Below are 486128 nucleotides of genomic sequence, written 5' to 3'. Positions count from 1 at the left end.
TCTCTCTCTCCCTCTCTCTTTCTCTTCTCTCTGCCCATTGCTCACTCATTCGTGTTTTCTCTCTCTCTCTCTCTCTCTCTCTCTCTCAAAAATAAATAAATAAATGTCCTTTAAAAAAAAAAAATATATATATACAGAGAGTTCCCATATATCCCAGACCCAGTTTCCTTTATTATGAACATCTTACATTCATGTGGTATATCTGCCACAGTTAATGAATCAATATTAATACACTGTTATTATATTCCTGAACAGAGTTCAGGAAAAAAAAAAACTGAGTTTTTTTTTTTTTTTCTAATGTCATTTCTGTTGCCGGATCCCATCCAGGATGTCACATTATAAGTCTCCTGGGACACCTTGCAGCTGAGGCTGTGCAATGGAACAGTAGGTTTGGGTTGGTACAGCTTGAACCTTGGCAGGTCACATTGAGGCCCCGGGGTTCCCCGTTGGAGGACCGTGTGGCTGCCCTGGGGCCTCAGGCCTCCAAGAAGGCGATGGATTTGTTGCCTGAGCATGCTCAGTTTGCATCCTCAGACCAGCCTTGGGAACTTGGGCACCACCTGAGCTAGAGTGGGTTCCTCTGCACCTGGCCAGGCCTGAGGGGTGAGGCGCCCTGTGGGTGGCGACAGATGAGCCTTTGGCAAGGACTGAGGTTTGCTTGCTAGGTGGCCTAGGCCAAAGTCCTTGTGGAAGAGTGTGAGGCCGGGGACCTCCAACACTCAAGGCACCCAGATGCATGTCATCCCCGGTCTCGCCTGCAGCCCTGTAGGACCTCAAGGTCCTGGGAGATCAGGCTTCCTCCTGGAAGAGTGGCTGCAGCTGCGGCACCTTGGGCCTGATCCTCCGGTCCTCTGAGCTATCCATTCACTCCCTGCCCTTCCAAATTTACTCCCCACCCCACACACACCGGAAGCCTCAGAGCGCAACCTGGCAACCTGCCGGCTCCAGCTGTGCGGGGTTTGCCTTCCTGGGAAACCCTGCGCTCCACCCACCCAGACCAGGCTGGCCTCTTCCAGAAGGCAGTCATCTTCCCGGGGGGGAAAGAGAGAGAAATGCTTGCCGGGTTTCCAGCAGAAAGCCGCTGTACCTCCTGTCAGTGCTTCTCTGCAGGTAAGGGGTGCTGATCCCGACCCCCACCAGCTTGTGGGCCCTTGCAAAGTTGTCTCTTTGACTTTGGTTTTCTGCAGTCTGAATATGATATATCTAAGTGTGCTTTTTGGGGTGTGTGTGTGTGTGTGTGTGTGATTACTCTGAGCGTCCTGAATCTGTGGTTTACTGCTTGTCGTAAATTTTGAGTGGTTCTCAACTCTTATTTCTTTAAATATGTTTTTGTTCTCTTTTTGTCAGTTGAAGCACGGTTGACCGTACAATATTATATTAGCTTCAGGGGTACCACATACTGATTGAGTTATATATATATATTATGAAATGCTTACCATGGTAAGTGTATCCTCTGTCACCATACAAAATTATTACAGTATTATGAACTATATTCCTGATGCTCTACTTTTCATCTGCGACTTATTTATTTTATAATTGGAATTTTGTGCCTTTTAACTCTCTTCACCTATTTCACTCATGACCCTGTCCCCTCCCCTTTGGCAACCACCAGTATATTCTGTGTTTTTTTTCTGTTTTGATCATTTGTTTTATAGCCCATATATAACTGAAATCCCGTGGTATTTGTCTTTTTCTGCCTGACTTCCTTGATTTACCGTAACACCCTTTAAGTCCATCCATGTTGGTGTAATGGCATGATCTCATTCTTTTTTATGGCTAAGTAATATTCCTGTGTGTGTGTGTGTGTACCACTTCTTCTTTATCCATTCATCCATTGACAGACACTTGGGTTGCTTCTGTATCTTGGCTGTTGGAAATAATGCTGCAATAAACATAGGGATAATGCACGTATCTTCTCCAATTAATGTTGTTGTTTTCTTTCGGTAAATACCCGGAAGTGGATCTACTGGGTTATAGGATATTTCTATTTTTAACTTTTTGAGGAACCTCCATACTGTCGTCCATAGTGGCTGCACCAATTGACATTTCTACCAACAGTGCATGAGGGTTCCCTTCTTTCCACATGCTTGCTAACACCATATTCCTTGTGTGTGTGTGTGTGTGCGCACATGTGTGCATGCGTGTGTGTGTTTTATACAAGCTATTCTGACAGATGTGAGGTGATAACTCATTGTGGCTGTGATTTGCATTTCCCTGCGGATTAATGATGTTAAGCATCATTTCATATGTTTGTTGGTCATCTCTGTGTCTTCTTTGAAAAATTGTCTATTTAGGTCCCCTGAACATTTTTAAAAATCAGATTTTTTTTTTTTTTGGTATGGAGTTGTATTAGTTCTCCATTTGTTTTGGATATTAAATCTTTATTGAATATGTCATTTGAAAATATCTTTCCCATTCAATAGATTGCCTATTTTTTGTTGATAGTTTCCTTCACTGCAAACTCTTTTTTACCTTGGTGTACTCCCAATAGTTCCTTTTTTGCTTTAATTTTTCTTGCCTAAGGAGATGATCCAGAAAAATATTGCTAAGGCTGATGTCCAAGAGTTTACTACCATATTTTCTTTGAGAAGTTTCATGGTTTCAGGTCTTATCTTTAGGTTTTTAGTCCATTTCGAGTTTATTTTTGTATATGGCGTAAGAAAGTGGTCCCATTTCATTCTTTTGCATGTAATTATCCAGTTTTCCTAACACCATTTATTGAAAAGACTGTCTTTTCCCTATTCATTTTTTAAGATGTTTATTTAGAGAGAGAAAAAGAGAGTGCAAGCGTGTGAACGGAGGAGGAGCGGAAAGAGAGGTAGAGAGAGAATTCCAAGTAGTCTCCCCACTGTCAGTGCAGAACCCAACTCAGGGTTTGATCCCACCAACCCGTGAGATCATGACCTGAGCTCATATCAAGAGTCGGGCGCTCAGCTGACTGAGCCACCCAGGTGCCCCTCCCCGTTGTATATTCTTGCCTCCTTCATTGTAGATTAATTGACCACATAAGTGTGAATTTATTTCTGGGCTCTCCATTTAGTTCCATTGATCTGTGTGTCTGTTTTTGTGCCAGTACCATACTGTTACAGCTGTGTAGTATATCTTGCAATCTAGGACGGTGACAACCTCCAGCTTTGTTCTTCTTTTTCAAGATTTCTTTGGCTATTAGACGTCTACCATGGTGCCATACAAATTTTAGGATTATTTGTTTTAGTTCTGTGAAAAAATGGTCTTGGTATTCTGATAGGGATTGTTCCCTTTCTTCCTTGGTCTCCATCTGGGATTCCCATCATATACACTTTTTGTTATTGTTCTTCTTACTATTAGTTTCTTTTAGATTTTCATTTTAGGAAATTTATATTGACCCCTATACAAACTCATTGATTCTTTCCTCAGGTGTGTGCAGTTTACTATGGAGCTCATCCAAGGCAATCTTCCTTTCCATTAGTGTTTTTGATTGCTAGGACTTATTCTCACTTCTTTCTTACAGTTTCTTTCTGCTTACATCATCCATCTCCTTTTGTATATTATCTAATTTTGCCATCCCAGACCTTAACGTATTAGTTAGACTTACTTGAAATGATTTTATAATTCTAACATCTGTGACATTTCTGAGTTTGGTTCTGATACTTGCTTTGTCTCTTCAAAATGTTTTTTCACACCTTTTGGCCTGGCTTGTAATTTTTTGTTGCAATCTACATATTATGTATCAGGTACATATAGGAAATGAGGTAAATAGCCTTTAGCGTGAGGTTTATGTTAAACTGGCTAGGAGCTGGGCTGTGTTTAATGTTTGCTGTAGTTGTGGGTACCAGAAGTTTCAAGTTCTTTTAATGTCCTTATTTTTCTGTCTCCATTCTTGACTTTGGGATTCTGTAAATACTTCCCTGAAAGAGTGTGTGTTCTGCAACTTTTTCACTCTAATTCACTCTTATTATACTAGAGCCCTGTTCATGTGGTGGAACAGGGATGTGAGGGAAGGAACATTCTAGAATCTTCCAGTTAAATCTCAGTATTTTTATTGGGCCTGTGTCTATAGCCTATGACCACAAGAGTTTCTTATAGTTTCCTTCCCCAGGCCCCGCAGGTAAGACAAAGAGTCTAGAAGAGGATAAGATTCAGAGGACCATCTCCCACACATGTAGGACAAGTCTCTGGTAAAGTCTTTCCCCCTGGAGAGAAGGCCTTTGTTAGGCAGAAGGTTTGGCCTCTTTCATAAGCATTATTCCTCATCTTTCATGCCAGAGCTGGGAAGGAATCTTTAAAATTTTTTTAAACCTTATTTATTTATTTTGAGATAGAACATGATCAGGGGAGGGAGGGAGGGAGGGAGGGGGAGAGAGAGAGAGAGAGAGAGAGAGAGAGAGAGAGAGAGAGAGAGAAAATCCCAAATGGCTCCACACTGTCAGCACAGAGCCTGACAGGGAGCTCGAACCCACAAACCCTGAGATCATGCTCTGAGCTGAGATCAAGTCAGATGCTCAACTAACGGAGCCACCCAGGTGTCCCTGAGAGGGACTCTTTTATCAGCTCTTTAACTCATGGACAACTTGGTAGGACCGATGGAGATAAAGCCCAAAGTGTGCTCCCTCCCAAGACCACAGTGTCAGGGAAATTCTCATGTTACTGCACCCTCAGTCTCCAGCAATTCATCAAAATGTCCACTTAAGTGTTCCCACTAGTATGACTCTAGTAGCTTCTGCTCCACATAAGCAGTTCTTGGCTTTGACTGCTGGATTCAACTGACTTTCTAGATTTTAGAGTGGCAGATTGCCCTGTGGCCTCAGTTCCCTGGTAGATCTAAGAAAAGACACTGGTTTTTCCTTGTCCGGCCTTTTCTTGTTGTAAGGACAGGAGTGATAACTTGCAAACTTTTTACATGTCAGAGCTGAATACAACTGGACATTTTAAGACCTATGATTTTTGGTGAGTGTTAAAATGGAACAAATTCATTTTCAGAGTTTAAGAATATGGAGAGATGTGGTTTTAGCGAGAAGTAGAAGCACTTTCTGGGCTATGACTCAGAGCCTATGGTCATTGCATCCAAGAATCTTGACTGGAACAGAGAGAATATGGTACCTATATTAAGATCTAGGACAAGTAGATGGGAACAAAGGGAGATGAAGTGAGATGGAGGGATAAGATGCTCCCAAATACTTGGATGCTTGATATTATAAAGACTGATCATTCAGATAGGCTAAATACTATTCCACCATTATATTTAGTTGTCATGAGAACCTGGTATATACCAGGCATATGCTGAGCACTGGGGATTAGCAGTGCTTATTTTCATGGAGCCTGTATCTTCTTCCTAAATTTGTTTTTATGTTTATTCATTTTTGAGAGAGAGAGAGAGAGAGAGAGTGAGAGAGGCAGGCAGAGAGAAAGGGAGACACAGAATGTGAAGCAGGCTCCAGACTCTGAGCTCTCAGCACACAGCCTGATGCAGGGCTTGAACTCACAGACCTCGAGATCATGCCTTGGGCTGGAGTCGGTCACTTAACTGGCTGAGCCACCCAGGCATCCCTCATGGAGCCCATATCTTAATGGAGGTTCCCAGAAATTGTTTGTTGCCATTCAACAACCATTGAATATGCTCTCACATAGCACCATAATTAGTTCGGGTAGTAGGAGGAAGTCTTTTGATCTCAAGGAAGGGCAGATCCTTGGTCAGATTCAGGGGCTATGTTATAATTAGCCTAACACAATCATTGTAATCCCACTTCTCTTTGCTAGAAGCTCAGTATCCCAGTGTACTCTGTAGCTAAGCAATACAAGGAAATGTTTTCCAGAAGTATTCTGGGAGGATTTTCTTCCTAAATGAAAAAAAGAGGGCCTTAGGACATAGAAACCTTTTCTGTGTCCAGCCCTTCTTTCCTTTGTGGGGTTTTGGTGTGAGGATGTGATACTTGGAGCTACAGAGGTCATTTTGTGACTCTCGGGATAAGCAGGACACAGTCAAAATCAGTGGATAGCAGAGGAGAAGGCTGGAAAGAGCTCTGAGCCACAAAATGAACCTTGAATCACATTCCTCCAATTAACGTCCTGTGGTCAGGACAATGACCAGTTTTTTGGCCAATTGTTTCCTAATCCTTTGAGGTTGAATAATTTTGGTCTTCCCCCCATTCGGTGAGACAAGTCCATCGATCTTGTGCTTTAACGTTACCATACTGTCCGCATGCCATCAAAGCATCTACACGCTCTCGACTCATGTGATTATTTTATCGTGGACTTGTAACAGCAGGCGCTTGTCCACAAATCAGATTCGGAGTAGCACTTGTTAGCTAGCACTCATTTAAGGATGGCTCGTTATAGAAACCATGTGCCAGACATTTGGGCAATTAGGTTTTCTTGCTACCGAATGCTTTTCTAACTGATCCACGGGAGACAAGTAATTAAACACACGAATAAGTGAGACAAATACATACACACGTATTTTGGTAGATCTCTAGAAATAATCTCACATAAGCTGGCAGTCCAAGTATAGCGGCCTGTCTGATAACATGCCGCAAGATGCCTGCTAGTTCTTTTCTTTTGTGCCACTCGGCTAGATTTCTACCAGGCACTGCAACGTTGTTGTCGTATGCTGTTGCTACCTCTTCTGGGTGTCACTGCTGCTTTGGGGTCTGCTGGATCCCACTGCGTCTTCCCGACCCCTCTGGAGCCCACCAGGCCCAGTAGTTTCTCGCAGGTGCTGAGGTGTCTGAGCCTGAGAAGTGGAGACAAAGGCCTCTTTTCCTTTACTGCTTTCTGCTTTACTAAGGTGCCTCCAAACCAGTGCGGTGTGTACGATCTCGTACCTTACAAGGTGCTATGGACTGAATCTTTGTGTCCTCCCGTTCATTGGTTGAAGCCTCATCCCGATATGATGGCATCTGAAAGTGAGGTGATTAGGTCGTGAGGGTAAAGCCCTCATGCATGGGATTAGTGCCCTTATAAGACCCCAGAGAGCTCTCGAGCCCTCTTCCTCTCAGCCCCGGTGAGGATGTGGAATGTATAGAGAATAGCAGTCTGCAACGCAGAGGAGGGAGTGCTCGCTAGAACCTGACCATCCTGGCACTCTGGTCTAGGACTTCTGGTCCCTGGAACTGTGGGGAAAAAAATTGTGTTCTATATAACACCAGTCTCTGGTATACTGTTATAGTAACTCAAACTGATTAAGATAAAGGGGCTTTAGGGAAACTTTTTTTTAAAAATATTTTTATACATAACCTTCTCACTACTCTCTGCCTCCATCACATGATTCAGAGAAGAGCCCAGATCAGTGGCGGGGCAGATCTTACCCTCTGAATCCCCTTTTGTCCCCAACACTGAAGGCTCATCTGACTGGGCTTGGCCTCTTTTCTCAGGAGAATCCTCAGTCATTCTGACAGAAGCATTTTCAGAAGCCACCTTCCACTGTCCTGTGACAGAAGCTCAGACATGCCTGAATCTTGGGAGTGAACATGACCTGGCCTCAAGCACATGTGCATGCACACACGCGTACACGTGTGCACACACACACACACACACACACACACACACACACACCACACTTTCTAATCGCCAATGAAACAAAGCAATATGCCCCTCTTCAGACAACTTTGTCTTTTTCTTCCTCTGACTACGCCTGTGCACTCATTTAAACCAGCTATCATACGAATAGTAACTTTGGGAAAGAAGCGATAGAGGGGTATTTATCTTGCAAGTTGAATTCTTTTAGCAAAAGTCCCGGGGAGGGGCTCCCCAGGAATTGTATTCATTACCAATCCTTGACAACTGAGAAGTCTTACTGGATTTCTGGAATGCTAGTTTATCTGACAAAATGCACTGCTTCCAAGAGGATAAAGAAATACGAAGGTTGGGGTAGGGAAAATTGTTAAAACTGTAAGTGTGCATCTAGTTAACTAGACTGTGGAAATACTTGATCAGGAAAAGTGGTAATCAGGAAGGAGGAACACAAAAGAATTGTGTGCGAAAAGTCGCTTACTTTCTCTGGAGTGAACCATACCAGTTTGTAACTCAAACGCTGAGGGAGGGATCATCCTACAAAGAAATTTTCTGCATGTGCTTCTCAGCACAGTCCACAGCATGAGATCTGACCATTTTATGCCTTCTCTGGACAAGTATTACTTAACTTCTGTACTAGGCTTCCCAAGTTCATGTCCACCCAGGATCTCCAATTGTCATCTTATGTAGATACAGAGATTTTTGCAGATGCAATCAAGTTTTATATGACTTAGGCCATGTCTCTAGAAGACCAACAAATACAGATGAAATGGAGGAAAAATCATCCAGTTTCTTTTTTGGAGTTTTACAAATCAGCAAAGATAGAAGCCATTGCTATAAAAGGGAAAGATCTTCCCACTAGTTGACTGACATTTTCACTTTGCATCAGGACCCAGATTATATGGCTCAAAATATGCACTGGGTCTCTCATGACATCCAACCCTATTCTCATTAGACTCATTAGACCAAACCTTCATGTTTTCCTGGTAGTTGGTTGGCTAAAGATAGTGTTTCTGAAACTTCTCTGAGTGATAAAAATTACCTGGGCTGTCAGTGAATTTGAATTTTCAGGAAATCTGGATGTTTAGCATTTCGTCAGCATCAATAGCAAAATGTGAATCAGTGGATTTCAGTTCCCCAGACTCAAATAACCAGAGGCTATATAGAGAACACAAAATAATTTGATGCATTTTGATTCTACTTATCAAGTTCCTCTTGCATCCAACAACATCTACTGAGCAGGTGCATATGTCAAGCCTGTGTAGACTAGGAAGCACAGAGATGTGGAATCTTGAATCTTGATTCTGCCATATGTACTTGAATCTGGACTCTGCCATATGCTGTTTGTAAGGTTTAGGGCAAGTTGTTTAATCTCATTGAATGCCTGCTTCTTTATATGTGCTGTTGCGATGATGTGGAACATTATATAAATGCAAGATACTATAATGAAGAAATAGGATATACATACAGAGAGTTGTAAGAGCAAGCCTTATGGCACTGAAGGAAAACCTGGAAATATCAGAGATGTGAAACTAGGAAATTGATGTATTTTTTTCTCTGAATGAGGAATATACTTTGAGTAAGTCATTCCCTAAATGTCCTTTGTTCTGAATTAGAAATGTCTGAGGAAGATTTTTTCATGAGGAGCATTGTCAGTGAGACAAATGGAAGGCAGGTCCTCTGACCCAGATGCAATGGTAATTGTACACTCCTTAGGAGAAAATTGACTTTTATCAATCTTAAAACAGAAATAGTATGACGTTTTTAAAAAAATGTGGAAACAATGAATTTTAAAAATAGGCCTTACTTGCAGAAATAACATAGAGGAAACGAGCAAAAAGACATGGGAAGAGAAATACCAGATCAATCAGTTGAAATCAAATGTGTAGCCCTCTTCCAGACTGAAAAATTAAAAAAAAAAGCAAAAGGATCAGAATTTTCCATTTTTGTCATCAAATGAGGAACAATGTGGGAAAACTCTGAATAATGTCATTTAGATCATAACCATGATACAGTAAAAATACTGTTTTAAAAATAATAATTGTACATCGATTTCTTTCTTTTCCTGAGGGTGACATTAGCTGGTGTATAGAGCCTCATGTTACTGGATATTGATGGGACTTGGTTCTCGGTCTGATTCACGTGGTCCTTGGTTTCCCCAACACAAGAAATCAAGTGACTGCACCCCTGCCCTCCCCCCATAATAGATGTTTACCATCATTTTTCATCTATCTGGCGTTTGAACTCTTATGTTTGAAAATTTCCTACCTTGTAAGTCTATATGGAAAACAAATATACTCTAACCCTGTGGAAGTTGAAAATTCCAGCTATGGGTTTTCTTTTCTCTTGGAGCATGAGCATGTGAAGAGTACTGATTCACCAATCAGAAACATCAGCTATAGAGCTTAAATCAAGAGGTAGGCAGATGAAGAGGTGGGGGGCTACAGAGAGTCCTACTGGGGAATAGGTAACAGCAGCAATCACAACAAAATTGGGTTTCAACAATCGCTGGAGGCAATGATAACTATGGCATCTTATGTCCGTTGCTGATAGTGACAGTAGTGGCAGGAACAGTGTCCTCACTGAGCAATGTTTTCTTGGGAGAAGATGGGAGGAATAGGGAGTGTGATGTTGTTTGCTCTTAATCTTTCCCATTTCTGCTCATTTTCCAAGCCTGCTTTTCTGGCTGGTTCAAAACTATTCAGTATCTTCTTTGCAATTTCTCTTCTCTCTTCTCTTTTTTTATTTTCATTTTTTATTGTTTTTCTCTTCTCTCTTCTCATTTTCTTTTCTTCTAGAATCAGCTGGAGACAGAAACTTGACAAGCACAGCAATGGTTGCAGGCAAATAGACTTTAAAGATAATCAGGCAATCTAACATCATCTGACCTGGTTGGGGCTGAAGGCAGTGAAAATCCAGTCAATATTTGGAGATGGGAATTTGATGATTACACACTCAATGACCAAGAAACTAACTAAAATATCAACAGTATTGGAATTAAAATAGTAAAACTTAATAAAGAAAAGTCCAGAAATGCCCCCCCACCCAAACAAAAACATCACCAGTATTTATATGGAATAAAGTACCAATTGAGGGTGATGGGCAAGTATTAGGGAAGGTATCAGTTATTAATCAAGTCCAGGCTGCTTTGGGCTGATCACTACAGAAGTTGTGGTTTGATTTCTTGGATTGGTTTCTGCAAACTGTGGGTCAGGGTTCTATTTCACCTCCCAAGAGGTTAGGAAAGAGAATGGTAGACGTTTTCTCAATGCTCATCTACCTTTAATTTAAAACCAGAGCCTTCCTATCACTGTGCTAAAAACAAAACAAAAACAGCAACAACCAAAAACCCTCTCAAGTCTTACAGCCATTGGGCTGAAATCAATAAATAAAATCTATAGACTTGGATCCAGATACAGTATTACAAAGCTGTTAAGTTTTCAGCCTTACCAGGTCACTTACGTAAGAGTCAAAGCGTTGATTCAGAGTGAGGACAAGCCCTGGAACAAAAAGTAATGGAGGGGTCATGAGACTTGCATTGACTCAACATCTGCTGATCCTTCTTTATCAGCCAAGAATCCATCCTTTCCCCCATCTATTAAAGCTGTATCTACCTTTTTGAAGAGTAATGATACCCTGAAATGCAAAGTCACTGTGTATCATGCTCTTACCTCCATACCAATAAACTAGAGGTATATGTCAGCATAGCATAGAGAGTCTATTACAAAATCTAACCCAGGAGAAGACATTTTTTCCAGGGTTTTGTTTAAATTCCAGTTAGTTAAGGGGCGCCTGGGTGGCGCAGTCGGTTAAGCATTCGACTTCAGCCAGGTCACGATCTCGCGGTCTGTGAGTTCGAGACCCGCGTCGGGCTCTGGGCTGATGGCTCAGAGCCTGGAGCCTGTTTCCGATTCTGTGTCTCCCTCTCTCTCTGCCCCTCGCCCGTTCATGCTCTGTCTCTCTCTGTCCCAAAAATAAATAAACGTTGAAAAAAAAATTAAAAAAAAAATAAATTCCAGTTAGTTAACATATAGCGAAATATTAGTTTCAGGTTTAGAATGTAGTGATTCATCACTTATGTACAACACCCAGTGCTCATCACAAAGTGCCCTCCAGGAGGAGAAGACTTATATAACTATACACAGGCTAAAGTGTGAGGGATATGTTGTAAATGTATTTAGAGATAGACTTAAGAGAACAGAATGTTATTTTAGATTTGATTTAATGTGGTAGCTCAAACATGTTAGTTTGTTATAGTGGCCCTTCAGGGATCTGGAGCTCTGGAACCAATGAGATGAGGTGGTTTATAAACTGAAAGAAAGGATTTGTACACTTCAAACACCACCTGATCTGGTGCCCAGAGACCTGGCTTAAACCACTGTGATAGTCCCAGCATTTCACTGGATTCCCACACATACCTATGTCATTTCAAAAGCCCTGAGTATCTTGAGCAAAGAGAAGACCAAATATTATTGAGAACCCCATAATGACATTACAAACAGGTACAATGACTCTCCTCACAGAATCCCAAAAAGGAACCTGTACTTCTGCTTCAATTCACTCTTTTAGCCTCATTGAGAATTCTCTTTAACCAGTTAACTGAAGAGAAAAGAAATTTAGTCTTAATTGTAGAAGAACCTGCATGATATATGAACTCCAGAAACTGGCTTCCGTAGAATTACAGACTCAGTTGGGGTGACACCTAAGCAAAATAAAAAGTGAAAATTCTCCCAGTGTATAATCATTAAAGTATTTTGCCTGGAAGGAAAGAGTAGTTAACAATCTATAATCAATCATTGATTATTCCTAATGGTCCTCTTAGGAGTTAGGAACATGGAAGACGATTGAACTCCTAATTCTTGGAGAAGAATTATGGAGTTTTTGAAAAGGGTCAAAGTGTAAGAATTTGGAGGATGCTCATAATCAAGTAGGCAAAATGTCTGGCTTTGTGAATGTCAATTAACTATATTCTCTACTCTTTCCAGTACTTTCTCAATGGGTTCCTGAACAAAGAGGACATTATTACAGAGATGAGGGCTTTCCTTGGGTTCAACAGCCTTATTCTCTTTGGTTTTAAGGATATTTCCAGGAGGGAACACAATAGTTCCATTGAAATGGAAATTGAGGCTGTCATCTGATCATTTCAGGTTTTTCTTGCTGATTAACAAATGGACAACAAAAAAGAGATGAGGATTTTGGTGTTGGTTGAGGTGACTGATTATGATTTCCAAGAGGAAATAGGTTGATACTCTTAATGATATAGAGAGGAGTTTGAATGGAACCTCAGGTGATCTACTATGTTACCTCCTACTTGACCAAGTCAAGTAGGAAAAATTAATGAATTTTTGATAACCCAATCGAGGTTACCCATGGCTCTGATTCCTTCCATAATGAGGTCATCATACATAATAAAGAATCCCAAGTAGTTGACATGTTGGTTAAGCACAATGGAAGAAATAGAATTGGTAAAATAGAGGAGTCATTAAAAAAAATATGACCTGTGAGTAGTGCAGAAATGAGGATTATAGCACCTACATAATTTTTTTTCTTGTTGAAACACATATGTTTTCATGTATTTGAATCACATACCTTATTTCTATTCCTGTTCTATTTTATAAAAGGATGTGCTGATGATTTTAACTCTGTGGTTTAACCCATAGGTTGTAAGATATTGAGATAGTAGCATGACAGAGTTAGTAGGAAAATGGACATCATCCAGAGTTCTAGGTTTTGGAGCTAAATTTATTAACTATACTTTAGGTTGTCCTACTTTGGAGATGGGGATAAGCTCATTTTTAGTGGTAGGGAATATAGTTACATGATTGAAACAGAAGCATTTCTTGCTTCCTTATTTTCCTTCAAAATAAATCTCTCTATTACGTTGAGCATCCAAAGAGACTACTACATGGACATGTAGCATCCACCTTTTTTGATATCCAGCATCTATACTCCCTTCCCACATTTGGGAAATGTTCAGAATTCTCCAGTGCCCAGAAGAAAAGCCTGCTTCCCACTATAGAAGCTAAAGTGTCGGGTCCTTGATGTCCCCGACTCTTGCTGCTAGGGAGAGGACATATGATCCAGACACTACTAATCAGAAGCAACTTTCTAGACTGAAAATTGGGAGCTTGGGTTCCAATAAAGAGGAGCTATATGGAGTCCTTTCTGGGGCATGTGTGGGCAGCAGGGCAGTGCGAGAAGTATAGTGGCCCCATCCAGGGTATAAGACGAAATGTAGCAGGGAGGGGACAAACTTTGGCAGCCAGTGTTTGGTGACTGTGACAGGAGAGTCTTCACCAGGTGCACTTTGTAGGAGGCTTTTAGCCATTGTCTGGGTGTAGTTTAACATTCCTTTCTTATACCCATTTTACATGTTGTGTTTTTCACAACTTTTTTCCCAGTGACTCTAATTCCTGTTCTGCCAAAATGTAGTTTTTACCCTGCCTGACACAGCTATCTTGTTAGCACACCGTGTTTCTCCCTTCTCCATTCCCATCTTTTTTCACCTCATCATAAACTAACCCCCAACCATCATGACCCAAACTCATATTTACCACACTGCCCTAATGACTAACGCAGACATCAGTGCTGGCACAGTGCTGGGTGGATTCAGGATACATGCTCAGCTGGCACATGCAGTGGTGATGACAGTAATGAGAAAGCCTCCTTGCTGATTGCTTAGGTGGAAACCTTCTAATTAATAGATATACAATCTGATGCAACACATCCATATTTCTTTGAAGCAAGTTAACATTTTGGTAAGGTTGTATATGTCTTCATAAGAATGAATCATCATCATGACTTGGGAACATCAAAGACGTTTCAGGGTGCACGAAATTAATTTCATTTCGTGAAAGAAGTAGTTGGTGGGAACGCGGATGAGTTGTGTGCTCTGGGGCAGCTACAGAATCGTGATCAACTAAATGATGATGGAGGAGTTGTGTTTACTGATGAAGGTTTGGCTTCGTTTTATCTGCAATATCTGTATTCCTGTTCTAGCTGATCTTTTCAAAGAAAAATAGATTTTATCATGGTGCCTGACTCAACTCTGTGAGAGGGGGGTAGAGGACAAGGTGTCCGCTATTCCGTGAGGTGCTACCATGGAATGAGAGAGTTAAGGCTCCAATGGCCTGCGTTCTGTTTCCATCTAGCTTAGGACAAATCACTCAATCTCTCTAGGGCTTGTTTTCCTATATGTACTAGATTCTTTTTAAAAGAAGCAATTTAACCTCCATATCTCAGATCCCTTCAAGTTCTAGCCTCTTGGATTGCTGATTCTATAAAATAGGGGAAATTGCCTTCACAGGGGTGTCATGAGGATGAAATTAGTTGACTTATGTCAAACACATCAGTTCAGACCCAGCACATGGATGGCTCTCAACAAGAAGTAGGTCTTGATATTATCATTACTGTATGGTTTCCAAAATTAATTTAACTCAAGGCATTTTTGTGCCTTCAATGCATTGTTTCATTGACATGATATTCTTTTTTTTTAATTTTTTAAATGTTTTTATTTATTTTTGAGACAGAGAGAGACAGAGCATGAGCAGGGACAGGGGAGGGGCAGACACAAAATCTGAAGTAGGCTCCAGGCTCTGAGGTGTCAGCACAGAGCCCGGCACGGGGCTCGAACTCACAGACTGTGAGATCATGACCTGGGCTGAAGTTGGACGCTCAACTGACTGCGCCACCCGGGTGCCCCATCATTTACACGATATTCTTAAGTAAAAAGGCCAAGAGCTATTGCTGCCATAGCAATTTGGAGCCAGGTGATACTGACTTGAATTCAAGGTCTGCTTCTGGGTTTGGGCTAGCACCAGACTCATACTGAGGACACAGCTGCTTCTAAGTGTATGTTCCACTTCATGCAACAAGGCTAAAATAACATGGAGGAAAATCCACAAAGCCACTAGATTTTTATGTTATATATTACTTTCCCTTTCTTCTCCTTTGATACTTCTATACCTTTACTTACAATGAAGAGTGCATTTAATTTGATCTCGTTCTGTTGCTCATGAACACATTTAATAACCTTTAAGAGATTCACTTCCGTGTGTGTGTGTGTGTGTGTGTGTGTGTGTGTGTGTATCACTCACCTAGAGTTAACATAGTGGTTATTGGAACACTCATCTGGCATCTAGATCTACTATGTCTTTTTTCCTTCAATAATTCCTTGCATTTTAAAAAGGTAACACTTGGGTAAAAAAAAAAAAAAAACAGAAACAAAAACAGACTGTTCTGAACAAGTACATACAGTAAATATATTAACATATTCATATTATTTTAAAAAATCATATAAGGGTCACCTGGGTGGCTCAGTCAGTTAAACATCTGATTCTTGATTTCAGCCCAGGCCATGATCTCATGGTTCATGAGTTCAAGCCTCACATCAAGCTCTGTGCTGATGGGGCAGAGCCTGCTTGGGATTCTCTGTCTCTCTCTCTCTCGAAACTAAATAAATAAACATCTTTTAAAAAGTCTAATAAATAGATAATCAGAAGTTAAAGAGTGAAATTATCTCCCCCCCACCCCCACCCCATCATTCCCACTACCTTCTTTATAAATAATTAGTCGTAACAGTCTGGTGTGCATCACTTTAGATCACTTTCAATGTTGACATACTAGATGTACACACACACAGATATATAGGCTCCATTTTTGTGTTGGCTTGTGTATAGGGGATCGTATGGTGTGTGTGTGTGTGTGTATACATATTATAATAACTCACATTTTGTTTATGTATTTTGGAAATCTTTCTGAATAGCTATACAGATCCACCTCATTCTTTTAAGCTAATAAATAATATTCCATAACTTGGCCACTTAATAATTCATGTAACAGTTTTATTGGCAGATATTTGTATTGTTTCCAGTGTTTAAATTCTTCTGAAAATGTTTCCAGAAGTTATATTTGTACCTCCTTGGGAACATAAATATTTCTCTTAGATACCAGGAAATGAACGTTCTCTGAAGAGTGTGCATTTTACAAAAGACGATGACTTTTGGGACTGTGTGTTAACTTTAGGAATAAATATTAAAAACATCTCTGAGAGTGAAAGTGGAATGTGGTGGAATGAACGGGCCAGAATCCCTCATGGCATCATCAGAGAACAACTCTAATGGCCGAATCATCCCTCAAATCTCTTCCAGCTGTAGGGTCTGAAGGCTGACTCCCTCTCTGGCTCCCTCAGGGAACTCTTTGTGTCACCAGTTCCCCACCATAAATAGTTGTAGAATGATTGGCTAGACCATATACTCTTGAAATTCAGGGAGGCTGGATTGATAGCTATGTGTCTGTGGTTCTTAGCAAATTCTGCTTCTGGAGTGCCCTATTTATTTAACCAGGGAGAAAGTTAGAGGACACTTAGGGTGCATTTGGCCACAATTTTCATTCCATCGTCTGAAGGTGAGATGGGTCGGTCACATGTGATTGCAAACCCAAGATTCCTAGACAACTTGGACATCGGTCTCTGGACACGAAGGAGTTAATTGCAACTTGCTGGTTAGAAAGAACATGGGGTTCAGGGAGTAGAGCTGGGTCAGACTATTAGCTTCCCCACTAATAGCTAAGAAAGCAGATAACTTTGCTCAAGATCATTTATGAAATAGGAATACCAGTAGCTACTTAACAGGTTTGGACTAGGCAAGAACATAAAACCTATAAAATGCTTGTCATTCATACAGTAGGTTCTCTTGGGGAATATGCAAGAAGGCAAATGTGAAAATGCATCAGCTTTCTAGATTATTATGTAGGATGAGATTATGCACCTATGAGATATAGCTGATATCAGGCAGTCACTTCATCTTTCTAAATCTGTTTTCTTATAAAAAGATTCACCAATCTTAAAATTTCCATTGCAGATCAGCGAATGCCCTTTGGCTTTCTTGGGAACCCCTTCTCTATTCATTTTATCCCAACCTGGCTATTTTCAATAGTATTTAGCATTATTTTTATGATACTTGCCTAATGTGCTTGGAATCATATTATTTCCCTTTTAGGTGCATTTTGCACATTAAAAAACATGAACTTTTTTTTTTAATTTTTTTTTCAACGTTTATTTATTTTTGGGACAGAGAGAGACAGAGCATGAACGGGGGAGGTGCAGAGAGAGAGGGAGACACAGAATCGGAAACAGGCTCCAGGCTCTGAGCCATCAGCCCAGAGCCTGACGCGGGGCTCGAACTCACAGACCGCGAGATCGTGACCTGGCTGAAGTCGGACGCTCAACCGACTGCGCCACCCAGGCGCCCCAAACATGAACTTTTAATGGTGTTTAATTTCATTCTTTCTGATCGAAATATCTCTTACTGCAGTGTGGTTATATAGTCTCTGTCACTGCTCAGAAATCATTTTACTTGATGTATTGATAAAAATAACTGGTTAATGGACTCCTGGAAACTTGTAGTGAAGCAAGGACCTTTGGAGAATGGAAAGAAGTGTTCATCTTCCCTGGGGCTGGGAAAAAGGTTTCTCTGGGGGAGATGCTCCCATTCTCCAGATCAGAGTCTGAAGCAAGACTCAGTTCAGAGCCTCCAGGGAGGTAAAGGCTTTTCACTGGAGTTGTATTTCCGTATCAAATTTAAACGTAACAGTGATGCTTTACAGGTTGGTGAGTTCAGTACAAATCTGAGATACTCACAGTTATTGTCAATTCAGAGACCTTCGACCCAGTCTGCCCTCTTAGCTCTCATCTAGTCATGCAGCTTAGTGAAGCTCAGGTTTGCGGACAGCAAGGAATTGGTGCAAAGGGGAAGGTCTCCCATTCAGACGGAGAGAGCTTGGAGGCTAAGCAGGTCTCTAAAACCCTAAGCAACTTCCCTCTTTGCTCTGAGCCACTTCATCACCACATCTGCAGATCATTTCATTTGTATGCTAATTCTCTCATCAAGGCTCTCTGTCCTGTCTGTGTCGAAGAGGGGGGCACAGAAGCCCTCTTTCTGGAGCATGTGCTTTGAGAGTGGGGATGATGAGAAGACACATTCCCTTTCTATTCTGATCTGAAATAAGCAGGTGAAAGTTGGGGTGGGATATGTCCACTTCTTTTAGGTGTCAAGGAAAGCTGATGCCCAAGAGAAGAGATATAAAAGAACAATGTATCCAGGCTTATGATATATTTAGAAAATAATGGGAGTAGTTTTTACTGTTAGTTTTAATCATTTCAGCTCCTCACCATGTGCTGGCTGGAAGACGCGTGCCCTATCAGACATTTGGTGTATGGGACCATCAAAGATGATGACTCATTGGCTTTGTTCTTCTGAACATGTGTGCACATCCACAATGGTCAGCCCACCTGTTGGTCCATAATCCTCAGTACCATGTGTTCCAGAGACTCATTCTTCTCATCAGTTACTCTGCTCTGCACTTGGAGGGATTGTAGACCAGGTTTATAGTGAGACACATGGTGAGATATGAGGAATGATTTTTCCAGGACTGATGTCAATGTATGTATTTTAGAGCCTCTGTTTAATGCCCTGTCTGGCATCAGAGCATGAGGAGTTCAGTCGAAGGTCTTGTCTGATCAGTGTGGGGAAGCCAAGTGCTGCAGCCTATTTTGACGCTCCGCACAACCCAGATTGAGGAGACATGATAATGTCTAAGGGCCATGATCTGTTAACAGAGTTTATTAGTTCTTACGTGAGGGCATTTTCCTTGTGCGTTAATTAGCATAAGAACGTAGGCCAGGAGTTCTCACTTTACTTCCAGACTTCACTTCTGGTTAGCCAAATACCAATTATTCTTTCTGTTACCTGTTTGGTGATTAGGTGTGTCACAGAGACAGTAAAATGAACCAGGAATGGTAACAAACGGAGCTGAGTCTCAGTTTGCTGTTTGCTGGGCTCTGGACACCCATTGCATCAATGCACTTCGGGGTGCAGCCCCGGTGCTGAGTAGACACTTAATGGAAGCAAGAAGAAAAGGGAAAGGAGCTTCCCCTGCAGCCTGAGAACTCTGCTCTGCAGGACTCTCACTTTAAGTCCTTTTCATTTAAAGTATTCTGAGATACGTTGTTGGCCATGATAAATAAAGTGCTTACCCGAATATCCTTCAGATAATCTACAAGAAAGTCTTTCTCTCAAATTAGGAAAACCAACAATATGTTCAGTTATTAATCAGGGTGTTTGCTAGGACAATGGTTCTACAGCGGATCAGACCGCCCACTTTTTAAAATTGAGGTGACATTTACATAACACAAAATTAACCACTTAAAAGTGAATAATTCAGTGACATGTACATTTGCAACATTGTGCAACTACCACATCTATCAAGTTTCAAAATATTTTTATCACCCTATACTAAAACCTCATACCTGCAAAGCAATCATTACCCATTTCCCCTCCTCTCCTCCCTAGAAACCACCTATGTGCTTCCTGTCTCCATAGACTTACGTATTTTAAGTATTTCATAAAAGTGGAATTCGACAACATGTGACCTTTTCTTTCTGTCTTCTTTAACCTGGTGTATTTTTTTTTCAGTGTTAATTCACATTGTAGCATCCATCATTAGTTTACTTCTTTTCATGGCTGAATAAGATCCCATCATATGTATATACTACAGTTTGCTTATCATCCATCCATTAGTAGATATTTGGGTTGTTTCCACCTTTGACTATTGTGAATAGTGCTACTGTTAACATTTGTGTATTTGCCCAAGTACCTGTTTTCAATTCTCTTAAGTACTTACCTAGGGGAGGAATTGCCATGACATATGATGATGCTATATTCAGCATTTTGAGGAACCCTCAGTTTTCCATAGTGGTTGCACGATTTTATATTCTCACCAGCAATGTGTGAGGGTTCCAGTTTTTCAACATCTTCCCAACACTTATTATTTTCTGTTTTTTTTTTTTTTTTAAAGTATAGTTACCCTGAATAAGGATTCTGGGAAGAGGGTAGAGTAGAAAGCACTAGGAATACATCTCCCCACCTAGACAACAATTGTACCGGTATCATCTGATTTATGTAACTATTTTGCAATTCTAGAGTCTATTGAAGGCTTAAAACTTCTAGCGGATGGCTTAGACACTAAATTCATGTCTAAAAACCCATTGCCACATTCAAGGTCATGAAGACTTACCATATGATTCCTTCTAAGATTTTTATGGTTTTCGTTGTTTTATTTAGGTGTTGACCTATTTTGAGTTAATTTATGTATATAGTATGAGGTAGAGGCCCCAATTCTTCTTTTTTTAAACTTTTAAATGTTTATTTTTGAGAGAGAGAGGGAGACAGAGTATGAGTGGGAGAAGGGCAGTCTGAAGCAGGCTCAAGGCTCTGAGCTGTCAGCACAGAGTCCAACACTGGACTCAAACCCATGAGATATGAGATCATGACCCAAGCCAAAGTCAGATGCTTAACCAACTGAGCTACCCAGGCACCCTGAAGCCCAAATTCTTTATTTTGCATGTAGATACCCAATTGTCCGAGGACCATTTGTTGATTAAATTACTTGAAAAAAACACTTTTTAAGCCTTATTTATTTTTAAGGGAGAGAGAGAGAGCGCGCGCGCTATAGTGTGAGTGGGGGAGGGGCAGAGACAGAAGGAGACACAGAATCTGAAGCAGGCTCCTGGCTCCTAGCTGTTAGCACAGAGCCTGATGTGGGGCTCGAACTCACAAAACATGAGATCATGACCCGGGCCAAAGTTGGACGCTTAACCAACTGAGCCACCCAGGTGCCCCTGATTAAATTATATTTTAAAAATATTTTACATCATTTTCATAAACCTGAACTTAAATTCATAGGTATTATTATCTACCAACACATCTAAGTCAATATAATAACTTAATTCTGATATAATAGAAAGGGAAGACAGGTAATTTTTTTTAAGGTTTGAGGGTTTTTATTTTATTTTTTATTATTTTTTAAAATGTGTCTTTATTTTTGAGAAAGAGAGATAGAGCATGAGCAGGGGAGGGGCAGAGAGAGAGGGAAACACAGGACTGAAGCAGACTCCAGGCTCTGAGCTGTCAGCACAGAGCCAGACATGGGGCTCAAACTCATGAACTGCGAGATCATGACCTGAGCCGAAGTCAGAAGCTTAACTAACTAAGCCACCCAAGCTCCCCAAGACAGGTAATTTCTTTTTTATTATTATTATGGAATCTGCATTTATGTATGTATGTATGTATGTATGTATTTATTTTTATTTATGTATTTTTTAAATTTATATCCAAGTTAGCATATAGTGGAAAAAGGATTTCAGGAATAGAATCCACTGATTCATCCCTTACATTAAACACCCAGTTCTCAACCCAACAAGTGTTTTTCTTAATGCCTTTTGCCCGTGTAGCCCATCCCCGTACCCACAACCCCTCTAGGAACCCTTAGTTTGTCCTCTGTGTTTAAGAGTCTGTTATGTTTTGTCCCCCTCCCTGTTTTTATGTTACTTTTGCTTCCCTTCCTTTATGTTCATCTCTTTTGTATCTTAAATTCCTCATATGAGTAAAGTCGTATGGTATTTGTCTTTCTCTGACTTATTTCGTTTATCATAATACTCTCTAATTTCATCCACATTGTTCCACATGGCAAGATTTCATTCTTTTTGATCGCTGAGTAATCCTCATCATTATATATCCTCACTATATATATGCACCACATCTTTATCCATTCATCTGTTGATGGACATTTGGGCTCTTTCCATAATTTGGCTATTGTTGATAGTGCTGCTATAAACGTTTGGGTGCATGTGCCCCTTTGAATCAGCACTCCTGTATCCTTTGGATAAATACCTAATAGTGCAAATGCTGGGTCATAGGGTAGTTCTATTTGCATTCCCACCAATAGTGCAAAAGGGTTCCTCTTTCTCTACATGCTCTCCAACATGTGTTGTTTCTTGAGTTGTTAATTTTAGCCATTCTGACAGGTGTGAGGTGGTATCTCATTGTGGTTTTGATTTGTATTTCCCTGATGATGAGTGATGTTGAGCATCTTTTCATGTGTCTGTTAGCCATCTGGATATTTTCTTTGAAAAAGCATTCATATCTTTTGCCCATTTCTTCACTGGATTATTTGCTTTTTGAGTGTTGAGTTTGCAAATATCTTCTCCCATTCAATCAGTTACCTTTTAGTTTTGTTGATTGTTTCCTTAGCTGTGCAGAATCTTTTCATCTTGATGAGCTCCCAATAATTCATTTTTGCTTTTGTTTCCCTTTCCTCTGGAGAAGTGTTGAGTAAGAAGTTGCTGCAGCCATGGCCAAAGAGGTTTTTGCCTGCTATCTCTCTAGGATTTTGATGGCTTCCTATCTTATGTTTAGGTCTTTCATCAATTTTGAGTTTATTTTTGTATATGGTGCAAGAAAGTTGTCCAGGTTCATTCTTCTGCATGTCACTGTCCAGGTTTCCCAACACCATTTGCTGAAGAGACTGTCTTTTTTCCATTGGATATTCTTTCCTGCATTGTCAAAATTGGTTGGTCATACATTTGTGGGTCCATTTCTGGATTCTTTATTAGGTTCCATTGATCTAAGTGTCTGTTTTTGTGCCAGTACCATACTGCCTTGATGATTACAGCTTTGTAATACACCTTAAAATCCAGAATTATGACGCCTCTACCTATGGTTTTCTTTTCCAGGGTTGCTTTGGCTATCCGGGGTCTTTTCTGGCTCCATACAAATTTTAGGATTGTTCTAGTTCTGTGAAGAATGATGGTATAATTTTGATAGGGATCGCATCAACTATGTGGATTGCTTTGGGTAGTATCAACATTTTAACAATATTTGTTCTTCCAGGAGCATGGAATATTTTTCCTTTTTTGTGTGTCTCCTTCAATTTCTTTCATATGCTTTCTATAGTTTTCAGTATATAGATTTTTCACTTCTTTGTTAGGTTTATTCCTAGGTATTTTATGGTTTTTGGTGCAATTGTAAATGGGATCAATTCCTTGATTTCTATTGCTGTGGCTTCATAATTGGTGTATACAAGTGCAACCAATTTCTGTGCATTGATTTTATATCCTGCGACTTTGCTGAATCCATGGATCAGTTCTAGCAGTTTTTTGGTGGAATCTTTTGGGTTTTCCACTTGGAGTATCACATCATCTGCGAAGAGTGAAAGTTTGAGTTTTCCTTGCCAATATGGATGCCTTTTATTTCTTTGTGTTGTTTGATTGCTGAAGCTAGGACTTCCAATACTATGTTGAATAACAGTGGCGAGAGTGAACACCCCTGTCGCGTTCCTGACCTTAGGGGGAAAGCTCTGTTTTTTCCCATTGTGGATATTATCTGTGGGTCTTTCATATTTGGCCTTTATGATCCTGAGGTATGTGCCTTCTATCCCTACTTTTTTGAGGGTTTTTATCAAGAAGGATACTATGTTTTGCCAAATGGCTCTGCATGTCTTGAGAGGACCATGTGGTTCTTCTTCTATTAATGTGGTGTGTCACATTGATTGATTTGCAGATAGTGAACCAGCCCTGCATCCCAGAAAGAAATCCCACTTGACCATGGTGAATAATTTTTTTAATGTATTGCTGGATCTGGTTGGCTAGTATCTTGTTGAGACTTTCGCATCCATGTTCATCAGGGAAATTGTCCTGTAGTTCTCCTTTTTAGTGGGGTCTTTGTCTGGTTTTGGAATCAAGGTCATGCTGGCCTCATAAAATGAGTGTGGAAGTTCTCCTTCCATTTCTATTTTTTGGAACAGCTTTAAAAGAATAGGTGTTAACTCTTCTTTAAATGTTTGGTAGAATTCCTCTGGAAAGCCGTCTGGCCCTGGACTCTTGTTTTTTGGGAGATTTTTGATCGCTAATTCAATTTCTTTACTGGTTATGTGTCTGTTCAAATTTTCTACTTCTTCCTGTTTCAGTTTTGGTAGTCTAGATGTGTCTAGAATTTGTCCGTATCTTCCAGATTGCCCAATTTATTGGCATATAATTGCTCATAATATTCTCTTATTATTTTTTGTATTTTTGTAGTGTTGCTTGTAATCTCTCCTCTTTGATTCTTGATTTTATTTATTTGGGTCCTTTTTCTTTTTGATCAAACTGGCTAGGGGTTTGTTGATTTTGTTAATTCTTTCAAAAAACCGGCTCCTGGTTTCATTTATTTGTTACACTGTTTATTGTTTGTTTGTGTTTTGTTTTTTGATAACATTGATTTCTGCTCTAATCTTTATTATTTCCCAGTTTGCAAGTTTCCTGGTTGCTGGTTTTGGGTTTTATTTCCTGTTCTTTTTCTAGCTCTTTAAGGTGTAAGGTTACACTGTGTATCTGAGACCTTTCTTCCTTCTTTAGGAAGGCCTGGACTGCTATATACTTCTCTCTTATGACCACTTTTGCTGCATTCCAGAGGTTTGGGGCTGTCATTTTATCATTTTCATTGGCTTCCATGTATTTCCATGTACTCAGAGAGGAGATTCTCTGAGACTACACAAATAGCCTGTTTCTCTTTTTTTTTTTTTTTTAACGTTTATTTATTTTTGGGACAGAGAGAGACAGAGCATGAACGGGGGAGGGGCAGAGAGAGAGGGAGACACAGAATCGGAAACAGGCTCCAGGCTCCGAGCCATCAGCCCAGAGCCTGACGCGGGGCTCGAACTCACGGACCGCGAGATCGTGACCTGGCTGAAGTCGGACGCTTAACCGCCTGCGCCACCCAGGCGCCCCTATTTCTATGGTGTTCTAATGATGATTTTCTCATTTCATCATTCCTTCTACATTTAGTAATTGGATAGTCGTCTTTTCTCCCCCCTTTATTTATTCAATTATTTATGTCTGCTTATTTGGATTCATGGATATTTATTTTATTCTTTGGGCTTTAATCCAGTACCATCATTATTTATTTTATTCCTCAAAATTTTCCAGCTTTGGCCATTGAGGAGGCTCTTTCATGTTGGCCTCTATATTCTTTTGACATGCCCCACCATCCTACATAAATCTTCTTCTCTTAGTAATTTCTTACTGTCTGGCACCACAAAATTCTCCAAGCTCCTCATGTATTTTCCCTGCCCCAGCCCTGGAATTAACCACTTACCCAAGGCACCCCAGTTCTTTTTATTGAAGAATTATACTTAGGAATCAAGACCTGGGCCCAAGATGTGCTCAGTGCTCCTGGGTATCACTGCTTCTTGACTGTCTCGGCAGATAAAGCAGTGGAATAAATGCATGAATACTAACCAATGTTAGGATTAGATACAGTCTATCTGTCTACCTTTCCTTCCATCCATCCATCCATCCACCCATCCATCCATCTCCTTATCAATAATCTATTAAACTGTGTGTTGATACTGATACCTCTACAGGCTTTGTAACTTTTTTCTGATAGTGAGAAACAGAATTCTTGTTACCGACAATGCATTTACTTAATTGTGTAACCCAAATACATATGGTTGCACAACTTCTAACCCATACCTAACGGGGAACATTTTAAATATGCTGCTCTTAAGATTTATTCAGTTTTACAAAATAGTTATGGATAATAACACTAAATGGAATATATAATTTTCCCATTGTATAGATAACCAAGAGTTGTATAGATAACTCAAAAAAGTTTAGGTAAATTCTCCAAGGTTAGACATGCAAATCTTAACTCCAAAATTCATGGACTTTCCTATAAACTAAATAGAGGTAGAACTAGAACTAACCTTTCTTTCAAATAAAATCTTATGTAAAGTCTCAATATAGAAAACTAATAAAATTAGAATTGCCCTTATTGAGGGAGGGGTAGATGCCTTCCTGTGATGGTGCTGAGCCTTCTGGGGAATCTTAAGTTTTTATAGAACACTGCAACATATTACCACTTTTGATAAAACTCATTTTCTTAGAATAATTCTAATTCCAGGCATCAATGACCTGTGATTACAAAGTGAAGTAAAATTAGCCAAATGATAACATTTTAATGGTGTTACTCTCTATGCCCTCTCTTATTACTCAGGTTAAAACTTACAGTGTTCCTGCTAATGATGTCATGTCTAGTTGCTCCCAAAGCTACCTACTCTAGACATGGGTTCCAACTCTTTTTCTCTGATCTATTTTCCTATCAGCAGCTACAAGCTCTGTTGGTACCCAGGGTCTCACAAAGCCTTAATGAACTATAGCCCATTAGCTTCTACCCTTCTTTGCTCACCCATTACCTGGAATTTCACCAAGTAGAATGAAAAGTTTCTATCCCTTATCTCTTCCACCAAAAGGGCTCACACCTAGTTGAGGTTGCTGGTTTGGGATAGATACCAGGCCTTCCACTCAAATAACACATCCCAGGCCCCCTCTAGTTACAAAAGCAAAACTGCTAGGCAGATACAAACAAATATGTATAGGTGGTAGGAAGTGATGGGGAGAGAAAAGTGGCTTAGACCACCAGCTTTCAAGTTATTATACAAAACCTCAGGGCTACTTAAAGTTGTTCTGGAAGGGAGAGCTTTAAGGAAATTGACAAGACCTTCAATTTTCTTCATGTTGTTCCCTAAAATTCTGCCTAGAACAATCCTGTGGTGAGGGGAAGCTCTTTTCTATATTCCTTTCACAATTGACCTTCTCTAGATTTACAAAAGAAACACGTAACTTTCATCTGCCCAAATCTTAACATGATACATTGCCCTGATGTGTAAAAAATTGTAAGAATGCCAAATGATATGATAATTGAAAATATTGATTTTTGTCTTGGGAAAATAAATGATCTAATGATTAAGTAATGAATCACTTTGCAAGTCATAGGTTTCTAATCCTTCATTTTCAGCAAAATTTAAGGGAAACCTAATGAAGTTATCAACTGATAGATTATAAAAGTAATTTTTAAAACATAATTTTATGGCGATTTTCAGTCATACACAAAGGTTGTGAGACCTTTATAATGAATTCTCACACACATATCATACAGTTTCAAAATTTATCAACATTCAAAAAAAATTATCAACATTCTGCCACTCTTAAAAAAGTAGTATTTGATGCTTTGTCACTGTATGAATTTTGGCATATTTTTTGAGGGAATTCAAAGAATTGTTATGGCTACTGAAAAACAAAACCACCTTCTACTCCTATGTATGTGTGCAAGTAAGTAAGTAACAGGGTTTCTTGGAGCTTACATCTATAGAACATGAGAAATAGAAATATAATTGATATTAAACTCAGTATCATTCCAGGATTATAATAGTGTATGGATACACAAATTAATTAAAAACAGAGGGCCCAACTATCTAAAGATTAATTTACAATGAAAGTTTACATTTGAGTTAATAATTGTCAAAATAAATAATATATCTGATTTTTTAAAATTTTATAAAAAGTTTTATTGAAGTATAATTGGCACACAATAAATGACACAAACATATAATTTGATAAGTTTTGACATGAATATACACATGAAAACATGACCTGATGAAGATAACGAACATATCCATTACCCCTAAAAGTTTCCTTATAAACTTTTCAAATCCTCCCATCCTTTTTCCCCATCTTCAGGCCACCAATAACCTACTTAATAAACTAAGGTTCCTTTACATCTTTTAGAACTTTATGTAAATGCAATAATAAAGTATGTACTCTTTTTTTTGGTCTGGCTTCTTTGTTTAGATTCATCCATGTTGTAATGTAGATCAAGCGTTAATTTATTCATATGGCAGAGCAGTATTCCACTGTGTGGATATATCACAGTTTGTCTATTCACCTGTTGAAAGACACTTGAACTTTTTCCAGTGCCTATTACATATGAAGCCATAAACATTCAAGTACAAGTTGTTGAATGGACGGATGTTTTTATTACTCTTGAGTAAAAGCCTAGGACTGGAATGCCTATGTCATGTAGTAGATATGCATTTACATTTCAAAGAAATTGGCAACCTGTTTTTTATCTGATGTTGATGAGAGTTCCAGTCTCTTGAACACCTTAGTTGATGTGTCTAATCTTTTTAGCTTTGGCCATTCTAATCGATGTGTAATGTTATCTCATTGCAGCTTTAATTTGCATTTACCTAATGGATGATGGTGTTGAGCATCTTTTCATGTGTTCACTTGCCATTTGTATATCTTGGGTGAAATGGTTGGATCATTTTCCCATTTTTTCTGGGTTTTCTTACTGTTAATTTTTGAGAGTTCTTTGTTCTGGATATCAGTACTTATGTACATTATCAAATCTGTGCTCTTCAACAATTTATCTAGTTATGGTTGCACATCTTTTCATTTGTAATGTATCTTTTGAGGAACACAAGTTTTTAACTTGCAGAATGTCCAATTAAATTTAATGGATTGTGCTTTTATTGTTCTAGGAAATCTTTGCCTAACCTCAAGTTGCAAAGATTTTCTCCTATGCATTTTCCAGAAATTTTCAGTTTTAGATTTCACATTTAGGTCTATGACCCATTTTGTGTCAATTTCTCTATATGGTGCAAGATACAGATCCAAGGTTTTTTTGTTTTTTTTTAATTTGGATATACAATTTTCCCGGTATCATTTTTTTGTCATTTTATTGTATTTATTTATTTTTAAATATAATTTATTGTCAAGTTAGCTAACATACAGTGTATACAGTATGCTCTTGGTTTTGGGGGTAGATTTCCGTGATTCATCCTTTATATACAACACCCAATGCTCATCCTAACAAGTGTCCTCCTCAATGCCCATCACCCATTTTCCCCTCTCCCACCCTCATCAATCCTCAGTTTGTTCTCTGTATTCACGATTCTCCTATGGGTTTGCCTCCCTCTCTGTTTGAAACTGTTTTTTTCCTTCCCTTCCCCCGTTATGTTGTTTTAATGAACCATTTATTTTTAATTGTTACAGTAACCTCATAAACATGTATATATCCTTTTGATCATAAGAAATTGAACTTTTAAAAATATTGTATTTAGGAGCGCCTGGGGTGCCCAGTCACTTAAGCATCCGACTCTTGATTTCAGCTCAGGTCAGGATCTCATGGTTCATGAGACTGAGCCTCATGTTGGGCTCTGTGCTGATAGCGTGGAGCCTGCTTGGGATTCTCTCTCTCCCTCTCTGTCTCAAAAATAAGTAAATAAACTTAAAAATAATGTATTTATACTGTTTTTCATTGCAGAGAAATTTTATTAGGGTAACTAATAAAAAATTTTTCAGTTACAAAATAAATTACATTAAGATAAAAGTATGTGAGGAAAATGGAAGGAAATACTAGTTCAAGAGTAAAAAGAACAATACAACGTTTCTGTAAAGATTGTATATGTATTTTTTAATGGAAAATGATATCAAATGGCTATATAGTGTTTTCTTCCATAGGATACATGTAAGAGAGGACTTTTCAGTGATGTAATAGTTTAATTTTAAAACATAAACATTTAAAAGATGCCAGAAATTATATTCTTTGCAACTTGTGAAAATTCCAGATATCAATTTAAAATTTTGTGAAAGTATACATAGTTTTATAAAATTCTTGTAAACTTTTTGAAGACCACTGGATGATAATCATTGTCAGGCTATTAACTCGGTCATCTAAAATTCTGTTTTCATATAAGGAGAGAAGACAGATTATGTGTTGAGGAAAATAGTGATCTCTTAGTTTGTAAAAAACATGAGTCTTCTGGATAGTATATATGGTATATGGATAGTATCCGTGTTTGACTCCTGAGAGATCTGTTGCTCTCACTAAGGTGCATTTATTAGACCAATTGCAGTAAGAAAGAAGACTAACCTGATATCCCTATCAGAAGGGAGAAGTGAGGGGGAGATGAGATTGGGGGTCTGAGCTCCGTGGTTTAGGGTGAGTCATTCATAGTGGGACAATGACTGGGATTGGGCAGAGCTGAAGACCTAATAAATAGTTAGAGATTGGTGTAAATAGCAATGGGAGGGGCCTTAAATTTTATTTGACAAGTGAAATTTGCCAAGGACAAATTGGTTTTCAGGGGTTTGTTGAATCGAAGAATCATGTTAATTATTATTTTATAGCTTTATCTTCCTGGGAAAGAATTTCCTGGAACAAAGAGCTAAAAGGATGTAACCAGCACAGGTTAACCTAACACAAGTCTTGCAGTTCTCAGTTCTGTTGGTTAAGCTATGTAGGTACAAGAAGTTTCATTTCTCAGCAGAATATCTATCTATCTATCTATCTATCTATCTATCTATCTATCTATCTATCTGTAAGTCAGACATAGGCACCTGGATGATTTTTAGAAAAACACAACAGTATGCTTGTGTAAGAGCAGTAGGTTTTGAATTTACTAAGAATTAAAAAGATGGAGATGTTACGTGCTAAAAGAACATTGTGTTTGGTGTAATATGGATTACAAAAATATACAACAGAGAATACTTTCAAAAAAGCATGCACTTTAAATGCTGACATACTTAGTCTAGATTCTCACTGCTCTTGGCTTTCAATAAAAAAGAAAGGGCAAGGACTGAGTTGAAGCACTGAAAGATGGGTTGGATTTGGAGGCAAAGGGGGGGCAGAGGGCATGGGAGGGGCCCACTTTTAGGAGGTTGAGGTACAGGGTTGGGCCTGGCTGAAGCCTCCCCATCTGGGTTGTCAGAGCAGCTTCTTGACAGAGAATGAATGGTTCCAGCTGTTGTGCTCACTACTTCATGGTTAGGGAGGGAAAACCAGGAGTCATTTTGGCTTGGCAAAGCCAGACAGGTCATGTTTCAGTTCTCAATTTACTACATATGGTGCCTTAAGTTTAAATTGCATCTCTCCATTTACAGGTGATTTTAACTTAAAATTCTGCTCCCCGTAGAATTTTTCCACCCGTGTGAAGTCCCCTACTTTACTTGTGGGGAGATGTCATTTAAAAGCTTGAACAGCTTTCCTGAAATAGTAGAATAGTCATTAATGGGCAGCTTCTCCTTAGGACTCTAAATTGGGAATGGATAGCTAAGAGGAAAGGCAAACTGTTTCAGGGATTCTGTACCTCCCATTCTTCTTCCTCCAGGAGTGTGGTCCTTTGGCCAGCAGCACGGGCATCACCTGGGAACTTGTTAGAAAGGCAAATTCTCAAGCCCTATCCCAGACCCAGTGAACCAAAAGCTGGGAGTGAGACCTAAGAAATCTGTGTTTTAACAAACCTTTAAGGTGATTCTAAAGCGTGAAAAGTTTGAGAACCTCTGCACCAGGCTATTCTTCCAGTGAATCAAGAAATTTCCCTGCCTCTCTGTCCCCTTTCAGTCAATTTGGATTCTAAGGATTGAAAACAAGGACTTCTTTGTAAACTAGAGGGATGAGCCTGGGGAGTTAACCTTTGTTTAATAGTTAAACTTTAACTATTTAACTAACTGGTTAAATTTTTTGCATTTGGCTGAACCTTGAAAAACTCTGGAAGCTCTTTCAAGCGGTTTCCCTCATTCCTGATTGTTTCTTGTATTCACTTAAAATAGCACTTAGTGATTCCTGGATGCAAATTAACTTCAGGTACCCTTATTTACATAGTACTCTTCTAAGGACCCATACATCATATACTTTTTTCTTTTAACTGGAGGTTTCCTGACACTGACAATACTCCTTGCAAGGCTCTTCCATGAATTCTATCTAGGCTGTTTTATGAATTCATCAAGAAGAGAATACTAGGGCCACACGTAATTGTGCTATCTTTTTTCATTGATTCCTTCAGAGAATATTCTTGATTACCTACTACCATATGCATAGTATTGAGGAAGATGCGAAAGACAGATAAGCAAATCTCTGTATTTGCAGGACTTACAACCTTGACTCTAGACTGAAAATAGTAAGTAATAAGCTTTGTGTGGTCCATACTGTGAACAACAATGTTCCAAGTGTTAACTTATCTGTCAATCCTCTTGAGGTGGGTACTATTTTCATCTGTACCTTAGGGATGGAGAATGTGGGAGGTTAAGTAATGAGAAAGTTGAGACATCTGAAGAATTAGGATTTGAGCCCAAATAGTTTGGTTCCCAACACTTGCTTTTAGTATACCATCGTAGCTGTTGGAGGTTTGACAACATAAACACTGGTGAATCCATAGAGAGATAAAGATAAATTGTGGGAGTAAATACTTGTTGTTAGGTAGGATTGCTAAATTTAACAAATAAAAATATAGGATGTTCAGTTAAATTTGTGTTATTTTTCATTGCCTATGTGTATGTATATTGAGACAAAGAAAAATATTACTCGGGACAACTAATACTGGAAAGTTATTGTTCATTTGAAATAAATTACACATATCTGAATTCTATACTTCTTTCTTTAATTATAGCACCCTGATTTAACTCTCCTTAACAGTTTCTTGTTTTACAGAATTTGATTATAAAACTCCTTGCCGTTAACGTTCCATTTACATTGTAACATTAACTGTTACACTGTGTAAATAAAAATTATTTGGTCTTTTGGCCCATTCAACATTCTTTACTGAGAAAACACACTCAACGTTAGCATTATGATCTGATATTCTTAACATATACTGGCATAAAGTTACCAATTATGACAATTACTCATCAAACTTGATTTGTTGAAGTACATAATACTGTATTTCATGACATACTTGCTTCTCTATTCTTGATTATGTTTCACCTCTCACTGGCTTTTTATTTTTTTCTTTTTATTTATATTCAAGTTAGTTAACATACAATGTAGTCTTGACTTCAGGAGTAGAATCCAGTGATTCATCTCTCACATAAGACACCCATTACTCATCCCAAAAAGTACCCTCCTTAATGCCTGTCACCCATTTAACCCATTTCCCACAATCCCCCACCAGCAACCTCCAGTTTGTTCTATTTAAGAGTCTTTTATGGTTTGCGTCCTTCTCTGTTTTTATCTTTTTTTTCTTTCCCTTCCCCTATGTTCATCTGTTGAGTTTCTCAAATTCCACATATGAGTGAAATCACATGATACCTGTCTTTCTCTGACTTGTTTCTCTTAGCATAATACTTTCCATTTCTATGCACAATGTTGCAAATGGCAAGATTTCATTCTTTTTCATTGCTGAGTGGTATTCCATTGTATATATACCACATCTTCTTTATCCATTTATCAGTCAGTGGACATTTGAATTCTTTCCATTATTTGCCTCTTATTGATAGTTCTGCTATAAATCTTGGGGTGCATGTGCCCCTTTGAATCAGCATTCCTGTATCCTTTGAATAAATGCCTAGTAGTGAAAATTCTGGGTCATATGGTAGTTCTATTTTTAATTTTTTGAGGAACCTCCATACTGTTTTCCAGAGTGGCTACACCAGTTTTCATTCCCACCAAAGAGCAAAAGCGTTCCTCTTTCTCTGCATCCTCACCAACATCCGTTGTTCCCTGAATTGTTAATTTTAGCCATTCTGACAGGTGTGAGGTGGTATCTCATTGTGGTTTTGATTTGTATTTCCCTGATGATGAGTGATGGTGAGCATCTTTCCATGTGTCAGTTGGCCATCTGGATGTCTTCTTTGGAAAAGTGTTTGTTCATGTCTTCTGCCCATTTCTTCACTGAATTATTTGTTTTTGGGTGTTGAGTTTGGTAAGTTCTTTATAGATTTTGCATGCTAACCCTATATCTAATATGTCATATGTAAATATCTTCTCTCATTCCATCAGTTGCCTTTTAGTTTTGTTGATTGTTCCCTTTGCTGTGCAGAAGCTTTTAATCTTGATGAGGTCTCATGAGTTCATTTTTACTTTTATTTCCCTTGCCTCTAGAGACATGTCAAATATGAAGTTTCTGCAACCTATGTCAAGGAGGTTGCTGCCTGTTTTCTCTTCTAGGATTTTGATGGTTTCCTGCATCACATTGAGATCTTTCATCCATTTTGAATTTATTTTAGTGTATAGTGGAAGAAAGTGGTCCAGTTTCATTCTTCTGCATATTGCTGTACTGTTCTCCCAGTGCTATGTGCTAAAGAGACTGTCTTTTTTTCCATTGGATATTCTTTCCTGCTTTGTTGAAGATTAGTTGGTCATATATTTGTGGGTCCATTTCTGGGTTCTGTATTCCATTGATCTACATGTTTGTTTTTATGCCAATATCATACTGTCTTGATGATTATAGCTTTGTAATACAGATTGAAGTCCAGTATTGTGATACCTCCAACTTTGGCTTTCTTTTTCAACAGGACTTTGGCTATTCAGGGTCTTTTGTGATTCCATACAAAGTTTAGGATTGTTTTTACTAGCTCTATGAAGAATGCTGGTGTTATTTTGGTAGGGATTGCACTGAATGTGTAGATTGATTTGGGTAGTATTAACATTTTAACAATATTTATTCTTTCAATCCATGAGCATAGAATGTTTTTCCATTTCTTTGTGTCGTCTTCAGTTTCTTTCATAAGCTTTCTATAGTTTTCAGCATACAGATCTTTTACCTCTTTGCTATGTTTATTCCTAGGTATTTTATGGTTTTGGGTGCACTTGTAAATAGGATTGATTCCTTGATATCTCTTTCTGTTGCTTCATTATTGATGTATAGAAATGCAACCAATTACTGTACATTGATTTTATATCCTCCAACTTTGCTGAATTCATGGTTCAGCTCTAGCAGTTTTTTGGTAGAGTCTTTCAGGCTTTCCATATAGAGTATCATGTTGTCTGTGAAGAATTAAAGTTTGACTTCTTCTTTGCCAATTTAGATATCTTTTATTTCTTTTTGTTGTCTGATTGCAGAAGCTAGGACTTCTAACACTATGTTAAACAATAGTGGTGAGAATGGACATCCCTATCATGTTCCTGACCTTAAGGGGAAAGCTCTCAGCTTTTCCCCATTGAGGATAATATTATCTGTGGGTCTTCCTTATTTGGCTTTTATGTTCTTTCTATCCCTACATTCTTGAGGGTTTTTTATCAATAAAGGATGGTGGATTTTTGTCAAATGCCTTTTCTGCATCTATTGAGAGGATCATGTGGTTCTTATCCTTTCTTTTATTAATGTGATGTATCATGCTGATTGATTTGTCTATATTGAAGTACCCCGGCAGCCCAGGAATAAATCCCACTTGATTGTGGTTAATAATTCATTTAATGTATCATTGAATCTGGTTGGCTAGTTTGTTGAGAATTTTTGCATTCAGTTTCATTGGGGATATTGACCTATAATTCTCTTTTATAGCAGGGTCTTTGTCTGGTTTTCGAATCAAGGTAATGTGGCTTCAGAGAATGAGTTTGCAAGCTTTCCTTCCATTTGTACTGTTTGGAATAGTTTGAGAAGAATAGGTATCAAGTCTTCTTTAAATGCTTGGTAGAATTCCCCTGGGAAGTCATCTGGCCTAAGACTCTTGTTTGTTGGGAGGTTTTTCATAACTGATTCAATTTCTTTGCTGGTTATGGGCCTGTTCAAATTTTCTATTTCTTCCTGTTTCAATTATGTTAGTGTTTGAGTTTCTAGGAATTGGTCCATTTCTTCCAGATTTCCTGGTTTGTTGGCATGTAATTTTTCATAGTATTCTCTTATAATTGTTTGTATTTCTGTGGTGTTGGTTGTGATGTCTCATCTTTCGTTTGTGATTTTATCTATTTGGGTCCTCTGTCTTTTGTTTTTGAGAAGTCTGGCTAGGGGGTTAAAAACTTTGTTTAATCTTTCAAAAAACCAGCTCTCAGTTTCATTGATCTGTTCTACTCTTTTATTTTTATTTTTCTTGTATTCAATATTGTTTGTTTCTGCTCTAATTATTACTTCCTTTCTTCTGCTGAGTTTGTGCTTTATTTGCTGCTCCTTTTATATCTCTTTTAGGTATAAGGTTAGGTTTTATATTTAGGACCTTTCCTGGTGTTTGAGATAGGCCTGAATTGCAATGTATTTTCCTCTTAGGACTGACTTTGCTGCATCTCAAAGGGTTTGGACTGTTGTGTTTTCATTTTTATTTGCTTCCATATATTTTTTAATTGCTTCATTTTCCTGGTTAACCCATGTATTCATTAATAAGATATTCTTTAACCTCCATTATTTGAGGGCTTTCCAAATTTTTTCTTGTGGTTGATTTCAAGTTTCATAATGTGATCTGAAAACATGCATGGTATGATCTCAATATTTTTGTACATGTTGAGGGATGTTTTGTGACCCAGTATGTGATTTATTTTGGAGACTGTCCCACGTGGATTTGAGAAGAGTGTGTATCCACTGCTTTAGGATGAAATGTTCTGAACTTACCTGTTAAGTCCACCTGGTTCAGTGTGTCATTCAGAGCCATTGTTTCCTTGTTGATTTTCTGCCTAGATGATCTGTCCATTCCTGTAAGCAGAGAATTAAAGTCTCCTACAATTACAGTATTATTATCAGTAAGTTTGCTTATGTTTGTGATTGAGTTATATATTTGGGTGTTTCCACTTTGGAGACATAAATGTTTATAATTATTAGTTCTTGATGGATAGACTCCTTAATTATGATATAATTCCCTTTGTCTCTTGTTACAGTCTTTAGTTTAAAATCTAGTTTGTCTGATATAAGTATGGCTACTTAGGCTTTCTTTTGACATCCATTAGCATGATAGACAGTTCTCCATCCCCTTCACTTTCAATCTACGGGTGTCCTCAGGTCTAAAATGAGTCTCTTATAGGCAGCATATAGATGGATCATGTTTTTTTTTAATATATATTTTTAATATATATTTTTATATATATTATATATATATTATATTTTTAATATATATTTTTAATATATATGTTTTTTAATATATATTCTGATACCTTATGTCTTTTGATTGGGGCATTTAGTCCATTTACATTCAAAGTGATTATTGAAAGATATGAATTCAGTATTAATATATATTTTTAATATATATTTTTTATATATATTATATATATATATTATATTTTTAATATATATTTTTAATATATATTTTTTTAATATATATTCTGATACCTTATGTCTTTTGATTGGGGCATTTAGTCCATTTACATTCAAAGTGATTATTGAAAGATATGAATTCAGTGCCATTCTGTAGATTTCATGTTTGTGGTGATGTTCTTTGGTCCTTTGTGGTTTTTGCTATAGCTCTATTTGGCTTTGGGTCTGAGACCAGTGCCATATGCCAAGGAACTAGGGAAGAGTCATACCTAGCTGTGTGTTGAGGAAAAGACATATAGACCTTAGTCTTGACTATGAACCTAGATGTAGCCATAAATCAGCATTAGCCCCTTTTGGACCTAGGCAAGACCAAATTCAGTCAGACTGTAGATTCTAAAAGAGCCTGTAACTTGGCTCCAGCCCAACCAAGCCACACTCCATAGTCTTGCTGGAACAGGGACCCTGAAGGACATACTCCCATCTATATCTCTAGAGATCCTGAGAGGGCCCTATATGCAGCTCCAACTCCCTCACAGCCACAGTCTTCTAGCAGTCCTGAGGATCCAGGGTCTCAGCGGAAACATTCTCATCTGCAACCCCAGAGATTTTTGAAAGGGCCCTGTACTGGACTCCAGTGCCTCTCAACCACAGGGACCCAGCAGGAGGTACTCCTGGATGCACCCATGAATATCCTGAAGGGTCCTGTACTTGGCTTCAACCATACTACAGCTGTAATCTACCAACCGACCTGCCAGCCCTGGGACCTAGTAGGAAACATTCCTGTGTTCTTGGAGATCCTAAAGGTGCCTTGTATTTGGTTCCAGCCCCTCTCAAACACAGTCCACGGTTCCCTGATGGCCCAGGTCATGAGTGGGAGACACCCTATCTGCATAATTGGAGGTCCTGAAAGGGACTATAGTTGGTTCCAGGCTTTCCCAGCTACAGTCCATAAGAAGATTTTCTGGCACAGGAACCACACAGGAGACACTCACACCTGTGCCTCAGGAGATCTTAAAAGGGCTCTTTACTTAGCTCTGGACCCTCCAGTAATGGTCAGGGACCAGTCTATCCCACCTGGGGACAAGGTGCGAGGCAGGCCCAGATGTGTGTCCACAGACAGGTTTGTGGACCTCAATCTTGAAGATTGACTGGGAACCTGAAACTGATTTGGAGCTTGATTCTGGCCTCTCTCAGCCATGGTCCAGGATCAGTCCTGCCCACCCAAGGATCCATCTGGCTGCTAGGCAACTTGGTTACTAGGCAACTGCCCTTCCAGTGATCTGGCAGGAGCCACACCTGCCATGTACCTGATAATAGGCTGCCTGAAGATTCAACTGTGGATCCTGAGATGGACTCTTGTCCCAGTACCACCCCATTAAGCAAGCTGCTGGAGTCAGTCTGTCCACCCAGAGACCAGACAGGGTCCATGACCACCTAAGCCCCTAGTAACAAAGCTGCTAACTACAGACTCTACTGCAGACCCAGTAACAGCCTCATAACCAGATCCAACCCAACATAACTGCAATGCCAGAGGTAATCCCATAACCCTGGGAACAAACAGGAAAAAAGTCTTTATCTACTGAAACTAGTCTGTAAAGATTGGGAGAGGAGTTTTCTCTCAAATGCACAGACACCAGCATAAGGCTATATGAATCATGAAGAATCAGACAAATATGACACCACCAAAGGAAATTAAGAAAGCATGTGTAACCAACTTCAAAGAAATGGAGATTTACTATTTGCCTGACAAAGAATTAAAATAATCATCTTAAAGAAACTAAATGAAATACAAGAGAATAGAGGTAGACAACTAAACAAAATAAGAAAATCAATTCATGATCAAAATGAATTTAATAAAGAAATAGAAACCATAAAAATGAATCAAACAGAAATCCTAGAGCTGGTGAATACAATGATAGAACTGAAAAATTCAGTAGCGAGCTTCAATAACAGACTTGATCATGAAGACAAAGAATCAGTGAACTCAAAACAACATTTGAAATTTTCCAGTTAGAGGACAAAAAGAAAAGAGAATGAACAAAAATGAAGAAAGCTTGTGTGAATTATGAGTTATCAAGTGAATAAACTTTCCCATAATGAGATATCAGAAGGAGAATAGAGAGAGAGAAAGGAAAAGAAAGATTATTTAAAGATATAATAGCTGAAAACTTCCCATATCTTGGTAGAGATAAGGACATCCAGGATATTAATATCTAGGAAACTCAAAGGACTTTAGATCAACCCAAAGAAGATTACTTTGAGGCATTTTATAATAAAAAAAATTAAAAGTCAAAGACAAGGAGAGATTTTTTAAAGCAGCAAGAGAAAAATTAGTCACCATATACAAAGGAAGTCCCCCACCCCCAAGGCTAACAGATCACTTTGCTGAAAACTTGCAGGACAGTAGGGAATGGGATGAGATATTCATCCTGGTAAAGGACAAAAAACTGCCACCAAAATTTCTATGCCCAGCAAAACTGTCCTTCAGAAAAAAAGGGACAAATAAAGATATTCCCAGATAAACAAAAGCTAAAGGAATTCATCACCACAATACCTGCCTTACCAAAAAAAAAAAAATTGCTAAGGGTTGTTCTTCAAGTTGAAATAAAGGAACACTAGGAAGCAACATGAAAATATGCAAAAGTATAAATCTCATTGGTAAATAAAAATATATAGCCAAATTCAGAATACCCTAATACCATAATGGTGGTATGTAAGTCACTTTTATCTCTAGTATAAAAGTTAAACAAATAAAATAAAATAACTATAGCTAAAATAATTTGTAAAGGATGCACAATAAAATGATGTGAAGTATGACATAATAGCATAAAATGTGTAGAGAGAAGTAAAAATGTCAAGTTTCTATGTGTGATTGAAGGTAAGCTGTTATCAGCTTAAAAGAGACTTATATCTACAAGATGTTTTATGGAAACACATGGTAACTACAAAGAAAAAACCTATGATAGTTACACAAAAGATGAGGAGAAAGCAATTAAAGCACATTGCTTTAAAAATAGACCTCAAAGGAAAATAGAGGAGAGAAAGAAGCAAAAGAACTAAAAATAAAATAAAACGAAACAAAAAAGCAGAAAACAATGAACTAAATGGCAGTACCGAGTCCTTACCAATCAATAATTGTTTTAAATGCAAGTGGACTAAATTTTCTAATCAAAGTCACAAAATGATTGAATGGATAGTAAAACAAGATCTGGTGATGTACTGAACACAAGACTCAATTTAGCCTTAAGGACACACATGGATTGAAAGTATAGGGATGAAAAAGATATTCCATGTTCATGGTAACCAAAAGAGAGCAGAAGTAGCCATACTTAACATTAAAGTAGACTTTTAGTCATTATCTGTCATAAGAGACAGACACTATACAGTGATAAAGGGGCCGATTCATTAAGAAGCTATAATGATTGTAAATATATATGCACCCAATATTAAAACACATATTTAAAACAAATATAAATAGAACTGAAAGGAGAAATAGGCAGCAGTATAATAATAGGGTACTTCAGTATTCCACTTGCAACATTGGATAGATCAACCAGAGAGAAAATTAATAAGGAAACAATGGAGCTGAATAACACTATAGACCAAATGAACCTAATAGACGTATACAGAACATTCCATTTAACAGTATCAGAATATGCATTCTTCTCAAGCACACATTGATCATTCTCTAGGATGTGTCATATGTAGGGACACAATGCAAGCCTAAGCAAATTTAAGAAGATTGAAATCATATCTAGTATCTCTTCTGGCCACAATGATATGAAACCAGCTATTACTAGCAGGAGGAAAATGGAAAAAATGACAAATCTGTGGAAATTAAACATACTCCTGGACATACCAATGGGTGAAACACAAAAGAAATAAAAAAATATTTTGAGACAAAAATGAAAATAACAGGCAAAAAATTAATAGGATTCGACAAAAATAGTTCTAAGAGAGAAGTTTTAGTGATAAACACCTACATTAAGAAAAAAAGATCTCAAATAACATAACTTTACATCCCATGGAACTGGAAAAAGACTAAGCCCAAGTTAGCAAGAGAAGGGAAATAATAAAAATTACAGAAGAAATAGAGACTAGAAAGACAATAGAAAAACAAACAGTTGGTTTTTGAAAAGGTAAATTAATAGCTAGACTAACCAAAAACAAAAGAAAAAGAACTCAAAATTGTAAATGAAAGATGAGATATTATAACAGACTTCACAGAAATACATAGTATCATCAGAGATTATTATGGGCCTATATATGCCAATAAGTTGAATAACCTAGAAGAAATGGATAAATTCCTATAAATATACACCTTAGCAAGACTAATTCATGAAGTAGAAATTCCAAACAGACTGCTTATGACTAAACCTCCTACCAAAGAAAAGCCCAGAACCACATGGTTTCACTGGTGAATTCTAATAAACATTTAAGGCCAATCCTTCTCAAACCCTTCCAAGATATTTAAGAGAAGGGACTACTCTCAAGCATATTTTGTGAGGCAGATTACCCTGATACCAAAGTTAGATAAGGACACTCAAAAAAAAAAAAAAAAAAAAAAAGAACTACAGCCAAATGTTTCAGATAAATATAGATATAAAACTTCCCAACAACATACAAACACACTTCAGCAGCAACACATTAAAAGGATCATTCACCAAGATCAAGTGAAATTTATCCCTTGGAAACAAGGATATTTCAACATATTCAAATCAATAAACGTGATACACTACGTTAATTGAGTGTGTGTGCGTGTGTGTGTGTGTGTGTGTGTGTGTGTGTGTGTGTGTATTCATATTCCTCTATGTTCTTTTCCTGTCAACCTCTTTGATGCAGGTAAGCACAGCAATCCTGGAATCTGTGTGTTAAGTATGAGCACAAAAGTAGATAAAAGGATCCCAGGTCCCTAAATCAATGCTTGGAGAAGAATAACATTTCATTTTGGAAATTCTCATAAGTGAATTTCTTCCATACTAGGCCAAAAGATATTTTAAGACTCATTTGTGATAGTAGCTAATGTAAACTAATATGAATTCTAAAAAACAAAAAATAAAGGAAATGTCATTTTTATCTTTCAGAAGAAAACCACACACAAAACATTTACCAAAAAAAAAAAAAAAAAACTCTACCAAGTTAGAAATAAGTCATGAACCTGTGTTAATCTGATAGAAATAAGTCAACATATTCTGTTTCTTAGTTTTCTGTCACTTCTCTTTGCTGTGGTTCTGATTAAGGCATTGTCTGCAATTTGATAGAGATAGAACTTCCTGTTCAGCTTCATGTAAATGTGGAGATATTTCTTATCCTAATCTTGGTAATACCACTTGTAAAGCAAGTATATTTCTTCCTAAAACATTTAAAAAATACTGTGAGGAGATACTTCAACATATTCCTCTGTCACATGGTCACATCACTAGGGGATATTTGTCTTCAATATATCTTAGCCTTTGCCTTTTTTTTAAATGAAGGCAAATGTGGCTTTCAAAGGTTTTCTTTTAAGAACTTTTAATTCTTCAATAAAGCTTTTCTTTTTTTTTGAGAACCAAGAGACTACACCGGTAGAGCCCAAAGAATGGGGGGAAATGAAAATCAAGATATTTACTTTTAAAGCCACGCAAAGCCTAACAGGCACTATATCCTTGAGAAGCTCTGAGTACGAAGAGTATTGATTTATGAAAATATTGTTTTATCTTATTTCAGTGTCTCTGACTAGAGTATTTTAACCTTCTAAGATAGCATTTATCTCAGTCAATATTTCCCTTGACTATGGTGGTTTCCTAGGAGATAAGCAACATCCATAGAATCATATTACTTACATATTTCTTGGACAAATATGAGAGCATTTAGTCTTTCAAATTATATTGTAAATGTAAGGTGATTCTGGGAAACTAATTATCATAATAATCAGCAACACAGATTATAATAAGCTGAAAGGGAAAAAATGCTTTCTGAAATATGACTGGCTTGTCTGTCATGAGATAAAATGATTGTTAGGAACATAGAGATGTGGTTTTGCCAAAAAGTATGATATACGATCCAGATAATTTGCTATTTTTGACACTCACACACTGGCTCACATAATTACATAAAACATAAAAGTTAAACTCATCAGTTTATCTGTCCCATCTTCTATTGTCAGAGCCTAATGCAAACCTGGGTTATTGCAACAACCTCTAATTGATTCCCTTCCACATTTTTCTGATCTAATTCATTCTTTACCAAAGTGAAAATTCTCTTCTCAATGTAAAGTCACTCAATGTACACAGAGTCAATTTCGGCAACCTCAACACGATTTTTAAGACCTAACATCATGAGGTCTTGCTCACCACTTTCACACTTATTTATCAGTTGTTAGGTAGAGAATCTCAATTCTTGGGGTATAAACATAAAAATACTTTGGCTGACTGCTGGCTTGCTTATTTACTTATTTGAAATCTCTTTACATGATAATTGTTCTTTTTTGTAGAAGTAATTTTAATGAATGAATAATACAAATATAGCTACAAAACTTAAAGGCTTGCAATGGTGTGTAAGAAAAATGACCCTATCACCCAATTACCTACCTTGGAGGAAATAATTGTGATTTGTGTATCCTTCAAAAGATATTTCAATCATACAAGATTTTTTTTTTTTTGCCAAGAGATATACTGTTCTTCAACATGTGCTGGTAGTGTGCAGCCTCATTGGGATTCTCTCTCTATCCTTCTCTCTGCACCTCCTTTGCTCCCTCACTCTCTCCCTCCCCCCCTCTCTCTCTCTCTCTCTCTCTCTCTCTCAAAATAAACACTTAAAAAATTAACAATGTGGCAATGGGTATCTTCCTTCACGTATTCTGTCTCTAAACTGCAATTATATCTTTAGGATACTTCTGAGAAGTGAAATTGCTGAATGAAAGAGAAGGTACATTTAAAATTTTTGACAGATAGATACGCATTTATTTGATTTTTTTTTTCTGCTCACAATTCAGTGCTGTTCTTCAATAAGTCACTTTATACCTTTATCACTTTTGTAAAATTCTAAATCATAATGCCTTTGAACATTGCCTCTTTCCCTATTCTCTTTATCCTCTATTTTTGGGAATTTGATTCATGTTACATTTTTCTACCATGTCCCATTTACTTCTTAGGTTCTATTCTCATCTCACCATGCTTGGGTTTGGATATGTTCCAGTGAACTAAGCCTCTCTTCTGCTCTGTCAAATCTGCTTTCAAATTAGTTTGTTGACTGTTTCAAGTCTAGAATTTACCATCGATTTTTATTAAATATTTCCATTCTCTGAAGAAATTTTCCATCTTGTTATCAATTTTCTTGAACATATTCACAGTTACTTTCGAGTCCACATTACAGTGCTTCAGTATCCTGATTACCTTTGGGTCTATTCTGTTGTCCATATTTTTTTTTCCTTTAGATTTTGCTCCTTTATTTCTGCCTTCCAGCATGCATGGTAATTTATTGAATGTAAAGAATGTTGACTGAATCTAAAGCATCATCAAAGTAATTTGAGGCTTTGCATGGTGTTACATTCTTCAGAGTTTACTTTTGTTTCTGACAGGCATTTAGTTAAGGCAGACTACCCTGCTGAGTTGATGTAAAGCTACAGTTAAGTGTGGAGAGGAGTTTTCCTTTTCACGTTTGCCCTTTCTCTGGAAAATAGCCCTTCTGCAGTCTCGGAAGTCTGAGGTGCATTACCAGGGCTCCTCCTTCTTGGTGGGTTCCAATATGTAATTTTTCGATTTCCCAGGGCTGCCAGACTGCCAATGCCCTGTTCAGCTTTCCACTGTCTTTTTCTGTTTTTTCAACCTCAGGACCCCATGAATTTATAGGAAATCTGCTTCAGGAGATCAAACTCACCTTAACATTCTTCATTCTCTTTGGAATCTTGGCCCCCTCAAACTTGGCAGCTGTGGTCGCCCTAAATACAGACTTTAAAATCAGCACCATATGATTGCTGAAAGTTCTGTTCTGCCCCCCAGCTGCCAAACTGTTGCCTTCTGCTGAGCTCGGTCTCTCAGTTTCATGCAAGTTGTGATTTGCAAGAGCGTTGTGAGAAAAATGGTTGAGTATGAGGCTCTTCTGTAGGTGTTTCCGTTTTCTCTGGGGGCTCTGTTCTTTCTGCGATCTTAGCCTCCTGAAAAAAAATAGATTTTAGAATATATATACAATGTAGGCTATATATAGTAGCATAATAGAATATATATACAATGACTAATATATATTAATCATATAACATTATTATATAATAATTTGTATACATATAAAATTGAATTTGTATACGATGCAGAATATATATAGTGTATAAAAGAATATATATACTGATGACTAATACACATTAATCGCAAATATATAACATATCAATATATAGTAATTTACATGTATATATATTTATGTGTTTAAAAATTCAAAAGGCTAAGATCTTTTCTAGCTCTTCTCAGAAGGTGGTCTAATACAAAGTCATCCTTCATGAGTGTAACGTTAGTGAAAATCAAAATTTAACTCCTAACATGTGTCTTCAATTAGGAATTATATTAACCTTTTGTAGATATTTTAGAATTCCAGGAACATATTTTCAGTGTTGCTTACCTCTGATTGCAGTATCGTGTCAAATTTCATGCCCGTATTTTAAGAGGACTGGTAAAAAGAAAAGAGAGAAAAAATTCAAAGACATTGTATAGCTGGGAAATCAGTCCAAATAGGAAATATTTTCAAAGCATGTGAAGACACTTAGAGATCATGTGGATAATTTTAAAGATTATAAAGAATAAAACTGTTAACATTATGCTCCAAGTAAAAGACATATGTAATAGAGTTTTAACAGAATTTTTTTTATATATGTGGGAAAATAGATGTGTGGGATCACTTTGAAAGAAGAAAGCTGTTGGTATCAGCATATTAACAAAAAAAAAGATTTATTTTTCTTTCCGTAAACTGAACTTAAAATAAGGTCTAGAAGTCTCTCTCTCTCTCTCTCTCTCTCTCTCTCTCTCTCTCTCTCTCTATATATATATATATATATATATATATATATATATATATATTCATATTCCTACCTCTGTTTCGGTTAGTATCAGACAACTTATTTCAGTGAATAAAATTTTATTTCTATAAAACTAAAGGGGATTTTTATCTATTTTTCAAGATTTCAGAATTTTCTTGACCAGATGAAAATATCTATTGCAGCATTCATTTGAGAAATATTGGAGTGTTCAGTGTGTGTCAGGCACCGACCGTTAAGGTGCTTGGGATATGATACTAAGCGTAACTAGGAAGTAAAACAGGGTGTTGCAGATTGAAACAGAGATCAGTGCACTGGAGATGTGTGCTCTCAGGATCAAGCCTGTGGGGAAGCGAGGCAACAGGAATGGGCCCACGGATAATTCAGACTGTGAAGTAGATACAGCAAAGTCTCAGCCTACCCTGTGGAGAGCTCTGAAGCTCCAGTGACCCTTCAGAGTGTCCCACGTTGGGCAAGGGGACTCAGACTGTTGTATGGACACTCTGACCGATTACTGAATGCAAGGTGCATCACTCTGGTCCAGGCAGCTCTCATCAGCAAATGCAATTTCTGGAGAGGCTCTCAGCAGGCCACACTCCCAGCAGCTGGGAGAAAAACCGTTTCAGTCCTGGTGGAGGGATCTGGGCTGTGCTGCTCCTTGTCTACTACATACGGTTTGTTAGATGGTGATCCATACTATGAGAAAGGAAAAGGTGAAGTGGGGTAAAAAGGACCAGGAGTGCTGGGGAGGGTGTGGGCTGCCGTTGGTCAGGATGAGACTTCTGTGAAATGGAGGGGGGCGGGATTTGAGCAGATAGTGAAGGTGAGAAGAGTTGGCCAGGAGGATGTCCAGGGCAGAGAGGGCAGCTGGTGCAAGGCTCTTAATTGTACCCATGCTGCTGTAGGCAAAGCACGGTAAGGAGGTAAGTGTGGTGGAGCAGGGTGAGTGAGGAGCAGAAGGTTGGAGGGTGAGGTCAGGGAGGAGATGATGGACTGTTTCTGTGGGTGTTTGTAAGCCTTTGAAGACTCTGGTATTTACTCTGAGCGCAGTGGGAAGCTGCTGCGGGGTTGAGCAGAGAACTAAGATGCTCTGATCTGTGTTTTTAAAAGGTTAACTCTGGCTCCTGTACTGAGAATAGACTATACGGAATCAGAGGTAGAAGCAACCTAGAAATTATATTTGGATATCAATGGTATAAAAAGACTAACTTGTGAAGTGGTACATTGGGGAAGGCTACTCTCTCGACTTGAGGCCTAATAACAATGAACACAGAGAAAGCCCTTAATACAAGCAAAGCGCACTCTTTTACACAATGGTCTTTGATGTGTTCACTCTTATTATAACAGTTTTGCAGATAAGGAAATGACAGCACAGGAGGTAATAAAACTTTTCTAAAATCACACAGCTAGTAGGTTAAGGAGCCAGAAATAGTGTTGAGATGGGACCTCTTTTTTCATAAGGAACAGAGGGTTCCCTTGTGGTTTAACATGGACATTCTTGAATTGTGTTAGGTTCTTGAACTGTGTTAACTCTGTGCAACAACTATCTCACTCATGCTCATTTAGGTCCGCAGCCCATCAGAGTTTATGTTTTGTACTATTTTTATTATATTTATTAAGTATTTTATTCTTTTGATGCTGTTATAAAGGGATTTGCCTTCTTAATTTCATTTTTTGATTATCCTTTGTGAGTGTATGGAAATGAAATGGATTTTTTAATATATATGTTGATGTTTGTATCATTTAATGTTGCTGAACTTGCTTACCTAATTTTTAGCGAATTCTTTATGAATTTCCATCTATAACATGTTGTCATTTATAAATAAATATAGATTTATATCTTCCTTTCAAGTATGGATGCCTTTTATTTCATTTTCTTCACTAACTGCATTGGCTAGAATTTTTGGAACAATACTGAAGACGGTGGCAACATGGGACATCCTTGTCTTGTTCCTGATCTTAAAGGAAAACTGTTTAGTCTCACCATTAAGCATGATGTTAGCAGTGGGGATTCCTTCTATTCCTTCTAGTTGAGTGTTTTTATCATGAAAGAATGTTGAATTTTGACAAATGGATTTCTGCATCTATTGAGTTGATTATGTGGTTTGTGTCCTTTATTCTATTGATGTGAGCTATTACAATAATTGATTTTCGTATGCTAACCAAACCTCGCACTCTTGGGATAAATCCCATTTGATCATGGTGTGCAGTCCTTTTATATATTACTGAATTCAGCTTTCTAGTACTTAAAGGATTTTTCTTCATCTATATTCATAACATATATTGGCCTGTAGTTTTCATATGAATGTCTTGCTCTAGTTATAGTATCAGGATAACACTGGCTCATAGAATAACTTGGGAAGTGATCCCTCCTTTTTTTCCCCCCTACTTTATCGAGATATAATTGACATATAACATTGTGTAAGTGTATGTTATATAAGTAGTGATTTTACATGTGTATATATTGCAAAGTAATTACCATAATGTTAGCTAACGTGCCCATCACCTCACATAGTTACACATTTTGTGTGTGTGTGGTAAGAACTTTTAAAATTTACTTTCTTAGCAACTTTCAAATATACAATACAGTATTGGTAACTAGTCACCTACATTCCCAGAAATTTTTCATCTTAAAACTGGGTATTTGTACCCTTTGAACTATCTTCACTGAATTCCCCCACCCTCCATTCCTTTCCTCACCACAAATCACTCATCCGTTTCTCTAAGTTTGATTTTTGATATTCTATATATAAGTGAGATGACACAATATTTGTCTTTCTCTGTCCAACTTAAGTCACTTAACATAATGTTGTCAAAGTTCATTGGGAGGAAAGCAAATGGAAGGCTTTCCTTCTTTCTCATATGCCACATCTTTTTTTTTTAATTTTTTTTTAACGTTTTATTTATTTTTGAGACAGGGAGAGACAGAGCATGAACAGGGGAGGGGCAGAGAGAGAGAGGGAGACACAGAATGTGAAACGGGCTCCAGGCTCTGAGCTGTCAGCACAGAGCCCAACGCGGGGCTCGAACTCACGGACCGCGAGATCATGACCTGAGCCGAAGTCGGCGGCTGAACCGACTGATCCACCCAGGCGCCCCACCCACATCTTCTTTATCCATCCACCGACACTCAGATTGTTTCCGTTTCTTCATGCTTATGACTAATGCTGCAGTGAACATAGGAGTGCAGATATATCTTCAAGATAGTAATTTCATTTCTTTTGGATTCATACCCAGAAGTGAGATTGTTGGAACAGATGGTATTTCTATTTTTAATTTTTTAAGGAACCTCTGTACTGTTTTCCATAGTAGCTACACCAATCTACATTCCTACCTATGGTGCACTAAAGTTCCTTTTTCTTCACTTCCTCACCAATGCTTGTTAGCTCTTGTCTTTTTGATGATAATCATTCTAATAGGTGTGAGGTGACAGCCCATTGTAGTTTTGATATGCATTTTCCTGATTATTAGTGATGTTGAGCACCTTTCTATGTTGTACTTGTTGGCCATTTGTATGTATTCTTTGGGAAAATGGCTTCTTTGGTCCTTTGGCCACTTTTAAACTGGATTGCTTGGTATTGAATTGTATGAGTTCCTTATGTATTTTGGATATTAACCCTTATATATGCACATGTTCTTTCATGCCATAGGTTGCCTTTTCATTTTGTTGATAGTTTCCTTTTCTCTACAGAAGCTTTTAAGTTTTCTGGTAGTCCCACTTTATCATTATATAATGATCTTCTCTGTCTCTTGTTACCATTGGCTTAGAATCTATTTTGTCTGATGCAAGTATAGATAACCCTTTTCTCTTTTGGTTTGCACTTGTGTAGAATATCATCTTCCATCTCTTTACTTTGAGCCTATGTGTGTCCTTAAACCTGAAGTGAGTCTCTCCTAGGAAGCCTACAGGTAGGTCTCAATTCCTCCTCCTCCTCCTCCTGAGAAAGAGAGAGCACAAGTTGAGGGAAGAGAGAGAGGGCAGAGGGAGAGAGAGAGAGTCTTAAGCAGACTCCATACTCAGTGTGCAGCCCCATGGGGGCTTGATTCCACCACCGTTGGACCATGACCTGAGCTGAAATCAAGAGTTGGACACTCAACTGACTGAGCTATCCAAGTGCCTCTTCTCTTCTCTTCTCTTCTCTTCTCTTCTCTTCTCTTCTCTTCTCTTCTCTTCTCTTCTCATCCATCTAACTCCATTGTATTTATTGGAAAATTCAATCTATTTACATTTAGAGTAAATATTAATAGGTAAGAACTTACTAATACTGCTTTAGTGTTTTCTGGCTATGTTATGGTTCCCTATTCCTTTCTTCTTCTCTTGCTGCCTTACTTTGTGAATTGATGATTTTACATAGTGGTGTGCTTTGATTCCATGCTCTTTATCTTTTATGAGTCTACTGTAGGTTTTTGCTCTGTGGTTAGCATGAGACTTACATAAAACTGTATATATGTATACACACGTGTATACATACTACACACATATATATGTGTGTGTGTATGTGTGTGTGTGTGTGTGTATATATATATATATACACTTATATATGTATATATGTCTCTATATAAGTGTGTTTTACTTGTAACAATTTAACTTCAATCACTTTTATGTTTTAATTTATGTTTTTAAAATTTTTTTAATGTTTATTTTTGAGAGACAGAGTGTGAGCAGGGGAGGGGCAGAGAGAGAGGGAGACACAGAATCTGAAGCAGGCTCCAGGCTCTGAACTGTCAGCACAGAGTCTGACAAGGGGCTCGAACCCACAAACTGTGAGATCATGACCTGAAGTTGGATGCTTAACTTACTGAGCCACCCAGGCACCCCTATGTATTTTTATATTATGTATTTATTAACAAATTATTATAGCTGTAGTAACTTTTAATACTTCTGTCCCTTAACATTTATGTTAGGGTTAAGTGGTAACACATGACCATATTGCAGTATTAGAATATTCTGAATCCTATATATTTGCCTTTACCAGTCCGCTGTATATTTTTGTATGTTTCCATGTTACTAATTATCATTCTTTCATTTCAACTGAAAGTTGAAGTTCTCCTCTTTGCATTTCTCATAAGGCAGGTCTAGTGGTGCTGAACTCCCTTAGCTTTTCTCTGTTAGGGAAGGTTTTTATCTCACCTTATTTCTGAAGGACAACTTTGCTGCATAAAATATTCTTGGTTGGTACTTTCTTTCAGTCCTTGGAATATATCATCCCATTCTCTCCTAAAGTCTCTGCTGAGTAGTCTGATGATAGCCATATAGGGGCTCACTTTTATGAGAGAAATTTTCTTTCTCTTGATTCTTTCTTTCTTTCTTTCTTTCTTTCTTTCTTTCTTTCTTTCTTTCTTTCTTTCTTTCTTTCTTTCTTTCTTTCTCTTTCTTTCTTTCTTTCTTTCTTTCTTTCTTTCTTTCTTTCTTTCTTTCTTTCTTTCTTTCTTTCCTTCCTTCCTTCCTTCCTTCCTTCCTTCCTTCCTTCCTTCCTTCTTGTTTTTATTTTATTTTTGTTTTTGAGAGAGATAGAGAGACAGACTGTGAGCAGGGGAGGCAGAGAGAGAGGGAGACACAGAACCTGAAGCAGGCTCCAGGCTCTGAGCTGCCAGCACAGAGCCACATGCAGGGCTCCAACTCACAAGCTGTGAGATCATGACCTGAGCTGAAGACCAACTGAGCCACCCAGGCACCCCTCTCTTACTGTTTTTAAAATTATTTTACTTTGATGTTGGATTTATTAGTGTTTTGGAGAAGATCATTTGGGGTTGAAATTTTAGCTTATTAGCTTCATGAACTTGGGTGAACATATCTCTCCACAGGTTTGGGAATTTCTCAGCCCCTATTTCTTTAATAACCTTTCTACCCCTTTCTCTCTCTCTTCTCCTTCTGAGACTCCAATGACCTATTCATTATTTATGTCACTGATGTCCCATAAATTCTGTAGCCTTTCTATATTCCTTTTCATTCTTTTGTTTTGCTCCTCTGATTGGATAATTTCAGGTCATCTATCCTCTAGCTGTTTCTTTCTTCCTCTGCTTCACTCAGTCTGCTGTTGAAACTCACTATTGAATTCTTCAGTTCTATCCCTGTATTCTTCATCTCCAAAATGTCTGTTTGGTTCTTTTCTACGTTTCTTAATCTTTGTTGAAGTTCCCATTTTGTTCTTATATTGTTTTCCTTGTATTTTTAAGATGTTCATCTGTGTTCTTTTATAGCTCTCTGAGCATTTTTACAATGATTATTATATCTGTCAGGCAATTCCAGGATCTTCACTTCTCTGGGGCAAGTCACTGGAGGTTTGGTGTATTCCTTTGGTGGGATCATGTTTCCCTGATTCTTCGTGATCCCTGTAGCCTTGCACAGATGTCTGCACATTTGAAGACGTGAGCATCTCTTTCTGACTTTATGGACTGACTTCAGTAAGTGAAGACTTTCACCTGTGGGTGGGGGCAGACTCAGGAGTGTTGTGACCTCAGGTCTGGTGGTCCAGGGCATCGAGTGCTGGGGTTTGTGGTGGCACCAGGTCCGGAGGGGGTGAGTGTGATGTCTATTCAGCTCAGGCTGCTGGGTAGCACAGCATTGACAACTATGTGGTCCTTAGTGGGGACTTTAGAGTGTCCTCCATTGTTGCAAGGATTGTTGGGATCCTCAGCAGTGCCTCCAGGTCGGTGGGTAGGGAACAGGGCAGGCAGCAGTCAGTGGTGTAGGGCACCCACATGGCTACAGGGGCTGGCTGCCCCCGTGTAGTGGCAAGGGTCAAATGCATATATACACATAGTGGTAGGGGCCAGGACAAGCAACAATGGCCAGGTCAACTCGGACTCACTAGCGGCTGCAAGGCCCTAGCTGTCAGCATGATTTCCCTTGGCTGCAGAGTCTCTCTCTAGGTGTGCACACTGCAGTGGAGTCCAGTGACAGCGGTCAGGCCAGGGACATGCAGGTGCATAGCTAGAGGCTATCTGCAGGTACTTGTGGTGATGTGGGTCAGTAACAGAAAACAGGGCCTTGTCTGAGCCCCCGAGGAACTGCAGGTGCCTTGGCTGTTGGCTTGTTCTCTTGAGGCTGCACAGTCTCCCCTTGGGCCTACAGACTGCGGTGGAGGTTGGCGATAGGCATCAGGCCAGCGGCATGCAAGTGCACAGCTTCAGGGTTAGGCCTAACGCACATAGAGGATGGAGGGGGTCAGCCAGGGGTCTAGGCTGTATCTTGCACTCAGAGCCACAGAGGCCTAGGCTGTGTGCTGGTGCAGTCTCCAGGCTTTAGTAGGGTCAAGAGTGGGAGGGAACAGGGAGGGACTCAGGTGCTAACATCAGGGAACATAAATATTTGTGGGACCAAAGCTGGTGACATCTGCAGGGGGGTTTCGGCAGCTATGCTGGTTTTTGGTTTCTTCAGTGGCGAAATCTGCTGGGTTTGTTGCAGAGCAGGTGAACCATGATTACTCCCACTCCTGGCTGCTCTTGGCAGCCCCTGCTTTTCTCCCTTGTTCCTAACCATCTCTAGACATCTCCGCTTTGCCAGTCGGGGTGGGACAAAACTGAAGTAGGACCTTGGTGTGGTGCCCAACGGCTGGGTAAGCTGGTCAGTCGTCCTGTTCTTCCTTTGCTGCTGAGGGGAACTTTTTCTAGCTGGGAAGTTTCCTCTCGATGCTGAACAGTGCTGGCTTAGGGCATGGGATGATGCAGGCAAAATGAAGCTGCCTTTCTTCTCTTCTAGTGCAGTTATTCTTAGATTTTTTTGTCCCACTGTTTTGTTGAAATTTCATAAGTGGACTCCAGTTGTGTTTTTGTTCATGGATAGCTATCTAATTGTTGATCTTTGCAAGGGATGTCAGCCGAGATCATCTATGTCATTATTTTTTTTAATATGCCTATTGTCAGAATCTATTTCAGATATATGCTGACTTTATTCCGGTGTAATATAGGAATGCTACTCTTACACGAACTTCCTCTTCCTCCTTTTGTGTTATTTTTATAGATACTATGTCTGTATGTTACAAGCCCAGCTACACATTGTTGTAATCGTAAATGTAAACTTTATATAGTTGATGTCTCTTAAAGAAGCTGAAAGAAGCAAGGAGAACAAGTGTATATTTATGGAGTCTGTTATATTAACTGTCTTATTAACCGTTTCTGGTTCTCTTCATTTGTTCCTGTGGATTCAAGTTGCCACGTGATGTCGTTTTCTAATTTCGATACATCTTTGTTTCCAGCCAATCCTTTCATGCAATTATTGTCAAAAATATTACATTTATATATGTATAGTCCTAACAATACAAATATGTACATATTACTCTATATGGCATTTTTTTTTAATTTTTTTTTTCAACGTTTATTTATTTTTGGGACAGAGAGAGACAGAGCATGAACGGGGGAGGGGCAGAGAGAGAGGGAGACACAGAATCGCAAACAGGCTCCAGGCTCTGAGCCATCAGCCCAGAGCCCGACGCGGGGCTCGAACTCACGGACCGCGAGATCGTGACCTGGCTGAAGTCGGACGCTTAACCGACTGCGCCACCCAGGCGCCCCTATATGGTATTTTTAAAATCAGTTAAAAGAAGAAAGGGGAAGAAATGTGCATTTAAACTGGCTTACGTACTTACACTTACTGGTGCTCGTCACTTTTTTGTGTCTAGACTCAAATTACTGTCTGGGATGACATTCAGCCTGATAACCTTCCTTTAATATACCTTTCAAAGAGGATATGACAGCCACACATTCTCTGTGTTTGTTTAGGTAGGATTGCCTTTATTTTACTTTAACTTTTGAGAATTCTCTTTCTGGAAATAATATTTTTGGTTGCCAAGGATTTTTTTTTTTTTCCATCCCAGCACTTTGAATAGTATGTCCTTGCACTGCCTTCTGGCCACTATTATATCTGATGAGAAATCAGCTATTAATCTGTTGGGGTTCACTGGCGCATGATATGCTGTTTTTCTCTTCCTGCTTTTGCAATTTTCTCTTCTTTGTCTTTCCTTTGTGAGCTTCTCAGATGTGTAGATTAATATATATACTGTACGCATTATATATATTTCTATGTAACATACAATTATATTATTATATGTATTATATATTATATTATTATAACACACTGATATATAATAAGTTTATTTTAATTAATTGGGGGTTCTTAGCTATTAGATCTTCAAATTTTTTCTAGTTCTTCTCTATTTCTCCTCCTGGTACTCTCATTCCGTATATGTTGGCTTCCATAATTGCGCTGCACATTTCTTCTAAGCTACTCATTTTTCTTCATTCTTTATTCTTTCTGTTCTCTGGCTTGCATAATATATCAGTCTATCTCCAAGCTTGCTGATTCTTTCTTCTGTAAGTTCCAATCTTCTGCTGAGTCTCTTTAGTAAAAGTTTGCAGTATTGTACACTTCAGTTCTTGAATTTCCATTCTGAAATGAATTTCTAACTCTTTTTGATAGTCTGTATTTGATGAAGCATTTTACTTTTACTTTTCTTTCCGTTTTGTAAAATATTTTTCCAGTTTTAGGAAGACATAGAGCACTGTATGAGTTGAAGGCATACAGCAAAATGACTTGACATACATGTGTTGCGAAATGATTACCACAATAAGCTTAGTTAACATCCATCATCTCACATAGATATAAAAAAAAAAAGACAAAGGGAGAAACATGTTTTTCTTCCTCTTGTGATGAGGACTCTGGAATTTACTGTCCTAACTTTCAAATACACTATCCAGCGGCATAAGTTATAGTCATCACGTACACTACATCCCAGTACTTATTTATCTTATGACTGGAACTTGTGCCTTCCTTTAATTTTCTCTCCCTCTATGCCCCCACCTCTGCTAACACAGATGTGATCTCTTCCTATGAATTTCTTTTTGTTTGTTTGTTTCAGATTCTACATATGAGATCATACATGTTTGCCTTTCTCTGTCCAGTTTAATACCCTCAAGGATCATCCATGTTGTTGCAAATGGCAGGATTTCCTTTTTTTGAAAAAAATAGCTGAATAATATTTCATTGTATATATACCACAACTTCTTTAACCGTTCATTCACCTATTCATGTCTTGGCAAATTGTAAATAATACCACAGTGAACATGGGGGTGCATGTATCTCTTCAACATAGTGTTTTTGTTTGCTTCAGATACATTCCAGAAGTAGAATTGCTGAATCATATGGTAGTTCTATTTTTAATATTTTGAGGGAAATCCATCTGTTTTCCACAGTGGCTGCAGCAATTTTCAGTTCCCCTGATGGTGCACACAGGTTTCCTATTTTCCATATCCCCTGCCAGCAGGTGTTATCTGTTGACTTTTTGGCGATGGCCATTCTAACAGGTGTGAAGTTCTAGCTTATTGTGATTTTGATTTACATTCCTCTTATGATGAAACATATTGAGCATCTTGTAATGTACCTGTGACCATTTTTCTTCTTGGAAGAAAATGTCTATTCAGCTCCTTTGACCATTTTATCTTTTTTTTCCTCTTTTTCTCTTTTCTTTTTTCCTATTGAGTTGTATGAGTTCTGTGTATATTTTGGACATTAACCTCTTACCAGATATATGGGTTGCAAATAATTTTCCCATTCCATAGGTTGCCTTTTAATTTTGCCGATTATGTATATTGATGGACAGTAGCTTTTTAGTTTGAGGGAGCCCTGCTTATTTATTTTTTATTTTGTTGCTTGTGCTTTTGATTTCATATCCAAAAACCATTGGCAAGACACATGTCAAGGAGCTTTTCTCCTATGTTTTCTTCTACTAGAGTTATGTTTTCTGGTCTTGCATTGAAAGCTTTCATACATTTTGAGTTAATTTTTGTGAGTGGTGGAAGACAAGAGTGTGGTTTCATTCTTTTACATGTGAATATTTTCTCAGCACCATTTATTGAAGAAACTGTCTTTTTTCCATTGAGTATCCTTGACTCTTGTCAAACATTCGTTGACTGTATGTGTGTGGGTTTATTTCTGGGACCTCAATTCTGTTTCATTGGTTTATTTATCTGGTTTTATGCCAGTACTATGCTATTTTGGTTACTACAGTTTTATAATATAGTTTGAAGTCAGGAGGTTTGATGCCTTTTGCTTTGCTCATCTTTCTCTGGATTTTTTTAGCTATTCAGGGTCTTTTATGGTTTTGTATAAATCTTAGGATTGTTTTTTATAATTCTCTCCATTCATTCTTAAAAAATGCCATTGGAATCTTAACAGGAGTGCATTGAATCTATACATGGTTTGGGGTTGCATGAGCATTTTAACAATATTCTTTCAATCTGTAAACATAGGATATCATTGATTTCTTTGTGTTTTCTATTTCTTTCATGAATGTCTTGTAATTTTTGGTATAGAGATTTTTCACTTCCTTAGTTAGGTTTATTTGTAAGTATTTAAAAAAATTTAATGTTTTTTTTTTTTTGAGAGAGACAGAGACAGAGCACGAATGGGGGAGGGGCAGAGAGAGAGGGAGACACAGAATCCGAAGCAGGCTCCAGCCTCTGAGCTGTCAGCACATAGCCCAGTGTGGGGCTTGAACTCATGAACCACGAGATCATGACCTGAGCTGAAGTCTGACGCCTAACCAACTGAGCCACCCAGGTGCCCTGTACTCTTTAACTATTTTATACTTTAGCTTTGCTGCTATTGTAAGTGGGATGGTTTTTATCTATTCCTTTTTCAGATGATTTGTTGTTAGTTTGTAGAAATGCCACTGATTTTTGCATGTTAATTTTGTGTCCTGCAGCTTTGCTGAATTTATTGAGTGGATATAATAGTTTTTTGGTGGACTGGTAAAAATTTTCCCTACTATACAATCTTGTCAGCTTCAAATAGAGACTATTTTACTTCTTCCTTTGTGATTTGGATGCCTTTTATTTCTTTTTCATATCTGATTGCTCTGGAGAGAGGTTCCAGCACTATGTTGAATAAGAGTGGTGAGAGTGAGCACTCTTGTCTTGTTCCTGATCTTAAAGGTAAAGCTTTCAACCTTTCACCATTGAGTATGATGTTAGTTGTGGGCTTATCTTACATGTCCTTCACTCTGTTGTTGTACATTCTTTCAATACTGAATTTTTAAAGAGTTTTATCATAAATGGTTGTTGAATTTTGGCAAATGCTTTTTATGTGTCTATTGAGATATGATTTTTTGCATCCTATTAAAGTAATATATTGCATTTATTGATTGCCATATGTTGAAATAACCTTGTATTTCAGAGATAAATCTCACTTGATCATAGCAAATGATGTTTTTAATGTACTGCTGTATTTGATTTGCTAATATTTATTTGCATATTTTTGCATTTATAATCTTCATGAATATTGGCCTGTATAGTTTTGTTTTCTTACAATGTCCTTTTCTGACTTTAGTATTTGGGTAAGGCTGTAGAATGAGTTTTAGAGTATTCTATCCTTTCCAACTTTTTTTGGAAGAGCTTGAGAAGGATTGATATTGTCTTCTCTAAATGTTTGGTAACATTTATCAGTGAAGCCATCTAGTCTTAGGCTTTTCTTCATTAGAAGGTTTTAAATTACTGATCTAGTCCCTTTACTAACAATTGGTCTGTTCATATTTTCTATTTCTTCCTGATTAAGTCCTGGTAGGTTATGTGTTTCTAAAAATTTTTCCACATCTTCTGGGTTGTCCAGTTTGTTGGTGAATAGTTGTTCAAAATAGCCTATTATAATCCTTTGTATTTCTGTGTTGTTGTTTGTAATGTCCTTTTTTTCCTTTATAATTTTGTTGGTTTGAATCTTTTCATTTTTCCCCCCTCTTGGTTAGTCTAGCCAAAGGTTTGTCAGTTTTGTTTATTGTTTCAAAGAACCAACTCAGTTTTGTTAACCTTTCCTATTGTTTTTCTGCTCTTCATCTCATTTATTCATTCATTTTCTGTTCTAATATTTATTTCCTTATTTCTGCTAACTTTGGCCTCAGTTTTTTTCTTCTTTTTCTAGTTCCTTGAGGTGTAGTCTTAGGTTGCTTATTTGAGATCTTTCTTGTTTATTAATGGGGGCATTTATTTCTATCAACTTCCCTCTTAGAACTGCTTTTGCTACATTGCCTTAAGTTTTGGTTTGTTGTCTTTTTGTTGTTGTTTGTCCCCCAAATACTTTTTTATTTCCCCTTTGATTTATTCTTTGATCCACTGGTTGATCAGTAGACTGCTTAATTTCCATGTATTCATGAATTTCCCAGCTTTATTTCTTTTATTCATTTCTACTTTCACACCATTGTGATCAGAGAAGAGACTTGAAATCCTTTCAATCTTGAATTTGCTAAGACTTGTTTTGTGTCATAATGTATGGTCTATCCTAGAAAGTATCCCATGTGCACTTGAGAAGAATGTATATTCTGTTGTTGAATAAAATATTCTATATATGTCTATTAGGCCCTTTTGGTCTATAGTGTTGTTTAAATCCACTATTTACCATTGATTCTGGATGATCTATTCATTGTTCAAAATAGGGTACTAAAGTCCTTAATTGTTGTCATATTGTTCTTTATTTCTTCTTTTATCTCTATTAGCTTTTACTTTATATATTTTGGTGTTTTCATGTGGGGTGGATTTTTACAATTGTTGTGTCTTCTTGATGGATTGACCCCTTTATCATTATATGAAGACCTTCTTTGTCCTTTTTTTTTTTTGCCATTTTTAAAGTCCAATCAGTGATACAAGTATAGCTACTTGGGTTTCTTGCCCAAGCAAAGCTATAGGATGGGCTTTGCATTTGCCTGGGTTCTTAATTCAGGCTTACAAGATGGTTGGGACTGAGTATTATACTCATAGTAGGAGGAACTATGAGTTCATTTTCATGCCCTGATGACGCAGCAGAATGGGGCCCAAGGCCTGCACAGCTGATTTTGGGAAACCAAATCAGGCAAGACTATGCACTGAATTCCCTCTGGCCAGACAGGGCCGCCAATTTTCCCCTCCATATGGGGAGAGCCACAAGCTCTGCTCTCTCTGTTAAAGTGCCACTGTCTACAGATTATTGGATGGGCTACACAGCTTCCTGTGTGCTTTGGTTTGGTGTTGTGGCCAGGCACGCTGAAGGCTGTCTGCACTCTGAGCAGGGCTACGGATTAGTTTCCCAGCCTTGGCAAAGCAGAACCCCAAGACCAGCAAGGCTTTTTGTGGTCTTGACTCAAGACAACCAGCTCCCCAGGTTCCCTGGCTGAACAGTGCCACTGGCTTTGCTCCGCAGTAATCAACTGTGCTTGCCAGATTCTCTGCTTGAGTGTAGCTGGACTATACAGCTTCCAGGCTTTGCTAGTCAGGCAGGACCAGGAGTTGCACTCAGTAGTGTGCAAGGCTACTGCTCCCTTGTCTGAGCAGCGTGGGAGAACAGACTCTAAGCCTAGAAAGGTTCTTTGTTTATGGTCTTGACATAAGCCTACTCATATCTCAAGTTTCCTCTTCAAATGGTGCCACTGGCTTTGCTCTGAAGACAATAAGCATTACCTGCCACATTCTCTTTTCAAACATTGCAAGGCTACACAGCTTCTAGGTGTTCCAGCCGGCCTTTCTGGTCAGGCCAGCCTGGGAGCTACATTCAGCAATGTGCTATGCTCTCAGATCTCCTGCCTGGGCAGGGGCAGGCCAGCCTTCAGGGCTGGTAAGGCTTTTCATTTGACAGCTTGTTTCAGATAGACCTGTGCCTTGCTGAGTTGCCTGGTCAGACTGTGCGACTATCTTGGCTCTGCAGGTGAGCAAATCCACCAAGTGGGGCTACTAGCTGAGGGCTGTAGGTAGGAATTTGGTCTGTCAAGATCCAAGTGCTAGTTGTTGCAAACCTCTCATCTTTCTCTGTCACAATCAGATGCTTGGTGGTCAAACCCCACAGATTCCCCTGCAATCCCCATGGGGCAACACTGGAGTGGGAGCTCCCAAAAAGTGAGCCACAACCCTGGGGGAGCTGGCTCCCAGGTTCTCTTTTCTCGCTGGAGGAACTATAGGCTCAGGGGAGACTTCTTGGTTCTATGCCAGCCTGGGGGGGAGAGGCAGTGCTGGCACCGTGTGGCTGATCCCTTATGCTTCCAGTGTGGACTCTCTTGTCTCTAGGGTTCTCTCAGTGATGTCTTGTCTGTGAATAATTGTTAGTTGTGTTTACGAGGAGGGAAAGGTCAGAAATGACCTTCCTCACAGTTTTGGTGACCCCTACCTTTCCTTTCATCTTTAAGCATGGTTTATTTTGGTTCTTTTAACATATTTATAATAGTTACTTTGAAGTCTTTATTAAATTTGACATCCATGCCTTCTGACAGAGAGCTGTTGCCTGTGCTTTTTATCCTGTGCATTGGTTATACTTCTTTCTTTGCATATTTCATCTTTTCTGTTGAAAATTAGTATTTGAAATAATATAATTATCCCTATGTTGTATGCCTGAAACTAATATAACTATAACATTGTGTGCCAACTGTACCCAAATAAGTGGCAGTAGTAATGTAGCAATGCTAGATACTTCTGTCCCTACTAAAGGTTTATAGTTTGCTTGTTAATTTGTTTGATGACTGGGCTGCGCTATTTTCTTGATTTCCTTAATAGTTATGAAGGCTCTGATGTCATTCCTCAGAAGGCACAGCTGTAGGCATGTGCCCTGTCACCCTAGGTTGGCAATGATTTTAGCAGGGCCTTTTTATTGCATTTTTCTTTGAGGCTTTTCCAGAGGCTGCCTGAATCTACTAGTATCATGACAGATGTCAGGCTCCACTGACTGCCAGATGATTGCCCTCTTGTTTCTAATAGTGCCCTACAACATAAGGTGTTCCAACATCTCATCCAATTGAATTTGAGCCTCTTTGCAGAGTTTTTGAGTCTAGCCTTTGAGGTTTATTCTGACCCCAGGAGAGATTTTCTTAACTATCTCTTTCTGTGGTTCTGTCTGGTAAACAAGCAAGCCTCTAGGGTTTAACTCCTCATTCTTGGGGATCTACAAGCTTCCTTTTAAGTGCTTGTCATCAAAATCTCCACTGTTTCTGAAAACACCCTTAGGCTTGCACTTCCTTACACTTCTTCCAAATAAAGAAGTTCCTTATGGAGAGCTTTGGAGTTTCCTATTCTTACGATTTGTCTCTCCCCCAGGCAGAATCTCTGAGCCACTGCTCCAGAGCTGGGCTCAAAGGCAGCATCCTGTTTCCCTTGGAACGACACCCCTGCTTTATGAGAATCACGCTAAACAGGGGCCACAGGCTCTGGTCTCCTGAGCTTTCCTTGCCAGCACAGAGCCTCCACTCTCTGAGGAGGATGGGGCCAGACATCTGGGGTCCCAGTATTTTCAACCTAACACACCTGGGGTGGAGCATCCGTCCTACATGTGCGGGCTGGATGGATGAACGGAGTTCCTGATCACTTGGAGTTTGGCCCCAGCAACATGAAACTGGGGAATGATGAGAAGTGCTAGGGGTCTGCATCTCCTGTAGATACAGCTGCCTCCTAACTGGTGGTTGGTGGGGAGGGAGTCCTTTCTTGGCCACACCTACTCAGAGTTTCCATCACACTGAGCTGTGGGGGAAGAGGGAAGGAGTAGGCACAACTCAAATGCCACAGACTTCTCACCTTCTTGCCAAGATGTGATAGATTTTCTTGAATGAATCTTTCCTTATCTACTGCATGACCTTAGGACAATTTTCAGAGACTATAAATCATTATTTTTACACAGATTTTACCAGTTATGGATGTTTTCCTAGGGAATTGGGTCCTCAGAACTCATCATGTGGCCACTCTAGAAATTGCCTCATTTGGAATATGCAGAGTGGATTAGATCCCAAGACAAACTATTTTAAAGTCACTACTTTAATTAAGTAAACTCTACCCCCAAATCGGGGCCTGAATTGACAACCCTGAGATCAAGAGTTGCATGCTCCGTTGACTAAGCCAGTCAGGTGCCCCAAGTCACTACTTTGTTTGTTTGTTTGTTTTAAGTAGGCTGCACTCCCCTTGCAGATCCCAGCGTCATGACCCTGAGATCAAGACCTGAGCTGAGATCAAAAGCCAGATACTTAATGCACTGAGCCACCTGGGTGCCCACAAGCCACTGCTTTTTAAAGACAACTTTCTCCTGCCCATTTTCCTGTTACTTGTACAAAATGCATTTTCTAAATTCTCTGGATTCTAGGAGGCTCAGCTTCTCCTCATCCTCCTAGCATGAATTGAAATCCTTTTATTTAAGGAGTTTGCATAGAAATAATTAGCTCCTTAGTTGCAATCAACACTTCTTAATCAACACTTACTTCCCTCTAGCTAGGCTTCCTGTGGAGCACAGAGGAAGAGGAAACACAGCCCCGGGGGTGATTTTGGTTTTATCTGAGTCTAAAGTAAAATAAAACACCATACAGTACATGTCAGAGAAGAGAACTAAATAGCTCCTGAGGGTATATTAGGCAAGTTTCATAGGATAAATTCTGTATGCAAAGCAAACGATTTTGCAAAACAATCAGTTCTGGGTTGGGTGAAAGAAATAGTTTTAAAAATCTTATGTAATCTAAGTAATATCCTAATTTCCCCTCTTTTATTCAGTTGATTTAAACTTGAATAAATTCACTAATTTATTGTGAATTAAATAATTCCATAAAACAGTTTTATGAAATCAAGTATGAATGCAGTTTACTATTTGGATAATTATTTGTGCAAGTATTTCTAAAAATACCCCAATTGAATGGTGGCTATATTACCTAATCTTTAATATGGGAATAATGATGATGATGATAATATAATGAGGAGGAGAGGGAAGAGAAAAAGAAGAGGAAGAAGAAGGAGGAAGAGGAGGAGGAGGAGAAAATAGCTTTTCTGTTTAGTACATGGGGCAGTTTTGATGGCAAGATAAAATAGTACATGTGCTCTGCAAAATTTTTAAAGATTTTGTAAATGTAAATTTGAGGTATTGTTTGAGTGTATTTGAGGTACTGTATTATTTTCAAAGGAACTTACAGAAAAAAACTATGAGACAAAGGAAGACAAAGTGGGATTTTTGCTAGACTATTCTTTGATCATCCGTAGTAGATTTCCTTTCCACCAAACTTCTGTTCTGCTCCCCTTTCTGAGAGCAGATACATTCACCTTCAACTCTAATTAGAATATTGAAGATAACTGCCTCCATTTTCAGAGCGGATTTTCTTTTCACCTGCTTTATTATGGGATGTAAGACTTCTTTTGTACAATTCGTTCCAGGGCTAAAATAATTTTGAAAACCACTATTCCAGAGCGCTTAAGACTATGATTTTAATTTCCCCTATTTAAATTGTACACACATTTTCCTGAAATGGTAGCATGTAAGAAAACAGTAAAGCGATATAGAAAAACATGTTTCCAACGGGAAGATAGTATAACACCTTCCATTATTGAATATTTACATTATTCTATTGAACACTTAAAATAGCCCTGCAACAAAAGTATTGTTATCTTCATTTTTGAGTAGAAAGGCTTGGTGGTAGCACTTCTTAGGAAAGAAGGACAAAAGAATGGGAAAAAGATTGGACAACTTTGGGAGCTGATGACAACATCCTGTTATACCATATTCTTAATTATTGTATCATGTATGTTTCTTTTTTTAACAAGTTGAGAAATCTCAACTTCTTAGGGACATAACTGTGAAATGGATTATTTTTTTTTTCCTTTCACTGCCTTTATGCTGTGGCATGTCTCCTTTCCCCACAGCCCCCCTAACACTATGACTATTGGTCCCTTTGAAGGTAATAAACTAACGGTTTCCACAGCTTCTTCACTGTCAGTGCCAGGGAGTGATATGGTGTTTACTGGTCTGTAGCAAGGTGAGCAAAGGAGCAAAACTTTGTATCAATTTACAAGACTTTCTTTTTTTTTAATTTTAATTTTTATTTTTAAAATTTTATTATTTATTTATTTATTTATTTTTGTTTTTTAAACATGAAATTTATTGTCAAATTGGTTTCCATACAACACCCAGTGCTCATCCCAACAGGTGCCCATCATCCACCCTCCCCTCCCTCCCACCCCCTATCAACCCTCAGTTTGTTCTCAGTTTTTAAGGATCTCTTATGTTTTGGCTCCCTCCCTCTCTAACCTGTTTTTTTTTTTCCTTCCCCTCCCTCGTGGCCTTCTGTTAAGTTTCTCAGGATCCACATAAGAGTGAAAACATATGGTATCTGTCTTATTCTGTGTGACTTATTTCACTTAGCATAACATTCTCCAGTTCCATCCACGTTGCTACAAAAAGGCCATATTTCATTCTTTCTCCTTGCCACGTAGTACTCCATTGTGTATATAAACCACAGTTTCTTTACCCATTCATCAGTTGATGGACATTTAGGCTCTTTCCATAATTTGGCTATTGTTGAGAGTGCTGCTATAAACATTGGGGTACAAGTGCCCCTATGCATCAGTACTCCTGTATCCCTTGGGTAAATTCCTAGCAGTGCTACTGCTGGGTCATAGGGTAGATCTATTTTTAATTTTCTGAGGAACCTCTACACTGTTTTCCAGAGCAGCTGCATCAGTTTGCATTCCCACCAACAGTGCAAGAGGGTTCCCATCTCTCCAGCATCTATAGTCTCCTGATTTGTTCATTTTGGCCACTCTGATTGGTGTGAGGTGATATCTGAGTATGGTTTTGATTTGTATTTCCCTGATGAGGAGCAACGTTGAGCATCTTTTCATGTGCCTGTTGGCCATCTGGATGTCTTCTTTAGAGAAGTGTCTATTCATGTTTTCTTCCCATTTCTTCACTGGATTGTTTTACGGGTGTGGAGTTTGGAGAGCTCTTTATAGATTTTGGATACTAGCCCTTTGTCCGATATGTCATTTGCAAATATCTTTTCCCAATTCATCGGTTGCCTTTTAGTTTTGTTGATTGTTTCCTTTGCAGTGCAGAAGCTTTTTATCTTGATGAGGTCCCAATAATTCATTTTTACTTTTAATTCCCTTGCCTTTGGAGATGTGTCAAGGAAGAATTTGCTGCAGCTGAGGTCAAAGAGGTTTTTGCCTGCTTTCTCCTCTAGGGTTTTGATGGTTTCCTGTCTCATATTCAGGTTCTTCATCCATTTTGAGTTTATTTTTGTGAATGGTGTGAGAAAGTGGTCTAGTTTCAACCTTCTGCATGTTGCTGTACAGTTCTCTCAGCATCATTTGTTAAAGAGACTGTCTTTTTTCCATTGGATATTCTTTCCTGCTTTGTCAAAGATGAGTTGGACATACTTTTGTGGGTCTAATTCTGGGATTTCTATTCCATTCCATTGGTCTATGTGTCTGATTTTGTGCCAATACCATGCTGTCTTGATGATTACAGCTTTGTAGTAGAGGCTAAAGTCTGGGATTGTGATGCCTCCCACTTTGGTCTTCTTCAAAATTACTTTGGCTATTCGGGGTCTTTTGTGGTTCCTTATAAATTTTAGGATTGCTTGTTCTAGCCTTGAGAAGAATACTGGTGCAATTTTAATTGGGATTGCATTGAATGTGTAGATAGCTTTGGGTAGTATTGACATTTTAACAATATTTGTTCTTCCAATCCATGAGCACGGAATGTTTTTCCATTTCTTTATATCTCCTTCAATTTCCTTCATAAGTTTTCTATAGTTTTCAGCATACAGATCTTCTACATCTTTGGTTAGGTTTATTCCTAGGTATTTTATGATTCTTGGTGCAATCGTGAATGGGATCAGTTTCTTTATTTGTCTTTCTGTTGCTTCATTCTTAGTGTATAAGAATGCAACTGATTTCTGTACATGGATTTTGTATCCTGCGACTTTGCTGAATTCATGTATCAGTTCTAGAAGACTTTTGGTGGAGTCTATCGGGTTTTCCATGTATCATATCATGTCATCTGCAAAAAGTGAAAGCTTGACTTCATCTTTGCCAACTTGGATTCCTTTGATTTCCTTTTGTTGTCTGATTGCTGATGCTAGCACTTCCAACACTATGGTAAACAACATCAGTGAGAGTGGACATTCCTGTCGTGTTCCTGATCCCAGGGGAAAAGCTCTGTTTCTCCCCATTGAGGATGATATTAGCTGTGGGCTTTTCATAAATGGCTTTGATGATGTTTAAGTATGTTCCTTCTATCCCAACTTTCTTGAGGGTTTTTCTTAAGAAAGGATGTTGAATTTTGTCAAATGCTTTTTCTGCATTGACTGACAGGATCATATGGTTCTTATCTTTTTTTTTTATTAATGTGATGTATCACATTGATTGATTTGCAAATGTTGGAACCAGCCCTGCAGCCCAGGAATTAATTCCACTTGACTATGGTGAATAATTCTTTTTATATGCTGTTGAATTTGATTTGCTAGTATCTTATTGAGAATTTTTGCATCCATATTCATCAGGGATATTGGCCTGTAGTTCTTTCTTTGCTGGGTCTCTGTCTGGTTTAGGAATCAAAGGAATGCTGGCTTCACAGAATGAGTCTGGAAGTTTTCCTTCCCTTTCTATTTTTTGGAACAGCTTGAGAAGGATGGGTATTATCTCTGCTTTAAATGTCTGGTAGAATTCCCCTGGGAAGCCATCTGGTCCTGGACTCTTATCTGTTGGGAGATTTTTGATAACCGATTCAATTTCTTCACTGGTTATGGGTCTGTTCAAGTTTTCTATTTCTTCCTGTTTGAGTTTTGGAAGTGTGTGGGTGTTTAGGAATTTGTCCATTTCTTCCAGGTTGTCCAGTTTGTTGGCATATAATTTTTCATAGTATTCCCTGATAATTGCTTGTATTTCTGAGGGATTGGTTGTAATAATTCAGTTTTCATTCCTGATTTTATCTATTTATAAAATGTATCTATTTTATCTATTTTATCTATCATCTCCCTTTTCTTTTTGAGAAGCCTGGTTAGAGGTTTATCAATTTTGTTTATTTTTTCAAAAAACCAACTCTTGGTTTCATTGATCTGCTCTACATTTTTTTTTTTTTTAGATTCTATATTGTTTATTTCTTCTCTGATCTTTATTATTTCTCCTCTTCTGCTGGGTTTGGGGTGTCTTTGCTGTTCTGCTTCTACTTCCTTTAGGTGTGCTGTTAGATTTTGTATTTGGGATTTTTCTTGTTTCTTGAGATAGGCCTGGATTGCAATGTATTTTCCTCTCAGGACTGCCTTCACTGCATCCCAAAGAGTTTGGATTGTTGTATTTTCATTTTCATTTGTTTCCGTATATTTTTTAATTTCTTCTCTAATTGCCTGGTTGACCCATTCATTCTTTAGGAGTGTGTTCTTTGACCTCCATGCTTTTGGAGGTTTTCCAGACTTTTTCCTGTGGTTGATTTCAAGCTTAATAGCATTGTGGTCTGAAAGTGTGCATATTATGATCTCAATTCTTTTATACTTATGAAGGGCTGTTTTGTGACCCAGTATGTGATTTATCTTGGAGAATGTTCCATGTGCACTCGAGAAGAAAGTATATTCTATTGCTTTGGGATGCAGAGTTCTAAGTATATCAGTCAAGTCCATCTGATCCAATGTATCATTCAGGGCCCTTGTTTCTTTATTGATCCTGTGTCTAGATGATCTATCCATTACTGTAAGTGGAGTATTAAAGTCCCCTGCAATTACCACATTCTTATCAATAAGGTTGCTTATGTTTGTGATTAATCGTTTTATATATTTGGGGGCTCCTGTATTCGGCACATAGACATTTATAATTGTTAGCTCTTCCTGATGGATAGACCCTGTAATTATTATATAATGCCCTTTTTCATCTCTTGTTACAACCTTTAAAGTCTAGTTTGTCTGCTATAAGTATGGCTACTCCAGCTTTCTTTTGACTTCCAGTAGCATGCTAAATAGTTCTCCATCCCCTCACTCTCAATCTAAAGGTGTCCTCAGATCTAAAATGAGTCTCTTGTAGACAGCAAATAGATGGGTCTTGTTTTTTTATCCATTCTGATACCCTGTGTCTTTTGGTTGGCGCATTTAGTCCATTTACATTCAGTGTTATTATAGAAAGTTAAGGGTTTAGAGTCATTGTGATGTCTGTAGGTTTCATGCTTGTAGTGATGTCTCTGGTATTTTGCCTCACAGGATCCCCCTTAGGATCTATTGTAGGGCTGGTTTAGCGGTAATGAATTCCTTCAGTTTTTGTTTGTTTGGGAAGACCTTTATCTCTCCTTCTATTATAAATGACAGACTTGCTGGATAATGGATTCTTGGCTGCCTATTTTTTCTGTTCATCACATTGAAGATTTCCTGCCATTCCTTTCTGTCCTGCCAAGTTTCAGTAGATAGATCTGTCACTAGTCTTATCAGTCTCCCTTTATATGTTAGAGCATGTTTATCCTTAGCTGCTTTCAGAATTTTCTCTTTATCCTTTTATTTTGCCAGTTTCACTATATGTTGTGCAGAAGATCGATTCAAGTTACCTGAAGGGAGTTCTCTGTGCCTCTTGAATTTCAGTGCCTTTTTCCTTCCCTAGATCAGGGAAGTTCTCAGCTATGATTTCTTCAGGTACACCTTCAGCCCCTTTCTCTCTCTCTTCCTCCTCTGGAATCCCTGTTATACGGATATTATTGTGTTTCATCACATCACTTAGTTCTCTAATTCTCCCTTCATACTCCTGAATTTTTTATCTCTCTTTTTCTCAGCTTACTCTTTTTTCATAATTTTATCTTCTAATTCACCTATTCTCTCCTCTGCCTCTTCAATCCGGGCTGTTGTTGCCTCCATTTTATTTTGCGCCTCATTTATAGCATGTTTTAGCTCCTCATGACCATTTCTTAGTCCCTTGATCTCTGTAGCAATAGATTCTCTGCTGTCTTGTATACTTTTTTCAAACCCAGCCATTAATTTTATGACTATTATTCTAAATTCATGTTCTGTTATATTGCTTAAATCGTTTTTGATCAATTGGTTAGCTGTCGCTACTTCCTGGAGTTTCTTTTGAGGAGAATTCTTCTGTTTCGTCATTTTGGATAGTCCCTGGGGTGGCGCCGATTGGGGGGGCACTTCCCCTGTGCTGTCTGAAGTAACTTGTGTTGTTGGGCGGGCCACAGTCAGAGCTGATGTCTGTCCCCAGCCCACCACTGGGGCGACAGTCAGACTGGTGTGTACCTTATCTTCCCCTCTCCCAGGGGCAGGAATCACTGTGGAGTGGTGTGGCCCCTGTCTGGGCTACTTGCACCCTGCCAGGCTTGTGGTGCTGCTTTGATGGGATCTGGCGTATTAGCCTGGGTCGATCCGCAAGGTGCACAGGGGCAGGAGGGGCAGGCTCAGCTCACTTTGCCATAGGTGGTCTCCTGCGGGAGGGGCCCCATGGCACCGGGAGGGAGGCTGACCCGTCGGAGGGATGGATCCACAGAAGGACAGTACTGGGTGTTTGCGCAGTGCCAGCGATTTCGGTGAACTGGTTCCCTTTGGGGTTTCGCTTGGGGGATGGGCAAGGAAGATGGCGCTGGCCAGTGCCTTTGTTCCCCTCTGAGCTGAGGTCTGTCTTCCCGGGCTCAACACCTCTCCTGCCCCAGTGTCTTCTAGCCCTCCCACTCCCCTCCAGAGCAGAGCTGTCGACTTTTAACATTCCAGATGTTAAGTCCTGCTGGCTGTCAGAACTCACAGAGTCTGGCGCCTCTACTTTTGCCAGCCAGAGTCGGGGGCTCTGCCTTGTTGGGTGGGCTGGCTGCCCCTCCACCGCCCCGGCTGCTTCCCGCCAGTCCGTGTAGCACGCACCGCCTCTTCGCCCTTCCTACCTTCTTCCGTGGGCCTCTTGTCTATGCTTGGCTCCAGAGAGACTGTTCTGCTAGTCTTCCGGCAGTTTTCTGGGTTATTTAGGCAGATGTGGGTGGAATCTAAGCGATCAGCAGGACGTGGTGAGCCCAGACTCCTACGCCGCCATTTTCTCCCAGAGCTACTAGACTTTCTTTGAAAATGATAATTGTTCATTGCTTTCTGTTTGTTTCAAGATGCCCTTTGTTTCATGATGTAACAGTTACAGTAGATGGCAGGTTTTGCTTTGATTTGTTTTTTAATGTTTATTATTTTTGAGAGAGAGAGAGAGAGAGCAAGCAGGGAAGGGGCAGAGAGAGAGGGAGACACAGAATCCAAAGCAGGCTCCAGGCTCTGAGCTGTCAGCACAGAGCCCGATGCAGGGCTGGAACTCACAGACCATGAGATCATGACCTGAGCTGTAGTCGGCTGCCCAACCGACTGAGCCACCCAGGTGCACCTGTTTTGTTTTTTTTTAATGTCCTTACTCGGAAAAATATAAACATGGCAGGGCTATTACAATCTCTTCCTTGTTTTTATCATACTGCAAATTAATTTTTATATAGATAATAAAATTCACATGGTTAAACAATAAAAAACTACAGGAAAAAGTGAATGGTCTCCCTGGCACCCCACCTACCTCTGTCACTAGCATATTAGTATTTTTGTAGTTTTTTTATGCATGTATGTATGTGTGTGTATATATATATATATATATATATATATATATATATATATATATGTATTTTTTACCCCTCTCCCAACATCTTTATGCAAAAGATGATATTTTACTGTTCTGCCCTTGTTCTTTTCATTTACACATATTATCCTACAATTATTTTTTGGTATCAGCACAATGAAGCTTTTTTTTTTTTTTTGGCATGTAGAAGTATTTTTCATTTTTTTTTAAATAGATATTTATTTATTCTTGAGAAAGAGAGACAGAGACAGAATGTGAGTGGGGGAGGGGCAGAGAGAAGGGGAGACACAGAATCTGAAGCAGGCTCCAGGCTCTGAGCTGTCAGCACAGAGACAGAAGCGGGGCTCGAACCCATGAACTGCGAGATCATGAGCTGAGCTGAAGTCAGACGCTTAACCAAAAGAGCCACAGATGCCCCCCCTTTTTCTTTTTAATTTTTTAGTATTTGTTTATTTTGAGAAGGACAGAGAGAGAAATACAGACCGTGAGTGGGGGAGGGGCAGAGAGAGAGAGAGAGGGAGACACAGACTTGGAAGCAGCATTCTTTCTTAATAGTAGCATAGAATTCAAAGGAGGAATAAGCTATTATTTATTTAACCAGTCTTCTGTTAATGGATATAAGACCATTTCCAATCTTCTGCTACTATAAACAATGCCACAGTGAATAACTGGACATATTTATCATTTCACACCCATGCAAGTATATCTACAGGGCAGTTTCCCTGAAGCTGAATTTGTAGCTCTGAGGATGAATACAAGGTAGTTTTAATGATGCTGTCACTTTGCCCTCCACAGGGCAATGAATTGGGAGGGTTATACCTATTTCCACTTTCACCAGCAATGTATGAAAGTACCTATTTTCCCACAGCCTCACAAACAGCGCCACAATCCAGAGTCTTATGGATTATAACCAACCTACTAGGAAAAAAAAAGTGGTTTACCTGTACAGTTTTAAGTTGCATTGATATTATTATGAACGAGGGTATACATATTCTCATATGCTGAAGAGTCGTTTGTAGTTTTTTCTGTAACCATGCTTTGTATACTTGCCCATTTTTCTGTTGGGTTGCTGGTCTCACTCTTCTCGATTTTCTGATTATGAATATCATACCTTTATTATTTGATATGTGTGTATTTGTAATTATGTGTCTTCATTAGCATTACAGAGTTCTCTTCTTTGTCATGTTTAATTCTTTCTTTTAAACGTGAATTTTACCTTGTTTGCTCCTGAGGTTGTAAACCTGGTTTTTTGATTGACCTTGCACTTATATTTGTCCGGTTCTCCTTTATTCATCTGTTTTATTTCCAACCTTGCAGACCCGTATCTTGCGTACAATTGTGCTTCTTTTTATTTGTTGCTATTAGAGTATGATTTTATCTTAGTTGCCAGTGTATTTAATATTATATTTTCTTTTTTTAGAGTTTAGAGACTTTTACTCTGTAAGGTCTGTTTGCTTTATTTTGTGTCTCAATGTAGAATGTTGAAAGGCAATTTTTCCAACACACAGTGTACCCTTTATATATATATATATATATATATATATATATATATATATGTATTTATATATATTGAATTATATATATATTATATATATTGAAATATAACCATAATACATATTTCAAGTTTCCTTTTATTTCACGATTTATTTTTCTTGATATATACCTTTAAATATTTGTTTAGTTCTTCCTTAGGCACTCTAATTATGAGTAAATTGGATCACCTTTGTCTGTCTTCTTTCCCTATTATGGTGTCTGTATGTATAATCTTTCTTATTTATTTCCATATTACATTGTTGACTTTTCACATATTCTTTGTGTCACTAGTGCCTTTTTCAATATCACTTCTCTCTTCTAGTAATTCTAATTCCATTTTTATTTCTGTGACACTTTTCATTTTTTTCCTATTTATTTTTTGAGTTCTGGTACTTTAATTTTATGCCCTGTTGTCTTAGTCTCCTTTCTTTTAATTTCTATATTTCTTCATTGTGGTTTTTCTTCACTGACACACTACTTCTGTACGTTCTTTTAAATAGCGAAATATTTGAGTGAGATTTTTATTTGCTGAGTGTCCACATTTTTTAATGAATATATTTTTTTAAGTTTATTTATTTTGAGAGAGAGAGTGTGAGGGTGGGGAGGAACAGAGAGAGAGGGAGAGAGAGAATCCCAAGCTGTCAGTGCAGAGCCTCAATGTAGGGCTTGATCCCATGAACCACAAGATCATGACCTGAGCCAAAACCGAGAATCAGACGCTTAACTGACTGAGCCACTTAGGAGCCCCTTTTAGTGTGTATTTTTGTTTGTCTTATATTCTCTTTTTCCCCATATTTTTTATTTTATATACACTTTGATTCAATGCTTTTCCAGTGACTTTTTCTTGTAACTCACCCAAATATATTTTTCTCAGACACAAGGCTTCGAGGCTTCACATCCTAAATGCTTTCTCCTTCTCTACCACACAAATTGCTTTATGCTAAAACGGTTCCTCCATGTTATTTTTTGGTCTTTCATTCTTCCCTTCTCTGAGCCAAACTGTGTCCAGAGAGACTTGTTCAAGCATTCCTGCTAACCCCAGTTCTTACTCCCACTGATAAAAACAATCTATACTGGTTTGCACATTACAGTGAGACTTCTTATCTTAAGGAAGTATATTTTTCTTGGAACTGAGACATCTAGCCATCTTTATGGTTTTCTCTGAACTTCTAGTGGTTTTGCCTAGTCTGAGCTCATTTTGGCATCCCTCCATATATTTTGAGGTATGGATAATAACTGTATCCTAGTTTTCCTCAAAACAAAGTTTGTGCTTCCCTCCCTTTCTCCTTGTGGGTCTTCATGTGACTTCCAGGAGGAGAAAAGATACTGATCCAGCCATGTTTATCCTAGAAGTCTCTCCCCCTATATTTGTTTTAATTATGTAGCTCTGAAGCCCAAACCAGGGAACCATTGATCTGAACAGCAGTCTCTGAACTTAGTTCACCCTGATTTTCAAAACTGAATCAATTCTTAAGATTCTCAGGTCCCAATGATGCAACTCAACATCATTGAGATCCTTGGCAACTGCTCCTTTATTTAATCAACCGATTTAGATAAACACAAATACTGTATACAAAGTACCACAACAATAATGTGCCCTTTACTTGTTAGAGGATGACACAAGTACATGAACCATAGTTAAATGAAGAATCTGAACCTGATGAGTTCTAGCTAAGTAGGAAAGTGAATAGAAGAACTTTGTCAAATATTAAGTGTTCAATGAAAAAAGAAAAAACAGACCACATGTATGTAATTTGATCTACAAGAAAAACTCCCAGATATATTTAAATTAAATGCATAGTTTCTATTCACTTAGCTGTATCTTTCCCACATGACTTACGTTAATAGAACATGTTTTCAACTATTCTTCTAAACTAGAGCAGAGGATTAAAGGTTAGGGTGGCCAGTGACACAGGCAGCAAAGAATTGGAGAGTAGAGCAACAAGCAGGACAGAGTTTATTCACTGTCCAAAGGAGAGGGGCCAGACATTAAGAGAGATTTTGGGGGGCGTGGAGGTGGCTCATTTGATTAGGTGTCGTATTTCAGCTCAGGTTGTGATCTCACGGTTTGTGAGTTCGAGCCCCACGTCTGGCTCTGTGCTGACAGCTCAGAGCCTGGAGCCTGCTTTGGATTCTGTGTCCCCCTTTCTCTGTGCCCCTCTTCTACTCATGCTCTCTCTCTTTCTATCTCTCTCTCAAAACTAAACAAACATTATAAAAAAATTAAAAAAAAAAAAAGATTTTGGCCCTGAGCTTCTGTTGGGCTGGCCCTTTTAAGGCTTGTTTTGTTCTGGGTTTTTTTTTTGTTGTTGTTGTTTTTGTTTTTTTGTTTTTAGTGAGGATGTGAGAGGGCTGTAGCTGTACTTCTCATTGGAGGTGTGGGGAGGGGCTGACTCTTGGCCAAATAGAACAGAAGGTGGCAGGTTTCTTGAGGGGCTCTGTCCAGGGCTCATTTGGGATGTGGGTTGTGGTCAGGCTAGAGAAGAGTATGTTTTGAGTTGTGGACTATTTTCTGAGAATGAGGGACACCATGACTTAGAAAATCAAAGAGTTAGGGCCAAGCACAGACACCTGTGAGTTTTGTCTGTAAGCTTGGCTGGTGAGGGGGCTTTGAATACAACCCTTTCATTCCCTCCTCTTTCTCTCTTTTTTAAAATTTAGATTTCAGTAGTTAGCCTACAGCACAATATTGGTTTCTCTCTCCTCTCTTTATTTGAAATTATCGTTGATTGGGGAATATGGGAGAAGGTCATTCTTATGTAACTGCTTCCTGCTGAGGTGGGGCGAAGAGCCCTCCTTACCCAGCTGACTGAGAGACAAGAGTGAGGGAGATACTAGTGGTGGATTGTTCTGAAAGCAAGGGCTTAAGTGTGAGCTTGTTGAGACCTTAGAGAGCTACCAAGGGTTGATATTCAGTCCTGGATGAAGGAGATTAGATATTTTAAAATACATGGCCCCAAAATAGGGACTATTCCAATAACTAAGAAAGTTCCCAGGAAAGGAGTGAGCCAAACCAGATATCTAGTTTCTAGGAGAACCAGTCAGCCCCCAAGTTTTTATATTGTTCTTGATTGTCTTTAGCTGAGTTGATAATTTTATCAAGGCTAAAACCTGACCTGACTCATTTACATAGAAGCAACATTCTTCCTGTGGTAAGGCCCCTCCCCGTCCTCCCCACCAGCCCCTGATTAGCAGTCAATAGGTCTAAAGCCTGAGGATTTTTGAAGAACCACTCCTGCCAGGGAATGAATCAGTCTGTCTCTGCACAGCTTGGAGTGTGGAAGCCAAGTGGCTTACTTGCTGAGTCAAGGAAAGAGAGAGTTCCCATGTATGGATAGAATGAGCTATTCCTCCTGTGCCCATCTCAGCTCCCGTAAAGATCGCAAGGAGGAAGAGGATAGACACCAGCTCAGCTCTTCAAGGACAGGATAGAAGGAACTGGGTTTTCACTTGAGTGTCTGTTACAGTCTGTGCCAGGGTCTGAGGACTGGTGAGTTGGGAAAGTGTAGGCCAGGAATTAGCTATATGGGGGTGCAGTATCCCTTCCAGAGAAAGGCCCAGGTGCTGCAGAGAAAACAGGTGCGAGGTTCAGGCTCCATGCAGGGCTATATGGTGAGTTGTCCAACTCTTTTATTTTGGGGGGCATATATGGGATAAATCTCCCCTACCATGGTCACTGTCAGTGGAGTGATGTAGACCAGCTTTATGGATGTTGAATATGATTTGGTAGGAAAATTAATATGCCCCTAGGTGTGGTCCCATCTCTAGTCATTGCCATCAGGGATTTTATAGGATTGACAGTTTTGTGTATTTTTGGGTTGGAAGAAGAAGTTGGAGTTGTTGTAGGGGCAAGAATTATTCAGGCCTGGGCAGTCTGTTGTATCACTAGTGGAAGAGAGTGTCCAGGTAGCTTTGGTGTTGGGTCTTGTGGGTATGGTTATGTTGTTGGGTTTGTGAAGGTAAAAATCAGTGCCCCACCTATCTGTTTGAGGGAGTCCTTGCTTGTCGTGTGGAGGGGTTAGTGGAAAGATTAGGGAATCATTAAAGACATTTTGGAAGACCATCTGTAGGTCAGACTGTGAAGCATTAACACAGATAGGTGATGTTTGTGTTGGCTTTATCCCTGATAGAATTGGTCTGGATATAAGAAGGAATTTATCGAATTGAGTGATAATTTGGGCATTAATATGGAAGTCAAGGTGTTCATCCTTTGAAATGTGTTGGACGTGGAAGGTAGTATTGAGCAGGTACCAGTCAGTTAAGTTGCTGGTGATGGGAATCAGTCCCTTGGTTGAGGAGGTGGGGGCACATATCAAACGGTTTTTGTCTGTTGTATTTTTGTTGTTAAGAGTTTAGATGGCTGCCTTGGTGGACTGGAAATAAGGATGGTGAAGTGCTTGAGAAGAGTGGAGAGTGGAGTTGAGGGTGAGTGCCCCCGGAGTGTTTGGGACCCTCATAGTAGCCATAGAGAGTATGGGGGGAGCCCCAGAAAAAGTGATCTGCAGAGAAAGTGATTCCATCCTGGTGGGAGTAGACAATTTCTCATTCATGGATCAAGGATCATAATCAATATCCCAAGAATGAGGACTTCCCAGAGCAGAAGGTGAATCGGGGTTATTAGGACTTATCGAAGGTATTGACAGATTTCATTAAAGGAATATTCCATGAAATCTCCCTGTAGGAGCTTGTTCCAGGCCAGAGTATGAATAAAGGATTATACCTTTCCAGAGGTGAAGTCCTTACAGGGATCAGGTGGATAATGTTGGAGGTCAACTAGGATGGAGTCAAAGAGGTTTCTTGTCTGTGTGGGCATGGAGGGGCTTTTACCTTTTTGAAGAGCAGTTTGAGGTCACTGGTAGGCTGAGAGGTGTATTGTAGGGGCTCAGCAGGTGGGCAGTCTTCTTTTGGTGGTGGGGTTGTTAGCTTGAGTCTTGAGAGGTAAATCCAGGAAGGAATCTGAGGAGTTTGACTGCAATGGGGATAACCCATTATTTGAAAGATTATTTGAAAGGGTTATCTTCCATTGTGGTTGAAGTGGTTTTATTTGACCTGGGAGTTCCTTTAAAAGGACCAGTTGCTTGGTTCTAATGTTTGCTTGGTTTGAAGGTTGGTGAGGGATTTGGGAGGTGTTGATCTGCATATTCCCTGAGTATTTTTCAAGTGATTTCTACTGTGGGGAGATAGTCTTCCAAGGGAGGGGGCTCTGTTTTTAAGTCGGGGTGTAGCAGGGTGTAGCTCATGCCATACATGAGCTTGAAAGGGCTCAGAAAGAGGGGCACTTTAGGAGTAGCTCATATCTTTAGAAGTGCATAAGGAAGGAGGAGTGGCCAGCCCATTTTAAGCTCTATGGATAACTTAGTGAGTTGTTGTTTAAGAGTTGAATGAACTTTGTCTAGTTTTTCCAGAGTGTTGAGAGTGATAAGCTGAGTGGAGTTTGTAAACAATTCCTAGGGACTAAGATACCTATCACTTTGTAAGGAGGTGGGGAACCCAAAATGGGAATGATCTCCTAAAGAAGGACCCAAGTTACTTCTGAGGATTTTTCTGTAATGGTGGGGAAGGCTTCAAGCCAGCTTGAGAAAGAGTGAGTTTTAGTAGGTATTTGTATTCCTTGTGCTTGGGCATGTAAGTGAAGCCTAGCTGCCAATCTTGTCTGAGTAAGTGTCAACGAAATTGGTGGATCAGGATGGAGGGCAGTGGTCTAAGGCGTCCTTTTAGGTCTACTGACTGTCATATGGGGCAATTCCTGGTGATATTGGTAAGCCTGGTTTGTAAGTCTTTGCACCAGAGGAGACATCTTAAGAGTGTGTAAAGGGGCCTTGGTCCTATATGTAAAGAGTTATGAATGTTATTGAGGATTACCTCCTTTTGTTCTATAGGAAGCATGAGTCTTCCCTGAAATATTATCCAGGGTCCTTTCATGCTGGCCCCCTTTTTATGGATGTTGTGCTTTCGTTGTCTGAGTATCTGGGGGTAATTGCAGGATGGGGAAAGTGTACTTTGAGTCAGTGTAAATTTTGAGGCTTTTATCTTTGCCTAAGGTACGAGCTCTGGTGAGAGTGATGAGCTCTCCTTTTTGTGCCAATGTCCCTAGTAGTAGGGGGTGAACTGTCTATGACTTGTGTGGTTGTGGTAATTGCATATCTTGCCTTTATTTTTCTATTTGATATTAAACTTCCATCTATAAACCATAAATATTCTGGGTCTGAAGGGGGAAGGTCTGCCAGATCTGTTTGGATTGCTTGGGAGTATTCTAATATCTCTGGGCATGAATGTTCTCCTGGCTGTGTTGTGGGGAGGAAAGTGGCAGGATTTAAGGTAGTAGATTTTTGAATGGTGACGTCAGAGTCCCCCAGAAGTGTTTGGTATTGTGTGATTCAGCAACTTGTGAGAAAGTGATAGGCATTGTTGTTTAGGATGTCTACAACCTGGTGAGGGGAAAAGATGTCTGTGTGTTGTCCATATGTGAGTTTGTTAACCTCCTGAGTTAATAGGGCCATGGCTTCTAAGTCTCAGAGGCATGGAGACCATCCATTGGCTGTGTTGTCTAATTGTTTTGAGAAAAAAGCTACTGCTTTCAAGTCTTGTCCATATAATTTTTAAGTTTATTCATTTATTTTGAGAGAGATACAGTGCAAGTGGGGGAGGGGTAAAGGGGGAGAGAGAGAGAGAGAGAGAGAGAGAGAGAGAGAGAGAGAGAGAGAGAATCCCAAGCAAGCTCCATACTGTCAGCACAGAGCCTGATGTGGGGCTTGAACCCATGAAGCCACAAGATCATGACCTGAGCCTAAACCAAAAGTAGGATGCTTAACTGACTGAGCCACCCAGGCCACCCTGGCCCATATATATATTTTTAATGTTTATTTACTTTTGAGAGAGAGTGAGAGTGTGAGTGGGGGAGAGGCAGAGAGAGAGGGAGGCAGAGGATCCAAAGCAGGCCCTGCACTGACAGCAGAGAGTCGAACATGGGGCTCAAACTCACGAACTTTGAGATGGTGACCTGAGCTGAAGTTGAATGTTAAACCAACTGAGCCACCCAGGTGTCCCAAGTCTGGTTCATATTTCTGTCCCAATAGTCCTAGAGCTATTCCTCCCCTCTCTGTTGTGTACAGGAGAAAATTCTTTTGAAGATTAATAAAGGCCAGGGCTGGGGCTTAAAGGAAGACCTGTTTTGAAGTGTGAAAGGCTGTGAGGAAAAGGAATGTGATTCTGGAAGTTCATGTTCAGGACCAAACTATAGAGAGAGGTTTGGCTATAAGACCATAGCTGGGAATCCAAATCCTAAAGCATACTGTGAGACCTAAGAAGGCACGAAGTTGGGTTTTGTTTTTTTTTTTTGTTTTTGTTTTTGTTTTTGTTTGAATGATGGGGGCTATGAATTAGAAGTGAGTTGTTTTCATTGGGAGATAATGGCCTTGTGTCCTGTTATAAGCAAAAATCCTAGGTATGTGTCAGATAGTTGATTAAGTTGGGCTTTGGAGAAGGAAACTTTAACCTTTGTTCAGGAAAGTAAGGGGAGTGATGTTGTCAGAAATAGAAGTGGTCAAAGAAGAGTTGCAGAGAAGAAGGTCATCCACATATTGGATAAGAGTACTCTTTGGGAGGGAGAGGTTAGAGAAATCTGATGCCAGAGTTTGTCCAAAGAAGTGGGGGCTATCCCTAAAACCCTGGGGGAGAATTGTCCACCATGGTAACTATTTGGAGTGTCAGGTGTCAGGGTCAGTCCAGGTTAAGGCAGAAAGTTCCAGGGATTCTGGGGAGATGGGAATACTGAAAACTGCATCTCTAAGATCTAAGACAGTGAAGTACATAATGGAAGATGTAATGGTGGAGAGAAGGGTATATGGATTGGGGATGACGGGGTGGATGCAATCAACTGCCTCATTGATAATTCTGAGATCCTGAACCATTTATTCTGTAAGAATCATCTGGCTTTTTGACTGTAAGGATTGAAGTACTGTAAGGAGAGTTAGTAGGTTTTAATATATTTGAGGAAATAAATTTGGAAATGAGGGTTGTAAGCCTTACAAGTCCTCAGATTTGAGAGGATATTGGGGTTTTGAGAGGAAAAAAAGTAGGATCCTTGAGGTTATGGTGATGGAGGTAAGGTGAGTAGCCTTAACTGGTTTAGAGGTTCCCTATAGAGATGAGGGAACCAAAGTCATAACTGGAGAGAGTAAAGTGAGAGCAGGGTATTTAGTAAGGAGTCCCAAGAATTGGGATTGTGGGTGTATGGGGTGCCATTGAAGGTGAGTCGCTATTTTCATCATGATGTCTTGTCCTAGAAGGGGGACAGGACAGCATGGCAGAACAAAAAAGGAATGGCTAAAGAATTTATCTCCCAGAGCACAAGACAAGAATGAGGTAGCTGAAGGATGAGAAAGAAAGCCATTGACCCAATGACAGAGATGGGGGAGGAAGAAGAGTGTCGCTAAAAATCTGGGGAGAGCAGTGGGGAGTTGCTCCCATGTCTGTAAGAAATGATATGTTCTTACCTTCAACGAAGAGAGTCACTCTGGGCTCAGCTGTGAGGAAGACATGTTCAGGAGCCTTTGCTGATCCTGAGATGTGTCAGCCCATGTCCTAAAGAAGTCCCAAGAGATCTACCACCAGAGTTATGGCTTATATCCCCTATTTGGGCCCCCAAAGACAGGTTTTTGGAGGCGGGGTCTCCCCCACCTACTTTGAGGATGGGGTAGTTACTTTTTCAGTGGACAACCTTGCTTATAGGTGGGGCAAGGGGTTTTGGGTGGCAGTTTTTTATTGGGACATTGTTTAGACCAGTGGCCAGGCTTACCACAGGTGTAACAAGCTCCAGGAAGGGGCTTGTGGAATGTTTGGGTCATGCCAGCAGGTTAAGACTTCTCCACAATAGCTCCCATTAGCCAGGAGCTGATAAGCCTGAGATTGTTTTTTTTTATTTCTTTGTCTCCTTTCCTCTTTGATTGCCTCCTCTCTGTTACTAAAGGCCTTGAAGGCCAGGTCAGTAGTTCGGATTGAGGGGTTTGAGGGCCTTTATCTACTTTTTGAAGTTTCTTTCTAATATCTGGGGCTTACTGGGAGATGAAATGTATAGCCAGGATCAATTTTATTTTGTGAGAGTTAGGATCAAGGTGGTGAATTTTTGAAGAAGCCTGAGTAAGGAAAAGGGCAGGGTTTTGATCTGATCTCTGAGTGATTTCCCTTAACCTTTCATAATTGATCTGTTTAGAAGCTGCCTGTTTCATGCCTTCTATAAGGCAGGTGACCATGTGGTCATGTTTGACCTTGTCTCCAGAGGAGGGTTGGTAATTTCAGTTGGGCTCAACTAAGGGAACCACTGCAATGCCAGGAGCATATTGTGCAGGCTTTCTGTGGCTCAAATCATCAGCATGTTCAGTAGCCTTGGACCAAATTCGGTTTTTGCCCTTTGGGGTGGTATAGGTGGAGAGAATAACATACAGGTCCTTCCATGATAAATCACAGGAAAGGGTGAGATATTCAAATTCTTTAGTGAATCTGGAGAGATCTGTTGAGAAAGAGCCAAGCTTAGATTCTATAGGAGAAATATCTGGCATGGAGAAGGGAACATGGACCTGATTAATGCTGTCTGTTCCAGACACCTCCTGAAGAGGTGGTGGGACCATCAGCAAGTTGATAAGAGTGGCCAGAATGAGTGTGGGCTGGAGAAGCATTGGGACACGGAGGCAAGTGTTGAAGGGGGAAAGGTGTGCCAGTGAGTCTGCAGAGGAGCATAGAGGTGCCAAGAGAGGATTGACTATGGGTGAGTGGAAAGGCAGACATGGAGATTGGTTGGGAGTGTTGAAGTCTGAGTTGTGAGAATTGGAGAGAGGGAGAGGGGTCTTTTGGTGAGATAGAAGGAGAATATGGCAAACAGCACAAAGGTCAGGATGATGAGTAAGTTCAAAAAAAGCTTTCACATAAGGAACCCTGGACCATTTACCCAGGTGATGACAATACAAACTCACTGTTTTGAGTTTCTGGCCAGACCTCCTGACCATCTAATTTATATTGGGGCCAGGCTGTATTCCAGTAGAAAATAAGATCTTTGGGCTGAATATCTTGTTCCAGTTGGAAGTTTTTGAGATTTTTAAAGAGGCATCCCAGAGGGCAGTCCTTGGGAGGAGTGGACAAGGTATTGTCCATCTGGAAATCTAGGAAAAGGAGAAGGGAGATTTTGAGGACTGGGAACAAAGGGAAAAACCATGAAGGGAGACATCTTGACCCAGAGTCCTGAAAAGAATATGAAACCTTGACCATTGCCGAGCCTGAGAGAAAGGGGCATCCCCCAGTCTTAAGGGTCAGTATGAGGGAAGGAATTGAGCATCCCAAACTTTGGAAAGACCTAGAAGAGGCATCCCTCTATGGTGAATATGTTGATTATTGACTGAGCCCCCTACTATGGCTTGAACCTTGGGGTGGGGAATCAGCCAACCTGGTGATTGTATCCAGTGCTCAAGATCTCAAAAAGCCCTCCCAAAAATGAAAATTTGACTTGAGATTAGTTGACAAGGAGATCTGGTTGAGATGGAGTCAAGTCAATGGGCAATGGCCAGTCCCCATACAGGCCACCAAAAATGCTTGGGTGGCCAGTGATACAGAGGGCATAGAATTGCACAAAGAGTAGAGCAACAAGCAAGACAGAGTTTATTCAGTGTCCGAGGGAGAAGAGGGGTCAGACATCAAGAGAGATGTTGGCCCTGAGCTTCTTTTGGGCTGTGCCTTTTACGTTTTTGGGTTTTTTTGTTTGTTTGTTTGATTGGTTTGGATTGGTCTGGTTTGGTAAGGATATGAAAGTGTTGTAGCTGTGCCAATGGTGGGCATGGGGAGGGGGCTGACTCTTGGCCAGGTAGAGCAGGAGGTGACAGGTTTCTAAGGGGCTCTGTCCAGGACTTGTCCAGGATGAGGGTTGTGGTCAGGCTAGAGAAGAATATGTTTTGTAGTTGTGGACTATTGTCTGAGAATGAGGGACACCATGACCTAGAAAAACAAAGAATTAGGGCCAAGCACAGGTACCTGTGAGTTTTTATCTGTAAGCTTGGCTGAGGAGGGGGCTTTGAATAGAACCTTTCACTTTCACTACTCATCTTTTCCTTATATGTTCTTATTCAAGTGTCTGAGAGAGAGGCTTGCTTTATTATCTTCTGGCAATGATGAGAGATGATGGCTAATTCAGATGGATACAAAGAATTAAATTGTTGCTGGTTATTAGCCACTGGATACTTTATTTCAGTTTTAATCCTAGATTTCTGCTTATTTTGTATGAAATTATACATGATTTGAGTTGGATAGATTTAATATGGGAAAGGGCAAAAAGAGCTTCCATAACAATGGAAATGACTTTACCCCTTGCCCTTTGCGTTTGCACATCTACAGAAGGAGAACAGACAGAATGATCCTAGGGTCCTCCTCTCCTCAGGCGCTGTGCTCTGCAATAATGCTCCAAAAGCAATGTAAGGGACTTGAGCTACACAGATAAGTCAAGCCAAAGACTTAGCCTCCCTGCCATCCTGTAAAGACCCCACATGAGCAACCTCTGGGCATAACCATCTGATTGTACTCTGGGAGTGTCTGTCCTTACCTTGAGCAGAGACAAACCTCTGTCTGTTATGGTCTCCCAAGTGATCTGCTGGATGTTTTGATCTAGTTTCCCTTAAATGGTATATTTATATGCCTAGTCAAAACAACAACAATTACAGCTGAACCACGCCAAGAAGTCTGGGAAGTTGTGCTGTTTATATTGGAAAAAAAGTCTTCAGTGAAACCCCCTCAGCCCTACTTTGAAATCTAAAGCACAATTAACTAAACTCTAAAGGGAAACCTTTATAATGGGAAGTCCCATGTTGTAGAGGCCTATCAGCATAAAACATGCCCCTCAGCCTCACACAACAACCCCAAAACCACAAGGAAGTTATGCCTGCCATGCCTTTAAGGGCTCTTGAAGCTGTTGGCTCTGAAATGTAAAGTCCTGCTATACATATGTCAATATAAATCAGAGAGTATTTTGACACAAGACAAATTACATTTGAAAGGTTTCAGTTGAGTAGCCAGGGTCCAAGTTTCACTAATTAAAAAGTCTGTTTCTCATTCCATATTTCATGTAAGTCACTCGTAAGAGAACCTTCCAATCAGCAGTCATTCTTGGTGGCCTCTAAATCAGTCTGCACATTGCCAGTCCTGTGGGTATTTTATTTCTTTTAATTTAAATTTTAGTTAATATACAGTGAAATATTGGTTTCAGGAGTAGAATTCAGTGATTCATCCCTTATATATAACACCCAGGGCTCATCATGACAAATGCCCTCCTTAATGCCCATCACCCATCAAGCTTGTCTCCCACCCATCTCCCTCAATCAACCCTCAGTTTGTTGTCTATCATCAAGACCCTCATGGTTTGCTTCCCCCTCTTCTCTCCCCCCACTTTCCATATGTTCATCTGTGGTCATTTTAAAACACTTGTGTATCTAATGGTTAGGGACGTTGTCTTTGGAGTCAGGTGGTCTAAGACCACATTCCCCTCAGATACTTAATAGCTGGGGGATGGTGGCCAGTTGCTTAACTTCTTTGGGTCTCTATTTCTTCATGCTGTGAGGATCAGATGAGATAGATTGCCTAAAGCAGAGAATACACGGTCTGACACAAAGTCATCTGCCTTTACAAGGAAGTTATACCACATATTCAAGGACGAGATCCTTCCAGTTGCACACAATTCTTCCTAATACATTTTATAAAGCTAGTAAAAAGTTTTTATAAATTCCACACTAGGAATATGGAAGACAAATCTCACTCATAAATGGTGATTAAAAAAAAAAACTTGAAATGTATTGGTAAATCAAATCAAATCTAGCCATATATACGTATATGTGTGTGTGTGTGTGTGTGTATACACACATATATAAAAATACATTATTTTAGGTTTATTTTAGGAATTGCAATGTTGATTTGTAAGTAGAAAATCTCATGTAATTCAGTTTATTAATATATTCATACACAAGAACCATATAGTCATCCCCATAGAGGCATAAAAACGTTCAGTAAAATTCAGCCCAAGTCTTAGCAAACTAGCAATAGAAAAGAACTTGTTACATCTGTAGAATATCCTCCAAAATAATACTAGCATTATTGTTACTGCTGACATTTTAGAAACAATTTCATTTATAATTATGAAAATTCAAGGATATTTATTATTTTCTTTTCAATATTGAATTATGGTCCCAACCAATGAATTCAAGATGAGAAGAAATTGAGGTAATAAGAGTTGGAAAGAAGAAATGGAAATGTCATTATTTGTAGAAGTTATGATTGTCTACATAGAAAATCCATAATGATTTTCAAATAAATTATTAGATTTAAAAGGAGGTTTTAGCAAGGTTTCTAGATATATGTCAATATGCCAAAAATTACATTTCTATACAGTAGAGACAGAAAATAGCATTTTAAAAGTATATAATTTATTACAGTCCATAATAGTCATTCTAAAATAAACCTTATAAAAATGTGTAAGACCACTTATAGAACTTTATTAACAGATAATAAAAAGATCTAAATAAATTAATAAATATATTATGTTCATGTATAGGAATATTTCATACCACAATGATAACACTTTTTATTCAAATAGGCCGATAGATTCAAAAAAGGTTCCAATAAAAATCCCACCATTTTTTTTTTTTTGAGAATTTGGATAAGTTGATTCTTAATTATGTGTGAAAAAGCAAAGTCTAAGAAGAGCCAAGACTCTCTCAAATAATAAGTTGAAGGAACTTATTATTATATTGAGACTTACAAAATCTCAAAAGCATAAATGATAGTAAAAAATAGAATGATAAATATAAAAATAAAGGTAATAGCTACCCCAGGATATTAGAGAGTGAAATGTGACTCAGAAGAGGCTCATAAAGGCTTCAATGATATTGATGCTATCCTACCTTTGAATATGAGTTGCTGTTGTTTAAATTGTATCAACTATGTTAAAATGTGAAAAGATATGCCTAATAGAATGCTTAAAATATTGCATGTCTTAATAAAAATTTTAAACAGATTAAATGTGCATATGTACATATATACATATTTTCTGACCTTTGTCATATTTGCTTTCTCAGACGTTTCTTACATTTAAAATATTTTTAAGAACTCCTCACCTTCCTCTTTTATTTGTCACTGTTCCTCTTAAATAAACTGTGGTGGCCAGAACTGAATACTCGTTTTCAGAATGGATTCTATTGTAGATGTCCTTACATAAGTGAACAAAGAATTCTACTCTTATTTCCCAGGACTAAAAGTTGTGATTTTTGCCCTAATATTATTAGAGTTTCTGTGGAGCACAGATTTCTAAATGGTTGGTCTGGTAGGTGGGAGAAAGAATGGGAAAGGAGCTCACAAAAGAACACGTGCCACTTGAAGGGTATGTGGAAGGAAGAACATGCAGTTGCCAAGCAACCAGCCTGTATCTTTCACCTTGAAATGCTGGCTGCAAGTGGCACATGGGCCTCAGGTTTTTCTCTTTGTGACAGTGATGTAGCCCTCTCTACCTCCTTTAACCTCTAGCCTCCTTTTTCTTTTGCACTTTTTTCTTTTGGTACAGGATTCTGCATTGAGCTTCTTAATTTTGCCTTCTCTGTTGACCTCTTTGCATCTAGCTGCCCATGATGACATGAGTTTGACTCACAAAAGTCATCCTTGTCTTTATGGAATTACCTGGATTAAAAGTATAAAAACCTTCTGAAAAGATCCTTTAGAATATTTTTAATCTGTGTGTGTGTGTGTGTGTGTGTGTGTGTGTGTGTGTGTGTGTGTGTTCTCCATACTTTTCCTAGAAAGATTTCAGATAGCTACAGTGTCATGTGTTTCTTTCTCAGTTGGTAAAAACAGAAATGAAATTAATTCCCTCTTCCATGCTGTATTCCAGAATAAAAGTGAGATTTTCAGCAAGAAAGGCATATAATGTAAAACCATGCTCCTCCAGCATCATGATAAAGGTGGTTGAGTTTGGGGATGGAGGGGTATAGAATTATGTATAAGTGTATGCCTTCAAAAATGCCAAGGAATTAAAAAAAAAAAAACTATTGTGCCAGAAAATCCTATTATTAAGTTTATGTTTCTCAAGTATAATCTTGAATGGCCTATGTCAACATTGCCTGGGGTATTGGATTAAAGTGCAGATTCCCTATTTACTCCCAAACTCTTTGGATAAGATCCTGGGATTTGCATTTCCAATAAGTTTTCCAGACAATTTTGGGACACACCTCTTTAAGGGATTCTAATAGCCCCTAATCATGAAGTGTCAGTATGGTTACTAGCTTCAAGGTCTCTCTAAACAGGGGCTTTACCATGCCATTAACAGAGATAAGCCTTCAGAGCATTTAATGAAATATTTTACCAAGAGTGAACTATTACAATTTAGAACTACACATTCTCCACTTCCAAATAATTCGCCCTGTTGATTCCAAAATCTTATACTTCTGAGACTATGAGCCCGATTGTGTTCTTCATTCTGTATTTAAGCCAGATCTCTGATGGCAGCTGACCCACACCTGTACTGAAGCCACACTTCACATCCTCGCCAACACTTGTGATTCCTTGTCTTTTTGATACTAGTCATTCTGACAGGTGTAAGGTCATATCTCACTGTAGTTTTGATTTGCATTTCCTGAGGATTAGTGATGTTAAGCATCTTTTCATGTGTCTGTTGGCCATCTGTGTGTCTTCTTTGGAAAAATGTCTGTCCTTGTCTGCTGTCATTTTTTTAATTGGATTATTAATTTTGGGTGTGTTGGTTATATTTTGGTGTTGGTTTGGGTTTTGTTTGGTTATATAAGTTATTTATATATTTTAGATATTAACCCTTTATCAGATATATTACTTGCAAATATCTTCTCTCACTCGGTAGGTTGTCTTATTGTTTTGTTGGTGGTTTCCCGCCACCTGTTTGATTCTGATGTGTTTTCACGTGGTGGCAGCTTCTTAGTTCTTACCTCTTTGGCCTTCCTGATTTGGAGCTCATCCCTAGTCTTCTTGGCAGTCAAGATCTAAAGTCCCTATTATTATTCTAAACTAATCTGGCCCTGTGGTATCAGCCATTATCAGGAGAGAATTCCTTGTTTCACCTCATGCCTATAGAAACCAATTCCAATATGGCCATGGTGAGCTCTGCCCTGTTTCTCTTTCAACAAAAGAGGCTGGAAGCCCAACTTGGCATGTACCATGCCTTCTCACTGCTACAAGGCATTCCTTCCCAGGGCTCAAATATGATTTAGTACAGATGACCCCATCTAGTCTCTTGTGGTACCAGTTGAATTGGGCATAATATAACGCAGGGCAGTTGTATCTGAACTCTGATGTGCATGGTTACTTTGTCTCCTGCTGCCTGCTGTGAGAAGGGCCTCTCAGTCTACAAAAGATCATATATTCTTATGGTAGAGTGGAAACCTGTGTAGCCTTGTATCCTATCCACACTGAACTCCAGTCCCCCTAAAAAGGTACATGTGTCTACTAATGAACATGTACAATTCAAATCCATCCTGGCAATGAGGGAGTCAAAAATATATAGCCACAGACTCAACAGATTAATTAAAAAAATATTTACTGAGTGCCTACTAGGTACTAAGGCACTATTCAAATCATTGGTAATATACCATTGAAAGAAAGAGTCTCGGCACATGTGCAGTTTATATTTTAGAGGAGGGAGACAAATAAATAAATATAAAATGCATCAGGGATGGTAATTCCAAGAAGAAAAATAAAGTAGGTAAGGAGGTTCTTAACTTGGTTGACTCCCAAGACTATGGTTTAAGTGTAAATAGTTTATCTTGGGTAGATCCCAAGGTACCACACTGAGGCAACGGGGAAGAACGAAGCAGTAAAGGAAGAAAAACCCATCTTAGAGTGCATGGCTGCTGCAGTCAACTGAGACTCGGCCCCCTTAGGGATCTTCTGAGGAGATGTATTGAATGTGCCTTGCAGTTGTCCACCCACATCACAGAAGATGGCAGTATTTATCCATAGCTCCTATTCCCCATAGGTTTAGGACTGTCTCATTTGGTTTCAGGTTTGAGCATGTGCCAGTGTGGCTGAGTGGGCTCCTACAGGCAGAGATAGGAGAGAAGTCTTGGGGCAGCAAGCAAGAGGTATGCAGCAGAGCTGGGAAGAGGCTGACTGGCTACACTTGCATGAAGCTAGTGGCCACAGTAATGGCTTGAGAGAAAGGTAGGCTAGAGAACATAAAATGAGGCAAGGGTGAGGATGAGGTGGATAACTTTATATAAGGTGCACAGCGAAGGCATTAGATTACCTGCTATGGGCTGCATGCCCACCATCATTTCCGGTGTTTGCCACCATTAGGAAAAGAAAAAAGGACCAGAAGAGTAGTCATGGCAGCTTGACTCACATCTTAAGAAGGCTTTAGAATGTGGTTCTCAAACTAGGTTTCTGTGAAGCACCTTTATGGGCTGCTGAGGTGGTAGGGGGAGAAATAAGTGAGCTAGAAGGGGAAAGGGGGCCAGGGTGTGGGAGTCTGGGTCTCACCAGCTACTTCAACCAGAAGAGCTCTGCTTTCACCCACTTTACATATGGAGTTTTACTATAAAACCTCTAAAGCTAAAATGGATTTGGAAATCACAAGATCACATCAGGAAATTCCACTGGGAGAACCAGGGGTTCCCAAACCAGGAATGAGTTGCTCATCTCACCCCTGACCCTTGAGTTGGGCTGATCTGCAAGGAACCCTGAAAGGCAGCTACAGATATATCAGCCTATGTTCAGGGTAACTCTGCTTCCTCCCCAACCCCATTTGGTCTCAACCTGCTTTCACTGGGTCTCATTCTCTGGGTCATTCATTCATATAACAAATACTTCTTGAAAATCCATTATGTGCTAGAAACCTGAGAGATGAGTAAGATAGCTCTTTCATTCAAGGAGCCCAAGTCTAAGAAGGAATAAAGGCAGATAGAAAATTACTATACAATGCTAAGCAAACAGAGTACCACAACATGGAGAAAAGCCTCCCCCCCCCCCACAATTTTATTTATTTATTTTTGTTTTTAAATATAATTTATTGTCAAATTGGTGAACATACAGTGTGTAAAGTGTGCTCTTGGTTTTGGGGTAGATTCCTATGGTTCATCGCTTACATGCAACATCTAACCTATGTGATCAAGAGATGGGGTCTCAGAGGAAGTCAAATATGAAATGAGTCCTCTGCAGTAGAGTTTGCAGAAGTTAGTCAAGATGTAAACTTTTGTCTCGAACAAAGTCCCACATTTGGGTCTTGGCTTTCCTCTTTGAAATTTGCCTTGGACTGAACTTCTGGAACCTGTTTGACATAATTCCAGAATATAAGGTTTTACCTTGATTAAATCAGTCTTCTGGAAGAAATATGTTCCCCATCTTTTCCTGATGTGGGAATGAAGATTAGCCTGGGAGAAATAAACAAGTGTCACCTTGGAATGATGGCAGAGTAGAGTAAATAGTATTCATTGAGCAAATATATCCTGAGCACCTAAAATGTAACAACCTCTGTAGCCAGCGCTGGATACAGAAGTGAAATATTGTCGTAGACTGTTTGGGCTGCTATAACAAAACACCAGAGACTGGGTAGCTTATAAACAACAGAAATTTATTTCTAACAGTTTTGGAAGCCAGAAGCCTGAGATCAGGGCATCAGGATGGTCACATTCTGTTGCAGGCCTTCTTCCTTGTTGACAGCCAATGCCTTCTAGCTGAGTCTTCACATGGTGGAAGGGGGGCTGGGGAGCTTTTTGGTGTCTCTTTTGTAAGAACACTAATCTGATTCATGAGGGCAGAGTCCAAAGGCCCCATCTCCTAATAACATCACGTTGGGCATTAATATTTCAGCATAAGAATATTGGGATGACACAAACATTCAGACCATAGCAAATAGTTATTCCATGTCCTCAAATAGTCTATAGTCTAAAAAAGAGAGATGTAAGAAAGGAGACTGTTGCAGTGTAGTAAGTAAGTGCTATGATGGAGGTAAGCAAAGTGCTAAAGAATCCTGGGGAGATCCTGAAGTGCAAAGTGGAGTTAGCATGATCAGGTGGACATGGGGAGGATTGTACCAGGGAGTCTAATTCATGCTATAGGGCCCACAGTTCACTTTGGGTATAACGTGTGAGAGTTGGAGTGGAGTGGTAGACTAAACTAGATATATAAGTAAGGATCATATTATAATTATCTTCATTGTTCCATTGTTCCATGTTATAGACTAGACCATTTTAAAGACCCTGGGGAGCCATTGATGGTTTTGAGAAGGATCCTTCTGGTTAGAGTTTGGAGTACACATTGGAGAGGGCTGGGTATAAGGAGTCTCTTTCCAATGTTATCACAGTAATCCAGAAGGGAATCAATGATGGTTTACACTAGCAAAATCACTGGTGTAAAAAAAAAAAAACTAATGACTTGTTATTTCTTGTGGTTCTGTGGTTGACTGGTTCTTCTGCAGGATGAAGTGTTGACTGTAGCCTGGCAATGGTTAGAAGGTCCAGATGACCTCACTCCTATGGGTGGCAATTGGTTCAGGCCCCAGGCTGGGGGTTTTCAACCATTTGGAGTTTTCGACCAGAGGTCTAAGTTTTCCTCCACATGATTGTCTCCATATGACTTCTTGGGCTTCCTCAGCCTGGTGGTTGAGTTTCAGAAAGGAATGTACCAAGAGTTCAAGCCTTAATGTGCAAGCACTTATCAAATCTCACACTTCCTACTGTCCTGGTGGCCCAAACTAGTTATATAGCTAAGCCCATAGAGGACTACATAGGCTGTGAATACCGGGAGGCATGGTTCACTGGAGGCCACAAACTAATGTTCTACCATGGGATGTAGAGAAGAAGATGGATTGAAATTGCCACTTATATAGTACCTACCCAAGCCATGGCTGGTCTACCACTCCAGTCTTGTCCCCAGAATTTGTTCTGGTGACATTCGCCTATCCCTTTCCTCATATGGGAGCATGTAGTGGATGGGGGGAGGGGTAGTGGGCTTATACTGCCTCAAAGATATTTATACCACTACTAAAATATCATTCAAGTGAAACTTTCTACCTCTTTTTTTTTCTTCAATGTATTTGGCTTAAATTTATCATTGAATAATTTTGTAAGAAGTAAATGTGACTATTGAGAAATTAGTAACATTTTTTTATTCTCTTGATGGAAAACTGATATTATTTCATTTTATGGCCTGAGATTCCCATGGCACAAATAGTATGTAATCAAAAATACAAAAGTGAAGTTAGACTGGGAAAAGGAAAGCAGGAAAGAATATGGCTATGGAATGAGCTGTACTGTTTCCAAACATGTTTGCATGTGGCCCCTTTACCCTAATGAAAATGACTTTTATGGTCATGCTAATTGGTTTCCATGTTTCCTTGCACATTTGATTCTCTTGGAGTGATTGAATGCTTGAGAAGACATTAATTTCTGTATGTTGCAAGAATACTTTAACCGTAAACTCCCTGTGTGCTCAAAGATGATGCCCAACGTTATTCTTTTTTATGCCCAGTTCCTGGTCCAGGCCCCAGTTTCCTCCTTTGCAAAAAGAGGATAGTAATAGTAACCTCATAGTTTTACTGTGAGGATGAAATGGTGCCTGAAACAGTGTAAAAGCACCTAAAACAGTGCCTGGTACTCATCAGTGCTCAATAAATGTGAGCTATGATGCTTATATGCTTTAGGAATATTTTACAGATAGCAGTTGGGAAGGATTTTGGCCACACACACTAATGCTCACACACAGAGCACCCAGAGGCTCAATAGATAATCTATCTCTCCCTCAGGAAAGCTCCTCACCCTTCAAAGCCACCAAAGAGCAAACCAGACCTTGTTCACGTGCATCCGTGCCTGTTCACGGGACCCTGAAGTAGCGAAGCCCATCCATCTAAGGGTGAATTACACTCCACCCCAACAATTTCCGTTGATGCACTTCCCAGGGTCTGACTTTGTAACAAGTACAAGAAGAAATCTGCATTTCTGGATGTACAACAGGGTTCTGAGATGCCACATGGCAGAAATGAACACTCTCTGATGTACAGCTCATGAGCAGCGGTGGACAGGGCCAGCCCTGCCACCAGCGAAGGGTTTAAATCAAACGGGTATCATGTGACGTATATGACACCCAATTTTCCAGTGAGAAGTTCTCATTCTAACTTGCCTAAGATTGTTATTTTCTCCCCTTTGGATTGAAAACTAAAGAATTTTATTTCAATACCTAAATGTATCACTTTTTTCATCATACGACATAAAATTCAAAGGATTCAGCAGCTAATGGCAAAGTATACATTTCTTGGGATGTGTGAAAGAAGGGAAAATCTGTAAGAAACTCAAGATATATCATGTTTCTGATCTTCTCCTCCAAGATATCCTATTGTCTCTCTTTGGTAATATAAAAATGATAATCAGATGGGACACCTGGGTGGTTCAGTCAGCTAAGCCTCTGACTCTTGATTTCAGCTCAGGTCATGATCTCACAGTTCGTGAGATCGAGTCCTGCATTGGGCTCTGAGCTGACAGCATGGAGCCTGCTTGGAATTCTCTCTTTCTCCCTCTCTCGGCCCCTAGCCCACTTCCGCTTGAGCATGCACTCTTTCCCAAAATAAATAAACATTTAAAAATAATAAGAATCGGAGTACCCACCTCGTAAGATTGCAAGGCAGTTACCAGGCCATCCAACATTTAACACACATGATTGTTTTCACTGAACACTCATAACTGATTCTCAGCTTTTAAATATGCATATTACATGAACAGTGGTCAAAAGTCTACTTTCCTCAGCTTCCTTGTTAATCTTTTTCCTTGCTCATGCAGAGTTTACTTCCCCCAGTTGCATCGTGAACGTGCCCTTGACTGATCTACAGAGTTCTCCTGAGCGTGTCCTCCCCCTGAGGGAACTATTACCTTATGTTTCTCTTCACCATCTGTTTGTTTTCTGCAAAGCTTTCTTGAAACTCAGCCTCTTGGAACAAGAGAATAACAAAAATGAAATTTATGGCCATCGATCACTTTTAGATAAAGCTGAATGTCTTCCAGCCACTCTGAATTGATTTTCTCCCCACCCCCCGACCCCCTTGAGAAAGCAACAGAAAGGAGTTAGAAACCATGCAGGGGACTGAATCAATATAAAAGTGAGGAGAATTTCATGGAGGGAATCATATGTAGAAAGGCAAGAAACTGGCAGCATTAGTTGATAGAGGCAAGTTGCTTACTCAGCTTTATTAATACCTCACTCGGCAGGCCGTAAAATCTCAGATTTTTCCACCTTAATCTGTGTCCTGGCTCCTTTGTGTAAGGAATTCACTGTCATTTGTTGCATCCTCTCCATGATTCAGACACAGTTAAGGCCCTTCACAGTGACATTAGCAAGTGCCTGTTGTATGTTATGGCATCATAGTGTTAAGAATAATGAGCTCTGAAGTCAGGTAAGAAGGTAATAATTATAATGATAGTGATGAATTAATGTTATTTTTTGGTTGGGAACAATTTTTTAATCTTGTATTTTTTTAATATGAAATTTATTGTCAAATTGGTTTCCATACAATGCCCAGTGCTCATCCCAACAGGTGCCCTCCTCAATACCCGTCACCCACCCACCCACCCCTCCCTCCCACCCCCCATAAACCCTCAGTTTGTTCTTAGTTTTTTGGAGAGGGAGGGAGCCAAAACATAGGAATTAACGTTATTTGAATATCACTACTTATTTCCGCTGAGAGCTAAAGGCTTGTCCGTGTGAACCCCTTGTCCTCCTTTGGCCCCTCAAAGGCAACTGACTACTGCCTTCCCTAATGAATCTTTTAAATTTTGCTTAAATTTTGGTAAAACACATATAACCCAAACTTGGCTATTGTAACTGTTTTTAAGCATACAATTCAATGGCATTTAATTACATTTACAGTGTGGTGCTATCATCATCATTATCTTTTTACAAAACTTTTTCATTAGCCCAAATAGAAACTCTGTACCCATTAAGCAACAACTACCCCCATCTCCCCACACCCTGGTACCTCAAATCTACTTCTTGTCTTTATAAACGTTCCTATTAGAGATATTCCACATAAATGGAATTATACGCTATTTATCCTTTTGTGCCTGGTTCCTTTCACTTGGCACCATGTTTTCAAGGTTCATCTTTATTATAGAGTGTATCAGAAATGTATTCCTTTTATGGTTTGATAATACTCCACTGTGTGTACAGTTGATCCTCATTATTCGCAAATTTTCTTTCTGCGAATTTGCCTACTCATTCAAACTTATTTGTAACCCCAGAATCAATGCTTGTGGCCATAGGTGGACATGTTCAGGGTGGCAAAAATTTGAATCACCTGATGCTGATGTTCCCAGCTGAGGATGAATAATGCTATAATTAACATTGATACACGAGTATCTATTTAAATTCCTATTTTCCATCCTTTGGGGTATATACTTAGGAGTTGAGTTTCTGGGTCATATGGTAATTCCACGTTTAAGTGTTTGAGAACACACCAAACTGTTTCCTACAGTGGCTGCACCATCATAGATTTCTACTAGCAATGTATAAGGGTCCCAGTTTTTCGATATCCTTGCCAATATTTGTTGTTGTTGGTCTTTAATTGTAGACATTTTAGTACATGTGCAGTGGGTATCACATTGTGGATTTGATTTTCATTTCCTTAGTGATTAATGATATTGAGTGTCTTTTAATGTGCTTGTTGGTCCTTTGTGTATCTTCTCTGGAGAAATGTTCGTTCAGAGTTTTTGCCTACTTTTTAATTGGGTTGTTTATCTTTTGGTGTTTGGGTTATAGAAGTGCCTTATATATCCTGGGCACTCTAACCCTATCAGACATAAAGTTGGCAAATATTTTCTTTCACTCTGTAGGTTGCCTTTTTACTGTCTTGATAATAAGGTTTTATCTTTAATCCGTCCCCTTCCCATGTTGCCTTAGGTCACACCCTCACTATTTTTTTTTATTTTTTTTCAACGTTTATTTATTTTTGGGGGGGGACAGAGAGAGACAGAGCATGAACGAGGGAGGGGCAGAGAGAGAGGGAGACACAGAATCGGAAACAGGCTCCAGGCTCTGAGCCATCAGCCAGAGCCCGACGCGGGGCTCGAACTCACCCACCGCGAGATCGTGACCTGGCTGAAGTCAGACGCTTAACCGACTGCACCACCCAGGCGCCCCAACACCCTCACTATTTTTAGTCAGGATTACTTCAACACATTCTGGACTCCAACTTATGTCTTCACCTTTGCTCTAGTATTTGTACCCTTCTGTAATCCATTCTCCATTCGGTTGTTAAATATTTTAAGAGATAAACCTGATTAAAATTTTCAGTGTTTTCCCGTAGCAATCAAAAGAAAATCCAGACTCCTTAGGATAACATTATTCATCATCTCAGCCACATCTTATAGACCATTCTTCAACTGGTAGCTGATGCTTCAGTCACCAATCAAAACTTATACTGTATTCCAGGCAACACAACACATACTCTCATAGCTCTGTTCATTTGTGCACGTGACACTCTGCCTGGAAGACTTCTATCTCTCCAATCTTCACGTATTACAATTCTACTTACTGGGACTTGAATGCAAGATGCTATGATGAGCATAGATGTGTTGGAAAATAGATCACTGGGGAGGAAATTAAGTTATATGTGAATATAACTTAATAGTAGATAGTGAAAAAGCATGAGGTCAGTTTAATCTACTTAATATGCAAGATCTAAAGGAAGCTCAATAATGTGACTCTTAACGTAATTTGGATCTTAGAAAATTAATTAATACAGCATCAATGTAAACTAACTGGCATTAGACCTATTAAGGAAAGACTGCCCAGCTGCCAGGCAAAGTAACTTGGGACACCAAGCTACTGTCTGAATTATCGTGATGCAGTGATACACGTAGAAGGATGAATCAGCCTCCTGAAGGCTTGGAAGCCAGCCATGCTGCTGAATGGACCAGTGGAGACTGCCCAGAGGGTAGTGATGGACTGGACTCTAGGTGGAGTCAAAATGTAATAATGGTAAGTTAAGTCTGATCTGGGGAATCTCAGGGGTATAGCAGCTCCTTGTTTTCCCAGGGGCCTATTTGCTGGTGAGTGTAAATAGACCCCTGCTGGCAGATTCTTTGCACTTCTTATCACTTCTTATCACTGCAGGGAAGGAATGGTTCTTAGGGTTCTTGCAGGGATAAAGAGTATTATGAGGTGAGAAGTTGGGACAGCTGACTGCTTTAACTCAGGAATAGATCAGCTTTTTCTCTGTGAAGGACCAGATAGTAAATATTTTTGGCCTTTTGAGCCAAGAGGCCAAATCAAAAATATTGTATTGGTACTCCTAGAACAGGAGGGAAAACACATTGCCCCCATTTTTAAAAAAACTGATGACATTCAAAGTAGAATAATAAAAAATTGAGTACGAGTCTAATACAGGCCTACTGTGGGGAGTAAATTCTTCCCATTTTGGAATATTAATTCACCCAGTTGGGGTACAAAGTTAGTGTTCCCTCTCATCAGATTGATTGGAAAAGTTCATCTGTGAAAACTGTTCACAGCTTGTGGGCCATACAAAAACCGCTGTGGTTTTGCCAGACCCTGCAGTTTAACCAAATACTTCCTGTTTGTTAGAGCTGCCAAGGGGGTGTGCAGAAGGCAAGCATGAAGGGTAGAGGAGGGTTGTCAACCAAACATTTTGTTCTTGCACACTTCCAGTTTTCACAGCTTCCGCTTTGCCCACCTTGACCTTGTGTCCTCTTTCGGGGAAACCTTCTCCGACTACCCTATTTAAAATCACAATCCCCTCTCCCACCAATCACTCCTGATTCCTCTTACCTTATTCTGTTTGTTTGTTTGGTTTTTTTTTTTTACATAGCCTGTATCACCTTTTCACATGCTATATGATTTCCTCATTCATCATTTTTAATGTTCACTTTAATGTTAAAAATGTAAGCTTAGCATGAGCACCAATCTTTTCTGTTTTGTTTTCTAACCTATCCCACATACCTGGAGTAGTGCTTGGCATATAGTAGGTACTCAGTAAATGCATGTTGGATGAATCTACATGAAATGTATCATTTCATCTTCACAAAAGCTTCTGATAAATTTTAATATCTATATTTTACATGTGAGAAAACTTTCAGGTGCAGGGAGGCTAAATAATATGCTGAAGATTATACAGCTAATTCTATTACCACTGTCACCTTCCTACTCCAGGTAAATTAATTATTTCATACTAATCATGTACCAGAAACTCCTCAAACGTCTTATTTAATCTCACCTATGAGATGAGTGGCAGAGTTAAAATTCAAACCCAGGTTATCTGATTCCTAAGCTCATGTTTTAATCATGTAGTTATTGCCTGAACTGTAATCAGAAGTAAATTCACAGCCTTGCAAGTTTTTATTATAATCATGATGAAAACAAATTAGTAAGAAGATCATGAAAAAAAAATCAATAATAAAATGAATGTAGAAATAACTGTGAAAACAGTAGACTTGATTAATCCAAGATTTCTTAGGAAAAAAAGATGAATCTCTCATGAATCTAATTATGTAAAAGGAAGATAAATCACATTAACAAAAGCACACAGGAATTATAATTCAAATGCAGAGGTAGAAATTACAAGGTTGTTATGGATTAAATTGTGTATCCCACCCCCCCACACACACCAAATTCATATGTTGAAGTTTTTACCCCCAGTTAACCTCAGAATGTGACATTATTTGGAGATAGAGTCTTTACAGAGGTAATCAAAGTGAAGTCATTAGGATGAACTCTAGTCCAATATGATTAGTGCCCTAAAAAGGGGGATTTGGGGGCACAAAGATATGCAAAGAGGGAAGGTTACATGAAGACTTAAGGAAGAGAAGACCAGCTACAAGCCAAAGAGGGAGCCCTGTAACAGATCCCTCCTTCACAGCCCTCAGAAGGAACCCTGCTGACACCTTGATTTCAGATTTCTGGCCTCCAGATCTGTGAGACAGCAAATTTCTGTTCAAGTTACTAAATTTGTAGTACTTTGTGACAGCAGCCCTAGAAAACTCATGCTCCTCCTAAATTTGAATTTATTTAGATTTTCAATCAGGATATGGAAATAGGCTAATTATTGTGTTAGAGCTGCTCTGTAGGATTCAAATTTAAAACTCATCATAGGTTTTCTTTTTACATTCCCCACTTTGAATTTGGAAAGCATTTGAATGCAACCAATAACAACCTCTTCTTCCATGAAACTTCTGGTATTCATCTATTAGGGAACTTTTTGAGAATCCCTAATTACTTAGGTTAGTATTTAAAATGGATTTTGGCAATGACAGAAAAATGTGATTCTAGGCCAAAGAAAATTTGACAGAAACAGCCAAACCACTATAAGGCAGGCAGGCTGCTTTTAAACTTGTCTTGTTGGTGAGTAGAACCCTTTGGCTTAGCTGAGCCTCTTGGAACTGCTATCTTTTTCATCCTTTGGTTTTGCTGTTTTTATTGCTGGATTCCAACTGCAATAATTAATGCCTGTCTGTCTGGTTATGTCAGAAAGAACTCCTTGTTCTTCAGAACAAGATACAGATATGCCATGAAAAATATGTGAATTAATATAATGCCTCTATTTCAACATTCTACCCACGTTGCACATTGATCCTGATTACCCTTGGTTTTGGCATTCTCTAAGGGAGTGGGGCCACTTACCTGTGACCAGCACATTGGTGACCAAGCCAGAGGCCACACATAACTATGAGTGGTATATGTACCAGAAAAAAATTGATGATATTTACCTTGAAGTGGAGCAAATAGTCTTCCCGTGAGCAGGATCACCCCCCCCCCCACCCCGACCCCGGGTCAGGTCAGGATCAAAGCTCAGAAATTATAGGCCTTGAAGTAGTTGAATTACATGAGTGGATTCAGAAGCAAGCATACATGAGTCGGAAAGAAGTGCTAGGCATGGCCAGATATTTTAGGTTGTCTGTCTCCTTCTCAAGGTTGCTCTGACCCCTCAGATTCCATGAGCAAAACTGAAATGGAAGAATCCTGCTGCTCCGTGCAAGTGGAGCAATATGTATAGTGAAATAAACCACAGTTTGGGGTCAGGGAGACCTGGGTCCAGATCCTAGTTCATGTGCTTCTAGTTGTGTGATCTTAAGAAGATTGATTAACCAATATGACCTTAATATCCTGCATCCGTGTCATGTGAATAATAATATATCGTAGCTATCTCAGAGGGCTTTTGTTAAATATGATTATGTTTCTAATTCTGTGTGCCTGATACATAACGACAGTTTAACAAGAATTAAAAATGCAGACATGACTGGGAAGTACCACCCAAAGAACAGCCATAGCTAGTCTTCCTTGGGAGACCACATGAGACACAAGAGATGAGAAGATCTCCACATGAAATTATAGCAGAGAGTTACATGAAACGAAGCCGCAGACTACTAGTCTGGCCTCCTAGCCTAGCTTTGGCCCTGGATCATAACTGGGACCAGGTTGAATCTCCACAGGGAATCCTGGATTGGAAGATTTCCTCTTCTTCGGAATCACTTTGCCACCTCACCAAAGGGCCCCAGTGTAGGAATACCATCAGAGGATGAGTTTCTGGATGCCTGAGAATCTCAACTGTTTTGCAAGAGCACAGACCAGTATGGGTTCTCCTCACACTCTAAGATTTCAGTCCACCCATGCCTCTCCTTTTGTCGGGATGCCCCTAAGAGTCAATGAAGTAGGTAAGATCACCACCCTGCTATTGGTATCACATTAAAATTGTTTCCTGCTGTACCGATGTGGAAAATGAGAGAGTCTAACAGTTTTAATATTTTAAAGGAAAAGATTTCTTTAGTAGAATAAGTGCCTTTGAAAAGGTATGAAATTGAAATTCCGTATCTTTTACAATATGGTTCAGTGAGGTTCTCTGGCTTGGCAGAAACACAGAGTAGGAACAAGAATCCAAATCCATGTGGCTTATAAATGGAGAGGCAAAAATTCTGGGCACATTCATGTGATCACCAACCCAGTTCCCAAGTAAGGCCTTAAAATAGACTAAGCATTTGTGATTACCTCCTCATATAGGCACATATTCCAGTGGCCTCTTGAAGGATTTAGGCATGCAATTTTATCTCTGATTTAACATGTATGTCATTTCCATAAGGAAAAGTGATCCAGCTTAAGCTTGACACACCGTAGCTTGGACAATAGTAAACTATAGGCACCTTGAGAAAGACACTGGTTGGAAATCCATGGTCATATAACAGCTGCCAGTAGCAACTAAGGCTGCTATTACAAATACTAGAGACTGAGTGTCTTAAACAACAGATATTTATTTCTCACAGTTCTGGAGGCTGGGAAGTCCAAGGTCAAGGAGCCAGGAGATTTGATTCTGGGTGGGAGCCTTCTTTCTGACTTCCAAACAGCTTCCCTTTTGCTATATCCTCACATGGCAAAGAGAGGAAGCTGGGCTCCTCCTCTTTTTATAAGGGCACCAACCCTGTCATAGGGCTCCACCCTCGTGATCTAATCTAAGTCTATTACTTTCTAAGAAGCCCTTCCTTCTCATACTGTCACATTTCGGGTTAGGGCTTCAACCTATGACTTTTGGAGAGACTTAAACAGTCCGTAATGCCCACCAACTCCAGAAAGCCTTGAGTGGCCAAATGAATTATTTTAGGAATCTTTCTTAAGTTTTCCTTTCCTTGGGCTAAGAAATCCTGAATGCAATCATGAGAACAATCACTTGTTGCAAATTATACTTTCCGAACTCTGATGAATAGATTGATGAATGGCATCTTGGAGGAAGGTCCTTGCCCAAGAACAAATGGACTTGTTCAACATTTTGATCAAAGATTTAGATTTATGTTGAGATCAGAGAGTAGGCTTCTCAAAATGGTGTATAACACAAGGCTTAACGATGGGGAATTCAGTGGGTAGCAGAATTGGATTCCTAGAAGTCTCCATGGGCTGAAGCAGTGAATCACATCTTACAAGATGAAATTTAACAGAGCTGGCTATGTAAGGCTGTGCACCTGCATTTGAGAAATATCAACTACACAAGTAGAGATTGGGCAAGATGTGGTTGTAATAGCAACTTGGGTTGCTATTGCCTTTTATAAGGCATGCATTCTAGTTAAAGCAGTTTCATATGAATGGGAAATGTGATGTCTCTGCTGAAAAAGGCAATGTGGTAACAGAAATGTGTCATCTGGAATGAGGTGGGTAATAGCCTGCTCAGACCCACACCTGTGCCCCTTGTTCAGGTTGACTTTGCACTTAAAAAAAAAAGAAAGAAAGAAATGGACAGGGTCACGTGGGTGGCTCAGTAGGTTAAGCACCTGACCTCAGCTCAGGTCATGGTCTCACAGTTTGTGAGTTAGAGCCCCATGTGGGACTCTGTGCTGACAGCTCAGAGCCTGGAGCCTGCTTTGGTTTCTGTGTCTCCCTCTCTTTCTGCTCCTCCTCCGTTCACACTCTGCCTCTCTCTGTCTCTATCTCTCTCTCTCTCAAAAATACATGAACATTAAAAAATTTTAAAAAAGAAAGAAAGAAATAGACATACTGGACCATGTTCAGAGGAAAGTATCCGGGAGGGTACAGAAGGACAAAGCTTTGGCACACAAAGAGAGCTTGACAAACCTGGAGATGTGCAGCCTATGAAGAAGATGGCTTGGGGCCACAACCTCCTCCTTCAAGTGTCATGAGGGGAAAACAATAAATCCATTTTATTTGGTATGTTATGTTAGGGAAACACTAAGACAACTGATGAAAGCTTACAGAAGTGTGGATTTTGGTGTAATATTATTTAAAACTTGTCAATAGTCAGATATGCTTACACTTCTTATAATTTTCATGGCTACAGCCTGGACATCCTGATGGTGATTTACTTGAGAAATCTTTAAGCTTGGTATTCCATTGCATGCATTACATTCAGGTTCAGCTATGAATAACAAGAAATCTCAAAGTAAAAACTTAAACCACATAAGGTTTTATATCTCCCTCACATAAAATACAAAATAAAACATGGCCTCGGGGCCATGATGGCCTCTTGTACTAAAGTAATGATGTCTGCATTCCAAGGGGAAGGAAGGAGGTAAAAGGTAGAAGAGAGAAAGAGTTCACCTCACTGCTTTCCAGGAGACTTTCCAGAAGTTCCACAGAATCTTTCTGCTAGTACCTCAGTGGCTAGAACTTAGCCTAAGTTGGAGTCTGGGAAATGTAGACTTTATATGAGTGACAATGTGCCAGGCCTACAAGAGAGCCCTTACTGAAGGGGGAGATGAGGTGTTACAAGGCAATTTCTGCCACAATCTTTTTATGGCCACAGCCTCCACCTTTCTTCTTGTTTTATTATTTCTTTTGTAACTACTCTTCCACTGTCACAGAGGTTACAATTCCTTGATCCCTCCACATTCCTCTAGTCCATCAGCCCTCATGTCTTCCCTTCTTTATCTTACCAGCTCAGGTTTTCAGGGTACCATCTGTCCTATTTACTTCCTCATGAGCATTCTCAATTCCCTTCATCACTATCCTTTGATGCACTCAGTGGCCAAGATCTAACCCTGGATTTAAAATCTACCTTTCACCATTTCACATTCAAATAACCCAGCATTCCCAGAAGTTATGGCAAAACCGTGAACATTGGTGCTGTGACAGTCCTTGGATTCCCATGTCAGGCAGGCCCCTGGCTTTCATCATCTATCCTTCTGTTGCATCACAGTTATTGCTTTAGCTCATGCCCCTCCATGGCTAATCTAAAACATTATCATCTCTCTCAAGTATCGGCCTCCTCATTCTCAGAAAATTATCTAATTTCTGGTGCTTCCAAACATGAAAAGAAAGTTAGGCCTTGGGAGTTGTCATACCTAATATTTATTGAGAGTTTATTAGGCTCAAATACTAGGTTAAATGCTGTAAGTCTATTATCCCATGTAAACCTTACAATTCAGTCGTTACTATTGTTGCTCTCAAATATGACCCTCTATTCTTAGGGTAAACATTGCTTGGTCATGACATGTTATTCTTATAACACATTGTTGAATTTGTTTTTCCAACATTTTGTTTAGAATTTTTGCACCTGTGCTCATGAGGAATATTACCAAATCAATATGGAATCAATGGAAAAATTATAAAGTAGTCAATCATATTTGTTTTGACAGTTATTTAAAGCTGAAATATAGCCCCTTTTTTTCCCCAGTAAAATTATTTCTAGGTCACTTGAAAATTTTCACTTACCGGGTTTATTGAAAAACTTTATTTACTGAGTTTATTTTATAGCTTTCTGCAAAAAGTATTTTTGCCTCCACCAGCACTATGGCAGAATCCCCAAAGCTAGAAGTGATCTCTTCCTTCCCCTCCTTGCTGGGGGACTCCTACTTTAAGAACTCCACACACCACATCCTTCCAGGAAGTGTTCTCCTTCCAAGAGTCAATGAGCTCAAGGGTAATAGGTCCCTGAGGCCTATCACACAAGCTTTTCATTTCAGTCCTTTTCCTAATCAGGAAATCCTATGCCTCAAGACACAACTATCTAGCAATACAGATATTTCTAGCATCTATTTCAATTCTAACTCTTAAATTTGAACTTCATTGAGAACAAAGCCAGCCATCTATTTTTGAGTGAGGAACATGACTCAGAATCATCCACTAATTCAAACCAATTGAAAGTGTTTTTCCATAGGTTTGATAATATCCTGATATCTAAAAGGTCACTAAAGCATAAATACATGTATTCTTTCTTGGAAATTAAATATGAATTAAAAATAAATAAATAAATACAGTTTGTGATTCAGGGTACTAGAGTTCACTGTTAATTTAATAACTAAAAGAGAATAAACGAATGTAGCTTTTTAAAATGTCCATCGTGTCAGATCTCAGCATATTTAGTTGTTGGGCATATTTGCAGATTTTTGGCTGTGGAATTTAGCCCTAAGAGAATAGCAGATTGGCTGACTTATGGTAAAATTCATAGGTAAATACCCAGATGACAGGTTCGGAATTCATAGGGTCTACATAAGACTAGCCCTTTGGAGGTCACCAGCCAGTGAGTTGAAATTGTACAAACTCAAATGTAAAATTCTTCTAAATATAAATAACAACATAAATGTGCAATGAGGAATGCAAGCCTTAATAACAATTCATGTGAAATAAAAGGGGTTTTTTTTTGTTTTTACTTTTTATTTAAAATAACATGAATATGCCATAGAAGGAAAGATAAAAAACAAAAAAATGGATGCCATGTAAGCAGAGTGTTCTTACCAAGGAAATGATACTCCTGACTTCCATGCTGATCGGACTAAGCAGGTAAAAAGGGACTCAAAGAAGCTAGAATAAATCCAAAGAATCACCAAGAAGAGGCAAGCTTTCAGAGTCTTTTTTTAGGAGCAGCAATGGATAAAGAATGCTGTTCTATTTAGTATTTCACGTTATTGTTCTGGGTAATGCAAATATATTTGTCTGCGATAGCACTCACTGACTGAGAATGCAGTTGAGCAGCTGTACCTTTATTTTTTTTATATATATTTTCTTTTAATAGTATGCTTATTTTTCTGCCTGTGTTCTGGAGCAGAATGAGAAAGAAGGAAAGTGAAAGGTTTTGGACTAGAGAGGCATCAGGGCACCAGAACATACAGGGTTTCCTGGGTGAGAATAGGACTTAGGAATTGCTTCTCATGTGATGGTGTGTTCATAAGTATCGGAGAATGGAAACCTCTCTGGCTAACTGAAGGAGAAAAGGATGTAATACAATGAGTTTGGTGCTTACGACATCTTTGGAAGGGCTAGAGAAATGGGTTCTCAGTGGACCTCTGGGAATGACTTTCAGAAAACTCCCCCCCCCCCCCCACAAGAATATGCCATGGAAGCTACTCTTCTGCCAGGATCAGGAAGGTAGAGACAGGGGCCCACACAGCATCTGCTCTCGAGCACACAGTTGGCACTTTGGTCAGGGATCAGGAAGCTGCTGCTTCTGCAACTGCCTGTTTACATCCAAGGTGGTTTCTGGGCAGTGAGATGCTGCTGCAGAAAACAAAACAAGACAAAAAACACCCTCACCATTCACAATGGTGCTTGACAGTAGCAGCAGTTAAGGCGGTGGTTAGATAGCCCCCGTATCATTTCTGTGTTCATCATAATTGGCAGAATCTAATGTTGTCTAGAACATAATTGCAAGGCAGTTTTAAACTCTGTGTACTGGACAGGTTTAGAATCAATGCCAAGTGTTGATCCCCAATATCAGGCACCGATGGATAGATTTCTAAGGGAGCAGAGGAGAGAAGACGTGATTTGACTTAACCTTTTACAAAGATGGTGGTGGCTTCTCTGAGACAGGACCACAGGAGAGAGCTCAATGGGAAGTGGGGGTGGGAGGGACAAGCCCAGTAGGAGGCTATTGTAAACAATAGGTGAGATGCAGCGGGGATGGGCTTGGACCTGGGAGGCAGTGGTGCAGGTGAGGAGAGTGGGAAGATGATTGGTTTTTTTTGAAGGCAACCTCAAACACCTCTGCTGATGGAGTAGATACAGGGTACAAGAAAGAGAGGAGTCAGGAAATTATTCAAAATTGTTGGCCCACACAATTAGAAACCATTTGTTGAGGTGGGAATACTATGGGAGATTTGGAGTTAGTTGAGGGCAGTAGAAGCTATGTGTAGAGATATCACACAGATTGGTGAGAGCGATGTCATATGTCATCATATACATTTATTTTTTATTTTTTATTTATTTTTTATTTTTTTTAATATGAAATTTATTGTCAAATTGTTTTCCATACAACACCCAGTGCTCATCCCAACAGGTGCCTTCCTCAATGCCCATCACCCACATAGATGATATTTAAAGTCATGAGACCAGGTGATTTTAAACTATGTAGAATGTATTTGAAGGAACGTCTTTGGGCTGATCCCTGGGACCCTCAAGTGTTTAGATGGCGAGAGAGTGAATAGAATATAGCAAAGAGGAGTGAGACAGGTTGGCCAGTAAAATAAAAAAGGAGAATTGAGACAGAGGAGTGCTCTAGAAGTCAAGAAGAAAGTTATCACTTGTATCAGATATTGCTGGTGTGAGAGGAGTGAGAGTTGATCCATGGATTTGACAACATTGAGGCCATGGATTTGTGGAATGGCAAGGGCAAAATCCTGACTGGAATAGGTTGGAGAGACAAGTATAGACATCTTTTTTTTGAGAGAGAAAGGGAGGGAGGGAGGGAGGGAGGGAGAAATGTGAATGGCAGGGGGAGAGGGGCAGAGGAGAGGGAGAATCTTAAGCAGGCTCCATGCTCAGCACAGCGTTTGATGTGGGGCTCAATTCCATGACCCTGGGATCACAACCTGAGCTGAAATCAAGAGTCAGATGCTCAAGCATCAAGAGTAGGACTCTCAACTGACTGAGCCACCCAGGCGCTCCACAAGTATATGTATCTTCCAAGAAAATTTATTGTAAAGGGGAGCAGAGAAATGACTTATGGGCTCAAGATAGCTATTTGGGTTAAGGGATTTTTTTTTCCAAGTTGGTCAGTAGCAGACCAAGTGTGTTTGCTCTTGGGAATGGTTCAGTAGTGAGGGAATATTTGATGACCAAGATGATACTTGATTATAGATTTTGAATCCTTTTTTTTTCTTCTTAACATTATGAACATTTTTTTTCATGTTATTTTTTGTAGGTGGCTTTGATGGTTATATTCCATGGGATGAATACAATGATCTTAGAAGCCTTCTCCTTATGTTATATGTTTAGACTTTTTACTCTTATTTGCTACTGTAAATAATGCTGAACATCTCGCTATATTTGTCTCCCCATCTTTGTCGATTTTTTCCCCATTTCTCATTTCCAGCTGAGAGGTTTAAATATTTTAAAGTCTCCTGCACTGACACATTTGCTTCCAAAAAATCACGTTCCAAGTTTTCAGTTTGGGATTTAAACATTTTTCTCTCAAACGAAATATCAGACAACTACTCTAGACCTCACTTTCTAACTCAGTGTCATGCTGATGTATTGGCAAAATATTGGAGGTTCGGAAAAATGCCCGAAGTGGCCCCACATCACTTCGGCAGTAGCTTAGAAACAGTTGCCAAAGTTTCACTGTGGAGCAGTGTACTTTTTGCTTTATATATATTTTATAAGGTTCCCCAGTGTAAGAGCTGAGTTACACTGAAAGGAAAATATCATTGGGAGATTTATCTAGATCTTTTAGTCGTTAGCGATGAAATTGATTGATGTGTTTAACTTCCTGCATGGGACCTTTCTGACAGTCAAGCTTATTGCTTCAAAGTGGGGGGAAAGGCAGGAGCCTTTTTCTAGTTATTTCAGAATGAAAAGGGGTATGAATGAGGTAGTAAGTATGCAGTTATCTGGAATTGGGGGTGCAAAGGAACTAATTAAATGAAATTACAAATATTAGCAATGAATTGTTAGAATCTTTTAATTTTCTGCCACTGAAAAACAATTTCTTAATTTGTGGGAAAGAATTAGAGAGGGAAGGATTTACTTTACAGCTTTCCCCCTCTTGCCTATCACCAGAACACATCCAATCATACATAGTTTCATACTTTTATGTAGTTAGATCTCCTTTCGTATTGTAAACACTCAAAATCTCAAAAGAACGACATTGATGTTTTACTGATTTTGACATGATGAAAATGGACAGCATCTATAGTTCCCTCTAATTTTCAATACATTATTATTTGTATGGGATGGATGATCTTAAAGATTGAGGGGTTTGGGTTTTTGTTTTGGTAATGAAAGTTAATCACAGCATTTTACAATCATTTTAGATACGGTATAAAGCCCTAAAGAAAATCACTCAACAGCAATGTAAAACTCTTTAAAAACCAAGTTCCTCCTTTCAGTATAGGTTCTCGGTCTCTTGCCTACATTTCCAGAATGTAAAATAGGCTCTGAAAATTGAAAATCTTTTGTGTAATTCATTTGACTGCAAAACCTTATCTGACCTGAACTCACTTGGCCGCAACACTTGACCTTACTTGACATGAGGCTACAGTAAGTCTTCATTCACGATGCTTTATGTAAATATTCATACACTGCTATATGGAAATGTTAGCGTATTTAATTACTGATGCTGCCTTAGAGCCATGCAGCAGAATTCTGAATACTGAAGCGCCTATGACTCCAAGGGCATCAGAAGAGGGATTGCGAATCTACATTACTTTCAGTTTTCAGTTATAATACTGCACTCACATTTCCTTTTTCTGAAAATAATTGTTGAAACATACAGATTTCCTAGATAATAGAGTTATAAAATAGAGTAAACCTTTAAGTTGGAATTAACTAGCGCCACATTCCTATATTTTTGGTTCTGTTGAAATTCACTGCACCCGGTCAAAATAGTAAAATGGTTTCAATGGTTAAGAAATGAGTCTGGTTAGATTATCACATGCATGTCCATTTCTTTTTTATTCTGAGGTTTCTCATAGCACATATATATTTAATATTTTTGTTATATGATAGTATACATGTGAGTATATATTTGATGATATATAATTGATACCTTCATCCTCTATTGATAAGAAGTATACTTTTGTGACCAAATTGTTCCTGATTGGGTCTGTGGACGCAGGTAAAGGTAGAATAGACACAGCCTCCAAGAAGTTCCCAGATAGTAATTTCTCCCTTAGCAGATTTTTGGAAAACTTAGTTTAAGCACATAATAAAGGTAGAAAGATGACCCCAAAACTTTTATTTTTGTGGTATTCAGGGGTTTGTACAAATTTACTTCAAAAAAGAAATTTACCCCCCAAAATTGATTTGTCTCAAAGAGATGTAAACATGTAAATAGTTTATGTGTTAATAATTGACGAAGATGAAGAGATGGCTGGAGGACTTCCAAGAAACCAGATGAATGAGAACCCAAAAACAGACCCAGGTAACCGTAGATAGAGTATCTTCCTTCTGTGACTTAAACTTTTGCCCTCAGTCAGATCTTCTGATTTCATCTGATGTAGGCGGGGTGTAGAGTAATTATTGTCCTGTTCCACTTTGTTATTTTGTGTTTATAGGTTTATAGATTACGGATTTATCTAGTTAGTTAACAGAGATAGAGAAATACCCCAATTTTTGCAAAGAAAATGTGGCATCTCATACAGAAGGGAGACTGCCAAGGATCTAGATGCCTCAGGAATAAGGTTTGGAGCCATCCACTAGGCAAAGGACTCCCAACAGACAGGTTGGGGCCTGGCCACGGTAGAAAGAGCTGGTAAAGTGATAAAACTACTTGTTAGCAACCAGTTGCTGAAATGAGGATGATGACATAGGCCATATTCCCTTCTTGTATCATATAATGATAATGTCTTTATTTTTACCTCTTCCATTTTGCTGATATATATAGGATGTGTTATGGTGGTGAACTTTACAAACTTAGTTCACAGGCTTCAGAGTACCAGTATGGAGTTGTGAGAAAACTGGGTGAGAAATGGATTTGGCCCAGGATTCCTAAATTTGGAGCTGGATGCAGTGAGAGACTCTTGGATCATTTCCTTTTGAAACAGGATGAGCGAATTTTGATTTGTTCACTTTCATGATGTTAAGGAAGACTGACTGTTGACGTTTGAAAGTTTAAGCATGTAAGAAGAATGTATACAGATCTTAGAGGGACAAGTGGATGCTTGTCATTCCTGGTTCCCATCATCTTTGTTTTGTTTTCTAGTGCACACATCCAAACTCAGAAGCCCAGGCTGTCTTGCCACTAGGATGTGAACATTGGAACTGGGTCTAACAATCAGGTGCCTTGTGCAGGGATTCTTTTGGAAGTGAGCCAGGTGAGAAACAGACTCTGTCCAGAACCCCCATTCTTCTGAGGCATGTGGTAGTGGGAGCTGCTGGCTTTGGGCACAACAGCTTGAGGATGCCATGTGGAGTTCCTGCTGTAGGACTATGTCCACCCAATGCCAGCCAGCTTCTAAAGATTCAGTAAATGATTGCCATTAATATTTGTATAAGTAGTAGTATCAGTAGCATATAACAGAGTTCTTTAACTCTGGATATGTTTGAGCATGGACTAGATGACCACCAGGTTGCAGAGTACCTAGGCTAGGTGACTCCGGTGCATATCATGCCTTTCTTTTTGTTATCCTTGCTCTTGTTGCATAGGGAGAGCTGCCGTTTCTTTATTCCAGGTGACTCTAGAGGGCTCTGTAAAGGGGTCCTACCTTCCTATGCCCAGGTCAGCATACACACATGACTCAGACTGGTCAATAGAATACTCTATCTCCATGGACATTGTGATTTCCCCCGTAGGGGTGGCTGGATGTCTGATCCAATAGGGCTAATTCTGGGATTGATTAAGGTGCTTGGATGGGGGATCTCTCTTGTTTTCTGAGATTATTACCTCCAAAGACTATTGAGCTGCCAAGACTTTTTTTTTTTACATAGTCAAGAAGCCTGGCTTCCACTTGGGTGAAGAGAAGCAGAGGCAAATAGAGCTGAGAAATGGAGAGACAGAGAGAGAGAGAGAGAGAGAGAGAGAGAGAGAGAGAGAGAGAGGAAAGTGTGTGTGGTGGGGGGAGGCAGGGAGGCCGTGTCTCAACGGCATCTTTTGAACACGTCCATCAAGCTGTTCCTTAAGTCACAGAATGGATTTCCTAGTGATGTGAGCCAATGGTGCCATTTTGGATTTAAGCCATTTCGGATTGAGTTTCTGACCCTTGTAACTGGGAAAGTTCTACGTGAAAGAGCAAATATTTGAATCTGAGATACTGAAATTTTCTGTAGAGGAAAAGAGGAAAAATATTTCTCTTTTCTTGAGCACCAAATCATATTCAAACCCATATCATACCCTATGTACATGTTTTATTTTTCAAACAAAAATTATGAAAGTAGATTTTTAAATCTATGGACAAGGGAAAGTAAGAAGAGAATACTTGTAGGGTCAAAAATAGAAGGGTGAGGGTTAACATGTTGCACACTCCCAACAGAAATAAGTTTTGTGATGATTGATTCCCCTGAGGGGCCCACTCTTGTCACCAGGCATTTCTATTCTTGACACCAGAAAAACAATTAGGTGGGTCCCCCAGTCCAAATACCCACCTATACAACACTACTTGTGAGGTTCTTTAGCTTTATGAATACAAAAAAACTGAATGAGAAAAACCAAACCCATAGGATGGAAAAAGAAATTCTATATAGAGAGCAATTCCAAAAACTTATTTTAAAGCAAAAAAAAAAGACCTATTTGTTTCAAGGAATAATTTTGGTTTTAACCATATTTGGATTCTTTTTCTACCAGTTCATTCCCGAGTTTCTTATTATTTTTTACGTATTGCTTAAGTACTATTAAAAGATAATCTAATTTTATTTAATCTTCATAGCATCTTCTTAGGGAAAGGGAATCTTTAAGAAACTAAGAAATTAGCTCAAGTTTCACGATTTGTAAATATGGAGCCAGAACAAAACTATATGACCTAAATCTATTTTCTTTCTCTTTTTAATTATTATAGTTGTGTTAAGAATATTTAACATGAGATCTACCACCTTAACAGATTTTTAAGTTTATGATGCCATTAAATGTAGGCACAGTGTTATATGGAAGTTCCCTGGAATTTATTCATCTTACATAACTAACGTTTTATACACATTGATTAGCAATCCCCCTCCCTGCCTTTCCCCAGCCCTTAGCATTCACCATTTTACTCTCTGTTCCTATGAGTTTGACTATATTAGATACATCATATAGGTGGAATCATGCCATGTTCCTTCTGTGAGTATCTTATTTCACTTAGCATAATGACCTCAAATTTCATTCATGTTGTCACATATTGAAGGATTTCCTTCCTTTTAAGGGCTGAATAATATTTCATTCAGCCCTTATGTGTGTGTGTATATGTGTGTGTATGTCACATTTTTTAATCGATTCATCCATTGATGGACATTTAAGTTGTTTCCACATCTTGGCCATTTACTTTTGGCCAAGAATACTTGGCCAGAATACTTTTTTGGCCATTTATAGATCTTTGGACAAGTGTCAGTCAAGTCCTTAGCCCTTTTTTTAATTGGGTCATTGGTTATTTTGCTATTGGGTTATAGGAGTTCATGATATAGTGTAGAGATTAATCCTTCATCAGATACATAGTTGGCAAATGTTTTCTTCCTTTCTATGGAATATAGATTGCCTTTTCATGCTATTGTTTCATTTGCTGTAGTCCCACTTGTCTATTTGTATTTTTGTTACCTGTGCTTTTGGTGTCATATCCATGAAATCATTGCCAAGACTGAAGCTTTTACCCTAGTTTTCTTCTAGGAGTTTTATGGGTTCAGGTCTTATGTTTAAGTATTTACTCCATTTTCAGTTAGTTTTTTTTTTTAATTTTTTTTTCAACGTTTTCATTTATTTTTGGGACAGAGAGAGACAGAGCATGGACAGGGGGAGGGGCAGAGAGAGAGGGAGACACAGAATCGGAAACAGGCTCCAGGCTCCGAGCCATCAGCCCAGAGCCTGACGCGGGGCTCGAACTCACGGACCGCGAGATCGTGACCTGGCTGAAGTCGGACGCTTAACCAACTGCGCCACCCAGGCGCCCCTCAGTTGGTTTTTGTATATGATATAAGATAAGGGTCTGGTTTTATTCTTCTGCATGTGGGTATCCAGTTTTCCCAGTACAATTTGTTGAAGTAACTATCCTTTCCTCATTGTGAAGTCTTGGCACCCTTGTTGAAGATCAGTTGACCGGATACATGTAGATTTATTTCTGGCTTTGTATTCTGTTCCACTGGTCTGTCTGTCTTTATGCCATACTGTTTGTATTGCTGTAGCCTTGTAACATAGTTTGAAATCAGGAGGTGCGATGCTTCCAGCTTTTTTTCTTTTTCTCAAGACTGTTTGGTTGTTCCATATGAAAGCTTTTCCTCTAATATCATGAATGAAGGAATGATGCCACACACTTTTATTTAACACAGAACTAGAAATCCTAGCCAGAGCAATTAGGTGAGAAAACTTGTCCCTGTTTACAGATGACATAATCTCATATGTAAAAAACTCTAAAGACTCCACAAAACAACTTAAAGTAAACAAACTCAGTAAAATTGCAGGATAAAAAATCAACCTACAGAAATTAGTTATGTTTCTGTATGCTAACAACAACCTGCCTGAAAAGGAAATTAGGAAAACACTCTCATTTACAGTGGCATCAAAAAGAATAAAATACTTAGGAATATACTTAACTAAGGAGGTAAAGGTTTATACACTGAAAAGTATAAAACACTGATGAAGGAAATTAAAGAAAATACAAACAAATGGGAAGATATCCCCATGTTCATGGATTGAAAGACAATATTGTTAAAATGTCCATACTACCCAAAACAATCTAGATTTATCATGATCCTCATTAAAATCCCAATGACATTTTGTTTTATAGAAATTGAAACATCAATTCCAAAATTCATATGGAACCACAAAGGACTCCAAATAGCCACATTGATCTCTAAAATTATTTGCTACTGATTTGATAACCACATAATGAAGAAAAATCTCTCTAATAGGAAGATGTAGGAAAAAATTAGATGTGGACTGCAGTGATTTACCTCAGCTGGCACACAATTATCAATTCTACACATCTTTTCCCAACTCTGTGTTTAGTGACGTCAATGTTTATTTGAAATCAAATAGGAGTATTTGCACCAGAGAAACTGGCAGATTCTACAAATCAGGACTTTTATTTGGCAAGCCTGTCATTAAAGCTTTAATAGCACAACACTGCCTGAAGGTTAATGAACATGGTGGCTCATTTTTATTTTTCACAACTTAGTATATACATAAAAATATATAACATATATAATATTGATATTATGATTGTTAATATTTGTTTTAAAAGAATTCACTTCCACTCAGTCTAAAATTTGGAGTTATGAAATTGAAGATTATTAATAGACTCTAAAGCAACTAGGATAATTTAAGAAACTGAAATTAAGGAAGTATTCCTTTTCAAGATAAATTTTGACAAGAAAAACACATTTCAAAAGAGGTATTTTGAGCCATAGGGTTTGGTCTTTCAACTGGTATATGGGTCTCAGGGATTACGATGGTGTGTTTATGAGATATCATGTTATTTTTAATCCTCTTGAGGGACTGGGGGTGTGGGAAAGAAATCCCATGATTTCATGACCTGGGCTGAAATCAAGAGTCAGACACTTAACCTACTGAGCCACACAGGCACCCTGAGAGATTTATATTTTATAAGAGAGGAGGAAAAAGGGAAATCACTCCTATGTGATTTCCTATGGCAGCCCTAAGTATCAACATGCTAGTCTTCTGTTAACCTGGGCTGACTTTTCACTGGGGAGATATGGTCACTTTATCCATAGCCCCCCAGAACAGTACACAAAGCTATACAGTAGAAACAAATTGCTGAGACAATGCTTCACTATAGTTGACATAATAGTGATATCCAGGTGGTTTTTCAAGGAGGAAAGATGTCAGGTAGAAAGATTTTGGGTGGCCAGTGAACGATTGGGATGACAGAGCCATCTCATCATGGACAGCAGCTTAATATGAGAGCCCTCTTGAAACCTATGCTTTTTAAAAGAAGCTGAAACATCCCGGTTGGTTCAGAAAGCAGTGAAAAATCCATTAAGTTAGAGATCAAGTTTTGTTATATAAATGTAAAATCTTTCTCTTCCCTCGCATTGCAACAAAATATGACAGTGGAAGTATAAAAAGGGTTGAACGTTAGAATCCAACAAATACGGAAGCCTACATTGAGTAACAACTTGATGTGAGATTTTGAGATACTAATAATTTATTGGAAGAAAAAGTATGTATACATGTGGGCAAATAGGTATTGTTGGGAAGCAAATGATGAAGTTCAAAAAAGTGAAAGATGTATATATATTTTTTTAAGTTTATCTGTTTTGAGATAAGGAGAGAGAGTGCACATGCTCGAGCACAGGAGGGACAGAGAGAGGGGGAGAGAGAATCCCAAGCAGCCTCTGTGTTCGGTTCCATGAACCACGAGATCATGACCTGGGCTGAAATCAAGAGTCAGACACTTAACCTACTGAGCCACCCAGGCACCCTGAGAGATGTATATTTTATAAAAGATGAGGAAAAAGGGAAATCACTCCTAAATTGTAATGGATGATTTCAATGGCCAAATGAGATATAATCTAGTTCTTGATACTCTGGAATGGATACAAACTAAGGACAGAGGGAGTATTCATCATTAGCAAAGAAGTAAGTACTTTCTACCTGGAAAAAAAAAAAAACCTAGAGATGTGAATAAAATACTGACACATATTATCTCTGTATCAAATTTTTTCTCTGGGAGTGAGTTTGGCAAATTAAATCTAGTCATTCTGGGTTTAAGGAACATGTGACCTCCATAAGCTCCCAAAGTGAGCGCTGAGCTGCTATGAACTGAGGCCAGTGGAAAAGTCACTGGCCTAAGAATAAAGAGACCCAGGTCCTCATCCTGCCTGAACCACTTACTTCGTTTTTCTTATCTGTAAAAACAGCCAGTTACAGCATTAAAGCCTACGGATCCCTTCAAGTCATTAAATTCTGTGATAATTCCTGGAGCCACAGGGCCATCTGAGATGTCGCCCCCCCCCCCCAAGCACACTAGCCACTTTGTCCTTTTGGTCATTGTTCATATTAATATCTGTGTTCTTCAGAAGTCAGTTCATACTATGCACTCTTGAGTGCCAAGTCATTTTTGCTACCAATTCCCAAAATTGAGGGCAGATGTTTTAGTTCCTTAAGATTGACATTCAGGTAGTTCTCAATTTTGACTGCTTATTAAAATTTCCTGAGGACACTTAAAAAATACTGATATCCTACTTGGGGATTCTGATTTAGTGGGTCTTGGGTATATCCTAGGTATTGAGACCTTTAAAACTTTCCCTGGTGATTCCACTGTGCACATTGTGTTGAGAAGTATTACATTATTAAGGGCATTTTCAGATCCTTGTTAGTAGCACTAATTTTATAAATCAGATCCTGCTGTCTGGTTGGCTGGTCGGAGGGCTCTCTGTTTAGCCTGTCCTTACTCCTAAACCTTCTCTCCCCAAACCAGAACTCTTATGTCAAACCCCTAGTAGAAATATGAAAGTAGGAATAAGGCCGTTCCTTCTCTTCCAAGTTTGTCCTGGCCCAGCTGCATCTGAGTCACCAGTAAAACCTATTAAAAAAGATGAGGATTCAGTATAGATGGGAGAAGCCTGGGAATTTACTCACAAATATGTATTTAATGCTTTTAATAATAGGTGGAGCCTAAAAACATAAGGACACAATTCTGAAGGAAAAGCCAGTATACATATTGGTAATAATATATACAGCAAAAGTTTTTTTTTTTATTAAGTTTATTTATTCTGAGAGAAAGAGGTGGGAGAGGGAACAAATGGGGAAGGGGCAAAGAGAGAGGGAGAGAAAGAGAATTCCAAGCAGGCTCTGTGCTTGGTCCCAGGAACCTCAAGATCATGACCTGAGCTGAAATCAAGAGTCAGACACTTAACCGACTGAGCCACCAGGTGTCCCAGGGAAAGACTAAGAAATACCAGGAGGCCAGGGCACCTAGGTGGCTCAATCGGTTAAGTGGTCTGACTTCAGCTCAGGTCATGATCTCACAGTTTGTGAGTTTGAGCCCCACATCAGGTTCTGTGCTGACAGCTCAGAGCCTGGAGCCTGCTTTGGATTCTATGTCTCCCTTTCTCTCTGCTCCTCCTTGCTCACATTCTGTCTCTCCTTCAAAAATAAACATTAAAAAATGTAAAAAAAGAAAGAAAGAAACACCAGGAGGCCAATATTTAAAACAAGTCAAAAACCTTTATAAGTCAGTAAAGATAGTTCCTGCAATTTTTAACATGCTGTCATTCAGAAAAGACTACCTAGAAAATCAGGGAACATAGAAATCTCATAATAGATTATTGCAAAATGAAAAGCATATGGTACACAACTGAACAAATTTGACAAACTTGTCTAAAGTAAGTGCTTTCTAAATATAATCATTCCGTGTCACACCAAGCCACAGTGATTCCACAGGAAGAAAAAAAGTCTTTGGCCACATGGCCAACTTAGAAGAGCATTCTTTGGAGTGAAATAATTCTTTGTTTACAGTGTGTGTTCTTGCCTTTTAAATGAAAAATGCTAGTTTACCATAATGTATTTTCAATCAGGCAGCCAAGTTAAATTCTTTAGCCTTTGGGAAAAACTAGTATGGCCAGGATTGTAGAAGTCGGGAGAGAATATTGAGTAGGGATCCACCTAGGGTCTTCTTAATGCTGTTTGTGTGCAGTAAAATAGAGAGGTTACCATTGAAAGTATTAAATCATCTGAGGAGAGATTTAAGAAGTCCAGAGTAAGCAGAATTTTACCCTCTTGGGGTGTGGGAGGGCCATAAAGTGGAAGCTAGCAAAAATAGAACAAATGTAAATCATTTGGGGTATCTATTGTTACAGCAAAAACTTCTCTCCAAATTTGTGGCTTAAAACAACTATTTTATATCTTACTATTTGATGGATCTCTTGGGCGAAGCTGGGCTGGGACAATCTTCTGCTCCATGTTACATCTACAAGGGTAACTCTATGGTAGTTAACTGGTGGCTGGTCTGGTCTGAAGGATTCACCTGAACTCTTAAAATGCCTGGTGGCCTTGATGGCCACCTGGAGGGCTGAACTCAGCTGGGCTGTTTCCCTCCTCTTGTGGTCTCATGACCTCTCCACATGGGTGATGTACTTCTTACAGGTCAGGTCTAGGGCAGGGCTCTGGGAGGCCAGGCAGAAACAGCTGATCCTCTTTGAGGTCAGGCCCAGAATGGTCATCACTCTGCCGTACTCCCATTGGTAAAAGTAGTCACAGACCAGCCCTAATTCTAAGAGTGGGGAAACCAATCTCACTTTTCTACAGGAAGAGAGTTAAGAATGTGCAGCCATCATTAATGTGCCACACAACCTGCCCCCTGGCCACAAATACAGTAGATTCCAACCATAAGAGCCCTCAGACTCTTGTTGCATTATGGCAGTGGCTTGGAGTCCAGGATCTCATTTTCTGAGTCAGGTCTAGATATAGATGAGAGTTTTCAGGTAAAGTTCCTCCAATATATTCCCTTTTGCTTTGAAGACCTGAAAGCTAAAGAGACAACATACCTGCCTCAGTATAAAATAGACATGCAATAGACACTCCCATTCAAAAGCAGGAAAATGGGAGGTCCTTCTTGATTAGGGTCTAGTGCTGTTCCCTGGGAAGGATTTGCCTTCATTCTTGGGTCTATCAGTTATCCATTTATAAGTAACAAATAATCCCAGACCCTAATGGCTTAAGGCAACAATTTATTATTTTCTGTCATTTTTTAAAAATTAGTTAATTATTTTTTAAAATTTACATCCAAGTTAGCATATAGTGCAATAATGATTTCAGGAGTAGATTCCAGTGATTCATCCCCCGTGTATAACACCCAGCACTCATCCCAACAAGTGTCTTCCTAAGTACCCCTTACCCATTTAGCTCATCCTCCCACCCACAACCTCTCCAGCAACCCTTAGTTTGTTCTCTGTATTTAAGAGTCTCTTATGTTTTGTACCACACTCTATTTTTATCTTATTTTTGCTTCCCTTCCCTTATGTTCATATGTTTTGTGTCTTAAATTCCACATACGAGTGAAGTAGTATATTTGTCTTTCTCTGACTAATTTTGCTTAGCATAATACCCTCTAGTTCATCCACGTTGTGGCAAATGACAAGATTTCATTCTTTTTGATTGCTAAGTAATACTCCATTGTATATACTACATCTTCTTTATCCATTCATCTGTCGGTGGACATTTGGGCTCTTTCTATACTTTGGCTGTTGTTGATAGAGCTGCTATAAATATTGGGGTGCATGTGCTCTTTCGAAACAGCACACCTGTATCCCTTGGATAAATACCTAATAGTGCAATTGTTGGGTTGTAGGGTAGTTCTATTTTTAACTTTTTGAGGAACCTCCATACTGTTTTCCAGAGTGGCTGCACCAGTTTGCATTCCCACCAGCAGTGTAAAAGAGAGCCTCTTTCTCTGCATCCTCACCAACATCTGTTGTTTCCTGAGTTGTTCATTTTAGCCATTCTGACTGGTGTGAGGTGGTATATCATTGTGGTTTTAATTTGTATTTCCCTGATGATGAGTGATGGTGAGCATGTTTTCATGTGTCTTTTAACCATCTGGATGTCTTCTTTGGAGAAGTGTCTATTCATGTCTTTTGCCCATTTATTCACTGGATTATTTGTTTTTTGGGTGTTGAGTTTGGGTATAAGTTCTTTATAAAGTTTAGATACTAACCCTTTATCTGATAGGTCATTTGCAAATATATTCTCCTGTTCTGTCGCTTGCCTTTCAGTTTTGCTGATTGTTTCATTCACTGTGCAAAAGCTTTTTATCTTGATGAGGTTCCAGGAATTCATTTTTGCTTGCCTCAAGAGATGTGTTGAGTAAGAAGTTGCTGTGGCCAAGGTCAAAGAGGGTTTCACCTGATTCTCTCCTTTAGGATTTTGATGGCTTCCTGTCTTATGTTTAGGTCTTACATCCATTTTGAGTTTATTTTTGTGTATGGTGTAAGAAAGAAGTCCAGGTTCATTCTTCTGCATGTCGCTGTCCAGTTTTCCCAACACCATTTGCTCAAGAGACTGTCTTTATTCCATTGGATATTCTTTCCTGCTTTGTCAAAGATTAGTTTGCCGTACATTTGTGGGTCCATTTCTGGGTTCTTTATTGGGTTCCATTGATCTAAGTGTCTGTTTTTGTGCCAGTACCAAACTGTCTTGATGATTATAGCTTTGTAATACATCTTGAAGTCCGGGATTGTGATGACTCCAGCTTTGATGTTCTTTTTCAGGATTGCTTTGGCTATTCGGGTTTTTTTCTGGTGCCATACAAATTTTAGGATTGTTTGTTCCAGCTCTATGAAGAATGACGGTGTTTTTTTTGATAGTGATTGCATTGACTATGTACATTGCTTTGGGTAGTATCAACATTTTAACAATATTTGTTCTTCCAATCCATGAGCATGGAATATTTTTCCTTTTTTGTGTGTCTTCTTCAATTTCTTTCATAAGCTTTCTATAGTTTTCAGTATATAGATGTTTTCCCCCTCTTTATTAGGTTTATTTTTAGGTATTTTATGGGTTTTGATGCAATTGTAAATGGGTTCAATTCCTTGATTTCTCTTTCTATTGCTTCATTATTGGTATATAGAAATGCAACTGATTTCTGTGCATTGATTTTATATCCTGTGACTTTGCCGAATCCATGGATCAGTTCTAGCAGTTTTTTGGTGGAATCTTTAAGGTTTTCCATATAGAGTATCATGTCTTCTGCGAAGAGTGAATGTTTGACTTCCTTCTTGCCATTTTGGATGCCTTGTATTTCTTTGAATGTCTGATTGCTGAGGCTAGGACTTCCAGTACTATGTTGAGTAACAGTGGTGAGAGTGGACATTCCTGTCTTCTTCCTGACCTTAGGGTAAAAGCTCTCAGTTTTTCCCCATTGAGGATGATATCAGCATTGGGTCTTTCATATATGGCTTTTATGATCTTGAGGTATGATCCTTCTATCCCTACTTTCTTGAATGATGATATTAGCATTGGGTCTTTCATATAGGGCTTTTATGATCTTGAGGTATGATCCTTCTATCCCTACTTTCTTGAGGGTTTTATCAAGAAAGGATGCTGTATTTTGTCAAATGCTTTCTCTGCATGTATTGAGAGGATCAAGTGGTTCTTGTCCTTTCTTTTATTGATGTGATGTATCACACTGATTGATTTGTGGATATTGAACCAGCCCTGCATCCCAGGTATAAATCCCACTTTGGCGTGGTGAATAATTCTTTTAATGTATCGTTGAATCTGGTTGGCTAGTATCTGACTGAGGATTTTTGCATCCATTCCTCTCCTATTTCTGTCAGGTAACTGGACTCAACAGCTCTCACTTGCTGAGATGTGGTTACAGTCAGTCTTGATTAGGGCTGCAGTCCTCTGAAGCCTCACTTGGACTGTCTCTACAGCCTTGCCAGAGTTCTACTTACAAGACAGGGCTGTTTATATACCCACTCCCTCTAAGCTCCACACCCTCTCTGTGATTGTTGGGATTGGAACACTGAATTATACTTCCCAAATGGCCTTGTTTGCTAGTTCCTATTAGATTCTGCCATTGAGAGCCACTCCAGGAAGACTCAGAGGCAAAAAGAGAGGAAGTTTCATTTCTACATTTTCTAGTTTCTGTCAGCTTCGTTCCAGTTGAAACAGACACTTGGTTCTTAACCTCACCTTCTTTTTCTGTGTTTAAATTGAGCTATAATTGATATAATTAGTTTCAGGTGTACGTGTAATGATGCAATACTTGTATATATTGCCAAATGATTACAACAGTAAGTCCAGTTTAACATCCTTCACCATATATAATCACAGATTTTTTTTCTTGTGATGAGAATTTTTAAGATCCACTCTCTTAGCTACTTTCAAATATGCAATACAGTATTAGCAACTATAGTCGCCATTCAGTACATTGTGTCCCCATGACTTGTTTATTTTGTAACTGGAAATTTGTATCTTTTTTACCCTTTTCACCCATTTTGCCCACTTTCCACCCCAACCTCAGGCAACCACCAATGTGTTCTCTGTATCTTTGAGAACCCTAGGTTCTTTGGGCATCAGTTACAGAGCATCCTTCCTCAGGCTGGGTACCAGTTGTGTGAACCTTACCACAACAGGTCTGAACACCAGTCCTAAACAGCCCCATCTTGGACTCCTAGGTTCTGGTAACCCCTGTTCTCCATTTAAGTTTCCTCAACTGACATTGGTATGGACTCCTGTAGTTATTAATATCCAAGGGAGCACGGCATAATTTTTTGCTTTTCCAGTCCCATGATATTTATAAAACCAAACCCTTTTATGTGATATCTATTTATCTATTTTTCTGAGTGGACCTTAATGGATACAGAGACTAAACCAATAGTTTTCTCTCTCATGTTTCTTGCTTGGTTTTGGGAAAGCTGTTGCAGCCTATGTTCCTGAGCTCATTTTTTTTTTGCCATGTTTAACATGCCTTCCTCTGCCTCAGGAAGGCTCAGCCCTTTTCAGCAACCAATTGCATAGACATTTAAAGAAATCTCTCTTAATCTGAGGAGCAAAGGCTACAAGTTTACCATTATCTTTCCTACAAAAAGAAAAAAAAAGGCTTCTTAAAACTAAGTTAAGGTCAAGCAAGCTCTGCCCTGAGATCTATGGCCAAGCCCCAGGGGTCTGTGTGTATTCACTCATATCTAACAGCTCCCTAGGTGCGATTCCAGATTCTCCTTTTATGTTTAATGGCTACAACTGGAGTCAAAGATGACAGCCACATTTGTGCAATTGAACAGCCTGCCTCACCTTGCAATGCTCCATGACCTCTGAAGTTGAAGCACATATTTTATAAGCACCTTCTAGTTTTAGAGGAAAATTCTATCTCACCTTGCAAAAGCCTAGTACTTCAGGATTTGACAAAGAGTTATCTAGTGTACTTGTTCTCAGCATCCCAATTCAAAGAGCTGCATTTCATATACTGTTCAGACTCCTGTATTACTAGGTTTGCCTCACTCTCTTGGGCAGATGTTCTGTCAGATCAAATGTTGCCTGTTGGTCATCTTTGGAAACTCCCAAATGGGTATTATTTCTGCCACTCTTCTTCTTTCCCATAAGAGAATATTGGAGAGACTGTTCCCAAGCTGAGTTTAGGTATGGAATCTGATGTTTAGATGCTATCCCTTAGGTCTAATTTAAACTATCTATCCCAGAAGTCTACCTACCTTTCAATGCTATGTCTGCATTGCTAGCCATGGTCCATGGTCTAAGAGTCTCAGATTATTCTTTGTTCTGTCAGCTGATTGTGTATCTATGACCTAAGACCACTGCTATCATAGGGAGGGGGTGTTTCTCTTGGAAGCCTACCTGGGGCTCTGAGATCTGACTTCAGGGATTTATTAGAGGGTATTCTATGGAAAAACACTGAGGAAGGAACAAGAGAATGAGGATTGAGCAGCCGAATTTGCACTGAAATACAACTGTAGTAGCAGCTTTAGCCATTCCAAAATCAAATCAAGGGAGGCTGGACATTGGGCATCCTCAACAACTGGATATTGGCTACCTCTAGGAACAGACAATAACATTGTATGAAGCAGCTACATTCAACCAGGAGGAGTTCCAAGAGAGTAATGTATCTGGATCTGGGTGATGCACCAGAGGAAGGACTATTAGAGTCTAGTCCTTGCACTGCTTGGATCTATTTGCTTCATGTGATAAGTTCAGTGCATTTAGGAATAGCTCCCCCAGGGTTCAGGTAGTCTGTTTTATTGGGAAAATTTTCAAGAGGATGTTTATTGGGATGAAGTATAGCCCCCTTTGCTAAAACTGACCTCAGGACCACAATTGGTGCTAATCATCACCCTTCTCTACTTATTCCAGATTCCTCTTTCCCTTGACTAGGATCTCTGCTGTTGTAGGTAACTTACGCGGTAAGGTGGCCCAGAACCTCATGCAGAGGTGTCTAAGCTCTTGGTCACCTTGTACTTCTAATGGTTATTGTCCTCGTTCATTTACTGTCAAAACTGAACAGAAGAATACAAAGAGCTACTGCAGTGGTCACCTAAGTGTCAAAGATATTTTCTTTGCAACCAGTGTGTAATGAGACCTCTCTCTCCCTCTAATGACCACATTAATTACTCTTGCCTTTATGATTACTCCTCCTCCTTTGCTTGCTGGTCTTTTGGTATAAAAAGCCTAAGTGACTCAGCAGCAGCCCTACTCAATGCTAACTTGGATGTTTTCTTTGTCCCCTTGTGGAAGCATTCCCCTTCTAGGAACCAGAACTTCTAGATCTGTAAAGCCTAAAGTTGTGGGGATAGGGAGAACAAATTCCCAGGTGGGACATTGAATGATGATAATAGGACAGTTTCTACTTCTATATTTTGATTCCCAGGCCCACGTATTTATCTACTGCAGAAACAGTACCATATATTGTCACAGCATGATTTAGCATGTTCATGCCTCCTGAAAGACAGCACACCGCCCACACAAGGTATTCTTTAAGGCTGGCTCTTCAGCTGCACCTTCAGGAAGTTTCTATCACCCTTTCAGGCTGGCATCCTCCAGACAGTATGGTATGTGAAAGGACGTGTGAATTCTCTGGTCACATGCCCACTGCTAGAACTCATTTGCCAGGAACTGTATCCCTTGTGGTGTCCATGTGATGTCATGTGTGATATTTATGTCAGTGTATAAAATACTCTAAGCCCCTAAATAATGATGTTGGCTGAGGCTGGTGAGCCAGGAAGGCAAATCCAGACTTGGAATATGTGTCACTGTCAGTCACTATGAAGTACTACCTGTATTGGTTTCCTAGGGCCTCTGTAAAAAGTATCACAAACTGGAAAGCTTAAAATAATAGAAATGTATTCTCTCACGGTGGCTAGAAGTCCAAAATCACGGTGTCAGCAGGGCCATGCTTCCACTCAGACTCTGGGGAGAATGCCGTGCTTCTTGCTGCCTTCTGGTGGTTTCCATCAGTCCTCGATGTTCCCTGTCTTACAGCTGCATAACTGCAATCTATACCTCAATCTTCATGTGGTGTTTGTCCTGTGTATCTATGTCTTTGTTTTTTCTCTTCTTATGAGGATACCTGGATTACAGCCCACTCTTACAACCTCACCTTAACTTGGTTACATTTCAAAATCCTATTTCCAAAGAAGGCTGCACAGGTACCAGTCATTAGGACATCAACATATCTTTCAAGGGACTCAACTTAACCCATAACACTACTCCTTCAAAGGTAATAGGGATCCAGGGTAGCCAACTTACCACTAAGTGGCTGGTTAGACTTTTTGATGGATAATGTCTTATTTCAGGCTCATTGTTGGTCCCTGTTGTAGGTGGGTTGGATATGCAGTGGTGACAGGAGCTATGTCAGTCTTACGTTGTGGAAGGCTATGTTTTTGGACTTATGCATAGCATCCATCTCCTGGGGTGCCTGGTTGGCTCAGTTGGTAGAGCATGCATGTGACATTTGATCTCAAGGTCATACATTCAAGCCCCACATTGGGCATAGAGATTACTTTTAAAAAATAGCATCCTTCTCCCCCACTGGAGCCACTCCATCCTACAACACTGGAGGAAAAAATGACACAGACGACTCATGTCAAGTAGCTGAGTCATTCTGCTTGCTCTGGTGTCATATGCCCGTTCTGACTAGTTACTGTCTGGAGGGCATTAACCCGAAATGCAAAGATCTTTACACTTGGTGTCCATTCGCATAGGTCCATCCACTTGCTTTTCCCAAGATCTTCTTATCCCAGATCTTCTGATGCTTTTCCTTTTAAGCCCCCGACCAACCAACCGGGCCATTTGCTACTGTTCATGATCCTGTACTTACTCTTTCTTTAGGCTACATTTCTTTCTACACACAGTAAATGACCAGATCCACTGTTTGTATCCCTGAAAGCCTATTGGAAGAATTTCTTCTCATGCTATCATTTAGGCTACTCCTGAGAGGGATGCTAGTACAACAGAAGCCCATTTGTATCTTGTACCCGTGTACTGCACCAACCTACCCATTAACCAAGCTGGGTTTTCTTGCTCCTTTGTTAGTGGGTTACAGGGATACCCTGCCCCCAGCCCATGCAGTCAGAGGTATCGGCTGAGTCAGAGGTACCAGTATAACAGTGGTGGATGACACACAAGTTTGGGTCACCTGCTCTTCTAGTCTACTTTTGTCCTCTGGCTCTGCTCATGCCTGATCCTGGACATCTCACTGCTATTTTATAGTGGATTGTTCCTGGACCCACTGGACCTTCTGATTTGGTGGGTCTGACAGAACCCAGCTCATGATGGGCAGCTCTAGCTGTATAGTCAGTTGATGATGGGCACCAAGTACTGTGTCTTTTTCAAGGCCCAGAAGCATGTCAAGATCTATGTTTCAATTGGTGTAAATATTCTGCAACAAATACCTTCAGAAATGTCAGGTCAACAGTGTGATTCTCCCACAGGGCTTGCCCTAAGTCCCATGTGATATCTTTTGCCTCCACAGATTCGTCTGTTATTTTAGTGTTTGCCTGAATGTATGGCCCAAGTGACAAACTACTTCCACAGCATCCTGGATCTGCTGCAGAGTTACTTTCTCTTCTGAGCCACACTCAGAGATGGCAGCCATGTGGCCACTTGTTTAATGGTTCAGAGCAGTATCCCCAGGTATATCTAGTGCAGCAGCTGCAGTTAAACCTACAAACTTCCTTGGGTTGGCAGTAGTCCATGTCACTCTCCAGGATTTGTCAGACTTTTGTTGGGGCCAGTCTTGTGACTTAGAGACATGACGGAAATGAGAAATGAAGGAAACCACCAGGTCTGCATTCTTTAGGTCTTTAAGGGTTGCACTAATTCCGGCCATTTCTCCTGTGACTTACTTTCATGGCTGGAGGAGGGGCATTTCCAGAGGCTTCCACTTAGCCTTCTCAACTACCATAGCTCTTGCCAACACACTAAGGAATAAATGGGTCAACTGCATGTATGTCCATTCCCATTGTACACTGGGATACTAGAGAAATGATCATTGGGCAAGTTGTCCTGCTGTGGAACTAGATCTGGGCTGAGATTCCATGTACCACCTGATCTACATGAGTCTTACTTCTATGAGGAAGCTCTTGATGATATTGGTTCCTGGGTATCAATAGCAACTCAAATCTTGTGTCCAACAGTACTCAAATACCTAGTTCTTCAGTATCTAGTGTCACTGTCCCTTCTATACTACATGATAACCCAAGGAAATGGCTGCAGCCCTTTGGGAAAGGACTGGGGGAGCTATCACTCATAGTGGTGCTGGTTCCTTCCTCTCAGGCCTCACTTCTAGGTCAGTGAGTCCCAGGTCTGAAAAATGGCTTAGGTCTAGAAAGTTGCAAAGTTTTATTTGGGACAACTGCCCTCAGCCTTCCGATTATCCATCCTTGATTTCTTTTGGTGGTATAGATGGAGCAATATGTTGTTGGCTACCCATCTGCTTTGTTCCTAAGGATGCCATGTTATACCAGCTCCCTGGCTGCTGTTCTGAACTTGCTGCTTATTATGATAATTATGCCCACCTTACATACCTCTGATGGGGGAGCATCACATCCTTGCCTTTTATTTCAAGATCCTAGCTGTGGTTCAAGTACCCCTTGGGAACCTGTTAGAAATGCAGAATTTCAGACCCCAAACCATTTCTACTGAATCAGAACCTGCATTTTAGCAATTTCTTCAAGGGATTTGTATGTACTAGACACTTGAGAAGCCCTACTCAGTCTCACATCTTGATCTTCCAGTCCTCTTTTGACACAATGGTCCCGGCCATTGTAGCTCAGCAGACTGGGCCCAGAGCTTTCCCCTGATGTCGTCATTAACAGAACTGGAAAGATCATTAACAAAAAGAAAGAATTATGTTTATCCAACCTCATCAGACAGATTTATGTAAAATCCCTCGCCTTGATTCTAGTCATTAGTGAATGAAAACATTTTTGTACTTCCACAAGTACATTTTATTTTTAAACACTGTACACTTTATACCAAAATTGCAAAGCCACCATTTTTGCCAATGAGATCAAGAATGTAGATGGAAACAATTTAAGCATTTATTAATTGACAGATTCTGCTGTGACAATTGCTTCATGTTATAACTTTAGCAAGCACAGGCATAGTGTTTCCTGGATCAATAGCCCCACAAGACATTGGTCCTGGGGAAGAAAGTTAGACCCACTAATGGTAGGGGCTGGTGAAATTTACTCAGCTGTAAAAGCTGGCCTTTGTGTGTTAAGCCTAGAAGTCCTATGTGTAATGCTAGGGAGCATGGTAACACTTTGGAAGACATTTTGGCCACATCTCTAAAATGGATGTACCATTTGACCTAGAATTTCCATTTGTATCCATCAGGATTTATTTAGCTGCATGCAACCAAATCCGATTAGTGACTTAACTAAATAGAGCTTATTTTTGTCCTAAGGAAGAAGTGTGGAATAAGGCATTAATCTGTTCTTGGCATGTGACTTGCATTCTCATGATTCCAACATACGTGTCTCTATATCAGACACATTCCAGAGTAAGGTTTAAAGGTCAAAGGACAAAAGGAAGATGTCCAGCTGGGCCTGCACCCTACAGTAAGCTTTGACAGAAAGGAAAATCTGCCACATCCACTTATATATCATTGACCTTGTCTCCTTGGTCACTTTTCACTTGCCACCCAAGTGCAAAGGAGTTCAGGAAGCTGAGCGTTGGAAGCAGGGCACAAAATTTGGGTTTGGTTAGCAAAGAAGAAAGGGAGAATGGGCTTTGGGTTGACATTCAGCTATGGCAGTCACACCACCACTAGGAATCAATCCTTGATATTTATTCTCAACAGTACGCCACAATATGTACAAAGGAATCATGGCAGCAAAAATATAGCAATAAGCTTAATGGCCATCAATTGAGGCTAGTAAAGCTAATTATTAATTTATAATTTGAAAAATTATGAAAAAATTAAAAATTAAGGATATCTGTGTGGACAGGCATTCAAAATGCTATTAAGTGAACAAAGCTGAACAATTTAGAACTATAAAGAAATATATATGTATTTTATACATATGTATTTTGTACATATTTATTTACAAATACATGTAATATATATACAGGTGTGTGTGTGTATTTGTCACTGCAGCCCTCACAAACTAATACAGCAATCAAGACTGAAAAACACTGGTGAAACTGAGGTTTTATATATATATATATATATATATATATATATATATATACACACACACACACACACACACACACACATATATATATACACACATACATATATATACACACACATCTATATATATGTGTGTGTGTGTGTGTGTGTGTGTGTGTGTGTATATATATATATATATATATATATATATATATATATATGATTCCATAAGAGAAAAAGGAGAGAAAGAGAATGAATTAGATAAAGGTAGTATAAGTTATATAGATGACAAGCTCTGGAATAATATATAGCAGACTATAAATAGAACATCTTGTACAGAAGTCTTTGACATATCTATCCTCACATCTCATTGGTGTAACTTTGGAGTGGCCCCTGTGGCCTGGAGAATATCATGTGTTGTTTGGCTTAGACCTGGGTGCCTGAATCCTCTGTTCTACCCATGGTTTTCAGTCTTGATTGCTGTATTAATTTGTGAGGGCTGCAGTGACAAAGTATGGCAAATTAGGTGGCACTCACAACAATAACTTATTGTCTCACAGTTCTGTAGGCTAGATGTTCAAGGTCAAGTTATCAACAATGAGGTAGGTTCTTTCTGGAGAAATATGTTCCAGGTATCTCCCCTAGCTTCTGGTGGTTTCTGGTCATCTTTGATGTTCCTTGGCTTCTGCCTAATCCCCCTGATCTCTGATTTCATATTCACGTGGCATTATTTCTATATATGTGTCATAGTCCAAATTTCCCCTTTATGTAAGGAAGCCAGTCATATTGGATAAAGGGCCACCATATTCTGGTATGAATATCATCTTAATTAATTACATCTGCAATGACCCTATTTCCAAATAGGGTAACATTATGAGGTACTAGGAGTTAGGACTCCAACAAATAAACTTTAAGCAGATACAATTCAATTCATAACAGATGCCTACGAAAATCATCTGAGAAACTTTAAAAATGCTAATGCCTCACCTGAGTCCCACTCCAGACCAATTAAGTTAGACATTCTTTTCAAGGATTCCAGGCAATAGGTAGTTTTTAAAAGTCTTTGAAGATGACTCTAATGTGCAGTGAGGATTGAGAAATGTTGCCTTAGTGATCTGAGCCCTAGAACGGGGGCAGCTGAGTCAGCTTCTCCTAAAGCACATGGGCTACATGGGCAAGAGGTGGAAACCCAGATATAAAACAGAAAGGGACACTGTGGAGGCCATACTCAGTGTTACCACATTATGGCAAACCCTGGCTTAGATTAGATGGGCATTTGGCTGTGGGGCAGTTCACAATTTAGGCATTGCCAATAGGCAGACAAGCAACCTATGCACGGTGTGTTTATTCTCAACAGAAACGTCACTAGAAAATGGGGAGAATATCAGGAAAGGAGAGATGACCTGTGGAGAAGAGCCTATATGGAACTAATATGAGTTGTAGAGCAAAGAATCAGAGGCCCAGGTATACGGTCTGGATGAGTGGGGATTAATGACACACTCTGATTGTCAACTTCAAAGACACCCCAGTTTCATCTCTGATACGGCAGAACACCAGATCTGTAGGCAACAAGATTTGTTCTTGGGCATGAGATCGAGGTTTCTGGCACATAGAGTCTCTGACTTAACAATGATTTGACCTACGGTTTTTCAACTTTACAGTGGTGCAGAAGTGATACACATTCAGTAAAAACCATACCTTGCATTTTTAATTCTGGTCTTTTCCCAGGCTACTGATATGTGGTAGGGCACTCATGATGCTAGGCAGGGACAGCCTTAGCAAACAGTCAGCCCATCATCATGAAGGTCCACAACCAAACACCCAGACAGCGACTGTGATTTTCACCTTCAGTACAATATTCAGTAAATGACATGAGCTATTCAATACTTCATTATAAAATAGATTTTGTGTTAGATGATTTTGCCTGCTGTAGACTAATGTAAGTGTTCTGAGCACGTTTAAGGTAGGCTAGGTTAAGCCAGGTTAGGAGGATTAAATGTGTTTTTGACTTAGGCTATTTTCAATTTATAATGGGTTTATTGGGATGTGACCCATCACAAGTCAAGGAAGAGCCATACTGAATCACTTGGGATTGACCTTAGAGTTGGCTACATAGGCGAGTTACTAGGCAAGGCCAGGAGAAGATGGGAAATAGGGAATGGGGTCTTTGGCTTCAGGCCTCCTACAGCCTGGCTGTGACATAACGTGAGGTGTGTTCTCAGTGACTAAGACTTTAACCTTGGCATCAGACCATAAGCGCTGGCCTTATGGATGTAGGTAGAATACAAAGCCAGAATGAAGAGTGATGGTGTAAGCCTTAGAGAACAGGTAATACCTATTCTATGGAGGATTCTGGAAATCTTAGAGTTAAGTCCTAATCGAAAAAAAATGCAGAGCTTGCTTTTGTCAGGTCAGTAAATTCATGTCTGTCCCTAGCACTTAAAAAAAGGAAAAAGTCAACATCACCTCTTGTAAGTCTTTGCCCTGGATCACTTCCCTTTCACTCTCAAGCCACAGTTATTGCTTTTATCATCATGGTGGCGTTTCTGCTCTGAGCTCTTTCAATTTTAGTAGATCATTCTAGCTGCTCTCTTAATTATTAGTCTCAGCCTCTACTTAGCTCTACTTAGCTCTCAGCTCTGCATCTACCTCTGGCTCTGGGATCTACAGATGTAGTGCTTTGGAGTTTCTCCCTGTAACTCCGCCAGATAAGGATAGATTTTTAGATATTAAGTCCAATTGAAAAAGTTTAATTCACTCTGAAGAGATTTGCCACTTTTTTGAAACCACTCTCTTAGGTTGATAAGCTAACCACAAGAAACGGGCAGGGGAAAAAAGTTATTAATATTTACTAAGGGCCAGATACTTTATATAATTTCTAAGCTTACAACAATCCTGTGAAGAAGGTACTATTATCTGCATTTTAGTAATTGAAGAAACCGAGGCCTGAAGAAGACAAGTAATGCCCTAGGTCACCTAAATAAATGATAGAGCTGGAATTCAAATTAGAACATACTCCAAAGCCTGCTTTCTTTTCCCTTTTGTTTTGTTCTGTTTTATTTTTGACTGGTGAAGCTGGCAGCCAAAAGGTAGGAATCAGATAAGGTCTCTGCAACTTGTAATGGTCCTTTAAGGTAAGAATATAAATTTCCAAGAAGATAAAGCAAAAAATAAGATAGACCTTGGGGTAATCTAGCATTCAGCCATGATTTCTCCAAATCTACTTTCTGTCCCTTTCTCTTTTTCCTCTCTTCTAGAACTCCCATTATGCATATGCGCGTATGGTTTATAATGTCCCACAGGTCTCTGAGGCTCTGTTTATTTTTCTTCATTCTTTTCTTCATTCTATTCCCCTGACTGGATAATTTAAGTTGATTTATCTTCAAGCTCTATGATTATTTTCTTCTATTTCAGTTGGCTATTGAGCCCCTCTAGTGAATTTTTTACTTCAAACTCCAAAACTTCTCTTTGGTTCTGTTTTAAAATTTCTATTTTTTTATTAATATTCACTATTTGGCAAACATCACTTACATTCTTTGAACATGGTTTTCTTTAATCCTTTGAACATGCTTAAAATAGCTGATTTAACTTTTTTGTTTTTTCTGGTAATTCTAATACTGGCTTCCCCGGGGGCAGCTTTATTGGCAGCTTTTTGTTGTTGTTGTTCTCTGTACGTGCATTACTTCCCTACATTTCTTTGCATGTCTGATAATTTTTTGTTGAAAACTGGGCATTGTCAGTAATCTAATGTGACAATTTGGGAAATGAGATTTCCTCCCTTACAGGGGCTGCTTTTGCTGTTGTTGCAATTTGTTTATGACCTTTCTGGACTAATTCTTTAAACTAGTCATGTGCGATCACTGAAGTCTCTGTTCAGGTAGCTTGGTGATGAGCTAAGAATTGGATGGAGAATGCCTTAAATGCTTTAATTCAATACTTCTATCAGCCTTTGCTGAGAAGCTCTTTGTGGGTGTCGGGGCAGCTCTTCAACACTCCAGCAGGCAGCTCACAACTCTTCATCCCCTTCCCTTACTGCTTTCACGAAGACTCGGGAAAAGGAAGTGGTTTATCTTCCTGAGGCTGCTTTACTAATAAATCAGAGGAAGACTTCCACAAGTTTTCATCCCTGCATATACCAATACCTGCACCTATATGCCCTACTCTCCCTCTTATTACATTCCTAGCTGTGGCTCTTCCCTCTGCACAAGAGCCAATCTCTTCTCTCCTACCCAACGACATCACTTCAGAAATGCCCCTTCTCTCTCTTGCCTCTCCTTCTTTACTGGACCATTCTCATCAGTGCACAAAATGCAATTGTTAAAAAGTAAAAACTCTCTCTTGGCCCCACCTTTCCTACCCGACCATTTCATTTTTCCGGCTCCCTTTTCCAGCATAGGAAGTTTTTAAAATCACCCCAACTTGCTGTCCAGTTCTTCTTTTCCCATTCCCTCTTGAACCCGCTTCAGTGAGGTTAAATCTCAGACTTCATCACCTTTGACCACGCAGCCGCATTTGAAGAAGCTGATTACTCTTTTCCTGTTTGAACCACTTCCTGTGCTTCCCCTGGCTTTCCTTTTTTTTTTTCAACGTTTATTTATTTTTGGGGCAGAGAGAGACAGAGCATGAACGGGGGAGGGGCAGAGAGAGAGGGAGACACAGAATCGGAAACAGGCTCCAGGCTCTGAGCCATCAGCCCAGAGCCTGACGCGGGGCTCGAACTCCCGGACCGCGAGATCGTGACCTGGCCGAAGTCGGACGCTTAACCGACTGCGCCACCCAGGCACCCCGTCCCCTGGCTTTCCTTTTACCATTATGGCTGCTGCGTCTCAGTCTTCTTTACCTGCTCTTTCCCTCAACTTTTTAATATTGGGGTATGAACAAGTTTAGTCCTTACATCTCCTTTCCCCCTGCCCCCCAACTGCATTCAGTCTCAGGATGACCCATCTAGCCCCGTGGGTTTAAGCATTATTATATGCTGAAGATTTCCAGTTCATATCTCCAGCTCAGACTTCTCCCTGAACTTCAAATTCATGTAGCTGACTAATTACTTGACGTCTCCATTTGGGTGTCTAATAAATATCTCAACTTACCATGTCCAAAATGTATCTTTTTCCTTCTCCCCTACAATATCTGCTCCTCTGGCAGCCTTTGCCTTCTCAAGAAATGTTAACCCCATCCTGCCAGTCGTTTGGGCTCTCAGAGCTGCCTTCAGACCCTCTCTTCCTTTCCCATTTCATGTCTAATCCATCAGCAAATCTTGTTGGCTCAGCCTTCGGACTATATTGGGAATCTGATTGCTTCTGGTGAACTTCCCTGCTGACACACTGGTCAACCCCTCTGTCCTCTCACCTGGATGATCACAATGACCTTGTAACTGATCTGCCTGCACCACCTCTTTTCCCTTCCTATGATTTATTCTTAACACAGAGCCCAGAGTGACCCTGATAGATCCCAAGACAGATCATGTCACTGTCCCACTCAAAACCACCAAGGCCTTCCCATCTTATGCAAATAAAAGGCTGAATTTTTACAGTGGCCTTCCAGGCCCTACGGATTTGATATTCCTTCCTCTTCGACCTCATCGCCCACTGCTCTCCCCCTCGCTCTCTCCTTTTCAGCTGTGTTGATCTCTTTGTAATTCTTCCAACATAGCAGGCATACATCTTAGCATCTGCTGCTGCTCCCACCCAGAATGCTCGTCCCTCAGTGATCCATATGTCTTGCCTCCCGCATCTCATGGACACTTTTGCGCAAATGTCATTTCTCAGTGAGGGCTTCTCCCGCCACCCTATTCAGAATTGCAAAACGTCTTCCCAAGCAGCATAAATGTTTCCAATTCTCTAAAACTGCTTTAATTTTCCCCAAAGCACTTCTTAAAATTTGACCTACCATATTTTTCTTATGTAATATCCCAAGCACCTAGAATTGTGGCAGGCATGTAATGAGGTGCTCATAAAAATTTGTTGAATGAATGTCAGTGGATCGGCTGGAAGAAGAATTACTGTGTCTTCTCCCAATTGGAGAAATGGTACAGTGGGGAGCCAGAGGGCAAGGAACTATTTTCAGAAGAAGAAATAGCCTCTGTATGAATAAAGTTTCTCCACATAGGCATAAAGAACTGTAAGTAAGCATGATCTTATAAAAACAGTAATTGCCACATTGTTGAAAAGACAAACTATGAGTGCAATGACAGAGCCAATTTAGGGTCTTAAATCCGTAGATACTAGAGCAATCAGATACAGAATGCAGAATAGTTATATAAACATTTTAAGGACAAATTATAATAATGACATATCAGGAATTCATAGAGAACCTTAAAAAAATGAAGCAGAATTTCTGGACATGGAAAATATTATTGTTAATGTTAAAAAAACAATGGATGAGGGGCCCCTGGGTGGCTCAGTTGGTTGGGCATCCTACTTCAGCTCAGGTCATGATCTCACAGTTCGTGAGTTTCAGCCCCACATCGGGCTCTGTGCTGACAGCTCAGAGCCTGGAGCCTGCTTCAGATTCTGTGTCTCCCTCTCTCTCTGCCCCAACCCCGCTAATGCTCTGTCTCTCTCTGTCTCTTAAAAATAAATAAATGTTAACAAAAATTTAAAAAAAAAAACAATGGATGGGTCCAATAGATCATATACAGCTAAAGAGAAGTTATATCTAAAGAACTTACCCAATATTTATCTAAGAGAGGTATTAAGAAAGAAAGTATGAAAGAGAGGTTGAGAGACAAGGCGGGTTGAATGAAAAGACCTAACATATGAATGATTGGTGTCTCAGGAAGATAAAAGAGAGAAATTGAGGAGGGGAAATGTTTTAAATGATAATAACCGAAAATTTTTCTACTTCCTGGAGGACCCAGGAAGTACAGTTTATCTCAAACAGGACGCTGAAAAGAAGGTTATGCCTAGAAACATGCAGAGGAACTACATACTAAAGGTAAAGGAAGATCTTACAAATGGCTACAAAGGAAGTCAGACTATGGTAAATGAGGTCAGGCTTCTCCACAGCAGAAATGGAACTTAAAATCCAATGGAATAATAATTACAAAATATGGAGAGGAAATGATTCAACCTGGAGTTGAGCACTCCACAAAACTGTTATTCAGGGATCAAAGTAAAATGAAATATTTATAAATTTAGAAAACGGGAGTGTCTACTCCCAAGAGACTTCTTTCAAAAGAACTTTTAATTATTGGCTTCAAAAAGAATGAAAATGATTCTGGAAGGACAGTTGGGGATGCAAGACGGAATGGTAGACAATAAATTGGTAAATATGTAGGAGAATCCTGACAAATACTGTCTGTATAAAAGGACCAACTCAGCATTCAGACATCTCCCAGCATTGTTTCACCGCAGAACCTCCACCCTCCACTCGGCGTCCATTCTCCACCATGCCTCTCAGAGCCTCACTGAGCCTTTACTCTGCTTAGTATTGCTCTAGCTCTCAAGGTGGGGTTCGGTGCAGTCTTCTGAAGTTCTTTATTAGTGCAGTCCCCACCTTCCCTGGCCTTGCACCCAGCTACCTCCAGAGCACTGAATTCCCATCTCTGCGTTTTCTGCCATCCCCTACATTCTGCTTGGGCACCACTTCTCTATGCTGCAGTTTGAAAAGTGTCCCAGATGGAAAGTCAGGATGAATGTTGAGCGTTGTGTGTTTCTTTTTCTGAAAGTTTATAACTTGGTGCTGCCTGTTGTCCGTAGCCTGAAAATAGTTACTCCATATATTTTGTACAGGTTTATGGTTGTTTACAGCAGAAAGATAAGTTACTTGTTACTCCTTCATGGTTGGGAATAAATCATTAATCATTAAGTTTTTAGGCTATGGACTTCTTTATGGCTAAAAATGACAAATGATAGCATATAAGGCTATCAGTTTTCTTCAAAGCACTGTTTTTATTGCATTCCCTCAAGTTTTATGTAACGCTTTCGATGTAATTCAATTTTAAGTTTTTTTCATCATCATTCTTTGTGGTTTCTTTTTGATACATGACGTATTTAGAATTGTATTTTTTTTTAACTAAAGACATGTACACAAATCTTTATAGTCATTTTAAAACCAAAAACAGGAAACAACCCAAACAGTCATCAACAGAATGGACAAATTATTTATTAGTCCAATGGAATTTAACTTAGCAATAAAAACCACTATGTTCTAAACATATAACAACATAATTGAGACTTGAAAACATTATGCTGAAGAAGATGCCAGACATTAAAGAGAACAAGTGTGTGATGCCATTTAGTATGAAAGTCTGGAAGAGCAACCAAAATAGTGGTTACCTTACAGTGGGGGTCAGGGATTGCAGAGATTGACTGGGAAGGAATAGTCCGGTGGGTACAAAACTCAGTGAAAAACTTAGAAATGAGAGAAATATAACTTCAAAATTTTTCTTTCATGCAACTCAACTGTAATCCCTTAATTAAAGGCATTTCCAATGTTTCCTTCTCTCCTCTGAGGTCCTGCCATTGCAGAAGGTTCTAATGCAGCTCCAAAGCCCTGGGGGCAAGGGACACCCCGGTCATTGGTCATTGGCTCTCAGATTCTCTTGCTTCTGATGGCAGTGTCCTTCCACTACTTCTGCACTTCCTTGGCTATCTGGTCCATTTTCCTAGGCATGGCATGCAGCATTCCCTCCAGAGTGGAGCATCTTTCTAGAGAAGTTACTGAGAAGCAGAGTCCAGAGCACCTCTGTTCTGTGGACACTCAGACGTCTATCTCTCTTTTCCTCAGTTTGTGGAGAATCTGTCAGGTTTGGGGTTGGGATCCCCACAGTCACTTCTACTTCTCTAAAATGTTTCTTCCCCTATACACATGAATCCTCTCCTCCCTTTGGGCATAGGCTTTTGGAAGTACAACCAAGAGAGGACCTGTGTGTCAGGCAATCCTAATTCTCCAACTGACCCCACCACCTGAATGAAACCATAAGCTCAGAGTCAACTCTTTAGAAATTGAGAGGACAAAGGAAAAATAAAGGAAATAACCCCACATGGTAATGTCTTAATATAAATCTCATTCACATTGTTTTTCTATTTTCTAACTCTTGACTTTATGGAAAACTCAGACTCCACTTAAAATTCCAGTTCACAGGCCACTCAGATATTCTTTTTCTTGAATAGGTACTACAGTGTGCTCATAATCACCTCCTTTTAAAAATGATTCCATGAGTCTTATTCAGTATTCCTTGCTCATCTTAAGTGCTTTCTTGACTCTGAGGGGATCAGTGATATAACAGGATTCACATTGATGAACGTTAGTGCCATTGACCACTAGAATCTGTTTGAAGTGGAATTCTCGGCCTATATCACCTGCTTGGCACCATCCGTTGGTCTTAATTCTGTTTCTATAGCCAGCCTGGTCTGAAGTACATACAAGTTACTTCCTGGCCAGAAAAGGCCCATCCCATGGTCAGGGACTTCTGTTTCATTCTGAGAGTTTCAGCTTAGCTAATGGCTAAGATGGATAAGGGACAGATAAAGTTGTTAGAAGGGTCAAAAGAAAAATATCCTTTGGCAGTAACTGATGCAATGTTCTGGAAAATGTACTGAAATAAAAAGTATGCAATCGTGAGCAGCTTTGGTTCAGAATTACTTCTTTCCTTGACTTACCTGAGGGCTGTCTCTGACCTTTCTCCTATCCCATGATTCAAATCCCTGCTCCATTAAAAAATAAAAGAGGAGAACAAAGAGCACAGTAGCCTTTTAACCCTATCCATTGTAATAAGTGCCCAGTGTGTTAGAGCCTTGTTCAAATACAAGGACAATGTGGACAGACTGAATTGTCTTACTTAAGAGCAACCAGGTAGAAACAACAAATTTGGAGAGTTTCTTCTGATGTGTTGACTTTTGGAGTTCAGGTTGTGTGTTCAGGTTCCTCTTAGACTGGTGAGCCTCAGGGCATTTGGTTTTATTTATCTGTGGACATGCCTATGTAGGTCTTCTGGGGGAAAGCTCCCAGTTCCCCTGTGTTGTGCTCTGTACACTATTTCTCCAGTCCTTATGCTGTGGGTCACTGAAGGAACCCAACTGCCTCATGTTGCTGGGAGTCCCCTAGCCTGTACTCCACATATCAGAGGTAAAGGAAATTGTTATAGATTGAAACTGTCTTCTCTCCCTCTCCTGAGAACTATATTTTTGAGAAGTGGCTATTAACAAAGAGCAAGCAAGTGAGACACTTTGGATCTTTTGACACATTCATGGGTCTCAGAGTACCAAAAAGATAAATTACTCTTTCCCAAGACACCTATTTCTAAAATACTGATAAACCACTCAAGTTAATATCTTTGCTTGTCCAATCTTTGGTAGCAATTTAGTACCAATATGCTTATTGGATGTCAATAATCAGATAAGTAATTACCTGCTTACTTAATAACTAAAAACACGAACTTGCTAATCTAAGCCATTCCTGGAGGCAGTTTCTTACTTTATAAGCTGATTTCTAAGTTGAACTTTAGAATTTACATAGAAAATAATGCTTCTGATCCAGCAATAATTAATTTTGTAATTTATAATTTATATAATCTTATGCCTGATTAATTGAATTAGAATAAATGGGCTAGGTGATTTTAGGAATTAGAGAAAGTGCTATATACCACCTTCCATTTTCCTATCGCTTGCCCTAACACTTTTAATCTAGATTGCAAAGAGCTATGCACCAAGATTCAGCAGGTGACAATTCAGCCAGATGTTTTGCTGCTGCACGGTGAGGATCACTGCTTTGTAACATCGAATGCTTGGATTCTCACCCACCACTTCTCTATCTCCTCTATTCAGTCATTTGTCATGTTTTATGGCTTGTAGCCAACTTGCAGTAACTTGCTTCCAAGAATCGTATACTATTAGCTCCGGTATGGATATGAATATGTGGATCCAAAAGCAAAAGAATACCTTACATGTATAATAACATGACAGGTCTGCGGGTAAGTGGTGTTGGCTTGTGTTCAGCTGTTGAGTGACAACAGCAGAGCCTCAGGCTCTTTCTACCTGTATATTCATCCCCCTAGGTGTGGGAGCTTCTGACCTCAGGCTTGTTACCTTGGTGATATTTAAATACCTGTTACAGCTCCAGCAAGGCAGAAGAGGGAATATAGGAAAAAAAAAAAACAAAATAACAAAAAAAACAACCAAAAAACAAAAAACAATGCTGCTGACACTTTTCACTGTAAACAATGCAAATGCCATCCCAGAAACACCAGCAGCCTTCTGTATAGACTTCCTTGGATAGAACTCTGTCATAATAACCTTGGGCTACAAAGGAGACTGGAGAAGTGGAAAATAGAATTGTCACACTGGCCTTAGAGCAATCGTTATCCATCATCTAGTGATGGACACATAATCTCCCTGAACAAAGCGGAGTTATCTTGGAAGGGAAGAATAGAGGATGGATATTGAGAAGGCAACTGCTGCCACAGTGTTCAGCTATTCTATCCCCCTTGAGCAAAGAGGAGGAACATTCTCTAACTCAGTGTTCAATGTATTTGCTCCTGATTTGGCAGCACTGGGCAATGGGAAGTATTTTGGAGGAAAGGAGGATTAGATAACTTTGGTATTCTCTATCTCTGTATCTGGATACGAAGCCTGCCAATGGGAGGAGGGGGACATGGTGGAAGTTCAGAGTTAGATTAGAAGGAAGACAGCTCAGGCTGTGTATGGTCTTTGCAGTGTATTGGTGAAGCAAAAAACAAACAAACAAAACTGACAAGGGTATTAATAAATAAATACTCAATAGTCTTATGAACTATGATGAAAATAAAGCAGACTAACAGGTAGAGCCTACCTGGAAGGGAAGTGGGAAACAATGCTGAAACTGAGTATTTCAGATAGGACAGACAGGGAAGCATTCCCTGGGAGGCGATCGACTCAACACAGGAGTTACGAGATGTTACACACCAGTCATGCCAAGTCCGGAGTGGGAGTATTCCAGGCAGAGATGATAAGCGCAAAAGTCTTAAGGTAAGAATGAGTTTGGCTTGTGTGGAGCAGAAGGAACAAAGATGATAGTGGTACTGTGTATGGGAGGGGACGGTGAAGAATAGGAAAGAGCCACATAATATAGGGCCTCATAAGCATGGTAAGGAATTTGAAGTTTAAGTGCAGTGAGAAACAAAATAGTGACATAATCCCATATTTGCAGTATATAAGGGGCATTAAAGCATTCTTGGAGTAATTTAGAAATTTGGTATTGGTGTGGTAATTCAGATCTCCCGACATAACTAGCCAAATGTGAGTTGGTTTCACTGTTGCTCAAAGAAAAACACTACAAAGAAGAAAAAAATTAAATATTCCTCATAGTTGCCACCTGCGAAAAACACAAATGTTGAATTTAAAATGAATGACAGGTTATTTGCGACGTTGATGTGTCTTCATTCAGTGACTTCCTTTAGGTGATCTTTTCAGAAGTAATACTTCAAAAACAAGTGGATGGATGCACTTCTGGTTTCTAGTAGTAAAGAACTCAGAAACTGTCAGTTGAGTCTCATCACATACATGCACGCTCGCGTGCATGCGTGTGCACACAAACACACACACACACACCTAAAGAAACCGAAAATCAAGAAGTTTTCTTAGATCCACTAGAGAATTGAGGTTACAGGGCAAACCATTACTCTCAAAATTGGAGGAACAGAGAGACTGATGTGTAGAATCACAACTTATATACAAGCCCAGGAGCAGAAACCACCACTGGAGCCAATATTAGGGTGGGAAAATTTAACCTTTAACTGATGAATTGCCGGAGGCTCAGAGTGGAAAGGATTGAGAGTTAAAAACTCCAGGGACCTAGACTTAGGAAAGTCCATACATTTGTGAATTTTACCTCTGGGAGGCCTACCATATTCTCACAGTAAAGATTATAGAAAAATCTCCCCATGCTTCTGGTAGGGTAACTACTTTGAAATACACACAGATAATTTTTTTCTTTTTTTTTAAAGAAGTTTATTTATTTATTTATTTAGAGAGATGGGGAGGGGCATAGAAAGAGAGGGAGACAGGGAATCCCAAGCAGGCTCCACGCTGCCAGCACAGAGCCCCATGAGGAGCTCAGATTCATGAACCGTGAGATCATGACCTGAGCCAAGATGAAGAGTCGGATGCTTAACCAACTGAGTTACCCAGGTGCCCTGAGAATCCATTTCTTGAAAGGGCCTGTCCTCAAAGGACACTGTTTTATCAGAGCATAACCAGTCTACGGAAAGGTAAGTATCCAATTGTCTGTAGGAGAAGGGAAATATCCAACTCTTATATCCTCTAGTGCTCTTATCTCACCCAAGGGAGTGTGGTTAGTGAGAAGCACTTGTAAAGGCCTCAGCCCAGGGCACAGCCTTACTAAAAAACTGAAACCTAAGTGTAAGAGTATAGAACCAACTCCCATTCACACACACACATACACGTTAATACTATTACATCAGTAGGGCTCCTGTATAACAGAAGATTACAGTGGAAAGGACTGCATGCCTCATCGTATTCAAGAAGAAATCTCTACGGAAACCAAAAGGCGACAGGAAAGATGAAAACAAGGGCACCGGAGGGAAATTCGGCCGATAGTGCGCCTATGTAATGACAGTAAACACAGCCCAACTCCTACTGTGGTAAAGGCTGGTTTACCTCAGTTCTTTCTACCCAGTATGTCATGTTCAGCTTGTCAGTAAAAAAATTTCAAGGCATCCTAAAAGACAAAAACAAAAAAACCAACAACTTGGAAGAGGGATAGCAAGTACCAGAGCTACACTCAGATATACCAGAGATGTTAGAAGTATCAAATCAAGAATTTGAAACAACTATGATAAATATACTAAGGACTCTAATGGAAAAAGTAGACAAAATGCAAGCACAAATGGGTGATGTGAGCAGGGAGATGTAAATCTCTAAGAACCAAACAAAAGCAACTGCTAGAAATCAAAAACACTGTAATGAAAATGAAGAATGCCTTTGATGGTCCCATCAGTAGAATAGACATGGCCAGGGAAAGAGTCAGTAAGCTTGAAGAAATGTCAGCGGAAACTTCCTAACTGAAATGCAAAGAGGACAAGGGAGAGAAAGGGACAAACCAGAATGTTCAAGAACTGTGGGACCACCACAAAAGGTTTAACACACACACACACACACACACACACACACACACACACACACGCATATAAGAAATACCAGAAGGAAAGAGAAAGGAGCAAAGGAAATGTGTGAAGTAATAGTGGCTGATAATTTTCCAAAATTAATGACAGGCATGAAATCACAGACTTGGGAATCTCAGAGAACATTGTACAGGACCATACATAGGCATGCTATATTCAAGCAACAGAAGACCAGACACAAAGAGAAAATCTTGACAAAAGTTATAGGAAAAAAACACCTTACCTGTAGAGCAATGATAAGAATGACATTAGACTGATCTTCAGAATGCATGCAAGCAAGAAGAGGATGGAGTGAAACATTGAAAGTGTTGAAAGAAAAAAAAAATCCATCAACCTAGAATTTTGAATCCTGTGAAATTATCCTTCAAAAGTGAAGGAGAAATAAAGACATTCTCAGTCAAACAAAACTTCAGATGCCAGTAAACCTGGCTAGAAATGTTAAAAGAAGTTCTTCAGAAAGAAGTAAAATTGTATATGTCAGAAACTTAGATATACATAAAGAAAGGAATAGCATTAGGGAAGGTATATATGAAGGTAAAATAAAACCTTTTAGTTTTATTGTTCTAAATTGATCTAGGAGAAGAGAGAAAATAGAAGCATGTAAAATTTGCAATTAAAATGAGAGAAGGCAGAAACAGAATGGAATACAAAGACAAACAAAAACAAAACAATGACAATGAGGGTGCCTGGGTGGCTTCATTGGTTAAACAGGTAAGCGTCCAACTCTTGATTTCAGCTCAGGTCACAATTTCATGTTTCATGAGATCAAGCTCCATCTTGGGCCCCACGCTGACAGTACAGAGCCTGCTTGGGATTCTCTCTCTCTCTCTCTCTCTCTCTCTCTCTCTCTCTCTCTCTCTCTCTCTGCCCCTCCCCTGCTCGCACTCTCTCTGTCTCTCTGTGTCTCTCTCTTTCAAAAATAAACTAAAAAAAAAGAAAATGACAATGAATAGAAATCTGTAACAAATACAAAGATATAACTCTGACTCTATGAATAATCACTTTTTTTCTGAGTCCCCATGCTTTATTAACTGTTGAATGTACTTCTATAGGGCAGCCCCCACCCTGTCCCTGAGCCCCTTCTAAAAGTTTATAGGACATTGTAAGTGCTCCAGTTAAAGAATGCAGGACAGATGGAGTTTTACAGATCCATTTTTCTACCATCTAAGGAAATGCTCTTGTGTCTTTCATTTGCCTCTTCCTCTGCACTTTATACCCCTTTGTTCTGATAACCCCACTCACTGAGAAGCTTGTCATGGTTGCCTCTCCAGAGTGTACATAAAACTTCCCATTTCTTTTTAATTTTGCATAGGGTTAAGTCTACAGAGGGATGAATAGACACTTTAAGCATCAACAGTTGAACTAGATAAAGGGAGTGACTTTCCACAGAAGACTTACTATTGTTATGATGTCAGTCCTTCCCAATTTGATTTATAGATCCAGTGCAATCCCAATCAAACTTCCAGCAAGTTATTTTGTGGATATCAACAAACTGATTCTAAAGGTTATATGGAGAAGCAGGAGACCTAGAATAGCCAACCTCAAATATTTACAATGTTGTAATCTCATCCATTGCTAGTAAGAATTCACAGTGGTATAGTCACTTTGGAAGAGAGTTGGGCAGTTTCTTATAAAACCAAATACACTGTGTCCTTTTAACATATCACTCAGAAATCATACTCCTTGGAATTTACCCAAAGGAGAGGAAAACTTACGTCCACACAAAACCCCACACACAGATATTTATAGAAGCTCTGTTCATAATTGCCCAAACATGGATGCAATCAAGATCTTCGTAGTGTATAAATGAATAAAGTGTGGTTCCTCCAGGCAATGGAATATTATTTGGCACTGAAAAGAAATGAGTTATCAAGACATGAAAAGATATGGAAGAATCTTAAATGTATATTGCTAAGTAAAAGAAGCTAGTTGTAAAGGCTACATCCTCTATGATTCCAGCTGTATGACATATTGAAAATATAAAACTATAAAAGGTCAGTGGTTGCCATGGGTTTGGGAGGGAGGTGCAGGGAGAAAGGGATGAACAAGTGGAACCCAAAGGGTTTTTAGTACAGTGAAACTATTATGTGTGACTTTCTAATGGTAGATGTACATCACTGTGCATGTGTCCAAACTCCTAGAATGTGCATCACAAAGAGTACATCCCAATGTATGCTGTGAGCCTTAATATGTTAATAGTGGCTCATCAGTTGTGACAGGAATATGGGAACTCTGTACTTTCTACTCAATTCTTTTGTAAACCTAAAACTTCTCTTAAAATAAAGTCTGTTGATTAAAAAAAAACCTACAGGCACTCCTCTATATGCTTTACCAACTTGTTGGCAGAAGGATGAGATTCTAGATTTTCTCCAGGTCTCTCCTTTGCCCCTGGCCTCCTTAGTTTTAAGCCATGAAACTCAATTTAGATTCTTTAAGGTTTTTTTTTTTTAACATAACCTTTATGGCTTCATCTGTTATTTGTACTTTCTTATCTTAGTTGTACTTACCATAATATACATAATATATGCTTCAGATAATTGTATGGTGGCCATGGGTCTCTTTTAGTCATAACTCTCTGTAATTGGCATCTTTGGTAACATAAACGCTATTGGCTTAAAGCTTTGAATCTGTGACATACAGATTAGAGAAGGTGTAACTCTCAAAATAATGTGGAAACAAAAAATGTAAGCCTCTTCCTTAAAAAAAGGAAACTATAAAATGAGGGACATGAGTATCACTTTAAGAAGAGAATCATATTTTAGTAGGAACAAATAAGGAGCAGTCTCTTTAAATTTGAAAGTACTCTATTTTTGGGGTGCTGTGTTATAAATCCTTCTGCGTACTGATTAGACAGCTGAATTTAGGGTCTAGTAAATCAACAAAGAGCTCTCGTGAGATAATGAATCAGCTGAAGAAACAGTCTTCAAAACATTTGTGCTAGTCTGTCCTAAGTGTCTGCTGTCTTTCCATTCAGGGAAAACAGATAAAGACTCATCATGTCACATAGCTGTATGACAAGACGTTGTCTGAAAGTGTAAAACTTTATGTTTGTGTGGACAGCTTTTTTGGGAGAAAAAGGTTAGGTCTTTGCAAAAGGTGAAAAGCATGTAGGAGATAGAGATAGTGCATTAATTGTATTTATTGCTAACCACACCAAACGTATCTGATTTAGAATAAACTTGCTATGTTTTTTAAAGTATTTTCAGTCTTGGGGCGCCTGGGTGGCTCAGTCGGTTAAGCGTCCGACTTCGGCTCAGATCGTGATCTCGCAGTTTGTGAGTTCGAGCCCCACATCAGGCTCTGTGCTGATGGCTCAGAGCCTGGAGCCTGCTTTGGATTCTGTGTCTCCCTCTCTCTCTCTGCCCCTCCCCTGCTCATGCTCTCTCTCTCAAAGAATAAACATTAAAAAGTTTTTAAAAAATAAAGCATTTTCAGTCTATAATTCAGGCCTTCTGTTCCCTATCCACTATAAAAAAGTCAGTCTAAATTCTGAGGTTTGGAATAGCTTATCTGTTTTCTTCCTGCTGCTGTTGATTATGATCAAGTAAACTGAAGGTGCTTCTGATGCTTTGAAAATCTAAAGCACAACTCAGAACATTGTTCATTCTTTGACACTACTCCTGGCCACTTAACAAACACAACAAGAGAATAAGAGGTTTTGGTAGTGGTAATAATGTGGGCAGGTATGAAAGTATGAAAGAGGAAAATGTAGAATGGAAGATGTGCGGCCCTAAATCCCACCTCTTCCTCCCCGCAAACCGGCCCCTATTCTAAGTCCATATTCTGCCACCAACAATCTCATCAGTTAAATATAAGACTTTGATGTCATCCTCAAACTTTTTCCCTCCTATCTTTCTTTCAGCTTCCTCTTCTCTGTAATTTTCTGGAAATTGTAATCAAGACGTTACCAAGGAAAGTATGGAATCAGTGCTCTTTGAACCGAGAGGACTCCAGCTTGAATCTGACCCCAAATACAAAGGGCAATGAATATATAGCATCTAAGCTAGTCTAGGGAGGCCTGACGAAGGCCAGAGAAGAACTGTCCCATGAACACAAACAAAATTGCCTGGAAGAGACTTGAGCTGCCCACAATAAAAAGCTGGACGGAACTAAATAAAAAGTGGAATAAAATATGGTATAAGATCCCACAAGGAAAGTAAGACCTACTAGATTGCATTCCTTATTTACCTCGTAGCACATCTGGTACCTACTCTACCGGCGACTTTTCCATCATTCACTCTGGTTTGCCTCAGTCTGCCATATTGGTCACTTAAGATTTGCTTCTCACCATGACTTCACATTGAGAGACTTAATGAGGCAGCAGCTTATGTGCTGCCTGTGCGAAGCCCATTTCTGCTCGTGCCTCAAAGCCCACTGCCTCCGTCCCGGCTACCTTGCCTATGACTGGGAACCTCCCACTTCTAGTCAGTCAGTAAGTCACTATCTTATACTCCTTGTCAACTTAGGAACACAGAAGCTCAATAAACGTTCATTCTTTTGCCATCAGCCCTTTTCTCCTTGTGTTTAAAATTTCTTTTCCTCTTTGTAGTCTAATTTCTTATCACTTTGTGCATAGAAAAACCTCTCTTAGCCATTCCTCCTGTACTTTAAGCTTTTCACCATGCAATCAGTCTAAAATAATTCACCTGTTTGTCTTTCTCCCTCATCGTCCCATTCACCCTCACCCACTCTGAATCTTCCCATGACTCCCTCTTAATTGCCAGAGACATCCAACTATTCTGCAGGGAATCTGATTCCTACAGCCTGACTCATGACCACTTCTGTTCCAGCCTGATTTCCTTCACATGTGGACATGAAACTTCTGTTCCATTGAAACTGACCTAGTAAATGTTAACTATTCAGTGGAAATGACTTATCCCCACTATTCCCAATCTACTCACATGGCCAGACTAAATGAGAATCAAGAACTGTGAAGGTTAGGAGACTTTTCCCTACCTGTAACCTCACATGTTAGCTTGCTACCATTTCCAAGATGCTGGTAGAAGACACAAGACTCCTAGGTCAGAGACAAAGGACTTGATTAGTCACAGCAGTATAAGTAACAGTTCTAGAACTCCAAGTCCTACAGGCAACACACAGAGGCCAGGTTACATCAGTAGTCAAAGTAGGTTGTGTTACAAGAGAGGATCCCGAAGTTTAAGGAACACAAAACTTTTATAATGGGGAAATAATTATGCCAGCTCTTACTCCTGAGGAAGATACTATCACTGTCTTTCAAGGCACTTATCTCTATGAACATCCTTGAAAAGATAGTTCAGAACAAAGTCAGTCGATGCCCCTGCTCACAAGATCTGCAGAAACACAAGAGACCCATGGATAGATATCTCCCCGTGAAGTACCTAATCCTCGAAAAAGGAGGAATGCTGATTTATTGGTGAAGTAAAAAAAAAAGAAGGTTGTAAGGGGCTCTAAAGTCAGACATCACCAGTCTACTTAAAGCACCTAGCCTAGTGCCTAGCCAACACTAAGTGTTCAATAATTAACTATTATTGATTGTTGTTAAGTAACAGCAATAACTGATCATCTCATAATTTTCTACCCTTAGTCCCAGAACATAAGGTTCTTGAGGGCAGCATTTGTCTCAGAATACACATGGCTGGTGATTATTATGGGCTGAAATATGTATGTGAAAGTTCTCATCATCAATACTTCAGAATGTGACTGTGTTTGGACATAGGCTCTTTGAAGAAATAATTCAGTTAAAATGGGCATCTGGGTGGCTCGTTTGGTTGAGCCTCTGACTTCTGCTCCGGTCATGATCTCACAGTTTGTGAGTTTGAGCCCCACATTAGGCTCACTGGTGTCAGCCTGTCAGTACACAGCCCGCCTCAGATCCCCTGCCCCTCCCCCACTGTGCTCTCCCAAAATAAATATTTTAAAAAATAATGAAAATAAAATGGGCATTTAGGGTGAGTCTTTATCCAGCATGACAGGTGTCCTTATAAATTAGTACACAGACACACAAAGGGAAGATCATTTAAAGACACTGGAAAGAGATGGCCATCCATCTCCAAGCCAAGGAGAGCAGCTTAGACAAAAACAACTCTGCCAGCACCTTGATCTTGGGCTTCCAGCCTCCATAACTATGAAAAAATAAATTCCCATTGTTTAAGCTGCCTCCTCTGTTGTCCTTTGTTATGGCAGCTTTAACAAATTATTACAGTGATGAATAAAATATAAATGAACCTTCTGAGACCTGGTTTTAGCTGATTCTGGGCCTTGACCGAATAGTTGTTCCAGGGAGAACCAGTGTCAAACATTGTTTGAGCAACCAAGGACATGCGCCTTGTAGTCCCACTCTTGGCCAGGACTCCGTGTTTTCAATGTTGCTACCCACCCTCCATGCACCCACCACCCCTGACAGCAAAAGCAGGGTCGTTTCCCTGAGGATATTACAATAGATTTAGGGGCCCACCTGACTATTTCAGCTTCTCAGGGAGACAAAGTCAGGTAGCTCTAAGAAGTAAATTATCCTTGCAAATAGCTTAGTAATAACAAGTACAAGGTTATTACCTGCAGTTCAGAATCAAATTTGACATTCATTTTTCTCTTCTTTCCCAAGGCTAGGTAATTAAAAACTTTAGTTACATGTAAACAAAAGCAAACTACAGCCATCAAGAGGCTTCAAACATATCATTTTTGGCACTTCTAATTCCACATAGTTCAGATTGCCCCCAAATTCCTTTCTTGTCCAAGCTCCCCCCTTCCATCAAGGCAACGCCTCAGTCCTTAGAGTACTTTCCCACCTGAATTTTTATGATTATTGTCTGTGCGTTAATATAGTGCGCACTCTCATGCAAATTATTTTGTGGACAGCATCTCTCCTCAGGTTTTCAATTTTAGAGCAGTAGGGTGCAGACCCCATTTTATACTTTTTGAATTAATGGACTCGGTTTTTTAGAGCAGGTTCAGGCTGATAGGAAAATTTAGCAGAAAGGTCAGAGAACTGCAATGTACCCTTCCCCCATCACCACTTTCTCCTATTGTTAACATCTTGCATTGGTGTCAGCCTCTTGTTACGACTGATGAGCCAACACAGGGACATTATTATTAATGAGGACCAATCATTTATATTAAGGTTTACCCTTTGCGCAGTTCTATAGATCTTGATAAATGTATAAGGGCATGTATCCACCTTTGTATTATTATACAGAATAGTTTCATGGCTTAAAAATTCTCTGTGTTCCACCTTGTCACCCCTTCTTCCCTTCCTAATCCCTGGAAACCACATTTTCGCTGTTGCCACGGTTTTGCCTTTTCCAGAAAGTCACGTAGTTGGAATTGTACAGTACGTAGCCTTTTCAGGCTGACTTCTGTCACTTAGCAAGCACTAGGCACTTAAGTTTCCTCTGTGTCTTCTTGTCACTTGATAGCTGGGCCTCATTATATTTTTTAGCACAGGAGTCTGCTCATGGCAAGTCCTCAATAAATACGGTTTGAGTTGTTCGTGGTGTTTCCCATTGAGCAGAACTTCATGGAGAACTTCATTGAGCAGAACTTCATAGCTGATCTTTGAAAGAGGAACAGGATTTCTATATATGAAGGAGGCTGCAGGCTAAGGCATTCCAACTGAAAACATTAGGAAAGACACAGAAGTAATGTCCCTGATTCTGAGTCTCATGCCCTTTTCCTATACTTTCCTCCACCTCTTCTCACTGCCATCCTGTCATTTGTTCACTGAGCACCTGGCTTGAAGTCATTCTCTCTACCTCATGACTTGTTATTTTCCTGGATATTTTCACCTTCCGTGTATTTATCCAAGCAATGTCCTGTTGGCATTTATAAATTCTCAGTTAACACATGAGTAAAATACATCTCAGAAGAGTTGCGTTAGGTGTGTGAAATCTCAGTACGTGGCAGAATTGGTACCTAAACCTAGATCTTTCTGTGCCTACACACTAAACATGATAGTGATATTTTATGTCCCTAAGGGTTATATCAACCCAGAGCCAGTGAAAACTCACCTGTGGCTCCAGTCTATGCCTTGAGCCAGTAACCAGTGTATGATGCTGTTTCTCCCACAGTCACAATATATAGGTCCTGGATCTAAGCAGTGGAACTGGTCATGGCCACTCTTACTATTATACCTCATAGCACAGTCTGAATTTTCGCTTTCCATTCCTGCAACCAAGTGAGGAATGTTTCTCCAAGGAAAAACAACAGCGCTAGCAGTAAATTGGAATTAGGACTGTTACTTGGCTACTTGGGCTCCTCGTGCTCTTGAACCAGTAGACAGTTGGGAGGTTGCTTTACTGGCTCTGGTAAATCTCATTTTTCAAGGGGAATCAGGTTGCTGCTGCACAACGGCAGAGGGAAGACTTAGTCTGAAATCCAGGTAGTTTTTGTATCAGAGAGAGGCTGGCTTCTACAGGCCTGGGAAGCACTTGGGGGAGTCTGGAGGATTTGAAGAAGGGAGAATCAGGTCTTCATTCTCCTCTCTGGTGTCTCTGTGGTGGTGGCATCTCCCATAGCAGCTCTGTCGCCTTCAGTTCTTGCCCACCATGGTTCCAGCTTCTGCCAGGGACACTGGCAATGAACTCTCTTGGTCTTTCTAAGCCAAAAAGTGGTAGTGGGTTTCTGCTCTTGCTAGTTTCTGGATGGTCTCCTTGTCCTGTGGTTTCGCCTTTGGGCTCTTCAGTTACGTATGCACCAAATTCCTTGGTCTTATCTTTTCACTTATACGCTCTTACTGCTCTAAATGTAATCTCTCTAGCAAAGCTCAGTGTCTCTAGTGAATGTGATTACTCTCTAACTACTGAAGTTGCCTAGATCTGCATCTTCTACCCTGATGTCCTTTCTCAGAGTGGGTGCTCTATACGCAAAGGCCACTGAGACGGTGTAACAATAAGTACAGACTAGGTTATCATAAGGAAACAAATGACCTCAAGGGCTTTCAATTTTTTTTTTTAAACAAAAGCTATTTTTTACCCACACTACGCATTCATCTTGCGTAAGCTGTGGTTCTGTATCGTTTTCTTTCTGGGATCCAGACTTGCTGGGAAGACGTCTGAGTCTTGAACTTTATGCCTGTAAGGTCCATGTGGCCACTCTGCATCATGAAGCAGGGGAGGGCTCTACAGAGAGAGAAAGGGGAGCATTTGGCACATGGTAACAGACATTCACGTGCGGCACGTTCAGACAGGATTCCATCCTCTACTATGTCTGTTCGTCTACCTGTGTTTCTTTTCATAAAATGTCAGCATCGCCCACAGTCACCCGAGACAGACACCTGGGTGTCGTCCCTGGTTTCACTCTTCCTCAGTTTTTCCTCGTACCCTTTCCTGATAAACCACCGTGTTCCACTGACTCCATTCCTAGTGTTTCTCAAATCCATTCCTATTCCCGCTCTTCAAATTGAGATTACCATCATCTCGAAACTGGGGTCCCCGTCCCTCAGTTTTGCCTGCCTTCCGTTGATTCTCTGTACAGTAGCAAACGTGGAATCGAAGAGGGCCTTCCTTACACTTTGACTCACCCTGGTCTTGAAGCAGTAAGTTACAACTGTCTAAGACATGAGGCCTCAAAGGGGGAAGTAATGTTGTGGGCATAAGTATATGAAGAGTTGATAATGCCGTGTTGACATTGCTCTTCTTGGAGCAATGAAGAGAGAAGTTAAGGGATGTTCACGTTCCTGCCACCAGGAGAGCACGAGTCGGAAGTGCTGACGGAGGCCAGCCAAGGGGGGCCAAATTCTAAAGATTACAGATAATGTAGCATCTTCCCCTGGCTATTACCTTTGTGGAACGGGAACCTATATGTTAAAGAGTCTAGCCATTTCTTTTCTAACATTTGTTGTAGAAGATTATATTTTTCCACTCGAGTTATAAAAAAAAAACCTGATTTTTCCTGTGATTAATTTCAGCCTATTAATGCTGAGCAAATTCTTTTTGAATTTGAATTCGTTGTTTGAATACCTAGTCTGTCTCTTTCTATATATGGATGTCAGTGTGTGTATCCGAGATCTGTGCAGCCAGTGTTATGGCTGATTTTGGCAGCTCTAATCCGAGCTTCATTTCTTCCACATCAGAAAGACGTTTCCAGGGGCTCCTGGGTGGCTCAGTCGGTTAGGAAGCCGACTTCAGCTCAGGTCATGATCTCATACTCCGTGAGTTCGAGCCCCGCGTCAGGCTCTGTGCTGACAGCTCAGAGCCTGGAGCCTGCTTTGGATTCTGTGTCTCCCTCTCTCTCTTTCTCTCTCTGCCTGTCTCCCTCTTATGCTGTCTCTCTGTTTCTCAAAAATAAGTAAACATTAAAAAAATTTAAAAAAAAAAAAAAAAAGGAAGATGTTTCTAAGCACCGGGTGCCTCAGTCAGTTAGGTGCCCTACTTCAGCTCAGGTCATGATCTCACTGCGCATGAGTTCAAGCCCTGCATTGGGCTCTGTGCCATCAGCTTGCAGCTTGGAGCCTGGAGCCTGCTTCAGGTTCTGTCTGTGTCTCTCTTCCCTCCCCTCTCGAGTGTGCTCTCTTTCTCTCTCTAAAATATAAATAACCATTAGAGAATTTAAAAAAAGAAAAGGAAGATGTTTCTAAAGCTTATGACCATGATCATGTGATTTTCATGCTTTAAATACTTCAACAATTCTTCCTTGCTCTTAGGACAGAGTGGAAACTTAACCTGGTTTACGAAGCTCTGCCTGTTCTGTTGTTACTTCTCCAGCATTATCCAGACCAATGTGTTTCAGTTCCATAAAAATACTTCACTTTGTTTCCCTCGGGATCTTTGTATACATTGTTCCCTTGCTTCAAATAACTCCTACTGACCCCTGGCTACCCCAGTACTCCTTCCTGCCTGGCTCCCTCTCTGGTTCATCCTCTATATTTCAACTTAGGTTGAAATATAGGTGTCTCTTAGGTGTCTCTTCTCCATGATGTGTTCCCTGAGTCCTTCTCCTGTGTTAAGTCCCTTTCCCTCTGTGCGCCCAGAGCATCCCTTACTTGATTAGCACTTGATCACTCCATGTCTCCATTTACCATCCTGTATCACTCACTGAACAGACAAAACAGTAGGAGCAGAGGATGCGACTATTTTAATGCAATTATAAGTGTAGTGAACATTACTAAACACTCGCATGCTACTCATTATGCTAAATGCCTTTGGTGGCATATCTCATTTCATCTTCATAGACCTCATCAACATGCATTAGCCACAGAATCTGATGCTGGCTGAGTTAAATAGCAAAAGCAAATGGGGGATTGGGGTGGGGGAGGGCGTGGAGTAATTCACAGAATCCAAGAAAAAGTTCAACAACAAAGTTGTGGTTGGGAATCAGGGAAGTCCAGGGAATTTAGGACAGTATGTACCAGGTGCTGCCCTGTAGAAGATTCACATCAAACAATTACTACGTGAAAACATCCTAACACTCATAGAAGAGGGAGGAATATTTCTGTAAAGAAAATTCTCTTCAGCTTTATTGAGGCTTAACTGACCAAAAAAAATTGTAATGTATTTAAAGTGTACCACACAATGATTTGATATACATATACAATGTGAAAGGGCTCCCACCATTGAGTGGATTAACATGTCAATCACCTCATATTTACCTTCTACTCTTATATTTTCTGTTTCTGGTAAAAAAACACTTAGGTGCTACTCTCTTCGCACATTTTTTCCAACGTTTATTTATTTTTGGGACAGAGAGAGACAGAGCATGAACGGGGGAGGGGCAGAGAGAGAGGGAAACACAGAATCGGAAGCAGGCTCCAGGCTCCGAGCCGTCAGCCCAGAGCCCGACGCGGGGCTCGAACTCACGGACCGTGAGATCGTGACCTGGCTGAAGTCGGACGTTTAACCGACTGCGCCACCCAGGCGCCCCTCTTCGCACATTTTAATGATACAACCCAGTATTATTAACCATAGTCATCATGTTACACATTAGATACTCAGACCTTATCCATCTTATAACTGACAGTTTGTAATGTTTACTGACCTCTTTCTATTTCCCCCGCCCCCCCAGACTCTGGCAACCACCTTTCTACGCTCCATTACTAGGAGCTCTGTGTTTGTTCTTAGATTCTACATATAAGTGGTACGATGCAGTATTTGTCTTTCTCTTTCTGCTTATTTCACTTAGCATAATGCCCTCTAGGACCATCCAGGTTCTTGCAAATGGCATTGTTTCCTTCTTTTTAAAGGCTGAATAATATCCAACTCCGTGTGTGTGTATGTGTGGATGGATGGATGGATAGATAGATAGATAGATAACATTTTCTTTTTGCGTTGAGCCATTGACAGGCACTTTAGGGTTTCCATGTCTTGGCTATTGTAAATATCGCTGCAATGAACATGCGAGTGCATATATCTCTTCAAGACAGTGACTTCCTTCTTAAAAGTATATACCCAGAAGTGGGATTGCTGGACCATATGGTAGTTCTATTTTTAATTTCCCGAGTTAGTGACTAAAAAATTTGTCATAGTGGTTGTACCAATTTACATTGTTTACATAAAATAGTGTACGTAGGTTCCCTTTGCTCCATATCCTTTCTGACATTGTTGATAATAGACATTGTGACAGGTGTGAGGTGATATCTCTTGTGGCTTTGATTTGCATTTCTCTGATGACGAGTGATATTGAGTACATTTTCATGTACCTGTTTGCCTTTTGTATGCCTTTGGAAAACTGTTAATTGAATTATTTGGTTTTTTTGCCATTGAGTGTATTTTTTTCCTTCTGTAGTTTGGGTATTAACACCTTATTAAATTTGAAAATATTTTCTCCCACTTCAGAGTCTGCATTTTTTATTTTGTTAGTTGCCTTTGCTTTGCAGAAGTTTTTTTGTTTGATAGAGTCCCACTTGTTTATTTTGGCTTCTGTTGCCTTTGCTAGGTATGAAATCAAAGAATTATTGCCAAGACCAATGTCAAAGAACTTACCCTAATGTTGTCTTCAAGGAGTTGTATGGTTTCATGTCTTGTGTTCAAGTTTTTAATCCACATTGAGGTGGCTTTTGTGTGTGGTGTGAAATAGGGGTCTTTATTCTCCATGTGGATATCCAGTTTTCCATCACCACTTATTAAAGACCCTATCACTTCCTCATTATACATTGTTGTTTCCTTTGTCCAATATGAATTGACCATGGACGTATGTGTTCCATGGTCGTATGTGTTCTGTTCCATGGACGTATGTGTCTGTTTTAATGCCAAGACCGTACTGTTTTTGATTACTAGAGTTTTGTAATGTTTGAAATCAGTGTGATGCTTCCAGGTTTGTTCTTCTTTCATAAGTTTGCTTTGACTATTCAAGGTTATTTGTAGCACCGTACAAATATTAGGATTGTCTTCTCTGTTTCTGTGAAATATTCAGTTGGAATTTTGACAGGGATTGTGTTGAATCTGAAGGTTACATTGAGGAGAATGGACATCTTAGCAATACTAATTCTCCAAATCCACGAACATCAAATACCTCTGTTTACTTCTGTCGTCTTCAGGTTCTTTTAGTTCCATGGTTTTCAGGGTCTAGATCTTTCACTTCTTTGGTGAAATTGATTCCTAAACATTTTGTTCTTGATGCTGTTGTAAATAGAATTGTTTTCTTCATTTTTCTAATAGTTCATTGTTAGTGTATAGAAAATGTCAGTTTTGTATCCTGCAACTTTAGAAATTCACTTATTTTTTCCAACAGGTTTTTTTTTTTTGGTGAAATCTTTAGGGTTTTTGTCCTGTTTCTGATTAAAACGAAAACTTTCAGCTTTTTGCTGTTAGGTACGATATTGGCTCTGGGCTTGTCATAGATACGTTCCATAATGTTGAAGTACATTTCTTCTATAAATAACTTGTTGAGAGTTTTGATCATAGAAAGATGTTAAATTTTGTCCAATGCTTTTACTGTATCTATTGAGGTGACCATATAATTTTTATGCTTTATTTTGGTAATGTAGCTTAACACATTGACATATTTATGGATGCTGAGCCATCCTTATATCCCTGGAATAAATCCCACTTGATCATGGTGTATGATTCTTTCCTTAAATTTATTGTTGAGTTCACTTTGCTAATATTTGTTGAAGATTTTGCATCTATGTTTATCAGAGATACTGGCCTATAATTTTGTTTTCTTGTAGTGTCCTAGTCTGGCTTCGGTGTCAGGGTAATGCTGGCCTCATAAAATGAGTCTGTAAGTATTCTCTCCTCTTCTAATTTTTAGAAGAGTTTGAGAAGAATTGGTATTAAATATTCCTTAAATGTTTGATATACCAGTAAGCCGTCTGGTACTGGGCTTTTTTGTAGTTATTGGAAAATATTTGATTACTGATTCAATCTCCTTACTAGTAATTAATCTGTTTGGATTTCCTGTTTCCTCATGATTGGTAGGTTATATGTTTCTAGGAATTTATCCATTTCTTCTAGGCTATCTAATTTGTTGATATGAGTTGTTCCTAATAGTTTCTTATGATTCTTAGCATTTCTGTGCTATCAGTTATAATGTCTTACTTTTATTTCTGATTTTATATATTTGAGTCTTCTCTTTTTTGTTAGTCTAGCTAAAAATTTGTCAGCTTTTTTTTTTATCTTTAGGAAAACCAGCTTTTAGTTTTGTTTATCTTTTCTATTGCCTTTTTAGTCTCCCGTTCATTTATTTCCACTGTGACCATTTTCATTTCTACTAACTTGGTAACAGTTTGTTCCTCTTTTTCTAATCACTTGAGGTATAATATTAGGTTGTTTACTTGAGATATTTCTTTTTTTTCCCTAACATAAGTGTTTATTGCTATAAACTTTCCTCTTAGAATTGCTTTTGCTGCATTCTATACATTTTATTATTCTCTGTTTCCATTTTCCTTTGCTCAAGATATTTTTTATTTCAAATTTTAATTTCTTTTTGACTCTTCAATTATTCAAAAGCATGTGGTTTCACCTCCACATACTTGTGAATTTTCTAGTTTTCCACCTGTTACTTATTTCCACTTTCATACCATTGTGGGCAGAAAAGGTTATTGAAATGATTGTAGTGTTCTTTAATTTATTAACACTTGTTTTATAATGTAACATATGATCTTTCCCAGAGAATGTTCTATGTACCTTTGAACAGAATGTGTATTCTGTTGCTATTACACAGAATCATCATCATCTTCTTCTTCTTCTTCTTCTTCTTCTTCTTCTTCTTCTTTTGGACACATTTTTAAGTTATCTGTTGTTTCCAAATTTGAGTCTTCATGAAGATGAGAGGAGACTGTTATGATTTCCAAACAACTCAAGTAAGTCACTGGAGAAGCTCCAAAGGCCAAGTGATCAGGATGCAAATGACAGGAGTGTGCTCCTGGATGCCTCCATTTATTCAAGGGGAACTGGAGGCACTGGTCAGCACAGGCCTTACATGGCTAGCCTCTCTCTATCCACCCCAGTCTGGTCAACCATAACAGTCAACACAATCAATATATAGAACAGTCCCATCATCCTCCAAAATGGAATATTTTAAAAGTGTGTCATGCATAGAATCTATTCACTAAGTGTTGGTAGGTGAGGGGGCGGAGAAGGAGGATGACATATGCCACTATCTAATTGTACAACACCTGGAATATAGTAGATGCTCATTAAGTAACCGTTGACTCACTGGAGGCAAGCTTTAAAGCTTCCCCCATGTAGAATATTTCTATATATATCTGTCAGGTCCATATGGTCTAACACGTGGTTTAAGTCCAATGTTTTCTTACTGACTTTCTATCTGGATGATCTATCCAGTGATGAAAGTGGGATATTAAATTTCCCTAATTTTATTGTATTGCTGTCTATTTCTCCCTTCAGGTCAGCCAGTATTTGTTTTATATTTTTAGGTGCCTCACTCTTGGATGTGTAACTATTTACAAATGTCATCTTCTTTTATATATATATATATATATATATACATATATATATATATATATATATCAAGATATATATATATATCAAGATATATGTCAAGATATATATATCAAGAGAAGATGACATTTGTAAATATATACATATACATATATGAACTTTTTCATTATATGATGACTATCTTTGGAGAATTTAATATATTTACATTTAGAGTAATTATTTATAGATACGGAGTTACTATTACTACTTTGTTAAATGTTTTTTGACTGTTATGTAATTCATTTGTCCCTTTCTTCCTCTCTCATTCTCTTCTCAATACAGACATTGGTGGTTTTCTGTATTGGTATGCATAGATTCCTTTCTTTTTATCTCTTGTGTGTCTACGGTAAGTTTTTACTTTTGATTCCTAGTAGGTTTACATAAAACACCTTCTAGTTATAACCATCTATTTTAAGCTAATGACAACCCTGAATACATACAAAGTTCTTCATGTTTACATTACCTTCCACATTGTATGTTTTGTTTTTTGATGTTACAGTTTACACATTTTAAAAATTTATGTTGAGAGAGATGGTGGGGGGAGAGCGTGTGTGAGCAGGGAAGGGGTCAAGAGAGAGAAAAAGCAGGAATCCCAAACACGCTCTGCACTGTTAGAGCAGAGCCTGATGGGGGCTTGATCTCACAAACTGCCAGATCATGACCTGAGCCAAAATCAAGAGTCAGATGCTTAACCAACTGAGCCACCCAGGGGCCCCACAATTTACATATTTTTATATTGTGTATCTATTAGCAGATTATTGTAGTTATACTTATTTATAATACTTTTGTCTCTTAACCTTTATACTAGAGTTATAAGTGATTTTCCTACCACCATAAAAATGTTAGAATATTTTGATTTTAGCTATATATTTATCTTTACCAGTGAGTTAAATACTTTCATATGTTCTCATGTTACTAATTAGCATCTTTTCTTTTAGCTTGAAGAACTCTCTTTCACATTTCTTATAAGACCAATCTGGTGGTGATGAAATCCTTGAGCTTTTGTTTGAGAAATTCTATGTCTCCTTCAATTCTGAAGGGCACGTTTTCCAGATAGAGGATCCTGGTTGGCAGTTTTTTCTTTTAGTACTTTGAATATATCATGATACTCCTTCCAGCCTAAAAAGTTTATTCTGAAAAATCTGCTGATAGTATAAGGTTCTTTTATACATACCATATTGCTTTTCTCTTGCTTCTTTTAAGATTATCTCTTAATCTTTAACTTTTGACAATTTAATTATAATGTGTGTCTGTATGTGTTTTTGGTTCCTCTTGTTTCATACTTTCTGGGTCTGGATTTTTTTTTTTCCATCAGGTTAGAGAATTTTTCACACTTTACTTTTTTAAAAAATATTTTGAATAATAATCTCTCTCTTCTACTTCTGGGACCCCTATAATATGTATTTTGGTCTCCCTGATGGTCCCATAAGTCCCTTAAGCTATCTTCCTGTTTTCATTCTTTTTTTTTTTCTCTAATTGGATGCATTCTTTCTTTCATTTGATCTGATAGTCAGTGTTTGAACCACTTGAGTGGATTTTTCAGTTCAGTCATTATATTCTTCTGCTCTATGGTTTCTATTTTGTACTTTTTTATGTTTTTATCTCTTTCAACATTTATTTATTTTTGGGACAGAGAGAGACAGAGCATGAACGAGGGAGGGGCAGAGAGAGAGGGAGACACAGAATCGGAAACAGGCTCCAGGCTCTGAGCCATCAGCCCAAAGCCTGACGTGGGGCTCGAACTCACAGACCGCGAGATCGTGACCTGGCTGAAGTCGGACGCTTAACCGACTGCGCCACCCAGGCGCCCCTGTTTTTATCTCTTTGTTGAAATTCTTGCTTTGTTCATGCGTTGTCCTTCTGACCTCAATCAGCGTCTTTATGACTGTTCTCTTGAATAGTCTCTATCAAGTAAATCACTTACCTCCCTTTCGTTAAGATCAATTTCTGGAGGCTTCCTTTTTTCTTTTGCTTGGAACGTTCTTTATTTTCCTTTATCTCTGTATTGGTTTTTATACATTAAATACAACAGCCACCTCTCAGTCTTGACAGAGAGGTCTCGCGTAGGAAATGAATCTTGTCAACCAGCCCAGCCTGAGTTTTGTTGCCTCTCAAGTCTTTGTGATTGTCCAAGCTGCTGTTTTACCAGCTCCCAGTTCCTAGGGTGTACCAAGACCCACCAGTACCCCAAAATGGAGGATCACAGTCAGCACCAAGATGCAGGCTGATTAGAAGCCAGACCTTCAGGCAGCAGCTGGGAAGGTATGCCATTAAACTCCTTCCCGCAAGGAATAGGAAGGCAAGTGTTTTTGCCCACTTTTTCTGCTCTGAGTCCTGGGAAAATAGCTATGGCAAGTGCTCGCATGTGCACTCATTAATAACTGTTTCTTTGTTTGCTCTAGTCCTAGGGAAACTCATGAATGCATGCCCCATTTGGCTATCAGAGAACTAGGCATTCCAGGGGCCTGTCCCTCAGTGGCATCTGCAAAAGCTGGCATATCAGATGTGTAGACAAGCTCATTCTAGAGAGTGGCTGGTGATCTGGTTATATTATTGGAATGAGCCAGAGGGAGACGGTGGGGGAAGTACCCACCAGCAATGTTGGGATCCAGGGAAGATGTTAGCCAGCAGACACATGAGTGCTAATTAGAAAATCATCCTTGGGTGGTATCTTGTAATGGGTGAAAACTCCTCTAGGAAAAGACTGGGGAGATGGGCTTTTCTGCCTCTTTCCTCTGTACTAAGCTCTGGGAGGATAGCTACAGTGAGTGCTCATGCACTCATTAAGAACTGCTTCCTTGTTTGCTATAGTCCTGTGGGACTCCTAAACACAAGCCCCATTGGCTTTCGGAGCTAGGTGTCCAGGGGGTCCATCTCTTGGATGAGAGCCTTAAAAGTTGGGGCAATTGATGTGCAGTACAAACCCTTTGTGCCTCAGAGAAGCTGAGGTTTAGACTTCTCTTCCGACTGTGTAGCGCTGTGCCACGGATGCAGTTGACGGCAAGGATGTGTCTCAGCCATACCAGGTTCATATGGTATTTTTTCATTTGCCTGATGTGTAAGGACCCCTCAACTGTTTTCTGGATTTCTCTCAGAGGGAACTGTTCCATCTTAGGTGCACATTTCAGTAGATTTTGGGGAAGAGGGAAATTCAGGAGCTTCTATGTCAACTTCTTGGTCCACAGTCTATAAAGGAAATTGACAAGAAAGAATGAAGGCTAGGCAGAAGCATACTGACTATAACAACCCCATGAGGTATTCTTATTTGGTGACAACACAACAAATTGTTTGAGAGGGTAAATAAGTTGTTCAGGTTATCGTTAGCAGAGCCAGACCTTAACCAAGTCTATTTGACTACAAAACCATGTTTGTAACCAACGTGTTATAATGATCCCCTACTCATCCTTGGACCCTCAAGTGACTGGTACAATATTAGCATAAGGTGTGCATTCCATAAACATTCCTTGGGCAACTCAATGAAAAGATAAATAAATACATGGATACAGTTAATGGCATGTGGTCAAAAGTGGCTGAAGTTTAGGATGTGTGGACATTTGTGCAGTCTGTGAAGATGGAGGTGTAGGATAGCCCTACACTTCTCCACCCGTCTTGCTTCCCCTAAGTAGGCCTTTCTTCCCTGTGTTTTTCTGCCACATGCCATAAATCTTGCCACAGCGTCTCTTACTTGTTCTTTGCCAATAAGGCATCTGCACTTCCCGCTGGCTCATTTAATCTCATTTGTGCTGGAAGCCTTCCTAACTAGTTTGCTTTCCCAGATCTTCCACATCTGAGAACCTGAAAGAAAGTTACACCTGTAAAACATTAATTATGCTGATAACACTGACTTTCACAGCTTGCTTATTGCTTAGTGTCTAATACATACTAAACAGTGCATCTTCCCAATCAGATTAGCACTAGCTATACAAAGACAGATCAAGGTTACTCCCACTTGCTCCCAAACAGTGCAAAATAAAAGTGCTCCCTTAATAACTATTTCATGATTAATTATTGAGGTATTGGTTAGCGCATCGATAGGCTGTCTCTGGAAATCGCAAAGCTCAACTCTCTGGTTGGAAATCAATCAAACCATGATAATTTAACGTTTGTAGACTTAGGATCTGGCCCTGCCACTGACTCACTGACCTGAAGCCAGATATTTATCCATATGGTGCTTGAATTCTTCCCTATATGCTGTGTGTCCTCTCTGGATGGGAGTGCCAGAAGTCATGCCAAGTATTGAGAATCCATTAAAAAACACTTAAAAAGGCAACTAGAAAATCAGAATAAGCCACTGCTTCCTGAATGTCCTGGCTAATTTGTAAAAATCAGAAACACTCCCCACCTGGTCCTTTCTTCCATTTGAATGTAGAACTATAAAATGCCTTTACAATAAATCACTATGCTTCACTTTGTCTTGGGCAGCGTCCAAAATACTGTTTATTTTTCAGTGGTTTCCTAGCTTTCTTTCAAGGGATTATTTTTCTTGTTGTGAATGGGGGTTTGAGATATTTTTTGTGTATGTCAGATGTTTTCTCTGGAGAATTTTTTTTTTATTCTCTCAGCAATACTGTACGGATTTTGACATTCTTCTTCCGAACACGTTACATGATGTTTTTAGTAAGTACTTAGAGCAAGAGGCACCAGAGATTAACAGTAAGACAGTATGTGCAGAACAAAAATCAGGTGTCTCAAGTTTCCTTTCTTGAGAGCAGAGATTCTGAAACTGACAAAATGAAAGTTTTCAGAAGGTGTTAGGAAGTACAGCAAAACACACACACACACACACACACACACACGCACGCACACTTACCCTTATGAACCAGAATAAACATAGCTCTCAAATATCCTTCCACCCTAAAAACATTTTACAGGACACTGAGTGGGTAGATGTTACTGAGCATCTGTATCAAGGCAATAATTAAGGATCATCATCTATTTCCTTTCTCCACCTAGTCAGTGGTTTTAGGTGAGGTGAAGTTTTAGCTGCGGTAGGATTAGAATTCCCCAGAGTAGCAGGATGAGTGTCTTAGTCCATTCGTGTTGCCATAACAAAAATACCATAGACCGGGTGGCTTATAAATGATAGAAATTTCTCTCTCCCAGTTTTGGAGGCTGGGAAAGGCCTGATCAAGGTGCCAGCAGTTTCAGTGTCTACTGAGGAGCTGGTGAAAACCTACTTCCTGGTTCATGGACGCCGTGTTTTCTCAGAAGGGGCAAGGGGGTTCTACGGGGCTTCTTTTTTTAAGGGCACTAATCCCATCCATGAGATCTTCAGCATCATGCCGCAATCATGTCTCAAAGGTCCCCACCTCCACATGCCATCACATGGGATAAATTCGTAAGTGAATTTGGACACAAGCATTCAGTTATAGCAATGAGTTATTTCAAGATCTGGAAGATGTTAAAGTGCAGCACTGGCTGAAATCACCGATGTAAAGGATGATATTGAACAGAGTATTAGGCAAAACACGACTTGAGGAAACCTGCCCATAACTGTGAAACATCAGACCCGTCTGGTGTCAGGAAAATCTTTGTACGTTAATACCCAGAGGTGAAAACCTTCAGGGTGTGGGCTTTCTCTTTTTAAAAGATTCTAGAGATGAAACCTTGAAGTTTTCTAGACCCTGTGGGTTTAGCTGTCAGTTTGTGTGTTTCTGTTCTCTTTTCTTCTGTCTCCTTTAAGTATAAAACCCCTGCTGCTACATGTTATGAAAAGCTGCGATTTCTACTTTTGATCAGTTTTCATATATTGAAGCCACAGGACAAATGCAGGGAGGGTGACGTGCTTTTCTGTGTAGAAGGTAAGGCAGGAGAAAACAGAGGCGTAGTCTCACCAGGCACCTTGAAGGCACCAAAAAGAAATGGAGAGTTGACCCCTCCAAACTGCCCAAATCTCCTTTGTCATGAACTCCACAAGGTAAATAAGATAGGGAGAAAGCACATATCATTGGGTGATTTGAGGGGATCATTTACTGCAGGGGTAGGAGGAACAAAGATGACAGGGTAAACTGAGGGCCTTGAGGTGCAGAACATTAGTGCTTTTTATTTTAAATTTTCATTATAAAGATTAGAGCCAAAGCAAGTTTCAGAATTTTATGACTTTTACATCAGTATACCAACTGAATGTTTGGGGATTAAGATATGTAACACTTCATGATACATAATTATCAAACTGATACATCTTCATGTAAATATATTGAATCTACGAAGCCAGTTTCTAGAATTTTATAGCAGACTGCCAAAATTCGAAATTTCAGATAATAAATTTAAGAAGCTTAGGACTGCAGCACACATCTTTTCAGAGAGCAATGAATGCATTTCTCAGAATCATTTTTGTATCCATTATCATAATTATCTCCAAAGAATTCTGGCGTTGCTTCTGAAACACAAAACCGAAGAAAAGATCAGACAGGGGATTCTTTGAGTGGGTTTATAAGTATAGGTTCTTGGATGGAGAGCAGCCCTAAAGATACCATAGTAGGAGAGGAAAGGGCCTCCAAGTGGCCCATGTTTCCTGGTAGGGTTCCTTCACGATGGAGGAAGGGAAGCTTCATTAGTTACTAACCTTAGATAAGTTAATTATTCCCTGAATCCCAGTGTTCCCAGATACACGATTAAGATAGTAATAGCTATGCTGGATTTTAAGAGGGTCAAATGAGATAATGTAGGTGAAAGTGTCATCTACCCAATACTAGATGTGAAAGAACTCAAGGTTAAATACTCTGCACTGCTGCCCCCAGAAAAGATGTGCATATTAAATAGGGAAGATAATGTATTTGACCCCGTGGGGAATCCTTTCCAGCCCACGTTGAAAGTGAAAATCATTCTCCCCACCGAAAGAAAAGGCCCTCCGTTGAGGTGATGTGGACAGAATGCAAAAGCGAGAAAGCAGCAGAGACAATCAAATGGAAGGAAAAATCATGTGTAGCTTACTTATAGCCACTGGCAGGAGTTTTCCACCTTATATTAATTAAATGAAGCAAACCTCATTAGGGATGATGTTGATGACGAACTTCTTGTCTTTGAGGTCAGTAAAGTGGACTAAGCTGCAGAAGAGAGAAAAACCTCTTTAACCTCTGGCATGTAGAAATGCTGAATATAATTTTTCTGAGTGTTTAATATATACTTCAGCTCAAAACCAAGAAGTGAGCAGAAAAGTCCAGGTCAGGAATGTGAGGGAAAGCTGAGGCCAGATTGCTACCAGGAACTAGTTCTGGGTGTGAGACCAGACGTGGGAACCTAGTTTTGCTGCCAGTGTGTGTGTCTGAAGACGGGATCCATGAAAGGCACCTCCAGTGAGAAAGCCAAAGGAAGTTGGCCTGCCCCTCTGGTGGATGGGAGAGAAAGAGCTGTTCGCAAGAAATCTGAACCCTGCTCCTGCACCATGCATACATGTGAAGTCTAAGTTCACGATCCTCCATGGTGGAGAGACACCAAGTAAGAACTTAACATGAAAGAGACCCGGCACAGGAGGAACCCCTTGGCTCCCAGCACGGGGGAACACCAACCACTCTGTAAGGAGGCGGCAACCAGGAAACAGGAGGCTCCAAGGAAAAACAAGCCAATGAAAAGTGCTCACGGTAAGAAATAATACTAATAAAAATGTTCAAAGTTACATGATAAAACAAAGAATCGGGAGCGTAGACGTTGCTGGGAGATGTGCCTTCCCAAGAACTGAAGAGGATAGAACCATACCAAAGAGAATTTAAAATAAGCATGTCTGAAATGTTTCAAGAAAGCATGAAATATAAGATATTGACAGTGAAAAAATAGCAAACCTTTGGCAGAACGAAAAAGATAATCTGGAAATTAATATAGCCGTTGCAACTCAAAAGCCCAAAGAACAGAAAAATCGATGTATAGAGTGAAAAATAGTAAATTTGTGCAGCATAAATATAGCAACTAAAAGGCAGCATAGAGGATAAAAAGAAAGTGAATTAAGAACACATGGCGCTAAAAATGAAAAGCCCTAGCATATATTTTGGAAGATTTTTGGGAGGGGAGAATGCAGAGAACGGGATAAAGTTATATTTGAAGAATAATGGACGAAATTTTTCCTGAGCTGAAAAAAAAAGAGGCCTTTTGTAAAAGCACATTGGTCAGGTCAATAACTATAAAACATGAAAGACAAAGACAGAATCACCAATGCAATTATAAAGAGAAAAAACAACTTCAAGAAGCATCAATTGATGTTTCAAATAGTAATTTGTTAAAAGTAGCACATGGTTATCAGAAAAGTAAAATAATATTTCACAACGCTGGTGAAAAATGACTGTCCAAAATTCTATAAGCAACTAAATATCATTCAACAATAAAGACAGGGGTATTTTGGAAGGTAAAAAGATTAAGAGAGTTTACTACTCACAGATGCTTACTAAAAATGCTTGACCTAGATGTAGAAGAATATTGAATTAGCAAGGACATGAAGAAAAACTGTATTGCAAAAAAAGATAAATGTATTGATAATTCAAAGTAAATTTTGACTAATAATACTAATAACTTTTTAAAGTTTTGTTTGTTTATTTTGAGAGAGAGAGAGCAAGCCAGGGAGGGGCAGAGAGAGGGAAAGAGAATCCCTAGCAGGCTCTGTGCTAACAGCAAAGAGCCGGACATGGGGCTCAAACTCACGAATCACAATATCATGACCTGAGCCGAAATCAAGAGTCAGATGCTTAACCGACTGAGCCACTCAGGCACCCCAATACTAATAATTACTATGATTTTGAAGGTTAAAACCAGATACATGTGAAAAACAAAACCTGGAAGATAGGGGAGGATTGGAGTTAAAATATTCTACAGTTCAGGATGTGGGTTGAGGTGTTGATCATCGTCAGACGTTTGCAAAATATGTGTGTTAAATGTAAAGGGTAATCACTAATATAGTAGAAATAAAATGTATTATTTCCAAGTCAGTGACGAATAAAAAGAGAATAAAGATGAAATACTCTAACAAAAGACAGAATGAAGGGAGGCAAATCAAAATCATGGCAAATAGAGTTCACAAAATCATAATGTAGTCCTTACTTAATATATGAGTCAACACAGGTAAACCTGGAAAACAAAATGATAAATGAAAACAGGAAATGATAGACTCATATGTAAAGTCTTATAATATTGATACATGTTTTGAAAGGACACAAAGCAATACCATACTTGAACACACACATGTACTAGAAGAATGTGCACCAAATTTACCGTGGTGCTTGGTTCTCTGGAGAAGGGCTCATGAGAAAGAATGGATGCGGAACCAGCCCTGTTCCCTTACTGTACTAATGACCAAGTGCCACATTTTATTTGAGGCTAGAAACTGGCTCCTTACATGAGAACATATAGTATCCTTGAAAGTCTATTTCATGCAAGCATGAATAGAAAATTGCATATATTTAAAAGAAAGAGAGAGAGAGAGAGAGAGACAGACTCAGTGCTTTCAGTGAGTTTTGGCTTAAGTGCTTAGAAAAGGCATGAGCCTTTCTTCAGATAATGGTGAGGATCTCAGTATAAGCCTCAGCCTCCAGAGGACAGAAAGAGCAGGTTGCACCAGGAATGTCAGTAGGGCTGGGAAACCAAGCAGCAGAGGAGTTTAAACCAAACTTCTGGACCAGAACAAGGCTTTTCTTACAGTTACTCTTGCTGTAATGTTTCCCCAGCAATTTAAACAGAGGGGCTTGGTACGAAATACCTGATAAATACTTGGTATAAATACCTATAACCTAATGTACATAATGGTTTCACAGACTCAAGTTTACTTTGTCTAAGTAATGTCAGTACAAGGGTCAGAGTGCTCTAAGATGGTTTGAATTCTGGGTTGCTTTCACTTTTATTTAAAGCTACCAAGGTTAGGGGCACCTGGGTGGCTTAGTCTGTTGGGCATCGACTTTGGCTCAGGTCATGATCTCTGGGCTCGTGAGTTCGAGCCCCGCATTGGGCTCCATGCTGACAGCTCAGAGCCTGGAGCCTGCTTCAGATTCTGTGTCTCCCTCTCTCTCTCTGCTGCCCCCCCCCCATTTCTGCCTCTCTTTGTCTTTCAAAAATCAATAAAACCTAAATCTACCAAGGTTATCAGGCAATTAAACTCATTTGGACCCACAGCACAATTTAGCCCTGAGTGTGGAGTTAAGGCCAGTGAGCGAGGCTGGGCTGGCTGCCCCTGCTGCCTCAGAGGGGATCTGGGTCTGCTCATCCATCAAGCCTGACATCAGGCAGCGGGGAGCAGAGAGCAGGAAAAGAAAGCACGTGAACACTTAGCGACTTGGTCTGTGGTCTCTGCTAGCCCAGTGGTCACTTGTTTGGCAGTAAGCTATGAGCTAGTGCAAGAATTTTAGCTGAGATCCTGATGCACTAGGAAGGAAGGCATTGAACCCTATAGGGTACAATTCAGAGGAGCTAGATACTAGGAATTAGACTGCACACGTCACCCAAAGTGTGAGCATCAGAGTGCTGCATAGGAGAGCCAGGCAAGGGCCAAGGGAGCCAGAAGAGCAGTGGGCCTCAGGAACAGATGGGACTGAGCCAGTCTCCTCAACACTGTCCAGAGGGGCCACCTCTACCCCCCCCCAGCCACATCAAGAAGACAGGGGCAGTTCAAGTTGATTCTCACAAGAGAGGGGACCATAACCTTGATACAGACAATCATATGAGGAGATTGTTGTGCTCCTCACTCTCCTCCGTGGTTCAACACCAGAGGAGTAAGGGCAGAGAAGGGAGAGAGAGAATGGTGAGAGAGGACACACAGAGTCCCCCATCTTAAGACCCCCAGAGGCCCAAGTCTACCCAGCACTAGGGGGAAGAGAAGAGCTTGAATAGAACTTCAATAGAGAAGAGCTTGAATAGAACTTGAATAGAACTCGAATAGCTTGAATAGAGCTTGAATAGAACATGCAGGACCAGTGATATAATTTCTGGGCCCAATGCAAAATGAAAATACTGGGCCCCTTGTTCAAAAGTATGAGGAATTTCAAGATAGCGACAGGAGAAGGGCCCTGTATGAGTGCAGGGGTCACATGCCTGTGAAGCTGACCCTGAGAGCATGTGAGAATAAAATTTGAAAAGAGCTAACTCACAATGGAACCCAGAATGAGACTGTTTGAACAAAGAAGTAATGCTGAAAAGTCATCAAATCTGGAAGAGATGCCCTTGAGGCAGTGTATCAGTGGGAGAGGATTTTCAACAGAGCACAGTTGGTAAAGATCGCTGGGAAAAAAAAATTCACGTGTGATCCCAAGTTGCAACTGCTCATTAATCCTGTTACTATCTAAATATATTATGCATTGGAGCTTAGCCTTCTTACAGAAAACATTACAGTTGGTCAGGAAGAAAGAGCCTGATACATACAATTTTTATAGGGAGGAAGATGGCAGACAAAAGCAAGGTTTGCCATAATTCTCTCTTAAGAAATCCAGACTGTCTTCATTTTAGACAGGAATTGAGGCTATGAGGACTTCAGAGATTTGCTCAAGATCACAGAACTAGTAAGAGGTGAAGGTCAAATCCAAATCTAGGCCATAAACTCCAATCCCTGTTAATTTCACCTCGTCATGCGGCTCCTGGTCTCCACCTTATATCCTGTGTGTTTTGTAGAGTACAACTACGTGCAGGTTAACTAGAGAACAAACTGTACAGTTCTCATGCCATAGTATGGCACATTCAGTATCAATCCTTTGGTTGTCTTCAGGAAATCCCATGAAGGTATTACTCTCCCCATACACCCCCTCAGCCAATCCCCACAACGTGCAAGTATTTGTGGATCGATACCTGGGCTAGGTAGAGTCATCTCAACTATTGCAGTCAAGGTTCCAGGAGCCAGATGAGAGAAAGCAGGTAGGCTCTAACTCCTTAGAGAATGCCAGTTTTGCTAGACTTATTTCTGGCTTCGTGTACTGAAAACTAAAAACTTTTTATAAATTCAAGTCCTTAGGTAAATGTAATGAATGCCTGTGTTGGGCTTAATGGAGCTCTAGAGTGAAGTTTTAATATATATAATTAGGTTAGTTGATTTTCTTACTCCAAGTATGCAATGAAGAGTGTTTTTCATTTAGAAGATGAGGAAATCAAAGAGGGGTAACTCCCAGGATTTTGCTTTTCATTCTGCCGAGACAATCTCCTTCTCTACTCCTGGGTCACAGTGTGGTGCAAAGCAAGTAAAATCCCCATAGAATCCCATGAAATTGTCTTTGTGAAGAGACCAAATTTAGTAGTTATGTAGAAAGGTAATATAGTTTGATGAGGATGAAGGCAGTCTTCTGAGTCTCTCTGATTTGGGTGTAGTTTCACTGTAGCCCTTACTAGCTGTACGACCTTGAGCAAGCTCATACTTCAATTCCAAGCTTCGGTTACTTCATCTGTAAAATAGGGAGAACATATATATTCCACAGGGCTGTTGTTAAGATTAAATAAGACAGAATCCCTTTTCTAGCCATATCATGGACTGTTTAAAGAACTCACTATACAAATTATCTAGAAATTCTGGATAAAGTAGGGAAGCGTCTGTTAAAATGCAAAGTGAGAAAAAGACTAGAATGGTAAATTGAGTGGAGCCTGGCCATCCAAGAGGGTGCTGTACCCCATTACCAAGAAATTCCCATGTGCCACCTCTGTGGAAGACAGAAGACAGAGGTGAGGCATTGAGAAGTGGGATGTGGGGTCAGAAACTCTAGGCTGGTACCGTTGAATGCTTGGGACTGAATCGAATGTAGACTGGATAAAATTTACCTTCAAGCAAGGAAAGGGAACAAAGGAAGTGGCTTGTGTCTGCCTGGACTCTTCACATGAATCTTTCTCTCACATCGTTCAGGTATCTGTTCAAACATCACCTCTTCTGTTGTTCTTCAGCCTTTACCTCACTTCCTTCTTTACAACATTTATCACTTCCTGTCATTCTATCTTCCGTGAACACAGGGACTTTTTCTTTCCTGAGACTAAACCCCTGCACCAGGAACATAGAGAGTTCATAAAACGATTTGTTGGATGAATCAATGAACATTTAGGTTATGAAGTGAAATCTAGTCTTCACATCTAGTTACTAAATAAAGTAGAAATTGCTCTAGGATGAGAATTTGAATACCTAATAATCAAATGTAATGGTAAGAATACAAGCATTTTTACCTAAGACCAGTAAGTTCAATATCTACCCTAAGATAGAAAATACAACAAGTTTTAACAAAATGAGCTGTAAAATCTCACAAATGGGGACACCTGGGTGCCTCAGTCAGCTGAGCATCTGACTCTTGGTTTCAGCTCCGGTCACGATCTCACGTCCATGGGACTGAGCCCCTCACTGGGCTCTGTGCTGACAGCACGGAGCCTGCTTGGGATTTTCTCTCTCCCTCTCTTTCTACCCCCCTCTTACTCACACTCTTTCCCGAAATAAGTTAATAAACTTTAGAAAAAATCAAAAACCAAGTAAAATTAAATCCTCAAACGTGGCAGAGGGATTGACTGAGACAGCTTGAATCTGTCCTTATGTTATTTCTGTGACTAGTCACTGACAATTGGCATTTCAAGTCACTAGTCTTGAAGGGTGCATGTAAGGGAAAAGGTCAGGAACATTCCCATTTGAGCAGTCACAGAGCTCTGGCCCTAAACCCCTCTCCTTTTTAAGAGAATTGATGTTCTGGAGGACAGGCCTCTTGGCTAGTAGAGCCAACTGACTCTGTGCAAGAAACATGTGACAAAAACATCTGCTTTGATCTGGCATGTATTTTATTATTTATTTTCTAATTTTAAAAGGTCTACCTCACTTCTCCAAGATACTTGAAGAAGTGGTGCATGTTCTCAACTCAGCTCCATAGAGATTTCCTGCTTCACTCATTGATTTCCATACAGTGAAGGGGGTGGGTGGTTTCTTGGCAGAGTCTGCTCTTACTGGTTACTTACCCCATCCTCGCAATGCCTGTGCCCATACACGTCTGTTTTCTGTCATCTGGAAGTTACTGTGTTGGGGTGGTTGTATTTTGAGAAAGATGGATGGCTGTGATTCTGATATTCACTCTCTAGTCCAGAGAGCCACTGGACTAGAAGAACCAGCCTTTGAGCAGGAAGAAGGGATTCGTGTTCTTCTGAAGCAGAAACACAGCCACGTGATGTGTTTGAGATGCATCCTCCCTGCTGCACTAGGGCTGGGAACCTCTAATTGACTCCAAACCCAGAGAAAAAGTCAACATGCTTCTAAAGAGGTGGGGCCAAACACTATCGATTGATTAGATTGGGCTAATGGGATGCTATGTATTTGCCACCTAACAAAGACTCACCTTGATCAAACTTTAGACAAGCTCCCCTGAGCCCTTTTTTCAACTAGGCCTCATCCTTGTGCTCTGTTCTTGGCCTACCAAGCCTGGTTTTAGCAAGAATCTTGCAAGGTTGGTTTAGGGAGAGTCCCTCCATTTTGGGTATCTGATCAAATTCCTCATCCCCACTCATGATGTCTAAATCCTTGGCCTGCCTTTAGCAAGAATTCTGTTAGATCCATTTAGCAGGAATCCCTTTATTCTTGATGGCTCTCATAGCAATTTTCTACCTACTGCTCCCTCTCACTCTGCTAGTTGGCTATAAATTCCCAGATGTTTTTGCCGCGTTTGGAGTTGAGCTCAGTTTTATGGTAGCCTCTCTCCCTTACAGTAATAATACTGAATAAAATCTGTCTTGACCAGCTTTAACTAGTATCCAGACCTGTTTCTCTACGATACACCTTAGCCACTGGTAAATAAAAACTCTGTCTTGGAAGACATATATTATCCATTATCTCATATTGTAGGTCAGGCTAGAAAGTGAATTTTAAATGAGATGAGGACAGACACTGAACTTCAGTGAGTCTTATCCCTCACAGCCCTAGCATACGATGAGCCAAGCCCCTTCCGTACCCATTTTTTTAAACTACCACTTGCAATCAGAAGGTAATTAAAATTGGTGTAAAGTTTACTGAAAGCTCAGAAATAAATACTTGTGTTACAATTAGGACTAAGTCATCAATGGCCTGCGAATTTCTAAACCCAATGGCTCATGTTCTGTTTTAGGCGGTATCTGGTTTTTACCACCGTTATCAATGCCTGAATTGTGTTTCCCTGATAATTTCCATAATGATTCTCTCTGAGCACCAAATCCTACTTTGAAATAAATTCATGTGACCTACTTATTTCTCAGAGACTCTGATTACTATTACAGCATAGCCTGAATAAAAGAAAAACAACTAGATTTCCTTAAATGATGAAAATTTAATTTGGACAATACAAGAGGAAGAAAGGGGAAAAAAGTCTTTATAAGGATCCCAAAGGAGGCTCCTCAGCTCAAAGGCAAATGACATTTGACTTTCTGGAAAAGGAACTGTGCTGCACTGGATGGTAATTCATTTTCTGTACTTCGTGTCCTCTCATTTTCCCTCTGTAATCATTATACAAATTTTAAAGAACAAAAGGGAAAGTGACTTCCCCCCTTTCTAAATCAAAGATAAATGCCAGTTTGCTTTGGAATTAATTTCAAAGCATGGAGTACATTTTAGGTACTTTGCATTTACATCAGGTGCTTCATTAGAATTTACTTGTAAACGAGGTGAAATCATAATGCTTTGTTTTCTGAAGGTTAGGGGAGAATGAGTACTGTCCTCTGGTGAGCTGTCTAGAAAGCGTATCTGAGAGATTGGTTTCAAGCTGACGTTCCTGTCAATAATCCAGAACTATGGAAGAAATGCCACATTTCAGATATGCCACAGTAGATATTTCTGGTTAAGGGGGAGTGAGCTAGCCAAGTACAGAGAGGGACCGCTGGGGAGAGTGCTGGTGGTTCAATAGCCAGAAACCATGTGCTGATTGGAAGAGGTGATTGTTCAAGGCCTGCCTGGCCATGTCCCCACAGATACAAACACAGGATACCCTCCCCAATCCACACACTTTTCAGAGTGGCTGGCCAACCCTGTCATCTGCCTCCATCACCCCAAGCTACCGTGGTGGCCCCTGATGGCCCTTCACCTTGTAACACCATCACCCAGCCCAGTGCCTGGCACTCAATGGATGGGCAGCGCTTGCTTAGTAACTCAATAGTTAATCAGCTTTCAGGCCTGACCTCAAGTTGCTCCCAGCTCCAGACAGCTCCAATCTTCTGCCCTGGAAATATTTCTATTCTGGGTCTCATTTCCTCTGCCAGGGAGCAAGGAGTGATAAATCGATTCCAGCTAGCTAATTCTAGCTAACTAATTTGTTACTGTTTTCAGCTACCAGAAGTCCCTCGTTCAGTTCAAGCCCACAGGCATATTTTCAGGTCAGTGGGAGAAACATTTTAGGCTTGGAGGGTCTGTTTAGGGCCCTCAAAAGTCACCCCAGAAGTAGTGCTCCTGGGGAATAAGCTGTAGAAAGTTCTCCTTGGAGGAGAGGAACCAACCACTCGTCATGCAAATGCAGAATGCTGCCCAGAGGGCAAAAATGTTTATAGTAGTCCAAGTTCTAAAAATAACAGCTATTTGAGCATGCAAACAGTGTCTCAGCAGGTCGGCAGTAAGTATGGAAAGAACTTATTGAGAGGTCCTCTGCTTTGCGGTTTCCCTCCTTTACAAACCAGGCATCTTTGAATTCTGCATCTCAATACTTTGTGGGTTCAGAATCTAGAGTAGCTGATAGGGGAGGCAACTTTAAAAATATTAGAAAATGCACTAGCCATAAAATTATCCCAGAGTGTCTCATGTGGTGGGATGTTGGGTAAACTAGGGCAGAATGCTGTCTCATTTCTTTTGTGTTTCTGTGTGTAGCTTAACATCCAGAAGCTGTCTTAGCAAGAGGGATCAAGGGTCTAAGACATGGGGCAAGTTCTGTTTGTGTTGCAACTAAAGGCATGTTGTGATGTCATTAAATGACATGCTAATGGCAAAGCAACACAGCCAGAAATTCAAATTCCTGTTGCCTTGAGGAGCAGAGGTATTTTTTTTAATCCTTTTTAATTGACTATATTTTTCATCCTCATTACTCATTTATTTTATAACTAGAAGTTAGTACCTCTTAATCCCCTTCACCTATTTTGCCTATTCCCCCCATCCTTACCCCCCTTCTTCTCTGGCAACCCCCAGTTTTTTCCTCTGTGTTTGTAAGTCTTTTTTATGGGTTTTTTGTTCATTTGGTTTGTTGTTTTTAGATTTCACATATAAGTGAAATCATAAGTATTTATCTTTGTCTGACTTATCTCACTTAAGCATAATGCCCTCTAGGTACATCTATGTTGTTGTGAATGGCAAGATTTCATTCTTTTAATGACTAAGTAATATTCAATTGTGTATATATATATATATATATATATATATATATATATATATATACTACTTTATCTCTTCAGCTATCGATGAACACTTGGACTGCTTCCATATCTTGGTTCTTGTAAAAAATGCTACAATACACATAAGGGTGCATACATCTTTTTGAATTAATGGAGGGGAAGAGCTTTTTTATGATGGTATAGTTGATAGAAGGAAGCATATTTCACGCCTTTTTAGTTAAGAGGTATTGGTACAAATTCACCCAAGTAAATTAACATTTTCATCTGGGGATAACAAAGTCATTGTAAATTTAACCCAAATTTACTAACAGCAGGCTGCCATCACATTTTCCCTCTAAGAAGCAATGAGAATTACCACCTTTTTCCTTTTTTTAATGGCAATGTGTATTTGAACTTGCTTTGCCATTTTAAGTGGCGTTGATGAGCTAGCAAATGAAATTCAACAGTGAAAAATGAACTTAACACAGAAAGAAGGAAAGTGATGAGAGGTGTGGTTTATCAAGATATTCTATTTTCCCTTTCCCCTAGAAAAACTAAGAAAAGCACGGCACAGGGAATGACCTTGCTGGAGATCATTGTAGATGTAAATTTCTCATAAGACAATAGAGGTGTTACTTGTTGTGTAATGTCTTATGTCTCTATCAGGAAATAACAATTATTAGCAAATATAAATGTCCTATGTATATTGTGAATTTAAGATTATTAGTTTGGGAAAGACTATATGAGTTTCCAGGAAAATGAATTAAACATTCAGCTCAAGGAAAAGACAAAAACAAAAGGAGGTTAGGCAAGATGGCAGAGCAGCACCGAAGTTCTCAGCTGGTCTCGTCCCTGAAATGCAGCTAGATCAGCACCGAACTATTTTTGCACACCCAGCCAGGAAATTGATCTGAGGATTAACACAACAATCTGCATAACTTGAGCCACAGAACTCAGCAGGTACATGGTGCAGAGAGATGAACCGGGAGAGAGAAAAGCCATGGAGGGTAGGGAGCTGTTTTTGCAGAGAGAGGACAGAGAAAGGGAGAAGGGGTACGGTGCACTGGGAGAGTGCAGGAAAAACACTCCCTGAAAGGAGCTGGAGAGAAAGGAAAAGAGTGAAAACACTCACAGGGAACTGAACAAGAAATCTGTTTCCCAAATCCGTTGATGGGAAGAAAGGAGAGGGTTTCAATACCACCAGGATTCTATAAACAGTAGAGCACAGAGTCAGAAATGCTGGAGCTCAGTGCCTGGCGGTGCTCTGGTGAGGAAAAAGGGTGAATCCCCAGGAGCAGGCAGCGGGGTATGAGGGGTCCGTGTGCCACATGGGGAGAAGCAATTCCCTGCTTGGAGAGCATTTGGTAGAGGTCATATGGCCTCCGCGCAGGCAAAGGTGCAAGCAGACCCCCGAGAGCAGCCACATTTGCTGGTATTGGGACAAAGATGCCAGAGTGCAGTGAAACCTGGCACCAGCTGTGTATTGTGATTTGCTGTAATTTCTGAACCTCTGCCACTGCATGATGGCATGAACATTTTCTGGGGCAAGCTGGCACCCAGCCACTTCTCAGTGAGACCCTTCCCCAGGGAGTTGGCATGGGTCCAAGCCACAGGGTTCTCTGAAGTGAGGGGTTTTGAAACACAGCCCCATCTGAGATAAAACTTCAGAGGGAGGTGCCACCTGGCTGGTTGACAGCTTGGACATGGACAGGGTAGAGGCCGGGACTGGACAGAAGCCTGAGACAAAGGAGGGGTGCTTGATTGTGGGTCAGTGAGAGCACAGAGTTCCTGCGCCAGAGATTAGGAAGCTGGGTGAAGCCTTTTCCACCTTTCCTGCAGCATGCATACATGGACACACACACGTGTGCCACACCAATCCACCCCAGTAAGCAGTGCCACCTGGTGCCACCTAGTGGAGAATGGAGGCATTACACCAAGCCCCACCCAACTGCGCCTGCAACCACATCCCCTAGAAGACCAGTACAAGTCTCTCTGCCTACTTAGTGTATGGACTATTGAATGCTTCATAGTTTGAATTCTAGGGGAAACTGGATGTAACTTCATTCAGGTTTCATTCTGTGTGCTGGTTTACTTATTCTTTCTTTTTTTGCTTCTGTCTTTGTTTAAATTGTTTTTTCTTTTTTTTCCCATCCTTTCTTTTCTTTGTATTGCATACAGAAAGAGAAATTTTTATTTTTATTTTTTTTAATTTTTTACTGTTTTTTTAAATTTTTTTGTAAAATTTTATTCTATTTCACTTTATTTTATTCTATTCTATACATATTTCTTAATTTTTTAATTTTTTAGTTCTTTTTTTCTTCTCTCTTTTCTTACCCTTTTTTCTCTATTCTATAAATCTTCTTTCAACAAGCAGACCAAACACACCTAGGATCCAGCTACCTTTGTTTGATTTTTTTGTGTTTTTATTTTTTTAACTTTAATTTTTAGTTTATTAATTTTTTCATCCTCCAAAATGACAAAATGAAGGAATTCACCCCAAAAGAAAGAACAGGAAGAAATGAGAGCCAGGGTCTTAACACAGATATAAGCAAGATGTCTGAACTAGAATTTAGAATCACAATACTAAGAATAGTAACTGGGGTTAAAAAAAAGCATAGAATCCATTTCTGTGGAGATAAAAGAAGTAAAATCTAGTCAGGATGAATTTAAAAATGCTATAACTGAGATGCAATCTCAAATGGATGCTGTGGCAGCAAGGATGGACAAAGCAGCGTAGTAAATCGATGATATAGAAGACAAAATTATGGAGAAAAATGAAGCAGAAAAAGAGAGGAAAACTAAGGCAAAAGAGCATGACAGAAGACTTAGAGAACTCATTGACTTATTAAAAAGGAATAACATCCAAATCATAGGAGTCTTAGAAGATGAAGAGAGAGAAAAAGGTTTATGTGAGAAAATTCTAGTGGAAAACTTTCCTAATCTGGGGAAGGACACAGATACCAAAATCCCCAAATCCAAGAAGCACAGAGAACAACTTTGTTGTTAATAGATGCAATAAAAACCGAACATAACCATGGCATATTATAGTCAAATTCACAAAATACACAGACAGGGAGAGAATTATGAAAGCAGCAAGTGCAGAAAGGTTTTAACTTATGAGAGAATACAGATCGGGTATGCAGCAGACCTATCCACAGACACTTGGCAGGCCAGAAAGGAGTGGTAGGATATATTCAACGTCCTGGATCAGAAAAATGTACAGCCAAGAATTCTTTATCCAGCAATGTTGTCATTCAAAATAGGAAAGATAGTTCCCAGACAAACAAAAACTGAAGGAGTTTTGACCACTAAACCAGCCCTGGAAGAAATTTTAAGGAGGACTCTTTAAGTAGAGAAAAGCTGAAACAAAACAAAAACAAGACCAAAAGCAACAAAGATGAGAAAGGACCAGAGAACATCCCCAGAAATTCCAACTCTACAGGTAACACAATGGCACAAAATTCATATCTTTCAGTACTCACTCTAAATGTCAATGGACTAAATTCTCCAATCAAAAGACATAAGGTATCAGAATGGATAAGAAAACAAGACCCATCTATATGCTGCTTACAAGAGACCCATTTTAGATCTAAAGACACCTGCAGATTGAAAGTAAGGAGATGGAGAACCATCTATCATGCTAATGATTGCCAAAAGAAAGCTGGTGTAGCCCTACTTTATCAGACAAGCTAGATTTTAAAACAAAGACTCTCCCAAGAAATGAAGAAGGGAATTATATCATAATTAAGGTGTCTATCCACCAAGAAGATCTAACAGTTGTAAATATTTATGCCCCCAATGTGAAGCATATATAATAAATTAATTAATAATTAATATATAAATTGATCACAAACATAGAGAAACTGATTGGTAATAATACCATAAAAGTATGGGACTTCAACACCCCATGTACAGCAATGTATAGATCATCTAAGCAGAAAATCAGCAAAGAAACAATGACTTTGAATGACATACTAGACCAGATGGGTTTAACGGATATATTCAGAACGTTTTATCCTAAAGCAGCAGAATACACATTCTTCTCAAGTGCACATGGAACATTCTCCAGTATAGATCACATACTGGGACACAAATCAGACCTTAACAAGTACAAAAAGATCAAGATCAGACCTTTCATATTTTCAGACCACAAGGCTGTGAAACTCGAAATCAGCCACAAGAAAAAATTTGGAAAGACCATGAATACTTCGAGATTAAAGAACATCCCACTAAAGAATGAATGGGTTAACCAGAAATTAAAGAGAAAATTAAAAAGTACATGGAAGCCAATGAAAATGAAAACACAACAGCCCAAAACCTCTGGGATGCAGCAAAGGTGGTCATAAGAGGGAAGTATATAGCAATCTAGGCCTTCCTAAAGAAGGAAGAAAGGTGTCAAATACACAACATAATCTTACACCTTAAAGAGCTGGAAAAAGAACAGCAAAGAAAGCCCCAAAACAGCAGAAGATGGGAAATAATAAAGATTAGAGCAGGTATTAAATGTACCAAATGAGAACAAACAAACAACACCAACAACAAAAACCAGTAGAACAGATCAATGAAACCAGGAGCTGGTTCTTTGAAAGAATTAACAAAATTGACAAACCCTTAACCAGATCAAAAAGAAAAAGGAAAAGACCCAAATAAATAGAATCAAGAATAAAAGAGGAGAGATCACAACCAACACTGCAGAAATACAAGCAATAATAAGAGAATATTATGAGCAATTAAATGCCAATAAATTGGGCAATCTGGAAGAAATGGACAAATTCCTAGAAACATACAAACTACCAAAACTGAAACCGGAAGAAATAGAAAATTTGAAGAGATCCCATTACCATAAAGAAATTGAATCGGGGGGCGCCTGGGTGGCACAGTCGGTTAAGCGTCCGACTTCAGCCAGCTCACGATCTCACGGTCCGTGAGTTCGAGCCCCGCGTCAGACTCTGGGCTGATGGCTCAGAGCCTGGAGCCAGTTTCCGATTCTGTGTCTCCCTCTCTCTCTGCCCCTCCCCCGTTCATGCTCTATCTCTGTCCCAAAAATAAATAAAAAACGTTGAAAAAAATTAAAAAAAAAAAAGAAATTGAATTGGTAATCAAAAATCTCCCAACAAATAAGAGTTTGGGGCCGGATGGTTTTCCAGGGGAATTCTACCAAACATTTAAAGAAGAGTTAACACCTGTTATTTTGAAACTGATATAAAAAATAAAAATGGAAGGAAAACTTCCAAACTCATTCTATGAGGCCAGCATTACCTTGATTCCAAAGCCAAAGACCCCACTAAAAAGGATAACTACAAAGTTCCCTGATGAATATGGATGCAAAAATTCTCAACAAGATACTAGCAAACAAGCTCCAACAATACATTAAAGAATTATTACAAAATCAAGTGGGATTTATTCTTGGGATACAGGGCTGGTTTACTATCCATAAATCAATCAGTGTGATACATCACATTAATAAAAGACAAGATAAGAACCACATGATTAATGGATACAGAGAAAGCATTTGACAAAATATAGGATTCTTTCTTGATAAAAACCCTCAAGAAAGTAGGGATAGAATGATCACACCTCAAGATCATAAAAGTCATATATGAAAGACCCACCACTAATATCATCCTCAATGGGGAAAAACTGAGAGCTTTCCCTAAGGTCAGGAACACAAGAATACCCACTTTCACCACTATTTTCCACATTGTGTTGGAAGTGCTAGCCTCAGAAATTAGACAACACAAAAATAAAAGGCATCCAAATTGACAAGGAGGAAGTCAAACTTTCACTCTGCAGATGACACGATAGTCTATGTGGAAAACCCAAAAGATTACACACACACACACACACACACACACACACACACACACAAACTGCTAGAATTGATCCATGAATTAATTAAAGTTACATAAAATCAATGTAAAGAAATTGGTTGCATTTCTATACCCCAGTAATGAAGCAATAGAAAGAGAAATCAAGGAATTGTTCCCATTTATAATTGCACCAAAAACCACAAAGTACCTAGGAATAAACCTAACCAATGAAGTGAAAAATCTATACACTAAAAACTATAGAAAGCTTATGAAATAAATTGAAGAAGACACAAAAAATGGAAAAACATTCCATGCTCATGGTTTAGAAGAATAAATATTCTTAAAATGTCGATACTACCCAAAGCAATCTACATAGTCAATGCAATTCCTATCAAAATAATACCAGCATTCCTCACAAAGCTAGAACAAACAATTCTAAAATTTGTATGGCACCAGAAAAGACCCGGAATAGCCAAAACAATCCTGAAAAAGAAAACCAAAGCTGGAGGCATCACAATTCCAGACTTCAATCTGTGTTACAAAGCTGTAATCATTAAGACAGGATGGTACTGGCACAAAAACAGACACACAGATCAATGGAACAGAATAGAGAACCTAGAAATGGATCCACAAACGTATGGCCAACTAATTTTTGACAAAGCAGGAAAGAATATCCAATGGAAAAAAAGACAATGTGTTCAGCAGATGCTGTTGGGAAACCTGGACAGTGACATGCAGAAGAGTGAACCTGGACCACTTTCTTATACCATACACAAAAGTAAACTCAAAATGGTTGAAAGACCTAAACATAAGACAAGAGGCCATCAAAATCCTAGAGGAGAAAACAGGCAACAACCTCTTTGACCTTGGCCACAGCAACTCTTAACTGACATGCGTCCAGAGGTAAGGGAAACAAAAGCTATTGGAACCTCATCAAGATAAAAATCTGCACAGCAAATGAAACGATCAGCAAAACTAAAAGGCAATCGACAGAATGGGAGAATATATTTGCAAATGACTTATCAGATAAAAGGTTAGTATCCAAAATCTATAAAGAACTTAGCAAACTCAACACCCAAAAAAACAAATAATCCTGTGAAGAAATGGGCAAAAGACATGAATAGACACTTCTCCAAAAAAGACATCCAGATGGCTAACAGACACATGAAAACATGCTCACCATCACTCATCATCAGGGAAATACAAATTAAAACCACAATGAGATACCACCTCACACCAGTCAGAATGGCTAAAATAAACAACTCAGGCAACAGCAGATGTTGGCGAGGATGTGGAGAAAAAAGAACCCTTTTGCACTGCTGTTGGGAATGCAAACTATTGCAACCTCTCTGGAAAACAGTATGGAGTTTCCTCAAAAAAATTAAAAATAGAACTACCCTACGACCCAGCAATTGCACTACTAGGTATTTATCCAAAGGATACCAGAGTGCTGTTTTGAAGGGGCACATGCACCCCAATGTTTATAGCAAGACTATCAACAATAGCCAAAATATGAAAGGAGCTGAAATGTCCATCAACTGATGAATGGATAAAGATGTTGTTCATATATACAATGAAATACTACTCAGAGATGAAAAAGAATGAAATCTTGCCATGTGCAACAACGTGGCTGGAACTGGAGCGTATTACGCTAAGTGAAATCAGTCAGAGAAAGACAAATATCATATGACTTCACTCCTAGGTGGAATTTGAGATACAAAAGATCAACATAAATGAAGGGAAGTAAAAATAATATAAAAACAGGGAGGGAGACAAACCCTAAGAGACTCTTAAATACAGAAAACAAACTGAGAGTTGCTGGAGGGTGTTTGGGTGGGGGGATAGGCTAAATAGGCAAGGGGCATTAAGGAAGACACTTGTTGGGATGAGCACTGGGTGTTGTATGTAGGTGATAAAACACTAAATTCTATTCCTGAAATCATTATTACACAACATGTTAACTAACTTGGATGTAAATTCAAACCAAACCAAACAAAACAAAACCAGGAAAATAAATTAAAATTTAAAGCTGAAAAGCTAGAAAACTGAAAATAATAAAATATATGGAATCTAAAGCTGATTATTTTTTAATATTTTTAAATTAAATTTCTAGCAACCTTAATAAAAAAAATAGCAGAACACAGTTACAAAGCAAACAGAGTTAGAGATGAGTTTGAGAACATAACGAACGAAGAGATGATGAAGCATTAATAAGCAGACATTCCGTGGCTAAATTATCTATGCCCTGGGCAAGACTACAGGTTCATGCTAAAGAAAAAGTAATAACTAATAACACGAGCTGATCTGTTATACCAGTGGACTGGTAGCCTGACATAAGCCTTCCTAGTCTCTCTCCAAGGAGCAGAATCCCTGAACGTGGCAAAAAACAAACAAACAAAACACGTTATGTTTCCATATTCCTCTGCAAGAACAGAAGCTACATAAAAGTTATTAACAAGCTCTGATGTTTTACATTTTACTTTTTTTTTTTTTTTCCAGCGTTTATTTTTATTTTTGGGACAGAGAGAGACGGAGCATGAACGGGGGAGGGGCAGAGAGAGAGGGAGACACAGAATCGGAAACAGGCTCCAGGCTCTGAGCCATCAGCCCAGAGCCCGACGCGGGGCTCGAACTCACGGACCGCGAGATCGCGACCTGGCTGAAGTCGGACGCTGAACCGACTGCGCCACCCAGGCGCCCCTGTTTTACATTCTATAAAACACTTTTGAGTGAACCATTTTGTATTTTTTTAATGAGGTAGGTATTATCATCATCCCATTTTACAGTCCTGGAAATGCAGGATTCAAGAGAGGATGTAAACTCCCCCAGGACACTTGCCTGGTCAGGAGGTCAAAGTCCATGTTCTTTGTTCTTTCGGATACACCACATTCCTCCTGGACTTGCTTCATTGTTACATGGAGAATACTTTAAAAATCTCAATCACAAGGACGTTTTCATTAAGGAATGATAATAGCCAAAACTCAGGCACATTATTTGTACCTGGAAGAGGAGAAAAGTTATTTCTACAGAGAGACGATTTAATATGGGTTTGCAGCAGCAGGCGGTTTAAAACGGGTAGTTCCTCAAAAAGAATTCCAACCAAGCTGAGTGGTAAGAGATGGTGAGGAAACACACCCAGAATCTTTAAGGAAATTCTTAAAGAGCCATAGCAAAGATCTAGCGTGGAGTGTCAGCATTTCAAGTTCTTAGGGGATGGTGGGAGGCTTAAGAAACTAATAGGCATTTATTGTGGTTATCACAAGACCCCTAAATTTCTAATTTTTGTAACCATCCCTTGGTCTTGAAAGGTAAAACAGTGACTTCTTGATGGTATTGAGCCTTAGGAGCAAAGGAGAGCCTTATTGCCCGTGCCCTTAGGAAAACACTTAGCCAAGGGGAAGAGTAGTGTTACATTTCCACTGCAGCTGTGAGCAAAGCATAGGAGGATGTATCACTGACAAGCTAGTGAAACAAGAAAGCTTTCAAAGACTAGACCAAAAAGAGTCCAAATGCTGTCACGGCTGAGGACTAGAGAAGCTTCGATCACCAGTGGTCACGGCCAGCCAGTCCACTGAAGCCACAGGGGAAGGTGATGTCTTTTTTTTTTTTTTTTTTGGTGGGGAAGGAGTTGTTGCAGAAGCCAATATAAGTGGAACTACAGGATTGGAATATTTCTGGAGTGTGTATTCTGTGTGAAAATTCATTTGACATGACATGAAACAAAGCAAAGGAGCATAAGTCTTTCCCAAGTGCCTGTTAAACAAGCCTGTGTGTGTGTGTGTGTGTGTGTGTGTACACGCACGTGTGTCTGTGTATGTGGCAGGGAACTTATGTTTGAAGTGAGCTTTTCCTTTGATAGAATTGTCAGGATGTTATAAAAGAGAGGACAATTGTGCTAGCTGTCAAAAAACCTTTCTCAACAGAGCTCCAAGTGCTGAGCAAGTGGCAAAGTTCAGTCGATTCAAGCCACTCAGAAAGGGAATAGCTCTAAACTCACAGGCGAGGGTGAAACCTTTATTTCCGTTCAACGAAGATAGGGAGAATAATGAACATGATGTAAGCTGTAGCCAGGACTGAGCAGTGAGCAGAATGCTGACAGGACAGGAATGGGGTAAATATCGCTATTCCTGAAAGGGGATGTAACCGGAATATTTTCCACTTCGAATTTGGTACCTCCTAGCGGTGGGTATGCTAGCTACCTATTCAGGCACTTCTCTCAGTGGCCTAATGTGTCTTGTAAGTTACTTCGCCTGTCAATAGCAAAACCTTGTTCCTTTGGGGAGTGGCATGCGGGACTTACAAGCATGCTTTCTCCTTAATTGAGCTTCCCAGCTTTCCCTGGATTCTGTTGATCCACTTCCGTCTGCACCTTTCACCCGTATGTTGGATACATTTCCACTTGGGTAAAAGAGTTCAATCATTCTCCAGGCTAGTTTCTACTATGGAGGACACACTGTAAGAAGTCTCTACTATAGAGGACATACCCTCCCATTGGGTGTTTAATTCTGCTCGTGGATTCAGTTTCTTTACATTTTTTTTTATTTCAGGCAGATTTTTTTTAAACCATAAGAAATTAATGCCAACAGCAAATATATAGGCTAATAACCAGAGTGGGTTAGTTAGTATTTTCTGTAACACCTGAACTTTAAAGGTCGATTCAAGTAGAAAAGCTTCACAGACCCATAACTAGGAAGGGGTTTGAACAAGTTATCAAAGAAAGCACAACCAAGGTTCCTGGACTGTGAGGTTTTCCTTTCAAAATACAGATGATTCCCTTTAAATTATAACTTGGTATAGAAGAAAAAATACCAAATGATTTCATAAAAAGTAAGATAATCTCTATTTTAGTAGAAAGAAAGGTATAGGCCAATCTCATTTAAGAAAATGCATACAGAAAATTCTAAATAAACCACTGGAAAATAAAATTAGAGGGGCGCCGGGGTGGCTGAGTAGGTTAAGCAACCGACTTCGGCTCAGGCCATGATCTCACTGTTTGTGGGTTCGAGCCCCACGTCAGGCTCTGTGCTCACAGGTCAGAGCCTAGAGCCTGCTTCAGATTCTGTGTCTCCCCCCTCTCTCTGCCCCTCCCCTGCTCAGGCTTTGTCTCTCTCTCAAAAATAAATAAACATTAAAAAAAAGAAAAGAAATTAGAGAGTATACTAACATAATAATCTGCCACAATTAAGAAGATCTTATCTAGAAAGAAAAGAATGGATTAATATTAGGCAAGCTAATGAAATAAAACATCACTTTGCTAGATCAAACAAAAATGAATCATCTCAGTTGATATTGAAAAGGCATTTAATAGAATTATTATCATTACTGGCTTCACTTCTTCTAAATTTAATTTTGGAAGTGTGTTAGCTATCTATTGCTACATAACAAGTTACCCCAAAACTAGCAGTTTAAAACAATAAGCACTTATTATCTCACAAAGTTTTTGCAGGTCAGGAATTCAGGAGTGACTTAGTTGGGGGATTCTGGCTCTGGGTCTTTCATGAGGCTGCATTCCAGGTATCAGCCAGGGCTGCCGTCATCTGAAGGCTAGATTGGGGCCAGAGTATCTGCTTCTATGGTGGCTTACTCACAGGCCTCGCAGGTTAGTGCTGCCTGTTCACAGGAGGCCTCGGCTTCTCACCACTATAGGTATCCTCACAGCACGGCAGCTGGCTTCCCTCAGAGTGAGTCCTCAGGGAAGAAGCCCCAGTAACCAGGCAGAAGTCCCATGCCTTCTACGAACCCCAAAGTCCCAAAACATCATTTCTATCATATCCTTGTTCGTTATGTGTGTCAGTCTTCTTCACAATGGGAGGAGACTACACAGAGGTGTGAATACCAGTAGGCAAGAATCATTTGGGAAATCTTGGAGGCTGACTGTCCAAGGTAGTTTTATGCAAGAAAATATAAATAATATCTACTTTAAAGCCATAGGCAACATCAGAGTTGAAATGCTAGAAGAAGTTCCAGTGAAACTCAGAATAAAACCAAGACGCGTGCTAGAGTCTTATTATCCAACATGTTCCAGAGGTTTTAGGTGATGCAAGAGGCAGAACAGAAATAAGAGATACATTTATTGAAAGAGAAACTTGTCAGTTATTCTCAAACCATATGGTTGGGGACACCTGGATGGCTCAGTGGATTAAGCATCTGACTTCAGCTGAGGTCACAATCTCCCAGTTTCTGGGTTCAAGCCCCACATTGGGCTCTGTGCTGACAGCTCAGAGCCTGAAGCCTGCTTCCGATTCAGTGTCTCCCTCTCTCTCTGCTGCCCTTCCCCTGCTCTCACTCTCTCTTTCTCTCAAAAATAAACATTAAAACAATATATAGTTGCATAAAGAGGAAATTCATTTATGCCAACAATAACTAATTAGAAAAGGCCTTTTACTATGGCACCAAAAATCACCAAGTGGCCAGAAATCTAAACAATAAGAAAACTAAACCTTACTGAGAGGTATAAGCAACTAAAAACTGCAGAAGTGCTCCCTGTTTTCTGATTGGCAGGTGTAATAATGAAAACGTTCATTGTTCTTAAAATAATTTATAAGTCTCTTGTGGGAGTCATCTTAACAAGTTTTTAAACACTGTTGATCATTTGAAGTAATACTAGGTTAGGAAATAGGTAAAATAGCCAAGTATATTCTGAAAAGGAAGAGGGAGGTTAGGAAGTCATCTTGTCCCATACTAAAATACACCTTAGAAATACAATTACCAGGCTTGATACTAATGCAAAAATAAGGATATAAATCAATGTCACAAAATAAGTAGTCCAGAAATAGTCCAACACATACGAATTTAAAATAACAATTAAATTTTCAGTGCAACTTAATAGATATAAGAATTCAAAATCCTATCACAAATTGGAGAGGAAACAAAAGCGTGTTAAAAATATGGTACAGCAGTCCTCCCTTATCTGTGGTTTTGCTTTCTGTAGTTTCAGTTACCCATCTGTGGTCACTTGCAGTCTAGAAGCATCATCCTATTCCTGACATGTCCTCACAAGGTCAATAGCAGCCTAACACTAAGTCACAGTGCCTCTGTCATGCATCTCACTTCCTGTCATCACGTAGGCATTTTATCATCCCAAGAACAAGGGTGAGACAGTGCAGTTCGATACTTTGAGAGAGAGAGACCATATTCACATAACTGTTGTGACAGTATAATTGTTCCATTTTATTATTAGTTATTATTGTTCATCTCTTACTGTGCCTAATATATAAATTAAATTTTATCGTAGGTATATGTATATATATAGGAAAAAACATAATATATGTAGGGTTTGGTCCTATCCATGGTTTCAGGCATCCATGGGCTGGGGTGGGGGGTTCTTGAAATGCATCCCCTGTGGATAAGGGGGGACTGCTGTCTTGGCTTACTTGGTTAGAGACGTGAATAAGTTGAGCTAAAATAGAGAACATAGAGTCTTAGGAAGTAGCTCCATTCTGGGAGTTTGATAAGACCAAATTTCAAAAGATAACAAGATCCCCACTTTCAAGTCTTCCCGTATTCTGACCCGCTCTTTCAAATAAATAGAAAGTGAATATGCCTGGTGTCAGGTTTTCGCCACAATTTTCAAAGCCTGGCCTTTTGACGTAACTGATTTTGATCACGTTTTCAGGAAAACTCACTTTGCCTTTGGGCTGGGGCCTGATCCCAAGAAAGGAGACAAGTTATTTTAATCTCACAGTTTCACTTGTAAAAGTTCAGAAATCTGGTTCAGGCTTTCAAACTTTGTGAAGGTTTGAATTTACTCACTCACCAAGTTAAACATTTTTCTTGTTTTGTCTCTGCCTCATCCTACCAAAGTGGTTGAACAAAAGAGAAGGGTGGGGTCGGGGGATAGACTAAATCTCAGGCTTATTTTGATTTTTGTTCCCCAGTATTTTGAAACATCTATTGCCAAAAGACTCAGAATGTATGCGTGTGTGTGTGTGTGTGTGTGTGTGTGTGTGTGTGTGTATTTCTATATGGCATCTAACCATAAGAAAATGGGATGTGTTAGTAGTCTTGAAAGTAACACTCGTGAGGCAAGAGTTCCTGCCTAGGGCTTTCCTTTATAGAAACCCCTCACCCTATGGCAAAAGATTATAGTAGATTTGAAAATAAACACCTTTTAAATGTGAACTCCAAACAGAAACATACAGTACAAGTTGATGGATTCATCTGAGTTGAATGGATTAGTCTAGTTTGTGGCTTGGTAATGCTGAGTGAAATTCACAGATTCCAAATGCCTGAGCAGTTTATCTGACTCCCATTTTCACCCCACACCCAGATCTTGGCTCCCCTTTCATTCTGTGTCTTTCTGTCTTCATTGTACATCAGACTCAAGCAGGGATTTTCTCAAAAATGCAGAAGCCTGGGCCCCCGTTATGCAGCTAACAGGCTCCCCCAAGGGATTCTCACATGAACCAAGGTTGAAAATCACTGTTCTAAGGCATTGTCGACAGCGACTCTACCTGGAATTTTTTTTCTCCAGTTCAATATACCACCAATCCCCCTAAATTTTAGAATAGTTCAATAATTATAGATTTGTAAAAAAATTTTTTTCTTTTACAAGTGTTATTGGAATTTACCTCTCCTGGATAACTTGGTAAGTGAATTATTCTCCCCGGCATCCATCGTACTGTAAAGCCCAATAGAGTCTTCAGGGTGGCTCAGTTGATTGAGCATCTGACTCTTGATTTCAGCTCAGGTCATGATCTCATGGTTCATGAGATGGAGCCCTGCATCGGGCCTTATGCTGACATCACGTAGCTTGCTTGGGATTCTCTCTCCTTCTCTCTCTGCCTCTCTCCTGCTCTCTCTCTCAGAAATAAACAAACATTTACAAAAGCTTGATACCAAATGGCTGATAATTATATACAATTTATTATGTACCCTCCACTGTCTAGGTATAGTACATACCTCCTTCAATCCTCACAGTATCCTCTGCTTTAAGTAATATTATCATCCCCATTTTCAAATGAGAAACTCAGGCCATGTGGAAGTCAAGTAATTTACCCAGCGTCATGCAGCAGAGCCATATCTAATCAAGATAGAATTGAAGTATTATCAGTCTTCCGGGCTTCTGGGCTTGTTTTTCTTTTCCCATAAGTAGGCAAATAAGTCAAGATTAAAATCACACGGAGAGAGCAAGAATCTAATTGTGAATCACTTGGGCCTTTGGCAAAGATTAAAAGTCCCTCAAAATCCCTGACGATTCTGCCCTATAACCAAAGATGACCTTGGTGTTGAAGGCTTACCCAGTAGGTAATTTTATGTGTCATTGTGTATCAAATTATTCTAATCACTTATTGCAATCCCTTGCTCCTATGTGTAGAGAAAATCAAAAAACAAAACTAAACAAAAACAAACAAAAAAACCCCCAAAGACCAGAAGCCACATACACATAAAAGCCTGCATTGACCACTCTGCCCCCTAAGCATTTGTTCAGGACCAACTACAGGTGTTGTGATAGGTATTTCTAGGAACACGAACGTGTGGGAACCATCTCTGATAGCGACCCTGTGAAATCCTAATTGATCTGAACAATGATTTAAAGTCTGCAGAAGCCATGTCTCAGGGTCTTGCACAAAACCATGGGGAAGGCACTCATCTCTGATTCCGGGCAACTCTCTGAGCTGCTTGGGTTTATAGACCATAAGACAGGATAGAACACCCTCCCAGGGAGGACTCAGTGAGGCTCATGAGAAAGATAGTGCCGGAACTGAAGTTGGACAAAATGAAAAGTCATCAAAGTTTTTCTAGGCAGAACCGAAAACTATTTCCGTTAACTTTTAATTAAACGTATTCCTAGAGATAAACAATCCTCCCTCTGTACTCTTCATTAGAAATGAGACAGAAATTCTACTGGTAGTTAGTGATGAATGCTTGTACTTAACAATTTTCATGCAGTTGTACTTATTAAATTATCTTTACTCCAGCAACTGTGTCTGCTGGAGACCCGGCTGCTTTAGGTAATTCATCAGCGATACCCAAGTTACAGATTTGACAGCCAAAGAGAAGAAGCTAGCATCCTGAGACTTAGCTTTGTTAAACCTAAAACAGAAGTCTGTAGCTAATATCTCCATGAAAGTTTTCTTCATTTATTTGTGAGATATTCTGTGAGACTTGGGTGCACTTGATACATTTTCAAATTTTCCTTGGCCTTGTACTATTTGCATTTTTAAAACAATTTCATGTAAATATAAGTAAAGCCTATTTTTCCTATAAATGAGAAGCTGCTGTGTTTCCTAATCCCTCTTTAATTAAGGACTAAAACTATAGCTTGAATGATAAGATCAGAAAATGAGAAATAACCTTTTAGCAACTCCGTGTCTACAGAATAATGAGCGAATGGTTTATGCTTTTTTGTAAGTGACCCCAGAAACCCACTTAAATCAACATGGAAAAGCCTTCCCTGAATCTCTGATTAATGTTGCACTTATCTGTGGAGACAAAGATACTAGTGATTAATAAAACAGACAGGAAAGTCGTATTTTTTTTAAGTTCTGGCATCTTAGCATTTTCAAATGCTGAAATTAATCTGAGGATTGATGATGAAGAAGGTTTGTAAGGCAGTTTTAGCTTACACATTTTGTGGGATAGAATTAAAGAGAGGAACTAATCTCCGAAATGGGAGAAAGGAGTCAGAGAGAGAGAGAGAGAGAGATCATAAATTCATTGACGCCCGTGTACTTGGTTTGCAGAATGGTCCAACATCTGGGATTTCCTTGCCATTGGCCTGGATTTATTGGTTTATTTGAGTTTCGCAGTTGGAGTATAAATTATGTCACAATCACTTAAACAATACTAGTTATACATTTTGTCTTCATTCATCAAATCTTCGATAACACGCAAACCCACCACAGCTGTCACCAGCCCGGCCACCACCACGAGTCTGTTTTCATCAGGACACCTGACATCATACCTTGTCATCATCTCACACACTCTGTGACTGTAGAAGCCACAAAGATAAAATAATAATGAATCTTCACTTTCCCTATAAAATGTATATAATACATGAGTCCTGTAGGAAATAGGTTGTCTTGTTAAGGCTTATGAGAAAGCCTGAAAGTTATCAAAAATGGGAAGTGGATTTCTTTAAAGGGGTTTCTATTACAACATTGGATGGAGACTTCTGTCAGACTGAAAGCAGCTTAAACTAGCGCTGGGTCTCTTAAATGGTGTGTCTTTATATGGGGAGGGCTTTAAAATAAAGTTAGGTTGAGGGGCGCCTGGGTGGCGCAGTCGGTTAAGCGTCCGACTTCAGCCAGGTCACGATCTCGCGGTCCGTGAGTTCGAGCGCCGCGTCGGGCTCTGGGCTGATGGCTCAGAGCCTGGAGCCTGTTTCCGATTCTGTGTCTCCCTCTCTCTCTGCCCCTCCCCCGTTCATGCTCTGTCTCTCTCTGTCCCAAAAATAAATAAACGTTGAAAAAAAATTAAAAAAAAATAATAAAATAGAGTTAGGTTGAAAATGTGAAAAAAATCTCTAGATCTCAAAACTCTTTGACTACACTGTGATCCCACAATCCGGTCTGGTCACACATTGCTCGTGTCTAACTGGGGCCACTGTTTCCTTCCTGCCTCTGGTTTCTCATTTATATCTCTACCGCCTGCTGTTAGGCAAATGTTTCTAAAATGCCATTTATTGGGGCACCTGGCTGGCTTAGTTTGAAGAGCCTGTGACTCTTGATCTCGGGGTCTTAAGTTCAAGTCCATGTTGGGCATAGAGTTTACTTAAAATCAAATACCACCTATTAAATTTCCTTCACGTGGCTCAATAATATACATTGTCCCCAGCCTGGTCTTTCAAAGTTCTCTGGTATCTTCTCTTTCCCCACAAGCAACAGCATCTCAGAACTGCCCCCGTGGGGAAGAACCATCTACTCAGGTCAACTCATTTGCTTTGTAGTGCATATGGTACTCTTGCCATTCTGAATTCCTGCATCTGTGCTCGTGTGTGTGTGTGTGTGTGTGTGTGTGTGTGTGTACGCTCTTTCCTCAACCCAGAGGGTCACCCTCTCCCCCATACCCCTGTTCGGGCCTAGCCCTCCCTCGGCTACAGCTCATCCTCTCTGGATGTTTGCATCTCAGCTGATCTTTTCTTTCTTTGAATTCCCATGACCTTTACAGCCCATGACTGAGCGCCCAGTCCTCTTAATGCTTCCTGTGACTGAATGATTTTTTTTTTACCTCCTGTGCAGCAGGAACAGTCTCTGGCATGTCTCTTGTGTTTCTCACGGCACAGGTGTGATGCTGAGAAGAGAGAAAATGTACAACACCTTTTGACTAATGCCCATATAAATACATCATATCCGTTACTCAATAATTAATAATTTCTAATTAATTCTATATGTACTGTCTCCATAAAAATCTGCAGATTATAGACAGCTTGAACTTGTAAGAATGGCCTAGGTACCATCATGTGATGTCCCCAAATCCTCCAGCCTTGCAGAATCATCTTCCCTTCAGCATGCATACTTAGATAGCTTGGCACTTGTCCCACAAATGATGGGAAACAGAGCATTGCCACCAGTGTTTCCAGGGATTCTCAAGGAGATTATGTTTCTCTAAGTCAGACCTTATTTCTTGCCTCTGTAGAATTTTCCATTTCATTTGTGGTCCCCCCCCCTCCCCTCTCTCTTGGTTTATTTATTTATTTTGAGAAAGAGAGAATGCACAAGCAGGAGAGGGACAGAGAGAGAGAAAGGGAGAATCCCAAGCAGGCTCCACCCTGCCAGCACAGAGACAGACATGGGGCTCAATCCCACCAACTCTGAGATCGTGACCTGAGCTGAAATCAAGGGCTTAAACGACTGAGCCACCCAGGTGCCCTGTGTTTCTCTCTTATGATTGATATTTGCTTCTCACCTTATATTATAAATATGCATGGTTTCTCACTCTTGATTCCCACAAAGATTACTTATACCAAACAGTTTCCTGTAGAAATATTTTATTCAAAAGTTTCTAGAGGGAAGAACAGGAGAATAATATTGCAAAGCATAGGAGAAAATTTGCAGTTAAATCTTAGTCTCCGATCCCTCTCAGCACTGCTGATATTCTCTCCCTTCCCACCTCAGGGGATTTCTTGCTGGCTGCTACTCATCCTCAGTCCTTGATCTGCCTCCCAGCTTGACTTCCATTTCTTCCTTCCCAGACTGCTTCTGGAACTTCAAAAATCCCACACCCACCTCTCCACTTTTTTCCCTAACCTATTCAGACCACATTCTTCTTCCTCAGTGGAGAAAGTCATCAAGATGTTTAACACTGTTCTCTCATGAACATGAATCCTGCCATTAGCATGAAAATAGTTTAATCTTAATAATCCTTCAAACTTTTAAAGGAGAAAATTAATATATATATGTTAAATCATTTTTCTGATTCTTTCTTCAGTATTTTCTATTATTTCAGGTGCCCAGAGCTAGTGGGAAATTACTTATTTGCGGTGAGATTAGATTGTTGAGCCCAAATTTCTTTTATGTAATGTTCAGCATTTTCCCTTAAGCTTCCGTCTCCCTGCAAATCAACCCAGGGATTTTCTCCAACTTTCAGATGCACCAAGTAATGAAAACTTAACTTTAAAGTATTTGTTGTGATGTGTTATCTGGGAAAGACTCTTGATAACGGGGTTTGTTTTCTCTTGGCCCATCCAGGTCATTAAAGAGATGGATAGCTCTTGATCTTACAATGCTTCATCTTGTAGATGTTTCTTTGACTAATTAGAAAGCCCATAAAAACTTTTTTGGTGATTAGGTGGAGGGGGGAAAAAAGAAACGATATTCTTCAGTATTAATCAAGGTATATGGCAGAACACATAGAACTTGAGGTGCCCGGTGACAATTTCAGCTGCCATATATGTAAGAAAGAGTTAAGAAGCAAAGTCAGCGGTAGAGGGGCTTGAGGACATTACCAAGAATTAATGAATATCAACTAGGCATTAAGTAGAGGATTCCGGAGCTGGGAGCCGGAAGCCAGAATCAAGCTGGAGCAGGAAACTGAGGTATAGAGGTTGAAATACGAAGCAAGACCTCATTAACATTTGTAGGGCCCAGAACCAGGGTACAAATGTAGGCCCTCACATGTGTCTAAGTACTTAAAGGTTGTAATAAATCCTTGAACAAACTATTAAAAGAAAGATGTTTTATTCTCCTACCTTGACAAATGTGCCTTCCTAACAACTTGGAAGGCTAGATTTGACTTCAAAATTCTCAAACTCCTCAGAGTTCTACACTACCATATGGTGGCACAGAGAGAGAGCTGGTCCAGCTCTTGCTTCCCAATAGTTCCCTCTCTCCCCTAACCCCCAGCTCAATTCAGAAGGATGAAGAGACTTGTACACGTGCCTGGGGTCAACCCAGCTCTCGTATCCTCACATCATCCACCGACCTTGTAGTCACCCATTCCTCAGCTGTCTGGACTTATGGTTTTACATCCAGGTAATTGTCTGCCTCAGAGAGACAGGCCCAGTTATGAAGCGCACACATTTTTTTAAAGTGGGCTTTGGGCTGTTTGGACGGGAGATCCTGAGGTGCTATGTACCTGAAGCATGTTGCAGAAGGAGTCTGTGTTTCCTTGACTCTGAGCACTCCTTGCCTTATGGGATGAAGTACAGCCTGAAGAAGTCAAGAACAGGAGGACCAGGCCCAAGACTGGGGTCCCTCTTAACCAAATTTAATGGCAACATTGACAAAAGGAATTGCCCATCAACCAGGAGAACTAGGAAAGCCTAGTTGAGTCAAAGGAAGTAAGCATCATGGTGTAAAGCAGAGGTCCCAGGTAAATTACCTGGAAGATTCTTACACCTCTAGTGTTAACCTAAAATTGGTTCCACTCACCTGTACTCCAGTTACTTTTTAATATGGATGAGTATCACAGCTTTTAGAATCCATCACTCATTTCTTATGCCGTAAACCTCTTTCTTGTAAGATCCTCACCAAGTTCCCCACTGGAATAGTGTCTTTCACTACATTTCCTCAAAAGGGCCTTGAGGATGTATGATGGCAAGAAGTGACCTGCAGGGAGTGAAGGAATGGTCTAAAAGAAGATATATGCTGGTCAAGTTGACAACCATAAGAGATCTATAAGACGTGTAAGCATTCTCTGGAGAGTTTCTGAAATTATTGGGAAGAAACTCCCCAATACAAAATGGAGCCTCAATAAATGTTAGTTTGGCATTAAAGGGAAGGATCCCTTCAAACATCTGGGAACAAAAATACTAAGTGTTGGCAAATCGGTAGAATAACAGGAACCTTTGCTACTGGTGGGAGTATAAATTGGTCTGGCCATTTTGGAAAAGTTGTGTTTTATTTAATAAAGTTGTATGCACAGATTCTCTCTAACCTAGCCAGTCCACTTGTGGTATATATCCTGCAGTAATGCACATATGTATGCACCAAGAACATGTATAAGAATATTGTAGTATGAGTCCTGAACAGGAAACAACCCTAATATCGTTCAATGTTAGGTTGGATAAGTAAAGTATGCATAATCATCAACAAAATTGTATGCGGGACTGAAAATGAATGAATTACTGCAACATACAACATGGATATATCTCACAAACATGCCATTGAGTGAAAGAAATCAGACAGCAAAAAAACGCATATTGTAAGATTCAGTGTATATATAGTTCGAAAACAAAACTGAATTATATCAGCAGAGTCAGGATAGTGATTACCTTTGGGAACAAGGGGAAGGATGGCAAGTGGGAGGGACCTAAGGATGATTGGCTGTTCTCTTTCTTGGTGAGCACACAGATGTTTCATTAAGACACGGGTTCATATTTTGTACCTTTTTCTATGTGTATTATACTACAATAAAGAGTTTTAAAAAATTGGGGAATACAATCTAATACCAGATAGCATTATTTGATGCGTGTTCTCAGTTTTGATCATGAGCATGGGCCTTTTTTTCCTCACTTCTGTCGTAGTAGAAAGGAGTTTGCTCCAAGGAGCAAGAAATGATTCTTATTTTTCCCCCAAATGAGGGTCATATGTTAGAAATGGAAACTTGGAAAATAAACACAGCAATCCATGGGGGCTTTTAAAAGTTGAAATCAAACATAATCAAGAAAAGTTGGTAAAACCCCATCGCAAAGAAAGCTATCTGCTTACCCCTAGCTCTTTTGTTTTCAGGGTGTTGTCTTTCCTGGTAAATTTGATTTTACTGCTAAAGTTTTCAAAACATGAAACTGGATCTCTGGGAAACAGAACAAACAACAAAAATGGGAGGCCTGGGCTGCTTCCTCCTATACCTGCCTCCCACTAACATGGAATTTTGCCAAGGAAAAACGAATAACTTCAACTTGGATTTGAAACTCATTAAAGTCCCTTCTGAACAATCGGGATGGATTTCCTCTCCTCCCCCTATAGAAAGGCAACAGCAGACAGCCTTGTCTGACAGAAACTTCCAAGAGTAGAAAATCAAAGGCCATTGGCCCATGGAGACTGGAAGAAATTTTGAAGGCAGAAAAATTGAAACTGGCAATTCTGTTGTCATGGCCAAATGAAACCTCCAGAGAGAATCAGGGGAAAGGAGGGGGATAGAATTTTAATGGTCCCAGGAGAGCCAAAATGTGTCGAATCGTGTTCCCCATCCACAACTGGGTGGATGTAAAAGTCCTTTCCCTAAACATAGGCATAGAAATAAAAACGGAAAGAGAAGACAGCTTGAACACACTCTGGGCTTTGGAGTCGGTGTGTGGTTAGTGACTGTGCGAATTTGGTGACAAACAGGCCAGCAAATAAATGGGAAGCAATTGAGTATTCTGCAGGAAAATGTATTTAAGTTGTCATGGGGTTTTAAACCTCTCTCTACTGTTTAGTTGTGTGACCTTGGTTACTTCATCTTTCTACACCTTAATTTCTTCATACGCAAAATAGACACGATATTAGTACCCACCTGGTAGGGTAATTATTAGGATTAAGTATGTAGGCTTTGTAAGGCACTCAGCACAGATGGTTGCACATAGCCAATGTTTGGTATATATTACCTGTTTGCTAGACCATGCAATATGTAGCAGACATCATTAGATTTAAAGGCAGAAATTGGCCACGCACAAGTGTAGATGGATAGCCCTGAAGTCACTTTGTAGTCAATCTGCTCCTAATACAAGCCAAGTATTCACCAAACAAAAGGAATATTCTCCTTGAATAAAACACTCGGCAAGCTACAGCTCTGCGATTTCCAGAGGCAGGTCTTGCAACATGCGGAGTTCAGGCCAATAAATCTTCTTGAGATGACTTACCATTTCTCAGGAAAGAGAGGAAAAACTAACGAGAGTCGGTGGAAGGAAGTGTCAAGAGTGAGTGGGGGAGTTAGCAAAAGTGTAGTGACCAGAAAAGCTGCAATAAATTATCACAGAGTAACGCAGCAGCCCCAGTTGTGCTATTTGTGACGCCTCGATGCCACTGAGGACAGAAGCCACAGGCTTTACAGGAAAGGGATAGTTTCGCAAGAGCAGGAAAGCTTTCCTTTCTTTAGGGGTGCGTTGGTAAAGATATTGGGTGGGAGTAGCATTACAAGGATTTAAAGGGGGGCAAAAGAACCGTTTGCAGTAAAAACGAAAATGCTGCACTGCCATATGCAGTTAATGAGTATTAATAAGTCATACTTTAACTATTAATTAGCAATAATATTTGAGAACAGAAAATAAGAGATGTATGGTGGCCAATCCTAAATTGAAGGTGAAATGTGACGTTTTTTTGTTTGATTTTTGGTTGTTGTTGTTGTTGTTGTTGTTGTTGTTGTTGTCTTTGCCAGGTTTGCATCTAGAGTGGGTGTCTGGGATGATTATAATTACACAGATACCAAGTTCTGGAGTCGGAAGGCAAATCACTGATCTGAACTAGAACCCACTTCCATTCTGCCAAAGAAGCATCCCATAGAGTAGCTGTTCGCAAAGTGTGGTCCCTGGACCAGCAGCCTCAGCATTCCCTGGGAACTTGATAGAAAGGCAGATTCTCACACCCCACTTTCATAATGATTGGTTTTACATCTATTTTTAAAATCATATGGAGGGGTGCCTGGGTGGCTCAGTCAATTAAGTGACTGACAGACAATTAAGCAATTGACTCTTGGTTTGTAGCTCAGATCATGATCTCAGGGTCGTGAGATCAAGTCCCACAACAGGCTCCATGCTTGAGTGTGGAGATTGTTTAAGATTCTCTCTCTCTCTCTCTCTCTCTCTCTCTCTCTGCCCCTCTCCCCCGCTGGCTCCCTCTCTCTCAAAATTAAAAAAAAATCATATGGATAACTAAGAAAAGTAGTTACAAAATGAAAATTCAAGATGGCTAGCTTTTGTATTTAATTATGTAGTTACCTTTACTCGATTCCTTTATTTCTTTGTAAGGCTCCAAGTTATATCTGGTTCTTTTCATTTTTACTGAAGGATTTCCTTCAGCATTTCTTGCCGGGCCTGTCCAAGAACAGTGAATTCGCTCCGCTTTCACTTATCCAAGAATGTCTTCGTTTTCTCCTTCTTTTTTAAAAGACGGTTCTGACAGAGGATTCTTAGTTTTGTTGTTTTTTGTTGTTATTGTTGTTTGTTTTTTGGGTTTTTTTCTTCGGCCCTTCAACAATGTCGTGTTATTCTCTTCTGGCCTCCATGGTTTCTGATGACACGTTTGTAGGACTACAGACTCTGCCTATGAGAAGTCTGTCCTATGGTTTGGGAATAGTGTCTTTCTGTCTTTGTCTTTCAACAATTTGATTATAGTGTGTCTAAGTGTGGTGGTCTTTGCATTCATCCTCTGTAATTTGTCCAGGCTCTTGAATACGTAGATTCATATATTTTTATCACATTTGTGAAGATTTTAATCCATGTTTCTTCAAATGTTCTTTCTGCCCCTTTCCCGTCTTTTCTCTCTCCCAAGCTTCTATTTTGTCTATGTTATAATTGATGGTGTCTCAAAGGTCTGTTGGGTTTTGTTCATTTTTCTACATTCTTTTTCTTTTTCTGCTCCTCACACTGGGACTTTCTTTTAAGCTTTCAGCAACATACTCATTTGTGAGTGAAGAAATTCAGGTAAATTTGTCAGTTCCTTGTACTGTTTTATGGAAACCATCCTTTCATGCCACAGAAAACATAATTTGTCTAGTATCTTATTTCTCTACCATATGTTCAGTGTAATTAGATTTTCCAGATGCCTAAAAGTCTTGTTATGAAAACTTAAAATAAGTAAGTTTGGTTTTTGTTTATTAATTTGTTTCGCTTTTTAGACTTCACATGTAGTATTTATTTAAATATAATACTTATTTAATATTATTTAATATTTATTTAATTTATATTAATTTATATTTAATATAATTTAATATATAAATTATGATATATATCATTTAATATAAATTAATTAAAATTTAATTTGTAATTAACATTATTTAATATTTTTAAAAATATAATAGTTGTCTTTGATTGTCTGACTTATTTCACTTAATACCCTCTAGGTCCATCTACACCATTACAAATGGCAAGCTCTCATTGTTTTTTATGGCCAAGTAGTATTCCACTGTGTATACATACTACCTCTTCTTGACCTTCATCTACCTTGATGGACACTTAGGTTGCTTCCATGTCTTAGATATTGTAAATAATGCCACAAGAAACATTGGGGTGCATATATCTCTCCAAATTAGTGTTTTTGTTTTCTCTGGGTAAATTCCAGTAGTGGAATTACTGGATAATACAGTGTTTTTAAGTCTTTTGAGGCAACACCGTGCTATTTCCGCATTGGCTGCATCAATTTACGTTCCCACCAACAGTGCAGAAGGGTTCCTTTTTCTCCATGTGCTTGCCAACACTTGTTATTTCTTGTCTTTTATTTTAACCATTCTGCTAGGTGTAAAGTGATATCTCGTTGTGGTTTTTATTTGCATTTCCCTGATGATTAGTGGATTAGTGTTGAGCATCTTTTCATGTACCTGTTGGCCATCTGTAAGTCTTCTTTGGGAAGATGTTTATTTAGGTACTCTGCTCATTTTTTCATTGGATTGTTTGGGGATTTTTTTGTTTGTTTGTAATGTTGAGCTCTGTAAAGTCTTATATTTTGGGCATTAACCCCTTATCAAATACAACATTTGCAAATATGTTCTTCTATTCTGTAGATTGTTTGTTCATTTTGTTGATATTTTCCATCACTGTGCAAAAGTTTTTATTTTGATACAGTCCCAATATTTTTTTCTGTTTCCCTTGCCTGAGGAGACATCTAGAAAAATATTTCTACAGTCGATAATAAAAAAAAATACTGCCTATGTTTTCTTCTAGAATTCTTACAGTTTCAGGTCTCACATTTAGGTCTTTAATCCATTTTGAGTTTATTTTTGTATATAGTCTGAGAAAGTGGTCCAGTTTCATTTTCTGAATGTAGTTGTCCAGTTTTCCCAACACCGTTTACTGAAGAAACTCTATTTTCCATGTTTTATATCCTTGCCTCTTTTGTCATAGATTAACTGCCCATATATGCATGGGTTTATTTCTGAGCACTCTATTTTTTTCCCCATTGATCTATGTGTTTATTTTGTACCAGTACCACACTGTAGTGTATCTTGGAATCTGGAATTGTAATACTTCCAGTTTTTTTCTTCTTTCTCAAGATTGCTGTGAGTGTTCAGGGTCTTTTGTGGTTTCATACAAATTTTAATATTATTGTTTATATTTCTGTGAAAAATGTTTTTGGTATTTTGATATGGTTTACATTGAATCTATAGATTACTTTGGGTAGTATGGACATTTTAACAGTATTAATTCTTCCAATCCCTGAGCAAGGAATACCTTTCCATTTGTTTGTGTCTTCTTCAATTTCTTGCATCAGTGTTTTATAGTTTTCAGAATGCAGATCTTTGGGGGCACTGGGTGATTCAGTCAGTTAAGCATCCAACTCTTGATTTCAGCTCAGGTCATGATGTCATGGTTCATGGAAGTGAGCCCCTCCCTCATCAGGCTCCATGTTGATAACATGTTATCAACATGGAGTCTGCTTGGGATTCTCCCTCTCTCTCTCTGTCTCTCTGCCCCCCCCCAAATAAAAATAAATCAACTTGGGGCGCCTGGGTGGCGCAGTCGGTTAAGCATCCGACTTCAGCCAGGTCACGATCTCGCGGTCCGTGAGTGAGTTCGAGCCCCGCGTCGGGCTCTGGGCTGATGGCTCGGAGCCTGGAGCCTGTTTCCGATTCTGTGTCTCCCTCTCTCTCTGCCCCTCACCCGTTCATGCTCTGTCTCTGTCTGTCCCAAAAATAAATAAACGTTGAAAAAAAAAATTAAAAAAAAAAATTAATAAATCAACTTAAAAAATAATGCAGATCTTTCACCTCCTTGGTTAAGTTTATTCCTAGGTATGTTATTCTTTTTGGTATAATTGTAATGGTATTTTAATTTCTCCTTCTGTTACTTTGTTGTTGGTATATAGAAACATAACTGATTTCTGTGTATTAATTTTGCATCCTGAAGCTCTGCTGAATTAACTTATTATTTCTGCTGGTCTTTTGATGGAGTCTTTAGGATTTTTTGTGTATAGTATCATGTCATCTGTGAATAGTGACAGTTTAACTTCTTCCTTACCAGTCTGAATGGTTTTTATTTTTTTTTTCTTGTCTGAGTGCTGTGGCTAGGACTTCCAGTACTATATTGAATAAAAGTGGCAAGAATTGACATACTTGTCTTGTTCCTGATCTTAGAGGAGAAGCTCTCTGTTATTTACAAATATGATGTTAGCTGCTAGTTTTTCATATATGGATCTTCATTAGGTTGAAGTGTGTTCCCTCTAAACTCACTTTGTTGAGAGATTTTATTATAAACATTAATTGAATATTGTTGAGTGACTTTTCTGCACCTATTGGGATGATCATATGATTTTTATTATTTGTTTCGTTAATGTGATGTGTCATATTGATTTGCAAATATTGAACCATCCTTGCTTCCCCAGAATAAATCCTGCTTGATCATGATGAATGATCCTTTTAATGTTTTGCTGAATGTGGGTTCCTAATATTTTGTTGAGGATTTGTGCATCTATGTTCATCAGGGATATTTGTCTGTAGTTTTCTTTTCTTGTAATATCTTTGTCTGGTTTTGGTTTCAAGGTAATGCTGGTCTCACAGAATGTATTTACAAGCTTTTCTTCTTCTTCTATTTTTTATAATAGATACTAAATCTTCTCTGAGAAGAATAGGTATTCTTTCTTAAATGTTTGGTAGAATTCACCTGTGAATAGATCTGGTTCTGGACTTTTGTGTGTTGGAAGTTTTTTGATTACCATTTCAATTTTGTTACTAGTGATTGATCTGTTCAGATTTTCTATTTCTTCTGGGTTCAGTTTTGGACGATTATATGTTTGTAGGAATTTATCCATTTCCTCTTGGCTTTCTAATTTGTTGGTATATAATTTTTCATACTATTCTTTTATAGGCTTTTGTATTTCTGTAATTTCAATTATTCTTTTTTGTTTCTGATTTTGTTTATTTGGGTTCTCTTTTTTCTTAATGAATCTGGCTAAGGATTTATTAATTTTCCTTATTTTTTCAAAGAACAAGCTCTTAGTTTCATTGATCTTTTCCATTGTTTTTAGTCTCTATTTCATTCATTTCATTTATTTATTATTCCTTCCTTGCACTCATGTTGGGCTTTGTTTTTTCTTGTTTTTATGGTTCATTTAGGTGTAAGTTTAGATTGTTAATTTCAGTTTTCTTGTTTCTTGAGGTAGGCCAGTATTGCTCTGAATTTCTCTTTTAGACCTGCTTTTGCTGCATCCCAAATATTTTAGAGTTATTTTCATTTTCATTTGTTTCAATGTATTTTTTAAATTTCTTTTTTGAGATCTTTGCTGACTCATTGGTTATTTAGTAACATGTTATTCAAACTTCACATACTTGTGGGTTTTTATCTTATGATTCATTTCTAGTTTCACACTGTTGTCATTGGAAAAGATACTTGATAATTCAGTTTTCTTAAATGTATTGAGATTTGTTTGTGTTCTAACATGTGCTCTACCCATGGGAATGTTTTATGTGCCCTTGAAAATGGTTTGTATTCTGTCCTTTTTGTATGAAATGTTCTGTATATATCTGTTATCTCCATCTGTGAAATGTATCATTCAAAAACACTCCTCATTGATTTTCTGCCTAGATTATCTATTGCTGTAAGTGGGATGTATTATATTATGGTCACTTTCTTCCTTTATATTTGTTAATATTTGTTTTTGTATTTAATTGCTCTGATGTTGGATGCATAGATATTTATAATCCTTTTGTTGGATTGGTCCCATTATAATTTTGTAATACCCTTCTTTGTCTTTTGTTACACTCTTTGTTTTAAAGTCTTTTTTTTTTCTGATATAAGTATTGCTATGCTGGGTTTTTTTTCACTTCCATTTTCATGGAATATCTTTTTCCATCCTTTCACTTTCAGTCTGTATGTGTCTTTAGGTCTGAAGTGAGGCTCTTGTAGGCAGCATACTGATGGGTCTTTTTTTTCTTTTTTTAATCTATTCTGTCATCCTATGTCTTTAGATTCGGGCATTTAGACATTTTATATTTAAAGTAATTTTTGGTAGGTATTATTTATTTATAGGCATCATTTATAGATAGGTATTATTTATCACCATTTGGTTAATTGTTTCTGATTGTTTTTGTAGTTCATCTCTGTTCCTTTATTCTTCTCTTGCTCTTTCACTGTGATTGGTGAGTTTCTATATTATTGTTTGGCTTTTTCTTTATTTTGTTTTATTTTTCATTTTGTGTGTGTGTGTGTGTGTGTGTGTGTGTGTGTGTGTGTGTATCTGTTACAGGTCTTACATTTGGGGTTATCATGAGGATCATATATAACATCCTGACTATAGCAGTCTATATTAAGTTGATGGTCATTTTAGTTTGAAGACATTCTCTGTTTTACCTTCCCTTCCATATTTTATGTATCGTTGTTGTAGTTTACTTCTTTTCATTCATAATTTTGTATGTCTAATTATGACTTTTTCCTTTCCACTTAAAGACGTCCGTTCAACATTTCTTGTAAGACTGGCTTAGTAGTGATGAACTCTTTAACTTTTGTTTGTTTGGTAAACTTTTTATCTCTCCTTTAGTCCTGAATGATAACCTTGCCTGGTAAAGTAATCATGGCTTATAGATTTTTTTTTTTTTTCCCTTCAGCACTTTGAATATATCATGCCACTCCCTTCTGGCCTCCAAATTTCTGCTGAACAATTAGCTGGTAGCTGGTGGGATTTTCCTTGTATGTAAATTCTTGCTTCTGTCTTGCTACTTTTAAAATTCTCTCTTCACCTCTAATCTTTGACATTTTAATTACTGTGTGTTGTGATGTGGACCTCACTGGGGTTATCTTGTTTGGAACTCTCTCTATATTCTGAATCTGGATGTCTACTTCCTTCCCTAGGTGAAGGAAACTTTCTGCTATTATTTCTTCAAATAAATTTCTGCCTCTTTCTCTTTTATCCTTCTAGGACCCCTATAATGCAAATGTTGTTTGCTTGATGTTGTCCAAGTGGTCCTTTAACCTATCCTAATTTTTTAAATTCCTTTTTCTTCTTGCTTTTCAGCTTGAGTGTTTCCATTACCCTGTCTTCCAGATCACTGATCTGTCCTTCTGCATCCATTAATCTGTTGATTCCCTCTAATGTATTTTTTGTTTCAGTTATTGTATTCTTCTACTCTGGCTGGTTCTTGTTTATATTTTCTATCTCTTTGTTGAAGTTCTCAGTATGTTCTTTCACCCTTCTCTTCATTCTGGTGAGCATCTTAGTAATAATTGCTTACACTCTTTATCGGGCCTATTGCTTATCTCCATTCACTTGTGTTTTACTTTCCTTTTCCTGAAGTTTTGTTTTGTTCTTTCATTTGGAGCATATTCCTCTTTTCCCCATTTTTACTTGACTTTCTGTGTTCATTTCGATAAATTAGGCGGAACAATTATTTTTCCTAGACTTGAAAGAGTGGTCTTGTGTCTGGTCATCCCTTGTGTGGGCTGTGTGTGTCTGGTGACTTTCTCTGGCTGGCTGAACCTGTGGCTGGCATGGGTTGTGGGGCACTCTGTGCTGGAGCTATTTTGGTGGGATAGCTGGAGCTGAAGTATGCATTGGCCAGGGCAGTCCTGTGGCTCTCCATTCAGAGGGTGTCTTGACAGGACAGCCAAAGTGGGTGCACATGGGCAGAGCAGGTTTCAGGGCTCTACGTGGAGACAGTACTCTGGTAGGACTGCTGCTTCTGCAGCTGAAGAAGGTGTAAGCTGGGTTATCTGGGACTCTTTGCCCAGAGGGTGTCCTTGAAGGGTAGCTGGAGCCAAGGTAGGGCACAGATTGGGGAGTCCTGGGATGCTCTGAGCCGGGGACACCCTGGCAGGACAGCTGTAGCGGAAGGGGGCATTAGCTTGCGCAATCCCAGGGCTTTCTCCACGGAGGCTGCTCTGGAAGGACAGCTAAAGCTGAAGTGGATGCAAGTTGGAATGTTCTGAGGCTTTCCACACAGGGGAGGACAGGACGGCTGGAGCTGAAGTGGGTGCAAGTTGAATGTCCCACCATGCTCAGCACAGGAGGCCCCCTGGTGGGGGTCTGGAGCCAAGGAAGGCATGGGCCTGAATTTCCCATGGTGCTCTGTACAGGGGACACCATGGTGGGGTGGCTGCAGCAGAAGCAGGCATCAGCTGGGAGGTCCTGGAGCACTCTTCACCAGGGGTGCCGTAGCAAGCCATCCGGAGCCAAAGTAGTGCAGGCCTGGAGTGTCCCAGGGTGCTTTGGGATTGTGTCAATTTGGTATGGCAGGTGGAGTTGTAGTGAGTGCTGACCATGGGTTTCTCAGTGTGCACCACCCTGGGACCGCCTCGGTAGGATGGCTGGGGCTGGTGTAGTCTAGAGACCTGGGACTCACTGAGGCAGTAAGCCAGTTAGCGTGATAAGATTCTGTTCAAGTCCAAGCCATCAAGGTGGAGGAGGAACAAAAATCATGGCGTTCACCAGCCCTTCTGACCAGGAGAGAGTTCTAGCAGCTCCTCCACTGTTTAGATCTAGTCCCTCTATATTCTAGTTGCTCTTTTTAACTGAGGCTTTTTATCTTTCCCCACTGGGGTCCAGGGCAGACAAATCTGCTTGTGGCTCTTCAGTACTGTCCCTTCCACTATAGTTCACGGCATCTGGGGTGAGGGTTTCCTTTATTTCTCTGTCCATTTTTCTTGCCTTCCTCTTTGTGTTTTTTGTTTGTTTGTTTGTTTGTTTTGTTGTTGTTTGGTTTTTTGTTTTGTTTTTTTGTTTTTTGTTTTTTGGGTTTTTTTTGGCTGTGCAGAAGCTGTTCAGTCAGCCCTCAGTTCTTCAGGAGGAATTTCTCTGTAAATTGCTGTATCTGTGGAGGAGGTGAGTTCAGGATCTCTCTGAGTTGCCATCTTGGGCCAGAACTCTCCTAGGCTGGGAGATCTAAAAAGGACTTATCTTCAAGTTTGGTGATGCATTTTTTCTGCCTGCTCAAAGCTGCTATTGAAACCCGCTAGTGAGTTTTTTGTATCAGTAATTGTAATTTTCAGTTCAAGAATTTTTGTTTGGTTCCTATTTATAATCTCTCTCTCTTTATTGATATGTTCTATTTATTTGTACATTGCTCCCCTGGATTCCATTAGCTCTTTGTGGCTTCCTTTAGCTCTCTGAGTACATTTTAAACAGTTGCCTTAAAGTCTATGTCTATCAAGTGTACTGTCTCTGCTACCATAAGGACCTACCTCCTATTGAGCTAATCCTATCTGTGACTCTAGATTGGCCTGTCTCTCCAGATTTTAAGGTGTCAGTTTTCCCTGTGACCTCAGTTCTTTGATATTTGGTTTGCTGACTGGTTTTGGTTGTTTGTAAGCCTAGAAATGATGACTTCCAAGCAATCTGCATATGGAAGCTGAAAATGGAAGTTTCTTCCCATTTGTATTGTTTTCCTTTTTGTTCTCTCCATTTTTTATTTCTGTTTTGTTTTTTTTTCCCTGTCTTCCATTTGGTAACTTGAAAATACTTTAAAATTACATTTTTATATCTTATAGTGATTTTGAGAAAATCTTTCTGTACCAGTCTTTTTTATAGTTCTTGCTCTAATTATTCAATTATATATGATGAGGGGGTTTTTTTGGGGGGGGGGGAGGGGAGGGTGATAGTGAGGTTCATGGAGTCCAGAGCCGACAACCAAGAATTCTTGAAGACGTCATTGGTGCAAAAAGGTGATTTTATTGAAACTTGGGGACAGGACCTATGGTCAGGAAGAGCTGCCCTGGGGCCATGAGGAGAAACTGGTTATATACTACTGAGTTGGGGGAGGTAAAGTCCAGGGGAAGTTTCCAGTGAGATTTTCATATGCTAAAGAAGACTCGGGATACTGTAGGCCTAGCTATTGTCAAGCTAAGGTTGTTTTTCCCTCTAGCAAAACATTAACATTAAGACAGTAGAGTTCCTATAGAAACATTTTACTCTGCCAGCCTCAAGTATTTGTCAATGGACTGCAGGTTATAAGGAAATTTAGTTCTATCTGCCACTTCCTTCAGCCTTTGTTTCCCACCACTATGGAGGGGTGATGGAGACTTAGGTCCTGCAGGACTATGATCTCTATCAGTTACCCATTTCTTTACCCCTTTCCTTTGTTCTTGGGCAGCCAAGAGTGCCCGAGAAATATCAATATCACATATATCCCACCTGGTTGGAAGAGGGATGTTTGTGGCCTGTCAGCTTGCCTTATGCTCCCTCATCAATATATACATAACAAGTGTAATGCACAATATATATGTTATACATTCATACACACACACACATGTTCAACCAAGGTTGTAGTACCTATATTTTTTAGTTTTCTAGTTTGTGTGTTTGATCCTTTGGCATCTTAGGGTCTTGCAGATCCTGGAGAACTGCTCCCTCCAGGGCTGCTAATTCCTAGAGAAAGTAAACGATTTACCTGTAAATGTGCCTTTCATATGCAAGCCAATTAATCCAATGCCAACCACCCCGCCCCTCACCTCCTGTATCTAGCTCTTATACCTCTATCCTCCTAACCAACCTAAGATACCAGAGAGCTCAAGACAGCCCCTGTACCCTAGAGCTCCCTGAAATTATTCAAAGTAGCCAATACCATGCCTTGTTATACTGCTTTCCTTTGTTTTCCCCACAGAAACTACAGTAAAGACTCTTGCCCACGTTTTCCCTGCCTCCTGACCAACCATGGTGCTTCCCCATGTGGCCCTGCATGATGTGCCAAGCACCCTGTTTCTCGGAGTCTGTAAGTATAAAAACTTACTCTTTCATGACAGTCATGTTTGTGTCTACGTGTCTTGCCATGTCCGATTAAAACAAATGCTGGGTAGTATTAAAACAACGGTCTGCTAGTATTGACATTTACCAGTTAGAATCCCTCTCTCTTTTTACATGTCTTAACCACTCCCATTTATATAATGTGTCTGAACTATTTCCTCTACATACATTTAAAACTACCCAGACATTACTGTAATTTTGAATTTAACCATCAGATATCATTTTGAAAACTCAGTAGGAAAATTACCCATATATTTAGTCTTTCTACTATTTTTTTCATCCTTCCTGATATGGCAAGAGTGCTTCTGATGAGGGATCAAGGGGAAGGCTGAGGGTAAAACACAAGCTAACAACCCCCCCCCCCCACCCACCCAGTGTGAGATATGTGTGATATTCCTCAGGGACTCCTGGATGCCCAAGGACAAAGAAAGGAAAGACAACAAATGATTAACTGATAGAGATCACAGTCATGCAGAGCATGAGTCTCCATCAGTTTACAAATGTTTTGGTAAATTATAAGAAAAAGGCAATCTTATTAATAGCCTAATCTACAGAAACCTGTAGACTCAGTTTCCTGGAGCCCCACCATCACCCCTCCATAGGGGTATGGGGAACAAAGGCAAGTAGGAAATGGCAGGTAAAATTAAATTTCTTTATAACCCACAGCTCATTGGCAACTACTTGAGGCAAATAAAGAGTATAATAACATTTCTCCAGGAATCTCCTGATGTTAATGTTAATGCCTTACTAGAGGAAAAACAACCTTAGCTTGATAATAGCAAGGCCTTGGGTATTTTAGGAGTCCTCTTTAGCATATCAAATTCCCTCTGGAGGCTTCCCTTTTGTCTTTACCTCCTTCCATTCCATTGTATGTAACCAGTCACTATTTACAACCCCACTACAGCTCTTCCTGCCCTTGGATCCTGTCCTGTGCTTTAATAAAATCATCATTTTTGCCCCAAAGACATCTTTAAGAATTCTTTCTTGGCCAATGGCCCTGGACCCTAAGAACACCCATCACCCCAAAACTTAATCTCTTCTATTATCATTTCCTATCTGGAAGAAGAGAACTTCTTCTTACAGCACCTGGGAAGTGTGTCACTGCCTTCTGTTCCCCATGATGTTTAGTGAGAACTTGGAGCCATTCAAATAGTTTTTCCATAGAGATAGAAGTCATTTTTTTTCCCAAGATTGACTGTGATGTGTTTTGGTCTGGTCTGATTCTTTGGGTATATCCTATTGGGGATTTGCTTAGCTTAGTGCATCTGTAGTTTTATATCTTGCCAATTTGGGAGGTTTTCATCCAGTGTTTCTTTGAGTACTTTTTGAATTTCACCGTCTTCCTCGCTCCTTCTGAGACTCCTATGGCAAAAAATATTTGATCTTGCACTATAATCCCACAGGTCTGAAGCTCTGTTCATCTTTTTTTTTTTTTTTAAGTGTATTTTATGTGTGTCATTAACATTGGGTAGTTTCTGATCTTTCTAATATTGTTGTACTTTTATATTCACTGATTCTTTCATTCTGTTTATTCGGCCTTGGAGCCCATCCACTATGTGTTTTACTTTTCTTATATTTTCTTAGTTTTGAATTTTTATTTGGTTATATTTAGTATCTTCTATTTCTTTGGTAAGACTTTCTATATTTTTCCATTTTTTTTCAAGAATGCTCATAATTGCTCATTGAAGCATTATTGTAATAACAGCTTTAGAAATCTTTGGAAGATAATTCTGACATTCCTGTCATCTTGTTTGCATGTATTGGTTGAGTGTTTTTGGTTTTGGTTTTCTTAATTCAAGTTTAAATTTCCTGATTCTTTGCATGACAAGCTCGTGATGTTTTCATTGAAATCAGGATATTTTAATATTGTATTATGATATTTTGGATATTTTAGGATTAAATATCTATGAATAGAAGGATTAAAACCTTCTATTTTAGCCAGCTCCCTCTATACTACATTAGCAAGAGAAGAGGGGAAAGGTGATCCTGCTGCATTACTGCCTGCTGGAGTAGAAGTGTAGGTTTCCCACTGGGCTTCTATTGACAAACAATGGGATGAGAGTCTTCTAGTTACTGGAGTCAAGGGGTGGGAGCTTCTACTCTCTGAACAGTATCCTCAGATAACACTCTGGCTGAGAAGGTTAAGAGTGTCTCATTTCTGCTCCCCCCATGGCCTCTAATTATATCACAGGGGAATATGAGTTTTGGGGATCACTCTCATTCTCTACTAGGCCTCCTCCAACATTATCCCTGTGTGTGGGAGAAGAGGAACTTCATTACTTCTCTGAGAAAATAGAATTCCAGTCTCCCCAGTGACACCATGGGGCTGAGTGGGCCTTCATAATATCCTGGGGATGAAAATCCCATCTTTATACTTAGCTTTCTTTCATAACACACCATGGTGAGTGTCTTGGGGTACCTTATTACAGCATGGCAAGGATGGAGGTCTGAGTTTCTCACTCTGCCTTTGTGGGCAAGGATGAGTGGGTCTCTGCCATATTTTCTGTGGTAATTGGCTAGAGTAGAGAAATAAATATCTAATAGTTTTTAGTCTTACTAAGCTTTCCCTTGTCCTGTTTTTTGTTTTTGTTTTTGTTTTTTGTGTTGTTGTTTGGTTTGGTTAGAGAGGGCTTTTCTTTTCTGCACTTACTGGTGTATCTGGGTTGCCAGCTACATTGGCATTTGTTTTTAAAATAAATGTTTATTTTTCCCATTAAGTTATGAAGGTTTTTTTTTTATAGGAAAGCCCAACTTTGCTTTTTAAAATTTACTTTGGAATCTTAGGTATTTGTCATTTAAATAGCTATTAATCAACTGAGAAGGAACTTTTGAAGGCAGGGGCTGTGTCTTATTGACTTTTCTCTCTGGAGTCTGGCAAAGCACCTAGAAATCCCACAAATATTTAAGAAGTTGAATTGAATACTAATAATTCATTAAAATATATGATGAATTCATGCAAACAGTAAATATCAACAGAGATAAAGGAGAGAAAAATGACTTCCAGCAGGGGTTTTTAGTGAAATGTACCAACAAGGTAGAATTTGAGCTCCACTTTAAAGAATGTGTTAAAATTTTAGAGGCAAAGATGGAGAGGAAGATCATTTCATTTAGATGTAGGGTGAAGGTAGGTTTAGACACAGAAAAGCACCAGGCATTTTGGAGCCATTTTGTAGTTAAAAGGCTTATGAAGACAAATAGTTAAAGCTGAAAATGCATGTTGCAGCTGACTAGGGAATTGTATTTTATTCTATGTGCAATAGCAATCCATTGTAGGCTTTCAGGAAATGCTTCCTTAATGTGTAAACACCACAGGAGCATTATTCCATATGTGATTGATGGTACTTCATTCTATGACATCAGGCACTTACAATTGAGACCAGCTTTTGCTTCATCATCTTGCTAGTATTTTTAAGTAACAAATGCACTTTTTTTAGTCTTGGATCTTATTATGAATAATGTCCTACCACAACAAAATAAACAAAAACCCTTCATATTACAAAATTTGAATAACCTATCCTTTATAATAAAAGCATACAAAACCTTAAAGGTGGAACAAAATCTATTCAGTATCACATCCTACTGGTGATGTGTTATTGAATGTAATGACCTTTTAAACTTTGAAAATTAATTAGTCTCTTTTTCCTACTGAAAGCAGATTTTGAAAGACATACAGCATATATTGGTGGTTAAAATCTTGGACTCTTCCTCCGACTGCCTGGGTCTAAATGCCATCTCTGTTACAGCCATATAAACCTGAACAAGTTATTTAAACTCTGTAAGCAAGAATTCATTCATCTCATAAAATGAAGTTAGCCATTTTATTTGTTTTCTGTTACTGTGTAAAAATTATTGCAAATATGGCAGCTTAAAGTCGTACCTTTCTTCAAGTTTTTTATTGTGGTAAAATGCATAAACTGACCATCTTAACCATTTATAAGTGTACAGTAAAGTGTTATTAAATGCATTCATGGTGTAATACAACCATCAGTGGCATCCATCTCCATAAATCATTTAATCTTGTAAAAACAAATGTTGTATTATTAAACAATAACTTCCCATTCCCCCATCTCCAAACACTGTTCTACTTTCTGCCTCTATAATATTGACTACTTTAAGTACTTCCTATAAGTGGCATCATATAGTATTTGTCTTTTTGTGACTGGCTTCTTTCACTTAGCGTGATGGCCTCAAGATTCACCCATATCACATCATATTGCAGAATTGTCTTCCTTTTTAAGGCTGAATAATATTCCACTGTATGTATATACTGCAGTTGTCTTATCCATTTATCAATTGATAGACTTTTGGGTTGCTTCTACATTTTAGCTATTGTAAATAATGCTGCTGTGAACATGGGTGTACAAATATCTACTTGAGACCCTGCCTTTAATTCTTTGACAATCCAGAAGTGGAACTGTTGGATCATTTACTTAGTAATTCTGTTTTTAATTTTGGGGGCAACTACCATACTGTTTTCCATAGCAACAATACCATCTTACATTCTTATCAGTAGAATAAAAGGGTTCCAATTTCTCTATATCCTAGTCAACACTTATTGTTTTGTTCTTTTGATAGTAGCCATTTTAATGGATCTGAGAAGTATCTAACTGTGGTTTCGATTTGGATTTCCCAAATGATTAGTGATAATGAGCATCTTTTCATGTGTTTATTGGCTATCTGTATATCTTTTTTAGAAAAGTATTTAGTCCAGTACATTACCCAATTTTTAATTGGATTGTCTGGTTTTTGTTGTTGAGTTTTAGGAGTTCTCTACATATTCTAGATATTAATCCTTGTTACCAGATATAAGGTTTGTAAATATTTTTCCTGTTCTGTGAATTATACTCTGTTACAGTGTCTTTGATGCACAATTTTTAAAAAATTTTATAAAGTCCAATTTTTATGTTTTGTTACCTGTGACTATGGTGTCATATCCAAGAAATATTTGCCACATCCAATGTGGTAAAGTCTTTGTCCAAGAGTTCCTCTTCTTCTAGGAGTTTATTGTTTTGGGTCTTACATTTAGGTCTTTTATCCACTTTGAGTTAAGTTTTCTACACAGTATCAGGTAAGGGTCCAACTTCATTCTTTTGTATAAGGATATCTAGTTTTCCCAGAACCATTTGTTGAAAGGACTGTTCTTTCCCCATTGAACAGTCTTGGCACCCTCATCAAAAATCATTGGACTATAGGATGAGGGTTTACTTCTGGGCTGTCTATTCTATTCCATTGGTCTATGGTTGTCTCTATGCCACTACCATTTTGGTTTGATTGCTATCATTTGTACTCAGCTTTGAAATCAATAAGTATGCGTCTTCCAGTTTTGTTCATTTTTAAGATTATTTTACTCAAAATCTCCTAAGATTCCATATGGTTTATAGGCTGCATTTTTCCATTTCTGAAAAAAAATACAAAAAAGTCATTGGGATTTTGATAGGGATTACATTGAATATGTAGATCACTTGAGTAGTATTAACATTTTAACAACTTTAAGTTTTCTAATCCATTAACATGGAGTGTTTCCATGTATTTATGTCTTCTTTAATTTCTTCCAGGAATGTTTGCAAGTTTTCATTGTACAAGCCTTTCACCTCCTTAGTTAATTCCAAAGTATTTTATTTCTTGTGGTATTATGGTGACTGGGACTGTTTTTGTAATTTCCATCTCAAATTGTTCATTGATAGTGTATAGAAATGCAACTATTTTTGTCTTTTGGCTTTATATCCTGCTACTTCATTAAATTCATTTACTAATGCTAACAGTTTTTTTGTGGAATCTTTAGAGTTTTCTACATATAAGGTCATATCTGTGGACAGATATAAATTTAATTCTTCCTTTCCAATTTGGAAATTAGAAAATTATTCTTGCCTCCTTTCTCTGGGTAGAGATTCCAGTACTATGTGGAATAATATGGTTAAAGAAGGCATACTTGTCTTGTTCCTGATCTTAGAGGAAAAGCTTTCAGTCATTCACCATTGATTATATTGCTCACTGTGAGTTTTTCATATATATCTTTTATTATGTTAAGATAGTTTTTTTCTATGCCTCATTTTTTGTGTTTTTATTATGAAAAAGTGTTGAATTTTGTCAAATGCTTTTCCAGCATCAATTAAGATGATCATATTGGGGTTTTTTTTCCTTTATTCTGTTAATGTGGCGTATTACATCGATTGACTTTTATTGAACCATACTTGCATTCCAGGAATAAACCCAACTTGGTCATGGTGTATAATCATCTTAATATGCTGCTGAATTCAGCTTGTTAGTCAGTTGTATAGCTATTTTTCTGTAAATATCCATAAGGGATATTGGTGTGTAGTTTTGTTTGTTTTTTGTAGTGTCTTCATCTGGCTTTGGTATCAGTGTAATAATACAAGTCTCATTGATTGAATTAAGAAGTGTGCCCTCTTCAATTTGGGGGGAAAAGTTTGAGTAGAATTGATATTAATTCTTCTTTAAATGTTTGGTAGAATTCATCAGTGAAGTCATCAGATGTACAGCTTTCCTTGGGAGATTTTTAATTATTGATTCAATTTGCTTCCTGGTTGTAGATCTATTCACATTTTCTATTTCCTTGTGCAGTCTTAGTAGGTTTTGTGTTTCTAGGAATTTCTCCATTTCTTCTTGGTGATCTGACTTATTGGCATGTAATTATTCCTAGTGATCTTTTATAATCCAATTTATTTCTACAGTATTGATAGTAATGTCTAAACTTTCATTTCTAATTTCAGTAACTTGAAATTTTTGTCCATTTTTATTAGTGTAAGTAAAGGCTATTCAATTTTGTTGATGCACTTAAACCAATTTTAATTTTTTTTTCTACTCTTTTTATTTATTATTTATTTCCATCTGTTCTGATCTTTATTATTTCCTTCCTTCTGCTAGCTTTGGGTTGTTTTTCCCCCCTAGTCCCTTAAGTTGTAAAATTAGGTTATTTGAAACGTTCTTGTTTTTTAATGTAGGTGTTTATAAATACGTTTTCCCACTAGTCCCACTTTCACTTGTCCCTTAAGTTTTTGTATGTGTGTTTTCATTTTAACTTATCTAATTGGTTTATTTCTTGTTTTACTTATTTACAATTTTTATTGAGGTATAATTGGCATATAGTATTAGGTTAGGGTGTATGGCATAATGATTTGGTATTAGTATACACTGTGAAATGATCACAGTAAGTCTATTACCATCCGTCACCTTGCAAAGTTATAAATTTTTTTCTGATGAGAAGACTATTTAAGATTTAATCTCTTGGCAACTTTCAAATATGCACTATAGTATTATTGACTATAGTCAATACATTGCATCCCAGGATTTTTTTTTTAAGTTTTTATTTTAATCAGCCAGTGTTCCTCACAAACAAGGTACTCCTTAACCCTCATCACCTATTTCACCAATCCCCCCACCTACTTCCCCTCTGGTAACCATCAGTTTGTTCTCTGTATTAAGAATCCGTTTCTTAGTTTGTTTCTCTTTCTTTTCCTTTACTCATTTGTTTTGTTTCTTAAATTACATATACGAGTGAAATCATATGATATTTGTCTTTCTCTGACTGACTTATCTCACTTAGCATTATAGTCTCTGACACCATCCATGTCATTGTAAATGGCAAGATTCCATTATTTTTATGGCTAAATAAAACTCCATTGTGTATACACACCGTATCTTCTTTATCCATTCATCAGTCAGTGGACACTTAAGGTGCTTCCTTATCTTGGCTATTATAAATAGCTGCTGTAAATTTAGGAGCACACGCGTCCCTTTGAATTAGTGTTTCTGTACTTTTTGGGTAAATACCCAATAGTGCAGTTGCTGAATCATAAGGTAGTTCTATTTTTGTTTTCAGATTTTTTTTATTTATATGAGAGAAAGACAGCATGCCGATGAGCACATGCACACAAGCAGGGCAGAGGGAGAGGGAGAATTCGAAGCAGGCTCCACACTCAGCAGAGTCTGATGTGGGGCTTGATGCCATAACCCTGGGCTCATGACCTGAGTTGAAATCAAGAGTTGGTTGCTCAACTGACTGAGCCACCCAGGCACCCCAAGGTGGTTCTATTTTAAACTTTTTGAAGAACCTCCATAATGTTTTCAAGAGTGGCCGCAGTAGTTTGCCTTCCCACCAATAGTGCAGGAGGGTCCCTTTTTCTCCACAGCCTCACCAACACCCGTTGTTTCTTATGTTGTTGATTTTAGCCATTCTGACAGGTGTGAGGTGATATCTCATTGTAATTTAATTTGCATTTCCCTAATGATAAGTGATAATGAGCATCTTTTCATGTATCTGTTGGTCATCTGTGTGTCCTCTTTGGAGACATGTCTGTTCATGTCTTCTGCCCATTTTTTAACTGGATTATTTGATTTTTGGCTGTTGAGTTGGATCAGTTCTTTTTTTTAAATTTTATTTAAATCAAAGTTAGTTAACATATAATATAATAATAGTTTTGGGAGTAGAATTTAGTGATCCATCACTTACACAGAACACCCAGTGCTCATCCAAACAAGTGACCTCCTTAGTACCCATCACTCATTTAGCCCATCCCCCTACCCACCTTAGTCTGTTATCTGTATCTAAGAGTTTCTTATGGTTTGCCTGCTTCGCTGTTTTTATTTTATTTTTCCTTCCCTTCCCCTATGTTCATCTGTTTTGTTTCTTCTTTTATTTTTTTAAGCTTATTCATTTTTGAGAGAGAAAGACAGAGTGTGAGCAGGGGAGGGGCAGAGAGAGAGGCAGACACAGAATCAGAAGCAGGCTCCAGGCTCTGAACTCTGAGCTGTCGGCAGAGCCAAACATAGGTTTCAAACCCAGGAGCTTTGAGATCATGACCTGAGCTGAAGTGGGATGCTTGATCGACTGAGCCACCCAGCACTCCCATCTGTTTTGTTTCCTAAATTCCACATATGAGTGAAATCATCTGACTTTCTCTGATTGGCCATCTGGATGCCTTTGGAAAACTGTTCATGTCCTCTGCCCATTTATTTACTGGATAATTTGTTTTTTGGGTGTTGAGTTTGATGATTTCTTTACAGATTTTGGATACTAACCTTTTATCTGACATGTCATTTGCAAATATCTTCTTCCATTTGGTAGGCTGCCTTTTAGCTTTGATTATTGTTTCCTTCACTGTGCTTTTTATCTTTTTTTCTTAATTTTAAAAAATGTTTATTTTTGAGGGAGAGAGGCAGAGTGTGAGCTGGGGAGGGGCAGAGAGAGAGGGAAACACAAATCCAAACCAGGCTCCAGGCTCTGAGCTATCGGCACAGAGCCTGAACAGTGCTGAAACTCATAAGCTGTGAGATCATGACCTGAGCTGAAGTCGGATGCTTAACCAACTGAGCCACCCAGGTGCCCCAGAAGCTTTTTATCTTGGTGAGGTTCCAATAGTTCATTTTTGCTTTTGCTTCCCTTGCCTCCAGAGACATGTCTGGTAAGAAGTTCCTGCAGCTGAGGTCAAAGAGGTTGCTGCCTGTTTTCTCCTCTAGGATTTTGATGGTTTCCTGTCTTACATTTAAGTCTTTCATCCATCTTGAGTTTATTTTTGTGTATGGTGTAAGAGAATGGTCCAGCTTCTTCTGCATATCTCTGTCCAGTTTTTGTAACACCATTTGCTGAACAGACTGTCTTTTTTTCCATTGGATAATCTTCTCTGATTTGTCAAGGATTAGTTGGCCATACATTTGTGGGACCATTTCTGGGTTCTCTATTCTGTTTCATTGATCTATGTGTCTGTTTTAGTGCCAGTACTATACTGTCTTGATGATTACAGCTTTGTAATACAGCTTAAATCTGGAATTGTGATGCCTCCAGTTTTGGTATTCTTTTTCAGGATTGCTTTGGCTATTGGGGGTCTTTCCATACAAATTTTAGAATTGTTTGTTCTCGTTCTGTAAAGAATGCTGGTATTATTTTGAAGGGGATTGCATTGGATGTATAGATTGCTTTGAGTAGGATGGAAATTTTAACAATATTCTTCCAATCCATGAGCATGGAATGTTTTTCCATTTCTTTCTGTCTTCTTCAGTTTCTTTATAAGCTTTCTATTGTTTTCAGCACACGGATCTTTTACATCTTTGGTAAGGTTTGTTCTTAGGTATTTTATGGTTTTTGGTGCAAGGATAAATGGGATCAATTCCTTGATTTCTCTTTCTGTTGCTTTATTATTTGTGTATAGAAATGTCACTGTAAATTGATTTTAAATCCTGTGACTTTGCTGAATTCATGTATCAGTTCTAACAGTTTTTTGATGGAGTCTTTCAGGTTTTTCACATAGAGTATGTGTCATCTGCAAAGAGTAAAAGTTTGACTTCCTCCTTGCTGATTTGGATTTCTTTTCGTTGTCTGATTGCTGAGGCTAGGACTTTCCCAGCACCATTTTTGAAGAGACTGTCTTTTGCCATTGGATCTCCTTTCCTGCTTTGTTGAAGATTAATAAACCATTTAATTGTGGGTTTATTTCTGAGTTTTCTATTCTGTTCCATTGGTTTATGTGTCTCTTTTTTTTCAATACCATACTGTTTTGATTACTACAGCTTTGTAATATAACTTGAAGTCTAGGATGGTGATGTTTTCAGCTTTGCTTTTCTTTTTCAAGATTGCTTTGGCTATTCAGACTTTTGTGTTTCCAAACAAATTTTTAAGACAGTTTGCTCTAGTTCTGTGAAAAATGCTATTGGTATTTTGATAAGGATTGCATTAAATATGTAGATTTCTTTGGGTAGTATAGAAATTTTAATAATATTTGTTCTTCCAACCCATGACAATGGAATCTTTCTATTTGTGTCATCTTCAATTTCTTTCATCAGTATTTTATAGTTTCCAGAGTACAGGTCATTAATCTCTTTGGTTAGGTTTATTTCCAGGTATCTTATTATTTACAATTGTATTGGGGTTTTCTTCATTTCTCTTTCTGCTGTTTCATTATTGATGCATAGAAATGTAACATATTTTTGTAGATTGACTTTGTATCCTGCAACTTTACTGAATTCGTCTAACAGATCTAACAGTTTTTTGGGTGGAATCTTTCAGATTTTCTATATATATTATCATGTCATCTGCAAGTAGCAAAACTTTTACTTCTTCCTTACTGATTTGGATGTCTTTTATTTCTTTTTATTTGAGTGTCATGGTTAGGGCTTCCAGTATTATGTTGAATAAAAGTGGTGAGAGTGGGTATCTTTGTGTTGTTCCTGCCCTTAGGGGAAAGGCTCTCAGTTTTTCCTTATTAAGGATGATGGTAGCTGTGGGTTGTTCATATATGGTCTTTATTGTATTGAGGCATATCCCCTGTAAATCTACTTTTTGAAGGCTTTTGTCATGAATGGATGTTTTAACTTGTCAAATGCTTTTCTGTGTCTCTTGAAATGATCATATGGTTCTTCTCCTTTCTCTTATTTATGTGATGTATCATGTTGATTGATTTGTGGATATTGAGCCACAGCCATACTTGCAGCTCAGGAATAAATCCCACTTGGTCATGGTGAATGATTTTTTAAATATATTGTTAGCTTCGTTTTGCTAGTATTTTGTTAAGGATTTTTGCATCTGAGTTCATCAGAGATATTGGTCTGTAGTTCTCTTTTTTTTTTGGTCTGGTATCTTTATCTGGTTTTGGTATCAGGGTAGTGCTGGCCTCATAGAATGAATTATAAGTTTTCCTTCCTTTTCTATTTTTTTGGATAGTTTGAGAAGAAGAGGTTTTAACTCTTCTTTAAATGTTTGGTATAATTCATCTATGTGGTCATCTGTTCCTAAACTTGTGTTTGTTAGGAGTTTTTTGATTACTGATTCTGTTTCTTTGCTGGTAATTTTTCTGTTCAAACTTTCTATTTCTTCCTGTTTCAGTTTTGGTAGGTTGTATGTTGTATGTTTACAGGAATTTATCCATTTCTTCCAAACTGCCCAATTTGTTGGCATGCAGTTTTTCATAATATTCTTTTATAATTGTTTGTATTCATGTGGTATTTGTTGTTATTTCTCCTTTCTCATTTGTGATTTTATTTATTTGGGTCCATTTTCCTTTTTTCTTGAGAAGTCTGGCTAGATGCTGTCAATTTTATTGATTTTTTTCAAAGAAGCAGTTCCTGGCTTCATTGATCTATTATTTTTTTTAGTTTCTGTATCATTTACTTCTCTAAACTTTATTATTTCCTTCCTTCTGTTGGTTTTAAGTTTTTTTGTTGCTCTTTTTCTAGCTTCTTTAGGCATAAGTTAGGTTGTTAGAGATTTTTCTTGCTTCTTGAAGTAGACCTGTATTGCTATGAACTTCCCTCTTAGAACCACTTTTGCTTCATCCCATATGTTTTGGATTGTTGTGATTTCATTTTCATTTGTTTCCATGTAGTTTTTTATTTATTCTTTTGACCCATTCATTGTTTAGTAGCATGGCATTTAACTCCCATTTATTTGTAGTCTTTCCAGATTTTTTCTTGTGTATGACTTCTAGTTTCACTGCACCGTGGTCAGAAAAGGTGTGTAATATTTCAGTCTTCTAATTTGTTAAGGATTGTTTTGAGGGATAACACGTGATCTCTTCTGTAGAATGTTCCATGTATACTTGAAAAGAATGTGTACTCTGATGTTTTAGGATGGAATGTTCTGGATATATCTATTAAACCCACCTAGTCAAGTGTGTCATTCAAAGACACTGTTTCCTTATTGATATTCTGTTTAGATGATCTATCTTTTGATATAAGTGGGGTGTTAAAATCCCCTAATTTTATTGTATTGTTATCAGTTACTTCCCTTATGTTTGTTATTAATTGTTTTATGTGTCTTGGTGCTTTCATGTTGGGTGCATAAATACTTATAATTGTTTTATCTTCTTTTTGGATTGTCCCCTTTATTATTATTTAATGTCCTTCTTTGTCTCTTGTTACAGTCTTTGTCTTAAAGTCTGTTTTGTCTGATACAAGTATCGCTACTTTGATTTTCCTTTGACAACCATTTGCGTGATAAATGTTTCTCTGTACCCTCACTTTCAATCTGCATGTTGTCTAGGTCTAAAAAGTGTCTCTTGTAAGCAGCAAATAGATGAGTCTTGTTTTTGATCCATTCTGTCACCCTATGTCTTTTGGTTGGTGTTTCAGTCCATTTACAATGAAAGTAATTATTGACAGGCATGCATTTATTCACATTTTATTATTAGTTTTGTGACTGTTTCTAAAGATTGGCTCTGATCCTTTCTTGTTTTGCTCTCTTTCATGGTTTCCTGGCTTTCTTTAGTGATATAGTTGGATTTCTTTCTCTTCATTCTTTGCATATATATTAGTTTTTTTTTATTTGTGGTTAACATTAGGTTTGTATAGAACATCTTCTGCATATAGCAGTCTCTATTAAGTTGATGTTCACTTAAATTGCAACCCATTCTTTACCTTTCTCCTCCCCACATTTTAGGTATATGGTGTCATATTTTACAGCCTTGTATGTTGGGAGTTCCTTGACTGATTTTTTTACTGAAATATTAATTTTTACTGCTTTTATGTTTCCTACCTTCATACTGTCATTTTTGGTCTTTTCTTGGTATTCAAATTCCCCTATAATATTTCTTGCAGGACTTGTTTAGTGGTCATGAAGTGCTTTAGTTTTTGTTTGTCTGGGAAACTCTTATCTTCTATTCTGAAGGATAACCTCACTGGATAGAATATTTTTGGCTGCAGATTTTTCCCATTTAGCACTTTAATATATCCTGCCACTGCTTCTGGGTTGGAAAGTTTCTGCTGAAAATTCACTGATAGCTTTATGGAATTTCTTTTGTATATAACTGTCTTCTTTTTCTCTTGCTGCTTTTAATATTTTTTTCTCTGCCACTATATTTTGCCATTTTAGTTACAATATGTCTTGGTGTGGAACTGCTTCTGTTGATTTTCTTGGGGATTCTCTGTGCCTCCTGGATCTGGATATGTTTCCTATCGCATATTAAGAAAATTTTCGGCTATTATTTCTTGAAATAAATTATCTTCCCCCTTTTCTCTCTTCTTTTTCTTCTGGGACTGCTATAATATGAATGTTATTACATTTGGAGCCACTGAGTTTCCTAAGTCTATTCTTGTTTTGCATAATTATTTTTTCCATCTTTTGTTCACCTTGACTACTTTCCATTGCTCTGTCTTCTAGGTCATTAATTCATTCCTCTGCTTCTTCCAGCCTACTGTTCATTCCATCAAAGGCATTTCTCATTTTGTTTATTGAGCCCTTTATCTCTGCTATGTTATTCCTTATCTCTGTGTTAATGATCTTACTGATGTCCCCTATTCTTTTCTCAAGTCCAATGAGTATCCTTATGATCACTTCTTTAAATTCTCCTTCAGGTATGTTACTTATACCTGTTTTTCTTAGACCACTGGCCATGGCCTTGTCCTGTTCTGTCATTTGGACAAATTCCTCTGTCTTCTCATTTTGTCTAAGTCTCTGTGCATGTTCCTGTATGCTAGGAAAGCCAGCTACATCTTCTGTTCTTGATGGCTATGACTTTATGAAGAAGATGTCCTGTAGTGCCCTTGGTGTAGTGTCCCCTGCTCCCCAGGGCCTGGCGCTTCCAGGAGCGTCCAGTGTGTGCTGCTTGCACTCTGCTATTGTGTCCTGGCCATTTTATCCTTCAGGCCAGCCATCTGCAGAGGCTCTCTTTGCCAGTTGTGGGAATCGTGGGGCCCCTGTCTTGAATGTGGCAAGTTTTAGCTAGTTGTGCTATGGTCTGCTTATGAAATGAGACCTGTCACTGCTGCCCCCAGAACCAAGGCTTCCCAAAACTCCCTGGTCAAGAGATTCAGTATTGGCAGGGATTTGGGCTGATTTTCTGGGAGAGAAGGCCTGACTCACTGGAACTGAGGCAGGCGTGACTGAGAAGGTGGTGCTTCCAGTGTGCAAGGTTGGGACTTGATGTAAGAAAGTTAAGTAGTGAGTGTTGGCGCTGTGCAACTTCTTGCAGGAGGCCCTGTGCTTATGCTGAGGGGCAGGGGAGGGAAATGACATCTGCCAGTTCTTTATTCCTGGAGAGGTCTCTCTGTGAACACTGCCTCTCTGGGATGTACTCTGAAATGAGCAACTAACCTCCCCAGTCTGTGCCCCAGGTACCCTTCAGATTGCTGTTTCTATGCTGTATGTCTATAGGCTGTTTGCCCTCCCTTTTCTCCAAGAGCAGTCCCAGTGTCCTCCGAGCCGTCTTAGAGCTAAGCATGCTGACCTTTAAAACGCCAGGCTTTAAGTCCCACCGGTTGCAAGAACTAATGGAATATGGGCCCTCTTGCTTTCCAAGCCAGTTTCTGTGGGGATTCCTCTTCCCTGTGTGCTCCCCTATATGGTAGTCTGTTTCTTGCCCTTTTCCTCACCCATGGTTACCTCCCCACCTCAATGGCCACAATCTGTTTCTCTCCCAAACCTTGCCTCCACATTTCCTACCTTCTTCAATGTGGCCTCTTCTCAACCTTTAGTTGTAGAGTTTGTGTTGCCAGTCTTCAGGTTGATTTCTGGGGGTTTTAGGATGATATGATAATTATCTATTTGTATTTGTGGGACAAGGTAAGCCTAGGGTCTTCCTACTCCACTGCCGCCATCTCCTCTCCTCATGAATTATTATTTTATAATGGAAAGTTTATACCTCTTGACTCCACCCATTTTACCCACTTTCCCAACCCTTCTCCACTCTGGAAAATACTATTCTGTACAATATATCTGAGTATTGCTTTTTTTCATTTTGTTTGTTCTTTGTTTTGCTTTTTAGATTCCACATATAAGTGTAATCATATGACATTTGTCTTCGACTTATTTAACTTAGCATACTTTCAAAATCCATGTTATCAAAAATGGCAGCATTTTGGTTTTTTTTAAACTGAGTACTATTCCATTGTGTGTGTGTGTGTGTGTGTGTGTACATCCCACACCTTCTTTAATCATTTGTCCATCAATGGGCACTTGTTTCCAGCTCCCATATCTTGAATATTGTAAATAATCCTGCAGTGAATATAGAAATGCATCTATTTTGTCCAGTTAGTGTTTTTGCTTTTTTTCAGATAAATACCCAGAAGTGGAATTACTATATTATATGGTATTTCTATTTTTAATTTTTTGAGGACCCTCCATACTGTTTTCCATAGTGGCTGCCTGAATTTACATCCCACCTACCATGCACAAGCATTCCCTATACTCCACAAGACTTGTTATTTCTTTTTTTGTCTTTCTGATAATAGCCATTCTAACAGGTGTGAGGTATTATCTCACTTTAATCTTGGTTTTTATTTCCCTGATGATTAGTGATTATGAGCATCATTTCATGTACTTATTGACCATCTTGTGTGTCTTTGTTGGAAAAATGTCTATTCAGATATCCTACCCATTTTTAAATCAGATTGTTTGTTTTTCTTCTTTTGAGTTGTATTTATTCTTCATGTATTTTATATATTAATCCACTATCGGATATGTAATTTGCAGGTATTTTCTTCCATTGCGTAGGTTGCCTTTGGTTTCGTTGATTGTTTCTTTCACTACGACAAAGTTTTCTACTTTAATCCCATTTGTTTATTTTAGCTTTTGTTGTCATTGCCTGAAGAGACTGTTCACCTTAAATAATGCTAGTATCAATTCAGAGAACTTACTGCCTGTGCTTTCTTCTAGATTTAGTAGTTTTAAGTTTTACATTGAAGTCTTTAATTCATTTGAAATTTATTTTTGTATCTGGTATAAGATAGTAGGCCAGTTTCATTATTTTGATTGTAGCTGCCCAGTATTTCCAAGGAAATTAAAGACACCGTCTTTTCCCCATTGTATAATCTTGCCTCTTTTGTTGTAGATTAGTCGACCACATACATATGGATCTATGACTGGGATCTCTGTTCTGTTGATCTATATGTCCACGATTGTGCTTGTACCATACACTTTTTATTACTATGGCTTTGTAGTATATCTGAAATGTGGGATTGTGATACTTCCAGCTTTTTTCTACTTTCTTAAGGCCACTTGGGCTATTTGGCGTCTTTTGTGGTTCCATACCAATTATAGGATTATTTGTTCTAATTGTGTTAAAAATACTATTGTTGATTTTTATAGGCATTGCATTGAATCTGTAGATTGCTTTGAGTTGTATTGACATTGTAACAATATTAGTCCAAAAGCATGATAGATATTTCCATTTGTTTGTGTCATCTCCAGTTTCTTTCATCAATGTCTTATAGTTTTCAGAGTATAGGTCTCTCATCTCCTAGATTAAATATATTTCTAGGTGTTTTATTCTTTTTGATGTAATAGTAAGCGGTATTGTTTTCTTAATGTTTCTGCTACTTCATTATTACTATATAGAAATATAACACATTTCTATGTATTACTTTACTTAATTGACTGAAATCATTTAGTAGGTCTATTAGTTTTTTGGTGGAGTCTTCAAGGTTTTCTATATATAATATTATGTCATCTGCTAATAGTGACAGTTTTATTTTTTCTTTTGATTTGGATGACTGCTACTTCTTTTTCTTGTCTGATTGATACAGCTAGACTTCTACTATTATGTTTCTTATCTTATTCTTGATATTAGAGAAAAAGTTTTCAGTTTTTCACCATGGAGCATGATATTAGTTGTGGGTTTTGCCATATATGACCTTTATTATGTTGAGCTTTTCTCCCTTTAAACCCACTTTGTTGAGAGTTTTTATCATCAACAGATGAACTTCTTAAATGTTTTCTCTGCATTTATTGAGATGATCATATGGTTTTTAACCTTCATTTTGTCAATGTGATGTATGGCATTCATTGATTTATGGATATTGGACCACCCTTGCATCCCTGGGATAAAACCCATTTGATTATAGTGAATCATCTTTTTATTTTCATTGTTGAATTCAGTTTGCTAATATTTTGTTGAGGATTTTTACATTTATGTTCATCAGGAATGTTGGCCTGTAGTTTTATTTTTTCTTTTCCTTTAAAAATTTTTTTTTCTGTAGTGTCTTTGCCTGGTTTTGTATCAGGATAATGCTGGACACATAGAATTAATTTGCAAGTTTTCATTTCTCTTCTATTTTTTGGAAGAGTTTGAGAAGAATAGATATTAAGTCTTTGATTCAATTTCATTACTAGTAATTGACTTGTTCAGATTGTCTACTTCTTCTTGACTCAATTTCAGAAGATTTTATGTTTCTAAGAATTTATTTCTCCTAGGTTGTCCAGTTTGTTGGCATATAGTTTTTTGCAGTATCATAATTCTTTGTATTTCTGTGGTGTTGATTGCTACTACTCCTCTTTCATTTCTGATGTTATTTATTTGACTCCTCTCTTTTTTCCATGTAAGTGTGGCTAAAAGTTTACCAATTTTGTTTATCTGTTCAAAAAACCAGCTCCTGGTTTTATTGATCTTTTCTGTTGTTTTATTAATCATTTTCATTTATTTCTGCTTGATCTTTACTATTTTCTCTCTTCTACTGACTTGACTTAGTTTGTTCTTCTTTTCCTAGTTCCTATAGATGTGACATTAGATTGTTTATTTGAGATTTTTCTTATTTTTTATGGTAGGCCTGTATCACTATGAATTTACATCTTATAACTGCTCTTGCTACATCTTCTAGATTTTGGAAAGTTGTGTTTCTATTTTCATTTGTCTCAAAATATTATTTTTATTTCCTTTTTTATTTCTTTGTTGACCTATTGACTATTTAGTGGCATATTGTTTAGTCTATGTATGTTTGTGTTTTTTCCAATATTCTTCTTATAATTAATTTCCAGTTTCATATCATTGTGGTCACAAAAGATGCTTGATACAATTTCATTCTACTTGAGTTTATTGTGACTTGTTTTTGACCTAACATGATCTATCCTAAGTCCATCTGGTCTAATGTGCCCTTTAAGGCCAATGTTTCCTTATTGATTTTCTGACTAGATTATCTATTGATGTAAGTGTGTCATTAGAGTCCCCTACTGTTATTGTATTACTATAAATTTCTTCTTTTCGTTCTATTAATATTTGCTTTCTATAGTTAGGTGCTTCTATGTTGGGTGCATATTTACAAATGTTTTATCCTCTTGTTGGATTGACCCTTTTATCAGTATGTAACACCCATATTTGTCTCTTACTATAGTCTTTGTTTTAAAGTCTATTTCCTCTGACGTAAGTAGAGCTGTCCCAGCTTTCTTTTGGTTTCCATTTGCATGAAACAGCTTTTTCCATCCCTTCGTCTTCAGTTCATATGTATCTTTACATCTGAAGTGAGTCTCTTGTAGGCAGCATATTGATAGGTCTTGTTAAAATCCATTCAGCCGCTTTATGTCTTTTGATTAAAGAATTATTTCATTTACATTTAAAGTAATTCTACATAGGTTAGTACTTCTGCTATTTTGTCTATTGTGTTCTGGCTGTTTTGTAGTTCCTTTCTGTTCCTTCTTCTCTTGCTGTCTTCTCTTATGGTTTGATGACACTCGTTCGTATTATGCTTAGATTTCTTTCTCATTATCTTTTTTTTGTCTACTATTGGTTGTTACACTGTAGTTACTATGAGGATCACATATAAGAGCCTGTATATATATATATATATATATATATATATATATATATATATATATATATAATAGTGTATTTTAAGTTGATAGCAACTTAATTTGAGCACATTCTAAAATACTACATTTTTACTCTTCCCACCATGTTTTATATTTTGTGTCCTATTTTACATCTTTTTATTTTATATGTCCCTTAACTAATTATTGTATAGTTATTTTAATACTTTTGTCTTTTAACTGTCATCCTAGTTTTATAAATGGTGAGTCCACTGCCTTTACTACATATTTACCTTTACCAGTGAGAATTATACTTTCATATGTTTTCTTATTACTAATTAGTGCCCATTTTTTAGAGCATAAAGAAGTCTCTTTACCATTTCCTATAAGGCTGGGTTTAGTGGTGATAAATTCCTTTAGCTTTTGCTTCTTCAGAAAACTCTTCAATTATGAATGATAACCTTGCTGAGTAGACTATTCTTGGTTGGGAGCTTTTCCTTTAAATACTGTGTATCATGCTACTCCTACATGGCCTGATAAGTTTTTTTTTTTTTTAATTTTTTTTTCAATGTTTATTTATTTTTGGGACAGAGAGAGACAGAGCATGAATGGGGGAGGGGCAGAGAGAGAGGGAGACACAGAATCGGAAACAGGCTCCAGGCTCTGAGCCATCAGCCCAGAGCCTGACGCGGGGCTCGAACTCACGGACCGTGAGATTGTGACCTGGCTGAAGTCAGAAGCTTAACTGACTGCGCCACCCAGGCGCCCCTGGCCTGATAAGTTTCTACTGAAAAATCACCTGATAGTCTTATGGAGGTTTCCTTGTATGTAACAAGTTGTTTTTCTCTTACTGCTTTTAAGCTTTTCATATTTAACTTTTAACTTAAATTTTTTTAAGTTTACTTATTTATTTTGAAAGAGACACAGAAAGACAGAGAGAGAGACCACAAGCAGGGGAGAGGCAGAGAAAGAGGGAGAGAGAAAATCCCAAGCTGACTCCACTCCATCAGTGCAGAACCCAATGAGGGTTCAAACTCATGAACTGTGATGTCATGACCTGAGCTGAGATCAAGAGTTGGACACTTAACCAACTGTACCACCCAGGTACCCCTTAACTTTTGAAAAAAAATTTTAACGTTTATTTATTTTTGAGAGACAGAGCATGAGCAGGGGAGGGGCAGAGACAGAGAGACAGAATCCAAAGCAGGCACCAGGCTCTGAGCTGTCAGCACAGAGACTGATGTGGGGCTTGAACCCACGAACCATGAGATCATGACCTGAGCCGAAGTCAGACACTCAACCGACTGAGCTACCCAGGCACCCCATAACTTTTTAATTATGTCTCTTTGTGTAGATCACTTGGAGTTTATCTTACTTTGAATTCTCTGGGCTTCTTGGATCTGGATGTCTGTTTCCTTCCCCAACTTAGGGAATGTTTTAGCTATTATTTCTTTAAATAAGTTTTCTGTCCCGTTTTTTCTCTATTCTCTTTCTGGGACCCTAATGACAGATCTTGCAAATGTTAATTCATTGATGTTTTCCCATAGGTGCTTTAAGCTATCTTCATTTTTTAAAAATTCTTTTTTCTTTTTGCTGCTCCACTCGACGAGTAAGTTCTATTGCCCTGTGTCTAGCTTGGTGATCATTTGTTTTGCTTCATCTAGTCTGCTGATGAACCCTTCTAGTATATTTTTCAGTTAAGTTATTATATTCTTCATCTCTGTGATTTCTGTTTGGTACTTTCTAATATTTTCTTTGTTGAATTCTCACTGTGTTCATCCATTCTTCTCCAAAATTCAGGGAGCATCTTTATGACCATTAGTTTTATCTCTGTCAGGTAAATTATTTACTCTATTTCATTAAGATTTTTTTCTGATGTTTTATCTTCATATTTTTGAAACATATTCCTCTGTTTCCTTATTTTTCTTGACTCTCTGTGTTTTCTTCTATGTAGTAGGTAAAATAGTTACCCCTCCTGTTCTTGAAGGAATGGCCATGTACAGGAGATAAAATTTATCATTTAAGCTTGTCCTTACTCTTTGTTGTCTCCAAAATCTTTGTAGTTATCTATGAAGCCTGATTTCTTCTTTATAGATTCTAGCTGTTGAGGGTGTGCCAAGACCTGCCAGTGTTCCAAATGGAGGCATCTTATCCAGCCCCTTGTTTCACATTTATTGGAAGCCAGTCCCTCAGGCAGCAGGCCTTAAAGTTTGCAAATAACTATATTTGTATGGGACTGTAATTGTAAATGCTGCACATCTCCAAATAGGTGGTCTGGAGATGTACCTTGGGCAACACTTGTAAAAACTGGGACTTCAGTCAAGTTTATAAGCTCCTTTCTGGGAGGTACTGCTGCGCTGTAGTAAGTCTGAGGTTGAGCACAAACATGTCACCCCCTGGCCTGTGTTTTTTGAGGATACCTCCATAGCCTCTAGATGTGTGGTACCCCTAAAGCCTGTTGAAGCTTCAGGACAAGTAAATAGGCCTTTTTTGTGGAAAGACTGGGAGTCTGCTGTCTGTGCAGTGCCCCAGGGATGGTAGCCTGGCGAGAGCTTTCTCTCTGGTTCTTACAGTCCCAGGAGACGCAGGAATGCATGCCCCTTGATCACCAGAGCCAAACAATCAAGGAGCATCCCTGTGTGGACTTCATGTACCTGCTGGCATTAGCAAGACACCCAGAGATCACAGTGCTAGGGCACACCCCCTGGCTTCAGCAAGACACGAGAGAGTGCAGGGCTAAGACATACCTGCCAGCTTTAGTAGGGCAGAGAGAGAGAACAGGGCCAAGACATGCCTGCTGGGTTTAGTGGAGCAGTGGGGGAGTGTCAGACCGGGGTGTACCTGCCAGTGTTAGCAAGGGAGAGAGAAAGAGCACTGGGCCAGGGCATACCCACTGGCTCTTGTGAGGTGGTAGGAGAGCGGACTGTACAGACCTCTCAGTATCAGCAGTGACACAAAAGTGACACCCACCCGTACCTTCATCCCCAAAGAGCGTCCCAACAGTCCCCTATCTCTCCAGCAGATGCTTTCAGATTAAAACATGAATCCACGTCACGTAGAGTCTAGGCATTTGTCACTGATGCTTTTGTGCTGGCCCCCAGGGTGAGCAAATCTGTACATGAGCCATTTAAGAGCAGTATCTGTGTTCCCCACAACCTCGTGTATCTCTTGGACATAAGTCCCATTGGTTTTTAAAGCCAGACATTTCAGTGTATCTCTCCAGGGTAGGTCACAGGGTTATGGTGCCTGATGTGAAGCACAAACCCCTTGCTGTTTATGGAGGAGTTCCAGATTTGTGTCAGCTCTCCTAATTGTAGTTGTCGTGCCAGCGGTTTTGGGGCAAGAACTTGTCTTTGCCTCTCCTATCCATCTTGATCTGGCCCTGTTAGCATTAGCGTTTAAGCTAGTTTTCAGGTCTGCTCTAGAGGGAATCGTTCCATATGTAGCAGTAGATTCAGTTTGTCTGTGGACGTAGATGAGCTCAGGATCTTCCCATGCCACTATCTTGGGCTGCCATCTCGTCTTTAAGTGTGGCACTTTAAAAAATAAAAAGGGGGAAATGTATGGTAGCGGAGGCAGGTCTATATTTCAGATGTGATGCCACAGATTATATAGTTTTCACTATATCTTGCTCTTTCCAGCTATCTTTTTTAGACCCTTTGTAGTTTTCTTCTGAGTTTGAGATATAAAGTAACTTACAAGTGCGTACATTACCTAAGGGTCAGAAAATACAAAACAATGCATTAAAAGCCATGAACGTTGTGTGGTGGGCAAATTTATTCTTTGGTATCTTCCCAGTTCCTTCTTAGTGTCTTCATGGGAATGGTATTATTGATATCTCTTATTTTTATGAGCTATCTTACTCCCTTTTCTTCTCTCTTTGTCTCAATCCAGTTGTAAATTAATTCTGAATAAGTGTCAGCTGAAAAATTTTAAGATATTACCCATACCAATTGACTTATATTTTACTAGAGGACTCTATAAATGTCTTGAAGGAAAAAGATTAAACATTTTAACATAAATAAAAATCTTTCTTGGTCAAAAGAATAAATAAAGTCTTTAGTGATTGAAATATAGACCCTTTGAAAAGCCGTGTTTGGGTTTGAGAAGCCTTCCCTAGGCCATTAAACAAGATAATTTCATGTGACACAGCTAATGTCCTATTCCTTTCATCAGCAAATGCATAATATCCAGTTCATTCAAGGTTATTTACTGGACTATGTTCTCTGGAATAGTCATAACACATTTGTATCCATTTTCTGAAGGACATTGAAAAGCAGAAGTGTGTCCAGAGGAAGTTCATCAGCATAGTAATGGGACAGGAAACCATTTCAATCAAGGATTACTGAAACATTTGATAATATTTAGCCTAGAAAAGCCTCAGTACAAGCATAATAATGCCTAAATATTTAACATATAATCACATAGAAGTGGGAAGAGATTTATGCTCCGCTGTTTCAGAGAAGGCCGTTGAGAATAAGAAAGATATTTTAAAAGACAGTTTAGAGCGGCCCATCAATGGAATGATGAAATGGAACTGGAAATGCCTCACCAGAAGCATTCAAATAGAAATAAATGAAGGATAATTAGTCAGGAATGATAAAGAAGTACCATATGCCTTAGGGAAATGTTTAACTGGATGCCCTCTAAGATTTCCTCTGACCGTTATGATTCTGTAAGTCCAAGATGTACACATGAATTTTTATCCTGGAAGCAGCTGTATTTTAATGAGAAAAATCAGGTTTTGACATTTATGCAAAATAAATTATTTTACTTCCAAATGTTACATAATACACAGACTGCATTTCTTCTACCCATGCTCTAACATACTGATCACTCTTCATACAGCAGTCAACCGGACCCCTGCATAGTAGTAAGAGATCTTGTAATAAGACTCAAAGCGGGTGTTTTTGTTACATTTTATGCAAATGTTGTATCAACATTTTCAAGGAGAAGTAAATGTGGTAATCCTATTGTTTAAATCATCCCTTACCAAGAAAAAATAAGTTCTTTATTCTTCCATGAACTAGCCTATGCAGACAATTGTAATACCAGCTTCACTGCTGGGCAGTAATATAGTGAAAAACAGAGTGATGCCAAAATGATAGATAGAAATGACCCCACAGAAAATTTTGACAACTTGAATCTTACAATACAGTCAGTATCATGGCCAGTAGTGAACTACTGTGCTCCTAGTTATAAGACAAAGTAGGCAAGCTGAGGTTGAGTTACTGATTACTGATTTGACCTTAATGAAGGAAATACTGGCTATCATGATAGATGGTGGCTTCCCAGTAATTCTGTGGATCATTGTACATTTGACTAAGTAACATCTGTCCCTGGTTTTTTATACAGCATTGTTCCATCTAAAAAAAAATTTTTTTTTTAATCTGTGTAGACCTTGGGTTAAAAGCCTCCAAAAAAAATGTAAGGGTTGAAATGAATTAAGTTTATATTGTTTAGATAAAGGTTTTCTAAGTGTTAAGCAAGTTGCTATATTTTATTTTATTTTTTTTATATTTTATTTAATTTTATTTATTTTATTTTTTTATTTTATTTATTTTATTTTATTTTTTTCAACGTTTATTTATTTTTGGGACAGAGAGAGACAGAGCATGAATGGGGGAGGGGCAGAGAGAGAGGGAGACACAGAATTGGAAACAGGCTCCAGGCTCTGAGCCATCAGCCCAGAGCCTGATGCAGAGCTCGAACTCACGGACCGTGAGATCGTGACCTGGCTGAAGTCGGACGCCCAACTGACTGCGCCACCCAGGCGCCCCAAGTTGCTATATTTTAATTGTTGGCCTTGTTCTTACACCGAGGAGCATAAATAAGCTTTTCCCTATCTGGCAAGAAAAAGGGTGTTCTGAAATAAAATGCAACTATGGATACTGATTTCATCAGAACATTTTGACATCATTATGTCTGCGAGAATGCATGTTTACTAATCTGTCAATTTCATCTCTGGAAGCTGGGACTAAAACCTGCTATCTGGACTATGAACTGAGTTGTTTTTAACTTTTTAGCTGAGAGATAATGCATATTGTTTATGGCACGCTGCTAACGGTTCCCCAGAATTTTTTCCCATAGCAATTCAATTAATTCAAACTGGGCCTGTGATCATCTGTGTATAGACTCCATTTCCCAGCTTCCCTTGCTGCTAGATGTAGCAAGTGAATAAGTTCTCTAGGGCTGGTTTCTCAATGATAAATTGGTTAAGCAGGTAGTTTTTTCAACCTTGGCAATTAGGATATAAAGAGTAGACAGAGCTTGGGGCGCCTGGGTGGCTCAGTTGGTTAAGCGGCTCAGGTCACGATCTCACAGTCCGTGAGTTCGAGCCCCGCGTAGGGCTCTGTGCTGACCACTCAGAGCCTGGAGCCTGTTTCCGATTCTGTGTCTCCCTCTCTCTCTGACCCTCCCCCGTTCATGCTCTGTCTCTCTCTGTCTCAAAAATAAATAAACGTTAAAAACATTAAAAAAAAATTGTTTAAAAAAAAAAATAAAAAAAAAGAGTAGACAGGGCTTAATGGAAATGACATTTGTGTCTTTTACTTGCTAGATCCCAGAATAGGTGTGTAAGCTCTTTTAAACTAGTGTTGTGATACTATACTATGGTCAGTTCCCCTAGAGAATGTTTTAAGTTGTGGAATATGAAGGAACGTGGTATATGCTTCATCCATGTTACTTGCTTTCAAAACACACATCACTTGCCTTCCACATCCCGGGGGCTAAGACAGAAACAAGGCGGTGCCCTAATTCTCCCAGACTGATAAATTCAATATCCTTGGAGGTTGTGAAGCAATAAAATGGAAGCCCTGAATAATAACCTGGGTCTCTGAATGACCATGTGGTACAGTCACCCCAATAACAAGGATTTTGAAGGGCATTAGTGGATAATTACAACTGATTAATTATAATTAACTGGCGTTTGCGTATCCATTTCTCTCCGACAATAGAGTAGGTAGGGGCTTCACCCGGCACAAGAGCTGGTTATTATCTCAGAAGGTGTAGAAACTGTTCTCTTGTTCGTTCAGCTCTGACTCTCTGCTCATGCTGAAAGATCACGGGCATGTAACCATAGTAGTTTTCTTCAGTATGGCTACATTTGATACCGGGGCTACCTGAGTAAGTGATTTAATATATTTAGGTACAGCCATTCATTCATTCATTTGCAGAATCCAAAGCAGTGGGGAAAAGTGACTTTTAAAACAATTTGTCCTCTAAATATATTTTCCTAGAACGTATAACAGTTTATTCCAGCAGCACAAACAGGGAATGGGGTGGGGGAGAGAAAGTGGCTGGCCCATGAAGGAAGAATATTTTACCACGGACGTTGTTTAGAATTGCCAGTGCGTTGTGATAATAAAAGCAGACAGACTTTTAATCAGTTTTATTGTTGGTTTTTAGTTATCTAGGATCAATTATCTCTTTACTGCCTATGCCAGAGAGCTACTATCCCAGTAGCCCACCCTTTGTATACCACTGACTTATCTTAATATCACTGGAGTCTGCACAACGGTTTTTCAGAATATCTCAAACCCCTCAAAAGATGAAGTTGACTTTTTGTGGCATCGGATAAAACAAACTAATCTAAACTAAAAAATTATTCTCTGCAAATACCTTCAGTCGACATTGCCAATATCATGTCAATGTCCCCTTACTCATTGTCTTAGAATTCCGATTGCCATAGCAGAGTAGCATAGATTGGGTTGCTTAAAACACAGAAATTTATTCTCACAGCTCCGGAGGCTGGAAGCCCAAGATCAGGGTGCCAGCATTTCTGGTTCTGGACAGAGCTCTCTTCCTGGCTTGCAGACAGCCACCTTCTTGCCATATCCCCACAAGGCAGAGAAAAAGAGAGTTTTCTGTGGGTGGCGGGATGAATGAAATATATAAAAGGAATTAGGAGTACACTTACTATAATGAGCACTGAGTAATGTATAGAATCGTTGAAACTATTGTACATCTGAAACTAACAGGACACTGTACGTCAGTTATACTTCAAGAAAAAAAGAGAGAGAGCTATCTGGTGCCTTTATTGTAAGGATGCTAATCTCATCATAAGGACTCCACCCTCATCACCATCCAACTCTAATTATTTCCAAAGGCCTCCAAACCATCGCATTGGGGATTAGGCCTTCAACATATGAATTAGGAGGGGTTGGGAGGGGCGACACAATTCAGTCGTCAGTAGCCATTTACCATTTCCATGCATGCCCCCCCAACTTCCAACTTCCCTTTATTCCCCTAGCCCCAGGATAGTAGTTGCTTCCCACAGTTATTTCTATATTACTTTTTGCTCTCAACTCCCCTATATTAAATTATCTTTGTTAAAATAACATATACAGTTTCTGTTTTCCTCAGTGGACTTCAATAGGTAAAGCATTAAAATTGTGAATCAAAAAGTTTAAGTCAGGGGCGCCTGGGTGGCGCAGTCGGTTAAGCGTCCGACTTCAGCCAGGTCACGATCTCGCGGTCCGGGAGTTCGAGCCCCGCGTCAGGCCCTGGGCTGATGGCTCAGAGCCTGGAGCCTGTTTCCGATTCTGTGTCTCCCTCTCTCTCTGCCCCTCCCCCGTTCATGCTCTGTCTCTCTCTGTCCCAAAAATAAATAAACGTTGAAAAAAAAAATTAAAAAAAATAAAAAAAGTTTAAGTCATTCAACAGACAGACTTTTTCTTAATGTTTAAAAGAAGTTAGGAAAGGCGCTTGGGTGACTCAGACAGTTAAGTGTCCAACTTTGGCTCAGGTCATGATCTCACAGTTTGTGAGGCCAACGTCCCTCTCTGTGCTGACAGCTCAGAGCCTGGAGCCTGCTTTGGATTTTGCGTCTCCCTCTCTCCCTGCCCCTGCCCCTCTCACACTCTGTCTCTGTCTGTCTGTCTCTCTCAAAAATAAACAAATATTAAAAAAAAACTTAAGAAGTTAGGAAAGATATATCATCTCCCACAAATATATATTTAAAAAAATTGCCATGCAGTAAGTTTTAATGAAAAGAATATTGAATTTAGAAATCAGAAACTCTAAATAGGAGATCCCGTTTTTTGGTCAACTTTAGACATATCAACTAGTTCTGAAACCCTCATGAGGGTATGATAATCCTCCAAAGACTTGAGATGCAGTTTGCGCCAGAAAATAGATACTAAATTTGCCTTGTAAACTGCAATTCATTTTGAAAGAAAAGTTTTTCAGTTATACCTCTAAGAATTAAGAATTCTCAGCTTAAGTTTTAAAGGTTTTTTTTTTAAAGCTTTAACTTAATTTTATGTAAATAATTTATTTTTGCACGCTCCTTAGCCACAACCAAACCATATTTATCTATATTCATATTTGCTTTCTTACCTGTGGAGATGACACCTGTTAACTCACCATCAATAAAATTTGTGCCTCTGTGTATTTGCTAATAGTAGGTAGATAGTTGCTTTGAGCCACTGAAGCACATCAAATCAATTCTGATTAAACCCTTGACTCGAGAAATAAAGGATGTTTAAGTGGAGTTATTGACTCTGATTTATTTTTCTTCCTTTCAATGATATTTTTGGTTATTCTTCTGTCATTTCTGAGCATATAATGTTAGATTGTTAAATCCTATAAATGACCACTTAAACTTTCTCCCTTTCTAAAAATAAGGACTTCGTGAGTCATACTTATGAGTGCAGAAGAAAACCAATGGTCTTGGAATTGAAAATAGAAAAACAACCAGTGGGCATTAGCACTTGGATGTCTCACCAGCTCAGACCCAGCATATTGTGAAAATAACCTGTTATTCCTCCAACCAGAAACAGCCAAGATAAAGCTATTTTTGTCTCCCAATCGTTCACGTGGTAAATTCAGAATCAGCCCTTCTCTGGAAACTCTAGCTGCAGGCAGTTGCCAAACTCAGTTATTTTTCACTTTTTCTTGTCTGCCATATGTACTTCTCCTTCCTTTCTTTCACCTCATTGCCCGGCTCCCACCCTAGCTTGATGCCTGCCTGCTACAGTGAATTCCTTCAACTCCTAACCACCTCTGTCCTTTCCACATTCCAACGCAATTCATCCTCTACTGCCAAAGTGGTTTTCCTGTATTCCTGAGGTCCTTAAGAAAAAGCTCTGTCGAATTTTCTTTAACAATTTCCATCCTAAGTAGTTCTCTTCAGAGAGAGAGGGGAGAGAAAGCACTGCCTTTAGATTCAACACAGTTAGGGTGGCCTCATATCGGGTATGCCATCATCTCTCCTGTATCTTTCCAATACAATGTGGAAACCAAAGACTGTATGAAATATACCACCTCGCTGTACCCACCAATTATCAGGCAGAGTAAACAGAAACTTACATGTGTGGGAGCTTCACAGTTCCAACAATTGGAAGAGTTACCATTTCTAAGAAATCCGTCCTTTGTACCTGAGACTTTGGGGTTGAGAGATTAGGGTAGACTCCAAAGATCTGGAGTTAAGATAAATGTGTTCCAACCCGTGAGTTCTGATTCTTAGTTTACAGGTTTCGCATACTGTGGGAGTGGGTTTTGTAAAGATCACTATCTGAGGAAGTTCTAGAAGATAACTTTGTTATTAACTTTGTGACTATAATTTATACAAAAAAAACCCCCTCATTTTCTTCAGAAGCCAAATAAAATAGCTATATGAAGTTTGGAGGGCATGAATGGCAATCACTACCTAATCTGTGGGTCTTACATATTGATAATCAAACAATAAATAATCCACACAAGAATGTTTATTTTTAGTCATTGCAATTGTACTTTCTACTTTGAAAGGGAAGGAAATGCTCATTCCAAATATTTATCAAAGTATAGCTTGTTCGTATCTAATCATACTGCATTTTTTTCAAGTTTTTATTTAAATTCTAGTTTGTTATACAGAATAATATTAGTTTCAGGTGTAGAATTTAGTGATTCAACTCTTTCTGCATTTTACTTTATTTTATAATTTTATTTTAAATTTCTTTAATGTCTTAAATTTCTTTAATTTCTTTAATGTTTAAATTTCTTTAATTTTTGAGAAAGAGAAACAGTGTGTGATCAGGGAAGGGGCAGAAAGAGGGAAACCCAGAATCTGAAGTAGGTTCCAGGCTCTGAGCTGTCAGCACGGAGTCCAACGCGGGGCTCAAACTCAAAAACCGTGAGATCATGACCTGAGCCGAAGTGGACACTTACCTGACTGAGCCACCCTGGCACCCCTACATACTGCATTTTAAAGTAAACAATCAAGGGGCGCCTGGGTGGCTCAGTCAGTTAAGCGTCCGACTTCGGCTCAGGTCACGATCTCGCGGTCCGGGAGTTCGAGCCCCGCGTCGGGCTCTGGGCTGATGGCTCAGAGCCTGGAGCCTGTTTCCGATTCTGTGTCTCCCTCTCTCTCTGCCCCTCCCCCGTTCATGCTCTGTCTTTCTCTGTCCCAAAAATAAATAAACGTTGGTCCCAAAAATAAATAAACGTTGGAAAAGAAAAAATTAAAATAAATAAATAAATAAATAAATAAATAAATAAATAAATAAAGTAAACAATCAAGGGGAACCTGGGTGGCTCAGTCGGTTAAGCGTCCGACTTCGGCTCAGGTCATGATCTCGCGGTCCGGGAGTCCAAGCCCCGCGTTGGGCACTGTGCTGACAGCTCAGAGCCTGGAGCCTGTTTCCGACTCTGTGTCTCCCTCTCTCTCTGACCCTCCCCCGTTCATGCTCTGTCTCTCTCTGTCTCAAAAATAAATAAACGTTAAAAAAAATTTTTTTTTAAATAATCAAAACAAAGGGCACAATGGATAAATATATGGCCAAGGTGAAAACCTATTTCATGTTTGAGTTTTGATTTCTTAGAACCGTTTTGGGAGGAAAACCCAGAATCTTATGCTTGTTATACATGTACAATGCAACTTTATGATTCTGTAGAGTACAATAAGTGATCCTCAATAGTTTTAAAAAGAAAGAAGGGAAGGAAGGAAAGAAGAAAAGAAAAAGAAATCTAGGAAGGGAGGGAGAGAGGCAGGCAAAGATGTTGTAAAGGAAAACACACAGTAGATCTTTCCCCAAAACTGAGATTCTATTATCCCATGATTCTAAGGACACATCTTTTTACATTTCCATATATCTCCCTTTAATTTCCTTGTTCCTGACTTTTTCCAAGTTCCTTAAGATCTGTTGCTCGGTACTTTGGTCTAAGAAGTAGATCATCCCGAGTTAGAAGGGCTTCCAAACTGAATTTAAAATTGCTTTAATCCCTTTTCCAAATGTTTACAGCATGAGTCTTTATAAAATCTTCTTATTAAGAAGAAAATATTTAAGTTGGTCTTTTCTCAATTGTGTCATAAAACTGAGTTCAGGAGCATTTCTCAATTAAGAATATGCCTTCTCTTAGTCTTGTTTATATTTAAGCAGGTTCATATGTTGGAGCCTTTCTGATTGGGTATATTTATACTATTATATTTAATTTTTACTCAAAACTTTGGAATCAATTAAAATAATTAAATAAAATGTGACTAATAGTAGAAACTTTGGAATTCCTGAAGGCTTTGGGCAATTGCTTACTTAGTTCTAAAGTTTTTGAAAAATCTCTTAAGAAAGAAAGAAAAGGAATGCTTTTGAATCACCACTTTTTTAATACAAAACTTTTTGGTGCAAGGTTTTATAAATAAAACCTTGGTGATTCTGGTTTTGTCCCGTTTGTATCTAGCTGAAAGAAGTTGAAGCAGCACATCTTTGTGAAACTACACAATTTTTAAATTTTACAACTATTTTGGCAATCTTACCACCCTTTTGTACTCCACCCATGGGCCCACTAAGTAAGCAGATTGGACCCACTCTCCATGACCATAGCTGATTGACTTTTGGAAGAGCTAGAAATCTGACCCAAGGGTATGTCCATGGGCTGGCCAGCATCTACAACAGGTGCAGCCTGGCTCAAAGAAAAAAAAAATAAAAATAGTGGGATCAGCCACATTCTCCTCTGAGAGAACTGAACTAAGACACAAGGAGGTACATTTCTTTAAAAAAAATTTTTTTTGTTAACACTTTTATTTATTTTTGAAAGAGAGAGACAGAGTGTGAGCCAGGGAGTGGCAGAGAGAGAGAGAGAGAGGGAGACACAGAATCCTAAGCAGGCTCCAGGCTCCAAGCTGCCAGCACCGAGCCTGACACACGGCTCTACCCCACGAACCATGAGATCATGACCTGAGCTGAAGTCCAACACTTAACCGACTGAGCTACCCAGGCACCCCAAAGAGGTAAATTTCTAATTAGAAAGCTTAAGCATCGAGCTGAGGCACATTGATGACAACTCTGGGATGGATAAGCCTACTAACTTCTGATAATGGATTAACATGAAATACTCTTAATCACTCTTACGTTAAACTCCATTAAGAGCCAATGAGAGAAGCCTTTGGTAACCATAAGTAAAGACAGATAATAGGCAAATCAATGCATGTCATAATTCATAATTGAATTTTAGAGCGCATTATCGATATGCTTTAAACTTTAAATGCTTAGATCTTCCAAATAATTACATTAGATGTGAGATGGCAATGTCTACCACAAGGTAGATTCTCAATCGATATTTTTGATTGACCCAACCAATGACTAAATAAGCTATTATCCAACAATATTTGCCACGAATAAATAATAGTTCCATGTTGTAGAATAATTTCTACATTGTCCAAAACTTTTACAGGCCGTTCACACTTGTTCTCATATCATTTTTTTTTACATTTCCATAGAATGTTCTATATCCTTGCAAAACGTCTGTGTACCAGCATCATCAGCATCACCGGGAATATTGTCAGACATGCAGAGTCTCAGGCCTGACCCCAGCTTGACTGAGTCAGAATCTGCATTTTGACATCTCCAGTGATTTCTACATAGACTGAAAGGTGATGAGGATAGCTGTAAGATAGGGAGGTTACTCTTTTTTTTTTTTTTTTTAATTTTTTTTTTCAACGTTTATTTATTTTTGGGACAGAGAGAGACAGAGCATGAACGGGGGAGGGGCAGAGAGAGAGGGAGACACAGAATGGGAAACAGGCTCCAGGCTCCGAGCCATCAGCCCAGAGCCTGACGCGGGGCTCGAACTCACGGACCGCGAGATCGTGACCTGGCTGAAGTCGGACGCTTAACCGACTGCGCCACCCAGGCGCCCCGGGAGGTTACTCTTATAGAGATTAATCAGTTCAGTGGTTCTCATCTCTAGATACAACAGAATCACCTAAAATCCTTCACTGATGCCCAGGTTCCATTCCATACCAATCAAATTAAACTCAGACCCACCAAGTTAGGTAATGAGAATTGAGTCCCCACATTGTGATACATGGTGACATTGTATGCATATACATAACTTATCATGTATCTATCACTATCTCTATCTCTATCATCCCCATTGGTGTAAATGAAGAAGGGAGAAGTAAATTAAAGAAGGGATGTTACTAACGAGGGAAACACTGATGAAAAAAACTGGTAGCTTGGGGTTATGATTTAAAGAAGATAAAAGGTAGTTTGACTAAAGTAGAAATGATCAATGGCAACATAAAGAGATTACAGTGAAGGAATATTTATAGAAATGGCAAAGAGGTAAAGCAATTGATTTGAGTTGGGAAGTTACTGTTTATAAAGCAACAAACAGAAACCAGAGATAAAGACTCATTGTTGAAAAATAAATAAAAGCAAAGTACTAACTGCATTAAAGGTCAGTTGGGAGTTTTCCTGTACTTAGACTAAGTTAAATGGTTTGAGGATGACTTTAATTACTTTAAAAATATTTTTCTTTACCCTGTTTTTTTTTTTTTCAACGTTTATTTATTTTTGGGACAGAGAGAGACAGAGCATGAACGGGGGAGGGGCAGAGAGAGAGGGAGACACAGAATCGGAAACAGGCTCCAGGCTCTGAGCTGTCAGCACAGTGCCCAACGCGGGGCTCGAACTCCCGGACCGCGAGATCGTGACCTGGCTGAAGTCGGACGCTTAACCGACTGCGCCACCCAGGCGCCCCACCCTGGTTTTATAAGAAGAAAAATTTACATTATGAAACATTGGGAAGGAGAGGAAAGTGGAAAAAAGGAAGCATAAGGTAGACATTATTCCATAATTCAGAGAATTATATTTAACATGTTATTGTATGTCCTCCTAAGAACCCATCTCTGAATGCGTGTATCCTATCTCCTTGGTCTTGGACACCTTTAAGACAAGTTACTGGTTTAATAAGATTTTTCCTGGGAGAACAATAATGTACACATTTAAAAGTGCACCAGATTTGAACTAGGTTGTTTTTTTAAGTAACACATGATGCGTTCTTCTAAGCCTTTTAGTCTAAGTATGGTTATAAGTTGCTTTGAGCCATCAATAACTATCACTGGCAGTATAGTGACACACTGCTTCTCATACATAATCCATGCCTGTGACCGTTTCTTCTTTATCCCTTATAGAACTGAAAATATAACTTTGAGATATGTTGAAAAATGTCAGGACCTTTCTATATTTCCTGTTTGGTTTTGTAAAGGTAGTCCTGGTTTTCCTTTCTTTAGCTGGAATACATAGTTCCTCTTGGTTGTCAGCCAGAGCTTTTGACGTGTAGATATTCAGGCCTGAGTAAAAGCTCTTCACCACGCTTGAATTAGTGATGCCACCACTCTTAGCTTTGAAAATTTTAAGACCAAGATCAATGTCTGTAGTCTTTAATGCCACTGCCTGGTGTGTGACCAGCCAAGCGCATGACAGGCAATCTTCTGCATACAAAAAAACTTTTGGTTTTGAAGAATATACCTAGAATAATTTTAAGGCATTAAAAGCAGTAATTTGCAATTCAAATTTATGTTCAAGATACCACTTCTACTACTCCAATAAAGATCACCCAACTGAGGTGGCAATCAGATGAACATATCTGTTCGTAATTTTTTATTCTGATTTCTGATTATTTTAGGTGCATTTTTTTGATCATTTAAACCCAGAGTACTTTATTATTTTGTTTTATCTCGAATGTCTTCGATGATTAGTGAAACTGAACAAGCTTTAGGCTTATTGGTCATTTGCATTTCTACTTCTGTGAATTGTCCTGGAATGCCCTCTGTTCATTTTTTCTTACTGTGTAAACATTTTGTATTTTTTATATGTGTAAACCTTATATATTAAGGAAAGTAGCATTTACTTATCACATTCAAGGCATATGTTTTCTTAATATCTTGTTTGACTTTTAAACTTACATATGTGTGTGCATACAAAATGTACAATAAATCCATTTTTTTGCTAGGATTCTTTCACCAATTTTATATTTGGGAAGTTCTTTCTCTAAGATCAGATAAAAAATATTTAATATATTTTGTTTTTAAAATGTGTTTTAAAAATGTATTTTTGTAATAGTTTTATAGTTTATGTGGATTTCTTTGATCTAGCTGTAACATGATGTATATTATACAAAGATTTATTTTTACTGAAAGGAAATTATTCTTGTAATTCATCCCCCTCTGAGCGATTTGATATTTCACTTATTATTATATTAGGTTATAAAACCTAATTATATATAAAAAGGTATGTTTCTAGATTTTAATTCTGCCCAACAGATCTCTATGTCTTTTCTTATGTCAGTAGTAGATGATTTTAATTATTGTAGCATATCAGTTTTGACAGTATTCAATGGTAATGAAAATCACTGCTTAAGAATTCTTTTTCTCATTCAATAAGAACTCAAAGGATTGGTAGCCCATGAATGATTTGGCTGCTTATGATACCATTAGGAACTCTGAATTGTTCTCTCTTCTTGTTTCAACAAGCTTAACAATGGCTACCTACTACAACTCTAGCCCCTACTCAGTTGCATGAAGAAGGAAAAAAAAGAATGAGGAAATAATTATGCTTTGGGGTCATCTTTAGAGGCAAGAAAGTCTAGAAAGTTTTATGATTTGTTTTAGTTTTTGTTCACTTGGTTTGCTTTTATAGCCTCTATAAGTAAAAGTAGACATGACAAAAACAATTGAATTAGCAATGAGTAAGCCAACATATAGCATATGTTGCATGTAGCTTTATACTAGGTTTGATATCTTTTAGGATAAATGTCCTTTTACTCTTTCAAAATTTCATAACTTTTCTTTGTTTATCCTTCCTCTTGGACTGTGGAATTAAGATGTCAGATTTTATTAGGTTTGTGATTAGAATTCCTCACTCAAGAATATGGTATGTCTTCTTAAGTATCTTTCAGTAACATTAAGGCCCATTGAGTTCTTGTTAAGTTAGTATTAGAAATTTAGTGTTCGGGGTTGTTTTGTGAAAATGACCTTTTTCTTTTTCTTTTTTTTTTTTATCAGTATATGAAATTTATTGTCAAATTGGTTTCCATACAACACCTAGTGCTCATCCCAAAAGGTGCCCTCCTCAATACCCATCACCCACCCTCCCCTCCCTCCCACCCCCCATCAACCCTCAGTTTGTTCTCAGTTTTTAAGAGTCTCTTATGCTTTGGCTCTTTCCCACTCTAACCTCTTTTTTTTTTTCCTTCCCTTCCTCCATGGGTTTCTGTTAAGTTTCTCAGCATCCATATGAGTGAAAACATGGTATCTGTCTTTCTCTGTATGGCTTATTTCACTTAGCATCACACTCTCCAGTTCCATCCACGTTGCTACAAAGGGCCATATTTCATTCTTTCTCATTGCCATATAGTACTCCATTGTGTATATAAACCACAATTTCTTTATCCATTCATCAGTTGATGGACATTTAGGCTCTTTCCATAATTTGGCTATTGTTGAGAGTGCTGCTATAAACATTGGGGTACAAGTGCCCCTATGCATCAGTACTCCTGTATCCCTTGGGTAAATTCCTAGCAGTGCTATTACTGGGTCATAGGGTAGGTCTATTTTTAATTTTCTGAGGAACCTCCACACTGCTTTCCAGAGTGGCTGCACCAATTTGCATTCCCACCAACAGTGCAAGAGGGTTCCCGTTTCTCCACATCCTCTCCAGCATCTATAGTCTCCTGATTTGTTCATTAGGGCCACTCTGACTGGCGTGAGGTGATATCTGAGTGTGGTTTTGATTTGTATTTCCCTGATAAGGAGCGACGTTGAGCATCTTTTCATGTGCCTGTTGGCCATCCGGATGTCTTCTTTAGAGAAGTGTCTATTCATGTTTTCTGCCCATTTCCTCACTGGGTTATTTGTTTTTCGGGTGTGGAGTTTGGTGAGCTCTTTATAGATTTTGGATACTAGCCCTTTGTCCGATATGTCATTTGCAAATATCTTTTCCCATTCTGTTGGTTGCCTTTTAGTTTTGTTGGTTGTTTCCTTTGCTGTGCAGAAGCTTTTTATCTTCATAAGGTCCCAGTAATTCATTTTTGCCTTTGGGGATGTGTCGAGTAAGAGATTGCTACGGCTGAAAATGATCTCTTTTTCAATGTAGCTCTTAATTAGTTGCTAGTTGAATAGCTATTGATTTGAGGTTACTTATGTTATATGTAGATATACAACTATACCCTTATTAGCTATGATTCTTTTTCCTTGATTTGATACTTCTTTTCTTTTCCAGATTTGCTATGTAGAATGTTTTGCTTAAGATTATTTTTGACATGCATTTGGAACATGGGCATCTTGCTTTTAAGTTTCTTATCATTAAGCGTAAATGTTATCAAGACAGTTATTCATATACTGAACTAGATTTCAAGCTTAAAGAGAAAAATCATGTGATGGTTCATTTTTCATGTCAATTTTATTGGGCTAAGAGGCACCCAGTTTTTGGTTTACTGTTATTCTGGATGTATCTGTATCGGTGTTTCTGGATGAGATTAACACTGAATTGATAGAGCAAAGCAGATTGCTTTACCCAGTGTAGGTGGGCCTCATCCAATCTCTTAAAGGGTTGGATAGAACCAACAGACCAACGGGCACCTGGGTGGCTCAGTTGGTTAAGCATCTGGCTCTTGGTCTCAGCTCAGGTCATAATCTCTTGGTTTGTGTGATCGAGCTCCAGGTCAGGCTCTGCACTGACAGCATGGAGCCTGCTTGGGATTCTTTCTCTGTCCCTCCCTCCCTCCCTCCCCCTGCCTCTCAAAATAAATAAATAAACTTAAAAAAAAAAAAGAATCAACAGGCTGAGTAAGAGAGAAGTTGCTCATTCTGCCTTACTGCCTTCATACTGGCACACAGGTCCCCTTGCCTTCAGACTCTGGCTGGAACTTACCCTGTTGGCTCCCTTGGTTCTCAGGCCTGGGCTGGAATTATATCATCAACTGTCCTGAGTCTCTAGTTTGCTAATTGCAGGTCTTGACCCTGCTCAGCTTCCATAATCGTGTGAATCAATTGCTAATGTCTTTCTATACACTAACAATGAACTATTTGAAAGAGAAATTAGGAAAGTAATCCCATTTCTGGTTGTTTCCAAACAATAAAACATTTAGAAATAGATTGAAACAAGGTAGTGAAAGACTTATATACTGAAAACTGAGACCTTCATGAAAGACACAAGTAAATAGAAAGATATCTTGTGGTCTCGGATTGGAAGAATTAATATTGTAAAAATGTTTATACTACCCAAAGGGACCTACAGATTCAGTGCCATCACTATCAAAGTTCCAATGACGTTTCTCACATAAATAGAAAAAAAAGTATCCTAAAATCTGTATAGAACTGCAAAAGACCCTGAATAGCCAAAGCAGTCTTGAGAAAGAGAAACAAAGCTGAAGGTATCACACTCCTTATTCAAACTATATTATAAAGCTATGGTAATAAAACAGTATAATACTGACACAAAACAGGCACGTAGACCAATGGAACAGAATAGAAAGCCCACACATAAACCCCAACATATAGAGTCAACTCATTTTTGACAAACGTGCTACGGAATCAAGAAAGGATAGGCTTTTCAGTAAATGGTGTTGGTAACCTGGATATCCGTATGTAAAAGAAGGAAACTGGACCCCTGTCTTACACCACTCACAAAAATTAACTCAAAATGGTTTAAAGACTTAAATGCAGACCTGACACTATAAAACTAGAAGAAAACAGAAAAAATAACAAGATCCTTCACGTTAGTCTCGACAATGATTTCCTGGATAAAACACCAAAAGCTCAGTTAACAAAAAATAAACAAGCGGTTCTATGTCAAGCTAAAGAGCTTTTTCACAGAAAAGGAAACAATAACCTGAAAGAGCAGCCTATAAAATGGGAGAAAATATTCACAAACCACATATCTGATAAATACCCGAAATATACAAATAACACCTACAACTCAATAGCCAAAAAAAAAAAAAAAAAAAAGGCAAATAATCCAGTTAAAAATGGGAAGAGGAACTGAATAGACATTTTCATACAGATGGCCAACAGGTACATGAAAAGGTGTTCAACACGACTAATCATCAGATAAATGCAAATCAAAATCACAGTGAAATATCCCTTCACACCTGTTAGAATGGCTATTATCAAATAGCAAACGTTGGTGACAACGTGGAGAAAAGGGAACCCTTAATCACTGTCAGTAGAAATGTAAATTGGTACAGCTGCTCTGGAAAACGATACGGAGTTTCCTCAATAAATTAAAAATCGAACTACTGTATGATCCAGCAATTGCACTTCTAGATATTTATCTTCACCCCTATGTTTGTGACAGCATATTTATATTAACCAAGATGTGAAAAACACCTAAGACTGACAGTTGAATGGATGAAGACAATGTGAAATATATATTATATACTGCATAACGTTCATGACTGAATATCCAGTCATGAAGAACAAGAAAATCCTGCCATTTACTACAACACGAATGAACTTTGAGAGCACTATGCTAAGTGAAATAAGCCAGACAGGGAGAGACAAATACTTCACGATTTCACTTCAATGTGGTCCTAAAGAGACTGAATTCATAGAAATAGTAAATTGGTGGGGAGGTGGGTAGAGACAGGAGAAATGGGCAAAAGTAGTCAAGGGTGATAAATGTCCAGTTGTAAGATGATTGAGTTCTGGGGATGTAATGTACAGCGTGGTAAATAAAGTTAACTGTACAGTATTACCTACTTGAAAGTTGCTGAGAATAAGTCTTAAAAGTTCTCACCATGCACAAAAAGAAAAGGTAACTGTATGAGGTGACAGATGTTTCCACTAACCTATTGTGGTAATCATTTTGTGATATGTGTGTCTATTGAATTATTACTTTGTATGTCAGAAACTTACAAAATGATATATGTCAATTCTATCTAAACAAAACTGGAAGGGTGTACAAAAAATAAAACCAGTGCTACACCTACTTATACATCTTCAACCGAGTTCAAATTTTCCCGCTAATCCTTTCCAGCCACTTTGGTTTTTCATTTTCATGCTCTTTAAATGGTTCTTTAAACTTGTAATTTCTGCCATAGAACATTCAAAGACAGTGTTCTGTGGTCCTCACTGGTAGGCTTTGGATACAATCTTCTTCTGTTGGAAACTGGGTGTTGCCCTGTTGTTTCCAGAATTTATTGTTTTTGAGGAACACTCTGAGGTCAACTTGACTTGCTTTTTTTTGTAAGTAATCTTAACATGTTTTCCTAATTGCTTTTAGGATCTTTAATCCTTGAAAATTCCACCAAAATGTCTTTTTATCATTGCTTTTCTCATAACAGGAAGCATAATCTCAATTTTTAGATGAAGATTTTATTTATTTAGATCTGTAAAGCTTGCCTCTATTTATTTGATGATTATTTCTGTCTTGCATTTCATCTTCTAGAATGCTTATATCCTGTAGTTTGGATATCTTAAAATAAGCCTTTTTTTATATTTCTTTATTTTGTTTCTGGGAGGATATTTCTCTTTCAAAAGCTTAATCGTTTCAGTATCAAATCTATTATTCATGTTCTAAATCAGTTTTCCATTTGTTAATTGTATTTCCCATATCCTATTAAATTGTGGATTATCCTTTAATTATGGATGATTGTTTCAACTTCATTGATGAAAAATTCTCTCAAATCATGTTGAAAAATATAACTCAAATGTTTTCTAAGATTTTTGCCTTCCTTTTGTTAATTATATCTCAAAATGAGGTATACCTTGCAATTCCTTTGAACCACAGCATCTCTTTAGTGACACCATGATTTTCTCTTCTTTTCCTTAGAGAGGTGAATGCTTTTTTTGGTATTGTGTATCAGCTAGTGATTACTGTATAACAAACATATACAAACATATTGAATTAAAACAGTAATCATATTTAGTTTATCATTCTATGGAACAACAATTTAGGTTGGACCCTACTGGATGGTTTTCTTTCTTTCTTTCTTCCTTTTTTTCTTTCTTTCTTTCTTTCTTTCTTTCTTTCTTTCTTTCTTTCTTTCTTTCTTTCTCTCTCTCTCTCTCTCTCTCTCTCTCTCTCTCTCTTTCTTTCTTTCTTTCTTTCTTTCTTTCCTCTGGTTTGTATTCATCTCCCTTATGCATCTACAGGCAACTTCAGGTCAGCTTGGTGGCTCTGATCCTGGAAGTTGACTATTATCTAGGATACCTCAGCTATCCTCAAATGACCTCTCATTCTCCAACAATTTCACCTGAGTTTGTCTCATGGCAGTATAAGGGGTCCAAGAGGGAAGAAGAAACAAGAAAACACCTTATCAAATCTCAGCTTGCATCAAGTTTTCTACTCGTTAGTGAAAGCGAATCAGATGGCTAAACTCAATATCAGAGTGGAAAAGGACTACAGAGTTACAGGACAAGAGTGTACATATAGGAAGATTATTATTTGAGATTATCAGCATAATCAGTATACTAAATGTTGCCTCATATTTACGTAGATGTTGAGCTAAAGTCAGTAAGGGATTAATTGAGACCCATGCAAGTCTCAAGAAGAGACTTGAGGCCTAACCAGTTTCTGTGGGTAAGGAGGTATAGATAGCTATAGTTGAGATATTTTGTCTTCCATCTACCTTGCCTCCCCATGACTCAGTTTCCTGAATGCCTTCTCAATATGGTATCCATACATGAATTGAACTCTGGTACACTTAGGGCTGCTTAACTTGGCAAAGTAAATGTTAAATTTATGAAGGCTCCATAGTCTGTTCTTACCAATATTTCTAGTGGTAGCCAAGTATCAGTGGAGGCCTACCAGTACCTCTACTCCACCCTGCACTTTCTTTCTAGGACAAGAGGATGGTACGTGAGGTCTTTATAACCTATATATTGTCTCATTCAAATTGTATATTGGGACAAAAGTTCCATATGTCCATGATGTTATTTTTCATTTCTATCTCTGAGGCACGTTTTTCCAAATTTGCATGTTCCACGGTAGTTGTTGCTGTTGTTGAAGTATAGTTTGCATGCAGTGCATAGATCTTTCATGTTCATTTCAGTGAGTGTTAAGAAATATTTATACTCATGGAAGTATCACCCACAATCAATACACAGAACTTTTCCATCCTTCCACATAATCAGTCTTTTCTCCTGCTAAAAAACCATTGACTTCTATCACCAGAAATTATTCTGCTTCTTCTTAAAGTTATAAAAATGGAATCAGGCTCTGTCCCTCAACATAATTCATTTGAGACTCATTCATGTCATTGCACGTATCATTAGTTTGTTCCTTTTCGTGGCTTGGTAATATTCCAGTATTTGAATATACCACGATTTATGTATTCATTCTTCTGTTGATGACATTTGGTGTGTTTCCAGTTTGGGGCAGGCATGAATAAGGCTCCAAGACATATTTTCACATTAGCCTCCTTGCTTCTGTTGAATTTCTAAGGAATAACTGCCTATAATTCAGCTCTGGGGGGATCTTCCAGTCTTAAAAATGGAATAAAAATATTCAAAATCCCTTAGCATTGACCATTGATTTTAAAACACTACTACCGTCAATTTCAAAAATAGTACTTAGTGCCCATTAAAAATGAAAAATATGTTTATAGAAAAAGTATTATTTACTCAGTAAACATTAATAATGACAACCTGAAGAGATCTCTATGGTGTGTGTGTGTGTGTGTGTGTGTGTGCGTGTGTTTTCATTCATTCATTCTCAATCCTGTCAGAGATTGTGTCCCTTCCCAGTTCAACATTTTAGGAACAAAAAACAAAGCACTCATTTATTATCTCTAGAGATAATATGAAGCTGTGGGTAGAGAAGCAGATAGCTAATATAGTGGGTAATAGTATCAAATTGGGGACAATATGTATAATAGTAGGGGCAAATTCTGCCAGAGGGGTTTGTAAAGGTGATTGCAGAGCCATATAGGAACTGAAACTTTTTCAGTAGCTCCCCAATTGGACTGCAGGGGTTGGAATAACCTGGTTGGATAAATAACGTGGGAGAGATAGAAGGATGTAAGGAAAATAATGCTTTAAAAAAATTACAATTTACTATACCCCCTGTAACTTCCCCACTGGAAATTACAATTCAGTAGGTTAAGGACGCAGTTAAGGATCAACATGTTTAAGAAGCACCTCAGGCCATTTTTTAAATTTTTGTAACGTTTGTTTATTTTTAAGAGAGAGAGAGAGAAGGGGGGGGGGGGCGCGCAGAGAGAGGGAGGCACAGAGCTTGAAGCAGGCTCCAGGCTCCATGCTGTCAGCACAGAGCCCGACATGGGGCTCAGACTCATGAACTGTGAGATCATGAACTGAGCTGAAGTCGGATACTTAACCAACTGAGCCACGCTGGTGCCCCAAGAAGCACCTCAGGCAATTTTAAGGCATTTGTTTGGATGATAATCTAGTACTCTCTGAATTGGATGAGTTCTAAGGCCCTGAAAACTGAAGGCACTGTATTTGTATTACTAGTTTAAATGCCTCCTGGTGTCCTTGAATTATACCGGAGCCAAATGTTATCTTAGGTATGCCGAAAAGAATTTTGCAATGTTGTGATAATACTTCTTTCAAAAGACAAGAGGAACAACATAGAGGACACAGGTAAGGATAAGGAAGATTAGAGATGATGCCGGGATAGAGGAATTGGGACCAAGAAAGGATGATGACAAAATAATTCCCAGGAGTTTGGCTTCAGCTTTTATAAATTCTCAAAGTTTCCAGATGCAGAAAATGTGAATGACTTTCCTGTCGTTGTTTGAAAAAATGGATAGGCATTTTTATTAAATGGATGAAAACAGAGTGAAGTGTAGATTCTGTGCCATCAGTTTAAGCTGTAAAAATGTAATTGCGCCCAAATTGAGATACATTATCAATTCCTAGTTTAATAGCGATTCAGAATTAAAGGCCATTAATCAGCCAAGTTTGGCACCAGCAGATGTATACAGCAACAGTAATTGGTTTCAAAAAAATAGAGAATCTAAACATTAGTTATTGTTTTAATTACCCAATATGGGATAGGGCATGTGCTAGGCAGTTTCCTTACCTTGTATCTATTCTTTACAGTAGTCCTGCAAATTAGGTGTAGAGTTTAGAATATCAGTAGAACAATATCCTAGGAGGAAGTCTGGAAACAGGATTTTAGTCCAAGCTGTGCCACTAATCGAGTGATCTCCATCTTATATAACTACTTAATTCTGAATTTAAGGTCTGCAGCATGAAGAGGAACTTCAGGCTTTATAACAGTGTATAAGGAGGATCACTTAGGCTGTGCAGTTGTAACAAACAATCCCCTTATCTCAGTGCCTTTCACAAAACACATTTTTCTCTCCTACAAAATCCACCGTGGATTTGGCTGACTCCCTGGATCAGCTGTTGTACCTCTAGTGATTCAGTCATGCAACCCTCTGGTTCTACCCTTTCAACGTGAGGAAGAGAGACTCAGAAAACCTCTAGGAGCTTTTCACTACCTCTAACCGTAGTGACTTCCCATTTCTACTTACTTGTCATTGGATAGAACAAGTCACATGGACCGCCCCCCCCCCCCCCCGACCGCAAGGTAGCTAGAGATTAAGTCTTCTGTGTGTTCAAGAAATAAAAACAAGGGGCACCCAGGTGGCTCAGTCAGTTAAGCATCCGACTTCAGCTCAGGTCACGATCTCGCGAGTTCGAGCCCCGTGTCGTGCTCTGTGCTGACAGCTCAGAGCCTGGATCCTGTTTCAGATTCTGTGTCTCCCTCTCTCTTTGCCCCTCTCCCATTCATGCTCTGTCTGTCCCTGTCTCAAAAATAAATAAACATTAAAAAAATTAAAAAAAAAAAGAAAAGAAATAAAAACAAGGTTTTCTAGAACTAGCACTAGTGAGGCCCACTATAAATTGCCTCTTTTCTTTAAGTGCATCAGCATATACAGCCTTGAGAATACTTGGTTAAGACACTTTGATTTCAACAGTTTATAAATGAGTAGGGGAAAATAGCCTCGATAATAATTACCCAGGTTCTTTTCATCAGTTACCTTTGATGAGTGATTACCATCATCATCATCATCAACAACAGTCAATCTTTAGACATTATGACAATACACTAAAAGCTTAATTGAAGTAATAATAACAATAACACTTAGGGGCACTTTGTCCAGGCATTAAAGCTAAGTGCTTTAAATGGACTAAAGTATTCCAGTCTTGCAACTCTATGAGGTATGTGTTTTTGGAATTCTCTTTTCACAGCTGGGAACAAAAATGTAACCAAACATTTACAAATGCTTGGGTTAAAGAATACGCAAATATTTTTAATTTTCTGAGGAACCTCCACACCATTTTCCAGAGCGGCTGCACCAGTTTGCATTCCCACCAACAGTGCAAGAGGGTTCCCCTTTCTCCACATCCTTGCCAACATCTGTTGTTTCCTCTACAACCCAGCAGTAGCACTACTAGGAATTTACCCAAAGGATACAGGAGTGCTGATTCATAGGGGCACATGTACCCCGATGTTTATAGCAGAACTATCAACAATAGCCAAATTACGGGAAGAGCCCAAATGTCCATCAACTGATGAATGGATAAAGAGGTGGTGTATGTATATATACAAGACAATACATACAATAGAATACTACTTGTTGATGAAAAAGAATGAAACCCTGCCATTTGCAACAACATGGATGGAACTGGAGAGTATTATGTGAAGTGAAATAAGTCAGTCACAGAAAGACAGATGTCGTATGTTTTCACTCATATGTGGAATTTGAGAAACTTAACAGAAGACCATGGAGGAAGGGAAGGAAAAAGAAGTTACAAACAGAGAGGAAGGCAAATCATAAGAGACTCTTAAATACAGAGAACAAACTGAGGGTTGATGGGGGTGGGGCATTGGGCAGCAGGGAAGATGGGTGATGGGCATTGAGAAGGGCACTTGTTTGGATGAACACTGGGTGTTGTATGTAAGTGATGAATCATGGAAATCTACTCCTGAAGCCAAGAGCACATTGTATATAGACTGTATGCTAGCTAATTTGACAATAAATTATAAATAAATAAATAAATAAATAAATAAATAAATAAATAAATATTTAAAAAATAAAAATGCTTAGGTTAAGTAACATATCCATATTTAAAGCATTAGTGTATGGCAGAACCAGACTGACTATGTCTGATTTCAAAACTCATGTTCATAAAGAAGTCATGCTTTGTTTTTTAAACAAACACAGAAACTGGGGCTCAGAAATGCATGTATCCTGTCCAGTGTTGCTCACCCTAAGAGCTGTGAAGCTAGAACACCTTCACCCTCTGGGGTTGAAATATTTATTCTACATTTTTTCCATGCCTGATTCATTTAAGATAAAACAGGGTGCTGCTGAAAATAGCCTCTAAAGAAGAAGTTCATCTGTTATATTTACTTAATTCACTTTTGGCTGCCAGCAGCTTGGCCATGACTCTTGGATCTACGTCTTCCCCAAATTTGGGGGGTTTTGTGAGGTTTTTTTTCTTTATGCCTACTGTATTGAAGCACACATAAAGTCCATTCAAGGGCACATCTCTTTTGACTATAGCACACACACACAATTCTTAGAGTACAAATCTCCTATTTTTAAAAACTGCAGAACCTAATTTTTTGTTCTAGGTGTTTCTGCCTGCGAGGCAACCATATCACCAGTTAGTAAATGTTTGCTGAGATAAATGGAGTTTGAATTATTCAGTTAGAATTCATTTGAATGCATTAATAAAAACTTCTTTTGTGTTAGATCTGAGAAGATGTTAAAAAGTTATTCTATGTACCTATTTTTCCATTATTCAAGAACAACTGGAGTGAAACAAAAGAGAGGACAAGAGACTTAAATTGCTATTTATGAAATTTATGAAATTTATGAAATTACTAGAGGAGTGGGACTCTAGATATATCCCTTTGCTTTCTGTCCTTCAGAAGAACATCTCCTGTTTCCCTCTCTTCACCTTATGAAAATTTTCCTTGGATATCTTCAAAACAGTACCAGAATAAGATTTATAAAGAAATGTAATTACAGCCTAAAACACTAAAGCTATTTTCCCCTTCCTTCTTCCTTCCATCCTTCCCTTTCTTCCTCCCTCCCGTCTTTCCTTTTCTCCTTCTCCTCTCTCCCCATTTTCACCTTTCTAAAATTGACACTTGGGGCGCCTGGGTGGCGCAGTCGGTTAAGTGTCCGACTTCAGCCAGGTCACGATCTCGCGGTCCGGGAGTTCGAGCCCCGCGTCAGGCTCTGGGCTGATGGCTCAGAGCCTGGAGCCTGTTTCCGATTCTGTGTCTCCCTCTCTCTCTGCCCCTCCCCCGTTCATGCTCTGTCTCTCTCTGTCCCAAAAAATAAATAAACGTTGAAAAAAAAATTTTTTTTAATAAAAAAATAAAATTGACACTTATGTTTTTCAATTAAATTTTTTTTTTATTTTAAAGAGAGAGCATGAGGTGGGGAGAGGGGCAGAGGGAGAGAGAGAGAGTCTTAAGCAGACTGCACGCACAGCATGGAGCTTGATGCAGGGCTCGATCCCATGACCCTGGGATCACGGTGTGAGCTGAAATCAAGAGTTGGATGCTCAGCCAACTGAGCCACCAGGATGCTCTACACTTATTTTTTTATTTTACTTTTTTTTTTCTTTTAGCAACTACCAAATAAAGTATGAGAGTTGTGCATTCATCTCTGGTGACGGAGGAGAAAATCCAACACAGTAATACAATACGGAAATAAAATGTAAAATTTGTTGTTTTATTGTATCTGAAATGTTTCTGAAGTAGAAAAAAGTTTCCAAAAGTGATTTTAAAAATAGTTGCAATGTAAGTTCAAGTATGCCATCAGTTTAAGGACTTTTTTTAAAAAAGGGAAATTTTAAATAGAAATAGGAAACTAAAAAGAAGGAAACATAAGAAGAAAGAAATGAAAACAGAATGATGGTAAATATGGTCGACTTATGGGTAATTTTAAATAAATATTCTAAAAATAATCATAATATTGACAAACAGGCATTACAAACAAGATGGAATTAAATCAGAGCATCAGTAATGTGAGAAAATACCTAAGCTAAAACAGTCAAGAGTCTTGCATTGTTTAGGGGAAGGGCAGAGGTGTTGAGCATTTCATAGAATCCCAGATGCAGAGGAAATAGAAACACCAATCATCTCTGAGAATGGGCGTCCAGAGGGAGCTAAGAGTGGAGATGATGATAAATCTGTATCAGGAGCAGTTAACTCCTCATATTTCCTTCTTTCTCTCCCGCAGCTAGGTAACTACCCTTTTCTAGTCTGACAGAAGACTGGAGAGTACTCTCTGAAGAGACTGAACCAGAGGTAAACTAACCTTGGGGACATTAGACTCATTAAGTGCAGAAGTACTATGTGGCAGTAAGAAGAAAAGCAAAGTTTACATACTAACCAGGAAAGCCCTCAGTTCCCTCACCTCAAGCCCACTCTCGGGCAAGAAATTCAAGATCTATTTTCAGGGCAAACTGGCCAAGAAAATAGACCTACCAATAACTGATACTTCAGATACTTGACCCAATGGTCCCCTAAGGAAAACCTTTAGTTCACCACTCTCAACGTCCCTGCCCATAAACAAGAAACAGGAAGCCACTTGGTAAGCAGTTTAACAGTTACTTAAAATGTTAAACATAAACTTTTCATATGATCCAGGAATTTCACTCCTAAATACCTACCTAAGACAAAAGAAAACCTGTGTCAAAGACTCAAATGCAAGTGTTCATACGGCATTAGTATTCGTAAGAGCCATGAACTGAAGACGATCCAAATGTCTATCAACTGATGAATGAAAAAACAAAATGCAGTATATATCCATTCAATGGGATACCATTAAGGAATAAAAAGGAATCAACTACTAGCTAAAACATGAATTAACCTCAAAAACATGCTGGTGAAAAGAAACTTAAGGCAAAAGACTACATGTTAGATGATTCCGTTATGTGAAATGCCTAGAAAATGCAAATCTTTAAGGACAGAAAGTAGATTAATCGGGAATGAGGATGGGAGCAGAGGTTGACTAAAAATGGGCACAAGAGATCTTTCTGAGGTGATGGTAATGTTCTAAAACTGGATTGCGGTGATTATACAACCCGATAAATTTGCTAAAAATCATTGAGTTGTACACTTAAATTGTACAGATTTTACAGTATGTACATTTTGCCTTGACAAAGATGTTTAGAGAAAGAGCATATGCCATTCATTAAATAAGAACAGGGCACTATGAGGTAGAAACAATAAAAAGGAACTCTCAGAAAGTAAACATGATTTTGAAAATAACTTTTTTAATGTAATAGATGTTTGAAATTGAAGTCTAGGTAATCTAGAATACGGAACTGAAAGCCTGAGATATGAAAGGTGAAGAACCTAATCTAGGAATTACAACTTCTGACCAACAGGTGTTCTGGATACAGAACGAAAAACATAGGGAAAATTGTAAAATAAAGAAGCGTGAAAGTTTTTCCAGGGCTGAAAAGAGGCATGAGTCCTTCACATTTTAAGAGTCTACGGAGACCCAAGAAGAAGGAATGAAAAAACAAACCACTCTCCCTAGACAAATTACCATGACATTTCAAAACATTAAGGAAAGGGTATTAAAATTGCCACAGTGCGAAACACAGAAAATGAGAAACAGATGGGCATTGGTTGTCTCATCAACGCTAACTGCCATCAATGAAATAATGGCATATAAGTTCTGGGAGAAAATTATTTGAAACCTGGACTACTAGATCTCCCCAAGTTTCCAACGAGAGGACAAACAAAAGCCTTTTTAGCTATCAAGCGGCTCAGGACATTATCTCCCATACAACCTTTCTGAAAGGAAGGAAGGTAAAGAGTGAGAAAGTCATGGGATACGAGAAATCATCAACATGATTGAAGAGCTCAATGAACATGTTCCCCAGCATGACAGTTATACAGAATGTCTAATAAGCAAAGGATTCAAAGTAAAGAGGGAAGCCACTGGACTGGAAGAAGAAAATAATTCTTATTAAGAAATGATGAAAATAAACACAGAAATGTTTCTACTCTCAAGAGGTGAGTAAAATAATTAAAACAGCTAAGAAAGCTATAAAATATGTAAGGAAGGGGCGCCTGGGTGGCTCAGTCGGTTAAGCGTCCGACTTCGCTCAGGTCATGATCTCACTGTCCGTGGGTTCGAGCCCCGTGTCGGGCTCTGGGCCGACAGCTCGGAGCCTGGAGCCTGTTTCGGATTCTGTGTCTCCCTCTTTCTCTGACCCTCCCCTGTTCATGCTCTCTCTCTCTCTGTCTCAAAAATAAATAAATGTTAAAAATTTTTTTTTTTAAATATGTAAGGAAGACGTGTCAAAATACATTTCAAAGTAAGCTATGGCATGATTTTGAACAACAGAAGTGAAGGAAAGAAATTCCACTTAGCTTGGCTGCTTTGAATTGTTTCCTTCAAGTGACATCGCAGTCAGGACATTGTACCCACCGATATATATAATATATAATGCTAGCCCTCTATTTTGCATATAGTTATAATTTTGCAAATAGTATTTTTTCAACCTTAAGAGAGAATTCATTGAAAAAAACTGCAAGTGTTTGATGTAGTTATGAAACAGTATAAACTTCATTAACCTTGACTATACAAAAAGAAAAGAGGAAAGGAGAAAGGAAGTAGATACTACTATCCTCATCTAACATTGTGGGAAGCTGAGATATTATATTTAAAGTTGGTGGAACAAGAAATGTAAGTTTAAACATGACATGTAAAGTTACAGAGAAAAGCAACAGGACTGAAACACTAAGTATCAAAAATTGCAACAAGGAGATAGAAACTTGGATGAGTAACGGAGGCAGATCCTCATCTTTCACAATGAGGAGTTACGTGTTGAATGTAAAATCATGCAATAGTGATTTATTATTTGGAATATAGGAAGATAATCCCCTTAAAATGTTAAAAGTGTTTCTCTTGATTATGCAATCCCAATTAAAATCCCAGAAAGTTATTTAGGGGATATTGAAAAACTTTGTTTAAGGTTTATACGGAGAGGCAAGAGACTCAGGATAGGCAACACAATATTGAAGCAGAACAAAGTTGCAGGACTGACCCTAGACAACATCAAGATTTACTATAAAGTGACAATAATCAAGACAGTATGGTATTTGCGAAAGAGACAAACAGATCAATGAAACACAATAGAGAGCCCAGAAATAAACCCACATTAATATATTCAATTGATCTTTGACAAAAGGAGCAAAGACAATACAATGAAGCAAACATCTTTTAAACAAATGGCTGGACCAACTGACCACCCATTTGCGATAAAAAATAAATCTAGACACATACCTTACATCCTTCACAAAAATTAGCTCAAACTGGATCATAAATCTAAATGCAAAACACAAAAGTATAAGACTCATAGAAAATAACATAGGAGAAAACCTAGACGATTTTGAGTACAGCAGTGATGTTTTTGACACAACCCCAAAGGTATAATCCATGAAAGAAATAACTGATGAGCTGGGTCCCATTAAAATTTAAAACCTCTGTTCTGTGAAAGACAATGTCAAGAGAACAAGAATAGAAGCCACCACCTGGCAGAAAATATTGCAAAAGACACCTCGACTAGAGCACTGTTTTCCAAAATATACAACACACTCTTAAAACTCGACAGTAACAGGGGCGCCTGGGTGGCGCAGTCAGTTAAGCGTCCGACTTCAGCCAGGTCACGATCTCGCGGTCCGGGAGTTCGAGTCCTGCGTCGGGCTCTGGGCTGATGGCTCAGGGCCTGGAGCCTGTTTCTGATTCTGTGTCTCCCTCTCTCTCTGCCCCTCCCCCGTTCATGCTCTGTCTCTCTCTGTCCCAAAAATAAATAAACGTTGAAAAAAAATTTTTAAAAAAGAAAAAAAAAAAACTCGACAGTAACAAAATAAACAACCCTATTTTAAAATGAGCCAAAGACCTTAACAGACACCTCACCAAAGTAGACATACAGGTGGCCAGTCGGCATAGGAAAAAGGCTTCACATCATATGTCATCAAAGAAATGCAAATTAAAGCAACAAAGAGATACAAATACACACCTCTTAAATGGCCAAATGCAGAAGACTGACAATGCCAGATCTTGGTGAGGATGTGGAACAACACGAACTCTCACCAGTTGCCAGTGGGAATACAAAATGTGACAGCCACTTTGGAAGACGGTTGGTGGTTTCTCACAGAACTCATGCTCTTGCCATAAAATCCACCAATTGCAGTCCTTGAAATTACCTAAAGGAGTTGAAAACATACCCACATAAAAATCTGCACATTGATGTTTATAGCAACTTTACTAATTATTGTGAAAACTTGGAAGCAACCATCATATTCTTCAGTAAGTGAACAGATAAACTGTGGTACATCCAGACGATGAAATATTAGCACTAAAAAATGAGATTGCAAGCCATGAAAAGACATGAAGGAATCTGAAATGTATGTTACTAAATGAAAGAAACCAATCTGAAGAGGTCACATACTTTCTGATTCCAACTACATGAATCAAGACAGTAAAAATATAAAATAAAATAAAATAAAATAAAATAAAATAAAATAAAATAAAATAAAATAAAATAAAATAAAATAAAAATCAGTGGCCACTAGGGATGTGGAGTGAGGAGTGGAAAGGGGAAGGAGAAAATAGTGGTGCACAGAGGATTTTTAAGGCAGTGAAAATATACTATATAATATCATAACGATGGACATATGTCATTCTACTTTATCCAAACCCATAGAATGTGCAACACAGAAAGTGAACTGTAATATAACTTATGAGCTTTGGGTGTTTATGGTATGTCAGTGTATTTTCATTAATTGTAATAAACGTATCATTCTGGTGGTAAGGCTATGCATGGGGGTATTGTGGGAAATCTCGGTGCCTTCTCAATTTTGCTGTGAACCTAAAACTTCTCCACTGAAATTAAGTCATAAAAAATAGATTTAAAAAAAAAAGTGCATGTCTTTGACAACTAAAATTAGGACTAGGGCTAAGGAAGGGCTTCTAATTCTTTAATACATGGATTCATTCAACAGAACCTTATTGAATACTAACTATGTGCTAAGCCTCATTTATTATTTTAGTTTAACATTGTGAATATATTACCTTAAGAAACATTAAAAATTGGAAAAGCTAAATAAAATAAAAAATGAAAACAAGTGGCCAATGTAATTTAGCATTCATAGTATGAAAACCTCTTCTATAACTGGAAATGTTTTGAAGATCCACCTTTATGTAGTTTCATAACGTATAACTTTGATTCTAGCTAAATTACTACTTAAATTGCTTTGTCTCTGACCGGAAAGATGAAAACTAGAGCATTCATGTTTAACCATACTTTGCACTCTTTGTCACTTTCTTTGTTCATTTAACACTTACACCTAATCAAGTGTTTCCGAAACCCAGAGCCTAGGTCAAGAGCGGGAAGTCTTACGGTCTAAGATTTGGATGGGGTATTTGTGGATTATTTACACAATCATTTACTTCTAAAAATAAGTGAAGGAATTTTGTAACTATAGAATGAGATTGTTGACAGAGAGGAAAGAGGAAGTAGAAATTATCTAAAAGGGGCAGTTTTTAAAATACCCACAGAACAGCCCCCTGCCGTGTTTGGCTTGCTGCAGTGCAGGTTCTGATAGATCACAGGGCAAATCCAGCTTTTTGAACGATGGCTACTTGAAGAAAGGATCGATGCAACGTGCTCTCCGTATACATCCAGGAAATGCACAGCCAGGAAGACGTTTTCGATGGTATGCATTAAGAAAGACATCTGGGGAATTCTTCCACGAGGAACAAGATGGATTGGATCTTACCTCGGGCTTCCTCGTGTCCCACCTTTCCCAATTTCTTCCATGTTTATATCGCGAAATTCCAAGAAGGGCATGAGATACCATGACAATAAACAGTCTGCACAGCAGAATCCCTCCCCCATAGCAGTGAATAAAATGAAATGTATCTCTATGGGGTCTGTTTATGCAGTTTTCCTCAGACGTTTCCTTGGCAGAACTGAAGTGTAGCTTGCCTTTTCATAACTTAGGCTCTCCTGTAAAAATTATCTTCAATACACTCTCCTTTGTATCTCTACTCCTTTGTATGTATGTATTCGATACATCCTCCTTTGTATCTGTAAACCATGATTCACTAAAAAACCAAACCTCTCCCCCAAATCCCCACCATGGACTCTCCTCCCCAGTCACCTGAGCACTTCATGTTCATTTTATTCTTCTCTTTGTCTTGTAGCTGAAGAAAAAAAATAGGAAGTTCTATTTGTAGGAAGTTCAAAATGATGTAAAACATCAAAGTCCAAGTAAGAAAACTTTGTCTAGGTGCGGAGATAGATGCATTGCATAGATAGTAATAAAGCAGGAGGAGCTCACTTTATGCAATAGAGTTGTATGATACCGTTTATTTCAATGGTTTTCGAGAAAATACGCTGCTCCATATCAGGTGCAGGGAATCTGCAATTACCTTATGGAAACAAAAGTCTAAATTAAGATTAGATGACGAAATGAATATTTGAGCCATTAAGCGAATAGATACAGTTACTAGCTGTAGTAGAAAGAGAGTAGAAATAGAAAGAGAAGCAAGTATTTTTTTTTAAATCAATGGGTTGATTTTCTTATGTGTAATTGACACACAATATCCTATGACTTTCAGGTGTATATCCTAGTGATGCAATACTTAGATACATTATGATATGATCCTCATAAGTCTGGTTGCCATCTGTCACCATACAAACCTATTATGATATTATTCATCTATATTTCTTACGCTGTATGTTACATCCCCATGGCTTCTTTGTTTTATAACTGGAAGTTTGTATCTCTTCATCCTTCTCACCTATTTTATCTGCTGTTGTCTAGTAATCAACATTTTGTTTCCTGTAACCATGAGTTTGTTTCTGTTTTGTTTGTTTTGTTTTAGTTTCCACATATAAGTAAAAACATATGGTATTTTTCTTTCTTTGTCTGACCTGTTTCACTTAGCATAATGCCCTTGAGGTCCACCTGTATTTCACAAATGGCTGAGTAATATTCCAGCATGTGTTGGGGGGGGGGTGCAGGGGGTACACATATACCACAACTTCTTTATTCATCCATTCATCCCTCTTTGGATGCCTAGGCTGTTTCCATATCTTAGCTATTGTAAATCATTCTGCAGTGAATGCAGGGGTGCATCTATTTCTTCAAACTGGTATTTTCATTTTCACTGGAGACATTCCCAAAAGTGAATATTCCCACCCACATGCTGGATCATATGGTAGTTCTATTTTTAATTTTTTGAAGAACCTCCGTCCGGTTTTCCACAGATGCTGCACCAGTTCACATTCCCAATCAAAATATATGAAGGTTCCCTTTTCTTCGCATCCTCACCAACACGTTATTTCCTATCTGTTTTACACATGTAGCCACTATGACAGCTGTGAGGTGAAATCTCATTGTGGTTTTGATTTGTACTTTCTGATGATTAGTGATGTTGAGCATCTTTTCATGTGTCTGTTGGCAATCTGTGTGTCTTCTTTGGGGAAAACAAATGTCTATTGAATCTTCTGTCCATTTCTTTTTAAACAGGTTGTTTCTTTTTTTTTCTTTTTTTTTTTTGACATTAAGGGATGGAAGCTGTTTATATATTTAGATATTGACCCCTTATCAGATGTATAATTGGTAAATATTTTCCTTCATTCAGTAGGTGGCTTTTTCATTTTGTTAATGTTTTTCTCTACTGTGCAGAAGTTTTGGGGGTGGATATAATCCCATTTATTTATTTTAGCTTTTCTTTTTTTTTTTATTTTTTTTTTCAACGGTTATTTTATTTTTGGGACAGAGAGAGACAGAGCATGAACGGGCGAGGGGCAGAGAGAGAGGGAGACACAGAATCGGAAACAGGCTCCAGGCTCTGAGCCATCAGCCCAGAGCCCGACGCGGGGCTCGAACTCACGGACCGCGAGATCGTGACCTGGCTGAAGTCGGACGCTTAACCGACTGCGCCACCCAGGCGCCCCTATTTTAGCTTTTCTTATCCTTGCCCAAAGAGATTGGTTCAAAAAAATATTGCTGAGACTGATGTCAGAGAGCTTACTGTCTCTGTTTTCTTTCAGGAGTTTTATGGTTTCAGGTCTTACATTCAAGTCTTTAATCCATTTTGAATTTGCTTTTGTATATGATGTAAGATAGTAGCCCAGTTTCATTCTTTTACATGTCCAGTTTTCCCAAAACCATTTATTGAAGAGACTGTCTTTTCCCCATTGTATAGTCTTACCTTTCTTATCATAGATTAACTAGTCATATATGTGTGGGCTTATTTGGGGGCTCTCTATTCTTATGCATTGATATATGTGTCTGTTTTCATGTCAGTACCACACTGTTTTGATTACTGTAGCTTTACAGCATAGTTTGAAATCAGGGAGTGTGAGAATTCCAGCTTTGTTCTTTATCAAGATTGCTTTGACTACTTGGGGCCTTTTGCAGTTCCATAAAAAATTTAGGATTCTTTGTTCTAGTTCTGTGAAAAAAAAAATGCCTTTGATATTTTGCTAGGGATTGCATTAAATCTATAGATGGCTTTGGCTAGTATGGAAAGTTTAACATTAGTCTTTTCAATCCATGAGCATAACATATCTTTCGATTTATTTGTGTTATCTTGTTTCTTTTATCAGTGTCTTATAGTTTTCAGACTATGAGTCTTTCACCTTGGTTACGTTTCATTCCTGAGTATTTTATTCTCTTTGGTGCAATTGTAAATGGAATGATTTTCTTAGTTCTTGTTTCTGATAACTCATTAGTAATGTACAGAAATGCAACTGATTTCTAGATGTTAATTTTGTATCCTACAACTTTACTGAATTCATTTATTACTTTTGATAGTTTTGGGTGGAGTCTTAAAGGGTTTATAGATATAGTACCATGTCATTTGCAAATAATGATTTTATTTTTTCCTTTCCAATTTGATTGCCTCCTTTTTTTCTTTTTGTTGTCTGATTGCTGTGGCTAGGACTTCCAGTACTATATAGAATAAAAGTGGTGAGAGTGAATATCCTTGTTTTGTTCCTGATATTAGAGAGAAAGCATTTAGCTTTTCAACATTGGGTATGATGTGAGCTGTGGACTTGTCATGTATGGCCTTTGTTATGTTGAGGTCCCTTGTATCCATACCCACTTTCTGAGAGTGTTTATCGTATATGGATGTTGAATTTTTTCAAATAATTTTTCTGCATCTATGGAGATGATAATATTATTTTATCCTTTGATTTATTAATGTGGTATATCACATTGATTGATTTGCGAATGATGAAGCATCCTTGCATCCCTGGAATAAACCCCATCGGATCATGGTGTGTGATCCTATTGAAGTATTTTTGAGATCAGTTTTCTAATATTTTGTTGAGGGTATTTGCATCTATATTCATGAGGGGTCTTGGTCTGTAGTGTGTGTGTGTGTGTGTGTGTGTGTGTGTGTGTGTGTGTGTGTGTGGTGTCTTTGTCCAGTTTTGATATAAAACTCAAAAAATGCATTTGAAAGTATTCCATCCTCTTCAATTTTTTTGGAATAATATGAGAAAAATAGGAACTAACTCTTCTTTAAATATTTGATTATTTGGTAGAACTCACCTATGAAGCTGGCTCATCCTAGATTTTTGTTTGGAGAGTTTTAGTCCTAGATTTTTGTTCTGGAGAATTTTTTAATTAGTAATTCCATTTCATTACTTGTAGCTGGTCTGTTTAGATTTTCTATTTCTTCATGATTCAGTCTTCAAAGGTTGTGTGTTTGTAGGAATTTAACCATTTCTTCCAGGTTGTCCAATTTGTTTGCATGTAATTGTTCATGATAGTTTTTTATGATCCTTTGTGTTTTTCTGGTGTCAGTTGTAACTTCTCTTTCATTTCTGATTTTATTTATTGGTCTCTCTCTCTTGATGAGTCTAACTAGAGGTTCAATGATTTTGTTTATCTTTTCAATGAACCAGCTTTTAGTTTTATTGATCTTTTCTATTGTTTTTGAGTATTTCAGTTATTTTCACTTTGGTCTTTATTATTTCCTTTATTCTACTCACTTGGGTTTTTGTAGTGTTTATTTATTTATTTGTTTGTTTGTTTATTTATTTATTTAGAGAGCAAGCGAGCAGGGGAGGGGCAGAGAGAGAGGAAGAGAGAGAATCCCAAGCAGACTCTGCACTGTCAGTGCAGAGCCTAACACAGGGCTCAATCTCATGAACCGTGAGATCATGACCTGAGCTGAAATCAAGAGTCAGAGTTGGACACTTAACTGACTCAGCCACCCAGGCGCCCCTCCTTTCTTCTACTGATTTTGGGCTTTGTTCTTCTTTTGCTAGCTCATTTAGGTATACAATTATATTGTTTATTTGAGATTTTTTTTTTTTGTTTCTTGAGGTAGGTCTGTATTGCTATCATCTTTCCTCTTAGAACTGCTTTTGCAGTGTCCCATAGATTTTGGAAAATTGTGTTTTCATTTTTACTTGTCTCAAGGTATTTTTTGGTTTCCTCTTTGATTTCTTCATTGACACATTGGTTGTTTATTGGTATTTTTAGTATCCACATGTTTGTGTTTTTTCAGTTTTCTTCTCTTGATTTCTAGTTTCATAGTATTGTCAGAGAAGATGTTTGATATAACTTCAGTCTTCTTGAATTTATTAAGACTTAATCTGTTCTGGAGAATGTTCCATTTGCACTTGGAAAGAATATATATTCTGCAGTTTGGAAATGAAATGTTCTATATATAACTATTAAGTCCTTCTGGTCTAAGTGTCATTTAAGGCCAATGTTTCCATATTGATTTTCTTTCTGGATGATGTATCCATTGATGTTATGTGTTAAGGTGTTAAGTCATTTACTATTATTGTATCATTGTTAATTCCTCCCTTTAGGTCTGTTAATATTTGTTTTATATATTTAGGTACTTCTATGTTGGGTAAATAAATATTTACAAATGTTATGTCTTCTTCTTGGCTTAATCTGTTTGTCATTTTGCAGTGCCCTTTTTTGTCTTTGTTACAGTCTTTGTTTTGAAATGTCTGATATACATATAGCTATCTCAGCTTTCTTTTCATTTCCATTTGCCTGGAATATCTTTTTCCATCCCTTCTCTTTCAGTATGTCTGTCTTAAATCTGAAGTGAGTCTCCTGTAGGCAGCATAGAGATGAGTCTTGTTATATATTTATATACTTATATGTATTTACATATTTATATACTTGTATATATAAATTAATATATAATATATTTTTAATATATGCTTGTATATTTACATGTATATGTGTGTAGATACATGTATATGTATAGATATATAGATATATAGATATATATGTAGGTAGATAGATAGTGGTCTATTTGACTTGATAATCACTTATGTTTTATATGCATTCCAAAAGCAGCATATTTTTTTTTTACCTCCCCTCCAATTTTATATTTTTACCTCCCCTCCAATTTTATATTTTTGACATGATATTTTGCATCTTTTTATTTTGTGTATCCCTTATGTACTTATTGTGTTTACAGCTGATTTGACTACTTTTGCTTTTTAATCTTTATACCAGCTTTTAAAATGGCCATCCACTGCCTTTACTATGTAAATGCTTTTACCGGTAAGATTTTTTTCATATATTTTATTCTTAGTTATGACCTTTTTTCCACTTAAAGAAGACCTTTAACATCTCTTGTAAGTCTGATTTGGTACTAATGTACTCTTTTCGTTTTATTTGTGTAGGAAAATCTTTACCTCTCCTTTAACTCTGAATGATAATCTTGCTGATTAGAGTATTCTTAGTTTTAATTTTTTTTTTCCTTTCATGTCTTCAAATGTATCCTGCCACTCTTTTCTGGCCTGTGAATTTTTTTTTTTTTTTTTTTGAAAAATAAGCTGATAGCTTTCTGGGGTTTTCTTTGCATGTGACTCTTTATTTTTCTCTTGCTGCCTTTTATGGCTTTTGTTTTTTACAGTTTACATACTATAACATTTATGTATTTAAATTATATAGTTCAGTAGTTTTTAGTATAATTACAGAATTCTTTTTTTCTTTTGAGAGAGAGAGGGCATGCTGCACCGGGGCCATCTTGACAGGATGCCTGGAGCTTGGGCGTGGTGTGGACAGGGGGGCCCAGGGCACACTGCACCAGGGCTACAATGGCAGGGGGAGGGGGTGGTCAGCTGGAGCTGGTATGGACCAGGGACCCAGGGTGTGCTGAGGTAGTTCTAGTAGACTGGCTAGAGGGACTCTGCTCCTATCCCACTATCAAGTTAGAAAGGAACTAAAAAATGGCCACCACTAGTGTCTTTGACCCCAGAACAAGTTCCAGTAATTCCCTGACCTTTTGGTGAACACTCTAGGATTTGTAAATGGATTTCTTTCACTTATAGTCTAATTGCTCTTTAAACTGTTCTTTTTTTGCCGTGCTCCAGGGCGGGCAAGTCTATGCACAGGTTACCGTGTTGGGGTGACCTCCTTCTCTCCTACTCTTCTGTATGTGTACTGATGTTTCTTGTTTGTTGTGCAGAAGCTGTTCAACCAGTCCTCAGCTCTTCAGGAGGAATTACTCTCTATATAGGTATAGATTCATCGATACAGAGTGTCCAGAGGAGAACTTGCATTCAGAGTCTTCTTACACTGACATCTTGGCCATCTTGGAACCTCTCCAATGGGCTCATTTTTTTTCTCACTGTGTATCCCCTGCATTCATGGTGGTCCAACCCTAGAATACCACATAGCTATAACAATAGAAGGACTTATGTGAGAGTTAGGAGTAATCTTCACTTTCTCATATTGAAAAGGACTGATTTGGGGGATTGGGTATTGTGTCATCTAATTTAATATGTCAAAGTAGAGGGTTAAAGTCAGCCTAAATCAGGAACCAACTGTCAAATAGTCAAGAATTTCGCAAGCTGGTTGTTAAACTGTCGATAACTTGAAAGCAACCATAGGGGTGGTATTTACACCACAGAGAACAAACAGTAAATGCTATAAAGTGGGTCCTTTTTTTTTTTTTCTTCCCAGAGAGCCAATGTATCAGCACACGACTGAGCGCCAATGTCATGTACAACACATGGAAGGAAATGAGGATGCTTCAAAGGTAGTGGCTTATTCTTCTTGAAGCATTTCCACTCTATCTGAATAATCTATCCACCTATTGTATGACAGTGGCAGAGTGTTATTATTTTTATCATTTCTGTTTTACATATTTGGAAACTGAAATAATGATGCATAGTAATTAATAATGCAAAGTAATCGCTATCAGGATAAAACCAGGCCTAAAGCCCAGGCTTTTGGATTTGCCACAATATTTGTGCTATTCTGGTTTTGAGATACAGCATCACAAGGCTTTATTTTTTGCAATTTAGGACTTCCAATTAATATTAAGAGATGCTATGATATTTTCAAAATTAATAAAAGAAAGAAATCATCAGAATTAAATATGCCATATATCACTTAATGAGGGATGGTTGGAAATGAGAAAGTTTGAAGATACGGTAAATATTTCCTACAGATATATTTATTTGTCAACATTAGGTGAATCTTCTGCTGGTTGCTTTTGGGTATAGAAAAAAGATATCAAAGAAATGGAACACGTACATGTTTCCCTGAGAAAGATTATTTCATTATAATTAGGAATCCTGAACAGACATGAATTGCTTAAGAATGTTTACAAAGCAAAATAACAACAAAGGAAACGCATTTTGTTCAAACTGGAAACCTATGCACTGAGGGGTTGATCAAAGGAGGCCTCCTGGAGGGAAGGAATTTTGAGGTGTGTTTTTCAGGAAATGTCAGCTAAAGCCGAATTGATGAAGGGGACAGGAAAAGATATTGGCAACTGGTGTGCTAGAATAGCTAAGCAAGGACTTCCTTCCCCAAAGTATTTCCAGCCTTCTGGACATTGCCCTAGATAATGATACCTCTTCTAGGAATGAAGAAAGGAAGCTCAAACCAGACAATTTTATTACACCTTTTCCAGTCTGTTAAGACAACAGAGGTTGAAAAATTAATAACAAAATTGATTAAAGCCTAGGATTTTCATTTTCCTTTCCACCACTTTCCTAAGTCATTCCAGTCATTCCTTAGTCACTTCCTTTTGACATTCCAGTAGATAAATCACTGTATCAAGTATAAAAATATCTGAGAAAAATCTCCTATTATTCTCTCTGAAGCTACATGACCATCTTGTTGTACCACAATTAACAAACACCTAGCAGGGGCGCCTGGGTGGCTCGGTCGGTTAAGCGTCCGACTTCGGTTCAGGTCATGATCTCGCGGTTCGTGGGTTTGAGCCCTGCGTCGGGCTCTGTGCTGACAACTAGCTCAGTGTCTGGAGCCTGTCTTCAGATTCTGTGTCTCCCTCTCTCTGTCCCTCCCATGCTTGCTCGCTCCCTCCCTCTCTCTCTCTCTCTCTCTCTCTGTCTCTCTCTCTCTCTCTCAAAAATAAATAAAACAAAAAAAAAAAAACCTAGCAGACAAACATCTAAACTCATAAACCAAATGGATTAGGGGATGGTGATTTGCATTACAAAAAGAGCCTTTTGTTTTATAAAAAGATTCACCATTGTTTTATTAATTTATTTAAGAGCAGTCTATATTTCAGGCACTGTAGACACAAGGTGGTGTAACACAGGATCCACCGCCTCCCGGATCTCAGAGTGTAGGAGAGGAGACCAGCGTGTTCTGACATGATAGTCACATTCAATTGTTATAATAGAAGTTCAAATACCATAGGAATACAGTGATCAGGACAGTTAACTGTTACAGATGTTGGGCACGTTTATAAACAGAAAGTGTTGATTCAAGTGGAAATGAATGGGTTCACCAGACCACAAAAGGATAGCTCTCCTAAAGGATGACACAATAGAAAAGTAAGCAAGTATTTAAAAAAAAAAAAAAATCCATGTGTCGCCATGGTTTCCGCTGTGTTCATGGTGTTCCAATCAAGAAGACCACTTCGATATAATAACCAACGGGCTCACGGGATATTAGGAATAATCCTCACTTTGTGTCACAGGAGGAAAAGGTGGTTGTTGTGGTTATAATCGGAGTGGAGAAACCGAAGTTTCTGGAGACAGATAGCTTAGGTAGAAGCGACGGGAAATCACTGAGCATTTTTAACAAGAATGGTGTGTTCTGCTTTCAAATGTTTTAAATTTTTTTTTAACGTTTTATTTATTTTTGAGACAGAGAGAGACAAAGCATGAACGGGGGAGGGGCAAAGAGAGGGGGAGACACAGAATGGAAGCAGGCTCTAGGCTCTGAGCCATCAGCCCAGAGCCTGACGCGGGGCTCGAACTCACGGACCGCGAGATCGTGACCTGAGCTGAAGTCGGACGCTCAACTGACTGAGCCACCCAGGCACCCCTTTTCAAATGTTTTAAAAAGATCATTTTAGAGATGATAAAGAGGGTGGATTGAAAGATAGCATGCTTCAAATCAAAGCTTCCTTAATCACGTTTAAAATGTAATTTTATTTACAAGAGTCCTGTGCGCATAGAGCAAATGCCCAACCCAGCCCCTGTAGCAAGTGGGCCACACCTCAGGTATGTCAGGTGACATCCAATAAAGCACAAAAGTTTTAGTGCCACGAGCTTCTATTTTTCGGTGGCACAAAGCAGTTCTGATTAGAGCAAGGGTCCCAACTTTAAGCCTGGTAAACTGTGATTGATCTTGTGCCATCCACACCATAAATATTTTCAAAGTATCAACACACTGACTCCGAATCGTTCAGACATATAACTTCCCACTTATTTATCTTCCATTTCCCGACCAAAAATATTAAGGTTCTTGAAACCTTAAGGTAACTTGTCTTTTCCTTTGCTTTGAGATATGGCCCTTGAACTACCGGCAAAGCTGGTGTAGAATTCAGTTCATCCTTGGAGATAAACAAAAGAAAACTTACAAGATTTCTCAAAATGAGGACGGCAACACATAGGGGTAGGCTCTACGTATTTTTCCGAGGAATTTCTAAGTTGAGCTTAGAGTCTGCCTCTGTTGGCTAGCGTCCTGCTGAATGAATGATTTTCAAATCTAGAAAAAAATAAAATAATTAAAGAAAACTGTTTCTGAGGGTACTGTAAAGGACTGAAGGAAGCCGCGATTGTTCAACTTAATGTTCTGGTATAGCCAGAGATTGTGGCCAGGCGGTTGTTTTATCCTTGTGTTTTACATCATCTTAATTTAGAAATCATCTTTTGGCATTTATGACCCCAATTCTCCTGTATCAGTATAGCAAATTACTATCCTCTTTTTCATTTTTTACTTTAAAAAAAAGGTGAAAGACTTCTTAAAACTGTCTCAAACTTCTTCAACCAAAGAATCCAGGAAAATGATGCCCTACCTGCCATTTATAAATAACCAGGTAGATCGTATTGTAAGTCAGAGAGCCTGAAAATCAATTAACTCTATTCCTTTCATATTTTTATCTGTTGTTAACAGATCTTTTGTACTTTCTTAGCCAAGGACGGGAGGAAGAATGTCTGGCTATGGCAATTTATCTAGTATTGACTCAGACTGTAGACTGCTGAAAAATTTTCAGCCATTGGCTTTTAGAAAAATAGATCTATCTGTAAGGCCGCTTGCATTTGTGAGTTCATTTCAGTCACAGTTTGATTTATCACAGCTCAATTGATGTTAGGCCATGACTAATTCCTTCAAGACCTTAAAGCTACTGAGCTTTTATTGCACAAGAATTAAGGAGACTGTCCAGACGCTAGGCGGGTAATTTGCAAATTGTCAATCAGTGGTGTTGAGGGTGATGGGAAAGTAGCCTGGTCTGCATAATTGTTCAAAGAATCATCTAAAACCACTATTTCAATGCTTCTTATTGGATCAAGACTAGATTCCATACCCTAGGATCCAATCCATTCAACTTACAGACCTCACTAGATCTCTCTGAGCTCCTCTCCTGCTCTTTCCTGGTGTCAACTCTCTCACTAGCTTGTACCCTGTGGTTTGCCTATTCCAATATTATTTCATACCTTTGTCTTTGTGGTTCATATCCACCCTAGAATAGTCTTTTATGTTCTCTCCATTAAATTAAATCCTTGAGGCGCCTGGGTGGCTCAGTCGGTTACGTGTCTGACTTCGGCTCAGGTCACGATCTCACGGTTCATGAGTTCAAGCCCCACTTCGGTGCTGACAGCTCAGAGTCTGGAGCCTGCTTCAGATTCTGTGTCTCCCTCTCTCTGTACCTCTCTCCCACTTATGTTCTATCTCCCGCTCTTTCAAAAATAAATAAACGTTAAAAAAAAGTTTTAAATAAACTAAATCCTCAAGTTTATTCAAGATCTGGAGTTTAAAAGTTCACCTTAGCAAACTTACACCATACTTCAAAGATACTTTGGTACCCACAAATGCAGAAAATATAATACCCTAAATCCTTTGTCATGTATTTTTAGCCCTTTCATTCATACATCATAGGACTTTATTGCTGTAAAGGACTCTAGAGGTTGTTTACAGAAGGGGATGGTGAGAACCAGAAAGATTGAAGGATTTTTTCAGTTACATAAAATGGTACAGTGATGACTGATGCTTCTGAAGAGAGTCTGGAGACTCAGTGATATCATGAGATTAACTCATAGCCATCAAAAGATGGTTGACTTGTGTTCATTACAGCCTCACCGTTAAATCTGAGTCTCAGAAAACAAGCATTCCAGGTAATTCTGTGTGTCATCTCCCAGTCCTTCAGAATAGGTATTCTTCAGAGCATCATATTATGTTCTCACTCCACGAGCAAACAGAATCTGGTGTGTTTTGGAAAGTTTCCACAGTTGTTTTGTGTGGATTAAGGTTCCTCTTCCACTTTCCCATAGCAACCATTTCCTTTCTCAGAGCGCATATCCACCATTTTTATCACTGAATTGAACTGTAGTTACCAATTATTATAATAATGATATTATAATTGGATTATAAAATCTTGAGGGCAAGGATGGGGATTGTTTTGTATCATTGTATCGCAATGTTTAGAACAACGTCTTGAACGCAGAAAGGACGGTAAAATATGTTGAATGAATGAATGAACGTTTATGCCTTTTTTTCCAAACTTAAATGCATAGTCTACAGACAAGTTTTAGTTCTTGTTAGCTTAAAGCAGTCATTTAAAGCTTAATCAAGGCTTTTAAATAAAAATCTACTAGAGGAGCACCTAGGTGGCTCAGTCAGTTAAGCGTCCAACTTTGGCTCAGGTCATGATCTCACAGTTCATGGGTTTAGGCCCTGTGTTGGGCTCTGTGCTGACAGCTCAGAGCCTGGAGCCTACTTCGGATTCTGTGTCTCCCTCTCTCTCTTTGTCCCTCCCCTGCTCATGCTCTATCTCTGTCTCTGTCTCTCTCTCTCTCAAAAATAAATAAATATGTAAAAACATTAAAAATCTACTAGAACATGAGTCACACATTTAAATGCCTATCGATGCAAACAGGGAACACAAATGAACAAAGCCAGGCTGGGTGTGAGAAATACAATACTACGGTATAAGCACAATGATTAGAAAATGATATTAATAATGATTTAAAATGTGGCAAAGAACCTAAGTCTCAACTAACCTGGCTGATTCTTACCATGTCATAATGGAAACCCAATGATTTTTACAGAGAGACTAAGGTTGAGATTTCAATGTAAAATATCTCCAGGTTAAAATATTGCCAATCCATTCATTTTTCAAAAAAACACTGTGTGGACAAAACAGATCTTTCTACGAGCAGCCCATTAGCCATCAGTCCTTAGACTTCCGGTCTAGAATCAAAGAAATGCATCTAGAAGCTCTGTAGGGGTCATGGAACCCAGTACTCCCCATCTTCCTTGTTGGGAACGCCTGTGGTATGTGGACAGCATCGTGCTCCAAATTTGCCACCGTGAGAATCAGAGGAACAGAGAGCCCTTTACTCCAATCCAGGACCTACAACGGCCAAGAAAAGATAGCGCAGATGTAAACTGCTGGCAGGCTCTGCACCTTGACAAGCCAGTAATTGGCTTGACATTTTTAAAATAGGAAAGCAACGAGACTTACGCACTCTAAATTGACCATGAAATGCTCTCGAAGCAAAATTACCACCAAGCCTATCTGAAACATCTTCCCAGAAAAGTAGGAAGGGGGAGGACTAGGCTGGGAAAAGCCACTTTCTTAAGCTTACAGATGCTGCTTTGGCTACGTATTTACGCAAATTCTTCCAAGAGTGGTGTGTAATTTGATTGAGATCTTTTGTGTATCATACAGAGGAGCACGTGTGCAAGGAGGGGCTTTTTCAGAAGCATGGTATAGTTTCGAACATACGGTACACTACCTGTTATACAGATTACACAGCACGCCGTGCCTTCATAAGCCCAAACGGTTTTCAACTACAGAAAGTCAAATCTCCTACTTGCATGGGAACTCATATATTTTTTTAGATAAAGACAAACAAAAGCACTCAGGCAGCTAACGCACACACGCACACACGACATCCTGAGCTAGGTAAATAGCATTGTTTTGTTAAAAACAGAACTGCACCCAACTGCCTTGTGTGTGGATGGGCCTAAAAGGGCATTCAGTCAACTCCAAGTTTGTTGATCAGCCCAGCGTGAAATGGAGAACGCTGGCTGTCAGAAATAGCATCCCATTAAAGGGAACTTGGAAAGAATCTACCGACCGTGGTCATGTTCGGCCGGCTAGCACCGCGTGCTGCCATCCCTCGCTCGACAGCCTTTTTGAGCTCCTGTGGTGTGCCAAGGCACTGCGTGGACGCCAACGCTCATCTCTCAGCCTGTCCTGCTTCCATGTTGCTCCAGAGACATCCATTTTCAAGATTAGGTACTCCAGGTACACGGCTCCTCAAAGTGCAAAATATAATCATTTCGAAAACGTTGATGTTTTCTCTGAGCCCCCTGGGCGTTATTTGACAAACAAAACAGAGGGTCTCAGCCCAAGCCCAGAGAACAGATTCTTTTCATGAAACAGCCGAGCTGGGACTCGAGTCTCAGTGACTGAGTTTCTGCTGACCACGTGCTTTCTGCTATTCTACCAAGCGTCTCTTCCCTAGCCACCGACAGCAGTCATTTGTTTCCCAACTGGCCCGTTTCCAGTTTTGGGGTTGGCTGGAGATACGAGAGCGTTACACTAAAAACAATTCTCAAAACTTGAGTCAAATATCCTAGTTCGACGTTACCTTATGCAACTCACTTCACCTTTCCTGGACTTGGTTTCCCTTCTGTAAAACAATTAGGTGATATCTGCCCTTCTAAGTGCAGAGGACTGTAATGAGAATCACAGCAATTTACACACACAAAATCAGAATGTAGAATTTATCCACGTAGAAACAGACCTTCTTAAGTCAGAATTCCCTATCAGTATTTACTTGGTTTTGCTCACTCCAAGATCTTAATGATTAATTGTAAGTTAGAAGACTCAAATCTAGCTATATAGAGCAGGGCATTCTTTAAGATGATAGAAATAACAACAACAACAACAACAACAACAAAAAACTCCTGTCATTGAAAATGATCAACTTTGCTCCGGAATTAGAGTATACCATTCACTTTCCATATTTATATACAGAGAACTGGATTCTGGTATCATTCTCTAGTTTACTCCCACTGACGAATGGGTAGTAACCTTATCTAGTAGGGCTAAAAGATCATTCTAGTCTGCTCTAGTCTTCGTCTCTGAAGTTACAAACCTAGGCATCATCGCTTACTCCCATAACCCAGTGCGGTCAATTCTGCCTCTCCTTTCTCTTCAATCAGTAGACTCTGCCTCAACCCACTCTGAATAGCCTTTCCTTATCTGGATTATTTCCCTGACCTCCACACTGGTCTCTCTGCTCTAGGCTGCTTCTGCTCCACTCTTTCTATCACACAACTATTCTAGTTTTCCTCCTAACGCACACATTTGACCAGGCCATAGCCCTGCTCAAAACCCTTCAGGGACCTTCCATTGCCTTTAGATGTTAAGACTAAGCTCCCTACCTGGCTTTCAAACCCCTCTAGCTCCCCTGCCTATTTTCCTCTTTATCAGCTTAAACATGCCACCTTATCCCCTTTTGCTTTTAGGCCTTCCCATGTGCTATTTTTCTCTCAGCCTGTGATGCTGTTTTTTCCCCAATCCTGATGACAACAACATGTGACTGAGCAAATTCTGATTCATCCACTTTATTTTATTTTAACATTTATTTTATTTTATTTTATTTTATTTTATTTTATTTTATTTTTTACTTTACTTTACTTTATTTTATTTTTTAACATTTATTCATTTCTGAGAGACAGAGAGAGACATAGCACAAGCAGAGGAGGGTCAGGGAGAGAGGGAGACACAGAATCCAAAGCAGGCTCCAGGCTCTGAGCTGTCAGTACAGAGCCCAACGCGGGGCTCGAACCCACGAACTGTGAGATCATGACCTGAGCTGAAGTCAGACGCTTCACCAACCAGGCGCCCCACCCCACCCCCGTCAGTTTAAATTTCATCCAGTTTAAATTTCACTTCCTCACAGGACCCTGCTGAACCCCCAGAGTGGGTTAGAGCACCCTTCACTTTCCCTCTAGTAGCAGTGCTTTATACATTATGGTGACATGTCTGTCCTCCCTGCTAGACTCTGAGAACCATCAGATGGGTGGGATCTGCTTCATTGTAGCACTGTATCCACCCTGCCTGGCATGGTGGGGAACACATGCCAGGGTCTCAACATCTACTGACAGAGAAGTAAATGATGGAGTGAGTTAATATCTTTTGCCGTTATCTACCCCCACCCCTTCCCTCCCTTAGTCTACCTCTTGCATGCTTTAGTATTTGCTTCTTTTCTGGGGCTTTTATTTATAATCGCGTATAGTTTTTAATTTTGCTGATGTTTGATGGATAGTCTGTAAGTACTGATTTTGTTCACTGATTTCTCTTCATAACTATACTTCACCAGACCCTCCACTTCTCGAGGAGTGCTGTGAAATATTAGTCCTCACTTCTAAAACGAGAAGGGGGGCGTACATATCTACTCTTGTTCAAAACCTGTAAGCCATTTTGGTGAATGAAGCATGTTTTAAAGCATACTTCACTAAGTAATACAGTGCACTTCCACAGGGCTATATTAAGAAATTTATAGGCCCCAAACAGTCTTAAATCTTGAATGCACTGCTCCACCTAATTTGGGACAGACTTCTCAAATTAAATACAAAACTTTGTTGCAAAAGTTAGCAAGGATTTTTCTAATTTTGCTTTTGGAAAGATTTTCTAACAAGTGATTTATTTAACTCGCAATTAGCTATGATTTTCAGCTAGTGATCATTCATACTTGGGAATATTTGTGAAATGACAAAAACCGAATCTCCCTGTTGTTTTCAAATGCAAGGACTTGTTAATGAATCCTAAACTTGGCAATATTAAATTTGGTAGAGTTTTCATTATTTTTCCAATGTGTAGTTTTCATATTTCAGAGGCAGTAAAAAATTGTAGGACTTAAATATTTTAAAGGCCCCTGAAAAGTGGGTAGGCATTAGTTATGCTTATAGTGCCCAATGGATCAAATGACCATATGGTTATAGATATAAATATAGATGAAAGTACACAGAGGAAATAAAAAGTCTGGGATTATATACAATGAACTGGCAACAGTCAATTCTAGGAAGGGAATCGGGATTGGAAGTGGAGGGTTGAGGAACACTAGCTTAATTCATAATGTCTGCATATTTCACAGAGAATATATTCCTATATTTGTTTAAAATACATTTTGAAAGAAGACTTTGTATTTTTTAAATTAATTATAAAGAGAAGGCTGGAGTAAGAGATGTCATAGGCATGAAAGATTTTTAAGTAGGTATGGGTATTTTTTTTTATATTTATGTGAAATTTATTGACAAATTGGTTTCCATACAACACCCAGTGCTCATCCCAAAAGGTGCCCTCCTCAATACCCATCACCCACCCTCCCCTCCCTCCCACCCTCCATCAACCCTCAGTTTGTTCTCAGTTTTTAACAGTCTCTTATGCTTTGGCTCTCTCACACTCTAACCTCTTTTTTTTTTTTTCCCTTCCCCTCCCCCATGGGTTCCTGTTAAGTTTCTCAGGATCCACATAAGAGTGAAAACATATGGTACCTGTCTTTCTCTGTATGGCTTATTTCACTTAGCATCACACTCTCCAGTTCCATCCACGTTGCTACAAAAGGCCATATTTCATTTTTTCTCATTGCCACGTAATATTCCATTGTGTATATAAACCACAATTTCTTTATCCATTCATCAGTTGATGGACCTTGAGGCTCTTTCCATAATTTGGCTATTGTTGAGAGTGCTGCTATGAACATTGGGGTACAAGTGGCCCTATGCATCAGTACTCCTGTATCCTTTGGATAAATTCCTAGCAGTGCTATTGCTGGGTCATAGGGTAGGTCTATTTTTAATTTTCTGAGGAACCTCCACACTGCTTTCCAGAGCGACTGCACCAATTTGCATTCCCACCAACAGTGCAAGAGGGTTCGGTATGGGTATTTTTTAATGATAGAAATATTTTTTTTAATTTTTTGAGTTTATTTATTCTGAGAGAGACAGAGACAGTGTGAGTAGGGGAGGGGCAGAGAGAGAGAGAGAGAGAGAGAGGGAGAAAGAGAATCGCAAGCAGGCTCCACACTGTCAGTACAGAGACCGATATGGGACTCGAACCCATGAAACTGCAAGATCATGACCTGAGCCAAAACCGAGAGCTGGATGCTTAATCAACGGAGCCACCCAGGTGGCCCTAATGATGGAAATCTTTTTAAGCTGTTTTTACCAGGCTGTAACATATTTAGGTAGATGAAATAGTGACGATTTTATACAAAACAAGTAAAAAGCCTCCAAGATAACTGTCCAAGAACTTCGATATAGTATCTGACCATATCAGGTATTCTTGGAATGAATAATTCAACACATAACTTTTAAAGTAAATCTTCACATGGCTCATACCTGATTTTATAGCTTCTAGACATGCATATTGGAAAAAGAAATTGATTTGAAACTTCTAGTATTAAAATGATGATACTTCAGTGGTAAAAATAAAGGGACCATGTTTCATGAATGTTGTTACTTAGCAGTAGTTTGTTGTTTAGCATTTATTCTAAGACTGGAGTTAGTTGCAAAACGTTTCCTAAGGATACTAAACCAAGCATATGTTACCACGGAGGAAGGTGTGGAAATTTTATGTAACACTATCTCATTCTCTCAACATATATATATTTTTTTTAATTTATTATGTTTGAGAGAGAGAGAGAGAGAGCATGAGCTGGGGAGAGGAGCAGAGGGAGAGACAGAGAGAATCTTAAGCAGACTCCACTGCCAGTGCAGAGCCCACCATGGGGACAGGGGGGCTCCATCCCATGACCCGGGGATCATGACCTGAGCTGAAATCAAGAGTCAGACACTTAACTGACGGAGCCACCCAGGTGCCCCTCTCAACATCTATTTTAATGATTACTTTCGCTGACATTTGCAAGCAAACATGGGACATTTAAATATCAGCAGAAAAAGTGCATTGTGTGTTTTTTTCTTTCAGTATTTTATTTTTGTAATTAAAATTAAGCTGACATATGTTATATTAGTTTCAGGTGTGCAATGTTTGACAACTCTATACATTTCTAGTGCTCACCATGATAAGCGTGGTTACCCTCTGTTATCAGACAATGTTATTACAATATTATTAAGTTCCCTGTGCTGTGTTTTTCATCCTTATGACTCATTTATTTCGTAACTGGGATTTTGTACTTCTTAATTCCCTTCACGTATTTTGCCCCTACCCTCTGGCAGCCATCAATTCTCTGTGTTTATGAATCTGTTGGTTTTTGTTTACTCTGTTGTTTCGATTCCATATGTAAGTGAAATCATGTGGTATTTGTCATTTTCCACTGAGACCTCCATCACTCAGCATGATATTTTCTGGGGCCATCCATGCTGCTGCAAATAGCAAGATTTCATTCTTTTTTGCGGCCGAGTAGTATTCCATTATACATACATACCGCATCTTCTTTACCCATTCATTTCTCGATGAACACTTTAGGTTGCTTCCATATCTTGGCTATTGTAAGTAATGCTGCAGTAAATATAGGGGTTCATTAATGTTTTCATTTTCTTTGGGGAAATACTTAGCCGTGGAATTACTGGATTGTATGGTAGTTTTGTTTTTATTTTTTTTGAGGAACCTCCTCAAAACCTCCGTTTTCCACAGTGGCTGTATAAAATATACGTTCCCACCAACAGCGCACAGTAGCTCCCTTTTCTGTAAATCCTCACCAAGACTTGTTATTTCTTGTCTGTTTGATTCTAGCCATTCTGTTTCGTATGAGGAGATATCTCCTGTCGTTTTGATTTGCGTTTCCCTGATGATTAGTGATGTTGAGCATCTTTTCATGTCTGTTGGCCATTTGGATGTCTTCTTTGTGAAAATGTCTGTTCAGGTCCTCTGCCCATTTTAATTGGATTATTTGGCTTTTATGGTGTTGAGCTGTATGAGTTTTTTATATATCTTGGATATGAATCCCTTCTCAGATATATTATTTGCAAATATCTTCTCTCATTCAGGAGGTTGCCTTTTTGTTTAGTTAATGGTTTCCTTCACTGTGGAAAAGACTTTAGTTTGATATAACCCCAATAGTTAATTTTGCTTTTGTTTTTCTTGCCTGAGGAAACATATTCAGAAATATGTCACTAAGGCCAATGTCTAAGAGATTACTACCTATGTTTTTTTAAGAGTTTTTTTGTTACAAGTCTTACCTTTATGTATTTAATCCATTTTTAATTTACTTTTGTGTATGTATAAGTGGTCCAGTTTCATTCTTTTGCATGTAGCTGTCCAGTTTTCCTAACACTTTTTTATTGAAAAGACTGTCCTTTTTCCATTGTATATTCTTTCCTCTTTTATTGTACATTAATGGACCGTATACGCATGGGTTTACTTCTACGCTGACTGTTCTGTTGGTATATGTGTCTTTTTTTTTTTAATTTTTTTTTATGTTTATTTATTTTTGAGACAGAGAGACAGAGCATGAACGGGGGAGGGGCAGAGAGAGAGGGAGACACAGAATCGGAAGCAGGCTCCAGGCTCTGAGCCATCAGCCCAGAGCCCGACGCGGGGCTCGAACTCACGGACTGCGAGATCGTGACCTGAGCTGCAGTTGGACGCTTAACCGACTGAGCCACCCAGGCGCCCCAGTCTATGTGTCTTTTTAACTGCCAATTCCATGCTGTTTTGTTTACTATAGCTTTATAGAATATCTTGAAATCTGGGATTGTAATACCTCCAGCTGTGTTCTTTCTCAAGATTGCCTTGACTATTTGGGTGGGGTCTTTGTGGTTCCATACAGATTTTAGGATTATTTGTTCTGGTTCTGTGAAAAATGCTTTTGACATTTTGACAGGGATTGCATTGAATCTGTCGGTTGCTTTGGGCAGTGTAGACATTTTGACAATTTTAATTCTTCCAATTCATGAGAATAGCGTATCTTTCGATTTATGTGTGTTGTCTTCCGTTTCTTTCATCAGTGTCTTTATACTTTGCAGAGTTTGGGTCTTTCACCTTCTTGGTTAAATTTATTTCAGGGTATTTTATTCTTTTTGATGTGATTGTAAATGGGATTGTTTCCTTAATTTCTTTTTCTGCTAAAAAGTGCGTGTTTTAATGCATCCAAGAACATTCTGTTTCACCCATTCAGACAAGATAGTATTATTTTAAATGTCATAGTTTTTATATAGTCTAACCCAGTAAAAAATATTTTTCTAATAATCTGGCAACCACGTGATGGTTTTCCTTTATTAGTTAACTAATTAAATTTTTTTTGAGGTTTTTTTTTTTTTAATAGCCTTCTTTGGTCCTCAAATTTCCTTTGCGCTTGGACATTATTTTCAAATCTAAAATCTGAACTGACCATGATGAACATGAGGACAATTTTGTGTTCCATTTTTTAGTGTGAGGAAAATTATTTATTGTCCTTTTATTTCCAAGAAAAAGTCTAGAGAAAATGTTAATTGATTCCTTCTGGCAATATTTGAGAACTGGTAAAAGTATCATCCTAAAAACATGGAGGTAGCAAACAATGTTAAAGAAAAAAAAATGTTGGAAAATATTAAAGCCTAATTTTCCAAGCAGACATATTATGAAAGAAGAGCATGGAGCATTTATTGTAAGGATAAGATACAAGAACAAAGAAATACATAAATCAGTGAGAACAAGATCATCAAAATATAGGAATATTCAAAAAGTGGCAAGCAGTAAGAAATTAAGCAGTAAGAAAGTAAGCATTGTTGGGGGAAAAAAAAAACAGGAGTGACAACAGTAGATGTAAATTGGAGCTGTGAAGAGGAAAATTGAAGAAATTAAGACAATTAACAAGTTGCAGTTTTTAGTAGATTGTAGCACTTAGATAAGGAACAGTCGTTTCAAAAAGAAAGCTGTTTTTAAATTCTGATTCTGTTAAATTTGTGACTTGAACCAGATGCTCCGTAAAACCATTCAGCTCAAACGATCAAGTGGAAAATTACCTGCTTTCCAACAGGAAGCCTTGGTCATCCAACTTAGGAACTTGGTTCTATTTTGGCATTGTATCAGTATTTGAGGTAATGTAGAAAAAAACAGTCAAATTTGAGATAAATCCTGAGCCATCCCAGGTGGGTGTTCTCGGCTGGGTTTAGCCAAAAGCACCTTGACGTTGCTCTGCTTTGGGGTTTGGATTTGGCAGAGCTAGGTATTTTGTGACCTAAGATCTGCCTCTCTGAACCCTAACATTCATGCCGTTCCAATTTCCCTCTTCATTTTAGACTGACTGAAATGGCCCTCTTTTATTTTGAGTAGATCTTAACTCGTTTTTAAATGTCCTGGAGAGAGACGTAAAACTGAACCCAAACATTGAAGTCATATGTACAGGGCCACCCAGACCCCTGATGGGTCTTATAGGCCTGTGCCCAGCTTGGCAACTGATACATGTTCCAGGCGTTTCTCCTTCAAAGCCCCAGAAAGCAGTAAACTCCCTCTAGATTTTCTAATTTTCAGTGTGGAGAAGATGAATTTTGGAGGAAATAAAAATGTTTTCCAGCTCCTGACGTGAATATATTAATGAAATCCCAACTTCAGCATCTGGCATTTGGAGGCCAAGGAAATTACTCCACATCTGGGAAGTCCTGGTACATAGCCCAGTACCTGGGGGGGTTGAGCAGGCTCAGTAAACACTCTCAGAATGAGATTCAGCAAAACTCGAAGCTTATTACCTTTCCTCTACCCTCCACCAGATCTAAGAGAACATTTAAAAACAGATCTCAACACTGCCTGATGCTGCTGAAATAAGGTGGCTATTCAAGTTATTTTAACTTACAGAAGTTTCAGTATGTCAAAAATATTATTACTATGATAGCGAGGTTATGAAAAATTAGAGTGGCTAGTTGACTGTTTTCTTTAAATCCATCCTAAGTCTTGGACTATGTTCAAAGGCTTACTTTTTTTTCCTGTGTTCACCCAAATGAACTTGACCAGGGGGCACTGAGCCATGTGTGGAGTTTTTTTCTTGTTTTACCTCCCCTATGGCCTTCTCATTTTAATCACCCAAACAGGCCAACGTTCAGTTTCCCTTTTCAGCTGTCTTTGTGGCTGTAAAACAGGGAAAAATAAATAAAACATACCTCTCATCGTGATTCCAATTTTATATTGCTGAGTTCACTCAGATGGGCTTTCTGAGCATGGCACCTGTTGGCCCTTTATTAGGAAGGAATAGCCCTCAAGCCTTTCTCCTGCCCAATGATTTGTTTGGCATCTACCCTGCTCTGGTGTCCACTCATCTTAGATTTTCCAGAAGAGTCTCAGTTTTAAATATTGTGTTCTTCTGTTGTTTTAAGACGCTGAATGTGAAGGGCCACCCCAGAACTCTTCCTGGACCCAAATATCTGCACAGGAGTTACGGCAGTGTGCGGTCAGGCACTACTTAACGGCAGTCTTCACGATGATCTTTTCCCATGGTGGTCTAGGTTTGGTATCCCAGGGAACCAAGCTTTTATCTTGGTAAAAGCTGAATTAGCCCAGCCATTTCTGTAGTGGGTCAAAGGATTGTCTGTTAGCAGATAGAATCCTATAGAGGGGTTCCTGGGTGGCTTAGTCAGTTGAGCATCCGACTTCGGCTCAGGTCATGATCTCACCATTCTTGAGTTTGAGCCCTGCGTCGGACTCTGTGCTGACAGCTCAGAGCCTAGAGCCTGCTTCCGATTCTGTGTCTCCCTCTCTCTGCCTTCTCCCCTGCTCATGCTCTGTCCCTCTCTCTCTCTCTCTCTCTCTCAAAAATACATAAGCATTAAAAATTAAAAAAAAAAAAAGAAAGAAAGAAAGAACCCCATTGTATTCACGGCCAATCACAAATATTCTTGGAGTGGATAGAATGGTTTAAAATATCTCTTCACTGTTCCCAGATGAAGCAGAAGCTTTCTCATATGGGCTTCCAGAAGTCCCTTCTTTCTTGATATCCTTTCTTCCTTCCCTTCCTACCATCCGTCTACCCTCAATACCTCCTTTGTCACTGACCCTGTGTATGAGCTCTGGGAAATCCATCCCTACTTTCAAAGGTGGAATGGTGCATTCTCACTATCTTCCTAGCAGAGCCCTTTCAAAACCAACCTATCTCATGCATAACACAGATGTATTATTCTGCTAGAAAAATCCCTCCTTGGCAGAGGTGCGGATGCGCAGGAACAGAGGTGGTGAAAAGTTCCTTTTACCACAGAGGAATAACAAGAATTTAGGGAGGAGAAAACATTTTGCCTAGGAGACCCCACTGATATATATTTTTAAATCATGGTGATTGAAGGTGGCACATTGCCTATCAAGATAATGGTAGCTAATATCGCTGAGTGCTTTCCTTAAGATAGACACTGAGCCAAGTGCTTTACTTGGGTTATATTATTTAATCCCCAAAATGACTCTAAGTAGTAGGTGCTGTTTTTGTTACAATTTTGTTGATGGGGAAACAGGTCAGGAAGATTAAATTGCTTCCTTAGAATTAGACAGCCCTGACTTTTGGTTCAGAAGATGCTGTGCACCGTCCACATGATAGTTACTTGAGTGTAAGAGTTAACCCTAGACTGAATTAAAAGGACCTGGAAATTAAAGAGTTTTATAACCACCCACCACTTGTCTACACACACTCGCATAGAGATTAGAAGAGTGATCCGCACACATTAAGTACTAACAAATGTTTGTGAAGTGTGTAAAGGCATAGCAGGACTTGCCTAGGTGAGTGAAGGCATGTAACCACAATTTTAGAGCGATAGCCAAGTGTTCACTCTGTAAGGTTACACATATAGAAATAAGTGAAGTATAGCAATGACGGGGAACATATTTATTTTTTTTTATTTTTTATTTTATTTTTTTTTTAATTTTTTTTTTCAACGTTTATTTATTTTTGGGACAGAGAGAGACAGAGCATGAACAGGGGAGGGGCAGAGAGAGAGGGAGACACAGAATCAGAAACAGGCTCCAGGCTCTGAGCCATCAGCCCAGAGCCCGACGCGGGGCTCGAACTCACGGACCACGAGATCGTGACCTGGCTGAAGTCGGACGCTTAACCGACTGCGCCACCCAGGCGCTCCTGACGGGGAACATATTTAAAAAGAGACATGAAAGACCTTAGCCATAAATAAAAACAAGATAAATATCACCGTGGACCAGAAATGGAAGAGAAATGAAAAATTGTGAGCTGGCTGAACCCAGAAGCCCACCAGGCTCTGGGTCTGGACACGGGCGGTGGCTACCAGGAGGCAAAGATCTGCGGGGTAAAGGGAACTGGAAGTTCTCCATCACATACAGGGCAGGGGCCAGGCTCGCAGCATGAAGGCAGGGCCTGAGGTGGGGCTCTCCTTAATCAGAAAAAAGAGACTAAACAACAAAAGCAAGCTAATGTGGCAAATGTCCTTCCTCCTGGAGCTCTGGTCTTCAGAGAGCTGAGGATCTGAGAAAGCAGCATGTTGGTTCATGGAAATTTGAGACAGCAAGCCAAGTTGCCTGCTGCCTGTGCAAGGGGATATCCCCAATATCACAGCAGAACAGGCATCCAAACTACTCTTACTCCTCTTAATTTAGAGGCTCAGAGGGCCAGGATAAGGCACTTGAAAATCCGTTGGCCTGAGAGAGAGAGACCAAAATACTCTGGAATCTAATATTTAAAAAGCCGACAAAATCAACCATATACACATTCTTACAGAATATTTTATGGACTCAATTTTATAGACTATTTAAAAAAATTTTTTTAACATTTATTTATTTTTGAGAGAGACAGAGACAGAGTGTGAGCGGGGGAGGGCCAGAGAGAGAGGGAGGCACAGGATCTGAAGCAGGCTCCAGGCTCCGAGCTGTCAGCACAGAGCCCGATGCGGGGCTCGAAGTCACCAACCACGAGATCACGACCTGAGCTGAAGTCGGACGCCCAACCTATGGAGCCACCCAGGTGCCCCAAATTTTATAGACTATTTTAGACAAAACGTTTAAATAAGTATGCTAAATGTGTTCAGGAAGAAATTGAGGCATTCCTTCTTTTAACAAGAAAAGGAAAAAACTCCATAAAACAAAAACAAGGAAAAATGAAACAGGTACAATAGCAAAGAAAAACAACCAACTCGGACATGAAAAATGTAATATCAAAATGAAAATTAAATAGGGTAAAGGCCAGAAAGGACAGAGTTGAAGAAAGACTAGTTTATTTGGACAACAGTCGATAGAACACAATCCGTTTTCCAGTTCACATCACAAAGAAAATACCTATTAGGTCTCGACCTTTACTTCCTAGAGGCAGCCTAACATCTATGATACGTGGCTTTTAGTCTACTTCAGCCCTTCCAGTCTTAGTTTAGCAACCATCCCTGATGAGAGCTTTCCAAGAGTAAATGCATCCCCTTTTTGTATATTAAGGATATTCAGTCACTGTGAGTGTGTGTAGCCCCCTTTGCTGCAATCCTAAAGCAATGAGAAGTGACTTGCCCCTTTCACTCTTCTCAAGTACATTTTGGTGACCAAAGATAGGAGTAGAAGATCCCTGAATGATTCAGTGACCACACCTCCCTGTTCTAACAGATCCCAGAGTGTGAGGGACCCAGTCTGGAAGCCCCATCAGCCCAACATGCAAAGGGACACGTTCTTCAGTGAAAGAACATCTATCTCTGTTGCCGGGAGTTGCAGAAGAAAGAGTTTGGGGCTTCAAGGAGGTGTCGGTTACCTTGTCTGAAGAGAGAACTGGGGCTGATGTGTTCTGTGCAGTCCAGGGCAAACTTAAACTCCACAAGAAGGGTTGTATATGTGACTCTGAGGAAGTCCCATCCCTGGTTGAGTTTCTAGGTGCGTGGGGGATAAGATGCACCCCCCAAAAAGGTCCCTCACCAGGCACTGTCTTCTAGAGCTGTAGTCCCTGCTCGAGAAGCTACTACTTTCTGACTGGGAAGGCTTGCAGCTGAGGGTGGCACACCTCACGTGGGACAGTAACTACCCTCAAAAGGAACCTTCTGCTGGAAGCATGGAAACTAGAAGTACACTGGGGGCCTGAGGCCACAGAACACAACATGCGTGTTGAGTTTTCTTTCGGTTTATTCAGGCTTTTAAAAATACCGTGGACGGTCTACTTGCTGTCTGGAAGGTTGATGGTCGCCATTATTGAGGATTTGAGTAGAACTAATATTCCCTGGGGCCCTTAATGCGTGGCCGTATTTTACACAATGCTACAAAAGTAGCAGTGGCACCTTGAAAGCAGATGAAAGATTGGAGCGTACTCTTAGTGGTGGTTACATCGAGGAGTGTTGCCTGCTCCTTGACTTTGTAGAGTCTCAGACTGAGCATCACCTCTTTCTGGCTCCCCTACAAGGCCACGATAGATCCAAGGTGTGCACGCTGGTCTCTGGAGGCATGTCTCCTGTCCCTGCCCACATCTGGTCTGCCCAGTCATCTCCTCTGGTCAAGCTTTCCTTCTGCCCTTCAGCAATTCTACCTCCAGAAAACTCTGCCGCCCCACCTTCCTATCTGGTGTAACAATCCCTTTTCATTTTTTCCCGTCTCCATCATTCATTTTCTTTTGTTTCCCTGGAAACACAGAACCGGAAGACACTGTAGGGATCATCTAGTTCAACATCCGCATCTTACAGATGAGAAAACTGAGGCCCAGAGAGAACGAGTTATTATTTTGTTTTAGTGAGCCCTGGGAAGAAAAGATCCTTGAAGAGGAGTCTGGCTCTTCTCAGACAGCTGGCAATATTTCTAGGACTTTACGTCAATAGGGTTTCTCAGAGTGGCAGACTCTTCCTGCAGCCCTTGAGAACGCCCCAGAAGCCCAGCACTACAGGTCATTCTGAAAGTATCTGCTCTCTCTCAGGAATAGGCTGAGTCTGTCTCTGATCTTTTTGGACTCTTTGCGTAGTCTGACCCCGTGTGCTTCTTCCTCAGCTTCCTGATAATCCTAACGTCATCCAGAATGTTCTGCCTCCAGCCTGACCCGGTTCTTCATCTCATTGCTTCTGTCAAATATCGATCTCTTTGCCATGGAATTTGCCTACTGATGCAGCAGCTGATTGCATCATTCTGCTCCTCATGAGTGTCTTTTGATGCCCCCTCGTGACCGTGAGCAGGGAGCAGGGGCTAGGTTACACTGGGATCAACCCAGCCCCCAGCTCCACAGTGGTTGACACATCCATTGCACCTGCGTCCCGTGCCTGCCAAGACATAATATGCTGAGGAAGATGTTTGCAGATTTTAGGGCTGATGAGGATGAGACTCTCAGAGAGTTCTTGCTGGACATCTGTGACCCAAGGCTTCTCCTTAGGGGGAATAAAGTGAGACAAACTCAAATGGCCTTAGAACCATAGAATGTTAGTTCTGAACTTGTAAGTAAGAGTTAATCGAGACGGTGGGGCGCCTGGGTGGCTCAGCTGGTTAAGTGTCCGAATCTGGCTCAGGTCATGATCTCGCGGTCTGTGAGTTCGAGCCCCGCGTCGGGCTCTGTGCTGACAGCTCAGAGCCTGGATCCTGCTTTGGATTCAGCGTCTCCCTCTCTCTGCCCCTCCCCACTCATGCTCTGTCTCTTTCGAAAACAAACATTAACATTTTTAACGAGTCAATCTGGATGAGAGCCCAGTGGGTATCAGATTTAAGAAGGATTCACATCATTTTAGGAGATGATTAAAAACTCAGACTTGGGGGCCCTACCCACAGAGAATATTTACTTGGTCCACGGTAGAGTCCAGGAAAGTGGCTTTTTAATAAACGCAAATGATTTTAATTTGGAGCCCCTCAATATGCACACCTCCTGATGTTGCAAATAAGAAACGGAGGGCCAGGACCTGTTGGTCTCCTACCCAGGTGCAGCAGGCTGAGACTCCCCAGCCGTGCAGAGAGGAGCTCTCTATCTTTGATCTCATGCCTCTACATGGCCAAGACTCTTCCCCCGGTGGGCTGTTCTCCCAGAAAAAGTACCCGGAGGAAGGAGGAAACCTAAGGGAGTGAAGGAGAGTGGCACAGAAAAAGAATTGGAAAGCAGTGGGGACGGCTACAAGGGCTTCGCCCTTTCACCCAAAGAAATTGCCAAGCCAAAGCACCCAGTCAACTCTGGGGAAGCAGCCATCAACCACCTGCCAACCCATTAAATGTATGGTCAGTCACTCGCCCAATGAAACACGACACAAGTGTCTACTGAAGCCTTTCTGCCTCCCAGCCTCGCCTTCCTCCTTCTCCATCGCCCTGCTCCCGCTCTTCTTCCTTATTTCACTTCCCTAAATGTAGCGTGAAATACGACATTGGAGAGAGAAATTAATACAAAAGTTGCATTGTGTACACGATGTCCACCTTATCTGACTGTTTTTCCCCAAGAGTTTTAAAAGGTGACATCGTGCAAATGCAAATATGTCAGGGTGTCCTCTAGTCCCCGGAGGCCACCAGGAGTGATCCAGCAGCACAGTCCCGCCTTCTGGGCATGCCTCACACTTCCTTTTCTCAAAGTGATGCCAGGGGTGGGTTGTTGCACCTGCAGAGAGTGTCGAGGAGGAGGCGGTAACGGTTTTCTGGCAGAAATGCTTTTGTGAAAACGATTTCATCTTTCAATCTGAGTTCCTCTTTAAAATTAAAACAGCCATTCAACTCGTTTGCACCTAGTGTGCAATTTCAAATTACACCCTCTTGCAGCTTTCCCAGTGCTTGCCAAGACCTCACAGATGAGAGGATGTTTTATACCTTCAGTATCAGTTTCGTTCCACGCACACACATTAATCACCAAATGCCAAGAAGCGGCAAATATACGGGCCAAAACAGGCAGCATAAATTACATTTTAAGGTGCCCAGATAAGAGCAAAGTCAACATCTCCATGTACCACCTCAAATCTCTTCTGGCATTAGACGGTGGTATAAATTTGAAGCTATAAATAAAAGACATTTCTGCACTCGTGTCATACTAACATCATAAACACAAACCACCTTTTCCCCCCTTTGGAATGTGCCTGAATTTGAACCAGAAGTCAAAATGGTTTTGGAGAAACACAGAAATGTGCAAAATAAAAGCACATTTAAGCCAGGATTTTTTTTTTTTTTTAATCGCTAAAGGAAAGCCATCATCACACATTGCAGCTGTTTAAGAGTTCCAGTCGCACTGTGACAAAAATTCCTGGGTAAATGATCGTCTCCACTGTGTTGGATAATGTTCCACATGTGGGTTTACTTAACATGTTACAGTTACAGCGGTGATCATTCCTGTAATGAGATATCTGGCTACGAGAAAACAGTGGTGGGAGCTCTAATGATAAAATACGAAGAGTGGCCCTGCGTGGGTTGGGAAAACCCCACATGTATGTGTATTACAAGTGTCAGTTCTCAACATGTGCCGGATGAGATCTGGACCTCGCTGCTTTTGAAAGGGAGGTGTCTCTCCTGGGTGATCCCCACCAGATACTAAGTGAATGTTCAACAGATGATGGTAAAGGAAGAAGCATTCATCTCTGTACAAACTGAGCAGACACTTAGGAGACATGGCTAATCACTAGATACCTCTGGATTTTATGGAAACTTTCAGTGGAAATTAAGTACTACTTAGCGTGCCTTACTTAGGTATTGGAAGTGATTTTATTTTGGTTTTGTAGGAGAAACGTTATTTTATTCATAAAAATATCACGCATCATTTCGGGGCACCTGGGTGGCTCAGTTGGTTAAGCGTCCGACTTCGGCTCAGGTCGTGATCTCACAGCCTGTGAGTTCGAGCCCCACGTCGGGCTCTGTGCTGATGGCTCAGAGCCTGGATCCTGCTTCAGATTCTGTGCCTCCCTCTCTCTCTCTGCCCCATCCCCGCTCGCACTCTGTCTCTCTGGCTCTTAAAAATAAGTAAACATTAAAAAAATTTTAAAAAGATATCATACATCACTTATTAGAACCAACCCCCAAATCCTAAGCTGTGCATGCAGCAATATTCCAACAATTCTGGGCAAACGGTATACAACCATATGACTAAAAATAAGTATATTGACATCACTAAATATAAAATGCAATAAATTTGCTGATGAATAAAGTTCTACACCTTTCCTGTCATACTGTAAGTGCAAATAGCAATTTTGCCTTCCAAAGAATGCTGGCTCCTGAAAAGCCAGCCATAATATAAAATATATGTGAATGAATTTTCATATAGGACTCTGGACAAAGTGAATACATCACACAGAATTCAAAAAAGTGGCAAGACACAATAAATTAATCGAAAATAATTCATAGACACAGAGCCAAAGCACACATAAATAATAATAATAACTGATTGAAAGCTTTAAATTCCATAATGAATTTGAAAGAATTCCCAATGTCACATATATGCATGCAACAAAACCAAATAGTTCCCTGACTCTGAGTAAATAATAGGAAACAAGGGAAAACATGAATCCTACTAGAGATTACCTTGAACTTTTTATTATAATGATTCGATTGGCTTTAAGATCTAGTTTATTTTGAGGCAAATAGATGTCTCGAATGTTAGCAAAATAACACCAAATCTACTTCTTATCAGTTATGTGGCTTCAGGTTTGCTATTTTTTGTTTAACAAACACCTCCCCTGCATGCCAGGTCCCACCCTGAGGAGTAGTATGTCACTACTGTCCTGATGTCCACCCGCGAATCTCGGGCGTCTGGCCTGACAGTTGGCCAGGAGCTCATTGGATATGGGAAAAACTTGCTGTGTTGGGGGGAGGTTGAGGGATGTGTGTCACCGCAAAAAATCCAATATATTTGGATAACTGTAGTAATGGCTGATAGATTGCCATGTTTTTATTTTAATTTTCTCTTGGGCAAAAAGGCAACAGCTGTCAACATTTTCCTTTTTGGGGTGAAATACCTGTAAGTGTTACTAATCCAGGACCATCAGTTGATTGACTTGGCCAGAGGACTAGGGGGCGTGACTGTTAGTGCTGTTTTGCGCCCCAAAGCAAAACACCCCGGCAGAACTAACAATAAAGAGGCAAGATAAGTAACGTTAAGACAGAAGGGGAGGCCGGTGCTGACGAGGCGCCTGTGGTCCAGGACATAACGGTGGCAGGGAACAAATTGAAACAAATTGAGTAATGAAGGCTACATATATGCCCGAGGATTAATTATATTGAAATTGTATATCCACTTAATCTCTGTCTCATAAAACAAGGAATTGCACATTTTAGAAAATTTTCCATTAAAAATGAATTATAAGGCTTAAAAGGTTTAAAGGTATCTGAACACACTCAGCCATCCAGAAATTCTTAATACCCTAAGCACTCTGGATTGTGGAACACTTTAAATAAAATACTGTGTAGATTGAGTTGGATTATATGTCAATAATGTCTCCTTTTTAAAAGTCACTTCTCCTTTTTCACCTCCTCACCTCCTGTCTATACGCTGTGAGCGGTTGTTTGACAAACATAGTTTTTCAACTTAGCATAAATTTCCCTTTTTTTTTTTTTTTTTTTTAATCACAAACTCTTTTGTTTCAGTCTCCCTTCTGTCTTTCTCTCTCTCTTTCCTTTGGGAAGCCATGTTCACAGTGCAGACAAAATGTCTGCCTATTGAACGTTCTTTATTACAAATTACAAAGTATGTGTGGGACACATTGTCTCTCTGAGAAGGAAAAGAAGAGATTCCTACACTCCAGCTTTCTGCTGCCCTCTCAACACTAATCCTCAGATTTGAGCTTGAAGACACCCTACACCAGATGAGGTGGCCTTCTCTGGCCTTCTGGCCTTCTCTTCTTTGCTGGCTGGAGGCAATAACGGTGTTGTGTTATTTTCTCCTAGTTCCAGCCCAGGGCTTGTCCCACTACAAAAAGAAATTCCCCACCCTGCCCCAACTTCCTTTTCTTATTGATCGTAATGTGTCCAGAAAGTTCTGCTTCCTCCTTTGGGGACAGGGAAGTGAAGTGGGTGCTGGGGGGGAGCTGGATGGATCTTGCTTGTTCACAACATAATGAGGATGCATGAATATTTCAAATACAATAATTGTACTTCCTCAAGGGGAAAGCCCCTAAAATAAACATAAAGCATTAATAAGAATCAGATCCCTTTTGCTTAACCACAATATGGTTAACAATCCAGATGTGAAATATGGAATTTAGAAACACATGTATTCAGAACTAATCTCTTTTCCTTCCTGAACATTCAGATTGGCAAGCTACAGAATTTAAACACCTTCTTCAGTCTCCCCGTGGCTATGATTATGAAATTTCCAACAGTGCTATAAATATGTAAACAGAATGCTGTGAAAAAATGACTTCTTTTGCATACGAGTGCATTCAAGATGTCTACCATAGAATTTTCTTCAAACCCAAAACAATGCAAAGCGGTGCGCAGGCTATTCTTTTTCCTATTTTAGGAGCCGTGACGCCAGCACGCTGACCTGGTCAGCCAGAACTCAAGGACTCCACCTCACCTTTCCGAAATTTCCTTCAGTGTTCCCTGGTGGCCCCTGGGAGCTGGTCACCTCCTGGGAAGAATACACTGGCAGTCTGTGCAAAACTTTGTACCAAAGACCTTCTGAACTTTGCACAGAGCACCCTCACTGAAACACACCTACTTGGGTAGCAACCTCCCTGTAATTGACATGTAATTCCAGTCAGAGCCAGCTGTAGCCAAAATTGTGACCAGGCACAAGTTGCTTCTAAAACATTCTGTACGCTTTGCCCTTTGGTGACCTTCAGTACTCCCATTATGACAAAGGAAGTTTCGAAGAGTCAGTGAAGTTGATTTATTTATTACAAATAAAAAAATCAGTGGTCCAGCTCAAAGCATGCTTATGGAGAAGTGCTAAAGAGCAGTTTGGATGTAGAAATAAATTAAAGAACGATTTACATCCAAGCCAAAATCCATATACAGACCTCTGCCTAAATGTAGAGAAACTTTAGGGCTTACGAAAAAACTGAGGTGGGGGAAAACAACACTTGTCGTGAGAAAGCTAGCTTCAGTTGTTTTTTAAAAGGCCATGTGGTTGAGTTAAAAACCCATCAAGTCAATGAACTATCACTTTCTGAGTTCAAAAAATGACACTTTTATTTGCTTAGTTTTCCTTACATTTTAGTGCTTTTAAACTGGAAATCTGTCCTTCATTTTTTTCACACTTAAAAAATCCACCTCATTTTCCAAATCTTTGCCTCTCCTCTTCATCCCATCTACCTGCACTTAATTCTTCCCCCTTTCACAACAGCCTTAGGAAAGGGAAGAAGAAGAAAAAGGATTTAGAGCCGTAAGTAAAATTTTGATAATGGTTTCATCAAGCTTCTGCAGCCAGAAATGACAACAAATTGAGGGTTTTCAGATACTCTAAACAGCATCTGAGAAAGAGGAGTGCTGACTAATCTACTACTCATTGACCTGGATTGGGCACTTAATGGGAACTAGAGGAAGAGGTGACCCAGTTTTCAAATGTTCCAGAAGCATTCTGATGTTAAGGTTCTGGTGTTGGGACTCCTGCACTTGTCCTGCCTCTGACCTTCCCATCAGCCCTCTCTAAGCTCCTCACTCTGAGCAAGCCCTTCCCCACTTTTTCACAAATATTTATTGAGCAACTGTTATATGCCGGGTGCTGTTCTAGGTCCCTGCCTTCATGGAATGTATATTCTAACAGGGAGAGAAAGAGGGAGAGAATAGCATCTTATTATCCCAACAGTTAAGTGATATCAAAAAAAAAAAAAAAAGATGTTATGAAAGACTGAGTGACTTCAAGTATCAGAAGGGCACTCAGAGAAGGCCCGGAAGGCCATTTAATATTACATGTCAGCTACCTTCCCTCTGAGGTGCTACAGCTCAGAAGCTGTGTCTTCATTTCTGTCTGAAGAGATGAAAAACTTTTTAAAAGAATAGTCAAATATGCAATAATATGCAAGTATTTGCACTTGGAATATAAACGCTAAGAGAACATAAGGAAGCTGAGAAATAAGAATATTCTAGACAGAACTATTTGGTGAAGTTTTGTAAATGGCCTCCATTCTAAAAATATAACATCCTTGACCCTGCCCCCTTTTGCCCCATGGACTGAGAAGTTTGCTGCAAACTTACCAGGGGAGACGTGGTGTCTTTGCAGAATCCCCAGGAAATGCTGCCACACCAACTTCTGCCCCTAAGAGACATGGTGCCCTATGAAGGGATGAGATGGGCTGTAGTCCAAGGGCGATGAGTGACAGAAAGGCTGTCAGAGACTTGGTGAGATCTAGTCATAACCTTGCATGGAGACCAAATGGCCTGAGTGTTCCCCTTACTTGAGAGTAATATCGTTCCCCAAGAGGAGAAAGGTTGCTTCCTTCGGTTATTGAACTCTGATGATGGAAATGTGGTTCCAATTTGTTTCAACTATGCTGTGTTTCCAGTCTTATATTATACTTGACATTAATTTTTTCTAACCTTTTTTTCTTCTTTTTGATCCTGAGCAGCTCAGAAAGTGAAACATGGCTGCAATCATACAAGCTTAATGTGCTGATCCCACTCTCTATGGCATCTCCTTTCTAAAAGTCTAAAATCTGGGCAGAGTGGGGGAAGGGCAGTATAGGGGGCATTTAGTGAGCAGCATTACAAGCCCACCATGCCCTTTCCCTCAGTACAGTGCATTTCACAGACCCTCCCAGACCTTGTCACACATCACAACCCTGATTTAGGACAGAGTTGCTAAAAAGAAAGGGTTTCTGTTTTCGTTTCATCATTTGTGTTGATACATCCTTTTGGCTTTTAACAGAAAAAAAAAAGAATAAGCAAGATTAAACTTCTATCTGGACCTTTATTTTTAAATGGCTTTTGGATTTTCAAGGTAACTGTTTTGATGCCTAATTTTCATTTTTTTTTCCTTGAGAACCTTAAACATTTTTTTCCTTAACTGGAAAATCTTAAAATAAATGCAAAGTACTTTATTTAACATGTTGCAGAGGGAAAGTCTACATAAAATATTATAATTGTTTATCAGTTTGTAGGAAGACCCTACATCAGCAGTTTTCACTTTTTAATGGTGGTGGAAACCATTTTTAACGCTGAATCTTACATGAACTACCAACATATACATTTGATCTTAGCCAAAAGGCCAAGAAGCGATTGGAGTACCAACATATAAAGTCAATAAAACTTGATTGTTCTCATTAAAATGGGGGTGGAAAGACCTAAATGCTCTCTTCTTTCACACATGCACATCGCACAAACGAGACACACACACATACCACGCGCTGAGGAAGTTCCTGATGTGTGTCCCCAGAGTGAAAACCACAGTTTTTGGTGGGCCTCACTCCTTCTAGCCTCACAGTACCACACTTTATAGGTGGCCATATTGGTTACCCTGAATATGATTATTTTTTTGATGTGTCCAGCATTTGATTTGTGCTTGTTCATCGCCAAACACTACCCAGAAAATTTAAAAGGCACCATATTCAACTCATTTTCCATTTCTCTTTTTATGCCCTTTTATGAAAATAGAAACAAATTACTGTAATAAAGTTGTTTCGAAAAGACCCTAGAAATTTTACCTGGATCTGCTCTTAGACTTCAGTTGTTTTTTTTCTTTGTCTCCTAACGTGTTAAACATTTACTCCTTCTACATTCGAGGCAGTTAATTGTCTAAACCAACCGGATTAAGACAGCATGGCTAAATGAAAAGGACATGGGCTTTGGGGTTCTCCCAATTCAACCAATTATTGTGTTAGCCCACTGTGCCTCAGTTCCTTCATCTGTCAGTTGGGGATAATGCCTAACTTGCAGTGTGGTTGTGCAGTGTGAGGCTCAATGGGATGACTCATATGAAAATGCCTATCCTAGCCCTTGGCCCCAGACACCTTGAAGTGGGAAGTAGAGGGGGGAGGGGTGTGGCTAATAAGTTTTCTGTGGCTTAACCATAGAGTGCAGGGTAAAAGCCTGACATCTAGTGGTGAGAGTGATAGTTGCACCTCATCTTTTAAGATTGAGTCTCGGAAGTTCCCAACTGGGACCTGCATCAGAATCGCCTGGAGAACCAGACCCTCCTCGCGAAGATCCTGACACTGCAGGTCAAAGCCAAGATCTAGTTTTAAGAGCTCCCCAAAATGATTCTCATACCACCTGCTAGCCATTAGTTTGAGGTCACTAACCTGAAGGTTCAGAGAAGAGAGGCTGGTAGGTGAGAAAGGTCTTCATTTTAAGCTTTTCATAAAAAGAGATCTTATGCCTGCAGGGGTGCAAAGTACTTTACTAACGAGTGGATTTCCAGGTGTGCAAAGTCAAGCAAACCTAAATCAAACTGAGAATGATCTCGTAGAGAAAGAGCACTAACCATCGCTCCTTCCATATACATACATACATTTAAATTATGTATTTAAATTATATATTACACATATAATTATATATTACACATATATTATATAATTGTATATTATATATGATATAATATACATATTATATGTTATATATATTATATATTATACACATAATATATAATTTATATATAATCTATACCATATATATATACGTATAATATATAATTTACGCACACACACACACAATTGAGGCAAACCTACCAAAAAGCTTTACTCTTAACATCTTGTTACAATTTATTGAGAAACACAGAAAATTAATTGTGGAACTTCTACACATTTGACAAGCATTTATCCAACAAATAGTAATTTACCATCAGCTCTGTTCCAAGAACCATGTTGGCTCTTAAGGATATACGTTGAATAATAGTGATCCAGTATATTTTCCTAGAGATCTCATGGGCTACTGGGGAGATGAACAAGTAATCAGGCTATTAAAATGGCGTCTTAAGAGTGTTAAGACATAGAAAGGAAAGAAAGGTATGGAAGTACGTAAAGAGCCATCTGTATTAGTTTTCTATTGCTGCTGTAACAAATTACCACGACCTTAGTGGTTGAAAACAACACAAATTTATTACCTTACATTCTGGAGTTCAGACAGTCAAAATGAGTCTTATGGGGCTAAACCATGGTGTCTACAGAGCTGTGTTCCTTGGCAAAGAACCTGCCTCTTGCCTTTTCCAGTTTCTAGGAGCTCCCTGTGTTTCCTGGCTCGTGACTACATCACTCTGACTTTGGCTTCCACTGTCACATCTTCTTTTCTGATTCTCACTCTCCTGATTCTCTCTTACAAAGACCCTTATGATTACATTGGGCTCGTCTGAGTAATCCAAGATCATCTCCTCACCCCAGCGTCCTTAAGTTAATCACATCTTGCAAAGTCCCTTTTGCTATGCAGGTGATATAGTCACAGGTTTCGGCATTAAGACATGGGCATCTTCGGGGAGTCATTATCCTGCCTACCATATCATTTCACCCAGACTTGGGGAATTAGGGTGAAGGGGCCTTCCTAGAAGAGTTGCTATCTGAACTAAAACTTACATTACAAAATACTGTATTTCTAGGAAGAAAAAAAAATGGTGAGATGTGTGAAGAAGGGGATCAGTCATAGAGAGAATGAGATTTCCCAAACAGGGGACATGTGAGAAGATCCAGAGGTGAAAAGAAGTACCCTGTGAAACCAAAGACGGTACTTTAGAGCTGTGTGGTGGGTGGAGACAGAGGGGATTAGAAGGCCCTAAAAATAACCAGAGGCCAGAGTGTGGAGAATAGTGGTTTGACTGGAAAGCTGGACTTTTCAGAATTTATCCTATGGGTAAGACAGAGCTAAACTAAAGAATTTTAAATGGAAATATTTCACTCTGGTGCGAAGTGAAGCTTGGAAAAGGGTATGGTTGGAGGCTGACATACCTAGAAATCCAGAGGAGAGATGATATAGCTGCCTCAATTTAGGGTTCAGTGGTTAATGACATGGTTCATGCTACAAGGCTCCTTCACCTACCATCTATGTGACCTTCCGTGAAATGCTTAACCTCTTTATACCTCATTTTCCTTATCTCTAGAAATGAGAATAACACTAGAGCTCCCTGGAGCTAACCCGGTTGTATCATTCTGAGGAATAAATGCAGTAATATAGTTAAAGTACTTACTGCGGAACCTGGTACCTAACAAAGGTCCAATAAACGTTAACAGTTGTTATTTAATGACAATTTCAGTAGCAATGGAGACAACTGAGCAGAATCAAGAGATATTTAAAAGAAATAATGCATAGAACTAATGGTAGGTTGCTAAAGTGGGTGAGGTAGACCAGGAAGCCAAGGCTAATGCTCTGGTGTCTACGTGGGCAGTTGATTCAATGGTCCTGCAGATGTCCTGTGCTCCAGGACACAGAGAAAGAAATGAGTTGTGGGTATATATGCATGTAGGGGATGAGAGAGGTGATTAGTTCAGTTTTAGACATGTGGAGTTTGAAGATGATTGTGAGACTCTTAAGAGGAGAGATCCAATAGACTTTTGTTGGATATGTTTAGAAAGATTTGAGCTGGACATCTACATTCGTGAGTCATTAATTGAATCCAAGAGAGTAAATGAGATCATCTGGGAGCACATATAAAGTAAAGAAAGGAAGACCTAGGATAGAAGACGTGTTTATGAAGAGGCCTCTGTACCTTCCTTCTCATGGTATTTGTAACTCTGTGTTGTAATTGCTTGTGTATAATGTCTCTGCCACATAACCCCTTTAGACTGTCAACTCCCTGAGGACCCTGGTCACGTCTAACTTGCTCACCATTGTATCTCCAAAGGGTAATCGCTGGCTGGCATGCAACCATACTTAATAATATCTCCAGTTGAATTATTAAATTGTAGGATACTTCAAAAAATATAAGTGTAATATAGAGCAGGAAGAGGCCACAAAAGGTCTTTGGAAGTCTCAGCATGAAGACAGTTAATATTGTAGCAATTAGCATATGGTAGTTTTAATAGTGAGGTATATGAGAAGTTGGTAAGTAAAGGTAGAACACTCACTCTAAAATGAACTGTGAAGGAAGAATTGACAGAATGGTTATTGGATGATGGTGATGGTGATGGTGATATGCAAAAGTGAGCCTTATGGAATGAGAATGCTATTAAAAATGGGATAAGTGGCCATTTATGTCCCTGGGTGATTCAAGTATAATCTTGCCTAGTGACAGATCTTTTTCTGGTCCAGAAGTTCTGGGGTGATATCCTAGGTCAAAGCCTGAAATATTCCTTTTCATATATTTACATACTCCACAAACATTCATTGAGTACCTACTGTATATCAGGACACAAAAATAAGTGAGACCACCTAAGAAGGAGTGATATGCTTGCTATATCACTGGTATAGAAGGAAATATAAGTAAATTAATAAGCTGCAATATTGATTTTATAATCTAGATATAGGACACTCTACCAAAATTGCTTTGTCAACGTCAATAATGACCTCTATGTTGCCAAGCTAAACAGTCAATTCTATGTCCTCATATTATTTGACCTGTCAATAACATCTGAGACAGTTGATCACTCCCTATTCACTTTATTCCCTTGACTCCCTCGTTTGATTTTACTGCCTAGTCCTAGTCCTCTTTAATCTCCTTTGATGATTCTTCCTCTCTTCCATGATCTCTAAGCATTGGAGTGCCTCAGAGCTTAGTATTTGGATCTCTTCACTATCTATACTCATCTCCTTGGTGATCTCATCTAATGTCTTGGCTTTAAATATGCTGAAGAATTTTATATGTTTACTTCAAGCCTGAATTTTTTCCTTAATTTCTAGGTCATGTTATCAAATATCAAACTGACGTCTCCTCTTGGATATCTAGTTGGCATCTCAAACTTACAGTGTCCAAAATCCACTTCCTAACTGTCCTTTCAAAACCCGCTCTTCACATAGTCTTCCCCGTTAGTCATGGCAACTTGATCCTTCTAGTTGTTCGGGCCAAAATGCGTAGACTCATCTATGAGTGAGTGAGTCCATGTTGGATTATCCTCCACTCAAACCCTGCTTTTCATCTCAAAGAAAAAGCCAGAATCATGATTACCTCTCAGACCACAGATCCTCCCCTTGCTCACTATTCTTGAGTCCTACCAGCTTCCTTGATATTTCTCAGACATGCCAGATATTTGTTTTTCTGCGTGGAACAGTTTCTTCTCAGATAGCTGAATGGCTCATCCCTTTACCTCCTTTCAGATCTTCGCCCAAATTCAAAGCTGGGAAAAGAGGCACAATTGGCTCTTGTGAACTGGTATTGGCAGACTACAGTGCACCACTGGAAATCTAACTTGCGTTTGGTCGTTCAGTTTGTTACCTCTGTGAGACTTAGGGATCTATCCCTTCAAACGCTTGAAAGATTGTGATAGCACTAAAAAATCCACCTTGAGAATACCAAATTATGTCTCGTTGCTCATATAGACCTCTTCTCAACAAAGCACAGAGAAGGTGGCTTGATTGTCCTTTGGTTTAGGATGTGAAAGTTGGACCAGAGGGAAAGGGGAGAGAATGGTTACCCAGTGAACTTCACCTGTGCTCTGCTTTTGAAGATCTGCTCATTCTGGGAACATACCTAGATAACAAGACAGTCCTTTATGCCAGAGCCTCATAAAGTGTTTCATTCAAAAGCCCTGGTGGGCAAGAATCAGTCCCCAGTCAAAGCAGCAAATAGACCCACAAAGCTGAAACCAAAAATGAGAACAAGTTTAGATGGGCAGATTTATCTAACCCTCTATAAAATTTAAAACTCTAGGGCAACTCTTTTCCCTTATTAAGGGTTAGAAAGAGAGCACTTGCTTCTTGGAGAAGGCTCTAAGATGATTTGAGTAGGGATTAAATATATATCCCCAGACCCAAGTAACCTGCCAATCTGAACCCAGAAATAGGAATAAAGTTTGAAGGCACTTTTTTAAAGTGCTTAAATTGTGCTAGATATGGTGCACGCTGTTTTACATAAATTAGTTCACTTAACCTCCGCATAAACTCTCAAATTAGGTATATTCTCCCTATCATGTAAATGGGGAGACTGACACCCAGGGAGTTCAAGTATATACTGGCCCAGGTCGGTGATAAATGATGGGATCAGGTCTCTTCACTCCCAAAGCCCTGCGCCTTCCACTGTACCAGTACTGAAGACAGGTAAAAGGGATGGGAACAATATTTCCTATGGAGGAGGAGGTTGAGGGCAAGGCTGATTTCCCTGTTGAACAGTTCTTTATCCACCCCAACCAGCCTCCTTGTTTCTCTCTGGTCACACCTTCCATAAAAACGACTGTGGATCATGGCCACTAGAGGGCAGACATGCCCGAAAAGTTAATCAGAGCTACAAGGAACATTATCCCATCCGTTTCTCTCTTGGTCTCATTGGGACCAGGACCAGAAGAGGCACTCCTGGGTCTGGATTAGAATTACCATTTCCATTTCCAGTGTACAAATCCCTTCCAGAGGGTATTCCATTTTATCCTTGGCACAGCCTCATCAACTAGTGCTTTTCATCATTTTCATTTTACAGAAACACTTAAAAAGGAATGACACAGACACCTATGATTTCACTATAACATTTTTCTAGATTCTAAAGTCTTGCTAGAACTGTGAAAAACACTTATCTCTCAAGACAAATTTGTCTCATGGGAGAAGCAGCCCGAAGCAGAGAGTGTAGGCACTTAGAGGAAATTACCCCTGTCTTCTTCAGTCCTAGGTTTCTCACAAACAAGAAATGTTAACTGATTGAAGGGGAAAAAACTGAAAAACTTATTGTGTAGCGTTCACTACCTTCAAGATTTTGCAAATTGGGCTCATTGACATTATTATCCCATTGTATAAGCAAGGTGTCTGAAATTCAGAGAGACTCACATTCTACCATAAAGTTTTTCAGTGAAAAAAACGTGTGACTTGGCCTGAATGTTTATTTTCAAAACTCTTTTTGCCACACCTCATGATAATCACTAGAACCAGAGGCCCCAGAAAAATCAAGGTCACAAGAGACATAACCTGATAATCAGATTCTAGGAGGTGGGGTAAGTTCAGACTGTCACTGACAGGAAAATTCATCTATGTTATGTTCACCTTACTCAGTCTGACCCTAGTTAGAGAAAGCTGCTGACCTCCCCCTGTTTTCAGGGTTTTCGAATGTTCTAGATAATAATAGCGCATTGGGAGAACACTTTTGAAGGCTTACGTTAAAGGAAGGAAATTAAAGGAAAATTTAAGAAAAACAGATTCTAACTAGATGATTAAGATGACCCACCACGGAATAGCTGGTGACAACTTGTATCAAGCCACATTGATGACATCTGAACTAAGACAAGGGCAAACACTGGTTTGAAATCTCACTGGATGGTGGTGTTTGAGTGGCTCAGTTGGTGGGACTCACTCAGTTGAGCGGCTCAGTCTGACTCGTGATTTCGGATCAGATCATGATCTCATAGTTCATGACATGGATCCCTCTCACAGGCTCTGCACTGACAATGCAGAGCCTGCCTAGGATTCTCTGTCTCCCTCTCTCTCTCTGCCTCTCCCCGACTCATGTTCATATTCTCTCTATTAAAATAAATAAATTTTTAAGAAATACATTTGAAATCTCACTGGATGAAACAATAAAGGGGTAAAGTGTCACAAAGAGTTTATTCCACTTAATTCTTTAACCAGATTCCAATATTCTTACTCCAGTGGCCTCGAGAAGATTCTTTTAATTGTACTTGCTAGTCATTTCTCTGCCCAACCGGTGTAGTCCATGCTGGTGGACTCTTGGTCGCTGCCTCTTTGGTTGATACTCCTTTTGAACCATTTCATTCTCAAATCTGGCTTCACCCTACGACACTATCTTGTGAACCCCCTTAGCACCATATTCTGCAATCCAAGAACCAAGTCCATACTAACCCCACTTCAAATCCAGCCCCAAGAATCCCAGGCTGTATGAAACTCTGGTCCTACTTCTCAGTACAGGAGTTCTCCAGAAAAGGAACCATTTTTTATAGCATCAACTCAATGTCGTTCAGAAAGTATTGCTTTTGTTTCATTCAACAAATATTTGGTAAACACATTCTGTGTGTAAGAGCTGTGCTAGGTAGGTATAGGCAAGGGTCCAAAGAAAAAACAAAAATCTATATACTCATAAATTTTGATAATATATTGCAACTGAGGATTGTTTAGGGAAGATAACCCTAATATAGGATGAAATGGGTTGAATTCATCATAGGTAGAAAATGCTATAGGTGTCTGCATAGGTGTCCTGTCCAGAGCAGGAAGCGATTCAAATCAAAGTGGAATGATCAGAGGATATTTTTAAAGTAGTTGGCATTTAATGAGCATTCAAAAGGATCAAAGAGAAAGGTGTTTTGTTTCAAGAGGTAAAATGGCACCCTCTAGAGCATGGGCAGAGAAAACACTGGAAGTACATCTAGATTTATGGACTGGCCCAGTGTAGCTGAGGAATGGAAAACTAGGGTCCTGCAAAGGGGGAAGTGTCAACCATGAGGCTTCCTGAAATTCAGGAAAGGGGACACACATGAACTGGCCTTCTCAAACAAAGGGTACAATATGTTCTAACACATCTAGTATTGAGCAAGATTTAAAGATAATATTTCTACTGGGTGAGCTTGTGCTGGATGGAGCTCCTTAGTCCTGAGAGATTCACTTCATTAATGTTTGCCTGGAAAATGTCTTCATGCCTCCCGCCACAGTTTATTAAACTTTTTCCCGTCGCTCCAACAAGTTATACAACTTCCACCTCTTCTTCCAGACCTTGACTCATTTCCTAGAAGAGGAGTAATAATTTCACCTTTTAACTAAATATATCATCCAAGGCTGTGTCTCAGAGCTCACCTCCTACTCTCCCCAAAGCCTCCAGGCCTCCCATCCTCCACCCCATCAGACATTTTGTTCATTACTTACATTGAACTATGATCGTTAAAAGTAGCTTATGCCCATTTCCATGCCCATGGTGCTGCCTGTCTCAGGTGGTGTGGTATGTGTACTGTGGTTTTCCATATAGCAGGGATCACTGTCATTGTGTGGCTGGAAACAGAGCTCAGGAACATCTCCAAGGCCCAGCCCGGTACTCTATTAAGTGCATGAGATATGCTTTTATTTTTGAGGGAAAGCATGAGTGTGAGCGGGGGAGGGGCAGAGGGAGAGAGAGAATCTTAAGCAGGTTCCACACTCAGCACAGAGCCTAATGCAGGGCTCGATCTCACAACCGTGAGATCATGACCTGAGCCGAAATCAAGAGCCGGACACTTCACTGACTGAGCCACCCAGGCGCTCTGAGAGATGCTTTTTATGGTTCAAATCTAACATACTGATAGAAATCTAAACCTCAGTTCATAAACTCTTTTGAGAAGTAGCTCAGGAGTGATCTGAGATGCGGTGCCCAGAGATGTATTCATTCATTGGTCATTTGCTGTTAATTCCCTGGCTGTTTCAAGTGACAATATTTTGGGTACTGTAAGAATTTGTTACTTCTTTCAGTGAGACACTTAGAAATGGCTTTTCCCATGTTGGGAATATATCCAGTGTCCCCAGAGCAAAGATGAGACATGGCCCTTCTAATTGTGTGTTCATTTCCATAGAATGTCTTGTCCATAATAGCCAGGAAATCTTAATGTTTAAAGTTCAAATAATTTTCAAAAAATCTTCATTGACTTAACAATCAGACATTTTTGGACAGCCACAGAACTGACATGTACTTTTATGTCATGTGTGGTGGAGAAAAGGCTTTACTAAATAAACAACTTCAGTCAGTGTCCCCCCCCCCACCACCTCAGCTTTCCCATCTCAATGAACTATCTTTTTCCAATTTTACATGTATTTTGTTCTCTCATTTAATTGATCTGATTATTAGCTGAAGACTTCAGGATTAATTAAAAGATATGCTGACTTTGGTGCTTCAAGTAATAGAAAAACAGAGAGATTGCAAACATTCTGATAGTATGTAGAAGTGGGGTGGGATTCTAAGACTTTTGTTCCAGATGCATAATTGTCACTGTTGTTTAGAAGTCAGAATACCAGGAAGGACATGACCACAACAGGAATATGGAGAGATGGTGACAACATAATGACTGTACGGAATTTAAGAAACATATATAAGAACTCTCTGTTTATTCTTTTTCCTATAATTAACTTTATGGATTAAACTGTCCACACCTCAAATGGGAATTTTATTTTATTTTCACCAAACATTCCTTTGCTCCTCGAATGGTTTAACTTTATTCGTGTGGTCCAACGTAAGGCCAAGCATTAGCCGGTTATCGAGTGTGTGTTTCAACACACAAATGCGCGCGACAGTTCCTTATCTCTACGGCCACGTGCTCATAAATGCACCCGGACACACAAGAAGGAAGGAGTTCATCATTCTCAGTTTGGGTTAACATATTGGTGTGGTCTCATGATGAGCTTGAGGCCAGACACAGTAGGCTTGCCTGTCCTCAAGCCACACGGACTCACAAAGACCAGATCTGTTGAAACATACCCAGTCCACCCACGCGTGTTGAAATCATTCGGCCGTCGGCACATTCCCTGTTCTGTTTCTTCTTGTGGATCCCTAAACTCCACGCTTTGCACACTGCATTTTTTTCCTTCTCAGTCTATTCCGAAACCAGTTGGTTAACATTTGAAAACAAACACATCTAGGTTAGGCATGCCTCTGAATGTGCTTTTTTTCTTCCTGTATCCCCACCCACGAAAGACAGCAGTTGCCAAGAACTACCACACTCTGGCCTTGAAAAGCATAGTGCCTGGTCCCAAATCAAAGATTTTTTTTTTTTTTTTTGGTTGTTGGTGGGCATCCTGGAGCTAATCACATGCAATTGTTTTACAGAACAATATTCTAAGGAGAAAGCTTACAGAGAGCAGAGTGAAGACTCATACCCTCCTGGCTTCTCGCTGCCCACAGGATATATCCTGCCTCTTTAGCTCTTCATCCCGGCATTCAAGGCCGTCCTCACTCAGGCCTCGCTGCCTCTCTAGTTCCTTTACCACAACTGCTCCAACACGAGCCTTCTGCTACCTGCTCTCTTAATTTTGCTGATGACTCGCTCAGTGCTTGAAGTGCAGTTTTCCTCGACGTGCCCAAATGCTGTTTCACTTCCTGTGCCAACTGTTCTCGTCCCCTCTCAAACCTTCAAATACCACTTGGCTCTACTTCCTTTCTCTGATTTCAGATACCTATGTATCCACAGACTTTATTTCCCAAATGCCATATACTTAATTATGACTTTGTTTTGTCTTATCGACATTTCATATTATTTGACTTGTCATGACCTTTCTTCGCAACTAGACTCTCAGTCTCTCGAGCGCACGGGCCCTGTTGTTCACGTCTTTGTCTCCCAGTGGCACTGAACAGCACAAGTAAGAACGCGAGACATATTTGTAGATACCAAATAGCTCAAGAACCTCCAGAAGCCTTATTCCTCATGAAAACCTGAAAATAAATATGTATATTCAGTGATGCCAACTCTCTGAAGAAATAGGGGGAAAAAAATGCCTCTACTCATGGCCTGAGTGTCGTTGGCAGGCTCCAGCCCTTCCTCTCCATTCTGCCTCCAACCACCCCTGAAAGAGGACCAAGTAGAGACCCTCTAAGCTGCCCCTGCTCTGCCCTCTGCCCTCTTTCCACTCCCCACACCTGGACTTCTTCTCTGGGCCGTGATTCATCTTTCACTGTCCTTTGTTTTTCCTCTAGAGAGAGCCCATCAACCCCTAGCAATGATCAAGTCTAAATGCCCTGTACCCCAAGTCTGCTTCCCCCCCCCCCCGTTATTACATAAGGCATGGGACACGTCCCACTGGTTATTCATCCTTTCCCCACTCCCACTCAGCCCCCTTCCTCTGAAGTCCTTATATTCTGCCCTCTTGCACTCCCCTTTACCTACAAATTCCCCTGTGTCCTCAGACAGCTCTGGGAACCCCCTCCTCCTTTCCACACCTTAACTGTGACAAGCTCTCTCCTGGTGGCACCAATTCTGCAGTGCCAGGAAGGTGCTCGTTTTCTCACACCCTTGTTCAGTGAGATAGGATAGATCACAGCTTGGTACCGCGTGAGGGCTCCAGAAATGGTAGTTCTTAGTATTCCGTCATTACAATTATCATGTTGTTATTCCTCAGATCAAGAAATGAGGTCATGCTTCTCCCTACTCCTTACTCCCTACTCCTCCACCTTCCAGTAAAGACCCTGCCCTGTGAAGTGCATGCTACCTGGGCGTATCACCCTTGACCCACTCTTGGAACTATCAGTGCGGCCTCTGGCTCATAAATGTGGTCTTCCCCACTGCCTCCAGCAGCCCCACCTCTTTTCACTTCCCTCCCTCCGCATTGTAAATTTGATGGTATAGCGTCTCCATCCCACTCTAAACTCTAACTCTAAACTCTCTTCTCCATCTTTCTTTTTTTCTGACCTTCCCAAACAAATCTCATCCCTGGATGGTATCAGATCTGCTTTCTCTGTGCCAGCACCTGGGCAAGTAAGCCCTGGACTCAACTTATTAATGTTCACATAGGAGGTTTTTTCATGTATTTTATAGGATAGAGTATTTTGTACTTTTCTTTCTACAATATATTGTTTAAAGCAACAGTTAATTCCAGAGACCCTGACACCAGTGAAGACAGGGACCTGGTCACAGCCTTCTTAATGCCTAATAACGTGGCTGCACAGTATTAAATTGGGATGAGTTTTATCTTTTTTTGTTCTGTTAAAGAGTTTTAACAGGACAGGAATTCACCTGCCCCTTAAAAGTTTGATAATGATGATTGTTGATTGATTGTCATGTGGAGTTTTCACCTTTGAAAATAAGAATCATTAAGAAATGGAAGTTATTTAAATGAACACAGATTCAGTAATAGAACCAGGAAGGAATAAGTGACTCTAAGCACTTCTTTGAGTTCTAGATTGTTCTTCAACTACTTACTGTTCATCGAGAGCATCTTCTGGGCCTTTGTTATGGGCTTGCCTGGTTCCTGACGATAAATGGAGACAATTATTTAAGAGATGGCTAAGTGGCTTACTTGGGCACAAAATTCCATTCCTCTTACCTCAAGACTATCTCAAGATAGTCTTGTAACTTACAAACCCTGCCTGAGTTTTCAGCCTGCTGGTGGCCTGCCCTACAGATTTCAGACTTGCCAGCCTTACCCCCAATCACACGAGCCAATTTCTTGAAATAAACCATGCATATATCACACACACACACACACACACACACACACACACCCACACACACTTAGGAGTACAAGTACCTAAACCCTCAGGTGCTTTCAGACAATAAGCTCATGCAGTTTGGCGGGGGGGGGGGGGGGGGGGGGGGGGGATCTTTTTTTAAAAAGTAGTAAGACTTGGGAAAGGGCTCAAAAAATCTTATAAAATGTTTTAAATCTATAGAAATGTATCCATTATAAATCTATAATGTAGAAAATCTATAAATACTTGGTGCATTATGCTTAGTGCCCTAGTTCCTTTTTGGTTCTGATTTTTCTTAAACTTCATTCCAATTAGGTATGATCTCAATTTGGATTTTTTTAAGTTATAAACAAAACTGGGGGGAAATATGGGCACTGTTAATCTCATTGGGGTGAAATTATATATGGAATGTTTGACTCTTTTTGTAATGAACGTATGTTGCCCTTATAATAGAAAAAAAGATTCTGAAATACAGAAATACTTGCTTTTATAGCATACGACTAAAGCAAAGTTGGAAAATTTGAATACTGCGGATGAAATTAAAGAAATACTGAAAAAAAAAATTAAGAAATTAAGAATGGAAGGGCGTAGGAATATAAGCTGATTTCTTTAACACCAACAACAAATGTACGCGCAGGGTGGACGGAGGGACAGAAGTACAGATAATAGGATTAACCGTCACACAATGGAAGGAGACAGATTTAACTTTCTGGGAGAGCCAAGCCTCAAAGGTCTGAACAGCAGTTAATAGAATATGAGACTCTTATTAAAAAGTCAGGCTGTTAATTGGTGCCCAAGGTCCTGGAGTATTAGCACTATGTCAGCTCGTAAACCCTAGTGGGAATACCCCAAATGAAATGGAAGGATGAAGGTAGAAATGGCTGCACAAGAAGGAAAGATTTAGGAACAAAATGCTATCCAGAGACATTGAACGATAAAGGGACTGAGAAAAATGACTGCTCTTAATGCTGCTTTTTTCCTTTAAAAAAAGGAATAGGCATCCATAATAAGTTAAATTGAAATGTGTTGAATATTGAAATGTGTTGAATCTGACAACACCACCACAGAAGATGAGAAGGAGATTCAGAAATATATGTAAACTTTGAGAAACTTTTCCAATCAAATGCCACCCAAGGAAAGAAACCCTTCTGGGATAAAAATCCTTCTACCGAATTGTGTAAAGGCTTTATGAGTTTTTGAGAAGAAAGGCACCCTGGAAATTTTAGGTTATTTTTATCACTTTTATTGAAAAGGCCACTTCTCTGCTCTAAGGCTGAATTTTTTGATGCAAGTTCAGTGGCTTTGGGGTGAATCTGAATGAAGTTTTCAGAGCAGCGAGAAAAATCATGCAGTGTTAAGATGCCAAGCTTCCTCCGATAAATCTTTTGAAAATAACTGATAAAGATGCTTAGGGTTTCTCTGAATTCCCATGAGGTATAGCATTCAGAGAAGCTGGTAGTTTGGAACAGTGCTTTCCTTTGATTACAAACAGTTGAATTCTAAAATGCCACATAGCAATATGAGAGCAAAATACATTCGTTTTTAACTCATAGTGGACAAAATACACCCAGTCTTCAATTTGAAACTCAGGAAGTAGATGTGGATGTATCGGTCAGGTTATCTTATTGGCTGTTCTTAGTGATCAATACCAATGCCATGGTCATCGGTTATTAGGGAGAGAAATGATTGCATAAGCCATTTCAGACGTTTGGCAAGGGTGTATCAAATACCAGGAGGAAGAAATGGGATAGAGAAGAAATAGATATGACAAAAGTCTTCCTAAATCGAGAGACAAGAGATCCAGTCTGGCCTATGACCTACATAATAGCACACAGTAATTAATAGCATACCATTCTAATACAGGAAGAAAAAACTGGAGTTTCTGGAGTTTGGGCAGTTTGTGAATTGTTGGCTTTTTAGGAATTTAATGCTGCTTTGTGACACAGTTTGAATTTTAATTTTTTTTTAAATATTTAAGCAGTCTCTGTACCCAACATGGGCCTCAGACTCATGACCCGGAGATCAAGGGTTGCATGTTCCACTGACTGAGCCAGCCAGGCACCCCACTCTGGACCTTTTTTTCACAATTTGAACTTTAAAACTTCTCCTATGTACTAAAAGTCATTCACTTAATAATAGCATATACCATGCTTTTTATAGAATAGACATTATAGCTTACAAATACCCCGCCACAACCTTTTAAGATAGAGGATTGTTTCCATCACCATTTTTCAGAAGAAAAAACTGAATCACAGGGAGGTTAACTTGCCAACAGCTATACAACTATTTAGTGACAGACCTAGGATTCAAACCCAGTTAATCCAGCTCTAAAGTCAAGGCCTTCATACTACTCTATGACACACTTCAGTTCATATTTTTATTGATCATTCATTAAGTACGTGGCGCTTTGCTTATTTATGTAGATGATGTGAAGTATGAGACAGGATTTTTTTCATCTTTTCATTAAGTAACATTCAGCATCTTTCTCCTTTCCAAAACCCCGTGTGTGTATACATAGCATTACTTAGCATTTTGCCCCCATCTTTGGTGCTGTCTGTACTGAAAACCCCCAATATAGTGAAAATAGCTTACTGGCGGAGAGGAGCTCATAATGTGACACCTAATACTCATCTATCCCCACTGTAATATCTGGGTCAGCTAGAGCAAACAAATGGCTCAGTGAGGACACTCTGGGCTGGAGACTTAAGCTGCAAACTGCCTGTTGTGATGTCAATAATGAGAGAGCACACCCAGCCTCCATGCTTAGCCCACCTCCCCATTTCTCCAAGAAACCGACACCAACCCCAGGAAAGTATTAAGGCCAAGATCTGGATCTTTTGCTACGACTAAAAGTCTAAGAATAGCAACATGAATTATACACATATGTTGTTGAGCACTGCCCTATATAGCACAGAAATATTTTTATTAAAAATAGAGACTCTATAAATCCATTATAGCAAGTCAGAGTATAATTATACGGCGAAGCATATGAAATTGCCAACATTCAACCTTTTTGACCTACAAAAAACCTGTTTCCTTATGTACAATGAGTACAGTACATAGAGTATCATGTGTAGGACACAGAGTATTCTTAGCCAGTGAACCAGCTTCCCGGAAGGCGCTTTGCTCAGTCTGAATAAGGTTTAACTCTTTGGTCTCTCTCCCATTATTGTATATTCTTGTGGTTCAACTCTGACAAAACTAAACAGGGTACGCAGGTGACAGTGCCTCGGCTGCTGCAAAGCCTCACGGAACAGCTTCAGGGTGATGTGAAGTGCAGGCTGAGTGGCTAGTGGCCTTCCCAGGAGAATGTCAGAGAAGCAAGAGTGAAAATCAGCTGCCACGTAGAGGGCCTTGCAAGACCTAAGACGTTATAGAGCTCATCACGTCGTTGCGCTGGAAAAATGGAACAGAGACATGTCACAACTTCAGGAAGTATGACAAGAATGAATAGCTGTCAGGATCGCCTTTTCATAGGGATGACCCCCAGCAGCCCATGTTTCTAGAAAGCATTCCCTATATTAAACACATATGCAGAAAATCATCATGATAGGTCTATGCTTTGTGGGGACTGTGATGAACAAGGCACCGTGCTAACTGCTTTGCACGAATGCATTAGGGTTGTCCAGAGCGACGGAACCAATGGGATATGTGTACAATTGAGATCTACTTTAAGGAATTGCCTTACACAGTGGTGAGGCTGGCAAATTCAAAGCCTCTGTGGCAGGCCAGCAGGCCAGAGACTCTCAGGCGGGAGCTGATGCAGCCATCTTGAAGCAGAATTTCTTTCTTCTCAGGAAATCTCAGTGTTTCTCTTAAGGCTTTTCAACCGATTGGATGCCACCAATTCAGGTTGTAGAGGATAATCTCCTTTACTTGATGTCATTGGATTGCAGATGTTGACCACATCTATGAAATACCTTCACAGCAACCCTTAGATGTAGTATTTACTTGAATAGCTGGCTACTATGGTGTAACCAAGGTGACAGCTTAAACTAATCATCACAACACGTATGCCATTTTTGTCCTCATGAAAAATCTTCGAGGATGATACCCTTTTATCCTCATTTTACAGATAAAGAAACAAGTTCAAGAAGGTCAAGAACTTGCTCAGGATAACACAGTTTGTAAAGGATGGAGTCATGTTTTGAAACTAGGGAATGTAATTTCAGAGCCTCCGGACTTAACCACCGGGTCCTCTGTCTCACCAAGCAGCGAGGATTTTACGCTAAGGATTCAGGAGTCGAGAAAGCAAAAGCCAGCAAAACGTAAAGCCAAGAAGAGGTCAGTACGAGTGAATCACAAGCTTTCCAGCATCATTGGCTCCCTGGCCATCTCACCACGCTGTGTACACATGCATGTGACCTATTAAGTGAGCCACAGTCTACGTAGAAGGAAGATTATACTATAGGGCATACAGGGGTACCAGCTTGTGTGAAAAAAAAAGGCAGATCAAATCGAATTACACGTAAGACAGAAATCAGGGAGATGAATGAAAAAGTCCTTCTTTCTGCCATTCCACATAAACTCCTTCCAGGGTTTTATTCCAACTGGAACGACAGCATTAGCACTATCTGGGAAAGCGATCCCTCAGAGCTGCGACAATGTGGACCTAGAAGGACGTAGGACTTGGGGACTCCCTGGAAAATCAAGTAGACAGCTAGTTGGGGCGGGATTTTATGTTCCTCACTTCCCAAACACCTTTCTCTCTCACTGTCACCCTCCCTTTCCCATAGACCATAGTGGCACTGGCAGAACCTTTCCATGTCCCCAAACCTCTTAGCTCTGTTTGCAGATATTTTAGCAGACCTTGTTCCCACCTTGGGAGAAAAATAGAGGCCAACAAAGACAATCTTCCTAAACATCTTTTTATACCACCCCCAAACATAGATCTGTACCAATCCTCCCCGGCTTCCTCTATAAGATTGCCCCTTGTCTTATGTTCTCGACTCCAAATATCATTGCCATCCATCCACTCTAGAACACAACCCATCAGTCATCATTTTCTTCTCCCTCTCTTATATTTTCAACCTTTTTGTTTTTTTCTTTCCCCTCTGCCTGCAAGTTGAACAAATGCTGCCACCACCTTAAAAAATACCTTGCATCTAGATCATTGTAATAAGCATAAATAGATGCAAATACTTTACAAATGGGAAAATTTGATCCAAGGAGTTGGGATCAAAAAAAAAAAAACAACTATATTCTGATTATAATAAACACATCTTACATATAAGAATATAAAGATACTGTAACATAGGGGCACCTGGGTGGCTCAGTTGGTTAAGCGTCTGACTTCAGCTCAGGTGATGATCTCATGGTTTGTGAGTTCAAGTCCTGCATCAGGCTTTGTGTTGACAGCTCAGAGCCTGCTTCAGATTCTGTGTCTCCCTCTCTCTCTGCCCCTCTGCCCCACTTACACTCTGTCACTCTATCGCTCTCTCTTTCAAAAATAAATGAACATTAAAAAAAAATCTTGTAAGATATTATTAATAAAAAGATAGAAAAAATAGATTCCTTCCAAACCCAAAGCAAAATATATCAGACAAAGAAAACTTTGAGATGAGAAATATTACGAGAAATAAGAAAAGGAAGTTTTATAGAGAGAAAAAGTTCAATTTACCAAGAAGATATAAAGTAGTCTAAATCTGTATATGCTTAAAGAGACTATTCTAAATTTGCGTATTCTTCTAAGTGTAGACAACAAAAATTAGCAAAAGAGGAAACACGTATCAATAATGTACTGTGGGTTTCGACATACCGCTACCAGTAATTTCCAGAGCAAGCAGGCACCCATACACGGTGAGATTTCAGATGGTTTGATTAACATGATCGGACTGAAATATCAATAAACTGTGCTACCAAGGAATGTAGAAATGCACTATCACTACGCCTACAGATACGTTCAGCCGAAACGGGCACGCGCATGTTCCCAAAGACATTTACGAGAATATTTGTAGCAGCACTATTCCTAATTGTCAACAACGGGGAACAACCCAATGATATCAGGACGGATGAAATAAATGAATAAATAAATGGTATTTAAAATGTATACTTACCTCGCGTCAACCCTGCTTCTCGAGCTACCATAACTTTCCTTCGTTTGCTTCTCTGACAATCGTTAAGTAAAAAATACTTTTTTGTATTTTTTGGTAAAAAAAAATACCAGCTGTTTCCTCACTTCCGTTGCACGGTGCTCAGTCCTTAGCAATATTCCCAGCCCCCATCATGCCACAGAAATTGCTCTGGTCTCCAGTATGTTGTTTCTTATTCCTGTTCTACTGGGCTGGTTTCCTGGCATCCCCTGAAACTGATGGTCGCTCCCTCCAACCTGCAACTTTCGTTGTCCTTCATTTTTTTTACGTAACAATTTTTTTTAACGTATTTAATTTTTAATTTTATTTTAATTCCAGTATAGTTAACACACAGTGCTGTATTATTAGCCGCAGGTGAACCATACAGTGACTCGACAATTCTATACATCACCCACGGCTCGTCACAAGTACGTTCCTCAATTTCTCGATTTCTCTCTTGGTGCTCCGTTGCTAAAGCCTTTTCTTTTTTTTCTTGGGTTTTCAGTGTCTTCTGCGGCCTCTGGTTCTGTCACTGCAGGTGCACTGAGACATGAGGCCTCATCTCTGCGCATGCTGGCCGATGATAGTGCCCCAGTTTTGGTGCACAGCTGTGCCGGGGCAGTAGGCACACTTACGTGATTGAGCGTGGACTCTGAAGTCAGGTGACAAGCTAACTCTGCAAATCAAGGCCTCTAAACCCAACCCTTCTCCTGAGCTTTAACCAGAGGGGCCCTAAAAATAAACTTAAGCCGGGTCAGATCTGTGCAGTGAGCCACTGTTGCGTTCCCTTTGCGTTCATATGCTGTTGAAAGGCCGTATCCTGTTCTCGTAATACCAGACCCGATTTATGCGCTTCTCAGATTTGCTTGGCTATGTCGCCTGCTTGGGGAAACAGATGACCCTCCAGGAAGATCGCTTGGCGCCAATGGCACTCTTGTCAGGGCGGAGAGGTGATGTGAATCTACTGAAGAGAAGCTGCCCGACCTCCGTCCTTGCCCTCCTGATGGAGGCTGACTTCCCATTGCACCAGGCTCCCCAGCACTTGGCCCTGCCTCAGCAAGCAGCTGCTTTGGGTTTCCCATGTTGCTAGAAACAGGACCAAACCCGCCTCATCTCATACCTCTGACCTTACACTACGGGGCTCTCTTTTCCTGCCCTTGTGTTTTGCCGTCACTGCTGAAGTACAGATGCCAGAAGCTTCCTAAGCTCCCCCCACCCCATCCCCCCGGCTTTCCAGGATGGGTCTTTCAGAAGGCAGTGTGCAGAAAGGCAGGCATAAAATGTTGCTGGCTCGTGCCCTTTCACTAGCTAAATGCCACTGCTCTTGTGGAAAAAATAACCCAGAAATGTTAGAGAGTTACACCCCAGTGGTAGAGAGAGGGGGAGACTTTGTTCAGTGAGCAAGAGGAGATAGAAAGCAGCCAACAGATTCTTCTTCCTCTCTCCTCCCTAAGAGACTGTTCCGGGATCTAGTGGTTCCATTTTCCCCTCCCTGGAGTTGTCTGAGCAACCAGCTAAGTTTCCAGGTAATCTGGACAGCTTGGAATGCACTCCTTTGCCCTTGCTTTCTCTCATCCCCTACCTCACTTACCTGGTTCCTTCACTCTTGCTTCCCTGTATCGCACCCCCTCAGCAAAACGTTGGCACTTAAGTTTTGACTCAGGCTCCGTACTCTAGGGAAACCACACTAAAATATTCACAATACAAAGGAAAAAGGAGCATAATCCTCTTGATTCTTTACTAAGTGCCTGTGTTTCTCGCTAAGAGATCTACACTTCTCTCTCTGAATCCTCACAGAATCTCCCCAATAGGTAGTATTTTTCCCCTATTACAGTGAGGAACGGAGGCTCACTGAGGCTTAAGAAACTTACCCAAGGTGGCACAGCTAGGTGTGACAGAGCTAAGGTGCCAACACCCACGTGTCTGGCTTCTGAGACAGTATCCCTCTCCCTGTTCTTTACTGTTCCTAGTATCAGGACTTTGCATTCTGGGGATTCTGTGAAGGTTCCATGTGGTAACTCATTGTTGGACTTTCCAGAAGCTTTGAGAATGATTCAGTGAAGAACATTTTAAATATCCAAGCACAGCACCATAAGAGAGTCCCAAAATGACAGGGTGAACGATCAAATCAATAAAAGCAGATGGTTAAAACACCCTTATTATTGGACATTTAGATATCGCTTATATTCTCATTTCTAAATGGAAACCCATTAATGAGCCAACGAAAGGTCGTGAAAGTAGCTGTTGAAGGAGGGGACACGGACATCCAAAGGGAGAAACAAAGGAAGAGAGTTCCACCCCACCCAAGCCTAGCTCTGTGCTCCATCCATGTGTGAAATCACTTGGTCAAGCTCATCTAGACCATCCAGATCTGTCTGTTCTCCTCACAAAGATCTTTGAGAACGAGGAGTACAAAGATTTAGCTAGAAAATTAATCTTGAAATGAAGCAGAGGGGTCCTGACTGCCAGAGACTGACAAAGGAAGGATTTCCTCATCCTGCACAGACTGTTACTGGCAGAGTTCTCTGTGTGTCCAGAGGTTCGGGCCAGGATTGTGCTTTGGAAATTGGAGAAAGACCGAATTTGGACCCTAGTATAGCACTCAGCCCCTCTCCAGGTTGTGAATTACAAACTGGACCTTCTCACCCTGTGTCCCTGCTGCAGGAAGGAGATGTTTTTTGTGTGATTACAAAATCAGACTGTTTACAGATAATTATTTTCTCTTGGTCTGAGAAAGTGCTGGAAGATTGACCTCTTGTACATGCTTATTAATTCATAAATGCATACTTATAAAAACAGGTGGATTTGTCTAAACATGAGGAAAGCATTAATACCACTTGCCTGATACCGAAACTCTTGCCTTAAAACTTGATAACCGTTCTGAGGACCTCCAGGAACTCTGCTGTGCCATAGGAGGTTAGTTTTCTGAGCGTCATTGCCAGCAGAGGCCTTTTCCTTTTCTGTATTGTCCCTGCATGCTGTTCAGTCACATAGCTGCCGTGCCAAAACCCTCACCTAAAGAATCAGCACTTGTCTCTTAAAATATGTAAACCTTTCATCTCCCAGCAAAACCTGTTCCAAGAGCTTAAAACACATTGTCTCGAGTTGTAATATCACCTGGGAGTCTTGATGAAATGACAGGACATTCTGATTCAATAGATCATAGTGGTGGGGGGGGGGGGGCGCGGGGTGTTGGGGCTGAGATACTGTATTTCCAGCATAGCTTCTGGATATGTCCGTGCTTCCGATCCATGAACAAAACTTAGAATACCAAGAGCTTAGAAGACCACCTTGATTTTCTCTTGAGTGTTTTGAAGATCATTTGGTCTCTAGAAAAATGTGCCCCTTGAAACTGCCTCATTGTTACCAACAAGCTGTTCTGGGCACCACTGCAGGAATGTTCAAACAGATGGGGATAAAGTTAGAAACTGAGAACATCACACAAGAGCCGTTCTCATTGGCCACATTGTTTTAGCTCTCGGCACACGCACAAACTCAACGCTGACCTAAAGGCTTATTCTCAAAATTACACACAAAAATGGATTTTGCCAACACTACTTGACTAATATGCTTGTTCCTGAGACCACCAGCCTCGTTTTATTCAGTCTCAAATTGGTTATTTTTCTTTGGGCAGTTTCAATTATTGTATAGGATAAGAAGATTTAAATGTTAAAACACATAAACAGAAGTAGCTCAATTGTGTATTTAAATTCTGTATTTGTTTTAACAGAAGTAATACTTGTTATTCTGTCTCTATTTTAGGGTTTTCATTTTCTGCCTGGAGAATTCAGCCATTTTAATGTAAAAAAAAAAAGTATTGTGGAAATTCGGCTAGTCCAAAACATGTTTAACTGTCTAGAACAGATGAGGGAAAGGGTATTGAATTAGGCAGCTTTTTCCAGATGCTTTAGAAGTGCTTAGTTAATATGTATTGCCTTTTACCCAAAAAGCATAGCTATGTGTTATCTTATATAGAAAAATACCTTACTTAGAGAAAAATTAAAACAAACATGTGGTTGTATATAAACTGTACCAGTTCTTAGATTTATCCCTTACATTCATTGTTGAAAACTGCCTGCCTAGATCAAATCTTTACCACCACATTTCTGTCACGTCCCCCTGGTCATTATCCCTGTTTTTAGAGGCTATCTATTCTAAGTAGATACCAATTCAAAAATAATTCACCAAAAACTCCTTACTTTAAGGAGATTAAGACCTTAGGAACCGTTTATCATATCACTCTCCTATTTCAAGACATTTGCTCAAAACCTGTCGTTCTCAACCCACTACTCAACACCCTTCATCAAATAAGTTAACAACCAAAATCTTAGATTTGAGAGACCAGTATATTCATTCCTCAGCAGAGAGAAGTTAAGGAGCCTACATCAGTTAGTCTTGATTATTTTTCTCTTGTCCATACTGATCTGTGCTACCTAACTATGAATTCAATTTCCTTAAAAAACATAGAACTGGGGCGCCTGGGTGGCTCAGTCGGTTAAGCGTCCGACTTCGGCTCAGGTCATGGTCTCACGGTCCGTGAGTTCAAGCCCCGCGTTGGGCTCTGTGCTGGCAGCTCAGAGCCTGGAGCCTGCTTTGGATTCTGTGTCTCCCTCTCTCTCTCTGGCACTCTCCCGTTCATGCTCTGTCTCTCTCTGTCTCAAAAATAAATAAATATTTTAAAAAAAAATAAAAAAAAACATAGAACTATTCAAATTATTTCTTCTTCGGTGAGTTTTGGTAGTTTGTGTATTCAGAGGAATTTCTATTTCATTGAAGTTGTTAAATGTATGTGCATAGAGTTCTTTTTTTTTTTTTAATATTGTTGTCAAATAGGTTTCCATACAATACCCAATGCTCATCCCAGCAAGTGCCCTCCTCAATGCCCATCACCTACTTTCCCCTCTCTCCCACCCCCCCCCCATCAAACCCTCAGTTTTTTCTCTATATTTAAGAGTCTCTTATGGTAGAGTTCTTTATAATATTCCCTTAGTACACTTTTAACGTATGTTGGGTCTGTAATGATACCATCTTTTCCCCTCCTGATATTTATAATTTTTTCTCTCTCCCTCTCTCTCCCTCTCTCTCTCCCTCTCCTTCTCTGGTTAATCTGTACAAAGTTTTACCATTCTTACTGAACATTTGAAAAAGTCAATTTCTGGTATTTATTTCTTTTCTGTTTTCAATTTTATGGATTTATGCTTTTATTATTTACTTTTTTCTGATAACTTTGGTTTAGTTTGTTCTTTGTCTAGTTCCCTAAAGAAGAATTATATCATTAACTTGGGGCCTCTTGTCTTTTCTCATATATACATTTAATAACATATTTTCCCCTAAACACTACTGTAGTTTTTACCTCACCAATTTTGATATGTTGTATTTTCATTTTCACTCTGATACTTGCTCTCCGGCCCATGGATTGTTTATTATCTAATTTCTTATCTAGATTATTATCTAATTTCTAAGAATTGGGAGATTTCCAGATATTTTTGTTATTGACTTCTAGATTAATTGCATTTTGATTAGAGGATATATTTTGAAAGATTTTAATACTTTTAAATATGTTAAGGTTGTTTTTATGACCCAGTATATGTTCTGTCTTGATAAGTATTTCCTGTGCACTTGAAAAAAATGTGTATTCTGCTATTCTTTGGTGGGATGTTGTTGTTCAGGTCTTCTATGGTCTTGGTAATGTTTTTGTCTGCTTGTTCTGTTACTGAAAGACAAAACTGAAAGCCTCCAAGTATAATTGTAGGTTTATTTCTCCTTGCAGTTCTTCTAATTGTATTTTATTGCCATTTTTTGGGTTTTGTTTTGGTTTTCTGTGTGTGCATACATATAAAAGATTGTATGTCTTCTTAGTGAATTGACCCTGTTATTACGTAACGATGCCTCTTGGTAATTTTCCTTGTTCTAAAGTCTACTTTGTTTAACATTAATGGAGACAATCCAGCTTTCTTTTGTTAAGTGTTTGCACATTACATATTTTTCTTTTCACTTTTAACCTATCTATATCAAGATGTTTTCAGTGGGTTGGTTTCTCAACAACACATATTTGAGTCTTAGTTTTTTGTCCAACTTAATGATTGCTATCTTTTATTTTGTGTGCTTAGACCATTTATATTTAATGTAATTATTGATAAGTTGGTGTTTTAGTCTGCCATTATTTTGTTTTTTCCCCCTCTATTTTGTATTCCTCTTTTCCCCTTTTGTGAAAATGTTTGATATATTTAACTTTATATTCCATCTTAATTTATCTACTCTTTTTGTCTTTATCCCTTTGTGTGGTTGGTCTAGTCATTACCACATACATATGTCCCTTTTTATAGTCGATTAAAATTAATATTTTACCTCTTAGGGTTAAATGTAGAAAATGTATCCTCCCCCTTTTATGTTGTATTTGTAGTTGTCATATGTATTACATCTACATACAGTAAAACCTACCCAGGCAATAGTATAATTTTGGCTTTGTATCATCATATGCATTCCAGAGAACACATGTACATACGTATTCCATATGTAGAGGAGAAAATAATCTGTCATATGTACCTAGTCGTTTACCACTTATGTTGCTCTTCCTTCATGCCTAAAGTTCCAAGTTTCCCTATGGTACAATTTCCTTTTTTCCTGAAGTTCTTCCTTTAACATTTGTTTTAGAGAAGAAATGCTTTTGACTAAAATTCTCTTCGTTTTCTTTCAACTCAGACTGTTGTTATTATTCCTTCATTCTTCAAAGGTATTCTTATTGGATAGAGAATCCTGGGTGGACAGTTCATTTCTTCTACTACTTTTAAAGTGTTGTGTCCCTTTATTCTGTCCTTTATTGTTTCTCATGAAAAATCCACAGTCATTCGAATGTAGTGTGTAATTTTTTTCTCTGGAAACTTTCAAGATTTTTTTTAATGTTGGTTTTCAGCAATTTGATTAAGATGTATCTGGGCATGGTTTTCTTTGAGTTTATCCAGTTAAACGTTCATTAAGTTTCTTGAAACTGTAAACTTATCTCTTTTACCAAATTTTGGAAGTTTTAAGCCATTATTTCTTCAAATATTTATTCTGCATCATCTCCTTTCATAGGTTTCAACTGGCATGAATTTTGTATCTTTATACTATTCCACAGGTCCCTGAGACTCTGTTAACTTTTTTTCCCAATAAATTTTTCTCTGGTATTCAAATTGGATGTTTTCTATTGCTCTATTCAAGTTTATAGATTCTTTTCTGTGTCATCATTACTTTTTTTAGTTCTAAAATGTCCATTTTATTTTTTACAGCTTCTCTTTCCCTGCTGAGAACTATTATCTTTCCATTGGTTTCAAGATTGTTCAACCTTATTTCATGAAACATAGTTATTATAGTTGCTTTAAAGTTTGTTAGAGGATTTAGATCACCAGGATTCACATCACTACAGGGTGGGCAGCTGTTGAGTGTTTTTTCCTTATGAGTTATTGAGATTTTCTCTTTTTGGCATGTCAAATGAGTTTAAATTGTATCCTAGACATTTTGAATATAATCTTATAAAACTCTGAGTCCTTTTGAAGTCCTTTTACATCTGGGACATAAGACTTCCAGTTCTAGCCAAGTTGAAGTAAGAAACTAGTTTCACCATCTCTTGGAAACAAACCCACCACTAAAAGGGCAAAATATAAGCAACAGGGGTTTTCAAGACACTGGATATCAGGCCATTGAGGAGAGCAATCTGTAAGGGACAGGAAACAAATGAGGGGAGCTCTAAAATTGCCCCTTTTAATTCTGTAAGAGAGTTCTTATACCATGATACAGGGGGTGGAAACCAAAGCAGATTGCAGTGGTTTCCCCGAGTTGAGTAGATTAAGCTGAGCATCCACGGAGACCAAATTGGCTAGCATTTGCAGTACAAATAGCAGAGATGGGAGAGATCTGCAGGGGACCCCCTTTGAGTATTCTCAAGAGTACTGTTCAGTGCATATGTGTGATGAAAATACTTGATGTTAGCAAATAACCGCCCCAGAAGGATCAGAGGAAACAGTCTTTGGAGTTCACACAGGACCAGAAATATGACCTCTTTTCACCAGCCAGAATGGGAAACCTCATATCCCATGAAACATCTAGTAAAATACTCAGAAGTATCTTATTTCAGTAGTGAGCAATAAGTAGCCTTAGGTTAAATGCCGCTCTTATTCTACCTAAACAAATCTTAAAAGCAAGACACAAAAAAGGCCAACCTGTTTCTTAATTGCATCCCAAGAAAAACAATTAAGAATATTTATAGGAAAACAAAAATGTCCAGCACCTAACAAGGTAAAATTCACAATACCTGGAATCCAGTTTAAAAGTCACCAGCCATGCAAAGAAGCAGAAAAATATAACCAATAATGAGAGTAAAAATCAATCCAGAATTGATATAGATGTGAGAGTTAGCAGAGACATTAAAAGTTATTATAACCATATCATACATGTTCAGAAATTTAAGTAGAGACATAAGATATTTTTTAAATCCAAATCAAATTTCTAGAGATGAAAACTACAATGTCTAAGATGAAAACTACATTGGATGGTATTAACAGCAGATTAGATATTATTAGAAATAAAGATTAATGAACTTGAAGACAGTAATAGTAACTATCCAAACCAAAATCAAGAGTCAGACACCTAACCACTTAATTGACTGAGCCACCTAGGTGCCCCAAACTCTTCCTTATTTCGAGGATATTATAAAACAGAAGTAATCAAGACAGTGTGGAATTGGCATGAAGATAAATCAATAGAAAAGAAGATTCTAAATATATATGAGCATATCAACAAGTATAGACAACTATTTTTTGACCAAGGTACAAAGGCAGGTGAGTGGTAAATTGGATGTCCTATGTGAGAGAGAGAGAGAGAGAGAGAACTTCAATCTATACATCATACCATTTATAAAAATCAACTCAAAATAAATCATAGATTTAAGTGTAAAATCTAAAACTATTAAACTTCTGGAAGAAAACAAGAAAATGAAAAAGCTACAGACTAAGAAAAAATACTTTGTCCATTTTTAATATTGAGTTCACTATTTCCTTATTGAGTTTCAAGAATATTATAGGTAAAAGTCTTGTACAAGATGTGCATTTTGGAAATATTTTCTTTCATTTTGTTGTTTGTCTTCTTATTCCTTAAACAGTCTCTTTTTTTGTCTCTGAATTTTTATTTAAATTCTGTTTAGCTGGGGCATCTGTGTTGGTTAAGCATCTGACTCTTGGTTTCGGCTCAGGTCATGATCTCATGGTTTGTGGGTTCGAGCCCCGCATCGACAGTGTAGGGCCTGCTTGGGATTCTCTCTCTCCCTCTCTCTCTGTCCCTCCCCTTCTTGCTCTCTACCTCTCTCTCTCTCTCTCTCTCTCTCTCTCTCTCTCTCTCTCTCTCTCAAAATAAATAAATAAACATTTTTTAAAAATGAAATAATTTCCATTTGGTTAACATACAGTTTAATATTAAAGGTGTAGAATTTCATGATTCATAGAATTTCATGATTCATCACTTACATACAACACCCAGTGCTTATCACAAGTGCCCTCCTTAATCTCTGTCACCTATTTAACCCATCTCCCCATCCATCTCTCCTTCAGCAACCATCAGTTTAAACAGAGTCTTTTAAAGAGCAGACATCTTTAATTTTGATAAGGTCTATTTTATCAATTTGTTCATTCATGGTTCATGCTTTTGGTGTCATAATGAAGAAATCTTGCCTAACCCAAGGTCACAAATGTCCACTCCTTGGTTTCCTCTAGAAGTTTTATAACTGTAGGTTTTACATCAGAACTATAATATACTTTATTACATTGTGCAAAACATAAAGTCAAAATTTTTTTAAGTTTGAAAATATTTATAAATTAATAAAGAATTTATATCCAGAACGTATAAAAATACTCAAAACTCAGCAATAAGAAAATGTACAACCCAGCGAAATGAGCAAAAACAACGAATAGATGCTCCACCAAAGAAGATATACAGATAGTAAAGGAGCATATGACAAGATGCTCAATATTATCAGTTATTAGGAAAATGCAAACTAAAAGCACAGTGAAATACCACTAGTCACCTAATAGCATGGCTAAAATTGAACAGACCGGTCAAACCAAATATTGGCAAGGATGTGGAGGAAATAGAACTCTCATGGGCTGCCTTTCATAGGTCAGATTTTTAAATGGTACAGTTACTTTGGAAATGAGTTTGGTAGTTACTTGGAAAAGTTAAGCACGTAATTACTATGGGATCCATCCTTCCTCTCTCAGATACTTACCCAAGAGAAACGAAAACACATGTCCACACAAAGCTGCCATTTGGGCTTTTGTTAATAGCCCCGAACTGGAAACAACCCCAAATGTCTATTAGTAGAGACAAACAGACACATTTTGTATACCCGTATGTGTTAGTCTAGATCCACATGTATTAGTGTATATCCGGATGTATTAGTTTCTTAGGGCTACCATAACAAGTGTCCTGAACAACGGGTATTTATTGTTTCACAGTTCTAGAGGCCAGAAATCCAAAACCAAGGTGTCCTTCTACGTGCTCTGAAAGAGATCAGTTCCGGCCCTCTCTCCTAGCCTCTGGCAGCCTCAGGAATTTCTCGACTTGTAGTTGATGTTCTCCCTGTGTGCTTACATCATTTTTCCTCTGTGCATTTTTCTGTGTCCAAAGTTTCTTATTTTATAAGGAAACCAGTCACATTGGATGAGGGACCACCCTAATAACCTCATTTTAACTTGATTGTCTCCGTACTGATCCTATTTCCAAAGAAAGCCACATTCTAAAATACTAGAGGTCACGACTTCAACATATCTTTCATGGGGAGGGGTGGGGGGAGACACATTCTACCCATAACACTATGCAATGGGTTACTATTCTGCAATTAAAAGGAAGAACATGATTCTGAAAACATTTATGAGTGAAAGAAGCCAGATTTTAAAAAATAGTGCATACTATATGATTCCACTTATGTAAAATTCTACAAAATATAAACAAGCCATAAACTACTTTTGTTAAAGAAGGCAGATCGGTGATTACCTGAAGCAAGGGATATGTAGAAACTTTTGTCGGTGATGAACGTTTGCTATATTTATTGTGATAATTGTGGTCATGCAGACAAAATGACTTAGAGGCCAAACAATCAAATTCAGTCAGTGGAATGAAACAACAGGGAAAAGTACTCCAAAGATCGGCACTGTTGGGTGTCATTATCCAGGACAAAGGAACCAGTGGTTCTCCCCTCTAGCTTCACCATCGTGTCACTTATTCTCTTTGTACAGCATACCTCAGAGATATTGTGAGTTTGGTTCCAGACCACCGCAATAAAGTGACCATGACAAGTCCGAAGATCTTTCTGTCTTCCTCGTGCATGTAAAAATGACGTTTACACTGCTATAGTCTATTAAGCATACAGTAGCATTGTGTCTAAAAAATGTACCTACCTTAATTTTAAAATACTGCTAGAAAATACTAATCATCTGAGCTTCCAACGAGTTGTAATCTTTTTGCTTATGGACGGCTTTGTCTCAATGCTGATGGCTGCTGCCTGTTTCTCTGGGGCAGTATTCTATGTAAATGAATATGAGTATCAGTTTCGCCAACGACTGGATCCTTGGCCAAGATGTTTTCTTTCTCTGGGTCTTAGTTTCTTTGACTGAAAGACAGATAATCATGTCTGTTGCAATTCAACTAGATTTGATAATACATACAGTTGTTCCCTATTAACACAAAGAAGAGATTTTTTTTAATTTATTTAATAAACTGGCATAGTACTCTTTGTCAGCCATTGTTCTAAGCGGTATTCAAATACGAATTCATTTATTTTTAATACTAATCGTATAATGTAGGTATTATTCTCCTCATCTTTGAAGTTTGAAAAACCTACCCAATGTTACAAAGCCATAGTGTGGCAGTCGGGACTGGAGCCAGAGAGCAGTCTAGTTACAGTCTGTGTTCTTAACCACTGTGCATCACTGCCTTATATTTGGGGTTAAATGTACACTTTTAACAGGAAAAAAAAATCCATGTCGCTCACTAAAAATGATAGCCGTTGTGTTGAAGCAACGGTTTTCATTATCCAGCATTAAATAATATGTCTTCTTAGTTACTGTTACTATCTACCAAAGTTTCTAACACACAGTAGGCACACAGAAATATCGATTAGCTGACTTGTCACATAGTCAGTTCTCAGTTAGCCAAACTGACAAAACAGAGATCAAACAAGTACTAGCAAATCGTTTCTATTTGGTCTGTGAATATCCAATATGCTAGGGCAAGACAGAGAGGGTTTTTGTCTACGATTCCCCTTCCTAAATGTACTTCCCTGGCGCATTTACTAACTTGTCTCTCAGACATTCTGCAAGCTGTCAGTAGATTTTCTCTAACTTTATCTCATTAAAAATATCATTTTCTATTATTTCTGAAGTCCTTTTACTCCCTCAGCCACTATGAGTCTGTAACTCATCCCTTTGTTAGCCCAGGGATGGCCAGTGGGTTTCATCGGGAGGGTCAACTCTGGGCAGTTGTGTCTCCCTTGGAACAATGTCTGGGGCCGTGCTAAGGCTGTCTCCTGGCATAATCATATGTAGCCGCATTCACAGGGGACTAAGGGAGCCATGGACATAGGGCCACACTTATTCCCGTCCCTGTGTCCCACCTCCTTGCTCAGTACTACGTGTCCAGCCATCAGAGTACAATAATGGTGAGGGACTCAAACACCACTGTTAGAGGATCCTCAAATGGTAAGAAAGACATCTTCACTTTATTAAATTGAAGTCCAGTAAAGATAGAGCCAGTAGTGTTGATTTCTGCTGGTCACTCTTCAGAGTCTGCTGGGATTCTACTCCTTCTATTTCCTCAGCTTCAAGTGGCTGGCCTCTCAAATAAGTGATGCAAGAATCCAGGATCATTAGAGATCCCTTTAAGCTCAAAGTGGAAACTGGAGATGATGCAAGTCAAATCAAGGGTGGAAACGGAACCTGAGAACCTAGTGCTTTGGCAATGGAACATAAGGATCCTGGTCTTCTGTGAGCGTTGCTTTATCTATCTATGAAATGTCACCTGTTTCTCAAGGATGAATCATTGGAAATAAGACAATATATTTACAGGATAAAGATAGGGAATATCTGAAAATCATTAGAATTCATTTCCTAATATTAATGAAGTACATGACAACACTAAAAATAATAATAATTACTATTATTATTATTATTATTATTATTATTATTATTTGAAATGCTCTATGAAGGAGGAAGTTACTCAATTTTCTTCCATCAAGTGGCCCGCTTCCTAGGAATCTAAGGAGAAGGTCTCTGTATGAAGAGAAGAAAAAATAGAAGATAGCTCAGTGGAAGACTGAAGAAAGAAAGATTGGGCCAGCCCCGGCCATATACAGAAGAGCCTCTCGACCAGAAGGTCGGTGATTACCTCAGAATACGGCACTGTCCTCAGAGCATGTTAACTCTTGGTCCTATTAGTTTCCTACTGTAGAGGGGCACAGGGCATCATGTTCATTCTTTCTACCTCAGCGACCTCTGACAGCCTGGAATACTCCACTGGTGCTTGCTTGGATTTCTTTTCCCACCACCGTGGCACATCTCTTCAGAGCAAGGATTTCAGGCACATCTATCTGGTGGACCAGCCTGAGACACCCATGAACACCTATGGCAGAAAAAGAAATTACAAAGCTGTGTAAAAATATTTCTGCCATTTTTAACTTTAGAACATTAGAAATGGACTTTTAAAATTGAAAGTAACCCAGGGGCTTTAAATATCTAGCTATTAGGTTTTTTTTTTTTTTAATAAACTGCCTAATGAAACTGAGCCCTTTATTCCTCAAAAAAAAAAAAAAAAAAAAAGAGTGGATAGAACTGTGTCATTTCACAAGGTGACTTTTTTCAAAGCCTTTTTGACTCTCAACTTTATAAAGGATAACATTCAATGATAACTAAAAGCCTCACATTATTCGTTCCTCTTTGAGCTTCTCTTGAATGTGGTCTCTGATCCTGGTGTTTTTGGATAGACTCCCTTTATAACAGCTGCCCAATGATCCATTGAAATGACAAGCGAAGGGCCACATGGTGGGCTGAGTGCACTTAGTGCAACTGTGACCAGAGAGATGACAAAAAGGTTTCTTCTAGTCAGTTGCAGAAATGCCTCTATACCCGTGGATGACAGAGAACTCCAGGTAACCTCCCTGGGGGTTATTTTTAGCCAACGACCATTAATACTCATGAGCTTACTACTGCAGAGATCAAATTCCATAGCACCAGCTTTGAGAAACACAAATGTGGAACGCTTTGCTTTTTTGACACAGGTTTTTTTAAGGGACTCCATTTCTAGTTAACGTGAGCAACAATGAGTTGGATTAAGAAACGAGTGCTACATGATTTCTATCTGTTTGACATAAATGAGTAAAAAAAAAAATAAATGTCATTCATAAGAGGCCCATGTATTTTCTTTTTAACTTTCTATTTTAAAATAATTTTAGATTTACAAAAAGTTGCAAAAGAGAATGGAAGAGAATCCCATGCTCACTTACCCATCTTTCCCCAAGGGTGGCACCTTTTATAGCTGTAGGTCAATATCAAAATCGGTAAATTGACATTGGCAGATTACTATCAACTAGATTACGGACATTATTCAATTTCATCAGTTTTTACACAAACTCATTGTGTGTATGTGTGTGTGTGTAACTTACATGGTTTTATGGGCAAGTCCTGCCAAACTTTCAAGAAACAGATTATTCCCAATGTATATTAGAGGAGTACCCCATGAAATGTCAACATTCGGTCAGTTGAAAATCAACTCTGAGTTGTAAATTTGATACATAAATATGATTCCATTTGTGCTATTGAAAGTTTGCAACAATACTATGCTCTTCAATTGTGTTTTCTTACTGAGTTTATTTTTATTGTTTTGATTTTTTCCCTAAGCATCGACTTCACCTCAGGTCATGATCTCACACCTCATGAGTTCGAGCCCTGCATCGGGCTCTGTGCTGACAGCTCAGAGCCCGGAGCCTGCTTCAGATTCTGTGTCTCCCTCTCTCTCTGCCACTCCCCTGCTCACAGTCTGTCTCTCTTTCTCTCAAAAATAAATAAACCTTGAAAAAAAATTTTTTTCAAGAAATGTAAGTAGTTTTTTCTATCCATTTAAACAAACATTTTATAGCTGAGGCAAAGATTGTTTTGGGTTTTCTATGTAGACAATCTGATGTGAATAATGACAATTTTATTTCCTTCCTAATCCTTGCATTCTTTATTTCTTTTTCTTGATTTATGACTCTATCGAGGACCACCAGAATAATGTAGAAAGGGCATGGTAGTAGTGAGTTCTTGATTTTCTAATGAGATGATTCTAATGTCTGTTGTAGGTTTTGGGTAGTTAACTGTAGTCATATTAAGGAAGTTCTCTTCTGTTTCTTACCATGTCTTTACCAAGAGCTTTTTTTTTTTAATCATGAAAGAGTATAGAATTTTACCGAATTCTCTCTGTGCCCCTATTGAAGCATTTGTAGGTTTTTCTTCTATATTTATATGATCAACTATATTTAGAGATTCTCTAATGATAACCACTTTTCCATCTCTAGGGTAAGCCCAACTTGGTCAGAATGTAGTTTCTGTTCTTTATATTGCTGAATTTAGTATGCTTTTTATCATACCTGGCATTTTTTATGCAGATAAATGAGTGATGTTGTCTTATAATTTTTTTTGTGTGTGTGACACAGTCCTTGTCTGATTTCGGTGTCACCGTTGTGCTGGCCTCAAAGATGGGTTGGGAAATACGCATTTCTCTATTCTCTAGAAAAGTTTGTGCTATGTGAAATTTCTGTTCTTACAGATCATGGAATTCTGGAGTTTGGAGGAAAACAAGTTTTAATCAACACGCATGTACCATTACCACTAATAGTTTTTTTATACGGGTATATTAAATATCATGGTCAAGTCTTTAAAATGTGGTGGTTTTAGATAACATAAATTGTTCCAGTCTTCCCATTTACTAATTCTTGACTGGGGAAGGTTTTGTTTTTCAGAGCTCCAATAGGCGAATATAGTGGTGCGATCCACTGGAGAAAGTTTTGTTGAGTGTGGCAAATACCATACGACTCTACCAGTAGTTGTTTCACTGAGGTTGAACAAATCACAACACAGTCACCAGATTTACAAGCTTATCTTGCTAGTACTTGGTGGAACATGGATCCTAATCCTGACAAACTGCCCTCAGAAAACTTAAAATCCTGACTTCCACACTGAAAAAGACATAAATCTATACAATGCCTGACTCCCTCTATACTGAAAATAAATAAAACACACACACACACACACACACACACACACACACACACACGTTAAGCCACAAAGAGCACTATCATAACTACTCTCTTGCATATATTCTCAACCCCTCAACTACTGCCTGGACTCACCATATTCATTTGGCAGAATCACAACCCTAGTTAATACCAGCTGTTTGCCTATTTCATACCTGTCTTTGTACAGCTAATATGGCTGGAGGAAAACACACAATCACGCTGATTGATCCTACTTCAAATTTCTAATTTTAAGTCAAATGAACCCTTGTTTTATGATGCCCAACTTCCCTATTTCATTCACTCTCCTACTCTTTGAGACAAATGCAGTCAATTCTTTTTTTAAATTTTTTTAAAGTGTATTTATTTTTGAGAGAGAGAGAGACAGAGCATGAGTAGGGGAGGGGCAGAGAGAGAGGGAGACACAGAATCCGAAGCGGGCTCCAGGCTCTGAGCTGTCAGCACAGAGCCCGACGTGGGGCTCGAGCACACAGACTGTGAGATCGTGACCTGAGCCGAAGTTGGACGCTTAACCAACTGAGCCACCCAGGTGCTCCAATACAGTCAATTCTTGTTATTTGCTACAGTGACGTTCTTTGATGTCACCAGCAACAGTGAACTAATGCATACTGAACCAGTGCTCCTAGGAAAAATACAGAGTTAGGTTGCTACGAGCTTCTGGCCACATTTTCATCAACTGATCACATATAATCTTGTTCTTTGTGTGTTTTCATTTAAAGCCATCTTACTGAATCTATATTATTGATTCATTAACATTTAACTCAGAGACAATAGCATTATAACTCATGCCTGAATTGTCCAATAGTCATATTTTCTCCATAAGGCACACCACAGCCTCCTTGCTCTTAGGAACACTAGACAGCATTTCAGCACTATGCTTGGAGGTGGGCATTTTAGACAGCACCATTTTGTGCTAAAAGTATGGCTCTACATAGGCAACGAAAAGGTCACTTTCTTATAGCACGAGGGCTAAAACAATAAAGCACAGTGTAACTTGGTCAGTCTCAGCTGGGAGCATACATGTTGGGTGACCACAATTTTTCATAGCTCTGAGTGTGCACATATCTGCAAATGAAAACACTAAGACTGCATGCTTGAGGGTGACAAGTTAATTTTAACAAATGGGTGAATTTGTAAATGTTAAATCCACAAATAATGAGAATCAACTCTATTTTACCATCTTCTTCTCTCAAACCTTCATCATCTCCTCTCCCCTCACTCTAACTCATGACCTTGTTTTTCACTTCTCGAAGCAATCGGAACTTCTCTTTCCTACCCCCACTGTCAACCTTCCAGCATCTTCTCCCACATATTCTATCTTCCTGCTCTCTACCAGAGATAAGTTCTCCTTGCTTCTATTTAAAATTGCCTCCCCCCCAACACCCATCTGGGCACTAAGATCCCATACACTCTCACCTCCTTAATGACACTACTCTAGCTATTCTGCCCTCTCTGCCAAGTATCAGTTTTTCTTTCTCCTAAGTCATTACCATCAGTGCAAAAATATTGCTCTCTCTTCCTTGTTGATAACTTCTGGAAGTTATTGTGAAAAACGTTTTAAAATACGCAAACAGTTTGGAAAATTCCAGATTCCTGTCTTTAATACTAATGAAATAATCAGAAGCGAGATTAGTAATTGCAGCAGTATTCATAAAAGCAAACAATTAACTATGGGACAGAATGGGTGGATCTGGGAGGTATTATGCTAACCGAAATAAGTCACACAGATACAAACAAATACCATATGATTTCACTTATATGTAGAATCTAGAAAACAAAATAAACAAACCAGAAAAGCAGACAGACCCATACATACAGAGAACAAACTGGTGGTTTCCTGAAGGGAGGCTGGGGGTGGGGGGGAAATGAATGAAGGGGACTGGGAGATACGAGCTTGCAGTTATGGAATGAATAACTCACAGAAATGAAAGGTACAATGTAAGGATGATAGTCGGTGGTATTATAACAGTGTTGTATGGTCACAGATGGTAGTTACACTTGTGGTGAGCGTAGCATAATATAAACTTGTGGAATCATTATGTTGTACACCTGAAATATAACATTGTGTGTCAACTATACTCCAGTTAAAGAAAAAAAGAATTGAAAACAACCTAAATGAACAGTAGGAGCCTGGTTAAATATACACAGTAAAATACGATATAGACATTATAAGCTACAGATTGCTATTAAGTGATATATTCATTTCTATTAATTAAGTTAAAAACATAAATTACTACACAAATTATATTGTCCTACTTTCATAAAAAGAAAAAATAAATTCATTTTGCCTCTGTGGGTTTGCACCCTGAAAAGTAATTGGAAGGATATTTGCCAACATTTTACTCCTGGTTTCCCTGATGCCCAAGCCCAGGGTCTTAGGCACTGCACTCAAATCTCAGGTGTGCCTATTCCCAAATAAATTGTGGCCCAGAAAGTCACACTAAAACTGTAGATGTGTTGCTAGCTTATTCCTAGAATGTCAATACAAAAAACTGGGGTTGCAGTGTCTTCTTTTTCTTTTATAGATACACTGTATTTGATTGTAATCCTGGGAATGTAACTAAGGGGCCTCTTAACTTGGACAAAATGGCTGCCAAAGTGGTGAGCGGGCATCATCCTTCCTTACTTGAAGGCAGAGACCATGAAATCCAATACCCCTGTGGAATAAGAACAAACAGCTCTTCAGTAGCAAAACCAATGAACAACTATCTCGAGACTGTGTTTAAAAAACAAACAAACAAAAACTGCAATGCCAAAGAGTAAGCAGAGCATTTTCTAGGGCAGGTGGGAGGTGTGTTTGTAGTGGGTTGACTAGTTCAAAGCCAGACTCCTCTCTTGCCAGCTGTTCTGATTCTCACAAACTGTCACCACAGTTACTCCTCCACGAATCCTTATCAGATATTTTGAGAGATCAAGAGTATTTCCCAAAACCCAACCCAATTCCCCGAAACAGGTAAGACCTATCATCAGATTCTAAAACTCACCTCATACACTATTAAACAGTGCATTACATAAGGAAAAGATAAGAATCAGCAGTAGAATTTCAATCGAATACTATTTTAGTTGTCAAAGGACTTAAGTACTCACCTCAAACTCTCACCACTATGCTGTTACCTGTCCTTTTCCCCTGTTTGCCCTGTACCCTCCCCCATCAGTCAACTTCAAGCACTAGATTCTGCCTTTATAGAAGACACATATCAAGAGGTGTTTGCTTGATGATTATTATTTAAATGATAGTTTTATGTATCCTTCTGCTTTATATCTCAAAGTAAAAATAAATAGGTCTACGATGAAGAAAATGGTTCACTTTTAGGGGTTTTAAAAATTACGTCCTTTTCAGGGTACCTGAGTGGCTCAACTGGTTAAGTGCCTATTAATTTCAGCTCAGGTCATGATCTCACAATTGGTGGGATTGAGTCCTGCATCGGGCTCCTCATTGACAGCACAGAGTCTGCTTAGGATCCTCTCTCTCCCTCTTTCTATACCCCTCCCCTGCTTGTGCATTCTCTCTCTCTCTCTCTCTCTCTCTCTCTCTCTCTCTCTCTCTCTCTCTCTCTCAAAATAAATAAGGTTAAAAAAATTATATCCTTTTCTTCCCCATATCTGTTAGCAGGTCAGGACAGAACTTTGACCCTTTCATGACCCCAGTCTTTGCCTAGGTTGAGTCAGCTTCCCAATCTGTTCCCATCCAGCCCAATGTCAATACTCTACCCCTGCAGAATTCAGCCTCCTTAGGGCAAGAGTGCTGCCCAATGGGCTCCTAAACTCCGGGAACCTCGTCTTCAGGTCTATCCAATCAATGTATGGACATAGAGAAATACCTAGAATTCTTTAAGTCAGGATTTTTTGTGAAAAGAGCAAAACAGTGTACTGAATGTGACCGAACACATACTCCAAAATGAAAAACGTACAGTTTTTTATAGGCAGGTAAAAGGGCATTTTTATCCAGGCAACACCTGAGGAACCTCAGAGCTCATGACCTCTGACCCAGAAGTCAGCTGTTGATGCTCCAGGCAGACTGCTTCTTAACTGTCATAGAACATTGGGAACGTTCTTAACTGTCGCTGACGGCAATATCCAGACATATCTCTTGTTGCACCTGACAGAGCAGGAACCCTGTAGGGACCTTTGAAACCAACGGATATTTAGATACTTCTGCTGGACCGAGTGTCCGCAAAGGAAAGCAGACAGAAAGGAAGAAGTAGGGTCCTGGGAGAAGATACCTGTGAATAAAGAAGTTTAGCCAATTGGCTCTGACAGGGCAGGGTGAAGCATATCACCCAGACACCAGGGACGTCCTGTGTATCCCTGAGCCAGCTTTTCTGCCCAGCTACCCACAGCCTCCTCCCCTTCCCCAGGGGAGAAGTGTGCTCCAGAAATGGGGGAGTGGGGGGCACCCTCTGGTCCAAAGGAACAAACCATGTCACCTGTGCTCTAATACCGTTGGAGTGGTGATCCAGAGGAGAGGGGCAGCTGTTGAGGAAGCGACCTATGTGGGAGGAGACCAGAGTATGGAGAGGAGGCCAGAGAGATTGCAAAGCCACGTGTGCTTTGTTTTTAGGAATATCAGTCATCATGCCTCCTAGATGCTTCAGGAAAGAAAGTGAACTTACCTTCCTAGAAGGAGGGCCATTCAGATAACCGATGAAGACACACTTAGAAATCCTGAGGAATGTTTTGAAGAGGGATCGTGAAGGGGGGAAAAAATCGGAATTTTTCTGAGAAGAGAAGTGGGAGTCCAGAGCAGGGAGAGTGGCAGGGGAACCACAAATGGGGAATGTTAATGTCCTCAGGGGCAGATAAAACTGGCTGCAAACTCAAGGCATATGCGGGGGTGGGGGTGGGGCCGATGATATGGATCTGGAATTCTTCCGCACTCAAGGGACCAATGATAACCCTTCAACCAGAGTGGATTAGGGAGCCATTCTGGTCCAGTCTGGGTCCTCTTCCTCATGTCCCCATCCATGCTCATAGAGCATATCTTCACTGGGTATCCCCTTCTTGGTTTGGTGCCCTTATTTCTGAGACCTGGACTTTTTGCTTCGGAAGTTGCTCCTAGAACAGCCTCCAGTTACACGGTCCTTCCCATTTATTTCATAGCAGGCTCCACTGCCCCACACTATTCTCTGTAAGACTTGCTGTGGCCACAGGGGCTGCCCTCCCTAGCCCAAGCCTGCTGTGCCTGTTTCTGTGTTCTCTTTGGCAACTGCATTCTTCTCTCTTTGAGACCCAGCTTCTTTTTACATGCTATGGTAATCAGAGAGGTGTTTTAAACCTAGCTCCACAGCTGAATATTACCTCAAAAGGATCCCCGTTAGAAAAAAAAAGAATTGGGATGGGTTATAATTTTAACATAAAAGGCCAGCTCCTGCTTGAAATTAGAGGTGAAAAGTATTTCCCACTAGTCTAAACCATGACACCGATCCATCGCTTATGCAGGAGGCAATAAACTTCTTTCTCTAGCCTCCCACCCCCATCCTCTTGCCATAGTAGCTGATGGCAAAGTCTATTTTGCTAATTTTGTGCCTGTAATGTAAGCCTCCATTGAGCAGGTCCTCAGACTTTGCTGCCCACCTCTGGTCATTTTGCTTCTTTGTTTCTTAACTTGCCACCCGGTACCCTGATACCTAACCTCTAGGTAACCAGGTTACCTAGCTGGTGTAGACTCTTTCTGCCCCTCCTTCAGGGGGCCAGTAGGATCCAGGTTATGTCCTTCAGGGGGCCGGTAGGATCCAGGTAGCAGGGGTCTGGCTGCCTTCACAGGAAGAAGGGTCTGGAAGGTGCAGTCAAGATGTTGAACTCCAGAAGTCAGTTGAAGTTAAGGGAAAATTAGATGCCCTACATCCATATTGACACGTCCAGAGTTTGGAAATCGAGGTTTCTGAAGCACTAAGCCCCCTGGGGTGGAAGTTGACACCTTTGGCAAAAGGTCCCGTGATGTTAAGAGAAGCACATAGCTTCGGGTTCCTATTCTGCCAGGTTGGTTGGGTGAATTAGGGCAAGTTACTGAAATCTTTATCCAGACTTCAGGGAGGATGGGGAAAAGCTGGGGAGGGTAGTTAACCGGGAACATTGTGGATCTGGAGATCCAGACTGAGACCAGCAGGAGGTGCTGAGATCAGGCCAAGGGCATGAGCTCTGTGTTGTTCTGTAAGACCTGCCCCAGCTATGTGGCCTGGGAACCCTCTTGATGCACATGTTTTCCTGTGTCTCCTGACTTCTGTAGCTCATTAAACAGCTTGCTTCTAAGACTCTCAGGACCCCTAAAACAATCCTGAGATACCTACTATACCCATATGTTTCTTCTATATCCTTTATATCTCCTAGCTTGTTGAACAGCCTCAAGTAGAGAACTCCCCAGCTGTAAAAAAGGCAGTAAGGTCTGACATGACAGCAGCCTCATTTTGTTCTCTTTCTCTCCCTTTTGAACATTTTTATGTTCAGTTTAAAAATTGATTTTAAATTTACAAATGTACCTTTTGTGAGGCGAATGGCACTGTCCTACTTAAAACCTTACATGATGCCTCATTGTCAACAAGTCCAGTCAAACTCCTTGGAATGAAATCCACAATTCTCTACAGTCTTGCCCAACCTTTCCTTTCCAATGTGATCTCCTGTCACTTTCTCCCATCCTAATTGCTCTGGTTCCTTCAGAAAGCCTAGACGATGCTAAATAGTGCCAGGCCTCCGCATTTTCCCTCATGTTGCCGTTCCATCTCTCTCTCCCCTGCCTCTAAAGCATGCCTCTACCATATTCTCTTCAACATTACCTTGCTACCCCCTACTTCTTTCCTCCTTGAAAGCCCCCTGTCTTCCCTGCACCACACCCCCAGAGTCTACTTAATTTATTCTCATGTGTGCCTACAGTCTTAAATTATTTAACTCGTATATGCATGCCATCTTCCCCACTGTTAGAAGTTTTAGGGCAACAGAGATGGTTCCTGCCTTTCTTTTAGACTCCTGATGTGGCCTGACCTAGAACACACATGTAGCTGTTCAATGTTGAACTAAAATACAGGAAAAGAAAGCATACCAACCACCCCCTTTGAAGACGTGCCAACCTTAAGTTTTCTTTCTAAACCTGCCACTTCTGTCTCTCGGTCGAGCAATTTTCTATTCTTGCATGTCCTTACTGCCTTTCGTGTTCGAGTCAGTTGATCGACATTGATAATACTGTTGTGTGTCCAGCTCATAGAGGGAAGCCAGGTTTCCAGGCATAAGCCAAGGAGAGCAGAAATCTTCCCACCATTGCTCTCAGGATGCCTGAACCTGTCACATTGAGGTTAGACTAAAATGTCAGGAAAGGAAAAAACAATGAGTGCCCGGAGGCTATGCCTACAGAGGATGAGGTCAAGAGTTACAATCTATCTACTTACTTGTATTTTAAACAGGTAGAGCTTAAAATGGAGTTTTTGAGAAAATTGACAATAGAACTATTTCAATAAAGTCCCCCCCCCCATGTCTTTTAAGCTACAAATTATGTCTTAGGAGTCTTGGTTTATCTACCTCCTCAAAAGAAATCCAACTGAGTTTACTCCAGTAATTTCCCTCAGGAAAAGGAGATGAGAAAGATTTATTACGGTAATTGAAGAACTGAAAGCAGAATGACTTTTAAAGTATTAAGGAGGCTATTCATAGCATTTTAGATCTTCCTACCAACTCTTTCCAGAATATTCTAGATATTTACATAATATGGGTAGTAGTGTACACCAGATCATAAACACACAGTGTATTCCCTTAAATTGGAAAAAAATAGACTTGAAATGAATGCTGCACTTTCTTGACTGAAGAAAACATTTAATCCCAGACTACAAAATTCTGCAAAATCCTTAACACTGGGATGACCTTTGCTCCTATTCTCTCTTGGCATTCTTCAATGTTTCAAGATAGGACAAAAAGAAAAAAAAAAAACTGTCCTAGATACGATAAGTTCATCCTGCTGAGAAATGCAAATTTTTCCAAACCAAAAATAAAACATGGATTCAACCATCAATATTGGGAGATTGTGAAGATTCTTGGCTCTTGGGCTATTATTTCCCAGAAAAAAAAAACCAAAAGACATCAGTTTTCATTACCCTTAGCATGATTAAAACCATTCTGATTCAAAAACACTTTGAGAGGTAGTCACGCACATGATACTCAAGTCCTAAATCTCCTATGTTCTGGGCAGACACTGGACAGCATTGCAGATATAGTCCCTGATAGAGGGTTTTTAATTGTGCGGTCAAGTTCCACTGGATGAAATTTAGATCATCAAGAGGACTTCCAAATCTATTCTATCTGATTTTTCATCTTCTGAGCATGTGATTTCTAAAAATGTGGACATTGAAGGGGATAGCATGCATTGTATGTTGACCTGTAAAACTGGACTCGCAGCCCTCTCAAATAACTCCATGCCTTTAGACTTCTAACCTGTTTTCCACGCACAAGCCAAAGTATCTCTAAAATGCAAACATGATCATGTCACTTTCCTATGTTAAATCCCTCAAAGGTCCTCCATTGCTCTTAGGATGAAGTCCAAATTCCTTATCTTGGCTTACAAGACCCTGTTGAGTCGGACCTGGTTTATCCCAACTCCATCTCTTTCCATCCATACCCCCCACCATCAGCACACATCTCTGCTTCCCAGCGATACTGAAAAGCCCCTAATTCTGTGTGGTCTTTTGGTCTCCATGAATTCTGCATTTTTTTTTCCCGCTTACGTCTGCTCCTGCCCTCCACACTTCTTTACTTTAGACTTGACTCCTCAACGCACACGTTTGCACAAATACATGTAAGAATGAACGCAATGATATTGTGAAGAATAAGATTTAATCGTTAACTGTTCCACACTACAAATTCTGTAGTGATTTTACAGAATTAACATGTAACCTACAATTTTCAATGTTGTCATATTTTTGTCTTGATTCCCCCCCCCCACCAAGTCGGTTTCAATGTTTGACATATTATGAAGTAAGTTCTGTTTCAAATTAAAAGCAACTCCAATATGTAGAGTGCTCTGGCCATCTCTCTTGAGGTCTGCAATTGTGCCCTGATGAGATTAGATGTAATCACTCTGGCTGTCTGTGTTTGATTTGGCCTGGTCTTGACTTTGTAAAGGAGTATACAGTAACATTAATAAGACATTTAATTCACATAAGAGGTATTTAATTTTCCCATTTGCTAAATTAACAGTACAATAGATAATCTAGGAGAATGATGAAATACAGTTTACCTGCCCATTTTTTACTAAATTTTACAGTTCCTAGAGAGCCTTAGAAAAAGTATCATAGTACTTTCTGTAGTTCCACAGGAAAATAATGCATTTGGAAACATTCTCTCTCTCTCTCTCCCTCTAAACTTTTACTTTCAACTATTGAAATTCAGGATCATACATGGTAAGAGTTCACAATTTTTGCTGGTTGTTGGTTACTGCCCAAATATCTGGCTAATGGTCTGAAGTCCTCAATTGTTTTAATGCCAAGAAACCCTAAACTTTCTATAACTTTAATCCAGGAAGCTTTTACTAAGCATTTGCTATATTTCAAGGCTTTCCTTCTTGAAAGAGCCCTTATTTAAATCGACCTGCATGAGTGATTGTGTCCAGGATGTGAAGGAGTAAATGTCTAAACACTGACATTGACTCTAGGACTCTGAGTGATGAGGCTCTCTCAGGGGTGGGCTTTCCCAAATGAAACCTGATGCTTTGTATGATGCTGGCACCCTTTCCTGCTGCTTGCCCCTCAGAAGCTGCATGGTTGTGCCCAGATAGGTGGGGTCCTATGTCATACAGTGGTGTTATAGAATACCACTAGGATAGGTCTGGAAAATGAGGGACTTGTGATAGTAAGTTCTTAAGGAGTTCCCTAAATCAAGGTTTTTATAGCCAAGGTTCATCTCTCCAGTCATGGTTTACCCATGATTCCCATTTCCAGCAACCCAAGTGTTCCTGTGGTGAGTTCTACAAGACTTCTTAGGAGTCGTTGCTGGAGCTGTGCACGGGATCAGGGCTGAGGTTGGGGTGGGGTGGTCTTGAGAGGTCACCCATGGCCCTGTACCCTGGAAAATCTTACATCCAAAGGGCAGGGACTGGGCCTGTGCCTCCTCCTACCCTGCCTTTGTAGCAGCACTCGACGCTGAATCCGAGAATGAAGCAGGAAGTTTTTCAAAACGGACGAGTTTATCCTCACCAAACTGGTCCTTTTTATTGCTTGAGAGCAAAGTCGAAAATGAGATGAGACCAAACTCAACAATTTATACATTTAAGGGACCAGAGCAAATGAGAGCGCGAAGATTTGGTAGAAAATAAGATCCCTTCCAGACATAGTATCAAAAACGTGGGCAGTCTGCCCCAAAACAAGTCAGCAGCGCAGGTATGGTGCTGGGGCCCTGCACAAAGAGTCTGGGGACATTGGGAGAAAAAGAATGGGCAGCACTTGGCTTCTGATGAGGAAAGATGGGTGGAAGACGCGAAAATAAAAAACAGTTGGAGCGTGACTTCTTAGGTGTGCTCATTACCATCAGTGAGGCCAGCCGTCCCTCTGTACTAGAAAGGAGAAGTTGCTTGTAACTCACCTGTCTTCCATATGGGGGGTGGGGATGGGAGTGGAGAGGCTGTGCGTTGGATCCCTCAGACCCCTCCAAGCCCAAGCCCGGTATGCTGTGGTACAGGGAGAGCTGTGAGCTACCGGAGGGGGTATCCCGCTCATCGAGCCACACCAGCTCTACATGGGAGCCATGTGACAGAGAGGCTGACCTCTGGGAAGAAGGGGAGGGCCGGGAAGGAAGGATGAAGGATGTACCCTACGGGATACTGGGGCATCCTTAACAGCCTTCCCTCGACCTCAGCAGTGCTTCTACGAGTATCGGTTTTATAAATACTCGTTAAACTGCATGTTATTTAGGCACTTTTCTGCATGTTTTATTTTACAACATTAAAAATGTTAAAGAACAGGGTACAAGGACACAAAAGCGAGCCTCTTCCTGGCATCTTAGTAACTGTAGGACTTTGGGCAGTAAAAATAAGAATAAAAACTATCGAATGCTTGTTGTATCCTTGTACTAAACCTGCATTATGCAGCAGTCCCATAGGTTAGATACTATTGTGCCCATTCTACAGATGAAGCTACCTTAGCAAGGAAGGAGTCTGCCCAAAATTATACCCGCCTTGAGAGGCGGGGCCGGGTTTAGACACAAGGTCCTCCTACCGGTCCACCTAGAGCTCACTGTCCTGCCGGGTCACAGGACTATATCCAGCTTGGTGCTGGCACAGCTACTCGAACGACACCGTGCGGTCATGCTATTCCTGGACATGAATGTAGAGTAAGGTTATTTTATGAGATCGTAATTTGAAGATGCGGTATTTGACAGCCTACTTTAAAGAATGTGCTGGCGAGATACGCATAATGTGATTATTTTCGTTGCTTTTAAGAGTGTGTTTCGATTCAACATGTTTCTGCTGGGGTGTACACGGAAAATGGCTGGAAGGGCTTAAATACTTCCAAGGAGTTTTACTTTTGTTAAATGGCATATCACAATACGAGTACATGTTTGACTTTCTCTGTAGCTCCTGGTTTGATCTCTGGCTGTGCGTGATAGACCAGTCAACCCCTCAGGACCCTGTACAGTAGTCCTTCTGCCCCTAAGGAGCAGTAATTTGGACAGTCACTGGGTTCTGGTGACGCTGGAGAGCCACACAGCTGGTGGAACACAGACCCACGCTCCCTGGAAAAATGACTGAGCACACGGGGACCAAGGAGTGTTGAACCATTTCTTCAACTGCTGGCTCCCACTCCACAGACCAGGGCAGTATACCTGGGCGTGGGGTTGAGGTCCAGGACTTTGGGGACATGGGTGACTGTCACTGACTCTGTGTTTGAGCCAAGGCCATGGGTGCTGGTCTCTGTGGGTCCTGGAAATTGTTACTCCACAGTGTCCCATCTGGTTCCCCCAAACTCCTATGCTCATAACCCTGGTACTATAATGCCATCACCACGCTTCCCAAAAAAGGAGGGGTGCATAGGTCTGGGTATAAATGGCAGAAAGTTGAGGGATACACAAGCCGCTCAATAAAATGCGTGTTACGTGCCTGAAGTATTCAATTAAATATGATTAAAGTTGCAGGATCATCCCCATAGCCTGATTCTAAGAGACCCCTGTGCATCTGAGCCTTGTTCAAGTTCACAGCTCTAAGATCAGGAAAGGCTCAGGCTGTGTTGGCCTGAAGAGGCTGAGGGTGATATGTCAGGAGAGTGTTCATGCCCAAGTGTGCTGTGCTGGCCCCTCATATTGTCCCTGGTGTGGCAGGAGAGCAGTGGTGTGCACCTTGCGGAAGGACAGGCTCCCAGTCTACAAGGCCCCGCCTGAGGGGAACGGTGTTCAAGGGCTGTGTATCTGCTTCCGCGAGCCAACCTGGGACCTGGACGCTCAGACCTCCCATCTGTCACTGGGGGGTGTAGCTCTTCTCTCTGCTGTCTACCCTGTTTGCCCAGACTAATTTATCCTTTAGAGAAGCAGATCTTGTTTGGTAGGCCTACGCCCGGTCTATCAACCTGGACCTATTATTGCCATTTGTCAATATGGCGGGGGGTGGGGGCGGGGAATACAAATATAAACATGAGTATAGTGAGTAGCAAGGACAAAATTGCCTGAACTTTCCGACGAAACTGCAACATTTCAGAAACCGAGGGAATCAATGTCTTGGGGCGGCTTTGGGCTGGCCTAGCGTAAGATCTGGGCAGGTGTGATCGCTACCAGGGGAGGTGGGATAATATAAATTCATTCTCCTCTGCCCTTAGCAACATTTGTTGGCTTGCAGAGCAGATTCCCAGAGGCTGGCTCCCAGGAGTGAATGATCGGGACAAGCTCTCTGTGGGCTACAGGGCGGCACACGACGGAGAATTGTGGGTATAGTGTTGTCACGGAGCTCAGGCTAGGAACTGCGGCCTCCGCCACCTCCCATGCCCTCTCTGGCAAATCACATCTCAGCGCCTCCTTTTCCTCCTCGGAGGAAACGACGACGGCAAGGAGAGGACCTACCTCTCAGAGTTGTTGTGAAGATTAAACGGGTTAACTTGCGCGAGGCTCTTAGGAAGTGGCAGGGAGCAAGCATTCAGTAAACGTAAGCTAGCAGCAATGGCAGGAGGCCCAGGAGCAGCAGGAGGAGGAGGAGGACTGTCGGGGAAAAGCAGCCATCCTTTCCAGAGATCTCAGCCTGGTGCTCAAGGAAGCCAGCTACTTTGGCGAGAGGTTCCCCTCTGACGTCGATCCTGCATTTGCCCATCGGTGGTTTGTAGCCTTGTCGTCCACGCTCTTAAATCCTTGAACAGTTGCAGGCACTTGTTGAGAAGAACCCCCGTCGGCTCCCGTGGGCCACATGAGATTCTCTTCCTACCTCTCCTTTCTCCTCTTCGTGGAAGCACGTGATTTCCATACTCAAGATTTCCAGGGGGGACAGAGAGCAAAGATCACACCACAAGGGGAAAAACCTGGCCTCTGGATGCCACGTGATCTCATTTTCCGTTATGTTCCCTTTCATCCAGATCTGTACCTCGCAGGCTTTTTCAGGGCTAACCCGGAGAGAGAGAGGGGGAAGGAGGGGGAGAGAGAAGAAACTCAGCTTTTCGATTGGCTCCTGAACTGTTTTCCTTAGATGCTGGACAGAGGCTACCTTGTTCTGGTTCAACAGTGTAACTAAGCAGTGATGGGTAAAGGAAAATACATTCCTCCGCAGATGTGATTTCACATATGCTTTTCAAGCACACTCCTCATTCAAGATGTTAGTGTAAACCATCAGCAGCAGGAAAGGACTGGGGTGCAGGACAACACTGGCCCACTCAGGCTTCTGGTTTTCAGCGCTGGGACCCTCCTTCACCTCAGGAGTCAGGCCATTGCCTCAGCACTGAGACTGGGTGTGACCCAAAGCACTTCACAAAGACAAGTGACCTCAGAGAGCTGAGGGGAAAAGATTGTCTTCCTGCCTTTTGAGTTTCAAAAGCCTAGACCTTTATGGGAATAAAAAGGCCTTTGGCTTTAAAAGATTTGGGAGACCGTTGGGTGGGTGACAGCAAGACTCCTCCTTCTCCTCCACAGCCCATTGATGGAAGACTCCTCCCACTGGGGTGGAAGAGAGAGGGACGATGCAAAGGCTGATATTTGCAGGTCTCTGGAAGAGATCCTGCTCTCCAGGTGGAGTCCTGGGAGGTCTGTGCCATAGTTTCCAGGAAAATCCCTAGAAAAAAATGGCCAGACTCCTAAAAATAGATGAATAAGGGAGGGGTATCTAGGAAGATGAGGCCTTAGATGGCCTCTAGAAACTTCAGTGCAGGTAGCCTAGCCGAAAACCTGAAGCCGGTCCCTTTGTGTTGGAGACATGGTATATATCACTCAGAAGATGGGAACATTCCTGCAGCGTCCTGTGTGGTCCAACAACTGTGGGCCTAGTGCAACAATGGACATCACAGTGGGCAATGTGTAGACAAGTGACCCTTTTGTAAAGCCCTGGAATTAGGACCCCGAGCCCAAAGTGTGAGGACCCCTAATTGGGCCACGATTATTTTTCCCACTTCCCCACCAGTTTGACAGCTTCAGAGATATGTTTCTGAGGACATTTAGATAGTGATGCATCCTAAAAGAATACAAAATCGTGTGTACATCATTGAGTCTGTGTTATCACCGCTGATGGCGTCTCTTCAGATGAAGTATCTGTAAACCTATAGACTATAAGTACAATCGGTTGAGGGTTGATTATCCTGAGGGCTTATCCCACGTTCAGGGTGGCACTGCCCATACGGTGGTGAGACAGTGAGTAGACACAACCACCGCCAAGCTGAGGAACCTCTTAGGCCCTCTGCTTCCCCGTGGGATGAGGAGAAAGTCAACTAACGTTCCCAGATTTTCAAGGAGATGTTGAAATTCCAAGAGAGGACAGTGACCAAAAGGGGCCTGGGTCTAGAGAGGAAGTTACAGAGGACAATGGTAAGGTTGTCAGCAGGTGTCAAGAGAGCCATAACCTGACGGATCCCAGGATCGGACGTCTGACACCCAGGCCACTGCCATGTCCAACAGAAACTGCAGGGGCAGCCAGCCATGCTCTCTTGGGATAAGATACCCCTTTCCTAATGCCAGAGAGTACATTATTCCCCTTCCCCTCAGTCACTTAATGTCACCTCCAAAAAGAAAGGCAGGGGAAAGTGGAGAGAAAAGAAACCCTGGGAAACAGAACATTTACCTCACCATGGAAAGCTCTGAACTTGACAGTGGTTGAGAAAGCAGCATTTGAGTATATATGAAAAAAAAAAATGCCTGGATTCGACCGAATGCCAAAATGGGAAAGAATGAGTTAGCTGTTCTCAAGACCAAAGTTGAATTCCGCTTTTGAAAGAATTGTCACAGTTGCTCGCATTCAAGTTCACAGTGGCCTGGTGTAGACTGGCATTATGTGTCCCAGGAGAGTACAAGAAAAGTAGTATTACAAGAGTATCCTAGAAGAACAAAGTGGGAAAGCAGCAAGAAGTTCTAGTCATGGCCCGGCATGGCCCGGCATGGCCCGGCATGTACTGTGAGAGGGGTTATAGCAGAGAAACATTGCTCTAAAGCCAGAAAGCCACCTATTGAGATTCATTTCACTTTAGAAAATTCACAAAGGTAGCAATGCAGGAAGAGCAAAAGTGTGACGTGAGGGGTAGGAAGCCAGAAGGGTAGCTTGACATTTACCAGTCCAGGAGATAGAAGGGCAAAGTTGAGAAGGAGGGATGGGTTTCAAGGAGATTTTGGAGGTAAAAAGTAAGAGAACTTGGTGTTTGATGCTTGGCTGAGGAGAGGGTGAAGGAGGGTGCAGGATCCAGGGTCGCTTGTAGCCAGCTCCTTTGGACAATTAATGTGCCTGAGAGTAGCATTTGCTAGTTTTACGAGGGAAGGCAGGGGCTGAGAGGATAGCAGTTTTGGTGGTGAGGAGAAATAAGGAAGGTATTGAACTTGAAGAACCTGTGAAACATTCACTGGGCTAGGTCTGCTAGTCGGGAAGTGTCCACAGAGATCTAGAAAGGAATAAGTATTTGGGAGTCTCCAACATACAGATGGTAGCTGAAGTCATGCTATGTGTGAGATTGCCCAGAGGCCAGGCATAGAGTGAAAAGAGAAAAAGGGCCCAGAGGCAGAGGATAGGGAGGATGGGTGTTGGTCAGAGTAAGAGGAGCCCCTGGTGAGCTCTGGCCATGAGCAGCCAGAGGGCTGGGACGTGAGCCGAGAGAGAATAGGTTCAGGGAAATGAATGGAGGAGTGGCCAGTTGGGTCAGATTCCCAGAGGAGTCTGGTAAGCTGGCAGCTTTAGAGTCAAAAGTCTCCGAGTTCCAGCGTTTCTGCATTTCCTCTCTCTTCTATGGTTGCATGATTCTAGATGAGCTCAGGGTTGTTGTAGACTGCCTTACTGAACCGCCAGCCAAGATGGGATTTTGTTTTTGTTTTTCTCCTACTGTTTCCCTGATTTTGATAAGAACAGATAAATAAACCTGACAGTGACTGTAGAATGGCAAGAACTATGTGGGGGGCAACTCCAGCCTTCTGGGCAGATCCCAGCCCTGCTGTTCCTGTGAGACTTTCACTTTTTCAGCATCTCCTTTGAACTCTAGGTGCTGTAATCTCCCAAGAGTCACTTAAACCTTTTACAGGACTATGGCCAACATACAAAATTGTCTAAGTAGCCTGAGAATTATTCCAGGGCTACAGTGTACCCTTTTCTTATAGTGGATCCCAGACAGGATAGATCCACACTTTGGATTGTTTCCAAACCTTCTCCGTGGCCATTCCTCTCCATAGGAGTTGGATAGCACTCAGTGATAATCTTACTCTGGTTTCTAGACTTGTATAAATCTCTGTCCCCTTTTTATCCTACTGCATGGGTCACTTGAAGTATGCCCAATCACTTTGGTTTTTTTTGCTCACAAATGGAAATAAAATGGATTAATGAAACTCCCCCCGCCCCCATGCATTTCTCCTCTGAGATAGGTATTTGGAAAGGTCTCCAAGGTTTCCATCCTCCCTGCTGGTCTCCTCCAGTCCTACTCAGATGTAGACAGGAGACCCCCAAGCTGTGAGTTCAGCTCCATACCATTCCTGATCACTTCAGCTCCCTAAACATATTTGATGTGTGTCCAGTGCATTCTGGGATACCCAATTGGTCCACTAAGTCTTACTTTAATCCCAGCACGGTGACCTGTCTACATCTTATTTTCCTGCTGTGCTATAATTAGCTATACACTAGGATGGGAATTTGTGCCAACCAAATTTGTACTCCCCTTGTCCCATAGCCTCACCTATTCATAGCCACCTCCTTTTTATTCTCAAGGGACTCTCAAGAGGTATTGAGCCCAGCACGCCTCTCCTATATATCATCTAATGGTTTATCCATTCAACAAACATTTTTTGTGCCAGATACTGGACTATAATGAATTAAAACTCAGTCTTTGCCCTCATGGGACTTGCAGCCTCCCCAGGTATACAGACAAGGGAATTGATATGACAATGCCATGATAAATGCTAGGTTGTGGTGGAAAAGGTGCATAACCTGGCAGTCAAAGTCGAGAAGTTTTCTCTTGAAGGATATCTATGTTGAATAGTGAAGAATTGTAAGGTCAAAGGGGAAGAGAAAGCAGGGAATGGCATTCCAAAAGGAATAGACACCAGGTTGAGGAAGTCCGCATGATCCATCAGAAGAACCCAGGTTTTAGGCTGTGTGATAACCCGGGGTTAGAGCAGAGATCAGGGGCACATGGTGAAAGCCTGGGCCTGTCAGAAGAATCTTGGACTTTATCCAGTAGGCAATGAGGACCGGTGAAAAAGATTTATCAGTGGAATAACAGGATGAGGCTATCTTCTAGAAGATCTTTGGAAGGCCTTGACTTACTTTAATCAATGGGCATGGGCAGGGAAGAGCATGCTGTGGAGAGGACCGTCAAATCATCTCTCTGGAATGTCATGACATGGACATCATTTTTTTCAAAAAAGAAATGTACCTGCACATGTGGAAGAGATTAGATTTTGGATGCTTACACTTGAAAATGAAGTAGCTAGTTTTCATTCTCCTAGTTGGAAATGGCGTGTGTTCTGATTTATTTTTGCTAGTCACTGGTGCTCACTGTCCTTCATCTCGAAACATTTGTATGCATCCCTTGATAAGCCTTCTTCAAATCCTCATTATGGAAATCTAATGGTCATTAATTTCTTACTTTGAAATTTTCCAGTTTTTGACGCTGACTCGGGCCTCGGATGGATTGGAACAAATCCATCTTACACAGCCATAGGGGCAGTACCCAGGAAAAGAATACCAGAAATCTCAATCCACCTTGACCCCCAGCTTTGTGCATTTGGTAGAGGGTTGTGAGGATGTTTACGGTGGCTTGAGCGAACCCTTATTTAGTAATGGGACTGCTTTCCTCAGCTGCCCATGCCATATCCTTCATCAGGAAACACTTCTCCCCACAACATGGTAGAGATCAGTGCTGAACCTATGATGCACAGGGTCTTGTAGGACGTGCTAGGTACAGGTACCAGCATGTAAGGAGCTACTGTCAAAGAAGCAGCCCTTGTCAGAGCATCAGAGGGGGGATGTCCCTGAATGTTAAAACACACATTTGGTTGGTCTCCCAAATAAACCTGTTCTGTGAGGTGGAAGAACCACTTCAACCGGAGGAGATGATACAGAAAGCCCCAAGCTCAAGCTCAAGTGGTTTGTGAAAAAGAAATACGTCCATATTCCCATCTCCTGGCAGAAGATGTTAAAGACCGTTTCTTTAAAAGTGATATTTCAAACGTCTATCGTTTTTAAGAACTGAAGCCTTAACCCTTGAAGGTGGTGTGGAACAAGAAAGTATTCAATAGGATGAAAATAAATGAAGCACAACAAAGCATTTCAGCCTTCAGTGATAACCTTGGGCAAATCCAGACCACTCAGTTCTGACATTCTTCTCCCGCTAAACCATGTGGAATCAACAGTAAAGAGTTCTCTCGCACAAGTCCAGGAATGCCATTGGGCAAACCAATTGCAAAAGAAGTTTTTATCTAAATCTGAAAGAGGTGAAACAAATGGAAGAAACCAATGATTCTCTTTTGTTTGATGAAAATGAACACCCTTTACGGATATTAATGAAACTATTAGATGTGACAGTACGGTCCTTTGGACTACAGCGAAGGCATGGAAAGACTTTAGCAGCCTGAGGTTAGCCAACTAGGACAACAATTCCGCTTGTGTGCTCCTGGGGACGATCACTAGAACGTGTGATGGCACTATCCAGAAGATTTCACATGCCATTGACAAAGAGTTAAGAAGCACGCCTGACAGGGGAGGAAGGCTGAGTGGCACTGACTTGCCACCTGAGGAAATGCCCGCATGCTGGATAGTGGTGGTACAGCTGGGGGACATGGTGAGAAGGAAAGGAGGTGGTTCAGGAGCGGGGGAGAGGTGGAGGAGAGTGAAGGGAAAGGATGGGATTTGCAAAGACGAGGGAAGGGTGTGGCAGAAGGAGAGCTTCTGAGGGTAGCGGAGTGGAGGCCATGGTGGAAGTGAGGACTATTGAGGTGCATATGGAGAAGGTGGAGGTGATGGTGAATATATAATTGTTTGAAAAAGAACTTCACAAATTAGATGCTTATTCTTGAGAGACACTTCAGGCATAATATCCTAAATAACAGGCATGAATGTCATCTTTGAAGTAACCACTTCTTATTCTTGAGTCTGATTAATAGGTGAGAGTGCTGTTTTGTACTAAAAATTGTGCTTTTAGGAGAAGCGATTTTTTTCCCTCCTACTTCACGTATCCTGAGCATGACAGGTCTTTTTAAGCCAAAAAAAAAAAAAAACCCAAAAAACAAAACAAAACAAAAAAACCCCACTAATATTTTAAACAAAAACAACTTTTAAATAAAACATATATCACCAGCAAACATAAGAAATGGAAAGTATGGTGTCATAATTGTAGACTATAATCTATATTCCGTTTGAATACGTAACTCTGAATCAATTACTCCACTTACAATGCAAAGAAATATCAACTAGTAGCCTCATTCAAAATCGGTAGCCTGATCAGTGCAATATTTTTTTAAAGTGGTTAAGTAAATTAAAAATTCTTAATCCTCTCAACCTGTACGCAGGTTGATTAAGGTTTCCTCGGGAACTGAGGTCAGGTTACAGGGGGCAGATGTTCCCCTGTAGCTAACAGCTTCTAAATAAAGCCTCCCTGGGCAGCACGAAAAAGGAAATATTTCTTAGATGCTGCTGGCTTAGCCACGGGCAAAATTAGGATGTCAAAAGAGGCAACAGCTGGTCTCTCTCCCTGTTTTCCACCACGTAGGGACCTCCAGCCCCCAGAACACTGCCTAGACTGTAGCCTTACTCAAATCTGATACGCAAGGAAGGAAGGAAGGAAGTGAATGGCGAAGTTGGTGAGCATTACCAAGCTCCCAGAGCCCATGGGCCAGCAGTGGAGACAGAATAGCACAGAAAACAATGGATAATAGAACAGAAAATTAAAATCGAAAATAAAACACCAAAGGAAAGTGTTTGGCAAGAAGGACAGCATGCTGGAGGCACCTCAGGGCTCTTGCCCACATTTCCCCTTTTCTGTGTTTTCCTTTTTTTCCCATCCTACCTGTATCTGTATTTCATTCATTCAACAAGAATTCTTTGGACACCTGTAACACACACACCAGTAGTGAATGAAATATGCCAGGTTCTACCCTCAGAGAGCTTACATTCCAGTAGAGAGACTGGAAATACATGGCTGTCAAAGATAATAAATGCTATTGAGGCCATAACCTAAGATAACATGGCAGTGATGGGAATTGGAGGACCAATTCATATAGGATGGTCAAGGAAAGCGTCTCTGAGGAAGTGACACTGGCCTTCTGCCCACTACCAGAATGGAAATTGGCCTTTCCCCAGGCAGTACTATCACAGAGAGTGACTTTCAAACTGAAAATATCCCCAAGAAAGCAGAAAAAAGACATCTCACTATAGAAGTAGTAAGACAACTCCTAGCAGCTAATTATTTTAAATCCCTGCTCAGAAGAGCTAAAAACATGAGGAGAATTGTACACATAATCCTGGAAACTGAGTAATCTTTGAGGAATTATGGAGAATAAGAGGGGAGCCAAAAAGAATGCTGATTATTCACAGAAGGAAAGAAAATGAGGATTTGGGCCCAGATCGTTCAGCTTCATGTGAATTCTCAGCAAAATGCAAGACTGGCTTTGAAAGAACTGGTGCCTACGTCCTCAAGGGCCCCCTCTGTTCACCCAGCATGCCCATGGCTTGACGTCGCGCTGCATTTCCCAAATAGACCCTGCTGGATGCTATTCGCCTGGATGTTCAGAGCATGTTATGCCCGCATAGAAACCTGAGTTCATCATACCCACACCCATATGTCCCTCTTTCTCTCCTTTTAACTTAATTTACTCACATTCATTCATTGACCCATTCATTTCACACTTAGTGAGTACTAAAATGGCAGTCAAGTTGCTACATGCTCTTGATGCAAAGAAGAATGCACAGTACGGTGTGGCCCCCAACCAACTTCAGAGTTAGGCAGTGGGAACACCAGCCAACCTAGGGACTTCCAGTGAACTGACCATGTGCATGTGGACAAACTGCTTGCCCATGCTGTACCTCCATTTCCTCATCTGTAAAAATAGGGGTGATGGCATAGGCTTGGCGGTAGAACACGTGCGGAAGGAGGGAAGGGCAAAGGGAGGAAAGGAAGAAGGGAGGTGGGGGAGAGGGGAGAGTGGGAAGACAGAGGGAGGGAGGGAGGGAGGAAGAATTGGCACTTACCTCATTTGTGAGGATTAAATGGAACACAAGCATTTCACACAGTGTCTGACACGTGGCAATATCTATAAATACCAGCCCTCATTTCAAGGGTCTCACCATCTAGGGAGAAAATAGGAACACAGTTCAGACAGTATTAATAGTTAACACTTATTGAGTGCTTATAATGTGCCTGGCACTGTTCTAAACACTTGCTGCATCCTCAGCACTGTGAGTTGGGGGTCCTGTTAGTAGTACTTAGTATCCTGACTCCATATTTGAGAACCACAAGCGTGAAACGATTAAGCAACTGGCCCAACGTTGCACAAGGAGTGAGTGGGGAGCAGAGCTGGTATTCAAACTCAGGCACTTTGGCTCCAATCGCTACAATCTACTGCCTCACACGAGTATGAGCTCATGCAGTAACCGTGACGTGCACATGCTATTTATGGGGGACTTGCAGTGCAGTAACGGGGCAGTGTGGCTGAGGAGCTGGTCTGGGGCAGAAGGACTCCTGCATTTGGGGATTCCAGGATGCCCGTGAGGAGTCAGCCCCGGGAAAAGGAGGCAGAGAGCACCACATAGAAGACAACACGAGTAGGGTTCTGTGTCGCTGGGGCGAGAATGGCAGTGCAGGTGGTGCCACATTGCACACCATGCTAGGGGCTTGGACTTTATCCTCTAAGCAATGGGGAGTCACAGAGAAGAAGGGCGATGGGACTCGCTCTGCAGAAAGATTGCTCTGGAGGCTGAACGGATGCAAGGAATATATGACTGTGGAGGAGGGAGGTCAGTGAGAGGCTGCTGCTGGGGTCTCTGAGATAGTGGACAAAGGTAGGGGCAGATTCATGACCTATTTAGAAGATACCATTGGGAAAACATGCTTGTTGAATGAAAAGGCTGAAGGAGGAAGAGGGGACGAGGAGGGCTTTAAGACTTTTGACTTGGGAGCTGGACGGACGGTGTATCATCTGTTGGGCAGGAAATGTAGAGAGGAACATCAGCGTAAAGATCTCGGGAGCACGAAGTTTCCTGTGTCCCAAAGTCAGGGAGTTCCCCTTCCCCTTTTATAAAACTTCCTTTTATAATAATAATAAACTTAAAATATATGGAAAAGAAGTACAATAAGGACCCATCACCTAGATACAATAATTCTTCACAAATTGAGTTTGCCACATCTGCTTCATATGCACATTATATATATTTGTATAGTTCTACACCAATCTATTTTGATTTTTATTACTGTCAAATCATTTTAAATAAACTACAGACATCATTACGTTTACCCCTAAACACTTTTGCCTATATCACCAAAAAATATTTAGCTGAATGATGACAATACCATTGTCACACCTCAAAAAATTAGTTACCTAATATCATCATCTCATAATGAATCTACATGAAAATTCCCCTAATAATTTCTGGAATTATTTTATAGATTATTTTTTCAAAACAGGATTAAAGTAATGACCCCATATGGCTTTTGCTATGTCTTTTAAGTCTCTTCAAATCTGTAACCATCCTCCTCACATTTTTCATGACATTGACTTGTTAATAAGACAAAAGCCAGGTGTCTGATAGGATGCCTCATACTCTGGACTTGTCTGCTGGTTTCATCACTCTGTCTTTTAATTTGTTCCTCTACTCCCTACATTTCCAGTGAACCAAGTTTAACATTTTGATGAGCATGCCATTGCTGATGCCATATCCCTTCACATGCCATTTCACATCCCATCAGTGTCAAGATATGGTTTCAAAATACCATCCTTAACATGCTACTAACTAAAACAAAACTTGACTGATTCCAAGTCTGGGATGGGGAACAAAGAAGGTGAGCCTTGTTCTGGAAGGCACAGAAGCACCCAGATACTAATGGGTCATGTCCGAAAAAATAAATAACCAAGCTAATGGGTCCCACTTGTCAGAGGGGCCTTATTTGATACTTTGAGCATCAGAAAGAATAACTGGGATTGATTAAAATACATTGAATGTATAAATCTGTATAGTACTCAATAATCAGTGATAATACTCTAAAAAATAACAAATCCTGGGTCACTTAAAGATTCAGGAGTGGTTCAGACACTGCTGAGGCAGTTTCTCTGGCTGGTGTCACAATTGGATCCACACGTCTGTGTCTTGAGTCTACAGTATGCCAGCCTTCACCTAAATTTGGACTGTGACCTCACCTGTCCCTTACGTGTGCCTGGAACAATTGGTAAAGGTCATGGGCACTGAAACTAGATTCCCCCCCCGCCCCGACCCCAGGAATTACTTAAGTCTCATCAAAAAAGATAACCTACCAAGCATCACATTCTCATTTTAAAGTAAAATTGACATCGTATCCCCAAACTCACCTAGTGCTGCACAATTCTTGTCACTATTAAAAACCAAAAACAACAACAAAGAATTAATAAATGTGCCTTACTAGTAAATATTCTTCTTCTGGCTCTGGCCCCACCCTAGGTATTTTTCTAAAGTTGACTTCTGTACAATAACAATAAGTAGGAGTTTTTCTTTAATATTTATGAGAACTGGATTAATTTCCTTCATGTGAACAGCCGCCAAAAACACCAAACAAAATTCTACTTCAGAGCTTAATAAAGTATACATTTGTTCATTAAAGGTCACCTACTTCAGACAAACGTTTTCTTTTTACACGTTAACATAGTAAACTAACATCTAATCTGTGGTACCAAATGAAACAGAAATAGTAAAACATCACAAGGATGAAGGAAACAATCTTTGTAAAAATATACGCAAGAAGATAGAGTTCAAAAAGGAACATTCAATATCTTTTTTGTTCTTAATGCAGAAAATATGTCAGATAAGGACTTCTCCAACAAGTTCTGTTTGGATCTTAATAGAATCTTAATTCTCCCCTCTGTTTACCAACAATTGGAAGGCCTTATTTTGGGCCCTTCTTGCCTCCTTTTCACCGTACAGACATTTGTTCAAAGGCCTGCCCAGTCATTCCTGTAGATTCTATAGGAATGGTATCTTACATCCTATTCTAAAACACAATTTTAGTCATGTTTTAGAAAGCCACCCTCCTACCTTCTCCCCTAACTCTTGTGCTCGCTCTCTCTCTCTCTCTTTCTCTCTCTTTGTCTTATACTAGAATAGATTTTTAGCTGGGAAACAATTTTTAAAGTTGATCCCATTAGCCATGATGTTGAGGCAGGGGTTTTTCAAACACGCTTCAGAAAAGCACAGTTTGTATTCATCTCCAGGGCTGAGATTAAGAAACCATTCCCTGGCGTATCCCTCATTTCAGCATTGGCTTAAAGTTAGAATAGTTTTACTGTGCAGACATCAGGTATTATATTCAAATATTAAGCATTAGAAGTTTTCCTGGCTGTGGATAGAAACAGAGAGCAGGGGCATTGGGCAAGCCACAAAACCAGCCAAAAAGGCTTGTAACTCAACTACATCATCTGCCACAGGGAAAGTGATTTCAGCTTGGGTTTCAAAAAGGCCTAGGAGATGCTTTCTAAAAATTCGTCTCTACTTGGCATAAACCCCTTTTTTTTTTTTCTGCACAAATATTCGACTCTCATGAAGGGGAAGACATAGAACCTAAAAAATGGGGATGGTCTTCTGTTGTGTGCACTCTCAGAGTTGTAATGGGATCCTGCAACAGCAAAGCAATTGTCATTTCACTTTGGCTACAGTTCTTTCCACACGGAAGAGCTCTTCCTGAGAGATGAAAAACTTCACCCCTGTGTATCCCCAAAAGACACCTTAGAGTCTGGTGTAGAAGTCCATGATGAGTCCCTGCTAGCAGGAAACTACTCTCCACTAATGTTTAGAATTACTGCACAATATTTTAAGCACCAGGCAAATGGACTGTCGGTCTCAATCTTGGTCTCCATGCCACCTGCCAATGCATTCCCAGTTAAGAATCACTCATCATTTTTTGAATGAACCCTCAATAAAAAGTCAACTTGCTAATAGAGGTGTAACTTGTTAACTCTGTAAGTTGTTAATGCTGCATTTGGCTGAGTCGGCGCTTCCTCCAGAATTAACTGGGCTGCTCTCCCATAGTTAATCTGTACCTGATGTGCCTCCCAGTCTTGGTACTGATCGCTCAACATTAACTTGAATAGCTGGGCTTGTCAATTAGTCAAGGAAAACCAAGGGACGACACCAACATACAGTAAACATTGCGGTGGAAGGAGGGAAGACTTTGTCTTTGTACCACATTTTCAGAGGCAGAGAGGTGAGCCATGATTCTACCGGCTATTTAATCAACAGAGCTGTATTAATTGACAATTAATATAAAAGCTCCGGGGCCTCCATTGTATTTCTTATCAGGAGAATTAAGCTCTTGATTTCTTCTCACCTCCTCACCAACTGTATTGATAGGTACGGCTGTAAACAGAGCCCCTGACTATGAACGAAGTTGTGATTCAGCCACCAGGAGACCCTTAGGACAAGCCTTCTTTCTCAAGGCGTCTCTTTCATCACAAAGAGAACATTCTGAATGAATCGTAGTGGCTTAGACAGTGTGACAAGTAGTTGACAAGTAACTGAAGTTGTCCTTACATACAGCTTCTACAGTTGCTACTGCAAATTATATTTGCAATAATCTTTTAGTAAGGCCCCTAAAAAATGGATTTGCTTCTGAGACAAACTTTCTTGGCAAGAAATTGAATTCAGTAAATTGGCTACCCAAAATGAGATTCCCACCCAAATCACAGGCAAAGGTAGTATTATCCCCATTTAATAAACGAGTTCCTCTATCGAGCTAGTAGGTTCATGGCCACAGAAACCTTCTAAAATCTGACACCATTACTTTGGAAACTAGTTTCTTGAGTTCCATCTCTTCTGTGCAAGGAGTTCTCTCCAAACCACTGTGAAGGCATCCTTCCTTGCTGAGGTTCCAGCAGCCGTGGGTTCGCTGTAGTCTCTCCTGTGGAATTTTTTCTTACAACTAGGTGATGGCTTTGGCTTACCAGAAGTGTGGGGAAAAGTTGCCAGAATACAAGCGACCTTGGAAGAACAGCTCACAGACTCAATTACTTTCTTTGTAGAGACTTGGTCATATTCCCTCTTCAAATCTGTTTTAGGATAAGACTGGGGGTATTAATATTTCTGCCGGCTTCAAGTTTTTCATCTTCATCAGTTACTGTGTCTTCAGTATCCAGCAACCTCCCATGGCAACTCTCCAGTTGCCTGACCCATTGCTTCACAAAGTTCTCTCATGCCAGATGAGAAAGGCCACCAGAGCACAGAGCCCTCACATTCTCCTGACCATCAAGATCACTGTCACTGGGAGCCAGCAAAGAGTATTGCCCCAGTCAGGCTTTGCTTTCTTACTGGACAATCTCCATCATCATTACGCTTTTGCCTGTTTCTTTCCTCAGTGAACTGAAACTCCTCAAGCCTCTAGAATCTAGCCAGGGAAGCTCAGGGCAGCCTGACCCACAGCTGGAAGGACACCTCAACCCATGTGCCTCAGGGGGCGCTCAGACAAATGTGGAGTGCACCCATCTCAGACCTGCTCATCCTCCAGTCCGTGAGCTGCAGCCGCACTGACTGTCCAGTCCCGATCCCAAAACATGTGTTTTTATTTGACTATAATCACCCTGTTCGTGTTCTCTCGCAGATGGGGTTTCTACCAATTGCATAAGAATGGTAAATAAGAAAATTTCTTAACTTTTATAAGAGAATGTCAACCCTATCTCTGCCTCTTCTAGCTTAAAAACACAAATGCATCTTTAGCCATATGGAGTAGCCTACACACCAGATCCTTATATAGGAGGATTATTACTATTTGCTGTCCACCACCATCAAATGCTCCACTCGGAAAACTGACATTCAATGTAAAGAAGCTGGCATAAGACAACAACTCTTAATTTGGCTATACATAGAACCACTTGAGAGAATTTTAATTAAAAATACAAATTCCCTGTACCCCACCCTAGAAGTTTCTGATTTGGTAGGCAGAGAGTTTGGGAACAGCTGGCTTTTAGAACCAGAAGTATATCTCTATCTACATCTTTAGCTATGCCCTCCTATGGTGGGATCATTATTAAAGTGCTATGTTTGTTTTCCGTTAGTTTTTCTCCCATGCTAAGCTCTCCAACTCCAAAAAGGTAAAGTGTTGTACTGGTTTGCCCCGCTAAGTTTTTACTGGGGTTGAAAGCAGAAATGGCCTGAAGTCAAACCCTATCTTTTGTGAAAGCCTAAATCCACTGAAGAAATGTCATTAGCTACTCCAGAGGAAGATGATGAAGCAAAGTCATACGGACTAAAAATGATCCTACCGTGGTAGAGAACTATGCTGAACCGCATAGGACATCTCTGGGAGGGAGAGTGACAGGGTCTCAGTAAAGAGAGGCTGTAGGCATATATGTAGGCAGCACCTAACCTAGACCGTGGGATTCCAACATTGACAAAGGTTTGCGTCCTCAGTGAGCAGCGTGGAAGTGTACTAGTCAGCGTTCACACAGAGAAGCAGAAACAGTAGGAGATTAAAATATATGGACTTATTAAAGGGAATTGGCTTAAGCACTCATGGGAGTTTACTAAGCAGTCCCAGCAAAGTTGTCTCCACATCTAATGCTCAGGCTGGCAATTAGGAAGAAAGGTCACGAACAGGCCGGAACCCCAGAAGCATGAGCTGGAATGCCAAGAGGCTAGGCTAATGCTCATCAGTTCTTGTTGCCTCTGACCTTGGTAACAAGAGTATCTTGTAGAGGCCAAGATCCTTTGTTGAGGACCTAGCCACACATACACCTGAGTAGGAGTCAGAAAAACTGAAAGAAGATCCAGTCGGGGAAGAGACAACAATGGCTGGCCAAGTTGCTGCTTCATGCCAGTAAAATGAATCAAAAGATCAACAACGGCGTGTACCGCAAAATGGCCGCTGCCTTCCTTACATCCTCCAACTGTCAAGAGAATCTCTCCGGTAGCCCATGCTAACAGGAAACACAGAGGAAAGGGAATTCTGGGAAATGCAGTTCAGCTTAGCCAAGTGGGCACATGGCAAAACCATCACAGAAAGAATCAGAGGCTCTGGCTATGGCAAGGGATCAGTGTGGATAAAAAGACACAATGGCTACCCTGAACATTCTGTTTTGTGTAAGGGGGTAAGAGAACCCTTGCACGATCCTGCAGGGAACCCCAATAATTATGAGCATTAAGTTTTTGCCTTATAGGAGAGGGCTAAGTTAGAATTATTTTGGTTTAAAGGAGATAAAGTAATGTGATGAAAGTGATGAAATGTAATCCAGTGAGGCCTTCAGAAATTTATGTGTTTGGACCATCTTAGATTAGCTCCCTCCCGAAACTGTCTTCATTATGAATTCACTTAATATAACATTTTATTATCAGTCATTAGAAGAAACACAGTATGAATGCCACTGCTATATTTGTTATTGAATGTATACATCACTAATATCAAGGGCATTATTTAGTTTGCTGTCTCCTATATAAGATCTATGTAGAAAATCAAAATTGCAGTGTCCCAAAGTTGCCAAAAACTGACATAGGCAAGCAGTGCATGGGCCATTTTTGTTCAGAAACCTATTCCAGAGGATTTCTGAGCTGTCTCCTGATATTTAAGTTGAAACAGTGTGGTGTTCTAACATCATTAGGACATCTTGGAGACCCTGATTTCCTTTCCCACAATAATAGCTACTCATAACAATCTTTGTAATGCCTTAAATGTGGCAAAGTTTCTTCCCTAGCCAAGACCTGCATAATTGTCTTATCAATGGCTGGGACCCTTGGCCCATCCTGCCCCAGAGTCTGTAACTGCATTCTTGACCTCACCCAGAGAGCTTCCGCATAAACCACTCAAAGCGTTGAAAGTCAACTGACTTTTTTAAAGAATATCATGGGCCCAGGTTCTCTTGAAAATGCTTTCATTTTGTCAAATTCTATAAAAATCCCTCTCTCTAATCCCAAAAGAACTAGCAAGTATATATTTTCTGCCTCTGATATCAACTGCTTTATCGCATCACTGTCAACTGATCCTTCCTATCATCTGACAATGTAGTTTCCCCTGTAATTGTCTGGGGATAAAGCAGAGGCTCAGCCCATAAAACCTCTGGATTTTGTAAAGACTCAGCCTAAACTGTGCTTGGTAAAGACCATCTTCTGTCTCAGAGCCTTTGATCTCTTCGGGGTTGAGAACATAAGAGTTGGAAGTGTAAGAACTTGGGACCTGACAGACCAGAGGCTGGATTTGCACTCTGTCCTTAACTAATACAATAGTGTGACCTTAAGCAAGTCACTAAGTTTGCCGAAGAAGCTTCTTCACCTGTAAAAGGGAAATTTTGTTATGTGTTTCATAGGCAGAGTATCCCAATTACATAAAATACCTACCTACCTCGTGGGCACTCATTCCATCACAGCTGTGTTGATGATGACTGGATTTGACACAGGACCACCTGTGCATGTGCACAAGGTGACAGGTAGGTTTCTTTAAGAGCATTACGTAGACACACTGTGTTATATGAAATCAGTTATACATAATGTTTATTACATAGTACATATATATCCTTTCATTGCAGTGATGTCTAAAGTAGTCGTCGAATATGATACTTTAAGGAAAGCAATGAATAAATAATCTCCCAAGAAATTCTACCAAGAATGTAAAAAAGAGAAACAGAACCTATTTTCTCAGGAAAGAAAGAGAGAAAGAAAGAGAGAAAGAAAGAAAGAAAAGAAAGAAAAAGAAAACAAAAAGAAACTATGAAACTTTTTAGTGCCTGAAAGTGGAGATACCATGTGAGTGGTTAATATTTTATATAGCCTATTCAGTAGCCTCTTTACTTCTTCAGTATTTGATGAGTACTGATGAATTTTTTTTTTGTATTTGGTCATTGTTGATTGCGATTTTGGGGGTAGGGATGGCAAGGAGGGGGCTGACAGAAAATAGAGATTATACTAAATTTCCTTGCTTAAAGGTTCTTCCCACTTTAGTAACTGGCACTCCAATGTAGAAATGGCCACTACCCCCCGAAAAGAATTACTGCCCTGACAGTCAGAAATGGGTGAAGCTTGGGCTGTGCGGATGACTAGGGCCCAGAAACCGCTGGAAGATGACTCCTCATTTGAACCCCAAGTGCGGTGGCCAAAGCTATCGTAGGGCCCTAAATTGTGCTCATCACTGGATTCTGCAGAGCCAGGCTTTTGGAAGCACCCTGGGCTAGCTTCAGGTTCTAGTAGCAAAGCCGTAAAACCCTTCCTGCAGGAAGAGAAAGGTGGGGCATGAAGCTTCTACATTGGGAGGAGAGAGATAAATTTGAATGTTACCCAACTTCTGTGATTGAGTTTATTTCTGTCCAGGCACCATGTCCTCCCATGTGGGGTAGGTAGGGCAGAAGAAGAGGGTAAGACTAAAAGATCGCTTTCGCTAAAAACCTTACAGGCTTTGAGGACTCAGGGGTGTCTCTTATGCAGCTTATGAACAGAGAGAATGAAATAGACAAGGGTGGAAGACCCCTTCCTTTTCTCATTCGGACCAAGAAAGACATAGTAACCTGAGAAATGTCATTTTTTCTGCATGAACCCAGGCTTCAGAGAGAACAGTAGGAAAAAGCATATATGAATTGGCAACCCAGCTAAATCTTGACCACATTCATTTTTTTTTTTAATGTAGGAAGTACAGCTGCAATGCTTACCATTTTACTGGGTCCTGTTAGAAACCCTTTACAAATATTCCTTTAACTGTTCTAATGACTCTGTGAAGTACATATTAATCTCCTCTTCAAATGGGGCTTTTTGGCCATTTCATAATACTCCTAATACTCATTTCATTGCATATTAGTAGCCGCTATAGCACTGGGCCCTATCAGTCAGAACAAAAATGAGGGGAACATTGAATGCAGTAAGTCATACAAACGTGAGACACAGCCCCAACGGTATCCCGAATATATCTGGGGAGAACTTGAAGGAGCGAGATTAGCCTATTCATTTGTGTTATGGGTCCTTGGGATTTAAGAAACCCAGATTTCATCATGTTGCCCGAAAACACGATTAAACTTAATATCTTACCGTCAATTCCAACAATGCTTTAGAGCAAAGGTCACCAAGTCAGATCTCTTCAAGGACCAGACAGGTGACGTAGGTGAATGAGTCTACTGTGGTGTAGAAATGCAGCGTCTGCTCCATAGAAGTGAGGAATCAGCTTCTCAGATCCAACCAGTTTACTCAAATTTTCCCTTTTTTCAAGAGACACTAGAAATCCATATTTTATGCTCAGTCTCCCCATGTTGAAATGCTTGCAACTAATTCATTTTTTCATAACATTGTGTAGTTTAACAAAGCACGTCTGCTGGTCTCTCCCACATCTTGGGCGTCCACAGCCACAGAGGGAGTGTCCTTTTAAGAAACTGAGATTCCTCTCACAGGCTCTGATGTACAAGTCCTGCTCCCTCTGCTGAGCTGCAGTGGGCACAGAGATCTCTTTTTTCCTCTCTGGAATTTCTTTCAAAACATTTTGAAAGGACTTCTTTAGAAGTGCCAGCCTTATTTTTTCCTGTGGAGTCTGAGTGAGAGGAAATAAGCAGTACATTGCATAACTGTTTCCCAGTCACTCCCTTGAACCAATTGAATCAAAAAGCAAGATTGCTCTGAAGTCTACCCAATGTGCCTGGTTCTTTGGTCGTCACCTATTTCTCTGACATTCTTTTTCTGCTTTGGAAACTATCATTAAAGGCCCAGAACAACCTAATTTCATGCTAGCTTCTGTTCCATGATGCTGCATTTCTGGAGCTCCGAGGACTACTCAACTCAGTTCAGTGGCTCACCTCAATCTTAGCTGCCGCACCAGTCGTCATCATCACAAGAGCTGGAACACGTCTGTCTTGTTCACTGCTACTAACCTAACCTTGGTCAGGCATTCAACACAAACCCCTAGGTAGGCGCTAGTGATCCAAAAATTTATTTTAGAATGACTCAATGTAGGAGTGAACAAATTCTTTGACATTTTGTTATTTTATGTAGTTGACCAGACCATCTTTTTTTAATCTCTCTGACGCCTTGACTTCTGGAACACAGTGCATATCTCCTTGCTTCTCACAGTGCTGGCTCCTCCCTCTCTGGCCTATTTGCTCTCAGTTACCCTTTAGAAAGTAGCCATTAGGCAATTGGGGCTCTTAGAACTTTCTGTGTCCCTGCTGAGCCCACTTGCACAGCTGAAGGACCCCCACAAACTAGACTGAACCCAAAGAGCAATGTCAGTAGGGCTCTGGGTAAATAAACTTCCAAGATGCTAGCCTGACTTAAGTTTCGTCTTTCTTTAGAGCAGGGCTTCCTATGATTTTTAATATACTAACATGCTCTGAGAATTTCTAACAGGGTTTTTAAAAATTACTTAACTCTGAAAGTCTCCTTCTGAATATGTTAAAGGTCAAATTTTCTGTGGATCGCATCCTGGAAGGCCACTTTAAAGAAAAATAAACCAACTGAATAATCCTAGATTGGGCTGTATTTAGGACAGAAGACTAAGGGACTACTAAGGGTAGTTCAGTTGGTTGAGCATCTGACTCTTGATTTCAGCTCAGGTCACGATCTCATAGTTCATGGGATCGAGCCCTGTGTCGGGCTCCATGCTGAACATGAAGCCTGCTTGGGATTCTCTCTCTCTCCCTCTCTCTCTGCCCCTCCCCCCATCCACACACACACTCTCTCTCTCTTGCTCTCTCTCTAACAGTAAAAAACTTTAAAACACTAGAAGGACCATGAGTGAAGGATCTTACTTCTTGAACTTTAAAGGCCTTTATAAGACCTCAGAAGGGAGTGTGATCCCTTCAAGAAATCTCTGAGTCACTGAGATGTGCTGTGGCTTAGTCACTTGGTTCTAGTAAGCACAACATCTGACGTAATTCACGTCCTTGAGGAATTCTTCCTTTTTGATGCTGTGTGACTGGGTCTACCACAAAACCCCACAGGAAAGAGCTCAGTCGGTCTAGTCTTACGTATATATTATTGCTTTGATGATATGGGAGGGAAGAGGTATAGAGGATGCAAAGCCTGATAGAATGTTCCGAACTTGACAGGTTTGTCAAGTCATGGAGGAAGAATGAGATGTGAAAAGTCCCCAGACAATAACCTTTGGAAAAACCAACAATGAGCAGACAGAGAAAGAAGAGCCAAAAATATACTATAGAGAAGCCAGAGGAGAAAGAAGAAAATCAAGACACTGAATTAGCAATAGCAGTAACAGCGGCTAACATTCAGTGAGCTTCTGTATGTATGCACGGCAATCATTCAGTGACCTTGACATAATGTTACCGACTCCTCACAAGAGCCCCTGAGTGAGCTCACCGAAGTTAAGGAATTGCCCAAAGTCACACAGCTAGTAAGTGGTGGTAGAGTAGAATAAGAAACAGTTTATCCCTAGAGCCCATATGTAGAGATGGGGAAGTTACCCCCCCAACCCTGCCCGCAAGGTGGAGGAAGAAAGAGTTTTAGGAAGAAGAGTATGGTTAACAGGAAGAAGTGGATTTCTTGCTGTCGTCATGGTCCAGTGAAGTTTGCGCGGGAAGAGCACCGTGCTCTACGCAGTCATTCAGGGACCTAGGCTCCTAGCATGTGGGCGGTCCATCTTTTAAGACCTCAGAGTCCTCTACCCAATCCATGACTCTTTAGACCAGGAAAGGGCTTCTGAGTGAAAGATGGGGGAGGAAGACATAAGTAATGAATAGGCTAGGAGTGATATACATCACATACATCCACGTGTGCTCAGCTATCACATGTTCACACGACCCCGTTCTGACGAGAGGGGCATTATGGGAAAGAGATGTGGTTCCAGCAAGAAAAGCAAGAGCACACCTTTAGCCTCTCTCTCTGAGCTCCTCTGCTACCATTCTGTTCTTCCTCTGCTTACTAGCTACATGGTAGAATGAAGAGGTTTGGACACTTAGAGACCCTTGTTTCTTTTCCACTTTTACTTAAAAAATGACCTTGACGTCCAATCCTGGTATAGGTTGCCATCCTCTCCTGCCTCATGTCGCCTGACTGGCCCAGAGTTGGCCTCTACCTACAGTGCTGGACTGCCTACTTCCAAGGAGACCGGTGGCCCTACGCTGTCCCTGAAATAAGAGAAGTGATTATAGGATCAAAGCAAATACAGAGCAACAGAAAATCCCTTGCACTATGCTGACAGTTCCGGGGAAGGCTATCACATAGTAAATGTCAATGAGTAGGGCAGGCAGGAAACGGTGGGTCCCCTGGAGAATACTTGCCCCTCCTAAACTCCTAGCTGAGTGTCAGTGCTTGGGAATAGGGACCCCTTGTTGCCTGATCTTCACATTTTTCAAGAAAAGTCAGAAATCTGGATTTTTACTTGAAAACTCAGAAGTGAAAATAAAATGGTCAAACAAAATATCTGTGGGCCAGATTCAGCCAACAAGCTAACCATTTTCTGTCTCGGGATTCTGCAGGGCAACTCTAGGGACTCATAACCTCCTCACCCTTATACCGCTCATCGAGATCTGAGGAGCTCAGTCTCTGGCACTCTTGAATCACCAGCATTCTAAGGAAGAAGGGAATGGGGGCAGGGGGGAAATGCATTCAGAAGAAGCAGTTTTGACAAACCTGCCTTTGAAACAAAGGCAGGTGCTGGTACGCTGACGATGTCCAAAATGCCAGAAAGAGGATGCCCCTTCTAGGTGCATGCAGTCTAGAACATTCCCAGGTTAAGCGAGAGATTGGGCATAAAGAATCTCTTCCTCGGGGGTACCTCTGCCTCTCATTATACTTTGGATCCTGGCATGCTATTGCCAATCTCTGTCTTATGTCAACATTCTAGCATACCTCGCTTTATTCTGCACAACAGTGCGACTCTTGAGTCACTGTGATCTCACCCAAGTACTAAGAGACGGTGATCCGGACATAAATAAGTTACAGAAAGCCAATAACGATTTATTGCCATGTGGTATTTACTGCAGCTATGATATCCAGGTTTGCAATCTTGACTTTTCTTCCTCCAGCTTAAATCCCAGTTGAGAAAAAAACCTTGTGATTAGGTCTGAAGAGGAATTCGTCAGCATGGCAAAGGGAAAGGCTCGAAATAATTCTAGTACTGAATTAGAATTAGATGCATTGGGGGCGCCTGGGTGGCTCAGTCGGTTAAGCGTCCGCCTTCGGCTCAGGTCATGATCTCGCGGCCCATGAGTTCGAGCCCCGCGTCAGGCTCTGTGCTGACAGCTCAGAGCCTGGAGCCTGTTTCAGATTCTGTGTCTCCCTCTTTCTCTGACCCTCCCCCATACATGCTCTGTCTCTCTCTGTCTCAAAAATAAATGTTAAAAGAAAAATTTAAAAAAAAAGAATTAGATGCATTGGTACTAATGTGGGAACTTTTAATACATACGCACACAGACATGGGAATAACTATAGAGGTTGTATATGTGTGTATATTAATATATATGTACGTATACGTGTTTACATACATACAGGTTCAGCTTCGTGTGCTGAAGTGGCCGGGGGGCAATGACAGCCCAGTAGAAATGAGCAAATTGAGTGCTCAAATCAAACTTAGTTGCTAAATGTCACTTTTCACTACAAGGAACCAGAGCTCCTCAGTGAAACGGCTGATTCCCTATCTGGTTTAGAAAGAACGCACCCCCTTTGTTATTTCTTTCCAGAATATACAAACCTATTCGAAAGATCTTCCAGAACAAGAGGAAGAGCCAGCTTGAAGGGGCCCCCACAGACCGAATCCAGAAAAATTTTAGCCTTTAAATACGTGATGGACTGTCCATAGCAACTGTGGAGGCCCCGCATGGTTCTGCCAGTGCCTGATAGAGAACTTGAGGCCAACATTCAATTTGAAATATGTGACGTAGGTGCCCAAACACTTTGGCAACATAAATAGTTGTATTGTCAGTGAAAGAGGTTTTGGTAAGTACAGGTCACCTGACAGCCTATCCAACAAGCAGATTCCCAGCCGAATATATAGCAGCCATGGCTGACAGTTGTGCAGGCAGTTAGGGTGTAGAGAGAGAGCCATACGCTCTCGACCTTTTTGATACTATGGTGCAAGACGATGATGACAAAGTATGATCTGTCACCAGTCCACAACAGATGCATCCCTAGCCTGTTGTTCAGTGCTCTCTCTGTCCTCATTTGAAACTATGGAAGAGGGGCACCCAGGTGGCTCAGTCAGTTAAGTGTCTGACTTTGGCTCAGGGCGTGATCTCCCGCTTTGGGAGTTCGAGCCCCGCATCAGGCTCAGAGCCTGGAGCCTGCTTCCGATTCTGCGTCTCCCTCTCTCTCGGTCCGTCCCCTGCTCGCACTCTGTCTCTCCCTCTCTCTCCAAAATAAACAAACATTTAAAACAGAAGAAAATATGAAAGAAAAGTGGGTACTTGAGACACCACTGTCCAATGTCTCCTTTCTTTCTCGTCGTCGGGACCGGCATTAACTTCAAATGATCCGTCTACTGAGACACTTGCCGGGAACAAACAAAAGCCGATGACCCTGGAGGCTGCTGAAAAGCAGGCCGAAGGCCTGAAGGCTCCAAGTGTGTGGAGCGTTTTGCCCTCAGATGGAAAGGCCAAAAGAGTGCATTTGACAAAACGCTATTTATTAGTTGCCCTACAGCTTCCGGGAGAGAAAAACCATAGGTGTGAGCTGCAGTGAGCCTCCCTCTGGAGCCCTTTCTGCACCAGTGGCGTCCACATGCTACCAAAAGCAATGTGTAAATTGCACTAAAGATTAAAAATTCAAATATGCTTTTGCAACAATGAGAAATATCCTGCTTCCGCCCATACGTACTCTTGCGAGACAAGGCCCGTAGGTATGGTCTGACTCGATTTAAATACTAGGTAACGTAAAATGCAATGCGTTGTAAGAAGACTGACCAGCACCATTTTTTGGCCTTTGTTTATTTCAAACAATCGTGTCCGTTGAAAAGGAAGGCATGCTTGTAATAACTCTGTGATAAATTCTTGGCTCAGACTGTTGAAACGGCTTCCTGGTTACATTCCGGAGAGGAATTTGGTACATCTTAGTGAACTCTTTTGTTTTTCGTTTTTTTCTTTTTCCTTTGAGGGGATGTATGGAGCAGGTGTTCTTTGGTCTCGTTTTTCATTAACCGGCGGACAGCCCTTGAGCAGAGGAGTATGGATGCATTGCTTATTCCACTTCCCAGACCTCATTTGGAAACCATGATCCCCATGTGGTGCCATTAGGAAATAATGGAGTAAATGTGTCACTTAACAACACCTATTCCTTTTTTTGAAAATTGCCTTTTCCCTCCGTGAGGGGGCCCAGTATTTTACGAAACTTATTGTGACGTACGAAAACGGATGGAACTTCGAGGCACCGTAGATGGGACTGTGGCTGTCAAGGAACTTTGTCTGCCCTGTGCTGTTCTTGAAGTTGTTTTCTGGCCTCTTTCACTGATAAATGGAGAAAAGGATTGTGCCAGTTGAAGTAATTCAAATGGATTTCATAACCGGGGAGTCCATGTTAATCTCAACAAGTTAATAAATGCAAAGGGGAGAAGAGAAAGCTCTTCCTTGAAACAGAATGCCACCCGACATGCGCAGTAGGAATGGCGAAAATGAAAGAATCCCTACTTGACATTCAAATCATCACAGCAGCAACCGATGTCACCAGGAGTTGTTAATGGATGGGAGGGTTGGTGGATGGAGGTTTGAGGAATAGGGTAATTTCAGAACATCTCTTCACAAAAGATTGGGGGTCAAATACAAAGGAGGAGATGGCAGCTTAACCTGAGGAAGCCTGGCAGACACCAGCTTGCTCGGGTGATGGCTACCAACATCTTAGTGGCACCAGAAGATACCGTGTGGCCACTGACACGATACACTGTGAGGAGCCGAGCATCGTTTCTGTGCTATTTCTGCCAAGAGTATGTGGCTCACATCTGGTCAGTAGGAAACATAAGACCAACTCCCAAGTGGTGGCCATTCTACAGGCCACCTGTATTCTTGAAGCTTTGCAAAGACTTGAGGGCAAGAAGAGACTGAGGAACCATTCCAGACTGAAGGGAGTTAATGTGACTAAATGCAACACACGCTCCTAGGTAGGATGCTGGGAAATAAGACATTTGGTGGGACAGTTGCTAAAATTTGGATGGGGTTTATGGATGAGATGGTAATGTGCCAGTGTTGATTTCCTGATTTTCAGAGGTTTGCAGAGTGGCAACGTAAGGGAATATTCTTGTTTGGGAGAAGTGTGTCCCAGAATATTTAGTGGTAAGGGGAAATCTGGGCTTAAGGGAGGAGGAAGTTCTTTGTTTTGTTCTTGCAAGTTTTTGGTACATGTGAAACCTTATTAAAAACAAAAGGCTGGAAGAAAAGCAAAATGGTAAGAGTAGTTGCCCTCTGAATACCAAGATTATTCCTGTTTTTTTTTTAAGGTTTTGTCAAATTTTTGCTATACTTTCCAGGTATCCTATAATAAACGTGAATATTTTAGTTGAAGGACATCGTAATAAGGTACATAAAGCCTACCACTTGATTTCTTACTTGTATGTATACACTGGGCAACACAGTGAACATTTCTAGCACCATCGAAGTTGTCCCTAGGTGACTTCCCAGTTTCTACGCCACCACTGAAAGTTTCCACTATTCCAACTTCTTTCAGCGATTTTTACCGGTTCTTGAATTTCACATAAATGGAACCACACAGTTATGTTCTCTTTTGTGTCTGGTGTCTTTTGCTCAAGACACCTGTGAGAATCATTCATGTTATATCTACCAATAATTTACTCCTTTGAAGTGCTGTGAAGTATTCCACTGTATGCATATATTACAATGTCTCCATTCTCTTCTTGGTGAGAATTGTTTTTAACAGTTTGGAGCTACTATAATAAAACATATATGAACTCTCTCAAACATTTCATTCTGTGGAACTTAGGAAAGCAATTGCTTAGATATAGTGCAGACCAGTTGTCAGCAAACTTTTTCTGTAAAGAACCAGCTAATAAAATATTTTAGGTTTTGCAAGCCAAACATTCTGTCATAGCTAGTCAACCCTGCCATAGACAATACCCATCTTCCAAGCCTTCTCAGAAACTCAGTTGCCCCTGGACACAGTTCTGATTCTCTGTGTGTGGCAGTCCGTCTTGATCATGGGGCACAGGCATGAGGACAAAGGCAACATACTACGGATGAGAGGCCAAAAAAATATGTAAAGAAAATAAGTCTCTGATGGCATTTTTGAGCAGCTAAACCAACGCCAGAAACTACCTACTTCAAAAGTGACTTAATAGGTGAGAAAAACAAACCCCTATTAAGATTCTGCGAGGTTTTTTGTTGTTGTTGTTACTTGTAACTCGATGCATGGCTGACAGATATTTTCATTCCACTTCAGTTATTCAATAAACTAACATAGATTTGTTGAATACTTGTCGTATATGCTATGGTTCTGTTATGCTTTTGTTTCATAAAGTATTACAAGGAGTTCACAACATGACTCCTACTTGAAGAATTATACTGTCTTTCAAAGTAAATACAGAACTAGATCAGTAAATATTTAAAAATGAACACATGATACATAACCATCCCGTTTCAAATAAATGAGACGATGATGACCAACTGATATTTGTATGTATAATGATTTTCTCTATTCCAGTGGGAAAATAAATACTCCTTGCCTGGATATTGAAAGGTAGAGGACAGCTTCAGTCTAAGGTTTGAAGCTGATAGCATTCACAAGTGAAAGGCAGCCGCTCTCGTGGAGAGATTTAAGGGTTCCTAAACATCTGCGTAAGCAAAGTTCGATTCCTTAGCCTGCATGTTTTTAAAAAAAAGCCCATTGTTAAAATTAGTCTTTGGAGTTAGAGAATTATCCCAGAGTGGTCCTGGGATACACGTTAGCCAGAAGGTGTAACATTAATAATCGTCATTGTAGGTTTGTGTGCCAGGGTGCTGCTAGCTGAAAGTAAGCCTCTGAAGGATTGAGGTGACAAAAGAGGTAGTAGCATTTGAAAGAGGTTTGCGAAGAGAAGTGTGGAAGGTAGTTTGGTAAGGGCTTCCCGGGGGAGCCAAGTGTACTTGCCTACACTGGCTGCCATAACAAAATACCACAGACTGGGTGGCTTAAATGACAGAGATTTATTTGCTTCCAGTTGCGGAGGTTGGAAGTCCATGATCAAGGTACCAGCAAATTCAGTTTCTAGTGAGACCTCCCTCCCTGGCTTCTAGATGGCCACCCTGTCACTGTGTCCTCACATGGTCTTTCCTTGGTGTCTGTGCTTTGGGGGAGACAGAGAGGAGGCTCTCTGGTGTCTCTTCTTATAAGGACACTAATCCTCTTGGATCAGGGCCCCACCTTTATGACCTCATTTAACCTTAACTGCTTCGTTAGAGGCCCCATCTCCAAAAATAGCCATGCTGGGTGTTAGAGCTTCAACGTATGAATATTGGGGCGGGCACAAACATTCAGTCCGTGATACCAAGGAGCAGAATGAAATATCGAATGTTGAAGGGAAGGAGCAAGAAAAAAACATACAGAAGCCACGTGGCATGAAGGCATGGTCAGTGGCTTGGGGCCAAGGGTTCTGGTCCAGGCCTCACCACCAACTTGCTTGCCACGAGCTGTGGTTCAACCATTTTGCGTATCTTCAGTTAAAATGAAAAGAGCAAATGAGAGATCTCTACAGTCAAACATATAATGAGGTAAACGTGGAAAGAGGCAGTATGGCTCTTAGATTAGGGAAGCAGAGCCATACCACTGGTCCTATGCCTCAGGACACAGTGCTCTGGAGTGACTTCCTTGAAGAAAATCCCCCCTCTGAAGCCTGACGCTTGGGGCTAGCCATGCCATCTGCACTTGGTGCGCAGATTATGACTTTATATTGGTCCCAGCCCTCATTTTCTTTTCCCAGGAGCACTTCCCGGCCCTCTACCTCACATGTTGGGTAAACCAGAAGCCCTATGGAGCTCTGGAACTCCTGCTTAGAGCCAGCCTGGGGCCTCATAGAGGCACCAAGTCCCAGAAGGGCAGTTTGAAGAGCAACAGGTTACTACCACTGGCCACCAAGTGATTCTTTTACAGGATCACATGGGATTGGGCCACAAGAATAGTGCTGAGACACTGAATTTGTGGTGACTCTCCTTCACATAGGACAATAGACGAAGACTCTTCGCATGCACTGATTGGAAGATAAACAAGTACCTCTTCTCTACCTATAATTTTAAGTCTCCGTCAATAAATATAACTCACATGGGTCCATGAATTTTGTAATTTCTAATTTGAAATAAACTGCTTATATCGACAGGCAACTTATGAAAAATTTTTCCATACCTCATGCACCCTGGGGTAACCCTAGAAAGAGGCATATCTAGTTTACATTTTGTCTGAAACTATATCTGGCTAAGATATAGTTGGAGGAGTCAAAGTAGATAAGAATTCATAGTGAGGAGGTCTCCAGAAGGGGGAATCCTGGCAGCTAAAATATTAATCTTAGGAAAAGGGAAGAGCAATTCAGAACCTTCCCATATCTTTGTTTCTTGTAGGTAACACTAAGGGCAGTACATGAAATTGAATCTGAAGCCTTAAAGTTAATTAATCTTCAGCACTGATCACCTGTCAGGTGTTTTGTTACTTACTCATTCATTGCTCTATAAATAGCCCCCTAACCTTGATCTGGATGGTTCAACTGTAGAGTAGGTTCAACTTAGTAGTAGCTGCTAAGGCCTGCTTTTCTGTTTCTCATCTTGTAAGACAGATGCAACTGAAAAAGCAGCCAGAGGGTTCTTAGTGAGTCATTTGTAGGCCTTAACTGGACTGGTGCAATCAGTGTTTCTGGTGCCCAAAAGTCTTTGGATACAGTGCCAGTTATCAGTTGATTACCTTTAAGCTCCTGTCTATCCTCTGTTACCTGCTCTGCCATATTGGAGCGGAACCATCGGAATATTTCTCCTTTGTAGCAAGCATGATGTTAAGCTTTGTCAGTCAATTACTGTGGAGGGACATTGCAGAAGGAAGGGGCTTCTCTTCCCAGTGCCAGTGTGTTCATCTCATGAGACAATTGCATGCTTATGATCTTTTCTGCCGTACTCAATGGGCCAGCAACATGTGGCACCTTTCAGTGGGCATCTCCCCCGCCCCCGACCTACCTCAGAAAGCTATGCGTCAGAATGCCTCCGGTGGGACACCTTCCTACTACAGGCTTCCCCTAGCTCATTCTCCTTTGTCAGAGTTCACTTTCCCAAAAAAAATGCCAGGAAATGCTCATTTTCTAATGCCAATCTTAACCGCACTCATTGTGAACATTTTCATTCTGCAAACGGTTTAAGAAGTGAACATCAGAAATGAGCCTTAGGGCTCATAGGGCTTATGTTTCTGAACATGTTTCTAAATATTTTTATTCCCCAGAGGAAGAAAGACTGGGAGAAATGAAGGTAGGGTGGCACATGTTGCCAAGGCAGAGCTTGGCAAATGGGATATGAATCTGGCTCGTCAGATACCTGAAGATTCGGGCCTGTATCTAGATGCCAAGGTCAGTTAGGGACACTTTCTGTGTACAAGACACTGTTTTAAAGATGGCTAGAGTAGCCATTCAATTCTCACCACAACCAGGTGAGAAAAGTCCCAACTATTAGCCTTGTTCTAAATGAGGTTAAAAAAACTTGCTTGGGGTCTAGAAGAGGCAGAGCTTAGATTTCAACCAGGACATTCTGTCTCCAGAACTCTTAACTCTTAACCACTCCGCTAACTAAAGTAACGTACTTGGTGGTCAAGCTTAGAGTGTCTTTGGAGGGAATCCCTCAAGACAGCCCTTAAAAAATATATAAAAAAACATAAGAGCATAACTACTCTGTTTTTCATTACACTATCCCCCAAACCTGTTTGAACCCACTTTCTTCACTTGCCATCCAAACCGTAGAGGTTGCTAGAGAGGTCACAAAGCCAGACTGTCTTACAGAATTTAAACTCATGATCATTAGTCTCAAAGGGACACTGAACCACCTGCTGATTCTACTGTTTCCCTCATCATAACCTCATGTTCCCAACATTCTGAGGCGCTCCAACTTTATCCCTGAAAACCTCCCACGTTCTTCTCAACAGGCCTCTTCCTCCCTACCTTGCCTCATAGTTAACTGGAAAGTAGAAGTCATCAGATAAAAGCCTCATCTTCCCACAATGGGATCCACAAGCCCTCCTGCATCTGCAGACACCTTTTCTTCCTGTTGCAGGGGGAGAAAGGCCTTCTAACAATGGCAGATACTTTCACTGTACTCGGGTCGTTTCCTCTCTCTGCTATGCCAGTTCATTCCTTCCACCTTCCTTCTCTTTCCTGTGCTCCTGTTACAATGCTCCCTTTCTACTTAGTTGGTCCCATAGTATATTCATGTGCTCTCGCATTTCCTGTCTTCATAAGGAGACTATTTTTTGGCAGCCCATTCCCTCTGTCCTCTCATTGCTCTGTTCCTGTTTTTAAGTGTATTTATTTATTTTGAGAGAGAGTGCACAAGGCAGGGAGGGGCAGAGAGAGAATCCTAAGCAGGCTCCACACTGTCAGCTCAGAGCCCAACACAGGGCTCGAACTCACGAACCGTGAGATCACAACCAGAGCCAAAATCAAGAGTCAGACGCTTCACCCACTGAGCCACTCAGGCGTCCCCTCGATGCTCTGTTCTCATCCACAGCAAACCTTCTGGAACAGGTTGTGTTCATTTTGTCACTTGACGTGCTCACCCACGCTGGTTCGCTTTTGTCCCCGACTCTCCAAATGAAACTGAACTGGTCAAGTCCCCAGTAACTTCCACATTTTCAAATCCAGTGGCTTATTATCAGAAGCTTACCTTGTTCACTTAATTTGGTAGCTTTAATTTGGCTACTTTTTCAAACACTTTTCCTATCTTCGTTTCCCTTATAGTATATTTTCTTGGTTTTCCTTCATATCAGCCAAACTGGCTACAGACACCATGGATTGGGAAATATTTTCTAGTTTCCAAATAGTAAAAATTTTAGGCTTTGAAGGCCACATAGGATTCTGCCCCATGTTCTTTTCTGCTTATTTAGGACTTTTTTTTTAAACAACACTTAAGAATGTTAAAAATCATTCTTAGTTCATGGGTAACACAAAGACAATAGGCAAGGTTTGGCCTATGGGCTATAGTTCGCCAATCCCTGACTTAAACAACAAAGGTTTAATTCTTGCTTATGTTCCTCTTAATCATGGATCTGCTGAGGGTTCTGCTCATTTTAGTGACTCCAGACTCAGTCTGGTTGAACAACCAATATCTATCTCAAACAAGACAGCCACTATGCCAGAGTGAGTGAAACAAGGGTTCTGGAATGTTCTACATCAGCAGTGGTGGCTCACAACTCATTGGCTGGAAGTAGTCACATGGCCCACCCAACCATAAGAGAGCTCTGAAATTTAGCCCCACTGATGAACATCACTAATCAGAATCCCATTTTTAGAAGGCATTTCTCCACAGGTCTCTCCTGTTTTTGCTTATCCTACAAGTAGAGGCATTGAAAGCTTTTGTTCCAGACCACCTTTACAAGGGTGTCTGTATAGCAAAAAGCCATAAAGGATAAAAGTTGTGCCTCATTGTGAATCAAGTTTTGTTTACTGTTCCGTATGATAATGTGTTTCTGAGGCTATAGATAAGCACGTTTGCTTGGAACCTATTAAAAAGATGGAGGTTCCCAAAGCTCTGAGTCCTTCATCTGCAATCTGTATATCATCCCCATTGGATTTGGGGGCAGGAGGAACTGAGTGAACATTCCTGTGGCTTTCTGTGTCATGAGAAATAAAGTGCTTTGTCCCTGACCCGGCATCTTGTGTCTTCTGTCAGTACCCATGAAACCATAGCAGGCTAAGTCAAGAAGACAAAGAAGTTTCCCATTCTCACGGGAAGAGTGGGGCCACTTTTATTCTTGTCACTTCACCAAAAGGTCTTTCCTGAACTTCCCTATAAGTTATTCTCTACCACATCGTCTTATTTCCTTCACAGGTAATATAAATATCTGAAACATAAATTTTGTCTTCATTTTCTTTTTCCCTTCCCTTAGATGTATACTCTTTAAAAGTTGACAACACCATCTTCAGTGCCAAGAACAGTGGTCTGGCATATATTGGAGACTCAGAACAGCTATATTGAAGGAAGAGGGGATAGAATAGAGGAATAAAATTAGTGTGAGTGCCCCCAATTCACAACAGGTCTGAGCATTCCTCTCCAGCTCCAGAGCTGAAATGTATTCAGCAAGGTGAGCCAAAGAGACAGCTAAGCCTTCAGGAAAGGTTAGCCAGTGGGAGTAAGTTCAGATTTAGAGAGACCTTTTTCCATCAGAACAAGAATACGGGACCTATTTCCATGCCAATCTGTATCCCTGAATGGAGCTAAAAGTTTCTCCCTTGAATGAACAGGTATGGGTATAGATCGTGGCTAGCCCTGAGTAGTAGGAATGTTGGAGCCCCTCAACTTCCACTGCAAAGCCAACACTGGAAGTACAAGAAAAAGGCCTGGGTATCAGCTTTATGATGGTGATGCAGTCGGGAGGATGTTTTTAATTTGCATCTCTCCCTTAAGAGATCCCTTATAAGCTTCCCTCAATCTACACTTCCTGTGGGTTTGATTCTCAATGTAGTGACTCTTAACAATTTTTAGATTCAAAACCATGTACCTACCTTTCCTTGCCCTGACAAATTTGGAGGGGAGACCAAAAAGGCCATTCTTATAAAAAAAAATGTTTTTTTCTAATTACCATTATCTCTGTCCAAAACTCAGTGTCTCTTGTTTATTTTTGTTCTCTTCTGCTCTCTCAGTATTCTTCCCATCCTTCTCTCCTTTTGCTTTTCACTTTGCAGGCTTTCTTTGGGATTTTGCCTGAAGTCCACGGCATTATCCTGACTATTGACGTTTGCAATAATTCTTTTCTTAGCTGAATTTTAGATACTGCAAACCGGCCTGAAGAGAATGACAGCAATTTTTACTTATTTACTTTAAATTGCAGCCATAGTTTAAGGGCCTTGAATTTCCAGAGTAAGGTGAAGTATTGTTTTATTAATTCACCATTTAATACAGACAGAAGGATTTGCTGGCTCTTGAATCAACATGACAAATCGAGAACTCGGTTCCTTTTTTTTTTAAATGAGCTAAGCAAATATTTACTTCAGTAATGAAGGGAAAATGTGCGTCACACTCTTCTGATGCCTTGGAATTGCTTTCTGTTTGGCTAAAACAGTGAATCTCAAAAAGGTACTCCTACAGAATAGTTTCCCAGTGAGATGGGCTAATGTATTCTAGTGCTCAAATTTTAACAATAGTATTTTCCCAATTACCTGGGGGGGGGGGGGGGGGAGAAATACATGAACTAAACTATTCTTGATCTTAAGATTTCTCTGCCATAGTGTTCATGCATGTGAAGCTATTGTTGCTTATCTGTTAACAAAGAGCAGCAGATGACCAAATTTAGTGGGTCAATATCAAACAAGTATTTACAGAAAATTCAGAATCTGGTTATCTTGCTAAATCTTTCACATGTTTTTTTTCCCCCAAATACATCATTTCACATATCTGAAATGGTTCCTAGCTTCATGAGGCAATAAACTCAATATTTGTGGATCTCTAAAATGAATTCTTTATTTTGAGTGGTTCTACTATCTAAACAAAGTTGTCACTTTCTGTTCCAGACCATGACACAGATCAGTTGTCCTCATACTTGCAGAGTTATGAAGTGTTTAAAATTCAGTCTTAGAGAACCCTCCTACTGTCTAGTTTACATTCTTCAGAATTCATTGGCTAACCTGTTCAGCCCAAGGGAGACTCCTAAATGAGCTCTAAAGAAGGTCACGTTCTATAACAAGATTGTACCTCCCACTGTCTCTTCCATGGACTTCCACATCTGGTTTTGCCACTTAAAACTGCAGAGTCGGGATATTTCTTTCTTTCTGTATATGTTGATTTGGAAAGAAATAGTTCATTCTCGGAAAATTTGGCTTAGTTAAATGCCGATGAACATCTACTAGTGTACTTTCTTTGTTGATGGTCATGCTGGCTATGGATTCTCATATCGCCATTCTTCTTACAAGTTTCTCTCCCTCCCTCCCTCCCTCCCTCCTTTCCTCTCTCCCCCCTTGTGTGTGTGTGTGCATATGTATGTGTGTTGACTGAATGACCTATCATTCAACCTCAGGTCAACAAAATGATTTAAATTACTATCTCTGTGGACCCATTTAAGACGAAAACATATAAGTCAAATGCTATGAAATAATAAAGGAAACATCATTCATCACACTGTTAGTCTGTAGTAACGAGGCTGGATGCTGAGTCTGGGTTAAGAGAAATAGAGCCATCTTATAACATATGCGACATATGGAAGCCGTGTGCCCAAGTGTTTGTGGTATAGATCATCTTGCAGGAGACGTCATGCCTCCACTGAGAGAACACACTTGATATTTATGACCCATCTGTCAAGTCAAGAGTTTACTTTGGTTTTTATGTTCCCAGTTCTCCCAATCTTGGTGGCCATGAGAAAGGGAAGCATAATTGGTTTCCATGGAGACATTATACTCTTGGCATGTTGTAGTACAGCTGTATACATTAATTCTACTTGTTTTCATGTTTAAATGTATCAATAAATTGTTCAGATTATCTTTTCCCAGGTGGATTTCATGTCCAGACTGATATTACTTTTTCCAAATACCTAGTTGCTGGTTTTTAATGTTGATTTTTGAGGGAGAGAGACAAAGACTGAGTGCAAGTGGGGGAGGAGCAGAGAGAGAGGGAGACACAGAATCAAATCAGGCTCCAGGCTCCGAGCTGTCAGCACCGGGCCCAACATGGGGCTCGAACCCACAAATCGTGAGATCACGACCTGGGCCAAAGTCTGAGGCTTAACCGACTGAGCCACCCAGGCACCAGCAACCGCCCCCACCCCCCGTGGTTGCTTTTTTTTTTTTTTTAATTTTTTTTTTCAACGTTTATTTAGTTTTGGGACAGAGAGAGACAGAGCATGAACGAGGGAGGGGCAGAGAGAGAGGGAGACACAGAATCGGAAACAGGCTCCAGGCTCCGAGCCATCAGCCCAGAGCCTGACGCGGGGCTCGAACTCCCGGACCGCGAGATGGTGACCTGGCTGAAGTCGGACGCTTAACCGACTGCGCCACCCAGGCGCCCCCCGCGGTTGCTTTTAATGTTAGAAAAGGAAAGGAGGTAACTTGCCTGTACTGAAATAGATAACCAGGAGAATATAGCCCAACACTACCTGAAAAATAAGTACCAGTAATGTGCTGACTGAAAGCCAACTGCTCTTATGCAACTAAAATTGTATGCTACATAACAAGTGAAAAGATGAAAAGTTCATTCGGTTTTCTGGTTATTTTCTACAGCCTGGATATTATGTTTGTCACTAAATGACTGCCGGGTTTTTGCCATGTAACAAGACAATTGTGATAGAGAATGTGAAAATAAAGTGTGTTTCAAGCAGTGACTACCCCCAGGAGTTCTGAAATAAAGAGTAAATCTGAACCTTGACAGTGGTGCTTAGGCTGAGATGTGTCCTAATCAGGATGGGCCAGATGTCCTCTGAGGCACCCTGTCCCCAGGACGCTCCTGTTCCTCTGCCTACCGCGTTAACTTTCATGTTTTTTGCAATGCTTTCCTGGCCCGTGGCTCCTCCTCCTGTAATCTGGGAGTGCTTTAGCCCACAATCATGGCTTCTATGGATAGTAGGTAGGTTTGTGTTTTTGCCCCAAACATCCGTGGAGAGCTGCCCACCCATGTTCCTAACTGGTTCAGTGGCCTTCCAGAGACCACTTTAGGTACTTCCAATGCAATATGACCAAATCTAAACTCTTTACCTTCCTCCTCCCTAAATCAGCTTGGCTTCCTTTCTCCTTCACCTCTGGGAATGGCTCCACCACATACCCATTCCCAAGCCAACCTTCTTCCTCGCCTCCTATTCCCACCCCTCTGGCTCAGGCCCTCATCACCTCTTACTTGATCTAGTGCAATGGTACCCTTACTATTACCTGTCTCTCTTCTTATATACCACATAATCAACCCCGCAAAATCTTTCTCTAGTAGGCAAATTGTTGTAAACTTTTCCCCTGATAAAAATTCTTCAAGGGCACATGGGTGGCTCGGTTGGTTAAGCATCTGACCTCGGCTAAGGTCATGATCTCACAGTTCCTGAGTTCAAGTCCCGCGTCGGGCTCTGTGCAGACAGCTCAGTCTGGAGCCTGCTTCGGATTCTGTGTCTCCCTCTTTCTCTGTTCCTCCCCTGCTCATGCTCTGTCTCTGTCTCTCAAAAATAACATTTAAGAAAACTTAAAAAAAAAATTCTTCAAGATCTTACCATCACCTAGAACAAAATCTAACTTCTATTTACAATCCATCAAATTCTTCATAAAAATGAACCCAAGTTCTCAAATCAGCACCATCTTCTTAATTGCACTGCTTTTGAGTTGTTTGTTCCTTCACATTTGATCAAAATAACCCATGTATATAGTTTTAAAAAGTAGTACCGAAGGTCTATAACTAAAAGCAAATGTTCCTTCCCCGATCCTGTCCTCCCCCAGTCCAGATCCCCAGGGCAAGCACTTTTCAGCACTTGTTTCTAATTCTTCTGGTGTTCATCAGTGTATGTTTGGAAAATAGACTTTATGGGGCACCTGGGTAACTCAGTCAGTTAAGCATCTGACTTTGGCTTAGGTCATGATCTCACAGTCCCTGAGTTCGAGCCCCGCGTCGGGCTCTGTGCTGACGGCTGAGAGCCTGTAGCCTGCTTCAGATTCTGTGTCTCTGTCTCTCTCTGCCTCTCCCCCGCTCACTCTCTGTCTCTCTCTATCAAAAAGAAATAAACATTTAAAAATTTTTTTAAAAAGAAAGAAAATACACTTTTACTATCATTTTTTCCTTAGCAGCTTTAGGGATCCCGTTACCCACATTCCCTACCTCCTAATACATTTATATCACCTATGTATCTCTCTACCTTTTTAAACTTCCAATAATATAGTTAAACTTCTATTTCTTATAGCATCAATTCTATATATTGCCTTTCCGCCCGTCAGATTGTAATATAAGGATAATAGCTTTCCTACCCTTTCCTTCACCTCTTCTTCCCACTCCACACCCCTTCCTAAATTTTGTCAACTGTGCTTTTACTTTCACAGTTTGTACATGCTGTTCTGTAACAATTTTCTGTTCTTTTTCTGTAGGTGGATTTTTCAAGTTTTAAATATCGATGACATACTGACATTATCATGCCCGTTAAATAGTGTTCACTGCAGAACTTGTGTGTTTCGATGATGTTTCTTGCCTTTACAGCTTTTACTTTCTGAAACACTAATTGCCTTCCCAGAATTTCCTCCCATTATATTCTTAAGTTCATCCAGCATCTCTATGGTACTGTGGTCTATGTATTGTCTTTTTCCCCACAAGATCTCCCTCCTGGGCTGTCCATCTTCCCGCTGCCATCTGGACAGATTGTTCTCTAGGCCTGCTGCATTCTGTCACTCTGGGACGTTTACTGTTCAACAGAGTAGGAACCATTGTTTTCTGGACCCCTTCCTTTGTTTACTCATTTGGCTGGAACATGAATAATTTCCTAAAAGGTAGTGCATAGTGCATGAGAAATAAAATTTCTGCATCTTGGCATATTTAATAATGTATTTACTGGCTCATCACACTTGACTGATAGTGTGGCTTATATACCACCCCAAGTTCTAAATCACTTTCTCTCAGCACATTGAAGACGTTGATCCATCTGATTCAGACATTTGGAATTGCTTGATGCTCTGTCTCTTATTCTCCCTTTCATGTAAGAGTCCTATGGTTTCCTTCATGGATCTTTTAGATTGTCCTTTTATCCTTAGTTCTATTAAATTTCACTTTGTTGTGTGTAAGTGTGGGAGGTTTTTATGTTTTGCTTTGTTGCTGATTTGAGAACTAAGGTTCAGATTTATGAAGAATTTGGTGGATTGTAAATAGAAGTTAGATTTTGTCCTAGGTGATGGTAAGGTCTTGAAGAATTTTTTTTTAACTTTTTATGTTTATTTATTTTTGAGAGACAGAGATTGTGCTAGACATAGGATAGAATCTTTTAATTAGAAGATTGGAGAAAAATATTTCTTGGACAATTTCTGCTCTCCAATTTCTCTATTATCTATGGAAACCCCATTCATTGGATGCTGTACGTAATGATTTCACTTATATGAAATTCTAGAAAAAGCAAAACTATGATGACAAAAAAGGAGATCACTGACCACCCAGGGCCTCTGACCGGTGGACGGGATTGACAACAGGGGAATATGAGGGAACGGTTTAAGAGATGAAAATTTTTTATAAAATGGTGATTGTAGGTTCACAAATGCATATATTTGTCAAAGTTCTTCCAGTTTTACACTTACTATTGGAAGATTTTGTGCCTCAAGGTGACTTGAGGCACATTAAACCTCAAGGAAAATAATTTTTAAGAAAGGAACTGAGTCAAAACAGAGTGAGAAGCATAATGATATCTACAGCATGATACGGGTGTGTAAATTAAAAGTTACTACAGCACATTCATAAATTGACTACCATTCATCCGTAAATAGAAAAGTACTGACCGATGCTACAACATGGATGAGCCTTGTTTTCAATTATGCAAAGTGAAATAAGCCAGACACAAAAAGCCACATATCATATAATTCAATTCATATGAAATGTTCAGAGTAGGCAAATTCATAGACACGGAAAGATTTGCCATTTCCAAGGCCTAGAGGAGAGGGAATCAGAGTGACTGATTAATGGATATCGGGTTTCTGGTATATATTCTGGTATATATTCTGGATATAGGGTGATGAAAATGTTTTAGAATTAGGTAGCAACGATGGTTGCACAACCACCTGAATGCACTGACTGCTGCTACTGGATTGCATATAACATAACATGGTTAAAATGGTAAATCTTGTGTTGTCTGTATCTTCCCATAATAAAAAAAAGTACCTGCATATTGTTTTTCCACTTGTAGCATTGATGGGATAACTTACATTAGACCAAACTTTCCTTTTTTGAAAATTTTATTTAAATCTAAGTTAGTAAATATAGTGTAATAACGGCTTCAGAAGAATTTAGTGAGTCATCTTACATACATATAACATCCAGTGCTCATCTCAACAACTGCTCTCCTTAATCCCCATCACCCATTTAGCCCATCTCCCCACCCAAAACCCCTCCAGCAACCCTCAGTTTGTTCTCTGTATTTAAGTCTCTTATTATTCGCCTCCCTCTCTGTTTTCATCTTATTTTTCCTTCCCTCCCCCTATGTTCATCTGTTTTGTTTCTTAAACTCCACATATGAGTGAAATCATATGGTATTTATCTTTCTCTGACTGATTCATTTCATTTAGCGTAATACCTTCCAGTTCCATCCACATTGTTGCAAATGGCAAGATGCCATTCTTTTTCATCGCCAAATGGTGTTCCATTGCATATATATACCACTTCTTCTTTATCCATTTGTCAGTCAATGGACATTTGAGCTCCTTCCATAATTTGGCTCTTGTTGATAGTGCTGCTATCATTGGCATGCATGTGCCCCTTCGAATCAGTATTTTTGTATCCTTTGGATAAATACCTAGTAGTGCAATCGCTGGGTTGTAGGGTAGCTCTGTTTTTAATTTTTTGAGGAACCTCCATACTGTTTTCCAGAGTGGCTGCACCAGTTTGCATTCCCACCAGCAGTACAACAGTGTCCCCCTTACTCCTCATTCTTGCCAATACCTGTTGTTTCCTGTGTTGTTCATTTTAGCTATTCTGACAGGTGTGAGGTGGTATCTCGTTGTGGTTTTGATTTGTATTTTCTTGATGATGAGTGATGTTGAGGATCCTTTCATGTGTCAGTCATCTAGATGTCTTCTTTGGAAAAGTGTCTATTCATGTCTTTTGCCCATTTCTTCACTGGATTATTTGTTTTTTGGGTGTTGAGTTTGATAAGTTCTTTTTTTATTATTCTCAAGTTAGTTAACATGCAATATAGTGTTTGCTTCAGGAGTAGAACCCAGTGATTCATTGTTTATGTATAATACCCAGTGCTCCTCCCAAGTGCCCTCCTTAATGCCCATCACCCATTTAACCCTCTCCCCAACCTCCCACCTCCACCAACCCTCAGTTTGTCCTGTTTTACCAACACCATGTGCTGGATACTATCTTTTTTCCATTGGATATTCTTTCCTGATTTGTCGAAGATTAATTCGCCATACATTTTTGTGTCCATTTATGGGTTCTCTATTCTGTTCCATTGATCTATGTGTCTGTTTTTGCACCCAGTACTATACTGTCTTGATGATTTCATCTTTGTATTGCAGCTTAAAGTCCAGAATTATGATGCCTCCAGCTTTGGTTTTCTTTTTCAGGGTTGCTTTGGCTACTCGGGGTCTTTTCTGTTTCCATACAGATTTCAGAATTGTTTGTTCTAGGTCTATGAAGAATGCTGGTGTTATTTTGACAGGGGTTGCATTGAATGTGTAAATTGCTTTGGATAGTATCAACATTTTAACAATATTTTTTCTCCTGATCCATGAGCATGGAATGTTTTTCTGTTTCTTTGTGTCTTCTTCAATTTCTTTCATAAGCTTTCTATAGCTTTCAGTGTACAGATCTTTTGCCTCTTTGGTTAGTTTATTCCTAGGTATTTTATGGTTTTTAGTGCAATTGTAAATGGGATTGATTCCTTGGTATCTCCTTCTGCTGCTTCACTATTGGTGTATAGAAATGCATCTGATTTCTGTACCTGTGACTTTGCTGAATTCATGTATCAGTTCTAGCAGTTTTTTGGTGGAACAGGTAAATTTCTATTCTAATAAATATATTTAAGGGCTGCTGTGAACACCAACCCTAATTAATTATTAAATTAATTCCTAATGTGGGTAAATTTTCTTTTAAATTAGCACTGGGAAATGAACATGTGAAATGATACTGGGGATGAAAGTACAATAAACAAAATGTTGCTGAGGAGGGGGGAAAAAGACCAAACTTTCCACTGAGAAAAACTATAAAAACAGTATAAAATTTAGGGGGTGTGGGGGGAAAGCTTTTGAATCTAGTTGTCAAAAACTGGCCAAGGCAGACAGAACATGAGGGAGGTTATGATACTCAGACTTTCAGATGGACCCCAATGATCCTTGTCTCATGGTATTCACGAGTCTGAGCAATCCTCTTCTCCTGGGTGTAGGTGTGACTTGTGATTTGCCTCTAACAAAGTATATTGCAAAGGCAATGGGCTGTCACTTCTGGATTCCAATACATAGAACTGTAACCTCCTATCGTAGACTCTGAATCTAAAGTTGTCTCTTGTCTAGCCAGACAGCAGGATGTAGGATGAAAAGCGAGAGATGGTTAATGTCAGGGAGAAGACAAGAGCCCCAAATAAGGGTCCTTGTCCCATATTTATTAAGATCAGAAGGCTTACAAACATGATGGGCATGCACAAAGAGACAAAGAAACTGAACATTAACTTGCGGACATGAGGGAAAAGGGGGATATTGAAGATATACAGTGTTTGGGGTTTGGGTCAATATAAAACAAAATCCAGCACCAGGCAGATGGGTAGATGGTTCTTAACAGCAGACAGGAGGCGCTGTGCCTGTTTATCTTTGCCGGCCTAGGGGATGAGACAGATAGGGGGAATAACCTGAGGATTGACATGGCACCTTTTCTTTTGTTAACCATCTCCACTTTGGGCTGCTTTGCCTGCAGTTCAGTGGTCCATAGTCCCATTCACACATTTACTTAACCTGGCCCTATCCTCTGTGAAAGCTGCTATAATACTAAATTGGGGGTGCTTCTACCCTGAACATCTAATCTTGTTTATTTCATATACCTATGTATTGGGTACCTTTGCGCCATTCCTACATTAGGCCTTTGCCTCTCCCTCTCTATTCTGGGGTCTCTGCACCCCCTCTCTATTTTGGGATGCCTTTGCACCTCCCTATTTCTGGCACCTTTGCGCCTCCCTATTCTCGGGGTGCCTTTGCACCCCCCTATTCTTGGAGTGCCAATCTGGTTTACCCAAACTCGGATGTGAGCATTTTATGGCTTTGTATTTCTTTATGCCTTGTTAACCCATTGGTGTAAACCCGGGGGATTCCTGAGCTTATCCCCCACAACCTCCATCTTGCTAACTGACTCTACTGAGCTCTCAGCTAGTATACTTTGGTGAAGAAAGCATGCATGTTGGAATAGCCTGTATGGTAAGGAACTGAGGACAGCCTATGGCCAAAAGCTAGTCAGGAAATGAAGCCCTCAGTCTAACAGCCTGGAACTGAAGGAACTGAAACCTGCTAACAACCACTGTGAGCTTGGAAGTAGATTCTTTCCTGGTCTAACCTTAAAATTAAATCTTAGTTCTAGCTGACACCTTAGTGGCAGCTTCATAAGAGAACTGGAAGAAGAAGACTCAGCTAAGCTGTGTCTGGAATCCTGACCCTAATAACTGTGAAATAATAATTTGTGTTGTTTTGAGTCTCTAAGTTTATGATAGTTTGTTAAAATCAATAAATAATATAAAGAGGTAAGAGCACAGAATAAAGGACAATATATTAGATGAGCTGGACCATCTTTGTCCCCTTTCCTCTGAAGGAATTGCTTGCTTTTAGTGCAAAAGATTGAGGCTAAGCAGAATATAGCTGCCTAGAGATTTTTCTACTTGGGATTTTTCTACTGAATGTGGGGTGCCAGACTTGAAGTACTAAGATCCTAAAGTAAAGGAAACCACAGAAAAGTGAGTCCAACATTCTGCATCATTCTATACTGCATTTATCCTCAAAGAGTTTGCTGTATCATAAACTATTCTGGGTCAAGAGGCCAAGAAATCAAGCAGAAAATAGTTACTAAATGGCTACATGATGAAACAGAGTTTACACACTCTACCAGACCTGGGGGAAGTAAAATTGCAGATCAGGATAAGAGAAGGAGGAAGGACCTTCGTAAATATTTCAGATTTTCAGCTGAGATCCCTAAAGTGCCAAGGCCTAGATGAAAGGACAAAGTGGAACAACAAGATCTTAGAAAGCCTGAAGTCCGACTTGAATCATGTCAAACCCTGATTTGATCAAATTTTTTGCCACTAGTTTAACTATTTCCTAAAGGGAAATTAAATAATCTCTGAGAGAGATAAAATCACCCACAGCTGATATATTTCATACAAAGTGTCCAGCATTCAATAAAAAATACCAGGGGTGCCTGGGTGGCTCAGTCGGTAAAGCATCTGAGTTGGGCTCAAGTCATGATCTTGCAGTTTGTGAGTTTGAGCCCTGCGTCGGGCACTGTGCTGACAACTCAGAGCCTGGAACCTGCTTCTGATTCTGTGTCTCCCTCTCTCTCTGCCCCTCCCATGCTCATGCTCTGTCTCTCTCTGTCAATAATAAATAAAAATGTTAAAAATTTTTTTAAATAAAAAAATACCAGGCATGGCATGAGACAAGAAAAATAACTTATTATCAAAAGATAAAACAAGCAACAGAAATAGATAATCTGGAAGATAGATGAAATGATAGAGAATTTTGCCATAATACTGGAATCTATTTAAAGTCAAATGGAAATTCTAGATGTTAAAATTCCTATTACTGACTTTAAGAACAAAATAAATTTAAGAGAAAATTCACAGCAGAAAAAATAGTGAATGGGGACATCAAGTCATTTGAAACAATTCAGACAAACCACAAAAAGAAGAAAGAGGATGGAAAATACAATAATAGGGGCACCTGGGTAGCTCAGTCAGTTAAGCATTGGACTCTTGGTTTCAGCTCAGAGCACAATCTCACAGTTCGTGAGTTCAAGCCCCACATCAGGCTTCACACTGACAGTTCAGAGCCTGCTTGGGATACTCTCTCTCCCTCTCTCTCTGCCCCTACCCTGCTTGTTCTCTCTTTTCTCTCTCAAACCTACAAAAATACAAAAATAGAAACTAAGTGGTGGAGTGAATGCTATATGTGTCTCAGAAGGAGAGAAAAGAGAGAACGGAATAGAAATATATCTGAAGGGACGAATAACTGATAATTTTCTAAAACTGATGAAAGATATTAGCCACAGATTCAAGACTCTCTATGAACACAAGACCTTATAAAAATTAGTAAAACCACAACTAGACACACTATAATAACATTGCTGAAAACCAAGATAAAGGTAAATTTTAAAAACAGAAAAAAATATGTATTAATTTCCAGGAAGAAAAAAAAAAGAAATATTCACTTACCGACAGAAATTATGAAGCCAGAAGACAATGAAATGCATCTTAAGGAGTGATGAAATAAAAATAGCTGGAAATTATATAAGAAAAAAATCAAAGTCTTTCAAAAGGAGAGGTGAAATATAGACCATTTTTAATTTTAAATGTAAAGAAACATTCATTTATGGTAAAAACTCTGAGCAAAGTGGGTATAGTGTAGAATGTACCTCAACATAATAAATGATAAGCTCACACCTAACATTATACCCGATGGTGAAAAGCTAAAAGCTTTTCCTCCACGCTCAGGAATAAGACAAGAATGTCCATTTGTGCCACTTTTATTCGACATAGTACTGGAAGTCCTAGCAAGACCGATGAGGCAAGAAAAAGAAAAGTCATCCAAACTGGAAAGGAAGAAATAAAACTGTCACTATTTGCAGAAAACATGATGCTATATATAGAAAACCCTAAAAAAATTATTTTAATAAAAGAATTCAATAAAATAGCAAGATACAAAATAAGTACACAAAAATCTGTTGTTCATATACACTAACAATAAACTATCAGAGAAATTAAGAAAAACAATCCTGTTTACAATGGGCTCAAAAAGAATAAAATATCTAGGAATAAACTAAATTAAGGAGGTAAAAGAACTATACTCTGCAAGCTACATTAATGAAAGAAATTGAGGATGACACAAAAAACTGGGAAAATGTTCCATGTTCACAGATTAGAAGAATTAATATTGTTAAAATGTCCATACTCCCCAAAGCAATCTACAGATCAGTGTAATCCTTATGAAAATTCCAATGGCATTTTTCACAGAAATAGAACAAACAATCCTAAAATTTGTACGGAACCACAAAAGACCCTGAAAAGCCAAAGAAATCTTGAGAAAGAAGAACAAAGCTGAAGGCATCATGATCCTTGATTTCAAACAATATTATAAATCTTATGACAATAAATGATATTGACATAAAAACAGACACATAGATCAGTTGAATAGAATAAAGAACCCAGAAATAAACTCACATATATATGGCTAATTAAACCACAACAAAAAAGCCAAGAATATACAATGGGGAAAGGACAGTCTCTTCAGTAAATGGTGTTTGGGAAACTGGACGAGTACATACAAAAGAATGAAACTGGACCACTGTCTTTTGCCATACACAAAAATTTATTCAAAATGGATTAAAGACTCAAATGTAAAACCTGAAACCGTAAAACTAGAAGAAAACACAGGTGGCAAAGCACCAAAACTTGACCTGGGTCTTGGTGATGATTTTTTCAATCTGACAGTAAAAGCAACAAGAATAAAAATAAATGGAGGGAGAGTGCATCAAACTAAAAAGCTTCATAGCAAGGAAAACCATCAAAATGACAAAGCAACCTACTGATTGGGAGAAGATATTTGCAAACCATATGTCTGGTAAAGGATTAGTATCCAAAATACATAAAGAACTCACACAACTCAATAACAACAAATCCATTTAAAAAATGGGCCTAAGACCCAAATCGGCATTTTCCCAAATAAAAAATATAGACAACAGGTACATGAAAAAGTGCTCTAACTTCAGCAAGCATCAGGGAAATGCAAATCAAAACTACAGTGATGTATCACCTCACATCTGCTGGAATGACTGTTATCAAAAAGACAAGAGACGGGCACTTGGGTGGCGCAGTTGGTTGAGCATCTGACTTCTGCTCAGGTCATTGATCTCAAGGTCCGTGAGTTTGAGCCCCGTGTCGGACTCTATGATGACAGCTCAGAACCTGGAACCTGCTTTGGATTCTGTGTCTCCCTCTCTCTCTACCCCTCCCCCACTTACACTCTGTCTCTCTCTCTCTCTCTCTCAAAAATAAATAAACATTAAAAATTTTTTTAAAAGATAAGAGATAATAAGTGTCGGTGAGGACATGGAAAAAAGGGAACCCTTGTGCACTGGTGGCGAAGATGTAAATTGGTGTAGCCACTATGTAAAATAGTATGAAGTTTCCTCAAAATTTTAATAGAACCACTATATTATCCAGCAATTCAACCTTTTGGTAATTATTTAAGGGAAATGAAAACAGTAATTTGCAAACATTTCTGCATCCTCACATTCATTACAGCATTATTTACAACAGCCAAAACATGGAAACAACCTAAGTATTCATTAATGGATGAGTGAATAAAGAAATTGTGGCATATATACAATGGAGCATTGTTCAACCACAACAAAGATGGAACTTGAGGGCATTACGCTAAGTGAAATAAGTCAGAAAAAAAAAATCAGTACAGTATGGTCTCACTGATATGTAGAAATTAAAAAAAAAACTCATAGATACAGAGGACAGGCTGGTGGTTGCCAGAGGTGGGGGACGGGGTGGGCGAAATGAATGAAAGGATACAGAAAGTAAAAACTTCTAGTTATAAAATAAATAAGTCATGGGGATGTAATGTACAGCATGGTGATTATAGTTAATAATACCATATTATATATACCTTTGGTAGTCACTAATAGAGTAGATCTTAAAATTTGTCATCCTAAGAAAAAATTCGTAATTCTGTATGTTGATGGATGTTAACTAGACATATTGTGGTAATAATTTCACAATATATACATATATTGAACCATTATATTGTGTACCTGAAACTAATATAATGTCATATGTCAATTATATCTCAAAAAAAGTGAAGGAAGAGAATTTGTCGCCAGATAACCCATGCTAAAAAAAAAAAAAACAAAATTGTATAGATGGTAAATGGAAAAGTAAAAGGAAATTATCCCAGTGGAATCACAATAATGTAGAAAGGAGTAAAAAACTTTGAAACCTTGAAATTTTAACATATTTCTAAATAGTCCATAGATAAAAGGATAAATTACAATGGAAGCTTTGAAATAGTTTGAACTAAATAATAATAAATTCCATATATGAAGGCTTGTGGGACGCAATTAAAATTGTGCCCTATAGGGAATTTAAAATGCATATGTATATATTAGAAAGTATATATTAGAAAAATAAGAAAGGCTAAAAATTAAGATCTGATCTAAGCATTCACTTTTGAGGAAAAAAACAAAATAGCAAAATAAATCCCAAGAAAATAAGAGAAGGGAATCATTAAGAACAGGGAAGGAAATAATTAAATAGGAAATAAAGGTACAATAGAGAAAAACCATGAAATCGAAGCTGGTTCTTTGAAAAGCCGAGGCAAGACTTATAATGAAAAAAGACAAAAGACCTAATTGACTATTATCAGGATTGAGAAAGTGGTGTTAATGACAGATTTTGTAGACTTTGAAAGGATAAGACATTGAAAAGATGATAAGCACAATGCTATGTCAATAAATTTAAATTTGGGGGTAAAATGAGGAAATCTCTTGAACAAGTACAGTTTACCAAAACTGACCCAGGAATAGAAATATCCGAAAATATCAAAGAAATTGAATCCATAATTTAAAACCGCCTCATAAAGAGAATGCCAGGCCAGATTGCTTCACCAGTGACTTCTTCCAAACATTTAAGGAAGGAATAATGCCAAGTTTAAACGAATTGCTGTCTTCAAATAGAAAAGTTGGAAACACACCTCAAGTTGTTTTATAAAACCAGTATAACCTTAACACCAGAACCTGACAAGAACATTCCATAAAAAGATTATAAATTAGAAAAAGAAAAGAAAATTATAAATTAATCTCTCATGAACATAACTTGAAAAATGCTAAACAAAATACTGATACATTGAATCCAGTGATGGAAAGAAATGATAGTACATCTCAACCATTTGGGTTTATTTTAAAAATTCAAGGCTCTTTAACATTCAAGAAGAATCAACGTAATTTATCACTATACAAAAAGAGAAAAAAGCAGTGATCTCAAAAGATGCAGAAAATTCATTTGACAAAATTCAGTGTCAGTTTATACTAATAAAAATAACTCCCAGCAAACTAAGAATAGAAGGGGAATCTCTTAATCTAATAGAGGGCTCGTGCACACACACATACACACACACACACACACACACACACACACACACACACAATAGCAAACATCATATGTATAATTATAAAACCGTGAGGGGCACCTGGGTGGCTCAGTCAGTTAAGCATCCGACTTCAGCTCAGGTCATGATCTCACGGTCCGTGAGTTCGAGCTCCATGTCAGGCTCTGTGCTGACAGCTTGGAGCCTGGAGCCTGCTTCAGATTTTGTGTCTCCCTCTCTCTGACCCTCCCCCGTTCATGCTCTGTCTCTCTCTGTCTCAAAAATAAATAAATGTTAAAAAAAATGTTTTAATTATAAAACTGTGAAAGCTTTTTTTGCCCCTGAAATCAGGAAAGAGGCAAGCCTATGTACTGTTATTCCTTCTGTTCAATATTGGGTTGGAGGCCTTAGCCCATACAGTAAGGCAACAAAAGGAAAAGTATTTGAAGAAATAATACTCAAGTGAAAATGACACGATTATCTATGTGGCAGATTAAAAAAAATCTTTGGTAATAATTTTAGAATTAACATGTGGATTTAACAAGGTGAATAGACACAAGGTTAATGATGAGTCGACAAAGACTCATATGCAGAACACATTACAAACTCCTACAAACCAATAAGAAGAAAATAGATCAATCAATTTTTCAAAAATGGGTGAAAGATTTAACCAGGCACTTCACCAAAGAGCCAATAAATGTTTTCAACCTTGTTAATATGCATGGAAACGCAAGTTTAAACCACACTGAGATAGTCCCACACCCCCATCAGAATTACTGTAATACAGGAGACTGAAAGTTGCAGAGGGATGTGGAGGGGGCGTGGCCGAGAGAACAGAGGATGGTTGAAAGCTAAGAGATACCTACCTGACTATGTAAATGAACTGATAAAAGTGGGAGGAGGATAATGTGAGGAAATAGGTGAGTACTTTTATGTTCTAGGGTAAGTAAGGGCTCTTCAAAAATAAAGCAAAGTTGGAGCTACAGGGAAAAAAATATTCATAGGTCCAACTATAAACAAAATTTCTTCATGGCAAAATAAAGCCAAATGGATCCCGTAAAGTTAAACATTGAGCTAATAAAAAAAAAATGCTTGTAACATATATACAGACCAAATGAATTTATACCCAGAATATACAAAGGATATTATTAATCACAAATTAATAAGAGTATATGCTCCAATAGAAAATGGCAAAGGACATGAAAAGATAATTCACAAACAAGAAATGCAAGTAATCAGTAAATAAGCCATCACTGATTTCGTTGATCAGAATATGTACCCCATATAAAAAAGGGTTACAATACTCAAATCATGAGATCTCTGGGTAAATGGGTACACCCATAAAATGCTACTGGGAGTCCAAATTGGTATTCTCTCTGGAGAGCAATTTAGCCGTATGTATCACAAGCCATCCTAACAACTATGAATTTACTCTGAGAAAATAATCAGACAGCTGTGCAAAACTATGTGCAATCATTAGAAATAATCAAAATATGGGGTGCCTGGGTGGCTCAGTCGGTTAAGCAAACAACTTTGGCTCAGGTCATGATCTCACAGTTCGTGGGTTCGAGCCCCGCATTGGGCTCTGGGCTGACAGCTCGGAGCCTGGAGCCTGCTTCAGATTCTGTGTCTCCCTCTCTCTCTGCCCCTCCCTCATTCATGCTCTGTCTCTCTCTGTCTCTCAAAAATAAGTAAAAGTTAAAAAAAAATTAAGAAATAATCAAAATATCCAACAGGATATAGGTTGAATAAACTGTAGTATATCCCCACTATGGAATATTACACTGTCATTAAACATACACACAGGAGCGCCTGGGTGGCTCAGTCGGTTAAGCGGCCGACTTCGGCTAGGGTCATGATCTCGCGGTCCGTGAGTTCGAGCCCCGCGTCGGGCTCTGGGCTGATGGCTCAGAGCCTGGAGCCTGTTTCCGATTCTATGTCTCCCTCTCTCTCTGCCCCTCCCCCGTTCATGCTCTGTCTCTCTCTGTCCCAAAAATAAATAAACGTTGAAAAAAAAAATTAAAAAAAAAAAAACATACACACATACACACTTGTGAGTATATGTGCATTTGCTGACCTTCAGCATATTCCTGATATCTTGTTGAAATACATAAAAGAATATTGAAATAGGTTAAAGAATCAAATAATAAGCCAGTTTGTACCATATAATCCCAATATTGTGATCAGACAGAAAATAATACCTTGCTTGCATTATGTACGTGAACTGTAGTTTCTCCAGGTACAGATATTACATGTGATTTTTACCTTCTTTATATTTTTTCTTCTTTATATAGTCTTCATTCCTTGAATTTTTAACAATGAACATGCACTTTTATAGTCAGAAGAAATAAATACCAAGATGCTTCTAATTGATAAAAACAAAAGCAAAATATTTCCTAAGTTATGACCTTAGAAGCAATAATTACTATTCCTGGCATAACAGGGAGCTACTCCAGAAGAGGAAGAGAGAGGTTTTCTTACTATTCAGTTTAACAGAATCCCACCAAAATAAATCATACAGCCCATATGATGTCAGGGCACCAACCCACTTTCCCAGGAGTGGACCAGAGGTATTTGCACCTGTCATCCAAGCCATATCTGGGAGAGTACGAAAGGGACTTGGCATTTCTATCTGCCTTGCTATGCTAGGGACAATCTTTTTTATAATAGTGCCCCCAACCCCATCTCCTAACTATTGTCTTAGAGCTCCAGGGACAGAGCTTGGGCATCTGTATAATTTCAAAGCCATCCAGGAAATCCTTATGATCATTGAGAGCTGGGGAGTCAAAGCTCTCATTTGAAGAAGCATGAAAAGAATCTTTTAACTAAACCAAGGAGGGTATTCTTCAAGTTGAAGTTGTATCCTTGGCCGACTGCTTCTGCTCTTTTCATATAACTTCTTCTACGATCCTTCTGAGTCATCAGATTCAGCATGCTAGATGAAACGAACAAAACAAGTATTTGGGGGGAGAAAAGAAACCTTCTCTTTCCTCACTTGAGCCCTTCTCTTAAGCACTGAATTTCCAAAGCATTTGGGAAAATGTTTTGGGGGCAAATTGTTTGGTTGTGATTTTCTTTTTTTAGCCTCCATTATTCTCTTCCCCGGGCTAAGCCATTTGCTTCCTTAGAAGAATAAAAGCTTGTATATGATGAACCGTTTCCCTTACTAGTCTCTTCTGAAAGTGGGAAAAGACAAGAGTTACAAGAACAAGCTGTCTTCTTCTTCCCCTGAACCCGTTTCTACAGACTTGAGAAGTTAAACCTAGGCTCCCTACTTGCTTGCTCCCTGGGTCAGAGGTAAGGATGAGTGGAGTGTTTCAACATGGACTCCCAGCCATGGTGATAGTTCTGCCTCACCCCTGCCAAGAGCGCCAGAAGCCATCATTAGGCCCCCTGCACCTTCACTGCTCATCAGTCCCCAGCAAAGAGGCCACGGGGGGGGGGGGGGGGTCATTGCCTCATTTCTCTCTCCACTGGGCTGAAGTACCACCCAGGGAATCATAAAATAAGAGAAGGAAGTGAGAGTATATTGACCATTAACCCCTCATAGATGAAGACTGCTGTATGTGATTGGCAGTCAACCCTGTTCCAGGCTGGGGGAACCTCATAATCATCTTGCATTAAAATATACCTGATAGGGGCGCCTGGGTGGCGTAGTCGGTTAAGCGTCCGACTTCAGCCAGGTCACGATCTTGCGGTCGGTGAGTTCGAGCCCCGCGTCAGGCTCTGGGCTGATGGCTCGGAGCCTGGAGCCTGTTTCCGATTCTGTGTCTCCCTCTCTCTCTGCCCCTCCCCCGTTCATACTCTGTCTCTCTCTGTCCCAAAAATAAATAAACGTTGGAAAAAAAAATATATACCTGATAAAGTCAATGGGCAAGTAAATCTTATAATCTGAAATACTGCAATATATATATATATATATATATATTACCTCATTAGCAAGGACTAGTCTACAAGTTAACATAGCACGCTTTAGAATGAATTTAGGGAGCTTTATATGTTTTTTGTATATATTTGCTTTTTTTCCCCCAATTAATTAGCCCTGACTTCTAAGTGAGGACATAGAATGAAATGATTTGGAAATGATTTGGAAAAGCCTGTGTTTTTACATTTTTGAAGAGGGGGTTACAAACTGATCACTTGCTGAAATTTAAGTATAAATTCCTTGAAGGCTTATTGGGATAAGGGGAAAATATGTTTTTCCCCTTGTGTGTTGTTTGAACTGATTTGTCAGCAAATAACGATATCTCCGATTAGACTACTTAAACTTTCTGTGGTTGATCTGCCTTTCTTCATATCACTGGGGGCATAAAAGGATATTTCTCCATCTCAATTCCAGGCAAGTGAGTCAGTGCAACTTTCTGTGTTAATATGGCAGAATCAAATATCACTGTTGGCTTCTGATGACAGGGGATATTGTTCATCTTTCTTAAATTGATTTTCCCTGGAAAAGAAAATGTGTCAAATTCTGATACAAATAATTTCTAGGTTGTATTTTCTTCAGTTTGTGAATTTCTCTTTGCGATCATATTGGCAGGTATGATTGGGTTAATTACACAACCAATATGGTGGGTTCAGTGCCCCTGTACGGGGAAGTCATTTAAACCCAATGGAAGGTTGGCGCTGGTGCCCGAGGGGAGTCCTACTTTGCGGCATCCCAGAGAGTCATGAGCCAAATTATCTAGAGTAGCAGCCTTCAAACTATACCAAGTTGTTATGATGTTTAACAGAATCATTTTCCGGATCTGCACTTGCATGTGAACTCTGACCATGGTACAGCAGATCCAGCTTCTCCTTGCCCATCTTCCCTTCCACTCTATAAGAGGAAGGCCTATCACTGTCCCATCCCTAATTTCACTATCACATGTTGCTCTGGGTAAGCAAATCTCCAAGTGCAAAACGAAGGATCCACCAAAAATCTTGGTGTCAGCAATGGGAAATGACTAGGTAAAGGTCCTTATGCAAGTGAGGTGATTTCTAGTACTTTGCTCTCAACAAAATTGTCAGATCATATAATGGCATTATTGGGTGGTAAATCCCTAAACGTTATTTTGGAAGAATCAATTACTATATAATTTTTGGCATGTAACTCAGAATTTCAAAGAATTAAATGATCATGCCATAATAATATTCCCTCCATTTCCAAATACTTATTGATCAATAAAAATTAAAATGGCAATGAATATATAAAAGTCATATAAACCTCCACCAATCTCACTAAAAGCTGCATTTCCAATCAAATAGTTTCTTATACTTAATGCTTAAAAATCTATGTAACTGTTGTTTTGATCACTTGTGTCTTTGTAGTGATTATAGTGCCAAACCAACTCAGATTGTTTTTAATTTAAAGCCTCAGAATCAGAGGAAACATTTTTTAAACAATAATTTACACACACACACACACACACACACACACACACACACCTTTTTTGCCAAGGAATGTGATTAATTATTAATAAATGACTTTCAAGAATTCTGGACAGGAGTTTAAGGAGGAAAAGCAGTGATTTAAAGCTTCTGATTGTTGAAGAAGAGCTCATTCCTGTGTTTTTTAAATGACTGATGGTAGATCTTCAATTGCCATGGTATTTGGATTCATCTGCTAGATCCAAAGAGGAATGTATCAGTTTTGCTTTAATTTTTTTACAATATACTATAATTACATATTTTCCAACTGCTTGAACCATCAAAGTATAACTCACAAAATGGTAAAAATATAATTGTACAATTAGAAGTTGAAAATCATACAGATAGGTGAGTCAGAGTTTTAGGTAACCCATTACAGAAGGAACCAGCAAAAGACAAGTCTGTTTTAAACAGGAAATAAGATTTTATGTGGTCAGTGAAAGAAGGAACACTTAAACAGTATAGGTAAATTAGAAATAAAATTGGCTAACGTGCTGTGGGGCAATAAGCTTGCCCTCGAGTTTATCTGCTCTAGCAGACAGACTAGAAAAATCAGCACACCTTATCATTTTTCTACCAGCTAACCTGTAACTTGACAGAATTACAAAATGACTGGGCCCTAATCAAACACAAACCGAAGTCAAACTTCTATTCCCTGAGTCAGATTAGCCTGCTACTGGGCTGTTAGAAAATGCTCTTAGCAGGACATTAAAAGCCCCCATAATCATCTTTTCATCTTATTTATCAGCTTTGGATAATTCTTCTCAGTAAAACTTATGATGAAGCATTTTAAATGTCAGCTTTAAAAGGTAAGAAAAAAACACATAACTTCTCCAAAAAAATGAGGAGCTACATAAATGTTGATGTTATGATTGAAGCAGGAGAATGAAATTCACCATTGGCTGTGGGCTATTTTGGCCCAGATTTGAATGTGTTTGCTAACAACAAGAACACAAATAATTGTAGCACAAATTATTTAGAAAATTCCAATTCAGAAAATTTAACATAGAATTCTGAGAGCTAATCCACAATTCACACTCACATGTGATCAACTCTCCCAGCATAATCCTTTATAAACCTATTTTTCTTTTCTTACCTGGAGTCCAAAATGTGAGGAGGTGTGATACTTCGCAAAAGGACTGTGTGATCTTTCTAATTTACATAGGTAGAAAGTGGGAGTATGGGAGGGAATGGAGCTTAAGGGTGTGGGATGAAGTTGGAAGGAATATAAAGTTGGATGAGGCTAAAATTATTACATGGGATCACTAAGCAGAATTCTGAATTCAGTGCTTGAGCTTGAGGGGTTAGGAGGAGCTCTTTGGTTGATGGACCGAACTGTGGACCAAAGTAGCCAAATGCCAGATCTGCCTTGATATGTTGTAGAGGAAGGTACTCAAAGATTTAGGGACATTAACATGTTAACGTGGGCTTATCAGATAAATCCTGCTCGCCCACCTTGGAAGAGACCAGAGAACACTTTTTTTTTTTTACCATGATTGTGAGAAATAGATTTGGGAGGGGAGCCCCAGCAACCTTGAAGAGCTCTATGGTTGACCTTCTCTGTGGCTCAGAAATTACGGGGGGAACTGCTACCTCCAAGCTGAGGTCTCTAAATGCAATATAAATTATGGTATCCCTGGTTGGCAGGGGCTAAGAAGTGGCACTTAACTACCAAAACTAATGTGGGCATGGTTACTGTAGTAGGCACTGGGACCAAAACAGTAAACGAGATTGTCTACCTGGCCAAGACCTATGGCATTGGCTAGTTCATCTCAGTGTCTCTAGAAAAGAAATAGATGGAAAACCTACTAAATTCTTACCTGATCTGCGTAAGTGAAATCATTCTGGGTCTGGCAAATAGAAGTCTGACTGGAATCACCAAAATAGTCACTCACTTAATTCCAGTCTTCAAACCCAGACCTTGGATGAAGGGGGGGGGGGGGGTTGACTCCCTTTAAGAAAGCAACCCAACTTTTGAAAGCAACTGCCTAAAATTTGTACTTTCTCTTAGTCTTCCCCGAAGGGACCTATGGTAACTGTGAACCGGGGAAAGGGAAATTATTAAATTTCTCAGGGATTACTTGACACTGGCTTTGAACTGATGCTAATTCCTAGGGAGCCGAGATGCCGTTGTGGTCCACCAATCAAAACAGGGGCTTTTGGAGGTCCTCAAACCCACCCAGTTCCACAACACATAATTGGAGTAGACGTACTTAGGAACTGGCAAAATCAACCTCCTGGCTAACCTGGCCCACAGAGTAAGCACTGTTAAGATAGGAAAGGCCAACGGAAGTCCCTAGAACTGCTTCCGTTTACGAAAAGAGTAAATCCAAAACAGTACCGCATTTCTGAAGGGACTGCAGATATTAATGCCATATATGCAAAGATGCAGGGGTGGTGATTTCTGCCACATCCATATTCAACTTGCCTGTTTGGCCTGCGTAGTAGACACATGGATCTTGAAGAAGGACAGTGGTTTCTCAGGTGGTCACTCCAACTATAACTGTGGTTCCACATGTGAATTTATTGCTTGAGCAAATTAACACATACCCTGGTACCTAGTGTGCAACTATTGCTCTGACAGGTGTCTTATCTCTGTTCCTGTCATTAAAGACCACCAGAAGCAGTTTGCTTTGAGCCGTCAAGGCCAATTCAATTGCACTGTCCTATCCCAGGGATTTATCCCAGGGAAAGGGATCCACCTTTCCCTTCCACAAGATATCATACTGGCCCATTACATTGGTGACATTATGCTGATTGTGCCTGGCAATCAGGAAGTAGCAACTATCCTAGATATATTGGTAAGACACTTGCACGTCAGACAGAAGGTGGAAAATAAATCTTACAAATTTTTGGAGGCCTTCCACCTCCGTGATATTTCTAGGGGGTCCAGTGATGGGGACCATGTCAGGATATCCCTTGAAGGTAAGGAATACATTGTTGGAATCTGGCTCCTCCTATGACCCAAACTAGACGCACTTGGTGTGCAACACCAGCCTATTTAGTGATCAAACATTATTTTTTCTGCGAGGCGGTTCTCGAATCTTACATTTCTAAACATGTAGGCGTTAAGAGGCAATTTGCTTGAAGCAATCTTTGCAAGAATATTTGTATCAACAAAGATCCTTGGAAAGAGACAGTGACTCCTTCTAGAGCAGATTTATTTATATTCCCTACATACCTTACTATTACAGTAAAGATAGAGATGTCTCCCTCTTCTCCAGAGAGCAATTTGCTTACAATCCAGGGTAACAAGAAAATGTCTGTCTGTGGAGGAGAGGATGAGCAAGTTTTCCAGTAGCCCCTCTGTAAGACCACAAGAAGTTTCCTAACCTCTGTGTTCTACTCCCAGAATGCCTCTATGTGCAGGAAACACCTGACTTTGGCCACATGGGCTTGTGAGAGTTGAGGCTTGTGGCACAGAGACAAAATGTTACTCTGGCTACAACTATTGCTAAAAGTAATAAATCTTTTTTTTTCTGACCCAGATGCCTCATGTTTTTCTGCCAGTATCCATGGAACTGTGACAGGCTCAGCTTGCACGGAGAATAAAATCAGAGCTTTCACAGTCCCTGACTTGAGAGTTTAACACTGATTACTAATTACATTGAGCATCTTTTTATGTGCTTATTGGCTATTTATATATATTCTTTGGGAAATGTCTGTTCATACGTCTGTTCACGTCTTTTGTCCATTTACAAATTGTCTTCTTCTTATTGATTTATAGGAGTTTTCACATATTGTAGATAGAGGTCATTTGCCAGATACATGTATTGTGAATATTTTCTCCCCATCTGGCTTGGAAAAATAATGACAAAATATGAAGAGGGCCAGTACTCGATAGGATATACAGAAATCATTTCCTCTAACTACATATCAAAAAGAGTGGCTGAAATCTGAGTGCAGACTACGGAATTTTATCTACCCAAATCAAGAGATAAAAAAGTTGAAAGAGGTTACAGTAACCTGCAAAAGCAGGATACACGAGGGGCAAAACTTATCCAAGAAGAAAGACATTTATTTGCCTGTTTGGGGTTCATCATTGACACAGGAGGCATGACTAACTCGGAATGTTCACCTGATGCTCATGTAATTCTTGTGTCCCAATCTTGAACCCGGGAGAGTTAAGTAATCAGCTATCAGTCCTTAACCTCCGATAGAGTAAGTTCAGTGAGCCCATGATGGCAATCTACTTCCCTCGGTTCTATAAATGTCATTGTCCCACCAAGAAGCTATGCTAATAATTGTAAAACTACGAAGTAAGTTAAAGCCACAATATACCTTCTTTTTACATTTTAGAACCATTCTGCAAATCATTTTGTGTTTATTACTGAAGGTCTTTGAAATATTTCAGAAAATCGGGTTTTCTGTTTTCAGAAGTGTGGTGGACTGGTTGATATCAACCCTATTGCTGAAAACAACTAAAAAAGAATGGATCAAATATTTTAAAATAGCCTTAAACAGAAAGCTGAACTGGAAATAAGAACACATAAGGGGAAAACAAAATTGAGATGGGAACCAAAGAAGTAGATGGAATGGTGAAGTCTTGTTTCACGTTGAAGGTGTTGGCCAAATTGGTCTAAGTTGAAGCTAACTGTCATGGCGTCCTGGGTGAAGGGCCCAGGAGACAAATGCCAGGGCCCAGACTGGGAGATCTAATAAGAGCCCTCCCCAAATAAAGCGGGGGCCACAGGGCACCTGGGTGGCTCAGTTGGTGAAGCACCTGACTTGGGATCGGGTCATGATCTCACAGTTCGTGGGTTCCAGCCCCACATTGGGCTCTGTGCTCACAGCTTGGAGCCTGGAACCTGCTTCGGATTCTGTGTCTCCCTCTTTCTCTGCCCCTCCCCTGCTCGCACTCTGTCCCTCTGTCCCTCTGTCTCTCTCTTAAAAAAAAAAAAAGAAGCTGGGACCACAAAGAGCTATACCCTCCGTGTAAGTGTAAAGCGAAAGTCCCACCACCCTACCCCAGAGACCATAAGGAAGCCTGCCTATCTCATACTTTGGCATAGAGTAGAAGTGGAAGACATTTAACACGATCTCAGTAAAAAGACAAAAATGTTTTTAGTTCCCCAGCAGTCAGTACTTAGATATACCAGGCCTTGGTCCTTCTTAGTGTTTGCCACTTGAGACTCCCTCTTTCAGGGGTGATTGTGTTTGTGTTCCACTATAATTAGCCGTCCTGATCCCCTCCCTTCTTTCCGCCTCATTATCGTGAGATCACAGGTCCCCAATTTTATACAGAACTGGTACCTCCAAGGAATGGTTCTTTGTTGTTTCAGTGTTTTCTGACCTGTACCTCCCCCCGCCCCGCCCGCCAACTGTCCATTGTTCTGGACCACACCTTCCTTGCTCTCTGCAGTCTTGTTTGATGTGATGCGGAGTGCCACATTGCCCACGTAAGCTTGTCAGTTTCTTCACAATGTCTTTGGTTCTCTGCTCTCTCACGGTGCAAACGATACAACTTAACACAGGATCATTTGAGATCTTCCTCTTCAGAGGCCGCAGGGTTTCCTTCCAGGGAAATGTACTAATTGGTCCTGGACGCAGGGCGTGTGCCCTGAATGACGCGTGCTGTAAAAGCAGAACTGGATCCGTTTGCTCTTTGCGGAACGCTCCTGTTCAACTCATAATCCACCTTTCGCGCTCTGAGGCAAATAAATGGAGTTGGATTCGTTTCTTGGAATACGACCGCTCTCGAAAGCAGCAACGAACTCAAGTTTCCACAGGCCTCAAAAACCGTTGGTCGACACTTCACTTAAATTTGGCTGCACCTTCACCCATGAGGCTATTTTCCCTTGCCTTTGCTTTCTCAAGAACCCCTGTGGACATCCTCTAAATTGGCAGATGCTGAGTATTTGCAGGGTCAACGCAGCGATCTTATCGTCTGAAAGTAGGAAAAAGCACTAGCACGATGAAAAGGGCTGGCTTCCAGCTCCATCACCAAGAACTACCTACTTCAGATGGTTGCGCGACGTTTGCCTGAGTTGCTCATTTCCCCAAGTTGTGCTCTGCTTCCCGTGATGGGGTGTGAGAACACCACGGACTGATAATCTCATCCGTATGTCAATGGGCCTCTAGTCTGTAGATTTTAAATCTTCTATGTGATGACAGGGAAGAATGGGTACAGCTGTCAGTTTCAGGACGATGCCAGTTACGTTCAAGGTGTACATAAAAGCGTGTGGAATTGATTTGGCAGAGAAAGTGCCGATCACACATTTAGTGTACTCACACATGTAGCCCAAAGTAGTACTCAGTAGAAGCACACCCAGGCGAATTTGACTTCCAGCCAGGTAAAATAGAGCCGAGGATGGGATGGTAGGCAGAGTAATGGTCCCCGGAGGTGTCTGTGTCCTAATCCTCAGAACCTGTGACTACGTTTACCTTGCATGGCAAAAGGCACGCAGATACGATTAAAGATTTTGAGATGGGGAGATTATCCTGGATTATTCTGATTGGTCCAATGTAATCACAAGGGTCCTTATAAGAGGGAGGCAGGAGGGCAGAGTCAGAGTGAGATTTGAAGATCACTTGCTGCTGTCTCTGAAGCTGACAACAGGACCCAGGACCAAAGAAAGCAGCAAGCCTCCAGAAGCTGCCAGGGAATAGATTTTTCTAGAGACTCCGCCACTACTGACTCCTTAGCTATTAACCTGGTGAGGTCCACTGCAGATCTCTAACCTCCAGAACTATGAGAGAATAAATCTGTGTTGTGTAAAGCCACTAGATTGTGGTAATTTGTTTACGACGACCAAAGGAAACTATTCCAGAAGGCATATGGAAATCCCTGCCCAGGTGGAAAACTTCCATATTCTGTCTCATGTTCCTCCCTATCAGAAATTGGGCACATACCAGGTGCCCAAAAAGTCTAAGCATTAATCTTTAAATGTTATGCGTTCAGAGAGTTTCATGATTCTGTTGCCTAATATGAAAAGAAATCTAAACTGTTAATTTATCCTTTGGGTCCTTGGGAAACTCATCAGTTAAACAATGCCCAGGGCACCTCGTCCATACCTAAGGAACGTGCACTTGTGGAAGGGAATAATTTATGCCTTTGTAAAGAATCAGCAGCCCAAGCTGAATCTTGCCCAGAATATCTCCTACTGCCTTTTTTTTTTTCAGGATTTCTTATTATTTCGGGATTTCTTACTTAGTGGCAATATTACTAAGTCCCCTTTGCTTAGGAATTTTAAAATGGCCTACGTCCTTTATTTCTGCTTAAAAGTTTTTCAATAATAAGAGCTATTTACTCATAGCACACAAAGGTTATGAGCCAGATACATGGCTCTATCAGTAATTTTTTGTTTGGCCATGACATTTTATCAAAATTAGGAAGCTTAGGATCAAAATGCCATGAATAATTTTAAAACACAAGACACGGCTTGAATGTAGGCTCATATGTACAGTGCTAGATATTTTGATGCATTATGTTATCTAACTCATTTATTCCTCACAACAACCATAAAAGGTAGGAAATAATATCACACTCACTTTACAGGAGAGAAAAATGAAGTATAGAGTGGCTAATTGTCTAACATCACACGGTAAATTGTAGAGCCAGGATTAAAATCCAGGTATCATGACTCCAGCACTCTCCTATTTTAACTACAAAGCCCTGTTCATTGAATTTGAAGAACATAAAACCCCTTTTCCAGGTAACATTGCTCTCGGAATCTGGCCATCAGCTTCATAATGTTGTCTAAGCGTGTACAAACTTATGGTACGTTTCTGTGTTAGTCTGTGCCGGCTACCGCGACAAAATGCCACCGTCTGGGTGGCTAAGAGGACGGAATTTGTTTTTTCGTCACAGTTCTGGAAGCTGGGTGTCCATGATCAAGGTGCCAGCAAATTCAGTTTCTGGTGGTGGCCTCTCTTTCTGGCCTGTAAACAGCCACCTTCTCACCGCCTCTCCACGTAGCCTTTCCTCCACGAACGTGGAGAGTGAAAGAGATCTTTTGTGTCCCTTCTCTTGTAAGGATACCTGTCCTATCAGATTAAGGGCTAACCCTAATGACCTCATTTAAGCTTACTTACCTCCCTGGAGGCCCTGTCCCCAAATACAGTCACATGGAGGGTTAGGGCTTTACATATGAATTTGGTGGGGACACTATTCAGTCCGTAACAATTTCTTCTTATAGCTCTTATACCAACATAAAAGCAAAGTAAATACAATGTTCCCAAGCCAGGAAAACTCATTAATTTAGTGTGATGTCTTTTTGTTCCCTAAAAACTAAATGGCTGGTATTAGGTACAATACTAGACAAATGGAACCTGAGGTCTGGTTCTATTTTGACTCTACCTGTATTCTGGCTTCAGGAACCCTATTGCCTAAGATTCTCGCTCATAGAGACACCAATGACTGTCCCAACGTGCTGGCTGGAAATCACAGGCAGGGTTGTAGGCCCATACGTCCTTCCCTACTCTCCTGGTGCGCATGGGACATGTGCTTGGGCAGGACACAAGTGGATGCTTTACCACTGTGAGCCTGTGCTCCAGGAGAGGGAGGCTGCCCTCCCCTGTCACCCCCTCTCCTGAGGGGTGGGAGCACCTGGTCCCAACTAACCCACAGCCAATTCTGCCAGGACTGTCACTCAGCTCTGACAGGACCCAGATCTCACACTCAAATTGGGGAATGGAGAAGAGTTTCAAAGGGGACTATTTACAGAGGAGCGGGTAGGCTTTGGGGAAACCAAAAGCAATCTTGCAGCCATACCTCAACACTACGAATCGAATCGGGAGGAGCTTTTACCACCCCCATGCCTAAAGGGGCAAGGCCAGGGAACTGTTACTGGGACCACCCACACGGAGGGGCTGCATGGGGAAAGACTCTCCAGCAGGAGCAGACGCCTTGGATAGAGGGGGATCCCCAAGCCATGGTGGCCCAGCAGGAGGGGGAGCAGAAGTCAAATGGCTCACGCTCCTCCATGTCCAGACTCCTGCAGGTGTCTCCAGCTGGCCAACCCAGACTGGAAGCCAGAGGGCCAGTGAACCTCCCGCATCACGCAGAAGGGTGGAGAGCAGATCTGAGGGACAAAGGGAAAACATCCAGTGTACTTGTCCACAACCTGGACAGAGCCTCTGAGGTTATCGTGCTGATGATCCCATCTGTCTATCCACAAACACTTGGCTGGTTCATGATAATGAAATCAATTAGGTGACCAAAGCAATGCTAATAGTATAATATGGCAACACTTATATCAGTGTGGTCTTTTGGGTGTTTGTTGTTTTTTTTTAATGTTTTTATTTTTGAGAGAGAGAGAGAGAGAGAGAGACCGAGTGCTAGTGAGGGAGGAACAGAGAGCGAGGGAGACACAGAATCCGAAGCAGGCTCCAGGCCCTGAGCTGCCAGCATAGAACCCAGTGCGGGTCTTGAACTTGTGAACCATGCGATCATGACCTGAGCTGAAGTCGGACGCTCAACAGACGGAACCACCCAGACGCCCCTTGGTGTGGTCTTTTGAAGGCAAGGTTAATATTATGGTATTATTGAAATCTACTTTAAATGGACATCTAATCCAGTTATGGCTGGAATTAGAACCTGAAACTATCTGGAAGTCATTTACAAGCCGGCAGATAAAGAAAGACGTTCAGACTCTGAAAGGGAAAACAGTCATAAGGGAAACAGCTTATTCACTCCATTTTGACGAATAAATCAAGGTTACTGTTACTGCTTCCACTCTGCCTTCAATGCGGGTTACATAAACACATACAAAGTTTATTTTCCTAGTGTGCCATGACGTCATTTGGCCTTTGCTAGGCACAAAGGCGCCACCTGTGAACCAGCTGTCTCCAGTCTTTCCTGACTCAGTGATAAAGTAGCACGTCATCTGCCCCAAACTGTTGTCTTCACATCAGATCAAAGCTTTAATTTATTAAGTTGTTGTGAAAGTGGCTTTCACTGGTTGCTCTTCTCTGAAAAAGGAAAGTTTGACTTTGATAGCTGGTCTGAGAATATGATGATGGCTGTCACTTTGACATGGGTGACTCCTTGGTGCCAACACGATCATAGACACAAAGGTGACAGCTGGTCGCCAAAATGCTTTAATGCCACGGGCATCAAAGATACTCGGAAGCGTGGGAGGACATGGAAACCAACCAAGTTGCTCTCCGTGTGGTTTGTTCTGTGCGGGGAAGGATGTGTCCCCTCCTCGGTGAAGCCCACAGACGGCAGGAGGGTTTCTTTGTCCCTTCTACCTGGGTCTGTGCTGCAACCACACTGCCTTGGTCTGCGGCGAAGCCAAAAGTGTGTTTGATGGTACAGGACTCGAGGCTCTCTTTGTCTCTCTTTTTGCTAAGGTGAAATGTGAAGTAGGAGCCCCAGAGACTCAGTCCCTCATTTTATACCCTCCTTAAAAGTATTCACTGAGCCCGAATTGCAGGCCAGGCTGTGTCGTCTGACCTGGAATACCCCCAACAAATGGTAGTAATGAAATGTGCAAGTTTTATCTAATCCAAGGCAGATAATGTTGCCGGGAGATTAGAGGCAGAATTCTTTCTTGATTAAGACAGATAACTCTGTCTCCTGATGATCCAGGCATCCAGAGTGGGTAAGGACCAAAGGGGAAGGCTGTATGTAAACTACCCAGCATGCCTGAAGAGTCACAGAAAGAGGGAGCACAGGGCCCACAGGCGAAGAGAGACCAAAGCTGTCACAGTGGGCGACAGCCTTGAAGGTGATCAGTGGACAGCAGGCTATCTCCTCTGCCCTATCTGTTTAGCTCACCACACCACAGGTTATAAAAACTTGAAAGGAGCCCAACAGTTGACGAAAGACAGGGAGCAGCTGGTCTGTCCAGAGTAGGTAATGACAGCAGAGTGGAAGAGAACAGGATCCTCCCGTGCCCACCTTCCCGCTGTCACATTGGCCTTGGCCAATGAATCAGACCCACCGTGTGCCGGCACAAAGACCTTTTGTTACAAAGAACAATAAAAAACAAAATTCTTCTCTGCTTACTCTTAGAAAGTACTTGGATGCATTACCTTTTGAAATTCATAATGCCTTTAGGATCTGGAAATCAGAGCGTCTTCAGATCATACACTGCAGAAATACGTGAAAAAAAGAAACCTTTCACATCGACTAAAAAGTTAAAGCGCAGGGTGAGGAGAGCAGCCTCTTGAGCAGAAGAATCAGGATGGTCAATCCTGTGTCAACCTTTCTGGACTCAACCACAGGTTAATGCGATTCAACAAATATTTGTTGAGCATGAGCTCCGGCCGGGCTCTGTAAAGGGCACAAAGATGGAATGGGGGGCTACAGATGTATATAGAATTAGAGAAACAGGAGAAAGAAGGGAGAAAAGAGGGAAGGAGGGATGGAGAGAGAGTTGGGAATTGCTTTAGAGATGGTTGTTAGTATTGTCCTTTCATTTCCACCAAAGTAACACTTTTAATTTAAAAAGTTAAAGTCCCGCAACCCACCCACCCGAGATGACCAATATAATAACTGATCTAACACAGAATCATTGTCTTAATGTCTAATCTGAGCCAATTCATCCTACTTCTCTTGCTTCATTTAATGTCCTCTAAAAACTAAGTGAAAGGGTGAAAACGGCAAGTAACCAAAATAACCAATACTAGAGAATTTTTTGGATAATTCAAGTGTAATTATGCAGTGAAATACCACGTGGGGATTTTGTTACCGAAAATGAACAGTAGGCAAGATGTCTATGATATAGTACGTGAGGAAGGCAGGTTACAAAGGGTTGCCCTTTATGATGCTAGAGCATTCCAGCTTTTTCCAGTTTCTTAAAGAAGTCATAATGCCTCCACCACAGGGCCCTTGCATACACAGTTTCTTCTTCCTAAAATGCTCTCCCTTTGACCCCTTCATCTGGTTTTTCATTTTTATGTCTCAAAGACCACTCCCTCTCAGCATTTGTTAAAGCTTATGCGTGTTGTTTCAGTAGTAATCTGTGCCCTAGATGATAAAGTCTATAAAGATAGAATTTGTCAGCTTTTGCTCGCCATTGCATCTCCAGAATCTGGAACCTAATAGAAATGTAATAAATATTTTTTTGAATGAGCCAAAGTTAATTTTCACATCCAGAAAAGAAATATATTACCGTACAACTGTCTTTTTGCAGAGTTTTCCTATGTTTCTGAATCCATGAATGAAAGCCAAGTATATTTCAAGTTGATTAAATTCAGTATGACAAAATTTTCCAGACTGATAGAGCAGATAATTCATTTTAATTAGAAAACCTTGAAGTCTTGAAATTAAGTTCTTTTCATAATGGAGCATAAATGTGGAAGTAGGACCTACTGGGAATATTTAGTAATGAAATGTTTAGTAATACAGGCCCTATATTTAGACAGTAGAATCGTAACATTTTCAAGTTCAAACTCCTTCATTTCATTGCAAAGCTGAAGCCCAGAGGCACCCAGTGAATCACCCAAGGTTGCATAGTGAAGGGTATTCCACCTAACCATAAAGGAGAATAACTCCCAGTTCCAGTTGTGAAATCAGAAGAAACTCAGAGGAACAAAACAGGAAGGTAAAATAACGAAAAGAAATTCTAGATACAGGGAAATGTCTGAAAATGTCCAGTAGACTAGTAGACTAGTATACAGGTCTCTAGCTTAATTTCTTCTCCGTATAAAGAATGCCTTTTTGAAAAAGAAGAATCCGTGTGTGTGTGTGTGTGTGTGTGTGTGTGTGTGTGTGTTTCCTGATGTGGGATGATCTAAGTGGCACCATCGAGAGCCCAGTGCCTTCTGGCATCTAGCAACAATGGCTGGCACAATATAGTTGCTCAAAATATTTTTCAAAGGAGTAATGAGAGAATGAATGAATGAATGAGTAGGCATCTCATCCTTAGACTCCCCCAATTCCCCCACTTGCTTGCTCATGTCTGAAGATGGCGTATCGGTGAATGGTAGCACCCTGCGGTAGCCTGAATGATGCTCTCCTTCCAAAAGATATCCATGTCCTAATTCCTGGAACCTGTGAATGTTACCTGATATGGCAAGAACGGGATTTCGCAGATGTGAAAAATCATGGGGAGATTATCCTGGATTATGTAGGTGGGCTCTCGATGCAATCACATGTACCCTTATGAGAGGGAGGCAGAGACATGAATATTTGACCTACAGGCAGAAGAGAAGTCAGTGTGACCAAAGAGGCAGAAATTGGAGTGGTGTGGTCACAAACCAAGGAATACAGCAGCCAGCAAAAGCTGGAAGAGGCAAAAAATGGATTGCTCCCCTCTGGAGGAAGCATTGTCCTGCCAGCACCTTGATTTTCACCCAACGATATTGAGTTCAGCTTTCTGGCCTCCAGGACCGTAAGTTTATAAATTTCAGTTGTTTTATGCCACCGAGTTTGTGGTCATTTATTACAGCAACGACAAGTACACATTTTGGTCCTGGGAAGTGAGATGCTGCTGGAATACATAGCTAAAAATGTGGAAATGGCTTTGGACTGGGTAATGGGTAGAAGCTGGAAGAATTTTGACACGCAAGATAGAAAAAGCTTACATTATCTTAAAACAGTCTGTTGGTAGAAATGGATGTTAAAGGTGCTGCTGGTGAGGACTCAGGAGAAAGTAAGGAACATGGGAGAGAAAGACTACGTCATGTTAGAGAATACATACGTTATTGTAAACATAATGTTGGCAGAAACTTGGGCTTTAAAGGCCCCGCTGGTGAGGACTCCGAAGGAAATGAAGAAAATATTTTTGGAAACGGAAGGAAAGAAGATCCTTGATCTGTAATGGCAGAAAGTCTGGCTGAATTGTGTCCTGTAGTTTAGTTACATGGAAAGCAGAACTTAGCAAGCAATGAACTTGGATATTGGGCTGAAATTTCCAAGCAAAGTATTGAATATGCAACCTGGTTTCTTCTTGTAACTTGTAATAACATTTGAGAGGAAAGAGAAATTGAGAGGAAAACTGCTAAGCAAAACCAAAACTGGACTTGATGCATTTGGGAGATTTTTATCCAATCCAAACTGTAAAGGATGCCCAAATTAGGAGATTGAGGAAAGAAAGCCATGAAGAGAAAACCAAGGGTGTAGCCAGAATAGTCTTTGGCTAGTGCCATGGGAGGTTGGAAAGGTCAGAGTATTCTCTCGCACAAAGGGTCTCTTGAAGATATTAAGTGTATGATTCATGGATCCCCTCAACCCTGGAGCAGAAACCCGGGGTAGAGATGAGATCATCAGGAAGGATCTATGGAGGAGCATCTTGTCCAACGGCATGAGTCCCCTTGACATACAGCGGAGACTCAGAATTTTTAGATTACACAAGCAGAAATGATGCCTGTTTGACCCCAAGGGACAGAAGCAGGACACAATGAAAGAAGGCTGCTAGACTCCCCAAATTCCACAGGTAGGGTAATACAGTTTTCTTTTGTGAAGGCACCCCGTTTGTGATAAATTGTTGCAGCAGCCATAGGAAAGTAACACACATTAGGTGCTCAACAAGACGTTTTTGGGTTTTTTTAATTAAGTTTAGCATTAATTACATCAAAATGAAATGTCAGATGGGGAGTATTTATAATATATGTATTTTATTATGATGTATCAGGCATAAAGACTACTTATGAAAGAAACACCCATGTACCCACCAACCAGTTTAGGAAACAGAAATTGACATTACCTTTGAGTCCCCCGTGCATCTGAGAGCATCACCCCCTTACTTTCCCACGAAGGTAATTATTCTGTTGAATTCAGTGTCGGTCATTCTCTTCTTCTTTATTTTTTTAGATGTGGGTGTAGCTCTGTGTTTGCTTTTTATTTTGCATGGTTTTAAATTGTACAAAGAAAATCCTCCTATAAGTTTTGTTCTGTGACTTTTTCTATTTGCTTAACATCAAGATGCTTCGTGCAGCTGTAGTCCATTCATACTGACTGCTGCATAATGTGATATTATAAAGATATATTAGCACTTGTTAATTCTTTAAGCGACAGGTATGTAGACTGCCTCCAGCTCCAGGCTCTCCTGAACTGTGTGTGCTGCTATGAACATTGTTGTACATGCTTCTTGGTACACAGGTGTAAGAGGTTTACTAGGGTATATGCCTCCGAGTAGAACTGAGTCATGGTGCACGAGTACCTCGCCCTTACCAGACGGATTGCTGTCCAAAGTGCTGGTACAAGAACTTGAAATTCATTCTCACGTAGCCGGCTTCTTCATCTTTTACCCTCCCAACATAGATTGCTTCTATAATTCATCTGATACATAAGCATATTTGCCTTTAATCTCTCTGGTATAGGGGATGCTTATGACTAACTCTTGGGTTCTTGGTCATCTTTATCTGTGCTGGTCTTCCATGCTCTTCTTGGTAGAGGTGAAACAGCTCAGGTATTCAATGACTAGACTCTGGAACCAAAACGTCTGGGCTCAACGCCCAGCTGTGCCACTTACTAGCCGTGTGACTTTGAGAGGGCCACTTCATCTCTCTGTGCCTCAGTCACCCCAAGTGTAAGCTGGGGAAAACAGCAGCACTCACTTCAAAGAGATGTTGTAAGGATGAAATAAGTCGATGTGTGAAACACTTAGAAGAGCGCCAAGCAGACTAAGCTCTACGTAGGTGGTTGGCAGGTTGCTGTGTTCACACCGCCGTTCTCCCAGAGAACAAACATACGCAAAAAGTCAAACGCTCTCAGCAGGATACTGCCTCCCACCCAACGGAAGTGGTCAGATTCAAGCACTCACGTGTTCATGTCAGCAAATCGAAAACTCTTTCCCTGTGCCTACCCTTCGCTCCCGTGTGACAGCAGATCCTCCTGTCAAATTAGACCCTCCCGCGGAGCTCCGGATTCCATCCTGTTTCCCCAGAACTTCCAATGCAGTCATCTTACTAATCTCACTGTCCATGTGACCGTTCTCATCACACGTGGACATTCCCTGGAATCTTCTTCTCTTAAAATGCAAACTCCCTAGTCTCCACGTCCCCCCAACCTTAAGCTACTTCCCCTTGTCTTGAACTCATAAAAAGAATTAACTGTAGGCCAAAAAAAAAAATTGTTCATAATTGCTCTCTGCAATCTCTGTATCTTCCCCCATGCTGCAGCATTCACTGGGAGTGGTCTCATCAAGGTCACGTCTATGCTGTTGAATCCCACAGACGTCTCCATCCTCTCCTAATGGCCCTCTAGGATGTGACACCTGCTTCTTGAAATGCTCTTTACTTGGCCTCCATGACACGTCATTGGCGTCCCTCCCACCTTATTGACTGTCCTGCTCAGGCTGACCCTGCTCTCTTGTCTTCCTTCATTCTCTCCCTAGATGATTCTGTGTAGTCTTGTGTTTTTCAAAACTTTTCACATGCTGATGAGCACCGGAATCTCCAGTCCTGACTCCTCTGTTGAGTTCCAGACTCGCTAACATCAACTATTTATCGGACGTCATCTGGATGTCTAATAACAATGACAGCCAAGCGACAGTCACGCAGGCTTGCTTTCTTTTTTTAGACATGACAAACTTGCTCCCACCTTAGAGCCTTCACACTTTCTGTTCCCTCTGCCTAGAATACCCTACGAATACCCCTTGCATTCCTGACCTCTCCTAGTCACTTGGATCTTTGCTCAAACATCGCCTTCTCATCAGGCCCTCTCTGATCACTCCCATCCAAAGTAGCCCCTCGATCTATCACGGTATCCTGTTCTTAGTGCCTTTAAACATTTGTCATTATTAGAAATCATCTCGTTTCTTCATCTGTTTACTGCTTTAGGTTGATTCTCCTTGCACCCACCTCTCCTCCCACTAGGAAAGTGCCTTTTAGGGGAAAGCATGTGCTGTGAGACAGCATGAGATACAAGGCCTTCACTTTCCACAGATAGGAGGAAGACACATTTTACAGGTGACAAGTTTATACAATGCTTGGGAACATAAAACAATGTGCCAGGCATTCAAAGATCCCGGGGACAGAATGATGAGTAGGACAGATAAGGGGCATCCTGGAACATCTGGCACGTAGTAGGTGTTTAATAAACAGCTGCTGAATGAATCGATTCATTTTTGTCCATAGAAATTACAGCTGCTGAACGAAAGACAACAGAAACATTCGAAAGATTCTTCTAGCGTTCTTGTATTACCAATTTCTGAGGGAAAGTACACAATTAGTGGATATGGATGTGGACACACTAAAGGTATTCGGCAACCAGGAAACTGAGAGAGTACTGACACGTATATACCTGTGCATGTTATCACTTTGTGCTCTGGTTCTGTGTTCCCAAACATGCCATAAAGGGTGTGTTTGCACCTGAATTTCTGATTTAGCTGGAAGATATAAAAATTCTACAGAGGCAACTTGCTTTAGTTCTATCAGAAGTGACTTAAAAGCAACAATAGCATTCCAGTTATCCCTTGATGTTGGCATCCCTAGGATGAAAAGAACTATCTGGACGTGAATTCCTATGAAAAAGGCAGAAGAGATGTGAATAGGACAGTATCTGTCCTGGGAAGTTCAGATTCAAAATGTGTTTCTTAAGGTAGGAACTGTATGGGAATCCGTCCCAAAATAACATCTCCATTTGTTATAGAAGATAGAAAATGGTTTCACAGACTTTGTAGAAATAGATCTTCAATATCTGATGGCTTTCTCTTACAAGGATAGCTTTTTATTAACTTTGCTCCCTGAGAACTGTGTTTTCTGAGCCACCAACTTTTTCCCCGGGCTTCATTAATTCTTTCTCCCCTTACCCCTCCCACTTTAGGTCGGACTAATGGATACACTGGAGAAATGAGTAACTGAGGCAAACATCTTTTATTTGTGGTTAGGCTGACATAGTTCCAAAAAGTAAACACAATCAATGAAACACCAACAACTACCAGAGGAGGTACTCTGGCATCAGTAGAAGGCACTGAAAGCTTGACGTGGATCTTCAGGTACAGACGCCTGTTCAATCCTGTCAAATGAATGTGCCATATTGGGAGTATGACAATTGGGAGGCCAGAGCAGGAAGAACCAAAGCCTCTTTTCCACCGGGTCAGGCAGCCAGGCTCCCCGGGGGGGTACTGATCACAGATAACAGGAAGGTGACTGTGACGATAGCAAGGACAGCAATCCCAGCTCTGACAACGATGCTGATGTCACCACCAGTCTGACAGGATCTATAGACCCTTGGGGTGCTTCTCAAACATCTGCTCGTCCCCAACCCAGTCCTTGGACAGGCCACCACATCCACTTTCACAAAAATGAATCTAATGCATTCAGTCACCACCGAAAACACACCAGTTCTGGTTTTTGCTAATTTGGAAACCAGTAAAAAATACTATTGCATCATTTTGGAAATGAGTCCAAGCTAAGCTACAAGAAAATGTATTGTTAAAAAACACACATGGGTGCTTTTAGTGGTATGGCTTTAAAACCCTGTGCTTGACCATAAAAAGCCTTACAAGCAAAGTTAATGAATAGCAATTTTTTTAAAAAAAAAAAGAGGAAAGTATTTTACTAGACCGAAATTAGTTTAAGACCTATCAAAATCAAATTTTATGCAAACGCCCTCAGAAAAACTGAATTACATAATTAAAATGTTAACATACAGGGTACTTTTTACAAATTAATAATGAATGTGTTAAATTACTAGATACTAAAGACATGATTTGAAAACTAGAGCTGTTTCAAAATACTATATTCAAATCTCATTTTGTAAGAACCCAGGGAAATTACTAAATCACCATGCTGCCTTTCCACTAGGGTTTCACGGTACACTGGGGGGTCTATTATGAGCCAGGAGAGAGTCGTTAAGTAACATTCAAAGAAAAATAAGAGTAAAACATCAGGTACAAATTAATTTAATTCACTTCCTGAGACTTCCACAGAACTCACAGACTTGAATAAAGCCCGACAACATTGTTTTTAAATATTGAGAACACTATTTTCTGGCGGAATCCAGCACACTTTTGTGTTACAAGTAGGTCATAAAGATAGGGCTTCGGGGAGAAATAGAACAGAGATGAACCTCTAAAGAAAGAAATAGAAAGCTCTAGCAGAAGACTTCTTATTCTCTTTTTATGAGGCACCAACAGAAAAACAGATAAAACATAACAACCCTGATTATAGACTACGGGGGACTTCGTATCTCGACTTTTATGATGTTTGATGAATATTTAATACAGCATTATTCCTACTGAATAACCAGAAAATAATTTTCATCATTAATAATATGGTTAAAAAGTTCACATCATGGTAATACCCACGTCAACGGATGTTGCCTCTTCTATATATATATATATATATATACACTAGAATATATATATTCTATATATATATATATATATACACACTGTAGAGTGGGTGTGTGTGTGTATATATATATATATATACACACACAGTCATGTCTTGCCAGTCTCATGCCCATCTGACACTTTATAATGAAGAGAGAAAACAGGAAGGAGACTTCTGGTACCATTTATTTTTCTGTGACAGTAATAAAGCTGCTGTATCACAGCTTGAAAAATACACAGTAATCACTGTATATTACAATAACCGCATAATGCAAAAAGCAAGTGATTTTTCCCAGAAAAAAAAAAAATCTGTTTCCCCTACGACTCTGTTTCTTCCCCCCCCCCTTCAAAAAATACCATATACATAATTTCCACCTGAAGTCAGAGTCTCCCAATGCCATGTGGCACGTGGAAGCAATGTGGTCACAGCTCGCAGGACGATGCCAGCCTCCACTCCGGTCTCGTCACCAAACTGTGCTCATAGGCCAGCACGCTTTATAACTCTTCCTTAAAGCCTTTCTGTGTCTCCTGCCTGGCTTTGTCTTCCTCACCGGGTGCCAACCACGTGAAATATACCTTTACCGGATCGATGTTCCAGTGTTTATGAAAAGATATGGGAATTTGGTGAGAAAGGTAGTCCCTAGGATAATCCACGGGCCGGGCCTGCGAGAAGAGGAACAGAGGTTATGCTCTCTTAGCACCGAAAACAATTTTGCTTCAGAACAGCATTTGAATTCATGAAGTGACTGCTTTTCTTCAATATTTGATATTGGCTATGAGACTCTAAAAGCAAGCAAGAAAATCTTTTCCACCACCCTCCCTCTGACTCCAGGCTCCCTGCTTTTGTATCTCCGATTACTTAAATATTCCAAATGCACCACTTTTTGCTTCTGTGTTCCACAGACCTCTAGGAGATCCCTCAACCATGATAAATATAAATAGCTTTCCTTAGTAAGTCATTTAAGTCACTACTATAACGTGCAAAAAAGGGCAGAAAAACTACTATTTCCCAGGCCTCTCGAAAGAAATTCTGGCCATATGTGGTGTGTGTGTGTGTGTGTGTGTGTGTGTGTGTGGTAGGGCAGGGTGAAGAGTTCTCAGGGTTCCCCTGGCCTGTCCACCGACCTGATGTGTAATTAGGCGTAAGTCTCTCAGAGTAGGAAAATGTGGAGCTCATCAGGGAATCAGGGAGAAGGATAAAGTATCTCAATGCTCTCTTCCTATCTAGATGTCTCGTCTGACTGCAGAAATGTGAAGAGACACATTGAATAACTGGAAACAGTTTGCAAGAGAGCCAAAAAAACTTTTTGCATTGCCATCATTTCAATATCCTCTAGAACTTAACAAAATGATGTTTAAGCAGAATCAGACATAGCCTAGAATGACTGAGATTGAAGTAACCTAGCAGCTATGGAAGGAAACTGAAACCAGATACTATTTCGTTTACTCTAAACAAAGTATCCACCTGCTCTCAAGGCTTGTTTACAGATTTATATCGCCCATCTGTGTTATACGGTCACTCACTGGGTTATCAATACTGAAACAGTCTTGGCTTTATTAAACCCAGATAGGATACACTTTTAAAATGTTTCATTTTTTTATTTTTGAGAGAGCACAGCAAGAGGGGTGGGGTAGAGGCTGCGGGGGTGCGGGGGTTGGGGGGGGCAGAGGATCTGAAGCAGGCTCTGCACTGACAGCAGAGAGTCTCATGCTGGGCTCCAACTCACAGACTGTGAGATCATGACCTGAGCCAAAGTCAGATACTCAACCAACTAAGCCACCTAGAGGTGCTCCTAAGATACATTTTAAAAACAAGTCTTCTCTAGGCTAAAATTTTATTATATTCTGCTTAAAATGCCTGATATGAATACTTAAATAAACTCTCTTAAATGGTTTACAGAATACCCTCATTAAATTTTATCTCATTCATTCAACCCTTGAGACAACCTTGCGAGATGATCAGGGATTTGTCACCAATTTATAGATGAGAAAACAGAGCTCACAGAGATTGTAACTTTCTTAGGGTAACTTGACAAGCCAGGAATGGAACGGGGGTGAGAGCAGGTCCCCGGCTCTGATCCTAGTCCAGTGTCCTCCCAGGGCGGTGTGGCTGGTCCTCATTCCGTTGTGCCACAGGCTGGGCACATCAACAGTGCCTTTACTACCCTGGCCTCCTTGGGAGGCTTTATCCAGGAATGGCACAAATATTCCACTCACATGAGGGTTCAAACAATAGTATCTGCAAAGAAGCCTTCAAAATAATGTGAAGGGGGAGGGGCGCCTGGGTGGCTAAGTCGGTTGAGCGTCCGACTTCAGCTCAGGTCACGATCTCACGGTCCGTGAGTTCGAGCCCCGCGTCGGGCTCTGGGCTGATGACTCAGAGCCTGGAGCCTGTTTCCGATTCTGTGTCTCCCTCTCTATCTGCCCCTCCCCCGTTCATGCTCTGTCTCTCTCTGTCTCAAAAATAAATAAACGTTAAAAAAAACCCAAAATAATGTAGGGGGAGAACTTCCATACCAGCCATTTATTGTGCTTTAAAAATTCTAAGTGCTCATGGGGTTAAAAATCTAAGAAGGAAATTTTAAAGGAAGAGGGAAAACAAAGACAAATATACATACTGGAATAAAGTCTAACAGAGGTGAGAAAGTTTTGAATATTAGCTGAGGGGATTCATATATGATGTTTACTTGCAAGGCCTTCTGAGAGTCTACTGGCGTGGAAGAAAACTCAGGAAAAACATACCCTCAGTTCAATTCTCAGATAACTCCACAGTTGTTGATGGTCCCAGAAGAAAGAAAGAAAAACAGTGGAAACAACTCTTGGCTCGTTTTTCACATTTAAAAATGAACTGTTAGAGACACAAATGCATCTCATAGGAAAAAAATTAATCCATAATCTCTTTCCCTGTATTCATGCAGATTTCAGAAGTGATTGCATTTGTATCTCAGGGGCCATGGATACGAGTGAAGGGCTGGTTTACAAAGTTATTAGAATGGGCTAATCATTTCTGGAAAATGCAGTTATGAAAAACAACAAAACAAAACTAGAAAAGTGAAAAGAGGCATCTGTAACACCAAGAAGTCTAGATGGACTCTGAGAATCACATCTCGTTGCTCAAAATGCCAAAAGGAAGTACCAGTCAGGGCCAGGAGTGTGGGAGGAGGCCTTAAGAACAGACGTGGAGCATGATGGGAAGCTGTGCACAGACAGAGAGATGGCTTAAACTGCACGAGAAGGACAAACTTGGGGTGAAATCAAAATTTAATCTGTAAATATTAGAGCACACTGAACAGCAATAAATGGAGATTAAAATTGTATTTCTTCAGACAAACACATTTTTATGGCTATATTGACATATGATTTACATATCATACAATTCACGCACAGTAACAGTAGCTTGAAAATTTTTAGTAAACGTCCATATTTAGGCAACCACAAATCCAGTTTTAGAAGGCTACAATCATTCTCCCAAATTCCCTGGCATTCATTTTAAGTCAATCCTCACCCCTACTGGCAGCCGCAAGAAACCACTGATTTGCTTTTTCTTTATACTACTGCCTTTTCTAGAAATTTCTTATCAGTGGAATCATATACCACGAATGTTTTGTGGCTGGCTTCCTTCACTTAGCACTGCTGCATGTATCATAGTTCATTACTTTTATTGTGAGCAATATTACATTGAGTGGATATACCACACAAACAACACACAGTGATTATCACACAGCTTTCATGGGTCAGGAGTCTGGGCACAGCTTAGCTGGGACCTCTGCTTCATGGTCGGTCACAAGATTGTAATCAGGATGTCAGCCCAGGCTCTACGATCTCATCGGAAGCCTCGACTAGGAGAAGATCCACTTCCAAGCTCACTCTGGGGTTGCTAGTAACGTTCAGTTCCTTCTGGACTAGTGACCTGAGGGCCTCACTGCCACGCCCAGCCCCCTGCAGCTTGCTTCAACAAAACTTGCAAGCCAAGAAGGAAGTAGGGAGAGTCTACAAGAAAGTTGGAGGTCACAATCCCTTGTAACCGAATTACAGAAGAGACCCCCCATCACCTTTTCCATACCCAATGGGCCCACACGCCAGAGAGGGGAATACACGGCGTATGAATGCCAGCAGGAGGGGGACCAGTGAGACTGTATGTCATAAATTGCCTACCACATATATGTTTAACTTTTTAAAGACCACCAAAACGTTTCCACAATGAGTGTATTTTATATTCCCAGTAGAGGTCCAGCTTTTCCACAGCCCCACCAACACCGGGAAGAGTCTGTCGTTCGGCTTAGGGCCATTCTAGGCGATGTGATTTTAGTCTGCATTTCCCTCACGACGAACAAGGTTGAGCATCTTTCCACGTGCTTATTAGCCATTCATGTATCTTCGTTAGTGAAATGTCTGTTCAATCACTGGCCCATCTTAAACTCAGCAGTTTACTTTCTTGTTGACTTGCAAAAGATGATTATATAATTCTGGATTCAAGTCCTTTACCAGATACGTAATTTAGAAACATTTCTCTCCGTTATGATTTTTTTCCTTTCTCTTCATGATATCTTTTAAAGAGCAAAGGTTGTTTTTTTTTTTTTAAGTTTCATAAAGTCCAATTTATGAATTTTTCCTCCTGTGGAGCATGCTTTCGATGCCATATATCCTTGCCTAAATTAGGGTCACAAAGAATTACCCCTACGTTTTTTCCCAGCAGTTTACAGTTTTAGCTCTTATATTTTGTACTATGGTACATTTTGAGTTAATTTTTGCATGAGGTATGAGGGAACGTTCCAAGTTCATTTTTCGTGGGTGGAAATATATAATTGGTCCAGCACGACTGGTTCCACGTCCCCACTGAAGTGCCTTGGCATCTCTGTGAAAAATTAGTTTACCATAAATGAGAGGGTTTATTTCTAGAATCTCTATCCTGTTCTTTGATATATTATATATATATACATATACATATATTTCATTGATATTTATATATATTTCATTGATATTTATATATATATTATACATAATTATATATAAAATATTTATACTACTTGCACCTTGTGTTGATTATCATAGCTTTATAGTGAGTTACGAAATCGTTGAAGGGTAAATTCTCCAATTTTGATCTCCTTAAGAATTGTTCTGTATTTCCATACACATTTTAGGATCAGCTTCTCAATTTTTTACAAAAGAAGACTGCTATGATTTTGATATGGATCACACTGAATTTATAGATGAATTTGGGAAATGTGGGGCAATAAAATTTCCCTGAATTTCTGTGCTCCTGTAAAAAAACCCTTATTAACCCCCAAGAAACATCTCACAGTCCATTTGTCTAGTCAATTGCTCTGATCCCAAAGGAAAGTAAAACTTCCCTTATCTCTTTTTTTTTAATTTTTTTTACTGTTTATTTTTTATTTTTGAGACAGAGACAGAGCATGAACAGGGGAGGGGCAGAGAGAGATAGGAGACACAGAATCGGAAGCAGGCTCCAGGCTCTGAGCTGTCAGCCCAGAGCCCGACACGGGGCTCGAACTCACGGACCGCGAGATCGTGACCTGAGTTGAAGTCGGACACTTAACCGACTGAGCCACCCAGGCGCCCCATACTGTGACTTGTTTAATCTAAAAATCTCTCTCTGATCCAGAACGCTTCATTTAGGCATTCAGAGTAAGTTAATTTTAAGTAAGGTGAAATAATAAAATCTATTTTAAGTATTAAAACATCAGCAGAGTAAATTGCCATCATAGTGGTATTGAGTCTTCCAATACATAAATATGGTCTCTGTCTCTTCGCTTAACTAGATCTTAATTTTTCTCAGAATTTTGTTGTACAGTATACAATGTAACTTCCTCGAAGGTTTATGCCTGAGTATTTTTATTCATTTGGATGTTATTGTGAATGACATTGTTTTCTTCATTTTTGATTTTTTGTTGCCAAAACGGTACAAATGCTTTTGTACATTGGCCTCGTAGCCTGCAACGTTGCTAAACTCATCTATTGGTTCTAGAAGTTTGGCCCCGCCTCCGCCCTCCACCGCCACCTTTGGTGGACAGGTGGATAGGGAGGATTTTCCACATACAAGATCATATGGTCTATGGATACAGACAGTTTTACTTCCTCCCTTCCAATTTGTATCTTTACATGTATATTTTGCACCTTATTGCACTGGTTAGAACCTCTGAGTATAGTGCTGAATAAAAGCGGTGAGACAGACATCCCTGCCTTGTTCCCAGTTTTGGTACGTTATAGATTCACTTTATCAGATTGAGGTTTTCTCTTCTATTTTGTTGAGAGAGTCTTTCTCTTCTATTTGTTTTTCACTTTTCTATTTTTTTAATATGAAATTTATTATCAAATTGGTTTTCATACAACACCCAGTGCTCATCCCAACAGGTGCCCTCCTCAATGCCCTACACCCACTTTCCCCTCCCTCCCACCCCCCATCAACCCTCAGTCTAGTCTCAGTTTTTAAGAGTCTCTTCTGGTTTGCCTCCCTCCCTCTCTAACTTTTTTTTCCCTTTCCCCTCCGCCATGGTCTTCTGTTAAGTTTCTCAGGATCCACATAAGAGTGAAAACATACGGTATCTGTCTTTCTCTGTATGACTTATTTCACTTAGCATAACACTCTCCAGTTCCATCCACGTTACTGCAAATGGCCAGATTTCATCCTTCTCATTGCCAAGTAGTATTCCATTGTGTGTATAAACCACAATTTCTTTATCCATTCATCAGTTGATGGACATTTAGGCTCTTTCCATAATTTGGCTATTGTTGAGAGTGCTGCTATAAACATTGGGGTACAAGTGCCCCTATGCATCAGCACTCCTGTATCCCTTGGGTCAATTCCGAGCAGTGTTATTATTGGGTCATAGGGTAGATCTATTTTTAATTTTTTGAGGAACCTCCACACTTTTCCAGAGTGGCTGCACCAATTTGCATTCCCACCAACAGTGCAAAAGGGTTCCCATTTCTCCACATCCTCTCCAGCATCTATAGTCTCCTGATTTGTTCATTTTGGCCACTCTGACTGGCGTGAGGTGATATCTGTGTGGTTTTGATTTGTATTTCCCTGATGAGGAGTGACATTGAGCATCTTTTCATGTGCCTGTTGGCCATCTGGATGTCTTCTTTGGAAAAGTGTCTATTCACGTCTTCTGCCCATTTCTTCACTGGATTATTTGTTTTTTGGGTGTGGATTTTGGTGAGTTCTTTATAGATTTTGGATACTAGCCCTTTGTCCAATATGTCATCTGCAAATATCTTTTCCCATTCTGTTGGTTGCCTTTTAGTTTTGTTGATTGTTTCCTTTGCAGTGGGGAGGCTTTTTATCTTCATGAGGTCCCAATAGTTCATTTTTGCTTTTAATTCCCTTGCCTTTGGAGATGTGTCAAGTAAGAAATTGCTGCGGCTGAGGTCAGAGAGGTTTTTTCCTGCTTTCTCCTCTAGGGTTTTGATGGTTTCCTGTCTCACATTCAGGTCCTTCATCCATTTTGAGTTTATTTTTGTGAATGGTGTAAGAAAGTGGTCTAGTTTTATTCTTCTGCATGTTGCTGTCCAGTTCTCTAAGCACCATTTGTTAAGGAGACTGTCTTTTTTCCATTGGGGATATTCTTTCCTGCTTTGTCAAAGATTAGTTGGCCATACTTTTGTGGGTCCAGTTCTGGAGTCTCTATTCTATTCCATTGGTCTATGTGTCTGTTTTTGTGCCAATACCATTCTGTCTTGATGATTACAGCTTTGTAGTAGAGGCTACAGTCTGGGATTGTGATGCCTCCTGCTTTGGTCTTCTTCTTCAATATTACTTTGGCTATTTGGGGTCTTTTGTGGTTCCATACAAATTTTAGGATTGCTTGTTCTAGCTTCGAGAAGAATGCTGTTGCAATTTTGATTGGGATTGCATTGAATGTGTAGATTGCTTTGGGTAGTATTGACATTTTAACAATATTTATTCTTCCAATCCATGAGCATGGAATGTTTTTCCACTTCTTTGTATCTTCTTCAGTTTCCTTCATAAGTTTTCTATAGTTTTCAGCATACAGATCTTGTACATCTTTGGTTAGGTTTATTCCTAGGTATTTCATGATTCTTGGTGCAATTGTGAATGGGATCAGTTTCTTTATTTGTCTTTCTTTCTGTTGCTTCATTCTTAGTGTATAAGAATGCAGCTGATTTCTGTACATTAATTTTGTATCCTGTGACTTTGCTGAATTCATGTATCAGTTCTAGCAGACTTTTGGTGGAGTCTATCGGGTCTTCCACGTATCATATCATGTCATCTGCAAAAAGTGAAAGCTTGACTTCATCTTTGCCAATTTGGATGCCTTTGATCGCCTTGTGTTGTCTGATTGCTGATGCTGGCACTTCCAACACTATGTTAAACAACAGCGGTGAGAGTGGACATCCCTGTCGTGTTCCTGACCTCAGGGGGAGAGCTCTCAGTTTTTCCCCATTGAGGATGATATTAGCTGTGGGCTTTTCATAAATGGCTTTTATGATGTTTAAGTACATTCCTTCTATCCCGACTTTCTCGAGGGTTTTTCTTAAGAAAGGATGCTGAATTCTGTCAAATGCTTTTTTTCTGCATCGATTGACAGGATCATATGGTCCTTATCTTTTATTAATGTGATGTATCACATTGATCGATTTACGAATATTGAACCAGCCCTGCAGCCCAGGAATGAATCCCACTTGATCATGGTGAATAATTCTTTTTACATGCTGTTGAATTCGATTTGCTAGTATCTTGTTGAGAATTTTTGCATCTATATTCATCAGGGATATTGGCCTGTAGTTCTCTTTCTTTGCTGGGTCTCTGTCTGGTTTGGGAATCAAAGTAATGCTGGCTTCATAGAATGAGTCTGGAAGTTTTCCTTCCCTTTCTATTTTTTGGAACAGCTTGAGAAGGATAGGTATTATCTCTGCTTTAAATGTCTGATAGAATTCCCCAGGGAAGCCATCTGGTCCTGGACTCTTATTTGTTGGGAGATTTTTGATAACTGATTTAATTTCTTCGCTGGGTATGGGTCTGTTCAAATTTTCTATTTCTTCCTGTTTGAGGTTTGGAAGTGTGTGGGTGTTTAGGAATTTGTCCATTCCTTCCAGGTTGTCCAGTTTCTTGACATATAGTTTTTCATAGTATTCCCTAATAATTGCTTGTATTTATGAGGGATTCGTTGTAATAATTCCATTTTCATTCATGATTTTATCTATTTGGGTCATCTCCTTTTTCTTTTCGAGAAGCCTGGCTAGAGGTTTATCAATTTTGTTTATTTTTTCAAAAAAAAACAACTCTTGGTTTCATTGATCTGCTCTACAGTTTTTTTTAGATTCTATATTGTTTATTTCTGCTCTGATCTTTATTATTTCTCTTCTTCTGCTGGGTTTGGGATGTCTTTGTTGTTCTATTTCCTTTAGGTGTCCTGTTAGATTTTGTATTCGGGATTTTTCTTGTTTTTTGAGATAGGCTTGGATTGCAATGTATTTTAATCATGAAGGGGTGTTAGATTTTGTCAAATATTTTTGAGTGTCTAATCAGAGGATCATGTGGCTTTTATTCATTATTCTATTCATATGGTATGTAAAAATAATTGATTTTGGATGGGAAACCAAGCTTGCATTCCTGTGGTAAATCCCACTGGGGCATGGCATATAATCCCATTTATATATTGCCGGATTCAGTTTGCTAATATTTTGTTAAGGATTTTTCTATCTATGCTCCAGAGTAATATTGGCTTGCCGTTTCTTTTTGTGATATACCGTTTTAATCCCTTTGTTTATTTTTGGAGTGATCTTCTAAGTGCTTGCTCGAAGGATAACAATATGCATCTTTGACATACTAGGTTAATATTGGCCTCATAAAATGAATCAGAAAGTATTCTCACTCCTTTAATTCCATCCATGTATGTAGGTTCAAATATTTTCTCTGTTTCTTTTTAAGCCAGTTTGGCTAATGAGTATGATTCTAGAAATTTCTCCCCTTTCACTCAAATTGTCTAACTTGTTGGCACAATTTTGGTAGGGCTTGTAATGACGTCCCCTCTTTAATTCCTTTTGGTAATCTCTGTCTTCTTTTTCTCTTGGGCAACCTAGCTAAAGGTGTACCAAATCAGCTGATCTTCCCAATATAACTAATTTTTTCTGCTGTTTTTCTGTTGACTTTGCTCTAACCTTTAATATCTCTCCCTCCCCAAACCAAGTCCACCCCCTCTGACAGCAAAGCTGCTGTTTTTTTTCCAGCTAGGCCCATACTGGTCAAACTGTTCTCGCTCTCTCCAACCAAGGTGGGGTGCATGGGGAGGTGGAGGCTGAGGGGTCTTCAGGCAGAAAGGCCTCAGAAGGCCTCATATTCCGTTGGTCTTACTGAAACCATCGCAATTTTTCAGGAATGAGTGCTTCCCACTGCTTTTGTTTGTTTGATTTCCAGAGTCCTGAAATGAGTATTTTGACAATTTTGCGCAGAGGTTTCACTGGCTGGCCACTGCATGCTGCCATACCCATTGGTGGCATATAATTTTAGAAGAACAGAAAACCATATGCTCTAGACCCTTTGTTTTTAATAAAAGGATATACTACATATTCCTTGAAGCCCCCTTCTAAGCCTATGATTTCACAATAAACTGACTAAAAAGAGAAGGAGAGTGGCCCAGGCTACTTTGTCTCTGAGACTATTTTCCTAAATTTTTTTTTTTCAACGTTTATTTATTTTTGGGACAGAGAGAGACAGAGCATGAACGGGGGAGGGGCAGAGAGAGAGAGAGGGAGACACAGAATCGGAAACAGGCTCCAGGCTCTGAGCCATCAGCCCAGAGCCCGACGCGGGGCTCGAACTCCCGGACCGCGAGATCGTGACCTGGCTGAAGTTGAACGCTCAACCGACTGCGCCACCCAGGCGCCCCCCTGAGACTATTTTCCTAAAGCCCCACTCTATCTCTGACTCATCAGGAATCTTAGGTTTTTATCTCTGTGCCTCATATGTGTTTCTCAGTATGAACCAATGCACTGTTTGGATCAGTATTCAAGCATTATAAACGTGAAATAATCTCCAAATCATAGCAAACTCTCTAAAAGAGGCTTAAGAATTAGAAGATATAGTGGTATCTGTTGGGGAGGATAGGCTTTAAGCATATTTTACAATTTTGGAAAGATTTACCATTTATTATGTGGATTAGAGAAATCAAGAGTCCTAAAGTCTGGGAAATGACAATTTTTTTTATTTTTAACTATCTTCAAAGGATTTTTTGCTTAAGGATTATTTTCCTTCTTTCTTTTCTCTTTATCATTTTCTTTACTAGCATATTCTTCCCTTGGTGCTATAAAAACCCAAGACTGTCCTATTAACAGTGACAAATTATTCCCCTTAAACCAACAGTTTTAATTACCCTTCCTTTTCTAGAAGTGAAACACTATGACACGGGGTGAGAGAAAGAGCAAGAGAAAATAATTTGCTTCTCTAAGTCACCCCATAACACAATACATAGGCTTAAAATGGGTAAGGGCTCTCAAGGTTTTAAAAGATGGAGAAGTACTGACTGGTACCAAGAAAGAGATTTCTCATACATTTCTTATTACGAAAGGTCTATTTCCATTCTCCGTTGCGGTCCTCAAGGATGCCAAAATGGATTCTGCCTTTCTTGATAATGCAAACATTTTCTTTGCCTTGTTCAAGTTATTTCCTATAGTGCTATTTCTGTCATGTTCAATTTTCTAAATTGGTATGATAGCGTTTGCTACCGGTTACTAAACATGACAACATTTGTATTATTACACCATCAGAACATTCGCTGACCTGATTCCTGAAAAAAACAAAAAACAAAAAAAACTACCAAACATAATGCAGATTCCCTTCTCCCAACCCAAATTGCAGTATGGTGAAGCCACTGTAGCACCAACTATCCTTGGCAAACATCCGTCGCAGACAACAAAAATATATACCCCCAGTATATATGCTTATTGAGATACTATGCTGAAGTGTAACAGAGTTTAGCCACTCAGCTTAATAGCAATGAAAGGAGAAAGCCCAATAAAAAAGCAGCCGGTGGACAGCGTAAAACCTGAGGACAGGACAGATTTACATTCACTTGGTGGCATACACACAGCAGAAATATTAGGTCGTTCGTGCGTATTTCTAGATAGCATTTAATAATTTTAAATGCCACCAATGCAACTCAAAAACAGAGGGGGGAAAAAGAGTAGCTTTTCCCTCGTTCTATATTCAAGGACACTGGTCAAACACCATTCTGTTTTCCATTTTCCTGCCGTAGATGGAACAGCATCAGCCCTCTGGACAAAGAGATCCGGAGCCCATCCACAGTTCTTAAGACTGTCTCCAAAAGAATACAGGAAGGGAATGAAGTAGGATCCTTAAGTGAGAAGAAAATCCCCCTCTCTCCCTCTGAGGTAGAAATAAAAATGTTGTTCTCACCTGATGGAAGAGAGGGCTGTGTGTCACAGGGATTCCCAACCCACTAAAGCACATTCCCAGGACCATATCATCGGGGGCATCATTGCTGTAGCAGCGACACTTACTGGCGAGAAGTCTCCTGATTGCTTCTCTGCTGAAGACCATTCTAGTGGGAAGCCAGAGCAGACAGAGAAAGGGGTTAGAGCAGCTCCTGGAGACCGTTAATCTAAATAAAGAAATATAGTTGAGAGGCCACACTCTTAAAAAGACACAGACCTCAGCAGTGTTTTATATCTAATAGTTGTTCTGGGGGAAATGTTTGGTGCTTTCTACGAAAGGAAATTTTACTTTGAAGAGGTGTTTACCTATCTAATAGGCAACTGTATGTCTTCATAGATTTCTTGAAAACGAACACTATACGATGGTTTTTTCTTAATATGCCATTGGAAATTAGAGTAGTTCTTTAGTTGGAACACTCTCAGTGAGATCAGTAACAAAATCCACCAACATTCCCAGCAAGTAGATGGGCCCAAGCACCTTACTCGTACAGGTGCTGACTGACAATAATATCAAATCTACCTGGAACAACCGTGCATTGTCCAAGTGATTCCAAGTCTGCAGAAGCGTCCTTAAGGTGATTTTGAGAAAGAGAAAGAAGAGAGAGAGAGAGAGAGAGAGAGAGAGAGAGAGAGAGAGAGAGAGATTTGCCCCAAATAGTGCTAGGATGCTACTTGACCTGGTACGTTGGGTGCTTTCCAGTGGAACTCATGCCCAGTCCTGCCTTTCTGTGCCCTCCTCAGATGCTGCGTAAGGCTAGAAACTGTAAAACAACATTTTCCAGTTTCCCTTGCCATCTAAGACCCGGCTCCAACCTGACAATGAGGGGCACAATCCTAAGGGGGTGTGGGGGAGCCGGGGGCATCTGCTTCTGGCTCCGGCCAGCCCTGTGACAGACGCAGGTGTTGGTGGGCAGCTACATACAGGCTCCAGCAGAACAGGCCCAGGGCAGCAGAGTGGTGATTGTGGTCCCACAGCAACAGCGGGGGGCCAGGCCCGGGACTGGCTCAGATGTAGTGTCGTGACCCAACAGCAGGAACGGCCACAGCACCCCTCAAGAACAGGCTCCAGAACACAGGCTTTGCTTTGTTCCTCTAGCCTTTGGGGCAGTAGCAGCTTTCTGTAGTTACCAAGCTCTAGGTAAGGCCACCTGCTCTGTTTTCTCCCTCCAGCCCTTTCCAGCCCTTTCCAGCACATCTGTAACAAGTTCCTGCAATAAATCCTCCTCTTTTTAAAATATAGATTGGTCCCCAAATATAGGACCACCTGGTCCTACAGTAGTAATGAATCTTCTCATATGATGAATAATCCAATAGCTGATAGGGCTGAAGGGGCTAATATGGTTCACAAATTCATTCCCAATAGGCAATGACTTCCTTGAAGGCAAAACTGTCTCAAACTTATCCATATATTCCCAGAGCCCAAATACAGGGCGTCGCACACAGTTAAGCATTCAGCAAAATCGGACGCGTCAAACAAGTGGGAACGAAGCTGCCTTTACAAAGACCTTTTTCCCAGGGAGGAGGGAGCTCTGTGGACCAGTCTAGTAGGAAGGAAAACAGGACAAAGACCTTGAATACAATCCCTGATGCGAAACTCAGCTGGGCTCAGTCCAATGTAGCTTAACACCAGTGACCATGTGCTGGCAATGCAATGGCACACAGGACATTCTCTCTGCCCCGGCGAAGAGGCCAGAAGGCACGATGAGACAAGACCAGACAAGAGGAAAAAGCAGCTCTTTAATGAAGACGATACAAGGAAATCGGACTACACAACTAGAAGAAACAGTTCTGGGGGCGCCTGCGGGGCTCAGTCGGTTAAATGTCCAACTAGGGCTCAGGTCACGATCTCATGGTTTGTGAGTTTGAGCCCCGCGCCAGGCTCTGTGCTGACAGCTCAGAGCCTGGAACCTGCTTCGGATGCTGTGTCTCTCTCTCTCTCTCTCTCTCTCTCTGCCCCTCCCCTGCTCATGCTCTGTCTCTCCCTCTCAAAAATGATTAAACATTTTAAAAGAAGAAGAAACGCAGTTCTGGGGCTCAGTCAGGTAAGCGTCAGACTCTTGATTTCGGCTCGGGTCACGATCTCACAAGTTTGTGAGTCGGAGCCCCACATGGGGCTCTGCACTGTGCTGACAGTGCAGAGCCTGCTTGGGATTCTCTCTAGTTCCCTCCCTTTCTGCCCCTCCCCTGCTCTCTTTCTCTCAAAATAAATAAACTTAAGAAACAAAAAGAAGAAGAAACACAGTTCTTGTGAACTGTACCAAAAGGAAAACTGTACATATAAAAACTCACCAGAAGTCCTCTTCTCTCAGAGTCCAGTGCCCCCCAGTGACTGGGGTAGCATCTACATGCTGAGTCAATCTCCCGCTCACCTACCTGACCCCAGGAAAAGGGTCTATGTGAGGGAACATGCATCAGCTATAAACAAACACTTCCCTTAAAACATCTATCTGATGCTATGTCAAAGGGAATTTCCTAAGTAAACTGCACTTGACTTTGAACAATGCAGTGTTTGGGGGCCAGTCCCATGTCCAGGTTAAACTCTGATAATAACTTTTGACTCCCCCCAAAAGTTACCTACTAATAGCCTAGTGTTGACCAGAAGCCTTCCTGATAACATGAACAATAAACACAGTGTATGTTATATGTATTATACATTGTTTTCTTACAACAAAGTAAGCTATGAAAAAGAAAATGTCATTAAGAAAATCATAACGGGGTGCCTGGGTGGCTCAGTCGGTTGAGCCTCTGACTTCGGCTCAGGTCACGATCTCACGGTTCGTGAGTTCGAGCCCCACGTCGGGCTCTGTGCTGACAGCTCAGAGCCTGGAGCCTGCTTCAGATTCTGTGTCTCCCTCTCTCTCTCTGTGCCCCTCCCCTGCTCGTGCTCGGTCTCTCTCTGTCTCAAAAATAAATAAAACATTAAGAAAAAAAAATCATAAGGAAGAGAAAGTACATTTATAGCACTGTACTGTATTGGGGAAAAAAAATCACATACAAGTGAACATGCCCAATTCAAATCCATGTTGTTTAAAAGCCAACTGTACTTGCATCCCAATCCTAGCTATAATCGTGTTTATCTTAAACCCAATTTAAGTCAAAACACTTTATTTTTTTCTTTTGCCAGCATCTAGTAGAACGAGAAAGCAAAGGGAAGCCCACTCTTTTCTCCTGGCCTACTCTCTGAAAAATCTGTATTAGTATTTTTTTTTTTCTATTTTTCCCTACTCACACAGAACAGTCTTACATTAATTAGCCACATAAACTAAGTACACAGGAGTCCTTAATTACACTTGTTTATTAGCATGCTGATGGGTTATTTCAAAAAGAAGTTGCCCCCCAAAATGGAAAACTACCAAACATATCATGGTATATCTGCTCTATCCTCCAACTTTTAAATATTAAAGAGATGTGATTTCTTTTCATATAGAGCATACTAATTTTAAGCATAAGGAAAACTGAAATGGGAGGCAAGGGCTTGCAGAAGGCCGTGCGCGCAAATCAAGAGCACATACAGAAGATAAAGTGCATCAGAAACGTGCCCGCCCCTCCTGCTCTTCTAGCAGACGGACGGGTCAGGGCTATCTCGGGGTAACACTGGCCCTCAGCCCCTTTCCAGTATGGCTGCCAAAGAGAATGGTGACATCCTGATCACAGCTTTCTACCCAAACAGAGGTAGGCATTTCAGAAAAGAAAATGCTTGCTTATTGAATAAACTGTCTCCAGATACCTGAATGTTCAAGGAGTAAGCAACAAAGTGAATGCCAGACACTTGGGATTCAAAGAGGGCAAAGGTCTCGTTTTGCAAATACACAATACCTCCACACCAATCACTGGAGTCCACACTCCTGATTCAGCTCTGCTTTGTGGGGCTTAACAGAGACAGTGGAAGGCAAGGGTTTTCACAGACTGACTGACTGTAAACCAGTGAGAAAACAAGAAACGCTTTTCATTTGTGTGTGTCGTGTGTGCACAAAACGAAAAACAAAATTCCACGAGACGATACCTGCCCTTACCACGTGTGATAGACTATGATATTTCAATTTTATTCTATTCCATTTTATAGTACACTGTTTTTAAATGACGACTATGATCCATTCGTTGGTGTTTCAAGCCCTTAACTGATCCTGACTTGCTATTTAAGAAAAATCATGTTGGTTCTTAAGCTCGATCATCAGAAAGTCTACTGAGAAATCATTTAACATTCTGTCTGCCGCTTTTTTCACAGGTCGATACGAGACAGTCTTGTGATGGATGCTTCTGTATCTTTGTAAAAGTACCATTAGAAACAGAGTATTATACCAGTCGTTAGTTATATAAAGATCAAGGCTCAGTGTTCATGCATTTGTTTACTCATTTATTCACTGTACCTTGTAAAAAATGAGTCCCTCTGCTAGGAAGTAAAGATATAATGAGAAATGAGACACAGGTGCTGCCTTCAAATAATTCATCATTTAGGTGGAAAACAGAAAGGTAAATAGGCAATTAAATGATAATGGGTTGCATAATATGCTATGAAAGTACATTTGAAAGGCATCAAACCCAGATTTGAGAGGCCAGACTAGGCCAAAGGCTTCCAGGAATAAATTATAGCTATATCATGTCCAAAGAAATGAGAAGGATGAGCCGTGTGACAAAGACAGCTGGGGAGGGGAAACAGTGCTGTGTGGAGACCAGCAGACGCCAGTCTGGGGGAAGAGGAAAGAAAAAAGGCCTCTGAGGACTTGAAATAAGTCCAGGAATTCTTTAAGATGACAGTGCAGGTGAAGAAGCCTAGAACAGTAAAACAGCATCTGCCAAGATCATGAGAGGCCAGGTAAGTCTTGACCAGGAATTTCGACTTTATCCTAAAGGTCACAGGAGGTTATAAAGGAGCGCAAAGACTTTCATTCTCATGGTAATGAAAAAAAAAATCCAAATAAAATTAAAATCACAATAACCTATGGCATTGTTGCAGAGATGGGGGGTATGAAGCGCAGGTGAACTCATTTCTAGAGAGAGGAATCCTTCCCAGACAGGTGGCAAGCTGGGGGGCAGGAGGCGGGGAGAAAAGACCAGCTAGAGACATTAGCCCCAAGTCAGTGGCCTCAGCAGCACCCACGGAGGCTGTGGACCCGGAAAACTGAAGGTGATTAAAACGAGGCCTAATCCCAGACCAGCCTGACTCCTGCCGGAATCTGAACGACCGTCTCCTAGTCTTAGATGCCAAAGGTAGGGAAGGGCTCGCGCTCTTGGGGAAGAATAAAAGCCAGAGAAGCGCGTGAAGGCCTCTGAGCAGGAGGGCATCAGGATCAGATGTGGTTGTAGAAAGGTCTCTGTGGCTACAGGGTGGTCGACAGCAAGGAGTGGAGGAGATGGGGAGCCATGGCAGAAGCACGCACGTGAGAGATGGTGTGACCTAGATCAGAACTGGGGAGGTGGAGACAGAAGTGATATTTAGGAGACAGAACTGACACGACTTGGTGACCGGGTCGGCTGCAAAGTCCTGGGGAACGAGGAAGAGAAAGGGCAAAGAAGACTCAGAGGTCTCTGGGGCAGGAACTCACGCATGCCACGTCTTCCCTGAGGGAACACCACTGGGAAAACACTAAAGCAGGGGCCAGGGTCAGAGGCAAGGTCAGGATGGCAGTGCTGGGTCTCATGTCCTGGGAATCACGCCAGTGGACAGGGCCTCCAGTGGGTGGATGTAGGAATCGGGAGGTCTGGGGAGAGTTGCAGGCTGGGGATAGAGCTTTGGGTGTTTTCAGCACAGCCACGGGGGTGGATAAGATCACCAAGGAGAATACAGAGTGAGAAGAGGACACCAGAAAAGAGGCCTGGAGAACACAGGAACAGGAAGAAGGAACTCAGAAGGAATGATCAGAAAGGCAGGAATACACAACGACAGGACACTGTTCCGGAAAGCAAGAGAAAGGAGCATTTCAAGGAGTAAGCAGTCACCTTTGTCAAAGTCGGCTAAGAGGTCAAACAAGAGGAAGATCGGGAGTCCGCCCCTGGATCTGGCTACGTGGATGCTGCCGGAAACCTCGGCAAGACAGCTGAGGTGGGAAGCCAAGCGTAGCGGTCACATGGAAGTGGGAGCTGGAGAACAGAGATCGTGAGTCCTGGGTTCTTACGATGACTTGAAGGGGAGAAGAGGGAGGGTGCGGTGGCAGGAAGGAGTTTTAAGATGGCAAAACAGTGCCATCTTGGTGGTGACAGTGCCCGCCATGGGCCTGGGAAGGGGAGCAGTGACACCCATGCAATGTAGATGCCAGTCTGGCACTGCCCTGTGAGCTCCTGTAGGGAAGGAACTGTGGCTTCCGTTTGCATCCCCAGTGCCTATGCCCACCAGGCTTGTGGAATGAATGAGCAACCAGCTGGAGCAACGAAAAGGCCACACTGGCTAGGTGAGGTCAAGTGCCATTTCAGGCTTCAAGGGCCAGTCTCAGAGATAACAGTGAAATCCAACAGGCAAAGAAGGAAACCAAATAGTGTTCTTGGCCATCACTTCTGTGTTAAAAGCATGTTAGCCCATATGTGCCACAAAATATAGAAACCCATATGCAAATAATAAGACCCCGTTCAAAGGCAGAAAGTTCTGACTCAAGGGATACCATACCCTGATTCTTCATTGGCTTTACCACCTCACCCAGAAAACGAAATGCATTACTATAAAGCTGCAAATAGCTTGAGCCTTTTTTTTTTTTTTAATTAAGAAGTCAATAGTCGTTGGCCTTTACCCTTTAGCGTCTTTTCCAAGGCCTACCTGGACCCCCATCTCCTGTTGCTAATGACCTCAGGTGGAAGCATGCCACTGCCCAACAAAGATCAGTACTCCTGCCCAGGCCCAGTAGATAGTCTTTATCACAAGGCCGGTTGAGCAGTGGCTGGGGCCATTTCTTCCATCTTGAATCCATTCAACATAATACCATCTCCTCCAGTATTGCACAGTCCTAATACCCAAGCTGCCGCCCCTTATGCTCGTGACTCTCAGAGCTTTATAAACCAGTGCCAAGAATGTTGCCAAGCACATAGTGGACATTGAACAAATACCTGTTGAATGAATTTAAATCACTGTATTTCATAACAAGTTCAGATTCTCCCGAAATCCATCAATAGCAAAAACTGTGGAAATAATAGACTAACTGCTCAAGTGACGTAGCCATATAAATCAAATCAGAATCGTCCCCTATAAGAGATCCGGCATAGGCAGATGCTTCATTTAAAAACACTGACTTTGGGGGCACCTGGGTGGCTCAGTCAGTTGAGCATCCGACTCTTGGTTTCGGCTCAGGTCATGACGTCACAGTTTGTGAATTCAAGCCCCACGTCAGTGCCTTGGGATCTCTCTCTCCCTGTCCCTGTCCCTCCCCGGCTTGCTCTCTCTCATTCTCTCTCTCAAAAAATAAATAAACATGAAAAATGTTAACTTTTCACTGTCATTTAAAATCTATAAATCTGACACAAATATCACTTAACTGCTTAAGTGATATTCTATACTACTCTTTTCCTAAATGTGATTTATTAGCAATAGATCATTTAAAAGTCTGGTGACTTGTTTTCTGGAATAAAATCTATATCCAAATTTCTTTCTCATTAAAACAAGCAAAGCTAATTGTCTACCTAGAAGCAATCATTCCTCTAGGGAAATTTCTACCAAGTCCCTCGACATCCATTTATATTTCTCCAAGGGGTAAAATATTCTTTGTGGTGAACCGTTCTCATATTTAGAAAATTTCATGTTTACTTTCCTATTACAGTCACAGCTACCATTTACAGAGCACCTATGTGTCAGGATTGGTCCCGCTGCTACACGCCCAGCCCTGGATCACAGAAACAGAAGTGAGTGCTGAGAGTATTTGCAGAAAGCTCTATTCATAGTTACCCTCCTCCTCCCGTGACGTAGCTGTAGCCTCCAGTGCCCAGGCCGTAGCCGTAACGCTCTCCCAGAAACAGCGGTTCGCTGGAGTCGTAACAGCTAAGCAAGTGCTGGAGCCTGGAGATGCTAAGATTCCAAAGAGAACATAAGCAATAATTACTTAACTCAAATGGTTTTCCATGGTAAAAAGTTGACGATTCTCACATCCCACCGGTCACGTTATATACTACTGTACGGAAATCGCTTAGAGATGAAGTTCAAGTGATTTACGGAAGAAATTCACTTAAAAAGAAGAAGAAAAAAAGTGGACACTGTAGATTCCTGGAAACAGAAGAGAAACTAAAAAACAAGGGGCTTACTCCCCGGTTTTAATAAGCCCCTGCCAGAACATGGCTGCCTCCATTGGGTGGGTAGGGTGGCAGGTTAACGAAGTTGAGGTGGCCAGCGTACTGTTTAGCTCACGTCTACCAGTCCTGTTTCTCAGTGAGCGTGAACCGTCACATCTCTTCAGATGTACTTGGCGTAGGAGCGCTGACAACACTGACTCCATCTTGGCCCTCCATCTTGTCCTCGCCTCTGGCGCACTGAATGAGCCACTTTAGATAATAGCAGAGAGCCCCTGCCCAGGTGGTGCCACTTTAGATAGCTACCCTGTGAGGGCACCCCCATGCCCCTAGCTCCATAAAACCTGGAGAGTGGCAGAGAATAGCCGCATATTACCGTCCTGACTGATAGACTGACCATCAGTAAGTTTCCCTGAATAAAACCGTAAACAGCTTGGAGTGGCTTGCTTCCTTTTTCAGCATTAAAGTGCCTTCTCAGTCTGGAGGATACATTACTGACCCTCCTCCAGCTTCTAACACTTGGTGTAGCGGACAGGAGACTGAAAATGAAACAAGCCAGGGAGGGGTAAAGGGGGCGATGCCAGGAGAAGCCCACAGTCCACGCAGGGAAAGCCTGTGGTCCCTTGGGGGAAAGCCCAAGCTTGCTAGCCAGGAGATTCGGCCAGGTCTTGTGAGCGTTTCAGACCAGCGTGTGGGTACAGAAACGCCCTAACCAACACGAGTCTGAAATGGTGGTGAAGCAAAAGGGCCAAGAAGGGGTGGCAGCTTGGGTCTTAGGACTGTGGAGGAGATGGTATTATGCTGAATGGATTCGAGATGAAAATGTGGCCTCAGCCACTGCTGAACCTGCCTGGTGATGAAAGATTATATACGGCAGGCGTGGTCGAGAACTGCAGGCACTTTGCTAATCTGACTGATTGGATAAATGCTAGCATTAAGAAAACCTGGCCTAACGAGGCTGTTCCCTCCCTTCTGTTGCAGCAGACCTCTGTGGAAGAACTAGGGATGAAGTGTGCTATTTACACGCAGCATTTTGGTGGCCCAAATGAAGAATGACTTTCCTCTTGTATGAATGACCGTATCTCAGCCCCAGGAGCATGGTATGGGACTTTAAAGGTTGTTCTTGCCCCTGTGGCTAAATGGCCCATTGCTACGGTAGCTACTATGGTGGCAGACTTAAGTGAAATTCAGAGAATCCCTTATGAGGGAAATAGATTAAAAAAGAGGGAAAAACGATCCCACTGATGAGAAAATGGCAGAAAGGGGGCCTATCAAGATTTGTAAACAATGGGAGCAATACCGAATATTATCTGGGACCCCGAGAGAAAATATAGACAACCCAAGTTGGTCTTGCTGAGCCTCCAGAAGGCATCGCCTGATGGAAAGCAGTTTACTTCCTTGAAGGCAGGCTAAAAAAGTTGGGTGTGCTGCCCAGTGCCCCTCTGCTAATGGAAAAATTTCGGGGTGGACACAGACTATTCCTAGAAACTAAGGGTTAGGCCAGCGTTTCCCTCTAGTGCATGCAACAGTGGACAACTGGAGGCCCCATTATTAACTATTTGTCTTTCACTAACCATCAGACTGTGCTAGCTCTAATATTCACTGGCTAAATGCACATTTATCTATGGAAATGCCTCAAAATTTGGCGGGGGGTGGGGGGGAGAAATAAAGGCAAAAATGGTAGTAAAATAACTAGGCCCCGAGGGTATTAATGCCAGGTGTTAGTGGTGAATTGGATGTAAGTGCACATCCAGAAGGGTTTGGCTGGGGCTTGTGGTAACAATACAATGGGAAATCAATTACAGTTATTTGCGTAAGTTCAATAACAATATGTTCTTATAACAGGACACCATTGGAAACCTTGATTACCAAGGCTTTGACTGGAATGTCACATTTGAAAGAGACACGTATAGACTCAAATATGGCCAAACGGCCCTAAGGAACTAAGGTTGACTTTATAGAGCCAAGGAAATTCCTTGGAAAAAAATGGCCTGCTACCTTGCTTACAGGTTCCTGAGAGCCCTACCGTGCAAGTCAGGAAGGTCACTTGGGGACCTCAAGAAGAGAGGACTTAATTCAAATTAAAGGTATTGCAGGTGGGTCTGATGGCAAGTATGTGACGTGGCTTCTGGCCTCCAAAGGCTGTAAAAGGCTCAAACTGAAATTCCCTATGAGAAGTTCCAGAAAAGCAGACTTAAAAGAACCCAAATGGCCCATCACCATTCTTGTTGCACGCATGTAAACATTTAGGCCAAGTTTGTTAAAAGTGGACTTGTTTTACAAACAACTTAGTCTTAATTTGACTACCTTTGATAGAAATGAGGGTGATTTTAGAAAAAAATATTTCAGTAACACACTTCTATGGGTGTTAGATTCTATTTCTGGTTGAATGTTTATTGTTTACCTATAAAACCAGGGGCTAGATCCCGAATTCTTCTGGCTTCTGTGCATATACGGCTCACTTACTACCTGCTTGCACTCTACAAACCTGACTTTGAAATCACATTGGCAGGACCACTTCCTGAAAAGAGACCACTGTTTAACTGAACGGACCTAACTGACCTTGTTATAAAATGTAGAATGAGATGCTAAGACTATATACAAGACTTCCAAAACAGTGGTTACAAAGGATGGGCGCTCAGCTGAGCTGTAGGGAATATCTGCAGTGGGATGCAATGGCAACTTAATTCGTGAAATCCTGCTCTACACCCTTTTCCAGCAGGAAGCAGCTAGAGGGGTCATTACCCCTACCCCTCAAGAATGAGGAATGGTTCAGGGCGCCTGGGTGCCCCAGTGGGTTAAGCATCTGACTCTTGACTTTGGCTCAGGCCATGATCTCATGGTTCACGGGATGGATCCCTGAGTCAGGCTCTGCGCTGACAGCATAGAGCCTGCTTAGGAGTCTTTCTGTCTCTCTCTTCCCCCTCCCCGCCCCTTGCATGTGCTCTCTCTCTCTCTTAAATACACATTAAAACAAAGAATGAGGAATGGTGAAAAACCAGGGGTGGTACTGGTTCAACTCACGTTGCTATTTATACTGCTGCTGTGGCAGGGGGGTACAAGTCACTTCCTGACATCTGGCTCTAAGGCCATTGTGAAAGAATGGCGGGCAAAGATGGCATGGGCTAAAAAGATGCCAGAGGTGGAATGTGGGAGTGCTAACAACATTGACTCCATCTGTGGGACGCCATCTTGCACAGGTGGCACCACTTTGGATAACTGGCGGCTATCGGGTGCACAGATGGTGCCACTTAAGATAACTACCCATGACCTCCCCACCACGCCCCTCACTCCATAAGAGCTGGGGGAAGGTCCAGATAAAGGCTGGGAATAGGGGCGGAGATTAGGAGCATATTACCGCCTGGATCTTCCGTCCGTTGGCCCACTCGACTGCCTGCCGGTAAGTTACCCTGAAGAAAACACTGCGAACGGTATAGAACAGCTTTGCTTCATGTTTCGGTATTAATGTACCTTCCTGGTTTGGAGGATACATTATAAACCTCCACCCCTTTCTAACACTTAGTACTTTTTAAATTTTAATGGCCCCCAAACAGAAATTTCGAGATACAAATGAGGTCCATGTCAGGCGCGTGGCTGACGGGTGGGCAAATGGATTTTCTTAGACGTTCCAGGAAACTTTTCAATTACGGTGCACAACCACGCATCTGTTTCCCCCGAGTAAGGCCACATAAGTTGTCTTTTTACGTCTACTTATGTATATACCTTCTGGCACCTGTATTTCTTTGTCCTATGTCAACGAGATAGCTTTAAAAGGGCAGTGAGAATATCCAGGAGCTGGTCAGAGAAATGCCTGTAGCTAGAGCTGCCATGAGGGTGAAGAAAAAGATTTCATAGGAAAATAAAATCTAGAAGTATCCTTTCAAAGGTGAGACAAAGGCTAATATTAAGAAGGGCTAGTTTTCCCATGTTTTAAGAACTTGTACCGTTTACAAACGCCTTGTAAAGTCCTTCCACTATTCTAAACTAGAGCTTTCTGGGTCACACACCACCAAATCCTAGGTTCTCTCGTGGTATTAATCAGTGTTCCCCCAAAAAAAGATGTTCCGTGATCAGTTTTGGATTAAAATTTTTTAATTAGCTAAGTAAATTCCAATGTTTCTCAAGCCTGATGAGCATTGCGTATCTCCAAGAGGGAGATAGGATATCAAGGACTTCTCTACGTTATTAATCATAAATTCTTACAGGGAAGTATTAACATCTAGAACACTAGTGTTCTAGGATTTCACTTTTCTTCTTTTGGGGGACAGGTGGGGTCTTAAGAAACCCAAGTGGAGATGCACAAAGTGGAAAGAAGGACATCGCTTCAATCCACACTCGTGCATCTTACACAAATACCCCAGCCAATAAACCTAAAGCTGAAAGCGAAGAAAACCAATTTAATGTATGAAAAAATTGCCTTAAAATGTGGTGCTAAGAGTTGACCAGTTTGCTGATCATGTTTATATGCGTCTGCAGGTCAAGGCCTCTGACAATACTGACGGTTTCTGAGTGGCCAGAAAACGTTATCCTTAAAACTATCCTGTTTTGGGCACACAAGGTAAACATTCTGGGCACCCAGTTTGGAATCCATCCTTAGGAAATTAGCGAATAACTCTGCGGAGAAAGGTAAGTAAATATGCAGATACCTAGTAAGACGCCATTTGGTTATAGAGAATTTATTCTTATAGCTCTTTAAGGAAACTGTGGCCTTTGGCTGGTAAAAGTTTGTGTTTAAAAAAAACAAAACACCAACAAAAAACAAACAAAACTTCAAAAACCTCTAGGGCAAATTTATATCTACTTCTTGACCTAAGAAGAAACGTATTTCTCTTTCTTCTGCATATTATAAAAATACCAATTCAGTCCACAACTTGTAATTTCTTTGGTTAAAATAACTGGGATTTAACATCTCATCTGGGTTTCTTATTACCTCAACCCTTTCCCTACTCACAATATCATTTTAAAGCTGAGGAATCATAAACGGAGTCTGACAACCCTCATATACTTTATTTTGCTAAAAACTGTAAATGTGGATAAAACAGATATCTAATTCTATCCAAATGGATTGGCTATTAATCCAGGAAAGGAACTTTATTCACAATCTGTTACCATTTCAGGCAATTGTGAGGCACAGAAATGAAGAAAAATAGTACAGCAACACTTTAGATTACGTGCTATCAAATTTATATGAACACAGTGCTGCATATAGACTTTAACAGCTTATAATACTGATTTTGCATATACTGGACACACAATACTACCAAAGTTTCAGATGTACAACTTAGTGATTTGACAAGTTTATACATTATGTTATGCTCACCCCAAGTATAGCTACCATCTGTCCCATTAATTACATTGCTGTTACATTTACTGTATTCCCCATGCTCTGTTTTTCGTTCCCATGACTGACTCCTTCCATAACTGGAGGTCTGTATCTCCCCTACCCTTCACACATTTTGCCCAGAGCCCCACTCCCCTCCTCTCTGGCAACCATCAGTTCTCTGTATTTATAGTTCTGATTCTACTTTTTATTTTTTTACATTATGCTTATTAGTGGAATCATAAGTCAGCCTGAGAAAGACGAATACCTTATTTCACTTAATACCCTCTAGGTCCACCCATGTTGTCCAAATTGCAAGATAGATCTTTGAGTAATATTCCACTATAGATATATACACCACATGTTTATCCATTTACCTATCGATGGACACTTGGGTTGCTTCCATGTCTGGGCTTTTGTAAATAATACTGTAATAAACATAGGGGTGCATATATCTTTTCAAATTAGTGTTTTCCTTTTCCCCGCATAAATACCCAATAATAGAATTATCAGATCATATGGTATTGCTATTTTTAACTTTGTGAGGAACCTCCATACTGTTTTCCACAGTGGCTGCACCAGTTTGCATGTGCACCAGCAGGGCAAAAGGGTTCCTTTGTCTCTCCATCTTTGTCAACACTTGTTTCTTGTTTGATTTTAGCCATTCTGACAGTTGTGCAATGATATCTCGTTGTGGTTTTTATTTGAAGTGCCTTCAAAGTTATTGATATTGAGCATCTTTTCATGTGTCTGTTGGTCACCTGTTGGTCGTCTTTGGAGAAATATCTATTCAGGTCCTCTGCCTATTTTTTTTTTAATTTTTTAATGTTTTTATTTATATTTGAGAGAGAGAGAGAGAGAGAGAGAGCAAGTAAGGGAGGGACAGAGAGAGCTGGAGACAGAATCCGAAGCAGGCTCCAGGCTCCGAGCTGTCAGCACAGAGCCCGACGCGGGGCTAGGACACACAAGCTGTGAGATCATGACCTGAGCTGAAGTCGGATGCTTAACCGACTGAGCCACCCAGGCACTCCTCCTCTGCCCATTTTTTAACTGGATTTTTTTTTTTTTTTTTTTTTTTTTTTTTTTTTTTTTTTGGTGTTGAGTTGTAGGAGTTCTTTATATATTTTGGATATTAACCCCTTATTCGATATCATTTCCAAATATCTTCTCCTCCCATTAAGTAGGTTGTCTTTTTTCACCTCTTTGGTTAAGTTTATTCGTAGGTGTTTTATTTTTTTTGGTACAATTGTAAACGCTATGTTCTTAATTTCTGTGACTTTGTTGTTAGTGTATAGAAACACTACCGATTTCTGGGCATAAATTTTGAATCTTGCAACTTTAGTGAATTCATTTATTACCTCTAGTAGTTTTTTGGTGGAATCTTTAAGATTTTCAAGTATAGTATCATGTCATCTAAAAACAGTGACAGTTAAACTTCTTCTTTACCAGTATGAATGCCTCTTATTTCTTGTTAGACTACCACGGCTAGGACTTCTAGTACTATGTTGAATATAGTGGTGAGAGAAGACCTCATTTTTTTTTAGTAGGCTCCACGCCCAGTGTGGAACCCAATGCAGAGTTTGAACTCATGACCTGAGATCAAGAGTCAAATGCTTAGCTGACTGAGCCACCCAGACACCCCATCTTTTTTCCAATCATAGGGGAAAAGTTCTGTTTTTCATCACCGAGGATGATCTTGGCTATCAGTTTTTCACATACGGACTTTATTATGTTTGATTTAGTGGGAACACACCACTTTTGTTGGAGAGTTTTTATCCTAAATGGATGTTGAATCTTGTCAAGTGCTTTTCACACATCTATTGAGATGATCATATGATTTTTATGCTTCATTTTGTTAGCTGCTATCCGATTTTTTGGAAGCCAGATAATATTCCACTCAAACCTATTATGGCTTTTATTTTTTAACATTTTATTTGGAAAAACTTCAAGATTACAGAAGAATTCCAAGGGTAGTACAGTGGAAAGAACTCTTTTATATATCCTTTACCTAAATTAGCCAGTTGTTAGTTCTACACCATTTGCTTTATCGTTCTCTCTCAATCTTTGTAGACAGATATTCATCTGTGTATATATACATGTATGCATGTGTGTATACATGTGCATTGTGTACGTGTGTGTATATATAGATAGATTTTCTCTTTTCTAAAGTATTTGGGAGTAAACCTCATACATTATGTCCCTTTCCCCCTCAGAACATGAAATACATCATTGTGTATTTCCTTAAAATGGGAAAAATTAAGAGTTCAAAAACTTTAACATTCATTCAGTAAATTTCTTAAAAAGTTAAAACATATAGCTACTATATGTCCCAGGCATTCCACTCATAGGTATTTAGCCAAGATAAATTAACAGGTATCTATACAAAGATATGTACACAAAGGTTCACAGCTGCCTTAATTAGAATTCCAAACCTGAAAACAAATGCTTTCATCTAAGCTACCACCCATATTCCAAGGTTATCACTTGACCCGATGTTCATTGTGGCTCATTTTCCCTCCAGTACAGGATGAACCCCAGGATCCCTTATTGCATTTATCATATCCCTTTATTCCCCCTTCATCTATAATAGTTATTCAGCTTCTCTTTGTCTTTCATGACACTGGTATTTTTCATAATAAATGCACCTCCCCTGTTTTTAACATAATGATCCTCATATTGGGTTTGTCTGGTGTTCCCTCATGACAAAGTCTAGCATGTATGTTCCCAGTCACAGTATTATGTATGTGTGACACTGTGTCTGGCCCTTCTGTTCTTCACTGGTGATATTCCAGTCGAGTTGTTATTTCACTTCTCCACTGGATACTTTTTCCATTGCTATTTTTTTAACCCCAGTATAATTAATGTACAGTGTCCTATTAGTTTTAGGCATACGATATAGTGATGCAACAATCCTATACATTACTCGGTGCTTATCATCTGTTTCATCCATTCCCCCTCCCAATCCCACCAGTTTAGTTCTACCCAAACCACCAGTTTATATTCTAGATTTAAGAGTCTGGGGGTTTTGTCTATTTTTCTTTGTTCATTCTGTTTCTTAAATTCCACACAGGAGTGAAAGTATATGGTATCTGTCATTCTCTGATTTATTTCACTTAGCATTTTACCCTTTAGATCCATGCATGTTATTGCACATGGCAAGATTTCATTCTTTTTTATGGTTAATAATCCTCTGTGTGTGTGTGTGTGTGTGTGTGTGTGTGTGTACACACTACCTCTTTATCCATTCATTTATCAGTGGACACAATGGATACTGAGGTTGCTTTCATATTTGGGCTCTTCTAAATAGTTTCAAGAAACACAGGAGTGCATATATGTATTTGAAATAATGGTTTCATACTCTTTGGGTAAAAAACCCAGTAGTGGAACTACTCAATCATATAGCAATTCTATTTTTAATTTTTTAAGGAACCTCCACTGTGTTATCCACAAAAGCTGCACCAGTCTGCACTCCCACCAACAGTGTATGATTGTTCTTTTTTCTAAATCATCACCAATACTTGTTGCTTCTTGTATGTTGGATTCTAGCCATTCTGACACATATAAGGTAATAACTTACTGTGGTTTTGATTTGCATGTCTCTGATTAGTGACATTGAACACCTTTTCAACATGTCTGCTGGCCATCTGTCTTCTTTGGAGAAATGTCTGTTCATGTCTTCTGCCCAGTTTTTAACTGGATTATTTGTGGTTTTGGTTTTAAGTTGTAAAACTTCTCTATATATTTTGGATACTACGCCTTTTTAGATACATCATTTGCACATACCTTCCCCCATTCAGTAGGTTGTCTTTTCATTTTGTTGATTGTTCCTTTGCTAGGCAGAAGCTTTTAATTTTGATACAAAGTCGCCAATAGTTTATTTTTGCTTTCCTCTCCCTTGCCTCAGGAGACCTATCTAGAAAAATGTTGCAATAGCCAATGTCATAAAAGTTACTACCTATGCTCTCTTCTAGGATTTTTATGGTTTCAGGTCTTACATTTAGGCCTTTAATTTAGAGTTTATTTTTGTGTACGGTGTAAGACAGTGGTTCGGCTTATTTTTGCATTATTTCATTATTAGCATTATTTTAGCTGTCCAGTTTTCCTAGCATCGTTTTTTGAAGAGACTTTTTCCCATTGCATATTCTTGCCTTTGTTGTAGATTAATGGACCGTATAATTGTGGGTTTCTTTCTGGGCTCTCTCGTCTATTGATCTTTGTGTCTATTTTTGTGCCGGTACCTTACAGGTTTTAATTGTTATGGCTTTGCAGTATATCTTAATCTGGGATTGTGATATCTCTAGTTTCCTCTTAGGATTGCTTTGGCTATTAGGGGTATTTTGTGGTTCCATACAAATTTTAGGATTATTTGTTCTAGTTCTGTGAAAACTGCTGTTGGTATTTTGATAGGGATTGCACTGAATCTATAAATTGCTTTGAGTAGTATGGACCTTTAAATAATATTTGTTCCCCCAATCCCTGAGCATGTAATATCTTTCTATTTGTTTGTGTCCTCAATTTCTTTCATCAGTGGTTTATGGTTTTCAGAGTTCAGGTCTTTCACCTCTTTGGTTAAGTTCATTCCAAGGTGTTTGGTTTTTTTTGTTTTTTTTTTTTTTTTTTTTTTGGTGCAATTATAAATGGCATTAATTTCTACTTCATCATTAATGTCTAGAAATGCAACTGATTTCTGTACATTGATTTTTGCAACCTGTGACCTCACTGAATTCATTTATCAGTTTTAGTAGTTTTTTCTTGGGAGTCTTAGGGTTTTCTATATAGGGTATTATGTCCTCTACATATAGTGGAAGTTCTGCTTCTTCCTCACCAATATGAATGCCTTTTATTTCTTGTCTGATTTCTGTGGTTAGGACTTCCAGTACTATGTTAAATAAAAGTGGCAAGAGTGGACATCCTTATTTCTGATCCTATAGGAAAAGCTGTTTTGCATCATTGAGTATGATGTTGTGGATTTTTCACATACGGCCTTTATTAGGCTGAGGTATGGTCCCTCTAAACCTATGTTGTTGAGGGTTTTTATCGTGAGTGGATGTTGTACTTTGTCAAATGGTTTTTCTGCATCTATTGAAATGATCATATGGTTTTTATCCTTTCCCTTAATGTGATATATCCTACTGATTTTCAAATACAAACCACTCTTGCATCCTGGGAATAAATCCCACTTGATCGTGGTGAATGATTTTAATGTATTGTTGGATTCAGTCTGCTGATATTTTATTGACGATTTTTGCATCTATGTTCATCAGGATATTGGCTTGTAGTTCTCCTTTTTTCTAGCATGTTTATCGGTTTTGGTATCAGGGTAATGCTGGCCTCATAGAATGAATTTGGAAGCTTTTCTTCCTCTTCTATTTTTTGGAATAGTTTGAGAAGAATAGGTGTTAACTTTTCTTTAAATGTTTGGTAGAATTCAACATTTGGGTCTGGACTTTTGTTTGTTGGGATTCAATTTCCTTGCCGGTAATCACTTTGTTCAAATTTTCGATTTCTTTCCAATTCAGTTCTGGGAGGTTGTATGTTTCTAGGAATTTATTTCTTCTAGGTTGTTCAGCATGGCATATGGTTTTTCATAATAGTCTCTTATAATACTTTGTATTTCTATAGTCTGTCATTTCTCCTCTTTCATTTTTGATTTTGAGTCTGATGTTTTGTTTGTTTCCATGTGTCTGGCTAAAGGTTTATCAATTTTATTCTTTTCAAAGAACCATCTCCTGGATTTCATTGATAATCTGCTCTATGTTTTTAGTTTCTATTTTGTTAATTTCTGATCTAATTTTTATTATTTCCTTCTACCAATTTGGGGTTTAATTTTGCTTTTTCTTGCCCCTTTAGCTATAAGGTTAGATTGTTTGAGATTCTTCTTCTTGAGTTAGGCCAATATAGCTATAAATTTCCCTCTTAGAACAGCTTTTGTATGCATCCCAAAGATTTTGGACCACCATTTTTCTTTTTTTTTTAAATGTTTGTTTATTTTTGAGAGAGACAGAGAGAGAGACAGAGCACGAGCGGGGGAGAGACAGAGAAAAAGAGAGAGACAGACAGAATCCGATCTCAGCTGTCAGCACAGAGCCTGACACAGGGCTTGAACTCATGGACTGTGAGATCATGACCTGAGCCAAAGTCAGATGCTTAACCAACCAAGCCACCCAGGTACCCCAACCATTTTTATTTTCAATGGTCTCCATGTATATTTTTACTTTTTTTTGTTGTTTTTAACCTGTTTATTGTTTAGTAGCATGTTATTTGACCTCCATGTATTTGTGTTCTTTCCAGATTTTGTTTTCTTGTGGTTGATTTCTAGTTTCATAGTATTATGGTTGGAAAAGATGAATATGATTGGAATCTTTGTGAACTTGCTGAGGCTTATTTTCTGGCCTAACATGTGAGCTATCCGGGAGAATGTTACATCTGCACTTGGAGAATGCATATTCCACTGGTTTAGGATAGTATGTTGTAAATATATCAGTTAGATCCATCTGGTCCATGTGTCATTCAAAGCCACTGATTACTTACTTTCTGTTGGGATGGTCTACCCACCGATGTAAGTGGGGTGTCTAAGTCCTTATTATCATTGTATTGCTATCAATTACTTCCTTTGTTACTAGGTGTTTTATATATTTGAGTGCTCCCATGTTAGATGCATAACTATTGACAACTGTTACATCTTCTTGTTGGATTGTTCCCTTTATGATCATGTAGTATCCTTCTTGGTCTCTTGTTACAGTCCTTGTTTCAAAGTCTTTTCTTCTGACACAAATATTGCTACCATGGCTTTCTTTTCACTTCCATTTTCATGATAAATGCTTTTCCAGCCCTTCCCTATGAATCTGCATGTATCTTTAGGTCTGAAATGAGTCTCCTGTAGGCAGCGGATCGATGGGTGTTGTTTTTTTATCCATTCTGTCACCCTGTGTCTTTTGATCGGAGCATTTAGTCCATTTACATTCAAAGTAATTATTGATATATACTTCCTGCCATTTTGTTTTATAGTTGTTTTTGTAGTTCTTCTCTGTTCCTTTCTTTTCTTGTACTCTTCTAACATTTTGCTAGCTTTCTTTAGTGATACACCTGGATTTCTTTTATTTTTTGCATATCCATTACTAATTTATTTGATTAGGTTTATGTATAACATTTTATGCATAGAACAGTCTATATTGAGGGTCACTTAAGTTTGAACACGTTCTAGAAGCACTAAATCTTTACTCCCCCCCCCTCCCCAATTTCAGGCCTATAGTATAAGAATACTTAATATCCATTTTTGTTGTTAATCTCTTGACTTTTTCTTTTTAATATACACACTTGATTTTACTACTTTTGTGTTTCCTACTTTTCTTACTCCTGCTTATGGTCTTTGCTTCCTACTCAGAATGCCCTTTAACATTTCTTATAGGGCTGGTTTAATGGTGATGAATTCATTTAACTTTTGTCTGGGAAACTCTTTATCTGTCCTTCTATTCTGAAAGACAGCCATGCTGGACAGAGTATTCTTGGCTGAAGGTTTGTTGTTGTTTTCTTGTAACACTTTGCAGGCCAGAAGGGAGTGGCATGATATAGTCACTCTTTTCTCTTGCTCTTAAAATTCTCTTTTTTGCCATTTTAGTTTCTATGTATCTTGGTGTGGACCTCTTTAGGCTGACTTTGGGGGGGGCTCTCTGTACCTCTGGATTTGTTTCCTAGATTACGGAAGTTTTCAGCTATTCTTTCTTCAAATAAATTTTCTGCCCTCTTTACTCTCTTCTCCCTCTGGGATCCCTATAATGTGAATATTACACTTGATGGTGTCACGGAGCTACCTTCATTTATTTTATTTTTTCCTCTCTCCTGTTCAACTTGTTGGTTTCCGTTACTCTGTCCTCCAGGTTGCTGATCCATTCTTCTGCTTCCTCTAGTCTACTATTCCATTTAGTGTATTGTCACTTTGTTATTGAATTCATCTCTGGTTCTTTGTTTTCTTTCTGTGGAGGGTCTTGGTGGGCTCCTCCATTCTTTTCTCTAGTCCGGTGGATATATTTATGGCCATTACTTTAAATTCTCTAAGCGTATTACTTATCTCCATTTTATTTAGCTCTCTTGCTAGGATTTTGTTCTTTGATTTGGGAGATATTCCTGTGTCATTTTGTCTAACTCCCTGTGTCTATCTCTGTGTACTAGGAAATACAGTTATATCTCCTGATCTTGAAAGTAGTTGCCTTATGAAGAGTAGGTCCTGTGGCACACTGTAGTGCAGTGCCCCTATTCAGCAGAACCTTGAACTTCAGGGCTGTCTCTTCTGTGTGTTGTATGCACCGTATTGTTGTGGCTGAGCTGCTTTTGCCTTCAGCCCAGTTGTCTGTTTGTTGTGGGCAGGGTTTGGTCCCTCAGTTGTTAATGGGCTAGTCTGGGGCTGCCTTAGGCATGAGTTGGGTCAGACCAGGGATTTGCCAGAGATGCAGTAGCACTGAGCTACAGGCCACTCTCCCTGTATCGTCCCCTGGGAAGCCATTGGTGGGTGGGGCCCACAGACCATTTGCCTGTCCCCAGGCCACTGCTGGGACCACAGTAGAACTGGTGTGTTTTTATCTGACCCTCTCCCAGGGGCAGGAGTCACCTTGAAGTGGTGCCGGCCCCCACTGGGGCTGCTCGCACACTTCCAGGCTTGTGGCACCACTTTGGATGGGCTTGCCGTGGGCTGGGTGGAGGGGGTGCATCTACACTGCTAGCGAGGTCTACTCCAGTTTGCTATGGGAGGAGACCTGGTGCTGTTTTAGAGAACTCCTGCCAAGGCCTGGTTGGAGGGACCGTCTGCAGAAAAGCACAGGGCTGGCAGATGGTTAGCAAACTACACACACTGTGCTGGTTTCTGCACACGTCCATGGGTCTAGGCTGGTGGGGTGGGGGGCGGGGAGGGATATGGTGGCTGCCAACTCTTTTGTTCTTAGAGAAGTCTCCTAAAGATCCCTGCCCCTCCAGCACACATCCTGAGATTAATAAATCTCTCTCTCCCAGGTGTTTTTCACACTGCTGCTTCTATGCTGTATCTCAGTGGGGCTGCTATGCTGTCTCTTAAGGGTGGGGACTCGGTTTCCTATGAATAGCCCTCCAGCTCTCCCAGGGCTGAGCCTCTGAAATGTAAAGGTCCAGGTGTTAAGCCCCATTGACTGTAAAGACAGGCCATGTTGATCCCTTCTAGTCTTCAAAGCTAAGTGTTCTGGGGATTCATCTTCCCAGTGCAGGTAGTTTCATACTGGGGTGCCCAGGGTGGGGTCTGTTCCTCTCCCTTCTCCATGCTTGTAGTGGCCCTCCCATGGACAGCCCCATTGGTCAGCTTGGGTCCTGACTGCATCTCTACCCTTCCTACCATTTTTGTTGTGGCCTCTTCATGTTTAGCTGTGAAGATTCTGGTCTGTCAGCCGTTGGGTCCTTTTCTGGGTTATTTATGTCGACATGGGTGGTATCTAGGTGTAGCCACACGACAAGGTGAGCTGGGGGTCCTATGTCACCCGCACATCTTACGCTTTTCCATTGCTATTTCCGAGAGTCTCCGGGCAGACGCTTTAACACCAGCAAATATCCTGTCCTCATTAAAACGTACCCGTAGTTCAGCGTCAATTAATGATTGTTAATCTTTACTATGATGGTGACAAAGTGATGGCTTTTCCCACCCCATCACGACCCCCACATTTACCAGTCACAACTCTTCATTATCCTGCAAGCAACAGCCCACCTGCTAGGGATGGAATTGTGCCCACACCAAATTTGTATGTTGAAGCCAGAGCCCCCAGTGTGGTTATATTTGGAAATGGGGCCTCTAAGGAGGTAAAGTGAAATAAGGTCCTAAGGGTAGGGCTCTGATCCAATAGAATTAATGTCCTTGTAAGAAGAGACGCTGGAGAGCTCTCTCTCCGTGGAGCACAAAGAAGAGGTCATGTGAGGACACAGAAACCCAAGAGAAGAGGCCTCAGACACCTACCTTGCCAGTATCTTGATCTTGGACCCTCCCCGCATCCACAACTGTGAGAAATAGATTTCTATTGTTTTAAGCTACCCAGCCTATGATATTCTGTTACGGTGCCCACTCTAAGATACCACCTTTCTCCCCCATTTATTTTTACCTATTTACCTATTTTCTATTTCTTATAAGCATGAACTCATGGATTCCTAATTTTAATGGTTCATAATTTTTTATTGTCCTTAATTATATGATGCTTATCCAAAATTTGGCCAATGGGAAGCCACTCTAGCCTGCTTCTTTGTCCTCCTAAAACACACTTTTCTTTTTATACCAGAAAGTAAGGGCGGGGGGTGTAGAATGTTCCAAATGTTCTTGCCTCAGCATTAGAATCCACACTTTCTCGGGGAAGGCCTGGTTCCTTTCAGTGGGGCAGCCGGCACCACAGCGCTCCCTAGTTGGTCAGTGCTACTGGGATATCTGCTTCTAGTCTTCTTTTCTAGAAAGAACTAGGAAGCTCACATGTACACATACACATACTTTAGAAATCATGGGTCTGACAAAACTTATGAGTTGTGAGAAATGTCTCCACTTCCAATCTCCTCTCATAGACCTCCTGACCTGCCTGATTCCATATCCGTATTTTCTTTCTTGCACAATTTCCTTCTTGCACAACCCTAGGTTCCAACGCCATTTGCTCAATCCTCCAGTGTACCTAAAAAAACTGCAGAATTGCTTTACCACACCACCACAAAAAAAAATCAGACTAACTGCAAATTCAGGATTTGTCTGCCATTCCTCACCTCTTCCCACACGTGAGTAAGGTACACTTATAAATATGGTCTTCCACTGTTACTTGCATCAGTTATAGTTTTCCTTCAGTGGGATTATGTTTTCATTCGAAACACAGTCGGGTCCATTTGTTTCAGCTTGCTCTCCGTCCTTACTGACTTTAATCCTGTCCTTACTGATTTATTTTCAGATCAGTAAAATATGAGCATGCTTTCCCAGTCAACTAAATTAAAAGATAAATTCAGTAGGGTCATACCCTCCCCTACTCCATCTATCCTCTTCTTCCACCCAGTCCTTTTAGAAACCAACCTCATGGTTCAACCGTCCCTCATTTTGTTTATGGAAAGATAAGGGGACACAGGCATGTTTATTTCCCCTTTGTTCCTAAATATATTCTTGTGCACTTTGATTTCCAGGCAATAGATACCATTAAATGAGAAAAGCATTCAATACAATTTTTTCAAAGAAACAAAATTCTCATTCATTAATTTGGTCTTTTTCTCTACCTCATCATTTCCACATGTATCTTTCTTATTTCCTTCCATATGCTTTTTTGGGTTGGCTTTTTTATTCTTTTCTGGTTTTTTTTGAGTTGGGAATTGAATTTTTTTAATTCTCATTGGCTTGGCAATTCTTTATCCATCCCTTTTGGACTTTTGAAGGACTGTTTTGTGTATGTCTTTTCTATAAAAGTGTAGAGTTGGGGTTTGTTTTATGAACCAATCTGAAAGTTCTTAGGCAAGTTAAACCCATTCACATTTAGTGACACAACTCATAATATTTGGTCTCTACACTGAAATTACTTTGGGTTTGAATTATACATATACTATTTACTGTGTTTCTTTACTTTTTGCTTTAAAAAATATTCTTGGTGTTGGAAGTTTCCCCCCCATTATCTTGTGTTTAACTTTTTATGCCTATTGTGTTTTTCCTATTTAATAGTATTAAGATCTGTCAGTTTTACACGGTATCCTTTGAATCCCATCTACTAGCTATACAATAAGCCATGATCTGATCCTACTTTCCTTTTTCTTTCCATTTTTTTAAAGTTACATACTTTCTACTTTGTCAAAACATAGCATATTTATATACCATTCCCCTACCTATATACCTATTCCCCAACCCTGTTTTAACTTTACAGTTAAATATATGAAATATTCACCATCAGTCCTCTTGCCCAAATTTCATCTCTCTTGTCTGCATGAAGTTCTTTCTCTAATACATTCCCCACGAAGGATGCATGTGCACACTACTCATTTAGTTGGTGGACATTAAGAAATTTCCTGATACTGAAGAGCATCTTAGCTTCATATAAAATTTATGATTCACCATTTTTTGAGTTTAACATGTTCCTCTACTGTTTCTGATGCCAGTCTTACTTTCTTGCTCTTTCATCATTTTGCCACAAGACTCAGAGGACGTTATCAAAATCTACTGGATTTGTCCAGCTATGGGAAGAGGTTGATGATCCCAGGTGAATTTTCCGTGGCACCTACCAGGTAGGCCCTTTTAATATATACATTAAGGTCCTCTTTTATTTCTGGTAATTTAAGTGTTATTTCTATGTTTTATTTTCTTCAATCAGGAACTCCAATTATACAGGTGTTGGGCCTCAGTACGTGTTCATTTTAACCCCTTTTTTTCTCACCCTTTTAACTAACAGACCCCATTTTCATTTTCTAGAATGCTTTCCTAATTTTTATCCATGTCTCTTGTTAAATTCTCATTTGAATTTGTTGACTTCTGGATGTTTTGGTCATAACTTCAGAGATGAATTTGCCTTTTTCTTTCTTTCCTGAGTCTAAAATTCTAGTTTTGCTTTTTCCCTTTCTTGTCCTCTTTTTTTTTTTTTTAGTTTTTTTTTTAGTTTTTGAATTTTTGACCTCTCAGTCTTGTAATTATTCAGCTTCATGACTTAGGAGAAGCCAGAAGAGTTCATGCAACTGAGGATGATTGGAGAGTCTCACAAGGAAAAGGTGACAAGCTCAAACTAAAACACGTTTAAGACCTCACTAGGCAATTAGATATTATTGCTGGTAAAGATGAACAAAAAAAGAAACTCTAAATGAACATGTGGCAAAACAGGACTGTACTGAGGACTGATGACACAAGTGAAGTAGAGATTTAACAAATGCTACACACGATGTTACTGAAAGAGTCCATTCTTGGAGGTGATTGTGCTCCATTTGGACACTCACAGTAGTGTCTGGGGTTCACTGATCTGGAATCAGTGTCTGGATCAGTTGGTTTATAGTTTTCATCAAATTTGAAAATCTTTCTTTAAATATTTGTCAGATGCCCCTTCTGGGGACTCCAAATTGCATACATACAAAGCCACCTGAAATTGTCCCACACCGCAGTGATGTTCTGTTCACTGGTTTTGAATTATCTTTGTGTTTCCTTTGGACAGTTACTATTGCAATATTCACAAGTTCACCGATACGTTCTTCTCCAAGTTCTAATTTGCTGTTAATCTTATCCAATGGATTTTTCACCTCAGACAAAGTAGTTTTCATCTCTAGAAGTTTACTTTGGTTATACCTTCCATGTCCCTTTTTGAATAAATGTAAGAGTTACTAAGCTGCAACTAACACAACTTGTAGTTATAAATAACTAGTTAACACTGTCATTTCTGGGGTAATTTCAATCAACTGATTTTTCTCATCATGGGTACGTTTTCCTGCTGCTTTCCATGTCTGGGAACTTTTGATTGAATGCCAAGCATTGTGATTCCTTGTTGGGTGATGGATATTTTGGTACTTCTCTAAATCTTGAGCTTTGTTCTTGGATGCAGACTAGTTACCTGGAAACAGTTTGGTCTTTTAAGATCTCTTAGGCAGGGCTGAAGCAGTACTTAGCTATTTCCCACTATTAAAGCAAGATACTTCTATATCTATCTACTCTACCCAACACCCTATGAGTCCAGGGTCTCCCAGTCTGGCTGGTAGAAATAGGTACCCTACTCAGCCCTGTGTGAGTGTTGGGCACCATCACCTCTCATCATCTTGGCTGGTTCTCTCCCCAGCGTCCAGTAGTTTCCTCACATGTATGCACTGATCAATACTCAACTGAATATCTGAGGGGAGCCCCCACAGATCTCCAGTGTTCTTTCTGTGCAGCTCTCCCTCTCCAGTGCCCTGTCCTGCAAGCTAATGGGTCTCGGTCACCCCAGGCTCTCAGCATCATCTCTTCAACTCAAGGAGTTGGCCACGTTCCAACGGGGTTCCCTTCCCTCAGCAGCTATTTACATTCTCTTAAGGCAGTTAGCTGGGGCTGTCATAGAACTTACTTCATACGTCTCATATGTCTCATGGGTTACTGTCCTTTGTTGCCTAATGTCCAGGGTCTTAAAAACCCTTGTTTCATATATTTTGTCCTTTTTGGGGCATTGTTTCAAACGTGAGGGTAAATCTAGTCCCTGTTATTCCATCTTGGCCAGAAGCAGAAGTACCCATCCTAGCTTCTGAATATGAATATATGTAGAATATAAAGCCACCCTAGGCTGATGAGGGCTCCTTACCTTATTAACGTGTCATCATCCACAATGACTAACCATGCTATTTTGTCATGGCTGTGATTCAAAAATCTTTCCAAAATGGCAAATGTCTTTCCACAATGACCTAGGAAAGGCAAAGAGAGAGCTTACAATGTAATATTTTCTTTAAAATACATATAGAACTCATTTTAAACATGTTTATAGTTTCAAGGTTTTAAAAGCTTAACTGCTGACATACACAGGAATAATTAGAAACTTAAAAAATTAGCTTTCTGTAATTTGCATAGGCCTCGTGAACCAATGTGGGAGCTTTAGAGATCATGAAGTCTAAACCATGTACTTCACACATGGGAAATCAGGGGACCCAGAGACAGGAATAACACAAGGTCACTGAGCTGATTGGAGGCGGGGCCAGTTATTTCCACTCCAGACAAAGTTGTAAGCCTCATGGAAAGTATAAGGCTTGGTACCTTTCCTTAGATGTCCTTATTCTGAAGGAACTTTTAGAACTCCAAGCGTTGCAACTAAAGGGAAACAATGGTACAAAAGCAGGATATTACACCTTCAATCGTTGACTTTATAAATATTTGCCATATGCTAGATACTGTGGCAGGTTCTGCCCTAAAAGTACAGTGTGGACTAAGTTATAGTTCTTCAGATGCCAACAGACAAACGTCACTGCTTTAATGGAAAATGCTGGGGCCCAAGCTAAGAATAAAATGCTTGGGAAGAGAACTCAAATCAGTAAACAGCCATCTACGCCGGATTGCAACAAAATATTTGGTGACACAAGAGAGAACAAGCTAATGTTAACTAATAGTAAACCACTCAATGTGACCTTTGTTTTCATTTTTCTTAGTCGCTTAAGGTATTTTTAACCATTATTTGAAGGCCATCTCTAATTCCTTTTGGAGCAAGGCAAAATAGGAATAGCAATAATAATGTCAGACTAAACACAAAAGAAGAAATCGAATAAGAAATACACGAGTAAGTGAATATTAAAGGCAACCTAAATTGCAATCTAAAAAGCAAGCCTAACCAAGAAAACCTCAGTCTAAAATCATTTTTCCGAAACAAAGCAACAGACAGACTCAGTAATATATGTAACCTTGTCAGAAGAATTGATAACTACAGGAATGGCTTATCTGATTCTACTTTGTGCATTATCAATCAAGGCATTATGAGAGACATGACCATGAAATAATCCAGATAAATTACTCTTTAGAACAAGAAAATCAACTTACTACTTCTTTTTCTACTCCTAAAAGGGTATGGGGAACCAGAAACTGAAGAAAAGAGTGTGACAGGAACACTAGATAAAAAGTGAGATGAACAAAGAGCGTCTGCAGGTAAAGTGGCCAGCTTTCTACTTGCATTTTTTTGAAATAAACAATGTTTTTAATTTGAAGCCAGAATCTGAAGAGAAAAACCGGTGCACTACCAATCATCACTAATGAAAACATTAACAAAATACATGAATATCACAGAGCTTACGCCACACATAACCAGTGCAAAACGTGGGTGAACACTACGCGACAATTACACACAAAATGTGAGCTAGACCATAAGCTTCATGAGGACAGAAACCATCGGCTTCGTTCCTATTTTCCCAGCTTCTGGGGCTGGCAAATAGCAGGCATAGAACAATCCTGGCGGGTTAAGCTGCTAAAATCCAATGCGGAGAAGCTTTGTGTGGAAAGATGATAAATTAACTGGGGACACTCCATTATGGTCACAATGAATTATGAAGGTATAAAAAAAAATCTGTTAAGTAATCCTAATTGTCATATGCTCTGTCCTATTGATATGGCCCAACAACTTCCAACCTTTCTTAGTGCTTATAAAGCAGCTCTTAATCTGAGAGAATTGGTCCATATCCCTGGGCAAAGACGTTGGGAGGGAAGGAAGTGAAACTTATGTAAGGCAAAAATCATAGTAATTCTAAGACATTTCATTTTCATCCTAATTTACTCTCTTTCCAGAATGGACATTCTGAATAAGAGTAGTGAGAATTAAGGACTCACCTCTGTCTGTATTAGGAATCCCCAGATCTACCGTAGGAATAGAACTTTCTGCATGATCACTGTAGTATTCGATGAGACTTGCCTGTCCTGCCCAGGTCTGCTTTACAATGGGGACTGAAATGAGAGGAGTGACAGTCACTGGCACAGTTACATAAGGAAGCTTAGAATCTCAGAAGGGCAGCATTACCACCTATAAAGGAAGAGAACCATTATTTGTTGTTCTTCAGGTATTCTAACATGCTTGCTTTTCCCACCCTGAGAAATATCAGGTTGTTTGTCAAGGGCAGCAGGTGGATAGAACCCTCTTCTTGAGACATTTTTAGTGTACCTTAGAGCCCAATACTTCTCACTCCTGGTGACTCCACATTTCTCACATCCATGTAATGATACATTTTCTAGTCTGATAATACTGTTGTGTTTAATTTTCGTCTTTTCCCCATAGGCTATTTCATTTACTATTCACAACTGGATTTTTAAAATGCTTCTCAGAGGGGTGAGGAATAAAATTACCTCTACGGGATGGGAATATTCTTTGTTTCTGGCTGAGATGCAAAGCTCTCTCCCTTACAATGAGGGTAGGAGGCTTCTCAAACTACACCCTAACAGAACCACGCAATCCTATGGAGGGCACGACCCTACCACTGAGAGTCACTGCACTGAATAGCCAACAGGCCTGTGTTGTACTTTTGAAAGTGCGGAAGAAGTAATATTGAGAACCACTACTGTATTTTTGACCTCTATCATTAACAGATAAATTTCTAATAAAATTTAAAAAAAGAACACAGAAAACTTTCCAGGTTGTCTGTAATTTAGAGCTAACTTTAATCATCTCCTGTCTCCACCCTTGATGGAATTCTGCCTGATTATGTGACATTAATTCACTTGGCCCAATATAGAAGTAATTATTTTCTTAGATACTTATTTTTTAGTTACTGGCTGTGCATCTTTAAATTTTGAGAAGAGGTTTCTGTTTTTTAATAGAAAAAAAAATCATATCTAGATTTTAAACCCTGGTAATTTATTAAGAATCTCCACCGCAAAGAATTTAAATCTTCAGGTCAGTATTTTGAGACTTTTATCAGATCATTTCTCTTTTTCCTTTTTCCCAGCCCAAATAAAAATGTATGCAAAAACTCCCAACGCAATGCCAAATCTAAGTGTCTGGCTGTGCGTGTCAACAAACTCAAAGTCAGACAGCCGTTGTATATAAAATACCAAAGCACGCCATTTTATTCATTATTCGCCAGCTTTTAAGAAAGACCTATGAATTCTGGACATTTGCTATAATCTCTAAATTACCTATTGCAACCCACTAAATAACTTTTAGATCTTAAAATGTAATTCTTCTGCAATCAGAAAGGCAGAGATTTGTTCCTGTCAAAACAGACAACGATGCATAAATAATAGATAACATAATAATAGAGAAGATGCATAATAATAGATGCGGCTGCTTGGGTGGAGGGGGGCGGGTAGGAAAAAATCCTCTTCCGTTCTACTTTCAAGTTCCAGCACAATAAGAATCTTCACCTTGGCACTGCAGTGGCACTTTGCATGTCACAAGCAGAGGACTTACCCCGGAAAAGGGCTCCCTGCAGCTTGCAGCCGCTAAATGTTCACGCTTGGGTAAAATGTCCTCCCTTGCATGACTCTGGAAGAAGCTGTGAGGAGAGGTCAAGAATGTTCCTCAGTCCCCAGCACTCAGTGCTGCAAGCTGTGCAAAGTCTGCGCTCGCGGTCCTCAGCCTTTAGCCCTCAGCTCCTGTCTGCTCGAGTAGCTTCATTAAACAGCACAGGTCTTTCTTCTTGGCTGATTTAAATGCTATTCAAATCAAGAGCGAGTCCTTTGCTGCACCTAACTACCTGCTTTCAGGTTTTGTTAGAAACTGCTGAAACAGAAATTTCACTGAAGGTAAGAATTACCTCACTCTCCAACACCTAGCACGGTGGCCGGGATGTAGCAGGTGCTCGATAAATAGTTGAATGAGGACTGAATTTTGTAGAAGTTCCAACAAAGGGCTTAGGGCCATTTGCGGAACTAGTGTTAAAGGAAGGCTGCACTCAAAAAGGCAAGCCATCATTTGGCACGAGACTGTTGCCACCATTTTAGCATAGTAAGGTGTTACGGTTCTATTATCCCTAAAGCATTCAACAATTGTTATCGCCTGTCCCCTGATCATTATAACTCCTGAGGCATTTGTCGTATCTGGCAGCTGTAAAGAATTTAAAACTAAGGCTAAGTGTCCTGCAACCGCAGGTAAAGCCTTTATTTTCAACTGGGGGTGATTCCAAATTACCTAAAACTTCTAAAATACTGCTCTCTTCTAAAATATTGGGCATTGTTTGAATTCTAAGTTGAATTCGTTCTATTTATAAGATATTCTATTTTGAGGTGCTATATCCCTAAAGATATTGAACTTAGAGAAAATAGTTGAATATAGTCACGTGATCCATGATCTCGTTTTCGATACAGAGAAGCCTGCTTTCTACCACCTAATGAAACACTAGTGAATGCCTCTTTCAAGAAGGTTTGCCACAAGATAACTTAAAATTGGAGCAAAGTAAAACTTTACTATTAAAAAAAACCCCACTGCACAGATGGCATAAATCTTCCACATGGCTTTACAGACTCGAAGCAGGAGGAGATGTGTCTCGCTACGAGGCACAGAACACACATTTTTACCCCCGGTGGATTTACTTGCAAAACTCCGATTCCAAGTGAAAAATGAACGAGACCCTGAAACCCCGTGCGAAAACACACAATCAAACGTGAAGGACTCCCGATTTTAGGAAGTCTGCTGGTTTCAACGGACAAATGGACCTTTCTTCTCTGTATGCACGTCCATGACAAGACCCTGACTGCTCCTCTCTCCTCAGGGGAGGGCTAGAGACACACACCCCAAGGGTGTGTTATCATTCGTGCTTTGAAAGATGAGATACACGCAGAACTGAAAAGCAAGCCTCGCGGCTGCTCTCAAACAACAACATCTAAAACAGCCCGGAACCTCGCTATCTGTTCAACAGCCAGGGGGAGAGCCGGGGGAGGGGGAGAGCCGGGGGAGGGGGAGGGCAGCACCTGACTCCCGTCCTCTCTTTAATAATTAATCGAATCACACCATTGGGCGCGGCGTAGCCTTCTGTCTGGCTGCATTTTAATTCAAGCCTCGTGTTTTAAGCGAGCAGAGCCTACCGCAGTACCCGGAAGCCTCTCTACTCGAAACGGCCAGCTACCATACGCTCCTTTCGATAAGTTTGTTCAGACTCGCCTCTTCTAGACAAGATGACTGCAGTAAAGATAATAGGGTGGGTGGCTGTTTTGTGTTTCCCGGTCTGAAAGGAAAAAAGTTTATTTTGAGGTGCCCACGAAGCTGTGAAAAGGGACCAAAGGCTGAGCAAACAGCAATTTTACCTCTTTAATCAGAGGAGGCTGCAGGAGGAGAGCTTCTCACGACCCGCCACCTGATGAACAAACCAGTGGCTGCCACGAGACACTCAAGACACGCGGAGGAACGAACGGCAGGGCCAAATGGTGCAAAGAAAGTTCTTTGCGTTTTCTGACAGCTCACGTCACCCAGTGGAAACACACATAACCCAAGAGGAAGTGAACAAGCAGAATATTAAAACTCCAGAGACCTTTTCCTTGCTTAAACATAATTTTACAGGCTATGCCTAATTTGCTTTATATAATACTTTTAAAGTTTCTTTCAAACCCCACTAACTGCGTGCGTCTCAAGAGTGTGTTGCTATTTCGATGGTGTCAATATGTATTTCTTTCTTAAGCCAAAAGATAGGATATATTTTTTGCTGTGTCCTAAGAATGCTTTATTTCATTTAAATCAAAATCCAGGCACAAAGCAGTTACATAAACGTTGGTTTCACTGTTAGGCCAAAAAGGTACAAGATGTAAAATAATTTCTTTTTAATTTTGGGACTTGCCTTTATCATCCATTCTCCATTGAGAATATAAAAAATGAGTTCAGTGTATATTTCCCTTGCCTTGACTGGAGCCTTGAAGAGAAAGTTCCATCCCTCATCCTGGATGTGGCCAACGTTATAAGGAGCTGGGGTGGGGGGGGCATCGCTAGGGTCTGCTGCATCCAGGGGCAGGGCACCCACGTCACTAACAGTATAGCCGACTCTCGGTTTTCCAAAGATAAATATACAGTCTTATCTATGTTTTTCTTCCCCTTGTCGTTTGGCCTTTGTAACTTCACTGTTCCTACCACAAAGTGCACAGGGAAAGAAAAAAGAAAAAAACCCACCCCAGTCTGTATATTCTGCTTTACTGTAGACTCTCATCCCTGTCCAAGCAGCTTGGTTTATCTTTTAGATCATCTGTAGATTTCAGTTCCTGGCTATCCCCATTGCCCCTGAAAATAAAAAGCCTACTTTCCCACCTTCTGGCCAAGTCAAAAATGACCTTGAGCCTAGCAGAATGTCAAAATGAATATCAAATACTATTTATCAAGTGTTAAGACTGTAATACATCCAAGGAGATTACACTATAGCTGTGCTGTGGCAGAAAGAATTTGGGATTTGGAGCCAGAAAACCCGAGTCCCAGCTCTCCTACTCAATAGTCTACGAGAACATGGGCCAGTTGCGTCTTGTCCCACACTCTGATTTCTCTACGGTATCAAAGGAATAACAACATTAATTACCACATCAAGTGGAATTGTCAATATGAACGCAGACGATAGAATGTACGTAAAAAACACGTCAGAAAATGCAGAAGAGGTCAGCAGAAGCAGTTACTATGGTGTTCTCAATGTAACTAATACGATTACTGCATAATTCTCTGGACCCACTGGTGGCTAGCCTAGCCGCCCAAAAGGAGCAAAGGAGCCCCGTGGCCTAGCAGGCTCACTTCCATCAAGCAATATGGACATCAAAGTCCCTAGAATCCTGCTGCCTTAGACCACCTTTTCAAACGAACATCCAAGTTTAAAGATGGCTTGCCACGGAAAGCCAACTGTGAAAGCCTCATGCTACCTTTTAAGTCTCAGGCTGCAGTGTCTGCGGATCCAAATTCATAGCAGCCAATCAACGCATCCAGCTTTAGGAGGTTTGGTTTCAACGCTCCTAACAGGCTTTGAAGACTTGTCATTTTTAAAGACCTTTGACTTAAAATTCAAACCTTAAAGCGTTTGACGGAGATCTGAAAAGATGACCTCAAGCTTATGCCAACAAGAAGGCAATAAACTAGATCATTCAAAACTATTAAGTTAGCGAACTTTTTTTTTTTTCATTTCTGTAGAATATGAAAACTACAACAGGGATGGTCCCTAATTTTACTGCTTTACTGTCCGTTGAAAAATGTCTCAAAAGAGACTATGCCACCGTCCTTAACATCAATATTATGAAAGCAGTCACTACTCCCAAGTGCAGCTTCAAGATCAAATAATATCAATTTGAACACTTCTGCTGGCTTAAAACAAATAAATAAAGCAGTCGCCTCATTCATTTCCTTTGATAATTTTTTGTAAGATATGTCAAAAATTGTCCCCAAAAGCCCTTCCTGATTTTCAAAAAGGAAAAAGGGTATTAAATCTAGGTTAAATTTTTGAATCATGAAAATGTTGACACTATGTTGATTTTTAATAGCCTTTAGGACTCCTTGCATAATGAGTGCATATATTAGGCCGATTTAATAGGACCTGGCACTTTACGTGGCTATTTTAGGTAAACATGAATGTTTATAGTTATATACTTTTAAGAAACTGTTCATCATAACCAGATTTTAATTAATGTCAATATCTTAAACAATACTTGAATTCCAAATAATAATATTCTTTTATTTGGGAAATGTTCCCCTTTAAAACATAATTTGTAAGAATCATATTATCAAATAAATTATATAAATGAACTTCCCCCATAGCTTCAATCCCATGAAAACGACAGCTGGTTTAGAAATCTCTTCTACATAAATATCACACTCTTCATGAAATCGACAGTCTTTTCATGGAAAAAAATTAAAATATATGCTAAAATTAGAAAATGCAAAAGACTGTCTAATTTTCAATTTCAGAAAAGTGCAGCTTGAAATAAGGCGAAAAAAGAAAAAAATTATGTCTACTTATATTTAGGGTGGGCTTTTTCTTTTACATTATCACCATAACTTAGTAGAATTCTGTAATGACACCAAAAACTTGAATAAAAACAACATTCGTCTGCATGCCAAGATTTCCTTAAGAAGGGACCACTGTGTATAAGCCACCTGCTGTCTTTTCCGTAACATAATCTTCTCGTGAGCACATACGTATCTTACTTTGAAAGTTCCAATGTGTGCATCCAACAGAAATGTAAAAAGAAGGATTAGTCTCCAAGAAAACATCCTTCACTGGCATTCTCTCACCTTGAAGTCCCCTCTAACATTCTTCGTACAGTTCAGAGACGGAGCATGGACAAAATAGGACGTTATTCTGCAAAATGGATTGTTATTCACACATTGTGTCCGAGATTACCACAGCTGAGATTTCCCATTTCCAATTTAAAACACTGCTCTGAACAGTATTCAGAAGGGCTAGGGACACTCATGTTTCAGTACAAAACTATCCTTTCTAATTGATCTTGGTGACTGAAATGGTATGATGAGGAGTACTAATTAAATAACTGCTTTTCACTTCAATATATGTGTTCATTCTCCCTTTCTTGAGTTTGTATCTCGTCTGTACTTTTTTTTAAAGGCAGCTTGGATTTTAAAAGTTCAATAAAAATGAATGACACAAAACCTACTTCTATCACCATGAAATTTCTTGCATGTTTTTACTGCGAAAAATATATCCTCTTTCTTCACTGGATGTCCCTAAAAGACAAGAAAACATATATGCACATATGAGTCTATGTTATATGAACATCCACATTCACACCCATGTCAGATATCACATGCTGTGGAGGTGAAATTCACTGACGTCAAGGGTATCAAACCTGTTTCCAGGGTTCAGTTTTAGGGAAAAACAGGAACTGTAGTTGAGCTGACAAGGCCTCTGACGTCAGCCAGACCTGGGCCCAAATCCCAGACTGCCCTATACACACTGTGTCACCCAGACAACAGTCTTCGGCTCTCAGCTCAGTCGGCTCATTTAGAAAACGGTCAGAATAGCTACCAGTCAGGCTGCTTTTATTACTCCATTTATTAAGCACATTATAGCTGCCCAATAAATGTTAGTCACCTTCCCTTTCCTCTTCCCAGCTGGTGAAGATTTTGACAAAGGGAGAGAAGCAGGAGGATGTGTTAGTGTAAAATAGGAGCTGACTCCCTTCTGTGGGCTGGTCTTACTTTGATGTTGGAAGTATTTTTATGGGCCCTGTATTATCCACCCAAGTCTAGGCTACAGCAACATCCTGTCCTCTGCCAAAGGCAGGACTACTTCAAACACTTGGGGGGGGGGGGGGGGGGCGGGGAGGGCAATAACAGAGCCCTGGGCTGGCCCAGCCCAGCTGACCACTCAAATGAAAGGGAGCACACAGGCAGACTGTGGCCAGCCTACACTCAAGGCCAGGGACTGCTTCGTGGGGGTCTTCTGAGCCCTTTATTATCTCTCTTAGGCCTTTAATAATATTCAGTCATGACTCAAACATCATTTGAGGGTTTAGAGTGACATCTAAGCACAGCTTTGGCATGTCACTCAAGGCACTAGGAGGCTGACCCCACCAAATTACCTAAAAGAGCATTAAAGAACAAGCAAACATCATGTCTAGAAAGATAGGCTTTTCCCCTCAGGGACTGAACAAACATTACAGATTCTTCCCCATTACTGCAGTGTGTGTGTGTGTGTGTGTGTGTGTGTGTGTGTATATACCCATAAGTCATCTTTGAAAATGTAACACACAGACTTCCATATGACTGACTTGGGAAGAACAGACAACAATTGAGGATGATGCATATATTTTCCTTTATGAGGAAGAATTCAACAACCTAGTGAATTTCAGGGGTCTTCAGGCTCATCCTGGGCACTGAACCAAGGGTATGTCCATAACAAGTCAGTTCATTCTGAAAGTTCTCAACAGTCTCAGGTGAGATCAAATCAAGGTCTCCAGCCAAGAGGAGATGGGCTTGAGGAAAAGGCTTAGGTATTAACAGGCAATGTTTGAAATCACCCTTCTAGGAACATTCTAGTAGATACTCCAGTAGACACATGCTGTATCATCAAGAGAAATGACTCCAGGCGCACTAACTCTAAAGAGCTGTGGCAGGCAGTTCGGCACAAAGGCTCCGGAATGAGTCTGTGCGGTCACAGTTCCCACTCCCGCCCCCCAAGACGCGCTGTGTGATCTTGAACAAGCACTTCTCAGTACGTTTCTCTTCTCGTGCGTAAAACAGGGTAACAACAGTGCTTACCTTATAGGGCTGTTATTAGTAGAAACATGATGTGTAGTTTTTACCTGGCACATGACAAATGTTGGGGTTTTTTCAATGTATAGGTAAAGTGCTAGACAACATCACGCACAGCATGCAGATTTTCCTTTGATATGCAAGAAAGTCTTTCTTCTGTTACTTACGCAAAGTGGTAGGAAAGAATGGAACGTGGTAGCACAGGAGGCATTCACAGCATCCGTACAAAACTCGGGCACCGAAGTAAGGGGACGCCCATCCCCTTTGTCCCAGATGTAGAGGGCAATCTGTCAGGACAGGAGACAGCAATGAATGAAGGAACTCAGCCAACACCACGACTGTTAGCACGAAATCTCTCAAGGGAAAGCAGACCACCTCTTCTACAGAGCATTCAGACTGAACCATATCAATCCATCAATATTCAACAGATTTCTTTTTTTTTTACTTATAAAAATAGTAATCTCAGGTGGGCCAATCTAATTTTTTTTTTTTAACGTTTATTTATTTTTGAGACAGAGACAGAGCTTGAACGGGGGAGGGGCAGAGAGAGAGGGAGACACAGAATCGGAAGCAGGCTCCAGGCTCTGAGCCATCAGCCCAGAGCCCGACGCGGGGATCGAACTCACGGACCGCGAGATCGTGACCTGGGCTGAAGTCAGACGCTTAACCGACTGAGCCACCCAGGCGCCCCCAATCTAATCTTTTATTGACAGGAATCCATACTCTGACCACCAAACAATTCCAAAGTCGTCATAAGCAACTGCAGGGAAGCTATTTTAGGGTCTGTCAAATACTGCCGTGAAAGATGAAAGAAAATATAACTGGGAGTCTGTTTTTCTACAGTGTGGTAATTATATACCTTGACTAACCAACTTGTTGAAAACATCTAAAACTGTTGGATAAGATATCTTCAAAATGATTTTAAATGGATTGCTAAATTGCCACAAAAGTATGGAACTTGTGAGGACAAACATGCAAAAGGAAGAGCCTGGGGATAAGGACAAGAAGGGTAATTTTCCTCAGTAGATAGAGGACTCTGGTGATGCTGTTTCTGGTAGGAGTTAAAAAAATAAAGACTATGATGCAGCTAAGGTGGGAGGTATCTGAGAGCAAACCCCACTAGAAAGCTAGGACTTTGGAGCAGATGGAGGGGAAAACCCATTTCCAGATCTCCTTTGAGATCCTGTCATCAAATCCCAAGCTTCCCTAATTTGTGCCACCAGTGTGGGCCAAAACACTTCAAATAGTAATTTACAGCGGTCAGTAGAACCCTCTAGCAGCAGGAAAAGCAAATGCAAATCATTCCCGGGGAACCCACACCCTTAACGTAGGACTCCAAGGATTACCACAGATACGGTTCCAAGCAAGACTGCTCAGAGGAAAATCATAAAAAGCACATAAGACATGAGCTGATGACCCAGAGCCAGGAGACAAACCTTAATCAGACCAAAAAGACTGCAGGTCCTGGAATTACCAAACATAGATTACAAAATTACTGTGTTGAATATATTTTCATATAGAAGTAAAAACTTTCACACGTCAGCAAAAAATGTGTTTAATGATCATATAAAATAAGCAAATTTGAAAAAGAAAGGACTAAAACTTTTAAAAATAAAAAAACAATTGAAATGAAAAATATAATGGTTAGGATAAGTAGTATATTAAACACAGGTGAATAAAAAAATTAGGGAATTAGGGGCACCTGGGTGGCTCAGTAAGTTAAGCATAGGCCTTTGGCTCGGGTCATGACCTCGCGGCTCGTGGGTTCGAACTTGGCATCGGGCTCTGTGCTGACAGTGCAGAGCCTGCTTGGGATTCTCTGTTTCTCTCCTCTCTGCCCCTACCCTGCTTGTGCTCTCTCTCTCTCTCAAAATAAATTTAAACAAATTAAGGAACTAAAAGATGAAGGTCCCCAAATTATCTGAAATAGCACAGCAGAAACGGGGGGGGGGGGGGGGGGAGCATAAGACAAAAGTTCAGAGAGCTAGCCCAGATCCGGGAGGCGATAGCAGACAGAAAGGGGATAAGAACATACTTGAAAAGACAATGGCTACGAATCTCCAAAATTATGTAAGGGTCAAAGAATCCCAAGCAAGATTTTTTTTTTTTTTTAAGTCTACATCTAGACATCTCATAGTGAAACTGCAGAACGCCAAAGACAAAGGAACAATCTTAAAAGCAGGCAAAGACAAAGGCAGATTACCTACAAAGAAGCCACATGAGACTGATGTTTTATTTCCCACAGCAATTGCCACGGCAATTAACAGAAAAGCCAGAAAGCAGTGCAGTGACCCCACTGTGATGAGAGAAAAGGACAGACAACCTACGATGGTCAACACAAGGTAACTATGTTTCAAGAACAAAGCTGACATAAATGTTTCGTTCATTTGTTGTTAAGTAGGCTTCAAACCCGTGGAGCCCAACGCAGGGCTTGAACTCACCACCCTGGGATCAAGACCTGAGCTGAGATCAAGAGTCAGATGTCAACTGAACCGCCCAGGTGCCCCAATGGAAGTGTTTTTAAGGGAAAAAAAATGAGAATTTATGAGCTCACTATTAGAAATTCTGAAGGACATGCCTCAGCAAGAATAAAAATGATCCCAGCAAATACATAATTAAGCTCCTACAAATGTTAACTACGCAAAGATAATATTTGAGGGGTTAAAAAGATGCTGGACAGCAAGAAGTATATAAATTGTGAGGGGGATAATCAGAGTTCAATTATTCTAAGTCCCCTGATTTTTTTTTAGGTGATCAACTAGCCATTATTAAGAATGCATGTTAAAATATTTAAATGAAGGTACAGTAAGGTAAGGTAAGTACCAGTAAGGTACAGATACAGAGACTGAACTTCCAAAATAGCAGAGAAGGACAAAATGGGAAAAGAAACAACAAAAAAACAGACATTTTAATTTTTTTAATGTTTATTTTTGAGAGAGAGAGCGAGAGCACAAGCAAGTGAAGGGCAGGGGTGGGGGACACAGAGGATCTGAAGCAGGCTCTGTGCTGACAGCATAGAGCCTGATGCAGGGTTCGAACTCACGAACTGTGAGAACGTGACCTGAAGTCGGAAACAACTGACTGAGCCAGCCAGGTGCCCCAGAAAGTAAGGAAGTTTTAAAATGAGCCAGATAAAATGATGGGCAAGGGATAAAACGAAGTGTTGGGAATCAATTCAAATATAATGGTAATCATGTTCAATGTAAATGTGAATTTGCTACCTGATTTAAAGACAAAGACTGGCAAACTGGAAGAGAGGAAAAAAAAAAAAAGATATGTCCTTTTTAAGAAAAAGACCTCTATGCTGAGCATAGAGCCTGCTTAACATTCTCTCTCTCTCCCTCTGCCCCTTTTCAGCTCACATGTGCACATGCTCTGTCTCTGTCAATCAATCAATAAGGACACAAAGGGGCTGTAAGAAAAAGATAAGAGAGAATTATGAACCACACACCAAAAGAAAGCTGGTAAAGAAATATCCATAACATTAAATACACATTTAGTTCACATTAGGGCAAAGAGCATCACAAGAGATAAAGGTAAATTCGTAAGAAGACATAATGACTGTAAGCCTGTATGCATTGAGTTAACAGACTCTCAGAGTATAAAAGGCAAAAGCTGGCAGTTACAAGAGGAGACACTGGCAAATCCACCATTATTATGGAAGATTTTCTCATTCCTCCCTTAATAAATGACAGATCAAGCAGAGAAAAGTAGAAAGAAGGAAAGGAGGAAGGAAGATTAACCTAGTAGATTAAACCTACTTCTCCTTTAATCTAATAAAGAGAATATTACACCCCCCCCCCAAATTATAACATACACACCATTTACTTCACTTATGAAAAGGAAACATGAACTAGGCCATAAAGCAAACCTAAAAATATTTCTACAGACCACAACAATACCACGTTAGAGATCAGTAACAAGACACAATAACAACACACACTGATATGTTGGGTCACAATGAACAATGTATTTTTTAAAGTGGGTCACAGTCAAAAAAAAAAAAATAGTTAAAGGGCCTCTGCCCTAGAGAAACACCTGCAGAGGACTGTCCTAACACACATCCAAAATGCTCATAGAAGTAATGATTATAGTAGCAGAAAAGTCATGGCAATCCAGAAGCCCACCACCAGGAGAATGGATAAGTAAACCGATATAGTCATAGCAGAGACTACTGCAGGAAGTGAAAATAAGTTCAGTAGGGCTGCACGCAGCAACACGGATGAGTTTCAAGTCAGAACAATACTCACGGTGCAATTCTGTTTACATGAAGTCCAGAAGGATACAAAACTGCATGATATGGGGGCACCCGGGTGGCTCAGTCAGTTAAGCGCCCAACTTCAGCTCAGGTCATGATCTCCCAGTTCTTGAGTTCAAGCCCCGCATCGGGCCCTGTGCTGACAGCTCAGAGCCTGGAACCTGCTTGGGATTCTGGGTCTCCCTCTCTCTCTGCCCCTCCCTCTCTCACACTCCATGCCCCCCCCCCCTCTTTCAAAAATAAACAAACATTAAAAAAACTGCATAATATGTTATTCAGAGATACAGTCATATAATGAAAACTATGAAGAAAAGGAAGAGAGAATTCAAGAAAGTGTTTAGTGAGAATGAAGGGGACACAGAAAAGCTGCATTCAGGTAGTCTCAAAGCGACTGATGATGGGCTAGGTCTTAAGCCAGGAGGTGGGCTTTTAGATATTGTGACTGATCTTCATACCTTTCACATGGGTTAGAAATATTTTCTGTGTGTGCTTAATTTTTAATAGATTCCTGAACCTGGGTATCTATACCAAAGTTGACTTTTCATTAAAAATATCTAGGCAGGCCTGCACTTTCAATTAATCATTCTTTCCTTTCTATGGGAGACAAGAATGATTTTTTTACATGTATGTTTCTCCTCAAATAGGCTATTTCATCACATTCAAACACCTGAGAAGGTAAGGTGCTGCGTGTGCCCTTATTTGCTCCTGGCAGCTTGCCAGCAGCACATGTCAACGTTGACCCCACCGTCCCAAGTACAGGTTCCTGCAGAGGGAAAGGTGGGGCCGTTTTAGGCAGTGAGATGCACCTGTGAATGAAACCCACAAAGAAACCTTCTTAACAATGATTCAGGAATGATTCATGATGGGACCCCTGCATCTAGGACGACGGGTCACAGATGTCCACTAGATGCCAGGGGTGCTGGGGTCCATCCAGGCTGGCATGCCGCAGCTGCCTGCTTAGGGCCAACTGCCTCAGTTCTGCCCCAGAGGGCCAAGGACAGGGACACAACCGAGGCATATGTACGACCAAAGCACCGAATAAGACCAAAGGTACTTTTGCGACATTTGTGCATGTTTTTAGAAATCCGCCTCTGCACTCATCCACCTAGCTTTAAAAAAAAAAAAAAAAAAAAAAATCAAGAATCACAGATGCAACCTTTTCCACTGTTCCTTCTCCACCTACATGATGAAAGTGAGTTTAAAGAGAAAGACCTAATTTTCTGGAGAAGAATTACCTTGGTGGGAGAAAATGTATAAATGCATTGGGAAGGGATGCGCTGGTAGGGAATCAAAAACACCTTTTATAGCAAAACACGTGAATTCTCAGTTGCTACAACTTTTAAAAAAGAAAACAAGACGTACCTCATGTTTTAAATCTATTGTGAAGTCGGATTTCAGGGATTCACTCCTTAACCTCTTGGTAAGCCTAGAAAACAGATACAATTTGAGGCCGTTTTCTTTTTTGTAATCAGAAGAAGCATCGAACAAGAATAACACATTCTCGAGACCTTCTAATGTTTGAAAACAGATACAAGGACGCACTGTAACATAAAATTAAGAGTTTCACATTCCCTTGAGGCAAAGCACTTGTGGAAATGGAATTATTTGTCGACCAGGAACCGAACACAAGCCTTTTTGCAAATGGAACAGTCATTGTTTCAACATCTGGCAAATAACGTAAAATACACTATAATAAACTAAATGCCTTAAAAACAAAGCCACAAAGTTTGGTGACTCCTGATAATCTTGACACCAAATACTGACAGAGAAAGAGAACAAAAAAGACAAAAAAAAAAAAAAAAAAAAAAAACTTGCATGACAGAGAAACAAAAGTTACTACTTTTCAGTCTCCTTCTTTTATTTATTTTTTTTATATATGAAATTTATTGACAAATTGGTTTCCATACAACACCCAGTGATCATCCCAAAAGGTGCCCTCCTCAATACCCATCACCCACCCTCTCCTCCCTCCCACAGTCTCCTTCTTTTAATAACCCAAAGGAACTACAGTTTGTGGAGTTTTTAGGGGGGAGAGAGAATGTGGTTTCAGGAAAGGAGAAAAAAAAAAAACATTTCCAGTCCCCTTCTTGGTTAAAGGGTTAAAGAAATCTTCAGCAGTCCTTTCGGGGCAGGTGAGAGCACCGCCGGTGCCCAGCTTCCTAGTACCGACCCAGCACTGTACCCCCCACCCCGAGTGCACACCTGCCCACACCTCTCCTGCTGAACATCTGCCTAGCACACCCACACCCAAACCTTACCTGGCAAACCTTTCTTCCAGATCAAACTCAAGGGCACTTTCTCTGCAGAACTTTGCCAGACTTGCCCACCAGCATAAGTGGAAACTTCCTTTGCTCCCAGAATAGGAAGGAAGCTCCATTACTTTGATCACATGCGTGACATCCTGTTGTGTGTAAGTCCCCTTCTGTGCCACAGCTTCTTTGTATGGCCAGCACCGCCCGCCCACCATGCCTGGCCAAAAGGAGCACTCGGGGAGCTGCCTGAATGAATGAGGGCAAGATATGCTTTGATTCCAAGTTGGTGGGACGGAATTCCGTACGTAACCAGGCCGCTGAAATACACACGGTTCTGTATTTGTGACAGGACTAGAGACTAGACCATCAGTCTCAATTACAACCCCCCTAACACATATTTTAACTGGAGAGAAATCACAGTGATTTTTAAAGGAAAAGTAGTCATAAGTGTCAAAACTCTTTACTGAGTTTTCAGCCTTATTGAGCCACAAAGATTTCTTTAAAAATTTACTTCTAACTCGAGGAAAGATAAAGAAGGACACAGGTTATAATTTATGTTTAGTATTAAAGCATTTGTCTCAGGGTGGATACTAATGCAGCTCGGCAGCAGATAGCTCCAAAAGCAGCCCGCGGAATCTTGGTCACATTCCTGTGCAATTCCTGCCCACAGACTTGTCAATAGGAGTGAGTGAGGACACGTACAGAGACAGCATTCTCAGATAGACTCCCGATAGACAGTGAGAGAAAAAATTCTGCCCCGGCAAGGGATCTTGTCCAGTCTGACTTCTGCTCAGTTCGAGCCAGTTTTTAACTTTGCAATCTGGACTCCTGCTAAGTGCCTCCAAACTCTGATCAGATCACCTTCATACCTGGGCTTACTGACACAGGCAAGGGACACAGAATTGTGATAGGAACCAAATGGCATGTGACATCCATTGTTAGATGGCCATGCATGACAAGCCCCTTCTTACTAGACAATAAGTACCTCTGACTTGTTACCCTCAACATGCTCTCTACTTTTTTGACTTTTCAAGTTTCTTTCTCATTCCATTCTTGAAAATCTGTATTTGGGGGAAATCTCAGAGAGGCAAAACTTGAAGACCACTGATAGAATTTCTTTAAGATGAACACTGACTAATCTGAGGGTAAACAGATATATATACGGACATTTTTTTAAGTTTGTTTGTTTGCTTGTTTATTTATTTAGAGAGAAAGAGCACGAGCAGGGGAGGCGCAGAGAGAGAGGGCGAAGAGAGAATCCCCAGCAGGCTCCGCAATGACAAGATTGTGACCTGAGCCAAAACCAAGAGCCGGACGCTCAACCTACTAAGCCACCCAGGCACCCTGTATACTGACATTCTGTGGCTACGTCTAGCAGCCCGTGGAGTCTACCATAACCTTAAGTGATGGTTACCTCAACACCACCAACTTCATGTCAATGAGTCGGTCTCGTGAGCATAAGTCGGTCACCTTGAATGTATGGTCAAGTCCTGGGGCGCCTGGGTGGCACGGTCGGTTAAGCGTCCGACTTCAGCTTGGGTCACGATCTCGCGGTCCGTGAGTTCGAGCCCCGCGTCAGGCTCTGGGCTGATGGCTCGGAGCCTGGAGCCTGTTTCCGATTCTGTGTCTCCCTCTCTCTCTGCCCCTCCCCCATTCATGCTCTGTCTCTCTCTGTCCCAAAAATAAATAAAAACGTTGAAAAAAAAAATTAAAGAAAATATGGTCAAGTCCTAAAAGTGTGCAAGGCATTCACCTAACTTAAAAGGCAAGCCCTAAAATGGGAACTAGGTTTCACTTTTCTAAACAAGACAGCACAAGCGTTTTCCAAATGCTAAGTGCAGTGACCAACAATACCAGGAAAAAAAAAAAAAAAAACAATTAAGGCCAGAAATTCCAATTATTTTGATAAAATATTTCCTCATTAAATATTCAGTTCCTGGAAAATAGGACATTTGATATTCAGCTTGCCTATTTTTCGAAGGCATTAAGTCATGTCCCAATAATACAGCTCTAAAGACACAACCACCTAGACTGGAAATTTGCAACAGACAGAGGGCCTCTTCAACTTCAAGTTCCTAGCTGACTTTTACAGTCCCATTCGTGAGCTAGTCAAAAGAGCAAACTATTGAAGGAAATCTAGGTAAGTTTTACTGGTGGAAAAACAACAGAAAAAAACAGTAACAGTGTTCTGTAAAAACACCTATTTGAAAAGATCGTCTTATTGTAAATGTCTCCAAAACTGCAAGTACTTTTTTTATCGATGCTATTGTTAGAAGATCACACAGACGGATTATCAGGAAATGTTAGGCAGTGTTAATCCAAAACTCACTAATGTGGGATTACTAGGGCAAATGTTTTTGGTGGGAAATAGTCTATAAAAGTGTGTGTCGTAAAATGTTTTTAAGTAACCAGTTTTTCTGATGACTGGAGCAAGAGAAATACTTAAGCAACGGTTAACAGTTGCCCTACCTACCGAGTGGGCCATAAAGTCAAGAAAAGGAGACAAAAGGTGGGGGGGGGGGGGGGGGCGACTTCAGTTAAGTGTCTGACCTCAGCTCAGACCATGATCTCATGGTTTGTGGGTTTGAGCCCCGTGTCAGGGTCTGTGCTGTCAGCTCAGAGCCTAGAGCCTACTTCAGATTGTGCGTCTCCTTCTCCCTCTGCCTCTCCCCTGCTCTTTCTCTCTCAAAAATAAATAAACCTTAAAAATGAAAATTTAAAAAAAAAAGGAGACTCCTGTAGCGGGCACTGTTGATTGCCTACACAATATAGGAGCTTCCTCTTCCTTCGTCCTAAGAGACTTCTCATTTTGATTAAATTATTGAGCCCTATAAATGGGCTCCAGGGTCAGAATTCGTTTGATCCCAACCAAAGCACTGAAATTCCCTGCAACCATTAATGGTCCAGGAGTTGGTACATGCCTAAAGTTGACCCCACCAACTGCGAGCAGACAAGATCCAACTAGAGACTGAAGATAAGCACTTACATTCCATGGTTAGAGAGCTTCTTCACTGCTGAACATAAGATATATATACAGAAAGCCCTTTTTGCCTTGAAAATCAACAAAGGGAACCAGATTTAGGATGAACTGATGATGTATGTGGTTGCAGGATGCTGTATACTAAGCATGAGAGAGACAGAACCAGCGTCCTCAATAACAGGGCAGAACCCCTACATCGGCCAACATAGACCTCACCTTCCAGTTACAGTAACGATATCTTCTTAATCCAGCATGCTAACTAATACAGTTTCTAATAACAGGGAGAAACAGCACATTAGCTTTGGAACCGGGAGAAAACAACTGGGAAGATCCAATTTTGCAGCCAGTGGGGCTCGTGGATACTTTATGCCTCTTTTAGTTCTAAGAATAATACCGGGTTCTTAAAGAATGTATAGAATCTCCTATGAGAAAACCATTTCTAAATAGATCTTGGCCACAGGACAGTTGCTATGCTAGATGGGTTACATTATATTTTGTTTGATTACTTGCCTGCATCCCAAGAGAAAGGAAGTATGGTAGAAGACACCACTATGGTAGAGCCCACATTTTTGTTTTGTTTTTGTTGGCAGGGGAAAGGGAGGGGAGGCACACCAAAGACCATGGATGTTAATTAACTACAAACATCGTGCAGCTTGTTGGCAACCGTTCAGCGTTATAAAAGCAGACGACACGGAATGCAGAAGGCTGACTGGTGCCTTACTCCTCTATCATGCCAGAGTTATGGGGGAAGGGCTGGACATTTCCTGAACTCGAACAAAAGACCAGCCTTTTGGCCCCAATTCCCTTAGCCGCAGTTCCTTACATACCCCGCTGCAGTGGGGCCCTCGGTACTCAGAGTAAGCTGCCGCTTGCCCATAGATGTTTTCAGCGACCTCGTAAAGAGGACGAGAGAAGCACGTGCCCGTGGGACCACCTCCACAGAACACCAGGTTATCCATAACACAGTCTCCCCTTAATAAGACCAGTATCTTGGCTAGTGCAGAACCTGGAGCACCGGTTCGCAAAGGCCCTGGCAGTGAGTCAGTGGTGAGCATGAGGTAGTTATGAGCGTAAGCCAGAGCCAACAGAACCTGCCAGGGCTTTGGCTGCCTCCACATCTTATAAGCAGTGAAGCCAGACGGCAGAATTCATAGACCCAAGAGGTTTTGAAGAACAGGTTATGCTTTATTGCCTGCATGGCAAGCAAGGAGTTGGGCTAAACGGTCCTTTAAGAGGATTCTAGGAGGCAAAGATGGTGCACAACAGAAACTACTTTCACTCACGGGGTTTAAAAGTAAGTCAAAAGGAAAGCAATACTTGGGGCGCCTGGGTGGCTCAGTCAGTTAAGCGTCCGACTTCAGCTCAGCTCATGATCTCACAGGTTTCGGGTTCAGGCCCCGCGTCAGGCTCTGGAGCCTGCTTCAGATTCCGTGTCTGCCCCCTCCACGCTCATGCTCTCTCTCAGTAATAAATAAACATTAAAAGAAATTTAAAAATTTAAGAAAAAAAAAAAAAAAGGAAAGCAGTACTTAACAGTTATTGATTACATCTAACTCAGGAAAAGGTGAAGTGCATTCCGTATCAAGGCACCACCAAGGTCCTTGCTAGATGGGGGAGGGAAAGAAAGTGAAACTATAAACTACCGGATTTGTTTCCCAGATGAGTGGCTTCCTGGATCGGAAGGGAGATATGAGGAGAGGGTTATACGGGCTTCAGAGAGATGGTTACAGCCCGGGCTTGCTGCCCAGGGTCACAGGTCTCTGGGTTTCTCTCCAGCCCTGGGAAAAGAGTGTGGCGTCTGCGCTCGGAACAGTGCACCGCACAGGACAGGATCAGCTGTACTTGTCCCTCTCTCGGGGGACTTGGTCCTCCGGGAAACAGAAGACGACAGACTGACGAAGAGCTTCTGAGTCACAAGTCGGAGAAACCACAGCCACCAGAACTTCTGGAGAGAAGGCAGCCCCCGTAGTTCCAGGCTCTGAAGCCACAGGGTGAGGACAGACCCAGAGGAAGGCGACCGCCAGGGCGAAGAGTCCCGAAGGCCCAAGGAACGGCCGAGGGGCTGCGGTGTGCCACTCGTGGCTCCAGAGAGTCCAGACAGGACACAGGGAGCTGAACTGGGCCCAAACACAGGGCTGCAGGACATACTGGGAGAAGAGTGTCCTGGGGGCTCCCGCTCTTCGAGCGGCAGCAAACCCAAGCTGAATGAATTTGAGAATAAAGATGACCCTGGGCCGCTGAAACGCAGTATTTTCCCCTCACCCCTGCAGAGAGCGGAGAGCAGAGCCAGGCCAACCAGTGCAGGGTGAGAAGGAAATGACAACTCTCTCTTCTCGTTGCCCCTCCCCTCCTGCCCTCCAAGAATGGGGCCGGGAAAATGTATGAGCCCTCCTAGGCATGCCTGGCACAGGCTGG

General features: G+C 40.0%; 1 protein-coding gene and 4 long non-coding RNA genes across 24 annotated transcripts in view; 3 read left to right on the top strand and 2 right to left on the bottom strand.

The window, feature by feature from the left end:
* Positions 1 to 716: 716 nt before the first annotated feature.
* LOC109497305 lies at positions 717 to 339903 on the top strand. Of its 2 annotated transcripts, XR_006593233.1 has the most exons (5): positions 717 to 1110; positions 111549 to 111660; positions 211677 to 211784; positions 273473 to 273548; positions 339783 to 339903. It is a non-coding gene; the product is annotated as an uncharacterized LOC109497305 (long non-coding RNA). The 2 variants fall into 2 exon arrangements; XR_002740634.2 differs by lacking the exon at positions 111549 to 111660 and having other exon boundaries at positions 725 to 1110.
* Positions 317761 to 342008, bottom strand: LOC105260585. 14 transcript variants are annotated; one of them, XR_006593140.1, is made up of 6 exons: positions 341169 to 341255; positions 339884 to 339914; positions 336592 to 339306; positions 334356 to 334589; positions 332372 to 332583; positions 317761 to 318270 (listed from the first exon to the last, which is right to left on the bottom strand). It is a non-coding gene; the product is annotated as an uncharacterized LOC105260585 (long non-coding RNA). The 14 variants fall into 14 exon arrangements; XR_006593151.1 differs by lacking the exon at positions 341169 to 341255 and adding an exon at positions 341079 to 341093; XR_006593095.1 differs by having other exon boundaries at positions 336592 to 339914; positions 341169 to 341282.
* Positions 342009 to 343721: 1713 nt separating this feature from the next.
* On the top strand, positions 343722 to 384284 carry LOC123383490. Its single transcript, XR_006593245.1, has 2 exons — positions 343722 to 367458; positions 367558 to 384284. It is a non-coding gene; the product is annotated as an uncharacterized LOC123383490 (long non-coding RNA).
* Positions 384285 to 422194: 37910 nt separating this feature from the next.
* Positions 422195 to 486128, bottom strand: part of B3GLCT (beta 3-glucosyltransferase) — a 120073-nt gene continuing 56139 nt past the window's right edge. For 4 of the 6 annotated variants that reach the window (XM_045050708.1, XM_045050671.1, XM_045050574.1 and 1 more), the window contains 8 exons: positions 479844 to 479907; positions 474391 to 474510; positions 472624 to 472693; positions 465895 to 466008; positions 463895 to 463994; positions 443979 to 444098; positions 436077 to 436281; positions 422195 to 424339 (listed from right to left, as the gene is read on the bottom strand). In XM_045050708.1, the coding sequence (XP_044906643.1) occupies positions 424172 to 424339; positions 436077 to 436281; positions 443979 to 444098; positions 463895 to 463994; positions 465895 to 466008; positions 472624 to 472693; positions 474391 to 474510; positions 479844 to 479907 (961 nt within the window). In that variant the 3' untranslated portion in view covers positions 422195 to 424171. The remainder of the gene's footprint in view (positions 424340 to 436076; positions 436282 to 443978; positions 444099 to 463894; positions 463995 to 465894; positions 466009 to 472623; positions 472694 to 474390; positions 474511 to 479843; positions 479908 to 486128) is intronic. The other 2 variants (XM_045050614.1, XM_045050640.1) reach the window with 2 other exon arrangements.
* LOC123383370 lies at positions 447310 to 462965 on the top strand. The gene is made up of 2 exons (XR_006593052.1): positions 447310 to 448942; positions 461784 to 462965. It is a non-coding gene; the product is annotated as an uncharacterized LOC123383370 (long non-coding RNA).

Source organism: Felis catus, chromosome A1 (assembly GCF_018350175.1).
Source record: "Felis catus isolate Fca126 chromosome A1, F.catus_Fca126_mat1.0, whole genome shotgun sequence".
Lineage (NCBI taxonomy): Eukaryota > Metazoa > Chordata > Mammalia > Carnivora > Felidae > Felis > Felis catus.
Note: the sequence above shows the minus strand (reverse complement) of the source record. Positions and strands in the feature narration are given on the sequence as shown.